Source organism: Canis lupus, chromosome X, assembly GCF_011100685.1.
Source record: "Canis lupus familiaris isolate Mischka breed German Shepherd chromosome X, alternate assembly UU_Cfam_GSD_1.0, whole genome shotgun sequence".
NCBI lineage: Eukaryota > Metazoa > Chordata > Mammalia > Carnivora > Canidae > Canis > Canis lupus.
In genome coordinates this window covers 56,526,005-57,030,813 of record NC_049260.1, presented here as the reverse complement: position 1 = coordinate 57,030,813, position 504,809 = coordinate 56,526,005, and the positions used below count along the sequence as shown (strand labels likewise).

Here is a 504,809-nt window from a genome sequence, read left to right as displayed (position 1 = left end):
GGGAGCGATCTGTTTCTGATTTGCTTTTGTTGTGGTTAGTTTTTTACTTCTGGTCATTTTGGTGCAGTGAGAGTGGCCAAACAAGTTGTACTTATAGAAGGGCGAACTCTGTCTCACTGTAGTCATTCCAAGGCTGTCTCTCTTTAAATGTCAGGTTGAATTCGTCGGTTTTTTCAGGATGATTGAAAAAGTTATCTAGGTAAGTTAGGTGGGACAGGTGACTGGGGGGGACCCACTCTTCAATCCATCCTGCCCGCCTCCTATAAGTCTTCTTCTATATCACTTATTTATGCCTTTGCTTCCTCCACCCAGTCAGCTTGAATCTCAGTTAGTGCATTTTCATTTTGGCTTCTGAGTGGTTTTATGCTCTTTTATCTTGTGGTAAGAGTATCCCTGATGCGTCTAGGTTTGCCCTCAAGCCCAGCTAATATCCTTGGTTGTTTGCTTTAAGTTCTGATCAGGATTATTACTCATATATGTTCAATAGATCTTCTGGCTCGACCTTGTTCTTTCCTCTGGAATGAATTCTTCTGTCCGAACAGTGCCTAGGTCTAGTTTCTACAATATAGGAAAAGACCTGTTATGTTTCTGCTTCTGAGAGTAGTGGCTTCAAGAGGAAGGATGTCATATAATGGTCCGAGCTTGCTGCTTGGTCGGTTCTCTAGGGTTATGCGGCATGACTCTGCTGGTGTGTATGGCTGCTCTATTCCTCAGGCAGTCCCCAGCCAGAGGTTCTCTTGCGCCAGTGGGGAGTTTGGGACCTTGGGCAGAGTGTGGGATCTTAGAAGGTGTGCTCTGGTCTGCTTGTATAAAGAGACCTGGTCCTTTTTCACATATTAGATGAAGCAGAACTCTGTGATATTAGGTGAGTGGGGTGTGGGGATTTGTGTTGGTATTCTGGGGGAGAGGCCTGCTGTACTAGTTCTCAGGCCACAGCTGCCAAGGAAAGACAGCAACAGCAGATCACAGAGGGAAGGGGCTAGTTGTAAACAGGATTAGGCAGCCAGTGTTTTCACTGTGCTTTACCCAAGTTAGTTATGCTGAGGCGCAGGGGAGTGAAATGGAACCAGCAGCTCCTTTGTCTAGAGAGGGGAGTTGCGTGCTTGTGCTGTCAGAGAAGCCCTCCCAAACGAGCACACATTCTCCCAGTGCATTTTTATGTGTTGGTCTGTCCTGTTCTCATACGTTGTGTCAGGTTGTACCACAATGCAAGTTTGGGCTTAACCCAGGCTAGCTGAGTTTCAAAACCCCAAGCTAGGAACCTGGTGCGGGCGGGATTGTTTGCTTGTCCTCTGGAGGAAGGTCTCACCACATGGGGAGGTCTGATGCAGGTTTGACCCAGAGGGCATTCGCCACGCTGGCACAGGAGCATGGGTTGGAGCACGCCACCCCAAGGAGCCATGTCAAGGTTCACTGCCCCCCCCCCAGCAAGGTCTCTGTGGCCTATGCTGAGGGGTGGTGGGGGAAGGAAATGACGCCCACCAGCTCTTTATCCAGAGAGGCAATGAAACTTCCCTCAGATGTGCTCTAAGAAGGGGAAACTGTCTCTCTCAGGCATCTAGGGGATGCGCAGATCGAGATGTCTGCCCCGGGTTAATGCTGCCGTCTCTACCGGAAGAACTGGCCAGTGCCCTCAGGCATGCAACAGACCTCCAAAACTCCAGTCTTTGAGACCCACTAGCTGTAAAACATTCAAAAATCAGCCTCTTTGTTTTAAAGTTCAATGGCTTTGGGGAAGTGTTTTCCTTGGGGATCCGTGTGCTTCTCCTCTCTCTTGCTCTCTCCACTATCAGGGGCTCTCCATTGGGCAGTGCCTATGATCGTTCTCACCCCAAAAAACCACATCTCCCAACTTCCTACCTTCCACGGTGTGGGACTCCTCCCTCCCGCTGGTTGTGCAGTTGTTCTGTCAGTCCTCAGATTGATTTTCGTCTGGGTATTCAGAATGATTTGATATTTATATGACTGTATTTGAGGGACGAAGGAGCTAGGGCCCTCCTACTGCTCTGCCACTTTCTCAGATTGTATTATCCATCCATCTGTTGATAGAAATTTAGATTGTTCCCCTGTTTTGGCATTGTACATAAGCTGAAATAAACATGACGTGGATGACACCTTCGGACAGTTGATTTGTTTTCTTCAGATAAATGCATCTGAAGTGGAATTGTGGATCAGATGGGGAGTTTTTATTGATAATTCTTTTTGCAACATGATTCCATACGGTGTACATAGAGGAGACACCAATTACATCCCCACTGATCTGTATGATGTTCTCTTTTCTCCAAATCCTCAAAACAGCACTTATTCTTCTTGTCATGGATAATAGCCTTTCTGACAGAATGATTTGTACTATCAAATTCTCATGTGTTTTGGTCTCCACCGTCTGATGATTAGTAATGGTGATGTGTTTCCAGCACTGTGGCTATTTGTATGTCTTCTATGGAAATATACCTACTTTAGATTTTATGTCCATTTTTAGTCTGTCCATTTTTAGTGTGTTTTTTCCCTATTGCAGTGCATGAATTTCAATGATATATTTTTGATATTAGCACAGTTATGTATATGATTTGGAAATATTTTCTTTCATGGATCAGTGGCTTTCATTTGTTGACAGTTCCTTGCTGTACCGAGGATTTTGATTTGATGTATCCATTTTTTTAAGTGTACTTTTGTGTTGTTTTTTCTGGGTTTTGAGGTCAAATTTAAGAACAAATTTTTGAGAACAATGTCAGGTAGGCTTACTGTTATGTTTTCTTTAGGATTTTATTGTGTCAGGACTTCTGTTCAAAGTTTAATCAAGTGGGGTTGGTAGTTTAATGTATGATGTAGATAGCAAGTTCTTAATTCTTATTCTTTATTATTATTCTTCTTATTTACTGTCTTCTTCTTCTTCTGCTTCTTCTTATTTTATTATTATTATTCTTCATTCTTCTTCTTATTCTTTTTATTCTCTTTCTTCTTCTTCTTGTCTTAGTTCTTCCTCCTCCTACTCTTCTTCTTCCTCTTCGGCTTACTCACATTCGCCAATCATTCTTCGCCTTCTAGTCCCTCTCCTCCACCACCTCCTCCTCCTCTTCTTTTTCTTCTCATGTGAGACTGTTTGGTTTCTCAACACCATTCATTGAAGGGACTGTCCTTGCCCCATTGTACATTCCTGGCACTTTTGTCAAAAATTAATGGTCTACATATGCATGGAGTTATATCTGAGCTCTCTATTCTGTTCTACTGTTGAATATGCCTGTTTTTATGCCAACGCCATACTGTTTTGACTACTGTAGTAGTTATACAGTTATATAGTAGTGATATAGTTTCAAATCAGGAAGTATAATGCTTCAAACCCAGACGTATAATGCTTCCAACTTTGTTTTACTTCTCTAGATTGCTTTGGCTATTCAGGAGACATTTTGTGATTCTACATTAAATTTTAGGATTGCTTTTTCTATTTCTATAAAAAGCCATTGGGATTTGATACAGACCTGGTATGAATCGTAGGTTCCTTTGGGCAGCCTGGACATTTTAACGTATTAAATCTTCTAATCCATGACTTCTTCCATTTTTTTCCATCGACATCTTATGGTTTTCTGGTGTGTTGGCTTTTTAACTTGGATCAATTTTGTTCCTTGGTATTTTTTGATGCAATCATATTTGGATTGTTCCTTAATTTCTCTTTCTGATGATTTGTTATTAGTGTGTAGAGGTGCAAAAGATACTTTACTTTTGATTCTGTATCCTGCAACTTTTTTAAATTCATTTTTTAACCTTTTTTTTTTTTTTGGTGGAGTCTCTAGGAATTCTCAAATGGAATATCACATCATTTGCAAATAAACAGTTCTACTTCTTCCCTTCCCAGTTTGGATGCCTTCGCTTATTTTTTCTTGGCTAACTGCTTGGTTAAGACTCCTATTATGATAATGAATAAAAGGGGAGTGAGAGCGAACATCCTTGTCTTTTTTATGGCCTTAGAAAATTGCTTTTAGCTTTTCACCATGGAGCGTGATGTTAGAGTGTTCTTGTCATATATGGCCTTCATTATGTGAGACTTTATTACCTCTATAGTCACTTCGTTGAGAGTTGTTGCCATGAATGGATGTTGCATTATGTCAAGTGCTTTTCCTGCATCTATTGGGATGGTCATGTGATTTTTTATACTTCATCTTTCTTTTCTCTTTTTTTATTAAGATTTTATTTATTTATCCTGAGAGACACAGAGAGAAGCAGAGAGATAGACAGAGGGAGAAGTAGGCTCCTCACAGGGAGCCCGATGGGGACTTGGTTCTGGGCCCGGGATCACACCTTGAGTCAAAGGCAGCCGCTCAACCGCTGAGCCATCCAGGCATCCCTATACTTCATTTTCCTAACATTGTATTATATTGATTGACTTGTAGATGCTGAACCATCCGTGTATTCTTCTAGTGGTCAGTCCCTCTTGTTTGTGGTGTATCATTTCTAGTGTATTACTGAGTTTTGTTTTCCTAATATTTTGTTGACAGATTTCGCATCTATATTCATCAAGACATTGGCCTATAATTTCCTTTACTTTGCTGTGTCCTTGTCTGGTTTTTGGTGTTAGGATCATGCTTGAGATCATAAAATGAGTTTTGAAGTGCTCCCTCCTCTTCAATTTTTTTAAGAGTGTTAGGGAAGAATTGGTATTATTTCTTCTTTTCTTTAAGATTTTATTATTTATTCATGAGAGACACAGAGAGGAGAGAGGCAGAGGCACGGTTAGAGGGAGAAGCAGGCTACATGCAGGGAGTCTGATGTGGGACTCGATCCCAGGACTCCAGGATCACGCCCTGAGCTGAAGGCAGACGCTTAACCTTCTGAGTACACCTAGGTGTCCCAAGTATTATTTCTTCTTGAATGCGTGGTATAATTTATCAGTGAAGCCACCTGGCCCTGAACTTGTATTTGTTGGTAGGGTTTGACTACTGATTCATTCTCTTTACTAGAAATGGCCTATTCAGTTTTTCTATTCTTCATGACTCCATCTTGATAGGTTTATATGCTTTGATAAATTTAACCATTTTGTCTAGATTATCCAATTTGTTGGTTTATAATAGTTCATGGTGGTCTCTTGTGATCCTTTTTTATTTTACGTGCTAACATTTGTACATGTCTCCTTTTTCATCTCAGTATTTTATTTATTGGAGCCCTCTCTTTTCCTGGCGAGTGTCTAGCTAAATGCTTGTCAGTTTCTTAAGCTTTTAAAAACTAGCCCATTGTTTATTGAACTTTCTATTGTCTTTTAGCATCTATTTCATTTGTATCCACTCATAATTGATATTTCTTTAATTCTATAAGCTCTGGATTTGTTCTTCTTTTTCATATTTCTTGATGTTTAAGTAGGTTGATTTGGGGGGATCTTTCTTATTTTCCTAACATACATGTTCATTGCTATAAGGTTCCCTCTCCATCAGTTTTGGTATGCTTTATTTACATTTTCATTGGTCTCAAAATATTTTTTTTATTTCTGTTTTGATTTCTGCTTTGACCTATTGATCATTCATAAGCATGTGGCTTAGTCTCCATGTATTTGTGAATTTTCCAGTTTCCATCCTGTAATCGTTTTCTAGTTTTATATCACTATATCCAAAAAGATGCTTGATATGATTTTAATCTTTTAAAATTCCTTCTTAGGATATACTTTGTGGCCTAATATATGATGTGTACCTCAGGGATGTTCCATAAGTGCTTGATAAGAATGTTTGTTTCTATTGCTGTTGGTTAGAATGTTCCATAAATGTCTGTTAAGTCCATTTGGTCTAATGTATAGTTTAAGTCCAATGTTCTTTAATTGATTTTCTGTCAAATCTATCCACTGTTGAAAGTAGGGTATTAACCTCCCCCCCGATTATTGTATGGTCTTCTATTTCTCTCATCAGGGCTTTTAATATTTTTCATTTTTTTATTTTTTTTATTGAAATTCAACTTGCCAACATATAGTATAACACCCAGTGCTCATCCCATCAACTGCCCGCCCACAGTGCCCATCACCCAGTTACCCATCCCGCCTCCCCTTCCACTACCCTTTGTTCGTTTCCCAGAGCTAGGAACTGGAGGGCATTATGCTGAGTGAGGTAAGTCAATCGGAGAAGGGCAATCATCATATGGTTTCACTCATACGGGGAATATAAGAAATAGTGAAAGGGGGATCCTTGGGTGGCTCAGCCGGTTTAGTGCCAGCCTTTGGCCCAGGGCGTGATCCTGGAGTTCCAGGATTGAGTCCCACATCAGACTCCCTGCATGGAGCCTGCTTCTCCCTCTGCCTGTGTCTCTGCCTCTCTCTCTCTCCCTTTCTCTCTCTCTCTCTCTCTCTCTCTCTGTGTCTCATGAATAAGTATATAAAATCTTAAAAAAAGAAATAGTGAAAGAGATTATAAGGGAAAGTGATTGGGAAAAATCAGAGAGGGTGACAAAACATGAGGACTGTTAATATTTGCTTTATAAATTTAGGTGTTCATTTTCATGTGCACAAATATTTACACCTATGACTTCTTGTTAGATTGACCTGTTTATCATTATATGTGACCTTCTTTTGTCTCTTGATAAAATCTTTGGCTTACAATCTATTTTTTATGATATAAGTAGAGTTATCCCTGCTTTCTTTTGTTTTCCATTTGCATGGAATATTAGTCCTTCCCTTTAATGTGTGTATGTCCTTAAGGCTGAAGTGATTCTTTTGTAAGAAGCATATAGTTGGATCATGCCTTTAAAAAAAAATTCAGTCAGTCACTCTTGTTTTACTTATTTATATTTAAAGATTTTATTTATTCATTCATGAGATACACAGAGAGAGAGGCAGAGACATAGGCAGAGGGAGAAGCAGGCTTCTCACAGGGAGCACGATGGAGGACTTGATCCCAGAACCCCGGGATCACACTCTGCAGCCAAAGACAGATGCTCAACCACTGAGCCACCCAGGCGTCCCAAGCCACTCTGGTTTTAGATTATAATACCTAGTCCAGTGATATTTAAAGTAATTATTGACAATTATGGACTTACTATTCATATTTTGTTCATTGTTTTCTGTTTTGTAATTCCTTGTTCTTTTGTTCTTCTTATAGTCTCTCTTTTTTATACTTGATTTTTATCTGTAGTGGTACACTTTGAATCTTTTCATCTTTTGTGTATCTACTATAGAATTATGTTTTGTGGCCTTCATAAAGATTATTATCAAACATGCTATATTTATAGCAGTCAATTTTAAGGGGATAGCAACTTAACTTTGAATGCACACTAAAGCTTTACATTTCTATTCTCCCCTCTCAAGACAGTTTATGTTCTTGATGATTCTATGTGGAACTGATTTTTAAATTTTCTTTTCAGATTATTCTTTATTAATGTGCAGAAATTAAACCAGTTTTTGTGTGTTGATTTTGTATTCTGCAAATCTAGTGAATTATTTTATTAGTACTAAAGGATTTTTTTAGATTTTTTTTTAGGCTTTCTTACATATATGTTCATGTCATGTGTGACAGAGTTAATGTGATATTTACCTTTACAAATGTAAGCCTGTTTTTTTTCTTTGCCTAATTGTTCTAGCTAGGTCTTACAAAAATATTTTTAAAATTTTATTATTTTTTATTTTATTATTTTTATTTTTTTAAAAGATGTTTTTTATTTATTCATGAGAGACACACAGAGAGAGGCAGAGACACAGGCAGAGGGAGAAGCAGACTCCATGCAGGGAGCCTAATGTGGGACTGGATCCCGGAACTCCAGGATCACGCTCTGAGCCGGGGGCAGATGCTCAACTGCTAAGCCACCCAGGCGTCCCTAGGTCTTGCAAAACTATGTTGAATAGAAATGGTGAAAAAACATGATCCCTGTCTTATTCCCAATCTTAGAGAAAAAGCTTTTCCATTGTGTAAGCTATTATTCATGTGCTTTCCTTATATGGTTTTTATCATGCTAAAGTAGTTTCTTTCTAGTCATGGTTTGTTGAGTGTTTTTATCATAAAAGAATCTTGAACTTTTTATCCAAATTTTATTTTATTTTATAGTTTTTTATTGAAGTTCGATTTGCCAACATACAGTATAGCACCCAGTGCTCATCCCGTCAAGTGTTCTCCTCAGTGCCCATCACCCAGTCACCCATTAGAAAGGACGAATACCTACCATTTACCCAAATTTTAATTTAAATTCTAGTTACTTAACATATTGTGCTATATTGGTTTCAGGAGTAGAATTTAGTGATTCACCACTTACATATAGCAACTTGTGTTCATCATAACAAGTGCTTTCCTTAATTCCCATCACCTTCTTAGCCCATCCCCCACCCGCCTCCCTCCATCAACCCTCAATTTGCTCTCTATTGTTGAGTCTCTTATGATTTGTTCTCCTCTCTCTTTTTTTTCTCCTTCCCATATGTTCCTCTGGTTTCTTTCCTAAATTCCACATGTGAGTGAAAATGAATGAAGCCATATGGCATTTTTCTTTCTCTGAATGACTTATTTCACTTAACATAATACCCTCTAGCTCCATCCATGTCATTATAAATGGCAAGACTTCATTATTTTTGATGGCTAAATATTTCATTATATACATATACATATATATATATATATATATATATATATATATATATATATATAATCAAATCTTCGTTAACCATTCATCAGTCAACGGTCACTTGGGCTCTTTCCACTTTTAGCTATGGAATGGGAGAAGATACTTCCAAAAGACATATCTGATAAAGGGTTAGTATCCAAAATCTATAATGAACTTATCAAACTCAACACCCCAAAATCAAATAATGTAGTTAAGAAATGAGTTGAATGACACATAGAACAATGGAACAGAATAGAGAATCCAGAAGTGGACCCTCAACCCTATGGTCACCTAATTTTCGACAACGCAGGAAAGACTATCCACTGGAAAAAAGACAGTCTCTTCAATAAATGGTGCTGGGAAAATTGGACATCCACATGCAGAAGAATGAAACTAGACCATTCTCTTACACCATACACAAAGACAAACTCAAAATGGATGAAAGATCTAAATGTGAGACAAGATTCCATCAAAATCCTAGAGAAGAACACAGGCAACACCCTTTTTGAACTTGGCCACAGTAACTTCTTGCAAGATACAGCCATGAAGGCAAGAGAAACAAAAGCAAAAATGAACTATTGGGACTTCATCAAGAGGAAAAGCTTCTGCACAGCAAAAAACAGTCAACAAAACTCAAAGACAACCTACAGAATGGGAGAAGATATTTGCAAATGACCTATCAGATAAAGGGCTAGTATCCAAGACCTATAAAGAACTTAGTAAACTCAACAGCAAAGAAACAAACAATCCAATCATGAAATGGGGAGAAGACATGAACAGAAATTTCACCGGAGAAGACATAGACATGGCCAACAAGCACACGAAAAAATGCTCTGCATCACTTGCCATCAGGGAAATACAAATCAAAACCACAATGAGATACCACCTCACACCAGTGAGAATGGGGGACATTAACAAGACAGGAAACAACAAATGTTGGAGAGGATGTGGAGAAAGGGCACCCTCTTGCACTGTTGGTGGGAATGTGAACTGGTGCAGCCACTCTGGAAAACTGTGTGGAGGTTCCTCAAAGAGTTCAAAATAGATCTTCCCTACGACCCAGCCATTGCACTGCTGGGGATTTACCCCAAAGACACAGATGTAGTGAAACACTGGGACACCTGCACCCCGATGTTTCTAGCAGCAATGCCCACAATAGCCAAACTGTGGAAGGAGCCTCGGTGTCCATCGAAAGATGAATGGATAAAGAAGATGTGGTATATGTCTACAACGGAATATTACTCAGCCGTTAGAAATGACAAATACCCACCACTTGCTTCGATGTGGATGGAACTGGAGGGTATTATGCTGAGTGAAATAAGTCAATTGGAGAAGGACAAGCATTATATGGTCTCATTCATTTGGGAAGTATAGAAATTAGTGAAAGGGAATAAAGGGAAAGGAGAGGAAATGAGTGAAAATATCAGTGAGGATGACAGAACATGAGAGACTCCTAACTCTGGGAAACAAACAAGGGGTAGTGGAAAGGGTGGTGGGCGGGGGTTTGGGGTGACTGAGTGATGGGCACCGATGGGGGCACTTGATGGGATGAGCACTGGGTGATATGCTATATGTTGGCAGATTGAACTCCAGTTAAAAAAAGAAAGAACTGAGTTGAAGACATGAACAGACATTTTTCCAAAGAAGACAAACACATGGTTAATAGACATGTGAACAGTTGCTCAACATCACTCATCATCAGGTAAGTACAAATCAAAACCGCGATGAGATATTACTTCACACCTGTCAGAATGTCTAAAATTAACAAAAGTGAAAACTGCAGAGGTTGTCAAGGATGTGGAAGAAGAGGAACCTTCTTACACTGTTGGTGGGAATGCAAACTGGTGCAGCCACTCTGGAGAACAGTATAGAGGTTCCTCAAAAAGTTAAAAATAGAACTACTCCACAATCCAGCAATTGTACTACTAGGCATTTGCCCAAAAGATGTAAAAATACAGATTGTAAGGCGTAAATGCACTCCAATGTTTATAGCAGCATTATCAACAAAAGCATTGAATTTTATTTTATCAAATATTTTATCTTCATCAATTTAGATAATCATTTCCCCTTTTCCTCTGCTTATTTGATATAAACTGTATTTTATTTATTATGTTTAACAAACCTTGCATTCCAGGAATAAACTCCATTTGGTCATGGATCCCCGAAGATATGATTTTCTACATCTAGAAAGCTAAACGTTTTCTTTCCCCCATAGCATTTATTATCTTCTAATATCCCCTTTACTGATTTATTTTATTTTGGCTTCTCTCTCTCTTCACTAGAATATAAGGGTAATTATGTGTATCTATTTTGTTTTGTGCTCTACCTCACATGCTTAGAAGGCTGCCTAAACATAGAAGGCCCCCAAAAGTATCTGCTGTGTTGAGCCATATTGATACCCTGAGTCCTGAGGTCATCTTCAATAAAACTGACAACTTCCCCTGAATGCTCCAAAAGGCCAGTATTTCACTGCCAGCTTTGTTTACCAATTTATTCTAGCACCAGAATGCCAGACAGATCATATTAGTGCACAATAAATTATTTTCAAATCAATGCATGAAACAGCATTTGGAAATCGTGCAACGTAATTCACTTGGTGAACAAATAAAAGGAGAAAACTCTACACATATCAATAGATAATATAAATGCATTTGATAATAAGAAAGCCATATATATATGGCTCATAAATATATATTTATGAGAGAGAGAGAGAGAGAGAGCGAGAGAGAGAGAGAGAGAAAACAGCAGGCAGAGTGGCAGGCAGAGGGAGAAGGAGAAGCAGGCTCCCTGCTGAGCAGAGAGCCCAATGTGAGGCTCGATCCCAGGATCCTGAGATCATGACCTGAGCTGAAGGCAGACTCCCGGGTGCCTCAAAAACCTAATATTTTTATAGCACTCTAATAAGCACTCTGTGTATACTTATTAATTTTATCTCCGCAGGAATCTCACAGTATAGGTGATATTGTTATCCTTATTTTGGAGATGAAGAAACAGAAGGGTGGATAAATAAGTAATTTGCCAATCTACACAGCTGATAAGTGCCAGAGCCTAAGATTTCAGCACAGGGATCCCAGTTCCAGCATCTGTGCACCCAAACTCTATACTCTACTGACTCTCTGGAAAACTATTCTCAGCTAATTCTAAGGAAACCTTCAAGTAGTCAGGTAGGTTATCAGGATGGAAATGCCAGAATCTGTGAGTTAACATTCTTCCAAATGATGAAATTCTAAATCTATTTCTATTTAAAATTGATTAAATGAGAAGAATACTCTATCATCACTCTTTTCAACTTTGTTTTAGGTATCTTGATGACATCAAATTTCAAGAAAAAAATGGCCTTCTCAACCTATGGGACCTATGGACTCAAGGTATACTGGCAGTCCCAAAAACATTCCACCTTTTCTCTTACCACACTGGATCAGGCACACATACATGTATGACTTCTACTCAATATCACCTCTTGCTAATGGTGGTGATGGAGAACTCATATGTCTCCTTGGACTAAGTCTCACCTGGTTATCATATAGACTTATGTGCTTTTTAGGCAGTATATCATAGAAGAAAGTATAGAACATGCAGGCAAAAAAATATTAGTTTCTGGCTCAAACATTTCCTAGATGTGGGTGATTTTAGGCAAACTGCATCATTGACATGAGCCTTAGCTTCTTCATTAGGAAAATAAGGGTACTAACACCCACTAGAATAGGTTGTTGTGAGGAATCAATGAGGTCATGCAGGACAAGGAGAATGTGCAGTGCCTGGCACATGGCACACTCAAAGCAGAACCACTAGTTTGAAATAAAGTCAGAGTAGATATAATCTATTTCCTCCATTCAATACCATATAATGTGTTTTACTTCTCCTTTTCACATTTGTGCAATATGCAAAGAAAACCAAAGTTCTGAGACCTGCTCCTTATTTGACATATGCACAGTTTGGGGACATATTTATATCCACAGATGAGTCTTCACTTTAAGTGAAGGTTTGAGTAGCTTGTCTGAGACTGAGTTGCCTTTTATCTGGGAGAGAGTGAAATAATATTCCATATACTCATTCTGCCTGTCATGGAATATAGTAAGAAATCATTACTTTGACTTGAGAGAAGAGCTGGAAAGAAGACAGGATTCAAGAACACTCAACAAGCTGCAAGTCTCTTTAAAATAGCTCTGTCTTGGGCTTCACACCTAGTGCCTGCCAGAGGGACAAGTATAATGCTAACACATATTTATTTCACTTCCTGCACTTACATTTTCAAATGTTCTCTTTGCTAAATTTGATATTTTGTTTAGACAAAAGTTCTCTCTTTTATAGGACCTGGAAAGACAGGACTGGAAGGGAACAATATTTGTCAAAGGCTTACTATGGTGCGAGACACTTTACGCAACAATACACCAAGGTAAAGGAAGCAGGGATTATATCCAGGAGGTCAATTATAGGAGGATTGTCACTCTGTCCTCTTTGACTGTTGCTATAGTTCTGAACTTTTTTACAATATGAGAAGATATGAATTCATGTTCATGACTGAGATTGATTTTTCAATAAGAACATGCAGGTATTCTTTATCCAGAGTCATATGTTAGGAAACATTTGATGACAGTTGAGTATAAGAATATTTGATTGCTATAGTCATAAGAGGATAAGAGTAGACATAGCTATCCATTTGTTAAATCAAACGGAAGCTGTATTTTGAGGATGTTGGCTCCAAGAACCTATCACCTATACAGAAAGATTATTATCAAAAATCCATATTACTACAGAATTTACTTCCATTGTGCAGGCTACTGAAGGACAATTAATATGAACATAAGAGACCAAGAAGTGTATTTAACAGTTCATTTATGAAAGTCAGGAATTGTGATCTGTATTAGTAAAGTATCCCAGAAAAATAAAAATAGTTTCTCTGTCTCTATTTATCTCTCTGTCTCTCAAGATAGAGACTAGATAGAAGAGAGGGGGGAGATTACTCTTAAGGAATTTATTCACACAATTGTAAGGCCTGGGAAGTCCAAGTACACTGGCAAGTTGGAGACCCAGGGAAGAGTGGGAATTTGAGTCCAAAAGCAGTCTGCAGGTAGAATTCCTTCTTCCCCAGGGGAGGTCAGTCTTTTCACCTTTTTCATTTAAGGCCTTCAACTGATTGGATGAGGCCCACCCACATAATGAAGGGTAATCTACCTTGTTCAAAGTTTACTGATTTAAATGTTTATCTAACCTAAAAAGTACCTTTGCAAAAATGCACACAATACTGTTTAACCAAATATCTAGATACCATGGCCTAAGCAACTTGACACGTTAACCTTCACATGATGTTCTGTATTTTATCACAGCCTATGAGGTTTTTCTTTTTATTAAAAGTTGTTACAGATAGTAGGCTAGTTTTATTTTTAACTTTTTGAGGAACCTCCATACTGTATCCCACATCGGCTGCACCAGTTTGCAATCCCAACAGTGCAAGAGAGTTCCCCTTTCTCCACATCCTTGCCAACAAGTGTTGTTCCTTATATTGTTAATTTTAACCATTTTGACAGGTGTGAGGTGATAGTGTGGTTTTGATTTCTACTTACCTGATGACAAGTGATGTTGAGTATCTTTTCACATGTATAATTGCCATCTGGATGTCTTCTTTGGAAAAATGTCTATTCATATCTTCTGCCCATTTTAAAATTAGATTATTTGTGTTCAGTGTTGAGTTGTATAAGTTCTTTATATATTTTGGATACTAACCCTTTATCAGATATGTCATCTGCAAATATCTTCTCCCATTCCACAGGTTGCCTTTCAGTTTTGTTGATTATTTCCTTTTGCTGGGCAGAAGCTTTTTATTTTTTATCTTTTATCTTTTTATTATTAATTTTTTTATTTTTAATTTAATTTAATTTTATAAATTTATTTTTTATTGGTGTTCAGTTTGCCAACATATAGCATAACATCCAGTGCTCATCCCATCAAGTGCCCCACTCAGTGCCTGTCACCCAGTCACCCCCACCCCCCACCCACCTCCCTTTCTACCACCCCTAGTTCTTTTCCCAGAGTTAGGAGTCTCTCATGTTCTGTCTCCCTTTCTGATATTTCCCACTCATTTTTTCTCCTTTCCCCTTTATTCTCTTTCACTATTTTTTATATTCCCCAAATGAATGAGACCATATAATGTTTGTCCTTCTCCGATTGACTCATTTCACTCAGCATAATGCCCTCCAGTTCCATCCACGTTGAAGAAAATGGTGGGTATTTGTCGTTTCTAATGGCTGAGTAATATTCCATTGTATACATAAACCACGTCTTCTTTATCCATTCATCTTTCAATGGACACCGAGGCTCCTTTCACAGTTTGGCTATTGTGGACATTGCTGCTAGAAACATCGGGGTGCAGGTGTCCCGGTGTTTCACTACATCTGTATCTTTGGAGTAAATCCCCAGCAGTGCAACGGCTGGGTCGTAGGGAAGATCTATTTTGAACTCTTTGAGGAACCTCCACACAGTTTTCCAGAGTGGCTGCACCAGTTCACATTCCCACCAACAGTGCAAGAGGGTGCCCTTTCTCCACATCTTCTCCAACATTTGTTGTTTCCTGTCTTGTTAGTGTTCCCCATTCTCACTGGTGTGAGGTGGTATCTCATTGTGGTTTTGATTTGTATTTCCCTGATGGCAAGTGATGCAGAGCATTTTCTATGTGCTTGTTGGCCATGTCTATGTCTTCCTCTGTGAGATTTCTCTTCATGTCTTTTGCCCATTTCATGACTGGATTGTTTGTTTCTTTGCTGTTGAGTTTAGTAAGTTCTTTATAGATCTTGGATACTAGCCCTTTATCTGATAGGTCATTTGTAAATATCTTCTTCCATTCTGTAGGTTGTCTTTTAGTTTTGTTGACTGTTTCTTTTGCTGTGCAGAAGCTTCTTATCTTGATGAAGTCCCAATAGTTCATTTTTGCTTTTGTTTCTTTTGCCTTCGTGGATATATCTTGCAAGAAGTTACTGTGGCCAAGTTCAAAAAGGGTGTTGCCTGTGTTCTTCTCTAGGATTTTGATGGAATCTTGTCTCACATTTAGATCTTTCATCCATTTTGAGTTTATCATTGTGTATGGTGCAAGAGAGTTGCTTAGTTTCTTTCTTCTGCTTGTGGATGTCCAATTTTTCCAGCACCATTTATTGAAGAGACTGTTTTTTTTATTCTCCAGTGGATAGTCTTTCCTCCTTTGTTGAATATATTAGTTGACCATAAAGTTGAGGGTCCACTTCTGGATTCTCTATTCTGTTCCATTGATCTCTGTGTCTGTTTTTGTGCCAGTATTTTCATGAAGTCCCAATGATTATTTTTTGCTTTTCTTTCCCTTGCCTCAGGAGACATATCTAGAAAGAAGTTGCTATGGCTGATGTCAAAGGTGTTACTACCTGTGTTCTCCTCTAAGAATTTATGATTTCCAGTCTCACATTTAGGTCTTTAGTTCATTTTGAATTTATTTTTGTGTATGTTCTAAGAAAGTGGTTCAGTTTCATTCTTTTGCTTGTTGCTGTCCAGTTTTCCCAAGACCATTTACTGAAGAGACCATCTTTTTCCCATTGGATACTCTTTCCTGTTTTGTCAAAACTGACTATAGAGTTGTGGGTTCATTGATGGCTTTTCTATTTTGTTCATTGATCTACATGTCTATTTTTGTGCCAATAATATACTGTTTTGATCACTACAGCTGTACCATATGATGTGAAGTCCAGAATTTTGATGCTTCCAGCTTTTCTTTCCTTTTTTTCAGATGGCTTTGGCTATTCAGGGTGTTTAGTGTCACATACAAATTATAGGATTGTTTGATTCAGTTCTGTGAAAAGTGCTGTTGGTATTTTTATAGGAATTGCATTAAATGTGTAGATTGCTTTGGATGGTATAGACATTTTAATTATATTTGTTCTTCCAATCCATGAGCATGGAATGTCTTTCCAAATGGAACTGCCCCACTCTCCAGCAATTGCACATAGATATTTACCCAAAGAACACAAAAATACTAATTCAGAGGGATACATGCACCACGATGTTTATGGCAGAATTATCTGCAATAGCCAAACTATGAAAACAGTCCAAGAGTCCACCCGCTAATTAATAGGTAAAGAAGGTATGGTATATAAATACAATGGATAAAAAAATACAATGGAATATAAGTCATAAAAAAAGAACAAAATCCTGCCATTTACAATGATGGACAGAGCTAGAGAGTATTATGCTAAGCAAAATAAGTCAGTCTGAGAAAGAAAAATATCATGTGATTTCACTTACATATGAAATATAAGAAACAAAACAAATAAGCAGGCAGAGGGAAACGAGAGAGAGGCAAACCAAGAAACACACTCTTTTAAAAAAAAGATTTTATTTAAATTCCAGTTTGCATATAGTGTGACATTCATTTCATTTGTATAATATAATGATTCAAAACTTCTATATAACACCCAAGGCTCATCACAAGTGCACCCCTTAATCTCCCATCACCCATCTAACCTATTCCTCCACTCACTTACCCTCTGGTCACTATCGGTTTGTTCTGTATAGTTAAGAGTCTGTTTCTTTCTTTTTATTTCTCAGATCCAGTGTTAAGGTTAGGAACAGGGTGAAGGTTAGGTTTAGGGTCAGGGTGAGGGTATGTGCCTGGTATCCTGCAGTTCAGAGATCTCTCCAGAGTGTTAGGTTTAGGGTAGCATTAGGGTAAGAGTTATGAGTAGACATCAGGAGCTATGGGTTACAGCTATGCTTAGTGTTAGGTTTAGGGTTAGGGTTATGGTGTGTGCCTGGTATCATGGTACTTCAGAGATCTCTCCAGGGAATAATACCCTATACATCTGTTAGAGTGAGAGCAGACATGGCAGCTATCTACTGAGCTAAGAAGAGAATTTGGGCCTCAAAATGTTTTTTAAATTCACATTCAATTGTTCCTTCTGTTTTTATCTCTACCTTCACAGCCATTTTCAGAAATATTACCAATTCTTAAAGATTTAGTATCTTCTCAAGAATGGAAACACTCTTGAGAACAAACTGGTGGTTGCTGTGTATGAGGTGGGTAGGGAGATGGATTGAAAAGGTGATGGGGATTAAGGAAGGCACTTGCTGTGATGAGCACTGGGTATTGTATAGAAGTGTTGGATCACTATGTTGTACACCTGAAACTAATATTACACTATATGTTAACTAACTGGAATTTAAGTAAAAACATTAAACAATCAAAAAATAATGAAAAGCAGAGAAGCAGCCTGGTTATTTTGGAGAATATACAAACATTTAAGAGTAGGTAATATTTCTGAAAATGGTTGTGAAGGTAGAGACAAAAATAGAAGGGACAATTGAGTATCTACTTAAAGAGTATTAAGAGCCTTGAAACCCCTCCTTGCCTCAGGTCAGTATATAGCTGCCATGTCTATTCTCACCCCAACAGAAGTCTGGGGTTTTATACCCTAGAGAGGAGCCTGAAGTGCTGAATGCCAGGCACATACCGTAACCCTAACCCTAACCCCTAACCCTAACCCCTAACCTCTAACCACTAACCCCTAATGCCTAAACCTAACCCTAACCCTCTGGAGAGGTCTCTGAACTGCAGAATACCAGGCACATATCCTCATCCTCACCTTAACCCTAAGCCTAACTCTAACCTCAACTCTAGATCTGAGAAAGTGGGTTCCTGATCCTATCATGAGAGAAGGTGAGAAACAGCCTATTTATTCTGGAGAAGATCCCAAACATTTAAGAATTGGAATATTTCTGAAAAATGGTGTGAAGGTAGAGATAAAACAGCAGGAGTAATTGAATATCTATTTAAAGAGTATTTAGAGCCATAAATCGCCTTCTTGCCTCAGCTCAGTCCATGAATGCCATGTCTATTCTTACCCCAGCAGAAGTCTGGAGTTTTATTCTCTGGAGAAGTCTCTGAACAGCAGGATGCCAGGCACATATCCTGACCCTAACCCTAACCTTAACCCTAACCCGTGATTCCTAATGCCTAACCCCTAATGCTAATCCTCACCGTAAGCTTCTGGAGAGATCTCTGAACTGCAGGATATAAGGCAAATAATCTTGCCCTGGCCCTAACCATAACCATAGCCATAAACATAAGCATAGCATAACCATAAGCAAAACCATAACTCTGGCCTTAATCTTAACTTTAACCCTAGAACCAAGGGGGAAAAGGATATAGTGTGTATACACACACACACACACACACACACACACACACACACAGTGGAATATTACTCAGCCATTAAAAGGATTAAAGTCTTGTCATTTGCAATGACTTTAGATGGAGCTAGAAATTCTTACGCTAAGTGAAATGAGTCAGTCAAAGACAAATACCATATGATTTCACTCATATATGGAGTTTAAGAAACAAAACAAATGAACAAAGAGATAAAAAGAGGAAAAACAGGGGATCCCTGGGTGGCTCAGCAGTTGAGTGTCTGCCAAGCTCAGGGTATGATCCTGGAGTTCCGGGATCAAGTCCCACATCAGGCTCCCTGCATGGAGCCTGCTTCTCCTTCTGCCTGTGTCTCTGCCTCTCTTTCTCTCTGTGTCTCTCATGAATAAATAAATAAAATCCTTTAAAAAATTTTTTAAAAATAAAAAGGAGGAAAAACAACAAGAATCTTTTTTTTTAATTTTTATTTATTTATGATAGTCACACAGAGAGAGAGAGAGAGAGGCAGAGACACAGGCAGAGGGAGAAGCAGGCCCCATGCACCGGGAGCCCGACGTGGGATTTGATCCAGGGTCTCCAGGATCGCACCCTGGGCCAAAGGCAGGCGCCAAACCGCTGCGCCACCCAGGGATCCCAAGAAAGAATCTTAACTATAGAGAACAAAGTGCTGGTTGTCAGAGGGGAAGTGGGTAGGGCATGAATTAAATAGGTGATGGGGATTAAGGAGTGCATTTGCTGTGATGAGCACAGGGTGATGTGTGGGAGTGTTGAATTAATATATTGTACACCAGAAACTAATATTACACTATATGTTAACTAACTGGAATTTAAATAACTTTAAAAACAATTATTATGGATACATGTGTATGCTAGGTTAAAATAAAGAGACATCTGGAAAAGGTAGGTGTACTACGTGGGATGTCACTCCATAGGATGTCAACCCCACTCCATGGGGGAAAACGCTGCCAGTAAACTGGTGCAGAAGGTAAGAACAAAAAGGGTAGTGATATCATATAGGAATCCTGTGGTACAGACACCTGTCTCAACCCACCAGTGGATTATTTAAAATATGAAGAATAAACACTGTGTTCAATTGATATGCCTAAATCTCTTTGTGTGTCACTTATTGCTGATGGTGACAACATTCAACTTTTGTTCCCCTCTGTAAACATAAAGTGCTTTCATAGTTGGAACCTCCTTATATCTTACAACATTTCTAGGTGTGTGACAGGGTTAGGTTTTATTCTATTTTACAGAAGAGGTCAAGGAAGAGGGAAAAAAACTAAACCAAAGCTCTAATGATACTGGCACAGGGACCCATCTTTCCTGATAGTTACTTCTGTGTCTCCCTAGCAGGCCCATTATGATGCAGTGTTCTATGGCCAATAAGGTGCAAGCAGATTGGAGTCAGAGTACCTCAGAAATGCTAAGGAAGTGGAGGCACCAGGTATCTTTAAGGAGAGGAGTGGGTGGTAAGTATAAAAAAACCACAGAATTGTTTCAAACTTTATTAAGGAGGTATTAGACCCCCAGATCTGTTCTATGACCCACTCAACCAGAAAACTGTTTTCCTTTATTCCTCCCAGAAGAACATGGGAGGTTTACCTTCTGGAGAGATTTATTTGGGGGAAGTTGTGGGCTTGGGTGTTCCAGGCATAGAGAAAGCCAGGGGTGAAACATGACCCAAAAGAATTAGGTGAAATTTAGAACCCTGAATGCCTACTGTGTAGCCTGGCTACACAGCCCAGGCTACACAGTACTTTCGTCTGTGAGAACTCACAGGTATACTAGAGCTCCAGGCAGGAATATACGTTTTGCCGATGCAATCTTATCAGCCTATGAACCATGTCTGATCTAGAAAGCCTTGAGGTCAGCCACAGCCTGTTCTGGTTGTATGTCACTCAAACTAAATTAAGCTGAAGGTGATCCAGACGTGTTTTCAGGCCTTGAGAAATCTGACTCACAGCACTACAACCAGCATAATCAACAGTCTACACTTCTGCAATGGCCCCTATAATCCCTAAACCTAAACCTTGTGAGGGGGCCAAGTGTTGTACAGTGTCATGGATACACCTCTGGGGAAACAATAGGTCCACATTACAAGAGTACTGGTTTAATAAATTCTGACCTTCTTTTCTAATTTTTCTCAGACCCATGCAAGAACTCAGGAAAAAGTTAGCTGGCTGTACCTGCTAATTATCATGACTATAATTGATGAAGACACTGGTAACAAATCATTGCCTTACCAGGGCCCTAGACCCCAGATATTAGATAGGGAGCCCCAGGGGAGTTTCTGCCCCCACATTCAGGGTTCTCACTGTTACCCAGCTTCTAATAGGTATCACTTGAGAAGAAGGACACTGGATGGTAATTGAAAACTCTGGTTATGTTGACATGTTATTTATTCTCTCATGATTTCTAAGGCATTTGCTTCTTTTCTGACACCCACAATATATGACAGTTATCACAAACGAGACTTAATTTGATGGGAAGAGGGCAAGTAAGTGAATTATACTTACAAAAACCTCAAAAATGCCTTTTATGTTACATACGCATTAATATCTCAATGTATAAAATTTTATCACACGCACACTCAATACAGAGGGGCAATAAGGCAATAGAGACGGTTAATAATGATACTATTGAACAATGTAATTCAAGTGATTTTTGTTTAATTGCTTACACTTTTTTCTGTATATCTATGATTTAACAAAGATTCTCCTTTTCAAAATGCAAGAGGTGGTAATTTTTTACGATACTAGAAAATATGGAAAAATATGCTTAAAGTTTTAAAAGTCACCGTTACTTCACCTATGAAAGATGTGACAATTCTATCTTTCCCTTTTATTAGGAAAACATAAAAAGATTTAAATTGTACGATACAAATGCTGTATTTCCCTCACAAACATATGCCCAAACCAACATTGTTAAGATATTGGTTCAGTTTCGTCTCTTGTTTCTACTGTGCACCTCTAAAAACTGAGATTTCCGTTATTAAACAATATTTTAATCATGATGGACATTCAGGTTCATCTCATGGCTTTGGAAAGTCACCTTGATCTTCCTCAAATAGTTAAACAGTTGTTACAAAACTATTCACCTAAATAATGTCTACTCTCCTCAGTGATTGAAAGTCTTATTATCATTTCACTAATATTTGTGTGATTTTGCTACTGTTTCTTGTATCTTCTACTAACAGGACTTGTGTCAATATGAATGGATGTTTGTATATGGCAGTGTAAGTGTGGCAACACAGTTATTTTTGCAGTTAGTTGCAAGGGCTAGATTATGTGATGTTGTTTTATCCAAGGTGCTTTATGTGGTTGGCCACACCCTGGGAACTCTTATCTCTTGACTTTGGCAGCAATGTTCTGTCAAAAAGACTCATTATCATACGTTGTGTGTCCTCGTTTTCTTGATTTCCTGGAGCTCAAATATAGCATAGGTGGTAAAATTGAGCAACAAGCAAAGTACATGGAATTTAAAAAAAATGTTCTTAATCAGTGTCTTATGTTTCAGGAGCTAGAGGGAGAGGACATCCACGCAATTCATGGGCCTCCAAGGTATCTAACTACAAGTTAAAAGAAGGGGACAGAGAAGCACAATGATTAAGCTGACCTCTTTAGCTTTTAACTTAGGATATAATGTTTTAGCTTTTTATTTTGTGGAAATATTTAAATTTTATATTGTGTGACCTGAGTTTTATAGTTGTGTACTTATACGCAACGGGTAAGAGAAAGACTTGAACAAATTAGTTCTTCATTTTCTACTTTAATTTGTCTTATTAGGGGAAAATGGCATGCCACTGTTTAAATACAAGATAAACCTTGGAATCTGGCTAAATATGTTTCAAAATTGTGGAGAGTCACTGTGTGGAAACAAAGGAATGGAACAGAGAGAAAGGATAGCTGGATAGGCCAAGATCAGCAGTGCCAGTGCAGTTATGGCCCAGGAAACACCTCAAATGAGTCAGCTGAACCAGACAAAATTGAAGAGTAGAGAAGCATTTAGACAGAGGAAGTCTGTTGTATGCAACACATTACAAATGAAGGGGACAAAAATATATCTATGTGGAAAAATGGAAATGATAGGCAATTGATAAAGTAAATTCAGTAGGCATAGGGGAATTCTTCAATCCTCTCAATTACCTCAGACATTTAAATTTACTCAACAATGGAAAACAGACTTTTGGCTCTCACAATGATAGACTGCCACATGGTAAGCACTCAATAAACATTTTTTAACAAGCGAACGAGCAAATACAAGAAAGGCTTTCTGCATTGGGCAGTGGCATCTTAGATCATTTGAAGAGTTGTGGGTTGCCTGGATGAACACTAACAATGATTTATTTTATTATAGAAGTATCCAATTTGTTGGGGCAGATCCCACAGTTGTCACAAAAAAAGATTTTCTATTTTAGTAAAGACAAAGAAATAGACATTTCTGCTTATTTTTCAGAATAGGATCTATGCCAGTAGAATGGCATGAGGACTTTTCCTATTAATCTAGGAGAAGTAAAGTGAAACTATCAAGTGCAACAATTATATTATTTAGGAGATTTAGACTCAATTGATGCATCTATTGTCCAGATTGTGTTTTCTAAGAATAATTTCCAAATAAAAACAAACCACTCTCAAACAGGGGGTGGGGGATGTGCAAAAGGGATCTCATAGCTCAAGAATCTAATGGTGAAGGGAAAGAGCGGATAGACTTCAATTCTAGACTCAGCCTTGTATACACAGTATGACATCACTTAAGGAAGAACCCTGGGTGTCTTTCCCAGGTCTGAGTTGAAGAGAGAAATGACATGGCTGGTAGGGACTACTAGAGTGAGGATATTTCCTATCTTTCTACAGGCTGTCAACAATCCAGATGAGGAACATGTGGCCTTTGTTGTGTTGATTGATATTATGCAGAACCAATCTGAAGACAGTGGCTTGCCAAGCCAACCTGCTGCTCCCCGTGAATCTTGGAAGACCCCATTCAGGAGAACTTTGGATTGTTTTACAAAATGCTTTGGGTGACAGCAATGTCCCAATCTCTAGCTCTCTTGATTTCTCCCTTCCAAACTGTCTCCCCTTTCTGATAAACCAGGAGAATCCCTAGGTTTTCTAACTTTAAGGTTCTCCCAGGACCAGCTGACCTTCTTCTTTCCTTCATAGGAAAGGATATAATACAAACACAAATTCCATGATTTGAGACCATGTATGTTACAAACACAGACCCTTAAATATAAATATTCCTCTACTACCACATTCACCTAATTTTTACCATTATTCTCTTGGTTGTTTTATAATAATGCTGGCATGCTTGCTTATTTTTCCCTTCATCATATTTGTAGCATCTGTTTAAAATAGGCAGCACCCTCAGGGATGGAGGTTGTCAGGGTTGGTGGGAGTGGGGAATTCACTATAGGGAGATACCACTTTACTTAGCCCTCTGAGGCTATACCTCCACCATCTAGGGGCACTACTGCTTGTTCCTGACTCATTCATGGAATAGAAAACTGTGACCAGTAGGCAGTGATTTAGTTTTTCAGGATTCCCCCCCCCCCCCATACACACACACACACAGACGTCAGTTCTCATACTGAGTGGGACTATTCCATGAAGGGTTAAGAAGAAATAATACCTGTCTACTCAGCTATCAATCTTCAGCGCTATCATCTATCTATCTATCTATCTATCTATCTATCTATCTATCTATCTATCTATCTCTATATGCCGACACCTCATATATAAGGGAGATGAGCAATGATTCAAAAGGAGCAGCGTTAGGAGAGAAGTTGCTTCAGGATTCTAGAGAAAGTTTACCTTAAACTTTATTATTGTAATGAACTCATGACCATCACCACTCCACTGTCAGACAGAATCCCACCAACAACATATCACCCCCAACATCAGGTTGTTCTTTCTTATTTGGGATTTTTTTTCTTCCTCAGCTTCTCTTGAAAGGTAACAGAACATAACATTCTCAAGGAAAGAAGAAAAGTTTTGAAGCATAACTGACCTTAACTTGACAAACTTGGAGGAAGACTCCAGAGAATTCATTTGAGTAATTTTCAAAATATTCTAGAGTGAAAATGTATTATTACTTGCTACATAAAATTATTAAAAGGCATTTAACAACACTTAATTAGAAGTCTAAGTGAACATCACAACTTAAAAAAACTTTTATCAAAGCCTATGTCTCTCAACTCCACAAGATAAAAAAGCCAAAACCATATGCCACCACAATCGCATATATATATATATATATATATATATATATATATATATATATATATGCCTGTTTTTATGCCAATGCCATACTGTTTTGACTACCGTAGTAGTTATACAGTTTATTTAGTAGTGATATAGTTTCAAATCAGGAAGTATAATGCTTCCAACCGAGACGTATAATGCTTCCAACTTTGTTTTACTTTCTCTAGATTGCTTTGGCTATTCAGGACATTTTGTGATTCTACATAAATTTTAGGATTGCTTTTTCTATTTCTATAAAAAGCCATTGGGATTTTGATACAGACTGGATGAATCTGTAGGTTCCTTTGGGCAGCATGGACATTTTAACAGTATTAAATCTTCTAATCCATGACTTCTTCAATTTTTTCCATCGACATCTTATGGTTTTCTGTGTGTTGGCTTTTTAACTCTGGATCAATTTGTTCCTTGGTATTTTTGATGCAATCATATTTTGGATTGTTTCCTTAATTTCTCTTTCTGATCATTTGTTATTAGTGTGTAGAGGTGCAAAAGATTACTTTACTTTGATTCTGTATCCTGCAGCTTTTTTAAAATTCATTTTTTAAATTTTTTTTTGGTGGAGTCTCTAGAGTTCTCATATGGAATATCACATCATTTGCAAATAAACAGTTCTACTTCTTCCCTTCCCAGTTTGGATGCCTTCTGCTTATTTTTTCTTGGCTAACTGCTTTGGTTAAGACTCCTATTATGATAATGAATAAAAGGGGGGTGAGAGCGAACATCCTTGTCTTTTTATGGTCTTAGAAAATTGCTTTTAGCTTTTCACCATTGAGCGTGATGTTAGCTGTGTTCTTGTTATATATGGCCTTCATTATGTTGAGACGTATTCCCTCTATAGTCACTTCGTTGAGAGTTGTTGCCATGAATGGATGTTGCATTATGTCAAGTGCTTTTCCTGCATCTATTGGGATGGTCATGTGATTTTTTATACTTCATTTTCTTTTCTCTTTTTTTATTAAGATTTTATTTATTTATCCCTGAGAGACACAGAGAGAAGCAGAGAGATAGACAGAGGGAGAAGTAGGCTCCTCACAGGGAGCCCGATGGGGGACTTGGTCCCGGGCCCGGGATCACGCCCTGAGTCAAAGGCAGCCGCTCAACCACTCAGCCACCCAGGCGTCCCTATACTTCATTTTCCTAACATTGTATCATATTGATTGACTTGTAGATGCTGAACCATCCGTGTATTCCTAGTATCAATCCCTCTTGTTTGTGGTATATCATTTCTAGTGTATTACTGAGTTTGGTTTTCTAATATTTTGTTGATGTATTTTGCATCTATATTCATCAAAGATATTGGCCTATAATTTCCTTTACTTGCGTGTCCTTGTCTGGTTTTGGTGTTAGGATCATGCTTGAATCATAAAATGAGTTTTGAAGTGCTCCCTCCTCTTCAATTTTTTAGGAGTGTTAGGGAAGAATTAGTATTATTTCTTCTTGAAATGCATGGTATAATTTATCAGTGAAGCCACCTGGCCCTGAACCTGTGTTTGTTGGTAGGTTTTTGACTACTGACTCATTCTCTTTACTAGAAATTGGCCTATTCAGATTTTCTATTACTTCATGACTCTATCTTGATAGGTTGTATGCTTTGAGATTTTAAGCATTTTGTCTAGATTATACAATTTGTTGGTTTATAATAGTTCGTGGTGGTCTTGTGATTCTTTTTATTTGTGTGCTAACATTTGTAACATGTCTCGTTTTTCATTCAGTATTTTATTTCTTGGAACCCTCTCTTTTCTTGGTGAGTCTAGCTAAATGCTTTTCAATTATTTAGTCTTTTTAAAATATTAGCCCTATGTTTATTGAACTTTTCTATTGTCTTTTAGTGTCTATTTCATTTGTATCCACTCATATTTGATATTTCTTTAATTCTATAAGTTGTGAGCTTTGTTCTTCTTTCATAGTTTCTTGATGTTTAATGTAGGTTGATTTGGGGGGATCCTTCTTATTTTCCTAGTATATATATCTATTGCTAAAAGGTTCCCTCTTAGAACTTGCTGAATCCCCTCAGTTTTGGTATGCTGTATTTACACTTTCATTTGTCTCAAGATATTTTTTATTTCCCTTTTGATTTCTGCTTTGACCTATTGACCATTCATAAGCATGTGGCTTATTTTCCACATATTTGTGAATTTTCCAGTTTCTATCCTGTAATTGTTTTCTAGTTTTTATCATTGTATCCCAAATAGATGATTGATACAATTTTAATCTTTTAAAATTTCTTAAGATATCCTTTTGATCTAATATATGATGTATCTTAGGAATGTTCCATATGTGTTTGATAAGAATGTTCGTTCCGCTGCTGTTATTTAGAATGTTCCATAAATGTCTGTTAAGTCAATTTGGTGTAATGTATAGTTTAAGTGCATGTTCTGTAATTGATTTTCTGTCAGATCTATCCACTGTTAAAAGTAAGGTATTAGCATTCCCCCAATAATTGTATGCTCTTCTATTTCTCTCATCAGTGCTGTTAATATTTGCATTATATATTTGTGTTCATTTTTATGTGCACAAATATTTACATGTATGACTTCTTGTTAGATTGACCCATTTATCATTATAAGTGACCTTTATTGTCTCTTGTTTTGTCTTTGGCTTACAATCTATTTTGTATTATATAAATAAAGTTATCCCTGCTTCTTATTGTTTTCCATTTGCATAGAATATTAGTCCTTCCTTTTGGTGTGTGTATGTCCTTAAAGCTGAAGTGAGTCCCTTGTTAGAAACATATAGTTGGATCATGCCTTTTTAAAATTCATTCAGCCACTCTGGTTTTAGAGTAGAGAATATTGTCCAGTGATATTCAAAGTAGTTATTGACAAGTATGGACTTACTATTCATAATTTGTTCATTGTTTTCGTTCTGTTTTGTAATTCCTTTGTTCTTTTGTACTTCTCTTAGTCTCTTTTTTTTACTTGATTTTATCTGTAGTGGTATGCTTTGATTCTCTTCTTTTTACCTTTTGTGTATCTACTATATGATTATGCTTTGTGGTTACCATGAAGATTATATAAAATATGCATAACAGTCAATTTTAAGATGATAGCAACTTAACTTTGAATGCACACTAAAGCTTTATATTTCTAGTCTCACCCTCCAAAGATAGTTTATGTTTTTGATGGTACAATTTTCATCTTTCTACTGGAAGTGGTTTTTAATTTTCCTTCCAGATTATTAATGTGCAGTAGTGAAACTAATATTGTGTGTTTTTATAGTCTACAAATTCGGTGATTTTGTTTATTAGTACTAAAGGATTTTTTGTAGACTCTAGGTTTTCCTACATATATGTTCATATTATGTGTGACAGAGTTAATGTTATATCTACCTTTCCAAATACATGCTCTTTATTTCTTTTTCTTGCCTAATTATTCTGACTAGGTCTTCCAAAACTGTGTTGAATATAAATGGTGAAATATCATCCTCGTCTTATTCTTTATCTTTTAGAAAAATCTTTACCATTGTGTATGCTGTTAATCATGAGCTTTTCTTATATAGCTTTTTATCACATTGAAGTATTTTCTTTCTAGTCATAGATATTGAGTTTTTCATCATAAAAGAATGTTGAATATTTTTCTTCCAAATTTTTATTTATAATTCTAATTACTTAATATATAGTGTAATATTGGTTTCAAGTGTAGAATTTAGTGATTTATCACTTACATGTAACACCCACTGCTCACCACTAATTTGTAACTTCATTACTACCCATAACCCATTACCCATTACCCCTTCCCTCGCCCACCTCCCTCCATCTACTTCACTTTTTTCTCTATCATTAAGAGTCTCTTATGGCTTGTTCCTCTCTTTTTTATCCCTTTCCTATATAGTCCTCTATTTTGTTTCTTAAATTCACATATGAGTCAAATCATTTAGTATTTTTCTTTCTCTGACTGACTTACTTCACTTAGCATAATACCCTCTAGTTCCATCCACATCATTGCAAATGGCAAGATTTCATTCTTTTTGATGGCATATATATATGAAATATCAGCTGATGGACACTGGGGCTCTTTCCATAGTTTGGCTACAGAATGGGAGAATATATTTGAAAATGGCATGTCTGATAAAGGGTTAGTATCCAAAATCTATGAAGAAATTATAAAACTCAACGCCAAAGAAACAAATAATCCAGTTAAGAAATGGGCAGAAAACAGGGATCCCTGGGTGGCGCAGCGGTTTGGCGCCTGCCTTTGGCCCAGGGCGCGATCCTGGAGACCCGGGATCGAATCCCACATCGGGCTCCCAGTGCATGGAGCCTGCTTCTCCCTCTGCCTGTGTCTCTGCCTCTCTCTCTCTCTCTCTCTCTATCTCTGTGTGTGACTATCATAAATAAATAAAAAATTTAAAAAAGAAAGAAATGGGCAGAAAACATGAATAGACATTTTTCCAAAGAAAACATATAAACATGTAAATGGCCAACAGTTACATGAAAAGATGCTCTATATCACTCATCATCAGGGATATAGCATTTGTATGCTATATCAATATTATTCTGCACTGGGTGGTAGGGTAAGATAAAAGTCTGACTTCGGCTCAAATCATGATCTTGGAGTCCTGGGGTCGGGCACACATTGGGCTCCGTGAGACGTCTGCTTGAGATTCTTTCCCCCTCTCCCTCCAACCCTCCCTCTGCTTGTGTTCTCTTTCAAAAAAAAAATGTTTAAAAAATAAATTGATGATGTGATTTCACCTCACATCTGTCAAAATGACTAAAATCAATAACACAGGAAACAGATTTTGGTGAGGATATAGAAAGGGGAACCCTCTTTAAATGTTGATGGGAATGCACACTGGTGCAGGAATTCTGGTAAACAGTATGGAGGAATCTCAACAACTTACAACTAGAACTACCCTATGATTGACCAATTGCACTACTAGGTATTTACCCGAAGGATGGAAAAATACAGATTCGAAGAAGTACACGAATTCTGAGGTTTCTGGCAGCATTATCAACAAGAGTGTATAATTTTATCAAATATTTTCTCTTCATCAGTTTAGAAAATCATGCTCCCTCTTCTCTTTATTTTGTATGCTATATCAATATTATTATGTTGAACAAAAATTGCATTCCCAAAATATCCCATTTGGTCATTGTTTATCATCCTTTTAATGTGCTGTTAAATTCCCTTTGGAATTATTTTGTCGAAGATTTTTGAAACAAAGTTCAAAAGTGATAATGATCTGTATTTTTATCCTCTCATAGTATCTTTTTCTGCTTTGAGTATTAGAATAATGCTAGAACCATATTTTGAAAAAATTTTAAAGGAATTTGGCATTAATTTTTCTGTAGATGTTTGGTACTATTCACCTTCAAAACCACTTGTTCCCTGGGGGGTTTCTTCGATAGGAAGTTTCTGATTGCTGATTCTGATTTTAACTAGCTACTCAATTTTGACATAAGTTGTTATATATTTATGATTTATTTGTATTGTATTCTGTGTTTCTGGGGAGGTATTCAATTCTTCCAGGTTAACCAATTTGTTGTCATACCAGTTTTCATACTATTATAATTATTTTTATCACTATTCTATTATTGTAATGCCTTTTCTTTCACTACTGTTTTGGTTATTTGAGTCTTCACCTGTTTGTAAATCTAATTAAAAGATTGCCAATTTTCTTGTAGTTTATGAGAACAAACTTCATTTTGCTGTTCTTTTCTATTGCTTTTATATTTACTATATTTATCTCTGCTCTAATCTTTATTATTGCTGTCCTCCTTGAGCTTTAGTTTAGTTCTGCATTCCTACTTATTCAGTGTGTTACCCGAGACAGTTGATTTAACATCTTTCTTCTTGATTTTTATTTAAAGCAAATAAAACTAAATGATATATGGTAGCTATTACAAGACATGCATTATACTGACAACAAAAAAAATACACAAAACGACTCACCAATTTCTTATTATTCCTACACTTTCCTGTTACCTATGTTCTTCAGGTTATGCCCATTTGTTGTACCTGCCCATGTATTGTACCTGGAAATGCATCCCTTCCCAACTCTGCACTAATTGACCTGGCATAAGTAGCTTGAAATTGGCAAATGCTACAACACAAGGCATTTCCCCCCAAGTCACCCCTTCCTCCAGAAAGCCCGTTGTTAAACACTTACAGGCATACCCCTGGTTGAAATTGATCCACTCTGCAGATACTCTCATGTGGTGGATATCCTCAGATCCAAACAATGCCGTTGTAGAACACATGAGAGTCGAGGCCTAACCCACACTATTTATTCTACAAAGTGATGTTTTGAATCTGTGAACTGGAGGAGTACATGACAAAATAGATGGATATTTCCTCATTTATGACAAAGTCCTAAGATGCCCATAATTTGCCACCATGAAGAGGCTTTTTAAAAAGGCATAGAGCAGTGTACCCACACAAGTGCGCTTGTGTGCATACATTTATGAGGTGTGGGGAAGTGGAGTGGCAGGGGGGCTGAAGTATCAGTATCAGGTCTAAAAGGTTCTGCATAGAAGGACAGGCGGGACTCAGAAAAATGAAAGGGTACAGGATAAAGAGACTCACTCCTTCTCTCAGTCTCCATCACTTTATTTCTCTTTTCCTCCCTCTTCTCATGCCACATCCTTTAACCCCAAATAGAATTTCCCTTTTACCAATTCAGCTGTGAGACTGTGGCGCACCTAGGATGCAGTTGCACAACAGGGCTTTAGTCCTTTTCCACGTGACACAGCTTCCTTCCTCTGTGATTATGTGGGCTTGTTTATCTAATATCTGGGAGAAGAGGGTTTCGGGTCACTGCTTTAAGGGGCAAATCAGGGAAGGGAGGAAAGCTTGAGATGGATGTCAGTCTTCCCCTATGTGCCAAGTGGCTTTGCATGTTTATCTGGCAATAGATAAGATTGATTAGAAGCCTGACTTCTCAAGGCCTGAAAGCGTAAGTTGTCATCACCATCAGTCATCTTGGGTAAATATGAGGGAAGCAAGGAAGGAGGGAGAAAACACGATGGGAAATAGTGATGGGGCATATCCAATTGAGCTTTCTGCCTTTGGGGCAGGGTCGCCAGTTCTTCCTTTGTTTGGAACATCAGCAGAGGACTGAGAAACAAGTGGAGGTAAGATCGGATCCACTACTACATGTTGTTACCTTGAGTACAAAACAAAGAGACTATTTTTGAGACTCTTCTGACTGGATGTCTGCTTTTTCAAACTTTGAGCCTTTCATTCAATGGTTTGGATATATAGAGATAGATAGATAGATAGATAGATAGATAGATAGATAGATAACTTTTTAGAAGGTAAATTATTAGCTAATTCAGGGCCTGGTAAAGAGAAGGGAGTCCTCTCCCACCCATCTTTGACTAAAAATTTCCCCCAAAACACTTGTGCAAGTGGGGGGTAATAATACCTAGCTCAGAGACCTGCTGTGAGGCTATATGTCTTCAGCATACAGGGGGCACAAAATCAAGAAATGATATTGATTCTTCCTCATATTTCATGGGTCCTTCAAAAATAGGCTCTGGGTCTAATTCACCTCCCCTCTTTGATTCTTCTGGCCCTGGTTGGCTTCAGTGTCCCCCACTGTAAAATACACATTGGACTAGAATCAGCCTGGCATTTGCTTGGTCATAGTTGGCCTGAATGGATGTTTTCCTTGGCTCATGTAGAGGTCTTAAAGAGGAAACCAGAGCCAACATTTTAAAATTGAGATATTTTATGTAGATATCTGGAATTCCATTTTCTCTTGAAAAATCAGGAGATGTGGCAATGCAGAGTCTACATTCCTGCATGGCAACAATCGGCTAGAGCCAGGTGCCACCTGGCCCCTTAGGTAGAAAATGCACTGTCAGTTGACCAGAGCCTATCTGGGCTGTTCCACTCATTTATAAGACCTGCTTGACCCTGCAGACAACTCAATTTGGGGCCCTATGGACAGATGGAAAGTCTGTGCCAGGCAGAGGGTAGGCACTTACTTGCTCAATGAGTAAAACCCTTAACACCATTTTCTTTTCCCCACTACCATTTTCTTCTCTAGTTGTGTTACAAAATCCCAGTTATTGGTGGTCAGGCAAGATGCCAGAGGAGTAAGATCCCCAAGACACCTGTTCCCACCAACTTAGCTAGATAAGTTTCAAATCATCCTGAAAACCTACGAATTCAACTTGACATTTAAAGAAAGAACAGCTGAAACATTACAGAGAGAAGAGTTTGGGCTTGTAACAAGTACAACTCATTTTGAGCCACACTACAAAGAAGAACTTACCACAAAAGACAGAATCAGTAACAATACTCTATGCCACAGAGTTACAGAATTTGGATTACAATTTGATGTCAGAAAACCAATTCAGAAGCACAATTATAAAGCTACTGGTGGCTCTGCAAAAAAGCATAAAGGATTCAAGACAATTCATGACTGCAGAATTTGATCTAATCAGGCCGAAATTAAAAGTCAACTAAATGAGATGCAATCCAAACTGGAGGTCCTAAAGACGAGGGCTAATGAAGTGGAAGAAAGAGTGAGTGACATACAAGACAAGTTGATGGCAAGGAAGGAAGCTGAGGAAAAAAGAGAAAAACAAAGGCCATGAAGAAAGGTGAAGAAATAAATGACAGCCTCAGAAGGAAAAATCTATGTTTAATTGGGGTTCCAGAGGGCGCTAAGAAGGACAGGGCACCAGAAAGAATATTTAAACAAATCATAGCTGAGAACTTCCCTAACTTGGGAAGGGAAACAGGCATTCAGATCCAGGAGATAGAGAGATCCCCCCACCAAAATCAATAAAAACTGTTCAATACCTCTACACTTAATAGTAAAACTTGCAAATTCCAAAGATAAAGAGAAAATCCTTAAAGCAGAAAAGACAAGAGATCCCTAACTTATATAGGAGAACAACAGAGACATTGAAAGCCAGAAAGGGCTGGCAGGATATGTTCAGGGTCCTAAATGAGAAGAACATGCAGCCAAGAATACTCTATCCAGCAAGGCTCTCATTCAGAATAGAAGGAGAGATAAAGAGCTTCCAAGATAGGCAGAAAATGAAAGAATATGTGACCGCCAAATCAGCTCAGCAAGAAATATTAATATTCCTCTTTCTGTAAAATAAGAGGAAGCCCAAAGAAGTAATCCACAAAAACAGGGACTGAAGAGGTATTATAATGACACTAAATTCATATCTTTCAATAATCACTCTGAACGTGAATGGGATTAATGATCCTATCACAAGATGCAGGATTTCAGACTGGATTAAAAAGCAAGACCCATCTATTTGCTGTCTACAAGAGACTCATTTTAGACATAAGGACACCTCCAGCCTGAAAATGAAAGGTTGGAGAACCATTTACCATTCAAATGGTCCTCAAAAGAAAGCAGGGGTAGCCATCCTCATACCAGATAAGTTAAAGTTTATCACAAAGACTGTAGTAAGAGATGAAGAGGGACACTATATCATAATTAAAGGATCTATCCAACAGGAGGACCTAACAATCATGAATATTTATGCTCCGAATGTGGGAGCTGCCAAGTATATCAATCAATTCATAACCAAAGGAAAAACATACTTAGATAATACTACACTTATACTGGAGATGTTACCACAGCACTTTCTGCAAATGACAGATCTTCTAAGCTCAACATCTCCAACGAAACAAGAGCTTTAAATGAAACAGTGGACCAGATGGATTTCACAGATATTTACAGAACTTTAGATCCAAACGCAACTGAATACACATTCTTCTCAAGTGCACATGGAACTTTCTCCAGAATAGACCACATACTGGGTCACAAATCAGGTCTCAACTGATACCAAAAGATTGGGATTGTCCCCTGCATATTTTCAGACCATAATGCTTTGAAACATGAATTTAGTCACAAGAAGAAATTTGGGAGACATGCAAACACGTGGATGTTAAAGACCATCCTGCCAAAAGATGAAAGGGTCAACCAGGAAAAGAGAGAAGAATCAAAAAGATTCAAGGAAACTAATAAGAATGAAGATACAACCATTGAAAATATTTTGGGATACAGCAAACGCAGTCTTAGGACGGAAAAACATCACAATAAAAGCATCTCTCAAAAAATTGGAAAAAACTAAAATAAACAAGCTAACCTTGCACCAAAAGGGACTGGAGAAAGAACAGCATATAAAACCTACACACAGCAGAAGAAGAGAGTTAATAAAGATTTGAGCAGAACTCAATGAAATAGAGACCAGAAGAACTGTAGAACAGATCAACAAAACCAGGAGTTGGTTCTTTGAAAGAAGTAATAAAATAGTTAAACCATTAGCCAGCCTTATTAAAAACAAAAGAGAAAAGCCTTAATTAATAAAATCACGAATGAAAACTGAGAGATCACCACCAATACCAAGGAAATACCAACGATATTAAAAACATAGTATGAGCACCTATACGCCAATAAATTAGGCAATCTAGAAGAAATGGACGCATTTCTGGAAAACCACAAAGTACCAAACCTGAAACAGGAAGAAATAGAAAACCTGAACAGGCCAAAAACCAGGGAGGAAATTGAAGCAGTCATCAAAAACCTCCCAAAACACAAAAGTCCAGGGCCAGATGGTCTCGCAGGGGAATTCTATTAAACGTTTGAAGAAGAAACAATACCTATTCCACTAAAGCTGTTCCAAAAGATAGAAAGGGATGGAATACGTCCAAACTCGTTCTATGAAGCCAGCATCACCGTAATTCCAAAACCAAAGGCCCCACCAAAAAGGAGAATTATACACCAATATCCCTGATGAGCACAGATAAAAAATTCTCAACAAGATGCTAGCCAATAAGATCCAACAGTAGATGAAGAAGATTATTCAACATGACCAAGTGGGATTTATCCCTGGGTTACAAGGGTGGTTCAACACTTGTAAAGCAATCAACGTGATAGATGGTATCAGCAAGAGAAAAAACAAGAACCAAATATGATCCTCTCAATAGACGCAGAGAAAGCATTTGACAAAATACAGCATCCATTCCTGATCAAAACTCTTCAGAGCATAGGGATAGAGGGAACATTACTCAGCACCTCAAAAGCCATCTACGAAAAGCCCACAGCCAATTTCATTCTCAATGGGGAAACACTGGGAGCCTTTCCCCTAAGATCAGGAACAAGACAGGGATGTCCACTCTCACCACTGCTATTCAACATGGTACTAGAAGTCCTAGCCTCAGCAATCAGGCAACAAAAAGAAATAAAAGGCATTCAAATGGGCAGAGAAGAGGTCAAACTCTCCATCTTCGCAGATGACATGATACTGTATTAGGAAACCCAAAATACTCCACCCCAAGCTTGCTAGAACTCATGCAGCAATTTGGCAGTGTGGAAGGATACAAAATCAATGCCCAGAAATCAGTGGCATTTCTATAAACAAACAAAGAAAGAGAAATTAAGGAGTCAATCCCATTTACAATTGCACCCAAAAGCCTAAGATACCTAGGAATAAACCTAACCAAAGAGGTAAAGGATCTATACCCTAAAAACTACAGAACACTTCTGAAAGAAATTGAGGCAGACACGAAGAGATGGAAAAATATTCCGTGCTCATGGATTGGAAGATTTAATATTGTGAAAATATCTATGCAATCCAGGGCAATTTACACATTTAATGTAATCCCTATCAAAACACCATGGACTTTCTTCAGAGAGTTGGTACAAATCATTTTAAGATTTGTGTGGAATCTGAAAAGACCCCGAATAACCAGGGGAATATTAAAAAGGAAAACCATAGCTGAGGGCATCACAATGCCAGGTTTCAGGTTGTACTACAAAGCTGTGGTCATCAAGACAGTGTGGTACTGGCACAAAAACAGACACATAGATCAATGGAACAGTATAGAGAATCCAAAAGTGGACCCTCAATTTTATGGCCAACTAATATTCAACAAAGCAGGAGAGACTATATCTACTGGAATAAAGACAGTCTCTTCAATAAGTGGTGCTGGGAAAATTGGACATCCACATGCAGAAGAATGAAACTAGACCACTCTCTTGCACCATACACAGAGATAAACTCAAAGTGGATGAAAGATTTAAATGTGAGACAAGATTCCATCCAAATCCCAAGGGAAAACACAGGCAACACCCTTTTTCAACTTGGCCACAGTAACTTCTTGCAAGATACATCCATGAAGGCAAGAGAAGCAAAAGCAAAAACGAATTATTGGAACTCTATCAAGGTAAAAGGCTTCTGCACAGCAAAGGAAACAGTCCATAAAATTAAAAGACAACCTACAGAATGGGAGAAGATATTTGCAAATGACCTATCAGATAAAGGGCTAGTTTCCAAGACCTATAAAGAACTTATTAAACTCAACAGCAAAGAAACAAACAATCCAATCATGAAATGGGCAAAAGACATGAACAGAAATTTCACCAAAGAAGACATAGACACGGCCAAGAAGCACATGAGAAAATGCTCCACATCCCTTGCCATTAGGGAAGTACAAATCAAAACCACAATGCGATACCGCCTCACATCAGTGAGAATGGGGAAAATTAACAAGAAAGGAAACAAACGAATGTTGGAGAGGATGTGGAGAAAGAGGAACCCTCTTGCACTGTTGATGGGAATGTGAACTGGTGCAGCCACTCTGGAAAACTGTGTGGAGGTTCCTCAAAGAGTTCAAAATAGATCTGCCCTACGACCCAGCCATTGCACTGCTGGGGATTTACTCCAAAGACACAGATGCAGTGAAATGGCAGGACACCTGCACCCCAACGTTTATAGCAGCAATGTCTACAATAGCCAAACTGTGGAAGGAGCCTCGGTGTCCATCGAAAGTTGAATGGATAAAGAAGATGTGGTCTATGTATACAATGGAATATTACTCAGCCATTAGAAACGACAAATACCCACCATTTGCTTCGACGTAGATGGAACTGGAGGGTATTATGCTGAGTGAAATAAGTCAATCAGAGAAGGACAAACATTATATGTTCTCATTCATTTGGGGAATATAAAAAATAGTGAAACGGAATAAAGGGGGAAGTAGGTAAAATGAGTGGGAAATATCGGTGAGGGTGACAGAATATGAGACACTTAATTATGGGAAACGGTCAAGAGGTGGTGGGCAAGGAGGTGGGCGGGGGTTGGGGTGACTGGGTGATGGGCACGGGGGGGTACGTGATGGGATGAGCACTGGGTGTTATGCTATATGTTGGCAATTTGAACTCCAATAAAAAAAAACATTAAAAAAAAAGAAATCCCAGTTATTGAGTATGGGGGTTCTCACTTTGGAATATAAATTGAAGAAGTCCGTCAGAGTCACGATGGTCTACATTATACTGTGGTAAAAAACAACACCTATATCTCACTGCCGTACAACAATAAGGGTTTATTATTTGTTCACACACATAATCCTAGACACAGAATGAAAACGTCCTTGTATTTTGACAAGCATGGATACATACATAAGCGCACGGCTATGTTTGCGATCACAAGTCAAATGAAAACTCTTGGATATGAACAAATGACCTTTCACAGAACCCTATTGAGAGAATGATCAGCTTCAGTCGCACAACCATGTTTTTCTAAGAGACATAAAAAGGCCCCAGAATCCAAGGCAGTAAGGGATGGCGGTACAAGAATATCCACCCTCAGCCAAAAATTGCCCCCTATAATAAAAAGGGCCTGAAAAAGCCTGTAAAAGAACCTGCAGGTTAAAAAAAAAAAACATGTTAAGCATACTGGACATTAAACACTTTGCAAATGCATAAATAAGCAGTACTCTAGTGAGGCCTTCTCTTCTGGGCTTCTAGCTCAAGAGGGAGATGCACCCCAGATGTCCAATAGGCAGAGAAATAGTGGTGGCTGGCCTGGGTCTCAGAGAGGGGCTAGGAGGCTGGAGTCCTGTATCTCCAGCAGGAGCTGCAGATAGAAAGGAAGGCATCAGAGCCAGGTCAGATCCATTTCCTCTCCTGGCTCCCCCCTCTTTTTTGTTCCACCCAATCTAGGCTTTGTCACCTGGACTTACAGACTACAGCACAGAACTCTTCCTCGCTGATTTGCTCATCTCAGGTCTTGCCTCCTCCAGTCCCTCCATCAGAGCCACCACATTTCTTTCTGTTGAGCCCAATATCTTTGAATATACTCCTCCCTAGCTCACACATTCCCTGCCTCCTCACCACGCACAGTTTCTGGTCTAGCCCCTAAGCCTGGCATTCCAGACCTCTGTGATTGGCAGCCTCTCCGGCTTCGCCCCCTTCTGTTCCAGCAGTTCCTCCTTCACTCAGGTTGCTGCTTCACTCGTGCACCATACCCCATCCAACATTTTCGTCTAGGAATGACCATCCTTCCCTCTCAGCCTTCTCAGGCATCTACCTCTCCTCAGACTTCCTCTGTTCCTTCCTCTCCAGGCTCATCAATGAAATTTAGCCACAAAACACAAGGGAAGTGTAAAGGCATCCAGGCTCCACATGGAGACTGGAATCAGAGAGCAGATCACCCTCCAGCCTAGGCTCTCATCACCTATGCATATCCTGCCCACCACAGCAGAACTGTAGGGGTGTGGATAGAAAGCTCTGGGCTGGGAGTGAGGGGACCTGGGTGTTCCACTTGATAGGCTGCATGCCCCAGGGCAAGTCCCTGCCACTCACGGGGTCTCGGTTTCCTTGTTTCTTGATGCTAGGGTGCTAGGGGCATTTGCTGTTGAGCACGGAGCTCGATTGAGTGAGCAACCATCAACTGCCATCTCCAGCATCAGACTGAGGAGCTTGGGTGCCTGGGCCCAAGGAGGTTCAACCCACCAACTCTGACCTCCCAGTTAGGCCCTGCTTACCACAATGCCCTCCCATTTCCCAACCATCCCCACCACTCCACGTTCTCCTTTCAAGGACCGGGCTACCTGCTGCCACGCAGGGCTGTAGCAGGAAGATGGAGCCAGAAGACTCCTGGGTAGAGTCTCTCAGAATCAGCAGAGCCTCGGCTGCTTCCAGCTTCCGCTGCCACTCTGAGGCAGAAACCAAGTCCTGGTCAGAGGCTTCAGGAGCCTGCCAGGGAAAGGGTGTGAGAGGATGGGAAGCGAAAACCCACGCCTCCCCACCTCATGTGGCAAGTGCCCCTTCAGTCCCGGGTTCTGCTCAAGGCCCCACCCCCACCCCAAGGCCATCTGCTCTTCCCATTCACTAAGCTTGGCCCCTGCCAGGGTTGTGGACCCCGCTATTTTCCCAGAATCTGTGGCTGCAGTAGGACAGGGCCAAGGATGGCACAGGGCTGGAGGACCAGGGTTGAGCATCTAGAAACAAGAAGAGAGGCCAGAGGATTAAACCCTCTGGCAGGCAGACATATACTACCAGTAGAGAGAGACAGGGCCAGGACTTTGCAATATCTGGATGTGGGAGTCTGAATGCCTGCTGGCTATTAGTCGTTGTGGCTCGCACAAGTCCTTTCCCCTGTTTGGTCTGTTTTCCTTCCCTTTCTATGTCCTTCTTCTGTATCTCTCCTGGAACACTAATTCCTGCCAGCATTTCCAAAACTCCCAGGGCCACAGTGACGATTATGGGAAATCACAGGTGTCTGTGTTTTAATGTGCAAGGCACCTGGAGGGATGTGATCGCTGTCCCTTGTGCAGGGACTGGTTCTCACCTCCATATTCCCCAATCCCCATGGAACTTGAAGGACCAGCTTGGCTCATCTAATGGGCAGGAAGCTTTCTCTAATGACCTCTGGACTCCCCACCCCGGGCCTTGTGACCCTCACCATCGTGGCCCTCCTTTCAGCAGGACCTTCTATCCCATCAATGTGTTTCATGTGGAATAATAGCCTCCATTAGTTGAAGTCCTGCTATGGTGGCACGCCTTGGCTTAGTCCTCTTGTCAGTGCTATAGGTGTAGGATATTGTCCCTATCAGTACACCGCTAGGGAAAGGGAGGCTGGGAAGTGTAATGTCACTTGTCATAAGCCTCACGAATAGGCAATGGCAAGGCTGGGAGAGCCCTGCCCGTGCCCGCTAGTCCGATATGCTGCCATCTCCACACGCCCCTCCTCCTCCCCCTGCCACTTCTTGTCCTGCTCCTCTCCTCCCCCTCCTTCTCCTCCTCATTGGCTGCCTCCTCCACTCCTTCCTTCTCTCTCCCACAACATCAAGCACAAAGGCTGGGCACACAATAACATAATATACAACTAGCTCCATGTCCCTTCTCACTTTACTCACAGGCTGCGCAGGGCAGGGATCCTGTGGGTCTTCCTCGAAACAGAAATTGTTAGTTGCATCCTCAAGGCTGCTGGAGTCCAAGATGGAGACAAAGGTTTTGGGGCCTGACCAGTCAGCAGAGCTCCTTGGGTGCTTGCCTGCAGGAGCAGAGAGCACAGGGTGGAGTCAGGCACCAGGCCGGCCACGGAGAGGACATATGTATGGGTATGTTCTGGGATGAGGATAGGAGCCCAGAATGTCAGGGCTGAGAAGACCTGGAAGACCAGCCAGTTCCCACTCTTTATTTTCCACCTGAGGAACCGAGGCCCAGAGAGCAGAAATGGTATTTTCCCAAGGTCACACGGCAAGCTGCAGTAGGGTTAGGGAGGGAACCCCTGTCTTCAGGACACAGAGAAGAGTCTGGGCAGTGGGTGAGATGGGAACCTCCCCCACAGGCCCCAGACTCTCCTTACCTCCCCGGGGGCTGCACAGCGGTGGGCCTCAAGCTGGGACATGAGGTTCTCCTTCCCAGCTGTGGGAAGCTGGGGACACTTTAGGTGAGCCTTTCCCCCTGACCCCACCCCACTCTTCCTCACCCCCAGTCTGAGGTCTCATCTCATTTAGATGGACCATTTAGACCACCCCACCCCCCATTCTCTCCTTCGCACCCACACTTGGTAACTAATATTGATGAAGTTTTATAGGTGGGACAGCTAAAGGACCGAGGAGTAACTTGCCAAGGCGACATCAAAATTGGGTAGTAGGACTGGTGACAGAACTGCTCAATGATCCCTAACCCCAAACTCAGATGTTCTCCCTGGCCAGAGACACTCACTGATGACTCCTGCTTGAATGGTCAACTTTGTGACATGGCCGTGAGCTTTGGGAAGGGAGGCCCCACTCCTTGTCAGTCCTTGAGCCAGATGCCTCTTTAGGTGTGCCCCCTGCTCCTTGTTCAAGGCACTCTCAGCAGGCAAGACACTGCGGTGCTCCCTAAAGTGGGGAATTGCAGGCCTACAGTCAGTCACATTTAGAGGAGGCCCACGCACCCACCCCCCCCCCACACACACACACACCCTTTGTCAGACACCATACTCACGAGAAAAAGGCACACTTGTGACAATCGCAGGCCTGGAAGGGGCAGAAGTGCTCCTGGTCCTTGATTTGCTCAGTGAAGCCGTGGTTGTAGCAGTGGACACAGCGACTTACAGCTCTTTTGGGGCCAAGTTCAATCCCCCATGGGGCTCCGGTCTCAAGACCAGTGGGGGAGTCTGAGGGGCAGCAGGGCACAGCAGGCATCTCATTGGGATCCATGGTTCTAGGGCCAGGAGCGGAGGTCAGGATGGCTACATGATCCCCTTACCCTCAACGTACTTCCTCTGCCCTTTGAAAACCCCACCTGAGGTGCCTGGCTTTCTCCTTCACCCAGCTCACCGCTGAAATCAGATCCCATCCACCCTTCTTGCTCACAGAGCCTCCTTCCCAGGAAGCCCCACTCACACACAGTCTCATTCCAAGAAACTCTTGGCATGGTTCCTGTAAACTTTCAATCCAATCATTATTCTCGTTGCTTTCCTTCACTCTACATAGACCCCATGTTCAGGCATACTCATGCACTCTTGTGCCCCCTTCAACAATTACTGCCCTCCCCTTCCCGTGTATCATCCTGTACTCAGCCATACTGCACTATTTTTCCTGGTCTCCACCTCCGCAATTGTCTTCCTGACCTCCTGCATTCATTCACTCCCTACTCATGATTCTAGCCCTAGCCCCCCTAGCCCCCCTCCCCCCTGAATTCTATTATTAGTCTCATGTATGTCCTACATTCAACTTTCCTCTCACACCTCATTCGGACTCTCTTCTTGCACCCTACCGTAATCTTAATTATTTTCTCACACACACCCCCTTTAAGCTGACACCCCCTTTGCGCACCACGAAATTATATTATGATGCTGGATCCCAAGCCCCTCTTTCAATAATTATTTTTATTCATCCCTTCCAGTATTTAGTGACCAGATCCTCGTTGAGCCCCCTATCCAATGCCAGACCCTGATCTAGTCAACAGCCAACTCCTCACTGCACTAATTGCTTTCTTCCGCCAACACACCCTCTTTGCTTTCATGCAAACCCACGTATTCCCTGAACAACCTCTCAGCAATCTTTCACACTCCTCTTTCCTCTTCACACTTCAATGGTCCACCTCCTGGTCCCTCACACATGGGGTGCACCACCGCATCTCAGGCAGCCCAATCATTCGCTGCCACTACCACATCAGAATCAAAGGCAGGGACATGAGCTCCACCTCAGGTTCCAGAGGCCAGGGGTCAGGGGGCTGAGGCAAGGGTTTCCTCCCACAGGCATTTGGTGGTTGTTGGTTGGTGAGGGGGGCGGCGGGGAGTGGGGCAGAGTGCGAGGTATATCAGGAGCTGGCGGAGGTACCCCACTGAGGTGGAGGAGAAGAGACACAGTTGGTCATCCCAAGCAGGAGGGAGGGAGGAATAGAGGAAAGGACGGAGGGGTGAAAGAAGGTGTGTGGAGAACGAGGGTCGAAGGGTCGAGGGTCCGATTCCTAATGCCAGCTGAGGTAATGTTACCTCAGCTTCCCATAGATCAGAATCCAACAGCAGGGACAAGAGGTGGGAAGGAGGACCCAGCTGTCTCTCGCTCTCACTCTCTCTCTCTCTCTCTCTCTTTCCCGCCCTTCCCACAAAGGCCAATGAGCTTCCAGCGCTGCCTTCCACCTCCCAAGCTGAGGCCAGCGACCAATGAGCTTTGAGTTCCATCGAAGCTCATCCAACAAAGTCCCGCCCCCTCTCCTCTTGCCTTGGTGTGGCGGCTTTACCAAACCAGACTCTAACTCGTGAAGTGAAGTGAAACTTTGTGCTTCCCAGACACAGGCTGGCAGGCTTTTCTCTCTTTGGATGTGAAATATTACATGTGCGTGCATATTTAACTCATGTCCTTGGTATTCTGTAACTTACCTTTACAAAATTCACCGTGTGTTTTTAAGATTCATCCATACTCCCCTGTCAGGGATTGTCAATGGGCGGCGGGGTCCCGGGTGGTGTGGGGGGATTCTGTACCCCCAGGGTACATTTGGCGGTGCCTGAGTCATTTTGTTCCATCTTTGCGTGTCTCCGTGTCTGAGCTCCCTCTTCTGTTCCACAGATAAATTTGTCTATAACTGTGCCAGTACTACACCATCTTAGTTTTTACCTCTTGATATGACATCCTGATCTATGGTTGGGCAAGTCCCCACATCTTATTCGTAATCTTCAAGCATATCTTCCTTATTCTTCCCTTCCAGTATAAACGTCAGAATCAGCATGCCACGTTCCTTGAAAGCTCATTTGTAACGGTTTGGGGTTGCATTTTCTTTAAATCTGTGGATGAGCTAGGGGACAATTGACTATCTTCAGGACACCCAGCCCTCCTAGTCACCAACATGGCATGTCTCTCCAGTTAGGTAGGTTTTCCTTAACGTTTTAACCTTTCAGTTTAGTGTTTAGTTTTATCTTTTGTACATTCAGATCTTGTACATCCTTTCTTGCATTTATCCCAAGATATTCTAGAGTGTTGTTGCTCTTGTACTTGATACCTGTTTAAAATGGCATTTTCTGATTGTATCTAACTTATAGGAATCCATTTGACTGTTTAAAAACTATATCGACCTTAAAGTCAGCCACCCTGCTAAATACTCTGCGATATCTAATAATTTGTCTTTAGACATTCTGCTGTTTTTCACGAATCTGTGAGTTACAGAAGCACAGTAATCAATGTACAGGTTTCTCAAGCCTCTACCGGCTAGCTCGGGCCTCCACACAAGGCTGAAGAGACATGACGAAATTGGACCTGAGTTTTCCCTCGTATTAAATAGAATGCTGCCAACATTTCCATAATAAAATATGTTTGCTGTTTCACTGTTTTTTTTTTCTCCCTCCCTTCCTCTCTCCTTTCTTTCTTCTCCTTTCTTCTTCCTTTCTCTCTTTCCTTTCTCCTTCCTTCCTTTCTTTCTCTTTTCTTTTTTCTTTCCCTTTATACAATTAAGGAGCTTCCCTATATTTCCAGCTTAACGAGTTTGTTTCAAAAATCATGGATAGAGGCAGCCCCAGTGGCGCAGCGGTTTAGCGCCGCCTGCTGCCCAGGGCGTGATCCTGGAGACCCTGGATCGAGTCCCACGTGAGGCTCCCTGCATGAAGCCTGCTTCTCCCTCTGCCTATCTTTCTGTCTCTCTCTCTCTCTCTCTGTATCTTTTTTGTGTCTCTTGAAATGATCAAGATTCTATTTGTTTAGTGTGTTGATAGTGGCTGTTGTTTGTTGATGCTTTTTTCAAAATCTTTAATGCAGGTTCTAATCACAAAAGTAAAAATCATAAACGTGTATCTTTATGAGTTTTCAAAAATTAAACATAAACGTTCAGTTAACACCGAGGACAAGCAAACAGAATATATTGGCAACAAAATCTCTCTCATGCCCCCTTCCAGCTATAGTTTTCTTAGTTTTTTTTTTTATTTTAAACCAGCCTTGCTATTACTATCATTTCTTTTTCTTTCTTTCTTTCTTTCTTTCTTTCTTTCTTTCTTTCTTTCTTTCTTTCTTCCTTCCTTCCTTCCTTCCTTCCTTCCTTCCTTCCTTTCTTTCTTTCTTTCTTTCTTTCTTTCTTTCTTTCTTTTTTGGCAAACCTTTTGCTATAAAGATGATCATCCCAGCCCCCCATCCAATACCTTGTTGCTGTTGCTGCTGTTGTTTTTTGCAGCAGCAGAGAATGATGAAAAGTCATTTGTTTGTTGTGTTCAAAGAAATATAAAGGGAACAAAGTGGACAATATCAAGAGAAAGGTAAACAAATTGAAAATGAATTTGATAAGAAGTTCTCTAACAGTCCAAACATAATGACAAAATCCAGTGACTGAAATTAACAACAAAAACAACAAAATTTTTAACAACTGTTAATAGAATCTGAGTTTTAAATTTGGTCAGCTATAAAAATGGCTTGCTCACACACACACACACACACACACACACGCGCAAACATTTTAGATGGACATATGCTAAGAAATATAAATTTAAAAACTTTATTTCAGTTACAGAATGTATATCAGAAAATTATGACACCATATATTATATTTTACACAAAGCAGAAGATCTTCAACTAAGTCTATATAATACAAGACCTTTCTGACAATATGAACAAAGAATTGATTCAAAATCTGAAAAAAGTCAAATAACTTATTTTTACCACACTCGAGTTATGAGACATGAGACCCTGGCCAATTGATAATTCAGGTACATTTTGTCTCCAAAGGCTTTCCAATTAGCAAAGCCATATTTGTAGCTTTAAAAAATTGAACTCGGGCAGCCCGGGTGGCTCCGTGGTTTGGCGCTGCCTTCAGCCCAGGGCGTGATCCTAGAGACCTGGGATCAAGTCCCACGTTAGGCTCCCTGCATGGAGCCTGATTCTCCCTCTGCCTGTGTCTCTGCCTCTCTCTCTCTCTCTCTCTCTCTCTCTCTGTCTCCTCTCTGTGTATTCTCATGAATAAACAAAATCTTTTAAAAATAATAAATAAAAACTAAAAATTGAACTCATGGCACAGATATTGTGGAATCCGTTCTATCACTTACAATAGAATTTGAGCTAATATCAGGAGATATTACAAAAAAATAGTTTCTGTCATGAAGGAGAACAATCTAGCTGTTATGCTGGAAATCAAATTTCATTGTTGTTTTAAAGCAAGAGCCCAATGTTTCTCTTACTCATCTTCCCACTGTGTGAACAATATTGAGACGATGGATACTTAAGTTCCTAAAGTAGACTATATGTCAATTATGGATATAATTATTAATGTCATTCAGTAAATATGTGCAAATGCAGTGAATCATTGAAGGTTAATTTTGTCAGTGTTGTTAGAGGTTCGTAAGTTTTATGGATGTTTTCAAAGAACCAGATTTTTGTTTCATTGATTTTCCCTATTATTTTTTGTTTTCAACTTTATTGATCACTGAACCTATTTGTTTATGAGACATATACAAATATACTGTATGTTATTGCTCATATCTGAAGTCTAAAAAAGCTGAATTGTAGAAACAGAGAGTAGAATGTGGTAACCAGAATGTGGTTACCAGAATGGAAGTTGGGGAAAATGGGGAGATGTTGTTCTAAGGATACCATGCTCCACTTAGAAAATGTATTACTTCTGGAGATGTAATGCATAGCATTTTGATTATAGTTAACCATACTATATTATACACTTAAAAGTTGCTGAGAGGGTACATCGTAAATATTCTCATTACAAAAATGAAATTATAATTATCTGAGGTGATGAAGGTGTTAGCTAACATGTTTGCTATATTGCATGTATCCATTGCAATATATATCAAATCAACAGGTTGTACAACTTCAGCTTACACAATGTTATATGTTAAGTGTATCTCAATAAAGCTTAGAGGAAAGAAATAAAATGCACTCAGATTGGAAAGAAAAATAAAAATGTTTCTATTCACAGACACCATGTTTATCTATGTAGAAAATCCAAAGGAATCTACAAAACAAACTAAAATGACTAAGAGGCAAAATTAGCAAGATTACAGAATACATACTCAAGATATGAAAAATGAATTTTATTGTTTATATACTATCAATAATTAGAAATTGAATTTTTCATTTCTTAAGTCACAAAGGAATATAAAATAAATATATAATCAATAATAAAGCTAAAAGCTGGCTCTGGGAAAGACTAATAAAATAGACAAACTTTTGGGCAGGTTCATTCTACAAAAAAGAGAGAAGTCACAAAGAAACTATGTCAGGAGTACAAAGGATGACATAATCAGATTCTGAGGAGACTTAAAAGTTATAAGCAGCTTTGCACAACTTTATACAAATAAATTCCGACCCCCAAAGGATATTTGGCAAGATCTGGAGACTGGCTATTACATCTAGGGATGGGGAGGACGGTACCATGGACATCTAGTTGATAGAGGCCAAGAATGATGCTAAACATCCTACAGGTGCAGGACAGCCTCCACAACAAAAAATCATCAAGTACAAAATGTCAATAGTGCAAATATTAAGAAACCCTGACCTGAATTAAATTGGCAGGCTTCTATGGAAACATTAATAAACAAAGTGACCAAAGAAGAATTGAAAATCTGTATAATGGAATTGAAATAGTTTTCAAAAATCTACCTATTCCCAAAAGACACCAGGTGAGAGAGTTCTATCAATACTTCACGGAACACAAAATTTTCATTTCATATAAACAACTTTAGAAAATAGAAAAGAAGGGGAAATTCCAAACTTATTTCACAAGCAAGTATAACCTTAATATTAAAATCAAACAAGGACTCCATAAAAAATAATATAGGCCAATATAATGTAAAAATTAAAATGAAAAAATCCTAAATAAAATTAGTGAATTGAATCTAGTGCATATTAAAAGGGGAATCCATCTTAACCAAGTGTGCTTTATCTTAGCAATAAAAATATGGTTCACCATAAGGAAACCTAGCAATATAATTCACACACTAACCAAGTAAAGGAATAAACAAATGATTATTTTCAATACATGCAGGAATATCATTCAATAAAATTCAATATTCATTCATAATACTATTAATATTAAAGCTTTAGGAAGCCAAAGAGAAAAAGAAATTATTTTAATGTAATAAATGTTATCTTCTAGAAACCTACTGAAGACATATTTAATATGAAACATTAGAAACATTAGAACCAATCTATTAAAGTCAAGAACAAGGGGCGCCTGGGTGGCTCAGTCAGTTATGTGGCTGCCTTCAGCTCAGGGAGTGATCCCAGAGTCCTGGGATGGAGCCCCCCATCCCCCCACCCCCACCCCAAACCCGGCAGCCAGCTCCCTACTAGATGGGGAGCCTGTTTCTCCCTCTCCCTCTGCTTGCCACTCCCCCTGCTTGTGCTCTTTCTCTTTCTCTCTCTTTGTCAAATAAATAAATAAAAATCTTAAAAAATATAAAGTCAGGAACAAGAAAGTATAACCAGTATCTCCACTGTAAGTGTTCTAAAGATTTGGAAGGTAAAGACACAACTGTTACTATTTGCAAATGATATGCTACCACTCTAGAAAATCCAAAATATCACTTTCAAACATCTAGTGAGTTAACACGAAAAGTGGATATAAGATAAACATACAAACATATTTTCCTATACATAATAACTAATTAAAATGTAATATCAGGAAGAAATCTTAATAGCAGCAGAAACTACAAAGTACTAGGCATTAAACTTACAAAAAAAACCCCCTTACAAACAAAAAGGGCACAGCCTTCATGGAGAAAACTATAAAGTTTACTAAAAGAAATAAAAGAAGTCCTGAATAAATATACATTATTTGTAGACAGGAAAGTATTTGATAGTATTTATACTATCAATATGTCCATTCTTCCCAAACAAATCTATAAATTTAATGCAATTACAATAAAAATCAGGATTTCCTTCAAACCTGACCAAATAATTCTAAAGTTCATATGAAAGATTAAAGATTGATAATGGCCAAGGCACTGCAATATTGATGAAGGAATGGAAAAATAGATTAAAGGAAAAGACTAGTGATCCAGAAACAGGCCCATGTGTATAATCAAAGTAGCATTTCAATACAATAGGAAAAGAATAACTCATTAAGTGGCTAACCATTTAGGAAAATACTAAGTTAAATTTCTTTTTTTTTTTTTTTTAATTTTTATTTATTTATGATAGTCACAGAGAGAGAGAGAGAGAGGCAGAGACACAGGCAGAGGGAGAAGCAGGCTCCATGCACCGGGAGCCCGACGTGGGATTCGATCCCGGGTCTCCAGGATCGCGCCCTGGGCCAAAGGCAGGCGCCAAACCGCTGCGCCACCCAGGGATCCCCTAAGTTAAATTTCTATCAAAATCCACTTATAAAAAACAATTAGGAATTAAAAGAGTTATAGATAAAAAAGGAAAACAAAGTATTAGAAAACTTGATAATGTGTTAATGATCTTAGGGACAGAAAGGCTTTATTAGTTTTTTAGGGATGCCACTAAAAATTACCACAAACTGGGCGACTTAAAACAACAGAAATGTATTTTCTCACATTCTGGAAGTCAGAAGTCCAATATCAAGGTGTCAGTAGAGTTGGTTCCTCCCAGAAGCTCTAAGGGAGAATCTGTTCTATGTTTCTCCCCTAGCTTCTTGTGGTTGCTAGCAATCTTTGGCATTCCTTGGCTTATAAATACATCACTTCCATCTCTGGCTCTGTCTTCACATTGCCTTCTCCTTCTTATGTATCTTTCCCTTTTCTTTTTTTAAAATGATGTATTTATTTATTCATGAGAGACAAGGACTAAGAGAGAGAGAGGCAGAGACACAGGCAGAGGGAGAAGCAGGCTCCTTGCAGGGAGCCTGATGCGGAACTCGATCCCGGATCCCGGGATCATGACCTGAGCTGAAGGCAAGCGCCCAACCTCTGAGCCACCTAGGCGTTCCTCCCTTTTCTTTTCTTTTAATTCTTTTTTTTTAATTTTTTATTTATGATAGTCACACACACAGAGAGAGAGAGAGGCAGAGACACAGGCAGAGGGAGAAGCAGGCTCCATGCACCGGGAGCCCGACGTGGGATTCGATCCCGGGTCTCCAAGATCGCGCCCTGGGCCAAAGGCAGGCGCCAAACCGCTGCGCCACCCAGGGATCCCCATTCCTCCCTATTCTTATGAGGACACTTGTCATTGGATTTAGGAGCCAGTAGGAAATCCAACAGGATCTCATCTCCAGAACCTTAATTACATCTACAGCCCTATTCTTATGAGGACACTTGTCATTGGATTTAGGAGCCAGTAGGAAATCCAACAGGATCTCATCTCCAGAACCTTAATTACATCTACAGAAGCCCTTTTCCAAATAAGGTCACATTCACAAGTTCTGGGTGGACATATCTTTTGGGGACTCACCATTCAACCTCCTAGAAAGGCCTTCTAAAATAAGACAAAAGTGAAAAGACTCATAAATTTGACTTCATTAAAAAATAAAAAATAAAACACCATAAAATTGCAAATAGACAAACTACTTATGGGAAAACAAGTACAATATCTCTTTTAGATTTCTTTTTAAGAAAAGCTAAAATGCAAAATACATATATTTTTTTAAATTCCTGTAAATCAATAAGAAAAGCAGCCCAATAGAGAAATGACTAAGTATCTAAAGAAGAAATAAACTAAACATAATATAATAAAATATAAATTAAATTAAACATAAAAAGATGCTTAATGACATTAGTATTCAGGTAAACAAGACTTAAAGATACCATTTTGTACCCATTGGATTGCTCAAAATTAAAATCTAATAATATCAAGTATTGGTAATAATGGAGGAAGTGGAGATTCATTCACTACTGGTTGGTACAAGTAATTTAAATGGCTTTTTGGTTATATCAAAATTTTAAATGCCTGTTTTCAAAACACCTGTATGTATTCACAAGACATATAAACAAATTCCTTGAAGTAGTGTTTTCAAAAGCTCAAACCTGGAAACAAACAATGTAAATGCTCATCAATAGAGAAATGCCTAGTTCTATAGCAAAAAAAAATGAAAGGTGCTTTTGAAAAATTTTCAATTCCTTAAAAAGTTCCAAGGTCGAAATATCTATGAACTTTTTGTATTGTAGCAAGTTGTTCTGTTATGTACACACTTTAGTACAGATGGCTATTTTGAGAGAGTGTAAGCAAAACCAGTCATAACAAATGGATTTTGTATTTGCAAGGTTTGTTTTTCTCTCAGCATGTTATCATTTTGAGCTACATTTTTGAAAGCACATATGACAGGTGTACTTACCAACTGTGCCTGAAATAATTGTTTTTTGAAAAAAATCTACCACTGCAAATCTCTAGCTTCCTGTCCTTTCTTCATGTTGAAATTATTCCTGCATAAATTTACTTCATATTACTCAGGTGTATTTATTTATAATTTATGTTCTGCCTACTTTTTGAATGATTTTAAGATAGCTTTTTAAAATTCATAGGTAATAAGACAATTAAAGATAGCTCAAACTCAAAGTGTATGTGAGGGAAGGGTTCTCAGTAGAAACATACATATGCCTTAACTCTTGGTAATTTATATTAAATTTAGTTGTAAACTTCCTGGTAGGAGCATTGATTAAAAGAGGGACTATTACAAGTTAAGGAGAGCTAATAACTATTTTCTTTTTCTCATCCTAAGTTCTGAAAAGTACTTCTTGCATGGTTTTTACCTATCTAGGAAAAATGTCCTCTATAAAACTTTTGCAAAAGCTGCAGAGATGTTCCTCATATCCTAACATACCCTTGATAATGTCTTTTAGTGTAAATGTTAGTTGATTTTTGGGCTTCGTATTATTTTGTTTATTTTTGGTGAGACTTGGCTAATATGGTCCAGTTATATTGCCTTCTGCTCTGGTGAAAATTAAAATATTTAATAAAGTGTTTATTAAAAGATGGCCCCCTTACCACCTGCAAAATAATTTAAAAAAATAGAGAAATGCCTACGTAAACATCATGGTGTATGATAACATGACTAGATCTCCATGATATAATTTTGGATGAATAGGGCAGTCTGTACAACAGGAAGTAGAGTATAATAGTGTTTATGTTAAAAAGAACACACACACACACAAAAAAAAAAGAATACACAGAAAACAAGAATATTTTATATACATTTCTACATATACATTAATCCATAGGAAAAAAAGTCTGGAAGGATACAAGCCAATCTCGTAACAGTGGTTCCCTTTGGGAAGGGAGATAGAGAAGCCCAAGATTGTGGGTGATACACAGAAAGAACATCAATCTTATCTGTAATGTTTTAACTTTTTTCATGAAGAAATGTGTTTATATACTACTTATACAATTTTTCTAAAAATTGAATGGGAAATGATGGAAAGAAGATAGTGTATAAAACTTTTCTTTCGGGATCCCTGGGTGGCGCAGCGGTTTAGCGCCTGCCTTTGGCCCAGGGCGTGATCCTGGAGACCCGGGATCGAATCCCACGTCGGGCTCCCAGTGCATAGAGCCTGCTTCTCCCTCTGCCTGTGTCTCTGCCTCTCTCTCTCTCTCTCTCTCTCTCTCTGTGACTATCATAAATAAATAAAAAAAAATTTTTAAAAAAAACTGTTCTTTCAAGAAATTTAATAATAAAAGATTTATTATTACTTAATAATAAGAGAATAGCTAAGCAAACTGAGGGACATGTACTAGAGGGAAGATTAGTACAGATATTAACATAAACTATAAAGCATGGAAATATTTATAAAATATGAAGTTTTAAAATTTTTGGACTTTTGAAGATTAATACAATAAAAGCTTCCAGGTAATATAAAGGACCAACAATAAAATGTTCCCAGGAACTTGGAAATAAAATTTTATCTGAGAGTTAAACTATAAAAGTAATATACATTGAATCAAATAAAAAAATCACCTTCAAAAAACATAATGGCTTCCAGACCAGCAAGCCTTGGTTATAACTTGATTGATAATTTTGACCTATTTAAACAATGTGTCCATGAACCATGGAAGCACAGAAAAGGGAGAGTTGGCGAAGCCAACATAGAGCTGACTTGGTAGTTACTTAATCTTCCTGTGCCCTAGTTTCTCCATCTCGATATTAGTATTTACTTCATACAGTTACTGTATAAAACAAAATAGCACTTGGTAAGGAGCAAGGCTTATACATTATTTAAGTTAGGGACCCATGGTGATGAAGCCAACATAAACTGTCACAGTTCTATTTCTCATTATCGACCAGCATTCTGGTTTCCATACATCAGTCTCATAAGGAAATCGGGATGAGTCAGCCTCCTGAGTCTGACCAGTTCTGGGACACTGAGGAGATCATGTTTCTAAGGCTGAAGGATTAAATTTTTTTTATGATAGTCACACAGAGAGAGAGAGAGAGAGAGGCAGAGACACAGGCAGAGGGTGAAGCAGGCTCCATGCACGGGGAGCCTGACGTGGGATTCGATCCCGGGTCTCCAGGATCGCGCCCTGGGCCAAAGGCAGGCGCTAAACCTCTGCACCACCCAGGGATCCCCTAAGGCTGAAGGATTAAATACTCAGCCTGTATTGAGGTTGAAAGCACCAAGGTAATGCCATCCAGCCAGACTTCTTGTTAGCCAGCCAGTTATCTTTCTTGGTGTCACCCTACCTTTAGTATTCCTAATCTATTCATACTTCTAAATAATTTGGTGTGGGGGAGATCTGTGCAGAAGGAATAAAAAGACTAGAAAAGTTACACTAAAATATTAGCAGGTGGTTGTGTGTGTGAAGGAATTATGGGTGATTTACTTGACTCTTCTATACTTTCCAAGTTTTCCCTAGTGAGTATTTATTATTTTAATATTTTTAGAACATTTTTAAATTATAGTAATGTGAAGAAAAAGAGCACTAGGTGAAGGAAACAAATATAGAGACAAGGCTTCCGAGGCTACAAGCTGAGGGGAAGATGTCAGGGAGTAATGGCCAGAGCAGGGAAGGTCAAGGACTCTTTCCTCCAAAATGAAGTAGTTTTCTCTGGAAAGACTTTTTATCCCGCTGTGCACTTGGGCCTTGAAATGGCTCTTTATTTGCCAGTCCTAGCATTTGCGTAGCAACTGACTGCAATGGAAACTATTTGCTTGAGAATTCTAAATGTATCACTCTAATTGTAATACTGACTGCCTGTTGAAACTGAAAGTTCCAGATCCGAGTTTTTGAACATTTCATCATTCTTCATCATCAACACTACCAAATATTTGCTAGTCACCTCCTTGGTGCCAGGCTTGATGCTAATTTGGGTAAGGGTGTTCCAGGTGTTGAAAGGGAGGGAGCTTGTGAGAAGAGACTAAATTTAGAGAAATAAAAAGGTAAATGAAAATGAAAAATCACTGTACCAGGTAGGTGGCTAGAGACGCCTTAGAATCACAGATTCTCCGAGTTGGATTTGAAAGGTCAGTCTAATTCTCTTACCCTGAGATTCAGACAGCAGTTGTTACTTAAAGTGAGCTTTGAAAAGGCGTGCAGACTTTGCCTAAGCGGAGATCAGGCAAGGCGGTTGAGGGCAGCAAACCGAGGGAACAAGGGCCCTAAGGCCCCGGGACACTCTGCGGGGTGAGGACCGATTACCATGTGGAAAATGATCAGTGTTACCTGCAGGCCTCTTTTCTATCCTCCCTTTAGCCTCTTTATTTTCGGCTGAGTCTTTGTTGCCTCAGCCCTGTGACCTACGGGTGCCTGAGGAAGCCTTCCAAAGCAGTTATGCAATCTCTGCCAAGGCGGTCCTGAGGCACCGCTCCCTCCCAGCCCAGTTAGGTCCCCACTCCGGGACTAGTTTCCTCAAAACTCACCACTGCCCCCTCCTTCCCAAGCCTGGCTATTCACCAGTTTCTATGGAATAAAGTACCTCTTGTTTGGTTTGGGTCAGAGTAAGGAGTTTAATCCGACTTTTTGTCAAAAGTATAAAATACAGTAAAACCCCGGAGATTCCACTTCTTTAGACCCTGCCGCCATCGTGCAACTTGCCTTTGAGGTCTGAAGTTACCATAGGTTTCTAAAACTAGGCCGACGGAAGAAATGGCCTCCTCAACATCCTGGGTGCACAGCAAGAATGGAAAACTTCAAAAGTCGTTTGGAGGTGTTTCGAAAGTAAACCTCTGGAAGCATATTGCCTACTGTGAAACATTCTCGGCCGCAGAGTGGGCGGGGGTGCTGGGGGTCCGCGCTTGCGGGGCGAGCGAGGCTAATCCCTAGGTCGCAGCGCACAGCTGCCAGGACCCGCGGCGCCCGCCCCGCCTCGTGCTCGCGTCTCCCGCAAGGTGGAGGCGGCGCTGCCTCCGGTGACCATTGCCGGCAGCTGCGCGGGAGCCTCTGGCCGGTAGCGGTGGCCGTGGCCGTGAATTCAGCGGGGGATGCAAGATCCTGGCTTGGAGGCTGGACGGGAGTAAGGGTGGCAGAGAGCAGCCCCGAGGGAGCTAAGCGGGACCGCTGACCGCGGGAGTCTCAAGCACTTGCTTTCGTGCGGTGGGCTCCAGAGGCCGCTATCGCGTGGACTGCTAGCGCTCCAGGCCTGAGCAGTGGGAGGGCTCTTCCGGGGCCTAGCACTCGGGCTTCCCACCGCGGTGGGCGGAGCTGCATTGGAGCCTCCTAACTTGGAGGACCTCAAGCGCCTCTGGCGCACAGGCTGTTTCTCTCTGAGGGGATTGGAAACGTGGCGTAATGAGGAGCCGGAGTAACTCTGGTGTCCGACTGGATGGCTACGCCCGGCTTGTACATCAGACCATCCTGTGCCATCAAGTAAGTGGAGGGGTGTTCCCCCGTAATCTTCTAGGATGTGCAGTGTGATAGCCTAGATGGAGACCGCTGGGTGAAACATTCCCCCCGCCCCGCTCCGTGTGTGTATGTGTGTGTGTGTGTGTGTGTAGCAGGTTCTCCCACACATCCCTAGCTGGGGAAGCCATGGAAGACCCTGAAAAAAAGATAGGTGTTGGGCTGAGAACAGAACTAGGGTCAAGCACCGTTAGCTTGAGCCCTGAGCCTTGGCTTCCATGCCTGCCCCTCCCCCATCTGCTAAGCCACCAGCAGGGCTCCAGGGGGCACAGTTGAAATACGCGTTGAAGCTTGTTTGTTGACAACCCCCTCCTCTGCCCCAGGTTTGGGCGTCATCTTCCTGTCCTCCATCCAGAGAAGAGAAGTAGGGGAACATTTAGCCATCTTAAGACTAGACTAATGTGAAGATTTGAAGTAACTTGTATATACTGTTAATTATATATTTTTTCCTACTCCTTTAATGCTAGTCTTCCATTGATAGTTTATTCTTTCTAACTGGAAAGCTAAAATACTGCCTTTCTTATAACGATACTGACATTTCAGACTCGGCAAGGCTTCAGCTAGCTTTTTCTCTTTATTCAAGATAGCATTTGCTTGCACTTGGTCAGAAGAGGAGGTTATAAAACTCAGGAGTAGTGAAGTAGAAGAAAGACCAAAGTTCCTAAGTAACCCATTTGATAGGTTTGGTCTCCTCATATTATTAACACCGTATGGTTACCTGCCTGTCCTGTTTTTCTTGGTCTTGCAGAATCCAGTAACTGGATTGCTTCCAGCCAGCTATGATCAGAAAGATGCCTGGGTCCGAGATAATGTGTATAGTATCTTGGCTGTGTGGGGTTTGGGCCTGGCCTATCGGAAGAATGCTGACCGGGATGAGGATAAGGCAAAGGCCTATGAACTGGAGCAGGTATTCAGAATAAATATACAAAGAGATCTGGAGCTGTGTGTGCTAGTGGGTGTGGGAGGGGGGTTTGGAGAGTAGGGATTAAAGTAAACATAGCCCCCAGGAGCTAAAAGAACTGTATTTTGCCTTTCTCCCTCCCTCTTCACTTTCTTGAAATTACATTCCAAAAAGCTTTCCTGTATTGTACTGAATTTTTTTTTGGTGTAGTGGAAACTTGAAACTTGCTGATTCAGGCAGAGAGGGCACAGTCTGTTCTGTTATAGTGGAAAAGCCTATCCTAGGATCTTTGCTGAAATTTATAATCCTCTAAGTAAAGGTATTTTGCAGCCTCAAGCATATTTATTCACATCGAGAAGAATGTTTGGGGACAGGTATTTATGATTTTACTTCATTTTTAAAAATGATACGTGATATTTGTCTGAGGATAATGGACACAAATTAGCAGACCTTCACAACTAGACACAAGTAAAGAATTTGTTGATTTTTATACCTATGACCACCATTTCAGAGCCTGTCCTCCTCCCTTAGCAAAATAAGGCCAGAGTTAGCAGATGCCTCTAAGCCAACTTTTAAGGCCCTTCACCTTTATAGAAAGTAGCATCCTTTATAGAACTATTTAGACAGAAAGTGCTGCATTCTCTTGAATGACCCAGAAAATTATATTCTGGGCTATGTAGGTCTCAATGCTGTCACACTCTGTTTCGTAAGGTAAGTGTGAATTCTTTTCCATTGGTGGAGAAGATTCTACACCAGCCATTTGCTCAAGTCTTATCCTTCAGACTTAGGCAATCTGAGCTCTAGTCTTCATCTATAAATCAGAATATTGAGATTTGGTTATTTTTAAGGGTATCAACATATTGCGAGTTTCAGGCCTTGGCAATAGGGAAGTTTCACCATGTCCTCTGCAACAGCAGGTATTTGTTTGTTCCTTCAAGCCATTATTGAGAGGGACTTAGGCCCATCAGAAAAAAATGGCCACTCACACACACACAAAAAAAACTGTTGGAATTTTTGCTCCAGCTCAGGAAGTACAGATCAATATTTTTATGACTTATAAAAATAATACATAACCATTGTAAGAATTTAGAAAAAATGGAGGAGTATTTTAAAAATTCAGTAACCCTACTCCTCCTTCCACCCATGAAATCTTACATCCTACTGTAATATTTTGCTATTTTGATCTCAGTATTTTGTTTGTTTAGCTAGAGATATTAATATCAGTGAAACAATACCCATGATTTGATACCTAGTACAAGTTGACCAATTTTTTTCAATACTATTAGAAGAAATCTTTTGTCTCCTTGATGACTAATCATTCTGCAAAGTTAACATCTTTCCTTCTATGATCCAGGAAGAAAGAATTTTACAGAGGAAGGGGAAAAATTAAGGAAACATTGAATTACTTTAAAATTTTAATGTTTCATTAATTAGTTTTTAACATAGCCCAAAAATATTTTTCCTACTATTTCAGTAATAACTTCAAAATATCTCAAAAACATTATGGCAGTAGGAAACATCTTCAAAATAGAAACATTTCCCTGGGAATCCTAAAATTTCTATGGACTTTCATTGTGAATTAAAATAGATTTTATTATCAGGTCTCATTAATTTTCTTTCTCTGAACCGACTCAGTTAATTCAGACCAGGGATCAGAAAACCATCTCTATAAAGGGCCAGATAGGAAATATTTTTGGCATTGTGGGTCACATGTGATCTCTGCCCAACTACTCAGCTCTTCGGTTATTGCACAAAAGCAGCCAGAGATTTATTTACAAAACACATGGTGAGCTAGATTTGTCCCTAATCTACATGAGTGGTTCTAAACTCTGGCTGTACAGTGAAACCATTTGGGAAGCTTTTAAGAAATACCCTTACTGGACCCCACCCTAAACAATTTAGATAAATCTCTGGAAGTGAAGCCTTTAATATTTTTAAAAGGCATTAATATTTTTTAAAAAGTACTGATTCTAAAGTGCAGCTAAGGATAATAAGCACTGATTTATGGCTAATAAATGAGTATATATTAAATTCAGAAAATCCATACATTAAATTCCCACCTACTGTCAACTCTCCGTTACTGTGTGGATTTTCCCAAACCACTGATGGTTAATCATTTTTACCCTTCCTTCCAACTCTCACTTTGGTTTCTAAGAAACAATGTCAGAGAACTAAAGAGAATTAGGAGACAAGGGTTTAGGTGGCTATTCGATCTTAGATTGAGAATATAACTATATGAAAACATGTATGTTTTCACAAATGCCCTTTGCTCTTAGTCACATAGACATACACCCATAAAAATAAATAGGCACACAAATAAACACAGCTCTTTGGATGCGTGAAGTTCTGCTTCTCCCTTAGTTTTGTTCTCTTTGTGTAGTCTCTTATCTTTTCTTAAGAGTTTAACTATTACCTTTGTAAGAATGACTTCCAAAACCCCATCTTACCTCTGATCTCACTTCTTATTTTCATTGTCTTCTGTTCCATTGCACCTTCATATCCTATGGCTCCTCAAGCTCAGGATGTCTGAAACCCCATGTTCCCTATTAAAAACAAACAAAAGAGACTACCAAAAAGAGCAACTCAGCGTACATCCTTTATTCTCTTATTGGTATCCTTGTTTTACCTTATTCACGTGGGCAACATTATTTAGGAATTTCCTATAGTCTATTCCATGGAACATTAGGTCAACTAAGTTTGGGGATATGTTAAACAGTGGGTTTCTTTACTCCATTATTCCTCAGAACCTTTGATGTACTAATGTGCATTTCAAATCTAAGATAAGGTTGGGTTTTACAAACTTTCCAGAATTTTTTGGACTAACTAGTGTTCTATAAATCAGTGTTTGTGGGGCACCTAGGTGACTCAGTCAGTTAAGCATCTGCCTTTGGCTCAGGTAATGACCCCAGAGTCCCGGGATTGAGCCCACATCTGGCTCCCTGCCCAGCAGGGAGTCTGCTTCCCCCTCTGCCCCTCACCCTGCTTGTGCTGTCTTTCCCACTCTTTCTCCCACAAATAAATAAATAAAATCTTTTTTTAAAAAGTGTTTGAAAAGTGCTGCCGTGTGGGGGATTTTTTACTTGTCCGTTTTGCCTTTTGATACATGCAGACCAAAGTCTGTTGATTCTTATAATTTTTCTTGAATTCATCTCCTCATTTCTATTCCCTTCTGCCTCAACCACAGTCTAGACTTTGATCACTTAACACCGTTGTGAAAATTTTAATTCTATCATTTGCATTCTCAGCAATTTGTGGCTCTCCTTTCCCTACAAGTAAATCCAGATGTTTTAGATTGATAGGCAGGACTCTCTAGGGGTTGGTCCTAGCCTGCTTTTTCAGTATTATATCATTCTGGTGCCCTGCATTGTCGCCCCTGGTGCCAACCATGTTGGTGTCTTCAGTGTTCCTCTAACAATCCTGTAATAAAAATATCTGACATTTGTGTAAATACTGTTTATTTTACTACATATTTCCCCATAATTACTAGTATTTTATTCTCATAACACCCTGTGATTTAGGTATTATCTTCCTTAATTTACAAGTGAAGGGATTGAACCTTGGAGATGAAAGTGGAATTTGGTGGTGCCATGAATACAACCTGGATATTATGACTTCAGATTAAGTCTTTTTGAATTTTTCTCCATAGAAGTCATGGACATTTTCACCTCCAGATCTTTTTACAAGTTGTTTCTTCCACCCACAATGCCTGTTCCCTTCCAATCTGAACTAATAACTCCCCTTTCAAAGCCCAGCACCAGTCCCACTTTTTCTGTGACTTCTGTCCTCATAAGACTACCACTCAATTGTACAGTGACCACTTCTTTCTCGGAACTACTTTCTTGGAACTTCTAGATCACTTGTGATCTGAAACACTCAACATGTTCACTTTTCCATGTAGCAGACTTTGTGTAATTATTATGTGGCAGGCCCTGTACTAGATATAAAAAACAAAATGGGACAAAATGTTTATATTTAGCTTTCATTTTATTTTTAAAATTTTTAATTTATAGAAAAGTTATAAGAATAGTAAAATGACCATATTTACATATACTCTTTATCTAGATTCACTAAATTATTAACATTTTGTCATATTTGCATCCTCCCTCTCTCAAAATGTACACACACACACACACACACAGTTTTTTTGATAAGCGATTTGGGAGTTCTTGCAAACATGGAATGGACATTTTTAAAAATAAAGCCTTCTTGAGGTGCCTGGGTGGCTCAGTCCGTTAAATGACCAACTCTTGATTAAGGATCATCAGGTCATGATCTCAGGGTCATGAGATAAAGCCCCACCTTGGGCTCTGTGCTGAGCATGGCTCTCCCTCTGGCCCTCCCCTGCTCCACGCCCCCCCCTCTAAAAAAATAGTAATAATGAAGTCTGCTTAGTCTGTTGACTTAAGGTTTTATTTCTTAACCTGGTCTCTATCCCTTTTTCTTAAGGAGTTGATAGTCTAATGGGGGAAACAGATACATAAGCAAATAGTTAAACACTACATTAGGATAGATACTATAGGTACTATATCTATAGGAGATAAGTACAGTACAAAGTTCTGTGGGACACAGAGGCAGAAATATCTTTACCTTGAACAAAGCAAGGAAGGATGCACAGAGGAAATGGATTTTAAAGGATAACTAGGAGTTGTTAGGTAGACTATGTTTATAGTTTAGGGTTTTTTTTTTTTAATTTTGTGTTCTGTCTCCCTTATTTTTATGTTCCACAAAGTCTGATAGACTGTTTTGTATATTTTAGATGCCCAACAAACATTTGATTGTACATATACCTGGAGAGAGAGATTAATACTTACATAGATATGTTTGTATATAGTTATGTATCCTTATATGTCAGTTTACAAATATATAAATTCATATCCTCAAAAAGCATAGGTGAGAAGAGGGTGTCACTTGATGTGGTTAGAAGCCCTAGCATATTAATGAACATATATAATTAATGCTGACTAGAGCACTGAAACCGAAAATGGCCACTTTGGGGGAACACAAAGTACAGATAGCTTCCTTCATTCCTGCATCCCCATGCTTTCTATTAATTTTATCTTGACTTGTAAGCTAGAACTTGAGAACAGACATGGCTGACAGTGGCCATTCCAGGAGGACAAAAGTGGAATCAGGAATTCCCCACTGGGTCCATGATTCTCACATTTGCTGTTTAGGTTAACAGGGCACCTGGGTGACTCAGTCGGTTAAGCATCCAATTCTTGATTTCACCTTGGGTCATGATCTCAGGGTCGAGTTGTGAGATCGAGCCCCTGTCAGGCTCTATGCTGGGCATGGAGCCTGCTTCAGATTCTCTCTCTTCCTCTGCTTCTACCCCTCCCTGCTCTTGTGTGTATGCACACACACTGTCTCTCTCAAAAAAAGAAAAGAAAGAAAAGAAAAAAAGAAAATGTAGATGGCAGCAGCAGGGCTTGATGGTAAAGAAAGTTAAAAAAAAATGTGATAGAAACCTGTAAAGTATGTGGTAACATATAGAAGATAGTTCAGAATTGAATCAAGTTCCCCACAGAGGAGGCTGTGTTAAATGGTTTCTCTAACAGGGTACATTAAAAGGATGGTCTCTTTCATTAGGGTCAAAGTAGTGTTAGAGATTTTCTTATGGGGGATCCCTGGGTGGCGCAGCGGTTTGGCGCCTGCCTTTGGCCCAGGGCGCGATCCTGGAGACCCGGGATCGAATCCCACATCGGGCTCTCGGTGCATGGAGCCTGCTTCTCCCACTGCCTGTGTCTCTGCCTCTCTCTCTCTCTCTCTCTGTGTGACTATCATAAATAAATAAAAATTAAAAAAAAAAAAAAAAAAAAAAAAAAAAAAAAAGAGATTTTCTTATGGGATTGCAGTCAATTTCATTATTTATAATAAATGCTTCATGCTTTAAAAGGTGACGAGATCATATACTGCTTGCTTGTTCTCTCGTGCGCAGGCACACTCACTTGCTCTCTAGCACACGCACATTCTTCCCTCCCATATATATTTACTTATATATTTATATATTTCTTCCCTTGATTTGTAAGGAGAAGGCACCATTTGTAGACAGAAATTACTTAAGAAAGGGAACTCTCCCAAGGAAACACTTTTTTTTCTCAAAAAAAGACTACATAAGGAGTTGGAGTATAATTTAATAGACACTTATTCTTATCATGCCTATTGCTTATAGTCCCACTTCAGTGTTTTGAAGGGATAACAGAGTGATCTGGCTCCCAAATAGATTAGTTTTCAGAGGTGTCCTGAAGTCACCTCTGAGCTAGCACCTCTGATGCTATGTTTTCCAAAACATATTGCCTACCCATGCCACTGTTGATGGCCCTTCTAGTGTCATGTCCTATAACTAGTATAGCATATTATTACTATACTATTTATAATTAAATATATTATTATTACTGTGTTATAGTATGCCAACTAGTATAGCATATAATTAGTGGTCAGAATTTTGGAATGTGATTGGAAAACTAAGTGCTTTAGAAATTGCCAAGCCCTTGTAAGAGAAAGAGTGGTAACTTGAGACTGAAGAATGACTGTAGCTCTTTTTTTTCATGGAAAAGAAGTTGAGTTGTGCTAACAATTCCCATTTACACTTCTGAATTGAAGTGCATTAATTCTTTAAGGAAAATGTACAGATAAATATATCTGTGAACTCCTGAAGAGAAGTCTTGGCTACTTTAGAAGAAAAAAAAATAATGATATTGACTTCTCTAGGCCATAAGATCTATTATAGAATATCCCCATAGCTTTAGGACTTTTGAGCTGACTTGCCTCTTTTCTCCAGGCAGAATGTCCTCTAACAGGATGGTTGGCTTGGTTTTACATAAGCCTGTTAGAGCTTGGAGTTGTTTTTGTTTTTGTTTTGACTTGAAGAAAGCACCAACTGAGCTTTTTTTTTTTTTTTTTTTTTTTTTTTTTTTTTTAATTTTTTTTTTATTGGTGTTCAATTTACTAACATACAGAATAACACCCAGTGCCCGTCACCCATTCACTCCCACCCCCCGCCCTCCTCCCCTTCTACCACCCCTAGTTCGTTTCCCAGAGTTAGCAGTCTTTATGTTCTGTCTCCCTTTCTGATATTTCCCACCCATTTCTTCTCCCTTCCCTTATTTTCCCTTTCACTATTATTTATATTCCCCAAATGAATGAGAACATATAATGTTTGTCCTTCTCCGACTGACTTACTTCACTCAGCATAATACCCTCCAGTTCCATCCACGTTGAAGCAAATGGTGGGTATTTGTCATTTCTAATAGCTGAGTAATATTCCACTGAGCTTTTGATTCCACTTTTAGCTGCAATTTAGCTCTTCTGTGTACCTATAAAGTAAATGCCATGTAAATAGGAACCCAGGATAGAGTTACTTGTTTTGAAAAGGTCATGTACCAACTGCAGTTGCTGAGTAAGTGTTCTGCATTTAGGGATGTTTATAACAGTCTTGTTTCCATTTCTTTCTGCAGAGTGTAGTGAAGCTGATGAGGAGCCTGCTGCACTGCATGATCAGACAGGTATGGTATTGTTAACAGCTCCCTCGCTAATAAAAGCACATTGTAATAGTGTCTCTATCCTTTAGGAAATGTTTACAGCTTATATTTTTTCAATTTCACAAATAGTAGACAATGATTTCAGAAAATTTGTGGAATGGAGGAGGGAAATGTCACTCATGATCTCACCACCCAGTTACCACTGGCATGTTTCCTTCCAGTCTTTCCACCCCCCTCTATAAATGACTTTTTAAAATACTTCATCGTTACTGTACATGTAATTTTGTACATTGACTAAAGATGATACACGCCTATAAGCCCTCATATGATACCCTTGGGACCAAATAAATTTTAGAATTCAGACTTTTTCAGATTGTTTCAGTACAGTGCAAATACTGTATATTATACCTTCAACAGGTCCAGAACAGCACTGTCTCATCAAAAATATTAATCTCTCCATAGGGAAACATGGAAGCATTCTCACACTAAGTGGAATTAGTAAAAACTACAAATAGCTCCACATCAATTTGAATTAAGTGTTGCCATCAAATGAATTTTGGCACAAAATTTAGAGGAATAACCTTTGTGGCAGTGTTTTGGATTTTAGGATTGGAGATTAGTGCCTAAGACTTAGATCTCCTTGCATTAATTTGCATTTTCCTGACCTTGAATGAAATTGAGCTTCCTTTCCTGTGTAGATTGAAAATTTGCATTTCCTCTATTAATTGCCTATTAGGTCCTTTTTCTATTTTTCTTTTGAGCTGTCTCTTTCTTGGCTATTTGAGGAGTTCCTGTACATTATGAATATTAATGTTTTGTCACATACACTGCAAATTTTTTTAACAGACTGTGGTTTATCTTCTGGATTTGTTTATGTTTTTGTTTTCATCCGAAAGTATTTTACTGAAAAAAAAGTGTTTTACTTTTATCCTAGGAGATCTTTACACTTGTTGCACACATTGAACCTCAACTGACTTTTTTGAGACCAAGATTATATTTTGTTAGAAGAAGCAGTCAAGGCCCAGATTAATAAAGTGACTATCCACAGGCACACAACAAGTCTAAAGTAGAAAGAAATCAACTTCAGACTTCTGAACTTCTTTATCAGTGCTCTCTCTCCTGGGGTATCTCAATGCCATCATTTCTTTTTTCCCCTTCTTTGCTCCTTTTTTTTTTGTATTTTAGATAATTGTATTTTCTACCTTACCAAATAGGTTTAAAGCTACTAACTTCATGAACCTTATTTAAAGGTTTAATAGTTTCTATCATATATCAAATGCACATATAATCAAATCTCAATTTTAGGAATGAAGTCTCTCAGTTGTCCCTTGCCCAGTGTTTCCATTCTGACCTCTCGTTTCAGCATATGTTCATATGTTTTCTCCGTTACTTCATGTATCTTCCACCCAGCTCTTTTCATTACTCCTTCAAAATAGATTCCCTTAATAATCCCCCTGATTTCCCTCAAAATTCCTACCTCTGTTTCAGGAATAAATGTATCTTTTTTATGACTCAATTGTCTCTTACTAGACTGTTAACACCCAACCACTGCATCTCAGTTTATATCTACAGTGTGCCCAGTCAATCATATGAAGAGTAAAAGAGAGGTAGTGAGTAGGAAATAGCTGGCTTTAACTGGCATTATTTTATAACTAATTGCTTAAACTAAAAAAAAAAAACAGCAACAGCAGACTTTCCTACTTGTGTTAGTATGGGGAAAAAGAAGTAACAGTGTATTTTAAATATTCACAATTGCCTGAAAACCAAATGCAATGGTATATGTTAGAGTATTACAAAAGTGTGGCATATGGGATGATTTTTCTACATTGCCTTCTTTTACTGTTCTTGTTTTCTTCAGGTGGATAAAGTAGAATCCTTCAAGTATAGTCAGAGTACCAAGGATAGCCTCCATGCTAAGTACAATACCAAAACCTGTGCCACTGTAGTGGGTGATGACCAGTGGGGACACCTGCAGTTGGATGCTACCTCTTTGTACCTGCTCTTCTTAGCACAAATGACTGCCTCAGGTCAGTACCAGGACAGAATTACTGGGGGCCACAGCAATGTGAAGCACTGACTCTGGTACACATGGTTTCTCCAAAGGTGTTGACCAGAAAACGACATAGCTGTTTACATTGCATAAAGATACATGGTGGAAACACAATATTTTGTAAATTATATACAAGGAAACAACTCTTTGAGGTCTAGTTAGTATTCCTTTACCCTGAAAAACAAGTCTGGGGTACTGATTAATATTTTTTGAATTGAGAACCAGGAAATCTGGAGTGGATTTTTTTTGGATGGACATTTTTATCTTTCATTAATCCTCACATACCATGAGATGGTGAGATGGGAAAGAAGGGCTAGGGTTTTCTGCTTGTTCTCATGCTATACACTGACGATCCTCTAGTATTAATATAAATTGAATTACCTACTTTATACTACTCTTTATGTATATATTATAAATAAGACATCTATCTAAAGGCAATTTAAGTTATATTAGGGGATTAATTTAAGAATTAGAATTAAAATATTTATTTTTTATTATTGAATAATATACCCTTTTCAGATGGTTTTGTTATTAGCCTTAGATGCTTTACCTGAAAAAGGACAATGTAAGAACCAACATAATTCCCTTTTATTTCTCCTAACTTGGAGAGGATAATGAGTTCTGATTACACTCAGTTTGTAAATTAAACAGGACCTTTTCCAGATCTTCCTGAGTAAGTAAATATACTCAGAATACCACAGTTTTGACACTCGAATTTATCTTCCTAGCTGGCTATAGAGCTCCAAAGTACTAAGGACATTCAGGGTAAGAAGTGTCCCGGAATATTCTTATTCTACTTTTCTTGCATCAGTAAATATCTGGTGATAAAGCCTTCCCGTTTTCCCTCTAGAATGCACAGCCCAGAAGTTGAATTACCTTTTATTAAAATTATAACATGGCTACCCACACACTCCCATCTTTTGGAGGGGAGTTTCTTTCCTAAATAAATATATTTTTAGGTTTTATGCATTTAAACAGAATGGAAGCTATAACTCCATTTCTTTTTTTAAGATTTTATTTATTTATTCATGAGACACACACACACAGAGAGAGAGAGAGAGAGAGGCAGAGACACAGGCAGAGGGAGAAGCAGGCTTCATGCAAGGAGCCTGATGCGGGACTCGATCCCGAGACTCCAGGATCAAGCCCTGGGCCAAAGGCAGGTGCTAAACCGCTGAGCCACTCAGGGATCCCCTATAACTCCATTTCTAATATTCTTTTAGTACCAACTCTGGAGTGTTTTTCTACAATGCAAACTGTCTAAATATTTCTGATGGTTTTCATTTTGAGTCCAGAAAGGAAGCAGAAATATACTAAAGAGGCTTGTAGGAGACATATTCATTCAACAAATATTTGTTGATTTCTGACTTAACATTTGATTTTCACCTCAATAAGCTGACTTTGATAGGTACTTGGAAAAAGTTGGATATGATTCAATCAGGCCTTTGCAGAATAAATATGAATAAGTAGAATTTCACAAGTCAGAGAAGGAAAAGGAATAGCATGGCTACAGCACAAAGTTGGAAAGATATTGGCCACCAAGGTAAGACTAGTTATCTTCTATGGCTATAGTGTAAGATAGATCTGGAAAAAATACCAAAAGATGAAGCTAGAAGGTTGGAGCTAGCTATTTAAGAGCCTGTAAATCATGCTAGGTAGTTTGGAGTTTAGTCTATAGTCATTAGAGAACCACTCAAAATAAATAATCAAGAAACTTTCAGATGGTTCACTCCAGTAGCAGGAGGATGGATTGAATAGGGGAGAAAATTAAGATGGAGGACTTAGTTAAGAGGTTAGTGAAATACTTTAGGCAATAAATGATGCAGAACATATATAAGGCAGTAGCCTTGAGAATGAAAAGGATATATATGAGAGATGATCAGTAGATAACGTATGAAAGATCTTCATGGAAAATTTTCATCTTTCATGGGAACAATTCTCTGCACATTTTTGAACTTTTAAAAATCTCAACCTTGGTTAAAAGAGAGTCTTAGAAATTGACTGCCCTTCTCCCCAGCAAAATAACCATAAATTGTGAAAATAAAGTTTAAAAAAAACCATTTAGTCACTAGAAATTGTCTGAAGGGCATACAGCAAGTAGAGAAACATTTATTCAAGCATATCTAAATCTTGGTAAGAACAGTGAGGGTGTGGCATTTAGACCACAGCCTCCCTCGCCCCAACTCATCAGGACAGAAGCACTACTCAGCGTGGATGCAGACCAGAGTATAAGGCTTACTCTTCCCCTAGTTCCCAGTTTAGGACTATGATAGATATCTCCCCAACAGTGGTTGCCAACATTTCCCATCCTCCTCACCTGTGTGTTCCAGAAGCTCTGATCTAGCCAAAAATAACTAAGAGGTCTGGAACTCTGTTCCATTCCTCAGTTCCACTCATGGAGCTTAAATCTAGGCAGAGCAGTCCAAGAATAATAGGCCTGGCCCACCTTGCTGGTAGCATGGAGGGAAAGGCAGGCCACAAGAACAGAAAAACTCCATAGTTCTTCCCAAGAAAACTGACTTTAGTGGGAAAGTTAAAGTCTAAGGGCACTCTGAAAAACTGGAGATTTTTGTTCTAAGAAATTAAGAGGAGTCTGATAGCTCAATAAGAGCAACAAACTAAACTGTAGACTAGCTAGAAGTTTTAGCAGAGAACCAGGGACAGAGATAGTTAAAAAGAGTTATCCTAGGGTTAGAACAAGTGTCAAAGTCTGGCCTCAAAATCCTGAAATGGAGCTTGAACTTAATTGGATGAGACTGTGCAACAGTCTGTACCTCGGGGCACTATACAATTTAATAGAGCCATCAGCTGGCAATTGGTGGAGGTTAACAGCTGAGTATGAAGACATGTAATAGATCACAGAAGACTAAACAAAAACTGTGGTCTTCCTTGGGTGACTGTATTATTCCCAAGGCTACGTCCTCTGAAGAACAGCTTCAGAGGCCACATACTGCTAGGAGCCCAATGCAGGACTTGACCCTGGGATCATGCCCTGAACCAAAGGCAGATGCTCAACCCCTGAGCCACCCAGGCGTCCCGAAAAATAGATTTCATTGAAATTGTCCAGCCAATTCACTTAAACAAATAGCAGATAAACATAAACAAGCCCCATATAGGATAATATCAATATACCTACAGAGTTTCTATAACTATGTTATCTGCAATATCTAGTGTTCAACAAAAATGTATGACACATGCAAAAAAATAGGAAAGTCTGAGACAACACAAAAAAAGCAGGTAACAGAAACTGCCTTTGAGAGGAAACATTACATTGAATTTAGAAGACAAAGACTTCAAAGCAGTTACTATAAAAATGTCCAAAAATCTAAAGGATGCCATGCTTAACAAGTTAAAGGAAAATATTATGAAAGCATTATATCAAATAGATAATATCAATAAAGAGATAAAAAATGAACCAAATGGGAATTTTGGGGTTGAAAAGTACAGTAACTTTTTTTTTTCAAAATTTTATTTAAATTCTAGCTAGTTAACCTCTTGTGTAATATTGGTTTCAGGAGTAGAATTTAGTAATTCATCACTTACCTATAACACCCAGTGCTCATCATAATAAGTGCCCTCCTTAATACATATCACTCATTTAACCCATCCCCCAGGCACCTCCCCCATTAACCCTCAGTTTGTTCTCCGTTGAGTCTCTTAGATTTCCTTCCCTCTCTCTTTTTTCCCTTCCCATGTGTTCCTCTGTTTTGTTTCTTAAATTCCACATATGGGTGAAAAAATATGGTATTTGTCTTTCTCTGACTGATGGATTTCACTTAGCATAATACCCTCTAGCATCATCCACGTCATTGCAAATGGGAAGATTTCATTCTTTTTGATGGCTGAGTAACATTCCTATATATGTACATATAAATACACACACACACACACCACATCTTTTTTTAAGATTTTATTTATTTATTCAAGAGAGACACAGAGAGAGAGAGAGAGAGAGAGAGAGAGAGAGAGAGAGAGAGAGAGAGAGGCAGAGACACAGGCAGAAGGAGAAGCAGGCTTCATGCAGGGAGCCGGATGCGGCATACGATCCTGAGACTCCAGGATCACGCCCTGGGCCGTGATCTCACCGTGATCCTGACTCCAGGATCTCACCGCTGAGCCACCCAGGCATCCCCACCACATCTTCTTTATCCACTCATCAGTCAGTGAACATTTTGGCTCTTTCCGTAGTTTGCTTATTGTTAATAATGCTGCTATAGATACCAGGGTGCATATACCCCTTTCCATCTATTTTTTAATTCATTGGGTAAACACTCCCATAGTACAGTTGATGGATTATAGCATAGTTCTATTTTTAACTTTTGGAGGAACCTCCATACTGTTTTCTAGAGTGGCTGCAGCAGCCTTCATTCCCACCAGCAGTGTAAGAGGGTTCTCCCTTCACACCCTCGCCAACATCTGTTTTTCTCTGAGTTGTTAATTTTAGCCATTCTGACTGGTATGCTATGTTATCTCATTGTGGTTTTGATTTGCGTTTCTCTGATATTGAATGGTGTTGAGCATCTTTTCATGTGTCTGTTGGCCATCTGGATGTCTTCTTTAGAAAGATGTCTATTCATGTCTTCAGCCCACTTCTTAACTGGATTATTTGTTTTTGGGGTGTTGAGTTTGATAAATTCTTTATAGATTATGGATACTAATTGTTCTAAAGAGAAAATCCACAGCACCATACTCTCATTTTCAAAGGGGAAAAACACTTTATTAATATTATAAAAATCTAATAAAAACAGAAGAAAAGGGAAATCTGCACATAGATAAGGACAATAATAAACAGAAAAGGAGAATAAGATAGAATTACATCAAATTGGGTACTTAACAACATCCAATCTCATTAGCTGAGGAACTCTCTTGGAGATAGCCAGGCTGGAGACCCAGTTGAGAGGCCTGAGCAGAGCATCCTCCCCTCAGGTGAGAGTTCCAACTGACCATCTCTGGAAGGGCTGTATTCATAGGGCAAATGATGGAGTCTGAAGTTAAACAACTGTTTGCTTATGTACAGTTTGCCTATGTTATTATGTCTTTACATATTCAAGGATCCTGGCTAGGTGTGCTTGCCTCCCCTCCCAGATTCCATTATAGGAGGAGCAGCCCAGCAAGGCAAAATTTATAGCTCTTGGTGTCCAGACCAGAAGGGCCAATTCTGATCTAGAGGCCAGCTAATGTCAACTAATCAGGCTCCCAAGGCCACATATGCAGCACAAATCTCACAAATAACATTCTTTAGCCTACCTGTATATGTGCAGGTTGGGGTGTTCAGTTATGCAGGACAAATCACAGAAACCTCTATCCATACAATACACTAACCCTTTATCAGTTAAGTCAATTTCAAATATCTTCTGCCATTCCATATGTTGTCTTTTAGTTTATTCTTAAGAGTTTCTTTATTAATTTAAGAGAGAGAGTGAGTGCGAGAGAGAACACAAGCAGGGACAGAAGGAGAGGGAGAAGTAGACAACCGTCTACTTTGAGCAGGGAGCCCAATGTGGGACGATCCCAGGACCCTGGGATCATGGCCTGAGCCAAAGGCAGATGCTTAGCTGACTAAGTCACCCAGATGCCCCTTTTGCCTTTTAGTTTTGTTGATTATTTCCTTCACTGTGCAGAAGCTTTTTATCTTGATGAGGTCCCAATACATTTTTGCTCTTGTTTCTCTTGCCTCCGGAAATGGGTCTAGTAAGAAGTTGCTACAGCTGAGGTCAAACATGTTGCTTCCTGTGTTCTCCTCTAGGATTTTGATGGTTTCCTGTCTCCCATTTAGGTCTTTCATCCATTTCTAATTTATTCTTGTGTATTGTAAGAAAGTGGTCCAGTTTCATTCTTCTGCATGTAGCTGTCCAGTTTTCCCAACACCATTTGTTAAAGAGACTTCTTTCCATTGGTTATTCTTTCTTGCTTTGTTGAAGATTAGTTGACCATATAGTTGTGGTTCCACTTCTGGGCTTTCTATTCTGTTCCATTGATCTATGTGTCTGTTTTCAGTACCAGTACCATACTGTTTTAATGACTATAAATTTGTAATGTAGCTTGAAATCTGGAATTGTGATGCCTCCACCTTTGTGCTTGCTTTTTCAGGATTGCTTTAGCTATTCAGGGTCTTTTGTTGTTCCATACAAATTTTAGGATTGTTTGTTCTAGCTCTGTGAAAAATGCTGGTTGTATTTTTGAAAATTTCACTAGAGAGGCTGAACAAATTTGAGCTGCCAGGAGAAAGAATCAGCATACTTGAGGATATATCAACAAAGATTATGCAATCTGAAGAACAGAAGAAAAAAATAATCGAGAAAAATAATAGAACCCAAGAGAAATGTAGGACACAATTTAGAGCATCAACTCATATGGAATGTGAGTATCAGAAGGAGAGTAAGGAGCAGAAAATATATTCAAAGAAATCATGGCTGAATTCACCTCAAATTTGATGAAAAATATTGATCTATATACATCAAAGAAACTCAGTGATCTGCAGGTAGAATAAACAGAGATCTACACCCAGAAGCATAATAGTAAAAATATTAAAAAGCCAAAAATAAACAGAACATCTTGCAAGCAATATGAGAAAAATGACTTGTCATGTACAAGGGAACCCAAATAAAGTTATTAGCTGACTTCTGTTCAGAAAAAAAATGGAGGCCCAAAGGAAGTGGAATGAAGAGACAAACGAAAAAATAGACTCTTAAATACAGAGAACAAACTGGTGATTGCCAGAGGGGAGGTTGGTTGGGGGTGGGAATGGGTGAACTAGATAAAGGGGATTAAGAGTACACTTAACTTGGGGCACCTGGCTGACTCAGGAAATAGAGTTGAGACTCTTGGTCTCAGGGTCATGAGTTGAAGCCCCATGTTGGACATAGACCTTACTTTAAAAAACATAGGTAACAAATTTTTTAAGAAGAGTACACTTGGGGTCCCTGGGTGGCGCAGCAGTTTGGCGCCTGCCTTTGGCCCAGGGCGCGATCCTGGAGACCTGGGATCGAGTCCCACATCGGGCTCCCGGTGCATGGAGCCTGCTTCTCCCTCTGCCTGTGTCTCTGCCTCTCTCTCTCTGTGACTATCATAAATAAAAAAAAATAAAAAATAAAAAATTCTTTAAAAAAAAGAGCCCTGAAAAATGTATAGACTTGTTGAATCATGATATTGTATACCTGACACTAATATAATCCTGTATGTTAATTGCACTTGAATTTTTTATTTAAATTCAATTTGCCAACATATAGTATAACACCAGTGCACTTCACATCATATGCCCCCCCTTATAATTGAATTTTTTAGATGAAAAAATAGAGTAAAAATAATTATAAAACATAATATGATTCCATATATATCCTTTCTTAATTGATCTAAAAATCAATTGTATAAAACAGTGTAATTGTGTTGTTGGAGCTACAGCATATAAAAGTGTAATATATTTGATAATAACAAAATTAAGGAGGTATGCAGGAATGAAGCAATATTGAGTTAAGGAAATAATACCAAATGGTAACTCAAATCCACAGGAACAAATGAAGACCACCAGAAGTGGTAAATTACAAGATTAATATTACAAAATATAAATATCTATTTTCCTCTCAGCTTCTTTAAAAGATATAAAATTATATAGAGAGATTTGAGATGATGGCGGCTGAGTGGGAGGACCCTAAGCTTGTCTAGTTCCACAAGATAGATAGATAACTATCAAATCATCCTGAATACCCCAGAAATCAACCTGAAGACTGACAGATCAAATTCCACAATTAAGAAGAAGCTGTAGAAGACACATCAAAGAAGGTAGGAATTGCATAGACATGCTTTAGGGGAGAAACAGATCGTGGGTGCTGCCAAAGGGAGAGAGCTATGGTTGCAGAGAAAGGCAAGAGAAAGAAAAGAAGAGGGAGGGAGGGAAGTAGGGAGGAGAGAAGGAGAGAAGGGTAATGAGAATGCATAAGGAGAACATTTCCTCAAAGCCATTGATTGGGAAAATGAAAAGGGCTTACTTTCTTGAGTTCTTACAACCATTAGGGCTTAAGGACTGGAATTTTAAAGAGCAGCAGGCTTGACTGGGATGGAGCCATGAGAGCACTGCCCTACTCCTAGATAGAAGGAGGGAAACAACCAGGGAGGGGGCAGATGGCATGGAAGCAGCAATCTGAAGGGCACTTGGATACACAGAGGGGAGATTATTTGCACTTCCTGGAGTGTGTCCCTGAGAGGTGGAGTTCAGGGAGATTCCTCTCAAGGACAAAGGAGTTGTTTGGCACCATTTCCTTCCCCCAGCCTTCACCCATATAAAACAATTAATAATAAACATAAAGGAACTCATTGATAATAATACAATAATAGTAGGGGACTTTAACATCCAGTTTACATCAATAGACAAGATCATCTAAGCAGAAAATCAACAAGGAAACAATGAATTTGAATGACACACTGGACCAAATGGACTTAACAAATATATTCAGAACATTCCATCCTAAAGTAGCAAAATACATATTCCTTTCACATTCACATGGGATATTCTCCAGAGAAGATCATGTACAGAACAGACCTAGGTCACAGATCAGGCCTCAATCAATACAAAAAGATTGAAATCATACCATGAGTCTTTTCAATGCTATGACTGCAATGCTATGAAACTTGAAATCAACCACAAATAAAAATTTGGAAAGATCACAAATACATAGAGGTTAAGCAATATGCTACTAAACAATGAATGGGTCAACCAGGAAATGGAAGAAGAAATTTTTTTCAATACATGGAAATAAATGAAAAGGAAAACACAATGGTCTAAAACTGCTGAGATGCAGCAGAGGCAGTCCTAAGAGAGAAGTATATAATAATACAGGTCTACCTTAAGAAGCAAGAAAAATTTCAAACAACTTTACCTAAAGGAGCTAAAAAAAGAACAACAAAAATTAAAACCAGCAGAAGGAAGGAAATAACAAAGACTAGAACAAAAATAAATTATATAGAATATTTAAAAACACAATAGGACAGATCAATGAAACCAGGAGCTGGTTCTTTGAATATATTAATAAAAATGATAAGCCTCTAATCAGACTTATTAAAAAGAAAAGAGAAAAGGCCCAAATAAATAAAATCACAAATGAGAGAGGAGAAATAACAACCAACAACACAGAAATACAAACAGTTATAAGAGAAAATTATGAAAAACTATATACCAACAAATTGGACAACCTGGAAGAAATGGATAAATCCCTAGAAACACATAAACTACCAAAACTGAAACAGGGAGAAATAGAAAACTTGAACAGACCAATAACCAGGAAAGAAATTGAACCAATAATCCGAAAACTCCCTACACACAAAAGTCCAGGGCCAGATGGTATTACCAAACATTCTACCAAACATTTAAAGAAGAGTTATTACCTATTATTCTCAAACTATTCCAAAAGAAAAAAAATCAGAAAAGGAAGGAAAACTCCTAAATTCATTCTAGAAGGCCAGCATTACCCTAATACCAAAACTAGATAAAGACACCACACACAAAAAAAGAACTACAGGCCAATATCCCTGGTGAACACAGATACAAAAATTCTCAACAAGACACTAGCAAACCAAATCCAACTATACATTAAAAAGAATCATTCACCACCATCAAGTGAGATTTATTCCTCAGTAGCAAGGGTGGTTCAAAATTCTCAAATCAATCAACACGATACACCACAGTGATAAAAGAAAGAACCACATGATCCTTTGAATAGATGCAGAAAAAGCATTTGACAAAGTACAATATCCATTCATGATAAAAATCCTCCACTAGTAGGGTTAGAGGGAACATATCTCAACATCATAAAGGCCATATATGAAAATAACACAGCTAATATCCTCAATGGGGAAAAACTGAGAGCTTTCCCTCTATGGTCAGGAATAAGACAAGAATGTCTATTCTCACCACTGATATTTAATACATACTAGAAGTCCTAGCCATGGCAATCAGACAATAAAAAGAAAAGGCAGCCAAATTGGTAAGGAAGAAGTAAAATTTTCACTATTTTCAGGTGACATGATACTGTATATAGAAAACCCTAGAGGTGCCTAGATGGCTCAGTTGGTTAAGCGTCTAACTTGTGCTTTTGGCTCAGGTCATGATCTCATGGGTCATGGGATTGAGCCCCATGTCGGGGCCCCCACTAAGCAGGAAGCCTGCTTCAGATTCTCTCCCTCTGCCCCTCCCCCAACTCTTTCTTTCTGTAGAATAAATAAATAAATCTTATAAAAAGAGCACTCAAAAGACTAACAAAAAATTTCTAGAACAGATATAGGAATTCAGTAAAGTCACAGGATACAAAATCAGCATACAGCAATCTGTTGCATTTCTATACACCAATAATGAAGCATCACAAAAGAGAAATCAAGGAATCAATTCCATTTACAATTGCACCAAAAACCATAAGATACCTAGGAATAAGCCTAACCAAAGAGATAAAAGACATGTACTCTGAAAGCTATAAGAAAGTGATGAAAGAAATTGAAGATGACACAAAGAAATGGAAAAACATTCCATGTTCATAGATTGGAAGACTATTATTAAAATGTCTGTATTACCCAAAGCAATCTACACATTTCATGCAAACCCTATCAAAATATCAATAGCATTTTTCACAGAGCTAGAACAAATTATTCTAAAATGTGTAGGAACCACAAAGACCCCAAATAGCCAGAGCAACATTGAAAAAGATAAGCAAAGCTAGAGGCATCACAATTCCAGACTTCAAGTTACATTACAAAGTTGTAGTGATCAAAACAGTATGGTACTGGCACAAAAATAGACCCATAGATTGTGGAACGGTATTAAAAAATCCAGAAAAGAACACACAGCTATATCGTCAACTAATCTTTGATAGTGAAGGAAAGAATATCCACTGGAAAAAGGCAGTTTCTTCAACAAATGGTGTTGGGAAAACTGGACCACTTCCATATACCATGCACAAAAATAAATTCCAAGTGGATTAAAGAATAATCCTAGAAGATAACACAGGTAGTAATCTTTGTGACATCAGCCATAGCAACTTTGTATTAGATATGTCTCCTGAGGCGAGGGAAGCAAGAGCAAAAATGAACTTTTGAGACTTCATCAAGTTAAAAAGCTTCTAGGGACTCCTGGGTGGCTCAGCAGTTGAGTGTCTGCCTTTGGCTCAGGGTGTGATCCTGGAGTTCCAGGATCTAGTCCTGCATCAGGCTTCCTGCATGGAGCCTGCTTCTCCCTCTCTCTATATGTGTCTCTCATGAATAAATAAATAAAATCTTTTAAAAAGGATAAAAAGCGGGATCCCTGGGTGGCGCAGCGGTTTGGTGCCTGCCTTTGGCCCAGGGCGCGATCCTGGGGACCCGGGATCGAATCCCATGTCGGGCTCCCGGTGCATGGAGCCTGCTTCTCCTTCTGCCTGTGTCTCTGCCTCTCTGTCTCTCTCTCTGTGACTATCATGAATAAATAAATAAAATCTTTAAAAAAAGGATAAAAAGCTTCTCTGATTAGCAAATGAAACAATCTACAAAACTAAAGGCAGTCTGCAAAATGGGAGAAGGTATTTGCAAAGGACATATCTGATAAAAGGTTAGTATCCAAAGTATATAAAGAATTTATAAAACACAACACCCTAAAAACAAATAACCCAGTTAAGAAATGGGCAGAAGAAATGAATAGACATTTTTTCCAGAGAAGACATCCAGATGGCCAACATACACATGAAAGATGCTAAACATCATTTATCATCAGGGAAATACAAATCAAAACTGCAATGAGACATCAACTTGCACTTGTGAGATTGACTAAAATCAATAACACAAGAAACAACAGGTGTTGGCAAAGATGTGGAGAAAGGGAACTCTCTTGCACTGTTGTTAGTAATGCAAACTGGTGCAGCCACTCCGGAGAACAGTATGGAGGTTTTCTAAAATTAAAAAAAAAAAATTACCCTGTGATTTAGCAATTGCAATACCAGGTATATACCCAAAGGATACAAAAGTACTAATTCAAAGGTATACATGCACCCTGATGTTTATAGCAGCATTATCAACAATAGCCAAATTATTGGAAGTGTGCAAATGTCCATTGACTGATGAATGGATGAAGATGTGATATATATGATGGAATATTACTCAGGCATAAAAAAGAATGAAATCTTCCTATTTTCAATGACATGGATGGAGCTAGAGTGTATTATGCCAAGTGAAATAAGTCAAAGAAAGATAAATACCATGATTTCACTCATGTGGAATTTAAGAAACAAAACAATCTTGGGCCTGGGGGAGAGAGAGGCAAACCAAGAAACAGACTGTTAACTATAAAGAACATACCAATGGTTACCACAGGGGAGGTTGATGGGTTGAAGGGTTAAATAGGTAATGGGGATTAAGGAGTGCATTTGCTGTGATGAGCACTGGGCATTGTATGTAAGTGTTGAATCACTAAATTCTATACCTGAAGTTAACAGTACACTGTATGTTAACTAACTGGAATTTAAGTAAAAACTTAAAAAAATGGAATTCAAAAGTGATGTCACTTCCATGACTAGTTTACAAAAGATTGTTACTCCTGTTTTGCTAGCAAACTATTACTTTCTCAGCTTGCACATTTTCATAAAGCAAGCTGCCAAATTGGAGAGGTCTAGATGGCAATTGACAAGAGGAAATGAGGCCCTCACTCCATAACAATGAGGAATTTAATTCTAGCACCAACCATGTGAGTTTGAAAGCATATCCTTCCCCCTTGGAGCCTTGAAATGCCCAAAGCCCCCTAACAACTTGGCTGCAGCATGGGAGATAACTTGAGCCCCAAGACCCATCTCAGCTCTGCCTGAATTCCTGACCCACTGAAACTGTGCAATAGTAAATATGTGTTCTTCTAAGTCAAGAAATACCAAATCATATGAAGTAACAAAAAATGTATTGTTGAGTTTTTAACATATATACAGATAAAAGGATTTAAAAAGATATATTAAAAAAAAGATATATTAAAAAAAAGATATATTATGCCCACAGCAGCTATAAAAAGCTAGAGTAACTAATCTCAGGGAAAAAATAAGAATTTAAAATAAAAACTATTACTAGAGTTAAAGAGGAGCATTTTAGATTGAGAAAAGGATCAATCCATCAAGAAGGTATAACAATTATAAATATATATGCATTTAACAACAGAACCCCAAAATACACGAAGGAAAAACTGGCAGAATTGAAAGCAGAAATAGATAATTTAACAATATTTTGAACACTTCAATACCCCATTTTCAATAATGCATAGAACAACTAGGAAGATCAGCAAGGAAAAAGAAATCTTAAGCCAACCAGACCTAACACATCTATAGAACTCTTCATCCAACAACAGAATGCATATTCTTCCCAAGTACACTTAGAACACTTTCCAGGATGGGCTATATGTTAGGTCATAAAACAAGCCTTGAAAAGTTTAAAAGGATTCAAATCACACAAAGTATATTCAATGACCAAAATGGAATGAAATTTGAAATCAGTAACAGAAAGAAATTTGGGAAACTCACAAATATGTGGAAATTAACACACTCTAAAAAAATTTTTAAGTGTTTTATTCTTTAAGAGAGTAGATTGTGTTCCACATATGCCAAGGTCCACTGAATTCAACAAGTTTGTGAACATGGATGTGTGTGTAACATCATTGGCACTGAATCAGTTTGGTTTCAGAAAGTGCCAATAAGCTGGATAAGATGGCATCATTAGGCAGAGTCTTTTAGAAAAGGATGATAGAGTCCCAGTTACCTGGCAAGAAGTCTTTCCAGAAACAATGGGAATCACCTAAGAATCTCCTCTCATTTTCCTTTCTTTTCCATAAATTAATAACAGCTTACAAAATTAATTCCTTTTTAATCAAGTCAGTGTCTAACACAATGAACCTAAAGAATGAGTATCCAGTAACGTTTCAAACACTGTTTTCAACTAATTTACAACATTTGGTATGCTTGTAATTGTTGTGATTTAGAGTTATTTTTTCTTCTTAAAACATGATAGTGTTTACTTTTTAATAAGCAACATCACTGCAAAGTTACAATAGGATCCCCTAGGAACAAAATAATTTTAAAACATGAATTCAGTTACTTATCACAACAATCCTATGCAATAGGAACACTATTATCCTAACTTTATAGTAAACTGAAATATAACGAGATTAATAATTTATCCAAAAGCATCTTATTGGTCTAAGGATAAACTCCAGATTCCTTAGATTTTTCAATCAAGATCCTCCATAATCTGGCCCCAAATGCCTTTTTAAAATTAGATCTCACTCCTAACTGAAAATAGTACTTATTAGAACCTACCACATCTTCTGCTTCTTGCCTATAAGTCTCAGTCCCACCACTGTCCCACCCAAGATGCCCTCTTCCTTGCCCTTTGCCTACCTGGATTTTCCCCATTACATAAAATTCTGCTCTAGTGTCAGCTCTTCCATGGAGACATCTCTGATCATTCTCACCCAGTGGCATTCACAAGACAACCGACTCTTGCCAGTACTACCTTGTAACTTCTCTTGACATAGTGCCTTATATTGTCATTTAAATAAATAACATACTCCTAAATAACCAATGGGTCAAAGAAGAATCACAAGGGAAATTAAGATTTTGAGCTGAAGCAAAAGGGATATACAACATACCAAAAGTTATGGGAAGTACAAAAAAACAGAGCTTAGAGGGGAGTGTATAGCTGTATGTGCCTATATTACAAAAAATAAGACCTCAAATCAAGTAATTTAATCTTCCATCTTAACACACTAAAAAAGGAAGAGCAAACTAAATCAAAAGCATACAAAAAGAATGAAATATGAAATTTTAAAGCATAAATTAATGAAATAGGGTTCTTTGATGGCTCAGTCGGTTAAGCCTTTGACTCAGGTCATGATCCCAGAGTCCTGGGATCGAGTCCCACATAGGGCTCCCTGTTCCACGGGGAGCCTGCCTCTCCCTCTATCTCTCCCTCAGCCTCTGCCTCCCTCTCTCTCTGTCTCTCATGAATAAATGAATAAAATATTTTTAAAAAGAAATTAATGAAGTAGAGAAACAAATGATAGAGATAATCAACAAAACCAAAGTTGATTCTTTAGAGAGATCAACAAAACTAACAAACCTCGTCTGACCAGGAGAAAAAGAGGACTCAAATTACTAAAATCAAGAATAACAGATGAGACCCATGTAGAAATATGAAGAATTAATACTGTGAACTTAATGTTTACCAACAAATTGGACTTTGATAAGGTGTACAAATTTCTAGAAAGACACAAATTACTGAATCTGACTCAAGAAGCAAAGGAAATCTGAACAGATTGATCATAATTACAGAGATAGAATCAGTAATATAAAACTTCCCACAAAGAAAAACCTAGGCCCAGATAGCTTCACTGATAAATTTTACCGAACATTTAAAGAATTGTTACCAATTCTGCACAAATGCTTCCAAAAATAGAAGAGGAAGCAGCACTTGCAAACTCATTCTATGAGGCCAGTATTTGACACCAAAACCAAAGACATCACAAGAACAATATTATTCAGCCATCAAAAAGAATGAAATCTTGCCATTTTCAATGATGTGGATGGAGCTAGAGTGTATTAGGCCAAGCAAAATGAGTCAGTTTAGAGGACAAATACCATATGATTTCAGTCATATGTGGTATTTAAGAAACAAAACAGATGAACATAGTAAAAAGGAGAAAAATATATAGAGAGGCTAACCTAAGACTCTTAACTACAGAGAACCAAGAAGTTGCTGAAGGGGATGTGGGTAGGGGGAATGGGCTAAATGGGTAATGGTATTAAGGGAGGCACTTGTGTTGAGCACAGGTTTTATATGTAAGTGATGAATCACTAAATTCTACTCCTGAAACTAATATTACACTGTATGTTAACTAATTAGAATTTAAATAATAACTTGAAAAAAAGAAAAAAAATATGGATAGACTAAAAATAAAATGAAAATGAAAAATAAATAAACTTAATTGTTTCTTTTAAAAGCCTTATCTCCAAATACAGTCACACTGGGGATTAGGGCTTCAACATATGGATTTCAGGGTGACACAATTGAGTTCATAACAAGCACTTAAGGTAAATATAGGAGTTAATCTTCCTGACCTTGGATTAGACAAGGCCCTATTAGATATGGCATCAAAAGCATAAGCAACTAAAGAAAACATAAGCTGGAATTTATCGAATTAATAACATTTCTGCTTCAAAAGATCTCTTCAAGAAAGTTAAAAACTACTCAGAATATGTTAGAAAGTATTGACAAATCACATATCCGATTAAGGATTTGAATCTATAACATATAAAGTACTCCACAACTCAATAATAAGAAAGATAACCTCATTTTATTTTATTTCTTTATTTTTTTAATTTAAATTCAATTTGCCAAAATATAGTAGTACATCATTAGTTATTGTACTACATCCAATGTAGTTTTCAGTAATTCATCAGTTGTGTATGACCTAATTTTAAATGGTCAAGGAATCTGTATTGACATTTCTCCAAAGAAGATGTTTAAATTGCCAATAAGTACATGAAAAAATGCTGAACATTATTAGTCACTAGGACCAATGCAGATCCCGATAATGAGATACCATGTCACACCCCCTCCGATGGCTATAATCACAAAGACAGAAAATAACAAGTGTTCCTGAGGATATGGAGAAAATGGAATCCTCATACACTGTTGGTAGGAATGTAAAATGGTGCAGCCACTTTGGAAAATAGTCTGGCAGTTCTCAGAAGATTAAGCAGAATTACCATACGGTCTAGCAATTTCACTCCTAGGTATATGCCCAAAAGAAATGAAACAATAATCACTCAAAAGCTGTGTATATCCACGAATGTTCATAGCAGTATTATTTATAATAGCCAAAAAGTGGAAACAGCCTAAATATCCATCAACTGATAATTGGATAAATATGATGCATTCACACAATGGAATTTTTTTAGTAATAAAAAGATGAAGCACTGATAACATTCTACAACACGGATGAGCCTTGAAAACATTATGCTAAGTGAAAGAACTCAAAAATGAAAGGCCATATATTGTATGATTGGTATGTAAACTGTGGAACTTCTTTGCAGAATAACTTGGTAATGATTATCAACATTTAATACACACATAGTAAAGTATTTAGGGAGAAGTATACTGATACTTGCAACTTACTTTGAAATGTATCAAAAAGATGGATTGATGGATAGATAAGTGATAGAAAAGTATGGTAAAACATTAATACTTGGATCCAGATGATGTACATACAGATGTCCACTGCAAGATTTTGTCATTTTTTTCTGTTTATTTGAAAATGTTCATAATACAATTTGGGGAAAAATAATACACATAAATCTGTGACTCAGCAGTTCTAATAATTTACCTTGGGAAAAAAAGAATTTACTGAGGAAACCTTGAGAAAAAGAGAATTTACTTGATACACTGGTACATGTGCACAAAGGTGTATATATATTCATTACAGCATTGATTATAGTGATGAAGCATTAGGTACAACCTAAATGTTTTCAGTAGGAAAATGGTTATATGATTAGCCATTTAGTAGAATGCCATATAGCCATTAAAAAAATAAGGCAGGTATCTTTAAAATTGTCTCTAAGATATATATGGGAAAAAGTTAGATACAATATAGTATATTACTCTTTGATGATTTTTATATATGCATAGTATTTCTCTGAAAGGATAGAGGAAACTGGTGAGACTGGTTTCTTTCAGAGAAGAGGTTTGGCAAGGGAATGATATAATTCTGGGTGGGAGAAAGACTTTCACAATATGCCTGTTGGGAGGGGTTGGGAGGACAGGACAGGGAGGGGTTGGGAGGACAGGACAGGGAGGGGAGTTAGTTTTGTTTTGTTTTTCTTGAAAGGAGTTAGTTCTTTTTTAAAATATTTTATTTATTTATTCATGAGAGACACAGAAAGAGAGGCAGAGAGAGACAGGCAGAGGGAGAAGGAGGCTCCATGCAGGGAGCCGACGTGGGACTCGATCCCGGGACTCCAGGACCACGTCCTGAGCCGAAGGTGGCGCTAAACCGCGGAGCCACCCAGGGATCCCCAGGGAGTTAGTTTTTAAAGAAAATGGATCATACTGTATATATTGGGAAGCAGTATAACGTCTTGGTTAGGAACTCAGTCTCTGAAGTGAAACAGAAGTTGATAGTTGAGTCCTGCTTCATTATTTATTAGTTAAATGATCTTAGGCAAATATTTAATCTCTCTAAGCCTCATGGAGAAAATACAGGTACCCACCTCTTAGGGTTGATGTAAAAATTAAATAGATAATTCATGCAAAACATTCCATTTGTAAGCTATAACTATCTTTGCATAGTTTATATTTAGAATAATTATCACTTTTATTACAAATGTATAGTTTTAATTTTCCTTAAAATAATAATCTTTATCTACTTCTTGCTTAGTATTTAAACTCCCTCCAACTCTTTTTTGAAATATTTGTCTTTCTTCTTCCAGATACATTAAGGTACATTATAAATTAATTACCTATAGAATTAGAAGTCTGAGGCTTTCTTTTTTTTAAGGATTTTATTTTTTTATTGATGAGAGACAGATGAATCTCTGATTATCTCTGAGAGAGAGAGAGAGAGAGGCAGAGATACAGGCAGAGGGAGAAGCAGGCTCCATGCAGGGAGCCTGAATGTGGGACTCGATCCCTGGTCTCCAAGATCACGCCCTGGGCTGAAGACGGTGCTAAACCGCTGAACCACCCGGGCTGCCATGAGGCTTTCTATGGAAACCTACAAATAATAGTTAAAATTCTTCCATGTTATAATATGCTGGTATCTCACGTAGTTGAAGGCTAGCCTAGGTCTGATTTGTGGTTTCACTTTTATGGTTTAGGAATCAAAGTGCCTTTATTGTTTCAAAAGCAGGAATAGGATTACTTGGGAATAATGGGATCAGTTAGTTACTATGGCTGCCTATAAAGCCTATAGTGATAATTGACCAGCTCTGTATCTTCATTCTCTTTTTACTCAGGACTTCATATTATCCACAGCCTAGATGAAGTCAATTTCATACAGAACCTTGTGTTTTACATTGAAGCTGCATATAAAACTGCTGTAAGTACTCATTTTGGAATTGATCTTAAACATATGATGTTTATAAAAATACTGGACAACCCATTCCTTCTCCTAATGCTACCCCTCATAGTAAACCAATCTATAAGGCTTCTAATAGAAATTGCCTTCAGCCTCTTTATTTATTAAGCTTGATCATCCTGTTTGCCTTCTCTCCAAGGGAGTTACAGAGGCAAAAGGGTCAAGATGCTGTATGCTTCCACTCTGTAAAGTGTGGAAAGTGTCAAACTCTGTAATATCTCATGTTAAGTATTTGAAAATCTGGAGCTAAATTGTGGTCTTATTTTAATAGTCTATGGAGCAAGATGACTAGGGAGTATAATGGGTCAATTAGCTTCTTAGAAATAAAATTTAGTCATGTGTTTGATATTATCTATAGACATTGATTCAGTGCTTACTATACAAAAAAAATGTTTCTTTTTCTCACAACTACCATATGAGGTAGGTTTATGTTAAATCATATTATATTTAACCTCTCCTCTCTCAGGGATCACTGTTCTTCATTGCATAATGTTTGTTGTATTTAAAATGGCTGTGTCCTTTCCCCTTTATTCCCTGTCACTATTTTTTATATTCCCCAAATGAATGAGACCATATAATGTTTGTCCTTCTCTGATTGACTTATTTCACTTAGCATGATACCCTCCAATTCCATCCCCATCGAAGCAAATGGTGGGTATTTGTCGTTTCTAATGGCTGAGTAATAATTCCATTGTATACATAAACCACAAAAATGAGTGGGAAATATCAGAAAGGGAGACAGAACATGAGAGACTCCTAACTCTGGGAACCGAACTAGGGATGGGGGAAGGGGAGGTGGGCGGGGGGGTGGGGGTGACTGGGTGACGGGCACTGAGGGGCACTTGATGGGATGAGCACTGGGTGTTATTCTATATGTTGGCAAATTGAACACCAATAAAAATAAATTTACAAAAAAATAATAAAATAAAATGGCTGGGTCATAAATAATCCAGTGTTTTTTTAGTCATTTATTTGCTTAATTTGTTTAGTTGTTTATTTAGCTGTTTTATGTGTGTGGTAAATCCGTGACTTGTCACTCCATATTTGCCAGAAGAATAAGCTTAACAGAGACATATTTGATACAAATAGACATTATGTATTGACTGATCACTTTACCTTCCAGTACCATTGGCCTGCTCTGGTCCAGGGTACAAGTCAGGCTTCTCTGGCCTCTCCATTGCAGCCAGGGGTTGCAGCAGGAGAATTAATTATATGTGCCTTCTCATACTCTAATCATTCTGCATAAATTAGGGTAGAGCTGGGTTTGGGGATAAGTGAGGCTAGCCATGGGATACATATGGCTTACCTTCCAGAAGCTTCCCTTTAACTCAGAGTTTTTATATAAAAGGTAATTTAAGGTAAATATAGAAACACATATAGGTTTATGTGTGTATGCACACATACATGTATACACATCACATGGGTATTTCCAAATTCTGTTCAATGAGAAGGCCTAGAAGCAACACCATAGTGACAACGAGCACCGGTGCACAGGTCTTGGATTATAACTGTTCGTTCTGTAATAAGAGAAACCAGGATTCCTTGTAGAAGAGGCTGATTCTAGGGCTGGGGTGAGGAAACTACAAGGTGAAACTACATTATCTTATAGTGACAGAAAGTGAGGAAGTGTTCAAAAAGAATGGGGTATGTCAAAAGGGTTGCAGGGCCAACCTGCAAGAACTCCCAATGGCTAAAGCTGGAACAACTTGAGCAATGAAACAAATAACAATAATAGTTTATTATAACCTAGAGAAGAATCTAAAGATCTATCAGTTCATGCTGATATAAATAAGTAAATAAATAAATTAGGGAAAAAGGACAGCTCTTCCTTAAAGAAGAATCACAGTTAACAACTGAAGAGGTAATGAAGGAACTAAAAAATCACCATTGTGACACCACTGTCATGACTGTTACAGACAGAATTCACCAATGGATGCTAAATTAGTGGGCAGATGTTTGAGGAGATAGAGGATATTTGCATGGTTGTCAAGTATCATTCTCAAGATAGTTATTAATCACAAAGGGGAAAATAATAATTTACACTTCGGACTGAGAGTACTTGGATTCTAATCCTAGCTCTGTCACTTATTAGCTGTGTGGCCTTGGGTGAGTCACTTAACCTCTCTTTGCACCTCAGTTTCATTGTCTATAAGGATTAAGGAAGATAGTAGTATAAAGTGCATAGGTTAGTGCATGGTACATTGTCAATGCCAATAGAGAGTAAAAATAGAATATATATTTAAGATAAAACACTGGGGTGCAGTTTAGGCTCCATTTTCTAGACCTGAGTATCTGCCTTGATGAAACATTTTGAGAAGCACTTGTCTACATGGACTGAGTTATAGTTCTTAGGCTTGATTAACTGTTGAGGAGTCTTCCAACTTCATAGAGGTCACAATAGAATTTAAAGCTATTAGGGAAAGAGCTACAGGGGCAACCCAACTCATTGGCATCTCCTTAATAAGCATTGTGGGTACATGTATGTATGACAAATTAGCTACTATGTGAGCCTTTTATTCAAGAGTTGTGTGTCTAGTAAGCATTTAATAGTAATGACTTGCTAATGGTATGTTGGTTATTTTATGCTAGGACTTCGGGATATGGGAACGTGGAGATAAGACTAACCAAGGGATCTCAGAATTGAATGCCAGTTCAGTTGGAATGGCAAAGGTAATTTGCTTTGCTTTGTTTGTACCAAGTGTGGGGTCAGGAAATACATCTTTGCCATAGAAAGGCTTAACGTGAATTTGGATCATCATCAAATTGTTCCTTTTAAGACACAGCAAAAATTTGGATTCTCCCATAAAACTATGGACATGTAAGTAAAGAAAGATTCATTTCATAAGCTCCAGATTTGTATGTCCAATGGCTTTTGTAGCATATCTCTACTTATATATACCACAGAAACTTCTCATAACATATATTTTAAAGATTTATTCATTTATTTGAGAGAGAGAGAGAGAGAGAGAGAAGTGAGTGCACATACACACAGTGGCTGGGTGGAGGGAGGAAAGAGAGAATCTCCAGCAGGCTCCCCACTGAGGGCAGAACCCAACACGGGGCTCGATCTCATGACCCTGAGATCATGCCCTGAGCTGAAATCAAGTCAAGATGCTTAACTGACTGAGCCACCCAGGCACCCCAGAGAACATACCTTAAACTAAATTCATCTTCTCCACCATTACAAAAATGAAGAGGCCTAGCATTTCTCGTGTGCTGGTGTCATACTTGCAGCTACCCTGCCAAAACAATGGTTTATTATAAATTTATCTGTGTCATGTTCAAATTATTTTTAAAGTATGATGCTTGGCTTGATAATACTATAACTTTATCTTATGCTGTATCTTTTTTAAAATGCAGTTTTAAAGAATTCAGCCACTGGAGATAAAAAAATAAAACAATAAAATTTTAAAAATAAAATGAAATATTATTTATTTATTTATTTATTTATTTATTTATTTATTTATTTATTCATGAGACACACAGAGAGAGAGAGCAAGAGAGAGAGGGAGAGAGGCAGAGACACAGGCGGAAGGGGAAGCAGGCTCCATGCAGGGAACCTGACATGGGGCTTGATCCCGGGTCTCCAGGATCAGGCCCAGGGCTGAAGGCAGCGCTAAACCGCTGAGCCACTGGGGCTGCTCGAAATGTATTTTTATTGAGATGTAATTGACATATAACTTTGTGTAAGTTTGAAGTATCCAACATATTGATTTGATACGTTCTTATTGTAATATGATTACCACCGAAGTGTTAGATAACACCTCTATCACATCATATAATTATCATTTTTTTGTGGTAGGAATGATTAATATTTAGTCTCTTAGCAATTTAAAAATTTATAATACACTATTATTGTTCATATTCACTGTGCTGTGCATTAGATCTCCAGAACTTATTTATCTGCTGGTTGCAAATATTTTACCTTTTTAAAAAAAGATTTATTTATTTTAGAAAAAGACAGAGAACAAGCACATGGGGGGAGAGGCAGAGGGAGAGAATCTTCAAGCAGACTCCCCACTGAGCATAGAGTCCCATGTGGAGCTCAATCCCATAACCCGTGAAACTATGATCTGAGCTGAAACCAAGAGTCAGTCGCTTAACGGACTGATCCACCCAGGCGCCCTGCAAGTTTGTACCTTTAAACAAAATCTCCTTGATTCCTCCATCCCCCAACCCCTGGTAACCACCATTTTGCTGGGTATTTTTAATTTGGCTTTTTAAGTTCCACATATAAGTGATATAGTACAGCATTTGTCTTTCTCTAACTTCTCTCACTTAGCTTAATGCCCTCAAGTCCATCTCTGTTGTCAGAAATGGCAGGATTTCCATCTGTCTCATAGCTGAATGATACTCCTGTGTGTGTGTGTGTGTGTGTGTGTGTGTGTGTGTGTGTGTGTGTGTGATGTCTTCTTTATCCACTGCATCTGTTGACAGTGTTTCTGTATATTGGCTATTGTGAATAATGCTTCAATAAACATGGTGGTGCATATATCTCTTTGATATCCTCTTTTCATTTCCTTTGTTTATATACCCAAGAACAGAATTGCTGGATCAATCAATCATATGATAGCCCTATTTTAAGTTTTTGAGGAACCCCCATAGTGTTTTCTGTAGTGGCAGAACCAATTTGCATTCCATCCAACAGTGTACAAGAGCTCCCTTTTCTCCACATTCCCATGCCAACACTAGTTACCGCTTGTCTTTTTGATAATAGCCATTCTTACAGGTGTGAAATGATATTATATTGTAGTTTTGATTTGCATTTCCCTGTTGATTAGTGACTTTGAACATCTTTTCGTGTACCTAATGGCCATCTGTATGTCCTCTTAGGAAAAAATATCTATTCAATTCCTCTGCTCCTTTTATAATTGAATTTTTTAAATTATTGAGTTGTCTGAGTTCTTTATATATTTTAGATATTAACTTCTACAGTTTGCAAATATTTTCTCCTATTCCATAGGTTGCCTTTTTATTTCTTTCATTGTTTCTTTTCTTGTGCAAGAACTTGCAGTCCCACTTGTTGATTCTTGATTTTATTTCTTGTGCTCTCAGTGTCATATCTAAAAAATCATTGCTAAGACCAATTTAAAGAAGCTCTTTTCATATGTTTTCTTTTAGAAGTTTTACAGTATCAGGTCTTATATTTAGTCCATGTGAAGTTAATCTTTGTGAGGGTGTAAGGTAGGGGTCCAGCTTCATTCCTCTGCATGTGGTTATCTAGTTTTCTCAACACCATTTGTCGAAGAGACTGCTCTTTCTAAATTGACTGTTCCTGGCTCCCTTATCAAATATTGACTGTAAATGCAGGGGTTTATTTCTGACTTTTATTCTGTTCCATTGGTCTATGTGCCTACTTTTATACCCACATAATACTATTTTAATGACTATATCTTTGTAGTATAGTTTAAAATCAAAATGTATGATGTCTCCAGCTTTATTCTTCTTTCTCATGATTATTTTGGCTATTTGGTGTCTTTGTGTGATTCCAGACAAATTTTAGGATTCTTTATCTATTTCTGTGGGAAAAAAATGACATTGGAACTTTGATAGGGATTGCATCAGATCTATAAATGGCTTTTGGTGGTATGGACATTTTAACAATATTATTTCTTCCAATTCATTGAACATGGCATAGCTTCCCATTTGTTTGTGTCTTTAATTTCTTTCATCAAAGTGTTGTAGTTTTCACTGTACAGATCTTTCACCTCCTTAGTTAAATTTACCCTTAAGTATTTTATTTCTTTTGATGCTATTGTGAATGGGATAGTTTTCTGTATTCTTCCTGCAGCCATTTTTGGCTGCTAATGTACAGAAGTGCCCCTGATTTCTATATGCTGATTTTATATCCTGCAACTTTACTGAATTCATTGATTGGTTCCAACAGGTTTTGGTTGAATTTACAATTTTATGTATATAATATCATATCATCCTCAAGTAATGACAATTTTACTTCTTCCTTTCTGATTTGGATGCCTCTTATTTCTTTGTCTTACTTAATTGCTCTAGGTAGGACTTCAGATATTATGTGGAATAAGAGTGGTGTGAGTGGGCATCCTTGTCTTGCTCCTGATCTTAGAGGAAAGGCTTTCAATTTTTCACTGTTTTTTTTATTTGGATTCCGGTTAGTTTCAGGTGTACAATATAGTGATTCAACACTTATGTTCAACACTTATATACAACACCTGGTGCTCATCACAAGTGTTAGCTGTGGGTTTGTTATATATGGCCTTTATTATGTTCAGATATGTTCCCTCTATACTGAACTTGTTGAGGGTTTTTACCATGAAAAGATGTTTACGACCTCCATCTTAACTGCTTCTGGGATAATATGGGAGGAAAAAAAAAACCTTCAGAGGCCCCTGAAAATAAAGAATGCTACATTGTTATTTTCTATTCTGCTGAACATATTCAAAATGACTTCATATGCACTGATATGATACTGGTGTACAGGGAGAAGAAATCTATATCTTTTGCTGAAAATGTCCTTTCTTTCTTTGCTCTTCATAGGCAGCCCTGGAAGCATTGGATGAACTGGACCTGTTTGGTGTGAAAGGTGGGCCCCAATCAGTTATCCATGTCCTAGCTGATGAAGTACAACACTGCCAGGTAAGAGAATAATGAACCACATTATAAAAAGTTTTACTCTTACCCAGACTCAGAATGAGCATGGCCATTAGAATAAGGAGACCTGAGAGTACACAATCTGATTTATTACTATCTGCCAAAAGTATCTTATCCAAGCTTCCTATACTGAGTTAAGTTTGATATAGCGTGAACTATAACATAGATCATAGTCCCGAACCATAGTTCGCTCATCCATGGCTATAAAGGGATCCTATCATAGTATGTGGAATTCTAATTCACAGTTGTCATATCAAGGGTCTGTGGGCTCTGTTCCTTTCCTAAATATACCAAGAAAACAAGAGGTGACTGATTTTGAGTAATCTTCTTGATAGTGGCTTTGAAACATTCTCTTATCTCCAGTTGTCTCTAGGCATAGATGTTTGGAGATTAGACTGTTTAAGTGGTAAATATGTATCCTCAATTTTGTTTAGGGTTACTCTCTGTATTGAAAGAGTAAGGTTCTTCTCGTTGGCAAGATGACTTTCTCCCTGTCTTCAAACCCTGATTAAATACCCATAATAAATATAAACTTATCTTCTCATTTTAAAAATGTGAAATTTTCCCTGGAAAAGATAAATGTCAGCAGTGTAGGAGCTGATCCTTCCACATCCTGCTTCTTGGCAGCTACATCTTCTCTTATCTTTGTACTTAAATGGTTGCTAATGGAGCAAGGGGACTGTGGACAAGATGATGTTTAGAGTATTCTTTATCCATGAGCAGCTGCTTAAGATTCAGGATTAGGAAGCATTGAGAGCAGTATTAAGACGAGGCATGATTTACAGAAATAGCTAGTTTTCTAAGCTCTTACTTAGAAATTATTCTTGAATTATTATCAAATTCAGTGTTGAATATAATTGAACCATTATTATGGTATAATGTTTAGATTTTTCTCCCGAGTGATCCTCTTCCACATAATCTTTTGAAACTAAAGCTGTTTGTTTTATAATCCCAAGTTGTTTACTAATATGCCAGTTTTGACTTCCTTTCTTCCTTTTTAGTCTATCCTTAATTCGATACTCCCCCGGGCTTCAACATCCAAAGAGGTAGATGCTAGTCTGCTCTCAGTTATTTCCTTCCCAGCCTTTGCAGTAGAGGATAGCCAGTTGGTAGAGCTCACAAAGCAAGAAATCATCACCAAGCTTCAGGTATGTCCATATGTGCCCTTCTTTTCTTTAGAGCTTTGACTTTAAGGAGAAACTAATATCACTGGGGGTTCTGAGTCAGTGATATTACCAAATGATCAGTGTTAATACCACCAGTAATAGAACATATTGACATCATGTATCCCTGATACAGTGTACTGAAAAGTGCACAGCACCAATGTGGTATCCATGCAACTAATGCGTTATCTTAGTCTAATCATGAGAAAACATTAGACAAGACCAAATTGAGGGCCATACTACAAAATAACTGATGAGTTCTTTAAGTGTCAAGGTGATGAAAAACAAGACTGAGGAACTGTCACAGATTGGAAGAGACTAAGGAGATGTGACAACTGAATGCAATGGGATCCTGAAATGGATTTGGGAACAGAAAAAAAAAGCCATTAGTGGAAAAACTGGTGAAATCCAAATAAGTTCTGTACTTTGGTTAATAGCATTGTACCAAGGTTAATTTTTTAGTTTTGATAAATGCCCTGCAGTTATGTAAGATGTTAATATAAAGGGACAGTGGATGAAGAGTAATGGGGATTCTGTACTGTTTTTGCAACTCTTCTGTAAGTTCTCAAGTTATCTCAAAATTTAAAAAGATATGTTGTCTTTTTTTAAAAAAAAGCCTGTTGCTCTCTTATGAACTGTGTGAACAGGACCACATAGATTAGCAATTGGGCTGTTACAGACTTACCCTATGGTGGAAAGTGATGGAGAGGATAATATTAGAAATTCTGCTTTAGTGAAGAGCCCTAGACCTCACTTCAACCCACATTGATGGCTGAAATCAGTTTCTGCTGCTGGGCTGATATCGAGGGTTTTTTTTTTTTTTTAAGATTTATTTATTTATTTATTTATTTATTTATTTATTTATTTATTTATGAGAGACACAGACTGAGAGAGAGAAGCAGAGACATAAGCAGGGAGCCCGATGCGGAACTCGATCCCGGATCCTGGGATCACGACCTAAGCCGAAGGCAGGCGCCCAACCGCTGAGCCACCCAGGCGTCCCTCAGAGGGTTTCTTTTAAATTACCTTTTATTATTTTTTAAATATTTTATCTGTATTGGTGATAGGTTACAATTGCACATGTTGCAATTATATGGATTCATTATATGGATATACAAATGGACATGCTTCCAACTTTTTTCTCTGCATTCCCAGGGTCGTTATGGTTGCTGTCGCTTTCTACGAGATGGATATAAAACCCCTAAAGAGGTGGGTTTCTTTTCCCCAAAACAAGTACAAAGTAGAATGGTCACTACTATCTGCAGTCTCATTCAGAGAAAATACTTAACTCATTGGTGGTACTTCAAATAATCACTAAGTAGGATAACAATAACTGATGTTTGCTCCCTTTGTTGGGGTTAGTTGCCTTTATGTTTTTTGTTTGTGAGCCTTTATAGATCAAATAAAATAGAGGAAGGTGTAGTTCTTCCACTTCTTGGAGCTGGTTGGTTTCAGAAAAAAAAAAAAGCTACTGATAGGTGCTTAAATCAGTGGATGAGAGGTTAAGCAGAAACAGAAGATTTTGAATAGTCTCAAAGTATCTCCCTCCCAAATACTGAATAATTACAAAGGGGAAAATCTTTCCTTCAGTATATATTTCTGGCCCCCTTCCACCTTTTGCAGTTGGTTAGTTCTGAACAATACCTGATCTTGAAAAGTTAACATCCTTTTGTTCCACTTGTCAAAGGTTCTCCTTGGAATTATCAATGGAGAAAAATCAGTATTATTAAAGGGAATGAATGGTCAATAAGAAGCACTTTACTGGCAATGTAAACATTGTTTAAGGCCTTTTTTCATTATTGAGCTCAAACTCTTCTGATCTACTTCCCTTATTCTACTTTGTTCTTTAGCCCCATTGATTTCTATCTCTACCAATCTGTTAACATTATGCTCTGAAATATCATCAGAAGCTCCTAAGTGATCAATCCAATAGCCTTTTCTCAGTCCTTATTGAACTTGACTCCTCTGTAGTCCATTACTGTTACCTGCCCTTCCATTTTCTTGAAATTCTTTTCCCATTTCATTTCCACAGTACTACACTATCCTAATTATTCTCCTTTTGACTTCCCTCACTGAACTATGAGGCTTTACCAAGATTCTGTTCTTGGGTCATTTGTTTACTATATGTAGGTGCTACAACGGTAACTTGTCCTTCAAGTGTTACCTCTACGAGGATGATTCCCAAACCCTCATCTCTTGCTGTCCTTGTAAACATTTCTATTTGTATGTTCTTATGCTACCTCAAATTTAACAAATATAAAATAACACTCATGTTTACTATAAACTAATCTCACTTCTTCATATACCTGCCTGTAGCATCATTCTTATCCCAGTTCTACTAGTTACAAGTCACATCACAAAGTACTCGCTAAGGGAGGAGGAGTATGTACTGTGCTCTGCCTTCTCTGAAACAAGCTCTCAGAAGTGAAAGGCTGTATTCTGATACCTCTGAACTAAAGATGTAAGTCTGACTTTGCAGTGATAAGATAGACTTTGTTTATTGTGTTCTTACCAGGATCCCAGTCGCCTGTACTACGAACCATCTGAGTTGAAGTTATTTGAAAATATCGAGTGTGAATGGCCACTGTTCTGGACATACTTTATCCTTGATGGGGTCTTTGGTGGCAATGCAGAACAGGTAATATACTGGGGAGACAGCTTTTCAGCAGAATGTCTTTGTCTTGCAGTTAATGGCTGTGCTGACCCTGTGACAAAATGGGAGTTCCCTATTAGGAAAGACAGTCTTCTAGAGACTAGCAGTTGAGAGCACTAGGTTAAGAGTTGGAAGACCTTTACATTGCCATTGCTCAGACTTGGCTTTTAACAAATACGGAGAGCAAAACAGCAAGCCCTGTCCTCTTGCCTCAGCTGTTAGAGGTATTTCACTTTACTTCCTGGCTTTGTGTATCTTTTATTTTTTAAATTTATCTTGGAAATGATGTTCTAATGTTAGCCCCCTCAAAAACTCCCAAAACAACAACCCGTTTATACCTGTCCTTGCCCCCTGAAAACATGGTCATCATCACTTTTTGAGCTTCATGAATAAAGTAATTTAGAAACCATCATTGGAAAATAAACTGGGATATTTGATCAAGTAAGTTTAGTGTCAGGTGTTCTACAAACTAGCTGTGGTCTAAACTTGGACATAAATCCAACACATTTGGAAGTCACTTATATTTGGCTACATAAAACACAATTTTGTGTAATTTGAATGCTTTGGCCAATATTAATCTGTAACTGCCAACAGGATCTTAAATAATAGGGTTACACCAAAAGTTTCAGGGGCCACAGAGTGCTGTTTGATTCTAAATTTCAGTATTAAGGAATATCCTCTTTGAGAAAGCAAATAAGATAAGTGGTAATAAAAATAGACCACCCTATTTTGACCACCCTATTTTCATTCTACCATTTTTCTCAGTCCTTCTCAAATTCCACAGAATTTTTTATAAAAAAAACTTCTCTTGCTCAAAAAAAAGGTGTATTTATCAGATGTGCCTACTAAGTACAAAGCACAATCACGTTTTTTTTTTTTTTGGACTCATTGGGGTAAAAAGAGTTGGGAAACTTGGATTCTTTTTTGTTCTTTTTTTTCTGGCTTCCCTCCTGACTCTTGAATAGCCCAAATATAGTCATGGGCTTTTTCCGTTTCTCTGTATACAAATAGTTTTTCACTCTTCTTTGAAGAAGAAGATGTCCCTAAAGTTTTTTGAATTTCACAGATGAAGATACTCCATAAGCACAAAGGACAGTCAATTCAGCTGTAATGAGACATATATGTTTCTTGAAAATCACCATGCTCTGCATATTTGAGAAATAAAAACTATAGGGATCATGGGAAAAGGAGGTTGGGACCCAGCACTTAAAAAGTTTGTCAGAAATACATTTTTAAAAAATGCTAGGAACCTAACAAACACTGTCATAACTTTATGCATGTTAAACAGTTAAGAAATACATGCATACCACAGTTGATATGGCACTTGTACCTTGAAAGGGACCTTAGGTTTGCTTGTGGATATGTGCCAGCTCACCTGATGGGTTCCCACGCCCACCACTCTGTGTGCCAGAAGAAGAGAAGAAGAAAGACAGCAAACAGTGAGGGAAAAGAGAAAAAGAACATAGAATATACATGATGAATAAAAAATAAGCTGAGAAGAAAGGGGAAGAAATTAAAGAGAAGGGAAGGCACACAGAGTGATGCAGCTAGGGTGACCACTAGAAGGGAGCAGCACAGAAGTTATTATGAAGCCATAGAAGGAGTATTGTCTGAAATCGGATGGAAAATTCTAACAGGGCACATGGATGGGTGTGGTTCATTGTCCTCCTGGGGCATGTTCATGTGTAAAGTGTTTTGGGTATTCATACATGGTCAGTTCAGCTGAGAGTACTCTCAGGTCAAAACTGTGCATAAGCAAATGTCAAATTCGTGCTGTGCTCAAAGTGTTCCCTAATATATCAAATGTGTTGGAAAAAATTTGGGTTTTCAAAACAACTGTTATAGCAGAACTGTTTCTTTCCACCATAAATTGTAGTGATTTTTTTCTTTTTGTGTGTTTTTTAAAATTTTTATTTATTTATGATAGTCACACACACACACACACACACACAGAGAGAGAGAGAGAGAGAGAGAGGCAGAGACATAGGCAGAGGGAGAAGCAGGCTCCATGCACCGGGAGCCCAACGTGGGATTCGATCCTGGGTCTCCAGGATCGTGCCCTGGGCCAAAGGCAGGCGCTAAACCGCTGCGCCACCCAGGGATCCCTCTTTTTGTGTTTTGTATTTTTTGCTTTTTATGTATTACTAATCTAATCTACAGCAAATTGTTAAGCAAAAAATGTGAACTTCACTCTACTGAAAACTTAATTTTCTAGTTAAATATGGTTTTAAAAGCCAGTACCTGTAAAGACAAGAAGCTATATTTAGAGTGGTGGATAAAAACAGGCCTGTGAAGGCAGGCTGACTTGGGCTCAAATCTGACTCAACCTTACTATTTGCTGTGTGATCTTCCACAAGTTCATAACCTTTTTGAGCCTTATTTTTTTCAGTAAAAGGGCCTTAATTGCATGTATCTCCTAAGATGGTTATTAAAATTAAATATGTTGAAGCACACAAAATCTCTAGCGTAGTATCTGGCCTTTAATAAACATTTCATAGATGCTTAGTAAATGTTACTTTCTTTCTTTTCCCTTTTACTAAATGAATCCTTTACAATAGGAACTTCTTCGGCTACAACCCTCTGACATCCCCCAAGGGAACTCTATATAAACTTTTTTCCCCCTTTCTTATACTTGCAGGTTCAAGAATATAGAGAGGCTCTTGAAGCAGTCCTCATCAAGGGAAAAAATGGAGTTCCACTTTTGCCAGAGCTATACAGTGTTCCTCCAGACAAGGTGAGTTGGACAGTGCCATAACATGGAGCAGGGAGAAGGAGAGCAGTACCTCGATAGAAGTGCCTCATTTGAGTCAAATAATTTTTAATTTTCTGACTTTAATTATCAAAAAGTTTGTCTTTAGGTATAATGTGATGAAAATATGATTTTATTCCTTTGAAACTAAACTTTTAAAGCAGTCTCAGGTATGGCACAATTGTACAGTGAGACAAGGGCGAGACCAAACATTCCAATGATAGTTTCATGGGTGTATACTTATCCTCAAACTCATCAAGATGCATATGTTAAATACGTATGGCCTTTTTATATGTCAACCATACCTCAATTTTAAAAAATTAATGGTTCAGAGATTGAGTTTTTTTAAAAAATGAGTGGGAAATATCAGAGAGGGTGAGAAAACATGAGAGACTCCTAACTCTGGGAAATGAACAAGGGGTAGTGGAAGAGGAGGTGGGCGGGGGTTGGGGTGACTGGGTGACAGGCACTGAGGGGGGCACTTGACGGGATGAGCACTGGGTGTTATACTATATGTTGGCAAATCGAACTCCAATAAAAAATAATTTTGAAAAAGACAAACCTTAAGGTTAAAAATGGTACGGAGTTCAGTAGGCAGAACTAGAGTGATGTTCTGTGTGAACTCTCAGGATTTGGTATTCTCTGCTTTGAGGCCAGTAATCTTGGATTGTTTGAGTAGATCAGGTTTGGAAAATGAAGTATGTCTCCATTTTCCTGCAATGCTGGTTGGGAGTACCATTGTTCCTCTTCTCCATTTCTAAGGAGCATTAGCCATGGGAGAGTTGCAGTCTTCCACTCTGGTGGCGATGGATGGAATAAACTACTAGCAACATCAGCAGCATCACCTGAGAGCTTGTTAGAAATGCAGATCTCAGGCCTTCCTCCATAGCTACTCAGGCCGAATCTGCCTTTGGACAAGATCCTCAGGTGATTTGTATGTACACACAGTTAGAGGAATACTTCCCTAGACTGTAGTCGTAATGCTTGACTTTTCAGTGCATTGCATAAGTAACTGTTTTCTAAGGCATGAGTCACAATCCAGATTCAGCCTTTTTGTTGTCTAGTATCTTTAACCTTCTATCACCTTTCATGTGGCTTCTTTATCTTTTCTTTTAGGTTGATGAAGAATATCAAAATCCTCACACTGTGGACCGAGTCCCCATGGGCAAGTTGCCTCATATGTGGGGTCAGTCTCTGTACATCTTAGGAAGCTTGATGGCAGAGGTAAGGGGAAACCTCAAGACTCTTCCACTTTTTTCTGCTTTAGTCAATATAATAATCAGATTTGTGAGTAGCTCATTAAATCTGGATCTGTCCTTTGCTTTTATATTCTCCTTTAATTATATATTTTCCTCCAGACCAGGTCGTTAGAGTGGGAGCATGGCCAGTCCTTGACAAAATTCTTTTCCCCCTGGCAACCATGTCTCTCATACTGCCCAGGGCTTCCCACCTTGGGACTGTACTTGGAACTGCTCTCGGATCAGGGCCTAGATCTCGCCCTTTCAAAACACCCTTCACCCTAGTGGCTTGCCTGGTGACTGATACATGCACCTGTGCTTAGATAGTAATGATGATTGATAATGTATTTAAGTACTAACTGTTTCAAGCAACATAATGTTTTATTATTTAATTGAATAAACCAATAAGATCATTTTAGGCACCATGAAAAGTGGTTGGGAACATCATAGTTTTAAAAATTTATTGTTTGTTTACTTTTTGCTGTGGGACTAAAACATTTAACATAAATGTTTTTTATGTTAAATTCAGTTGAAACAGCCCCCTTTTTTGCTTTAAAAAAAAGATGTATCTATTTATTTTAGAGAGCACGTGAGCATGGGGAGAGGGAGAGAAATCCTCAAGCAGACTCCTTGCTGAGTGCAGAGCCCCACGTGGGGCTTGATCCCAGGACCCCAAGATCATGACCTGAGGTGAAATCAAGAGTCAGATGCTCAATAACTGAGCCATCCAGGTGCCCATCAGTTGAAACAGCTCTGAATGAAGCACTTGGGAATTTTGTACTTTATTTCCAGCTTATTTCTGATATTGAGAGCTGTGTTGAGGGTTCGCTTTCTCAAAGTTTTCCAGATATACTGACAAATCTGTTTCCCCATTGTAGGTTATTATGGTAAGCTATAACTGAGGCTCCTAGAAGATCCAGGGTAAGACTTAGCTATCCTTTCTGAGCCAGAGTTTTTGACCTGTTTGTGTATGACTATTTTCCACAGCTGTTTTCTTTCACTCTGCTTTGGTTTTTTTCTCAGTTTTATTGAGATAAAATTGATATACATCAATGTGAATTTCAGGCATAGAACATAAAGTTTTGATTATCTTTAGTTGATATTATGAATAATGAGCAGAAAGATCAGTTAAAATAATCCCGACCTGATGACTTTCTCATTCAATGCTAAAAATAAATTAAATGTGTGAAAAAAGGAGATGAATGGTGTTTTTAAGGGTAAAATGGGTGAGTTTATCCCACTTAATCAAGGATAGACATTCAAGTCAAAAGATATCTACTGGTGCGCCTGGGTGGCTCAGTCAGTTGAGCATCTGACCCTTGGTTTCAGCTCAGGTTATGATCTCAGGGTCCTGGGAAGCCCCACTTTGGGCTCTGCACTTAGTGCAGAATCTGCTGGAGATGCTCTCCCTCTTCTTCTCCCTCTGTTCCTCCCCCTGCACTCTTTCATTCTCTCCAAAACAAATAAATAAAATGTTTTTAAAAAGATATATGCTGAGCAGAAAGTATAGCAGTCACATGAATGACTGAGAAAACAACAAAACTTAAGTTATTGATAATAAGCATTGTGGTCTGATTGTCTAATTATATACACCAGAGGAGGTAGAGGTTTAACTAAGAAAACTTTCTGCTTATCCTTTGTACCCCATCTTGTACCACTTTCTGCCTTAATTAATGAAATTAATTTGGATGTGAATTCAGGAGTTCAAACATTTTTTATATAGTGAAGGTATTTGTTTCCTTTCCATACCTGCCTCTCACATGTTTTTGGCACTGGTATATTGTTTCTCCTCAAACATTAGCTTTTTCTCTGAGAAATAATAATCTGTCTTTTTATGGTTTTTCCTTAGGGATTCTTAGCTCCTGGAGAAATTGATCCCCTGAATCGAAGGTTTTCTACAGTACCAAAGCCAGATGTTGTGGTTCAAGGTATGGATTCTTATTCCCAGCAGTAGAAACTTTATATTAAGGATCTGCTGTGGACCAGTGAATGATGGCTTTATTGTTTAGCATGTGTTTTGTTAGTCTTCAAAAAGTATACAATGGTTTTAAGATTGCTATTAATCTCAATCATGAACAAATGCTTAAAAACTGATGTTATTTGACACTCTTAACCACTTTTTAATTCTAGAAACTCTTTTCATTGTCATGATATTATAGCTTTTAGATGATCTCTGCTTTCTTTCTGAACATTCCTTCTGTGCTTTTTCTGTTAGTACTCCTTTATTCTCATGCCCTTTTAATGGTTGTGTTCTTAATCTTATATTGTTGTCTTTCTGTATTTATACTCTAGTTTGCTAGTGTTGCCTCCTTCATAATAAATTTGCTTCCATGGATCCAACTATTCCTTCTTTGGAGAGTAGTGGAACTCTTCATTTTTTTGTTCCTAACAACTTAAATTTTGAGGTATCTTCTCTATGCAAAACACTGGGCTAAGGTCTATAAACATTTTAAGAATTCTAGTCCCAACGTCTATAAAATATCTTTACCACTTATACTTCAAATGCAAAACTGACCTCTTTTGTATCCATTCCATCCTTTCCCCTCTCCCATGAAAAGTAGATCTTTCTACTTTTCTTATCTCTTTGAATGACCTCACTATTATTTTAGTTTCCTGGGATATAAAATTCCAGGTGATTTTTGACTCTGCAAGGACACAATTCAGTATGGTATTAAGTTCCTATAAAATTTCTCTGGTCACTTGACTTTCTGGTTGGCAGTATATGGCAAATAATCCTGTGCATTTTACTCTTCCCTTCTCATGAGGTACCTTGTTCTCCTTTGAGGCTTATGCCATCTGGTTGTATTGATCTCCTGGTTGCTCTAATTCATTCATTTAGCTTACAGCCTTCTTCTTTGCAAACTCCTGCTCTAGTGCTAGATCTCAACATCAGAAAAAGTGCCATCTAGCATTTTAGCCTCAAAATTCTTGGATACTTATAACCCTAGTCACCTTTCCCTCCACCTCTATGTTACCCACTCATTTTGAGGACCAAACTTTAGAACTATTCCACTTCATATATCGTCCATTCAAAAAAATTCCAGTTTATGGTCATAGCTATATATTATTTCAATTGTCTTCTTCTTCCCATGACACTTGTCTCTATTTTCTCCAAGTCTGCTCTTCCCTATTTGTTAATCATTGAAATATCTTAATCACCCATGCACCATAATTCTACTACACCCACTAGAAAAACCATAGCCCCGCCTCAATCTTACAGTCTGGGAGGGAGGGGCAAGATGGCGGAAGAGTAGGGTCCCCAAGTCACCTGTCCCCACCAAATTACCTAGATAACCTTCAAACCATCCTGAAAATCTACGAATTCGGCCTGAGATTTAAAGAGAGAACAGCTGAAATGCTACAGTGAAAAGAGTTCACGCTTCTATCAAAGTAGGAAGACGGGGAAAAAAGAAATAAAGAAACAAAACATCCAAGGAGGGGGGGCCGTGAGGAGCTGGGCTAAGGCCGGGAAGAGTGCCCCCAGGACAGGAAAGCCCCATCCCAGAAAAGCAGGAGCTTCACCAATCATCCCGGGCGGAAAGGCAGGTGCAGGCAGGGAGTAAGAGCAGGATCCCAGGAGGGCGGGGATGCCCTCAGGCTCCCTGGGACACTAACAGACACCTGTGCCCTGGGGGAGAGTGCGCCGAGCTCCCTAAAGGACCGTAGCGCGCGCATGGCTGGACGCGGGAGAAGCTCTGAGGGGCTCAGGCTGTGGCTACACGCGGAGGGCCTGCGCGGCCCCGGAGCAGCTCCGAGGGGCTGGGGCGGCGGCTCCATGGAGAGGGGGCTGCACGGCCCGGAGCGCGAATCCAAAGGCGCAGGCCCGGGAGCACAGTGCGCTGGGGACACAGCCCAAGATCCTGTCTCACCCCGTAATAGGCAGAGGCCAGGAGGGCACAGGACAGCAAGAACTCTCCCGCCCGGAGCTGAGCAGATCAGCGGCCCCGCCCCCCGAGCATCCAGGCCCCTGCAGACTGAGAGCTCTGTAGTTACTGCCGGAGCTGAATCCAGGGCTCCAGAGCTGGCCGCTGCCACTGCGGTTGTTCCTCCTGGGGCTTCACAGGATAAACAGCTTAAATATCTTTCGCTGAGCAGCTCCCCCAAGTGCTAACACCTGAAAATCAGCACAGCAGGCCCCTCCCCCAGAAGACCAGCTACACGGACAGGGGAAAAACAAATTATTGACCAAGCAGCACTGGAAAGTTCCAGGGGAAGTCAAGGGAATACAGTATACAGAATCAGAGGATGCACCCCCTTGGGTTTTTGTTTGTTTGTTTGTTTTTTCCTTTTGTTTTGTTTTTGTTTGGTTTGGTGTTTTTTTTTTTTTTATCTTTTTGATTCCCGTTTGCTTCCCACCCCCCCTTTTTTTTCTTTTTATCTCTTTTTCTTCTCTTCTTTTTTCTTTTTTCTCTTTTTTCTTCCTTTTTTCTTTTTCTTTCCTTTTTTCTCTTCTTTCTTTTTCTCCTTTTGCCAATACAACTTGTTTTTGGCCACTCTGCACTGAGCAAAATGACTAGAAGGAAAACCTCACCTCAAAAGAAAGAGTCCTCTCTCCCACAGAGTTACAAAATTTGGATTATAATTCAATGTCAGAAAGCCAATTCAGAAGCTCTATTATAAAGCTACTGGTGGCTCTAGAAAAAAGCATAAAGGACTCAAGAGACTTCATGACTGCAGAATTTAGATCTAATCAGGCAGAAATTAAAAATCAATTGAATGAGAAGCAATCCAAACTAGAAATCCTAACGACGAGGGTTAACGAGGTGGAAGAACGAGTGAGTGATATAGAAGACAAGTTGATGGCAAAGAGGGAAACTGAGGAAAAAAGAGACAAACAAAAGATCATGAGGATATTTTAAGGGAAATAAGGGACAGCCTGAGGAAGAAAAAATCTATGTTGAATTGGGGTTCCCGAGGGTGCCGAAAGGGCCAGAGGGCCAGAATATGTATTTGAACAAATCATAGCTGAAAACTTTCCTAAACTAGGAAGGGAAACAGGTATTCAGATCCACGAAATAGAGAGAACCCCCCCTAAAAATCAATAAAAACCGTTCAACACCTCGACATCTAATAGTTAAGCTTGCAAATTCAAAAGATAAAGAGAAGATCCTTAAAGCAGCAAGAGACAAGAAATCCCTGACTTTTATGGGGAGGAGTATTAGGGTAACAGCAGACCTCTCCACAGAGACCTGGCAGGCCAGAAAGGGCTGGCAGGATATATTCAGGGTCCTAAATGAGAAGAACATGCAACCAAGAATACTTTATCCAGCAAAGCTCTCATTCAGAATGGAAGGAGAGATAAAGAGCTTCCAAGACAGGCAGGAACTGAAAGAATATGTGACCTCCAAACCGGCTCTGCAAGAAATTTTAAGGGGGACTCTTAAAATTCCCCTTTAAGAAGTCCAATGGAACAATCCAAAAACCAGGGACTGAATAGATATCATGATGACCCTAAACTCATATCTTTCAATAGTAACTCTGAACATAAACGGGCTTAATGACCCCATTAAAAGGCGCAGGGTGTCAGACTGGATAAAAAAGCAGGACCCATCTATTTGCTGTCTACAAGAGACTCATTTTAGACAGAAGGACACCTACAGCCTGAAAATAAAAGGTTGGAGAACCATTTACCATTCAAATGGTCCTCAAAAGAAAGCAAGGTTAGCCATCCTTGTATCAAATAAACTAAAATTTACCCCGAAGGCTGTAGTGAGAGATGAAGAGGGACACTATATCATACTTAAAGGATCTATCCAACAAGAGGACTTAACAATCCTCAATATATATGCCCCGAATGTGGGAGCTGCCAAATATATCAATCAATTAATAACCAAAGTTAAGACATACTTAGATAATAATACACTTATACTTGGTGACTTCAATCTAGCGCTTTCGACACTCGATAGGTCTTCTAAACACAACATCTCCAAAGAAACGAGGGCTTTAAATGATACACTGGACCAGATGGATTTCACAGATATCTTTTTTTTTTAATTTATTTTTTATTGGTGTTCAATTTACTAACATACAGAATAACACCCAGTGCCCGTCACCCATTCACTCCCACCCCCCGCCCTCCTCCCCTTCTACCACCCCTAGTTCGTTTCCCAGAGTTAGCAGTCTTTACGTTCTGTCTCCCTTTCTGATATTTCCCACACATTTCTTCTCCCTTCCCTTATATTCCCTTTCACTATTATTTATATTCCCCAAATGAATGAGAACATATAATGTTTGTCCTTCTCCGACTGACTTACTTCACTCAGCATAATACCCTCCAGTTCCATCCACGTTGAAGCAAATGGTGGGTATTTGTCATTTCTAATAGCTGAGTAATATTCCATTGTATACATAAACCACATCTTCTTGATCCATTCATCTTTCGTTGGACACCGAGGCTCCTTCCACAGTTTGGCTATCGTGGCCATTGCTGCTATAAACATCGGGGTGCAGGTGTCCCGGTGTTTCATTGTATTTGTATCTTTGGGGTAAATCCCCAACAGTGCAATTGCTGGGTCGTAGGGCAGGTATATTTTTAACTGTTTGAGGAACTCCACACAGTTTTCCAGAGTGGCTGCACCAGTTCACATTCCCACCAACAGTGTAAGAGGGTTCCCTTTTCTCCGCATCCTCTCCAACATTTGTTGTTTTCTGCCTTGTTAATTTTCCCCATTCTCACTGGTGTGAGGTGGTATCTCATTGTAGTTTTGATTTGTATTTCCCTGATGGCAAGTGATGCAGAACATTTTCTCATATGCATGTTGGCCATGTCTATGTCTTCCTCTGTGAGATTTCTGTTCATGTCTTTTGCCCATTTCATGATTGGATTGTTTGTTTCTTTGGTGCTGAGTTTAATAAGTTCTTTATAGATCTTGGAAACTAGCCCTTTATCTGATATGTCATTTGCAAATATCTTCTCCCATTCTGTAGGTTGTCTTTGAGTTTTGTTGACTGTATCCTTTGCTGTGCAAAAGCTTCTTATCTTGATGAAGTCCCAATAGTTCATTTTTGCTTTTGTTTCTTTTGCCTTCGTGGATGTATCTTGCAAGAAGTTACTATGGCCGAGTTCAAAAAGGGTGTTGCCTGTGTTCTTCTCTAAGATTTTGATGGAATCTTGTCTCACATTTAGATCTTTCATCCATTTTGAGTTTATCTTTGTGTATGGTGAAAGAGAGTGGTCTAGTTTCATTCTTCTGCATGTGGATGTCCAATTTTCCCAGCACCATTTATTGAAGAGACTGTCTTTCTTCCAATGGATAGTCTTTCCTCCTTTATCGAATATTAGTTACCCATAAAGTTCAGGGTCCACTTCTGGATTCTCTATTCTCTTCCACTGATCTATGTGTCTGTTTTTGTGCCAGTACCACACTGTCTTGATGACCAAAGCTTTGTAGTACAACCTGAAATCTGGCATTGTGATGCCCCCAGATATGGTTTTCTTTTTTAAAATTCCCCTGGCTATTCGGGGTCTTTTCTGATTCCACACAAATCTTAAAATAATTTGTTCTAACTCTCTGAAGAAAGTCCATGGTATTTTGATAGGGATTGCATTAAACGTGTATATTGCCCTGGGTAACATTGACATTTTCACAATATTAATTCTGCCAATCCATGAGCATGGAATATTTTTCCATCTCTTTGGGATTTCACAGATATCTACAGAACTTTACATCCAAACTCAACTGAATACACATTCTTCCCAAGTGCACATGGAACTTTCTCCGGAATAGACCAATACTGGGTCACAAATCAGGTCTGAACCGATACCAAAAGACTGGGATCATCCCCTGCATATTCTCAGACCATAATGCCTTGAAATTAGAACTAAATCACAACAAGAAGTTTGGAAGGACTTCAAACACGTGAGCTTAAGGACCATCCTGCTAAAACATGAAAGGGTCAACCAGGAAATTAAGGAAGAATTAAAAAGATTCATGGAAACTAATGAGAATGAAGAAACAACCATTCAAAATCTTTGGGATGCAGCGAAAGCAGTCCTGAGGGGGAAATACATCGCAATACAAGGATCCATTAAAGGATTGGAAAGGACTCAAATACAAAAGCTAACCTTACACATAAAGGAGCTAGAGAAAAAACAGCAAATAGATCCTACACCCAGCAGAAGAAGAGTGTTAAGAAAGATTCGAGCAGAACTCAACGAAATCGAGACCAGAAGAACTGTGGAACAGATCAACAAAACCAGGAGTTGGTTCTTTGAAAGAATTAATAAGATAGATAAACCATTAGCCAGCCTTATTAAAAAGAAGAGAGAGGGATCCCTGGGTGGCGCAGCGGTTTGGCGCCTTTCTTTGGCCCAGGGCGCGATCCTGGAGACCCGGGATCGAATCCCACATCGGGCTCCCGGTGCATGGAGCCTGCTTCTCCCTCTGCCTGTGTCTCTGCGCCTCTCTCTCTCTCTCTGTGACTATCATAAATAAATAAAAATTTAAAAAAAGTTAAAAAAAAGAAGAGAGAAAAGACTCAAATTAATAAAATCATGAATGAGAAAGGAGAGATCACTACCAACACCAAGGAAATACAAACGATTTTAAAAACATATTCTGAACAGCTATACACCAATAAATTAGGCAATCTAGAAGAAATGGACGCATTTCTGGAAAGCCACAAACTACCAAAACTGGAACAGGAAGAAATAGAAAACATGAACAGGCCAATAACCAGGGAGGAAATTGAAGCAGTCATCAAAAACCTCCCAAGACACAAAAGTCCAGGGCCAGATGGCTTCCCAGGGGAATTCTATCAAACGTTTAAAGAAGAAACCATACCTATTCTACTACAGCTGTTTGGAAAGATAGAAAGAGATGGAGTACTTCCAAATTCGTTCTATGAGGCCAGCATCACCTTAATTCCAAAACCACACAAAGACCCCACCTAAAAGGAGAATTATAGACCAATATCCCTGATGAACATGGATGCAAAAATTCTCAACAAGATACTAGCCAATAGAATCCAATAGTACATTTAAAAATTATTCACCACGACCAAGTAGGATTTATCCCCGGGACACAAGGCTGGTTCAACACTCGTAAAACAATCAATGTGATTCATCATATCAGCAAGAGAAAAACCAAGAACCATATGATCCTCTCATTAGATGCAGAGAAAGCATTTGACAAAATACAGCATCCATTCCTGATCAAAACTCTTCAGAGTGTAGGGATAGAGGGAACATTCCTTAACATCTTAAAAGCCATCTACGAAAAGCCCACAGCAAATATAATTCTCAATGGGGAAGCACTGGGAGCCTTTCCCCTAAGATCAGGAACAAGACAGGGATGTGCACCACTCTCACCACTGCTATTCAACATAGTATTGGAAATCCTAGCCTCAGCAATCAGACAATAAAAAGACATTAAAGGCATTCAAATTGGCAAAGAAGAAGTCAAACTCTCCCTCTTCATCGATGACATGATACTCTACATAGAAAACCCAAAAGCCTCCACCCCAAGATTGCTAGAACTCATTCAGCAATTTGGTAGCATGGCAGGACACAAAATCAATGCCCAGAAATCAGTGGCATTTCTATGCACTAACAATGAGACTGAAGGAAGAAAAATTAAGGAGTCAATCCCATTTACAATTGCACCCAAAAGCATAAGATACCTAGGAATAAAGCTAACCAAAGAGGTAAAGGATCTATACCCTAAAAACTAAAGAACACTTTTGAAAGAAATTGAGGAAGACACAAAGAGATGGAAAAATATTCCATGCTCATGGATTGCCAGAATTAATATTGTGAAAATGTCAATGCTACCCAGGGCAATTTACACGTTTAATACAATCCCTATCAGAATACCATGGACTTTCTGCAGAGAGTTAGAACAAATTATATTAAGATTTGTGTGGAATCAGAAAAGACCCCGAATAGCCAGGGGAATTTTAAAAAAGAAAACCATATCTGGGGGCATCACAATGCCAGATTTCAGGTTGTACTACAAAGCTGTGGTCATCAAGACAGTGTGGTACTTGCAGAAAAACAGACACATAGATCAATGGAACAGAATAGAGAATCCAGAAGTGGACCCTCAACTGTATGGTCAACTAATATTCGACAAAGGAGGAAAGACTATCCACTGGAAGAAAGATAGTCTCTTCAATAAATGGTGCTGGGAAAATTGGACATCCACATGCAGAAGAATGAAACTAGACCACTCTCTTTCACCATACACAAAGATAAACTCAAAATGGACGAAAGATCTAAATGTGAGACAAGATTCCATCAAAATCCTAGAGGAGAACAGAGGCAACACCCTTTTTGAACTCGGCCACAGTAACTTCTTGCAAGATACATCCACGAAGGCAAATGAAACAAAAGCAAAAATGACCTATTGGGACTTCATCAAGATAAGAAGCTTTTGCACTGTTGATACAGTCAACAAAACTAAAAGACAACCTACAGAATGGGAGAAGATATTTGCAAATGACGTATCAGATAAAGGGCTAGTTACCAAGATCTATAAAGAACTTATTAAACTCAACAACAAAAAAATAAAAAAATAAAAAAAATAAAATAAACTCAACACCAAAGAAACAAACAATCCAATCATGAAATGGGCAAAAGACATGAACAAAAGTCTCACAGAGGAAGACATAGACATGGCAAACACGCACATGAGAAAATGCTCTGCATCACTTGCCATCAGGGAAATACAAATCAAAACCACAATGAGATACCACCTCACACCAGTGAGAATGGGTAAAATTAACAAGGTAGGAAACCACAAATGTTGGAGAGGATGCGGAGGAAAGGGAACTCTCTTGCACTGTTGGTGGGAATGTGAACTGGTGCAGCCACTCTGGAAAACTGTGTGGAGGTTCCTCAAAAAGTTAAAAATAGACCTGCCCTATGACCCAGCCATTGCACTGTTGGGGATTTACCCCAAAGATACAGATGCAATGAAAAATCAGGACATCTGCACCCTAATGTTTATAGCAGCAATGTCCACAATAGCCAAACTGTGGAAGGAGCCTCGGTGTCCATCGAAAGATGAATGGATAAAGAAAATGTGGTTTATGTATACAATGGAATATTACTCAGCCATTAGAAATGACAAATACCCACCACTTGCTTCAACATGGATGGAATTGGAGGGTATTATGCTGAGTGAAATAAGTCAATCGGAGAAGGACAAGCAGTGTATGTTCTCATTCATTTGGGGGATATAAATAATAGTGAAAGGGAATATAAGGGAAGGGAGAAGAAATGGGTGGGAAATACCAGAAAGGGAGACAGAACATAAAGACTCCTAACTCTGGGAAACGAACTGGGGGTGGTGGAAGGGGAGGAGGGCGGGGGGTGGGGGTGAATGGGTGATGGGCGCTGAGGGGGGCACTTGATGGGATGAGCACTGGGTGTTATTCTGTATGTTGACAAATTGAACACCAATAAAAAATAAATTTATTATTAAAAAATAAAAAATAGGGGATCCCTGGGTGGCGCAGCGGTTTGGCGCCTGCCTTTGGCCCAGGGCGCGATCCTGGAGACCCGGGATCGAATCCCATGTCGGGCTCCCTGCATGGAGCCTGCTTCTCCCTCTGCCTGTGTCTCTGCCTCTCTCTCTCTCTCTCTGTGTGACTATCATGAATAAATAAATAAAATCTTTAAAAAAAAATAAAAAAAATAAAAAATAATAAATAAACTGATAGACATCAAAAAATGAAAAAAATCTTACAGTCTGCACATTCTTTTTCTATTAAGTTTTTTATTTTTGTTTCTAGTATAGTTAACATACAATTTTTTATTAGAATCAGATGTACAGTATAGTGATACAACCATTCTGTACATTACTTAGTATTCATTATGATAAGTGTACTCTTTAATCTCCATCACCTGTTTTAACCATACCTCCCACCCACCTCTCCTCTGGTAACCATAAGTTTGTTCTATATAGTTAAGCTTCTCTTTCTTGGTTTCTCTCTCTCTCACTCTCTCCCATTGTTTCTTGTTTTTTTTTCTTAAATTCCACATATGAGTAAAATCACATGATATTTCTCTTTCTCTGACTGACTTATTTCGCTTAGCAGTATACTCCCTAGCTCCATCCTTGTTGTCACAAATGACAAGACTTCATTCTCTTTTATGGCTGAATAATATTCCATTGTGTGGAATGATCAGAAGCTTCTTACTTTGATGTAGTCCCAATAGTTTATTTTTACTTTTGTTTCCCTTGCCTCTGGAGACATATCTAGAAAGAAGTTGCTATGACCAAGGTAAAAGAGGTTGCTTCCTGTGTTCTCCTCTAGGATTTTGATGGCTTCCTGTCACACATTTATGTATTTAATCCATTTTGAGTTTATTTTTGTGTATGGTGTAAGAAAGTGATCCAGTTTCATTCTTTTGCATATAGCCGTCCAGCTTTCCCAGCACCATTTATTGAAGAGACTTTATCCCATTGGATTTTCTTTCCTCCTTTGATGAAGACTTATTGACCATATCATTGAGTTTATTTCTGAGTTTTCTATTCTGTTCTATTAATCTATGCGTCTATTTTTTTTGCTAGTACCATATTTTTTTATTATTACAACTTTGTAATATAACTTGGACTCTGGAATTGTGATACCTGCCATCTTGTCTTCTTCTTTTTTGAGGTTGACCTGCCTATTTGGGGTCTTCTGTGTTTCTATACAAATTTTAGGGTTGGCTGAGTGAAGTAAGTCGATCAGAGAAGGACAAACATTATATGTTCTCATTCATTTGGGGAATATAAATAATAGTGAAAGGGAATATAAGGGAAGGGAGAAGAAATGTGTGGGAAATATCAGAAAGGGAGACAGAACGTAAAGACTGCTAACTCTGGGAAACGAACTAGGGGTGGTAGAAGGGGAGGAGGGCGGGGGGTGGGAGTGAATGGGTGACGGGCACTGGGGGTTATTCTGTATGTTAGTAAATTGAACACCAATAAAAAATAAATTAAAAAAAATTTAGGGTTGTTTGTCCCAGTTCTGTGAAAAATGCTGTAGGTATTTTGATAGGAATTACAATAAATCTGTAGATTGTTTTAGGTAGTATAGATATTTTAACAATATTTGTTCTTCTAAACCATGAGCACGGAATGTCTTTCCATCTCCTTTCATCATCTTGAATTCCTTTCATCAGTGTTTTATAGTTTTTTTTTAAAGATTTTGTTTATTTATTCATGGGCGACACAGAGAGAGAGGCAGAGCCGTAGGTAGAGAGAGAAGCAGGCTTCCAGCAGGGAGACTCAATCCCAGGACCCCAGGATCATGACCTGAGCCAAAGGCAGATGTTCAACCACTGAACCACCCCAATGCCCCCAGTGACTTATAGTTTTCACAGGTCTTTCACCTTTTTTGTTTAGTCACAGATATTTTATTGTTTTTGATGAAATTGTAAAAGGGACTGTTTTCTTAACTTCATTTTCCGTGGCTGCATTATTAGTGTATAGGAATGTAAGATTTCTATGCATTTGTTTTGTGTCCTGGGACTTGTCTGAATTCATTTGTCAGTTCTAGTATTTTTTTGGTGGAGTTTTTAGGATTTTCTAGATGGACTATCGTGTTATCTGCAAATACTGAAAATTTTATTTCTTCCTTACCAATGTGGATGCCTTTTATTTCTTTTCATTGTCGGATTGCTGTACCTAGGATTTCCAGTACTGTGTTGAATACAAGTGGTAAGAATGGACATCCTTGTTATTATTGACCTTAGGGGAAAAGCTCTCATTTAGTCCCCACTAAGGATGATATTACTGTGAGTTTTTCATAGATGGACTTTATTATGTTGAGGTATGCCTCTAAACTTATTTTGTTGAGAGTTTTTATCATAAATGGATGTTGTACTTTGTCAAATGCTTTTTTTGCATAAATGATCATATGGTTCTTACCCTTTCTCCTACTGATGTGATGTATCCTGTTGATTGATTTGCAAATATTGAACCAACTTGCATCCCAGGAATAAATCTCAATTGATCATGGTAAATGTGTTTTTTGAAAGAACTGTTGGACTCAGTTTGCTAGTATTTTGGTGGGGATTTTTGAAAGCATATTTGTCAGAGATATTGGCCTCTAGTTCTCTTTTTCTATACTGTTTTCATCTGGCTTTGGTATTAGGGTGATACTAGCCTCACAGGATGAATTTGGAAATTTTCTTCCTCTTTTAACTTTTGGAATAGTTTGAGAAGACTAGGTAGACTAGGTATTAACTATCTTTAAAAGTTTGGTAGCATTTTCTTATTAAGCCCTCAGGTCCTGGACTTTATTTATTTATTTATTTATTTATTTATTTATTTGTTACTGATCAATTTCATTGCTGATAGTTGGTCTGTTCAAATTTTCTATTTCTTCCTGCTTCGGTTTTGGTAGGCTGTATGCTTCTAGGAACTTATCTTTTTCTTCTAACTTGTCCAATTTGTTGGCATATAGTTTTTTATACTGTGCTCTTACTTTGTATTCCTGTGGTGTCAGTTGTTATTTTTCCTCTTTCATTTCTGAATTTCTTTATTTGCATCTTTTCTCTTCTTGATAAGTCTGATTGGAAGTCTATTAATTTTGTAAATCTTTTCAAAGAACTAGCTCCTGCGTTCACTGATCTGTTCTATTGTTTTTTCAGTGTGTACATTACTTCTGCTCTAATTCTTCATGATTTCCTTCTGTCTGTTGTTTTGGGTTTTACTTGTCCTTCTTTGGCTAGATCCCATAAGTGTAAGGTTACACTGTTTATTTGAGATTTTTCTTGCTTTTTTTTTAATTTATTTTTTATTGGTGTTCAATTTACTAACATACAGAATAACCCCCAGTGCCCGTCACCCATTCACTCCCACCCCCCGCCCTCCTCCCCTTCCACCACCCCTAGTTCGTTTCCCAGAGTTAGCAGTCTTTACGTTCTGTCTCCCTTTCTGATATTTCCCACACATTTCTTCCCCCTTCCCTTATATTCCCTTTCACTATTATTTATATTCCCCAAATGAATGAGAACATATAATGTTTGTCCTTCTCCGACTGGCTTACTTCACTCAGCATAATACCCTCCAGTTCCATCCACGTTGAAGCAAATGGTGGGTATTTGTCATTTCTAATAGCTGAGTAATATTCCATTGTATACATAAACCACATCTTCTTGATCCATTCATCTTTCGTTGGACACCGAGGCTCCTTCCACAGTTTGGCTATCGTGGCCATTGCTGCTATAAACATCGGGGTGCAGGTTTCCCGGTGTTTCATTGCATCTGAATCTTTGGGGTAAATCCCCAACAGTGCAATTGCTGGGTCATAGGGCAGGTATATTTTTAACTGCTTGAGGAACCTCCACACAGTTTTCCAGAGTGGCTGCACCAGTTCACATTCCCACCAACAGTGTATGAGGGTTCCCTTTTCTCCGCATCCTCTCCAACATTTGTTGTTTCCTACCTTGTTAATTTTCCCCATTCTCACTGGTGTGAGGTGGTATCTCATTGTGGTTTTGATTTGTATTTCCCTGATGGACAGTGATGCAGAGCATTTTCTCATGTGCATGTTGGCCACGTCTATGTCTTCCTCTGTGAGATTTCTGTTCATGTCTTTTGCCCATTTCATGATTGGATTGTTTGTTTCTTTGGTGTTGAGTTTAATAAGTTCTTTATAGATCTTGGAAACTAGCCCTTTATCTGATATGTCATTTGCAAATATCTTCTCCCATTCTGTAGGTTGTCTTTGAGTTTTGTTGCCTGTATCCTTTGCTGTGCAAAAGCTTCTTATCTTGATGAAGTCCCAATAGTTCATTTTTGCTTTTGTTTCTTTTGCCTTCGTGGATGTATCTTGCAAGAAGTTACTATGGCCGAGTTCAAAAAGGGTGTTGCCTGTGTTCTTCTCTAGGATTTTGATGGAATCTTGTCTCACATTGAGATCTTTCATCCATTTTGAGTTTATCTTTGTGTATGGTGCAAGAGAGTGGTCTAGTTTCATTCTTCTGCATGTGGATGTCCAATTTTCCCAGCACCATTTATTGAAGAGACTGTCTTTCTTCCAATGGATAGTCTTTCCTCCTTTATCGAATATTAGTTGCCCATAAAGTTCAGGGTCCACTTCTGGATTCTCTATTCTCTTCCACTGATCTATGTGTCTGTTTTTGTGCCAGTACCACACTGTCTTGATGACCACAGCTTTGTAGTACAACCTGAAATCTGGCATTGTGATGCCCCCAGATATGGTTTTCTTTTTTAAAATTCCCCTGGCTATTCGGGGTCTTTTCTGATTCCACACAAATCTTAAAATAATTTGTTCTAACTCTCTGAAGAAAGTCCATGGTATTTTGATAGGGATTGCATTAAATGTGTATATTGCCCTGGGTAACATTGACATTTTCACAATATTAATTCTGCCAATCCATGAGCATGGAATATTTTTCCATCTCTTTGTGTCTTCCTCAATTTCTTTCAGAAGTGTTCTAGTTTTGAGGGTATAGATCCTTTACATCTTTGGTTAGGTTTATTCCTAGGTATCTTATGCTTTTGGGTGCAATTGTAAATGGGATTGACTCCTTAATTTCTCTTTCTTCAGTCTCATTGTTAGTGTATAGAAATGCCACTGACTTCTGGGCATTGATTTTGTATCCTGCCACGCTACCGAATTGCTGTATGAGTTCTAGCAATCTTGGGGTGGAGACTTTTGGGTTTTCTATGTGAGTATCATGTCATCTGCGAAGAGGGAGAGTTTGACTTCTTCTTTGCCAATTTGAATGCCTTTAATGTATTTTTGTTGTCTGATTGCTGAGGCTAGGACTTCCAGTACTATGTTGAACAGCAGTGGTGAGAGTGGACATCCCTGTCTTGTTCCTGATCTTAGGGGAAAGGCTCCCAGTGCTTCCCCATTGAGTATGATATTTGCTGTGGGCTTTTCATAGATGGCTTTTAAGATGTCGAGGAATGTTCCCTCTATCCCTACACTCTGAAGAGTTTTGATCAGGAATGGATGCTGTATTTTGTCAAATGCTTTCTCTGCATCCAATGAGAGGATCATATGGTTCTTGGTTTTTCTCTTGCTGATATGATGAATCACATTGATTGTTTAATGGGTGTTGAACCAGCCTTGTGTACCAGGGATAAATCCTACTTGGTCATGGTGAATAATTTTTTTAATGTACTGTTGGATCCTATTGGCCAGTATCTTGTTGAGAATTTTTGCATCCATGTTCATCAGGGATATTGGTCTGTAATTCTCCTTTTTGGTGGGGTCTTTGTCTGGTTTTGGAATTAAGGTGATGCTGGCCTCATAGAACGAATTTGGAAGTACTCCATCTCTTTCTATCTTTCCAAACAGCTTTAGGAGAATAGGTATGGTTTCTTCTTTAAACGTTTGATAAAATTCCCCTGGGAAGCCATCTGGCCCTGGACTCTTGTGTCTTGGGAGGTTTTTGATGACTGCTTCAATTTCCTCCCTGGTTATTGGCCTGTTCAGGTTTTCTATTTCTTCCTGTTCCAGTTTTGGTAGTTTGTGGCTTTCCAGGAATGCGTCCATTTCTTCTAGATTGCCTAATTTATTGGCGTATAGCTGTTCATAATATGTTTTTAAAATCGTTTGTATTTCCTTGGTGTTGGTCGTGATCTCTCCTTTCTCATTCATGATTTTATTAATTTGAGTCTTCTCTCTCTTCTTTTTAATAAGGCTGGCTAATGGTTTATCTATCTTGTTAATTCTTTCAAAGAACCAACTCCTGGTTTTGTTGATCTGTTCCACAGTTCTTCTGGTCTCGATTTCATTGAGTTCTGCTCGAATCTTTATTAACTCCCTTCTTCTCTTGGGTGTAGGATCTATTTGCTGTTTTTTTCTAGCTCCTTTATGTGTAAGGTTAGCTTTTGTATTTTAGTTCTTTCCAGTTTTTGAATGGATGCTTGTATTGCGATGTATTTCCCCCTTAGGACTGCTTTTGCTGCATCCCAAAGATTTTGAACGGTTGTATCTTCATTCTCATTAGTTTCCATGAATCTTTTTAATTCTTCCTTAATTTCCTGGTTGACCCTTTTATCTTTTAGCAGGATGGTCCTTAACCTCCACGTGTTTGAGGTCCTTCCAAACTTCTTGTTGTGATTTAGTTCTAATTTCAAGGCATTATGGTCTGAGAATATGCAGGGGACAATCCCAATCTTTTGGTATCGGTTCAGACCCGATTTGTGACCCAATATGTGGTCTATTCTGGAGAAAGTTCCATGTGCACTTGAGAAGAATGTGTATTCAGTTGAGTTTGGATGTAAAGTTCTGTAGATATCTGTGAAATCCATCTGGTCCAGTGTATCATTTAAAGCTCTCGTTTCTTTGGAGATGTTGTGCTTCGAAGACCTATCGAGTATAGAAAGAGCTAGATTGAAGTCACCAAGTATAAGTGTATTATTATCTAAGTATTTCTTCACTTTGGTTAATAATTGATTAATATATTTGGCAGCTCCCACATTCGGGGCATATATATTGAGGATTGTTAAGTCCTCTTGTTGAATAGATCCTTTAAGTATGATATAGTGTCCCTCTTCATCTCTCACTACAGTCTTTGGGGTAAATTTTAGTTTATCTGATATAAGGATGGCTACCCCTGCTTTCTTTTGAGGACCATTCGAATGGTAAATGGTTCTCCAACCTTTTATTTTCAGGCTGTAGGTGTCCTTCTGTCTAAAATGAGTCTCTTGTAGATAGCAAATAGATGGGTCCTGCTTTTTTATCCAGTCTGAAACCCTGCGCCTTTTGATGGGGTCATTAAGCCCGTTCACATTCAGAGTTACTATTGAGAGATATGAGTTTAGTGTCATCATGATATCTATTCAGTCCTTGTTTTTGTGGACTGTTCCACTGAACTTCTTCTTAAAGGGGAATTTTAAGAGTCCCCCTTAAAATTTCTTGCAGAGCTGGTTTGGAGGTCACATATTCTTTTAGTTGCTGCCTGTCTTGGAAGCTCTTTATCTCTCCTTCCATTTTGAATGAGAGCCTTGCTGGATAAAGTATTCTTGGTTGCATGTTCTTCTCATTTAGGACCCTGAATATATCCTGCCAGCCCTTTCTGGCCTGCCAGGTCTCTGTGGAGAGGTCTGCTGTTACCCTAATACTCCTCCCCATAAAAGTCAGGGATTTCTTGTCTCTTGCTGCTTTAAGGATCTTCTCCTTATCTTTGGAATTTGCAAGCTTCACTATTAAATGTCGAGGTGTTGAACGGTTTTTATTGATTTTAGGGGGGGATCTCTCTATTTCCTGGATCTGAATGCCTGTTTCCCTTCCCAGATTAGGAAAGTTTTCAGCTAGAATTTGTTCAAATACATATTCTGGCCCTCTGTCCCTTTTGGCGCCCTCGGGAACCCCAATTAAACGTAGGTTTTTCTTTCTCAGGCTGTCGTTTATTTCCCTTAATCTATCTTCATGGTCTTTTAATTGTTTGTCTCTTTTTTCCTCAGTTTCCCTCTTTGCTATCAACTTGTCTTCTATGTCACTCACTCGTTCTTCCACCTCGTTAACCCTCGTCATTAGGACTTCTAGTTTGGATTGCATCTCATTCAATTGATTTTTAATTTCTGCCTGATTAGCTCTAAATTCTGCAGTCATGAAGTCTCTTGAGTCCTTTATACTTTTTTCTAGAGCCACCAGTAGCTGTATAATAGTGCTTCTGAATTGGCTTTCTGACATTGAATTGTAATCCAGATTTTGTAACTCTGTTGGAGAGAGGACTGTTTCTGATTCTTTCTTTTGAGGTGAGGTTTTCCTTCTAGTCATTTTGCTCAGTGCAGAGTGGCCAAAAGCAAGTTGTATTGGGAAAAGGAGAAAAAGAGAGGAGAGAAAGAAGGAAAGAAAAGAGAAAGAGAAAAAAAAGGGAAGAAAGAAAAAAAACGAAAAAGAAAAAAAAAGAAGAAAAAGAGAAAGAAAAAGAAAGGAGAAAAAAGGGGGTGGGGGAAGGAAACAAATCAAAAAGCAAAACAAAACAAAACAAAACAAACAAACAAACAAAAAGAACCATGGGGGAGTATCTTCTGATTCTGTGTACTTTAAGTCCCTTGGCTTCTCCTGGAGGTTGTCAGTCTAGCTGGTGTTCTGGGGGAGGGGCCTGTTGTGCTGATTTTCAGGTGTTAGCAGTTGGGGGAGCTGCTGTGCCCCTGCCTGGTGCAGGGCTCAGTGGGGGTTGTTTACCCCGTGAGGCCGCAGGAGGAACAGCCCCAGTGGCGGGTCAGCTCTGGAAACCTGGATTCAGCTCCGGCAGGAACTCCGTCTGCAGGGCCTGGAGGCTCCGGGGCGGGGCCGCTGATCTGCTCAGCTGGGGCAGGAGCGTCCTTGCTGCCCTGGGCCCTCCCAGCCTCTGCCTGTCCCGGGGGGAGGCGGGATCCTGGGCTGTGTCCCGGCGCCCTGTGCTCCGGGGCCTGCGCTGGTGGATTCGCGCTCCCGGGCTGCGCAGCCCCCTCCGCGGAGCCGACCCGAGCCCCCCGAGCTGCTCCTGGAACCGCGCAGCCCCCTCCGCACGGAGCCTCTTCCTCTGCCCGAGCCCCTCCGAGCTGCTCCCGGGGCCGCGCAGCCCCCTCCGCGGAGCCGCCGCCCGAGCCCCCCCCCCCCCCCCCCCCCCCCCGAGCTGCTCCGGGTCCCGCCGCCCACGCTGCAGCCCTTAGGGAGCTCGGCGCACTCTCCTGGGCTCGCAGTTGCTCTGTTACTGTCTCAGGGAATCCGAGGGCATCCCCGCCCTCCTGGGTCCTGCTCCAACTCCCCGCGAGCCCCTTTCCGCCCGGGAAGGTCGGTGCAGCTCCTGCTCCTCCGGGACGGGGCTCTCCTGTCCTGGGGACACTCGCCCCGGCCTCAGCCCGGCTCCTCGCGGGGCCCCTCCCCCTTGGAGGCCTTTGTTTCTTTTCTTCTTTTTCCCCCGTCTTCCTACCTTGATAGAAGCGCGAACTCTTCTCACTGTTGCATTCCAGGTGTTCTCTCTTTAATTCTCAGGCCGAATTCATAGATTTTCAGGATGATTGGAAGGTTTTCTAGGTAATTTGGTGGAGACAGGTGATTTGGAGACCCTACTCTTCCGCCATCTTGCTCCTCCCTCCAGATTTTTCTTGCTTTTTGAGGTAGACTTGTATTGCTGTAAATGTCCCTCTTAAAAACACTTTTGTTACATCCCAAAGATTTTGGAATATATATATATATATATTTCTTCATTGGCATTCGATTTAGGAACATATAACATACCACCCAGTGCTCATCCCAGCAAATGCTCCTCTCAGTGCCCATCACCCAGTCACCCCAACCCCCCGCCCACCTCCCTTTCCACCACCCCTTGTTCGTTTCCCAGAGTTAGGTGTCTCTCATGTTCTGTCACCCTCACTGATATTTCCCACTCATTTTCTCTCCTTTCCCCTTTATTCCCTTTCACTATTTTTTATATTCCCCCAATGAATGAGACCATATAACGTTGGTCCTTCTCCAATTGACTTACTTCACTCAGCATAATACCCTCAGTTCCATCCACGTCGAAGCAAATATCCACTCATCTTTCAATGGACACCAAGACTCCTTCCACAGTTTGGCTATTGTGGACATTGCTGCTATAAACATTGGGGTGCAGATGCCCTGACGTTTCACTGCATCTGTATCTTTGGGGCAAATCCCCAGCAGTGCAATTGCTGGGTTGTAGGGCAATTCTAATTTTTAGCTCTTTGAGGAACCTCCAAACAGTTTTCCAGAGTGGCTGTACCAGTTCATATTCCCACCAACAGTGCAAGAGGGTTCCCCTTTCTCCACATCCTCTCCAACATTTGTTGTTTCCTGTCTTGTTAATTTTCCCCATTCTCACTGGTATGAGGTGGTATCTCATTATGGTTTTGATTTGTATTTCCCTGATGGCCAGTGACGGGGAGCATTTTCTCATGTGCTTGTTGGCCATCTGTATGTCTTCTTTGGTGAAATTTCTGTTCGTCTTTTGCCCATTTCATGATTGGATTCTTTGTATATTTGTTGTTGAGTTTAATAAGTTCTTTATAGATCTTGGATACTAGTCCTTTACCTGATAGGTCATTTGCAAATATCTTCTCCCATTCTGTAGGTTGTCTTTTAGTTTTGTTGACTGTTTCTTTTGCTGTACAGAAGTTAAGTCCCAATAATTCATTTTTGCTTTTTTTCCCCTTGCCTGGATGTATCTTGCAAGAAGTTGCTATGGCCAAGTTCAAAAGGGTGTTGCCTGTGTTCTCCCCAAGGATTTTGATGGAATCTTGTCTCACATTTAGATCTTTCATCCATTTTGAGTTTATCTTCGTGTATGGTGTAAGAGAATGGTCTAGTTTCATTCTTCTGCATGTGGATGTCCAATTTTCCCAGGACAATTTATTGAAGAGACTGTCTTTTTTCCAGTGGATAGTCCCAAAGATTTTGAACAGTTGTATCTTCATTCTCATTAGTTTCCATGAATCTTTTTAATTCTTCTCTCATTTCCTGGTTGACCCTTTCATCTTTTAGCAGGATGCTCTTTAACCTCCACGTGTTTGAGTTTCTTCCAAATTTCTTCTTGAGATTGAAGTCACGTTTCAAAGCATTATGGTCTGAAAATATGCAGGGTACAATCCCAATCTTTTGGTATAGGTTGAGACCTGATTTGTGACCCAGTATCTCATCTATTCTGGAGAAAGTTCCATGCATGTGCACTTGAGAAGAATGTGTATTCAGTTGCGTGTGGATGTAAAGTTTTGTAAATATCTGTGATATCCATTGGGTCCTGTGTATCTTTTAAAGCTCTTGTTTCTTTGGAGATGTTGTGCTTAGAAGATCTGTCATTTGCAGAACGTGCTGTGTTGAAGTCTCCCAGTATTAGTGTATTATTATCTAAGCATGTCTTTCCTTTGATTATTAATTGATTGATATACTTGGCAGCTCCCACATTAGGAGCATAAATATTCATGATTGTTAGGTCCTCTTGTTGGATAGATCCTTTAAGTATGATATAGTGTCCCTCTTCATCTCTTACTACAGTCTTTGGGATAAACGTTAATTTATCTGATATGAGGATGGCTACCCCTTCTTTCTTTTGAGGACTATTTGAATGGTAAAGGCTTCTCCAATCTTTCATTTTCAGGCTGTAGGCATCCTTAAGTCTAAAATGAGTGTCTTGTAGAGGGCAAATAAATGGGTCTTGCTTTTTTATCCAGTCTGAAACCCTGGTCTTTTGATGGGATCATTAAGCCCATTCATGTTCAGAGTGACTATTGAAAGATATGAATTTAGTGTCATCATAATACCTATTCAGTCTCTGTTTTTGTGGATTATTTCTTTGGGCACCCTCTTTCTTTTACAGAGTCCCCCTTAATATTTCTTGCAGAGGTAGTTTGGGGGTCACATATTCTTTCAGTTTCTGCCTATCTTGGAAGCTCTTTATCTCTCCTTCTATTCTGAATGAGAGCCTTGCTAGATAGAGTATTCTTGGCTGCAGGTTCTTCTCATTTAGGACCCTGAATATATCCTGCCAGCCTTTTCTGGCCTGCCAGGTCTCTGTGGAGAGGTCTGCTGTTAAGCTAATTGTTCTTCCCATATAAATTAGGGATCTCTTCTCTTTTGCTGCTTTAAGGATTTTCTCTTTATCTTTGGAATTTGCAAGTTTCACTATTAAATGTCGAGGTGTTGAAAGGTTTTTATTGATTTTATGGGGGGATTTTTCTATCTCCTGGATGTGAATGCTGTTTCCCTCCCCAAAGGAGGGAAGTTCTCAGCTATGATTTGATCAAATATGCTTTCTGGTCCTCTGTCTCTCTCGGCACCCTCTGTAACCCCAATTAAACGTAGATTTTTCCTTCTGAACCTGTCATTTATTTCCCTTCACCTTTCCTCGTCTCTTTGTTTTTCTCTTTTTTCCTCAGCTTCCTTCCTTGCCATCAACTTGTCTTGTATGTCACTAACTGTTTCTTCCACCTCATTAACCCTCGTCTTTAGGACCTCCAGTTTGGATTGCATCTCATTTAATTGAATTTTAATTTCAGCCTGATTAGATCTAAATTCTGCAGTCATGAAGTCTCTTGAATCCTTTATGCTTTTTTTCCAGAGCCACCAGTAGCTTTATAATTGTGCTTCTGAATTGGTTTTCTGACATCGAATTGTAATCCAAATTCTGTAGCTCTGTGGAAGAGAGTACTGTTTCTGATTCTTTCTTTTGTGGTGAGTTCTTCTTTCTTGTCATTTTGCTCAGTGCACTGTGGCTCAAAATGAGTTGTACTTGTTAGAAGCGCAAACTCTTCTCTCCGTAACGTTCCAGCTGTTCTCTCTTTAAATGTCAGGTTGAATTCATAGGTTTTCAGGATGATTTTAATGTTATCTAGGCAAGTTGGTGGGGACAGGTGACTTGGGGACCCTACTCCTCCACCATCTTTCCCCGCCCCTTTCCATTGTGTTTTCATTTTCATTTGTTTCCATGCAATTTTTTTTATTTCTTCTTTGATTTCCTGGTTGAACCATTCATTGTTTAGTATCATGTTATTTAACTTCCAAGTATTTATGCTCTTTTTATATTTTTTTATGGTTGATGTCTTTCATCAGAAAAGGTGCATCGTATGACTTCGACCTTATTAAATTTGTCAAGACTTATTCTGTGGCTTAATATGTGATCTATTCTGGAGGATGTTCCCTGTGCACTTGTAAAGAATGTGTTTTCTCATGTTTTAGGATGAAATGTTCTGAGAATATCTGTTAAATTCAAATGGTCCAGTGTGTCATTTACAGCCACTGTTTCATTGTTGATTTTCTGTTTGGATGAAATGTCCTTTGAAGTAAGTGGGGTGCTAAAGTCCCCTACTGCTATTTTATTCCTATTAATTCATTCCTTTATGTTTGTTATTGATAGTTTTATGTATTTGGGTGCTCGAGTGTTTGGTGTATAAATATTTAAAATTATATTCTTTTGGACTGACCCCTTTATTATTAAACAGTGTCCTTTTTTGTCTCTCGTTACAGCCTTTGTTTTAAAGTCTAATTTGTCTGATATAAGTATTATTACCCTAGCTTCCTTTTGATCTCCATTTGCATGATAAATGTTTTCCTATTCCCTCACTTTTAATCTGAGGATGTCTTTAGATCTGAAAGGAGTCTCTTGTAGGTAGCATATAGATGGGTCTTGTTTTTTTTATCCATCCTGTCTTCCTAAAACTTTTTATTGGAGCACTGGGTACATTTACATTCACAGTAATTATTCTTAAATATGTATTTATGGCCATTTTGTTGTTTGTGGTTGTTTTTGTAGTTTTTCTCTGATCCTTTCTTGTCTTGCTCTCTCTCTCATGGTTTGTTGGCTTTCTTTAGTGATATGCTTGGATTCCTTTCTCTTTATTCTTTGTATCACTATTACTGGTTTTGGCTGGTGATTACCGTTAGGTTTGCATATAATATCTTCTGCATAGAGCAGTCTTTATTACATTGATGGTTGTTTATGTTTGAATCCATTCTTTATTCCTGGTACTCCAGGGATTATCTCCTATGTGTGCTGTGTATGCCCTGTTCTTGTGTCCTAGACTCTTTTTCCTGAGTCTGGTTGTCTGCAGAGGCTCTCTTTGTCTGCTGTGGGCAGTGTTTGGTCCTCAGCTGGGCGAGGCATGTTTTAGCAAGGTATATGCCTGTCAGCTTGCAAAATGAGACCTGCCACCACCACTGGAACTTCAGTCCCACAGAACATTCAGATCAGGAGATATGGTGTTGGTGGGGTTTGTACCTGTGTTATGGGGGAGGGGACTTGCAGCACCATGACTGAGGCAAGCATGACTGGGAAGGGTGGATCCACCCAATCATGGGCATGACAGGGTTTGGTGTAAGCAAGTTATGTAGCAAGTTTCAGCACTGTGCTGGTTCCTGCAGGTGGCCACGTGTTTATGCTGAGTGCTGGAGGAGAGAAATGGTGCCTGCCAGCTCCTTTGTTCCTAGAGAGGTCTCCCTGTAATCCCTATCTCTCCATAACATATTCTTTTTTTTTTTTTTTTTTTATGATAGTTACAGAGAGAGAGAGAGGCAGAGACACAGGCAGAGGGAGAAGCAGGCTCCATGCACCGGGAGCCCGATGTGGGATTCGATCCCGGGTCTCCAGGATCGCGCCCTGGGCCAAAGGCAGGCGCCAAACCGCTGCGCCACCCAGGGATCCCTCCATAACATGTTCTAAGATGAGTAAATAACTCTCCTTCACATCTGTCCCAGCATTTTTTAACCTGCTACTTCCTGCTGTATCCCTGCTGGCTGTTTGTCCTGTAGTCTCATAAAGGGCAGGCATTTGACTTCTAATGCCTTCTGGGTTCTCCCAGAGCCAAGATTGCTGAGTGTTAAAATTCCAGCTTTCAGTCCTACTGGTTGTGAGAATTCACAAAATTCAGCCGAACATTATGGGGATTCTTCTTCCCTGTTCAGGCGCCCTGGTGTGATAGTCTGTTTTTTGCTCTTTTCTGTGCAACTAGCTCCCTCCCCACTGCAGATGGCCATGGTCCATTTTCCTCCCAAACCATGTCTTCACCCTTACTGCTTTTTTGAAATGGCCTCTTCTCTACCTTCAGTTGTGGAGTTTGTTCTGCCAATCTTCAGATTGATGTGAGTGTTATCTAGTTGTATCTATGGGACGAGGCAATCTGATGGTCTTCCTACTCTGTCATCTTCCTAGCCTCTTACAGTCTGCATTTTCTGATCCTGTACCTGGCCTGCTAAAATCTACTGGAAAAAAATCACCAAATGAACATATTATAGCACAGTAATTCTACAGTCTCCAACTCAGCTAGATTCACAGTTCCTCCTATTAATCCTTGTTCTTACTATTATTCAGCATTTTCATTCTTTTCTTAAGATTTTATTTATTTATTCATGAGAGACACAGAGAAGCAGAGACATAGGCAGAGGGAGAAGCAGGCTCCCTGTGAGGAGGCTGATGCAGGACTCCATCCCAGGACCCCAGGATCATGGCCTGAGCCAAAGGCAGACACTCAACCACTGAGCCACCCAAGCATCCCTTCATTCTTTTCAACCGCTATTCCAAACCTGTTTCAACACCCATCCCTTGTTTTTATCCTGTTTCTTGGCCTACTACCAAGGTTAGATATTTCAGTCTAGCTAGATAATCTTGGTATTCTGATTGTTGTCAGTTTCCCAGCCCCCCACCACACTCTTACTTATATTTTCACTCATCCTTGTCTCCTTTTCTCTGGTCTCAGAAGAGGTGTTTCTTCTCTTAAGGGCCAACTCCTCCTTCTATTGCCTGGTCCTTTCCTCTTCCCCATCCTTCCTAGAGACCTACTCTTTCCTGTCTCATCCTCTCTGTTGGTTCTGGGTTTTAGTTCATTTACATATTTATCTTCCTTTATTTATCCTAGCCTTCCTTCCTCATCCTAATTTTGCTTCTTTATATTCCATGCATTCTGCAGTCCTTTCCAGACTAAGCTCATTACTCCTCTGAAATTGCTTTTGCTTAAGTTATTGAAAAATTTAGTAGGTATTTTTCAGTCTACATTTTAGTAGATGTTTCTGTTTCATTTATTGTTTATCTTTCTGGAAACTCTTAACTCCCATGTCTTCTGTGATACCATCTCCTGGATCTCCTTCAACCTAAATTTTGTAATTTTTTGTCACATTCTGGGCTTCCTCTTCTCTTTGCCCTTAACTTTTGGTATTCCTGGGAGTTTTGTCCATACACCTTCTTCTGAAAATATTTGTTCTTGTCTCCCAGCTTCCTCTTATTCCAAACCTTCTCCCTTTTCCTATGTTCTCAGTTCTTCACTCTCAGAAGATGATTTCACCTCCTATATCATAAAGAAAAGATAAGCCTTCGGACAAGAGCTCCTCATTCCCACCCCAGGCTTTTCTTCATCTGCCCATTTCTTACATGTTGAACTTCCTCGAGGTTATATTCTTTTTCTCTATGTATTCTCCTTGCCCATCTCATCTCTTTATATGCTAATGACTTCTGAATCTATATCACTGTTCTTTAAGACAGCCCCACTTGGATGTCTCACATGCACTTTAAACTCAACATGTCTAAAATTACTCCAGCTGCCCCCTCCCATTATATTACTCATGCCTGCTTTTCCCCCTATGTGCCTTGTCCTGAAAGTCACACCATTCTCTTAGTTACACATATAAATACCTGGGGAATCATTCTCAGTATCTCCCCCTCTCTCACCTCCTGTATTCAACCAGTTAACAAATCCTGATTTCTTTACCTTAAATTGATTCTAAAATCCATCTTGTCCTCTCCAGTACCAATGTCATGATCTTAGTCTAGGTAATCATCTCTCATTTGCATTCATGCAATAAATTTTTTAAAGATTTTATTTATTTATTCATGAGAGACCCAGAGAGCGAGGCAGAGACACAGAAGCTGCTCCCCTGCAGGGAGCCCCATACAGGACTTGATCCCAGGACTCCAGGATCATGCTCTGAGCCAAAGACAGATGCTCAACCACCGAGCCACTCAAGCATCCCAGTGCAATAAATTTTTAGGTAGTCTCCCTTTCTTCAGTATAGGCCCACTATTATCGACCAGTTTATTCTTTACTCATCAACATGAATATGGTCTTTTTAAGGTACAGATATGGATATATTAATCCCCTGATTACAACTGCAAAGGTTTCCATTGCCAAACTCCTCCACATGATTTTTAAAGCCCTTTATGATCTGGTTCCTGACCCTGTCTCCATTGTCATTTTTTACGATGGCCCCTTCACACTCCATGCTCCTGCTGTAAAGAACGTTCTATAGTCCCTAGATCTGCCTTGTTCCATGTTGCCCTTGAGCCATTGTCTAAGCTGTTTCTTCCATCTGGAACAACTCCCTTTTACCTTCACCTTTGCCAGATTAATTTCTACTCAGGCTTCTAGCAGAACTCATTGTCAGTGTCATTGTCTCCAGGAATCGTGTCTATCTCTGTACCCATAGCTAGCATTTGGCAGTGCCTAGTATATAGGTGGAATTTTCTACCTTGCCATCAACTTGTCTTCTATGTCACTCACTTGTTCTTCTACCTCGTTACCCTTGTCGTTAGGACCTCCAGTTTGGATTGCATCTCATTTAATTGATTTTTAATCTCTGCCTGATTAGATCTAAATTCTGCAGTCATGAAGTCTCTTGAATCCTTTATGCTTTTTTCTAGAGCCACCAGTAGCTTTATAACTGTGCTTCTGAATTGGCTTTCTGACATTGAATTGTAATCCAAATTTTGTAACTCTGTGGGAGAGAGTGCTGTTTCTGATTCTTTCTTTTGAGGTGAGTTTTTCCTTCTAGTCATTTTTCTCAGTGCAGAGTGGCCAAAAACAAGTTGTACTGGAAAAAGGAGAAAAAGAGAGAAGAGAAAAAAGAAAAAAGAAAAAAGAAAAAAAAAGAAAAAAGGGGGGGGAGCAAACAGAAAACAAAGAACAAGGGGGAGTATCATCTGATTCTATATACTGTAAATCCCTCGACTTTCCCTGGAACTTTCCAGTGCTGCTTAGTCAATAACTTGTTTTTCCTCTGTCCTTCTAGCTGGTCTTCTCGGAGAGGGACCTGCTGTGCTGATTCTCAGGTGTGTGCACCTGAGAGAGCTGCTTAGCCCCCTGCCCGGTACACAGCTCAGTGGGAGTTGTTTATCCTGTGAGGCCCCAGGAGGAACAACAGTGGCAGCGGCCTCCTATCCAGCCCTGGAGTCCGCTCCCGCAGTAACTACCACAGCTCTCAGTCCGCAGGGGCCTGGATCCTCCGCGGGCGGGGGCTGCCCATCTGCATAGATCGGGCTGCCCAGCGGCAGGAGCATTCTTGCTGTCCTGTGTCCTCCCGGCCTCTGCCTGTCTCAGGGGGAGCGCCAGATCTTGGGCTGTGTCCCCCAGCACCCTGGGCTCCGGGCCTTGCGCCACTGGAATCACGCTCCTGGGCCACGCAGCCCCCTCCGTGCAGAGCCGCCACCTGAACCGCCCCCAGAGCTGCTCCTGCCCCGCCGGGCGCGCACTGCAGCCCTTTAGGGAGCTCGGCTGCGGTGTGTGGCGCACTCTCTCCTGGGGCACCAGGAGAGGTTCTCTGTTAGTGCCCCTGGAAGCCTGAGGGCATCCCCGTCCCTCCTGGGGTCCTGCCTGAGCTCCCTGCAAGTGCCTTTCCATCCGGGAAGATTGGCTTCTCCAGGATGGGACTTTCCTGTCCTGGTGGCCCTCGCCCCGCGGCCTTAGCCCGGCTCCTCGCGAGGCCCCTCCCCCTTGGATGCTTTTTTATTTCTTTATTTTTTTTCCTTCTTCCTACCTTGATAGAAGCAGAAACTCTTCTCACTGTAGCATTCCAGCTGTACTCTCTTTAAATCTCAGACCGAATTCGTAGGTTTTCAGGATGATTTGAAAGTTGTCTAGGTAATTTGGTGGGTACAGGTGACTTGGGGACCCTACTCTTCCGCCATCTTGCCCCCTCCCCTAGGTGGAATTTTCTAAATATTTTATAAAACATAAAGTAAAAAAAACAAAAACAAAAAAAAAAAACAAAAAAGCTCAGCTGTTGAGGTTGAAAGTGTTCCTAGCACCCCAGAGTGTTGTTCATTTGCCTCTCTTTCAGTCCTCTCTACTCCTGCTACCAACTGCATTGCCTTTTGCAGATCCCTGAAGCTCAGTAGAATGCAGTTTGGACATCATTACCCAAGGATAAAATACAAAATACTTAGAGTGACATATATGCCCTCCATAAAGATCTAGCCTCTGTCTGCCTTTCCACTCTTTTTTTTTACCACTGTGCAAACTATTTTATGCTACAGCAATATTGAAATGTATGTAGTTCCTCATCTCCCCACCACACACATTCTTTTTTCATTTTCGTGTTTTATGATCATTGTGTACCTTGAACCTAAAATGGATTTCCCCATTCCTATTCACTTCTTTCTCCTGGCTAACATTTATTCTTTCAAATTCAGCTTAGACATCAATTCTTTCAGAAAGCCTTTTCTGAAACTGCTCTCTACCTATCTCAGACTTGATAGATGTTGCTCTTTGGAGCTTACAATGTTTTGTGCATATCTCTAGTTACGTAGCAGCTTATTTTACAATCAGCTTGTGTGTGTCACTTCCATTACACTGTAAGCTCTTCAAGAGAAAGACTAACTTACCCATCTCTTTATCCCTAGTGCCTAGCATAGTACTTCATCCATTTAAGTGCTTAGTAAATGTTTGTTAATGAATGGATGGATGACCACATGTGTTTTCCTGGACTTTCCTTAGCCCACTACCATTCTTCCTTTGTACATTTTTCCTGGAGAATATTTGTCATTTTCATGTTTCCAGTATAATTAATCAAGATTGTGTTATGTCCAGAGGGCCCTGTGATCATCAAATCCTGCATATTCTGATGCAGACTACAGCAACACAATACTATAAGGTTCCCAAGATAGACACACATCACACACACACACACACAGAGAGAGAGAGAGAGAGAGAGAGAGAGAGAGAGAAAGAAGATAATTGCAAAGAAAAAGAAAGTAGCACTCTTTTAGCGAGGTTTTTGTCCTAAACACTCAACACAGAAAATATTGGTAAACTTGAATGTACCAAATGGTACCTTCATTTCCACATAAACCCAATTCAACACACCTACCAGCATTGGAGACAGGATCAGGGCACATGTTTGCCTTCAGTGCTTAGTGTCAAGCCAACTGAGGCCCCACTCAGGTTATTAGCCCCAGCCAGGTATCTGTCCCCTAGAGGGAAAGTAAACACAAAAGTCAGGGAGCTGACTTGGCCTCCTCCCTTGTAAGTATGATAAGCATGTTAGAGACACGAATATAACAGGAATAAAAGGGAGCTGTCCAGGCTTGGCAGGCTCAGAGTCTGGAGAAGTGGTATCCCTACCCACCTGCCAAGCCCAAAACGACTACACACAGTTTCAACTATGGCATCTCAATTTTTTATTCTCAATTTACCTTGTCTTCTACCATTCTCTGACTACAGGGTAATTCTTATTATTTGGGTGTTCTTTACTACCCTCAAAATCCTATCTGGTCTTAAGGATATGAAAGAGCCTTGGAGAATCAACTTTTACCAAAGCTGTAACACACCTCATGTTGGATTTTTCCCCTATTTAAACATTGAATCTCAGATATAGAGTGTGGCATTCTCTAGGAGCACATATGTACTTAGCCAAAAAAGCAAAATCTAATTTGTAGTCATGAAGCCCTTTTTCCTTTTCCATTTAGGTAATAATATTATATACCTAGTGTGATATTTGTTTCATCAAAGTTCCTCAATAACTGTTAATTTCCTCTCATTTTCTTTCTCTTCCCTTCAAAAGAAATTATATGGCTTGAGAGATCTTTAGGTTTCTATTGAAATAAAAGTTTCTGTTGACCTCATCTTTTTTCCTTCCCATAGTTTCCATTCTAGCCGAGACAGAAGAAATCAAGGCCATTTTGAAAGACAAGGGAATCGATGTGGAGACCATTGCTGAGGTATACCCTATCAGAGTACAACCAGCCTGTATTCTCAGCCACATTTATTCCAGCCTAGGTAAGGAGATCGGCCTTAATAATCAGTCATTATAATCATCAAAGCATTATTCCATACAGGCTGTTTTTTTTCCTTTTTATTTTGTACTGCTTTGTTAAACTGGATCTGAGAAGGAATTTAGAGTCTCTAGAACCTAAGTTCCTAACCCAATATATCCTGAGCAGGTTTGGTAATTTTAGATGCGTTTATGAGCTCTGGCATATAGGCCATGACTGTTAGCAAACTATTGTTTCTTCATTCCAAGTGCATGCTTAACTAACATGATCTCCCCTTTCTTGAGACTATATTTCCATTTTGAATACATGCTAATTTTATGTAAAGTAATAACCAATGAACATTTTCAAGGTCTTTTACACCTTGTCATGTAGTGAATTGGTTGACAATATTAGAAAATTCCACTTCATCTAATACTTATTTTAATTAATACTCAATTTTTAACATATTAAACTTAATGATAGACTAAGCAGATTACTACAAATTACAAGTTTACACAATTTATTACAAATTTTATATTAAACAAATTGCTACACTGTTAACTTAAAAAAAAAGGATCTCAAATCCCCAAAGTACCCTTGTGGAAGACTGAATAACGGCCCCCAAAGGTATCTAGGTCCTAATTCCTGGAACCTGTGAATATTAACTTATATAGCAAAAGAGACTTTGCAGGTATGATTAATTGAAGGAGCTTGAGAGGTGGAGAATTATCCTGGATTTTCCAAGTGGACTTTAAATGTAATCACAAGTATCCTTTTAAAAGAAAGGCAGAGGGGATTCAGACTATAGAAGGTAAGATGTGTGACAACAGAAACAAGAGATTGGAGTGATGCAGCTATGAGCCAAAGATTTCCAAGGAATGCCCACAGCCCCTAGAAGTTAGAATTGGTAAGGAACAGATTCTCTCCTGGAGATTTCCAGAAGAAAACAACCCTGTTGATGCCTTGATTTTGTTTTTAGTCCTGAAAGCCTCATTTTGAGCTTCTGACCTCTAGAAATGTAAAAGAATAAGTATGTGTTGTCTTAAGCCACCTAGTTTGTGGTAATTTCTTAATAGCAGGAGCAGGAAAGTAATACAGATTTTGATATTGGGACATGTGGTGGTGCTGTAACAAATATCTAAAAAATGTGGAAGTGGCTTTGGAATCAGGTAATGCATAGAGGCTGGAAGAATTTTGAGTCACACGATAGAAAAAGCCTATATTGCTTTAAACAAGCTGTTGGTAGAAATAAGGATGCTAAAGGCATTGCCAGTGAAGGCTCAGAAAGAAATGAGGAACATGTAATTGCAAACTTGAAGAAAAAGATCTTTGCTGTATAGTGACAAAAAGATTGCTAGCTGAATTGTGTCCTGTGTTATGTGGAAAACATAACTATAAATTATGAACCTGGATATTTAACTAAGGAGATTTTCAGGCAAAGTGTTGAAATCATGGCCTGTTTTTTTTTTCTTGCTGCTTATAGTAAAAGGAAAGAGGAAAGAGATAATTGAGGGAAAAACAGTTAAGCAAAAAGGAGTCAGGACTTGATGAAATTCTCAGATTGGCAAAAATGATAAAATTTGGAAATTTGCTGTCAGAAAAGAAATGCTCTGGAAAAGAATTCAAGGTTATGGCTGGACAACCTTTTGCTAAGGTTGACTAGAAAAACCAAAAGATCAGTGTATTCATTCATACAGCGGGCTCTTTGAAGAGATAAGGCTGTGACTTATGGATTCCCTCAACCATATTAGCAGAATCTAGGAATAGAGATGTGATTATCCCAGGAAAGATCTTGGAGAGGACCCTCTTGTCTAATGGCATGAACCCCCATGACATATATATAATACCCACAAAGTTTTTGAGAATGTTATATATGCAGAAACACTGACAAACTGTACTGAAAGGGACAGAAAGGGGACAAGATTAAAGAAGGATATTGGACTCTCAAAATTGTATAGCCAGGAAGCAGGCTGATAAAGCTACTAAGCTATAAACAAGTGCTACTCTTCAAGAAAAAGGAAGAACGACTTCAAGGGAGGTGCCTTGGGCCCAGACGGCAGAGCCTCAAACCACAGAGAATTACTACTATGCCTTGAAACCTAATTGAGTAATCCCAGTTGGATTTTAAAACTGTCTGGGGCTGCTGACTCCTTCCTTCCATTTTCTCCCTTTTGGAATGAGAATGTCTATAATTTATATTCTATGCCTGTATTTTTAGAGAACATAACTTGTTTTCTAGTTTCAAAGGTCCACAGATGGAGAGGAATTTTGTCTCATACCCATATCCTCACCCATACTTGATTTAGCTGATGAGATTTGGGGCTTTATAAATAATGATATTCAGAAGAGATTTTGGACTTCAGTTGATGCTGTAATGTATTGAGAGTTTGCGAAATGTTGGGATGAGGTGAATGCACTTTGTAAGTGGGAGGCATGTGAATCTCTAGGGGCCATAGGAGGGACTGTGGAAGGATGAAAAATGCTCCCCAAAGGTATCCAGGGTCTAATCCCTGGAACCTATGAATGTTACCATATAGCAAAAAGGGAATTTACAGGTGATTAAATTAAAGAGATTGAGATGGGAGGGTTAGTCCAGATTATCCAGGTGGACCCTAAATGTAATCAGAAGTGCCCTATTTATAAGAGGGAGCCAAAGGGAGATCTGCCTATAGAATTAGGAGATATGAGGTCAGAAGCAAGAGATAGAAGTGATAAAACTACTAGCCTTATCCTCTAGAAATTGGAAGAGGCAAGGAACAGATTCTCTCCTGGGGCCTCCAGAAGGAACCAGCCCTGCTGACATTTTGATTTTTTTTTTACCTTTTAATACCCATAAAAGATATTAAAGTATTTTGGACCTCTGATGACTTTCAGAGCTATAAGAGTTTAAATGTGTGCTATTTTAAGCCACTGAGTTTGTGGTAATTTGTTATAGCACCAGCTAGAAATTAATACAATCTTAAATCAAGCCAGAAAAGGACAAATTTATAGATTATATCCTAGATAATAGATTGTCACTTATAAATCCAAAGCCTACTTTGTGTGTATGTGTATATATGTGTGTATGTGTGTGTACTTTCTTTATATATATGTATGTGTGTATATACTTTTCTTCTTCACCAAGAATGGTCAGTGAGTAATTACAGCCAAGCCAAGTCTTGTCCAGCTCAAAACCAGTCTCCTTTCCTTTTTACTAACACCTATTTTAGATACTCAGCTTCTACAGCAGTTATGTAGGTCTTAATTGAGTTGGAATCAACTAAGGAGGAGATGACCAACAGTCAGAGATGACTTTATCTGTCTCTCCTAAGCACTCATGTTTTATGCCAATAGGGCCTTAACTCCTCGTTAATATTATATCTGACTTTAGGAATACGCAGATTTCCCCCTTCTTCCATCCTAGCTATAATGTACAAAATTCCTTTTCTTTTTAATTCAAGTGCAAAGTTGAAATTTTCTAAAACTTTACCTTAAAAAAATGGGAAACTAAAATATACATACTTAGAAATTAACAAATTAATTGAATATAGATCTCAGACCCTAATTTCTGAAATCTAGCCACAGCTTAATTTGACTATTACAAAACACTGAACCCCTAGTTCCCTTCCCTTACTCAACTCTATCCAAGATAAATTCCAAGACCCTGAAACTTCTGAGATTAATTTGGGTTGATTCTTTACAAAGTGGAATGGGTATCTTAGTCCTTCCCAGACTTTGCTTCCTGTTTTTTATTTTCTTGGCCATTCCCACTAGCCTCAGACTATAATGTGCTCCTACTTTCCAAATACCAGTCCACTAAATCTGTTGACATAAGGAAGATATTTCTCTATCTAGTCCAAATCTTATTCCAGGAACAGTATAGTTGACCTTCTTTGCCCCTCTTAGAAGTCTTTATGGTTTGGAGTTCATGCAAGTGCTATTGGTGCCTTTGACCTGATTCTCTTTGATTCTCACTCAGAAGATGATAAGTTTATTTTACCCTTTGCTTTTTCACACTTATTATTCTAAATTTAGTGTAATCTTACTAGGATATAGGTAGCTTCCAAGCTCTGGGCCGTCATTCTTGGAATCTACCTGCATCATATCACATCTTTCCAACAAATTGAAGCAAACACCTTACTGGTCACTTTTTCAAAGTGTGCACTTTGAGGCACTGAGAAGTTATTATTTCCCAGTCAAAGGAAATGAAGACAGATGGTCTTGAATTTAATGAGTAATTAACCATTACAGGGACTCCAGTAACAACCTGCCTTTACTTTCCAAATATGTTCCTTCATTTGCTTCATTCATTTATTCTTTCATAAGAATCTGTTGCTCACTTATTATGCATCAGGCACTGGGCTAGATTCTGTGGGTGACATAGACATGTAACCAGCTAATTATAATACAATCTTATAAATGCTATAGTAATGGTGTTATATACAAAGCACAGGAGAAAGAAGATAGATTTGTCTGGAAGTCACAAAAGGAATGATTTGATAACTTATCAAATGAGTAAATCTTCAAAATATTATCATAGCAACAATTTCACAATTACAAAATTGCTTTAAGCATACATCAAGTGAAAACTGTAATACCACCAAAAAAAGAAAAGGGAGAGAGAGAGAGATTTCTTCACCAGGCATGTTCATGTATATATGTTAACTAAATGGGAATGTCTGCCTCGCCTCAAATATTTCAGTTCCATATCTTTATTAAATTTTTTTAAAGGATGAGATTGATTGGGGCATGTAGGTGGCTCAGTCAGTTAAGTGTCCAGCTCTTGTTTCAACTCAGGTCATAATCTCATGGTTGTGGGATGGAGCCCCATCAGGCTATGTGGTCACTGGGGAATCAGCTTCTCTCCATCTCCCTCTCTCTTTGCTCCTCCCCCCTGTTCACCCATGCTCACTCACTCCCTCTCTCAAATAAATAAATAAATAAATAAATAAATAAATAAATAAATCTATCCTTTTTTTTAAGTATGAGATTAATCAACTTTAGGAACATAACTTCACAAATATTCAACTTAAATCTATATAATTCTAATTTTTCTAATGTTACTGCATTTAGATACATTTATAGTTACAGTGTGTGCATATTGTGTTTTTTCACTTATTCTTTTTGTGTATTTTTACGTTTTGAAGGACCTATGTATTATTATTCCATCAAATTAAACTAATTGTTCCCTAGTTATTAAATACTTGAATTGTTTCCAAAGCCCTTATCATTCTACGAATGCCTTTGTATAGGCTTTCAAATATATACTCCTGTTTCTTTGGAGTATATTCTCAGAAAAGGGATTCTGGATAAAAGAAGATGGACAGCTTTGTAGTTCTTGTTTTATGTTGCCCTATTATTCTTTAGAAAGACCAACCAATTTTTAGTGACATCAGTAAATATAAAATATACCTTTTTATTTTTACTACTTTACCAACATTGAATTTTTATCACTTGTTTTTGTTAGATTAATAGTTTTGCTACACATGCTATTTTAATTGCCTTTCTTTAATTCTTGGTGAAGGTATACATTTCTTCATATCTGCTTTATTTTTTTGAAATTGTGTTTCCTATGGCTTGCATATCTGGCAGGATCTGCACATTTCCATATATATTTATCAATCCTTTAAGTATACCTTATGGTAAGCTTTTATCAATGAAGTTTGTAATGTATATATTTTCTGTTCTGTAACTTTCTTTCAGATAATTATTTTCTTGCCTTTGTGCAAATTTTTGAACATCAAATACATCCACTTTATCATCTATATCTTTCATTTCTTCAGGAATTGTAAATTTGTCTCCTAGTTTCATTTGAATAGATGTGCTATGCTCATTCTCCTCAGTTTTCATAAATAGTAAGTTATGGTTACAAATTGATATATATATGTCAAATGCAGGGACCTGGAAAGTAGAGAAAAGTCACCTACAAATATAACATTCATGGGAAACCACTGTTTTTGTTTTGGAGTGTTTGCTTCCAATCACTTTTTTATTAAATAAATACACAGTTGTTTTTAGAAAAATGGTGTCAGAAAGAACAATCTTTGCTATTTGTACTTTGCAACATAATAATGTATGATGAACCCTATTATATTTTCTTAACCTCTTACAACACTATTTTAATATCTGTTAGCATGATTTCAATATTTTTGATGTATGGATGATAAATTGTTTTTGTAAGTTAAGTAGACTTTTTTCCTATTTATTTTGTAAATTATGTATATTCTTTTACCATTTTTCTACTGGAAAATTGTAAATTTCTTATTGCTTTAGACAAGATTTTTTATATATTAGGGATGCTAACACTTTGTCTTCCACAAGTTATTGCAATACTTTGCTATTTTATTATTTGCCTTTTAATTTTGTATTTTATTTTGATATATAAAGGTTTTACATTTTTACATAGTAAAATTGTCTTCTTTTTGTTTTCTTTGCTGTTATGCTTAGAAAGATAGATTCATCCCTAGGTCAAATATATTTTCACTGTATTTTCTTAGTTTTTTATAGTTACAATTTTACATTTATTTTTTTATTTATTTATTTTATTTTATTTTATTTTATTTTAACAATTTTACATTTAACTCTTAGTCTAGAATTTTAATTTTAGTTTACCTTATGACGTAAGAATCATAACTTGCTTGCAAAATACTTAGCCGGTCTTTCCAGCACTATTGATTGAATACTTCATATAAAAACTGTTGAAATGTCACCTTAATCATTTACTGTACATACATAGACTCACTAACACATGTATGTGTGTGTATGTTACTTTTTGGTGCTGTTGGTCACAGTTCCTCCTTTCTTAGCACTACACTTTTTTAAGTTGTCAAGCTTCAGCCTCTTTAATAATTGGGGAAATGTAAGACAAAACAAACAATGAGATAAAAGTTTTTCCCATTAGTTTTACAAAAGTTAAGATTGATAATATCCAGCGCTGGTGAATATGTGGAGAAATGAACAATCTCAGCACTCCTGGTAGTGTAAATCAGAGGCAATTTGGCATTACCTATAAAAAATTTTAATGCACGTATCTTTGACTAACAACTTTACTTAGGAGAATCTATCCTATATAATACTCATACAAGTGCACAAGGATATATGTACAAAGCTGTTCATTACAACATAATTTGTAATAGCAAAATGAGAGAAGCAAACTAATATGTATGAACAAGAATGGCTGAATTGTGATAGGTTGTCACAGTTAAAAAGAATAAGGTAGACTTTCAGCTTCTAGCTGTGAAATGGTTTGTATCAGATTAATCTTCATACTAAGAACAACTACAATGGCTATATTTTAAAAATAAAGGTAAATGAGAGCATTAGAAAATAATTAAGACAGCCAGACTTGAGAAACCAAAATCCTGAAGAAAAGAGAACCTCAGAAAAGTAAGCACCATTCTTTATTCTCTGTGCAGTTTCCTTTGAGGCATTTGCTGATTCTTAAGCTGTGCTTGCATGGGATGAGAGGCCAAAAAACCAAGTACAAAATCTCACTGTTAGGAAAACAAAAATTTTATTTCAGAACCTTTCTTTGTGGAAGAAACTATAATAAACACTCCAGGCTTCCAGCAGAGTCCCTGAAGGGTGAGCTACATGCTAAAAGTAAAGGCAAGTCACAAATAGACCAGTTTCTCTGAAACACAAAGCCTAAAACACAATCTTCTCAATCACTGATATGACTAAGATGATCTGCTGTGTATCTGCCTGCTAAAATAAACTAAATCACCTTTGGAAGAAAATAATATCATCCAGAGCCCCTCCAATGCTTTGTGCAATGTGTTCAACATTGAAAACATATAATAAGATATGCTAGGAAACCAAATAAATGAAGGCCAAAAGAAAAAATACAACCAAAACAGATATACAGACTTCTAATTAACATAGTATTGGAAGTTCTAGCCAGAACAAGTAGGCAAGAAAAAGAAATAAAAGGCATCCAAGTCAGAAAGGAATAAGTAAAAAATGTTTGCAAATTACATGGTCTTACATGGGCTTACGTAAAGAAAACCCTAAAGATTCTACTAAAAAAAGTTAGAACATATTCAGCAAAATTGCAGGATACAAAAGCAACACGCAAAAATCAATTGCATTTTTATACATTAACAATAAACAGTCCAAAAGGAAAATTAAAAGAACAATTTCATTTACAATTATCAGAAAGAATAAAACAGTTTGGAATAAATGTAACCAAGGAAGTGAAAGATTTGTACACTGAAAAGGATAAAATGTTTATGAAAGAAATTAAAGAAGACAGAAATAAATGGAAAGGCAGCCATGCTCACGGATTAGAAGATGTCAGTACTATCCAAAATGATTGATGGACTCAATGCAATCCCTATCTAAAACCCACTGATATTTTTAGCAAAAATAAAAAATTTCATTCATATGGAATCTCAAGGGACCCCAAAACAATCTTGAAAGAAAAACAAAGATTGAAAACATATATTTACTGATTTTATAACTTACTACAAAGTGACAGTAATCAAGAGTGTACTACTGGCATAAAGACAGATCCATAGGAAAAAAATTAAATGGAATAGAAATCCCAGAAATAAATCCTTACAGATATAGTCAAATGATTTTTGACAGAGGTACCAAATCTATTCAGTGGTGAAAGGTCAGTGCTCAAGATACTGTGTTAGGAAAACTGAATATCCATGTGCAAAAGAATGAAGTTGAACCCTAACTTTATACCATATACAAAGATTAATTCAAAATGGAGCAAAGAAAACATGAAAGGGTCAACCAGGAAATAAAAGATGAAAGGGTCAACCAGGAAGTTAAGGAAGTATTAAAAAGATTCATGGAAACTAATGAGAATGAAGATACAACCGTTCAAAATCTTTGGGATGCAGCAAAAGCAGTCCTAAGGGGGAAATACATCGCAATACAAGCATCCATTCAAAAACTGGAAAGAACTCAAATACAAAAGCTAACCTTACACATAAAGGAGCTAGAGAAAAAACAGCAGATGGACTCTACGCCCAGCAGAAGAAGAGAGTTAAGAAAGATTCGAGCAGAACTCAACGAAATCGAGAGCAGAAGAACTGTGGAACAGATCAACAGAACCAGGAGTTGGTTCTTTGAAAGAATTAATAAGGTAGATAAACCATTAGCCAACCTTATTAAAAAGAAGGGAGAAAAGACTCAATAAAATCATGAATGAGAAAGGAGAGATCACTACCAACACAAAGGAAATACAAATGATTTTAAAAACATATTCTGAACAGCTATACGCCAATAAATTAGGCAATCTAGAAGAAATGGACGCATTTCTGGAAAGCCACAAACTACCAAAACTGGAACAGGAAGAAATAGAAAACCTGAACAGGCCAATAACCAGGGAGGAAATGGAAGCAGTCATCAAAAACCTCCCAAGACACAAGAGTCCAGGGCCAGATGGCTTCCCAGGGGAATTCTATCAAACGTTTAAAGAAGAAACCATACCTATTCTACTAAAGCTGTTTGGAAAGATAGAAAGAGATGGAGTACTTCCAAATTCATTCTATGAGGCCAGCATCACCTTAATTCCAAAACCAGATAAAGACCCCACCAAGAGGAGAATTATAGACCAATATCCCTGATGAACATGGATGCAAAAATTGTCAACAAGATACTAGCCAATAGAATCCAATAGTACATTTAAAAATTATTCACCACGACCAAGTAGGATTTATCCCCGGGACACAGGCTGGTTCAACATTCGTAAAACAATCAATGTGATTCATCATATCAGCAAGAGAAAAACCAAGAACCATATGATCCTCTCATTAGATGCAGAGAAAGCATTTGACAAAATACAGCATCCATTCCTGATCAAAACTCTTCAGAGTGTAGGGATAGAGGGAACTTTCCTCGACATCTTAAAAGCCATCTACGAAAAGCCCACAGCAAATATCATTCTCAATGGGGAAGCACTGGGAGCCTTTCCCCTAAGATCAGGAACAAGACAGGGATGTGCACTCTCACCACTGCTATTCAACATAGTATTGGAAGTCCTAGCCTCAGCAATCAGACAACAAAAAGACATTAAAGGCATTCAAATTGGCAAAGAAGAAGTCAAACTCTCCCTCTTCATCGATGACATGATACTCTACATAGAAAACCCAAAAGCCTCCACCCTAAGATTGCTAGAACTCATACAGCAATTTGGTAGCGTGGCAGGATACAAAATCAATGCCCAGAAATCAATGGCATTCCTATACACTAACAATGACACTGAAGAAAGAGAAATTAAGGAGTCAATCCCATTGACAATTGCACCCAAAAGCATAAGATACCTAGGAATAAACCTAACCAAAGAGGTAAAGGATCTATACCCTAAAAACTACAGAACACTTCAGAAAGAAATTAAGGAAGACACAAAGAGATGGAAAAATATTCCATGCTCATGGATTGGAAGAATTAATATTGTGAAAATGTCAATGTTACCCAGGGCAATTTACATGTTTAATGCAATCCGTATCAAAATACCATGGACTTTCTTCAGAGAGTTAGAACAAATTATTTTAAGATTTGTGTGGAATCAGAAAAGACCCCGAATAGCCAGGGGAATTTTAAAAAAGAAAACCATATCTGGGGGCATCACAATGCCAGATTTCAGGTTGTACTACAAAGCTGTGGTCATCAAGACAGTGTGGTACTGGCACAAAAACAGACACATAGATCAATGGAACAGAATAGAGAACTCAGAAGTGGACCCTCAACTGTAAGGTCAACTAATATTCGACAAAGGAGGAAAGACTATCCACTGGAAAAAAGACAGTCTCTTCAATAAATGGTGCTGGGAAAATTGGACATCCACATGCAGAAGAATAAAACTAGATCACTCTCTTGCACCATACACAAAGATAAACTCAAAATGGATGAAAGATCTAAATGTGAGACAAGATTCCATCAAAATCCTAGAGGAGAACACAGGCAACACCCTTTTTGAACTCAGCCACAGTAACTTCTTGCAAGATACATCCACGAAGGCAAAAGAAACAAAAGCAAAAATGAACTATTGGGACTTCATCAAGATAAGAAGCTTTTGCACAGCAAAGGATACAGGCAACAAAACTCAAAGACAACCTACAGAATGGGAGAAGATATTTGCAAATGACGTATCAGATAAAGGGCTAGTTTCCAAGATCTATAAAGAACTTCTTAAACTCAACACCAAAGAAACAAACAATCCAATCATGAAATGGGCAAAAGACATGAACAGAAATCTCACAGAGGAAGACATAGACATGGCCAACATGCACATGAGAAAATGCTCTGCATCACTTGCCATCAGAGAAATACAAATCAAAACCACAATGAGATACCACCTCACACCAGTGAGAATGGGGAAAATTAACAAGGCAGGAAACCACAAATGTTGGAGAGGATGCAGAGAAAAGGGAACCCTCTTGAACTGTTGGTGGGAATGTGAACTGGTGCAGCCACTCTGGAAAACTGTGTGGAGGTTCCTCAAAGAGTTAAAAATAGACCTACCCTACAACTCAGCAATTGCACTGTTGGGGATTTACCCCAAAGATTCAGATGCAATGAAACACCGGGACACCTGCACCCCGATGTTTATAGCAGCAATGTCCACAATAGCCAAACTGTGGAAGGAGCCTCGGTGTCCATCGAAAGATGAATGGATAGAGAAGATGTGGTTTATGTATACAATGGAATATTACTCAGCCATTAGAAATGACAAATACCCACCATTTGCTTCAACGTGGATGGAACTGGAGGGTATTATGCTGAGTGAAATAAGTCAATCGGAGAAGGACAAACAGTGTATGTTCTCATTCATTTGGGGAATATAAATGATAGTGAAAGGGAATATAAGGGAAGGAAGAAGAAATGTGTGGGAAATATCAGAAAGGGAGACAGAACATAAAGACTCCTAACTCTGGGAAATGAACTAGGGGTGGTGGAAGGGGAGGAGGGTGGGGAGTGGGGGTGAGTGGGTGACGTGCACTGAGGGGGACACTTGACGGGATGAGCACTGGGTGTTATTCTGTATGTTGGTAAATTGAACACCAATAAAAAATTATTTTATTAAAAAAAAAGGAGCAAAGACCAAAACCTAAAATTATACAACTCTTAGAAGAGAATACAAGGAGGAGAGCCTCATAACATTGGATTTTGCAATTATTTCTTGGATATAACACCAAAAGCACAGACAGCAAACAAAAGTTAGATAAATTGGACTTCATTAAATGTAAAAAATTTATTTGCATCAGAGTACACCATGAAGAGAGTGAAAAGGCAACATACAGATTGACAGAAAACATCTGCAAATCTTATATCTGATAAGGAAATATCCAGACTATACTGAGAACTCCTACAATTCAGTAACAACCAAAAAACCATCACAAAACCATGTATAGATTCAATGCAATCCCAACAAAATTTCAAGTGTTTTTCACAGAAATAGAAAATACAATCCTAAAATTCATATGGAACCATGAAAAACCCTTTATAGGCAAAGCAATCCTGAGAAAGAACAAAGCTGGAGGCATCACACTTCCTGATTTTAAACTATATTACAATGCTGTAGTAATCTAATCTAATTCATGGTATTGCATAAAAATAAACACATACACAAATGGAACAGAATCAAAACCCAGGAATAAACCCATGCATATATGGTCAACTAATATGTGACAGTAGAGCCAAGAATACTCAATGAGGAAAGGATAGTCTCTGAAAAATGGCACTGGTAAAATTAGATGTGGTTACATGAAAAATATTGAAATTGGGCCACCATCTTACACCCTGACAAAAATGAACTCACAATGGGTTAAGGGCTTAAATGTTAGACCTGAATCTGAACAACTCCTAGAAGAGAACATAAAGAACATAAAAACATCTCAACATCAGTGTTGGCAAGGATTTCTTGGATATGATACCAAAAGCACAAGTTAAAAAATCAACAAGAGGGACTACATCAACTAAAAAGCTTCTGCATAGAAAAATAAATAATCAAAACATGAAAAGGCAGCCTATGGAATGGGAGAAAATAGTTCCAAACCATATATCTGATAAGGGGTTAATATCCAAAATATATAAGGGAAAAAATCCCAAAATACGTAAGGAACTCATACAACTCAGTAGCAAAAAAGCAAACAATCCAATTTAATAATGGACAGAGGACTTGAATAGACATTTTTCCAAAGACATCCAAATGGCCAACAGGTAAATGAAAAGAAAAAGGTACATCATTATTATCAGTATTTAACAGTGAAATACAAATCAAAACTACAATGAGATATTACCCCACACCCATTAGAATGGCTGTTATCAAAAAGGAGAGAAATAGAGATAACAAATTCTGTCAAGGATGTGGAGAAAAGGGAACCCTTGCACACAATTGGTGGGAATGTAAATTGATATAGCCATTATGGAAAACTGTAGGAAGTTCCTCAAAAAAAATTTTTTTCCTCAAAAAATCAATAATAGAATTACCGTATGATTCAAAAACCCCACATCTAGGTATATATCCAAAGGAAATGAAACCATTATCTGAAAGAGATATCTGCACTCCCATGTTGCTTGTAGCATTCATTAGTCACAATAGCCAAGACATGGCAGCAATCTAAATGTCCATCGATAGATAAATGGGTAAATAAACTCCTAACAAAGGAGAAACAAACTCCTAGAAACAGAATAGAATGGTGAGTACCGGGGGCTGAAGAGTGGAGGAAATCAGGAAATGTTGCTCAAAAAGTACTAACTTTCAATTATAAGATAAATAAGTTTGGACAACTAATGTACATTATGGTGACTATAGTTAACAATACCATATTGCATACTTGAAAGTTACTATGAGAGTAAGCTTAAGGTTCTCACCAAAACAATAACAAAATGGCAATTATGTGAAGTGAAGGATATGTTAACTAACCTTATTTGGTAAACATTTCACAATATATAAATGTATCAGAACATTACACTGCACATCTTAAACATACACAATGTTATATGCCAGTTATATCTCAATAATGCTGAGGAAAATTTATTTTTTAATTTTGTTAAGATTTTATTTATTCATCCATGGGAGACACAGAGAGGGGGGGCAGAGACAGGCAGAGGGAGAAGCAGGCTCTCTGCAGGGAGCCCGATGCAGAACCAATCTCAGGGCCCCAGGATCACGACCCCAACGGAAGGCAAACGCTCAACCACTGAGCCACCCAGGCGTCCCTGGGGGAAATTTTTTTAAATTAAAAAGCCCAAACCCAATTAAAAAGGGAAAAAGACTTGAATAGACACTGCCCCAAAGAAGACATACAAATTGTCAATCAGCATATGAAAACAAGTTCAACAACACTAATCATTAGGAAAATGTAAATCAAAACCACAATGATGTATCACTTCACACCCATTAGTATGGCTATTGTAAAATGAATGAATGAATGAATCCATCCATCCATCCATCCATCCATCCATCCAGAAAATAACAATGTTGGTGAAGATGTGGAGAAATTTCAATCATTATGCTCTGTTGGTGGAAATACAAAATGGTGCAGCTATTATGGAAAACAGTATGGCAGTTCCTTATAAAATTAACAATAGAATTGATCCAGCAATTCCACTTCTGCATATATACCCAAAGGAAGAGAAAACAGGAAATGAAACATAGGTTTGTTCACCAGTATTCAAAGTAACATTAGTCACAGTATACAAGAGGTGGATATAACCCAAATGGCCATTGGCTGTTGATTGAATAAACAAAATTATATATATATATAATATATTATTATAATTGTATATATAATATAACATGTTAATTTATAAATGTAATTTATAATGTATGTTTATATAGAGTACTATTCAGCTTTAAAAGGATGGAAATTCTGACACATGCTAAAACAGGGATCAACCTTAAAGACATGCTCAGTGAAAAAATTCAGATACAAAAGGATAAATATTGTATGATTCCACCTATATGAAGTGCTTAGAATATTCAAACTTGACACAGAATATAGAATGGTGGTTGCCATTAAGGGATTAAATGTTGGTTGCCAGAAGGGGAAGGTAACAGGGAGTTATTGTTTAATAGGTATGAAGTTTCTGTTTGGGATAAAGTTCTGGAGATGGGTAATGGTGATGGTTGCAGAACAGTGTGAATAAACCTAATGCCAATGAACTGTGTATCTAAAATAATACGTTTTATGTTGTATATATGTTGGTACAATAAAAATAAATTTAAAAGTTTAAGTTAAAAAGCAGATAATTCACAATTTGGAGTTATAAAACAGTTTCTATAAACTATGTAGTATGTTTAAGAATAGATTTGGAGATGGATTTCACTAGACAAATGAAAAGTATAAAAGAATCAAATAGAATTCCAATACTAAAGATTACAATAACTGAATTGGGAATGCAACAGATGGGATTAATACCACATGAGAAACAGCAGAAGGGAGGATTGGTGAACTGAAAAATAAGTTAGTAGAAAATATTCAGATTAAAGCACAAAAGAAAGAGAAAAGAATGGAAAATTGAAAGAGCATTATAAGACAGATATAGTGGAAGGTCTAGAGTCCAAGAACAAGAGGAAAGAATGGAACAGAAATTGTATTTGAAAAAATAATGACTAAAAGTTTTTCAAAACTGACCAAAGATATTAATTCATACATTCAAAAAGGCTAAAAAAATCTGTCAGCAAGATAAATAAAAAGGAAAACAGCCTAAGCATCTAATAATGAAACTTCTGGAAACCAAGACAAAGAGAAAAATCTTTAAAATAATCAGAGTTAAGAAAAGAAACCTTGCTTTCAAAGGAAGAATGTTCAAACTTATAGCATACTTTTCAATAAACCAATGAACTCCACAGGACAATGAATGATAAATTACTGGGAGAAAATAACTGCCAGGCCAGAATTTTATATCTGGGAAAACATCCATCAGAAATAAAAATGATGTGGGACATCTGGGTGGCTCAGTCAGTTAAGTGGCTTCCCTTGGCTCAGGTCATCATCTCAGGGTCCTGGGATCAAGCCCCTTGTCCTTTTTCAGCTCCCTGTGCAGCAGGGAGTCTCCTTCTCCCTCTGCTCCTCCTCCCTGCTCACCTCTCTCTCTCTCTCTCTCTCTAATAAATAAAAAGTCTTTTTAAAAAGAAAAACTATATAAAGTCATGTTCAGATAAGTAACAATTGAGAATGTATCACTAGCAGACTCATAGTAAAAGAAATACTAAAGTGAGTTCCTTAGACAGAAAAAAAAAATGATCCCAGACAGAAGCATAGGAAATGCAGGAGGGAATAAAGAGAAAAAGAAAGTGTAAATATAAAATACTATTGACTGTTTAAAGCAACACTAATAACAATGCTTTGTGGACAAAATAAAAGTAGAAGTGAAATACATGACCAAAGTGGCAAAAAAAGGGGGGGGGGGCAGGCAGAATGTGAATGGAGTTAGTGTTATAAGTTTCTTGCATTATTCAGGGAGTAGTAAAAGTACAGATTTAAGATACACTCTAATCAGTCAAGGATGTATGTTTTAATCTCTGGGGCAACTTTTCTCAAGCAGAGTTCCATGACAAAATTAGACTTTAGGTTTTTTCAGTTCCCCCAAGGGTTGCACATATTAGTTCCATTTTAAATACAAAGAAAGCAAGTTAATTTCTACAATCAATGTCTAAAAAATTAGAACATAGTACACTGGTGGAGTCTAGTTGAGAATAGCTGTTCTGGAGTAACCATCAAAGGAATAATGAAAGAATGTTTAAAAAGCTGATGGAGATGAAATGATGTAATAAAATTTGTGACTAATCCAAAAGAAAGTGAGGAGCAGAAAGGAATAAATAGAACAGGTGAAAATCCTGTAGCAATTTGTTAGATTTAGGTTGGCTCAGAAGATGATGGAGTAGGAGAACCCTAAGCTCACCTCGTGCATGGATGCCACTAGATAACACTCAGAGCAGCATAAATAACCCAGAAAATGACTAAAGGTAGGGAAGAGGCCACATCACAGAAGTATGAAAGGTGAAGATATGGTTTAGGTGAAGACAGGCCATGACCACCTCTGGTGAGCAAAGAGCCAATGGTGTAGAAAAGGGCAAGAAACAGATTTTCACAATAGGGAGCACACAAACAGGGAAGACGAATCCTCATAACATTTACGTGTGAAAGTGAGGGGGGTTGAATTTCCTGAGTTCCTAAAACCAGTGGAACTTAAAGCCTAGAATTTTAAAAATTAACAGGGTTGTCTCTGGAAAAGCCCCAAAAGCATTAGGAAGCTGAGTCCCCGCCCTTAAAGAGAGAGCACTACAGCCTGTGCTGATACAGCATAGAACCAACAGTTTGAAAAACACCAGGGGCAGATGGAATGGAGAGTGATTTTCTTATCTCAGAGTGTAGCCTGGAGATACAAGGACCATGGGGAGATTCCTCCAGCAACACAGAAGCTGGCAGGTGCCATTTCACTGCCCCAACCCTGAATAAACAATGGCTACCTGTGGAAACCAGCACAGCCCTGACACTTGTTACCTAACTTGCTTGCATCAGACCCCCTCCCCAGTGTGTCAGTGAATCCACCCTTCCCAGTCATGCTGGCCTTGGTCCCCACTCTGTGGACTCCTTCACCCAGAAGACCAGCACAAACCCTGCCAATGCCACATCTTTTGACTCACACATTTTGTGGGTCCTCAGTTAAAGCGTCAGGCATGGCAAGTCTCATTACACAAGCAGACCACCATACACCTTGTTAAAACACACCTCATCCCTAGTGGGAACAAAACACTGCCTGCCCAAAATAGGCAAACAAAGCCTCTTGAGAAAACCAGACTGAAGGAAAAAGAGGCCAAGTTTCAAGAGCAGAGCCCTAGCAACACACATAGGAGACACTCAAGAAGCGCCAGGCCCTGGGAACAAAAGACACTGCACTGCAGGACACTACAGGACCTTTTCTTCAAGGTTATTACCATTAAGAGCAACAGAGATAGCTGACTTTCCTAACACAGAGAAACAGACACAGAGTTAGACAAAATGAGGAGACAGAGAAATATGTCCCAAATGAAAGAATAGGAGAAACCTAAGTGAAAGCCTAAGTGAAACCTAAGTGAAAACCACAGCAAGAAACCTAAGTGAAATGAATATAAGTAATATGACAGAGAGAATTTAAATTAATAATCATAAAGACACTCACTGGACTTGAGAAGAGTGGAGGATATCAGTGACACCTTTAACACAGAGATAAAAAAAAAACAGAGATCAAGAACACAATAAAAACAATAAGAAATATACTTGATGGAATAAATAGCAGGCTAGAGGAAGTAGAGGAAGGAATTAACCTAGAAGATAGATAGAGATTAACCTGAAGATAGGTTATATATAACCTAGAAGATTAACCTAGAAGATACATGTAAAGTAACCAAGCTGAGCAAAGGAGAGGAAAGAAATTTATACAAACTGAGAATACCCCAGGAAGTCAGTGATGGCTACCAAGCATAATAACATTCAAATTATAGGGATTCCAGAAGAAGAGATAGAAAAGGAAGTAGAAATTTTATTTAAAGAAATAATAGCTGAAAACTTGCCTAATCTGGAGAAGGAAACATCCACATCCAGGAGGCACAGAGCTCCCCACAAAAAAAAAAAAAAAAAAAAAAAAAAAAAAAAAAAAAAAAAAAAAAAAACCCTAGGAGGTCCACACCAAGACACATAAATTAAAATGGCACCCAGTGCTCATCACATCACAGTGTTATTTGCAAATGATAAATTATTGAACACTATATCTGAAATTAATGATGTACTATATGTTGGCTAGTTGAATTTAAATTTTTTTTAAGATTTTATTCATTCATGAGAGACATATAGAGAGAGGCAGAGACATAGGCAGAGGGAGCAGCAGGCATCCCTAATTGAATTTAAATTTAAAAAATGAAAAAGGCCAAAAAGTAGTGATAAAGAAAGAATTTTAAAAGCAGCAAGATAGAATAAGACAATTACATACAAGGGAAGCCCTATAAGGCTATCAGCAGATTTTTCATCAGAAACTTTGCAGGCCAGGGGCACCTGGTTGGCTTAGTCTATTAAGCTTCTGCCTTTGGCTCAGGTCATGATCCTGGAGTCCCAGGATCAATCCCTGTGTTGGGGTCCTGGCTCAGTGGGGAATCTGCTTTCTCCCTCTGCTCATTCTGCTCATGTTTCTCTCTCTCTCTCTCTCTCTCTCTCTCTCTCTCTCTCTCTCTCTCTTTCTCTCTCTCAAATAAATAGATCTTTAAAAAAAAAAAAGAGGGATCCCTGGGTGGCGCAGCGGTTTGGCGCCTGCCTTTGGCCCAGGGCGCGATCCTGGAGACCCGGGATCGAATCCCACGTCGGGCTCCCGGTGCATGGAGCCTGCTTCTCCCTCTGCCTGTGTCTCTGCCTCTCTCTCTCTCTCTCTGTGACTATCATAAATAAATAAAAATTAAAAAAAATTAAAAAAAAAAAGAAATGTTGCAGGCCAGAAGAGAATGACATGATATATTCAAAATGCTGAAAGGGAAAAATGATTTTATAGCAAAGCTATCATTCAGAATAGAAGGACAGATAAAGATTTCCTATACAACAAAAACTAAAGGAATTCATAACCACTAAACCAGCCCTACAAGAAATCTTAAATGGAACTCTTTGAGCGGAGAGGAAAGACCATAAGTGAGAAAACTAATAAGCACAAAAGCAGTAAAAATAAATGTTTCTGTAAAAATCAGTCAAGGATTAATAAAGTAAAAAGATGTAAAATAAAACACCAGGTGGTATATCTAAAACGTGGGGGGTGGGGAGGAATAAAGAATGAGTTCAAACTTAATGACCAACTTAATATAAACTGCTCTATGCAGATGCTATATGCAAATTTAACAGTAACCACAAATCCAAAACCAGTAATAGATTATCAAAGAATAAAGAGAAAGGAATCCAAGTATATTACTAAAGAAGGGCAACAACCATGAAAGAGAGCAGAAGAAAGGATCAGAGAAAAACTACAAAACAACCACCAAACAAGTAACAAAATGGCAATAAATACATATCTAAGAATAATTACTATGAATGTAAATGGGTTAAATGCTCCACTCAGAAGACATGGGGTAACACAGGGAATAAAACAAACAAACAAACACATCTATATCTTGCCTACAAGAGATTCCTTTCAGACCTAAGACACCTGCAGACTGAATGTGAGAGGATAGAGAAACATTTTCGTGCAAAAGGATGTCAAAGAAAGCCGGTAGCAATACTTAAACAAAATAGAATATAAAACAAAGACTGTGGGATGCCTGGGTGGCTCAGTGGTTAAGCATCTGCCTTTGGCTCAGGTCATCATCCTGAGGTCCTGGGATCAAGTCCCACATCAGGCTCCCCACAGGGAGACTACTTCCCCCTCTGCCTCTCTCTGTGTGTCTCTCATTAATAAATACATAAAATCTTTAAAAAAAAACAGACTATAGCAAGAGACAAAGAAGGACACATATATTAATAAAGAAGACAATCCGATAGGAGTATATAACAGTTGTAAATATTTATGCACTGAACATGGGAGCACCCAAATACATAAAACTGTTAATAACAAATATAAAGGAAATAATCAGTAATAATACAGTAATAGTAGCAGACTTTGCCACTCCACTTACATTGATGCGCAGATCATCCATACAGAAAAGAAACAAGGAAATAGTGGCTTTGAATGACACACTGGACCATATGGATTTAACAGATATTTTTAGAACATTTCATTCTAAAGTAGCAGAATACACATTCTTTTCAAGTGCACATGAAACACTCCCCATAATAAATCACATATTAGGCTACAAAACAAGTCTCAACAAATTCAAAAAGATTGAAATCATACCATGCAACTTTTCTGAACACAATGCTATGAAACTAGAAGTCACAAGAAAAAATCAGGAAAGACTACAAATACGTGGATTTTTTTAAAGAAAACTACTAAACAATGAATGAATCAACTAAGAAATAAAAGAAGAAATTTTAAAAGTACATAGAAACAAATGAAAATGAAAACACAATGGTCCAAAATATTTGAGATGCAGCAAAAGTGGTTCCAAGAGGAAAGTTTATAGCAATATAAGCCCACCTCAAGAAGAAAAAAAAATTCAAATAAACAATCTTTACATTTAATTTTTTTTATTTATTTATCTATTTATGATAGTCACACAGAGAGAGAGAGAGAGTCAGAGACACAGGCAGAGGGAGAAGCAGGCTCCATGCACCGGAAGCCCAACGTGGGATTCAATCCCGGGTCTCCAGGATCGCGCCCTGGGCCAAAGGCAGGCGCTTAACCGCTGCGCCACCCAGGGATCCCACTATCTTTACATTTAAAGGATTAGAAAAGAAAGAATAAACAAAATACAGACCCAGCAAAAGGAAGGAAATAATAAAGATGAGAGCAGAAATAAATGATATAGAAACTAAAAAAAAAAAAAAAAAAAGACCAACAATTGCACAGATCAATGAAACCAGGAGCTGGTTCTTTGGAAAGATTAACAAAATTAATAAACTTCTAGCCAGATTCATCAAAAAAAAGGGATAGGACCCAAATGAACAAAATCAGAAACAAAACAGGAAAAATAACAACTGACATCACCGAAATGCAAAGGAGTATAAGAGAATATTATGAAAAACTATATGCCAACAAATTGGACAACTTAAAAGAAATGGATAAATTCATAGAAGCACATAACCTACCAAAACTGAAGCATGAATAGAAACTTTGAACAGACCAACAGCCAAGAATAAAATTGAATCAGTAGTCACAAAAAACTCCCAAAAAACTAAAGTCCAGGACCAGGGGGCTTCACAAGCAAATTCTACCAAACATTTGAAGAGTTAGTACATGTTCACCTCAAACTATTCCAAAAAAAAATAGAAGAGGAAGGAAAACTTCCAAATTCATTCTGTGAGGTTAGTATCACCTTGAAACCAAAATCAGGTGAAGACACCACAAAAAAGAGAAATAAGCCAATAACTCTCATAAATATACATGCAAAAAATCCTCAACAAAATATTAGTAAACCAAACCCAACAAAACATTAAAAATCTTAGAGAATGATCAAGTGGGATTTATTCCCAGAATGCAAGAGTAGTTTAATAGTCACAAAACAATCACTTGGTACATTACATCAATAAGAGAAAGGATAAAAACCATAAGTTCATTTCAATAGATGCAGAAAATGCATTTGACAAAGTACAACATCCATTTATGATTTTAAAAAACTCTCTTTAACATAGGTTTAGATGAAACATACCTCAAAATAATAAGGGACTTATATGAAAAATTCACAGCCAACATCGTACTCAGTGGGAAAAAAAAAAATGAGAGTTTTTCCTGTAAGGTCAGGAACAGCATCGTACTGTAAGTCCTAGCCACAGCAATCAGACAACAAAAAGAAATAAAAGTCATCCCAATCAGTAAGGAAGAAGTAAAATTCTCACTATTTGCAGATGGCATGATACTATACATAGAAAACCCTAAAGATTCCACCAAAACACTATTAGAACTCATAAATGAATTCAGTCAAGTCACAGGAAACAAAATCAATGTACAGGAATCTGTTCAATCCTATACATTAATAATGAAGCAGCAGAAAGTAAAATGAAGGAAACAATCCCATTTAAAATTGCACCAAAAACAATAAAGTATCTATGACTAAACTTAACCAAAGAAGAGAAAGACCAGTACTCTGAAAACTGTTAAATGATTAAATAAATTCAAGACAACACAAATGGAAGGATACTCCATGTTCATGGATTGTAAGAACAAATGTTTTTAAAATGTTTATACTACCCAAAGCAACAATGGAATATTAGCCATTAGAAATGACAAATACCCACCATTTGCTTCAACGTGGATGGAACTGGAGGGTATTATGCTGAGTGAAGTAAGTCAATCGGAGAAGGACAAACATTATATGTTCTCATTCATTTGGGGAATATAAATAATAGTGAAAGGGAATATAAGGGAAGGAAGAAGAAGTGTGTGGGAAATATCAGAAAGGGAGACAGAACATAAAGACTCCTAACTCTGGGAAACGAACTAGGGGTGGTGGAAGGGGAGGAGGGCGGGGGGTGGGGGTGAATGGGTGACAGGCACTGAGGGGGGCACTTGACGGGATGAGCACTGGGTGTTATTCTGTATGTTGGTAAATTGAACACCAATAAAAAATAAATTTATTATAAAAAAAGTTTATACTACTCAAAGCAATCTGTAGATTAACTGCAATCCTTATCAACATACCAACAGCATTTTGCACAGAACTGGAACAATCCTGAAATTGTATAGAACCACAAATGACCTTGAATACCAAAGCAGTCTTGAAAAAGAAAAACAAAAGTGGAGGTATCACAACTCCAGACTTAGTTATATTACAAAGTTAATATATAATTATAATTATAAAAAATAATTATATAATATACAATTAAAACAGTATAGTACTGGCATAAAAGTGGACTCATGAGCAATGGAATGGAATAGAAAACTCTGAAATAAACCCACAATTAGGGGTCCTTAACTGGCTCAGTTGGTAGAGCATGCGATTCTTGATCTCAGGGTCCTAAGTTCAAGCCCCATGTTGGGTGTAAAGCTTACTTTAAAAAAATAAGAAAAGAAATAAAAAACAAAACTCTGGCAGATGAGTTAAAAATAATAATAAAAAATAAACCCACAATTATATGGTCAATCGTTAACAAAGGAAATGGGAAAAAGTGTTCAACAAAAGGTGTTGGGAAAACTGGACAGCTACATGCAAAAGAATGAAACTGGACCACTTTCTTACACCATACAACAAAACAAACTCAAAGTGGATTAAAGACATAAATGTGAGACTTCAAACCATAAAAATCCTAGAAGAGAGTGAGTACAGGCAGCAATTCCTTTGACATCAGCCATAGCCATATTTTTCTAGATATGTCTCCTGAGGCAAAGGAAATAAAACCAAAAATAAACTATTGGAAGTACATCAAAATAAAAGGTTTTTGCACAGTGAAGGAAACAAAGGTTGTTAAACCTTGTTTAAAACAAACCTTTTAAACAAGGTTTAAAAACCCAGACAACAAATAATTTTTTAAAATGGTCAGAAAATTTGGAAAAATTTTTCCAAACAGGACTTACACAAGGCCAAAAGGCACATGAAAAGATGTTCATCATCACTTCACATTTAAGGAAATGCAAATCAAAATTACAGTGAGCTCTCACCTCATACCTGTCAGAATAGCTAAAATCAACAACAGAAGAAACAAAAGGTGTTGGTGAGGGTATGGAGAAAAAGGAATCCTCATGTTGGTGGGAATGCAAACTAGTGCAACCACCAGTAGAAAGTAGTATGGAGGACCCTCAAAAAGTTAAAAATAAAACTACCCTATGATCCAGTTATCACACTATTGGATATATACTCAAAAAATAGGAAAACACTAATTCAAAGCAATACATGCACCCTTATGTTTATAGCATTATTTACAGTAGCCAAATTATGGAAGCACCCACATGTCCATTGGTAAATGAATAGATAAAGAAGATAGGGGAGACTATAGGTTAGCAAATTGAATTTAAATAAAATGTTTAAAATTTTTTTAACTAGAAAAAGAAGATAGGAGAGACAAAGTTGGCAGCAGAGTAGGAGGACCCTAAGCTTGTCCCACAAATACAACTAGATCACTATCAAATCATCCTAAATACCCTAGAAATCAACCTGAAGATAGACAGAACAAACTCCACAACTAAAAGGAGAGAAGAGGTCACATTGAAGAAGGTAGGAAATGTGGAGTTGTGGTTTAGGGGAAAAACAGATCCTGGCTTCTGCATCAGGAAGGGAGTCTCATCTTGGAGAAGGATGAGAGAGAGGGGAGCACCAAGGGAGTGCACAAGGAGAATAGTCCCCGTATACATTGAATTGGAAAGCTAAAGCACATGAATTTCATTAGTTCTTACAACTAGCAGGGCTTAAAGCCTGGAGTTTTAAGGTCAGCAGGCTAAGCTGGGATAGACCCCTCCAAGAGCACTGTGCTGCTCCTGGAGAGAAGGCAGGCAAACAACCCAGGGTAATACAACATGGAAATAATGATGTGAAGATTGTCTACAGCACAGAGTGGGGACATTATTTGCTTTTCTTATATGTCCCCAAAAGGCAACATTCATGAAGAAATCTCTCCAGGAACAAAGGAGCTGGCTGGCATATTTTCCTTCCTCTGCCCCTCAGCATAAACACAGATCCACTGGTTGGAAGCAGCCATGTGCAAACACTGGATATCTAAGTTTCTTACACTAAGCCCCACCCCCTTGAACTACAGTGGAACTGCCTTTCTCAGCCATGCTTTTCTCTGTCCCAGCACAGCTGGGAAAACCAGCACAATACCCAGCCCACACCACATGTCCCAACCAGAGAGGTTTGCAGGGCCTCAGTTTTCATGAAAGCGGTGTCAGGTCTCATTTCACAAGCAGACCAGAGCACACCTAGTTAAAACTCACCACACTCAATACAGGGAGGAAACAATGTCCACAGAAGGCAAAGAGAGCCTCTGCAGATGACAGGCTGGAAGGATAAAGCAACACACACTGGAGGCACTCCCTGAAGCACCAGAATCTGGGCACTACAAGATCTGAGTGAAACAGATAGAAGTAACATGGCTGTTGAGGAATTTAATACAACAATCATAAGGATATTCACTGGGCTTGAGAAATAAATGGAAGATACCACTGACACCCTTACCACAGGGATAAAAAAAAGTTAAAAAGAATCAGAGATGAAGAATGCAATAAAGGAGATTGGAAAAATGCTTAATGCAATGAACAGCAGGCTGAAAGAAACAGAGGAATAAATTAGTGACATAGAATACAAAATAATAGAAAACAATGAAGCCACACAAAATAGAGAAAGAAGAATTATAGAACACAAGAATAGACTTAGGTTATTCAGTGACTCCATCAAATGTAATAGCATTCATATTTATAGGAGTCCCAGAAGAAGAAAAGAGATAATTGGGGGCAGAAAATTGAGGAAATAATAGCTGAAAACTTCCCTGATTTGGGGGAAGGAAACAGACATCCAGGTCCAGGAGACACAGAGAATATTAAAATCAACAAAAGCAGGCCAACACCAAACCATATTGTAATTAAATCTGCAAAATATAGTAATAAACAAAAACCTTAAAAGCAGCAAGACAAAAGAAGTCCTTAACTTAGAAGAGAAGACCATAACACTAGCTGCAGATTTCTCAGCAGAAATTTGGCAAGCCAGAAGAGAGTGGCATGATGGGAAAAATCTGCAGCCAGGAATCCTCTATCCAGCAAGGCTATCATTCAGAATAGAAGGAAAGAGAGAAAGAGTTTCCCAAACAAACAAAAATTAAAGGGAATTCATGACCACTAAACCAGCCATGTAAGAAATATTAAAAGGGGACTCTTTGAGTGGAAAGGGGAGACTAAAAGTGACAGTATACAAGCAGGAAACAAAAAAGCAGTAGAAATGAATATTTCTGTAAAAAAGTCAGTCAAGGAACTCATTTTAAAAGGGATATAAATGATAACTTAGACTTAAAATGTGGGGAGGAGAGAAGAAAATAATGGGCTCAAACTTAGTTGAACATCAACTTACTATAGAGTGCTATTTGCAGAAAAGTTTGTATACAAACCCAATGATAACCATTTATCAAAGACCACTCATAAATGCAAGAATACAGAGAAATTCAAATATATCACTAAAGAAAATCAACAACACAAGAAAGAAAGGAGGATCAGAAAAAATCTCCAGAAACAACCAAAACAAGAATTAAAATGGCACTAAATACATATCTATCAATAATTACTGTAAATGTAAATGGACTAAATACTCCGATCAAAAGACATAGGGTGTCAGGATGGATTAAAAAACAAAACCTATCTGTAAATGCTGCCTACAAGAGATACATTTTAGACCTACAGACAGCTGCAGAATGAAAGTGAAGGGATAGAGAAATATCATGCAAATGGATATCAAAAGATAGCCAGAGTAGCAATAATTTTAAAAGACAAACTAGACTTTAATAAACACACTGGGGCAGCCCCAGTGGCGCAGCGGTTTGGCGCCGCCTGCAGCCCAGGGCGTGATCCTGGAGACCCGGGATCGAGTCCCACGTCGGGGTCTGCTTCTCCCTCTGCCTGCTTCTGTGTGGTGCCTGCTTCTCCCTCTGCCTGTGTCTCTGCCTGTGTCTCTGCCTCACTCTCTCTCTCTCTCTGTCTCTATGAATAAATAAAATAAAATCTTTAAAAATAATAATAATAAACACACTAAGAAGAGACAAAGAAGGTCACTATAATCGTAAAGAGGCAATCCACTAATAGGACATAAAAATTATAAATATTTATGTACCCAATGTGGGGTCACCAAAATATATAAAATATTTAATAATAAATGTAAAGGAACTCATTGATAATATAATAATAGTAGGAGACTTTTACACTCCACCTATATCGATGAACAAACAGATCATCTAAACAGAAAATCTGCAAGGAAAAATGGCTTTGAATGACACACTGGACCAGATGGACTTAACATCTATTCAGAACATTCCATCCTAGAAAAGGAGAATGAACATTCTTTTCAAGTGCAAATGGAACATTATCCAGAATAGAGCACATATTAGACCACAAAACAGGTCCCAACAAATACAAGATTGAAGTCCTATCTGTACCTTTTGTGACCACAATGCTGTGAAACTAGAAGTCAAATACAGGGGGAAAATCTGGAAAGACCACAAATATAAGGAGATTAAATAACATGCACTAAACAATGAATGGGTCAACCAGGAAATAAAAGAAGGAATTTAATGAAGCAAATGAAGATGAAAACACAATGGTTCAATCCTTTGGGATGCAGCAAAAGCATTCCTAAGAGGGAAGTTTATAGCAACACAGACCCATTTCAAGAAACAAGAAAAATCTCAAATAAACAACCCAACCTTACACCTAAAGGAGCTAGAAGAAGAACAACAAACAGCCTAAAGCCAGAAGAAGGAAGAAATAATGAAGATTAGAGCAGAAATAAATGATACAGAAACTAAAAAAAAAAAAAATAGAACAGATTAACGAAAGCAGAAGGTGGTTATTTGTAAAAATTAATAGAGTTGATAAACCCCTAGCCAGACTTATTAAAAAGAAAAGAGAAAGGACCCAAATAAATAAAATCATAAATGACAGAGGAGATATAACAGAGGATCCCTGGGTGGCTCAGAGGTTTAGCACCTGCCTTCGGCTCAGAGTGTGATCCTGGGGTCCCAAGATCAAGTCCCACATTGGGCTCCCTGTGTGGGACCTGCTTTTCCCTCTGTCTCTGTCTCTGTCTCTCTCTCTCTCTCTCTCTGCCTCTCCCTCTCTCTCTCTCTCTTTCTCTATCATGAATAAATAAATAAAATCTTTAAAAAAATAACAGCCAACACCACAGAAATATAATTATAATATTATGAGAAACTATATGCCAACCAACTGGACAACCTAGAAGAAATGGATAAATACCTAGAAACATACAAACTATGTTTGTAAACTGAAACCATTAGAAATAGAAGAGTTGAACAGACCTAACCAGCAAAGAAATTGAATCAGTAATCAAAAAGCTCCCAACAAACAAAAGTCCGGGACCAGATGGCTTTACAGACAAATTCTACCAAACATTAAAGAAGAATTAATACCTATTCTTCTCAAACTATTCCAAAAAATAAAAGAGGAAGGAAAGCTTCCAAATTCATTCTATGAGACCTGATTAACCTGGTACCATCACTAAATAAAGACACCACCAAAAAAGAGAACTATAGGCCAATATTAGTGATGAACATAGATGCAAAAATCCTCAACAAAATCCTAGCAAACCCAATACAACAATATATTTTTAAAAATCATTCACCACAGTCAATTTGAGTTTATTCCTGGGTTGCAAGGCTGGTTCAATATTTGCAAATAAATCAGTGTGATACATCACTTTGAAATAGAAAGGATAGGGGTGCCTGGGTGGCTCAGTAGGTTAAGTGTCTGACTCTTGATTTCAGCTCAAATCATGATCTCAGGGTTGTGGGGTTGAGCCCTGCATCAGGCTCCATACCGGGCTTGGAGCCTGCTTAAGATTCTTTCTGTCCCTCTCCCTCTGCCCCTCCCTACCCTCTCTTCCTCTCGTAAAAAAAAAGAAAAAGAGAGAAAGAAGAAAGAAAGAAGAAAGAAAGAAAGAAAGAAAGAAAGAAAGAAAGAAAGAAAGAAAGAAAGAAAGAAAGAAAGAAAAAAAGGAAGGAAGGAAGAAAAAGGAAGGAAGGAAGGAAGGAAGGAAGGAAGGAAGGAAGGAAGGAAGGAAGGATAAGAACCACATGGTCATTCCATATATGCAGAAAAAGCATTTGACCAAGTATAACATCCATTCATGATAAAAACCCTCAACAAAGTAGATTTAGATGGAATATACCTCAACATCATAAAAGCCATATATGAAAAATCATTGATGATATCATCCTAAATGGGGAAGCACAAAGCTTTTCCTCTACCATCAGGAAAAAAAACAAGGATGTTCACCTACCCCTTTTCTTCAACATAGTACTGGAAGTCCCAGCCACACCAGTCAGACAACCAGAAGAAATAAAGGCATCCAAATCTGCAAGGAAGAAGTCAAACTGTCACTATTTGCAAATGGCATACTATATATAGAAAATCCAAAAGATTCCACCAAAAATCTGCTACAACTGATAAGTGAATTCAGTCAAGTCACAGGTTACAAAATCAGTGTACAGCAATCTGTTGCATTTGTATATACCAATTATGAAGAAGCAGAAAGAGAAATTAAGGAATCAATGTCATTTACAATTGTACCAAATACAATAAGATACCTAGGAAAACCTAAACAAAGATGTAAAAGACCTGTACTTTTTAAACTATAAAATACTGATGAAAGAAATTGCAGAGGACACAAACAAATGGAAAGACGGTCCATGCTCATGGATTAGAAGAAAAAATATTGTTAAAATGTTTGTATTTCTGAAAGTAATCTACACATTTCATGCAATCCCTATCAAAATATCAACAATATTTTTCAGAGTTAGAATCCTAAAATTTGTATGGAACCAGAAAAGACCCCAAATAGCCAAAACAATCTTGAAAAAGAAAACCATAGTGAGAGACATCACAATTCCGGATTTGAAGTTATATTACACAGGTGTATAATCAAAACATTATAATACTGGCAGGAAAAATAGACACATAGATCAGTAGAGCAGAATAGGAAACCCGGAAATGAACCCACAACTCTACAGTCAATTAATTTTTGACAAAGCAGGAAAGAATATCCAGTGGGAAAGACAATCTCTTCAATAAATGTTGTTGGGAAAATTTAACAGCAACATGCCAAAGAATGAAACTGGACCACTTCCTTACAACAGACACAAAAATAAATTCAAAATGGATTAAAGACCTAAATGTGAGACCTGAAACCATAAAAATCCTAGAACACAGGTAGTAACTTATTTTTTTTTTCACATTTTTAAAGTAGGCTCCATGCCCAATGTGGGGATTGACCTCACTACCCTGAGATCAAAAGTCACATGCTCTACTATCTGAGCCAGCCAGGTGCCCCAAAGTAGCTTTTTTGACATCAGCCTTAGCAACTTCTTTCTAGGTATGCCTGAGGCAAGGGAAACAAAACCAAAAATAAACATCGGAACTACATCAAAATAAAAAGCTTCTTCACAGCAAAGGAAACAATCAATGAAACTAAGAGGCAACCTACAGAATGGGAGAAGATATTTACAAATGACAGATCTGATAAAGAGTTAGAATCCAAAATATATAAAGAATCTTATACAACTCAACACCTAAAGAACAAATAATCCAATTAAAAATGAGCAGAGGGCATAGACATTTCTCCAAACAAGACATCCAGATGGCCAACAGACATGAAAATATGCTCAAATCACTCATCATCAGGGAAATACAGACCAAAACTACAATGGAATACCACCTCACACCAGTCAGAATGGCTAAAATCAACAACATAGGAAACAACAGGTGTTGGCGAGGATGTAGAGAAGAGCAACCATCTTGCACTGTTGGTGGGAATGCAAACTGGCACAGCCACTCTGGAAAACAGTATGGAGTTTTCACAAAATGTTAAACATAGAACTACCCTGCAATCCAGCAATTACACTGTTAGGTATTTGCCCAAAAAATACAAAAATACTAGTTGAAAGGGATACGTGTACCCCAATGTTTATAGCAGCATTATCTACAACTGCCAATTTATGGAAACAGCTGAAGTGTCCATAGACTGATGAATGGATAAAGAGGATGTGGTGTGTGTGTGTGTGTGTGTGTGTGTGTGTGTAATGGAATATTACTCAGTCATAAAAATGTGTGAAATCTTCCCATTTGCAACAACATGGATGGAGCTAGAGTGCTATGTTTCATGCAATAAGTCAGTCAGAGAAAGACAAATACCATATGTTTTCACTCATGTGCAATTTAAGAAACAAAACAAATGAGCAGTGCAAAACAAAGAGAAATAAACAGACTCTTAAGTATAGAGAACAAACTGATGGTTATCAGAGGGGAGGTGGGTGGAGGGATAGGCTAAATAGGTGATGAGAATTAAGGAGTAGACTTGTCAAAATGAGCACACTGGGTTATTTATGGAATTTTGAGTTATTATATTACACACCTGAAACTAATAACTATGTTAGGGAACTGGAATTAAAATACAACTTTTTAAAAATGCAAATAAAGAATGAAAAAATGTAAGATTTAAACCCAAACATTCAGTAATTGTGTTAAATGTAGATGGACTAAATGCTTCAGTTAAAAGATAGAGATTTGTCAGATTAGATTATAAGGTAAAACCCAACTTTATGCTGCATGAGAGTCTCACCTGAAGTATAAGGATGCAGGTTGAAAATAAAAGGATGTAAAACAATATTCCATGCAAATGGTAAACAAATTGAAGCTGATGTAACTATGTTATAATCAAGATATACTAAAGGCAAGAAATATTAGTAGAAACAATGAAAAACATTTTATGGTAATAAAGCAATTCAACAGGCAGCTATCCCAATCTTTAATTTTTATTTCCGTAATAGCATAGATTCAAAATATACATAGCCCCAAAAAAGAGCAAAACTAAAAGAAAAATAGATAAATCTAAATCATAGTGAAAGATTTTAACACATTCCTGTCAGTAACTGATAGAAGTAGACAAAACCATCAATGAAATTAACAAACTTCACCTAATTGGTAAATATCGAATACTATACCAACAACTGCACAATACATATTCAAGAACAAATTGAATATTTATCAGAACAGACCATATGCCATGCCACAATGCAAGTTTCAACAAATTTCAAGGAATTGAAATCAAATAGTGTGATTGAAATCAGTGTGGTCTCTGACCACATTAGAATTAAGCCAGAAATAACTTTTTAAAAGATAGATAGGAAATCCCCAGTGATTTAGAAATTAAGCATTGTACTTATAAATAACCCATGGATTAAAGGAGAAATGAGAAGATGGAGAATTAGAGAATATTTTCAACTAAATTATGCATGAGTGGTTTAACATTTGAAAATCAAACAGTAAGGGATAGATACCTGGGTGGCTCAGCGGTTGAGTGCCTGCCTTTGGCCCAGGGCACGATCCTGGAGTCCTGGGATCAAGTCCCACATTGGGCTCCCTGTGTGGAGCCTACTTCTTTCTCTGCTTCTCTCTCTGCCTACGTCTCTGCCTATCTCTCTCTCTCTCTCTGTCTCTCATGAATAAATAAATAAAATCTTTTTAAAAATCAAACAGTATATTCCAACACAAAGAGAATAATGGAGAAAAAACATGAACATTTCAATAGATGCAAATAATTTGATGGGCACTGAGGAGGGCACTTGACAGGATGAGCACTGGGTGTTGTACTATATGTTGGCAAATCGAACTTCAATTTTAAAAATTTGATACATTTTAATAACCATTCGTATAAAAATATTATAGGAGTCAAAGGAAACTTCCTCAAATGTTATATAATAAAGGATATCTTCTTAAAACCTAACATCAGACTTAGTGGTAAAGTATTAAAAGTTTCCTCACCCTAGTCCCCCTCAGATTAGGAATAAGATGTCTGAGATGCCTGCCAACACCACTTCCTTTTGGCATTGTACCGGTGCTTATAGCCAGTGGAGCAAGGCATGAAAAAGAAATAAAAGTTATTAGGATTGGAAAAGAAGGAAAGCTGTCATTACCTACAGATCACATGATTATGTAAGTAGAAAACCCAAAGTAATATATAGAGAAGCTATTAGAATTTATAAGTGGGGGCACCTGGGTGGCTCAGTCAGTTAAGCATCTGCCTTGGGCTCAGGTCATGTTCCCAAGTTCCTAAGATCAAGCCCCACACTGGGCTCCTTGCTCAGCAGGGAGACTGCTTCTCCCTCTCCCTCTGCCTGTCACTCTCCCTGCTTGTGCTTTCTCTGTGTCAAATAAATAAAATATTTTTAAAAAAGAATTTATAACTGAATTAATAAGTTTGCTAGATGCAAGATCAATTCACAAAAAATTAATTGTATTTCTATATATTAGCAACATTCAATTAGAAAATATTTTTAATTATATCACTGATGATATTATCTATGAACATCAAAACAAAACAAAATATGTAAAAACTAAAACAAAAAATATGTTAAAACAAAATATGCTATAATGCTGGGACATGGGCTGCAAAGCCTAAAATATTTACTATCTATCCCTTTACAGAAAATGTTTACCAGCCCTGGGTTAGAAAAGTCAATCTTTTAAAGATGTCAGTTTTTGGAACGCCTGGGTGGCTCAGTGGTTGAGTGTCTGCCTTTGGCTCAGGGCATGATCCCAGGGTCCTGGGATCAAGTTCTACATCAGGCATCAGGCTCCCCATAGGAAGCCTGCTTCTCCCTCTGCCTATGTCCCTGCCTTTCTCTGTCTCTTGTGAATAAATAAAATCTTTAAACAAAATAAAGATGCCTGTTTTCTATAGTTGCAGTAATTCTATTTAAATTCTCAGCAAGCTGTGCGTGTGCATGGACGTAAGATAAGAGATGATTTTCAAATGTACAGGGAAATGCAAAGGTCTGAAAATAACCAATAAAATCTTAATAAACAAAAATTAAGTTTCAGGACTTTTACTCTGTTTTTAAGATTTATTATTGTTCTACAATTTATATGGCAGAAATATAGACAACTAGATTAGTGGTACTATGCCATAATAGAGTTCAGAAATAGACCCACATGATTTATAGCATGCTGCCATGTCCGTGCAGTGGGGAATAGATCATCTTTTCAATAAGTGATGCCTAGTACATTGTATATCATCTGTGAAAAAAATAAAAGGACCTTGACCCTACCTCACACCATATGGATTGTATGCCCAAATATGAAAGGTGAAATAGTAAAATTTATAGAAGATATAGTAGGAAATCATTTTGGCAATCTTGGGGATAGGCAAGGGTTTTTTAATCACGACATGGAAGGCACTAAACTTAAAGAAAGATATTGATGGGGATCCCTGGATGGCTCAGCAGTTTAGCGCCTGCCTTTGACCCAGGGTGTGATCCCAGAGTCCTGGGATCGAGTCCTGCGTCAGGCTCCCTGCATGGATCCTGCTTCTCCCTCTGCCTGTGTCTCTGCCTCTCTCTCTCTCTCTCTCTCTCTCTCTCTCTCTCTCTCTCTCTCATGAATAAATAAAATCTTTAAAAAAAGAAATATATTGACATTAAGAACTTCTAGTCATCAAAAGAAACCTCCAAGAATAAGAAGGCAAGCCACAGAATAGGAGAACATATTTGCAATTCATATAGCTGACAAAAGACTCAAATACAGAACTTATGAAGGACTCCTATAAAGGGAAGATAACTCAATATGAAAATGGAGTTATTTCACAAAAGTAGATGGCCACTAAACATATGAAGAGGTGTTTCATTATTCATTATTTCACCAGGAAAGTACAAGTTAAAGCCACAGTAAAATACTTCTACATACCTCTTAGAGTGGCTAAAATTAACAATTGATCATACCACTAGCAAAGATGTGGAACAAATGGAACTTGTATACACTGCTAGTGGAAATGTAAGTTGGTACAACTACTTTGTAAAACTACTAGACAGTATTTGCTGAAATTGGACATTCACATACCCTGTGACCTATCATTTCTGCTACTAGGTATATACTCAGCAGAAATATATATATATATTCTAAAAGACATGGACAATATGCAAAAAAAGAGTTAACATGACAGGCTTGAAACAACATCCTTAGAAAGGCCTGCTTGCAAGGTTGGCCCTTGGCTGGCATCTGAAGACTTGGATTTGGGGAAGCTTTCCACCATCTTCCTAATGATAAGTATACTTTACTATATCTTAATTGTACAAACAATATAGCTTGTGCTGAACACCTGCTTTCCTTCTGAAAGTCCGGAGTTTGAGTACCTATTAGGAAAAGGGTGCCTATATGAGCAGTCCCTTAATTAAAATGTTGGGTACCAATTCATGAGCTGATAAGCAGCATTTCACACGTGCTGTCACAATTTGATGCTGGAGGAATTAATCATGTTCCACATGATTCCACTAGGAGAGAGGACTCTTAGAAACTTGTGCCTGTTTTGCTCTAGACTTCTCACCATGCACCTTTTTCCTTTGCTGATTTTGCTTCATATCCTTTTGCTATAGTAAATCTTAGCCATAAGTATGATTCGAGTACCCTGAGTCCTTCTTAGCCTATCACTGAGGCTTAGCCAAAACTGAGGTAGTCTTCAGGACACCCAACACAGTGATGACAGTGGTGAGATTTTCTAGAATGACCTTAATCCACTTAAATATGGCAAAAGCATTGTTTGAGAAAAGGAAGGTAGGGGATGACAAGCCTGTGGTACCTAGGTGGCTGTGGATTTATCCATGATACAAAACAGCAGCTGAACTACTTTCAGTTGTGAGAGGTAAAAGTTATCTATGGAATTTGAAAATGGTAGATCCAACTCCAGGAGAGTTGGCTTGGTGGATCATCTGGCTAATTTTGGCCGTGATGCTAAAGTGAGGGGTAGGGGAAGTCCATCTCATGCCTTTGGTTTTTCTTTTCTTCTCCAGGCTGGAGGAGAAAGGGCAAACATCCCCAAAACTGATCCATGGATGGGACCAAATGTTTAAAAGTTCATGCCCCTTTTGTTCAAGTGGGAGTAAAAAAGGTTAAATCACTTTTCTGAGTTGGAGCAGTTTTATAAATCAAAGGGAAAAAATTCTCTGGCTGCTGCTACATCAGCTTCCCACCCCAACCCCCACATTACAACTGGGATCTCCCTGCAACTATAATGTTCCATAAGTAACATTACTAGAAGTTTGAACTTTCAATAAGGAGGAAAGGGAGAATTTTTAAAATGGTTTTGTTATTTGTGACTTTTGCATCTGGAGATATGACAAAAATTGATGTAAAATGTTATATTCTTATAATCTAAAGCTAGAGGGACCATTCTGATCAGGGAAAGTTGCAAAACAGAAAAAGAGTCTTAGTGGAACACAACCACCTTACTCTTTGCTGCCAGTGGGCAGATCGAAATTAAAATTCTTTGAGTAATGGAAACAAGAACTAGTCTCCATAACTAATGATTTTACTATCATATTTTACCTGTTGGAGCTTCTAGAAAAATGAATACATGAAGAGACAATCTCCAGATGAAAATAAACTTTTTTGAGTTTAAAAAGTAGTTTTTGGTTGCTAGAAGCTTTTATGAAACCAAATGTCTAACTCGTAGGGGGGCTGATCATTTTTTGTCCTGATGTGCATATTTTTGAGTGGTCAGTTTGGACTGAATGACACAATAAAGAGCTTAGGACAGTCTTGCTTATCACTTAGACTTGGACTTAGACCATGGCTGACTGGCCTTGCAGCATCCCAGCTTTGCAGCTGCCTAAGAAAAGCTGCTGTTTTGCCATCCTAATTTGGCATTCACAGATCCTAATTGCCTGGACCTGACTCTCAACTGAAACCCAGTATGGTTGGCTATAAGACTGTTCCCACCTCAGCACCAAATGTGCCGAACTGAAAGCAAGCACAGGCTAAATGAACTCTAAATGAACAAAATGAACTTTAAATAAACTCAGACTCAGATCATTGCAGATTTGGGTCACCCTGCCTGTGGGGCTCTAAATTTATGAAACCATCCTGAGTTCTGGCTGGACCATTTAGGACAGTTGCTGATGCCCACAGGAAAGGGTTTGTTCTCTGATTGGACCATCTGAAGTTGATCTACTAATTGGCTCTTTATGTATGATGCAAAAATTGATTGCATTCTTGTGATTTCTGCAAAAGCTACAAATTGGAGGAAGCATGTCACAGCAAATGTGACTCCTTCCCCACTCTTGGTAGCTTGCTTTTGACCCCTTCTTGGTACCGTGCCACTGCTGTTAGTGGTTGTGTTTGGCTTTCCATATTAATTCCAGTTTACAAAAATAGACTGATAGCTTCACTCCCCTCACCTTTCTCCTGATCCACAAACCTTAGTAATGCAATTTGCTTATTAAATGCAGCTTTCCCCAGAAAGAAAATGATCTTTTCTAGGCTGCTCACTGGATAAAGGAACAGAACAAAGGGAAGAGAGATATGAAAACTCATTTCTAAAATATTTGAAAATTCAGGATTTCATCCTGACCAATTCCTGGACATGATATGTCTTTCTGGCTAAGCTGTATAAAAATGTTTACCTATGAAAATTCTCTTAAACGTCTTGCATGCAGTTCTTCCAGACAAAAGGTCTGGATGAGAGGAGATGATTGTAAAACTATGGTTGCTAAATGAGACAGCTCCCTTCAGGAGACACTCCTATTGGAACCATAGGATGAACTGATTTTTTTTTTTTTGGACTGGACTGGAAGCCCTAGGACAGGATGCCTGCAGTGGAAGACCCTATTGGAGATCCTGTAAACCTAAACTGCCTGATTAATGTATGTTATACCTAACATTTTTGTCCAAGAGTACTGTGTGTGCCCTCTAGAATTGTTCTGTTCTATGAGTACTGACTATCGTGGCATTGCCTCAGCTTTGGAAGGCATTCAGATGAATGGATAAAGAAGATGTGGTTTATGTATACAATGGAATATTACTCAGCTATTAGAAATGACAAATACCCACCATTTGCTTCAACGTGGATGGAACTGGAGGGTATTATGCTGAGTGAAGTAAGTCAGTCGGAGAAGGACAAACATTATATGTTCTCATTCATTTGGGGAATATAAATAATAGTGAAAGGGAAAATAAGGGAAGGGAGAAGAAATGTGAGGTCAGTTTCAATTTACTGGCCAGACTTGTGCTGTGCCTGGATTGATTGATCCCTCAAGCCAGATAAAAAAGGTTAATACAGAATCTTAAGGTGGAAGCTACCTGGCTGTTGAAGATACATATTTTTTATAGTAATGGTTCATTCTATCTGGCTAAATCTAGGGCTCCTGAGGGTATAACTGAGGATGATACTATAGATTAGGCTTACTTTGCTGCATCAGGGACCTACTGACAAAGACACCTTGGCTAACTGCATGCAAGTTTGGCCCTTGGATGACATCTGAAGACCTGGACTTGGGGAGGATTCCACCATCCTCTTAGGGATAAGAGTGGTTGGGACACCTGGGTGGCTCAGCGGTTGAGCGTCTGCCTCTGGCTCAGGGAGTAATCCCGGAGTTCCGGGATCGAGTCCCGCATCAAGCTTCCTACATGGAACCTGCTCCTCCTTCTACCTGTGTGTCTGCCTCTCTCTCTCTCTCTCTCATAAATCTTTTTTTTTAAAGGATAAGGGTGGTTTAATGTGTGTCTAAACTGTACAGACAGTATGGCTTATGCTGAATACCTGCTTTCCTTTTGAGAATCTGGAGTTTGGGTATGTACTATGCAGAACTAGATCACGCTGGGGTGCCTGGTGGTTCAGTCTGTTAAGCGTCTGCCTTTGGCTCAGGTCATGATCCGAGAGCCCTATGTTAGGCTCCCTGCTCAGCTGTGAGTCTGCTTTTCCCTTTGCCCTCCCCCTGTTAACTCTCTCTCTCTCTCTCTCTCTCTCAAATAAATAAAAGCTGTATTTTTAAAAAATAAAATAAAAAATGGTTGGAATGGTAAATTGTATGTAATGTATATTTTACTACAATAAAAAGGAAACAAAATGGAAGGAGCAGTGGATAAGCCTGGTTGTGATATCATTCTAAGGTAAAATGTGTGCTTTCCAGAGTGGACCCTGGAATATGACCAAGGCATTGATAGTTCTCTGGTTCTGTCCCTAAAAGTGAAGCAGCACTAAAAATGTGCATATTTGATAAGTTTCATACTTAGGATAAAGCAGGAGCAAAAATAAAACCCCCAAGAAAAATGTGTTCCATCCAATTAAAAAAAAAAAAAGCAGTACTAGTTCTGTCAGTACTAATGTGAAACGATATTCAATATATATTTTGGAGGAAAGAGTTTGAGAAGCTCCTTGTGTATAGTGCTACCCTATGTTATACAATATATTGTGTGTTATAAAAGGGAAAAATGTGTGTGAATAAATGAACTATTTCCTCATGGTAAGAGATATTGATGTAATAACTGCCTTTTGAAAGAAAAAGAAATTCAACTACATGTAACACAGATATCAATTATCAGATAGATTCTAATTTCAGAATGCTAAACAATGAAAAAGAAGACATCTTATACTCAGGGAAATAAGGTGGATGTGTGTGTGTGTATACATATATACATACACACATACATAATATTTAGACACATGAACAGATTTTATATAAATTTTCTCTAAAATTATGCCTTTTGTAGCTGTCTGATAGTTCATGCCGTCCCCTTAAGTTTTCAAAAATGTTCCTCTGCCAAGTAAATTTTGCTCTATGTATAAGATTCTACAAAATTTCCTATCAGACACAATAATATAAAAATTTTCGATTTGTTTGAATAAGATGTGTTGTTCATTGAATTAAAATGAGTCAGTACTATGCAATTGAAGGAGATCAAGATAAATTCATTTCAGTTTTTCAGTTTAGTATGCCATCTTTAAGTTGATGAGGTTTTGTTCAGCTTTATTGAAGCATGGTTTACATTAGTAAGTATGATAGTAGGGACGCCTGGGTGGCTCAGCAGTTGAGCGTCTGCCTTTGTCTCAGGGCATAATCCTGGGGCCTGAGATCAAGTCCTACATCAGGCTCCCTGCAGGGAGCCTGCTTCTCCCTCTGCCTGTGTCTCTGCCTCTCTCTGTGTGTTTCTCATGAATAAATAAATAAATCTTTTAAAAAATAAGTTTGATAGTCAAAGTAGCTTTTGCAGTTTTCATGGGATTTAAGGAAATTCAGCATATGAATATCACTAATAGAATTCTATCTTTTGTAGAACTATTAATTTTCATGTGCATGCTTTTCTCTTATATGTAGACTATGTGACTTCTTTATAAGAGCATAAAATCTTTTAAGAACAGAAATAATTTCATACTCTTTCTCTTAGAGAGCTTACAGTGCTTCATATGGCCTTGTACATAACACGGATACTAACTTTGAGACACAAAACTTTGTTCAATCAGGAAGTGTAAATCTAATCCCCCCCCAAAAAAAACCAAAGGTTTACTGATTGGATTTGTGCCCTAGAAAGATCTTGAGCATTTCTCAATTCTACCTCAGGATGCAACAGTAGAATGAAACTCAGTGGACGACCCTACAGGCATATGGGAGTCCTTGGAACTTCAAAACTCTATGACATTCGGAAAACTATCTTTACCTTCACTCCACAGGTGGGTGGAATGAACTTTAGCATGCATTGAGATGAATGGAAGTAAAACAGAAACATTACAGAAATAAAACATTTACTGGAGTTAGGACAAGTATTAGAGTTCATGGGGCCTTGCACATATTAAGTTGCTTAGTAAATATTTGTTGAGTTGGATTGAATTGAAGTTGTAGCACGGAACAATGCCAAGTGGTTGTGGCTACCAAGAATAGTCCTGGGTGTTGCAGAAACAGTGACTAGGAATTTTATACATGTTGGGGTACCTTTAAAAGTACTCCTTTTTAAATGTTAAAAATAAGACTGTATTTGTCCTTCATAAAAAAAATATAGTCTTTTTTTATTTAGCTACTGAATTATGTGTTCTCTTTGTTTTGGGCAAAGGCCCCTTCTATATGCCTGGAAATCATTGATACCCTCTTCTAAACAAAAATGTCAGTTCTGTTTTAGCCATGATTATACACATTGTTAGCTTGATATTTATTAGTTACATTACAATAATAAGCCAAATTATATGTGTGCATAGGAGGAAAGCTTTGTCATCTTACATCTGAAATTGTGCAGCTGAGGTATAGACAAAAGACTAATGGACCATAGATTCTATTTCTGACCTTGCCATTTGCTAGTCATATGACTTTGTTAATCCATTTAATGTCTTGTGGCCTTATTTTCATCTATTAAAAGAAAAGCCCTCACTCATTTGTTATATAATTAAATAAAATTATGTACTTAAAAACACTTTGTAAAGTATATAGTACACTGTAAAAATGTCAAAAAACTACTATATGTACCAAGGGACTATCAGATTATTTGGAAAGAATGAGGCACTAAAGTTGGGGATATTGTTGCCTTTCTGACATGTTATATATCCTTGTGAATATGTGAATACTTTAAAATATTATTGTACAGTTGTAAGAGTAAATTATTCTGAGCTATTATTTTTCCTCTTTTTCTCAGTTTATAGACCAGCAACAGTTCTACCTGGCTCTGGACAACAAGATGATAGTAGAAATGCTTAGAACAGACCTCTCCTACCTCTGTAGCCGCTGGAGGATGACAGGCCAGCCCACCATCACCTTCCCCATCTCACATACCATGCTTGGTAAGGTTGTATGAGGCAAAAAACAAAAGTACTTTTGGAATAAATGATGTGGTTAGTTCCTTCAAAATATTAGAATCATTGGAGAGCTATTCGTTATCATTTATTCTTTCAATAATTACTTATTAGCTCCTATTTTGTGCCAGGGATTTATCTAAGCACTTGGGATACATGAGGTGAATAAGGCAGATGAGTTTTCTACTCTCATGGAGCTTATGTTTTAGAATAAATATGTAACAAATGAACCAATACACAAGAATATTTCAGATGGTTTGAGGGCTATAATTAAAAAATGAATTAGAATAACTTGGGGACTAACTGGTTTTTAGGCCAATTTGCAAAAACTCTGTTTATACAATTCATTTTATTTTATTTTTTATTTTTTTTTTAATTTTTTTATTTATTTATGATAGTCACACAGAGAGAAAGAGAGAGAGGCAGAGACACAGGCAGAGGGAGAAGCAGGCTCCACGCACCAGGAGCCCGATGTGGGATTCGATCCTGGGTCTCCAGGATCGCGCCCTGGGCCAAAGGCAGGCGCCAAACCGCTGCGCCACCCAGGGATCCCATACAATTCATTTTAAAGACAGTAATAATACATTCTGCATCTGTCTTACTCCATTGGAGCATCAAGATTTTATAGATAAGCTCCCAGACTTATCCTTGCAAGGCTTGCCTAACTGAAGCAGTAAAATTTAGCAGGGAGAAGTGGAGAGGCTCTCAGTTTATCTTTTCCTTTTTGACCAGGCTTCCTGACATTGCTTATTTGAAACCAGGTGAAAGGATTTATTATTCTCTCAGTTGCTGGAGGACTAGAGCCAATACTGAAGCACTGCTTCCTTTCTGTGTCTTTGCAATTGCTTCCAAAAGCCTGTTTGTACTGCCAAAGTACGTAGAATTCCTTTTCATTAGAGAAGAATCCTTTGTCATAAATTGTTCAATGTCCAGACAGACAATAAGGATATTGGTCACATCTCTAAAGTGCTTCAAAAGCAAAGGAATTAAGAAAGTAGGGTAGATTTATTCTTTTTGCTTTCTATATTTAGGCCAATTAACATGTACCTGATTAATAAACGCTATGTTCCCAGAATTGTCTTCTGAAAGTATAAAGTCTAATTGGAGAGGCAAAGATGATACACAAAAGTAATAGAGAACAACTGAAGACAATATATAAAGAAGTACCAAACCATGAGATTCGTATTTTATAGTGAAGGCGATCACAATTTTAAAGAAAATTTCTTGACTGAAGTGGGACTTATCAAGGCTTTTGGGGATGGGAAGAATTCATATTGGAGAAGAAGGAAAGGCCCTTTAGGTAAGGGAAAAATACCATGAATGAGACCTAGAGACAGGGATGAGCTTGACTTATGAGTGCACAGCGGAGAGGCCAACCTGCATGGAGTGGCTTTGCATGTTGGAATATAATTATCAACAAAATCAGATAAAGTGGAGTCAGATAATGAAGGCATTGAAAATATGCACAGATATTCAACCAGATTTTCTCAGAAGTCTGAAATTATCAGAAGTTTTTGAACAAGGAGTGGCATGATGAAAGGGGTGTTTACAGAATATTGATTTGATGACAGTATCATTGTAGTAAGAATTTGATATCAAAGAAAATAATCTAAGTTTGAGATGGTGAGAAGATATATTGGATTGATGATAATAACAAAAAAGTGGGAAAGAAGAATAAAGGAGTATTTTAGATAACACCTACAAGTCAGATGTTGGCTAACTAGATATGGGATATGAATCAAGGTAATGCAAAGATTTAGAGACTAGGTAAATAATGCTGCCATTGATAGAAACAGAGAAATTCTACAAGAAGATGCCAGTTGTAAAGGGACATGTTGAATTTGTGGCAACAAAGAGATTTCAAAATTAAAATATCTAATAATTGGGGTGAGATACACAGCCATACCTTAGGAAGAAAATTAAGATCTAGATTTAAATCACAAAGTTTTGATACTTGGTACTTGATCACACAACAAAAACAGCAGTAACATAGCAGTAATAATTGAAATGTTTATTGAACACTTTCTCTGTGCTGGGCACTGAGCTAAGTGCTTTCAATGCATTATTTTGAAATCTCTACAACTCTATTCAGGTAGGTCATATTAATAGCCACATTTTATTCATTTTCCAGAGTCACAAAGCTTGGGATAGAGTCAGGCCTCTAACCAGGTCTGTCTCCAAAGCTTACATTACCAACAGCTGTATGTTTTTGTCAGTGACAATTTTGTGCTGGTGAAATGAGAATGAATATGCCAGTGATCACATCAAAATGTGAATTAGTTAAATTATCATATTAAAGATAAAGATTTCCAGAATACATATAAGAGCAAAATCCAGCTAGATGCTACTTACAAAAGATATCCCTAAGATAAGATTATATGGGAAAATGGAAAATAAAAGAATGTATAAAGATAAATCATGTAAATGCTAACAAAAAGAAAAGCCATGGTGGCAACACTAATATCAAAAATAGTAAATATAATTCAAGGCACAAGTCTTTAAAAGAGACAGGAAGGATATTTTATGTTGGTAAGAGCTACACAGACAAAAAGCGGAATCAGATCTATAAATACAGATAACAAACTGATGATTGCCAGAGGGGAGGGGACAAAAGGGTGAAGAAGAAAGAGAGATAGAGACTTCTAGTTATGGAATGATTAAGTCATGGGAATCAAAGGCACAGCATAAGGGATGCAGTCAATGATATTGCAATAGCAATAGCAATGTAATGGGACAGATGCTAAGTACATTTGAGGTGAATATAGCAAAATGTATAAACTTGCCAAATCACTAAGTTATACACATGACACTAATATAATGTTATGTCAGCTATACTCAAAAAGAGACTTACCTTATAAAAAGATGATATAACGGGCCAAAACCTTTATCTACACAATAGTGTCAATGAAATGTATAAAGCAGATATTTAGGAAAACTTAAAGACAAATGATAAAACTATTGTAGAGTCATAATCGGAAACTATAACATATTTCTATTAGAATGGCACAGATCAAGCATAAAAAATAATTAAAGATAAGGAGGATTAACAAGCCCGATTTTTGTATTTATGAGTATATACAAAACTATACCTAAAAAGAATACACAAAGAATTGTTATTTTTTAAAAAGTAGAAATCATATAGGTGATATTGCCAGGCATATGACATATGACACAAGAATAATTTTAAAAATCTGACCATGAAAGAATTAAAGTTTTTTTTACAAATAATTCTTAAAAAGGGCAAAAATTTGAAATTAGATAGTGTTCTAAAATAAGAAATAATACTACTACTTATCAAAACTTAAGATATTAGACCATAGTGATATTTGGAAATATTTATATCTGTAAACACTTTGGGGGAAAAAAGGAGTTCCAATTTCCAGAAAAAATGGAGTGCACTCACTTCTCCCTATTTCTCCTGTTAAGTACAGTTAAAACCCTGGACACTATCTGTAAAACAAACATAAAAAAACTCTGAAAGTCAGAAAATAGAAGGGAGAATGACTAGGGACTTTGCATCTGAGAAATGACACAGCAGTGAGTATAGTGGGTTTTCCTTCGTCCCATGTTTCAGAACCAGATGCTGGAGAAGTTTTTATCCCAGAAATACAAATGTTGCAGTAAAAAGACCCAAGAAAACCCTTTTTCCTCTGGCCAACATAACAGCAGAGGGGCAACCTAGCCAGACAGAAAACTTTCAGACAATAACTGCCTTACTCTAGCCAAACATCATGGAAAAAACTGCAGCCCCACTCCCACTTCTATAATCAAAGTCTATGTGGGGACGCTAGACAGAACCCTTCATATACCTGTGAAGAAGCACCCTTCTTCTTTCTTAGGGGTAGTGTCTAGAAGTGCTAGTGAGGAGCTTAGACTTTCATCCTTGCACAACAATAGAGGAACTTTCTTCTATACCCACTAGCAGTAATAAGGCAGTGCTCCCTTCCCTGCTGCACAGTATCAGAAGAGAACTGCTATATCAGAAGATTCAGTAAGACCCAAAGTTTCATAAGATAATACCCTGCATTTCCAGAATACAATATAAGTCACTTATACCAATGTCCAAGAAAATCTTAACTTCAATGAGAAAAATTGGTCAGCAGACACCAATACCAAGATAACAAAGCTATTGGAATTGTGACAAAGATTTTAAGGTAGTCATCATAAAAATACCTTAACAAGAAATTATTACTGCACTGCACTTGAGAGTAGGAAGTCTCAGCAAAGAAATAGAAATCCTCAACAAAGAATTTGAAAATATAGAGAACCAAATGGAAGATTTAGAACTGAAAACTACAATAACTAAAATGAAAAACTCAGTAGATAAGCTCAATAGCAGAATAGAGATGATAGAGTGACTTGAAGATATAATTATAGAAAACCAGGGGGAATTAGGATGTACAGAAGAACTTCACAGTCAATAAATGCAGAAATGTAAAGAAATGCAATTAAAGTTTGTTTTTGTCTTTTGTTTAGATACCAATCTTTCAAATTCTTACATTTTAGTAATAAAGCTCCCTTTTTATGGATATTAGCAGTTTATTGACCTAGTATTTTAAAAGGTTTGTTTGGGCAGGTACAATTACATAATGCAGTGTTTGAAATGGGAATTGTTTCCTTATTTTCTTTTTTTTAACTGTATAATGTCCCTCCAGCTATGGTAGCATACCTTGTGCCACTAAATTTCCAAAGTGTACCACTTTTTTCAACTGTGCTTCAAATAAATAGAAAAAATAGTTATAAAAATAATAAAATTATAAAAGAATACCAAATTTAATTTTGTAAATCTAGATAAAATTAACAAATTTTCTTGGGGGAGGGGGCAAGATGGCGGAAGAGGAGGGTCCCCAAGTCACCTGTCCCCACCAAATTGCCTAGATAACTTTCAAATCATCCTGAAAACCTACGGTCTGAGATTTAAAGAGAGAACAGCTGGAATGCAACAGGGAGAAGACTTTCCGCTTCTATCAAGGTAGGAAGAAGGAAAAAATAATAATAAAGAAATAAAAAAGCATCCAACGGGGAGGAGCCGCAGCGAGGAGCCGGGCTAAGGCTGCAAGGCGCGTGCCCCCAGGACAGGAAAGCCCCTTCCAGGAGAAGCAGGAGTTTCACCAATCCTCCCGGACAGAAAGGCACTCTCAGGGAGTTGGAGCAGAATCCCAGGAGCAGGAGGGATAGGGGGATGCCCTCAGGCTCCCAGGGACACTAAAGAGGACCCGCACCCCGGAGGAGACCGTGCCACACACCATGCTGAGCTCCCTAAAGGGCTGCAGCGCGTGCCAGGCAGGGCCCCAGAGCAGCTCCTGCAGCGGCTCTGGCGGTGGCTCCACGCAGAGTGGGCTGCGCGCCCCCGTAGCATGATTCCAGTGGAGCAGGCCCCGGAGCCCAGGGCACTAGGGGACACAGCCCAAGATCCAGCGCTCCTTCCGGGACAGGCAGAGGCCTGGAGGACACAGCACAGCAAGGACCGCTGGGCGGCCCCAAGCTGTGCAGATCTGCGGCCCCGCCCCCGGAGCATCCAGGCTCCTGCAGACTGGGAGCTGTGGTAGTTACTGTGGGAGCTGAATCAAAAGCTGGAGAGCCGCTACTGTTGTTGTTCCTCCTGGGGCCTCACAGGATAAACAACCCTCACTGAGCCTCACAGTGGCCTCACAGGATAAACAACTCCCACTGAGCCATGAACCAGGCAGGGAGCTGAGCAGCTCCCCCAGGTGCACAAACCAGAGAATCAGAACAGCAGCTCCCCGCCCCCCCCCCCCCAGAAGACCAGCTGGAAGGACAGGGGAAAAGCAAGTTATTGACCAAGCAGCACTGGAAAGTTCCAGGGGAATTCGAGGGATCTACAGTATCAGAGGATACTCCCCCTTGTTTTTTGTTTTCTGTTTGCTTCCTCCCTCAACTTTTCTCTTTTTTTCTTCTTCTTTCTTTTTTTTTCCTTTTCTTTTTTCTCTTCTCTCTTTTTCTCCTTTTTCCAGTACAACTTGTTTTTGGCCACTCTGCACTGAACAAAATGACTCACTCTGCACTAAGCAAAATGAAAATCTCACCTCAGAAGGAAGAATCAGAAAAAGTCCTCTCTCCCAGAGAGTTACAAAATTTGGATTACAATTCAATGTCAGAAAGCCAATTCAGAAGCACAGTTATAAAGCTACTGGTGGCTCTAGAAAAAAGCATAAAGCACTGGGTATTATTCTGTATGTTAGTAAATTGAACACCAATAAAAAAATAAATAAAAAAAAAAAAGAAAAAAGCATAAAGGATTCAAGAGACTTCATGGCTGCAGAATTTAGATCTAATCAGGCAGAAATTAAAAATCAATTAAATGAGATGCAATCCAAACTAGAGGTCCTAACAACAAGGGTTAACGAGGTAGAAGAACAAGTGAGAAACATAGAAGACAAGTTGATGGCAAGGAGGGAAACTGAGGAAAAAAGAGAAAAACAATTAAAAGATCATGAGAATAGGTTAAGGGAAATAAATGACAGCCTCAGAGGAAAAATCTACGTTTAACTGGGGTTCCAGAGGGCGCCGAAAGGGACGGAGGTCCAGAATATGTATTTGAAAAAATCATAGCTGAGAACTTTCCTAACATGGGAAGGGAAACAGACATTCAGATCCAGGAAATAGAGAGATTCCCCCCCCCCAAAAAAAAATCAATAAAAACCGCTCAACACCTCCACGTTTAATAGTGAAACTTGCAAATTCCAAAGATAAGGAGAAGATCCTTAAAGCAGCAAGAGACAAGAAATCTCTAACTTTTATGGGGAGAAATATTAGATTAAAGGCAGACCTCTCCACAGAGACCGGGCAGGCCAGAAAGGACTGGAAGGATATATTCAGGGTCCTAAATGAGAAGAACCTGCAGCCAAGAATACTTTTTCCAGCAAGGCTCCCATTCAGAATAGAAGGAGAGATAAAGAGCTTCCAAGATAGGCAGAAACTGAAAGAATATGTGACCACCAAGCCGGCTCTGCAAGAAATACTAAGGGGGATTCTCTAATGGAAAGAGGAAGTCCAAGGGAACAATCCACAAAAACAGGGACTGAATAGGTATCATGATGACACTAAATTCATATCTTTCAATAGTCATTCTGAACGTGAATGGGCTTAATGACCCCATCAAAAGGCACAGGGTTTCCGACTGGATAAAAAAGCAAGGCCCATCTATTTGCTGTCTATAAGAGACTCATTTTAGACATAAGGACACCTCCAGCCTGAAAATAAAAGGTTGTAGAACGATGTACCATTCAAATGGTCCTCGAAAGAAAGCAGGGGTAGCCATCCGTATATCAGATAAACTAAAGTTTATCCCGAAGACTGTAGTAAGAGATGAAGAGGGACACTATATCATACTTAAAGGATCTATCCAACAAGAGGACCTAACAATCATCAATATTTATGCCCCGAATGTGGGAGCTGCCAAGTATATCAGTCAATTAATAACCAAAGTTAAGACATACTTAGATAATAATACACTTATACTTGGTGACTTGAATGTAGCGCTTTCTACAATCGACAGGTCTTGTAAGCACAACATCTCCAAAGAAACAAGAGCTTTATATGATACACTGGACCAGATGGATTTCACAGATATCTACAGAACTTTACATCCAAACGCAACTGAATACACATTCTTCTCAAGTGCACATGGAACTTTCTCCAGAATAGACCACATACTGGGTCACAAATCAGGTCTGAACCGATACCAAAAGATTGGGATCATCCCCTGCATATTTTCAGACCAAAATGCTTTGAAACTAGAACTCAATCACAAGAAGGAGTTTGGAAGGATTTCAAACACGTGGAGGTTAAGGACCATCCTGCTAAAAGATAAAAGGGTCAACCAGGAAATTAGAGAAGAATTAAAAAGATTCATGGAAACTAATGAGAATGAGGATACAACCGTTCAAAATCTTTGGGATACAGCAAAAGCATTCCTGAGGGAGAAATACATCGCAATACAAGCATCCATCCAAAAACTGGAAAGAACTCAAATACAAAAGCTAACCTTGCACCTAAAGGAGCTGGCGAAAAACAGCAAATAGATCCTACACCCAGCAGAAGAAGAGTGTTAATAAAGATTCGAGCAGAACTCAACGAAATAGAGACCAGAAGAACTGTGGAACAGATTAACAAAACCAAGAGTTGGTTCTTTAAAAGAATTAATAAGATAGATAACCCATTAGCCAGCCTTATTAAAAAGAAGAGAGAAAAGACTCAAATTCATAAAATCATGAATGAGAAAGGAGAGATCGCCACCAACACCAAGGAAATACAAACGACTTTAAAAACATATTATGAGCAGATATACGCCAATAAATTAGGCAATCTAGAAGAAATGGACGCATTCCTGGAAAACCACAAACTACCAAAACTGGAACAGCAAGAAATAGAAAGCCTGAACAGGCCAATAACCAGGGAGGAAATTGAAGCACTCATCAAAAACCTCCCAAGACACAAAAGTCCAGGGACAGATGGCTTCCCAGGGGAATTCTATCAAACATTTAAAGAAGAAACCATACCTATTCTACTAAAGCTGTTCCGAAAGATAGAGATGGAATACTTCCAAACTTGTTCTATGAGGCCAGCATCACCTTAATTCCAAAACCAGACAAAGACCCCACCAAAAAGGAGAATTATACACCAATATCCCTGATGAACATGGATGCAAAAATTATCAACAAGATACTAGCCAATAGGATGCAACAATACATTAGGAAGATTGTTCACCATGACCAAGTGGGATTTATCCCTGGGATGCAAGGCTGGTTCACTCATAAAGCAATCAACATGATTGATCATATCATCAAGAGAAAAAACAAGAACCATATGATCCTCTCAATAGATGCAGAAAAAGCATTGACAAAATAAGGCATCCATTCCTGATCAAAACTCTTCAGAGTGTAGGGATAGAGGGAACATTCCTCAGCATCTCAAAAGCCATCTACGAAAAGCCCACAGCCGATATCATTCTCAATGGGGAAACACTGGGAGCCTTTCCCCTAAGATCAGGAACAAGACAGGGATGTCCACTCTCACCACTGCTATTCAACATAGTACTAGAAGTCCTAGCCTCGGCAATCAACCAACAAAAAGAAATAAAAGGCATTCAAATTGGCAAAGAAGAAGTCAAACTCTCGCTCTTCGCAGATGACATGATACTGTACACAGAAAACCCAAAAGACTCCACCCCAAGATTGCTAGAACTCATAAAGCAATTTGGCAGTGTGGCAGGATACAAAATCAACGCCCAGAAGTCAGTGGCATTTCTATACACTAACAGTGAGACAGAAGAAAGAGAAATTGAGAGTCAATCCCATTTACAATTGCACTAAAAAGCATAAGATACCTAGGAATAAAGCTAACCAAAGAGGTAAAGGATCTATACCCTAAAAACTACAGAACACTTCTGAAAGAGATTGAGGAAGATGCAAAGAGATGGAAAAATATTTCATGCTCATGGCTTGGAAGAATTAATATTGTGAAAATGTCAATGCTACCCAGGGCAATTTACACATTTAATGCAATCCCTATCAAAATACCATGGACTTTCTTCAGAGAGTTGGAACAAATCATCTTAAGATTTGTGTGGAATCAGAAAAGACCTTGAATAGCCAGGGGAATATTAAAAAAGAAACCATAGCTGGGGGCATCACAATTCCGGATTTCAGGTTGTACTACAAAGCTGTGGTGGTCAAGACAGTGTGGTAGTGGCACAAAAACAGACACATAGATCAATGGAACAGAATAGAGAATCCAGGAGTGGACCCTCAACTCTATGGTCAGCTAATATTCGACAAAGCAGGAAAGACTATCCTCTGGAAAAAAGACAGTCTCTTCAATAAGTGGTGCTGGGAAAATTGGACAGCCACATGCAGAAGAATGAAACTGGACCATTCTCTTACACCATACATAGAGATAAACTCAAAATGGATGAAAGATCTAAATGTGAGACAAGATTCCATCAAAATCCTAGAGGAGAACACAGGCAACATCCTTTTTGAACTCAGCCACAGTAACTTCTTGCAAGATACATCCACGAAGGCAAAAGAAACAAAAGCAAAAATGAACTATTGGGACTTCATCAAGATAAGAAGCTTTTGCACAGCAAAGGATACAGTCAACAAAACTAAAAGACAACCTACAGAATGGGAGAAGATATTTGCAAATGACGTACCACATAAAGGGCTAGTTTCCAAGATCTATAAAGAACTTCTTAAACTCAACACCAAAGAAACAAACAATCCAATCATGAAATGGGCAAAAGACATGAACAGAAATCTCACAGAGGAAGACATAGACATGGCCAACATGCACATGAGAAAATGCTCTGCATCACTTGCCATCAGGGAAATACAAATCAAAACCACAATGAGATACCACCTCACACCAGTGAGAATGGGGAACATTAACAAGGCAGGAAAGCACAAATGTTGGAGAGGATGTGGAGAAAAGGGAACCCTCTTACACTGTTGGTGGGAATGTGAACTGGTGCAGCCACTCTGGAAAACTGTGTGGAGGTTCCTCAAAGAGTTAAAAATAGACCTACCCTACAACTCAGCAATTGCACTGTTGGGGATTTACCCCAAAGATTCAGATGCAATGAAACACCGGGATACCTGCACCCCGATGTTTATAGCAGCAATGTCCACAATAGCCAAACTGTGGAAGGAGCCTCGGTGTCCATCGAAAGATGAATGGATAGAGAAGATGTGGTTTATGTATACAATGGAATATTACTCAGCCATTAGAAACGACAAATACCCACCATTTGCTTCAACGTGGATGGAACTGGAAGGTATTATGCTGAGTGAAGTAAGTCAATCGGAGAAGGACAAACATTGTATGTTCTCATTCATTTGGGGAATATAAATAATAGTGAAAGGGAATATAAGGGAAGGGAGAAGAAATGTGTGGGAGATATCAGAAAGGGAGACAGAACATAAAGACTCCTAACTCTGGGAAACGAACTAGGGGTGATGGAAGGGGAGGAGGGCGGGGGGTGGGGGTGAATGGGTGACGGGCACTGAGGGAGGCACTTGACGGGATGAGCACTGGGTGTTATTCTGTATGTTGGTAAATTGAACAGCAATAAAAAATAAATTTAGTTTTTTTAATTTTTATTTATTTATGATAGTCACAGAGAGAGAGAGAGAGAGGCAGAGACACAGGCAGAGGGAGAAGAGGCTCCATGCACCGGGAGCCCGATGTGGGATTCGATCCCGGGTCTCCAGGATCGCGCCCTGGGCCAAAGGCAGGCGCCAAACCGCTGCGCCACCCAGGGATCCCCTAAATTTATTATTAAAAAAAAAAGAAGTCCACAAAATTAAAAGACAACCTACAGAATGGGAGAAGATATTTGCAAATGACCTATCAGATTAAGGGGTAGTATCCAAGATCTATAAAGAACTTATTAAACTCAACAGCAAAGAAATAAACAACCCAATCATGAAATGGGCAAAAGACATGAACAGAAATTTCACCACACAAGGTATAGACATGGCCATCAAGCACATGAGAAAATGCTCTGCATCACTGGCCATCAGGGAAATACAAATCAAAACCACATTGAGATACCACCTCACACCAGTGAGAATGGGGAAAATTAACACGGCAGAAAACAACAAATGTTGGAGAGGATGTGGAGAAAGGGGAACCCTCTTGCACCGTTGGTGGAAGTGTGAACTGGTGCAGCCACTCTGGAAAACTGTTGGAGGTTCCTCAAAGAGTTAAAAATAGACCTGCCCTACGACCCAGCAATTGCACTGCTGGGGATTTACCCCAAAGATACAGATGCAATGAAACGCCGGGACACCTGCACCCCGATGTTTATAGCAGCAATGGCCACAATAGCCAAACTGTGGAAGGAGCCTCGGTGTCCATCGAAAGATGACTGGCTAAAGAAGCTGTGGTCTATGTATACAATGGAATATTACTCAGCCATTAGAAATGATAAATACGGGGATCCCTGGGTGGCGCAGCGGTTTAGCGCCTGCCTTTGGCCCAGGGCGCGATCCTGGAGACCCGGGATCGAGTCCAACGTCGGGCTCCCGGTGCATGGAGCCTGTTTCTCCCTCTGCCTGTGTCTGTGCCTCTCTCTCTCTCTCTCTCTCTCTCTCTGTGACTATCATAAATAAAATTTTAAAAAAAAGAAAAAGAAACGATAAATACGCACCATTTGCTTCAATGTGGATGGAACTGGAAGGTATTATGCTGAGTGAAATAAGTCAATCAGAGAAGGACAAACATTATATGGTCTCATTCATTTGGGGAATATAAAAAGTAGTGAAAGGGAATAAAGGAGAAAGGAGAGAAAATGAGTGGGAAATATCAGAGAGGGAGACAGAACATGAGAGATTCTTAACTCTGGGAAACGAACTGGGGTGGTGGAAAGGGAGGTGGGCGTGGGGGGTGGTGGGAGTGACTGGGTGACGGGCCTTGAGGGATGAGCACCGGGTGTTATGCTATATGTTAGCAAATTGAACTCCATTATAAAAAAATTTTTAAATGACTTAAAAGGAAAAAAAAATAAGTACTAAGAGTAAAAAAAAAGCAAATTTTCTAGAAAAGTTAATTATGTAAGATTAAACTTAGTAAGAAAATGCATACAGGGGTGTCTGGTTGGCTCTTTCAGTTAAGCATCTGCCTTAGGCTCAGGTCATGTTCTCAGGGTCCTGGGATCTAGCCCCACATCAGGCTTCTGCTCAGTGTGGAGGCTGCTTCTCCCTCTCCTTCTGCCACTCCGCCTGCTTGTGTGCACTCTCTCTCTCTCTATCTTCTCTAATAAATAAATAAAACCTTAAAAAAGAAACTTGCATAGAGTCATATGAGAAAAATTATAAAAAAAAGAAAAATTATAAAACTAATGAAGAGCACAAAAGATTTTAATTACTAGAGACATACCATGTTGCTAAATAGAAATAATTAATATTGAGAGGTTGTCAATTCTCATTAATCTATCAATTCGGTGCATTTCCAAATCAAAATAAAAACCCAAATTATTATTAACAAGCTGAATCTAAATTTCATATGGAAGAGAAAATGTACAAAAATAATCAGATTTTTAAAAACGAAAAATGATGAGAGAAGATCCATTGTAAGTAAAATAATGATAAAGGTTGCAATCCACATAGAAGCTGAAGAACAGGGATCCCTGGGTGGTGCAGCGGTTTAGCGCCTGCCTTTGGCCCAGGGCGCGATCCTGGAGACCTGGGATCAAATCCCACGTCGGGCTCCCGGTGCATGGAGCCTGCTTCTCCCTCTGCCTATGTCTCTGCCTCTCTCTCTCTCTCTCTCTCTCTCTCTGTGTGTGTGTGACTATCATAAATAAATAAAAATTGAAAAAAAAGAAGCTGAAGAACATTATCAGCAATAGCCCAAGTATCCATTGGCTGATGAATGGATAAAAAAGTTGTGGTATAATGGAATATTACTCAGCCATAGAAGAGTGAAATCTTGGCATTTGCAAGGACATGGTTGGAGCTAGAGAGTATAATGCTATGTGAAATAAGTCAGTCAGAGAAAAAGAAATGCCATATTATTTCTCTCATATATGGAATTTTTAAAATATTTTATTTATTTATTCATTCATGAGAGATACAGAGGGAGAGAGAGGGGCAGAGACATAGATAGAGGGAGAAGCAGACTCCCTGCAGGGAGCCCAACATGGGGCTCAATCCCTGGACCCAGGTTCACTCCTTGAGCCAAAGGCAGACACCCAACCACTGAGCCACCCAGGTGTCCCTCATATGTGGAATTAAGAAACAAAACAAATGAGAACGGGGGGGGGGGGAGAGAGAAGCAATCCAAGAAATAGATTCTTAACTATAGAGGACAAACTGATGGTTACCAGAGGGGAGGTGGGGTAAGGAATGGGTTAAATATGTGATGAGGATTACAGAGGGCAATTGTCATGATGAGCACCAGGTGTTGTATGGAAGTATTGAATCACTAAATTCTACACCTGAAACTAATATTACACTGTATGGTAACAAACTGGAATCTAAATAAAAACATGAAGAAAAAAAGAGCATAAATAAATAAGTTTGGGGAAATCATTCATTTAGGCCTGCTACTTTACATTTTATTCAAAATAAAATTCTAAATAGATAAAAAAAATCTAAGCAAAAATAAATAAATAACCTATAAAAGTATTAAAAGAAAATATGGGAGAATGTTTTTGTGATCTTGAGCTGAAGAAAGCTGTCCTTTGCAAGACACAAAAAAGGAAAAATTGGCAAATTCAAAAACATGAAAATTTAAATCTTTTCTACAAGAACTGTGTTTGAAGTTGAAAGACAAATAATAAAGTAGATAAAGTATTTTCAATACATATGATGGAGAAAAGGTAATAGTCCACAAAATATAAAGAGCCCTTGAAAGTCATTTAACAAAAAGATAAACAATAGAAACATGGGAAAAGGATATGAACAGGCAAATCATAAAAGAACTACAAATAGCCAATATATACATGAAAATATGCTCAGTCTTACTAGTAATAAAGTTAAAAGAGTATCTTTTAAGTATCAGATAAACAAAGAATTAAAAGATCATTATTAAGGATGTGGGAAAACAGTGGCTTTCTATACTGATGGTGGAAACATAATTGGCAAAACTTTTTTAGTGGGCAGTCTGTATAAAATTTTCAGTAAGTGTTTCCTTTGTCCTAACAGTTTTACTTATTAGAATTTATCCTAAGGAAATCACAGAATGAGTGCATAAAGATATAGGTACAGTGATCTTCATCACAGTGTTGTTTATAATACAAAAACAGTTTTAAATGTCTGCTATGCTTTTTAGCTTTTACAAAAGAGAAGTTAGAAAAAGTGGGAGCACCTGGGTGGTTCAGTGGTTGAGCATCTGCCTTTGGCTCAAGTCGTGATCCTGGAGTCCTGGGATCGAGTCCTGCATCAGGCCCCCCGCAGGGAGTCTGCTTCTCCCTCTGCCTATGTCTCTGCCTCTCTCTGTGTGTGTCTTTCATGAATAAATAAATAAAAAATTTTTTAAAAAAGAAAAGAAAAATTGGATCACAAAAGAGTATGTATAGTACGATCCCCTTTACATAAAGTCAGGTCATTGTTAGCCTTCTTTATTTTGTATGCCTACACACACACACACACACACACACAAACCAAGGCTCCTTACATAAGAAAATATATAAAATGTTTAGCACAGTGCTTGGCACATATCGTAAACAAATGATAACTGTTACTGTTATTGTCAGCTTTCAGTAACCATTAAGTATTCTGCCATCAGGCACTGTGCTATGTGCTTATGATAAAATACTGTCTTTGAGGAACTCTTGTCTATTGGCAATCACCCTTACCACGTGCCCATTCTACAGTGTTGTTGGCTCTCAGATCAATTGTTGAAATACAGGGTAAGCAATGAGAAGTGTCTCATCTGTACCATTGCCACCAGAATTTTGGTTTGAAATAATTGAAATAGTCTCCTTATTTTAAAGTTAAAGCCACAAAAAAATTGTTTTAAAATTCTCTTCATTTCAAGATGATGATGGAACCAGCTTGAATTCAAGTATCCTAGCAGCACTCCGAAAAATGCAGGATGGCTATTTTGGTGGAGCAAGGTAAGTGACCTCTACATACTCTTTAGTGAAATGAAATGAAATTTGGAAGCTGGGTATAGTAATGGTAGACTTGTGATGCCTTTCTCTGCATCTCCAACAATATAGTCCCATCCTATTTAGAGGAACTCATTTTTGATAGATTGAATCAAGGAATGTAGTGTTATAGAAAAGGCTTGGAATTTTCCCCACCCTTTTCTTTCCCTAGACCTCATAAACTCGTGGACTGGAAAACGTATTCTTTCAAAAACAAAAAAAAAGTTACTGAACTACTCAATTCTGGCTGCTTTTTTCTCTTTTCCCTAAGTTTTTATCTTGAAAAAATTTCAAACTTACAGAAATGTGCAAGAATGGTATTGAGTACCATATACCCTTCCTCAGGATTCATCTGTTGTTAACATCTGTGTCACTTGCGCGTTCTCTCTCCCTCCTCGTCCTTCATCTCCTCTCACTCCTCCCTCCCTTCCCTTCTCCTCTATTCTCCTCCCTTTCACATATATGTATGTGCACACGTACACACACATACACACACACTTTAGCTGCTGAAGTATGAGAGTTAGCCAGAGACATCATGACAATTTAATTCTAAATACTTGAGTTTGTCTTAAAGAACAAGGATATTCTCACAGAGCTATAATATAATCATCACACTCACAAAATTCGATATTGATACAGTACTAATATTACCTAATGTAGAGTTCAGATTCAAAATTACCCAACTATACTAATAATGTTTTTTCCCCATAGCTTTTTAAAAAATTTTTTATTGGAGTTCAGTTTGCCAACATATAGCATAACACCCAGTGCTCATCCTGCCAAGTGCCCCTCTCAGTACCCATCACCCAGTCACCCCAACCCCCCACCCACCTCTGTTTCCACCACCCCTTGTTCGTTTCCCAGAGTTAGGTGTCTCTCATGTTCTGTCATCCTCACTGATATTTTCACTCATTTTCTCTCCTTTCCCCTTTATTCCCTTTCACTACTTTTTATATTCCCCAAATGAATGAGACCATATAATGTTTGTCCTTCTCCGATTGACTTACTTCACTCAGCATAATACCCTCCAGTTCCATCCACGTTGAAGCAAATGGTGGGTATTTGTCGTTTCTAATGGCTGAGTAATAATCCATGGTGTACATATACCACATCTTCTTTATCCATCTTTCGATGGACACCGAGGCTCCTTCCACAGTTTGGCTATTGTGGACATTGCTGCTATAAATATTGCGGTGCAGGTGTCCTGCCATTTCACTGCATCTGTTATATTTGGGGTAAATCCCTAGCAGTGCAATTGCTGGGTTGTAGGGCAGGTCTATTTTTAACTCTTTGAGGAACCTCCACATAGTTTTCCAGAGTGGCTGCACCAGTTCACATTCCCACCAACGGTGCAAGAGGGTTCCCCTTTCTCCACATCCTCTCCAACATTTGTTGTTTCCTGTCTTGTTAATTTTCCCCATTCTCACTGGTGTGAGGTGTTATCTCACTGTGGTTTTGATTTGTATTTCCCCGATGGCCAGTGATGCGGAGCATTTTCTCATGTGTTTTTTTGGCCATGTCTATGTCTTCCTCTGTGAAATTTCTGTTCATGTCTTTTGCCCATTTCATGATTAGGTTATTTCTTTGCTCTTGAGTTTAATAAGTTTTTATAGATCTTGGATACTAGCCCTTTATCTGATAGGTCATTTGCAAATATCTTCTCCCATTCTGTAGGTTGTCTTTTAGTTTTGTGGACTGTTTCTTTTGCTGTGCAGAAGCTTTTTCTCTTGATGAAGTCCCAATAATTCATTTTTGCTTTTGTTTCTCTTGTCTTCATGGATGTATCTTGCAAGAAGTTGCTGTGGCCAAGTTCTCCCCATAGCTTTTTTTCCCATTCTGGGACCCAATCAAAGATCACACATTGGCATTTAGTTATTATATCTCCTTGATGTCTTTTAATCTAGAACAATTCCCCAGCTTTTTGTGAGCCTTTCATGATAGTTTTTAACATAGTTTTGAAGAAGGAAGGTCAGTTATATTGTATAATGTGTTTCAATTTAGTTAAAGTGATATCTGGTAGATTTCTCCATATCCTTTCTATGACAGTCTTTAACCAATGCTATCTTCCATTGGTGAATAAATTATTACTAATGGGGTTTTAAGTGATGATTCTATGTTTCTATCATCCTGTGCATATTTATTAATTAGAATCCTTCTGTTTTTTTTAATAAATTTATATTTTATTGGTGTTCAATTTGCCAACATACAGAATAACACCCGGTGCTCATCCTGTCAAGTGCCCCCACCAGTGCCCGTCACCCATTCATCCCCATCCCCTGCCCTCCTCCCCTTCCACCACCCCTAGTTCGTTTCCCAGAGTTAGGAGACTTTATGTTCTGTCTCCCTTTCTGGTATTTCCCACCCATTTCTTCTCCCTTTCCTTATATTCCCTTTCACTATTATTTATATTCCCCAAATGAATGAGAACATATAATGTTTGTCCTTCTCCGATTGACTTACTTCACTCAGCATAATACCCTCCAGTTCCATCCACGTTGAAGCAAATGGTGGGTATTTGTCATTTCTAATGGCTGAGTAATATTCCATTGTATACATAAACCACATCTTCTTTATCCATTCATCTTTTTTTTAAAGAGCTTTCCAATATCCCTTTTTATTTTGTAGTTTTAGTGTAGCATAAATTCATGGATTCTGATTTTACTCAATGCCCCGTTCCTGTCATTGTTTATATCAATGTTCAAATTATCCAAGGTCTGGCCTTTAGGAGCCCCTTCAAGCTGGCTTTTTCTTTTTTTAAATCTATTTTGAGTAATTGCCTTCATTGAGCACAGTCCACCAATTCTGCCTTGAGTAAGTTGTTTGCTTGAGCAGCAACCCATGGCTCATCTCACTGAAGGCAGAAGGACAGGCCTTCCAGTCTGCAAAGGGGAAGTGAGAAGTGCAATACTCCTCCTCATGGCTCTAGAGGAAGACAATGTCCTTCCTCTGAGGAAAAGACCAGGCTTAGTCCTCACACTAGCTTTCTTAGTTGATTTTGTCCTGGAATATGTACAGGTCGTAGGTGGCAGCCACAGCAATCGTGTTCTCCACCGGGTGCTGGGCTGTGTTCTTTAGAAAATCGGTACTACTGACTTTCTCTGTGGGTTTTGCAATTGGTTTTATAGATAGGGGAGGATACGGTCTACAATCCTCTATAATTCATAAAATTTTCAAATTTCATCTTTCATTTTCAAAATGATCTTTGAGTATTTTTTTAAACAATGTGATGGATTTGTGATGATTTATCTTCATTCTGTCCCAGCTTCTCTGTTAGCCAATGGAAATTTTGGCCAGATGTTTGACATAGTTAGCAACATAGTATATAGCAGTGAAAGAGATCAAAATTGATCTACTGGTAGATTGTGAACCCATAATTGTAGTCTTTATTAACACATGACCCCAGCCTGCACTACACCATACCTAGGAGTGCTATAATATTTCATATTTACAAAATTTATACCTAATATATAAGCACTAGTAATCCCCCAACGAAACATTCTGGGTATCCCTTTTTTCACTGAAATGTGTTGTTTTAAAAGGATTTCCTCTAATTTTCTGTTTTCAATTTGCCCTGTAACTGTCAGGATTCAAACAGGTAAATTGTCAGAGTTTTTAACAACATCTTGCTGCACACATTTGAGCTTCATGGATCCTGGACCTGAGGGTAAGCTGTACAGTGAAGATTACGATGATAACTATAATGAGCTGGAATCTGGCGACTGGATGAATGGCTATGGTTCAACCAGTAATGGTAAGAAAGCTTCATAAAGGCCATGGCCTTGCTGGGCAAGAATACAAAGTAGTGTTGAGTGTTGAGCATCCTCCTTAATATTTCTCAATGCCAGCAGTCTCACTTTTATTTAATACACCTAGATTTCTACTTTTGTTTGGCTTCATTTTTCATCCTTTGGTTTCTGGTCTAATATCCCTGTGGTGATTGTGGAGTATGGAGTTTGACTATCTCTTATTAAAGCTAAGGAATATTTCTGTCCCGGGTATATGTAATGGCTGGTGATTTCAAAATGAGAGGAATCAATGGTGAGTGAGAGATATTTAATCAAGATATAGTAGGAGAACTATACATATACAGTACTGCTTTTAGACATTTAAAAGCATAAAAATAAGAAACTCAATTAGAATGCTTTTTATATATAATGTTGCTGTGGCCCATCAGAATCTCTGAGAAGGTCTACATAGTTTGAAAAAGCCTATTCAGCGTGCCTGTTGCTTTCATATTGCAAACTAGACAAATAAAACACAACAAATCTAATTGGCTACTAGAAATACAAAGATAATAAACTGAGAAAGCATCATGAGGGCATATATTAAAAATGGCTGAGAAACACCATAGACTGTTAAGACACTAACCAAGGCAAGGCAAGAATTACATTGTTTGAATCCCAAAGAGAGAAGGCCTAATAGGAGCCAGTTCTTCTTCTAGCTATCTAAAATACGGTTTGCCTGCTTTCATTGTCTGGGTATTTGCCTGTTGGCCTATATCTTAAAGCAGCTAATTTCTTTATCTTAAGAGTGGTGTGTTACTGTTGGTGGGAATGTGAACTGGTACAGCCACTCTGGAAAACTGTGTGGAGGTTCCTCAAAGAGTTAAAAATAGACCTGCCCTATGACCCAGCAATTGCACTGCTGGGGATTTACCCCAAAGATGCAGATGCAGTGAAACGCCAGGACACCTGCACCCCAATGTTTATAGCAGCAATGTCCACAATAGCCAAACTGTGGAAGGAGCCTCGGTGTCCATCGAAAGATGAATGGATAAAGAAGATGTGGTTTATGTATACAATGGAATATTACTCAGCCATTAGAAATGACAAATACCCACCATTTGCTTCAACGTGGATGGAACTGGAGGGTATTATGCTGAGTGAAATAAGTCAATCGGAGAAGGACAAACATTATATGGTCTCATTCATTTGGGGAATATAAATAATAGTGAAAGGGAATATAAGAGAAGGGAGAAGAAATGGGTGGGAAATATCAGAAAGGGAGACAGAACATGAAGACTCCTAACTCAGGGAAACGAACTAGGGGTGGTGGAAGGGGAGGAGGGCGGGGGTGGGGATGAATGGGTGACGGGCACTGAGGGGAGCACTTGATGGGGTGAGCACTAGGTGTTATTCTGTGTGTAAATTGAACACCAATAAAAAATAAATTTATTATTAAAAAAAGAGTGGTGTGTTAGAGAAAAGAAAAAATAAATTGGCTTTTCTTGAGGGATAGCAAGCATTATCTCATACACAATAGACCAACACATTAGCAGTCAGAGGATGATTTTCTTGTTTGGGCTCAGCATTGACTTACCTAAGTACCATTTAATTCACTCTACGTTTGTTTTTGTAAGATCTAAAATAGTGAATTTCTTGATTGGAAAAATACATTAAATACAAAGTTATTTCCTGTTGTTAATAATTACCAAAGTCATGATATTCATCGTGGCATAAACAAATATTTTGAAAACCAGACCAAAATAATCACATATTGAGGTTGTTTGCTATTCCATGGGTAGTTGTGACTTTCATCTGTCACACTCATTCTCTTAGATTACTTTCTAAAATGTATCTTTTTGATGATATATATTACTAAATTTGATATTATGCATTGTAAGTCACTTTCTCCTCTCTGGTTTTACACGTCAGTGGTCTCACAATGGCTGAGTTTATTGCTTGCCAGCCCTTCTGTGCCAAGAACACTTCTCTCTGTAGTCTTCATAATCCTCCACTCAAGTACCTATGTTATATTCAAGGTTATAATATTTTCATTAGGATATCCCTGAGAATGAGTTCAATTTTTACAGCTTTTTAAAATAGTTTCTATTAATCACATCAGAACACAGAAAAAGAAGTCACTGAAGATGATTAAAAAAGATGATGTATAACTGAATTCGCAGGCTTTAGTATTGACCCAAACACTGTGCTTTTCCAACTATAAATGTTGTGAAAATTCATGTAAAGTCTGAAATGTTAGGATCCATGAGATCTGTGTATGTGTTTTGTTTCCATTACCCATAGTCAGAGATAATGTTACCGGAGGTGTATGGGAGAAGGAGAGTCCAAGAGGACAGGGACCATATCTGTCTTCTTCACCACTGAAACCCCTCAGCACTAGTACACCACCTAGTACATAGTGGGCAATAAATATTTGGTGAATAAATGAATATGGTGATGAAAAAGACCAATGTGTGGCCAGTAATCCTTTTGACACCAATGCCACATGGAGATTGTTTATTTCATTAGCAATTGTAGCTGCCATTTATGGGATATGTTTGTTTTAAGCTAGGTCCAGTGTTTAGTGGAAGATTTTTGCCTTTGCTCACAAGTCTCCTCATACCAGTGAGACTCCAGGGGCCCTATTCTGCTTCTCCGCCACCACTGCTGCCACCACCTCTGCCATCACATACGCATACACAGATTACAAAATCTTTGCTCTACCTGTCCCATAAGAAGCTCATACTGCTTTCAGGGGCCCTAATATTGTGTCAGCAAAGTTGAAGAACATGTAGGTCCAGTAAACGGCCATAGTTTCTAAGTGGTAAAGCTACAAGACTGTACAGTAACCACAACCTTTTTCCCCCTCATGATCTAAAACAACCTACTTCTGGTGCTGTTATGAGCACAGGAGCCAATCATTCTGTTTGGTGGGGTAGATTGTGAAGTGACTAAAATGTTTGTTTTTTTCTCTTTCCCCTATCCCCACTAACCTTGCAGCTCACTGTGGTGATGAAGTTGCTCGTTATTTAGATCACCTTTTGACGCACACTATTCCCCATCCTAAACTGGCCCCTACCTCACAGAAGGGAGGGCTAGATCGGTTTCAAGCTGCTGTGCAAACAACCTGCAATTTAATGTCCTTGGTGACCAAGGCCAAGGAGCTGCATATACAGAGTGAGTAATGCCATGATTCACTGGAGTCAGGCACAGGATTGACGCTAAGCCCAGGACAGGGGTGGGGTGCTTCTTACAGTGTAAGCAGGAACTCTGTTTTGTTCACTGCTCTATCCCCAGCATCTCAGACAGAAGGAACATGTTAGGCTCTCAAATATTTGTAAAAATTAATGAATTGTGCATAGTTTTGCTGTTGATAGTGCTATGTAGTCTGGCTTAACCATTACATTGTGAGAAGCCTCTGAACAGGAGACATGGAGCATTTTAACATCAGCATTAAAATGATGGAAAAAAGATGTTTCCTTTGGCAAAGTTACTCCTTTGGAAGCACTCTGATTTAAAGAGAAAGCACTGCAAACTATTACAAGATAACCTTGCAGCCGAGAGGGAGATATTCTCCCTTGAGTAAGCTACATCTGGTTCCCTTAGGTTAGTTGTAATGTTTAGAGTCAGTTGTTCTAGCACTGTAGAGCTGCACTTCTCAAACTACAGTACTCATGCCTCAACAACTGTGCCATTGTCCTCCCTGTGACCCCTACCCTCCTTCAGTAGTATTTGCAATGGAAGATGTCTTCTACCACACATTACCAGGAGTAGTCATGGTTCCTAAGAGAATTCAATGCTTCTGTGGTAGCTGCATATAAAGGGACAGAAGGGCTCCTTGGCCACACTGAGAGGACCTAAATGGTAACATTTTACAGATGATGAGAATGATTGAGATATATGTTCTTGCTGTCTAAAACTTTATTGACCATTACTAACCATAGATATTAAGCATAAATCATTTAACATTTAGAACAGGGAAAAGCTTAGCATACCCTTTGAGTATGCTTCCTTAACAAAGGGCTTACATGAAGAAATGAACTTTATTAAGTTACACTTCTAGATTGTGAATCAGGACACTTGAGCTTAATTCTCGGCTCTGCTGCTTACTTGCTTGAACAGTTTTTTGAGATCTGGACCTTTCTTTCTGTATCTGTCAAATGGTGAAAGTGACAAGACAGTCTCTCCTTTGAGGTTATGTTAAGTATTTGAACTATAAATAAAAATATTAATATCTCAAAGTAGGTCAGTCACTACGTTTTTTTACTCCCTACATAGGATCATCCATTTCTCTATTCTCAAGAAGTCCAACTGCTGACAGCCAGGCATTCTCCCTTGATAGTCCAGAAAATAGAAAGCATAGTTGGGTTCTGTTATATATAGTATTCTATCAAAGTGTCAGTGATAGTACCATTGTGGTATTGATTCCATGTATAGGACTTAATACCTTAAATGTCCACTTAATGCTACATGTTTGTTTGAACAGACTTTAAATTATCTGATATTCATATTTCCTTTCTGTGATATTAGCAGGAAAGGATAAATTTCTCACTCTTGTTCTATAAAGAATAGCTCCTGTGCAACTTTGTTTTGAGAGCAACTATGAATTTTATTTAGTCTCCTGAGTTATCTAACCTTTCCCATAAATGTCCACCTCTTGCAGATGTTCACATGTATCTTCCAACAAAGATATTTCAGGCTTCTCGGCCTTCGTTCAACTTACTTGACTCACCTCACTGCCCACGAGAGGACCAGGTAAACCTGCACATGAGTTTTTCTGTCAGCTTTTAGCAAAACTGCCATCTGTATGGCAAATAACAGAACTAGCTATTATAGGTTCTGCTAGTAACTGGTGGTAGGCAAAATGCTACAATGGTGAAGATAAACTCCTTTTTAGTTCACTTTTAAAATGAGCACGTTTTTCTAGCCAGACTCTAAGAAAACTAAATTGCTATATCATTCATTTTGAAGGTGTCATTGTTTTTGTTTGACTTTTCATCAAAATTCAGGGAATTCGTATGGCAAAGGTTTGGAGGTGAAAAGATCAACACTCTAGGGTATTATTTAAGCTGAACACTTGTGAACTTAAATTTTTTTGTCCTTTCTCAAACTAAAGGTTCCCTCTGTTCGTGTAGAAATACATCTTCCTAGAGACCAGTCTGGGGAGTTGGACTTCAAAGCACTGGTTTTACAGTTGAAGGAGACCTCCAGCTTACAGGAGCAAGCTGATATCCTTTACATGCTGTATACTATGAAGTAAGTGATAAATATTATCAATCTACTTTAATGTTCAGGTAGAGAGGAAGTGTAACATAGTAAATACAGCACAGCTTTGGAATCTTGTTGACCTGGATTTGAATTTCACAACCTACCCACTGTGTAACTTTAAGCTCAGCTGTCCTCATTTATAAAATTTGGATTATACCTACCTCATAGAACTGTTGTAAAGATTAAACAAGATATAATGTCTGCAAAGTCTCCAATGCAATGCTTGGTACATAGTAGGTGACCAAAAACTGCTATTATTATCATTATTATGGTTATTTTAAGCCTCAGTTATCTGGTAAAATCCAAAGGTAAATAAACTCTTAGCTCAAAAGAATTATGAACATGGAGGCTTACAGAAAAAAAATAAACCAGCATTTTTGAGTGTTTGTTATGTGTCCAGAACCCTGATAAGTACATCAATATATAAGTACCTCACACTCAGTATGCCCAAATTGAACTCTCTCCTATCTCTCACTTTCCCCCAAAAATAACCTGAACCTCCTCATTTATTCATGTACTTATACCTGGAGAGACAAGAATGGTCTCCCTCCTCTAAATTTGGCTTGGATGTTGAAATTGATGATGCCACACATGTACCAAAAGGATGTAAGATGTTTATTACACATAACGAGACTCCTGGGGAGAGTGAAACAGATTCCCAACTTGGTAAAAAAAAAAAAAAGGCTTATGGAGCAGAGAGCAGAGAAAGGAGGGGATTTATTATGATTAGGAGGTGAGCCTGGGGTACTGATCCTCACCAGCACCAAAGAAGGGAACACTCAGATTTCCCTGGCACCTTGCCCAGGTGTAGGCTGGGAGGGAAAGAGGAGTGGTGTGACTTGAAAGTGGTCAGCAGTCAAGCATTAAAAATGGAGCCACGTTCTGAAATTCTACATACTTGTGTTCAGAACCAACACTGACCTAATCAGCACGCTATGCCCCATGTGCGGGTAACCACCAAGGCTATGAAGTTTTACCTCTAAATATTTATCTTCTGCATCTCTAGTATTGCTGCCTTCACTCAGGTCTTTGTCTCTCACCAGGATTATTGCGATTGCTTTCTTTTCTTTTTTAAGATTTTATTTATTTATTTATTCATGAGAGACAGAGAGAGAGAGAGAGAGGCAGAGACACAGGCAAAGGGAGAAGCAGGCTCCATGCAGGGAACCTGATGTGGGACTCGATTCCGGGACCCCAGGATCATGCCCTGGGCTGAAGGCAGGTGCTAAACTGCTGAGCCACCCAGGGATCCCCTTGCTATTGCTTTCTAACACGTCTTCCTATTTCTACCTTGTTCTCCTCAAGCCCAGCCTCCACAGAGGAGGGAGAGCAGCTTTTCTTTTTTTACTTTCTATGATAGAAACATCCAAATTTATACAAAAATAGAGAAACTAGTGTAATGAACACTTGGGGACCCATCACCCAGCCTGAAAATTATAAAAACATGGTTAATCTTGTCACATCTATGTTCTCACTCTCTCCCAGGTTATTTTGAAAAAGAGACCAGACGTTTTATCATTTCATTCCTAAATATTTCAGTATTATTGCTAAAAGTCAATGAAGCTCTTAAAACATAACCACAATGGGACTTCGGATTCCAGACAAAATAGAGTAGTACATGTGTCTCTCTGTGTTCCTCCTGCTAAGGACAGGAGGACATTATTTAGAAAACAAACATAACAAGGAATTAAAAGGTGGAAAGAAGAAGACAGGATAGCTAAGGACCTCAGGATTTGAGGAATGACAAGATTGTGATGTACCTGAGTTTTCCTTGTTGTCTCATATATCCTGCATCTGGTGTTGGAAAAAACCAGCACCCTGAAAATGCCAAAGGGCACAGATGACAGAAGCCCTAAAAAATACCTATTATTTCTAGACAAAGGACTAGGAAAGGGCAGACTAGAGGGGAGGGGGCAAGATGGTGGAAGAGTAAGGTCCCCAAGTCACCTGTCCCCACCAAATTACCTAGATACCTTTCAAATCATCCTGAAAACTACGAATTCAGCCTGAGATTTAAAGAGAGAACAGCTGGAATGCTACAGTAAGAAGAGTTCGTACTTCTATCAAGGTAGGAAGACGGAAAAAAAATAAAGAAATAAAAAGCATCCAGGGGGGAGGGGCCCTACAAAGAGCCAGGCTAAGGCCGCAGGGCGAGTGTCCCCAGGACAGGAAAGCCCCATCCCGGAGAAGCAGGAGTTTCACCAATCTTCCAGGACAGAAAAGGGCTAGCAGGGAGTTGGAGCAGGACCCCAGGAGCGGGAGGGATAGGGGGATGCCCTCAGGCTCCCAGGGGCACTAACAGAAGAGGTGTGCCCCGGGGAAGAGCCTGCCACACACCGAGGCGGAGCTCCCTAAACGGCTGCAGTGCGCGCCCGGCTGGGCTCGGAGTCGGCTGTGCGTGGAGGGAGCTGCGCGGCCCCAGGAGCTCGATTCCAGCAGAGCAGGCCCCGGAGCCCAGGGCACTGGGGGACACGGCCTGGATCCGGGGCTCCCTCCGTGACAGGCAGAGGCTGGGAGCGCACAGGACAGCAAGGAAACTCCTACCGCTGGGCCGCCCCAAGCTATGCAAATCGGCGGCCTCCGCCCCCGGAGCATCCAGGCCCCTGTGGAATGGGCGCTGTGGTAGGTACTGCGGGAGGGGACTCCAGGGCTGGAGAGCTGGCCGGCTGCCACTATTGTTGTTCCTCCTGGGGCCTCACAGGATAAACAACCCCCACTGAGCCTCACAGTAGCCTCACAGGATAAACAGGATAAACAACTCCCACTGAGCCGTGCACCAGGCAGGGGGCTGAGCAGCTCCCCCAAGTGCTCACACCTTGGAAACAGCACTGCAGCCCCACCCCCTGCCCCCCAGAAGACCAGCTAGAAAGACAGGGGAAAAGCAAGTTATTGACCAAGCAGCACTGGAAAGTTCCAGGGGAATTCGAGGGATCTACAGTATCAGAGGATACTCCCCCTTGTTTTTTGTTTTCTGTTTGCTTCCTCCCCCCTTTTTTCTTTTTTTCTTCTTCTTTCTTTTTTTTCCTTTTCTTTTTTCTCTTCTCTCTTTTTCTCCTTTTTCCAGTACAACTTGTTTTTGGCCACTCTGCACTGAACAAAATGACTCACTCTGCACTAAGCAAAATGAAAATCTCACCTCAGAAGGAAGAATCAGAAAAAGTCCTCTCTCCCAGAGAGTTACAAAATTTGGATTACAATTCAATGTCAGAAAGCCAATTCAGAAGCACAGTTATAAAGCTACTGGTGGCTCTAGAAAAAAGCATAAAGGATTCAAGAGACTTCATGGCTGCAGAATTTAGATCTAATCAGGCAGAAATTAAAAATCAATTAAATGAGATGCAATCCAAACTAGAGGTCCTAACAACAAGGGTTAACGAGGTAGAAGAACAAGTGAGAAACATAGAAGACAAGTTGATGGCAAGGAGGGAAACTGAGGAAAAAAGAGAAAAACAATTAAAAGATCATGAGAATAGGTTAAGGGAAATAAATGACAGCCTCAGAGGAAAAATCTACGTTTAACTGGGGTTCCAGAGGGCGCCGAAAGGGACGGAGGTCCAGAATATGTATTTGAAAAAATCATAGCTGAGAACTTTCCTAACATGGGAAGGGAAACAGACATTCAGATCCAGGAAATAGAGAGATTCCCCCCCCCCAAAAAAAAATCAATAAAAACCGCTCAACACCTCCACGTTTAATAGTGAAACTTGCAAATTCCAAAGATAAGGAGAAGATCCTTAAAGCAGCAAGAGACAAGAAATCTCTAACTTTTATGGGGAGAAATATTAGATTAAAGGCAGACCTCTCCACAGAGACCGGGCAGGCCAGAAAGGACTGGAAGGATATATTCAGGGTCCTAAATGAGAAGAACCTGCAGCCAAGAATACTTTTTCCAGCAAGGCTCCCATTCAGAATAGAAGGAGAGATAAAGAGCTTCCAAGATAGGCAGAAACTGAAAGAATATGTGACCACCAAGCCGGCTCTGCAAGAAATACTAAGGGGGATTCTCTAATGGAAAGAGGAAGTCCAAGGGAACAATCCACAAAAACAGGGACTGAATAGGTATCATGATGACACTAAATTCATATCTTTCAATAGTCATTCTGAACGTGAATGGGCTTAATGACCCCATCAAAAGGCACAGGGTTTCCGACTGGATAAAAAAGCAAGGCCCATCTATTTGCTGTCTATAAGAGACTCATTTTAGACATAAGGACACCTCCAGCCTGAAAATAAAAGGTTGTAGAACGATGTACCATTCAAATGGTCCTCGAAAGAAAGCAGGGGTAGCCATCCGTATATCAGATAAACTAAAGTTTATCCCGAAGACTGTAGTAAGAGATGAAGAGGGACACTATATCATACTTAAAGGATCTATCCAACAAGAGGACCTAACAATCATCAATATTTATGCCCCGAATGTGGGAGCTGCCAAGTATATCAGTCAATTAATAACCAAAGTTAAGACATACTTAGATAATAATACACTTATACTTGGTGACTTGAATGTAGCGCTTTCTACAATCGACAGGTCTTGTAAGCACAACATCTCCAAAGAAACAAGAGCTTTATATGATACACTGGACCAGATGGATTTCACAGATATCTACAGAACTTTACATCCAAACGCAACTGAATACACATTCTTCTCAAGTGCACATGGAACTTTCTCCAGAATAGACCACATACTGGGTCACAAATCAGGTCTGAACCGATACCAAAAGATTGGGATCATCCCCTGCATATTTTCAGACCAAAATGCTTTGAAACTAGAACTCAATCACAAGAAGGAGTTTGGAAGGATTTCAAACACGTGGAGGTTAAGGACCATCCTGCTAAAAGATAAAAGGGTCAACCAGGAAATTAGAGAAGAATTAAAAAGATTCATGGAAACTAATGAGAATGAGGATACAACCGTTCAAAATCTTTGGGATACAGCAAAAGCATTCCTGAGGGAGAAATACATCGCAATACAAGCATCCATCCAAAAACTGGAAAGAACTCAAATACAAAAGCTAACCTTGCACCTAAAGGAGCTGGCGAAAAACAGCAAATAGATCCTACACCCAGCAGAAGAAGAGTGTTAATAAAGATTCGAGCAGAACTCAACGAAATAGAGACCAGAAGAACTGTGGAACAGATTAACAAAACCAAGAGTTGGTTCTTTAAAAGAATTAATAAGATAGATAACCCATTAGCCAGCCTTATTAAAAAGAAGAGAGAAAAGACTCAAATTCATAAAATCATGAATGAGAAAGGAGAGATCGCCACCAACACCAAGGAAATACAAACGACTTTAAAAACATATTATGAGCAGATATACGCCAATAAATTAGGCAATCTAGAAGAAATGGACGCATTCCTGGAAAACCACAAACTACCAAAACTGGAACAGCAAGAAATAGAAAGCCTGAACAGGCCAATAACCAGGGAGGAAATTGAAGCACTCATCAAAAACCTCCCAAGACACAAAAGTCCAGGGACAGATGGCTTCCCAGGGGAATTCTATCAAACATTTAAAGAAGAAACCATACCTATTCTACTAAAGCTGTTCCGAAAGATAGAGATGGGATACTTCCAAACTTGTTCTATGAGGCCAGCATCACCTTAATTCCAAAACCAGACAAAGACCCCACCAAAAAGGAGAATTATACACCAATATCCCTGATGAACATGGATGCAAAAATTATCAACAAGATACTAGCCAATAGGATGCAACAATACATTAGGAAGATTATTCACCATGACCAAGTGGGATTTATCCCTGGGATGCAAGGCTGGTTCACTCATAAAGCAATCAACATGATTGATCATATCATCAAGAGAAAAAACAAGAACCATATGATCCTCTCAATAGATGCAGAAAAAGCATTGACAAAATAAGGCATCCATTCCTGATCAAAACTCTTCAGAGTGTAGGGATAGAGGGAACATTCCTCAGCATCTCAAAAGCCATCTACGAAAAGCCCACAGCCGATATCATTCTCAATGGGGAAACACTGGGAGCCTTTCCCCTAAGATCAGGAACAAGACAGGGATGTCCACTCTCACCACTGCTATTCAACATAGTACTAGAAGTCCTAGCCTCGGCAATCAACCAACAAAAAGAAATAAAAGGCATTCAAATTGGCAAAGAAGAAGTCAAACTCTCGCTCTTCGCAGATGACATGATACTGTACACAGAAAACCCAAAAGACTCCACCCCAAGATTGCTAGAACTCATAAAGCAATTTGGCAGTGTGGCAGGATACAAAATCAACGCCCAGAAGTCAGTGGCATTTCTATACACTAACAGTGAGACAGAAGAAAGAGAAATTGAGAGTCAATCCCATTTACAATTGCACTAAAAAGCATAAGATACCTAGGAATAAAGCTAACCAAAGAGGTAAAGGATCTATACCCTAAAAACTACAGAACACTTCTGAAAGAGATTGAGGAAGATGCAAAGAGATGGAAAAATATTTCATGCTCATGGCTTGGAAGAATTAATATTGTGAAAATGTCAATGCTACCCAGGGCAATTTACACATTTAATGCAATCCCTATCAAAATACCATGGACTTTCTTCAGAGAGTTGGAACAAATCATCTTAAGATTTGTGTGGAATCAGAAAAGACCTTGAATAGCCAGGGGAATATTAAAAAAGAAACCATAGCTGGGGGCATCACAATTCCGGATTTCAGGTTGTACTACAAAGCTGTGGTGGTCAAGATAGTGTGGTACTGGCACAAAAACAGACACATAGATCAATGGAACAGAATAGAGAATCCAGGAGTGGGCCCTCAACTCTATGGTCAACTAATATTCGACAAAGCAGGAAAGACTATCCTCTGGAAAAAAGACAGTCTCTTCAATAAGTGGTGCTGGGAAAATTGGACAGCCACATGCAGAAGAATGAAACTGGACCATTCTCTTACACCATACATAGAGATAAACTCAAAATGGAGGAAAGATCTAAATGTGAGACAAGTTTCCATCAAAATCCTAGAGGAGAACACAGGCAACACCCTTTTTGAACTTGGCCACAGTAACTTCTTGCAAGATACATCCATGAAGGCAAGAGAAGCAAAAGCAAATACGAATTGTTGGAACTCTATCAAGGTAAAAGGCTTCTGCACAGCAAAAGAAACAGTCCACAAAACTAAAAGACAACCTACAGAATGGGAGAAAATATTTGCAAATGACCTATCAGATAAAGGGCTAGTATCCAAGATCTATAAAAACTTATTAAACTCAAGAGCAAAGAAATAACCTAATCATGAAATGGGCAAAAGACATGAACAGAAATTTCACAGAGGAAGACATAGACATGGCCAAAAAAACACATGAGAAAATGCTCCGCATCACTGGCCATCGGGTAAATACAAATCAAAACCACAATGAGATACCACCTCACACCAGTGAGAATGGGGAAAATTAATAAGGCAGGAAACAACAAATGTTGGAGAGGATGTGGAGAAAGGGGAACCCTTTTGCACTGTTGGTGGGAATGTGAACTGGTGCAGCCACTCTGGAAAACTATGTGGAGGTTCCTCAAAAAGTTAAAAATAGATCTGCCCTACGACCCAGCAATTGCACTGCTGGGGATTCACCCCAAAAATACAGATGCAGTGAAATGCCGAAACACCTGCACCCCGATGTTTATAGCAGCAATGTCCACAATAGCCAACCTGTGGAAGGAGCCTCGGTGTCCATCGAAAGATGAATGGATAAAGAAGATGTGGTATATGTATAAAATGGAATATTACTCAGCCATTAGAAACAACAAATACCCACCATTTGCTTCGACGTGGATGGAACCGGAGGGTATTATGCTGAGTGAAATAAGTCAATCAGAGAAGGACAAACATTATATGGTCTCATTCATTTGGGGAATATAAAAAATTGTGAAAGGGAATAAAGGGGAAAGGAGAGAAAACGAGTGGGAAATATCAGAGAGGGAGACAGAACATGAGAGACTCCTAACTCTGGGAAACAAACTAAGGGTGGTAGAAAGGGAGGTGGGTGGGGGGTGGGGTGACTGGGTGGCGGGCACTGACGGGGGCACATGATGGGATGAGCACTGGGTGTTATTATATGTTGGCAAATTGAACTACAATAAAAAAAATACATTCTGACACCCTAAAAATTTAAATAAATAAATAAATAAAATAAAAAATAGAAAGGAAAGATAAGAAAATAAAAAAGGAAAAAAAGGAAAGGGCAGACTAGCAAGACAGACAACTTTTAGATGATTACCATTATAACCACCATGGAAAAAATCTGCAGCTCTGCCCATGTCAACAAGGCCAAGTGGAAAGCCTACTCTTACCCCCTGTAACAAAAAGGGCACTGCTTCACCTTCCCCTACTGCCAGGGTATTGTAAAAGAGGACCAAGTAAGGGTCTGGATCTTTCATCCTCTCTAAGTGGTAATGAAGTCCTCTTGGTCTGTCTGACTCTGAAACCCATGTTGCTTCCATCAGATCATGGTATTTAATGAGTAAGTTTAAAAGATAGCCAAAAAGCCCACCAGCACCAAAATCAAATTTTTATGCATCCAATTGTATCAAAAGTAGCCCAAACATATTTTTAGCCATTTAGGGTCTGCTTGCTTTGCATACTCCTTAAAACCTACCCCACATCTGCTAATAAGAGTTAAGCCCAGGGTCACGAATACCCCAAACCACTGCTGCCATTTAATGCTTTCTAACCTAGAGAATCCCCACAATGCTACTGAAGCAGATCACCTAAGCATGTAACTTTCACTTCCCCTCTCCCCTAGGAGTTTCCTTGCCCTCCACCCCCTGTGGATGGTAGAGCTTATGCCCTCGATAAGCCTCTGGACAGTCTCATGCTGTTAGGGACTTCCCTTCTCATACAACCCTAAGTGCCACCCAATAAATCTTGTTATGTGCTCCTGCCAAAAAAAATGACATGGGGTCTTATTATTTTGATACCTTTGTTTCTTTCATTTTTCCTTTAGGGTAAGGCACTCTATTCAACAAATCTCTGTTGCGGGCTTATTATGTTCCAGGCACAACGCTAAATGAAATATAATGAAAAGATAGGGAAGGTAAAACAAGATAAGGAGTAAGGACAGAAGGACTATAGCTTGAATGAATACTGAAGATTCAGCCAGGTGGTTGATAGGGGCAAGCAAAGGGAGTCGTACCTGAAAAGCTCATACTTTCCCACCAGTTCAGATGATCCACGGTTGACTGCCAACTCTTCTGCTCCTAATGTGGGTTTTCTTCATCTAACCCTGTATTACTAACTTCACCATAACATCTGATTGAACCTGCAATCTCCCTAAAAATAGTATTCCATGTAATGTTAAACTACTTGAGTATAGAGTGTGTATGTGTATGATGTGTTGCATGGGTTTTAATACACTTGGAATTCTGCCCAATATCCCTCATGGATTTAAAAGTAGAAGTTGGGAGGTGGAGTTTCCAATCTCTGTTGATTAGCATTCTTTCTGCAAATTGTCTGTTTATAACCTTTGTTCTCTATTGAGTGATTTATATTTTTCTTACTAATATTAGATATTACTATTTTCTTTGTTATACTTGTTGCAGATGTTTTGTCTAATTTGCTAATTATTTATATACCTTTCTCTATGCAGAAGTTTAGTTTTCATATCATCAAATCTGTCAGTCTTTTCCTTTTTGGCTTTTGGGTTTCTTGTCATTCATCCCCTCCCAGAATTTGAAAAATATTTGAAATACCTTTAATAATTTTAAAGAAATTTTTATGTTAGGGTGTCTGAGTGGCTCAGTTAAGCATCTGCCTTCAGTTCAGGTCATGATCTCAGGGTCCTGGGAACAAGCCCTGCATTGGGCTCCTTGCTCAGCGGGGAGTCTGCTTCTCCCTCTCCCTCTGGCCCTTCCCCCCACTCATGCTCTCTCACTCTTGCTCTCTCTCTTTCTCAAATAAATAAATAAATAAATAAAATCTTTTAAAAAATAAATTTTTACATCTTTGATTCTACTTAGAATTTATATACGTCTAAAAAGCAAATCTAAACTCCAGTTCACTGTCTTTATCAGAAACCTACTACTTCCTGACCATGTTCATAGTATCATTCTTTTAGTCACCCAGACTTGAAATTGTGTCATAATCTTCAACTCCTCTTCATCCCCTGCCTCTCCCTGTAACATCACCACTACCATTGAGAATTAATGGCCAAATATACATTCTCAATGATCTGACTTTCAACCTCTATGTACTACCATCACTCCTCCCTCACAATGTGAATACTTTCACCAAAACAGCCCACTGTTGCTTATCATATCCAAAACACACCATATACATGGCTACTTTTGTACCTTAGCTCATGTTCTTCCCTCTGCCTGAACTATTCTCCTACACCACACCCCATCTCCCCTTGTTGGAATTCTAGCTGTCCATCAAGGCCTAGTTCATCTGTCATCTCCAGAAAGCTTTCTCTGATCTCTAGGAACAAAAAGGATCATCCCTGATTGTGAGATCTCAAAGTACGTCCTTTCATATTATTCATTTATCTATTTTTATTTTGACCATTTCAAACTTAAAGAAAAATTCTAAGAATAATACAAAAAAATTGTGCTGGATATCCTTCACCCAAATTCCTGAGGTTTAATCAATCTCTCTCTCATTCTCTTTGTCATAATAATCATCATCATCACACATACATGTTTTTCTGAGTCATCTGAGACTAAGTGGCAGACATGATCCCCTTCTACCCCTAAGTATTTGGGTGTGCATTGTGTATTTCCTAAAAACTAGGAATTCTCTTACACAAGCAAAGTACATTTGCCAAAATCAGAAAATTAGGGGCACCTGGGTGGCGCAGTTGGTTTAGTGTCCAGCTCTTGATTTCTGCTCAGGTCATGATCTCAGGTTCCTGAGATCGAGCCCTGCGTGGGGCTCCGTGCTCAGCATGGAGTCCTGAGATTCTCTCTGCTTCTCTCCCTCTGCCTCCACACCTACTTGTGCACTAAATAAATAAATAAATAAATAAATAAATAAATAAAATATTTTAAAAGAAAGAAAGAAAAACAAAATTAATGTTAAAACAGTACTATTATCTAACCTACAGATCAGGTTCGCCGGTTGTCCCAGTAAGGTCTTTACAGCAGAAGAAAATCTAAATTGTGCATTTCATTCAGTTCTCCTGTGTCCCTTGTCCCCTTTGATCTAATACAGTTCTTGAGTCTTTATTTTTCATGTTATTTGACATTTGTGAAGCATGCAGATGAATTATTTTTTACAGAATGTCTCTAAATTTTGGGTTGTTTGATGTTTTCTCATAATAAAATTCAGATGATGCATTTTTGGCAGGAATACGACTGACATCATGCTGAGTTCTTTTCAGTGTGTCATATCAGGAGGGTACATAGTGTTGATGAGCTCCATTGCTGGTTTTATCACTTGGCTAAGATAGTATCTTCCACATTCCTTCACTACAGAGTTTTAATGTTGTACCTTGTAATTCAAAAGTATCTTGTGGAGATATGCTTTGAAACTGCAAATATCCTATTACTCTTCAAACTTTCATTCCCTGTTTTGTTTAATCCATTGTTGACTCTTCCTATGGTATTTTTAATTTCATGTTTTAAAAAACATATTTAATATATTTAATTAATGTATATTTCTTATTTTTAACATATTTAGTATGTTACATACATTACATAGAATATATATTTACTGTAATTTAATGTATTGAATAGATAATACATTATCATTGTTCAAACTTTTTGAAGTACAAAAGGATACAGTGAAAGGATAAAAAGTCTTTCTCCCACCTCTGGTCCCCCAGATACCTTGTTCCCTAACTCACAGACAGTCACTGTTACTGGTTTGTTGTGTATCCATCCAGGGGCATCTTATGCATATGTAGGTATAAATAAAGCATATATGTGTATAATTTCACACCTGTTTCACCAAATGGATGTATAGTATATACACTGTTCTGTACCTTGCTTTTTTCCACTAAAACCATTTATCTTGAAATTCATTACATATATACATATATATTCCATTTTTATGACTGCTTAACAAATATCCCCAAAACTCAGTGACTTAAAATAAAAGCAAAAAGTATTTAAACTATTTGTCACAGTTCTGGAGCTTGTCTAAGCTCAACTAAGCAGTTCTCACTTGGGATCTCATTCAGTTGTGGTCTCACAGTTTCTGGAGCTGAAGTCACCATGAGGTTGTCCACTCATATGTCTAGGGTTTCATACTGGTTGTTGGCTGGCATCTCAACTGGGGCTGTCACCTGGAACACCTACAGTTGACCTCCCTCATGTGTCTCTCTGCTTCCCGACAGCCTAAAGCCTAGGTTCAAAGAGTGGCCCATAAAAGGATCCAGTGGAAGATGCCCTAATGTTTACAACCTAGCCTCAGAAATCATACAGCACCACTTTCAACTTAGTCACAAGCATGCCTGGGTTGAAAGAGAGAGAATGCAAACCCACCCTCTTCATGGAAGGACCATAAACGTCACGCTGTAGGAAAAGCATGTTAGAAGTCATTTTATTTTTTTAATCTTTTATTTATTTACTCATGAGAGACACACAGAGAGAGGCAGAGACATAGGTAGAGGGAGAAGCAGGTTCCCTGCAGGGACCCTGATGCAGGACTAGATCCCCGGACCCCAGGACCAAGACCTGAGTCTAAGGCAGGTGCTCAACCACTGAGCCACACAGGTGCCCCTTGAAGTCATTTTAAAACATACAGTCTGCCACAATCTAGATCTATATCGTATTTCTGTAATAGTTGCATAGCATTTCATTGTTTGAACATACCATGATTTGTTTATGCAGTCTCCTATTGATGGACACTTGAGTTATTACCCATCATTCACTATCACAAACAATGCTATAGCAAATAACCTCAGAGCATATATCATTTCTCATGCATGGATTCTATCCTACAGATATGCCAGAAGTAGAATTCCTAGATCAAAGAATATAGAGATTTTTAATATCAGTGTATATTTCCAAATAGCTCTCCAGAGAGATTGTCCCAATTTTCATTTCCATCAGCAAGATATTGAGAGTATTTATTTTCCCAAAACCTTATCAATGCAGTGTTATCAAATTTGGGGATTTTGGACAACATAATAGATTTCACAAAGTGTTATCTTAGTCTAGTGTTAATTTTAATTTTTCTTATTGTGCATGAGATAAATCTTTCCTATATTTAAAATCCATCAGTATTTGTTTGACCATATTTCCTTTGTGTCTTTTTTTTCTTATCTATTTGTTCCAGTTCTTTCTTTCAGAGAGACAGAGAAAGCATATGTGGGGGGAAGAGCAAGGGAGAGGAAGAGAGGAGACTCCCACTGAGCATGGAGCCCAATGCAGGGCTCAATCTCATGACCCTGAGCTGAAATCAAGAGTTGGACACTTAACCAACTGAGCCACCCAGGCACCCGTGTTGAAGTTCTTTATATATTAGGGAAATTGGCCTATGAATTGTAAATGCTTTTGTTTGTAATTTGTCCTGTGACTTTGCTTAGTGTTTTTTTTGCAATATGAATTTTGTTGTTTTATGTATATAAATGCATCACTATTTCTTTTATGGCTTCTGGTGTATAGGTTATAGTCAAAAAGTCCTCTTTTTTAAAGATGTATTTATTTATTCATGACAGACACAGAGAGAGACAGACAGAGACATAGGCAGAGGGAGAAGCAGGCTCCTGGCAAGGAGCCCAATGTGGGATTCGATCCGGGACCTCAGGATCGCGCCCTGAGCTGAAGGCAGACCCTCAACCACTGAGCCACCCAGGAGTCCCAGTTAAAAAGTCCTCTTGCCCTCAAAGTTATTAAGTAGTTCTCCCATATTTTTCTAGTACCTTCACATTTAAATCTTTGATATATTTGGAACTCTGATGCTCAGTGTAAGGCATGAATCCACCTTCTTTTTCAGATGGCTGCTTGATTGTCTTAACATTGTTTAATGAATAATCTACCTTCATCATATATTAAATTCCCAATTTCATGGCACTTTATTTATATTTTATGATACTTCACAGTTGACGTGTGTTATGGTAATCTTTACAACAATAATGTATATGCATCTTTTGCAAATAAGCACACATTCTTTTTATCTCTTTATTAGTTCCCTAAGTGTAGCATACTTTCTGAGCTTTCAATACTTAAATTAAATATTTGACCTTGTTTTCAGCAACAATGAAGAGGGTGAAGAGGGTAAAAATGTGTTTTGTCAAAGCAAAGCTGAAACTAAGACTTGTTCTTATCTAGGTATTTGGGTTTCAGGGCCAACTACTAATCATAGGTTTACAAGGATTCTTAGTAAACAACATTTATTTCCTAATGAGATAGACCTATCAAAAACAGGCATATCCATTATAACACTGAAACAAATTATTGTTGCCAGCAGTTTTCCTTATAATTAATGTAGATCTCTCTTTAACATTCCAGAGGACCTGACTGGGACACTGAATTATATGATGAAGAAAGTGCAACAGTCCAAGAGCTGCTTACTGAACTGTATGGCAAAGTTGGAGAAATTCGTCACTGGGGCCTGATCCGATACATCTCTGGAATCTTAAGGAAGAAGGTGGAAGCACTTGATGAGGTACTATGAATTCTTCTTGAATTTATACCAAATCTAAATGGAGATGCTTTTTAAAAATTGGTTTCTGTAATTGATTTTTAAGGCAACCACAGCATCTAATCATTTGAGATGTCTTTCTCACACAAAGTCGCTGATACTCAATTAGCTTTTTATTTTTGAATGCCAAATATACAATACTGAAGTTTATAAATGATAAGAATTCCATAGCTTAAGAATGAATTTACAGTAGGTTTGAAGTTCCTACCTCTTAGGAGATAAAAATACCTCATTGTTTCTTCCTAAAAATCTCTTTCATCTGGTCTACATGGTATTTCCTGGAAAGAGGGTTTGATATGTCAATAAATTAAGCAGGAGCAAAGGTCTGTAGGCCGAGAAAAGTAATTGTCATGGGAAGTGGAGGTGTTATGGGAAGGATAATGCTATTATGCTATCCTTCTTAGGCCTGCACAGCCCTTCTCTCCCATCAGAAACATTTGACAGTGGGACTCCCTCCAGAACCTCGAGAGAAGACCATCTCTGCGTGAGTACAGCTTTAGGTTGGGTTTGATCGAGCTGCTCTAAACCTTTAAAGAGCTGTGTGGACTGATCATAATTCTCTTGCTCTAATCTGACAGTGGATGATAATGTCCTACATGTGTGGGCTTCTGTCAGAGACACTTGGCATGAGAATGTTGATAATGACAGGGCACAAGTAAATGGAAGAGTAAATTCACAGAAAGTAGTACACAAATATAGTTTGCTTTTTAGGGTTTTGTTGTTGTTGATGTTGGTAGTGGTGGTTTTGGGTTTTGTGTTTATTTTTTACTTACTGGCTTTTCCAACCTCCCACCCAAAAGCAGTCCAAAACAGGGTAGGCAACTAGAATTAGCACCCACAAAACATCCACTATACTCTAGGCTCTCTTCCAGGCCTCTCTTTGGCTTGTAGATGGCTGTCTTTTCACTATGTCTCTTCACATTTCTTCCCTCTATATGCGTCTTTGTGTCCAAATTTCCCAAATTTTTATATAATAACACTAGGCATATTGGATTAGGGCCACTCAATGACCTTACTTTAATTTAATTACCTCTGTAAAAAAAAACCTCATCTCCAAATAAGGTCATACTCTAAGGTACTCTGGGCTAGGATTTCAACATGTGAACTTTGACAGGACACAATTCAACCCATAATACCTTACTCTAGGCAAACAGAACCTTTTTATCACAAATCAGATCAATTTTGTGACTACCATGGCAATCCAAAAGAACATGGCATGGTCCAAGCTCCATTCCCCCAGGGCGCTTAGTATGAGCAGGAAAGCCAGAAGTGTGGGAAGACATATGCGTGTGTGTGTGTGTGTGTGTGTGTAAATTGATGAAACATAATCAATATAACTAAGGTGGGATCATAAAGTAATAAAATGGTTTCCAAAAGGCACAGCTTAAATTTAGTCTATTACTTTCTAGCCATAATAGTTACTTGTCATATGTTAAGAATTAACCATGAAAGACTGATCTGGAATGACCTCATGGGGTGAGTTTTAAATAAAATTTTGAAGTAGAAGGGCAATCCAGGTTTAGAGAGGAGAGAGTAGAGCTCTCCTGAGTTGATAACAGGCCAAAGTGGAATGGGGAGGCAATGAACTTTAAAGACTGAAAGAACCAAATGTAGTGATGATGAGATATTGAAGCAGTGACTTGAACTTGGAAGATTTTTTAATTTTCTTCGTGTATTTAAGCTAAATAGTCACAGAATTTTGTCTTTCTTCACTGTCTTCTCCCTCAGACCTCTGCCCTATGAAGTGCTCACTCGGCTGATAGATGAGGCTAGTGAAGGGGACATGAGCATCTCAATCCTTACACAGGTGAGCAGAATTATGACACCTGATATGGTGATCAATATTTTTGTTTTCAATTGATCTGGCAATTTCCAAAGACTACAAAGTGGGCTTTGTGAAACTTGGACCATAATTTTTTCTATACTCATTCCATGCACAGGAAATAATGGTATATCTAGCCATGTATATGCGAACTCAGCCTGGCCTCTTCGCTGAAATGTTTCGACTTCGAATTGGTCTAATCATACAAGTTATGGCAACAGAACTGGCCCATTCCCTTCGATGCTCAGGTACTTAATGACTATTTTCGGCAGAATTCACTTTTAATGTAGGTCTATTGAATTTTGGATCAGGAGGTAAAGAAAGTGAAAACATTTTATCAGTAGCTCAGAAGCTGCATATAGCAATCTTGTTCCCATGCTAGTCAACCTGTATACAAATCATGAGACTGATATGACAAATTTATGTATTAGCTCTGCACTTCAATATTTCACCTCTTGGGGGCTCTGCACTCCACATTACGTTCCTTCTAACTCCTAGAGTGAGCCTAAGTGTGCATCAAATTTGAGTGTGACAGACAGTTTGATTCTGACTCAGTCAGTGCAGCTTCTCGACCCCAGATTAAGTCACTGAAGCAGTGACCATACTGTCATTATTCTGTCTAGTAAACAACAGGACTGAATAAAGGAATGCCATATTTCTATTAATATTTATCTGACAGAACTCTCTTTGAAATTAACTATAGTAAAAAAAAAGAAATTAACTATAGTTATATTTGGCAAGTTAACAGGTTTAGTTAGAAGAAAAGCAGGGGCCTGTGGAAGCTGTGGCACAAAATTGTATAAAGTGTAAGGGAGGGAAAGGGACCCCCCCTCCCCGGCATGACAGGATTATTTTTTCCATTGGTATTTATTTGATTTCAATAAGAATGGTACAAAAATGAAATCGGATTTGCAAAACTCAATTTTAGCCATTATTTCTGTTACATTTCCCTGAAAGGCTTTTTAAAAAAGATTTTATTTACTCATGAATGACACACACAGAGAGAGGCAGAGACAAAGGCAGAGGGAGAAGCAAGCTATGCGATGTGAGACTCAAACTCAGGCTCCCAGGACCCTGGGATCAGGACCTGAGCCAAAGGCAGATGCTCAACCACTGAGCCACCCAGGTGCCCCTCCCTGAAAGGCTTTTAATTGAGCTACTAACAAATAGCTAAATTTATTGGCTTGAGTCTAACCTAAATTACATAAGATAATCTATATTAAAATAACCCTTTAAAAGAGCTAATGAAAAATAAATAAATAAAAAATAAAAGAGCTAATGATGATTTTCTACCTACCATATGTCAGACTGTGCTTTTTGCTTTATGTTTACATACATAATCTTTATGACCACCCTCTGGAGAAGGTATATACATGTATATATATACATATGTACACACACACACACATATATATGTGTATATATATATATATATATTCTCTAGCTATGATATGCAGGGGTGTTTTATTAGGGTCTAATTATTTAATAATAAACCTCAACAAGGGAAAAAATCCAAACATTCTTCACTTTTCTTTAATTGCCTATTACTGATTTTTTTCCCTGTGGATTCATCAAAACTATGGCTCTTTACTTCTTATGCAATAAAGTCAAGATCCCTGGGTCTGATATTCAAGACCCTCGACAGTCTGACCCCTACCTTTTACTACTTTCACAGTATTTTATCCATCACCATCCCTGGAGATTAATGTCTCCTCTTATTTCCAAAACGTTCGTTGTCTGTACTTCTCATTTGGCACTTAGTATAGCCATGTTTTATTGTTGTTTATCTTGTTTGCATGTGTAATCTCTCCCAAATAGTCGTTCAGCTTCTCAAGGTCAAAACCCATGTCATAACTGTTGGTTACTAGCATTGCGTAAAGTCATGACCTACATGTAGTAAGCTCTTATTAACTGTGATTTTTTTTCTTTTTCAAGTTTTTTTTTTTTGAAAGAAATAGGGTTTTTATTTTATTTATTTATTCATGACGGGGGGGGGCAGAGACACAGGCAGAGGGAGAAGCAGGCTTCACGCAGGGAGTCCGATGTGGGACTCGATCCGGGGTCTCCAGGATCACGCCCTGAGCTAAAAGCAGCGCTAAACTGCTGAGCCACCCGGGCTGCCCCTTTTTAAAGTTTTTATTTAAGTTCCAGTTAGTCAACATACAGAGTAATATTAGTTTCAGGCCAAGAATTTAGTGATTCATCACTTACATACAACACCCTGTGCTCATCACTATAAGTGCCTTACATAGTACCCATCACCCATTTAACCCATCCCCTGCCCACCTCCTATCTAGTAACCCTCAGTCTGTTCTTTATAGTTAAGAGTCTGTTTTCTCTTTCTTTCTCCTGTGTTCATCTGTGTTGTTTCTTAAATTTCACATATGAGTGAAATCATATATTTGTCTTTCTCTGACTGACTTATTTTGCTTAGAATAATACTCTCTAGCTCCATCCACATCGTTATAAATAGTAAGATTTGATTCTTTTTGATGGCTGAGTAATATTCCACTATATATGTATGTACATACACACACACACACACAAAGATATATACCACTTCTTTATTCATTCATCAGTCAATGGGTATTTTGGCTCTTTCCATAATTTGGGTATTGTTGATAATGCTGCTATAAACATCAAGGTGCATGTATCCCTTCCAATCAGTATTTTCATATCCTTTGGGTAAATACCTAGGTAGTGCAATTGGTAGATCGTAGAGTAGTTCTATTTTTAACTTTTTGAGGGACTTCCATATTATTTTCCAGAGTGGCTATACCAGTTTGCATTCCCACTGGCAATGTAAGAGGGTTCCCCTTTCTCCACATCCTCACTAACACCTGTTGTTTCCAGCGTTAATTTTAGCTACTCTGTCAAGTGTGAGGTAGTATCTCATTGTAGTTTTAATTTGTATTTCCCTGATGGTCAGTGATGTTGTGCATCTTTTCATGCATCTGTTGGCTATTTTTATGTCTTCTTTGGAAAAATATCCATTCATGTCTTCTTAACTGGATTATTTGCTTTTTGGATGTTGAGTTTGATAAGTCCTTTATAGATTGTGGATACTAACCCTTTATCAGATATGTTGTTTGCAGATATATTCTGCCATTCCATAGCCTGACTTTTAGTTTTGATTATTTCCTTTGCTGTGCAGCACCTTTTTATTTTGGTGTAGCCCTAATAGTTTATTTTTGCTTTTGTTCCTCTTGCCTCAGGAGATACATCTATAAAGAAGTTGCCACAACTGATGTCAAAGAGGTTACTGCCTGTGCTATCTTCTAGGATTTTTATGATTTTCAGTTTCCCATTTAGGTCTTTCATCCGTTTTGAATTTATTTTTGTGTATGGTGTAAGAAAGTGGTCCAGATACATTCTTTTACATGTTGCTGTCCAATTTTCCTGACACCATTTGTTGAAGACACTGTCTTTTTTCCATTGGATATTCTTTCTTGCTGTGTTAAAGATTAGTTGACCATATAGTTGTAGGTTCATTTCTGGGTTTCCTATTCTGTTTCATTGATCTATGTGTCTATTTTTGTGCCAGTACCACACTGTCTTGATCACTACAGCTTTATAATATAACTTGAAATTGTGTTGCCTCCAGGTTTGCTTTTCTTTTTCAAGATAGCTTCGCCTATTTGGAATCTTTTATGGTTCCATACAAACTTTAGAATTGTCTGTCAAAAATGCTGGTGGTATTTTGATAGGGATTGCAATAAATCTGTAGATTGCCTTGGGAAGTATAGACATTTTAACAATTTTTGTTCTTTCTAATCCATGAGCATGGAATGATTTTCAATTTCTTTGTGTCATCTCCAATTTTTTAGTGTTTTATAGCTTTCAGAGTACAAATCTTTTACAAAATATGAAACAATTCACAAATTTTGCATGTCATCCTTGCTGAGGGGCCAAACTAACCGTCTCTGTGTCATTCCAATTTTAGTATATATGCTGCTGAAGCGAGTATTGTCTGTTAATGATTTTTTTTAAAAGTCCAATCTTCTCGATATTCTTCATGGTTTGAGAGATGCATATCTATTCTCTTTTTAGTCTCTATATTTGCAGACTGAGTTTTTATTATTTTAATCCATCTGCATGTATATATTCATTGCTTTTCTCTGACTGGCTTTCAGTTCTATATTTCTCCTTTCATTCTTTCAACCTTCAAATAAAGATTCTGCTGAGTACCCTAATGGTGTGGAAGGAGGATGAAGAAGAAATCAAGAATCTGGTTAACCTGTAAACTGGATTAGTCCTTAAATTACTAAGAATCTATTGCAGTACTAACAGTATGGTGCTAAAAATTAAATCTATCTATTTTTCCAATCAATCAAGTGACTCAGAAGTTCTAAGAAAGATAGGAAATAGAGAAAAAATAGGGTGGATATGGCAGACCAACTATAGTCCTCTGTCCTAACATTTCTTTTTTTAATTTAAATTCAATTAATTAACATATAGTGTATTATTAGTTTCAGAGGTAGAGTTTAGTGATTCATCGCTTGTGTGCTTGTTACATCAAGTGCTCTCCTTAATGCCCATCACCCAGTTACCCCATCCTCCCAACCACCTACCCTCCAGCAACCCTCAGTTTATTTCCTATAGTTCAGAGTCTCTAATGGTTTGTCTTCCTCTCTGATTTCATCTTATTTTATTTTCCCCTCCCTTCCCCTATGATCATTTGTTTTGTTTCTTAAATTCCACATATGAGTGAAACCATATGATAATTATCTTTCTCTAGTTGACTTACTTTGCTTAACATAATACCCTCTAGTTCCATCCATGTCGTTGCAAATGGTAAGATTTCGTTTTTTTGATGGCTGAGTAATATTCTATTGTATGTATATACCACATCTTCTTTATCCATTCATCTGCTGATGAATCCACCCATCTGCTGATGGACATCTGGGTTCTTTCCATATTTTGGTTATTGTGGACATTGCTGCTTTAAACATTGGTGTACAGGTGCCCCTTTGAATCACTATGTTTGTATTCTTTGGATAAATAGCTATAGTGCAATTGCTGGGTTGTAGGGTAGCTCTATTTTTAACTTTTTGAGGAACCTCCATATTGTTTTCCAGAGTGGGTATACTAGCTTGCATTCCCACCAAGTATGTGAGAGGGTTCACCTTTCTCTCCACCCTTATCAAAATCTGTTTGTTTCCTGATTTGTTAATTGTAGCCATTCTGACTAGTATGAGGTGGAGTCTCATTGTGGTTTTGGTTTGTAATTCCCTGATGCTGAGTGATGTTGAGCATTTTTTCATGTGTCTGTCGGCAATTTGTATATCTTCTTTGGAGAAATGCCTGTCCGTGTCTTCTGCCCATTTTTTGACTGGATTATTTATTTTGGGGGGTTTGAGGTTGATTAAGTTCCTTATAGATTTTTGGATAAAAGGTTAGTACCTTTTATCTGGTAAGACATTTGCAAATATCTTCTCCCATTCCGTAAGTTGTTTTTTAGTTTTGTTGACTGGTTCATTTGCTGGGCAAAAGCTTTTTATCTTAAGTCACAATAGTTCATTCTTGCTTTTGTTCCCCTGGCCTTTGTTCCAAGGGTGGTTCAACATGAGCATATCAATGTGATATACCATATTAGTAAAAGAAAGGACAAGAACCATATGATCCTCTCAATAGATGCAGAAAAAGCATTTGACAAAGTACAGCATCCTTTCTTGATTAAAACTCTACACAGTGTATGGATAGAGGGAACATACTTCAATATTATAAAGGCCATGTATGAAAAAACCCACAGCGAATATCATCCTCAATGGGGAAAAACTGAGAGCTTTTCCCCTAAGGTCAGGTACATGACAGGGATGTCCACTCTCACCACTGCTGTTCAACATAGTACTGGAAGTCCTAGCCTCATTAATCAGACATTAAAAAGAAATAAAAGGCTCCAAATCGGCAAAAAAAGAAGTCAAACTTTCACTCTTCACAGATGACATGATATCCTATGTTGAAAACCCAAAAGACTCCACCCCAAAATTGCTAGAACTCATACAGGAATTCAGCAAAGCGGCGGGTTATAAAAATCAATTCACAGAAGTCAACTGCATTTCTATACACTAACAATGTCCTAACATTTCTGATGACTAGCTGAGGAAGCCACAGACAGCCTAATGAATCTTAGTCCTTCAGCCATGAAGAACCTCCTGCATCACATTCTCAGTGGCAAGGAGTTTGGAGTGGAACGAAGTGGTAAGATTTAGTTACAGCATTTCCATTTTAGAGTGTTAGTTTTGTCTCATTGATTTTAAAATATGTTTCTTTTATCAGAGGAACCTTTCCCCCAACTAAATAGAACCTCAATATATGAAACAGTTAAAAGCAAAGCTGTCTTCTGTAACAAGATTTGGAAACTACTCTATGTCTCTTTTTTCTCCTTAAATGATATATCATCAAAGTAGATTACTATCATGTTTTGCTTTGAACTGTTCTATCTATTCCTTTACATTATCCTAAATCCCTACTGTAGGACAACAAACAAGCCCATCATTTGGAACTTTTTTTGTATTCCATTTGGCAGTAATTCAGTAGCAATTACAGTGGTATGTCTATGAATATGTAGCTGTTACAGTGCATCTGATATATCTTTTTACCTTTGAATTCAGATACATCTTGGGGTCCATCAAAAATTAAGCCTACACCTGCACTTGGTGGTTTGGCAGTGGTATTTGATATCAAGTATCTAAAACGGGGCAAATGAAAAAGGTCATGCTCAACTTTTAGGCTTAGGATAAATAAATACTTAATGTCAGATGAATGGATATTAGACCCTAGAGTGGTAACGGAAAGTTATAAAGCAGTGCTTCTTCAGCCTTACTGTGCATAAGAATCACTTGGGGAACTTGCTAAAATGCAAACTGATTCAGTAGGCCTGGAGTGTGACCCAAGATTCTACTAACAAAATCCTAGGTGATGCTGATGCTGCTGGTCTGTGGACCACACTTTGAATAACAAGGTTGTAGTTGATTAGTTGTATTTTATTATTATTAACCTAAAAGGAGGACATATATCTAAGTCTTTTAAGCATGGTGGAGAAAGTAATTTGAACCTGATTATCCTCTCACTTTCTGTTTAATCTGTCGTGCTATGTAGTTCGTCCCACTGATTCAAATGTTAGCCCTGCTATTTCTATCCATGAGATTGGTGCTGTTGGAGCAACCAAAACAGAACGAACTGGAATAATGCAATTAAAAAGTGAGATAAAGCAGGTAAGACATCTTGGGCTATCTTGAAAGATTAGCTGGGATATTGTCATGCTTAACATTCTTTTGAAATCAGACTTTGTTGGGATCGTGTATTTTTTTCACATCCTGCATTTAATTGGAGCCATTTCTTTTTCAGGTGGAATTTCGTAGACTATCTGTCTCAACTGAGAGTCAGGTGAAACAACTAGGGATCCTTTAACATAATTTAACCTGCCTTTATTCTATATAACATGCATGAGCCCATGGCCTTTTTACAAATAAGATAACAAACTACACAGTAGCTTGTTTGATTCTCTTTTGTAGTATTCATTTTATGGATAGCTTTCCTTTTCTGGACCAAACTATTTTGCTAATTTTAGGAGGAAAGTAATTTGTTTTTGATAACAAGAAGTTGTTCCTCTTTTTAGAATTAACATATAATTTTGGAATTAATTTTCTTTATGAAACTAGACTCCAATTCCTTGCTTTTAAGAACAGATACTAGGGAAAACCCCAGGATAGGGGAGGGACTTTTAAAAACTCTACTTTCAGGTCCTGTCCTCAAATTAGATTTTTATCATTGTCATGATAGAGGTATACAAAAGGTGTACGGACACATACAGGAAAAAACATCTAAGTCAGTCTGGGAGTTGGTGGGAGTCATCAAACATCATACTGTAGCCTAGTCACTACTTTTTCACTATGGATGAAAATAGGCAAATTATTATGCTCTACAAAGAAATACTTAATATAAACCTCCATAACTTCTTTCAAAACTCTGGGAAACGTGATTTCAGAGTATCTAAGCTGAGAAGGTACTGATTTGGTCTCCCCTAGTAGCACTTCTTATGAAAATCTTAAAACTACTCCTCCTGCCTTCAAAATTAATTTATGGTAGCTTGAAGAATTGAAGCACATCTGGAAGAGGAGAGACAAAATGGAAAGTTTGTTTGTTTGGGGTTTTGTAGTAGTCAGAACCATTTAGGACAAGAATGAGACCAATGCTTGAAGTTCAATTTGAAGAAAAGTTTTCATATTTATATTATGCAAGGGCAAGAACTGAATGGAATAAGAAAGGGCCTTGTAATAGAAAAATGTTCATCACTCCAGGTTTTTTCGCAGATAATTTGGATAATCTGAACATTTTCCAATCTGAAAGGTGAAAGAACTGTGCCTCATACTAAAGAGTTAAACTGATACTGTTGGTAAACAATCCTTGTTTTGGCTGAAGATGATTGGCTAAACATTTCCAGTTGTTTAGAGTTGCACAGTATTACTTACAAGTTCATTATATATTTAGAACTTGAAGTCTGTGTTCCCAGCTAGATTACTATGATATTAAGAACTTGACCTATCCAGCTATATCATTTAATTCTTTTTTTTTTACACATCCACTATCTATAGGACTTCAAGAAAGCCCAAATCATTAAGAATGTAATTTAGAGGATTGAAGGCCGTAAATTTTCATTACTTTCTAATTTCTAATTATTGGTTTCCACACTTACCTGCCTCTCTGATATTTTATGTTGTTCTAAATCTTTGTCTTGGGCAGCCTGGTGGCTCAGCAGTTTAGCACCGCTTTCAGCCCAGGGCCTGATCCTGGAGACCTGGGATCGAGTCCCACGTCGGGTTCCCTGCATGGAGCCTGCTTCTCCCTCTGCCTGTGTCTCTGACTCTTTCTGTGTGTGTCTCTCACGAATAAATAAAATCTTTTAAAAAAATAAATAAATCCTCGTCTCTACCACTCACCAATTCCCTTTTTTCTGATCATGGAAAACATATTTTTAAAGGAAGGGTTTTTTTACCCTTTACCATGACTTCTATCTAGAGTAAGGCTCTTTCATCAGCTTTTTAAATATCATACTGGCTAGTTACTTGAATTATCTGTAATTTTACTCTACTAATAACTTTTTAAAACACAAAAAAATGTTTGCCTTGCCTCATCACTCTTAAAATCTTATTTTCTCAATTTTTTTTATAGTCCAATGGTGGTCATCCCTTGGGTATAGATTTGATGTCACCGTCTTTTCTGGTAACTGCTGTTATATTATATACCAATCACAAGTGCTTTGAGTGTGCTGTTATATAATTCATGCCATACCCTGACTGAAAAAGAAAACAAATGAATCAAAAACTAAAATAAGTATAAATCAACTTCATGTATAGAGGTAAAATCTTTCCATTTGTTTTCCCAAAAGGGCAAGGAAGGCAGTTCAACTCCAGCCTCTTTTCCATTTCAGAAAGCAAAATTCAATTTATTAAGTATTTGTTAGGTGTCTGTTTATGCATTTATTCTTTCAACTAATTAATTGCATGCCTACTATGTGCCAGGCACTGTACTAGATGGTATCAGCATCCCCTGGGAACTTCTTAGAAATGTAAAATCTTGGTCCCCACCCTAGGCCTACTGGATCAGAAAGGCATGAGTGAGGCCTAGCAATCTGTGTTTCAATATGCTTTCTAGGTGATTCTCATGCACCTTTAAGTTTGAAAACCACTGGATTAGCTATTATTCTGATTATTAATTTGTTTAGTAAATATTAATTGACTAACAATTTTATGCCAGGCACTGGAAATAAAATAGGGAACAAAGCACATATGGTCCTTTCCCTCATGAAGTTTACATTTTAGGAAGACTGATCTTGGATTAAATTTCCTTGGTTTAAAGTAATGATTTCTTAAATCAATTTCTTAAACTGAAGAGATTAAGGCAACTCCAACTTTGGTCTTTCTTTTTTTTTTAAGATTGTATTAGCTCTCATGGGTCCCTTGAATTTCCATATGAATGTTAGGATAAGCTTGTCAATTTCTGCAAAGAACCCAATTGGAATTATGATGAAGATTGTGTTCAATCTGTAGATAAATTTCAAGAGTATTGCCATCTTAACAATGTTAAGTCTTCTGACCTATCAACCTGGGATATCTTTCCATTTATTTAGGTCTTTAAATTCTTTCAACATGACTTACAGTTTTCAGAGTATGTGTTTTACACTTCTTTTGTTAAATTTATTCCTAAGTATTTTATTCTTTCAGATGCTATTTTAAATGAAATTGTTTTCTTAATTTCATTTTCAGACTGTTGATTGCTACTATTTAGAAATACAATTGGTTTTTATATTGATCTTATATTGTGCAATTTTACTGAACTCATTTATTAGTTCTAATTGTTTTTCCATGAATTCCTTCTATATATGATCATGTCATCTGCAGATGTAGTTTTACTTCTTCCTTTCCATCCTGGATGATTTTTATTTCTTTTCTTGCTTAATAGCATTGGATAGAACCTCCAGTGCAATGCTGATTAAAAGTAGCAAGAGTAAAAAACTTTTTTTTGGAGAGTAAGAGAGAGCACACGTTGGGGGTGAGGGAGGAGGGGCAGAGGGAGAGAGAGAAAGAAAGAGAGAGAGAATCTTAAGCAGGTTCCATGCCCGACATGGAGCCTAACACAGGGCTTGATTTCACGACCCTGAGATCATGACCTGAGCCAAAATCAAAAGTTGGATGCCTTTTTTTTTTTTAAAGTTGGATGCTTACCTGACTAATCCATCCAGGCATAATAGAAGCATTTATAACGTAAATTTCTCTTTAAGCACTGTTTTAGTGCATCCCTTAAGTTTTGATATGTTGTATTTTCATTTTCATTTATCTCAGAGTGTCATCAAATTTTCCTTGTGATTTCCTTCTTAAGTCACCAGTTATTTAGATGTGTATTGTCTAATTTCCACATATTTGTAAATTTCCTAAATGTCCTTCTGTTACTGATTTCTAAATTTAATTTCATTGTAGTCAGAGAACATGCTTTGTCTGATTTCAATTCTTTTAATTTGATTGAGGCTTGTCTTATAGCCCATAAAAGCAACAAACTAAACCATAGACCAGCTAGAAGTTTAACAGAGAGATAACCAAGGAAGGAGACACCTAAGAAGCTCCCAGATGATCAGTATTTTTATGGCTCTTTTGTAAGTATCACTAGATTGCTTTCTAAAAGGATGGTACCAGTTTACGTTGTTTCTAGCTATTCAGAGGTCTACTGCTTCACTGTGACTTATTTATCTTGGGTATTATACTTAATATGTGGTTTCTAATTCTAGCGTGTTCATTATTCACCATGCCTATAATACTTTATCAGAGGAACAGAGATGACTTTTGCTTTCTATTCTTTCCTCTCCTCTTCTCCCAAGTCACCTGGACCATCTGTGGCTCCAAGTATTGGGTCCTTTCCTAGTGCATATGGTCAACAGACATCTAAAGATCGTCAAGGTCAGTGGCAACGCCGAAGGCGGCTAGATGGAGCACTGAACAGAGTCCCAGTTGGATTTTATCAAAAAGTATGGAAAGTTTTACAGAAGGTGAGCATAACACATTGCAGATGTCTATTTATTTTCCCCCTTGATATCTTCAGTCTCCTTGGCTGAAATATGACATGACTGTGACATCACTACAATTATGTAAATGTCATATACTCCTATGGACAAAGCCTAGAAAAAGACCTAATCAATGAAGTTGATTTGTTATTTTGATATTATGTAAGACTTAGTCTTTTTTATATTATTGTTTATAAATTAGATTTCAAAAATCATCACTTCTCTGCTTTTGGCCATAGTTGAACATTGTTGGATACTGTGATACATTTGCTCTGTATCAAATTTGGTGACAAAGAGCCCACTTTTTGTAGCTATTGTAGAGTGGAAAATGTTATTTGTAGCAATGCTCTGATGCTATTGTAAAATGACTGTGGTATCGTGGGAGCTAGTGTAAGAAGGCTTAACTTCTATTTTTTCTTGGGTGAAAACTACTAAATAAATGCAAGATCATAATGATGCTAATGGTCCGAGGACTCTGTTGGTGTGACCAATTTTTGTTATTCTTTCAAAGGCCTAGTTTGCCAAAGACACTTAAGGGGATGTCACACCACTATGATTGTGACAGTTTTAGAGGGCCAAGAAGACCACTGTACTTGTTCATAGGTTTCATTTATAGTCTCTTAGGTGCCACTTCATCGCCCTTGGCAAGGACCTGAAGAAAATTTCATCCAGGACTTCAAAACCTTTAGTTATGTTTCTCCTTTTAGCACACTGATATTCTTCCAGGTACAGAAACAGGTGATCTTTTAGAAAGGTAAAAGTTGATTCCTCTGACTACCAGCTTTGGCAATCTTCTTTTCTTTTCTTTTTTTTTTTTTTTTCTTTCAGACACTGATTATCTTTTATTTATTTTTTTTAATTTATTTTTTATTGGTGTTCAATTTACTAACATACAGAATAACCCCCAAGCCCATCACCCATTCACTCCCACCCCCCGCCCTCCTCCCCTTCTACCACCCCTAGTTCGTTTCCCAGAGTTAGCAGTCTTTACGTTCTGTCTCCCTTTCTGATATTTCCCACACATTTCTTCTCCCTTCCCTTATATTCCCTTTCACTATTATTTATATTCCCCAAATGAATGAGAACATATAATGTTTGTCCTTCTCCAACTGACTTACTTCACTCAGCATAATACCCTCCAGTTCCATCCACGTTGAAGCAAATGGTGGGTATTTGTCATTTCTAATAGCTGAGTAATATTCCATTGTATACATAAACCACATCTTCTTTATCCATTCATCTTTCGTTGGACACCGAGGCTCCTTCCACAGTTGGCTATCGTGGCCATAGTAACTTCTTGCAAGATACATCCACGAAGGCAAAAGAAACAAAAGCAAAAATGAACTATTGGGACTTCATCAAGATAAGAAGCTTTTGCACAGCAAAGGATACAGTCAACAAAACTCAAAGACAACCTACAGAATGGGAGAAGATATTTGCAAATGACATATCAGATAAAGGGCTAGTTTCCAAGATCTATAAAGAACTTATCAAACTCAACACCAAAGAAACAAACAATCCAATCATGAAATGGGCAAAAGACATGAACAGAAATCTCACAGAGGAAGACATAGACATGGCCAACATGCACATGAGAAAATGCTCTGCATCACTTGCCATCAGGGAAATACAAATCAAAACCACAATGAGATACCACCTCACACCAGTGAGAATGGGGAAAATTAACAAGGCAGGAAACAACAAATGTTGGAGAGGATGCGGAGAAAAGGGAACCCTCATACACTGTTGGTGGGAATGTGAACTGGTGCAGCCACTCTGGAAAACTGTGTGGAGGTTCCTCAAACAGTTAAAAATATACCTGCCCTACGACCCAGCAATTGCACTGTTGGGGATTTACCCCAAAGATACAAATGCAATGAAACGCCGGGACACCTGCACCCCGATGTTTATGGCAATCTTCTTTTCAAAGAGTACTTAAAACTTGCTTTCTTCCGTCTAACTTCTACAGACAGGTAGTTTACCTGTGCAGTGATGCCTGGGCTATCACAATTAGATTCCACAGACATGTAGTAAGTGCTGTTCTACCCCAGATACCATGGAAGGTATCTGTTCTGGTCACTAAGGAGTTTAATCCATACTTATCTTCTTAAACAGGAGCTATGATGCAAACCCAAAATGTGTTATGATAAAGGTGCAAAACCACAAGGCCTTGAGAATATAAGAAAAGGAACATTTAAATATGACTAGGAAGACTGAGTATTTTGTGGCATAATCAAAACATGAAATGAAATCCTGATGTGAGAGGAAAAACAAATGTCCTCTGCTGTTTCATTCCATTCGTTTTAAAGTATGAATGTAACATAATTACTTTGCACATACATTTGCAGACTAGTAATTCTCTGTGCAAGGACTGTTATTTGGCATATGAAACTTGGGATAGAAGTGTCTGGTACCAGAGTCAGTAAACCTGTGGGATTGGAATCTTTGTCTGTGGCTTAATATATATTGTTTTGATTTATTTGACATCTAAAAGGGCAAGTCATTAATTCCTATTGCTTTTTAATAATTGAGTTGATGGTGAGAGAGAAGATAAAATATCATTCATTTGTATATTTCTTGAGCATTTACTGTGCACTGGACACTGTCCTAGCTGCTCACAGCAATACAGTAAAGAACAAAATAGACAACAGTCTCTGTTGTTATGGAATTTACATTCTGCTAGGGAGAGACAAGCAGTAAATAGTAAACATAATAAATAGGTAAATTATGTAGAATGTTAAAAGATGGCAATACTATAGAAAAAAGTACAGTAGGGTGAGGGCATGAAGAATGCTGATGGAGGGACCCTAACTAGAAAAAGCAACTATGCCTGTCTGAAGATGCAGATTTTGAGTTTTATTCAGCCTAAAAATCTTTCTGAAAACCTATTTGTGATGAGTCTGGGACCTAGCATGATATTCTCTCTGGTAGTCTCTGAATGTTTGGGGCTAGCCTCTCCCAGAAGGTAGACTGTCTCTATATCCCTTCCACTCCTTTAAATAGAGGGTAAATCTTGCATGTCTTGTAGTCCAACCCTGCTTATTGCCACATAGTAATCATAACCCCTTGGCAAGGACACTTGGGCTATAGTGCTCTTCACTGGCCTATGATTACTCAGCATCTACCTCATGGAGTACACTTAGAAATACTAAGTGTCTCCTTACAGGCCCCCAGTTGTCAGCATATCCTTGGTGACATCATGTTTTTGCTGTTTTGCAGTGTCATGGACTCTCTGTGGAAGGTTTTGTTCTTCCTTCTTCAACCACTAGAGAGGTGAGATTCTGTGTCTTTCACATATATGTGATTGATGGTTTGTGTAGCTAACGCAGTGATCATTTTTAAAAATAATGGTTCTATGAGTCTAAATAAACATGAAATGCATTGAAGAAAAGAGAGAATGTTCTTTAAAAACAGAATGGGAATATGAGAGAGCAATTATGTATTATATTAATTATATAAGGACAGCCTTGCTTAATGGTTGACTAAATTAGGCTGGTTTATGTGAGTGTTGCCAGATTTGGAGAGGGCAGACAAGATAGAAATCTAAGAATGGATGACATCTCATGCCCCCATCCTTCTAATCCCCCACTTTTCTCTAGTAAGATGCTTCTAGACTTTTAGATTATGAACTAGTAGTCCTCACCTCTAACTCTGTGCCACAGCAACCTGAGCTCCCAACTCCAATTTAGCAAATTAAAATCTCCAGAGATGGGCCTGAGCATCTGTACTTTAAAAGAAATCCTTAGAATGAGTCTGATTTATAACCATGGTTGGAAAACTTGCTATAAACCACAGACATGTATTATCGGGTGGTTTTATATATTCCTTTTTGCCCAGTCACATAGAAATTATAAAGAAATAGCCTTGGGGCACCTGGATGGCTCAGTAGTTGAGCATCTGCCTTTGGCTTAGGTCGTGATCCCAGGGTCCTAGGATCGAGTCCCGCATCAGGCTCCCCTCGGGGAGCCTGCTTCTCCCTCTGCCTATGTTTCTGCCTTTCTCTCTGTGTATCTCATGAATAAATAAATAAAATCTTCTTAACAAAAAGAAATTGACTTTATACAAAATCAACAGAGGAACTAGAATTAGCAAATTAGGAATAGTAAGATTGGAAAGAAAATTCTCAAAAACACTGGAGTTGTTGCAGATAATGGTTGGAGGGGCGGGTGCAAAAAGCTAATGCTATGCTTCAGGGCTTCACTCTTGCCTGTAAGCCTCTCCTCTAATAAAGAACACTGTGTCCTCTATTTGTCCTTTCTCTGCTTTTAAGCAAGGTTGAAATGTTAATATAATTAATAACAATACATACCTGAATGGTACCTTTAAGAATCTTCAAAGTACCTTCACACATTCTTTAATTTGATCATCAACACAGGTATGTGAGACAGCTAAGGAAGGGATTGTAGTTCCCAGTTTACAGCTAAGGAAACAAATTTAGAGAAATGAATTGTTCAAGGTCATAGGACTAGTAACTGACAAAGATAGGACTTGAACCCTGGTCTTTAAAGTCCAAATCTACAGTTTCACCCTAAAGTCTATACTCACACAATTTTACCAAAAACTATTCCTCAATCCCCTTCACCCTAAAATAACTTATTTCTTCATGCCCATTTTAATCTAGCAGAATATAAATGTTTTTGCATAACTCTAGTCATCATGTAAATACAATTTTAAGTTCTGCATAAAATTTTCTTTTATGCACAGTTGTCCTACTTATTCTCTTAAATGGCTCTATAAAAACTCAGGAAGTTGCTGTTCCGTGATGTGCCATTATTTACACAACCAGTCCCATGTTTAGATTACTCTCAGTTTTATACTTGTGACTAATGCTGCTATAAATACTCTTGCACATAGGGCTTTTTTCTCTCTTGAATTATTAACTTAGGATGAACTCTCAGAAATAGAACTGTGGGTTAGAGGGCACTAGTGCTTTTATGACTCTTGTTATGCATTGCCAGATTGGCCTTCCAAAGAGATTGAACCAATTTACTCACTCCAGTACTTTAAAGAAGACTGAGCAGCGCTCTTGACTCCAGTGCCTTTACTGCCTTTCAGAAGAGGTGCCTCCTGGATGATGGGCTCTTAGGAATTGATTTTCTGTTTCTCTATCACAGATGACTCCAGGCGAGATTAAATTCTCTGTTCATGTGGAGTCTGTCCTGAATCGTGTACCTCAGCCTGAGTACCGCCAGCTTCTGGTAGAAGCCATCCTTGTCCTCACCATGATGGCAGATATTGAAATTCATAGTATCGGAAGCATCATTGCTGTGGAAAAAATAGTGCATATTGCTAATGACTTGTTCCTTCAAGAACAGGTAGGCAAACTGCAAACCTGTTGTTTTCTCAAAGGGGAATGTAGGACACTAACCTAACTGCATTCAGAACTCTTCACGCAGCCAAAGTCACTTTCTTGTGCCCTCTTACTCATAGCTCTTCTCTGGGCCCTCTTTGTAGTGGCTCTGAACACTGTTTGCAGAAGAAGTGGGCGGTGGGACGACCTCCATCTTTCACCAAGTGTTTTTATGATTGTGTTAGATAGTAAAGTTGCCTGGAACTCTGCAGGAGGTTTCTATGCTTTTCATCATATTTCAATCTTCTTATCCCATGACTTTCTATAGCAAGAAGGACTTAATAAGAGTCTATTGGATAGCATATCCTTTTTGGATTATTAAGGAAAAGAGAAGATTTGATTTTGCCTTGCTTTGGTTTTGTTTTTGCATTTGCTACTAACCTATATAGGAAAATATTAAAGGGAGCCTTTTAATTCTACATTTAAAAAGTTTTTCTCAGTGTACCTTCTTCCAGGAAATTAGCCACATTTAGGAAATGCAAACTATTTAATCAAAAGCTTTCCAAAAGGTTCCTAGATAAAGAATAGGACTACTAAGGTGAAGGGCATGCACTGTTGTCAATAGGAAAATCTCCAAAATATGTAATAGGCATTTCATCCTGTTAGGCACTGTGGGGGCAGTGCAAAAGAAATCAAAATTATTTTGATTTTCCAGGACGGTCCTAATTTTAAATATTCCAGATTGCTGTTAGTCTGTGTAATAGAAAATGTGATTCCTTTTAGGCATGGACTCTAGTCTGTTTGAATTAAGTTGACTTAGAAAGAAATAATAACCAAACACAAGATAAAATAATACATGCCAAAATCAGTAGTACTAGGAAGATTCAGACCAAAGTTCCTCTGGGATGGTTTATAGGTATTAACAATTGACTCTACAACTCGTTTAATTGTTGTGTTTACCTTTCAACAATTTTAAGCAATTAATACTTTTAAAATAATGCCATAGGATTTGGGTATCTAATACAAAATGCATGTACAGAAATTAATATTTCACATTTTGTACATAACTCTGGTCCCTTCCTACCTAAACAGCCTAAGATCCAACTAGTTGGTGATGGGGTGGAGGCTCTGAGTTATCCTAATCAGGACTTTAAGTAGTGGGATTAGTAATTTTTCCTTTCCCTTGTGTTCTCCCACCCTTAAAAACCAAACAGAAAACCCTCGGTGCAGATGATACCATGTTGGCAAAGGATCCTGCGTCTGGCATCTGTACTCTTCTGTATGACAGCGCACCCAGTGGCAGGTTTGGCACCATGACCTACCTCTCCAAGGCAGCTGCCACCTACGTACAGGAATTCCTGCCCCACAGCATCTGTGCCATGCAGTGAGGCCTTTGAGCCCTGGCTGCTGGGAGCCTTTTGACAGCTGGTTCCTGCCTCGGTTGATTGTGCATGGAACTGAGATATGTTGGCCTGATCACTCCTACCCTGCCCCTTTCCATCCCATCCCACCCAAGAGGCGGAATGAATTTTTCCGATAAACCAATTGCTTTAGAAGTGAACCCCTGGCCTGGAGGACTATGCTCACCCAGGCACTTCATCCGTAGGCCTTAATTCTTTCATGAACCATGAGAGTTTGCATGTGTTTTTTATTCTCTAGGTCTATTAACTACTGTGTGGAGAGCAGGTATTAATAATAACTTACTACTACAGTTCGGTGGTTCTTATGTATAGTTTTATCATGTGAATGAGTGGTGGGCACTTTGGGACATTATCTCAAGTGGGTAAACCCTAAATTGTTGGATTTTATACTGCCATAAATTGGAAATGTCTGTTCTAAGTGCCTTCTCTGGGGAAAAGAGAATACCAAATCATGGTTTCCTTCTTTACTCACATGTTGCCCCCACTGAGTGATGAACTCCTCTCTGTATAGAATTATTGTCCCTGCTTTTGCCTTCTCTGTATCTGCAGACATAATTGCTACTCTCCCTTTGGGGAAAAAGCAAAAAATGCAAGTTCAGTGTCTATATTTAAAAATTTCTATATCAATAACTGAAATCACACTTTATGAAGATTGTTGGTACTCAGAGATGTATCCACAGCAGAAAATGCAGAATAACCCAGGAGCCAGGAGTCCAATTCCAAAAAGGAAGGGAGAAGAGAAGATGCCTGTGTGCTGTCTTACACCTGGGGAGCAGAGAGGGAATCAGGTAGGTTAGTGCCCCGAAGAGAGCCTTGTGCACCAACTTTCGCCTCTGAAGAGTTGGCCCACACACAACACGCACAGGAATTGAAGTCTGTGTCTTTGGCAAAAAGGAATCCAGCAGTCCAGTCTACAGGTGCCTTACCAAGCAGTCCTTCCTTGGTGGTCATTACCTGTTTCTGTCTCACTCACCTACTCACCTTCTACAGCATCCAGCACCCCACCCACCACCAACTCCCTGCCCTCCCATCTGTTCTTAAACTCCTCACCTGCACTCCCCCCCCACTTGCCTCTAGTGTTCAGAGCTATGCATATTTTGATATCTGCTTCTTGTCAATACCTGCATTTGGGTACGTGTCTAAGCAGACATGGGAATTTTTGATGTGTCTGTATACCTATCTGTATCTACATTTGGCTGACTATGTAAATATGTGTTATGTGGATGGTAGTGACTGTGGCCTTGGGCTGACAGAGCAGGTGCAGTAGAGGAATCCTTGAGTCCTTTTCCCCAGTCCCGGGTTTAGATAGCCTTGTTTGAAGAATGTTTCACCTAACTCTGTCTTATTTTGGGCTGCTGTAACAAAATACTGTAGACTGGGTGCCATCAAAAACAAGCATTTATTTTTCACGTTTCTAGAGGCTGACAGGGCCAAGACCAATGTGCCTGCAGATTCAACACCTGGTGAAGCCCATCTTCCTGGTTTGCCAAAATGGCCACCTCCTTGCTGTGCGACTTCACATGGCAGAGAAAGGGGGGAGGGCGGGCACCCTCATCTCTTTTTCTTCTTAATGAGGCCACTAATTTTGTCATGTCATGACTTCATCTAATCCTGATTACCTTCCAAAGGCCTCCACCTCCTAATACTATTGTATTGGGGATGAAGGCTTCAAGATACGAATTTTGGAGGGAAACCAGTATTTATTGCATAGCACTTTCCTTGCCCTTATTTATGTGAAAAGACTCTTCTAATTTTCCTGTTTGCACTCAGGTAACTTCCTACTTTAATTATTTCCTTTCTTTCAGATCCTTCAGATTTTTCTCCAAGACTCAGGGTAGGGATGGGGAGTACTCTAAGAAATTCTCACAGAACCAGTGACAATCTTTTGTGTACATGAATAGGTGAGCATAGTAAGTAGGGTAATAGAAAACAGGGGAAATGAGAGAGGATGGCCAACCTTTTTTAGTATGTCTCTTAGAACAAATGGAAACACACAGTAAGTAGCTTTCAGATTATGTGATTTTTTTGGTCCCTTGTAAAAATAATTTACAATTTGTTCTGAAACTGTTTGTCTTTTCACTGGCTGCAAGTGTACCCCAACCACAAGAAGTATGTCTGGAGCGGCACAGGTGAAAACCCCCACTCTCTTCCATGCTAAGTTGCCTGAACTGACACTGATGTCTGCATTTCCCCTGTGTTTAAAGTTGCCTGTCACTATGCTCTCCATGCAGTGCTACTTGACATTTAAAGCAACTTTTTAGAAAACTTAATTTGTATTTTGTTCATGTTAAGCATGTGATACTAAAAGACACTTCGGACTTTTTTTTAAGCCCTTATGTTTTGAAAATAGAATTAAAAATTGGAATGTCCAATTAAATTATGTTTGATGCCAGTGTGCAAAACTTTGTGTGTTTTTGTGATTGGAGTTTATTTCGTGGCTCTCTTTTATATACTCTAATTGTACAGTACAGTCAAAGTTCATTAATAGGGTCAAAGTAGGGGGGACCTGTGTGGCTCAGTAGTTGGGCGTCTGCCTTTGGCTCAGGTCATGATCCAAGGGTCCTGGGTTCGAGTCCTGCATCAGGCTCCCCACAGGGAGCCTTCTTCACCCTCTGCCTATGTCTCTGCCTCTGTGTGTGTGTGTTTCTCCTGAATAAATAAATAAAATCTTTTAAAATTAGGGTCAAAGTAGAATAATACTAATATGGAAATTGTATATTATACATTATATTATATGATATTATACATTATATTATATGTTACATAACATATGTAAAGAAATGCACTTCTATCTTTCAAACACATACTCATGCAAACGAGACTCACTAAATTAAAATGGGCTTATTGACATCTTTAGGGGACTGGTTCTTTTTTTTCTCCAAATTCTTATTTAAATTAGTTAACATATACTGTAATATTGGTTTCAGGAGTAGAATTTAGTGATTCATCACTTACATATAATACCCAGTGCTCATCATAACAATAGGGAGACCTATTCTGATGAATAAAAAAGACTGATTTTTTTACTCAGAATTACAACTGTGTGCAAATGGTGTTCTGTACCAGTGGAGGGTACCAAAAACCTTGTTCTCCTGAGTATTATAAATTTTTGGAAGAATCTTGTTTATACTACCTATTAACCTTTGTGTAACAAGTGAGGGTTTATTTTTTTAAATTATTTATTCATGAGAGACATGGAGAGAGAGGAAGACACATAGGCAGAAGGAGAAGCAGACTCCCTGGGGGTAGCCCAATGCGGGACTCAATCCCAGGACTCTGGGACCACGCCCCCAGCCAAAGGCAGACATTCAACCACCGAGCCACCTACTTGCCCCAAGTGAGGGTTTATTCAGTAGGATGAACCAGTCTCCAGTCGCATCCTGGTTAATTAGGTTTTATGACACTGGGAATTTTATGCAACTAGTTGGGCAAGAGTTCTTGTTCTTAGCCACAACTCACAAAACCCCTACTGTCCCCCTATACACTTGCCAAATACCTAGTACCTACACTAATGCAATGGAGATAAATACAATGTTGTCCGCATTAAGTCTTCATTTCCTATTAAGCTTGAGTAACCTTAGGTCTTGGTTTGCCCAGGACAGTCTCCATTTATGCCTGTTGTCCTGGCATAATTATTAATAGCACTCTTTGTCACTCTCAAAAGTGTCCCAGTTTGGATGATATGATTGCCCTATATTTAGCAGAAGTCTGATTTCTTTTAAGGCTAGGCCTAAAAGCCAAGGACCTATTCTCAAACCACAAGCAGTACCCTTGCAGTAGTGGTATGGGGGTAAGGAAACAGTGAGGGGAGATTTTTCCCTCAAAATTAAGGACTATTTGGCATAATATCTCTTAAATAATAAACAATATGCGAGTGCTTACCGAATGAACATTGTTATAAGGCAGCTGGCACGAACCCACTTCTTCTGTCATCACAATTGCCATGTGAGATGGAAACTGTTGTCATCCCCATCCTACAGATGAGGGAACTGAGGTGCTGAGCATTTAAGCAAATAGTTCAAGATCAGACAGCTTGGAAGTGGTAGAGCTGGAGTTTGAATCCAAGCAGTCTGACTCCAGAGTACACATTCTCAACAATGACAGTCTCCAAGGAAAAGACAATAAAACAAGGGTCAGTCTGTTATGTACAGTTGAGGCATCAGTGGGAAGATTGTATGGGGTGGTGGGCAATCGGCACAAAGAAGGTAGCCAAAGGAGTAGTGCCTTTTTATTGTGTTTGCCTTCCCTTCTGCCTGTTTCTGCCAGCAAGTGAAGACAGGAAAGATCACCAAAAGAAGTGGCATAGCCTAACCTGACCCTGCTGGTTCAAAACTACCTTTAGCAATAATGGTCGAAGAAAGTGAATCAAGTAATTTACCCAGGGTCACAACACCAGAACCCTTTGGTTTGTTGTTGTTGTTTTTTTTAAGATTTTATTTATCTATTCATGAGAGACAGAGAGAGAGGCAGAGACACAGGCAGAGGGAGAAGCAGGCTCCATGCAGGGAGCCTGATGCGGGACTTGATCCTGGGTCTCCAGGATCATGCCCTGGGTCAAAGGCAGGTGCTAAACCACTGAGCCACCTGGGGATCCCCACCAGAACCCTTTGGAGCCAAAATTCAACCTACTTCCTTTGAATTTAAAGTCCTCCAACTGCAACTCCAGTGCCTTGGGAAGGGTTTTCTTCCCAATTTAAGGACCATATGGGTATTAAACATGTGGAAAATTGAGATGAGGGACCTGTAGCATGGTTTGTGCTCTGTTTTAATCATGAACAAGGGTCCAGCCACCCTGTGAGATTTGCTGCTGGAATATGCTGCCAATTTCAGAGCCTCATTGCAACAGTTTATCTTTCTCTGTACTTGAATCATCTTGCCACATTGTATGCCATATGAGAATACTGTTTCCAATTTAGAAGTGTGGTCAAGTGTTCAGCTACTTGTTGCTATATCTGAAAGAATACAGCCCCATTCATTTTTATGTCATCTTATTTCAGTCCAGATTTTAGGATGTCAGTTGGCAGGCCCGTATCCTGCCCTCATCCTTTCATTGCCTATCCATGAAGGCCCAGGACAAATCACATTTCCTCTTTATATTGCCAACCTGTCATGATCTCACATTTCAATCAACTCCTACAGCCCCACAGACTCCTTCCCCTCTGTTTGTAAACATATGCATTTCTTTTATCCTAAAAATAATTACTCATGAGCTCTATATCCTCTGATACACTAATTCCTTACTTCCACAACTAAATTTCTTCAAAGAGGAAGCTACACTTGACAGTGTTGGCTTCACTCCTTAACCCCTTGCAATCTAGCTTCCTCCTCTGCCTTGTTTTTTTTCATAAGTACCAGTGTGCTCCTAGTGTCAATGACATTATTACTGCCTCTCCCTTCTTGTAACCCAGATCATCCCTCGATGTCTGCAAAACTGTACTAAACTTGTTCTCACCCAACTATTTCTTTTTTGTCTCCTTTCTGGCATCTTTTTCTCTTCCTAACCTCCATAAACAGGCATTCCAAAAAGTTACATTCCTCTTCCTAGCTCAAAAGCTTCTCACCATGTAGTAGATGAGTAGGCTTTAAAAAGTGGCATGACCTGATTTACTCTTTTTGTTCCCAAATTCATTCTGGTAGCTTAAAAAAGACCGGATTATAGTTCTGCAGGAGTAGAAGTAGCATCCTGTTAGATACTGCAGAAAGTCCGGGTAAGAGATGTTAATGCCAGGACTGGGGTAGCAGCTTCTCTGTTCCCATTGCCCATACTCTAGTTTACATCACCATTACTTTTTATGTGGACCATTATGGCAATCTCACTGCCACTAGTCTTGCAATAGCTAATCTTTCCTACATGCCACTGCTGTAGAAATCTTTTTTTAATATTTCTATTTAAATGTCTCCTCATTTTCCACGGGATAAAGTCTATTCTCTTTAGCCTGGCATTCAAAATCCTTCATGATCCAGTCTCTTCAGCTAAACTAGACTAGAAATTTTCTCTGTTTTGTTTTTGCTTATGCTGTAGAGTCTAGTCAGCGTGCCCTCCCCTGGCTCTCATCCTCACCAAGTAAAATCCTGTCCATCCACTAAGAGCATCTCAAATGCCACTGAATAGGAATTCTAGTTGCCATTGTTAAATACCTAATGTTTATTTATTAAGTAATCTAAGCATCCTACAGTCATTATCTGACTCTGCTGCACTACATGCAGTTTCTTGTGTATTTGTCTCATCTCTACAGGAATGCAAATTCCCTGAGACCCGAGATCAGATTGTAATTCATCTTGAGAGTTGAATCCTTAGCCACACTGTACATTTAGTTGATGTCAGATAAATGTTTGATGAATGACTGAATGATTGCAGAACTTTGAACTAGTTGCTATGGGAAGATATAAAAGAAGCATTACAGTTTGCATTCTCGTTCAAGAACACATCACGGGGGGGAGAAATTTTCCAGAATATAAAGTTAGATTTAACACAAAGTCATGCAAGGTCTGTCAGGCAGACCTTGTTTTGAATTCCTGCTTTTCTGCTAAATAAGTGTGTGACATTGAACAAATTTTTGCTCTCTAAACTGCCTCTGTAAAATGGGCATATTACAACCTTCATAAGACTTTCACAAAGATGAAATGAGATAATATATCCAAGTGCATATATAAATGCTCAAATGTTTAAAGAGTAAAAAAAAAATCAAGCTAGATTTTAAAGGAGGAAAGGATATTGGATTGTCTGAGGAGTGTTTGTAGGTCACTTTAGGTTGATGTGAGAGGTGGAGGCTTGGGCACTGGCCAGCTTGCATCATATCATAGGGGCTGCCAGAAACTTGGAAATACTGATGATAATTCTAAAACTGCTTCAGGATATTATTTGATGTAGACACTCACACTAAACCTAAAATATTTCAGTAACCCTTGTATAGCTACCGAAGCAAAAGGAGGGAAGGGGAGATGCAGTTTCCAAACATCACTGAAAGTATCTGCTTACCTGCTTACTGCACATGAATTTTCAAAGAGTAATTTGACATCATTGCTTGATTGGATCTACAAAGCAATTTCCAGAGTACCAGCCAGCCTCTTAGGAAAGTGCTATGGGCTTTGCCAGAGTAAATTATTGAGTCTGTTAATTCTTACATGGACATGGATTGTTAATGATGAAAAGGAACAAACTAAAATTGCGGTGCAGAATTTACTATGCAAACTTTTCAAACCTTTTGCACCATTAATTAGTCTCCCACCGAGAAAGCCTGTCTGATGTAGCTGGGTGGTGCTGGGCTCTTGGTGGCCACATTGTGTCTATCTTTAAGAATTTATATGACTGTATTTTCAGACTGAAACAATTCATAAAGAGTTGAGACTGCCTTTTTTTTTTTTTCCTTTTTAAAATGTATTTATTTTTTAGCTCTAAAACTCACATTCGCGGCTATTTTAAGTAATTAGCCCCGGCTCTTCCGCTACCCGAACACCTCAAAACTACATCTCCCAGCATGCTCTAAAGTTGGTCTGACCTCATCTCAAATGGCCCCGTAGGGCAACAAGGATGGTTAGTTTTGACCGTGCTTATTTGTGCCATAAAATATTGATCCTAATTGGCAGCTATTTGGGCTTTTATATTTTCCGACCTCCCGTTTTTGAAACGTGGCCACTAAATGAAGAGGTCCTGGTCTGGGAAGGCTTATGCATTCCTTCAATTGGATGGGGAGCTGGGACAGTGTCTCTGGCGATATTGAGAATAGGAGGGAATGTTGACCAGGGAGCACCGCTGCGGCCGTTCAGAGGAGCAGGAACCGGAGCCCGGGTTGAGTCCGAAAAAAGCCGGATCCAGACGGTGGCTCCGGAACGGCTGGAATTGGAAGATGGAGGAGCCGGAGGAGCCGGCGGAGAGTGGGCAGTCGCTGCCTCCAGTTTACATCTACAGTCCCGAGTATGTCAGCATGTGCGACTCCCTGGCCAAAGTCCCCAAACGGGTAAGAGAGGTGGAGATGAAAGACCGTGGGCTTCTGGGATGGGGGTGGGGGCCGTTGGACCAGAGGGCATTAGGAAGGGGAGAAGATTGGGCTGGAGAAAATCTTCAGCAGAAATTTGGGCAGCCGCACCAGGTGATGAGGAAGTGTTCCCTTATAGTTTCTGAGAGCGCTGCATTTATCAGCGGGCCGTCCAACGCACCGGAGGGAGTAGGGGTGCGGGGGAGGGGATGGCACTGAGGGGTTGGTGTCTCTACCGCTAGGGATCCCTGAAGTGGGGAAGACGCTGCAGGAGAGAAATGTTCCATTGCCTCCGCAAGGCCCGGTAGCTTTCGCCTTAGCAATGTGTCTAAAGGGCATTGTAACTGATAAGTAAAAAGAAGGGAGGGGAGTTAAAAGTTAGTTTCTTTGTTCAGGATGATGAAGTCGATGGTATTTCTCTGAATTAAACATTTAAGAGACCATTTTCTGCCTTTTGTTTCTCTTTCTTTCTTTCTTTTTTTTTCTTTTTTTGATGTTTTTAGGCCAGTATGGTCCATTCTTTGATTGAAGCATACGCATTGCATAAGCAAATGAGGTAAGTTGTCTTTCATGAACAGAGTCCTGCACCTAAGTGTCTTAACCTTAATATCCTTCTTCACAGTGGAGCTAATTAGAAAGAGAATGGTCCTTTTTTAATTTTTTTTGAGATTTTATATTTTATTCATGAGAAACAGAGAGAGGCAGAGACACAGAGAGAGAAGCAGGCTCCTCATAGGTTGCCGGATGCAGGACTCCATCCGCCCTGAGCCAAAGGCAGATGCTCAACCACTGAGCCACCCAGGCAACCCAAGAATGGTCCTTTTTTAAAAAAGTTTTTTTTTTCAATTCAGTGTTTGTAATCTGTCTGTAACCTAGTGACAGCTCTTAAAGTATTAAGAAAACTTGAAAAAAGAACATGAAGCAGTTAAGATCCATTAGAACTAAGACTATATGGCTGGAAGAGAAACTATTCTAGGGATGGGTGCTTTGTGGAGATTTTGAGGAAAGTCCATTAGAGTACTAAAACCCATCTGATAGAAAGCAAAAGAAGGTGTTTGGCTGGGAGGTGTTCTGGGGCTTGTAATTGTTTCCAAGCCAGATGTGAGGGCATGTGTTCATCTTAAGACTTTTAGAAACCCCATCACCACTACCAGACTTTTACGAGTAAGCCTGGAGACAAGTCAAGACTGAAGCAAAACTCCTGCAACCAGGCCAGAACTCAGCACAGAGTTAAGTACTTCTTTTAAAAAAATGAATTTGCTGTTTATCTTTATAAAAGTAAATACTATAACCCTGTCTTGTAGGATTATTTATGACATTGTCTAGCCAAATAGGTAAGTGTCTGAATGGGCTTGTGTGGTATCCCTCATTTATCTCCCGGATAATAGTGTAATAGGCTTTCTTTCTTCTTTTTTAAGATTTTATTTATTTATTCATGAGAGACACACAGAGAAAGAGGCAGAGACATAGGCAGAGGGAGAAGCAGGCTCCTCACAGCGAGCTGATGCAGGACTCAGTTCCAGGACCCTGGGATCACTACCTGAGCCAAAGGCAGACGCTCAACCACTGAGCCACCCAGGTGCCTCTGTAATAGGCTTTCAAATCTAATCCTTATTATTAACAAAATTACTTATTGAGCACCTTAGTTTTTGAACCCATATGTTTGTTAGACATGAGAACTACATGCCTTCCATTTAACTTTTCAAAAGTTATTTTAAGAAATCAGTGCTAAGCAAAACTGTTCCATTTCCTTGCTATTAAGCAGAGAGGCTTTCCATATTTGCTAAACAAGAAGAAGGGTGCTAGAAAAGGGACCTATTAGAGCTGAAGAACATGGTCCAGAAACTATTTTATTTTAATGTGCAGATTTGTCACCTTTGATGGTGTAGGTATATTTTCTGGAGGGAGAAGCAAGAATCCTTGGCTCTTGACCATATATATGATTTTTTTGAGGCTGAGCTACAGGATTTTTCTGGCCTGCTTGGTGATAGTAGTAGCCTATGTAGTCATATTAATTTTTGAAAAACTCATGGCTGAGTTCTCATTCAGCAAACAAAGAAAACCACTACTGCCTTCCTGTGGCACAGGTCATTGCTCCTCCAACCTGAATTTACATATGAATCACTTTGTTAAATTCCGATTCAGTAGATATGAGGTGGGGCTGAAGTTGTGCTTATTTAATGGCTCCTGGGTGCTGCTGCTGCTGGTCCATAGACCACCCTTTGAGTGGCAGTGGCAGTCAGGGAGAGGAAATGGGGAACAGGCAGCTAGAGGTTAGAGGTGATAAGTCCTGCTGTTAGCTTAACACCATCCTGTATTCTCTCAGTCACCTCCTTAAAAAAAAAAAAAAGATTTATGTATTTATTGGAGATAGAGTGTGTGGTGGGGGGGGCAGAAGGAGAGAATCTCAAGCAGACTCCCCACTGAGCATGGAGCCCAACACGGGGCTCAAGCTCACAACCCTGAGATCATGACCTGAGCCGAAACCAAGAGTTGGACTCTCAACTGACTGAGCCACTCAGGTACCCCTCTTTCAGTCACTTCTGTTATCGCTTGTTGTGAGGATTTGTTTTGTTTTGTTTTGTTTTGTTTAATTTTTTTTTTTATTTACGATAGTCACAGAGAGAGAGAGAGAGAGAGGCAGAGACACAGGCAGAGGGAGAAGCAGGCTCCATGCACCAGGGAGCCCGACGTGGGATTCGATCCCGGGTCCCCAGGATCGCACCCTGGGCCAAAGGCAGGCGCCAAACCGCTGCGCCACCCAGGGATCCCTGTTGTGAGGATTTGATTGAGAGCTTGAGTGAAGTCCAGTTCTAACCAGTTTGCCCCTTTTCTTTTTCCTAGCAGGGATAGGTGTGAGGGACCAAATATAGAAACTTTTCTGTTTTGAGTTGCCATTTTTTATCCTTTAGTATTAGTAACAGTAATAGTTATCCACAGAGCACTTTCATGTGTTATCATTCAATCTTCATGCATGTCCCATTAGATTTCCCTACTTTATAGATGAGGAAACTGAACTATACAGAATAGTCAACTTACCTGAGGTTATAGAGCTGATAAGTACAGAGGTTTTTGTTTTAAATTTTATTTATTTATTCTTTTTTTGGTATATTTTTTATTGGAGTTTGATTTGCCAACATATAGCATAACACCCAGTGCTCATCCCGCCAAGTGCCCCCCTCAGTGCTCATCACACTGTCACCCCAACCCCCCTGCTCACCTCCCTTTCCACCACCCCTTGTTCATTTCCCAGAGTTAGGAGTCTCTCATGTTCTGTCACCCCCACTGATATTTCCCACTCATTTTCTCTCCTTTCCCCTTTATTCCCTTTCACTATTTTTTATATTCCCCAAATGAATGAGACCATATAATGTTTGTCCTTCTCCGATTGACTTACTTCATTCAGTGCAATACCCTCCAGTTCCATCCACGTTGAAGCGAATGGTGGGTATTTGTCATTTAAAAAGAGGTGCCCAGTTCTCTGACTCCAAATTCAAAATTTATGAAAATACAGTTGCCTACTATAGTAAAAATATAGAGTTAAGTCTTGATTTTGGCTCAGGTCATGATCTCAGGGTTGTGAAATCAAGCCCCACATTGGGCTCCATGCTGGGCATGGAGCCTGTTTGAGATTCTCTCTCTCCCTCCCCCTTTTCCCTCTCCTCTCTTCCCCTCCCCCTTTAAAAAATAAGTAAAAAATAATAATAAAGTAAAAATATAGCTTAAAGGAGCTATATCAGGAGCTGACTCAAATGAAAATATCTCCATCTACCAGTTTGTCATGAAAGTTGTAACAGAGTGAAGTTTGTCCAATATCTGATTATGTAACTTAAATATAATTACTTACTTTTTTTTACCTACTTATAAACTCAAGGGGAAAATTCATCCTCTCACCCCTTATTCATGGAATTATTACATAGATGTGAGGAAGTAAAGTCTATATAGTATAGTAGAGGAACAGAACATGTTTATTATTTCAACCCACTAGAACTGGAAGCTGGAAGTTGTATTCTCTGCTCAGACTAACTGGCTTCTGCTTCCAGTTTCTGGCATACTCTGGGTCTGACTCACTCACCTCTCTTTGTTCTCTGTTATTATTAGGATAGTTAAGCCCAAAGTAGCCTCCATGGAGGAGATGGCCACCTTCCACACTGATGCCTATCTTCAGCATCTCCAGAAGGTCAGCCAGGAAGGAGATGACGATCATCCAGACTCCGTAGAATATGGGCTAGGTAAAGTCATTACCGGGCAATGATGGGAAGTAGACACCCTCCATCTGTAGATTGTAACCACTTATTTTATAACTTGCATGATGGTCTTTAATCTTTGTTAATTTCAAACTAATGTGTTAACCACAATCTTAATCTCTTAGTTTAGATCCATATATCTCACTTAACCAAGCAAACCATATGAGTTGAGCACAACTGAATGATGGATCAGATGGAGGAAAACCACTTAGTTGCTGAGGCCCTAATAGTAATGCCCAGATTGGGTCTGGCTGTACTATTTAACTGTCCCATGGCCTTATATTTTAACTTGAGTAAATATTTATGTTCTGGCTAAGTTTTCAACCTTACTTCATGTTGAACAGCTGTATTTAAAAAAAAAAAACTATAGGTGGCTGATAGGATAGTCTAGAGAAACAGCATGGTTTAGTAGACCTCTGGTCTGCGAGATGGGTGAGTCAAGGGACCTGGGTCCCAGGCCGGGCTCTATGTGACCATGGAGAAGACATATCACCTCTCAGGACTCAGTTTCTCCATCTGCAGGATGTGACTAGCTAATCTTGAAGGTTTAGCCTTTCTAGTTCCAACACTTCAAAAAATTCTTTCCCCAACACTGGAGATGTTTCTCTACCATTTGGAAGCTGATGTTGGCACAGTCGCTTTTTGGGTAAGATATGTTGTCACACCTCAAAGTATTCCTCCCAATAGGATTCTAGATCCAGTTCCAATGTGCAGAGGTGGGGCTTTCCTCCCACACCACTCAGCAATGCTCAGGACACTAGCTGGATGTCCTATAATTCAACTCAATTCTGACACTATCTACCTGTAGACAGCATCAGATCCCACAGATTAAGGGCTTGGTCTCACAAGACTGCTTTGCACTTCACATGCCAATGGCAAGCCCAGGTTGTTACCTGTGCTTCTGACAGACTGTCTATAAATCAGGAGTTCCCACAACCCCCTCTTTGGGTTTAATTTGCTAGAGCAGGGCACAGAACTCAGGGAACCCATTTACTCACTAGATTACCAGTTAATTATAAAAGGATATAACTCAGAACTGCCAGATGGAAGAGATGCATAGGGCAAGGTATGACCAAAGGGTATGGAGCTTCCACACACATTACAGGCATGCCACTCTCCCCACATCTCCATCTTAGTGTTTACTAAACCAGAAGCTCTCCCAGCTGGCCTTTTGGGTTTTTATGGAAACTTCATCACATAGGTATGACTGATTCAATCATTGGCCAGTTGTTGATTGAACTCAATCTCCAGCCCCTTCCCCTCACAGAAGGTTAGAGGGTAGGACTGGTCATTCTAATCTCCCAATCACCTCATTTGCTCCACTGGCAACCAACCCCGATCCTTAGGTGGGAACCACAGGTCACCTCATTAGCACAACAAAGACACCTTTATTGTTCTTCTCACTTAGGAAATTCCAAAATTAGGAGCTCTGTGTCAGAAATGGGGATGAAGATCACACACAGGAGTATTTCTTATTATATAAATCACAGTATCACACCTCCCCTTCCTCCAATTCATCTTTTAACAAGCTCTTCTGATGTTTGCCCAAAGGTTATGACTGCCCAGCCACAGAAGGGATATTTGACTACGCAGCAGCTGTAGGAGGGGCTACAATCACAGCTGCCCAATGCCTGATTGATGGAATGTGCAAAGTAGCAATTAACTGGTCCGGAGGGTGGCATCATGCAAAGAAGTAAGAAAATGACCTTTCTGCTTTCTGCCTCTTTCCTTGAGTCAGTTTCTCAGTTATGTAAACTCTTATGCTTATTGTATTGGCATTCATTGAGAGATTTGTGTACAAATATAATACTTTTCCAGGCTTCTGAAGGCAAGTGAAATAGAAGAAGGTGACACAGTATAATGGAAAGCACACAATTGAGAGTCAGGATACCTGGGCTCTATGCCTAGTTTTTCTGCACACTTGGCTCACTGACTTGGAAAGGTTAACCTCTCTAGGCCTCAGTTTCTTCATCAGGAAAATGGGCAGGGCAAAGAATATAACTAGACAATCTCCACATTCCTCTCCAGCTTTTTGGAAATTCCCCCATCTTCAAGGGACTTATGCTCTAGGGACATGAACAGAACTAGAATAGGGAGGAACATCAATCTTGGTACCAACTGAGTATATGTATGAGCTGAGGAGATTTTTAGTGATGCAGAAATTAATCATGGAAGTCTTGGAAGAGGTAAATTTTAGAGCTAATTCTTGAAAGAAGTGGCAAACAGATTTCCAAATAGGTGGAAAATTGATGAGAATAGATTTAAAACAAAAGGCTGAAGAATCAAGAAGGAAACTTTTGCTGCCATCTCTAAGGAAAGTAGCAACAAACTGAGAGAATTGTCACTCTAAGGAGAAAGGGCTTGTGAAACAACTGTTCTCAGGTGCTACTTGGAGCTAGAGGAGTCCTTTTGGAGTTCCATGTTGACATCTCAAACAGCCTGACCCTGTGTGTGACAAGGACTGCTGGGACAGCATTTGTCATCTTGCTTGATATGCTTGCTTGCTATATGTGTAGTGCTTAGTACATACTGGAGGAGAAGAATTTTTAAAACTCTGAATTGCTCAATGTGCTGTGTGAGTGAAATGAAGCAGCAGTAGTAGTAACTGGTGATGCACCTTTCACACACCAGTTGTTCATACTGTTGGCCATGACCTTGCTACTCCTTGGTGCTCTTGAGTCCAGAGAAAATGGCCTATTACTCTCTTTTTCAGAGGAAAACCTTGAGCACAATTTCAGTATATGCAGGTTAAGATAATAACATGGAATTCTTTTCATCAAATTGACAAATGACCAAGGAAGTCCTTGAGAAAGTTTACTGCTAGAATCTACTACTGAGTTGTTGGAGCAAAGAGAACCAGTGTTTAATAATGAGTTTTACATGGCCTTAAAAACAAAGAGAAACAATTTACCTTTTGTTAGCTTTTGCTCTATTAAAAAATTTCAACATAAAGACAGTGATTCCCTAGGATGAAGCAAAACAAAACAAAAATGACCCTCTCTCCTTTAAACTACAGATGAAAGGGTGAAAAAAACCAAGCCTCTCTGAACCAAGGACCTCTAATCCCTCTTGTGCTTAGCGAGTTGAGAAGAAAAGTATTGTGGTTTCATGGAAAATGCCTGATCCTGTTAATCAGATCTACTTTCTGCATGTGCACTGGAGGATCTTATATATTTAAATTCACTGCTTAAGGCCTGCTAGGGCCTGGGTCAGTTTCCAGTGGAATACCCAAATACCTGCCACTTCTCCTTGTTTTGCTTTGAAATGAAGCATACTGTATCTAGAGCCAATCATGGCTGCTTCTGGGCTGCATGTAGGTAGGTACCTTAACTGTGCTTCTGGGCTGCATGTAGGTAGGTATCTTAACTGTTTCAGACAGCTTTCAGCTGATCCTACCTGGAAACAGACACTGTGGTGGATGTAAATTACAGAGAATCTCTAGAGGTTGCCTCAATTCAGATCCAGAATCTATGGGGTTCTTGGTACATCTAGAACATCTCTGCAGATGGACTACAGGTATTTAGCCTACACAAACTTACATCTAGCCAGCATTAGCTATTATAACCACAATATTTGTTAAACTGTTCCATCCCCAAATACGTATATAGATTCATACATGCCATTTAGTCTTCAATATGCACTGATTAAGTACTTACTACGCGTCAAGCATGTTTATAATCACTAATGAGTGGAGAGATAAAAAATTGAAGCATGATATATTTTTCCTTTACCAATTTTGAAAAAAAAAACTTCAAAATATCCTCATGCTGGCACGATTACAATAAAATTGGTACACTCTTTTTGAAAACTTTAGAATTAAGTTGAAAAAGTGGGGAAAACATTCATACCTTTTGACCCAGTTATATTATTCTTAGCAGTCTATTCTAAGGAAATAAACCAATCTTGCCTTCACAAAATTCATATCTTAGAGGTAAGACACCAAATAACTGTATTTGGAAACTAAAGAACAGTGGTTTTCAAAGAAAATTCTTCAAAAGAAGAATGATGAGGGACTAATGCTATTAGATATTAAACATACAAAACTAGAATAATGAAAACACTGGTACTACTGGTATAAGATGAGACAGATGATATTATAGTACACTCCCCCAAAGAGGCTGTTAGATATAAGAATTCAGTCTATTATAAAAGATGCTTTGCAAGTGGATGGGAGTGGAAAGGATTATTCAGTAAATGATGTTGTGACAGCTGGTAGCATTTATACCCTCATCTCCTGTAATAAACTAAAATAAGTGGCAGCTAGACTAGAGAGTTCAATATAAAAAAGCAAATTTAAAAAAACTACAATGAATGGATATTTGTCAAGCTTCTAAAGGAGAATAGTTTTTCTAAGCTTAGGAACTAATGGAAAAACTCCCAAAGGAAGGGCTCAACAAATTTAGCTGTATAAAATTTTAAAACCAAAATCACTTTTAAAAGTTTTGTGGCCATTTAAAAAACAAAATCTAAATACAGACTAAAAAGACATATTAGACATAAATATGACCGTGTGATAGGTTTGTATTTTCTAAGGCACTCATATGGTACGATGTATAAGAAGTATGGGCAAAGAATGTGAAGGGACAGTTTACAAAGGTATTCAAGTACCACTGGAAAATATGGGGTAATGTTCATTGCTACTGATAGAAGAAATGCAAATTTAAACAACTAGGTAACCACTTTTTAAGCCAGAATTGGAAAAGATGGTACTCAGTTGGCTAGTAATAGTGTGGTTTGTTTCAACTCCTTAAGAAAATAACTTGGTAGCTAACATGTATTAATGCCCTTTATCTACTTAGGGATAAGATTAATGTCCTTAAATCCTACTACTGAGAATGTTTCCTGAGAAAATAATGCAAAATATAGGAAAAAAACGATTTGCATGTGTTGATCAGTGTTCTTAATGAAACAAAAAATTAGAAATAACATGAATATGTAGTAATAAGGAAACAATGAATCTGTTCCATAGAATATTCTGCTATTAAATGATGATTATGAACACTATGGGGCATTTCAGAAAATTACTTGTGGTAATAATTTTAAAATTGTATGCACATTGCAATTACAACTCTGTAGAGCATACACATATTAAAAAAAAGCAGTGGGAATGAATATAGTGGCTATGTTAGGGTAGCAGAATTATCAATGATTTTTTTAAGTGTTTTTTTCTAGTTTGCAGAATTTCCGTAATGAGATATTATTACTTTTGCAGCTAAAATATTACCAAAATAAAAAGAGACAAAAAAATAGTTACAGCAAATACTACAAAGGGTTAAAATCTTTATTCTAGGTGCACCTGGGTGGCTCAGGCAGTTAAGCTTTCAACTCTTAATTTTGGTTCAGGTCATGATCTTAGGGTTGTGGGATCAAGCCCCGCATCAGGCTCTGTGCTGAGTGTGGAACCTGCTTGGGATTCTCTCCCTCTTCCTCTGCGCACGCTCTCTCTCTCTCTCTCTCTCTTTTTTTCTCTCTTTCTCTCCCCCCCCAAAAAAATAAAATCTGTATTTTGAATGGATAAAGAGGATGTAGTATATGTATACAATGGAATATTACTCAGACATTAGAAACAACAAATACAAAATAAATAAATAAATAAATAAATAAATAAATAAATAAATAAATAAATAAATAAAAAATAAAAAAAAAAGAAACAACAAATACCCACCATTTGCTTCAACGTGGATGGAGCTGGAGGTTATTATGCTGAGTGAAATAAGTCACTCAGATAAGGACAAACATTACATGGTCTCATTCATTTGGGGAATATAATTGATTTTTTAAAACATTGAAATTTAGAGAAATGGGCAAAAAACATGAATAATTCACAAAAGAGGAAATAATTAGTAAATAAACATGAATAAATATTTAGCATCACTAAAATTATGGGAAGGGAAATTGAAACATAAAATATACAAATATGTATTTTTCTCCTCCTACATTTGAGCTAAAAGAAGAAAGATTTTTAGCTCATTTATCTATTACTCTTGGTAATCTAGTCTAAGGAAATAAACCAATCCAAAATATTAGAAAGCTATATGTATGAAGATGGTAATTTCTTTCTTAATTATAGTAGCCAAAAAAGAAAAAGGAAGAGAGACCTAAATATTCAACTACAGCAGAATGGTTAGATAGTATACTGTCACAGATCCACTTGATGGGCTATTATGTAACCATTAACAAGTGGTGGTTAGGATGACTGTGTAACAAAAGTGCACATTGTATAATATTGGCTTTGTTTTTAAAGGGCAATTAGCTACAACATTGCACATTCACTCTGATTAGTCATGTAAAAAATAGACACTTATGAAAAGAATCTTAGACGGAAATACAACAAAGTGATACCAGTGACTTTGTGAAGATGATGATACTGTGAGAGATACATGTGTATACACAGACACACACATACATACATGTATCTTCTTTGTTTCCTATATTTTCTCTAATGTGTGTTAGCTTTATCAGAACTTTTTATAGTAAAAAGTACTTGGAACAAGGTGGGAAGCACTTAAAATACAGACATAGTATGGTCAGTGTATGCTACAGTTGCCTTCCCATTGGTGGGAATGGACAGTTCTAAGCAGAAGGAATAATAAAGCATGGCAGTGGAAATTATGGGACATTTGGAGAATTACAAGTAGCTAAATGTGGCCAGAATATGAGAGCAAATAGAGCAAGACCAGATCATAAAGGTTTTGTAAGCCATGCTGAGGAGCTGGACTTTTTTCTGGGACCAGTGGAGATTTACTGAAGAATTTTAGAGAAGGTGGCAATGTGCTGATTGGATCAAAGGGAACTGAGACTAGATAGGGAGGAGAAGGCCATTATTGCAGTTATTCATTTAACAAACTTTTATTAAGCCCCTGCTGTATGTCAGGTGATAATGAAACAGAGTTATACAGGAAGTTCTTATTACTTGAGGGCAGTTGGTACCATGCAGAAGACCACCAAGTGAATCCATTTAAAAAGGGGACTAAAATTTTAGAGTAAAGAACAGAGGAGGCAGGGCTTGATTAGCTTACTAACTTGAATAACTAAAAACTATTAAAATATGTTTATTTTGTCTCTTTTAATAAAATTGAATGCTATGTAATTCTTCAAACAAAGAATGTATCAAGGATTGATTGTTTTAGTTTGGGCCTAATTTTTCCAACAAAATTGCACAATATTTCAAGATGGTACATTTTACCTTCTGTGAGATTTTTGCAGCATGATCATTAAGAGGGTTGATTTTACCAAGATCTTCAAGGGCTTTTTCAGTTTTTCTGAGGGCTTCTCCTTAATCATTTGGTATTCAAATCACTCTCTTTTGAACCACTTTTAAAATCATTATCCTTATCCTTATTTATTTTTCTCCTCTTCAGTTGTAAACTGGTCTACAGATCCTTGTCAGTTTTGTGTGTTGACTTCATGATATCTTACATCATTTTATAAGATTGTGATTGATTTATAGTGAATTGCCTACTGATATATCTGACAATTCATAAAAGAAAAGTGCTTGAACAGATGGCTAGGGGTAGGTGCTAGGGTTTAAAGGAATAGGTTGTTTGAATGAGGACTGATAGGAGTGGTCAGATCCATTAGCAAGTGCTTTCATGCTCTTGACAGCTTTTGTATCCCTAGGAAACCTCAAAATCTTGATACTTCTGGGACTAAGATAATAAATTCTCAGTAATAAGAACTTCCTGTATCAGCAAAGGTCTACTGCAGTGTTTTTCAAACTGAGAGTTGCAGCTCATTAATAGAACTTCATATCAGTTCAGTGGGCTGCAACCAGCATCTTTTGATATCACGGTAGATTATCATGACACTCATTCTAGTGTATGTGTATTTGTGTGTACTTAGCCACAGTGTAAAATGTCAAGTCATTGTTGGTTGAGTGGAATGACTCTGAACTTTGGAGTAAAACTGTGGTGCAAATCCAAGCTGCAACGTGTACTGGCCATCTAGGTAACTTGGGGGTTATTCCAGAAACAGGAAGTGCAGCAACAGAGAGGCATGAAAGCTGAAGGAACTTCCAAGTCTGTAATTAAAGCTGGAACTCCTGCAGGTAAGTGATTGGAAGGAAGGTGGGAGAGGTATAGAGGGTCCTTGTATGCCAAGCTAGAGAGTTTGAACTTTATCCTTCAGATCAGTGATTCTTGACCTGTCTTGGTCATGGGCCCTCTGAAAATCTGATGAAAGCTATGTATACTGTCCCTAGAAAAGTGTGTATACACAATGTTTTTCCTTGTAACTTCAGAAAGTGCAAGGCTCTCTTAAAGCCCATGGATGGATGGATGGATGAATGGATGGATGGATGGATGGATGGATCCCTGATTAAGAACCCTGGCTTTGGACAGTGAGAAATCACTAAAGGAAGTTTTAGCCAGGAGGAGATAACATGATCAGATTTGCGTTTTAGGGATACGATTCTAGCAAGTCAGCAGATAAATGAGTGGGGGAGGGGAGGATGTTGACAGAGAAATTGATTAGGACTTTACTGTAATAATCTACCGAAAAGGTGGTAAAAGCAGAGGTGATGAACAGAGAAGAGAGAATAAATTAAGAAGCCATTTAGTAGTTAGAATATATAGGAATGGTAACCAACGATAGGGAAGGAGTGATCTAGATTTCTTATGTAGATGACTGAATTTTGTTACTATTAACCAAGAAGAGTAAGGGATGAGAACTGATGTGCTTATGGAAGATCTAATTAAAGATGTCTGCTAGAGAGCTGGTAACAGGGTCTGGCCCAGGGCTTTTGAGCCTTTAATATGCATATGAAATACCTGGGGATTTTGATAAAATGCAGATCTGGTTCAGGAGGTCTGGAATGAAACCTAAGAACTTGCATTTCTAACAAGTTCCCAGATGATACTAAATGCTGCCAATCTATGAACCAAGCTTGGACTAGCAAGAAGCTGGAGCTCAGAACTGTCTTCACTGAAGATACAGATTTGAGAGTCAACAGTATGATAGGTGGTAATTAAAACTAATAGGCAAAATCACCTGAAAAGCATCTGTAGAAAACAAAACAAATACTGAGACTTGTGGAATGCCAATGTTTACAGGACAGGTAGAAGAAGAAAGGCCTACAAAGGAATCTTGAGAAGAAATGATCAAGAAGATAGGAAGAGAATCAGAAAAGACTTACTATAGAAACCAAAGGCAAACCTTAAGAAGACCAGTTTGGATAGCAACGTCTGCTGCCAGAGCAAAAATAGATTTTTTGGAGGGGATGGAGAAAGACAAAAAACTTAGATGCTACATGGCTTATGGTCCTTCAAAGTGTCATGGTACATATGCTGATGTTTGGAATATCTGTGATATTAAAACTTTGTGAAGTGGTCAATTAGGAAAAGGTATCTAAAAAGGCTCCTTGGATTAGGAAATGATAATGAGCCAGTGGTTGAGAAGCAGTGCTGTAGAGGAGTAAAGTAAGATTTGTCCATAAGGAGGTTATGGTGAAGAAGACTTCAAAGGATGCAAAGAAGTGTGCCACGGAGACAAGAAGGTGAATGGCATTTCAGAAGGCCACAACTCCTTTGCAGAAACAGACCAGTGTAAAATAGCTTGGTGGATTTGAGGAACAACACGCAGCCCACTATTGCTGGAAGGTTAAAGTACAAAGTGGATAATGGCAGAAGATGAGGTAGAAAAGTAGGAAATGGGTTATAAAAAGCTTCATGTATATCTGAATCACTGATTTGAAAAAATGCAGATATCTAGTTCTCTCTCAGAGATCTTGATCAGTAGGTTTGGAGTAGTATGTCAGAACCTGCACTAGGAGTGATTCTGCTGTGTACACTTTGAGACCCTCAGCGGTAAGAAATGGGGGGCCGCTACAAAATTATGTGAGGAAGTAACATGGTTAGATATGTGTTTCAGAAAGCTAATTCTGACTAGTCCTAGAGGATGGATTGAAGGAGGTATAGACTGAAGGTAGGGAGACTGAATAGAGTACCAGCAGCAGTCCCAATAACAAGTGATGAAGATCTGAACTAAGGCAGAGTAGTGAGATTGGGGGATGGGGAATGGTGAAGGCTGACTTGAGATAGCTTTAAGAGATAAAATCAAGTATCAATGATTAGTAGATATGAGTGAAAGGAAAGATGAGGAAGTTCACTCAAGTTTCTGGCTTGCTTTGAGCAGAGTCCCAAAGAAGATAGGACTTGATAACAATAGCCAACATGTGTTGAGCTATGTGCTAGATGCTACCTTACATGCATTGTTCTCATATTTCTCGTATATTCTTGAATTAAGAAGTGGATATTGTTATTTACTCTCTTTTACACATCAGAGTACAGAAAGGTTAAACAACTGTGCTCAAGCTTAGTAAGTGATCACATTGCAATTCAAACTCAGGCAATCTGACTCATCAACCATGTGCTTAACCCCTATATACCTCAATAAATCAAGAGTAGGAGTTGGTGTGCAGCAGAAGTAATACCCAGGGAAACCAGATATTCATACTTGAAGATGGAGGTGAAAGCCAGAAATAGAAACAGATGTGTTTGTTGCCAGTATATAAAGTGGTGGTGCAAACCATGAAAATGGACAGGATTGCTTAGGGAAAAGGCAGAGAGAAGAAAAAGAAAGTAGAGCCTAGACCCACAGGAAACACCAACTTGTACAGGCCAGTACAAGAAAAGGCCCCTAGTGAATTCAGCTGAAAAGCAACCATCAGGAATAGCCAGATGGTTATAATCAAATATATAAAGGGACCATGGAATTCCCAGAGAGCAGAAGAGTTTAAGGAAGAAAAGAGCTCTTAGTAGTGTCACGTGCTATGGAGGGGTCAATCCAGAGAGGTACTAAAGTGTCAGTCATATTTAGCAATTAATGTAGTTATTAGCGATTTTGGTAAGATAACTTCCTGGAGAGTGATGGGAATGCAAACTGTTGAGGGGTGAGTAAGAGCCAAGGAAATGGGCAGGAAAGGAACATAAACTGTCCAAATTTAAATGAGAAAGAAAGGAAAGAGAAGGGCAATGGCCAAGGGAAAGTAGGGCTTGAGGGGTGGCTTGTTTGATTTGTTCTAAAAGATTTGAGACCATAAATGGGCTAGAAGGGAAATATTGGAAATATGAGAAGGGTAAGAAATGGAGCAAAGTCTCAAAGGAGGTAAGAGAAGATAGAGTGACTGGCTTTGGGAGGAGGAGAACCATGGCTTCTAAAGCCAGAGCAAAAGAAGTGAAGGAGGGCGTAACAAACAAGTGTGTGGGTTGCCTACTAGTGAACTGAGGGAGCACCTGCCCAATGACCTCTACTTTCTCTGTAAAACAACTCTTGCCCTCTTCTATCATTTGCTCACAGGCTGGCTCAAATCCTTTGATTCTGCTTTTTATAGTCAGTCTCCTAGGAAGTTATCTTGTCCCACCCAGATTCCCTTAAATGAAACACCCTATCCATGTAAACACGTGCTAGGAGATATTATAACTCAACACAGAACAGTGACTCCTAACCTCCAGAGTTTGTCGAGAGATTTCTTATTTGTCTACTTTGACTGGCTATTCCTCATTCTTGCGCCTTTTGGTGTCTCCTTCCCTATTTGGCTCTGCATCTCAGCTCCCAATAATTTTCCTTTATCTCATTCTGATAATTCATCTAAGACCTACATCTCTAGCTCAACCAGTTCTTCCTCCCACAATTCTATTATCTGCCCTCTTGTCCCATGACATTTCTGCCTACCACCTGGCAACACAGGATCTATGCCACCTGGGCTCCCTCTGTCCTGCTTCCCTGCTAGAAGGGGGGAAAGATATGTCCTAGAATGTTGTTGGTTTCTGGTACTTCCACCGTGGGGGGCAGTAAATGGTAGAACCATAAAACTGCCTTGTGTCTTGGCAAGGTCTACAAGAAGAATGTAGAACTAGACCCCCAGCTATTAGTTATTACCCACTTGAAAGTTAGGATCAAAGCTACTAGAGCTATTATCAAGAGCTCTAGTTCCTTATGAGTAGATATAAAGTGAGTGACAGTGAATTGCATTATAGTTCCAGTTCCCCAAAGGGCTGTATGAACAGTATAATTTGTTAACTGAGCAGCCAGTCCTGCTCCTGTATCTGCACTACCCACCCTCCAGCCCTTACAAACAGATAACTACATGAAAATGGAGGCCTGGATTCTCTTTATACTCATTCAGTACTGGAACCTACAAAACAGACACATCACCAGACAAAACAGACAAGCCTTTACCATAGTAGCCCAGATCATTCTTTCAATACATGTTCAACCCGTAAGGCACCAGCCCTTCTGTCAAAAACTGCAAAACTTTGCAGCCAGGCAGCAAAGTAAGAACCAGCTAAGACATGCTTTGTCCCTATAGCATCATCTCTATCCCTAACCTCTGTAAGATGAGATGTGTTCCTATACTTCTATGAAGCTGGAAAAGACAGTATATCAAAATGGTTCAGTGTTGCCCAGGGAATCGCAGCTCCATCAATTGTTAGGTATAAAACCTCTGCGCCTTGGTATCCTTATTTGTAAATTGGAGATAATAATGTTATCTACCTTATAGGGTTATTGGGGTTAAATCTAATAATTGCATTACAGAGCTTAGCAAATACCCTGGCATAGTGTTTGATAAAAGTCACCTATACGTAGACTGGGGATACTCAAGGGATCCTAGGAAACTTCTCAGAAAATTCCCTGGTCCAGCAGTTCCCACTACCTATCCAGCTGAAGTCAACCTTGGTAGTGTTTATTACCCACCACACTTACATAAGCTGCTCCTAGCCGAGAGTGGACTATTCACTATTGCCTTTAGGACTCACGACATTTGCTTTGTCAGTTTTTTTGTTTGTTTGTTTGTTTGTTTTACTGCCAGCATTCCCTATACCTCTATCCTCCCAAATATCACATGGATTTCCCTGTTCAACTAACCCTTTACACTGCTAGCTCCAACCCATACGCATAAGGCAAATGAAGATACTCTCTACTAAAGAGACAGAGACTACCCCTAATTGGCAAATTGTGCAGTAGTGCTAATACCCCAGGACTTTCCTTACCCCAAAGGAGCAAGTGCTCGCAGTCTAAAATCAAGGCCTTTTCTAAAATAAAAACTTTGGACAGCAACTTGCTGCAGGTTTCATCAGATCCTCCATTTCTTCTGCATTGGTGTTGAGACTCTTTCTGAAAATAAAAAGCAGGGAATAATTCTTGTCAAGATTATTCCATCCTCAGTGTAATCACTATTCAGAGTCCTTTCTGCTAACCTAGGACTTCTTAATTTAATTCCATTAGATTCTGGCATCCATAGAGCTATCTGTACCTTAGGGACACCAACAGCCTCATCTAGATCAAGAAAGGTAACGTGTGGAAAATTCTTGTGCAGTGCTCCTGCCATCTTTCAGTAAATGAGATCACACACCACCTCATAGTATAGTTATTTACCTGGGCAATAGTTTGATAAATTTATTTAATGTGACATCACAGAATCTCTGAGCTACATGGTAATAGAATGATTACAATAGCACTGTCTCCAGGCCAAACCCCAAAATGTGAAAGTGGTATTCCTGGACAGAATTTTCATGCTGGATCAGATATAAGCCTTTCTGAAATGAAGTCCCCTAGGATGATTGAAAACATCAGCAATCCCTTGATACCACCAGCGATTCATCTACTATCTCTGCATCTTTACCATCCCAGTATCCTTTCTCCTTAAGAGAAAGGAATTTGGCCCCCAGACACAAAAATGACCTTCCAGTGGCTGAAGGTCTTCTACCTCAGCCTTGGTCTGTACCATTGACTAATGCCTTCAGCATCCAGGTACGAGGGTATGGATAGGAGGGTGATGGGTTGGAGTTGTCCTTTTGCAAGAAGACCTGTGTACTCTGATCTCTGCCCCTGCACTCACATCTCTAGGAAGTTGGCTCTAACCAAGGTCAATTACCCCAATTGGGAATGAGCACTCTTAGTGATCAAGGCCACTTTCAAGATAAGGAGACGCTTACTTTAAGAAAGACAGGCAATTTGTGATCATGAGCTCAAACCATTATATCCCAGAGTTGCCCGCCAGGGCAGACTTGTAAACTTAACCCATACCAGGTGAAGTAGACCCCTCCCAGAGTATCCAACCCTTTTTGGAATTTAGAATATCAACAGGGTTCCAGCCTGACAATGTCACAGCTATCCACCCCAGCCACAGCATAGTGAGCATACAGATGCTTGTGTAGAACATAAAGATCCAGGCCCATTCTGGGGCAGTCCAGAGGTTTATATTGTTCCAGGGTGCCTTATTCTATTAGAATCAGGGTTTGCCTGTGCTCATAGGTACCACTCCAAAAGGCCAACATGGCCCATTCAAACTTTGCATATTATTATCTCATAGATTTTGTTTCATATGGTGATCAGCAGACCACCTGCATCTTAATCCTAAAAGGAAGATTCCTGAATCAGACCTTCCAAGGGTGGAGCCCAAGAATATTAATTTTTCACCAGTGTCTCCCAAAGTGATTCTGATGCACAGCACGGTTTGAGAACTTACGGTCTAAAGGTTTTTCTAGTTGCCCCATTATGACCTAACTACTAGTATACCTCTGTAATTCCTACAATTGAGGCAAAAATAGACCAAGGTAACCAAAACCAAAACCAGACCAAGTTCTTGGGACATTGTCCCAGTGAACTTCAGTGCAGACCTTTCATCCTCCCATGTCTGTAACACCTTCTTACTAGCAGCAGGTCCCTCTTTCCCTGTTACCTCAATTCGCACCAGCCATTGCTGCCCATGCATCTAAAATATCTTTCACTTTCATAGGTTCTATGGCTATCTGCTCTCCAACCACAACCTCCAGTTCATACACTAGTTTTGGAGAATGCCATGCAAAATCCTCCTCCTCCACATTTGCCTCTCCACCATACCACTACCAGCAGACAACCTGCCAGGCCATATGGATTAACCATGTCTGGAATGCCCAGGTGGCTCAGCAGTTAAGCGTTTGCCTTTAGCTCAGGGCGTGATCCTGAAGTCCCAGGATCACCACATCGGGTCCTTGCATGGAGCCTGCTTCTCCCTCTGCCTGTGTCTCTGCCTGCCTCTCTCTCTCTCTCTCTCTCTCTCTCTCTCTCTCTCTCTCATGAATAAATAAAAAAATCTTAAAAAAAAATAACCGTGTTTGGCAGGGGTGGGGTCAGCACTACAGCTATACATCCAACACATAATACAATTGGCCCTCCAGTCCAACCTCCTCAGAATTCACTTCTAACTCATGACACCCCTCTATTCAGACCTCTTCTCTTCATGACATTATTTGTTTCCAGCCTACTATTGCCCTAGAACCATTGACATCTCTGAACCTGGTCAATACCCAATATAGCCACCCAAGTATAGACTACCCAAGGACACATTCAATTAGCCTTCACTATACAGCAGGGCATAGAAGTTAAGAGCAGGGACTCTTTTTCTTTTTTTTAATTATATTTTTAAAAGATTTTGTTTATTCATGAGAGAGAGAGAGAGAGAGAGAGAGAGGCAGAGACACAGGCAAAGGGAGAAGCAGGCTCCACACAGGGAGCCCAACGTGGGACTTGATCCTAGGTCTCCAGGATCAGGCCCTGGGCTGAAGGCGGCGCTAAACCACTGAGCCACCTGGGCTGCAAAAGCAGGGACTCTGAAGTCACACTGCCTAGATTTGAATCCCAGTACTACCACTTCCTATATGACCTTGAACAACTTGTTTAAGGTCTCTGTTCCTTGATTTCCTCACCTATGAAAAGGAGATAATAATAGTACCTATCTCACAAAGCAGTTGTATTACATGAAGTAATGTGTGTAAAGCACACAGAATAATGCCTGGCACATAGAAAAATGTTTGCTGTTGAGTGGTATATGAATTACACTAATTGGATCATTATATGAATATACTGGATCAGTATATGAATTACACTGGATTCATTATATGAATACACTGGATAAATATATGAATTACACTAACTGAGACACCAGTAAGATTTCCTTTTGGCACAGCCCTATCTGCCCATGCAAAAATTGAAGGACTCTTACCTAGAAACCTTTGAAGTAAAGTTTAGTCTTCTGCCCATAGACCTTCTGTATCAACAGCTTTTAGAACTTTGTACCCTTCCTACTTCAAGATCACTCATCCAGTCTTTTGCTACTGCCTGATGCACTTGTCTATCCTGTATCCTGCAGTTAGCCTTAGCAATCTAAGGCTGAAACCAGTTTCATTGTGGAAAAGGTGCTAGCTTTCCAGCACCATCATGACCGGCCCACTGCCTGAATCACTAGAAGGTTGTTGATCAGGAAATAATTCAGAGGACCACTTACAGGCAACTAATCTTATAATCCTATTATAGGCATGCTTTCCCAGCTCAACCTCAGCATTCTCTCTTGAATGTAACTTTGGTGTTTGCTTTCAGGTCCAGGTACCAGGACTGTGAGTAAATTACACTCTTATGCCCTGCCCTTTACCTCGACCTCCACCTCCACCTCCTGACCCCAGATCAGTGGGACCCTTCTATACCCAGTCTCATTAATGACAAGATCAGATTGTTATGCTCAGAGCCCAGGGAATAAATCTTAAAAGTATGAACAAAGGTAGCGACAGTGGATGTAAAAAGGAAGAAAAGCACTTGAGAGTCATTTTAGAGGCATAACTGACAGAATTTGGTTATCAGTTGGCTATTAGGGATGAGGAGAAGGAACAAAACATTTCATCAGTTTCCTGTTTCATTCAGAATAAAAGCCAGAGTCCCTACGATGGCCTACAGAGCCCTGCACCTTCCCCCTTTCCCCTGGAGAATTACTGTTTTCTTCCTTACTGTTCTCTGGCCCCTGGACTGCTCATGTCCCTTGACTTACCACACATGTTCCCACCTCTAGGCCTTTTGCCTTGCTCTTCCTACTGCCTGAAATACTCTTCTCCCAGCTAATGCCCCGTCACCACCTTCAAGTCTTTGCTGAATAATCACAGTCTCAGTAAGGCTCCCTGACCATGTTTTAAGATTTGCGTTGCCAAAAAAGTTTCCTATTGCCCTTTCCCTGTTTGATTGTTCTGTATACTATTAATCATCAAAAAAATTATTTACTTCTTATTTATTTCATGTCTTACTTCTCCCACTAGAATATAAACTTTATAGGAGGTAGGGATTTCTGTTTTGTTCATTACTATAGCTCTACTGCCTAGAACTCGGCACATAGTAAACCCTCAATAAAATTTTGTTGCTTGAATGATCAAGTGTGAATGTTGGAATGAATGGGCAAGAGAGAAATGAGTGTGAAACATTGATTACATTGATTCCCAACCATTTGGGGGAGTGTCCCTCATAGTAGTACCAACTGACTTATTGAAAGTCAAAATGTTTGGAAAATATAAAATAGTTGTTAAGTTGGAAAGATGAGTTAATTCCTTCTCAAGGTAAGCCCTCAATAAATATTTGTTGAATAAATCAATGATATCTTAACAACTTTTACAAAATTATCAGAACCAGAAGAGAGAGTTAGAGAGGAATACAGGAAGGGAGAGAGGAGATTCCATACTGTAGTCAGAAGTTTAAGTGCTCACAAAGTCGAATGAGCAGTCAATATGTCAAGAGTTCCAGCGTGTGGAGTATGACCAAACTGAGCTATTATATAAGCTTTGCGTTAACCAAAAGACAGCTAGAGGGCGTGCAAGGTTAAATCAAGAATGCTTTCCACTTGATGAGATTCTATTTAATGTTATCCCCTTTTCTATTTATTGATCTGATGTTCATATAAACTGTTTCATCAGTTCCAAGTATTCTCCTCAGATATTTTTTCCATCAGCTCAGTATCTGTCTCATAATCATTCTTCAAAAAATATTTATAATTGAACAAAAGAATGAATATTTGGAATAAAGAGATTTTCACATTGAAATTTGTGTTTGACTAATTAACTGTGGTCAATATTTTCATTAAGAAACTATCCTTCAGAGTTCATAACCTGGCTGATAAATATAGCATCTATGGTCCTTGATGCTTAAGAATTCTTAGGCAAGAGAAGGGCAAGAGTCTGACTGACTTGGCATCTGTGTGCTTTATATATGTAAGAGATACTATTAGATAACAGTGCACATTGTAGTGCCTGAGCTAGGAGTCACTGACATGAGCTGGGTCCTCAGTATTAGGTCTTTCATTGGTGGATTCATTTCAAATAGCCTGAGAAATATAACCCATTTTTAATAAACTTTATTTTTTAAGTTAGTTTTAGATTTACAGAAAAAATGAGCAATGGTATAGTGTTCCCATGTACCCCACACCCAATTTCCCCTATTATTAACATCTTACATGAATATATTTGTTATAATTAATGAACCAGCATTGATATATTATTATTAACTACAATTCATAGTTTATTCAGATTCCCTTAGTTTTCACATAATGTCCTTTTTCTGTACTAGAAGCCCATCCAGTATACCACATTACATTTACTCGTCGTGTCTCCTTAGGCTCCTCCAAGCTGTGACACTCAGATTTTCCTTATTTTGATAACCTTGATGTTTTAAGAAGTACTGGTCATAATACTTGGTATTATTTATTTTTCAGCCTATTTTATGTATTTTAATGTGGTTTTTTTTTTAGTCTATTGAATGGACTTATTTCAAATAGCCTGAGAAATACAATCCATCTGTATTTTGTATTCTGAATGATTCCTGAAGCTGGTCCTTGCTAGAGGAGGGCAAGTGTCTATAGCATTGGTGAATTTTTCTAATACAGTGTACACTCAGAGTAAACCTTTTTATTTATTGTCCATAGTTGCTAAACACATGTTGGTATCATCTTAGGAAACTTAAGTGGAAATTGAAGGGGCGCAAATTTGCAGTATGTATCTAGGACTAATGGGTCTTAATTTTTTTTTTAATGTTTGAACTATAGTGAGAGACTTCATTTTCAGTTTTACCTTTTAAATATAAGAACCAAGAGTTCTGTGGAGGAGAAGAGGGAGAAATGTTGGATAGGGCCACATATCGTTCTACAGCTTTACCTTAATTTAATTTTCTACCCTAACGTGTCTTTAATATAAACTGTATTATCACAAGATAAGACAGCTTTCTTTTTTTAGCATATTTTCAAATATTTAATACAACTACCCACACAGATTCTTACACAATGATACCACTAAATTTAGTTGGAATGCTGGTAAGCTACATTCACTTCCCAGCTGGTCTATGCTAGAATTCAGTGGATGTTTCTTCTGAGAATCTTTATTTTTCATGCCTTTTATGAACTGTCTCTGGAATTTAGTAAAACTGTCTCTTTAAACTCTTCTGGAGACTGGGGGCCAATCAAGGAAGGTAAGGTGTAAGTTGAGAGGAGTAAAAATCACTAATCTTGCCTGATGTACTTTAATACAACAGCAGTAATAAGTCATAGAAGGTAGATTGTGTCAAGTGGTAATTATGGCCTTTATGCCAGACAACTAATAAAACCTCTCTAAGAGGTTTACAGATTCTCTTAGGAAGTATCTTGAAGGTTGTTAAGCTCTTCTTAATGTCTTGACAGGAATTCCTATCTGTAAACTTCCTTTAAGAAAGATACACATCCACAAAGTAGGTACCTTAATTAACTTTAGAGACTTCAGTTTGCCCTTCAGAACTTATGTCATATAAACAATATAAATATTTACTAAAAATTTCTCAGAAATACATGCTAATTATAAGACTTGTAGTGTAAATGATTGGAATTCAAGCCGTTCACATGAAATATAATTGATTATTGGAGGTAATGGTACAAAATATGGAACTTTTAAAACTATTCAGGTAAATAAAAGGCCTTTCCACCTTATTAGATGGCAACTTTGGAATAGGCTTAATGTTGAATGCAGGTCGTGGAGACTAGATATTTTGTCTGTTAGTACATTTTTGTAAATTTTTGTTTCTGATAAAAATTGGTTTTCTTGCAGACAGTATCAGTGGCTAGTTAGCTCAAGCAGTTAGAATACAATGTTAATAAGACTAAGATCTTGATTTTTGTCTTTGTACAAAAGACAGAGTTAGTTTTTGCTGATTCCAATGCTATTGGCTGCACCATTTACCTTGGCCAGCCATCTCTTCAAAAGCATATCCTCAGTCAAAAGGAAAGCCAAGCTGAGGGATGCAGATTGATAAGTGTAAATCTTTGGGGGTGGGTATTGGCGGGGAGGCAGAGGGAGAAGCAGACTCCCCTGCTGAGCAGGGAGCCCAATGTGGGGCTCTATCCTAGGATCCTAGGATCATGACCCCAGCTGAAGGGAGACACATAACTAACTGAGCCACCCAGGTGCCCCTCTTTCCCATCTTAAAAAATAGCCCCAAACCCCATTCCTCTCAGTGAGGAGTGAATTGTATCTTTTCCACTGGTTTGCCTTCCTGTGTTGTTATGAGTACCCTAAAATGTAGAACTATGTCCATTGCCTTCTTTGTTTTATATTCTATTAGCTCAGGAAACTTCTTCATTCCATTGAGCACCAGACTGTGGGGTATATTTTTGGAAGCAAGTGTAGGTGTACCAGAGCCAAAAAAGGTTGGGAACAACTGTAGACAAACTGATCTCACTGTTCTTAGAGCTGCCAGCTCTAGGCATAGAGCCCTTAAAGTGGACTATAAATGTAGAGTACTTGGTTAAAAAAAAATCCATTATGTGGGACTAATTTCTGGTTTCCCACCATCAGGTGCATACATATTGTGTGCATGTTTCATGTGGAGAGAAGCAAGTGTACACAAAACTGATTTATTTAGCTATATTAAATTAGAATTGGGGTCTTAATGAGAAAAAATTGTGAATTGGATAATTAGGATAGTTAGTATTTTGACTTTTTTATAAATGCCTTTATTTAAACTCATCATGATAATATTCCTGTGAAGGAGATGCATAAGGTAGGAACTTTTCAATAAGTCAAAAAACTGAAGAATAGAGTACCTAGGTCTTCTGGTTCCTACCCCAGCTTCTATCACTGGAACATGTAAGCCTCTATGAGGACTTACTGGACATAACTCTGAAATCAAATTACAGAAGGATTTCTGGTTTTTCATTCTCCCTCTTTGATAGAGAAAACAGTGGCATTATAAATAAATAGAAATTCTTGATCTGTAAGTTATTGAGTCAGTTCTCATGAAAGATAGCAACATGAACTGGCTGTAGGAGTAGTAAACAGAGTGTGAGGAAAGGGAACCCACAGAAGACATCATGACAAAGTTTGGATGTTAGGCATGGAAATATCTCATTATATAATATCTTAACCAGTCATTGGCTATAATGGCACAAGCTAGGACCTGTTAGCTCATTATTACCTCCCTAGATCATTATATCCAGCAGAGAGAAAAAGAAAGCTAATGTGTTCTAATAGTGATTTTAGCACTGTCGTAAAGATTAAGTACAGATATACTCCAATTTAAGAAAACCAGTAAATTAAAAATGCACATTGCCAAATGAATAGACACAGGAGTTGAATCTAGAATTCATTTTCTGAAAGGGCTCTTCACTATGACAAGATTCACCTACTGAGCTCCTTAAAACAATTTCTCTTAGTGAATTCAAGATTTGATTTGCAAAGAGTGATTTAGCACATAACTTTTTAAGAATGTATCTGCCATAAAGTTTATCTTAGTATGACTGTGTATATATATATAATATAGTACATAGTCGATGTACCAACATAGAGTAGATTTCAAAGAATCTTATTTTCCTGATTTTTTGTAGCACCATATGACCTGTGTAGATTTATATGTAGGCCAAAGCAAAAAAACAGGATTATGAGTGTTGTCTAGAGAGAATAAGAGACATAGAATTAGATGAATAAGAGATATTAAAAGGAAAGAACACTGAAAATTTTTACCATTTCCAATTTCTGGGAAAGCCATCTTGCTTTCCATCTCTAATATACCTCTCACCTCTGACCAATTAGTTGAATTTTCTCTCCTGCTGATCTCCTATAACCATTGTAGTTCTTAAACATAGAAATTATCCAAAAAGGTACAAATAGAATCATTTAATGAAGCAACAACAATAGAAGCACCAATAACACATTCTCAGGAGAGTTAAGAGGTTTGATCAGCTAATACTGAAAATAAGGGGGAAAGTGCCTTGTTTGAAAGTAAGAGTGTAACTTTATAAGCACAACCTTGGATCATAAAGGCTACAGGATCAGATGAGGGTGTTCTTTAATGCCAAAGATACAGCTAGAAAAACTACCTTTGTCCTAAAGTACTAACAACCATGAAAATGTACAGAAGCTTCAACAATTGCAGCTCTATAGAAAATGGTGGACAGAATTATAAAGACACGTTTCAGAACTTCTAGCTAATTATAGTTAAATATGCAAAATATATGAAGGAAATAAATTTCTAAAGGGCATCTTCCCACATCAAGAAAAGCACCAGCTATTTTCTTTATCCTTTAATATAATAATGAGCATATATCAAGCTCTGAAGCTACTGTTCCTACCTCTACTAGGACAAGCCCCTTGAAAATATCCATTTCAAGAGTTATAATTTCTTTCCATTTCTTTAGATCTTCTTTAATTCCTCTCAACAGTATTTTGTACTTTTCAGTGTACAAGTCTTACACTGCCTCTGTTAAATTCATTCCTAGATGTTTATTCTTATTGACACTCTGATGTATAAGTAGAATTTTCTTAATTTCATTTCTGGATTTTTCATTGCTATAATAAGAGAAATATAAATGATTTTTGTATTTTGATCTTATATCCTACAATCTTGTTAAACTCTTATTTGCTTCTAACAGTTTTTTAGTAAAATCCTTGGGATTTTCTATATACAAGATAATGTCACACTAGCCTCATGAGATAAGTTGGAAAGCGTTCCTCTGCTTCTATTTTCTGAAAGACATTCTAGATAATTGGTATTACTTATTCCTTATATGTTTGGTAGAATTCACTGATGAAATCATCTGGGCCTTGGCTTTTTCTGTAGAAATTAACATGATGATCCTAAAATTCATATGGAATTACAAGGGACCCAAAATAACCAAAACAATCCTGTAAAAGGAGAACAAAAAGGATTCACACTTCCCAATTTTGAAACTTAGTACAAAGCTGCAGTAATCAAGAGTCTGTAATGGGCATAAGGAAAGACATACAGATCAATGAAAATTGAGAGTTCAGAAATAAATCCATACATCCATGGCCAATTGATTTTTGACAAGGATGCCAAGACCATTCAAGATTAGCCTCTTCAATGAGCGGTTCTGGGATAACTGAATATCCACATGCATAGAATAGAGTTGGAACTTTATCTCATACATACATAAAAATTAACTCAAAATGGATCAAAGACCTAAATGTAAGAGATAAACCCCTTAGAAGAAAACTTAGGAGTAATCCTTGTGACCTTTGATTAGGCAGTAGCTCCTTAGGATGCAGCACCAAAAGCACAAATGACAAAAGAAAAAATGAATTGGACTTCATCAAAAGTAAAAACAATTGTTCTGCAAGTAATATCTTCAAGTAAGCAGAAGGACAGCCCATTGAGTATGAGAAAATATTTTCAAGTCCTATATCTGATAAGAAATCTTGTATCCAGATTTTATGTAAAACTCTTATAATTTAACAATCAAAAAGAACAATAAACAAATAGAAAAACATACAAACAATTTGAGTAGACATTTCTTGAAAGAAGATATACAAATGGCCAATAAAGCCATTAAAAGATGTTCAATATCATTATTCATTAGGGAAACAAAGCAAATCTGCAGTTAGATACCACTTTATACCCACTAGGATGTCATTTTAAAAAAGACTATACAAATATTTAAGAAGCTATGGAGAGATTGGAACCCTTATACATTGCTGGTGGGAATATAAAATGGTACAGTTACTTCAGAAAACAGTTTGGTAGTTCTACATAGCTAAACATAGAAATAAAAAGAATTATGACCCAGAACTTCTACTGCTAGGTATATACCTGAGAGAATAAAAAATATATGTCCACACAAAAATTTTTATGCTAATGTCCATTGAAGCATCATTCACTATAGCCAAAAGATAGGAAAAAAAAACCAAATGTCCATTACCTGATGAATGCAAAATGTAGTATATCCATATAATGGGATATTGTTTGATAATAAAAAGGAAGGAAATACTGAGATAGGCTACAACATGGATGAACCTTGAAAACCTTATGCTAAGAAGCTAGTAGTCACAAAGACTACATATTGTATATTCCATTTGTACAAAATATCCAGAGTAGTAGATATATCTGTAGAGACAGAAGTAGATTAGTGGCTGCCCAGGCCCAGGAGCTTTCAGGAAAAATGAGGTGTAGTGACTGCTAATGAGCATAGGGTTTCTTTTAAAGGTGATAAAAATGTTCTAAAATTGCCTGTGGTGATGGATACACACAACTCTGTGAACATTACTAAAAGCCATTGAATTATACTCCTTAAATAGGCGAATTTTATGACATGTGATATAGCTCATTAAAGCTATTTTTAAAAGGAGGAGGAGAAAAATAATAATAAACACAATTCTGGGTGAAATAAGTAAGATTGAGGAAGACAAATACCGTGTGATTTCACTAGTATGGAATCTAAAAAAATAAGCAGAATCAGACCATAAATACAGAGAACTGATGGTTGCCAGAGGGGAAGGGAGGGGAGTAGATTGGAGGGTTGGGTAAAAAAGTGAACAAGAGAGAGAGATACAGGCTCTAAGTTATAGAATGAATAAGTCACAGGAATAAAAGCACAGCATAAGGAATATAGTCAATGATACTGTAGTTGTGTTGTATGGTGACAGAGGGTAGATATACTTGTGGTGACCATAGCATGATGTAGAGATGTTGAATCACTATGTTGTACACCTGAAACTAATGTAACATTGTGTGATAACTATACTCAAATAAAAAAATTTTAATAAAAAAATTAAAAGCTAAAGCAAAAATAAGTAAGTAAATAAATGGGGGCACCTGGTTGGTTTAGGTCATTATCCCAAGGTCATGGGATCAGGCCCCACATCAGGCTTCCTGCTCAGTAAAGAGCCTGCTTCATCTCCCCTTGCTACTCTCCCTGCTTGTACTCCCTCTCTCTCTACCAAATAAATAAAATCTTTTAAAAAATTAAATTAAAAAATAAGCTAAAGCAATTTTTAAAAACTCTGGGTCTTACAATATAAATATACATTTTAGTGATCAGAAAATAATTTTTTCTTGAATAATCAATATTCTGTTTTCTCTTCAGTGGAAGGAAAGGATAGGGAAACCAGAATTAACTCAGAGACCCCTCCAAACTTACACTTTTCATAAAGATTCTGATTATTGTTTTACTTTTTTAAATAGTATAGATTTTATATAGTGATTTCACACTTAAAACATCCTCTTTGCAGTGCAAATTTTCTATTGGGGGATGCTTTTCACATGAAGTAGAAATCAGATCCATTGGTTACCCTTCACATATAAAATTCAAGTCCAGACACTCCCCAGGATGGCCTTAAAAGGCTGGCCTTAGCCTGTGTTTCTAGCCTCATCATCTGTCATTCCCTGCTCTAGCCAATTCTTCATTTCACAGTTGTCTGTGACTTCTCATGTGCTCCCTCTGTCTAGAATGCTCTTTATACCTCTTCTCTTCCTGGAAAGCTACCCCGTCAAGGTACAGCTTAATTTTTACCTTCCTAGAATTCTTCCTGACTCTCATAGACAGAATTAATTGCTCTTGCCTTTGTTTTAATAGTATTTGGTTTTGTAATTAGCATATTGTGTTATGTTAGCTTAGCAGTCTTTGTCAGCCAAGGCTTCAGTAACAAAACCAAGTGTTTACTTCTGTATCCACTGAATGTACCAAGTATATGTTGCTTGGCTCATTGTACAATAACATTTGACTGATGAGTGGATGGACAGAGAGACAGACAAGTAGATATCTGATATCTAATTGAGTCAGCTTGCTGGTTGTGGTCTGGGAAAGGAAGCATAAGATAACACTTCTCCCCCTACCCAGCTTCTTTAGTGTCAGCAATGATCATTTCCTGAGTCCCTATGGAATGTCTAGTATCATAGCAAATCCAAAAATATATATAAACCATGGTCCCTGCCCTTAAGCATCTTCTGTAATTGAAGAGATAAGACTCAGATGTTTGATGCAACTAGAAGATAACATAGAACAACCTAATTGAGAGCTCAGTAATTTAAAGCAAATTGTAATTGCTATGACAATTCAGTGAAAAATAAACTGGTTCCTACCTTCAGGTGTTAGCACTACCTGGCATACATAGCATTTCAGGCAACATGAGGGCCCTAGAAGTGACCCCCGAGTAGATTTCCAAAGTGGCACAGGAGACTAAGAGCTACCAGCACCATGGTGGGCAAGCAATAAAGTGCACAAATAATCCCCAAGCTAGCCTAGTCAAGGGAAAAGCGAGTTGTGGCTCCTTGGAACACTTGTAAAGCTTTATAGGCTCTCTTCCACTCAAGGGAATCCCTATATCTTTACCTCTTTTATGGAACTTTTTTTCAGAATCCACTTATTCACAAATATTAAGTGCTGTATTAGTTTTCTATTGCTGCTATAACATGACCACAAATTTAATAGTGGCTTTAAACAACAGGGATTTATTCCCTTATAGTTCTGGAGGCCAGAAGTCTGAAATTAATCTTAAGGGACTAAAATCAAGGTGTCAGCAGGGCTGCACTCTCTCCAGAGGCTCTAAGGGAAACTCTGTTTCCTTGCCTTATCCAGTGTCTGGAGCTGTATTCTTTGCTCATGGCCCCTTCCCCGAACTTCAAAGCCAGCAATGTAGTTTTTCTCTGTGACTCTACTTCTATTATGTGACCTTCTTTTCTGTGTCAAAGCTCCCTTTGCTTTCCTCTTCTAAGGAGCGCTTATGATTACATTAAGGGCACACCCAAATAATCCAGGATAATGTCCCCATTTCAAGATCCTTGATTTAATTACATCTGCAGTGTCTCTTATGCCATAAAATGTAACATTCACAGGTTCTGAGGATTAAGACATGGACATCTTTGGGGGCTGCTATTCAATCTTCCATGAGTATCTACTAAATAGCAGGCACCGTGCTAAGCACTTTATAGCTCTGCTATATTTACTGTATTCATAGCTTCTCTCTCCTACAATGTAAATTCCTGGGAGAGAGAGGTCCATTTTGCTTTCTCTTTCACAGTGCTCAGCATGTGGCCTTGCTTGTATATAACAGATACACAGTAAATAATTAATGGATTATATGAGCCACACCCTGTCACATAGTAGAATTTAAATTAACTTCATTCACAAGATATATATTTAGTCAGGGGAAAGTGTCTTTGACATCTGGATAGTCTGATACAATCAGTTGTTGAGCTCTTACTGTGTGCCAGATATCTTGCTAGTTATTAAATTAAAAGTAAGGACAGAAGTAAAGTAGTCCTGCCCCTGAGCAGAAATAATGAGCAGCTGTGTGCCTAGGCCAGGTAAGAAGGCTCTGGTTGGCAGAGAAGCCATGACCCAATCTATAGGCACCTCTTAGGGGTGCAGGTTAATGGATGAGCCATCTAGAAGGAACCCCAAAGGTCATCTAGTACCACCACCACCATTACCTCCAACCATCACCCCACCTTTACGTTCCTATCTACTGTTGAGATTCTTTCTCCAATATCACTGCCTAGCATTCTCCAACTTCTGATTGTATACCTCTTGTCACAGGGAGGTCACTTTTCCCAGGGGCAGCCCATTTGATCTTCAAGCCATTCTAAAAAGTTAACAAAAAGTCTTTCTTCTGTTGAACTGAAATAATGCCCTTGCTCTTCCTAGCCATCCTGCCTCCTGCAGCCATACAAAACAATGTACTTCCTGGAATGCACAGTCTCGAAGAGCCATTCAGATATTTCTAAAGGCTTCCCTGAATCTTCTTATTCATCCATTTATTCATTCAATGAATGGTCTCTGAACATCTATATGCCTCCCACTGTTCAAGGGACTGGAGATACAGAGATGATGAGTAGGACAAAATTCTGTCCTCAAGGAGCTCACAATCTAGCAGGGAAGCAGTCATGTGTGCAATGTGACAAGTATTCCAGGAGAAGGAGCTGAGAGTGGAGACCAATCAGCTACACATAGGGCTGTTAAGAGGTCAGGAGGGTAGTATTTGAGCTTGGTCTCATTCAGTCAGTCAGTATTAATGAGTACCTACTACACATCAGGTATTCTGCTGTGTGCTAGGGATATAATAGTGACCCAGGAATTTACCAGGCAGAATATGCCAGGCAAAGGGATCAGCATTTGCCAAGTCAAGAAGGCACTCACTTATTTAAACATTTGTTTTGGTTGTTGGATTTTTATTGTGTTTGAAGCAAAGATGGTAGGCACTGGAGATACAGAGATAAATCACAGTGACACTGTTTCTGACTTCAAGAAGCTTGTAGTCAACTGGGATATACTGACAAATAAACTAACATTCTGACATGTGATTAATGGCTGTAATAGGCACAGAGTACTTGGAGAGCACATAAACAAAGACACTAAGCTCAGTAGGGGTGTGAGGAGGTACTATGTTCAGAGCAGGATTTTTTTTAATATTGAGGCTGTTGTGATGCTTGATCTGAGTCTTGAAGGGCAAAAAATTAGAAGCCAGGCAGATGCAAGGGAGAAGAATAAGGAAAGGGAAGCTGCACATGTGAAGGTAGGAAGGCATGAGAGAATAAGAATTGTGACAAGACTTGTCAAGAGTTCAGTATGGCTGCAGCAGAAAGTTTGTATGGGCAAGTGGCAGGAGATGGGGCTGGAAACTTAGATGAGGCCAGATCCTTAAGGACCTTATGTACTGTACTAAAGTGTTTGGACTTTATCCTGAAGGCAGTAGGGAGCCAGAAAAGATCATTAACCAGGGAAGTGACACAATCAGATTTTTCTTTGACAAAAATAACTCTGGCCGCAGTGTGGAGGATTAAATCCAAGGGGTGAGACTAGAGGCAGAAAGACTGGCTAGAAGGCTGGTGCAGTCAGCCAGGGCAGTGATAATGAGGGCAGTGGCAGAGGAAACAGGAAAGAGGGGCCAAAGGGAGGATTTACAAAGTAAAATTATCAGGGAGAGGAAGACAGAATAATCAAAACTGACACTAAGGTTGCTAGTTTGAAAAAATGATGATAGGAATACAGGAGGAAGAGTAGGTTTCAGGGTGATGGTAAGTTCATTGTTTGTCATGGGATTTTTACCTGATAGATGTCTAGTAAGTAGTTAATTATAAAAGTCTGGAATGCAGTAGTGCCTGTGCATAAACTAGAATGGCATGTCAAAATAACAGTTCTTAATTCAACAAATATTTATTGAGTGCCTATATGTGTTATACTAGAGGAGATGCCTGGGATTACAAAGATCAATAAGACAGTCTCTTCCCTCCAAGAGCCCCACCTCATTGGGAAAACAGAGGTAGAAGCTAACAATGGTAAAGCAATGTGGAAACACAGCAATAGAGGTCTGCACAGAATGTTGTTATAGGAACATTGACAAGAAGGAAGTTAACCTGAGGGAGAAGAGGGAAGGCCTTCTAAATTAAGTGCTATTATCTCAGCTAAATCTTGAAGAAGAAATGAGAGTTAACGGTGTTTAAAAAAAAAAAAGGAGGAGGAAAGGAGAGGAAAGGACATTCCAGGTAAAGGGGACAGCAAAATCAAAGTCAAGGAGGCAGGAACAAAAACATGGTGTATGCATTTCAGTATTGGTAGAGTACAGAATACAAAGATGAAATTAGAGTATATAAGGGCTGGGTCATGGAAGGCTTTGTGTGCCATGTTTAGATAGTTTGGACTATAAACAACAAAGAGCCACTGAAGGTTTTAAGGAAAATGACATGGTCAGAGCTCTATACAAGTGGATCATTCTGATGGTTGTGTTTCCCTATCCTAGAATACAAGCTCCATGAGGACAAGGATTTTGTCTCAGTGCCTAGAACAAAGAGCATCTAGTATACACTCATAGATATTTGTTGAATGAGGTAATTAACATAGGGGAATGATGTGAGGAGCCAAGTCTAAAGGTAGGGAAATTGTGGCAATAATCTGGAGTCTTTAAATAATGAAGGCCTGACCCAGGATTGGCAGTGAGAAGTGCAAAAACAGCACTGGAGTCAAGAACTATGTATCAAGCTTTGGTATGGCTAGACGGTGATACCTGCGGATTTTAACCTCCTTTCAATTTAACATACTGACATTCTGCTATGTTCTGGATACTGCTAGATCTCAGGGACACAAAGAAAAGATCTGTGCCATGTTTTTAGAAAGCTCTCAGTTTAGTGGGTTAGACCATTCTATGAAAGACAGATACAGTATACTGTATATATCATGTATTGGTTCTGCAGTGGAGTTCTGAACTGGTGGGGACACCATGTAGAAATGACTAATCCATGTGGGGGAAAGGCTTCATAGTAGTGACCTTTGAGCTGACTGTCAGACATAAAAGAAGGAATTGCCAAAGAGGAGAATGTCATTCTGGAGTAAAGAATCATGTGCAGGTACATGGAAATTGTGAAAGAGCTTGATCAGATTCCACAACCAGTGAGAAGATGGGTGTGGCTCTGCTATAGGGATGGCAAATAGCTTTTATGTCATGTGTTAACTCCATTTGACTGGTAGTAGCTACCAATCAAAGATATCACCATCTACTCAGACAAAAGCTAGAAAAACACTCCTCCATCATTTCTATACCCAAATTGGTTTTTTACTCCAATCCCTTCTTTGTACCTCCCACTGCCAATCTCATGCCAGGCCTTCGTAAAGGGCTGTGTTAAGAAATATTCTGAAACCCTTTCTGGGCTTAATGGGAAAGAGTAATGTGATCAATTAGTAATGTCTACCATGGGTTATAAAAGTAAGGAATGGCAATATGCAGTCACATCCCTGGGTGTAGAGTACGTGGCCAGGAATGGCAGGAACTGGTGCCTTAGAGTCCAGTTTTGAGAATGTGGAGATTGAAGTACTTATGGGTCAGAAGTGTCCAATTGGTAAGCAGATCAAGAGTTCAGAAGATAGGTCAGTGATGAAGATGTAGATTTTTGGAATTATCTGTGTATACATCAGAATTAGATCAACTTTTCTGTAATGGTCCAGATAGTAAATATTTTAGACTTTGCAGGTCATGAGCTCTCTATCCATTCGTATTTAACTTTGCTCTTGTTGCCTCAGAGCTGCCATAGACAGTATTTAAATGAATGGGTATGGCTGTGTTCCAGTAAAACTTAAATAACAAAAACACATCAGGCTGGATTTGGCCTGTGGGCCATAGTTTGACAGCCTCTAACGTTGATAGGATACAGCATACAGTCATGGGATGGAATAAATATAGTTGACATCAAGACAAGACTTGAGTTCAGTCTCAGCTCTCTACCTACTAACTTTGTGACTTTGAACAAGCCAATTAAACTTTTCCTCACTCTGTTTCCTCCTCTGTAAGATGGAGCTTCATGCTAGTGCCTGCCTTACATGTTTCCTGTGAGGAATAACTGAGCTATTCCATATAAGTACTAATTACAGTACCTAGCACTCAATAAATGTTTGCAATTATTAATATCACTATTTCTTTTTTAAAAGATTTTATTTATTTATTCATGAGAAACACAGAGAGAGGCAGAGACACAGGTAGAGGGAGAAGCAGGCTCCACGCAGGAAGCCCGGTATGAAACTCGATCCCGGAACCCCGGGATCACACCCTGAGCCAAAGGCAGACGCCCAACCACTGAGCCACACAGGCATCCCAGTATCACTATTTCTATTGAGATTGTTCATGGTGTTAGAGATTTTAAGATCACAGGAGTGAGTGAGATCACTGGAGAAAAGTGAATGGAGCAGAAGAGAAGAGGGCATCAACATTTAAGGGGCAAAAAGAGGGGGAGAAACCAGAGAAAGAACTGGCAATTGAGGACCCAGAAAGAAGTATAGTTGACCATTGAACAATGTGAAGGTTAGGGGCACTCACCCACTGCACAGTCAAATATCTACATATAATTTTTTTTAGTATATTTGACATAGGATGTTAGGTTAGTTTCAGGTGTCACATAAAACTTTTGACTTCCCTAAAACTTAACTACTAATAGCCAACTGTTGACCAAAGCCTTACTGATAATATAAACAGTTGATTAACACATATTTTATGTATTGTTTGCATATTATACTGTATTCTTATAATAAAGTAAGGTAGAGAAAAGAAAATGTGGCTAAGAAAATCATAAGGAAGATAAAATATATTTGTTATACTATACTTATTTTTAAAATATGTGTATAAGTAGACCCACATAGTTCAAACCCATGCTGTTCAAGGGTCACATGTAATGTACGGGAATCTAAGCAAGGAATCTGTTTTAAGGAAAAGGCAAAAAAGCAAAAGTCTTCCACATTAGAAAAATGGGGAAAGGCCATGAAAAGGTAGTTATCTGGGGCACCTGGGTGGCTCAGTCAGTTAAGCATCTGCCTTCGGCTCATGTCATGATTCCAGGGTCCTGGGATCCAGCCCCCTACCAGGCTCTCTGCTCAGCAGGAAGCCTGCTTCTTCCTCTCACTCTGCCTGCCACTCCCCCTGCTTGTCTTTTCTCTCTCTCTTTCTGTCAAATAAATAGATAAAATCTTTTAGAAAAAGAAAAGGCAGTTATCAAAAGACAAATGAGCAATAAACATTTATTATAAGAAGTTCATTTTCACTGATAATCAAGGACATGAACAAAAAAATCATGTGTTTTTGTTGCTTATCTGTGAGATAGGCAAAGATTTAAAAAATTGACGCAATGTTACCAAGGCTGTGAGAAAACAGGCACTCTCCTATACTTACTGGTGGGAATGTAAATTTTTTGGACTTTGCAGAGGAGAGTTAAGCAATATATATCAAAATGAAAAATAAGCATATCTTATGAGACAGCAGTCTTCTGAGAATTTACCCCAAAAGAGATAGAAAATTATACAAATGCATTTTAAAAATACATGTAACAGTGTTGGTCTCAGCATCATGATAGCAAAAACAACCTAAATTTTCAATAATAAAATAGTTATGGCAGATACACACAATGGAATACTATACAGCTATTAAAAATTATGACATAGCTCTATACTTAATTGACATGGAAAGATGGCCATGGCACATTATGGCAGGTTATAAAGCACTAGTGTAATATTTTTCCATTAAATAAGACTTTGCCTCCTAGCAAACAGTGTTTTTGATTTTTTTTTTCTCTGTAGTGAGATTTCAGGTCATTGCACTTTTTGTTAAGTTTAAATAGTTGAATATATTTTGCTGAACATGTGTCATTTTATAGAAACAGTAACAAGTAATATGCTGGTAACCCAGATCTCTGAAAGAATAAAGCCCTAAATTTGTAGCATTTTCTAATTTTGATGATATAAATACTCTCAAGAGCTTGCAAAATTCCTGAATATTTACTAATCACCATTCCCTAGCTGGCTTTGACACACCACTGGCACTAGCCACCCAGGCACCCCAAAAATAGAAGTGTTTTTAAAATTACCCATATTGTACTAGGCCTCATTGATAGCTCCCTTTCTCTCTCTCTCTCTCTCTCTCTCTCTCTCTCTCTCTCTATCACTTTTAGTTTCTCATCATTCATTTGCTCCTCAGTTTGCTCTTCTGACACCACTGAAAATATGCAAGTAACCATCTGATCGCCAAATCCAACAGACCCTTCTCAGTCCTCAACATATTCAACTTCATTGTTATTAATAATTACTTGCCCTCTCTTGCTAGCCTTTCTTCTCTTATCCCAAGCAAGGACAAACAAGTTTCATGGCTTAGCACGGCCTGCCTAGGACAAGCTGAAAATGAAAGAACCTAAAACCATGGGAGAGGAAGACCTAGATTGGAGAAGGGTCGGGGTATATGTGTTAGTGGCCACATTTTATCTATCTTGGTATTTTTAGGGCTTCACTAGTGGATGGAACCCAGCAGGCACACACAAATATGGCTCACTCTCCATGACATATGGGGCAAAACACTTCATCTTTTCAAGCCTCAAGTTCCCCATATATACAATGAGAGTGATAGTAATACCAACCCTAAGGGTTGTTTCAAGGACATCCATGTGCTTGTATATTGTGAACTTTAAAGATTATTCAAACATAAGAAATTTAAAAGTTTATGATGTTATCTTTGTTGGGTATTTCTTCCCAACCTCCCTAAATTAAACTTCCCTTGACTATACCTCCCTCAACCCACTATTTCTTTCCAGTTTCCATAAAATTGCTTGATTTCTCCATTTTTTTTCTTTCCCATTTACTCCACAACTGTCTGTTCCACTGGAACTCCTTTTACCAGGTTCACCAGAGACAAGTAATTTTTAATCTTCATCTTGACCAATATTCGATACTGGTAAACATGCCTCAGTTCTTTCTTTTGTTTTAAAGTTATCACCAGGGGGCACCTGGATGTCTCAGTCAGTTAAGCATCCGACTCTTGATTTCAGCTCAGGTCCAAGCACCACATTGGATTCCATATTGGGCATGGAGCCTACTTTTAGAAAATATATTTATTTGAAAATGAGGAAGAGCACATGCAGGGAGAGGAGCAAAGGAAGAGGAAAGAGCAGACTCCCTGTTGAGCGGGGAGCCCAACCCCAGGACCCTGAAATCATGACCTGAGCCTAAGGCACTTAACTGACTGAGCTACCCAGGAGTCCCCCTTCTTAATGCTCAAATTATCCCAAATTTGGCCAGTGAGATCTCCTCCAAGCCAGAACCTATGTATTTTTTTTTTATTGGATCCCATCACTTCTTTTTTTTAAAATAAATTTCTTTTTTATTGGTGTTCAATTTGTCAACATACAGAATAACACCCAGTGCTCATCCCGTCAAGTGCCCACCTCAGTGCCCGCCACCCAGTCACCCCTACCCCCCACCCACCTCCTCTTCCACCACCTCTAGTTCGTTTCCCAGAGTTAGGAGTCTTTCATTTTCTGTCTCCCTTTCTGATATTTCCCACTTATTTTTTTCTCCTTTCCCCTTTATTCCCTTTCACTATTTTTTCTATTCCCCAAATGAATGAAACCATATAATGTTTGTCCTTCTCCAATTGACTTATTTCACTCAGCATAATACCCTCCAGTTCCATCCACGTCGAAGCAAATGGTGGGTATTTGTCGTTTCTAATCTCATCACTTCTTTAATGCACCTTTGCTTTCCAGTGAATGAAATTTCCCCAGTTCACCTTGATCTTTCCCTACTCCAGGCCTAGAATCAGCCATTTCTTTTAAAAGCCGTGGTTCCTATTAGTAGGAAATAGTATTTCATTACCACAGTGTAAGCACTAGATATTCTCATTGCTACTGATGCACATTGCTGTTAGACTTTTTCTGTAGAATGAGCTAGGAAATATGTACTTTTTTGAAGTTGTAAACTTCATGGAAATGGATTATAGCATCAGCAATAATCATAATAATCCATTTAGTCCATAATGATATTCAGTAGAGAAAGAGAGGGGGAAAGGGAGAAAGATCTTTTTTCTAGCAGAATATGAGCTAATAAATATAAAAAGAGGATAGAATAGCAAATCACTATTTTGCAGCTTCTAATACAATAATTGATTTTGACAAAAATTATCAAATGTATGTTAAAATCATTGAGTAAAAAGTTCTTGGGGAACAGGATATTCACATAGTCTCAAATTATCACCCCACAGGTTCCTTGCTAAATTACTAATGGGGAAATGTCCATTTACAATGGGAAAATCTGGCAGTCACTAGGTTAAACAAGTGATTAAACCTAGCATTGTCAATACCAGGACAACCTAACATTGTGCCTTCTGATGTAATAAGAAGTACAGAGCACCATTTATGAAGTATTCTTGCCAAATTTGTTTAACCTGAATCTAAATATAAAAATAACAATTAGATAAGCCTAGAGTGTGAGACTTCCAGCAAGTCAACTGGCCTGGATTCTTCAAAAACCCACTATCATGAAAAACAAAAGAAGGTAGAAGAATTGTTCTAAGATTGAAAAAGAACCCAGTTCTGGCAATCAAATAATGTGCCAACCTTGAATGGATTCTGAATTGAGGGGGTGGAGATCATAAACATATATGAAAGACATTTTTGGAATAACCTAATAAATTTGAATTTATACTGTATATTAGATGATTATTAAGTTAATATTGATTTCTTAGGTGTGGCAATGTAGAAGACTTCTTTATCTTAGGAGATGCATGCTGAAGTATTTAGGAATGAAGTGTCCTCATATTTGCAGCTTACTTTCAATTGACTCAGCAAAATGTATATGTGTATATGTCCAGAGAGAACAAATAATGGGAAATTAGTAACTATTTGTGAATCTAAGTGTAAGATGTGTGACTACTTGTACTACTCTTCTAACTCTTCTGTAGGCTTGAAAGTTTTCAAAATCAAAGTTAGAAAAACACTTCTTTTTAAAGCCTTTGAAACTATATGGTGAGATTCAACAAGTGGTGCTGGGACAATTGGATATATACATGCAAAAAGATAAAATTGGACCCTTATCTCATACAATACACAAAAGTTATCTAAAAATGGATAAGAGCTAAAACTATAAAACTTACAGAAGAAAATGTAGGAGAAAACCTTTGAGACTTTGATAAAGCAATAATTTCTTGGGTACAACAACAAAAGCATGATCCATAAAACAACAGAAAAGTTGACAAACTGGACCTCATCAAAATTAAAAACGTTTATACTTTAAGAGACATCATTATGAAAATAAAAAGACAATTCATAAACTGGGAGAAAATATTTACAAATTACATATCTGATAAAGGACTTGTATCCAGAATATACAATTCTTAAAATTGAATGATAAGAACACAGACAACCCAATTCAAAAATGGGAAGGCTGGGTGATGGGCACTGAGGGGGACACTTGGCAGGATGAGCACTGGGTGTTATGCTATATGTTGGCAAATTGAACTCCGATAAAAAAATTTTTTAAATTAATAAAAATGGGAAGGGATTTAGGTAGACATTTTACCAAAGAAAATATATGAATAGTTAATAAGCATGTGAGAAAATGCTCAATATCATTAATCATAGGGAAATGCAAATTAGAACCACAATGAGATACCATTACACACCCACTAGAATGGCTATAATAAAAAAGATAGATGGTAATGTTTGCAAGGATGTCCAGAAACAGGAACCTTTATATGTTTCTGGTGGGAATATAGAGTGGTACGGACACTTTGGAGGACAGTTTAACAGTTTCTTAAGAAGTTAAACATAAATTTATCATACATCCCACCAGTCCACTCCCAATAGAAATGAAAACATATCTACATGAAGACTTGGACATAAATGTTCATAGCATGTCTATTCTGTTTTTTTTTTTTTTTTTTTTTTAATTTATTTATTTATATTTTATGATAGTCACACAGAGAGAGAGAGGCAGAGACACAGGCAGAGGGAGAAGCAGGCTCCATGCACTGGGAGCCCGACGTGGGATTCGATCCCGGGTCTCCAGGATCGCGCCCTGGGCCAAAGGCAGGTGCCAAACCGCTGCGCCACCCAGGGATCCCTACTTAGTTGTCTATTCTGTTTTATTCTATTTGGTTATTCATAATAACCAGAGAGTGAGAACAACCCAAATTTCCATCAACTAGTGCATGGATAAACAAAATGTGGCATATCCATGTAATGGAATACTATTCAAGGATTCAAAAAGGAATGAAGTACTGATACTTGCCACAACATGAATGAGCCTCAACAATATTATGCTCAGCAGCCATGCTCATAGGTATTTATTCAATTGAGTTGAAAACTGATGTCAATGCAAAAACCTGCACACAAATGTTTATAGCAGCTTTTTTTCATAACTGCCAAAATTTAGAAGCAACCAAGATGTCCATCAATGGTAATTGGATAAGTAAACTTATATCTAAACAATGGAATATTATTGAGCAGTAAAAAAACAATCTATCCTATAATATTGAGCTTAGCTAAGAGGTTAAAACTTAAATATTCTCATCAAAAAAAGATAAATATGTAATGTGATAGATGTGTTAATCAATTTGGTGGGGGCACTCTGTTCACAATGTATATGTGTATCCAATCACCACAATGTCTACTTTAAATATATTACAATTTTATATGTCAGTTATACCTCAGTGAAGCTGAAATTTTAAAAATTGAGCTATCAAGCCACTAAAAGAAATGGAGAAATTTTAAATGCATGTTTCTAAGTGAAAGAAGCCAATCTGAAAAGACTACATACTGTATAATTTCAATCATATGACATTCTGAAAAAGGCAAAACTTAGAGACAGTAAAAAAAGATTAGTGATTACCAGGGGCTTAGAGAGGAGGGGAAGAATAATTAGGCAGAACACATGGGTTTTTTTAGAGTGGTGAAACTATTCTGTATGATTCTGTAATTGTGGATACATGATATCATACATTTGTCAAAACACATACAACACTAAGAGTGAACCCTAATGTAAGCTATGGACTTTAATAATAATATATCAGCATTGCAACAAGTGTGCCAGGCAAGATATTAATAGGGAAAACTGTGAGGTGGGGAGAGGGTATATGGGAACTCTCTGTTCTATCTGTTCAGTTTTTCTGTAAATCTAAAACTGTCCTAGAAAATTCTATTAATTTTAAAAATTATCTTAAGTAGGGGCATCTGTGTGGCCCAGTCAGTTGAGCATCCAACTCTTAGTTTCAGCTCAGGTCATGATCTCAGGGTTCTGAGATTGAACCTCACATGGGGCTCCATACTCAGCAGGGAGTCTGCTAGAAATTCTCTCTCCCTCTGCCCCTCCCCCTGCTCATGCTCTCTCTCTCAAAATAAATAAAGCTTTAAAAAAAGAAAAAATTATGCTAAGAAACCAGATAGAGCAAAACATATAATGTATAATTCCATTTATGTGAAATGTTCAGAAAGACAAATCTATACAGAGAGTTGATTAGTAGTTGCCTGGTTCTGGGTGTAAGAATAGGGATTAACTGTAACAGGTATGAGGAATCTTACTGGAGGGATAAAAATGTTCTAAAACTAGATTATAGTGATGGCTGTCTAACTCAGTAAATTTATTAAAAATCATTGAATTATATAGTTAATTTGGGTAAATTTTATGGTATCTAAATTATACCTTAATAAAGCTGCAAAAAATATTCATTTGAGCTCACATTTAAAAATTGCCTTTTATACATTAGTTCCGTATAACTGTCAATCATATAAATAATGTATAGTGGAATCCCATGTTCATTGATCAGAAAAATTAATATTGTTAAGACAATACTGCCAAGTTGATATACAGATTCAGTACAAACCCTACCAAAATCATAGCTGGATTTTTGTAGAAATTGACAAGCTGATCCTAAAATACATATGGAAATGCAGGAGACCTACAGAAAGCCAAAACAACCTTGAAAAACAACAAAGTTGGAGGACTCACACTGTAATCGAGACAGTGTGGTGCTGGCATAAACATAGACATATAGATCAGTGGAATAACATTGGGAGTCCAGAAATAAACCCTCACATTTATGGTCAATTGATTTTTGACAAAGGTACTAAGACAGTTCACTAAGGAAAGAATAGTTTTTTCAACAAATGGTACTGGGACAACTGGATGCACATGCAAAAGAATGAATCTGGACCTCTACTTTATACCATACATAGCAGTATAAAATAGATCATAGACCTAAAGGTAAGAGCTAAAACTATAAAACTCTTAGAAGAAAGCATTGGAGTAAATCATGATAACCTTGGCTTAGGCAAAGTCTTCTTAGATATATCACCAAAAACACAAGCAACAAAAGAAAAAAATAAAGAAATTGGACTTCATCAAGATTAAATTCTCTGGGACTTCAAAGAACACCATCAAGAAAGTGAAAAGACAGCCAATAGAATGAGAGAAAACATTTCCAAATCATATACAGGCATACCTTGGAGGTATTGTGGGTTCAGTTTTAGACCACTGCAATAATGCAAGTATCACAATAAAGTGAGTCAAATGAATTCTTTTGGTTTTCCAGTGCATATAAAATGTAGTCTTCCAAGTTTGCAATAACAAATTATATCCAAAAATAACGTATATATTTAATTTTAAAATACTTTATTGCTAAAAATTTCTAACCACTATCTGAGCTTTCAGTAAGTCATAATCTTTTTTGCCAGTGGAGGGTTTTGCCTCAGTGTTGATGGCTGCTGACTGATCAGAGTGGTGGCTACTGAAGGTTGGGCAGTTTCTTGAAATAAAACAACAATGAAGTTTGCCACACACATGGACTCTTCCTTTCAACAATTTCTCTAGTACGTGAGGCTATTTGATAGCATTTTACCCACAGTAGAACTTGTTTCAAAATTAGAGTCAATTAGTGAGTTTGTAGCATCCATTGTAAGGAGTGAGAAAGAAAGAGCTAGAGAAAAGTAAATGATTACTGAGCAGCCTTGAAGGTCCACCTGTGATTGGGAACCATAAATGTGTAATGGTGTACATCTGCAGTTACATGGTTGGTTCCAATAGCACTTTACCACCTTAGCTTTGGGAACAAAAAAAAAAAAAAAAAAAAAAAAACAGGTGGTCAGACTGACTATCATTGGGATTTGAGGTTCTGGTGCCAGGAGGAAACTGGCCGATAAGCTAACTCATAAGTAAGTACTAAGGTAGGTTCTTACAGAAAAAAATCACATTTTCAAGAGTCTTTAAAAAATGAAGTACTGTATTTCTGCCTTTTGCCATCTTTTGCTGCTTCGCTGTAAGCAATTTAGAAGCAATTAATTTAGTGAAAGGAGCATTGAGAGCATTTAAATATAAGCCTCAGCTCTCCCAGTGACTGTGACACCAAGGATAAATTGTCAAAGGTGACAGCTGTAAGAAGGCTAAAGAAATTATCTTTCTGGCTGCTTGTTAGATCACGCCAAGAAATTAGCTTTATGCCATAAAATAAAATTCTTCAACCTCTCTTGGCAACAATTCTTCCAAATTTCCTCTGTGTTACCAAATTTCTCCTGATGAAATTTAGATCATTTTCCTTGCACTAATGATCACTTATACAACATCCCTTTGTAGAATAAACAATAGTTTAAATCAATCCTACCCCTACTCTGCTCAAAATCCTCCAAAGACTTCCTGACTCACTGAAATACAGTCCAAACTCCTTGTGATGGCCCCTGTGGTTTGGTCCCATCAGAACTCATCTTGTACCACTCTCCTTCATTAACTGTGTTCCAGCCACACTGGCCTTTCAGCTTCTCAAATAGGCCAAGGAAGTTCTTTCCTGCCTCAGAGCTTTTGCAATGCTGTTCTCTCTGCCTGGAAGACTTCTCCATCTCAGTATAGGTGAGTTTCTTTTCACTTTTCAGGTCTTTGTCTAAATATCACCTACTCAGAGAATCTTTCCTGACCAACCTATCTGAAGTAACCTTCACACATACCCTATTACTCTCTATCACATTACTGTGTGTTATTTTTGTGATGTCACTTGTCACAATATGTTGTTTTCTTGTTTATTTTTGTATTTTTTATCTGCTTCAACATACCCCCCCACACACACAGTGAAGTCTTTGAGAATAGACTTCTCTGTATTATCTGTTCATCTTTATTCCCAGAGTATAGAGCAGAGTGAGTGCTCAATACAAATTTATATGTTGAGGGAGGAAGGAAGAGATAAGCCTCTTGTTACCTGTGCCCAATAAGTAATCACTAAGATTATTTCTCAAGCCCTTAGTTATTTGTATTGTCCTCTACTGTACTCTTCCATAAGTGGAATAAAATCCTGATTTCCTGACTGGTCTTGAATATTAGAGAGAGGATTATCATATTATATAGACTTTCAGAGTCAGAAAGAATCTGAGTCATGTATTCTAACCTCTCTCTCCACGTAGAAACCTTTCCACATATCTATCCCAGGATTCCTTAAAATGCCTCAGTGGCAACTACAGAAAGTAAAGGGGTAGCTAAGTATATAGGGTTCTGGAGCCTAAAGTGTCCACCCCCTACTCACACTTTAACCAGTGCAGTGTTGATTTTGTTTGTTTCCTATATTGGGATTCCACATAAAATTTCATTTGAAAAAAAAAAAGTCTGCTGCTCAAGAGAACTTTAAAAACTACAGATCTTGCAGGTGCATGGCAGCTCAGTCAGTAGAGCATGTGACTCTTGATCTCAGGGTCATGAATTCAAGCCCCACGTTTGGTGTAGAGCTTACTTTAAAAAAAGGAACTACAGATCTGATCTATGCCTGAACATACATATCTTGATATTATTCCTTTCTGCCATTTTTACATCTCTGTCTTTTCAATATTTAAAGATGGCACTTTTGACAGCGATCACTATTTGTGCATGTGCTTGTCACTACAAAGACAAATGTACCACCAAATGGTTCTTTCTACATTGAAAGCTTGACCATGAGTTAACTAAGGTGTTTATTTCATAGATTTATCTTGTTGCTATCCATCAAGATGGTCTGTGCAGTCTCCCAGGAGTCTATAGCTGTGCTGCAGTACTCAGAATCACTTCAAATATGACCTTACAGCATATCTTTCATTCTCCTTGTTTGTTTCACATCAGTGAATTACCTTCTTTGTTTCGATATTAAATTTCACCCTGGTGATATCCACCCACTTTGCTAATTGATTCAAGTCATTTCAATTTTAAGTGTGTCTACCAAATAAAATTGCCACATCTAACTTTGTTTTTTGGATACATTTAATGCAAAACTCCCTATTTTATCACACATTTTAAAAAAAGCTAATGACTTGTCTCTAGATCCAGGACCAGCTTCTACCTAAATCCATGCTTTGTTTGTTTGTTTGTTTGTTCTGGGGGGGATGGGGAGCAAGGAGTCATGGATCCTTAAAGTTTCCTGATTTGGGTACTGATCAGCCCAATTTTAATGATCTGTTCCAGTTTTTCTAGTTTATCACATTTGAATTTGTAAATGTATAATCTGATCATTATTTTTCTTTTATTCAAGGTAAAAAATATGAGTCCTTTTCTCCATTCTTTAGACAATTCATCATTCCTATAAATTTTTTAAAATAAAAAAAATGTTTTCTTCAGAGCCTACCATGAGCTAAGCACTGTGCTAGGTAATGAAGATATAAAGATGAATAAGAGATACAGTCCTTGCTCTCAAAGAATTTATAGTCTAGTGGAGGAGACAGGTACAGGAAATAATCATTGCAAGCCAGTTTGATAAGTACTATGATAGAGGTTTGAATAAACTGCTGGCATACAAAAAAAAAAAAAAGAATCAACTTTCTTTGCATGGAAAAGGAAGGTGGAACTTCAGGGCCATCTTCACAGCCAGATCCTTTTTTTTTTAAGATTTCATTTATTTATTCATGAAAGACAAAGTGAGAGAGAGAGAGAGAGAGAGGCAGAGACACAGGCAGAGGGAGTAGCAGGCTCCATGCAGGGAAGCCTGACATGGGACTGGATCCCGGGTCCCCAGGACCATGCCCTGGGCTGAAGGCTGTGCTAAACCACTTAGCCACCTAGGCTGCCCCACAGCCAGATCTTAAAGGATGGGTAAGAGGTTGTCAGAGGAGATGGAAGTCATTCAACATCCAAGACTACATGTGTGCAAAGTGTCAGAGACTTAGAGACTATACTATGTTTGGGATAAGGAGAAAAGTTTAATGTGGTTAAATTGTACTTGAGGGGCATGGTGAGATAAGAGGCTTGAGAAATAGGCAGGGACAAGATCATGAAGGGCGTTGTGTACTATGCTAAAGATAGGGTCTTTTTTCATATAAGAATGCAAACTCATTGAGTTTTTAAACAGGGTAACAGAATTGTGCTTTAGAAACTCATAATAAGCAGTATAAAGTGTGTGATAGGGAGGGAGCACGAGAGGAATATAAGACTGCTAGAAGCTCTATAGGATGTCACCAATTCCCTAAGTACCCTAGGATATAAATCATTTTTGTTTTTCAACTGTAAAATAGGAATAGCCATTTCTTCCCTTCACATGGAGCTAATAAGAGTAAATGAGATAATATGTCCTCTGAGTCTCTTAGAAGAAAGCTTCCAGGTTAAGGCTAGGTGGTCGGAAGTTGAGAAAAGCATAGTCTATACCATATAATTTAATACTTCTTCATGCACACCTTATGTTTTTTAAAATATGTTTTGTCTTATAGCTTGATTTGACTCCGTCATAATCTTTTATAAGATTTTTTTTTAATTAAGAGTGCTCTTTTTTAAAATTTTTATTTATTTATGATAGTCACACAGAGAGAGAGAGAGAGAGAGAGAGGCAGAGACATAGGCAGAGGGAGAAGCAGGCTCCATGCACCGGGAGCCCGACGTGGGATTCGATCCAGGGTCTCCAGGATCGCGCCCTGGGCCAAAGGCAGGCGCCAAACCGCTGCGCCACCCAGGGATCCCAGTCATAATCTTTTAAAGGGCAGAGTCCAGGACATCTTGCATTGTCCACTACCCTTAGTACAGAGACAGAACACAGAATGAGTCCTTTGCACCTTCCTGCAGATTGATTGCATTCAGTGTCTCCTCTTAGGCAAGCTGCCTGAGACTAAGGTATCAGAAGAAGGGCACAGTATGATTGGGGACTAGGATTCTCTAGGGGTGTCCAAAAAGATTCCAAGTCTTGTTCAACCAGGCCTATGAGTGCCAGCAAGGCTCCTTTACTCCCTGCCTTGTGCTTGACACCTTCTTGTAAATATGAGGTAAATTATGAAAGTTCCCTCTGTATAAAATAGAAATAATTATCATTTTTCTAGGAAGTCATAATCTACAGCTGAAAAATATTGAGTGGAATATATGTATATTATGATTGTGAAAAAATTTCAGAATTTAGCTAGTCATTTGTTTGCAGAAAAGTTGTAAAAAATAATGTTCCACTTTTTATATTTTGTCTTTTTGATATCACAATTAATGTAGATATAACATGACAATAACCCTAGGTGTTTTCAATCCAAGTTTTGAACAATTGTAGTGATACATGATAAAACTGTAGAGGAGCCCAATCCTATAGCCAAAAGGACATTTGAGGAGTTTCCATATGTTTTATTTGTATGTCAAAAAGTTACCCTAGATTTGCATCAGCAGAAGCCAGAATGTCTGAAAGCATTCCCTGCATTTTCAAAGCAAGCACTCTTCTCTCTCTCCTGATTTGGCACAGGTTGTGATCAGTTCACTGAGCAGAATGGCATTTCCTCCTATCCACACCTAATATAAACTCCAGCCAATTTAATGGGGTGTATTATGTAGGTTGGGGATACAAGCACGTAAAGTCTTTGGCTCCTGAGACACTCATCTTGTGTGCCAAGACCAGGTGCAGAAATACAAATATATATATATATATATATATATATATATATATATATATATATATAGCCTGAGACAGCTGCTTTGCCAGTGATTTTGTATTTTTTCTATTTAACTGGAAAAGTTGGGCAGGTACAGTTTCCGTCAATTATACATAAAATGTTATTTTTCTTGTAGAGGAAGAGAGTACATTTAATTCCTCAACTCAGTATTGATGTCTAAACCATTGAGGTTTTTTTAATTGAGAGCTTAAAGCAAAAAGTAATATTTTTGATTGACCAGAATGCTCAGAAATGGAATATTCTGGTTAATTGATTTTTCTGGTTTAGAAAACAATTACACCAGGCTTTTGATTTGTTTTATGCATATTCTTTAACCTTTTTTAAAAAAATATGTCTATAGATTTCTGCCTTAGTAAAGCACAATAAACTGGACCCGATTGAATCTTGCTACTATCACTTAAAGTCACACGGTGTTTCTGAACCCTTGATTCTAATTGGATAAGATCACCAAAAGTTCCAGATATTGACTAAATCTGAACTGAACCTGGGGTATACACTGGGAAATTACTTTTGGAAATTGTTTGGTTTCTTCTCATTTACTTCCTTCCCTAAAAGCAGAGTGATTTGTAAAAGAAAAATTCACTAGCCAAGTGAAGACTTTGATTTGCTAATCTATACTTTACTGAATAAAACCATAGTTTAGAATAGGAAATTTTAGCCAATGTCATGAGAGAAAAATGTTCTAAAAAGCTTAGATCTGAAACATGAGACTTTGCATGTCCAAAGGAAACAAGTGAATTGAGTTCATCTTGACCTGTCTATTCAATTTATTTCCTAACTAAATCTTACAGCAATTATCAGGGGCCTACTCACCACTTTGACCTTTCTGTAGTGCAGATGTTAGGTTTTGTATATAAAATAGCTAAGATTCTTTTTTTAAGATTTTATTTATCCATGAGACACACACACACACACACAGAGAGAGAGAGAGAGAGAGAGAGAGAGAGAGAGAGAGGCAGAGACACAGGCAGAGGGAGAAGCAGGCTCCATGCAGGGAGCCCGACGTGGGATTTGATCCTGGGTCTCCAGGATCACACCCTGGGCTGAAGGCGGCGCTAAACCGCTGAGCCACCCAGATTCTTGGCAGTAAATAGAACTGCTTTATACTTTTTCCATTAGTTTACCTTGGACTATATAATTATCCAAAGGGAAATATGGTCTGTGAATTCTGAAAGTGGCCTTCCAGCACTTCTCACCATAATGAATTCATAGTCCTTTTTCTTGATTCATTTTCAGGCAGGTATTACGTCATTTCCACTCTCCCAAGCCTTCATTTGTCTTTAATAGAGACTGCTTATCATGCCAAATGATGTGGAAAGAGTGAGAACCATGTAGAATTATGCTGCTGTCACATTTATTTTATTTCCTGGATGACATTTTCAGTTTTGTCACACAGTTAATGGATTTGTTTCTATTAACAAGTAGAGCCTTCTTGACCTAATCCCTTTTTCACGCATATTCCTGTGTAACTTCTAAATCTAAAGGTGCTAGGACAGTAGTTAAATTGGCTTTACAGAGGAGAGGACCACCACAAAGTCAGTTTGTGCAAATTTGGCCCTGGGTCATTCACTTATATTTTGAGGAAATTCATAAAAAATATTTATCCTAAATCTACATAACCTGAAAGTTGAAATGATTACAGTTCGGTGGGATATCGTAGAAGAAATCTGGAGAGAAGGATTTGTGGCAGTTCTTTTTTTGACCAAGGAGATTTAAATTCAAGTCAGAAAATGGCAAAGGGGAGAGAGACAAACAAAAAGTAGTGAAGTGGTGCATGAAAGACAGGTGAAGAGGTAGGAGAAAACCCACCATATAGACTAATTTCAGCAACATTGTAAGTGAAATGGAGAGGGGAATAGGCATGAAGGAGAGGTGGAAGAAATTATGAGGGAGAGGAAGAGCAACAAATGTTGATAGAAGGATATGAAAGCTGTTTACCAAAGTGGTTGAGCTCAGGTGCAGAAGAGCCAGACTGCCTAAATTCAAATTCAAGATCAACTACTTCTTACCTATGTGACTTTGGACAAGATATTTAATCTCCCTATTTTAGTTTCCTCATTTTTAAAATGGAAATAATAATAGTATCTACCTCACAGGGCTTCTGTGAAAATTGATTGAGTTAACACGTTGAAAGCACCTAGTACAGTTCCTGGCACAGGATCATCACTCAATAAATGTTGCCTGTTATTTTTATTATATGCCAACAACAGAGAAAAGCTAAACCCTACTACCAGCTGGTTCCAAAATAGCTATAATGAAAGAATTATAAGAGTTATGCTAACACTGAAAGAAAAAATAGGAAGGGCCAAATAAGTAAACACTGGAAATCTATGATGCTGAATTTTGATAATGGTACTGAAAAAAAAATGTTACCAAATCTTTGCCAGTTACAGTTCAGCTGTTGAACAGTGCAGGTAATCTGTCTCTGCCTTAGTAAGGTAACTACCTGATGTTTTAAAAAATGTCTTAATGTCATTCATGATCCAAGCATCCATGATCTCTAGCCCAATGGACATAAAACAGCAAATACATGTGAGTAAATGCAGTTGACTGGGCTCTGTGCTTTTTCTTAAAAATTGACTTTGTGGTTTATAGTTCACCAGGGCATTTAAGAAGCTAGATGTTTCTGGTAAAGAAAAAAATACTGCCTGGGGAACCTGGCTGGTTCAGTTGGTAGAGCATGTGACTCTTGATCTCAGGGTCATGAGTTCAAGCTCCGTATTGGATGTAGAGCTTACTTTTTAAAAATTGCCTAACCACAAAGCTACAGACACATTTCTCAGAGTTTCAGAAGTATATTTGCTGCAGCTGGTTTATCCTCTGAATACCTTTGTGTGAGAAATGCCCTACACAATGAGGAAATGATTTTATTCAGCTATTGCAATAGGGAGAACATTTATTTTTTATTTTTTTTAAGATTTTATTTATTTATTCATGACAGACACAGAAAGAGAGAGGCAGAGACACAGGCAGAGGGAGAAGCAGGCTCCATGCAGGGAGCCTGACGTGGGACTCGATCCCAGGTCTCCAGGATCTCACCCCGGGCTGGAGGCGGCACTAAACGGCTGAGCCACCTGGGCTGCCCAGGGGGAACATTTATTAATGAGGAATAGCTCAAAGAAAAGTAAGGGAGCCTGGGGTTTTACAGAGACAGGTAAACAAGGAAGTCATCTGCAAGTCTTATGGGAGTCATTGGGAAAGATGGAGATGGGTCTTATTGTAGAATAATATGCTGGGGTAGGATGGTACACTGCAATTCACCTTTTCCTGGAAAACAAGAGGGGGCAAAGTTCTTAAACATTACTGCTTTCTGGTGAGCACAGGGCTCACATAAACTTCAACATTGTCATTTTCCCCTTTTGTTCAAGACAAGTATTATTACCAAGCAACTCAGAGGTGATCATAAACCTCCTGAGTATGGTGAAGCAGAGTCTAAGAAATAGTCTCTTGAGCACTCTTGGTGTTGCTTTTTAAAACCATTTGAACCATCTGTTGAGAAGCAGTGGTAAAAGTCAATTGTTTTAGGGTTTGTAGTTCAGACCTCTTAACAGAGGGAAGACTAACATGGAAAAAAAAAACTAATGTAAAATGTCATATTTCAGGAAAAAAGCCAACCAAGAATTGAACCCTGAAGGTAACCAGTCAAGTGGATTCTAAGACATCAATGGAGGGAAATACATTTTGCAGCACCACTCATGGAGCTAAGATGTCAGTGTTCTTTGTGACACTGTCCATAGCCTAGGTTGCCTCTCATAGAAAGACATGCATGACCTGAGCACTTCTTCAGACACCCTTTGTGTCCTAGGTGGTAGTTTGTTCAAGAAGAATTCCTGTCATACATGTTCTGCTGTGATGACCAGTTCTTTCAGATTTTATCAAGTCATTGGGCTTTAGCTTGTAGGGCTGCTTCAGCTCCCAGAGAAGAGATGAAGCTCTAAGGCAACATAGGGTCCTGATAGGGACTTAGGCAGTCAAGTTTTAGTTCTTGGTGACTCCAAGTCAGGTGGGAGGAAGAAAAATTGGAAAAGTCCACTTGGAATATATTAGCCAGATATTGAAGAAAACTGGAAGAATAGAAAATTTGGTAAGGATCAACAATTTGGGCATGGTACCAAGGTCCAGTCCAGTTTCCAAGTAGGTAACAAAACTGATTCTTCCACATGGGGAAGGAAGTCAATTATATCTTTACCAGAGAAGACAAAGTTTGCATACTCACCAGAAACCTGCAGTTTATGAAGAGATGATAACTGAAAGACAATAACTTGATTCTGATAACCTGGAATAGTGTGCTATAGATGACACATAGTTTTCCTTTGAAACACAAAATTTCTCTAAATGGTTACCTCCCTTTTTATCAAAGATAATCTCAAAGATTATTCTTGACTTCAAAATAAGGCTGGTCCCACAAGCAACAAAAGAAAAAAAGATAAATTGAAGTTCATCAAAGTAAAAACTTTTGTGTATCAAAGGACATTATCAAGAAAGTGAAAAGACAACCTACAAAATGGGAGAAAATATTTGCAAATCATATATCTGATAAGGGTCTAGTATCCAGAATATATAAAGAACTCATACTGCTCACCAACAAAAAAGACAATCCAATTTTAAAATGAGCAAAGGACCTGAATAGACATTTCTCCAGAGAAGATATACAAATGTCTAACAATCATACAAAATGATGTTTGACATCATTAGTCATCAGGGAAATGCAAATCAAATTCACAATGAGACACCATTTCACACCCACTAGAATGGCTAGAATTGAAAAAACAAAACAAAATAACAAGTGTTGATGAGGATGTAGAGAAATTGGAACCCTTGTACACTGCTGGTAGGAAAGTAAAATGGTGCAGCTGTTATAGAAAACAGCTTGGCTGACCTCAAAAGTTAAACAGAATTTCGATATGTCCTAGCAATTTCACTCCTAAGAATATATCCAAAAAATTGAAAACAGGTACTCAAGTACACAAATGTTCACAGCAGCACTATTCACAATAGCCAAAAGGTAGAAACAACCCAAATGTCCATCAACAGATGAATGTATAAACAAAATATGGTATATACATACAGTGGAGTCATAAAAAGCAATGAAGCACTGACCACATGATACAATATGGATGAACCCCAAAAATATTATGCTAGGAGAAAGAAGCCAGACACAAAAGATCACCTATAGTATGATGTCGTTTACAGGAAATACCCAGAATAAGTAAATCCATAGAGACAGATTACAAATTGGTGATTGTCAGGGGGTTATAGGAGGGAGAAATAAGGAATGACTGCTTAATTAATGCAGGGTTTTCTTTTGAGGTGTGAAAATATTTTGGAAATAAATTGAAGTGGAAGTCACACAATGTTATGAATGTACTAAATGTCAGTGAATTACATACTTTAAAATGGTTATTTTAACATTATGTAAATTTTACCTCAACAAACAATACTCAACAATAAAAATCAGCCTCATCTGATTTAGCCTGATTATTTACATAGGTGCAGCAAGAATGGTAATTTACCATTTAGCCCTTCTTAAGCTTGTTTTGCTGGAAGTTTTCATACGAAATCTCACTTTGAAATTTTAAAAGCCTATTAGAGCTAGGAAGCCAATCTAAGGAGATTTTATCTTCAGTATTTATAAAGTTGGGACCATTCCTCTCTTCTTGGGGTCTCCAAGATATCTTAAGCTTCCAGGGCTTCCCAGGAAGTAACCTTCCTTACTCGCTTGCAAGACTGGGAACTCTGTAAGCCAGGTACCAGATACCAGGCTAGTTTTCCCAAGAAGGCTTTGTATGCATTGCTGAATAAAGTCAACCCTTAGTTCCTTAAAAGTGTATGATCATATATGATTCAGTGAGCTTCATTGACAAATATGGCATTCCAGGCAAGGCCTTGGTTATATAACCAATGTTGCCAATCATGTCCTGATAACAGGTAGGACAGATAATTCTTTTTTTAATAATAAATTTCTTTTTTATTGGTGTTCAATTTGCCAACATACAGAATAACACCCAGTGCTCATCCCGTCAAGTGCCCCCCTCAGTGCCCATCACCCATTCACCCCCACCCCCCGCCCTCCTCCCCTTCCACCACCCCTAGTTCGTTTCCCAGAGTTAGGAGTCTTTATGTTCTGTCTCCCTTTCTGATATTTCCTACCCATTTCTTCTCCTTTCCCTTCTATTCCCTTTCACTATTATTTATATTCCCCAAATAATGAGACCATATAATGTTTAGGACAGATAATTCTTACTGAACCAGTGCAAATAATTATATTTCCATGTGAATAAGAATGCTTGATAAAAGTTTCTGAATCGGAGGGCTCAGGCAGAGGGAATGAGGTATCATTTACAAGTGTGTGATTTCTGTTTGCAAAAGCATGGTTTACTAAATTATTATGAGTTATAGATAGCATAAGAAAAAAGATAAATGAGTCCCTAAAACATCATCAATATTCTGTTTTGATTGAAATATAGTTAACATGATGTTACATTAGTTTCAGGTGTCCAACTTAGTGACTCCACAACTCTGTTATGCTTTGCTGACTACAGTGAAGCTACCTTCTGTCACCATACAACACTATTACAATATCATCAACTGCATTCCCTGTGTTGTGCCTTTTATTCCCATGACTTATTCATTCTACAACTAGAAACCTGTACTTCCCACTCTTCTTCACCCATTTCGCCCATCCCCTCACCCCTCCCCTCTGGCAACCATCAGTTTGTTCTCTGTATTTATGGGTCGGTCTGCTTTAAAACATCAGCACATTCTAAACAAAATCCACAATCATCCCCCATCAGTTTCATTCGGATTTATGTAATTAGTTCTTGTTCCTCTTGACCTTGCATTAGTGGTCTCATCAACCTGTCTAATTGTCAGCTAGAGTTCTTGAAATCCTGACTCAATTCACTGATATATGGTCTCAAAGTTGTTTAAACTATACCATAAAAAGCCTGCACTTAACAATACTTGGCAAAACCATTTTCCATGGGGCTCTGAGATAGTCTCTCTTTGTTGAAGATGAAGCACTCTGGCTTGTACCTGATTGCAAGTACTCTCAGGGACACATTAGATTAAAATATATAAAACCATCTGTAAATGGCAAAAGATGTACAATAGCTTTGGTTAACTTGCTGCTGATCATTTTCAGAAATTAAAGATCTGATGAGAATTCATTACAAGAATAATGCAACTGGCAAAGACATGTAGTTGTTTCTGTGGCATGCAAAACAATATAAAAGTCAATCCCAAAAAGTTTTTAGACAAAATATCCATAAACATAATGATTAACTCTATTTTCAAAGAAAAGAGAGTATTATATCTAATTTATAAAAATGAATGAACATAATCTTTATAGAGACAAATATCCCTAAATATAACCTATAATAATCCTGATATAATATACCACAAATATACCAAGCTTACAGTTAGAATATTCCCAAAATATACCAAAAATATCAAGTAAAGAGATTCAGTAAACCAGAGTAGGTGTCAAATATCCATATAGTGATATAATTCCATAGGTAAGTGCTGAGACTCCCCAATTGAAACTAATGGCCTAGCAGATGCTAGATTCTAAAGAAGCAAAATTAAGACCAAGTTAACATTAAAAAAATTTTTAATTATGACCGAAAACACTATACTGTAGTCATCTAAAATCTGGGAAAGCAGCATAAGGACTCTGAAAAATAGAAACATATCATGGCTAGTGAGGACATTGAGAGATCCTTAGGAAATTCCTATATAACATACAATTTCTGAAATATTTATATTAATAACAATTTGCTTATACAATTTAACCTAGGGAAAGCTGAGCATTTCTACCAATTTGGCAACTCTTCCCATGCATCTCATCAATAGTAATATATCAGATAAACCCAATTATTTCTAACATGTCTTTATTTTTATAAGATGAAGGAACAAATTCCTTGTGATTTTCCAGGGTGTTCTGGGATTCAATTAAGATAAGTGATGGAGGGATCCCTGGGTGGCGCAGCGGTTTGGCGCCTGCCTTTGGCCCAGGGCGCGATCCTGGAGACCCGGGATCGAATCCCACGTCGGGCTCCCGGTGCATGGAGCCTGCTTCTCCCTCTGCCTGTGTCTCTGCGCCTCTCTCTCTCTCTCTGTGACTATCATAAATAAATAAAAATTTTAAAAAAAAATTTAAGATAAGTGATGGATTACTGAAAAATACTACTTGGTTCTCTATTTAACCAAAATCATGATAAAAGATTTTTAATGTACACATGGGAGGTAATATGACCATAAAGAACCTCATCTCAGGGCTCCTGGGTGGCTCAGTCAGTTAAATGACCAACTCTTGGTTTGGGCTCTGGTCATGTTCTCAAAGTCCTGAGATCAAGCCCTGCATTGGGCTCCCCACTCAACACAGTCTTTTTTATTATTATTATTATGTTTATTTATTCATAGACGCAGAGAAAGAGGCAGAGACAAAGGCAGAGGGAAAAGCAGGCTCCCTGTAAGGAGCCTGATGTGGAGCTCGATCCCAGGACCCCTGGATCATGACCTGAGTCAACAGCAGATGCTCAGCCACTGAGCCTCCCAGGTGCCGCAGCACAGTCTTCTTGTCCCTCGCCCTCTGCTCCTCCCCCTGCCTGCTCTCACATTCTCACTCTCCCACCCTCATAAATAAATAAATAAATAAATAAATAAATAATCTTTTTTTTTTACATTTTTATTTATTTGTGATAGTCACAGAGAGAGAGAGAGAGGCAGAGACACAGGCAGAGGGAGAAGCAGGCTCCATGCACTGGGAGCCCGACGTGGGATTCGATCCCAGGTCTCCAGGATCGCGCCCTGGGCCAAAGGCAGGCGCCAAACCGCTGCGCCATCCAGGGATCCCTCTATCTTTTTTTTTTTTTTTTTTAAAGAACCTCATCTCTTTCCTAAGTAGGAAGACTTTGCTTTCTTAAATAATCAAGGCCATAATAAACATAAATCATATAAGGTTGTTCTAGTAAGACAAAAAATCTTGTTTATTGAGGAAGATTACTTAGTAAAGCAAAACCTTTACAGGCTGTTATTAAGAGAAAACCAATAATGCAAAAAAAAAAAAAAACATTTTAACAGAAAGGAAACCAAATTCTAGTTTTCTATCAGTATATAATATTTGATACTGAAGTTCTTTTTCAAAATCTGATAAATATGCCCATCAAACCTTAGCCAACTTTGATCTTAACAAATAAAATTCCCTTTCTGGGAAACTTCTACCACTTTCCATATGTATACACATCCTTTACAGTACAATTTCTATAAGTGGCCAAAAAGAACATGTTCACTAACAGATCCAAATACATACAGTTTCACTGTAGCATGTAAAGATAAGAAGCAAAAGTATATAAACCTTAGTAATTAATGCATTCTTTTAGTTAGAAATGATCTAGGTATCTGATGAATATCCATTAATTTATTTAATATCAGCCCAAAGTTTTCAGTTACCTAAAGGTGTTGTAAATTATCTTCTAGCTGACATACTACAAAACATAATTACTGTTGAAATAAACTTCATCAGGATAATGACTCATTTAGGCTAAACAAATTTACATTTGTCATAGTCTCAAACATTTAGTAGAAGTAATATTAGCTCATTTAATTAGTAAACCTGTATAAATTTAGGAATAATATACTCAAGTAGAATAAAATCTACATGTATATTACCCTTAATACTGATAAATTAGAAAAAACATGGCTGGGATCCCTGGGTGGCGCAGCGGTTTGGCGCCTGCCTTTGGCCCAGGGCGCGATCCTGGAGACCCGGGATCGAATCCCATGTCGGGCTCCCGGTGCATGGAGCCTGCTTCTCCCTCTGCCTGTGTCTCTGCCTCTCTCTCTCTCTCTCTCTCTCTCTCTCTCTCTCTGTGTGACTATCATAAATAAATAATTAATTAATTAAAAAAATATATTAAAAAGAAAAAACATGGCTGATTTTAGTAAACCAAATTTATTATAAATTAGTCTCGTCTGCCAAAGACTTACCTAAATTATGCTAACTTGAATTCTTAAAATATTTGAGTTTGTTTCTATAGGAATACTCTTTTAGCACATTAAAAGTCTTCAAAGTTTAGTTTCTTTATTTTCCTTATTTAGGAATATTCTATTTATCTAAGAGCTTATTTCTATAATCCGGTGAGAATAGAGCTCCTTTAAGCATATATTAGGAAAATGTTACATACAAAGGCCTTTCTGATTACAGACATCGTCACTATTAATATTATTCAAGTTATCGTCATAGGGAGGATGTTCATTAACAAATAACATCTCAAAGGAAAAAAAAGGGGGCTGGGAGGTTTTTAAAGGCAGGTATTCTTCTTTATATACCATATTATTTCTGCTTGCTGTGTTTGTTGGTTGGCTTTGTTTTTCTGTGCATATGACTTGTCTCCCTAACTTAATTGTAGGCTCTGAGGGGAAAAAGTATGTCCTATATTGATTTGTATTTCTCCTCTCCCTCCTCCTTACTTCTTCATTTTTTACTGAAGTATAATTGACATACAATGTCCTATTAGTTTTAGGTGTACATAATAGTGATTCAACATTTTTATACACTACGAAATGATCCCCACAGTAAGTCTAGTTATAATCTGTCACCATACAAGGTTATTAGAACATTATTGACTATATTCCCTATAGTGTATACTCCTTTTTTTTTTTTTTGCCTAACACTCAATGTTCCACCTCATCTATCCAAAAGTTATTGACATTTCTCTTTCTTGATGTGCTAAGACAGTAAACTTAAAATATAAACTTTTCATGATTGGAAAATAGAATCTAGGAACTTTCTAAGTCACATATTTAACTCTTATTTACAGAAAATTCTTGGGTGGACAAATCTTTTTATCATATTGGTTTCTTCCTAGTTGCATATCTGAGGCCAAGCTATTTTTTGCTAGATGATCACTAAGTTCACGTTCATGAGAAAAAAAAATCAATGCTTAGTGCTATTTTTTACCAACTTCCTGCTCACCAATGTACCTGTCTCATGATTCAGCCTATGAATCAGGGTATTGTTCAGAATATGAAACATTATGAAAGAGATTTCATGAAGATGTTTATGCACTGTGTAGGTACTAGAAAGATCTTACAATCTCATAGTACTGAAAAATGCTATTTTAGATGATGCTCATGCTCAGAATTCTATTTCAAGTAAAATATCAGGGAGAACTTGGGGAAAAAATGGGCTGGATATTTAAAGTGTCTGTGGAAGCTGAAGAGATTGAAGCATTTAGGATGAGGCCTTAAAAATAAATTACACTTTTGATGATAAAGAATTCTCTTACATCTACTCAACAAGACTTAATGGCAACTTAATAAAAAGAGTAGGCTACTCTTAATAAAAGAGTAGGTTAATGTTGACAGGAGGTTAAAGTGACACAGTATCACCAATAGTAAAAAAGTTAAAAGACATCAGTGAAGTCACTGAAGACAATTTTAGTGAAGGAAACAGAATAACTTCAGAGGAGGCTGCTTCAGTCTCCATTGTAATAATCACATTTACCAAAAGGCAACCACATGCTTGCTGCCCAGGAGGTTATGCATTTGTACATTCTACATGCAGCTTTTATGAGCAACAAGTACAAAAACTTACTCAAAAGAGAGAAAGAAACAACCTCTAGGTTATGTCATAGAATCAGTACAGAGACTCCAATTTCCATCATCTTCTGCATCTGGCTGAGCAAGATGGTCTTTAAGGCCCTTTCTAGATTCTAGCTTTCTTAAAGTCCTATAAGTGATAATCAATGTTCATCATGATGACCCCAGGGCACTACAAGTTTTTTTAAAAAATCATTCCTGAATCATTAGAAAAAAAGTATTATTTTGTCCAATATAATATTCTAATTCTTTGAAAATCTGGGATCCTAAATTGGAAAATGTTACCAATCAACCTGAATATGTAGTTTACCGAAACACTTCATCCCTTGATCATTCTGAGCCATTTACTATTTACTCTTTATAGGTAGATTTTTGTTTTTCTTAAAAGAAGGGGGAATTGTAAGGGAATAGATCTCAAGGGTTAGATCCTTGGCTGTAAAGACTCCCTTAGATCGCTTTTGGCTATTGGCTGTAGCAACTTGTTTTCTTACAGAGATGAAGCATCTGGTTTTTGTTATCTCAATGATGCTGTCCTGGGAATATTACGATTGCGACGGAAATTTGACCGTATTCTCTATGTGGATTTGGATCTGCACCATGGAGATGGTAAGCCTTTCACTTTCAAAGGTGCTTTGCTGCTAGGACAGAAGGTTTTTATCAGTAAAGCTGCTTCTAGGTGACTGGTCAAAGGAGAAATGCCTTTTGTAAGAGAAATTTTTCTAGTTGAGAATCCTCAAGTAGATAGAAGAGAGAGTCTTCTAACTGATATAATTCCTCCTATACTGATCAAGGTGGTTTAAAATACCAGGTTACTGTCATTTCCCCTCCATCAGCAAAGTTTTCCAGTAGAGAACGTTAAGAAGTGGAAATCGTGTCTCGTGTTTGCTCAGTACTCAGAAACCTCCCCCAGGCCACTTCCATAAGTGAAATCGGCAGTTACAAGCTGACAGTCTCGTTGCTTCTCTTAATATTGAATGAGTACATGATGGAGTAACATTCTGAATTTTTCACCAATAGGGATGCCAACTCATGTAGTGATCAGAATTTGTGCCATTTTCTTTGAATTGCTAAAATGCTTAGTGCTGCACAAACTCAGAGTATCTCCTCTAACTTTTCACAGCAGCAGAACCTTGATTTCCCTCATACCATTAATGCCCTCTTAAAAGATTTTGCCAGAAGGATGTTACCCAGGCCTTTCTATGTACTTTCCATCTAGAATGTAGAGCTTCCATGACAGTTACCCACATACTGCTTCTTTAATAAATCCTATGTGACACATGTTTCCACTGACCTAGGAACACTTAGCCAGTAAAATTAATTAAGGATATTCCCCCCTCTCCCTCACATCAGTGATTGCTGCTTCCCTGTTTCCAGGAAGTTTTGGAGACAAACTAGCATAATTAAGGCATAAGTCGGGAAAAGAATAGTATATGACAGAGGCTAAGTTCAGCTCTCCTGCCAAAACAGAAAAAGAAGGAAGAAGTTGTGAGGGAACCTCCCTAAGGAGTTCATCTAGATGGATGTTACCATGGAATGGTGACAGAAAACTAAAGGTAACAGGGAAAAGAGTTAAAACCACCAACATACTACTTTGAGACCCACATCCACTGAATATCTGAATACTCAGCCAATGTAAAATGCAGCCTTGCTCAAAAACCTTCAGAGGCTCCTCATTGCCTATAACAAGAGTAACATTTGGCCCATGGTTTGTTTATGTATGGTCAGCAATTTAAGAATTTTTTTTTTACATTATTATAAGGTCATAAAGAAAAAAATGCAATAGAGACCATGTAGGCTTGGTAAAGCCTGAAATATTTGCCATATAGCCACTTAGTCTGCTAACCCTTGGCCCATAGCATTGGTTCTCAAACTTGCAATATATAGCATGGTGACCCTGGAAAGGTTGTTTTAAAATGCAGATTCCTGGGCAGCCCCAGTGGCCCTGCGGTTTAGCACCGCCTTCAGCCCGGGGTGTGATCCTGGAGACCCGGGATCAAGTCCCACATCGGGCTCCCTGCATGGAGCCTGCTTCTCCCTCTGCTTGTGTATGTGTGTCTCTGCCTCTCTCTATCCCTTTATCATGAAAAATAAATAAAATTTTTTAAAAAATGCAGATTCCTGAACCATATCCACCAGATACTCAGATGTAGTAGGTCTGGTATGGAACACAAGAAGTTACATTTTATCAACAGTCCAGCTGTTCCCACAGGCCATACTTTAAAAAGTAGTGCTCTTCCAGGTAGAGTCCATACTCTTTGCCCTCCTCTCTCCAGTATTCTTGCTCACTACCTGCTGTTCCAACTACTCTACTCAGTGATCCCCAGACCTGTCTCAGTCTTTCCACCCCCCTGACTTTGCATTACTCTTTCCTAATGTAGTTTTGCTTTTTCCTCTAAGTTCTACCCAGGAGCTCAGATTCCAACAGTAGCACATTTGCCCTGAGGACTCCAGCCCAAGTGTTCTTTCCCCTCCTCAAGTCCTATATTGTTTATATCACTGATTTGATACTTAATTATATATTGTTAGTTAAATCTTTAATGTGTCCAGTGTCTTCTCCTCCCATAGAAACTTTCAGTTCCTTCGGAGCAGATATCAAGTTGTTTACTTCTTTCTGTCCTGCACAGTGGCTTAACAAACAGAACTATGCATATAGCAGTGGTTCAGTAAAATATTTGTTGAATGAATGATTATGAAATTCAAACTATTAGTATCAGAGCTCAAAAATAGAATCAACTCTGTTGAACCACTTAAGAATGAAATGACTGTCACCTGAAACCGTCCTTTCCATTTGTAATGTTATTTCTACACCATTTAGAGTTTCCTGTTTTAGCCAACTTTTATGGTGTGTTTCATTTCAGTTTATTTCCCCTCTTCAGCACCTCCCTTCCAGTGACCTCTGCCCTGCCTCCAAACTCTTACACATTTGGTTAATTTTAAATCTCCCATGATTCCATAACTAGCATCCTGTGGTGGCTTCACCAGCACTCTTAGCCTGTCTTCACTTTCTTTCACCTTTTTTGTTTACCTAACCACTGTTGTCTTTTACGCAAAGCCCTACCCTCCCCCTATCTATGTCCTCTTTTAAAGTATGATTTGCTAGCAATACCTAATAGCACTTCCCATGAGAGGAGATATAAATAGCTACTAAACATATGAAAAGGTACTCAACACTAACACTCAGAGAAACACAAACTAAACAAGATCATTTTTTTCTGCCTAAGTTTAAAAAGAATAATAACACCCCATTGCTAGTTAGGGTGTGAGAAAATGAGAATCCTCATACACCACTGATAGAAATATAAATTGGTACCACCTTTCTGGATCAAGAAATAATCAGGATTTTTATGAATTGTCCTTGTTTATACTTCAGTTTCTAAGTTAAAATGTGATTTTAATATGTTTTATTTTGTTTACTTAATGCCTTGTGCCTGTAGCCTTTAACTGGTTTTAACTACCTCCCTAGGGCAAAACATATGGCTTGGGAAATTCAAACATACCTGTGATATATAAATACAGTTAATATTTTTCTAAGGTCTCTTTTGGCCTCTAATGAAGACTGAAAGCATTAAGTAAACACAGAGACAGTTTCTTTATTTGAAGTATAAAAGAGGATAGTACATGAATTTGCTAATAGCCCTTCCATTTTACAGATGGACTATATGAATATAGTATGACAGACAGTATGTGATTCTGGGAGAAAAGGTGTGGAGGTGAGCAGGGCATTTATCTGAATGAGTAGTGGCTCATTACAGTTGCATCTTCCATCTCCCAGGCTTCTATTCATTTAGTGCCTCTGTTTAAATGGAAAGGAGATTCCTCTCCAGAAAAGCACCCCCCCCAGCCATCTTTCTTCAAGCTTTAAAACTTTGCTATAAAGGTACTATTAAGGGATGAGGCCAGGACTATTAGCCTTCCATGTTTTAACAAGAAAGATGTAGTATAAGCTGCTTGGACTTTGGATGAACTGCATTTATAACCAAATCTATATCATAGAGAAGCACTTTGTAATTAGGTTTTCACTACATGGTGCCTAATGTTTGTATTGGTCATATTTTTCAAAGGATTGCCACGTTGTACTTCTTTGAAAAAATATCCTAAGAATTTAACTAGAACTACTGAAACAAAACATAAAACTTCTGAGGTGGTGCCAGTTTCCTCTATACAGCTCTGTCAATAATGCTTCGATTCTGAGCTCAAGCCCTCCACACCATTTAGAAGAGGTTGTCTGAGAGAGCCTGGACATCCCATTGCTTGGAAAGAGCAAGTCCAGTTATAACTTGCCATGAATTTGAAAAAGAACCCTAAAACTTCACTTGGGGCCCAAGTTCTACCTCATCCTGTAACAACAGATATCAAAGGCTAGAGGGTTTTGTTCCTTTTATTCCTCAGCTTGTTAGCTTTATTATGGCTATCCTCTCTTACTTCCCACAGCTGCTTCCTAGCATTTCAGTTGTTGAAAATAGTTGCATATGTAACGTGATTATTCTGCTTTTTTTTCTCTCTGGTAGGTGTAGAAGATGCCTTCAGTTTCACCTCCAAAGTCATGACAGTGTCCCTGCACAAATTCTCCCCGGGGTTTTTCCCAGGCAAGTAACCTGTGTGCTCAGTATTACATTTGAAGAAGAAATACTGTGTTTCTTCTATATATTATTTATGTTTCATATTTGAATATTTCCATGCTGTTGGTTCTTCACTGGTGCTAGTCTATGCAAAATGTTAACACAGGCCATTTCAAGTGACAATGATAGGAGGAATGCAATACTGTTTCTTTTTTCCAAATGACTTTCATGGACTGTCAACCAACAGCTCACTTATACTTACTATCCTATCCCATAACCCGTGTAACTCCTCAGATGAGTGCAATGATATATTAATATTATATCAATCCAAGACATATGAAAAGTCAAGCAAAAGAGTTCATCTTTTTCTGTTTTTTTTTTTTAATTTGATCTGGCAAAGTAGAAACTTAAGATTTTTCCAATTTCTTACAGTTTTCCTCTTTCCCCAACATTGTTTACAACAGTTACTGCTCTATATTATTTTTCTTAATTTCTTTCCCATAGAAAATCATCACTAATCTAGGACTGTTCTACTTGACCTTTTACTGTTCTGAATTCCTATCAAAGAATCCTTCAAGTTTTCAAATGCTCGTGTTCTTAAAACTGTTCATGGTACTCGTCTCTTTCACAGGAACTGGTGATGTGTCTGATGTCGGCTTAGGGAAGGGACGGTACTACAGTGTAAATGTGCCCATTCAGGACGGCATACAGGATGAGAAGTACTACCACATCTGTGAAAGGTATGGCAGTAACACTGAGTCAGTAAGGAGCGGATGGCATTTCTGGAGGATGAAATGGCCCCCCAGTCTTATAGGATTCTTGTTTTCAAAGAAATTTTTAGAAAAAAAAAAGCCACTGTATACCTATATAGCTTTGGTACACTGCTCATTATACTTACTCTATAGGTTGCCATCACTTGTTTAGGAGAGCTAAGTATTTGAAACAGAGCCACACTGTTGGTTTGATCCTACCTGCTCCCCCATATGATTAAGGTCATCCCAAGAGCAGAGCTTCTAAGCTGTCTTTGGTTATACCTTGTCTGCTACTTTCTTAGCTAAAACCTGCATGTATGTCATTTCATTAGGGTTCATTTCAGTTTCCCATTATGGAGATCTTCTATCCACTGGTGTGAATTTTAGAAAGTTCTTCATTATGAGTTCTTGAATTCTATCTTTTGTGTTAAAATTGGGGTCAGAAATATGTTCTTTTATACTATGGTTAAGGATTGAATTACAGCCACTTGTAAGAAGACAGTTTGATGCCGATATGTAGACTATTGGGGCTGCAAAGCCCTACAGAATGGGGTAGGTTGGGGGGAGGGTAAACACATACTCATAAAAATTGAGATTGGTCAGGCACAAATTCACTGCTGACATTGGCAGTAGAGAAAATAAATCTGATTAGAAGTCAGCAAGTCAACATTACTTAAGGTAAGTAATGGGAATTGAGGTGCTTTTGATTCCTACTCCACTAAGCTCAGATTTCTCCCAACCTCTGGTAGAAACAGGTACTTCCTAAAGGAGCCGGCACTGGCCATCATCACTGGCAGTTGTATAAACAAAGCAGAAGTATTAAAAATAAAAACTTTATGCTTTAAAGATGCCTCTTAGCTCAAGAGATTTGGCAAGCCAAGTAATCAAGCAGCAGCTCTAGCCTCTTCGTGATTTTGATCATGTCCCCTGGCTACCTCCATCTTGTCAGACTGAAAAGGCCTTTATTTTTGGAGCCTGCCATTGATGGTTTTAATTGCCTCTCTTTGTTCCCCTCAGGCTCTGTTCTGTCCTTCTTGAGATGTGCAGATCAGAGCTGCTTATGTAACTTTATCAATGAAGGTATCCTGTGGTTCTGTGTAAAAGGAGAATTATTCTGTTTTTCTTTTAATCCTTTTCTTGAGAGTACTCAATATTTTGCTGTCCTTTTTTTACCATAGCAAGAAACTCAGTTTTTCTCTTCAGTGCTCTGTCCACAGGGTTTCCTAGAGCTTTGTCCTGGGCCTTATTTGAAAAGTCAGCACCCATCATCCTGCAGGGATAGTTTGTAGTATTTGGCCTTCCCTAAATAGATTACCTTACACATGCCCCTATTAAAGGCCATCTGCCAATCATAAAACCTCCTGAGATATACCTTTATCCTCCATCAACTTGGCATTTCACTGCCCAGAAAAGCTGAGTATTATCTTCAAACCTAGAGAGTTTGCTTTCTCCCAAGGAAATCTATTACTCACCCTTCTTCCCTGAGAATAATGTCTGTTTCTCCCTTATATTTTTTTCAGTCTCTCTAAACCAGTTCCTACTATGTGACAAAAAATTTTAATCCCATAGTAATTCCTGTTTCAATATAGCCTTGGTATCAGACTTAATTAGAAGCATTTAAAAAGTGAATTTAGCCCCAAAGAAAAGATCCCTGGAAGATCACATATGATTTCTCTTTACAGAAACCATGTTGCCACCACCCCCCACCCTAGTATACAGGAGGCCAGCACTGATTATTGGCGGTGTGATTGGCGCACTGCTAGTCTACACAGTGATCATCCAGAATAACAGGTTCCAGGTTTTCATTAGACGTATGATAATTTTCCCCTTTGATTTCTTTCAGAAGTCAGGTCTGGTCAGGGTGTTACATGAAGACACCTCTGATTCCAAGGGTGCCAGGAAGGCTTCCTGACCCAAACATCTCTTCCATCTGTTGACCGAAATTCCCTTAACAGGAAGTATACTTTTATTCTACAATGAGAAATAGGCCTTAAAATAGAATTTTGCCACAACCTCTCCTCCTAACCTTCACTCTGCCATAGATGTATGCTTTCACAGAGCTTTTCTTGATAGCAGATTTTGAAAGAGTTAGACCATGAGCACCCTGAGCATTCAGAGCAGCAGGTATTGGGTTAGTGGAGCAGTAGAAGGGAAAAAGCACAAAAAACAAAACAATCTTTGCCAACTAAATGGTTTTATAGAGGTTCAGCCCTGGTAACTATATCACATAGTTCCAGTCATTGTTTATGACTACTTGTAGTTTGTTGCTTAGAAGGAGAGTCTCTTGCCCATTTTCCATTATGACCTCATCTGCCTACCTCAAAAGATATAGTCAACATAGGAATGGCTTACCCATGTAAAAAAGTCATTCAGTATATCTATCTCCCTTTAATCCTTTATGCTCCATGAGCCTACTGATCTTCTGGCTCACTCCTAACCTTTGAAAAATAAATGACCTCTTATTGCTGGTCCACTTAAAAGATGCTCTAATTTTCATTTGCCCCTCAATTTCTAGTTTGCTCCTGAACTGCCTCTCCCTATAGGATTCATGAGCTCTTTTTCCTTTTTTTTCTTTTTCTTTCTTCCTGTATGCTTTTTCCTCTGCTATAGCCTTTTTGACTTTGCCAGCTAGTCCAACTTAATGGTTTCATCTTAAGATTGAGCAACACCCTCTTAATTTATAAAAAATAAAAGCGGGGAGGAGCTTAGGGTTTTTTTTTTTAATAGACTGGATAAGGAACATTTATATGGATATTTTCAACACCAAAAGACCTCGGGTTCCATCTTATGTAAAAGATAATTTCAGTCAGAGATACGTAGGTCATTCAATACTCACTTGGGGGATGCCTGGGTGACTCAGTGGTTGAGCATCTGCCTTCGGCTCAGGGCATGATCCCAGGATCCGGGATCGGGTCCCTATTGGGCTCCTTGCAGGGAGCCTGCTTCTCCCTCTGCCCTATATCTCGGCCTCTCTCTGTCTGTGTCTCTCAAGAATAAATAAATAAAAATCTTAAAAAAAATACTCACTTGGAAGGGCAAGGGCCACTGATTCCCAAAAGCTTCCCATAATTCTCATGGGAGCTACTAGAGTTGGTATTATAAGTAGAACCCTCTTTTAACTAAGATAAAGGAATATCAACACTGTTCTTGTAGGTACACCTCCTTCTTCAAACAGAAGCTCTGAGACCAGAGCTTGAGACCATGATAGTTATATTCTTAATTTACATAAGAGCCCACTCCCCCTTCTTGGCCACATGCACATATACACATAAAGTTTGATGGGAGAGGAAGGCTGTTTTACCAAAGGGAGGTCTGCTGGTTTCCGAGGTTTGTCATCTAAAAGAGGAAATACTGCTCTGCCTATATTTAACTTGTTTTTGCTCTCTGACTGTATCTGAATGCAATGTGAGATAGCCGTAATAATGTTTAAGCTATTACCTAAAACACTGTATTGATGATGACTTTGGGAGCATTTAGAGTTAAAGACTATGGGACAAAAGACAATGACATGCACTTCCTTGCTGTTGGTTCAGGAGAGGTTTTGATAAATAGTAGGGTACTGCTCTGAAACCTCAAATCTTGCAAAATGACCAAACCACTTGCCCACTGTGAACTGTTATGACATGTGTAGTTTGAAGAAGAAATTCAAGGTTGTACTTACACTTCTCAGTTTTTATCCTATCATTGTATAGTCCTAACAGCCAGAAAATATCCTTTACTAAATATCCAATTAGTGTATACCTCATAAGAAAGCTATATATATGGTGCTTAGAATGAGTATGGATACAAAACAGACTGAAGATGACAATTCAACATTTTGGGAAAAAAAACCATTTTATTAAGAATATTCAACTATTAACTTGATAAGATAATTAAGTACAAACACCACATAAGTATTTCACTGAAAGAAAAATACATTGTTAAACAGACTTCACAATGAATAGAAATAATGAAAGGCTCTATTTTCTTTTGAAAGGCTCTATTAAACAGGACTTTTCATTCAATAGCAATCTTTATATCCATATATGCAAAACTTTGCTGGTAAGAGCTATCAACCCAACCAAAGAAATAATCTTATTCTACTGAACTAGGGTTTCTAGTAGTAGTTTATTAAAGGTAAGAATCTACCTGTATTTGGTCCTTGACCTGTTTACCTTGAGTCCTATGGCTTATATTCTATAGCTCAATTTGAAAGAAACCTTTCTTCCCCCTCAAAGACTGCTGACCCAAAGAAAAATTTAAAGATCCTAGAAGTGAAAAAAAACTTAATATTTTTGCCTCCTGTCTTTTATGAGGGAAATATTATAATACTCCATTGTAAATAATTTTTTATAGTTCCTCAAATGCTAATTTCAAATGTTAATTCTACTGTGCATGGGCTAACCAGAGTAGACCACCTACAAAGAACTTGTTCTCTGGGATAACAGTAAACTCATTAAAGGAACAGATCATTTAAGCCTAAGTTTTTATTCCTTTGGGGAATTCCTTTGTCCATCTATACTGAGCTCCACTGCTTTCCAACAAGGAAAAGAAAAAACCCACTAATACTATACTACTATAATGTCTCAGTAGTATACGTTTATTGTGTGAGCCAAAATTCACCTCTCTGAAGCCACTCTGACCTCCCTAAAAAAAATGAGCACCTGAAGTCACCTTATAAAAGATTTTTAAAATATTAACAAAAATAAACTGGGATAGCTACCATGCAAGTAGAGGATTTATGTATCTTTAAGTATGATAACACTGTTTTATTCATTCATTCAGCAAATATTTATTGAGGGCCTGCTTTATGCTGACACTATACCTAGGTTCTCGTGGTGGTAAACAAAATAGATTAGGCTCCCACCCTGGAGCACTTGCCTGTGCCAGGAATTGCACTAAACATTTATTTGATCCTTCTCATTTGATCCATATAACAACATATGATCTACAATGCCTACAAAGGTAGGTATTCTTATTACCATCTTACAAATGAGAAAACTAGAGCTTAGAAAAATTGATTTGCTTAAGGTCACACAACTAGTAAGTGGCAAAGCCAGAGTTTGAATCCACATCTCTGCCTGTTAACCATCAGCTACCATGTCCCCAAAATATAACCTAGAAGTATGAATTTTTTCACAAGGAAGAAGTACCATCCCCAAGACTTTTGGAAAATTTTATCTCAGGGCATTACAGAAAACTCCTTAAAATAGAAGCCATTTAAGTTTATGCAAATGAGCCACATGATTTGTAGTATTCATAATTCATTGTGTTTACATTCGTGAAAGTGCAACTTAGGTTTTTTTGAGGATTTCATTTGTAATTTTATGGACAGAAAACAAATATAAATATTGCCAGATTTTACTCCTTAGGTTTTAAATTCCTAATTAAAGTTTGAAAATTCTCTAAATCTGCTTTTTCCTTTATTTGATTTCAATGGAGAAAATCCTGGCTTTCTGCTTTAGAAAGTAAATAGTGTCACATGTCATTTTTATAGAGGTCTTCTCATGGAATTACATCCATCTCCTGTGTGTTTTTTTAGATTGACATTGCTAAAGATTGTTTTAAAGATTTTATTTATTTATTCATGAGAGACACAGAGAGACAGCCAATGACACAGGCAAAGAGAAGCAAGCTCCCCATGGGAAGCCAGATATAGGACTCAATCCCAGGAACCTGGGATCACGACCTGAGCCAAAGGTGGATGCTCAACCACTGAGCCACCCAGGAGTCCAAAGATTTTTAATATTTTGCATTTTTACAACTGTAGGCATAATTTATATCATCTCTTGGTCCTGGCAGAAGGCCATATCTATGTGTAGGGTAGAGATTCTTCATCCATGCTATAAGCTATTCATCCAAAACCAATGGAATAAAATGAGAACAAAGGGACATCATTAAAGGAAATTTAAGTGAAAAGTTTCCATTCACTATTGACTTTTAATGTTAATATTTAAAGAAGAGATGTTTTAATGATGATAGGTTTTTTTCTTTCATTGTAATGATAAATCATCTAGAATTTATCTTACACTTGGGATTCCAAACTCCTTATCATTCAGTTTTACAATCAGGTAGGTAGATCCTCAGTGAAAGAAAACTCAAAAATTATAGCCTACTGTTTTGGGTTTGGTGATATAGCAAAAGCAATACAAGTACATGTTCACACATAAAAATTTTAAGCAATACAAATATTTTGAAATTCTCTTTCATTTGATAAGAAGGGAAAAATTCTCTGGAAATTTATATTTAAGAATGAATTTCTAGATAGCTTTACTTACATTTTTATTACAACATGATAGCTGGTAAAAATCCTTTACAGAATTTTTCTCCCTCTTCATTTGGGTCATAGCTACAGCACCCTGATCATCACTAGCTCACTTTGGCCCAGTGATAAAGGCAACAGAATCTGCTAATTCATTTTCCAAGCCTTACACTTTGAACTCAGTGCTCTATAAGTAAGATATTTGTATTAAATGCTTTTGTTCTAGTTGATAAACTTCTATCCTGGCTCTATGTGGAATGGCAGATATAAAATTGCCTATTGTTTCTGGAAGATGGATGACTCAGACTCTAATTAAATTCACTGTTAATGTTAGACACAGGTGAAAATGAGGCCGAAATGGGCCATTCATTTATTGTTCCTACTTTGATGTGTCTTTTAAAATATTAAAATCAAATTATATTAAGTGCCTAAGAATATAATAATTTGGAGGGAGGATACTGAGCTCAATTATCTAAATTGTCCTGTACCCTCTGTCAGTGAGTTTACCCTGCCTATCCCCAGTACTTAGTTAGGGTTATAATAGAGAACTGTTTTTTTTTTTTTTCCATCTCTGAGCCTTTGAGCTTTAAATCCAGGTGGTTAGAGGGACAGTTCTTATATTGTTCTCTTTTCGCTCTTGGCCTGTGTCTTTCATGACCAGGAGTTCCTAACTCCTGCACCAAGTAGCCCTGACATCATGACAGCACCCTACTCCAGCAAACAGTCTTCACAGGCAATATTTTTTCATTTAATTCAAGGAAGACAGTCTCCTGGAATTCTGTGGGTTTGTTCTATCAATCTGGTGTGCACCTTTTCTTCTCTCTTTTTAGTGTTGAATGATCCCTACCCCCTGGAAAAAGTGACCTGATTCTTCCACAGCAGTTTAATAGGTTCTGATGCTAAAACATGCTCCGAAACTATCCAGAGACAGGAAGACCTTGCTCCTAAATGGAAATCTTGAGAATTATACCCTTTAGTGCAGGGCTGCTCTGAAAAGAATTCTAAAATTGATAGTATCTGTGCTTGATATAATGTTCTGACATCAAAATCATATTAACTCCTCTCAGCTGCTATACGCCATGTACCCCCCCACCCCCATCCTAATTCTGCCCCCTCTAGTGTTCTCTTATCACTGCTCTGCTCCTTCCCTTCAGTCTAGCCTAGAAAAACTACCCTTTAGGCTTTGCTTTCATATATTATAGCTTTGAATGACTGCCTGACACTGCTGTTCACCCAGCAACTTCCAGCACTGATGAGCTTCCTCGTTGTATTCTGTTGACATGGATTGTACAGAGATTAAGTTAAATCTGATGTCCCCCACCTGACAAAAAAGCCCAATGCTAAGTTGGGCTGAGCTTTGCTCTCTGAGCACTGTTACCCACTGCGCTATCAGGAAAGAGACATACCCATTGATCCTTAAAGAAGGGCCAAAGAAAAGACTCCTCAGAAAAAGCCATATTAAATAACCAGCTATCAAGTTAACAAGTGAAAGTGTACGTATGTGTGCCAGGCACTAAAGGCAATGTGTTTGCCTAGAGACTACAGTACAGCTGAAGAGTAAACTGGAGGGAAAAGGATTTATGTGCACCCACTCCAACCATAAGAATCCTAAAGAGGAAGGTGAGGAATGTAGCAGAAGGGGTGTGGGGGCACCTTAAATATATTAGGAATGAAAGTAGAAAAAGATCTATCCTATTTAAATATAGGCAAGCCTCACTAACTCAGCTTAATTAGAGGAAAGTCAGTCTGAATCATGGAATATTTTTAAATGCATTTTTATTACTTTCAAGCACTGGACATGCTAGTAATTCAAACTAGACTAACAGTGCCATACAGCACCTCAGGGAGGGAGCTTTAAGAATCATTGATAATTAGCATATCAATTATTTGTATGTAAGTGGATGTGTACAAAATACACAAAAAGTTTATTTTCTTAAGTAGGACAAACATTCCCCAGTGCAATCCTGTTTACACTATTAATTTGCTTAGCCAGCCCTTTTTGTGCCAAAATAGATGTATGTAAGACATGCTTATTTCCTCAGGGAAGAATGAATCGCTTCCCTGTGTTTAGTCCAGTAACTAAGAAGTGGAGCGCCACTTGATTGGTTTGGGATTTCTAGAATATGGAGTTTTGAATTTGCATACAGACTAGAGAGATTTCATAAGGAGAAGATCTGGCAGCCATTGCCAGAGACCCAGTTTCCCCATCTGGATTTCATTGAAGTGATCTGGATTTCATCAAGCAACAGGACACTGATCCTAAATGATCCACCAGATACTCTAACATAGACATGTTAAAAATACATCCTGCCTCAGAAAAATAAAATATGATGAATTGGAGTTATTCTATGTGTAGTACTTAAAAGTAATAAAAATGCATTTTTTAAGTCTCACAAAAACCATGCAATATCAAGTTAATGATGAAAATCAATCCCCAAACTCTTTCTTACACACCTCATTGTGTGACAGCATTGCAGAAATTTCCAATCATCTGGGAAACGATATTTTATTTTGATGAGCTACACCAGGTGCTAACTATATGGCAGGATTTTGTCTTAGGGAGGCTCCCCTTGGTAAAGAAGAGTGAGGGAAGAGCTAGGGGCATGTTTATTGGCCCTAACAAATCATTATTTTCTATCTAAGTTTGAAAATTAGAGCAGTTGAATTGAAAAAGAAGTATCAGGTATATAGGGAGTATAGGAAATATGATTAGGAAATGAGAAACAGAGATACAGGCCTGTATTTCTACCTATATGTATTAAACTATGCTCTAGGTAAATTGTAAAGTCTGCAAGGCTTAGAGAATAAAAACTAAGCACAGAGAGCATAAGCACGAGCAGTAAGTACACACACAAATGTTGCAACTACAGGTTGGAATGATTCCAGCTCTCTCCTTTCCCCCAAGGGCATCACTATCCAGGGTCTGCAAAGGCCAAATAGCTGTTTGGCTTCCATCTGATTTTTTGCCCAAGAAATCAGAGAAGTCGGTTTCAATTTTAATAATATATTATCCCAACCTCTATCTTAACAGAAAGGCATTTGTGTTTCTGCCCCTTCTTAAAGTGAATTTTGTGTTTGGTGAAAGGTAATAGATTGGCAGCACTGGAAAAGGAATTACTGTATTCCCAGAACAGGTATAACCAGGTAGTGACACTGAAATTGCTCTCTGCCTTGGGGGAACATTAGAGTACTATTTGGGAACTCACTGCCTTGGTGTGCTGTGCTGAACTCAACAGTATCATAGTGGGCTGAAAGAATTGGCATAGCAATCAAAGGGCCTGCCTTCAGGCCATTCATTTATTCATTCAACATTAGAGAGTGCTTAGGATGTGCCTGGTGCTGGGAGAAGACTTTTGCAAATGTTCTATCGTCTAATCTTCAGAATAACCCTGTAAGGGAGAAAATATTCTTATTTTACAGAGAAGGAAACTGAGGTTCAGAGGAGTAAAGTGATTTGTCTGACCCCAAGTACAGTGTTCTCCCTGAACCCTGTGCTGTGGAGGCTGCAGAGAAGGTGGATAAAACATATGCCCAAATGTGACATAGAGCTGAATGCAATCTGTGCTGTGTGAATGGTCTTGGTGGTTACAGAGCAGTGAAATGTCCTACCCAAAAACAAACAGTTATTAGTACATCTAGGATTCTTTTAAGTCTTCTTCCATTTTGGTTTTGTTTGGGTTTTTTGTTTGTTTATTTATTCTAGCCTTAGCTCTCCAAACCAGCATGCCTCTTGCTCACCCTAGCCTCTGCCCAATAATATAAACTCTGCTTGCCCAGGCCTATGGCCTTTCAGAATAAGAAGAGCTAATAAAGAGCACTGGGCTCGAGTGAAATGAGCACTGGATTTGAATTAGAATTAGATTCTAATTCCAACTCTAATGATTCACTTTAGGCCACTGGTAAGGTCCTTTAATTCTTTTTTTTTTTAAGGTCCTTTAATTCTGAATGACTCACTTTCCCCTGTGAGAATGAGAATGGTTTCTTTCAAAGAGGTAAAGAGATTAAGTAATAATAAACTAAAAATAGTGCACAGCCCTTTCTATTGCCAAGATGACATATAATTGATGAGTAGAATTACGTACTTGTAAGGCATGTAGCAAAGAAAGAAGTGCCAATTAGAATTCATGTGTCTATATAATAGACTCAGCAATGAGAGGAAAGATGTCCATGTAAAATGTTAAGAAATAGCATCTTGAAAATTAAAACAGCCAAAGGGATGTAAAGATTGTTTATTGGGGGTAGCAGTTAGGAGTTTAGGGGCTTGGGGTTTGTTTTATTTTGTGGCTTTGGGTTCTTTGGTTGGTTTTTTTTTTTTTTTTTTTTGTACTAAAGATCTTAATTTAGAAACCAGTACAGCTTGTCTGATGCTAAAAGCAGAAAGAGAAACTTCTAAGAAATTAGATGTCTTCTGGATATGGCCAAGAGGTACCCATGGCCCCAAACAAAATGACACATCATCCTCATTGCAAGGAGCTCTCTGAACTATTTCTCTGCATCTCTGAACTATTTGTAAAAAATATTCAGGAATCACTGAGGCATTTACCATATGCTGCATTCCCTGACATGTTGAGTTTTTGCAGAATGAGTCAGCAGTACCTGAGTTGAGATAGGATTGAGGGAATTTAGAGAAAACATGCCTGTGAAAAGTTGAAGAGCTCCCATTTGGGACTCCATTAGTGATACTTTGAGTCCTTAACACAATCCCCCTCTGAATTCCATCCAATGCAATAGGTTTAAAATTTATATTACAGAAAAGGTTTTGCTGCTGGAAATAACTTTGCTCAGGCTGATTTGGGGAGTGAACAGCATTAGTAACACATATTTCTCTCTTCTCCCCCTCTGCATCCTACCCTTTTTGGTTTTTCAACTTTGAATTCCTCCTTTTTAAATTTCTGTTGAGGAAGTCTTTAGAGGTTGCTGAGAGTGCTTATTGGAAAACATAAAGATGATAAGGCTTGTCTAGGCTGTTTGCAAGTTAACAAGTTAGGAGGTGATCCTGCCCCATCAGAAGTCTGGCTAGAATGACAAATTTGGATTACCTGATCCTACCATCAGCATTGATTATGGGTAACTGTAACACCATCTCTCTGGGATCCCATTGCCCCAAGTTGAATCCTTTAGGGCTTTAAGTATTTAAAAATAAACCAGACAAAACCAGGTTCCGCCTCTGGTATTTAGAGGTAAAGTGGCACAAGTGAATGACCTCAACAGCACACCTTAGAAACTATGGTCTACCCTGATGGAATAAAAGAAGAGAGGATAACTCTACAATTTGGTTCTTGAGCTTTTCACTTTATCTAAAAACATCACTAATGTCATCACCCCTGGCTTTCATCCTCATCAGGCACTCACAGCCCTCAGCAAATCAATGCCTATAGGAACAACTGCCACAGCTTCTCTTCCTCATTTGCATAGCCTTGTCTGAAAACCGGACTGCTGAATACTGAAGTATTAGGTTTCTCATCAAGAAAATACATTTCAAATAAATATCATGTGTGTTTCTAGGAAAGTTACTAATCTAATGTAATGAGATGCCTGTCCATCCTTCCTATTCCCCCCACCCCTGCCTCCTTTCTGGGGAAGAGATTTTAGACTTCTCCAAAACCTAAAATTAATGATTTGCTGTGTAGCAAACAGTACTGTTACAGTGGTTAGGGAAACTTTCCCAAAAGCAATCTAGAGTGATATTTTATTCATTTATTCACTTAATGATTATTTATTGAATGCCCACTATGTATAAGGTATTGATTCTACCTACAAGGAAGTTAATGGAAATTTTAACATTATAGATACATAAGGGAATATACATCTGTATTTATGATCAATTAGAGTTAAATAAAATAAAATGTAGAAAGTTATAAGAACCATAAAAAATAAAATGCTATTGGTACTCAAAGGGTGAAAATGCTTCAGAAAAAGACTTAATTGAGGAGGTAACATTTGATCTGGCCTCTAAAGGGTAGCTAATTACTATATCTTTACAAAGTGTGAATATGCATATGTGTATGAAATCTGGGTCAAGTATTTTTTTAAAGATTTTATTTATTTATTCATGAGACACAGAGAGACAGGCAGAGGGAGAAGCAGGCTCCATGCAGGGAGCCCGACGTGGGACTCGATCCTGGGTCTCCAGGATCAGGCCCTGGGCTGAAGGCGGTGCTAAACCACTGAGCCACCCGAGCTGCCCTGGGTCAAGTTTAAATGGAGATTATAGAGAAGGATATTTTCTACACAGAGGATACAGAAAGATCAAAGTCAGGAGAGGCTGAGCTATGTACAAAGAACATTGGTTTAGTTTGGCTGTACTGTAAAGTGTATGAGAGGGACAAGTTGCAAAGAAGATTGGAAAAGTGGATGGGAATCATCATGCAAGAACTGGGATTCTTAACTATAAAAATTTGTACCGTATTCTTTTTATATCATATACTATACTCTGTGAGCATTTGGGGAGCTGCTGAAGATTTTAGAGTGAGGAAATAATATGATCAGAGCTTCCTTAGCAAGATTAACACAAAAAATAATAATGCTGTGCCTGCGAGTGCTGTTATACAGAATAATGTGTATAAAGTGGCTAGCACAAGCTCCTGATGAGTAGCAGCTTGGTAAGTCATGGAAGCAGGTACACTATAGTAGTTTAAAGCATTGACTCTGGTGCCAGGCTGCCTGGGTTCAAACCCCAACTCTGCCACTTAATAGCTAAATATCTTGTACAGATTTCTTAACTCTTCTGTGCTATTTCCCCATCTATAAAATAGAATTAATAATACCTAATAAATTGTTAAAAGAGTCAAATGAGCTAATACATATAAAGTCCAAGGAACAATGCTATGTTTTGAATAAAGTACTCAATAAATGTTAGCTGCTATTATTATTAGTTTTTTACCCATGAAGGAGCTGGAACTTGAACTAGCCTTTAAAAAGTAGATATGAGGGCAGCCTGGTGGCTCAGTGGTTTAGTGCTGCCTTCAGCCCAGGGCCTGATCCTGTAGACCTGGGATCAAGTCCATGTCAGGCTCCCTGCATGGAGCCTGCTTCTCCCTCTGCCTGTGTCCCTGCCTCTCTCTGTGCCTCTCATGAATAAATAAATAAAATATTTTTTAAAAAGTAGATATGATGTACTTGTATAGAAAGGTGACTTGTAGGCACAAGGAAGTTTATGACAAAAAGAATACTTTCTGGGCAAGGTGACTGAGGTGAACCATGGACAGTTTAGCTTGCCTACAGAATAATCCGAGTTAAGGGTTTAGTGGAAAATAAGATTAAAAGGTAGACTGGAATCAGATCATGAAGGACTTTTAATTATAGGCTAAGAATTGTATGCATTATCTAAGGACAATATAGAGATATTGAGGGTTTTGAGTAAGGAAGTGACTTGATCAAAACAATCCCTAAGGAAAATTAATCTGATACTAGTGTGTGTGCATGATAGATTGAAGAAGTAAGAGACTTGTGTCAGGAAAATTAAATAGGAAGCTATTGCTTTGGGGCAGCCCGGGTGGCTCAGCAGTTTATTTAGCACCACCTTTGGCCCAGGGCCTGATCCTGGGGAACCGGGATCGAGTCCCACGTCAGGCTCCCTGCATAGAGTCTGCTTCTCCCTCTGCCTGTGTCTCTGCCTCTCTCTCTCTGTATCTCTCAAAAATTAATTAATTAATTAAAATAAAATCTTTAAAAAAAGGAAGCTATTGCTGTAATCGACAAAGGAGGTCATAAGGACTAGTACTGCTGTGAGAATGGAGAGGAAGGAATAGGAAGGAGAGAGATTGGTGTAAGACTGGTAACTGAAGAGGAGCAGGGAAAGGGAGGAATCACAAAGAGCCTCAAAGTTTTGAACATGAGTGACTGAAAGGATCGCGTATCATCAACAGAGACAAGGAATAGAGATGGAGGTAAGATGACAGGTTCAACACAGTTAAAATGAAGGTGTAAATCACAGATGACATTGTAGAGATTGCCAAGCTGATCCTCCAAATTAGATTTCATCAAAATAAAAAACTTTTGTGCTTCAAAGGATGCTATCAAGAAAATGAAAGGCAGGGAGACAGAACATGAAAGACTCCTAACTCTGGGAAACGAACTAGGGGTGGTGGAAGGGGAGGTGGGCGGGGGGTGGGGGTGACTGGGTGATGGGCACTGAGGTGGGCACCTGACGGGATGAGCACTGGGTGTTATTCTATATGTTGGCAAATTGTGTATTTAAAATATACAAATACTTACAACTCAGTATTAAAAAGACAAATGGCCCAATTTAAAACTGAGCATAGGACTTGCATAGACATTGCTCTAAAGAACATATACAATTACCAAAAGAATATGGAAAGATACTCATTAGTCAAAACTACCATGAGATACCACTTTACACCCAGCAGGATGGCTGAAATCAAACAAAACAGAAAATAACAAGTATTAGTAAAGATTAGTAAATTAGTAAGGAATTGGAACCCTCATATACTATACATTGCTGATGTGAATGTAAACTGATGCTACCACTGTGGAAAACAATCTGACAGTTCCTATAAATGAGGCAAATTAAACAGTCCATGATTCTCCTCAGTCATCTTGCCCAGAAAGTATACTTTTTGCCATAAACTTTCTTGTACCTGCAAGTCACCTTTCTACACAAAGTTACCAAATGACCCAAAAATTCTACTCCTAGGTAATGTAACCAATAAAAAGGAAAATCTATCTACACAGAAGCTTATACACAAATGTCCATAGCAGCATTTTTCATATTAGCCAAAAAGTAAAAATAACCCAGATGTCCCTCAACTGATGAATGGATAAATAAAATTTGGTATATACAGAAAAGGGAATATTGTTTGGTCATAAGAAGGAATAATGTACTGATACACACACACACACACACACACACATATATATATGCTACAACATGGATGAACTGTGAACATGTTATATTAAATGAAAGAAGCCAGTTACAAACCACATATTATATAATTCCATTTATATGAACAGTCAAAATCAGACAAATATATAGAGACAGAAAGTAGATTAGTGGTTGCCAGGGCCTGGGGATTGAAGAGTGGTAGGAATGGGTAGTAACAGCTAATGGGTACAGAGTTTCTTTGGGGGATCATGAAAATGTTCTGAAAGTCATTGTGGTAATGATTGTTCAGCTCTGTGAATATACTAAAAGCTGTTGAAGTGTACACTTTAAATGGGGAATTGTATATTATGTGAATATCAATAAAGTTGCTTTTATAAAGATTTAAAAATATTTTTAATGGAGCTGTAGCCACTGATGACCATCTGCAGATTTTTTAGTAGTATCAACTGACAGTTTCTTCTGAGAAATTAAAAAAGATAACAAAAAAATTTTTGGTTATCATAACCCAGAGGTCTTTCTCCCCTCAAGAGAGAAACTGAGAACAATAAGATCAGAAACTGGATTGCAAAGATGGATAGGTGGCCTTTAAGTGGGTAAATTTGGCAGTGCTGAGAAGGGGAGGAGGAGATAGGCAACTTAAACCTAAAGGAACAGAATTAGTGGGAAGGCAAAGACTAAAGATAGAAGAAAGAGCTTAATGGTGATACATGGCCCTTAGAGCAATAGGAAAAAGAATCTAGTGCCTGGGTGGTGAAATCAGCCTCGAGGAAAAAGAGGAATGTGAGGCAAGACATTGTCAGGTAAAGAAAAGAGGTAGAGGAAGGCATTTATTACACATAACTTCAACCAGCTCAGTCAAGTATGAGGCAGTCAACTTGACGGAGTTGGTTGAAGCCATGTGTCATGAATCAGCAGTTACCTCTGAAGAGGGAGTGGGGATGGAGAGAGATTTTTCACTTTTATTTGATAGACTTTGTTTGATTTTTTAGCATCAAGAATGTATACTCATTATATTCATATTTTTTAAAACATTGCATGGTCTCATTCATTTGGGGAATATAAAAAATAGTGAAAGGGATTATAGGGGAAAGGAGAGAAAATGAGTGGGAAATATCAGAAAGAGTGACATAACATGAGAGGCACGTAACTCTGGGAAACAAACGGGTAGTGGAAAGGGTGGTGGGCAGGGGGGTTGGGGTGACTGGGTGATGGGCACTGAGGGGGGCACTTGTCGGGATGATCATTGGGTGATATGCTATATGTTGGCAAATTGAACTCCAATAATAAAAAATAATAATTAAAAAAAATTGTCTCACATCAATGTGAGGAATTTGAGATGTAAAGAAGATTGTTATTAACTAAAAAACCTTTATGGAATTAAAAAAAATTGTGTGAGATAAAAAAAAAATTAGACTAGATGCTGCAAGAAATGTAATTGTTCACCAACAAGAGGTAAAGCAAATGATTGTCAAGCTGCACAGAGGGAGTGGCACATATTAATCACTCAAAAAATGTTTATGGAATTTGTTGAATTGGAGTTGTAAGCATAAACTGTAGAGGAAGCAGTTGGTTTGACTTCTCAGCTTTCTCCAGCAGAATAGAGCAGAAAATTATGATAGAGTGATTTATCCAAGAACTTAAGGATTGACAAGGCAAAAATGACAAAGGTGTGAGGGAATTAAGTATGCTAATAAGAGTTTTTGAAATGACTAATCATATTCTCCAAAATGAGTTGGGAAGCAAATGAGGACAAAAGATAGACTCGTGGACTTTGAAAATAGGAGAATGATAAGGTAATAGGAGTTAAAATGAGAAAAAAGAACAAGTTCAACAGGAAGATTGAAAATTGTACACAGAAAAAGCAGTTCATAGTCCAGGATGTTAGAAGGAGAGCATTTCCAAGCACTTCCTAATCAGGCCCCAAAGCATGTCTATGTGTATATATAACTAAAGTGGAGTGCAGGTGGACATCATTGTTCAAAAGGTAAGAAACTGTGATTTCAGAGAATTAGAAGGGTCACAGGGGGAAGAGGCAGGTCTCTTGTTCAATACAGTAAACCCATTGCCCAACATAGTACCTGGTATACAGTAGTGCCTGGTTAACATTTTTTTGAATGAATGGATGGATATTATAGCACTTATCATAGTTATTTGTTTTCATCTTCTTTCCCTGCTGGACAAGATGCTCCCTGGGTCTTACCTATTTCTCTATCTCTAGTGCCCAGCATAGGTAAGAATAGATGCTTGAATCAAGATCTGAGTAAACAAATGAATAGTGAACTGCAAAAAATAATGACAAGGAAAGGGAGAGACAAAAAAATTTATGGACCATGTGCTAAAGTCCTCAAGGGAGGTGAAAGAGTACCTTGGTAGGTCTTTAGATAGGACTTTTGATAGTGTTTGAGTGTATAAGCAAATGACATGGACTCAAAAGAGGAGAAATTGATGAGAGGAAAGAATACTGGATTTGGAAGTAGTAATAGGAAAAGGAATATTTCCATTTCTCTTTCTCCATCCTACAAATTCTGGAGGAATTGGCACAGTGTGTTTTCTACTCTGACCAACCCCCACCCCCACCCAATCTGTCACCTAGCCCTCTCATTTTTTCCCCCAAATTTGTCTTACCTTGCTTCCTGTTGCTCTTGTGCTTAGAAGCTTTGATATCCTTTTTGTCAACCCCTCTGCCTCCAGACTTTCTCTCTTTGGACTTCCATGCAACAGCAAAAATCAAAGTTCCTAAGCATCATTTTTCAGCAACATCAGTACCTATACTTCTCCAGTGACTCCTATTTGACTATCAAACCAAATGAAGACTTTCAGTCTTTAAGAGTGTACACCGTGTAGCCCTCAATTCATAAGCTGTCCTCACTTGCAAAAGCCCCCTGATAACCTTCAGCCTATTCTATGCTTTAGCCAGAGTATCTTTTCAAAATGTAAATTTGATCATTCCCCCAACACACATACATGCATGTAAACACACAGACGCACACAATGTTTGAAATGTTACACACTCTTGAAGTAAAAATCTCCACTCATTAGCCTGCCTGGCATATCTGGCCCTTTGTGCCCCAACCCACATTTATTCACTGGCCTGACTCCCACCACTGCCTGTTTCAAGCCACCATGTTTTTGTGTGTGCAATTTCTTCTCTGAACCTAGTCTCCTACCAATAACCCTCACAACCATTCCTGCTGCCAACTTCAGGATCTTCACCTCATATGCCTGTAAACTTCTCCTAATCTTTCTTTTTTACTTTTTATTTTGAGGTAATTATAGATTAAAAGGGGGTTGCAAAGAAATGTACAGGAAAGTCCTATGCACCCATCCTCCAGCCTCCTCCAATGTTGACATCCTGCACAATTATAATTCAACATCAAAATCAAGAAGTTGGCATAGGTACAATTCATAGAGCTTATTAAGTTTTCACCAACTATATATGCACTTGTGTGTGGGAGGATGCGGGGGGCTCTATGAGATTTTTATCACACAAATAGATTGCATTATGACAACCACCACCAAAATCAAAACTGTACCATCACCACAAGGTTATCTTCATATACTATTTTATAGCCACACCCATCCCTAATTACGGGCAATCTCCAATCTGTTCTCCATCCTTCAAATTGTTATTTAACAAATGGTATATAATGGAATCATGCAGTATAGATTTTGGATTATCCTTATTCACCAAGCATAATTCTCTTGAGAGCCATCCAAGTTTTGTTCTTTTTTTAATTTATCGATAGTTTGTTTCTTTTTATTGATAAACACTACTCCAGAGGTATGGATGTACCACAGTTTGCTTAACCATTCACTTACTGAGGTACATCTGAGTGGTTTCCAGTTTGGATTGTTACAAGTAAAACTGCTATGAATATTTGTATACAAATTCCTATGTGAAAGTAAGTCTTAATTTCTCTGGTATAAATGCCCAAGAAGGCAATTGGTGGGTCATATGGTAAGTCTATTTTTAATTTTGATGGTAACTGCCAGACTGTTTTCTAAACTGGCTATACCATTTTACATTCCCACCCACAAGCTATGTGTGGTGTAATTTCTCCACATCCTCACTAGCAGTTGATGTTATCAGTATTTTTTCATTTTAGCCATTTTAATAGGTGGTTCCTTATAGTTCTTCTTATCTTTTAAGACCCAAGTCAAAAGTTACCTTTGTAGAGCCTTTCCTAACATCTTCTAGAGAAGTCCATTACTCCCTTCTCTGTGCCATCTCTGATACTTCATTTATCATTGTATTTTAATTACTGATTAACATAGTATGAGTCTTCCCCTCTGTTCTGAGCCACAGGAAGATTAAGAGCTGTGTCATATTCCTCTTTGTTCCTGCAACGTCTGGTACAGGTACATGCTGGACACAGAGAGGCCACTCAGTAAATATGTGCAAAATGAAAGAAAGAATGAATGAAGAAATATTAGTTTTTCCTGCCTCCCCCTTCTTCCTGTTAAGTAAAAACCTTTTTAGAACAGATATCATGCCTTCCTCTGTGTCTCCTGATAGCAGCTAATAGGGTGCTATATATAGATGCTCAATAAATGTTAGCTAACTATTCAGGTGGCTCATCTTCTCTCTGCACCAGGAGAAAGCACATGAGAGAAAGAATAGGCTTGAGTATTTCTCTATTAAGAATCATATGTCATAAGTTTATAATATTCTTATAATCTCCACAATCACTTAATATTTGCATAGATGAGAAATCAAAACAAAACAGTTTTGAGTCAAAGAATGCCTCTGCAGCTGAGCACTTTTCAATAGTTTCAATACCCTGGCTACATATGAATTTGGGAGAATGATATTTTATATCCCTGAATTCTTTTTGCAGTTTTAGAAGGATCTGGAATTTTCTGTTTTTGCTGCACTGGTATAATTCGACATGTTGATTATGAAGGGGTCATTAACCCCAACATTTTTATCACTTTCTGACTCTGTATTTTCTCAACTCTGAAGTATGTTAATTTGCACTTGTTTATATGTCTCTGTAAGAGTAACTCAGACCCATGAGGACTGGTATATGTTTCGTCTGGAAACTAGATTGTAAGCCCCTTGAGAGCAAGGACCTTAAGAATGTATTCTGAACAGTGTCAGTGTTCAATTAATGATAATACTAGAAGCCTGATTAAGGTCATCTGTCACATTGACAATTTCCTTTTCATCTATGTCAGGAAAAAAGCTATTAGATTGATTTAAAAGCACTGTATGATTCTACCCAAAATTATTCACCTTATTGCTCACTACAACTTATTCTTTAGGGTACTTTCAGATTTACAATTTTGGATCAGTTATTATCATTTCCTACCCTATAATATTCTGGTTACATATGATTTAGGGAGGGCTACATTTCATAACCCAGAAGTCCTTTAGCATAATAGAAAAGTAAGCTGATAACATCTATGCTTTCAAAGCATGTTAATTCTTTTCAGCAATTTTCATTGACAGCAAGATAATAAATTCAAAGTATGTTGACAATCTTAAATTATCAGAAATTTTCAGCGTATATGTCTTACTTTCCCAAATTGTAAAATGGAATAAATATGTACACTATGTCCTATGGTTGCTGAAGTTAAGTTAATATGAATATTTAAAGGAAGTTTGAGTTCCAAAACAAGGATAAATTTGGTCCTTGGTAAGGTAAAGGTGGGGGAAATTTTTTTTGTTAATCAATTTTTTGAGGTATAATTTACGTACAGTCTGATTCACCCTTTTTAGATGGAAAGTTTGATGAGTTTAATAGGTTGGGTCTTTTTTTCCTTCACTATTTGCTAACTCAACTCTACCTTCAATTGCCCCACCGCCACCACCCCTAGACCAAACTGACCTATCTTTATCTGACATTTTATATCCTTTTTCTTTTCTACAGTGTACTAAAGGAAGTATACATAGCCTTTAATCCCAAAGCAGTGGTCTTACAGCTGGGAGCTGATACAATTGCTGGGGATCCCATGTGCTCCTTTAACATGACTCCAGTGGGAATTGGCAAATGTCTTAAGTACATCCTTCAGTGGCAGTTGGCAACACTCATTTTGGGAGGAGGTGAGTACAAAGGAAGGTCACTAGGAGAATATGCTGACCTTCTTCCACATTTTGTCCATTGACACTGAGAAAACTTGGCTTTCTTAGATTGGATAATATCAACCTACATGTGATCCAGAAGCCTAAGTCAAAGAATTCTGCCCACTTCACAATTCAGCATAAGGAAGTACTGTGACATACTTCTCCTCAGCTTGGCATGTGCATTGACTCCTTGGTACTCTGAAGTCTAAGTTTTACTTCCTGAAATGAAGGCTCTTTGGTTAAAGGTGCCATCAGATTATATTAAGAATAGCGGATATTAACTCCAGTGGACTTTAATCCATCTTCTCTCAGTATAGTTTTTGACTCTCAGTTCTAATAATCATCCTTTGGAAACATACTACTAAAAGTCTAAGTCTACTCATATATAAGTAAGCACATGAATTAATTAAATATCTAAGCTGAATTTAAGAATGACTTCTCTTCCCCCCCAGCCCCCCCCCCCAAAAAAAGCATAGATTTGTTACAATAAAGCAAAATTGAGAGATCTAAAGTCTCTTGGGCATCCTTGCCTTCAATGTATACTGATGTTTTGTATTACTTAATCAACATAAAGCTGGGTCTATTCAATAGATGCATTTACACGTTTGTGAAAGGTACTCTTTACTCTTTATTACCTTTGAAGATTCTTTGCTAAGAATCTTCTATCTGGAACAATCTTTATTTCATTGGATGAATGGATTGGTGTGGGTGTGTTAAAATAACACAGTCAAGCAGATTGAGTTTAAAATGCACGTATTATGGAACAGCTAATAGTTTGTTTTGTCAACCCACTGTAAAAACCAAATTAGAGGAGGTTGTGGGAAGGCCTTATGAAAATGAGTAGCATTCAACTCAAACACATGAGCCTGGTCTTTAGCAGCCTCAAATCCTAGAGGGATCAAAATTACAGGTGCTTACAAGAGACAACCTCTTATGAAAAGCGGGCAAGACATCTATTAACTTCAACTCAGGGAAAAGATAAATTCGATAAGTATTGTATGACATATTACTTTCCTTTGACAGCATAAAGGATGCTGGTTATGATTCAGGTACAGGTAGGGGGAAGAAAAAAGCCCTTTCCACAACATACATCTGTGCAAATTCAACTTTTATTTGTGGCTATAGCCTTTACTTAGCATTTTCAAAGTTTCTTTGCTTTCTCAGTCCAAAATTTTGGCTTTTGTATATATAACTCTTCTTATGCAATATGTGTATTCCTGAAAATTCCTGTGTGTAAATGGAATTTTTGCAAATCAAATCATTGTATATATACCACAGAGAGCTTACTACTTAAAATCTATAGTGAATCTTTTTGTAATCAGATAATCATACCAACTAAGTTGATCTTCTGAATTCAGATTTTTTACATCAGGATTGTTGAAAGTAATAAGTGTTCTATTTCTCTTAAATTCTCAATCCCCAGTAGTACATAGACAACTAGTGGAGATGGCCATGTCCCCAAGCTTCACTGGACCCCATTAAGGCCTAAAAGACATTCCAAATCCCCAGTATCCCTGACCTTGCAAGGAGTAAGGCTTTCAAGGCTTAAGAGAAAGATGACCAATTTATGAATGTTATCCCAGTGCAATTATTAGTAGTGTCCCCTTTCACTGTTAAAAGTGTACCATTTGGACAATAAATTATATGGTTACCCTACCTAAAATAGACTAGCTTCTATTTCCCTCAGGCTACACTGAGATTAGGAAATCATTCCATTTCATCCTTACACTCTTGGAGTTTAGCTAATGGCCAATATTCTAATGCTTGCATGGCAGAACACATCTATTCAGTGCAAAAATATGCTGATTATTAGCCAGTATAATATGGCTGCTGGGTGACTGTGACAGAACCTGATGAGATGGGTCAGAACATCAATCAATAGTCCTTTCCTCATCTCATTCTCTTTGATCTCTGCCACTAGGCCTGTGTTTTGTGGAGAAAAGGAATGCTAATATTGAAAGAAGGAAGTCTATTTCTGTCAGCATTTTCCATTTCTCTTTCCTGAATATTTCTAGGACTGTATCGACCAATGGTTTTAACATACAAATCACAGCCAGCAGCCATTTTATAAAATAGTTGCAAAATTCATCACAGAAACCTTCACATTGGGTCGGTTGCTGCAAGAGATCTGGGTTCCAGGGATCTCAGTCTTACTGATGACTTGATGAAATTGAGGAGCTTGGAATCCTTGGATGCATATTTGTTAGAGATGAGGGCCTCTTTAATCTTTGCCGGCATTAGAATTCCCAGTTCCACACTGTGCATGCTCTGACTAACTCACTAAAGTCCGCCTACCAAGTGGTTCAAAAACATCATAAAGGGATGTTTAGGTGAAATTCTGCAAGTTGGAGTCATCTTTTTAGCCCTTTTATTAAAACATTTTTCTCTCCTTCCTTACCCTCCTTCCCTCTCCTGCTGTTTTGTGACTGTTCTTTCCTAACTTCACAATTCTTGATGGAGACAGGAGGCTATAACCTTGCCAACACAGCTCGATGCTGGACATACTTGACCGGGGTCATCCTAGGGAAAACACTATCCTCTGAGATCCCAGATCATGAGGTAAGTAAGGCTCTGACAAGTCCTCTCTTCTTTAAGGGGAAGAGCTGAGTCATTCCACCTAATCAAAATCACGTCTTCACCACTCAATACCGTTTTGTTGAGAGACACTCCAATAACAATAACACACTGTCTTGGCAGAATAGTGGACTCTTGTTCCAAAATATCCAAGACCTTCTGCCTTTTTTTTTATAAGAGATCTCAAAGGCCAACTAACTTTAATTTCTCAATTAATTACAGAGACTGTGGGAAGGGGTCACCTGTTCACACAAAGAACTCTTTGGAATATGTGCATATTTTCATCCTGTAGTCTCAAAACAGAAGGAGCAATTTTTAAAATGTATGAGCTAGGTTCTTGTCTATCTATAAAAAGTCCCATAGGTGGTATGTCACACCTGTGTTCTTTGGGGTTAGTCCTGGTCTTTCGGTTTTCTTCGGCTAATGTAAAATTTAAGAAACACATAATTACCACAAGAACATGTCTGGTGTTTTTCCAGCAATTAGTGGCACACAAAGGCTAGAGGAAGACCATCTAAAACGTGAAACTTCATTTGAATTTTTGCCATTTTCTCTAGTCCTATGAGATAGGCTTTACACTTTCTGAAACAAACATGTCTATTTTAGCTTTCTCAAAACAGGTTAACAGAAAGCTGTCTGAGCCCCGTGAGTGTGCTGATTATCCCTTATCTGAAGGCATACCCCTTCTCTTCCCACTCACCCCCACACCTGGCAGGAAGCATGTTATCACAAATCAAGATGTGTAGTTGTAGGCCTTGGATTGTGTGACTTATAATAAAACCAATGTGTGAACCAGTACCTGCAGCCCCACTTTTCTCAAGCCATTCCCAGGAGTAGAGATGATACTTTGATTATGTTTTGATTCCTGCCGGATGCAGGATCTGTGCACTTGGGAGCATTATTCTTTTTAAAGTTACTAATATTTTTTAAAAATCAGAAACAACTTACATTAATTCCCTTCTAATTTTCCTCTAACCACAAATGAGGTATAATATGTATCTCTGAAAAACCACTCAATGTGTCTAGAATACAAATAGAAGACATGCTATAATTTGAGACAATTTGCTGGTGTCAGGGTTAATAGAAGTCACTTTTCTTGACTTAACCTTTGTTCAGTATTTGGAACCTTTATGAGATATAAAGATAAGCAAACAAATTACATTTGTGAACGAATGTAATTGCTGTTATTGCTGTGGGACTATCTCTGATTGCATTGTAATTTAAAGCATTGAGACTTTAAAAACTGATCAAATTATGTCAAAAAGGAGTTTTAAACTATAGGAGCTTGAATTGAGCATGAATGTTCTATTCCTAGGAAAAAATGCAAATCCACAGATTCATCTGTCTTAAAAGGTTGATAAAATTTTAATAAAGATGAATATTGCCTCTGGTACCCAGAGAAGCTATGTGCCTGAATAGATGTAGGTTTGGCCTTATAGATAGACATGTCCTGTCTTTATGCTGACATATTCTGCCAGATTAAATAATACACAATTTTTGCCAATTGCCTAGCACAGTTTGTGGCACATAATAGGCACTTTTGAAATGTAAGTTTTCTCCTTCCCCTTTGCATGTTTCCAACAACTCCTTATACCCAGACATTTATGACTTTGTCATTCATAAATGTGTCAAAACCCTTTTTGAATCCCTTCTGTCATATCCTTCTGGTATAAGAGATGTGAGTCATCCAAGAAGGAACAAAGAAGAAAATTGAAATGACAGTCTTCCATGTACAACAAGATAACATTTTAATGAAAATTGCCAAAAATAGACTGCACAGTGTGAAGACATATATAAGTTTTGTTCCACAATACACAGTTGCACACAAATATCCTTGTGGTTCTCTATAATCAGATCAACAAATGGTAGATCAAAAAATATTTACAGAGCACCCTTTGTGTGCCAGGCACTAAGCTAAGTGACTTGGAAGATGCAAAGACATGAATACCTTATCTCATTCCCTACCTCAAGAATCCTGGGAGGGAGACTGGTATAAGTTCTAGGGACATAAGTAGATACACAAATAATTATATTACAGAGGAAAGTAAGAACCACGAAATGATAGGAAAAATGACTGTGGAGATGTGCATTAAATATGAAAGGGATACAAAGAAGTGTACAAAATACCCTGCCCTCCAGAAGCTGAAAAGATAATTGAGAAATCTAATCAGTGAAAAGGTCAAGATACTGCAGCAGTCAGCTGCAGTCTGGCTGACCCCTCACTGTCTTCACTTTCAGTCTTGGGCTTGTGTTCTTCTGTGTCCTAGGATAATAATCTTCCTCCTCCAAATGCTCTTTCCTCATCTGTCTATTGCCTTCCGAGGTGCAGTTTCTAGCCATGTGCATTTAAAAATCCCTTACCTAATATACCAAGGCCCTTTGAACTCTTTCTTCACATTCATTTATTCCTTCATTCATTTAACAAATATTCATTGGGTCCCTACTACTTACCAGGCTTGAATTCAGAGATACAAAGACTAACAAGTAAACCCAGTGCCCACAAAAATTTCACCATCTAATAACGGCAACAGAACAATGTGCTCAAATCCAGGACAGTTGGGGAGAATAGAAGAAATATTTCACCAAGACTTTGAACCGAATCTTGGAGGTTGATTGGGAGTTTGCCAGGTGAAGAAGAGCGAAAGACATTCTAGGCAAAGGGAACAAGGATTGAAAAGGACCTGGTGCCTCACAGAACCAGTGAGAAGTTTGATATAGTAGTAGAACATACAGTTTATAAGGGAAAGTGGGAAGGACTAAGGCCTAAGTGAAAATTGGAGGCAGATTATGAAGAGACTTGAACGCTGCACTACAGAGTTTATTTATACTTTTTTTTTCTGTGAAAACAGAGGAGCTTTAGTTTTTAGAAAGCTAACTCAGTAGCACATGGAAGATAGATTGCAAAAGGGAGAGATTTGAGAAAGGCAAACCTATTAAGAAGTTCAAGTACACTCGTATAACATAGTCTATATCATTCATTTGGTAATCTGTGTTCTGGGTGTCTGTATTTCCCCTCAGTGCTTAACACAGTGTTAGCTACCTACCTTGGTGGTGTTCATTCATTGAATGAACAGCTGAATAAATGAGTGTTTGAATGATAAGCATCTCAACATTCACATTGGAAAACTTCTCTTTTTAAGACAGAAGAATCAGAAACCTTTTACTGGAAAGGCTTCTAGTAGCAACTACCCATCCTTTGCAAGAAGTACCAGGTATCCCAGCTATAGGAAACATACATGTCCATGGGAAAACACTAGATTGGCAATTAAGGGAAAGGAATGGAGAAGACAAGCCCAGCACAAATAATACAAGTCATTAGTGGTGATATTTCAATCATAGTGCTCATGAGCTATACAACCAGTGATGTCATAAAGCCAGTGATCAGGGAGATACTCCCAGCTCAGGAATTGGGGGACCAAGTTTGCCAGCCAGGCATGGAATAAGGAAGCAATCATAACTAGAAGAAGATTTGGGCCCAGCTTGGAAAGCTGAGAGGAAGGAAACCTGCCCATATGCCTGGCTCAAGTATGTCTACCATAGAAAAATCCCAAACGTGACATGAGTTCCTATAAAAAGAAGAGTACATGGCTAATTTAGCAAATCACGCACTTTGTGTAATAAAGCTTATGGACTATCATATATAAGAATGTTCTGTAATCCAGTAATACTAGTTGGACCCTATGATCCAGGATAGAGTATGGCAGTTATGTTATGTAATGTATTCATATATACACATGTGTATATGTATTACAGATATATCAGGTATATGTATATATCTGAATCAAGTTTATTAACAAAATTTAATGAATGAAAAATATTTACTTAACCAGACCATTTTTGATGGACTGGTTGTATAAACTATGCTCGACTCCTATGAGGGAATATATGTAGCCATTGAAAAGAATCAAGTAGATTTATATACAAGTATATTACTGATGTAAAACAGTCTTGCAGTGCATCTGTAGATTGCACTGAATCTATAGATTGATTTGGGGAGGAATAACATCAACAATATTTCATCTTTCAATCCATGAATTTGCTATATCTCTCCATTTTCTTAAGTCTTTAATTTCAAATTTTCATTTATACTTTTCAGGGAACAAGTCTTGCACAAATTTTGTTATATTTATCCCTAAGTATTTCATGATTTTAATGTTATTAAAATGATATTTTTAAATTTCGATTTCTAATTGTTTGTTGCTAGAATATAGAAACCCGATTAATTTTATATTGATCTTGAATAAAGTATCATTGCTAAACTCATTAGTTATAGTAGCTTTTTGTAGATTCGTTAGCATGTTTCATGTATACAAACGTGTCATCTGTGAATAAAGAAAGTTTTACTTATTCCTTTACAATCTTCATGACTTTTATTTCTTTTTCTTGCCTTATTATGCTGGTTGGAACCTTCAATGTGATGTTAAATAGATGTTAAATAGAAGTGGTTAGAGCAAACATCCTTGTCTTGTTCCTGATCATAGGGGGAAGCACTTAATCTTTTATGATGAAGTGTGATGTTAGCTGTAGGTTTTTTCATAAATGTTCTTTGTTGGGTTGAGGAAGTTCCCTTCTATTCCTAATTTACTGAGAGGTTTTCTCACAAATGAGTGTTAAATTTTGTTAAATGCTTCTTCCTCATCTATTGAAATGATCATATGGTGTCCTCTTATTCTGTTAATACAGTAAATTGCATTAATTGTTGCTTTTTTAAATGTTAAACCTTGCATTACTGGAATTAGTATCTTACTTAAGTATTTGATAGAATTCACTAGTGAAAACATTTGAGCCCGGAGTTTTCTTTGTGGGAAGGTTTTTTATTATGAATTCTAGTTCTTTAATAGTTATATAACTATTCAGATTTTCTATTTCTTCTTGCTTCCATGTTGATAATTTGTCTTTGAAGGAATTTGCCCATTCACTTAAAATATCCTTTTATTATCATTTTGGTGTCTCTGTAGAAGTTATAGTGATATTCTCTTTCATTCCTAATATTGCTAATTTCTTTCTGTTTTTCCTGATCGTTTTAGCTTGTGATTTTATCAGTTTTATTGAATTGTATTTTTTTCAAAGAACCAGCTTTTAGTTTCATTGACTTTTTTCTTTTCTATTTTATTATTTCTGCTCATATCTTTGTTATTTCCATCCTTCTACTTACTTTGTATTGACTTTTAGTTTTTTTCTAGTCTATGATAGAAACATAGTTTATTGATTTTAAACCTTTCTTCTTTTCCAATACAAGATTTTATACTATAAATTTTCATCCAAGCACTGCTTTACCTGCATCCCACAAATTTTGATGTTTCCATTTTCAGTTACTTCAAAATATTTTCTAATTTTCTTCTGTAACTGATGGAGTTATTTAGAAGCATGAGTTTTTAAAAATTAATTTCCAAATATTTCAGGACTTTCCAGATGTCTTTCTATTTACATTCATTTTAATTCTGTTGTGCTCAGAGAACATACTTTGCATGATTTCAGTCATTTCATATATATTAGAATTTGTTTTACAGCCCAGCATATGATCTATCCTGGTGAATGTTTCATGTGCAATTTGCAAAGAATGTGTATTTTCCTGCTATTGAACAGCATTTTTTATCATTATCAATTAGGTCAGATTAGTAGAAACTGTAGTTTATATCTTCTATATCCCTATGTATTTTGTCTGCTTGTTCTGTCAATTACCAAGAAGGTTGAAATCTCCAGCCATGATTTGGGATTTGGCTATTTTTCCTTTCACTTATGTTGATTTGGGCTTCATGTATGTTTGAAGCTTTTTTATTAGACATATATACATTTAGGGTTATTATATTTTCTTGATGAATTGACCTCTTTATTATTATGAGATCTTGTTCTTTATCTCTGGTAATATTCCTTGTCTGATTTCAATATTGTCACATCTGTGACAATTTGATTATTATTTGAGGGGTGTGATTATTATTATTATTTGTGTGATTATCTTTATCTGTTCATTTACTTTTAACCTATTTGTGTTTGCATATTTAAATTGAATTTCTTGTAGACCACATATAGTTGGGCCGTGATTTCTTATCCAATCTGGTCTGACAATCTCTGTCTTTGGGTTAGAGTGCCTACACCACTTATGTTTACATAAATTATTTATATGTTTAGGTTTGAGTCCATTTTCCTATTTGTCCCATCTATTCCTTGTTTCTATTTTCCTGTCTTTTTTAAATTAAATGAATATTTTTAAGGTTCCATTTGTCTCTTTTATTTGCTTATTATCTGTAACTGTTTTGATTTTTTGTGGTTGCTCTGAGGATTACAGTATGCATTTCTAACTTATATTATACCTTCAAATAGTATTACAGTATTTCATGTACAATGTAGCACCCTTATTGCAGTGTTCTTCCATTTCCCTTTTCCTTCCCCTGTGCTATGGTAGTCCTATATTTTACTTTTGCCTATGTTATAAACCCCATGATACATTGTTATTGTCTTGCTTTAAACAGTCAATATATTTCTAAAAATTTAAAACATTTATTAGTGTACTTAAAATAAGATAATAAACCCAGTACACATTAGCACAGACAACATGTTGTGATTTTTAAAAAATAACTATTTTCCAAGACAAAAAAATGTCATGAGAAGACTCTCATTGCTATACATTTTTGCATATCTCTATAATGTCTGGCTTAATAAATGGCAACTTACTTCTCATACCAGCTTCCACAATGTATTATGATGTTTTTGTTAAAGTATAAGAAGAAAAAATAAATAAATAAAAAATAAAGTATATGAAAAAAATTCAGCTTTACATGGATATGTAATTGGAAAAGGGAGGAGTATTTTAATAACCATTACAGATAATTGTGGATGTTCTTCTTTGATACTACACAAAAACTCTACAAATGGTTAGTGTCTTAAAGGTTAATATATGGAATCTGAAACTTATCAGTGACATTTTTATATACTGTTATATTAAAATTCCTTGGTTATCTTGTACTTTGAATAGATATTTGACTCATCTTGTACATACTGATTATTTGGAAAATATTGGTTCACTAAGTTATATAAATATTACAAATGCTAAAACATTTTTTGCACTATTAAAAATCACATTGATATCAGCACTAATTTCATTGGAACAAAGCTTAAGTTTGGGAAAGCTGTCAAGCTTATAATGACAGAATAAAGTTTTCCAGTATATTAATTTTGACTCAAAAAGGTAAATATCATTATTGGCAACAAATTATGTCAGTTGTTTACCCTAAAGGCTCACTTCATTTTCTAGAAGTATCTGTCAAATACTCACATATTTAATCATGGTTTTTCCATCAGTTGTTCTTTCAAGCAAAAATGGTGTTCATGAAAAGTGGCTAGTTAAGACACAATTTAATTACAGACGTGGGGTTTTTTTCAACACAACCACCATAATGTAGTTTATAACAGAAGCAATTTTTCATAACTCCTATTTTGTCACATAGAATATTAAACCCAAGATCAAGATTTAATAACTTTTAGTACTTCACCAACAATATTCTTAAGTGAAATTGAATTTTTAATGTGACTACATGGCAGTATAAAGAATACAAGAACTACTGGTATACTTTGGTGCTACTGCCTTAATTTATATCATGGTGCCTGCAGTTTTATCTACCATTGGTTTTGTACCCGCATGCAAATATAAGCAAAGTTGTTCCAGGAGAAACCATGAGATTCAAACAAGTTATTCAACATTTTTAATATTTAAATACCACTTGTGTTTGTTTTCAACCATTCAAAAAGAAAAAGTCTTCTTCAAAGATTATTTAGTGCTGATACCACATGACTATGAACAAAACAAGTCCAGTCACATTTGTATACTTGTCTGTAAGGTGAAGGTACAATTATGCAAATAAGATAATAAATCTTCATGTTTAGAGTTAAATGTTTAAATAAGTTACTGTGCCATTGAAAACTCAATACTATGAATTATTTTAGTAACTTTTCATTCAGTAGGAACTGAGCAGTGTCAACTGTTCAGGGTTTTATTGACCCTAAACTATTATGTGCATTGCCCTAGTCTGTGCAGTGCAATAACTTGCATAAGAGGCTTCAGTGACTTTTTCTAGTTTGAAAAGCTCTAGCAAACAACTTTTGGGTTTTAGTAAACTCATCATAACTACACTTAAAATACTCAAGTTCTTTCCCTTTAACTATGAATAAATAGTCTGAAAATGATGCCATAACTTAAATAGCAAATTATTCTGAAACTATACAAAAATGATCTGTGCACATGACAGTATAAGGTAAATTAATTATAAATATAAAGGTAATTTTAATCATATTTTCATTTCTTGCTTACAATTTCACCATGTCTTTGAAGTAAATGTCTTCCTACCATGAGTTAGAGCCCTTCCTGATACGTCAGTTTCATCTTTTTCAGCTTCTTTAAACATAGATGCTACAGCTCTGGTTTGAGAAAGCAAGCCTTCTAATCTCACTTTATTAAGCCAACAAACCATATTCTTGTTATATTTCTGTCTAGGTGGAAGATTATTTATTATCTAAACAATAATAAAGTTACAGAGATTATAGCAGGTATAATTAAGGATACCTTTTTCATGTCCCCCCAGTGGTTGGGGAATACAGGCACTGGTCACAGTGCCAGCACTTCAGAGGAGACAACTGAAAAACTTAAAGGAAGGGATGGAAGAGAAGATCCAGAGCCTGACAAGCAACAGATCTCACACTAGGGGAACCTGTTGTATGGTCTCTGGCAGGAGGTGCAGGGAGGCAAGACAGCTACTTATATCAGCCAAAGGATGCAGTGCTCAAGCTAGAATGTCCCAGCTATGAGCAGATCTGGACTATATCCTCTATCCCCCAACCTGGGCTTACCACCTTGTGTCTGGACTATGTTGCTCCACTTACTCTGCCACCAGGCTGACAGCCTGCCTCACTCCTCCATGGCCTTTAGTGGCACTCCTTTGCAGTCAGCACATATTCAGCCACCACTGGATGTGCTGCTCCCAACATGGCCCTAAATTATCAAAGAAATTAAAAGATGAGTAAGGAAATATTTTTACATTTACCCATATATTTGTCCTTTCCAGCATTTTTCAGTCCGTCGTGTAGATCCAGGTTTCCATCTGGTAAAAGTTACATTTTGCCTAAGAACTTCAGTTAATTTTTTATCATAATGTAGGTCTGTTAGCAACAAATTTTCTCAGCTTTTGCTTGAAAAGTATATTTTTTTCTTAATTTTTGAAAGATATTTTCACTGAGTATAGAGTTCTAGATTGATAATTATTTCTTTCAGAACATTAAAAATATCACTCCATTTTTTCTATGCTTGTATAGCTCTTCATGAGAAGTCTGTAATCATTCTTATCTTTTCTTCTGGCTGCTTTTAATTTTTCTCTTTGTGACTAGTTTTTAGCAACTTGATTACAGTTTGCCCTGGTATGGTGTGTGTGTGTTTCCTATTTGGAACCCAAAGCTTCTAGGATCTGACAGTTTACAGTCTTTATCAAATTTGGAAATATTTCAGCCATTATTTCTTTTCTGTCCTTTCTGTACTACTGGGACTCCAGTTAAACCTATGTTAGGCCAATTTTATTGTCCCATAGGTCGCTGAGACCCCCCTTTTTTATCTTTTATTTCTGTGATTCATATTGAACAGTTTTGTTGCTTTGCCTTTAGGGTTATTGATCTTTTCTCTGCAGTCTATAATTGCTGTTAATCCCATCCAGTAAAATTTTCCTTTCAAATATTGTATTTTTCATTTCTAGAACTTCTATTATAAAAAACTTCCGGGGATAATAAAGTCTTTTTAAAAATATATGACCAGGAAAAAATCTTCCATTTCTCTCTTCACTGTGTTCATACTTTCTTTACATCCTTGAACATATAGAACATAATTATAATAGCTGTTTTTAAGGCCCTTGTCTACTAATTCCATTATCTCTGTCATTTCTGAGTCTGTTTCCATTGACTAATTTTTCTCCAGGTTATAGATCACATTTTTCTGCTTCCTTGTATGTTTACTAATTTTTAAACTGTATATCCAATATTGTAAATTTTCCATTACTGAGTGCTGGATTTTTTTTGTATTTATTTATAGAGGATTGTTCTTTTTTCTGAGAGACAAGTTATTGTGGATCAGTTTGATCCTTTTGAGGTTTGTTTTAAAGCTCATTTAGAGTACGTCTTGAGTAGCTAATTTAGCCCATTTTGAAGGAACTGCCCCTCTGAAGTCTCTACACATGCCCCCCTGTATTCATTGAGGTCTCTCTACTTTGACCTTATGTGAATTCTAGGAAGTGTTCCTCCTACAACTTCTTAGTAATTGTTTCCTGGGAAATTTTTTCTAGATTATCTTTGTGAAGTTTTACCCTGTCCATGCTCAGATCAATATTCATCAAAAGACTCAAAGGGAACTCTGCATATTTCTAGTACCCTTTTTATGGCTTAGCTCCATCCCCACCATTTCTTACCATCCTGGCCCTTATGAATTCCAATCTTTCTCCTTTACTTGAGATAATTAGACTCTATTTAGATTCCCCCCACCTCTGCATCACAGTCCAAGGATTACCTCCTGGGAGAAAGCTGGGGTGATAACAAGGATCACCTCATTTGTATTTCTTTTCTCTCAAATTACCATCTTGTGTTGCACATTGTCCAATGTCTAAAAAAATATTTCCAATATTTGGTAAATATTCCAGTTGTTTCTAAAGAGAAAATAATTTCACATCCTCTTTCCCTTCATAGCCAGATGCAGAACGCTTTTACTTATTTGCTTCCGTTTTTTTCCTGTCTTCATTTTTGAAGAATATTTTTCTGGATATGAAATTCTAAATGGACAGTTTTTATTTCTTTTTCTGTCTCCATTTTTTTTTTATGGAGTCAGTCTTGTTATTATCATTGTTTCCCTGTATATATGTCTTTGTTCTCTGGCTACCCTTATAAATTTATCTTTGGTTTTCAGAACACCGACCATGTTATGACCCAGTATACTTTTGTGTTTATCCTACTTGGGATTTCCTGAGTTTCTGGATCTCTGGATTGCAGTTTGGGATATAATTTGGAAAATTCTTGACCGGTATTTCTTGCTCTTTTTTTTTTTTTTTTGCCCTATTTCCCTCTCTGATGTCTGTCTGAAACTCTTGTTACAGATGTGTTATATTGATTAATACTGTGCTATAAGTTACTGAAGTGCTTGTCATTTTTTTTCCAATTTGTTTCTCTGTGCTTCAGTTTGCTTAATTCCCATTGATCTGTCTTCAAATTAACTACTCCTTTCTTCTTTAGTGTTGAGTCTGCTATTAACCCTATCCAATTAATCTTTTATCCCATTCCATCCAATTATTTTTTAAACTTCTTCATTTTAGGGCAGCCCCGGTAGCCCAGCAGTTTAGCACCACCTTCAGCTTGGGGTGTAATCCTGGAGACCTGGGATCGAGTCTCATGTCAGGCTCTCTGCATGGAGCCTGCTTCTCCCTCTGCCTGTGTCTCTGCCTCTTTCTCTCTCTGTGTTTGCCATGAATAAATAAATAAAATCTTTTAAAAAAACCTTCATTTTGAAATAGTTTTAGATCCACAAACAATTGCAAGAATAGTACAAAGAAGTCTTGTGTACTTTTCATTTAGTTTCCCCCAGTAGTAATATCCTATATAACTATAAAACCAGGAAATCAACATTGGTACAATCCAAAGAGCTTATTCAGATTTTATCAATTTTATATGCACTCACTTGTGTATGTGTGTGTATTTAGTTCTATGCAATTTTATCACACGTATAAATTGATGTAACCACTACCATAGCCAGGATACAGAACTATTCCATCACCACAAAGACCTCCCTTGTGCTATCCTTTATAACCATAGCTGCCTTCTCTTCCCTCAACTCAATCTCTAATCTATGGAAACCACTAATCTGTTCTTCATGTCTACAGCTTCTTCATTTAGAGTATGTGATATAAATGGAACCATGCAGCATGTAATCTTTAGAGATTGGCTTTTTCATTCAGCATAATTCCTTTGATAGCTGTCCAAGTTGTTACATGCCTCAATACTTTATTCCTTTTCATTGCTGGATAGTATTCCATGGTATACAGGTCCCATAGTTTGGCCATTTATCCATTTAAGAACATTTAGGTTGTTTCCAATTTATGGCTATTACAATTAAACATTTTTGTAGTTTTTGTGGATTTAAGTTCTAATGTATCTAAAATCAACACCAGGAACATAATTGCTGAATAATATGATAAGTATAGGTTTACTTTTTTATGAAACTGCCACTCATGCTTTTTTATTACCATTTACATATCTTTTCCCACCAGCTTTACTTCAACTTCTCTATATCACTATATTTGAAGTGAGTTTCTTGTAGACAAAATATAATTCAGTCATTTTTTTAATCCATTCTACCAATATCTGGTTTTTAATTGGTGTGCTTAGATCATTTCCCTTTAATGTAGTTATTGATATGTTAAGACTTAAGTCTGCCATTTTATCATTTGTTTGTTCCCTGTTTCCTCTTCTGCCTTCCTCTGGATTACTGGATTACTGGATTACTTCCTCTGGATATTTTTTTTAAATTCCATTTTTATTTATATATAGTGCTTTTGAGTATGTCACTTTGTATAGATTGGTTTTAGTAGTTGCTTTAGGTATTAACATATATATAATATAAACACATAAAACATATATATGTACATATGTATGTATATATATATAAAACAATTTATTACTATCAGCATTTTGCCACTTTGAGTGAACTATAGAAAACCTTTTGTCCCTTTACGTTCCTCTTTAATATAATATTTTAAAATTTTACTTTACATAAATTGAAAACCACATCAGAAATTCTTAATAGTTTTCGTTTCAACCATCAAAAATAATTTTTAAAACTCAAGAGGAGAAGAAAAATGTGCTATATTTAGCCACATTTTTACTATTTCTGTTGTGCTTTCTTCTTAATGCTCTGAGATATCTTCTTTTATCATTTCCTTTGACCATTTTTTTAGGGTAGATCTGATTAAGACAAATTATCTTTGTTTTCCTTCATCTGAGAATGGCTTGATTTCTCTTACACTACTGAATATAGAATTTTGAGATGGAAGTTCGTTCTTTCAGCACTTAAAAAAATATGCCTTTTCCTTCTGGCCTCCATGTTTTTTTATGAGAAATCCATTTTCACAAGAATCATTATTTCCATATAGGTGAGAATATAAAATGATGCATAATTTCTCTACCTCTTTTCAGGGTTTTTATTTTTGTTTTTTTCTCCTTGTTTCAGATACTTAAGTATGATGAGACTTGGAGGAGTGGGTTTTGGGGGGTTTATTCTGTTTAGGTTTCATTCAGCCTCTTGAATATGTAGAAAGAATAGTCTTTCCCAAATTTGAGATTTCAGCCAATATTTCTTTGAATATTTTTTAAATGTCATCTTTATCTTCTTTTGATATTCTGATGACACAAATGTTTGTTATTTTGATCTTATCCCACAGTCTCTGTTTATTATTTTTTACTCTGTTTTCTCTATGTTGTTTAGATTGGGTGATTTCTGTTGCTCCGTTTCAAATTCAATGATGCTTTTCTTTATCATCTCCATTTTTCTATTAAGACTATCTAGTATGTTTTTTATTTTGATTATTGTATTTTTCAGTTTTAAAATTTCCATTCTTTAGGTTTTCTATTTCTTGGTTGATACTTTCTAATTTTTTATTGTGTTTAGCATTTTATAATTGCCTCTTGAAACATTTTTGTAATGGTTGCCTTAAAATCCTTGTCAGATAATTCTAACATATATGTCATATTGGTGTTAATATCTGTTGATTGTGTTTTCTCATTCAAGTTGAGATTTTCCTAATTCTTTGTATGATGAGTAGGTTTTTATTTGAACCTGGAGATTTGGGATCTTATTTTATGAGACTCTGGCAACTCTGAACTCTGTGTTCTGAATTCGCAGGCTAACAAGCCTGCAGCACTCTGCCTGAGCTCTACCACACATCACATAAAAAGTATATATAACTGTGACTCTAACCAGCGTAGCTCTTTTCTTTTGAGGGTTGAATTCCCTCTAGTTTCTCCCTGTTTGAGGATATTCTATAATATCTTCAATTTATCATGATGGTTAGTCTGATGGAAACTATTCTATCATTACCAGAATTCAGAAATCATGACTTACTTTTCATATTATAACTTTTGATAACTTTTTAAAGTTTTTCCCATATATGTAAAACTTCTTTTAAAATTTAAATAAATTGTTGGAATTAAAACATAAAAATTAAATGAATATATTTATCAGGCAGACCTGCTTTCATAGACCAGCTCCAGGTAGTGATCATAGTAACAATATATACTAGACAAGTTGAGAAAATTATTTTACCAGTCAGTCCCTCAGTTTGCTCACCTGCAAAATAAGGGATTATTGTGAGGATGAAGTGTATTGATCTACACAAAATGCTTAGAACAGCGACTGGCATATTTAAGTAATATATATAAATATGTTACTAATATATAATAAATAGTACTAATATAAATTAAATTTTAAGGACACCTGGGTGGCTCAGTGGTTGAGCATCTGCCTTTAGCTCAGGTCATGATCCTAGGATCCTGGGATCGAGTCCCACATCAGTCTCCCCACAGGGAGCCTGCTTCTCCCTCTGCCTGTGTCTCTGCTTCTCTCTGTGTCTCTCATGAATAAATCAATAAAACCTTAAAAAATTTAGACATAATTATTGTAATTATCAGAAATATTGATAAAACTCACAGCCCCGGGCTTGTTTCTTCTTAGTCCCTCAATACTGAGAATTTGGTCCCCAGTAAGTGCCTAATAAATTTTTAAAAAATGAACATGGTGCTGCTGTATTGGATGCTATGCAGATTTAGCCTAACAGCCCTTGCTGACACTGAGAGCTCATGGAACAAAAATGATGAAAACATATCTAATTGAAATATTATCATTCTATATGAACAAATTTGAGTGTAAGTAGATGAATACTAGAAATTATATATTTGAATTTTATATTTAGATAAGGCTATTTGTACCAGACATTCAGCAACTGATCCTCCTATTGCAGAAAGGTTTTATAGAGGTAGGATTTAAGAATTGTTTGAATGAGAAAAGAACTTAACATGTATTAAGTACCAATTATATCCCCTGTAAGTATATTCATATGTTAGATCCTTTATATGTATTATCTCATTTATGTCTCTTAGTAATTCTGTGAGGTAAGCATTATCCCTCATTTACTGATGAAGAAAGTAAAATAGCAGAGCCAAGATTAAAACTCAAATTTTTCAGAATTCTGAGCTTATCCTTTTTCTCTACTTTCAAGGATAAGACCCAGGATTTTGGCATAAAGAGTACATGGGAGAAAAATAACCACTTATTTAACATCTACTACTGACCAGACAACATACTACATGCATTATTTCATTTGGTTCTCAAAGTATTATTTTATTCAATCCTCACAGTAACTCTGAGAAGGAAGTAAAATAACATTTTTTGAGTGCCTGCTATGTGCCTAACACTTTAGTAGGGCTTATATAAATTACCTCACATGGTCTCCTAACAGCCCAGTGATACCTCTATTGTCCCCACCAGTAGGAGGAAACCAATCTGAGCTTCCGCCATATTTGCCTACCTCCAAAGGCAGCCCTAAAGACAACCGTATTTTTAAACATTTTGCAGAACACATACTCCACTTACTATGACTTTTTAATTTTTTTTTAATTTTTTTTTATTTTTTTATTTTTTTTTTAAATTTTTTATTTATTTATGATAGTCACACAGAGAGAGAGAGAGAGAGAGAGAGAGAGAGAGGCAGAGACACAGGCAGAGGGAGAAGCAGGCTCCATGCACCGGGAGCCCGACGTGGGATTCGATCCCGGGACTCCAGGATCACGCCCTGGGCCAAAGGCAGGCGCCAAACCGCTGCGCCACCCAGGGGTCCCTACTATGACTTTTTAAAGTGTAATCCACACAACACAAAGTTCTCTCCATACCAGGGACTTTTTAATCTTTTGGGTGGTCATGGACCTCTGATGGTCTTTCCTCCCAGATAAATGCTTATAATTACACAATATTGGATACAAGTTTAGAACATTCAACAATTTCCTAAAGTCCATCAATGGATACATTATTTATTTAAAACAATCACCAAACAAACAAACAAACAAATCTGCTCTAAAGAACAGAAATAAATCTCAGAAAACAAGAGGGTTATTAATGGCTTAAATTATGAAGTTTTACAATTCCTTAGGACACGAACACCTATATTTGGCCATTCTATTATGTTTCACAAAGTTAAATGGTAGTCCTATTTCTCTTTTGGTTTTTTAGTATTGGCATTATTGACTTTTCTTTTCATATAATTCTTCGGTATGGGGAGACTGTCCTGTGCATGCATTCATAAGATGCTGAGCAGTATCCTGTCCTCTACTAACTAGATGCCAGTAGCACACACCTTGCACAGTTTTGACAACCAAGAATGTATCCAGACATTGCCAAAAATGTCCCCCGAGGGGAGGCAAAATCTCTCCCTATTGAGAACCACTGGTTTGTAGTAATTACATTTGTCACTCCTGAGTCACTTACAAGCATAAAGGAACTAATGACCAGACTTTTTTAAAGGTATATCTTTTTCTTACTTGATTAAGCTCTCCTACAATACTTCTCAACTGGATTAAACAAGGTGATTCATCTCAACAATTAAGTTGCTAGCTGAAGTTATAGTTTTTCCTACCTAAGAGACCTACAAGAAAGTTTATATAGTCACTCTACTTTCTTAATTAAATGATTGACTTATTAAGTCATTCAGAGAATATTTATTGAATACTAACAGCATGTCAGACATTATGCCAGGTGCTGAGGCTGTAGTGGTGAGAAGTATAGATGTGGTTCCTGCATCATGGAATGTGCAATCCAGTGAGGAAGACAGACTACAAGACAAGTAAAAAAATAAGTGAAAATAATTATAAATTGTGATAAGTACCATGATGGAAGTACAAAGAGTGCAAAGGTAGAAAAAAAAATGGATGTATATAAGGTCACTAGGAAAGGCCTCTCTGAAGATGTGGCAATTAAGGCTAAACTTGAAGAGTGAGGAAAAGCCAGCCAGGTTAAAAATAAAACAACTAGAGGGCAAGTGCTCAAGGCAGAGTAGATAATCATATGCAAAGACCATGAAGTAAGAAAGAGTTTGGTGTGTTCTGGGTACTGAAAGAGGGTCACTGTAACTAATGCTAGTCGGTAAAGGGCAAGGAGTATAAGGTGGAATTGGCAGGGACAAGACTGTACAAGGCTGTGTAGGCCATGGCAAGAAGTTGGATCTCATTCTTAATAGAGTGGAAAGCTACTGAAGGCTTTAACCAGGAGGGGTACTGTGATGTTTTAAAACTACTCTAAGTGTTGTGTGGAGTGGTGGCAGGAATGGAAGTATAGAGACCAGTTAGGAGGATGATGACGGTTGAGAAATGATAGTGATAGCAGTGGAGATGAAAAGAATGACCTATTTTAGAAAATGCTAAAAATTCCACCAAAAAACTACTAGAATGGGTAAATGAATTCAACAAGGTCACAAGACAAAATCAACATACAGAAATCCATTTCATTTCTACACTCCAGTAATGAAGCAGCAGAAAGAGAAATTAAGAACACAATCGCATTCACAATTGCACCAAAAATAATAAAATATCCAGGAATAAACATAACCAAAGAGGTGAAAGACCTGTACTCTGAAAAACTATAAAACATTGATGACAGAAATTGAAGATGACACAAAGAAATGGAAAGACATTCCAAGCCCATGGATTGAAAGAACAAAAACTGTCTAAATGTCTCTGCTACCCAAAGCAATCTAGACATTTAATGCAATCCCTTTCAAAATACCAACAGCATTTTTCATAGAACTAAAACAATCCTAAAATGTATATGGAACCACAAAAGACCTTGACTAGCCAAAGCAATCTTGAAAAAGAAAAACAAAATGGGAGGTATCACAATTCCAGACTTCAAATTATATTACAAAGCTGTAGTAATCAATAAGCATGGTGCTGGCACAAAAATAGATACATAGATCAATGAAACAGAATGGAAAGCTCAGAAATAAACCCATGATTATATGGTCAATTTATCTTCAACAAAGGAGCCAAGAATATACAGTGAAAAAAAGACAGTCTCTTCAACAAATGGTATCGGAGAAACTGGACAGCTACATGCAAAAAAAAAAAAAAAAAAGAAACAGGACCACTTTCTTACACCATACACAAGAGTAAACTCAAAATGGATTAAGGACCTAAATATAAGACCTGAAACCATAAAAATCCTAGAAGAGAACACAGGCAGTAATTTCTCTGACATTGCTTGTAACATCTTTCTAGATATGTCTCCTGAATCAAGGGAAATAAAAGCAAAAATAAGCTATAGGAACAATATCAAAATTAAAAGCTTTTGCACAGCAAAGGAAACAACCAACAAAACTAAAAGACAACCTACAGAATGGCAGAAGATATTTGCAAATGACAAATCTAATAAAGGATTACTATCCAAAATATGTAGAGACCTGCACAGAGTCCATAAAGTCACAGAAGAGAGACAATTAGTCTGATTGGGGCAGGGGTGTGGGAGTCATGGAAGGTATACTGAAGATTATTTCAAAGTTTAAGACTGAATGAATATTAGCCAGGCATATAAAAATGTGTGAAAGCATAGGGGATTAAGGAGGGAACAAAGGAAAGGCATACAGCCATGAAACAGCATGATGCCTTTAAGGAATTATAAACAATGCAATATTACTAGAACATAAACTTTAAGGCGGGAAATGGGAGAAGTTGAGTCTAGATACATGCTACTGACAATGACTAACAATTATTGAGCACCTATTAGATGCCAGGCAGTGTTTTAAGTGCCTTACATGGATATCTCATGTAATCCTCACAGTTATACAAATATGGAAACTAAGAAAAAAGGAGATTGGGTACCTTGCCCAAAGTTGCAGTGTCAGAGCTGAGATTCAAACTAAGCAGTTTAACTCCAGAACCAGTATTTTAACTACAGAAAGTTGGTAAGTGTCATGCTAAAGAATTGAGAATGTACCTGTTGGCAGTACTGAATCATGGAAGGGCAGTGAATAGTCAGATTTATGTTTTGATGAGATGACTCATGATAAATTTAAGAGAGGCCAGGCTGGAGACTGTTGCAATACATCAGGCAAGTGATGGCTAAAGACAGTTTGAAATAGGGATGCAGACAAGGGAAATTTAAGAAATTTTTAGGAGGCAGAATTAGCACAACTTGGCAATTAATTGTATTCTGAGGGTAAAGGAGAAGGAGAAATCTAGAATATCCTCATGTTTTCTGGTTTGGCTGACTAGATGATGTTACAATATGATGAATACAGGAGGAGGAGCATTACAAGTGAACCATTTTTTACATTGAGTATTAGATGCCAGTGAACCCCCAAGTGAATCCAACAAGATGCAGTTGGATAGGAGTTTGAAGTCCAGAGGATAACTCATGACTGGCTATAGATCTGAGTATTATAAGCATGTCGTTAAAACTGGAAAGTAAATGTAATTACCCATGAAGAATATGTAAGACCATTGGGCCAATGGAGGAATCTTGGAGAGTTTCAGAGTTTAAGAGACTAGCAAAAGTGAGCTCACAAAAGAAATAAATGTATGGTAAGGACAGAAGTATAACACAAATTAAAATCATGGACTCTGGACCCAATCTGTGTGATTTTTATGTCTTTCAGGCTCTGCTACTTACCAGCTGTAAGACTTTAGGCAAGTTACTTCACTTGTCTCAGTTGTTTAAGGATTAACTGTACATATAATGCATGCAAAGCCCTTAGAATAGTGCCTGATAAACACATAGTGAGTACTAGCTAATACTTATAGGGAAAAAAACAAAGTAGGATCATGCAAACCAAAGTTGAAAGTTTAAAACATGGAGAGAATTCTGAGATGTGTCAGATGCAGCTGAGAAGTCCAATAAACTAAGGGCTTAACACATATGAATTAGGTTTGGCAAAACAGAAGCTTTGGTGACCTTGATGAGAGGAATTTCAATACAGTGAAAGGGCAGAGGAGAGACAATAGTAGGTTGAGTGTAAATAGAAGGTAAAGAAGATGACAGCAACAGGTAAGGCTAACTCTTTCAAGAAGCTTGCTATTTAAGGAAAACTCTCAAATGAAGTAGAAATATGTATAAGGGTACTCACCTCCGCTTTTTTGATAGAAAAACATGAAACTGCCCTAAATGTCCAAGAGTGAGGGGATAAGAGCTCAATAGTGGGATTGGGGAAAATGGTAAATATTGCAACAGTAATTGAATAGAAGGAGCTGGGATGCCTGGGTGGCTCAGTGGTTGAGCATCTGCCTTCAGCTCAGGTCATGATCCTGGAGTCCTGGGATAGAATCCGGCATTGGGCTCCCCGCGGGGAACCTGTTTCTCCCTCTGCCTGTGTCTGTGCTTCTCTCTGTGTGTCACTCATGAATAAATAAATAAAATATTTTTAAAAAGAATAGAAGGAGCTGACTGGAGATAAATAAAAGGATAATGAAGAAGCTTGGAAAGTGCTTCTGAAGTTTGAAACCAATTGGTAATACCCGTCTATCTAGTGATAGTGTCCTTCAATGGTGACAGAACAGAGAAGGCAAAGTTCAGAGGCTGATCTGAAGTGATGATTATTCCGGACAGATGAGGCAAAAAGAGGTTGAAGGTGATGTTAAAAGAGGGTTCAAGTATATAATACTGTGTTCTAGGCTGGATATGAGGCCAAAAGGAAACAGACAAACCAGGAGAAAGTAGAGATCAGGGCATTGGGGTGTCTCTGTGAGGTCAGAAAGCAGAATGAGGTGAAAGCACAAGAGAATTGATGGGGCCAGAACTTGGACTCAGTGTAAGATATTGGAGGCAGTATGGGAGAAAGGGCATAGATTTTTAAGTCAGGTAGACTGGAATTTGAATTATAGCTCCAATTTGAATAGTTACATGACTTTAGACAAAAGTTCCTTGACCTCTGTAAACTTGTTCCCTGATGTGTAAAATAAGTATAATGACATCTATCTCAGAAAAACTGACACATGGGTATGATTCAATAGTTGTTAGCCCCCTTTTCTCCCACTCAGCATTTATTGGGCACCAATTATGAAACATTGTTTTCTGGGAACAGGAGGATAAAGGTCACTTCACGTCCATTTAGGGACTCATGGCTTAGCAGAAGTGACGTAAATACAAAGAGATAAATAGTAATACAATGTAAACCGATAAATTATAGTTTCAGTTGCTATGCACAACACAGAGCTATGGGAGCCCATGAAAGTGTAACTAATAGTGCCCGATGGAGTGAGGGAGGTCTTCCCTGCAGAGCAATTCACAAACCCAATTTTTAATTCTTATGTTGCTTGAAAGAAAGCAGCAAATGGGGAGATGACACTGTAAGGGGGAAGAGCAAAGAAGCTTTTGCTTTTATTTTCCTAGACAGTATTCCAAGGGGCAATAGGTTCAAGAGAAATATTTATCCAAGGAAAATGACCTGTGCAGGACTGTTAACTGATAAGTAGTATGTAATGAAGTGAGAGAATTTAAGGCAACAGAGAAGAAAGGAAATAAGAGTTATAAGTTCCAGAAGAGCTGAAATCTGGATCCCACATTAGGGATCTACTCATGAACAGGATACAAAATAGTCCTTTGTCTAAAATGAGGAGAATGAAAAAATGATGAAAATAGACATAGATTATTTACATCTAAAAAGAGGAAAGAAGTCAATTTCTGGAAATCATGTTCTATCTATATACAATTTTTCTTGGTTTTTATAAACCTAGAGTATGTCCTTAATATGTTCACAACAAACTTGAGGAGCTGATTCCTGAAACTAATGGACTTGCCAACTGTTGGTGAAATGGAAGCAACAGAAATAAAGACCCTCCAAACCCTCCTCTCTGCACATGGAAAATGAGGATGCTTACTGATGCAGCAGCAGGAGAGGACTGTGACAGGGAGCAGCAACCTCTTCTCTCTTGCTTTCACCTTCAGTTCTTAAGTGACTACATGAAGCCCTATTGCCCGTTCTAATCATTTTTTTGCTCCAGTCCACTTCCATGCACACCACATAAAGTAATTTTCCAACCTGAATTTTGCCCATTTCTGAATAGAATTGGCAGCACACATAGCAGCTGTGCTGACTTAATGGACCCTAAAGCATTTGGCTGCATTGTGCTGTCTCCTAACCTTTGCAGCCAGTGACTCCCCTTTCTGGGATACTACCCCACAGCTACTTCTCACTGGTTTGTACCTCCAGGAGCCAACCTTCTGAAAGGAGGCTTACTAGCCTTGATATGGAGCTAGCATCTCTGCCTAGCCCCACTAGGAAAATAGTAGGGGGTAGACCTAGGCACTGAGAATTTTTCCAGCTGCTTTATGCTCAATACATCTTCAAATTGCACCATTTAATACAATCAGAGGAATTAATTAAAACTGCATTGTAGATGCCTTTAGTTAATTGCTGCTTTCCTGCTTCTGCTCTAAGCACATGCCAAGGTAACAAAATGCCTGTACAAATTGGAACCAGACTCCTTGTCCTTTTACTATTAACGTGAAAGATGTCTACATTTCCTGCTAGATGACACGTTGGCCTTATCAACTTTAGGACTTTTTTTTTATATAACCAGGAAAAACTCCAAGTGAGGAAGAATATCCCTGTAAGGAGATAGAGTTTCTTCCAAGGTGACAAAGAAAACAATTTCTCCTTAAAAGAGTACAAAGAAGATGAGGGCCTAGGAAGGTGAAGAGACTCTACTTTTTTTTCCTACTTTTTAAAAAAAGAGATTTATTTATTTTAGAGAGGGGGAAGGGCAGAGAGAGAATATATTTTTAAAATTTATTTATTCATGAGAGGCACACAGGGAGAGGGAGAAGCAGGCTCCCTGCAGGGAGCCCCATGCAGGACTCGATCCCAGGACGCTGGGACCATGACCTGAGCCGAAGGCAGACATTCAACCACTGAGCCACTCAGGTGCCCCAAGACTCTGCTTCTTTAAAGGGAATTAACAGACCGTGCTGAGAAAGAGCAAAAAAGATAGGAAACTGGGGCACCTGGGAGTGCCCATTAAATTTAATTAATTTAATCATTAATTAAAATCATCATTAATAAAAGGAACTATCTTTCTTTTGTCACTTTGATTACTTCCCTCTTGTCTACATGTTTATTCTCTCAAATCCTCCAAGCTGATCTTCCAAACTACTCACTTCCTCAACTAATTAACATACATTCTCTATTCTTTCTATTCATTTTTTGGTTCATTATTCAACCAACAATCATTTATTAAATAACTATTATGTGGCAGCATTCTTCCAGGTGCTAGAAAAGCAAAAATGAAGCCCAGTTTCTGCTCTAGAAAGATTCACAATCTAAAGGGGCCACAGACATAGAAACATTGATTTAAGTTCTATTATAGAGAGCAATGGTGGATTCAGGGGTTTTTTTTAAGATTTTATTTATTTATTCATGAGAGACACAGAGAGAGAGAGGCAGAGACACAGGCCGAGGGAGAAGCAGACTCCATGCAGGGAACCAGACATGGGACTCGATCCCGGGTCTCCAGGATCACACCCTGGGCTGAAGGCAGCGCTAAACCGCTGAACCACCCAGGCTGCCCAAGGATCCAGGTTTTGTAGATCTGAAATACACACAGTTTTGGGGGGGGTGCTATTTAAAAAACAGAATGTAAAATTAGGTACAAGCTAATATTTAGAATGATAAAAGAAACTGCAACAACTTAAAATTTTTTTAAGCTGAAAGATACTACAAACATCACAAAATCTAAAACCATTCTAACATAAGTTGTATTAATTAAATGTGTGATACAACTGTAGAATTTTTCTCCTACATTTTTTAGGTACATGTGTTTCAATAGAAAGAATAGAAAGATAATCCAATCATTCCTTTAACATTCTAGATCAAAATTTTTTATTACTAATAGATGTGTATTAATGTGCTCAGGCTGCCATAACAAAATACCACAGAATAGGTGGTTTAAACAACAGAAATTTATCTCCCACAGTCCTGGAGGCTGGAAGTCCCAGATCAAGGTCCAGCAGGGTTTGGTTTATGGGGAGTCTTTCATAGCCTTTCCTTTGAGTATACATGGTAAATGAGGGAGAGAAAGTAAAAGATCTCTCTTTTGCTTCTTAAAAAGCCACCAATCCAACTGGATTAGGGCCCCACCTTTATGCCCTCATTTAACCTTCATTACCTCTTGAAGGCGTTATCCAAATATAGTCACACTGGGAGTTAGGATTCAGCAGATGAATTTGTGAAGGTGAGAGGGAAATATGATTCAGTCCATAGCAGATGGGATGCATAAAACATGTGACTGTACACACAGCGATACTCTCTGTAATATTTCTAGAAGATTTGGATCCTTAAAATACAGGAATTATGATAAATTCTATGTTGTACAATTTCCACAAAAAAAGAAAACAAATCACATTTCATTTATAGTTGTATATGATGCACTGACTATATTTTCTGAAGGAGAAAACTTTCATTTTGACTAGTCATCATTAAAAAACAAATCCTCCACTTAAAATTGTAATGCAGTGATTAGAAGAATTTTCCAAAGACTAACTTTGGACTTTGTACATTTCAAACATCATGTCTCCTCTAATACCCAATATGTCAAGGACCAGGCATTAGAGAATACATTTACAACACAATACTATCTCTGGCTCTATCATTTTTTGTGTAAAGATGTTGGATGAGTCAAGACATTAGGCTATAGGGGCATCCCTGAAGCCATTCCTATACCATTAACAATACATTAACTATACATATAAATTACTGCAAACACATAAATATATCCCACTAATCCCACATTAAATCTGTCCACAACTCTTTCCAAGTAAGAGGCTTTGAAGATTTATGATTAGCTTCCGAAGAAAGATATATTCAAATTTCTTTAGGTAATCAGCAAAAGCTTCACAAGGGAGGTAATATTTGAGTTGGATCGTTAAAGGTATTCAAGGGAAAGGACATTTCAAGACAAGTGATTGCATATACAAAACTACAGAGGAGTTAAAGAACACATGGTCTTGGGGATATATAGTTTATTACATCTGTAGGGCATCTGTGGGAATGGTGGGAGATGAAGGAGCAGAAACAGATCTGCAATTGAAAGACATCAGACTTGGAAAGTCATGGACACCCCGGTTACATCCTTTCCTAAGTTACCTTAAGTTCTCTGATCTTCATTGGGAGGAAGAAATTAGTTTTATCTGTTCCTATTATGGGTGTAATAGAATAACTAGACAGAAAATCAAGAAAGATAAAGAACTCAACATTACCATCAACCAAGAGTATCTAATTGACATTTATAGAACATTCTACCCCAAAACAGCAGAGTACACTTCTTTTCAGCACTCATGGAACATATACCAACATAGATCATATCAAAAATGATGAAGTAGCAACCCCACCTCCCATAGAAACATAGAGAAGCAAGCAGAAACTGCCAGAAACAACTTTGTCAGACCCTAGAAAATAATTTTAAAATTTAAGAAACCAAGCAAATGCCAGATCAAGGAAGAGTCAACTTAAAAATTACAAGAAACCGCAGTGCATTGCCACTTTATACCCCATCTTAATGACTGTTATTTTTTTAATGACTGTTATTTTAAAAAATAGGAAATAACAAGTGTTGGTGATGCTATGGAGAAATCAATACCCTTGTTCATTGCTAGTGTGAATGTAAAATTGTACATCTGCTGTGAAAAACATCTTTACAGTCCCCCTAAAAATAAACAGAATTGGGACACCTGAGTGGCTCAGTCAGTTAAACGTCTAACTCTTGAGTTCGGCTCAGGTCATGATCTCAGGGTCCTGGGATCAAGCTCCAAACCTGAGGACACAACTTTCCAGACAGACAGGGCTCACTGGTTGCCTACCACCATAAAGAAAAAAGATCTCAAGACACAGCATTATAAAACTTTAGAACAAAGAGGGAAAAGAAACTATCGTAAAAACAAGAGTTTCCAGGGAAAATGTTTCACATTAAAAGTTTCAGAAATCAGAATGGTTTTGGACTTATCAACAATACTGAAAGCTTGAAGACACTGGACCAGTGCCTTTAACACTAAAGAGAAAATTATTCTCAACTTTGAATTCTATACCCAAACAAACTACCAATCAATTACAGGGATAGAATATAAAAATTTTCAGACATGCAAGGTCAGGAATTTTGGAGTAAGTGTCCAACAAAATGAGGACAATAAATCTGAAAAAAGGAAGACATATGATCCAGAAAACAGGATCCAATGCAGAAGAGAACCTCAGGGATTTATCAAGACATGATATTAAAGGGGGACACCTGGGTGGTTCAGTGGTTGAGCATCTGCCTTTGGTTCAGCTCATGACCCCAGGGTCCTGGGATCAATTCCCACATCAGGCTCACTGCAGGGAGCCTGCTTCTCCCTCTGCCTATGTCTCTGCTTCCCTGTCTGTCTCTCATGAATAAATAAATAAAATCTTTTTAAAAAGATGGTAGTAAAGGGAAACTCCCAGATACCAGCTGTGCAGAAGGCCTAGAAATCAAACAATGCAGATTAGAGAGCTCCAAAAGAAAGGCTTTGAGGAGAAAATGGGATTTACAAATTGCCTGGTGTGGTTGACAGTACTGAAAGGAATATTACAGTTTTGTCAGTGTTGCATGAGTTAGGGATATGTACATAGAAATGGATACACAATAGTGACGAGTACATAGAAAGCTAAGCAACATATGTAAGATGAGGTAATTATTAATTCCAGGAAAAAATTTCCAAGGAAGAAAAAGTAGACACAGTATAGCACATGGCTCAGCTGTGACAGTATTTATTGTTACCATAATTTAAACAATGAATGTTAATTTAGCCAAGAATTCTGGGATAATTACATAGGGATTATGAGACAAGGAGGAATGTGTATAGATGGATGTGGAAGACAATAGGACTGAATCCTAATCCTCCATAGAACAGAGACAGTAGGGCATATCAAAAATTGAAAAATAATTAGCAACCTTCTTTTGTTATTTGAACATATAGAGGAAAATACTAGAAAAGGCTAAAACATTGAAAAGTGGCTGTTTCTAGGGAGTGGAAACTGGAAATGGGGAGGTATAAGGTAGAGAATTGCTGTTTGTCATCATAAGACTTAGGTAATGTTTGACTTTGGAATCTATATGCATGTTATTAAACTACTACTTTGATCAAAATACAAACTGAAGAAAAAGGGAAAAAAAGGGAAAAAAGAGAAAAAAATACAAACTGAAGTTCAGGATCAAATCTAAAGGTGTACCATGTAATCCTAGTCCATATGCAATGCCCACTAAGATAAACTATTAAAGGAAAAAAAACAGCTCATGGTACAAGTAAAGAGATACTTAATTTTTTAAAGATTTTATTTATTTATCTATTCATGAGAGACACAGAATACAGAGACATAGGCAGAGGGAGAAACAGGTTCCTCAAAGGGAACCCGATGTGGAACTCAATCCCAGAACTCCAGGATCATGCCCTGAGCCTTAGGTAGATGCTCAACCACTGAACCACCCAGGCGTCCCAAGATACTTAATTTTTTTAATGGTAGGAAAGTTTTCTGGTATTTTTATTTGCCCTTGTCCCACTCTTACCCTGTCTGGGCAGCAAACTTGAGAACAGTAGCCCATGTTCCTCATTTGGGACCCTGGAACATGGTTTTAGAGGGAATAGACCACACCTTATCTGAAAATTATTGTGTAGAGGATCCCTGGATGGCTCAGTGGTTTAGCACCTGCCTACGGCCCAGGGCATAGTCCTGGGGTCCTGGGATCAGATCCCACGTTGGGCTCCCTGCATGGGACCTGCTTCTCCCTCTCCCTGTGTCTCTGCCTCTGTGTGTGTGTGTGTGTGTGTGTGTGTGTGTGTGTGTGTGTCTTAAATAAATAAATAAATAAATAAATAAATAAATAAATTATTTTTTTAAAAAAAGAAAATTATTGTGTAAATCTATTCTAATCTGTCAAGGGTTAACTGAATGAGACAACAGGCACTTATCCCTATTGCCCTAACTTGGAACTCAGGCCAGAAAAGTGGCAGGCATTGCTTAAAGACATCTTAAGGTAGATGAAGAACCCACAGAAGCCTGAGGAAAAAGATTACAGTTGGAACACAATAAACAACCTGAGGCCTGGGAGAAAAAGCCAAGGAGTGTTTCTTTGAAAATTAAGTCCATTAAAAGCACCAGTGTGTACAGAAAAATGCCCAGGGCATCTGGCATGCTCAGAAAATACCTGAGAGAACCGTAAAGGCTAGAAGGGGTGTTTTGTTTGTTGGTCTATCTTTTAAACTAGAATTCAAGGAAATCTCTGCACTTCAATAGAAGCTTCAGGCACAAGATAGAATCAGTGAAGTGGAAGATAGGACAGCTGAAATTATCTAGTTCAAGATACAGAAAGAAAAAAAAATAAAGAAAAGTGAACAGAGCCTAGGGGACCTGTGGGACACCATCAAGTGGACCAACATATAAATCATGGGAGTCGCAGAAGGAGAAGAGAGAGTCAAAGAATATTTGAAAAAATAATGGCCGAATCAGAAGAGACAAATACCTACCATTTGCTTCAATGTGGATGGAACTGGAGGGTATTATTCTGAGTGAAATAAGTCAATTGAAGAAGGACAATCATCATATGGTTTCACTCATACAGGGAATATAAGAAATAGTGAAAGGGGTTATAAGGGAAAGGAGGGAAAATGAGTGGGAAAATTAGAGAAGGTGACAAAACAGTGAGAGACTCCTAACTCTGGGAAACAAACAAAGGGTTGTGGAAGGGGAGGTGGGTGAGGGGGTGGGGGGGGTAACTGGGTGATGGGCACTGAGTAGGGCACTTGATGGGATGAGCACTGGGTGTTATACTATATGTTGGCAAATTGAATTTTTAAAAATATAAAAAAATATGTATTAAAAAAAGAAAAGAAAAAATAATGACTGAAAACTTCCCAAATGTGATGAAAGACATTATCTTCACATCCAAGGATCTCAATGAACTCCAAGTAGGACAATGCAAGTAGATCTAGAACATGACTCATTATAATCAAAGTTGAAAGACAAAGAATCTTGAAAGCAGTAAGAGAGAAGCAACTTGCTACATACAAGGGATCCTCAATAAGATTAAAAGCTGATTTCTCATTGGAGACCATGGAGGCTAGAAGACACTTAGATGACATATTTAAAACACCAAAAGAAAAAACAGACTGTCAACCAAGAATTCTATATTCAGCAAAACTCTCCTTCAAAATTGAGGAAGGAGGGCAGCCCCGTGGCTCAGCGGTTTAGCACCATCTTTAGCCCAGGGCCTGATCCTGGAGACCTGGGATCCAGTCCCACGTCGGGCTCCCTGCATGGAGCCTGCTTCCCCCTCTGCCTGTGTCTCTGACTGTGTGTGTGTGTGTGTGTGTGTGTGTGTGTGTGTGTGTGTGTGTGTGTCATGAATAAGTAAATTAAAATTTTAAAAAAATTGAGGAAGGAATTAAGATATTATCAGATAAACAAAAATTGAGGAAGTTCATTACCACTAGAGCTACCCTAGAAGAAATGTTAAAGGAAGTCCTTCAGATTGAAATGAAAGGACACTAGATAGTAACTTGAAGCTATATGAAGAAATCAAGATCTCTGTAAAGAGAACTACATGGGCAATTATAAAGGCTAGTATTATATTTTTGGTTTGTAACTCCACTATTTATCTCCTACATGACTTAAAAGACAAATGCATAGAAAATACCTGTAAATCTATGCTATTGAATATACAATATATAAAGATGTAAATTGTGACAATAGCAACATAAGAAGGTGGTAGAACTGAATAATAGCAGATTTTAATATGCTATTGAAGTTAAGCTGATATCTATCTACACTAGACTATAATAAATTTAGGATGTTAAATGTAATCCCCATGGTAATTACAAAATAAAAGTGTTTTTAAAATGAAAATGAGAAGATAATCAAAAAGGTTCACTACAAATGGTCAATTAAACACAAAAGAAACCAGTAATGGAGGACATGAGACACAAAAATAGGTATAAGATAAAGAAAACAAATAATAAAATGGCAGAAATCCTTCCTGATCGGTATACATATTAAATGTAAATGGATTAATATCTCCAACCAAAAAGCAGAGATGGCAGAGTGAATTCGAAAAAGAAACATGGTCCAACTATATGCTATCTATGAGAAACTCACTTTAGATCCAAAGACACAATAGGTTGAAAGTGAAAGAATGGGGGGGAAATTTCATACAAATATGGTAACCAAAAAAAGCTGAGGTGGCTATACTAATACCAGACAAAATTGAAATTAAGTCAAAAGCTATTATATGAGACAAAGAAAGATATTATATATTGAAAAAAGGATCCGTTCATCAAGGAAGATATAACAATTATAAACCTACGTGTACCATACAACAGAGCCCCAAAATATAGAATGCAAACATGTACACAATTGAGAAGAGAAATAGTTATACTATAATAGTTGGAGACTTCCAATATACAGTTTTGAAAATGAATAGAACATCTAGACATAAGAGCAATAAGGAAATAGAGGACTTCAACAGCATTTTAAATCAATTAGACCAAATAGGTAGGTAGGTAGATAGATAGATGGATAGAATAATTTCCATCAACAACAGCAGAATTGACATTATTTTCAAGGGCACATGAAAAATTTCCCAGGATAGACTGTATGTTAGGACACAAAACAAGTTTTAATAAATTCAAGAAGATCGAAATTATACAAGCTATCTTATCCAACCACAGTGAAATAAAGCTAAAACACAACAACAGAAGGAAAAGTAAAAAGTTAAAAAAATATGTGGAAATTAAGCAACATAACCTTAAAACAACCAGTGGACCAAAGAAGAAAACACAATGCAAACTAGAGAACACTTTGTGATGAATGAAATTGAAAATACGACATACCAAAACTTATAAGATGTAGCAAAAGATAATCAGAGGAAAATTGAGACCTGTAAATGCCTACATGAAAAAAAAAGAAAGACCTCAAATCAATAACCTACCTTTGCATCTTGAGGAACTAGAAAGAGATAACTAAATCTAAACCTAGCAGAAGGAAAGAAATAATAAAAATTAGAACAGAGATTAAAGGAAATAAAAAATAGAAAAACAATACAGAGAATCAACAAAACCAAAAGCAGTTTCTTGAAAACAGCAGCAAAATTGGCAAAAAATTTTGCTAGACTGATAAAGAAAAAAAGATGCAAATAATTAAAATCAGAAATGGAAGTGGAGACTACCAACCTTACAGAAATTTAAATATATATATATATATATTTATATATATGAAATATATATATATATATATATATGAAAGTACAATTAACAATTGTATGCTAACAAACTAGGCTAGATAACATGGACAAATTCTTAGAAACAAGTTACCTTACACTGGCTCAAGAAGAAATAAAACATCTCAGGAAAACTGTAACAAGTAAAGAAGTTAAATTAGTAATGAAAAACCTCCTAACAAAGAAAAGTGCAGGGCAAAATGGATTTACTGGTCAATTCTGTGAAACATTGGAAGAACTAACACCAATCCTTCTCAAACTTTTTCAGATAATTGAACATGATGGAATACTTCCTAACCTATTCTAAGAGGCCAAATTTATGTACAGGTTTGATCAAAATTTCAGCATGTTTTTTGGAGATACAAGATTATTATGAAATTTGCGTGGAAAAATAAAGGAACTAGAATAAAACCATTTTGCAAAATAAGGATAAAGTGGGAGGAATCACTCTACCAATTTAAAGACTTAATATATACCTACAGTAATTAAGACTGTGTGGTATTGGCAAAGGAATAGGCACATCAAAAGAACAGAATAGAGATCCCAGAAATAGACCCACACAAAAACAGCCAGCTGATTTTTGATTAAGGTCCAAACACAATTCAATGGAGGAAACAGCCTTTTCAATAAATAGTGCTAGAGTAGTTAGACATCCATCAGCAAATTGTTAAATTTAGTTTAAGAAGAAGTAGAAATTTGTTGTACTGCATTTTTAACTTTTCCATAGATCTGAAAGTCTTCAAAATTAAAAAAAGCTGGGAAAAGACATGTAAAATATATTGAAATTATATTAATTTACAGCAGAAGATACACCTGCCAGGTAACCACAATAGTCTTATCTATTCTAAAAACATTTCTTTCCCAGGATCAAGGGATCCAGTAAATCAAATGGCTACTTGATAAGCATGGATTCATAATGAAGGAAGTGAAATAGTAAAGACCATAAATATAACTTTCATAACTGAGTCTACATCCTTAGGGACCACAATATGTCTGTCTGTCATATGTGTAGTCCACATAGTTTTCTCTGCTTTCTAGCCATTGAACAATGAAACACTTCTCTCTTCCATCCCTCCCCACACTCTGCATGGTGAGGAACGAGGACTGCTGGACGAACAGTAACCTATCTTCAATATATAATTCCTCTTTTTCAAATAACTCGTACACCACTTTTTTTTTTTTTAGTATATGTGCTGCTGAAGCAAGCACTGTACACCACCTTTTTATTTTTCAGTTTAGAGTAAAACTCATTAGATTGCAACTTTCTTTGAATACATTCTGATCCTGCAAATATTCCCTGATCACCTTAATTACACTTAGGTATTTCACAAGTCTCCATCAGTAACACACCTACAACCATGTCTTTGTGTTAGTTCACTCCAAGAATCATTCTAAGCCAATCTCCAAATTTCTGGGTCACCTTACTGCAGGCTAATCTTTGACTACATTTATTTCTTTAGTTTGATTTATTTTGCCCAGGTCCCATCATAGACAGGTTTTACCCTCAAGGTATTGGCAATATTACTGCTTCTTTTAGTGTCTTTGTCACTGTTCTACAACTGTATTTTTACAAGCAGTATGAGCTAGAGAAGGTATAATAGATAGAATGATAAAATTAGATAATATGTAAGAAAGTGCTTTGAAAGTGAAAAGCACTGAACAAATTTAAGAGGTTATTATACCTATAATGTAATAGGTGGAGTCACTGGCTGCTTCAGGCCAAACCTCATAGGAGAATAGCACTTGAGCATACTCTGGCCAGTCTGCTCTGTAGTTTTGCCACATCACATTTCACTCCTATTTTCAGTCCCACCCAGGGATGATGAGTCTCTGGGGAATGAGAGAATGGGCAGCCAAAGCAACAGAGACTGATTTATAAGGCAGACTTCAAGGTGGTCATTTATAATAAGCAATATATTAGGCAAGACAAGGCTTTCATCATCTGCATAAAGCCCTCCTGGCTGGTGGGTCATTACAGTCATGAAACCAGTTATAGACCAGAAAGCTGCTTGGTAAACATATAGTTAGAACTAAAGAGATTGGGTATTCTTCAGATTTTTTTTTTAAAGATTTTATTTATTCATGAGAGACACAGAGAGAGAAGCAGAGACACAGGCAGAGGGAGAAGCAGGCTCCATGCAGGAAGCCCGATGCGGGACTCGATCCCGAGACCCCAGGATCGCACCCTGAGTCAAAGGCAGACACTCATCCGCTGAGCCACCCAGGCATCCCTCTTCAGATTTTTTTTAAAATCAAACCTATGTATCTGAGAAATTGCCCTCCCCCATACCAGGAACAGTTCTATCTACAAAAGCAAAGAAGCCATTGTTTAGAAATAGCCCTCTTGATGGTCATTCCTGGAAATGCACTGATAGATTCTCCTCCACCCGTCTCACTTTGCCAGTCATCTAAAACATCTGTGTTTACAGCATTAGCTCAAAACAGTCATGTTACAGTTTCCCACACAGTTTATCTTAACATTAGTAACATTTTAGGGTGGTCATTTTTTGGCACCTTAATATCTCCATTTCCCAGTATGCAACAGGTAAACTGGCAGGCAGGCCCCATTGGTCACTGCTTCAAAATTTGCTCATCTGACAGTCCCACAAAGAAACTTATGTTTCACTTCTTAAGCCTATTCATCCATTTCCCCATCTCATCAATAGCCGAAGCATGCTCTAGTGCCTTTGGTAATATTACCAAAATCCAACATATTGCTATAGTGCAAAATTGTGGGTGCTGCCTGCAAGCAAGAAGAAATATCTACAGGCCTGTACTCAGCACCAATTATTTGGGAACCAGAAATATGGGCTGCTTAAGTTCAAAGGGAGGTGAAAAAACTGAAGCTTAGGAAAGGTAAATGATTTGCTAAAATAGTATATATGAAAGTGGCACAGGGCCTAACACATGGTAGGTTCTCAATAATAGCTTGTAAAAAGAAATGAGCAAATTGTCCAAGGGTTCACAAATAATAAGTAGTGGGGCCAAAACCCCTACACCTAGTTATTTATCCTCTAACACAGTGCCTCCAAAGTCATCTTTAAAAATATTTTGCTTTTCACTGTTGTAGCCTCTCTGGAAAACAGTATGGAAGTCCCTCAAAAGTTAAAAGTAGAGCTACCCTATGGCCCAGCAATTGCACTCTTAGGTAATTATCCAAAGGATACCAACAGTGATTCAAAGAGGTACATGTACCCTAATGTTTATAGAAGCAATGTCCACTATAGCCAAAATATGGAGAGATCCCAGATATCCATTGACAGATGATGAATACCTCAAAAAGAATGAAATCTTACCATTTGCAACAATATGGTTGGAACCAGCGGATAGTATGCTAAGTAAAATAAGTCAGAATGACAAATACTATATGATCTCACTCATATGTGGAATTTAAGAAACAAAACAGATGAACATAGGGAAAGGAAAGGAAAAATAAAATAAGACAAAAACAGAGGGAGACAAATCATAAGAGACTTAACTCTGGGAAACAGAGTTGCTGGAGGGGAGGTAGATGGAGAGATGGGGTAACTGCATGATGGGCATTAAAGAGGGAACTTGATGGAATGAGTACTGTGTGTTGTATGCAACTGATGAATCGCTAAATTCTACTTCTGAAAATAATAATGCAGTATATGTTAATTAATTTTTTTTCAATTAAAAAAATATTTTGCTTTTCATCCTAATTTTAAGAAGTATTTTGTAGGGAAGAGCAGAAGATAGTGTCTGTGGCCTTGTTGCACTGTGGACTGGAACTTGTTGACTTTATTGTCACAGTAACTCCTTGAAGCCTCCTCTGAGCCACTTCTTATAAGCCCTCAGAGCCCTTCTATTAAATTCTCTTTTATCATCATTTGCACTTCCTTCTCCCTTACTTCTGGCTTCTTGAATATAAATTCTTGAAGTGTACATTTACTCATCTTTATATCCCCAACAGTGAGTGCCCAGCATAAAGCCTGGCACATAGTAAGTGCTCAACAAATTTCTGGTGAATTAAACTGAAGTCCCCCAAAGGGGGACTGGCCCCAGCTTCTGTGATTCTGCATTATTTGGTGCCTGAGCCCTCAGTCTCTTGTCTCCAATCCTTTTTAATAGTTTATACTATAAGCTGGGTGAAACTAGATATGGTATTTTCAAAACCCAATGAAAGTCTTTTCAAAATCTCTTTTCCTCTCTTTTTCTTCACTACCTCATTTCTTATATACTCTGCTTCCATCACCCTTTTCATTCATTCATTTATTCATTCACTCACAAATGTTCATTGACCTCTCACTTTGTGCTGGACACTAGATATACAATGGTAAAGTAGACAGAAGAGCCCTACTTTTTTGAACTTGTAATCTCCTGGGAGATCAATAGTATACAAATAAAATAATTACAGATTGTCATAAGTAGTAAGAAGAAAATAAGCAAATGATACAGAGATCAGGGCAGACCTCTCTGAGGGGGTCAAATCTAGGTCTAAAGTACCAAAGATGTAAAGAACCCTGCCAGACAAAGAGCTGCATTCCAGGGGGAAAGGTCATGTGACTGAGGTATACTGAGTGAGGGGTGAGTGAGGTGGGATAAGGTCAGAGAGACAGGCAGGAGCCACACCCCTTGAGAATCTAGGTGGCCTGGGTAAGGAGTGTTATGCGACTCTTAAGTGCAGTGGAAGCAAAGAGTTTTTAAGCAGAGGAGTCACATAGTCTAATTGACATTTCTAAAAGATGATGCTATTATATGAAAACAAAATAGTGTGCAAGCAAGACAGGGTGCAGGGAGAGCACTGTCAAGACTAATACAGTGGTCCAGGTGAGACCTCCTGAGGTGTGGACTAGGGAGGTGGCAGTGAAGACAGAAAGAGTGATCCAAGAGATAGTTAGAGGTAGAATTGACAGGGTTTGCTGGTAATTTAAGCATGAAACTTCTTTGTTTTACTATTTAAGAAAATAAAGTACAGAAAGGCCAAATTGATAGGGAATAATTTTTGTACTATAACAACACTGATTATCTAACACCTGGTTTCATATTCATTCTCTGCATCCACTTCACTTTTCATCGTCTTCAGCAATTCTCACTACCTTTGTGTCTTTCCTCTTATAGAATCATTCACCAAATCCATCCCCCTCCTTTTCTGTACCTCCCTAAACTTCCCACCTATGCCTGCCATGCCCACTCTGCTCTGGGTTAATGTGACTGCCTTCTGGCTGGCCTTGCAGTGCAGGTCATTTTTCATGGCTTCACTTCAACTGTGTCTCCAATAACTCTCCAGCAACTCCCTACTCATTCAAATGAAAATCCAGGCTTTGGCAGTGGCTTCACAGCACTTCCCCACCTAGCACCACCCAACCCTTCCTTTTTGCTCTTGTCTCCCACTGTAACTCAGCCCACACCTTCTATTTTAGGCTTTTTGTGGATACCCCTCCCACCTCTGAGCTTTTAGGCCAGCTACTTTGTATATGAAATTCTGTCCCTTCTTCTGTTCTTTCTTCTTGACTAGCACAGTCAGATATCCTTCCTGAATCATTTCAAGTGTAAGTCTTTATTTCACCAAATAATAATTGAGTACCTCCTTTGGGTTGGACAGTACTAGCTACTGGGAATGAAAAAATCAGTACGGGGATGCCTGGGTGGTCCCGGAATCGAGTCCCACATCGGGCTTCCTGCATGGAGCTTGCTTCTCCCTCTGCCTGTGTCTTTGCCTCTCTCTCTCTCTCTGTCTCTCATGAATAAATAAATAAAATATCTAAAAAAAGAAAAAGAGAAAATCAGTAGGATATGATCCTTGCCCTTAAAGAGCTTACAGTCTGATGAGAGAGACAGACCTGCAATCAAATAATCACAGTGCATTGTATTAAGTGGTGCAGGGGCTATAAATACAGAATGCTGGAGGTATACAGAGGAGTATTAACAAAACCTATTGAGGGAAACCAGAAAAGCTTCATGGAAAAAGTGGCATTTGAATTTACTAGAAGGATATATAAGTATTTTTTCAGTTGATAAAAAGGAGTAGGGGCATTCCTGGAAGAAGAAACCTGTTGTTATGTGATGATGATAGTAATAGCTAGCATGTATTGGTCTTTTGCGCACATGTGCACTCGTGATAGGCCAGAATATGCTTAAATTACAATAAGAATTTATTTATGGCTGGAGTATAAGGTGTGGAGAGAAGCATATTTTAAAAATGAGACTAGGGGAAGAGGTTGGGAAAAGATTCTATAAACAGTAGGAGCCAGTAGAGATCATTAAAAGAGGGAGGGATATAATCACTTTTGGCACTGTGGTAGCTACAATGAAGTTGATAGACAGGTTATAGAACTGTGGAGATGATTACAGTGGTCCCATGAGAGATGAGTGTTTGAACCAAGGTGAAGGCAGGGGGACCAGAGAAGAAGACATATCTAAGGTAAAACTGACAGTGATGGGAATCTAATTTGACATAACAGGGTGGGAGAAAGCAGAATCAGGAGATGACTCCAAAATATCCAGTGGGATAGCATTAACTGGGACAGGTAACAGGAGAGGAGGAAAGGATTTAGGATGGACAATCATGAGTTTATTTTAGAGCGATCAGAGTTTGAGTCACTAATATACAAGTAGAAAAGTCCAGGAAACTACTGGATACAAAAAGTGGGGTGCTCAGAACCAAGTCACCTTGCCACTCAGAACATCTAGAAACTTGTTCATTCCCTAATAGCTATATCTTTTACTATGTGTTCTGAGACTTATGCTAATTCTATACTTGTCTACTCAAAAACTCAGTTGTTATCCTCAATGTCAAACTTAAGTCCTTGCAGTGCTTCTATAACTTCTCTGACCTCATTTCCTACTACTCTGTTTTCCACCACACTGGCCTACTTGCTTTTCTTGGAAGGTACCAGGCACACTCCCACTTCAATATTTTGCACGGAATGTTCCCTCTGCTTAGAATGCTTTCCCCCCTGATGTTCACATGATGAACTCCCTCACTTCTTCAAGTTTTTGCTCAATTGCCACTTTTTCAATGAGACTTACCCTGACTACCATATTTTAATACTACAGCTGTTCATCCCCTCTCCCTGGCCATTCACAATCACCCCTTTTCTGTTTTTATTATGTTTCACATGTGGCACTAATCATCTGCTAACATACTGTGTAACTTATTTATTATGTTTATTATTCATCAGTTCTATCCATCTAGAATTTAAACTTCTTGAGAACAGGAATTTTTCTTTCTTATTCATTAACATATGTCATGCACCTAAAACAGTGCTTGCAACAGGATAAGTGCTCAGTCTATGTTTATATTTATTGAATAAATGAATGAGAATATAGATTCCTGTATCATTCTCCCCTTAAGATTTCTGTTTGCCATGGGCCTTGTACCCTTAGAGCCAAATAGAAATACAGGAAGGGGAAATGAGGAGATGTAAGAATGGTAACTTAGTACCCTCAGGCAGCCACATGTTTCTGGCATATTAAAACAAAGCCTTTCTTAACTGGACTCTTTCATAGTTTGTTTCAGTCTCCTATTGCAACTGTAACAAATTACCACAAACATAATGGTTTAAAGCAACAAAAATTTATCCTTTTACAGTTCTGCAGGTCAGAAGTCTAAAGTGGGTTACAGGATTACATTCCATCTGGAGGTTCTAGGGAAGAATCTGTTTCCTTGCCTTTTCCAGCTTCAGGAGGCCTCCTTCATTCCTTGGCTTGTGTCTCCTTCCTCCATCTTCAAACTGCATCACTCCAACCTCTGCCTTTGTCACCACATGACCTCTCTGACTGTGTCCTTTCTGCTTTCTTATTTCCCTTATGAGGACACTTGTGATTACACTGAACTCACCCATATAACCCAGGATAATCTCCCCATCTCAAGATACTTAAATGAATCATATCTACAAAGTCCCTTTTGCCATGTAAGGTAGCAAATTCACAAGTTCTAGAGATTAGGACTTGAACATCTTTGAAAGCATACAGACTGAAAACACATATTGACAAGAGTTTGTTCAAGGATGTATAACCTAGCTCTGAAGTCACCACACACCCTGCGGGGGGCATATGGAGATCAAAATGTACTAGAGCAGCACTATTCTATAAAACTTTCTCTTATTATAGAAATGACCTATATCTGCACTGTCCAATGTGGCAACCACTAGCCACATGTGGTTATTGAGCACTTGAAATGTGGCTAGTGAAACTGAGGAACTGAAGTTTCATTTTATTTCAGTTAATTTAAGCTTAATAGTTAGGGGCCCCTGGGTGGCTCAGTCTGTTAAGTGTCTGCTTTCTGCTCAGGTCATGGTCCAGGGGTCCTGGGATTGAGCCTCACATAAAAAAGTAAAAATAAACTTAATAGTTATATGTGGCTAGTGATTTGACAGCACAGGTCTAGAGCTGGAAGGAAGGAATAGACAGGAAATTTTTTTTGTCTAAGATTAGCCTTGGGTGAAATTAAAAATTAAAACATAACTTCTTGAGATTTTGTGGCACCTGAGTTTGGAGCTTGAATATATTTCATGTGAATAGTCCAAAAACCAACAAGCCAAGAATTTTAATTTAGAGTGAAAATAAGTCTGTGATGCCTCAAGCACCAGGAAAAATCAAATGGAAATCTTTCATGGGAGTAAGCAGCCTAAAGTCTCAGGCCTCATGGAAATCCCCCCAGAGAGTTCTGACAAGCACCACTTCACAATCTAGTCACAATTTACACAAGAAAACCGACTATTGGTGGGGAGAAATCAACAGGAAAAAGAAAAGATAAACAACCAGACCCACAAAGATTTTAGAAATTTAAATTATATGCAGAATATAAAATACATATGTTAAACATGTTTAAAGAAATAAAAGAGTACAGAACAAAGAGCAAGAGACAATTAAAAAATAACCAGCTAGGTTTGAAAAAGAATAAAACATAACACTAGAAATGAAAAATGTAATTGACCTTAGAAAACTTAATGAAGGTTTATGCATTAGTTGAAGAGAAATTAGGAAACTAGAAAATAGATCTGAAAAAATCACAGAATGTAGCACAGAGATACAAAGAGATGAAAAACATGAGTGATCAAGAAATGCAGAGAAGTTGGGACGCCTGGGTGGCTCAGCGATTTAGCACCTGACTTTGGCTCAGGGCGTGATCCTGGAGTTCTGGGATTGAGTCCCACGTCCGGCTCCCCGCACGGAGCCTGCTTCTCCCTCTGCCTGTGTCTCTGCCTCTCTCTCTGTGTGTCTCTCATGAATAAATAAATAAAATCTTAAAAAAAAAGAAATGCAGAGAGTAGAGCAAGAAGGTCCAACATAAATCTCTTTAGAATTCTAAAAAGAACTAATAGAAAGAGGGAGAGAAATATTCAGATAAATCATAGTTGAAATTTTCCAGAATTTTCAAAAAACAACAATCTGTAGATTCAGGAAGCCTAAGAAATTCCAGACAGGATAAATAAAAAGAAATTAATATTTATATGCCTCAGAATTGAACTGCAGAACACCAGAGACAAAGATAAAAATCTTAAAACAAGCTGAAAGGAAAAGACCAATCATGTACAAAAGAAAAACAATTAGATTAATAGCAACAATGGAAGCAAGGTTAGAATATAATGTTGAAAGTGCTTAAAGAAAATAATTTTTATCTCGAAATTATATATTCTGTAAAATTATCTTTGGAAGATAAAGGCAATATGAAAACATTTTAATATTAAAGTCTTTTGAAAGACCATTTGTTACTAAATAAGGAAAATTATCCAAGAAGGAAGTTCTGAGGTATAAGAAAGAATTTAAAATAGAAAGAAAAATTAAACATGTGGGTAATGTTAGTAATTTACAATTTGTGGGATTAAAAGAGGCCAAAAAAAATCAGAAACAAAAAGCTTTACAATAGCAAATCATGTTGAAGATTAGAATCAAAGCATTCTAAGCATCCCCTTGCAAAGAGAGTAAAATATCTTAACTAGATTTTATTGAATTAGAGTAAACATGTTTAAATTTCAAAGATAGCCACAAAAGAATAGAAAGAGTATCTTTCAAACTAACAGAAATAGAAAATTAGACTGAGGGAAAAAAAGTCAGTTAATTGAAAAGGGGAAAAAACACAGCAAAAGTGGAACCCATGGCACAAAATAAGGCAACATGAATAAATTTTAACATATAGTTTTCCCTAAAATATACTTTTGGAAATTTAAAATCATGTTTTTATACAACCCTTTGGGTCAAAGAAGAAATTTTAATGGAAATTTAAAAGTATTTAGAAATGAGCTTATACATTACACCTAAAGTAGTGGTTAGAGGAATGTTTATAGCTGTAGATGCATATATTTAAAAAGAAGAAAGACTGAAAGTTAATGAGCTTTTAGCATTCAACTTAAGAAGTTAGATAATGAACAGTAGAATAAATCAAAAGAAAGCAGAAAAAAGGAAATTATAGACACAGAAGAAAAACATATTAAGATAGAAAACAATGTAGAAAAGATCATCAAAACCAGGAATTAGTGATTTTAAAAGCTAAATAAATTCACAAACCTGAGGAAATAATGATCAAGAAAAAAGGAAAAAGAAATAAGGTCCACATAAACATTGTTAGAAAAGAGTGGCATTCCTATAGATGTAGTAGATTAAAATTTTAGTAAGAGAATACTCTGAACCACTTCATGTCAAAATTTAAAAACTGTAGACCAAATGAACAAATAACTAGAAAACATATCAAAACTGATTCAAAAAGAAATAGAAAACATGAGTGGTTGTATAACCATTAAATAAATTCAGTCAGGGGTGTCTGGATGGCTCAGTCTGTTAAGTGTCTGCCTTTGGCTCAGGTCGTGATCTCAGGGTCCTGGTATGGAGCCCCACATCAAGCTCTCTGCTCAATGCGGAACCTGCTTCTGTGTTCTCTCCTTTTCTCTCTCTTTCTCAAATAAATAAATCTTTTTTAAAAAAGAATTAATTCTAATATTATAAAAATTCTTCCAAGGAGTAGGAAAAAAAGAACATTTCCAAACTCATTCTGTGAGGCTAGTATAACCTTAATGCCAAAACTACACATGGGTAGTATTGGGAGTGTGCCTGACTTGGATGAAGAGCAAGAATAGTGTATCTGGATTTGGGTAATGAGAGGAAGAGTAGTAGATGATGAGGTCAAAGATTTAACAGGGAGCTAGATGTGTAAAGCCATGTAGACTACATTAAGAACTTTAGTTTTGACTCGGCTAGTCCCTGGTTGAATAGGGGGCAAAAAATATAAACTCCCCGAGTTTCAACAAAAAGCACAAGACGTGAAGAAAAAAAAAAAAAGGAAAGTGTGACCAGTACACCAAAAACTAAAAACGGTCTTTGAAGAGGCTCAGACAGTGAACTTAGCAGACAAATATTTCAAAGCAGTTCTTACAGTTATGTTCAAAGCACTAAACGTAACCATGCTTAAAGAAGTAAAGGGAGGTATGATGGCAATGTTCCAACAAATATAGATTATCAATAAAGAGATGGACATTATAAAAAGGAACTACATGGATATTCTGGAGTTAAGGGTACAATAACAAATGAAAGAAAAACTTGCTAGAAGGAGGTCTACAGTAGATTTGAGTTGGCAGAAGAATCATTGGACTTGAAGATATATCAATAAAAATTATGCAATCTAAAGAACAGAGAGAAAAAATGAAGAAAGATGAACAGAGCCTTAAAGAAATGTGGGATATAACTTAGTGCATCAACGTATGCATAATGGTAGTACTAGAAAGAGAGGAGAGTATAAAAAGCACAGAAAAAGATATTCAAAGAAATAACTGCTGAAAGCCTCTCAAATTTAATGAAAAACATCCATCTATACACCCAAGAAACCCGAATAATTCTAATTAAAGACAAAGAGATTGTACTCAGAGCCATCATAGTAAAATGCTGAAAGTCAAAGAATCTTGAAAACAGTAAGAGAGAAGCAACTAGTCACATACAAGTGTACTCAAATAAGATTAATAACTGACTTCCTATGAGAAACAATGGAGGCAAGAAAGCAGTAGGATGCTATAGTCTGTCAACCTATTCAAAGTTTTTCAAAAAGCACCAAGAATTATATATCGAACAATAATGAAAGTGAAATAAAGACATTCCCAAATGAAAAAAAAAAAACTGAGAGAATTCATTGTTAGCATATCTTTCTTAAAAGAAATACTAAATGAAGGGGACACCTGCATGACTCAGTTGTTAATTATCTACCTTGGGCTCAGGTCATGATCTCGGGGTCCTGAGATTGAGTCCCATGTTGACCTCCTTGTTCAGTGGGAGCCTGCTTCTCCCTCTCCCTCTGCTTGCCACTCCCCCTGCTTGTGCACTCACACGCTTGCTCTGTCAGTCAAATAAATAAATAAAATCTTTCTTATAAAAAGAAATACTAAGTGAAGTTTCTTGAGGCTAGAAGCAAGTGATGTCAGACAGTAATGTGAATCCATATGAAATACAAAGAAATCTGGTGAAAGTAATTATGTAGATAATTAAAAAAGACTATATAATTGCATATTCCTCTTTCCTCTCTTGACTGATTAAAAAGCAATCACATAAAATGGTTGAGATTATAATATGCAGAAATACAATATATGTGACAATAACAGCATAAAGAACAGGGATGCAAACAAAGCTTAATTGGAATAAGAAAATGACATTAGATTGTAACTCAAATCCACAGGAAGAAATGAAAAGGACCAGAAAAGTAAATAAAGTACTTATTATTATATTATAGTATTAATAAACACTTGAAATATATAGTTGTTTTTCCTTTCTTCTCTCAGCCTTTTAAAATACAAAATTATACAAAGTAATCATTATAACAATGTATTGTAGGATTTGTAACATACAGATATATATGTATGTATAATGATAATATTAAAAAGAAGAGGAGGCAATGAAGCTATTTTAAATGCCCATATTTCACTGGAACTAAGTCAGTATAAATATAAGGAGATTCTAATATGATATGTATATACCCTACAGAAACCACTGAGAAAATAACTCAAAAATAAAGAATTTAAAAAAAAAACAAAAAAAAAACAAAAAAAAAACAAAAAAAAATAAAAAAATAAAAAAAAACAAAAACAAAAAAATAAAGAATTTAGAAATCATGAATCAAAATGTTACATAAGAATATATTCACCCAATCCAAAGGAAGATAACAAAAACCAAGAAGACATGTGACATATAGAAAACAAAAGCAAAATGGCAATGTAAATTCAAACATATCAATAATACTAAATGTGAGTGAACTAAACATTCAGCCAAAAGACAGATATTATCAGACTGGATTAAAAATAGACAAGATACAACAATATGCTGCCTACAGGAGGCATGCTTTTCATTCAAAGATACAAAAAGATTGAAAGTAAAAGGATGGAAAATGATGCAACATGCAAACAACAACCATATGAAAGGTGGAGTGGTGAAACTAACCTCAAAAAATAGACTTTATAACAAAAAAAAAATACTGAAGATGAAGAGGGACATTTCATAATGATAAAAGAGTCAATGTGTGAGGAAGATACAATTATAAAAACACATGCACCTAACAACAAAGCCCCAAAATGCATAAAGTAGTACTTGACAGAATGGACAGAGTGGAAGGGAGAAATAGACAAACAATAATAATTTGAGAATTCCCTACTCACTTTTAATAATGGATAGAACAACTAGGCAAAAGATCAAGGAAATAAAATACTTGAACAACGCTAAACTCGACCTGACATTAATCTAAGAATACTGAAAAATAGCAGAATACACATTCTTCTCGTGTGTACATTAATTAGTTTCTAGACTAATAGGCTAGATCATAAAGCAAAGAAGAAATGAAATCATATGAAGTATGTTTTCTGACCACAATGGAATGAAAGTAGAAATCAAAGCAGAAGGAAAGGAGCACCTGGTTGGCTCAGATGGTTAAGGATCTGCCTTCAACTCAGGCCCTGTGATCAAGCCCCACGTTGGGCTCCTGGCTCAGCAAGGATCCAGCCTGCTTTTCCCTCTGCCTCTGTGTGTGTGTGTATGTGTAGAACAACTATACACACACACATACACACACACACACACATATATATATATATATGTCTCAAATGAATAAATAAAAATCTCTTTAAAAAACAAAGCAGAAGGAAATTGTAAATTCACATATATGTGGAAATTAAACAGTATTAACATTAAGAAACCTAAATAACCAATGGGTTAAAGAAGAAATCACAAGGCAAATTGGAAAATACTTTGAGAGGCACTTGGGTGGTTCAGTCAGTTAAACATCTGCCTTTGGCTCAGGTCATGATCCCAGAGTCCTAGGATTGAGCCCTGAGTTGGGCTCCCTACTCAGCAGGGGAGTCTGCTTCTCCTTCTCCCTCTGCCCCTCATTCTGCTTGTGCTCTCTCTCTTTCTCTCTCTCTTTCAAATAAATAAAATCTCTTTTTTTTAAAAAAAAAAAAGGAAAATACTTTGAGGTGAGTGAAAATGAAGAAACAACAAAAACTTCTGGGGTGCAGCCAAAGCAGTGCTCAGAGGGAAATTTGTAGCTATAAACCCCGATGTTAAAAATAAAGATCTCAAATCAACAACCTAACCTTTCACCTTATGAAACCAAATAAAGAAGAGCAAAATAAACCAAAGCAAGCAGAAGAAGGGATATTTTAAAAACTAGAGAGAGAAAAAAATGAAATAAGAGAATAGAAAAAAGTAGAGAAGATAAATGAAACCAGAAGTTATTCTTTAAAAATATCAGGAAAATGGACAAAACTTTAAGTAGATAGACAAGGGGAAGAAAGAGACAAGTTCAAATAACTAAAATTAGAAATGAAAGTCAAGGCATTACTACCAATTTTACAGAAATAAAAAGGATCATATTACAATTCAATAGCCCAAAAAAAAACCCACACATAATTTAACTTAAAAATGGGCAAAAAAGGTGCTCAACATCACTGATCATCAGGGAAATGCAAATCAAAACCATAATGAAATACCACCTCACACCTGTTAAGATGTCATATCAAAAAAGACAAGAAATAAAAAGTATTAGAGAGAAAGTGGGGAATAGGAAACCCTTGTGCACTCTTGGTGGAAGTGGTAATCAGTGCAGAAAATAGCATGGACATTCCTCAAATTAAAAATAGAACTACCATTTATTTGATCCAGCAATTCAAGAGTATTCTTCTGGGTATTTATCCAAAGAAAATGAATACACTAATTTGAATATATGTATCATATGTTCTTTTTTTTAAGAATTTTATTTATTTACTCATAGGGACAGAGAGAGAGAGAGAGAGGCAGAGACACAGGCAGAGGAAGAAGCAGGCTCCATGCAGAGAGCCTGACGTGGGACTCGATCCAGGGTCTCCAGGATCACGCCCTGGGCTGCAGGCAGCGCTAAACCGCTGCGCCACCGGGGCTGCCCCTATGTCATATGTTCTTTTTTTTTTTTTTTTTTTTTTTTCATGATAGTCACAGAGAGAGAGAGAGAGAGAGGGGCAGAGACACAGGCAGAGGGAGAAGCAGGCTCCAAGCACCGGGAGCCCGACGTGGGATCCGATCCCGGGTCTCCAGGATCGCGCCCCAGGCCAAAGGCAGGCGCCAAACCGCTGCGCCACCCAGGGATCCCGTGCCACATGTTCTTTATGCATTCATCCATCAATGGACACTTAGGTTGTTTACACACACACACACACACACACACACACACACAGAAAGAGAGAGAAATACTACTCAGCCATTAAAAAAATGAAATCTTGCCATTTACAACAATATGGATAGAACTTGAGGGCAATTTATGCTAAGTGAAATAAGTCAGATAGAGAAAGACAAATACCATATGATCTCACTTATACATGGAATCTTAAAAAAACTCAGAACAGATTAGTGGTTGCCAAAGGAGGAGGGGAGTTGGGCAAAATGGATGAAGGGGGACAAAAAGTACAAATTATCAATTATAAAATAAATAAGTCATGAAAGATGTAATTTGCAGCATGGTGACTATAGTTAATAATACTGTATTACATATTTGAAAGTTCCTAAAATAGTGGATCTTAAAAGTCTCATCACAAGAAAAAACTTCTGTAACTGTGTAAAAAGAGGATAATAAGAGGAATACTGTGAATAATTGTGTGCCAACAAATCACATAACTTACATGAAATGGGAAAATTCCTAGAAAGGCACAACAACCAAACCTGAAGATTCAAAAAGAAATAGAAATTCAGCATAGATTTATAACAGTTAAACAGATTGGATTAATGATCAAAACCCTCCCACCAAAGAAAGATACAAGACCAGATGGCTTCACTGGTGAATTCCACCAAATGTTTAAAGAGAAATCAAAACAATCCTCTCAAACTCTTCCAAAAAAATAGAAAAGAAGAGAACACTTCCTAACAATTTTATGAGATAATTATTTCAGATTTCAAAACTTAAGACAAAGCTAAAGTAATCAAAACAGTGTGGTACTGGCATAAGGATAGATACAGATCAATGGAGCAAAGTGAGAGTCCATAAATAAACCTTCATATTTATGGTCAATTGATTTTTGACAAGAGTGCCAAGACAACTCAGTGCAGGAAAAAATTGTCTTTTCAGAAATCACAGAAATAGTGTTGAGACAACGGTTTATCCACATGCAAAAGAATGAACTTGGACCCCTACTTCACATCACATATAAAAATTAACTCAAAATGTATCAAAGATCTAAATGTAAGAGCTAAAATTATAAAACTCTTAGAAGAAAACATTGGTTAAATCTTCATGACCAATAGTTTCTTAGATACAACACCAAAAAATATAACCAACAAAAGAAAAAATCAATTAGACTTAATCAAAACTAAAATTTTTCTCTGCTACAAATGATATCTTCAAGTAAATGGGAAGACAAGTCCTAGAATGGGAGAAAATACTTGCATATCATATATCTGACATAGGACTTGTATCTAGAATATATTTTTAAAAATTCTTACAACTCAATAAAAAAAACAATTCAATTTTAGAATAGGCAAAGGATCTGGATAAGAAGTAGATACTATATATATATATATATATATATATATATATATATATATACATATACAAATGACCAACAAGGACATGAAAAGATACTCAACAACATTAATCCTTATAGAAATGCAAATCCAAACCACAAGATACCACTTCATACCCACTTGGATGGCTACAGTAAAAATGACAGATAATAACAAGCAGTAACAAAGATGTGGAGAAATGGAATCCTCAAACACCTCCAGTGAGAATGTAAAATGGTGCAACTGCTTTGAAAAACAAGCTGGTAGTTCCTCAAAAGATTAAATGTAGAGTTACCTTATTACTCAGCAATTCCATTCCTGGGTATTGCCCAATGAAAACATATGTCCACACAAAAAAACTATACACAAATGTTCATATCAGCATTCATATTAGCCAAAAAGTGCAAATAGCCCAAATGTCCATCAGCTGATCAATGTGTAAATAAGATGTGATATATCCATACAATGGAATATTATTTGGCAATAAAGAGGAATGAAGTACCTGAAGTAAAGACTATATATTATATGATTCCATGTGAAAATGTTCAGAATAGACAAATCCATAAAGACAAAAAGTAAATCAGTGGTTGTCTAGGCAACATGCGATAAGGGGATAAACAGTAACTGCTAATGAATACTAGTTTCTTTTGGGGGAACAAAAATACAAAATTAGTAGTAATGGTCACATATACCAAAAGACATTGAATTGTACACTGAATGAGTGAATCATATGTATGTGGATTATATCTCAATAAAGCTGTTTTTTGAAAAGATAATGGTAGCTTGAACTAGTGTGGTATTAGTGTAGATTATGAGATGTGAAATGAATGTATATTTTGAAGGTAGAGTGAGGAGGATTTTCTGAACTATCGTGAGTGGTGTAAGAAATCAAGGACTCAAAGATTTTGCTTTGAGCAACTGGAATGATGGGAGTGAGCAACTGAGGTCGAGAAGGCTGTGGGAGGCACAGTTTAAGGTAATAAATTAGAGTTCAGGGGTGCCTGGGTGGCTCAGTTGGTTAAGCATCTACTTTTGGCTCAGGTCATGTTCCCAGGGTACTGGGATTGAGCCCCGCGTCGGACTCTCTGCTCAGCAGGGAGTCTGCTTCTCCTTCTACCTCTGTGCTCACTTGATATTTCTCTCTCACACACATAAATAAAATCTTTAAAAAGAATAAGTTAAAGTCCAGTTTGGGCATGTTGAATTGAAGTAGGTCAAAGGAATATACATATATCTCATCTGTTTGTGTGTATATATCAGTCATCTGTGTGTGTACACACAAAGCATATATAATGATAAGTCCAGACAATAAGTTGAACTAGCATTACAAAATTGGGTGTTAACATATGGGTAGAATTTAAAACTCCCATGGATGGAATCACCAAGGGAGTATGAATAGCTAGAGAAGAAGTCTGTCTAAGGCCTGGCCTCCGGCACAGTCCAAAATGGAAATGTTAGGGAAATGAGAAATAATGAGTAAAGAAGACTGACAGAGAATAACCAGTGAGGTAAGAAGAAAATCAAAAGTGTGTGCTGTCCTGGAAGCAAAGTAAAGAAAGTTTTTAAGGAGGAGGTCGTAAAAAAAAAAAAAAAAAAAAAAGGAGGAGGTCGTGATCAAGTAAAGAAAGTTTTTAAGGAGGAGGTCGTGATCAACTATGTCATATGCTGCTGACAAACCAAGGGAGATAAGGACTGATTTGACCATTGGATTTGGCAACCATGCAGTCATGGGTGACCTTTCCAAGAGCAGTGTTGATGGGGCTAAGTGGAAAAGTCTGATTGGAGTACATTTCAGAGAGAATATAGAAAGATAAGTCTCATTTCTACACACCAACAACAAAAACCAAAAATGCCATCTTCAAAAAGATATCGAAGCAATAAAAATATAAGTAATCTATGAAGAAAATCTAATAAAAGATGTGCAAGAGATCCTTTATGGAGGAAATTAGAAAACTATTGAAATGCAGAGCTGTGTCCTATTCACAGGTAGGGCTACTCAATATTGTAAAGATATCCTTTCTCTCTGAATCAACCATAGTCAGTGTTACTCCAATCAAAATCCCAACAGGGTTTTTCATGGAATTTGACAAACCAGTTCTAAAATTTACATGGAAGTACAAAGAAAAAGCCAAGGCATTCTTGAAGAGCAACAAAGTGGAAACACTTATTCCATTGGATAATAAGAATTCTAATACAGCTATAGTACTTAAAAGAGTATAATATTAGGACAGAGGTTTGACAAATAGGCCAGAACAGAGAACAGAATAGAAAACTCAAAAATAGACATAGACCGATTTGAAAATTTGATGTATGACAGGTAGCACTGCAGATCAGTGGGGGAAAGGATTAACTCCTTAATAACTGATGTTGGGGGAAATGGTTATCCATAAATAAATAATAAAATTAGATTCCCACCTCACATCAAGCACAAGAACCAATTCTGAGTGCATTAAATATTTTAAACTTTTAAAAGAAAATATACTTTGGGGGTTCTCAACTGGCAATACCTCCACCTAGGGAACATTTGAAAATGTATAGAGGTGTTTGGGGTTGTTATGATGATAGAGACAATGCTAAAGGCATTTGGTACCCAGGGTCCAGGGATGCTAAGTGTCCTATAATGTGAGAGCCAGCCCCACTTAAAGAATTATTGTCCTGCCCCATATGCCAGTAATCATAAAGAAACACTGATATAGGAAAATTTCTCTGCGATCTTGGGATAGGGGAGAATTTCTATAAGGAAGTATAAAAAGCACCAACCCTAAAGGAAAAGAGTAATAAATTTAACTACACTAAAATGAAGTGCCCTGTTTACCAAAAAGCCTAAGGTGAAAAGACAAGCCACAAAGAAGAACATACTTAGTACTCATATAACTGACAATGTATTAATATTTGAAATATACAAACTTTATATACCAATACATAGAAAAGAAAATCCAGGGGAAAGATGGGCAAACAATATGAACAAGCATTTCACAGAAGAGGAAACCATTCAGAAAAGATGTTCACTTCATCAGTAATCAAGGAAATGCAACTTAAAACCACAATGACTTACCCAAAGAAAACCAAATTCCATTTTAACCCACAAGATTGAAAACAATAACATAAATTAAACAATACTAGTGTTAGTGTGGATGTGGAGCACTTTGTCAAAATGTGGAACACACTTCTGGCAGGAGTGTATATTGGGCAACCAATTTGGGAAACCATTTGGCCTTAGCTAACAAATTTGAACATGTGTATACTTTACAACTCCTTGATTCCATTCCTAGAAACAGGCCTTGGAGAAACTTGGGCAAGTGTATTGTAAAGAAAGTTTATAGCGACATTGTTCAGCACAGCAAAAAAATAACTAGAAACAACAGATGTTCATCAACAGCAGTGTTTCTCTATTGTGGTAGACTTGCACAATGAATGAACCTCTGCAGCACATAACAATGTGAAAGACACAATTTTGAATAAAAGCAAAATTGCAGAAAAGTTTAGTACAATACCAATATTTACAGTTCAAAAGCAAGCAAAATTAAAGAGTATGTTGTTTAGGGTTACTTGTGTATGTAGAAAGACTACAAAGAAATGCAAGGGAGTGACTTTTAGAAGTTCATGATAGTGGGTACCTCTGGGAGAAGGGTAGGTAGGGTGGTGGGCCAGAGAGAAGCATGGAGGGAGCTACAATGGTACTTGTAGTATTCTGTTAAAGTGGATGGTGAGTTCACAGGTGTTTATTCTATCACTATGCTTCATAACTTATATATTAAGTATTTTTCATGTAGAAATTCCATACAAATATGATTTGCATATATTAAGCATTTTGTATACATCAATTGCATCATTTCCTTAAATGAAGAATGGAGAATTCTCTCCTGAAACTCTCAGGCTAGGACCTGTAAAAGAGAAAAAGACTCTCTTGTAAGCAGCCACATCTGTTCACAGCAGCACTGTTGCCTTTGTTCTCCCTGGTCTTCTCATCCTGCAGGCCATAGAGCCACAGGCAGGCTGTAAATGGTAGTATGGCTTTTCCTCCATAGGTCAGGAAATAGGAAGAAGCCCTCCTTCTCTTATGATTAAGGGTGTGCTTAGTCACTGAGCCTGCCAACATTGTCATGAGAGAGCAATTGAAATAGCCAGGAGGAAAACACAGATTTTGCCACAGTGGGTACATTTGGAAGTCTCTGAAGGTGGGGTGGTGGGAGGGTAGACAAAATACTGGGCTAGTGAAAGAGAGACCACTGCTTTCTAATGGCATCTTCATTAGCTCGTGTGTCCCTGGGCAATTCACTTCCCTGATTCAGGCTCAAATTCCTCCCCAGGCCCCTACAGGGTTTAACTAGAATGCACTTTGATGTGACTGCCAGTTTAGGGGCACCTGGGTGACTCAGTGGATGAGCATCTGCCTTCAGTTCAGGTCACGATTCCAGGGTCTTAGGATCAAGCCCCATGTTGGGCTGCCTACTCATCGGGGAGTCTGCTTCTCCCTCTCCCTCTGCCTTTGCCCCTCCCCCTGCGTATGCGCGCGCGCGCGCTCTCTCTCTCTCTCTCTCTCTCTCTCTCCTTCTCCCTTTCTCTCTCTCAAATAAATACATAAAATCTTTAAAATAAATAAAAATAAAGTCACTGCCAGTCTAAACACTCAAAGATTGCAATTGTAAGTCCACTTGAGGGAAAAAAATGGTTTGCATATCTATACTCCTAGTCTCCAGATTGGTGAATAATTAAACTCCTCTCTATTGATCAGAGTTGTTGAAAGTATTGCTGAATTGGCTCTCTTAGTAGTGTGGAAAAACAAACCAACGTGCATCTACAAATGGCCATTCTTTTTTTTTTTTATATATACTAATTTTATTTTATTTTATTTTATTTATTTATTTTATTGGTGTTCAATTTACTAACATACAGAATAACCCCCAGTGCCCGTCACCCATTCACTCCCACCCCCCGCCCTCCTCCCCTTCCACCACCCCTAGTTCGTTTCCCAGAGTTAGCAGTCTTTACGTTCTGTCTCCCTTTCTGATATTTCCCACACATTTCTTCCCCCTTCCCTTATATTCCCTTTCACTATTATTTATATTCCCCAAATGAATGAGAACATATAATGTTTGTCCTTCTCCGACTGGCTTACTTCACTCAGCATAATACCCTCCAGTTCCATCCACGTTGAAGCAAATGGTGGGTATTTGTCATTTCTAATAGCTGAGTAATATTCCATTGTATACATAAACCACATCTTCTTTATCCATTCATCTTTCGTTGGACACCGAGGCTCCTTCCACAGTTGGCTATCGTGGCCATAGTAACTTCTTGCAAGATACATCCACGAAGGCAAAAGAAACAAAAGCAAAAATGAACTATTGGGACTTCATCAAGATAAGAAGCTTTTGCACAGCAAAGGATACAGTCAACAAAACTCAAAGACAACCTACAGAATGGGAGAAGATATTTGCAAATGACATATCAGATAAAGGGCTAGTTTCCAAGATCTATAAAGAACTTATTAAACAAATGGCCATTCTTGAGTAAGAAACTCCTATTTGCACAATTAGCCTTGAGAGTATAAATAGAAGTAGAAGCAAACTGTCCCCAAGCCTGTGTAGCCTGTCCTCCCTCTTCCAGACTACCTTTGATCACAGAGGGACTTATCTCTTTGTACATAGCCTCCCTTAGGCATCCTGCCTCATGTCATGTTTTGAAGAAAAAAAAATGTCTTTGTCAAGTTTTCCCCCACATAACTTCCCTTACCTCTACATCTCTTTCTGCTTTAAACAGCCACTATCTCTACCAAAAGAGACTTGCATAAGCAAAATGAGCTTTGTTGTTTGGGGAATGGACCAAAGGTTAAATTAAAGAGAAACTGTCTATACAATTGGCTAGAATGAGCAGAGGGGCTGACAGCAGTTGTGCCAGCTGCTTCTCACTTGTATTCTTTCCCACTGTTTATCTTCCTTCCACTTCTCTGGCCAGGGGTGCTGAGCTGCAAACCTCTCTGAGCTCCTGGGAAGTTTCAAGTAGTAAGGTGGGACTGAGGTAACCCAGCCTCATCTGTCATAACTTCCTTTGGCCAAAAGATATTTAAGGCTCAAGTTTGGAACCGGAAAGGAAATGTAAAATGTACAAGCCACTTTTTCATCACTTGCAGATGATCACCCTCTCCTTCTTCGAAATCTTCTGGGCTTATTTAAAGCCATATTTTGCTCTTAGCACTTTTTCTTTCCCTTGTTTTGTTTTGTTTTTCCTAGCAGAGCTTTTGAGGAACTGCTTTATTAAAGGAAAAGGAGATTATGTGCTACTCTGGGTGAGTCACTAATATTTAGTCAATGTTGGTGAGAATCTCAAAGATTAACAAAGATTGCCAAGGGTGGCTGCAGTCCAGTCCCCAGATGCTCACATAATTTGCCCCCCTTCCCATTTTAGGGTGAAAGTAATCAGAGACAAGAAGAGGAGGGCATTTATGTGAATAAATAAGATACTGTCTTACAGCCAAAGCAACTTTCAGATTCTCAGCTGGCAGAGGAATTCTTGAGCCTGCTCTACAGTGGAAGCATGAGCAAACTGCTAAATGGAATGCAAAGAGAACCCTGAGCTTAATCTCCGTTCCAGTCAGTCTACAGAGGAGTCTCAGAGCAGTACTATTCCTGGAAGGCAAAGTGCTTACCCACACACTGCCCCACCTCCAGGGTGAGAAATCCAGGGCCTCCCTGACTGTGCCAGCACCCTGGCTCTTATTTCTGCAGTCCAGTTGCTTTGGTGAAATAGGAGTGTACACTGCCTATCCATGAAAAAAACACTCTGAAAGCAATTTATAAACTGTAAAGTACTAGGAGATATCAGGTGGCCCTGTCACTCACCCATTTTTGTTGTATACTGCACTCATTCGGTTGTCTTTTCTCATTATTGGATAAAGCCACAGAATTTTGTGGTGAGAGGTTAGGCCCTACATATAATCAATCATACACAAGTCCCAAAGAATAGAAGAATAAATCAGCCTTAATTTGGGGTTTCCCAGTCTACACATGGAGAGCATTTGCCAGTCAGCAACCTCACAGAGATGTCACAAAATGGTCAAGAAATGACCCTAAGAAAGCTTTTCAGTGAGGAGAGCTTTAAAGCCTTCTTGAAGGAAAAACTCTCCATTTCAACATGCTATTATTATTTCTGCATTGGAGTAAAAGCCCTGGTGTTTATATAGTCTTTGGTTCAGATGTCAAATATCTGATGACTCCTTATGACTGCTCTGTAGTAAGGAGAAGGCTATTGTGCCATAGTCATTGCATACAGTGATGGGCTCTGCCCAGAGTGACTGGACAGCAAGATCAAAGAGCCACACTCCATCCACTTTGCATCCTTGGGCTGTATTAAAAGATCCATCTCTGGCTAGAACCTCACTTAGGCTCTACTTTTAATAAACAAAAGAACTTGAAATTTGTGGAAAATTAAATTAAAAAACAAGAACTTCATCTTCCTATTCACCCATCTGCCCATTGTTTATTTTGAACATGTACTTAATAGCACTTTCCAGAACAGAGTAATCCCTACACATAGAGACAAAGATGGCTCTAATACTGGGGCATAGGGGGAAGAAACTTTGTACTCCTTCCCTCCCTATCCTCCTTTTCCCAGAGCCCATCCAGCTGACAGATGCCAGAAGGGAAGAAATGTTAGCAAATGTTAGTTTCCAGCCCCAAAGAAGCTGTCCCAAAAGGGAGACAGAACAAGGCAGCTCATAAAATCCTTCAACTGAGGGATGTAGCGAGACCTATCTAATTACATAAGATTAGAAACGGTTCAACTTATTGAGAATGTGCTACATGTGAAATGAAATAAAATGACACTTCTTGCACCCTGTAATGATACTATATTGGGAGGAAAGTACAAAGAGTTTGTTCTCGCTATCAGTAACAACAGTGTTTCTTATCCAACATTTTTGACACATCTGGTTTTAATATGGTGATCTAAGTGAAGTAAGTTAACTTTTTACCCACTGTTCTGGCCCTCCTTTTCTTTCTTTGCTGTACAGTTCCATCAGTGTTAGCTCTGTCCTTCTCTCACCCATCCCTCCCCAAGCTAACAGAGATAGAAGAGGGTTGTACTGAGAAACTTTGCTTATCTCTGAACTCCTGATTGTTTTACTGTTCAAACAGCACTAACAATGATTGGAAAGTAAGACTAGTCTTATTTGTGCCAACTAAATTCAACAGATTTTAGCTTTGTCCTTCTATCTAATTTGTTAAACTACTAACACTGAATAAGAATTCCCTAAATAATTGATGCATCAAAAAAATCCTGATTTTGAGAATTAAGGAAAGATCATCTCAGTTACTCCTAATTAACATACTCTGGGAATCTGGTATCTGCCTACATGGTTTCCAGCTAACAAGAGAGTAATTGACCATTCTGTACCTGTGTTGGCCAAAAAAAAAAAAAAGTGTTTGGTCTTTACATACTGAAAATCTATGAGATAGGTATATTTCCCATGAGTGTAGAACTTTCAAAGTACAAAATGAGTTTTCTTCTACACATCCCTTGTCAAAACAGAAAAAGTACTTTACTCTCCCACAACCAGAGAAACATAGTAGGATTTTGCAAATGGCTATGATTAGAAGCCAAAGTTTTTTTGTGTGTGTGTGCTATGATACAAAACAAATGTTAATGTTTACCTGTCTTTTTACCTTCTTTAGATTTGTGCCTCACAAAACTTTGCAAACACCAAAATTTGTAACTCTAAGCTGACAGGGACTATCTACTGTGATTATAAGGTACAATTTAAGTTGTGCTCGGTCTTGACTTTTTTAGGACCTTTTCATGTGTTCTGAATTCTCTCTGGACAACCAATTGTGGTTGGAAGGAGAGAAGCATGAATGATCTACAGGTCCTCTGAAAGGTGCAGTCTTTTCAGGTGCCTTTTGATGTATTTTTCCTGTCTGAAAACAATCCAACAGAGAACTTCTGTAACAAATGCCCAAAAAGTAACTAATAATGGGACATTTTATGCCCTCTGGTAAGCCAGTGGGAGTGATAGTTTGGGGCACATGTACCATTCAGTGCCTGGAACATAATAAAGATGTCTGTCTGTGTAGAGCTGATGCTTGCTGTTTGGTGCCATGAAAGGGCTAGCAAGAATTGCTATCTATAGCCTTTACATAAGAGAAGCACCACTTTTACTACAAAGTCAGCAAACCTTCAGTAAGCACATACTATGTGCAAAGTCTTGTTAGGTTTCTATAACATTCTCTGTAATGTGTTACTAGATCCATTTTTCAAAATGGTCAGGGAATTTCACCAACAATTTACTGACTGCTGCTATATATGAGCATTGTTCTAAAGATACCAAGATGAATCAGAGGTGTTTCCTGACTTATAGAGCTCAGAGAAAAGTGTGAGAAAGAAAAAATTATAATTGGGTGCAAGAGTAGAGGTTCCTTGTGAAGAGCTTTGTGAGTGTAGGGAAAGGAACAGTTAATTCTCTCAGGAGAGCATCAGGAAGGCTCACAGAGGAGATGATAATTGAGCTGTATCTTAAAGGATGGGTAAGATTTCACCAGGCAGACCAGAGAAAAGGGAAGAGAATTCCAAGCAGAGGGAACAGCATGTGCAAAAGCTCATTAAAGCATGTTGGAAAGTTCTTTTTGCCATCACTTGAGAGGACAAATATAAGTTGTACTAATGTTGAGTTTGGATTTTTTTCTTATGATTACATTCCCATTTTTAAATATAGGGCATGATATTTTAAGGCAATGTCAAGAAAAGACCTGATAGATTTGAAAGTTCTCCTTATTAAGCTGTGATGCTTATCTAGTGTCTTGCACATAGCAGGCTCTCAGTAAATGCTTGCTGAATGATGAATCCCATATCTCTTTCCATTTATAAATTACTACTCTATCAAGGCTCAGCTTACAAAGCAAAACTTCTGCCTGTGACTTAGGAATGGATGTTCACAGTTCTGCTCTCTGTCACCCCAGCCTCCTGTACTCTCAAGAAGTACGTCTCTGCCACTGGACCTTAACTGTGTTTACAAAAAGCAGAGATAATTGCCCATGCTTTGAATCCCCAGTAACCGAGATTTCTATTTGAAAGGCCTCTATATAACTGAAATCCCAAAAAGTGCCATTTGAACAGAATAGTCCTCGTGATGATGAAATAGGGGTTGGTTTCCTAGGAACTCCAGTGATACTGGCTGATATCACATTTTAAATTTTATAGTGGAACCTAAACATGATTGATCAAACACTTTACATGGCAATAGTAAAGATATGAGTTGTCCGCACTGAACAGCCTTGACCTCATGACATGGTACTACCTATTCTTTTTTGTTAAAAAGGAGAAGATAAATTTTTACTACTTTTATAAATTATGCAATAACCTTTAGGGCAGTAATAAATTTTTGCCTTGAAAATCACTAGGGAATAGATGACAGAGGATGTAGGTAGACAAAATCCATTTGCAAATTATATACAAGTACAGTTGTAACACTTTTGTTGGGTTTCCAGATCCAGTCTTTGGGAAAATTCCTACCAGAGAATCTTGTTTCAATGTGAATCTAAAATGTATCAGAAATAGGGCAGCCCCGGTGGCTCAGCGGTTTAGCGCCGCCTTCAGCCCAGGGCATGATCCTGGAGTCCCGGGATCAAGTTCCACGTCAGGCTCCCTGGGAGCCTGCTTCTCCCTCTGCCTATGTCTCTGCCTCTCTCTATGTGTGTGTGTGTCTCTCATGAATAAATAAATAAAAATTTTTTAAAAAATAGGGATCCCTGGGTGGCGCAGTGGTTTGGCACCTGCCTTTGGCCCAGGGCGCGATCCTGGAGATCCGGGATCGAATCCCACGTCGGGCTGCCGGTGCATGGAGCCTGCTTCTCCCTCTGCCTATGTCTCTGCCTCTCTCTCTCTCTCTCTCTCTGTGACTATCATAAATAAATAAAAATTTAAAAAAAATTAAAAAAAAATTTTTTAAATAAAATGTATCAGAAATATACTTTTTCAGTTCCAAACAGTAACAGCTATGTTACTGGCTCTTTCAGGTCTAATCTCCGTATCTTTCAACCCCCGCATTGCACTAGGTAAATTCTTTCTACAAATAGTTACTGAGTGCCCCTTAAAGCCAGGCACAGTGGTAGGTCCTAAGAATACAGAAGTAAAGAAGACAGCTACTATGATACCTTCAGCCTAGTAAAATGACTCATAATCTTTTTGAGGTCATGATCCCTTCTGAAAATCTGATTCCACCTGCCCTTACATAAGTTAAATATTAGGAAGGGAGCTTTCTGTTTCCCCAAAGAAAGGCAAGAACTTTTGTCCCTGATGAATGGAGTCTTGTGAAATCCAGTATAAGAAGTTATTCTTTCTAGATGTTAACCTTTATCCTCTTTTGGAACCTGTAGCACAGTAGAAAGAACACAGGCTTTGGAGCCAAATAGTTTAGGGTTCTGATCTAAATAACAGTGGGACCTTGGGCAATTTACCCAGTCTCTCAAAAGCTGTTTCCTCATGCCTAAAACAGTGATCCTCATATGCACTTTGCAGAGTGGCTACAAAGATTGAATGAGTCCATGTGTATGAAGCACCTCATACAAGGTCAGTGCTCCAGTCAGCATTAGTAAGTGACAAGGCTTGATTTTGAACCCAGGTCTTTCTGACTTAAAACTGTAGTCTCTCTGCTTTCTCACAAAGGTTCTGAAAGTACTAGATTATATAAAGACACATCAAAACTCTGTAAGTGAGGGAAGAAATACTAAAGCTGAAGACAAGTGGATAGAAAAGGGGAAGTATCCTAATTTGTTTAGAGACTCTTAGGACAAAAAAAAAGAGACTCTCAGGACATCTGTGACAAAGCTGATACCAATTCCAGAGTTTCAGTAGCCTTTTCGAGCTATGAACACTCAGCATGTCTCACTGAGCAGTTGATTCCTTCTATAAGCTTGTACTGACTACCACTCAATTGGATAGTAGGTGCTTCTGGTGATTTAAAGGGCATGATCTATGATATCTAGGAACTTTCAGCCTAGAAAGGAGGCAGAAGCTGTACCCAAAAAAACAATTAGAGAAAAAGGATACAAGAAGGTACAAAAACAAGGACCAATGCTACAGCCAGAGCTAAGTATATTAGTCAGCTTGGGCTGCCATAATCAAACAACATAAACTGGGTAGCTTAAACAATAGAAATTTATTTTCTCACAGTTTTGGAGGCAAGAAGTCTAAGATTGAGATGCCAGCATGTCAGTTTCTAGTGAAGGTTCTTTTTGTGGCTAGTCTAGAGCTGCCTTCTTTCTCTATCCTCACAGGGGAAGGAGAGAGAGAGAGTGAGCAAGCTTTTTGATATCTCTTCTTGTAAGCTTACTAATCCCATCATGAGGATCCTACCTTCATGATCTCATATAAACCTACTTATCTTACAAAGACCCCCATCTCCAAATACAGTCATGCTGCAGGTTAGGACTTCAACATATGAATTTTGGGGAAGACACAATTCAGTCCATAGTACTATCTTAAGTATTATGACCATGAGAAGATGACTTCTTTGCTTCATTAACATTTTTTTTGCTTCATTAAAATTTTTTACTGGCCCTACTAACATTTTAAAATACATAAATACAGAATATACTCATTAAAGGTTTTTTGGGGGGGAGGAGGATAAGTTGTAAATTATATTCTAGTCACCATAGCATCACTGCTGTGGTTTAGACCCACATCAGCTCTTGCCTGGACCATTGCAATAGTCTCATTTACTCACTCATTCATACAAGTAATGTGTGCTTACTCTGTGCCACACACTCAGGAATCTAGTGGCTTGGATTGGAAAGGTTGGCATGAATCCTACACTTACCTGCTTACATTTTAGTCAGAGGACAATGTCAAACAACTCACTAACCAAATTATTTATTTAAATCCAACCAAGATGAGTGCTACCAAGTAGCAGTAGAGAAAGTTGAAAGCATATGACATGGAAAGTTGCCCTAATCTGGGCAAGCATCAGGAAGACTGCAAGTGAAATTAAAGCTGAGCTCTGAAGGCCAAGTGGAAGCAACTAGGCAGAGAGCCTAGAAGGAGAACTTTCCTGGCTTAGGAAGCACTCTGTGTGAAGGCCCCAGGCGAGAATAAAGCAGTGCTCCTTTGAGGAACTGAAGGAGAGACTGTAAGGCTGGAGCTGGGAAATCTAGGGTGAGGTTGGAAAGGTAGTCATGAGGCCAGTTATTACAAGACCTTGTAGGCCATGGCAAGGATGTAGACTTCTGAGCACCAAGCAATGGGTAACTACCGAAGGGTTTTAAGCCAGGGAAAACCACAAACAGGTATGTGTGTGATGTGATGTGATGTGATGTGATTGTGTGTGTGTGTGTGTGTGTGTGTGTGTGTGTGCGCGCGCGCCTGTGCACATGTCTGTATATTAGTCTGCTCTGGCTTGTCATAACAAAATGTCACATGCTGGGGAATTTAAACAACAGAATTTATTTTCTCACGGTTCGGGAAGCCAATTGTCCCAAATCAAGGCCCAGCAGAGTCAATTTCTAGTAAGAGCTCTTCTACTAGCTTACAGACAGCCACTTAATTGCATTAATCTCACATAACCTTTCCTCAGTACATGCACACAGGGGGAAAAAAAAAGAAGAGAAGGAAAGAAACAGCATGCAAGCAAGCTCAGATGTCCCTTCCTTTTTTTAAGATTTTATTTATTCATGAGAGACACAGAGAGAGAGAGGCAGGAGAAGCAGGCTCTATGCAGGAAGCCCGATTTGGGACTCGATCCCCGGACTCCAGGATCACGTCCTGAGCCAAAGGCAGATGCTCAACCATTGAGCCACCCAGGCGTCCCTCAGATGTCCCTTCTTACAGGGACACAAATCCTACGGGATGAGAGCTCTACCCTTATGTCCTCATTTAACCTTAATTGCCTCCTTATTTTAAATATAGTCACATTAGGGGTTAAGGATTTAACATGAATTTAAGGGGACACAATTCAGTCTCTAACATATATGTGTTGGTGTGTATGTATGTGTTTAATCACTCTGGCATTTGTATAGACAATAGATTAGAGAAAAGCACTCCAGTGATAATAGAGTGACCAGTTAGGAGAGTTTTGTGGTAATCTAAATTTCAAACGCATCTTGGGGGTAGAACCAACAAGGCTTATTGATAGATTACATATAGGAGTGAAAAAGAGGGAAGTGTCATGGAGGACCTCAAGGTTCTTTCTTGGTCACCCCTCCCCTCCATAGTTAATCACTTATTTTTCTAAGATCCTATAGTACCTGACACACAGAATTATCTGAAACCTTATCAAACTGCATTGTAATTCATTTCCTCATCTGTTTCCCCAACTAAACTAAATGCAAGGGCAAAAACTGTGATACTTCTGTCTATCCCCAATTCCTACCACAGTGCCTAGAAAGAAATGGGTACACAGATAATAATAATAATAATAATAATAATAACACTCATAGAGTGATTACAACATGTCTGACACTGTTCTAAGTGCTTTAGATGCTCAACAATTGTATCCTCAACAACTCAATTATTATCCCTATTTTAGACAGCTTGCCCAAGTTGGCAGAATGAGTAAGTGGCAGAACCAGAATTGAAACCCAAGCAGGCTGGCTCTGGAATCTGAGTTCTTCACCACTGCACTGCACAACCTCCCAATGTTTTTTTGTTGTTGTTGTTGCTCAGATGATTGGCTGTTGCTCTTCAGACTCTCTTTCCAGCAGGGAAGTCTTCATCTCTTTCCATTCCACTGTTTTCTTGTCTGTTATTTACTTGGAGCCTGGAATCTGCTTTAGTAATGACCTCAGAAGGGGGCAGGGAGGATTACCCTACTAAAACCAGAGGCTATAGCAGGAAGAGAACTACAGAACTATCCCCTCACCTTTATCCTTCCTTTTTATCCTACTATCCCGCTCCTCGAGCACCAGATACCTCTTTACTTCTGCCTTAGAAACAAGGGTGAGGGGGGGAGGAGCAAGATGGCGGAAAAGTAGGGTCTCCAAATCACCTGTCTCCACCAAATTACCTAGAAACAAGGGTGACTGGGTGGCGGGCACTGAGGGGGGCACTTGATGGGATGAGCACTGGGTGTTATTCTGTATGTTGGCAAATTGAACACCAATAAAAAATAAATTTATTATTACAAAAAAAAAAAAAGAAACAAGCAAAGTGTTGCCCTCTTTCCTCCCAGTCTCATTTTTCTACCCTATTTGGCTGCCAGCTCCTCCCTGCCCAACCTTTTGTAGTCTAGGAACTAGGCTTAGCTAACTCCTGCAAATTCTAGTTCACACACAGGCTTAAATTGAGTGTGTGCCCTGCAATGCCCCCAACTGGGCCTATCTCATGTTGCTCTTCCTTATATTTTGTTTTGTTTAGCTTTGTTTTTGAGAGGGAGTGGAGTTTTGATTTTGATTCTCTCAAGAGAGAGAGGTCCCTGCTGTTTTACTTTAAGCTAGCACTAGCTCAGCTCCAGAGTGAAGCCTCTACCACCACCCCCAGACTAATATAGCAAATACAAAGAGAAAGTGGCAGGTGAGGTAATAACTGCACAATGAATACAATTGTATTCATTCCCCCATTTTGCATTTCCTCAGCATTTAGGTACTTAGTTTCGTGTTGTTTTGTTTCTTTTTTGAGAATTTTTAGAAGGGTAAAGGTGATAGAGGGTAAAAGCATGGTTCCTGAAGCCAGATACCCCCACCACTTAATAATTGTATGACCCAGGAAAGTTATTTAACCTGTCTGTGCTTCAATTTCCTCATCTGTAAAATGGAGCTAATATAGTACCTAATTCATAGGGTGCTTGTAAGAATTTAATGAATCAACCAATATGAAACATCTAGAACTATACCTGGTATATAGTAAGTGCTCAGTAAACGTTAGCTGACAGTATTTTTTAAATATAGTATAGTAACAGAGACGAATATAACAAATGCACATGTTTCCATTATTCAGAATTAAAATTGGTTAAGATTTTATCTTAGCTTTATGTCTTTTCTTAAAAACAAATTATTATAGGGATGCCTGGGTGGCTCAGTGGTTGAGTGTCTGTCTTTGGCTCAGGGTGTGATCCCGGGGTTCCAGGATCGAATCCCACATCGGGCTCTCTGTAAGGAGCCTGATGTCTCTGCCTCTCTCTCTGTATCTCATGAATAAATAAATTTTAAAAAATTATTATAGATAAATTGAATATTCTGTAACCCTCATCCCCAGTCCTATTCTGCTCCTGAATCCCCAAAGGCAGCCATTGTCATGAATTTGATGTGTATCTTTCCAATCCATTTTCACAGTAATCAGAAATAAGATTTGGTATAGGAAAGGGAGGTGAGTGGCTTACTGTTTGTTTTTGTTTTTTTTATTTACACAAATGGTATTGTAATGTTCATATTTTGCAACCTGCTTTTTTCATTCAATGTTGTTTTTGAGATATATCCATATAGATCTAAGTCATTCCATTTAGCTGCTCCATAATATCCATAGATATAGATATCCATAATATCTGTAATATGAATATCCTGTTTTATTTATCCATTCATATCTGTATGCACATTTGGATCAGTCTGCATTTTTGCCACTGAATTCACTCAATTGTAGTGAACATTCTTGTATTTGTCTACTCTGGCACATGTGCAAGTTTCTGTAGAGCATAGAGCTGCAAATGTAATTTCTGGGTAATAGGTTCTATCCATTTTCAGTTTCTCTAGACACTGCAGTCTGGCAGAGGCAATGAGTGCAGTGAGTAAGAGTATGATCTGGGGCCCAATAGATCTAGGCTCAAACCCCAGCTGTCTTACTTCCTAAGCTGTGTGACTCTGAGCAATTCTTTGTGCCTCAGTTTCCCTATCTGTAAAATGAGGATAGTATATGCCTATTAAGGTTGTTGTGTGCATTAAATGCAATAAGGCATTTAAGGTACTTTAGTGACTAAAACATGGCAAGCTATTATTATTTTTTACTATTTTTTATCGCATATTGCCCCCCCCTCAAATGTGAGAGTAGACCTTTTGTAAGGTTCACATATGTGAAGAGAAAAAAATACTAGAAGAACATTCATTAAAATGTTAACTAGCTTTAGAAATATAAGTGACCTTTTTGGTGTGTTTTTTATATCTTTCAATTTTTCTACAAATGAAATGTATTACCTTTGTAATTAGAAAACAAAATCACAGTAAATGCAATTTTTAATGAAAAAGAATATAAAGGAATTGAAGTTAAAAAAATTTTCCCTTTGGATGAGCAGTTTCACTACAATAATGGAAGAGATCTTAAGGAGCAGCTTTATCAAAGTTTAGAAACAATCTAAATGCTTACCAGTAGAGGACTGATTAAATGTAGTACATTGTGGAAGGATCTGCAAAATAATATAATGTCGTTAAATGAAAAGGGCAAGTACAAAACACTGTATAGAGTATGTTACTGTGTTAAATTGTATTTTTATGCTTACATTGCAGTCTATATCTTGAAAGAGTCAGGAACATGCTGGTAAGGGAACTGAGTGTTTAGGGCATGTCAGAGATTATTCTTTTACTAAATATCCTTTTCCACCTTTGGAATCTCATATTGTGTGCATCTATCACTTACTGGGATTTTTTGAAATAAAATGTTTCTAAAGTAGCTTATGCTAGAATGTGGTGGGCTTTTTGCAGTTATTGTCAATATCTCCTCAACTGCCTTTACTCTAGCTTCCAAAATTAAGGGGGAAAAAGCTACATCAGGGCATCTGGCTGGAGAGCCTGTACTAAACACCAGCTATGCTGCCATTCCACCCCCAATGCAAACCCCATTCAAAGTTAGTTAGGCACGGAAGGATAGAAAGTGGCTCTAGAAGGGCATAACAGCCTGAGTAGAGGAGTGTGTGTGTGTGTGTGTGTGTGTGTGTAACTACAAACAATTATGTGAAAAATGTAAGATGGAGAATGGGAAGGTGTGGTAGGGCCAAGCTATGAAGCCAACATTTTATGAATCACACTAAGGAGCTCAGACCCTCCCATCAAAGATGAACTGTCACTTAAGCATTTACAGTAAGGGAGTGACAAGATCCAATTTGTATTTTTGAAAGTTTATGTGGGGATGCTGGACAATGGATGACTTTGAGAGATAGGAAAAACAGCTCAGAAGCTATTAAGAGATGATGATAAAGGCCTGAATTTAAAATGTGAGCTAGGATTTGAACCCAGGCCTGACTGACTTGACTCCAAAGATCAAATGTTATTTCTCCATATAACACACTGCCTGAAGAAATGAACCATTGGATTCCTGGTACCAGCTTTCACAACACTAACACCAGAAGTACTACAACAGATAGACAATTTCATTTACATTGAGATAAAAAGGAAAAGGCCACTTCTTAATAAATCCTGTGGGTTCACAAAGGCAATTCCTTTTAAAGAAGGAAACCTTAAAATACATGCTGTCACCTTTCTGGTTTGGCTATTCATAAAGTACTCTTGCTTACAACATCTTGGGGAAACAGGAAGTTTGCATCCTTCCTTGCTCTTTAAATATTTTACTTTCCTATTAGTATAAATTTCCTAGGATAGTTTACACTTCAGGTATTAAAATTAAAGAAGAGTATCATCCATAAATTCCCAATTTCACAAAACAATGGAATGTGAATAGCAGTAACATTGATATTAACATATTTTAATTTTTGATTATTCAAAAAGCAATTCATGAATTGAGTCTCTCAGGGTCCATGTTAACATTATTGTCATAAGCTCCTAGTAGAAAGGGCAGGTTTGTTCATGCTGTATCTATCCTTAGTGCTTAGTATGTAGCAGACTTTCAATGAATGAATGTATGGTTGGTTGGATAGAGGATTGTAGCAGTAAAATAGATAGATTTCTTCTGAACCTATACCTTTCCTAGTACCAGTCTGCATGCCTTCCTTTTGCTTTTATCTCCTACAAGTGGAATACAAAATAGCAAAGCTGAGAATACTGATTTATATAGGAGTTTTGGGCGAGGGAGGGAGAGGAAAGAGATCATTTAATGACCCTAACTCTTTCTGAAACAGTTTTATCAAGATATAATTCTCATACCCTCAAAGTCTCCCATTTAAAATGTGCAACTCAAAAAAATAAAATAAAATGTGCAACTCAGTGGTATTTTGTATATTCACAAAGTTGTACAGTCATTACCAGTATCTAATTCCAGAGCATTTTCAGCCCCCTAGAAGAAATCTCATACCCAGAGCAGTTAGTCTCCATTCCTCTCCCCCCACCAACCCTAGTGACAACTCATCAATTTTTTATCTCTATAGATTTGCCTGTTGTGGATATTTCATATGAATGAAATTCTATGATATGTGGTCTTTTATCACTGGCTTCTTTCACTTACCATAAAGTTTTCAACGGTCATCACATTGCAACATATATTAGTATTTCTTTTCTTTTTATTACCATATAGGAGCTTTCTGAGCCAGTAATTTGTGGTTTAAGTTACCACAGTATTTCCTACATTTTGGACAACCAAAGGAATTCATCTGAAACTGAAGGGGAGCCAGGATGAATACAACCCAGAATGAATGAGATTACAGTCATCCTCATCTTTGGCAGGGGTGCAATTACGCTGAGCCAAAGATCTGTCTTAATAGGATGGCAGGCCCAAGTTATGTGTTGTGACCTCCTGCTGGCAGTGGTCTTGTGTGGGAAGGGCTCGTGGGTGCTGGTATAACAGGATGAGGCAAGTGCCTCATAGCTTGTGTTTCTGGCTTGAGTAGAGCTTGGGTGCAATTCCTTGTCCTCAGACATCTGAGAAATCATGTTGGGGTCTCCTGGTTCCATTTGTTCTGTTTGCCAGTGCAGTGTACTCTGCAGACAGGTTAGACAGTTTATTGTAGACTGATGATAGCAGATTTAAAAACCATCAGCTTTGTGGGAAACTAGCTCAGAATCCAATCCAAATGTCAGATGAAATATTTACACAGCCAGGAGATAAACCAAGGGAAACAGTGTGCCCTTTGTGTGTGCCTCTAAGTGTGCAGGCACACACAGAGCTGCTGACCATTTGTCAACTTCCAAGATTTATTCTGCTGCTTCTGGCAAGGGACAACCTAATGATTTAATAGCTTGTCAACACCTACATAGAGAAACAAGGACTGGCACTTCCTCATTTCTTATTTTCTTTGCTTTAAATAGGAATTCCTATTCTAAGTCACTGGAACCTGGAAATAAGACTGTCAGGTTTCTCTTGACTTGAGTGCATAGTTCCTGAATCTGAGCATGATGAATGTTATAACTTTCCTGTTATACAAACACAGGGTTGCTACCCTTTCAGAAGAACCCATTGAGTTCACGTCCTAAAGCCTGAGTGTTTGCTTCAGACCATTGCTATGAGCCAATTTTAAATGGAGTGAAACTGTTTTGTTTCTGTCCCATGAACCTCTTGAGTTGAACGCCTGCTTGAGCAATCCAGTGCCTAGTTGCCACATTTACATTTGAGATGGAGAAGTTATTTAGAGGATTTATTGGGAAGGAAGAACTGAACTTCTTGTGTAGAGTATTATTCTCCAGGCATCCTTTGGCAGTTGTAGGTTCCCTGAAAGCAGGAACCATGTCCTTTTCAGCATAGTAAATCCCACAGGGCCTAGACACTGTAGTGTCTGGAACACAGTCACCTTACTTGACTGATTTTCAGATAATTCAACCATAATCTAGTGAGCAGAAGACAAGTTAACCAGAGGGCTATATTTTATATCTCACTGGGCCTTTATCCCAAACAAAGAGTAGCAAAATGGTATAGAGCTTTATTTCTCAAACTTCAATATGCATGTGAATTACCTAAGGCCTGTTAAATGCAATTTCTGATTCAGTAAATCCAAGGTGGAACCTGAGGTTGTGGCTTTCTTGTAAGCTACCAGGTGATACAATATTGCTCGTCCAGGGCCCACACTTGAGTAGCAAGGATCTAAAGTTCCATTGTTCAATATGGCAACCACTAGCACTTAGAATGTGGCTGGTCCAAGTTGAGATGTGCTATAAGTGTAAAATAGACTTTGGATTTCAAAGACTTAGTTAGAAAAATGTAAAATATCTCATTAATAGTTTTATATTGGTTATATTTTGAAATAATATTTTGAATATCATGGGTTAATAAAATATGTTCTTAAAATTAAATTCACCTGTTTCTTTTTACTTTTTAATGTGGCTACTCAAAAAAAAATTAATTACATATATAGCTCCCGTTATATTTCTACTGTCTAGCACTAGTCTAGAGCAGGTGTTGAAAACATTTTGAGTAAAGGACCAGATAGTAAATATTTTAGGCTTTTCAGGCCATATAGTCTCTGTACTACTTTTTAACCCTACTGTTGTGAGCACAAAAACAGCCACAGACAATACGTAAGTGAACAAGTTTGGTTGGATTACAATAAAACTTTATTTATGAAAACAGAGGTGGTAGCCTTGAAAACCAACAGTCCACAATAATGGTGAAAATCAGAGGCCTAGCAGCCACCAGAGGGAGCTGAACAGTGTTGGAGCTCCTTCAAAGCCTCATTCCCAGAGAATTATTATTTGACCTGTCTGATTGTTCCCTGGAAGACAACACTTGCAAAGCTTTATTTATTAGACCTGACTCAAGAGCTTATTTAGTGTGAAAAACTTTTTCCCTCAGGCATTTGTCAAAAACAATTAGATGCAAATGATTAACTGCACAGCTGCTTGAGGCAGTAGATAACAGTTTGGGCAAATATTGGGCTAATCAAAAAGCTTAAAAGAAAAAGCTAGGGGAAAAAAAAAAGAAAAAGCTAGGGAATGAGATGTCTATAGGGACTTTGAAAAGCTTCAACATACTCCTGGGAATCTAGGAGGGGACACACAAGCACAGAACTGTGTGCACGCTAGGGCTTTGTGCATGCTCAGAAAAGACCTGAGAAAGGCCTCTGGCTGACCCTCAAGCTCTGTACAAGTGAAGTGCTAAGACAGAGTGATGAACTGCCTGGCTGAATGTTGAGGGTGTGCCTCCAACATGCACACAGAACCTCTTGGCAAAGACAGGGAGACTTACAGGCATTTCAGGACATCTCTGTCCAACCATTAGCTGAATGTTAAGCTAACCAAATAGAGACTTCAGTGGCCACACATTACATAGAATACAAACTTTATAGAATTAATTTGGAAAAGTCACTAAGCAAATAAATACCACCAGCAACAACTACAAACCCTAGGGAGGGAAAGAATTGGATATCCAGAGTTACCACACTATATCATTTTAATTTTCCACTTTTCAACAAAAATTAAAGAGATGTAAAGAAACAAGAAAGAATGGTCAATAGACTGAAAACATTAATTAACATAAACCATCCCAAAGAATGTCTACACGTTGGACTTACTAGACAAGGACTTTAAATAAGCTACTTTAAAATATGTACAAAGGTGACAGGCACTGAGGGGGGCACTTGACAGGATGAGCACTGGGTGTTATACTATATGTTGGCAAATCGAACTCCAGGAAAAAATATACAAAAATAAATAAGTAAGATAAAATATGTACAAAGAATTAAAAATAGTATGAGAATAATTTCTCACCAAAGAATACCAACACACAAAAATTATAAAATAAAATAAAATAAAAATGCTAATTCTAGAGTTGAAAAGTACAGTAATTGAAATGAAAAATTCACTAAAGGAGTTCAGCAGATTTGAGCAGGCAGAAGACAGAATTAGCAAATTTGAAAACAGGTCAATTGATATTATCCAGTCTGAAGAGCTTAAAGTAAAAATAATAAAGAAAAATTAACAGAACTTCAGAGACCTGTGTGACACTATCAAGTGTACCAACATATACACAGCAGGAATCCCATAAGGAAAGGAGGATGTTTGAAGAAATAAATAACCCAAAACTTTCCAAATTTGTTGAAAGACATTGATCAATACACCCAAGAAGCTCAACAAATTCAAAGTAGGATAAACTCAAAGATATCCACACTGAAACACATCATAACTGCCCAAAGACAAAGACAGAGAGAACTTGAAAGAAGCAAGAGAAGACTCATCATGTACAAGGAGTCCTCAATAAGATTAAGAGCTAACTTCTGATCAGAAACCATGGAAGCCAGATATTCAAAGTGCTGAAAGAAAAAAAAACTCATCAACCAAGACTTCTATATCTGGCAAAACTATTCAACAAAAATAAAGGAGAAATTAAGACATTCACAGATAAACACTGAGAGAATTTAATGCTACAAAAAATATTTAACCTGCTCTACAAGAAATACTAAACAGAATCCTGAAGGACACTAGTAATTTGAATCTATATGAAAAATAAAGATCTCCAGTTAAGAGTCACTACATAGGTAAATATAAAAGTACAAGTGTATTTTTTATCTGTAATTTTCCCCTATATGCTTTTAAAAGCAACTGCCTGTAGCAATAATTGTAAATCTGCTTTTGATAAATATACAATGTATAAAGATTTAATTTGTATGATAATAGCATAAAGGGGTGGTATGGGAACGGAACAGTATAGTAGTAAAGTATTTGTATAATACCAAAATTAAGTTGGTGTTAAATCAAACTAGATTGTTAAAAGCTAAGATGTTAATTGTAATCCCCAGGTCAACCACTAAGGAAAAAGCGCACACACACACACGCACACACATTTAAATCTATTTAAAACAACAAAGAAACTAAAATGGCACAGGAAAAGATATGTATTTAATTTTTTTAAAGGCAGTAATGGAGAAATAGAGAAACAAAAAATCATAAAATCTAGAAAACAAATAGCAATAGCATACATAAACAATGCTTAACAGTAACTGCATTAAATGTAAATGAATTAAACACTCCAATTAAGTCCGAGATTGGCAAAATGGATTTATAAAACATGATCCAACTATATATTGTCTGTAAGAGAAATAGTTTAAATTCAAAGTCACACATAGATTGAAAGTAAAAACACGAGCAAAGATATATTATACACACAATAATCAAAAGACAGCAGGGTGGCCATACTAATATGAGACAAAATGGACTGTAAAACAAAAATTGTTACTAGAGACAATGAAAGACATTTTATGATGGTATAAGTGTCAAGTGTCAGGAAAACATAACAATTATAAATATATGTATGCACCTAATAACAGAGCCCCAAAATACATGAAGTAAAAATTGAAGAATTAATGGAAGAAATAAACAATTCAACAGTAATAGTTGGAGATATCAGTACTCCATTTTTTTTTAATTTTTATTTATTTATGATAGTCACAGAGAGAGAGAGAGAGGCAGAGACACAGGCAGAGGGAGAAGCAGGCTCCATGCACCGGGAGCCCGATGTGGGATTCGATCCTGGGTCTCCAGGATCGCGCCCTGGGCCAAAGGCAGGCACCAAACCGCTGCGCCACCCAGGGATCCCAGTACTCCATTTTCAACTAGACATAAGATCAACAAGGAAATCAAAGACTTGTGCAACACTAAACCAACTGGACCTAATAGGCATGTATAGAACATGCTACCCAACAATAGCAGAATAGATTATTGCACATGGAACATTTTCCAGGACAGAACATATGTTAGACTACAAAATAATGTCTCAATAAACTTAAAAGAATTGAAATCATACAAAGTACTTTGGAATGAAAGTAGATGGAAAGAAATGAAATTAGAAATCAATAAAAGAAGAAAATTAGAGAAATTCTCAAATATGTGGAAAACAACACACTCCTAAATAACCAATGGGTTAAAGAAAGTTAGGAAAGACTTCAAAATGGATCAACCAAAACATGCCAAAAGTTATTGAATGCAGTGAAAACAATGCTTTAAAAGAAATTCATAGTTGTGATTATGTATGTTAGGAAAAAGAAAATATCATGGAGTGCCTGGGTGGCTCAGTCAGTTAAGTGTCTGACTCTTGGTTTCAGCTCAGGTCATGATCTCAGGGTCCTAGGATTGAGCCCTACATGGGGCTCCTCACTCAGCAGGGAGAATGCTTGTCCCTCTGCCCCTTCCCCTGTTTGAACTAACTCTCTCTCTCTCTCTCTCTTTTTTTCTCTCTCTCTCAAATAAATAAAAACCTTTTAAAAATTAATAATAATCTAAATTTCCACCTTTAGAAACTAGAAGAGCAAATTAAACTCAAAGCAAGCAGAAGAAAGGAAATCATAAAAATCAGAGCAAAAATTAAGAATAAATAGAAAAACAATACAGAAAAATCAATGAAACCAAAAATAGATTATTTGTAAAGATCACCAAAATTGACAGTTGGTAGACCAAGAAAAAATAGAAAATACCCAAATTATTAAAATCAGAAATGAGAATGGGAACGTTACTACCAACCATACAGAAGTAAAAAGGAGTATAAGGGAATACTATGAACAACTGTATGCCAACAAATTAAACAAATTATATAACCTAGATATAATGGACATATTCCTAGAAAGTGACATACCACAGAAACTAACTCAAGAAAAAAAATAGAAAATCTGAAGAGACCTATAACAAGTAAAAAAGATTGAATTAATACATAGATATTTTTAATCCCACAAAGAAGACTCCAGGCATATATGATTTTGCTGGTTAATTTTACCAAACATTCAAAGACTTAATACCAATCCTTCATTTAAAAAAACAATAGAAAAAAAAATAGAACAGAGGGAGCCTAGGTAACTCAGTTGGTTAAGTGTCTGCCTTCAGCTCAGGTCCTGATCCCAAGGTCTTAGGATGAGCCCTGCATCAAGCTCCCTGCTCAGCAGGAAACCTACTTCTCCCTCTCTCTTTGCCCCTCTCCCTGCTTTTGTGCTCTCTCTCTCCCTCTATCAAGTTAATTTAATTTAATTTAATTTTTAAAAATAAAAGTAAAAAAATAGAAGAGGAGGGGCACCTGGGTGGCCCAGTCAATTAAGCCTCCAACTCTTGATTTTGGCTCAGGTCATGATCTTGAGGTTGTGGGACCGAGCCCCCTGTCAGGCTCCATGCTCAGCCGGAAGTCTGCTTGGGATTTTTCTCCCTTTCCCTCTGCCCCTCCTCCCACCCGCATTCAATATATATATATATATATATATATATAGGATCATAACCATGACTGAGTACAATTTATTCCAGAAATGCAAAGTTGTTATCACACCTGAAAATTAAATAATGAAATATACCACCATATCCGTAGAATAAAAAACCAAAGCTATGATCACCTCAGTAGACACAAGAAAAATCATTTGACAAATTCCTATACCCTTTCATCATAAAAAAAACACTCAATAAATTAGAAATAGAAAGGAACTTCTTCAACCTGATAAAGGGTATCTGAAAAATCTACATCTAATATCATACTTAATACTTAAAACGTAGAAAACTTTCCTCCTAAGATCAGGAACAAGACAAGAAGGTCCATTCTTGCCACTTATATTCAATATTTTTCTAGAAGTTTTAGCCAGGGCAATTGGAGAAAAATAAATAAAAGGCACCCAGATAGGAAAGAAAAAAGTAAAGCTGCTATTTGCAGATTACATGATTTTTACATGATTTTTTATATAAAAAAATCCTAAGTTATCCACAAAAATATTGGAGCTAAAAAATTCATCCATATGGCCAAAATCCAGAACACTGACAACACCAAATACTAGAGAGGGTGTGGAGCAACAGGAAATCTCATTCATTGCTGGTGGGAATGTAAAATGGTACAGCCACTTTGGAAGACAGTTTGACAGTTTCTTACAAAATTAAATACTCTTACCAAATGATCCAGCAGTTGTACTCCTTGGTATTTACCAGTAGGAATTGAAAATTTATGTCCACATAAAAACCTGTGCACAGATATCTAGAGCAGTTTTATTCATAATTGCCAAAACTTGGAAGCAACCAAGATGTCCTTCAGTGGGGGAATGGATAAACTGTGGTACATCAAAACAATGGAATGTTATTCAGTGCTAAAAAGAAATGAACTATCAAATCATGAAAAGACTTGGAGGAAACTTAAGTGTATATTACCAAGTGAAAGAAGCAGTCTGAAATGACTATATACTGTATACTTCCAACTATATGACATTCTAGAAAATGAAAAAGTATGAAAACCATAAAAACATCAGGAGTTAATGAATAGGCAGAGCACAGAGGATCTTTAGGGCAGTGAAAATACTCTGTAAGATACTATAATGATGAATATATGTCATGTTACATTTGTCCAAATCTGTAAAATGTACATCAAGAATGAACCCTACAGTAAACTATGGACAGTTGGATAATAATGATGTAAGTTTATTATCAATTATAACAAATGTACCACTCCAGTAATGAGCCAAGCCATCCATGTATGTGTGGAGGCAATAATGAGCCAAGCCATGTATGTGTGGAGGCAATAGGTACTCGGGAAATCTCTGTACCTTCCTCTCAGTTTTACTGTCAATCTAAATCTGCTCTAAAACAATTAAGCCTTTCTTAGGGGCACTTAGGTGATTCAGTCAGTTAAGTGTCCAATTCTTGGTTTTGGCTCAGGTCAAGATCTCTGGTCATGAGATCAAGCCCCCTGTTGGGCTATGCACTCAGCGAGGAGTCTGCTTGAGATTCTCTCCCTCTGCCCCTCACCTACATGCTCACACTCTCTGTCTCTCTAAAATAAATAAATCAAATCTTTAAAAAAATAAAGTTTTTAAAAATGAGCCTTTTTTAAAAAATGAATTCAGCAAGTTTACTAGCTAAGAGATCGATATACAAAAATCAATTTTATCTTCATAGGTTAGCAATGAACAATCCAAAAATGTAATTAAGAAAACAATGCCTATTACAATAGCATTAAAAAGAATGAAATAGGGCAGCCTGGGTGGCTCAGCGGTTTAGTGCCACCTTCAGCCCAGGGCGTGATCCTGGAGACCCAGAATTGAGTCCCATGTCGAGCTCCCTACATGGAGCCTGCTTCTCCCTCTGCCTGTGTCTCTGCCTCTCTCTCTCTCTCTCTCTGTGTCTCTCATGAATAAATAAATAAAATCTTTTTTAAAAAAAGAAATACTTATAAATAAATTAAATAGAAGAAATGCAAAACTTGTACACTGAAAACTACAAGACACGGTTGGATAGAAATATATCTTGTGTTCATGGATTGGAAGATTTAACATTCTTAAAATAACAACACACCCAAAATTGATCTATCGATTCAACATAATCCCTATAAAAATCCCAGCTAGTTTCTTTTTGAGAAATTAACAAATTGATCCTAAAATTCATATGGAAATGCAAGAGACCCAGAATATCTAAAACAATCTTAATAAAAGAACAACACAGTTAGAGGTTTTATGTTTCCTGATTTCAAAACTTAAAATAGTCAAGCCAGTGGTGCTGGCATACAGAGAGATCTGTAGATCAAAGGAGTTGAAATGAGAGTCCAGAAATAAACCTCTATATCTATGGTCAATTGATTTTTGACAAGGGTCCCAAGACCACTCAATGAGAAAATAATAGTCTTTCCAATGAATGCTGCAGGGGTAACTAGATATCTACATGCAAAAGAATGAAATTGGACTCTTGCCTCACACCATATACAAAAAATTAACTCAAAATGGAACAAAGACCTAAATGTGAAAGCTAAAACTATAATACTCTTTGAAGAAATGTAGGTGTAAATCTTCATAACCTTGAATTAGCTTCTTTAATATGACACCAAATGCCCAAGCTACCAAAGGGGGAAAAATACAGATAATTGTGCTTTTACCACAGGAAAAAAGAAAGAAAAAACATAAACTGGACTTCATCAAAATTAAATACCTCTGTGTTTCAAAGAACACTATCAAGAAAGTGAAAAAACAACCCAAAGAATGGGAGAAAATACTTGCAAATCATAGGACTGATAAGAGACTTGTATCCAGAATGCATTTTAAAAACTCATACAAACTCAATACTAAAAAACAAAATAATACAATTTAAAAATGGGCAAAATGATATGAATCAACATTTCTGCAAAGAAGACATACAAATGGCCAATAAACAAATGAAGAAATGTTAAAATCACTAGTCATTAAAGAAATGCAAATCAGAACTGCTATGAGATGCCACTCCACTCTTACTAGGATAACTATAATCAAAAAGACAGACAATAGCAAGTGTTTGCAAGGATGTGAAGAAATTGGGAACTTTGTACATTATTGATGGGAATGTAAAATGGTGTAGCCTCTTTGGAAAATAGCCTGGCAGTTCACAAAGTTAAACATAAAGTTATCAAATGACCCGGATATTTTAGTTCTGGATGTTTATCCATGTATGTTCACACAAAAACTTACAAAATTTCATAGCAGCATTATTTATAATGGCCAGAATGTAGAAACAGCTCAATGTTCATCAACTGATGAGTGGATTAACAAATGTATATCTATACAGTGGAATATTATTCAGCCATAAAGAGGAACAAATGACTGATAGATACTACAATGTGGATGAATCTTGAAACATCACATTAAGTGAAAGAAGCCAGACACAAAAGACTATGTGTTATATGATTCTATTTATAATAAATATCCAGAATAGGCAAATCCATAGAGATAGGAAGTATAATAGTAATTGGTAGGGCCAAGGAGAAGGGGAAATGAATGCTTCATGAATACATGGCTTTTTTTTTCTGGAATGGTGAAAATATTTCAGATTTAGTGGTTATGGTTGCATAATCTTGGAAAAAAAGACTACTTTTGAATATCTAAATTGTGTATTCTAAAAGGGTGAATTATATCCTCAAGGGGAAAAATAGAAGGATAGATTTGGCCTAAGGGCCATAGTTTTCCAATTCCTAGTTCTACAGCAATGGTTTTTGGAGTCATACAGATCAGAGATAGAATCCTAACATTCAACCATGAGCTCTGTGACCTTGGACAAGTGACTTAACAGGTTTAAGCCTCACTTTTCATCTTTCTATAATGGGGATATGCACAGGACCTCTCTCATATCGTGTGAGAATAAAGTTACGTCAAATATAAACTCCATAATAGCATTCTTTCTCTTGGGCCTAGCACTGGCTTGTGTTAAATATACATGAATGAGTAAATAAAGCATTTAGCACAGTCACTGGCTCACAGTAATAAATAATAATAGCAAACCCTTATATATCATTTACTGTATGCCAGGTACTATTCTAGGTGCTTTGAGAACTTTATCTCATTTTAATACATAGTGTTATCATCATCCCCATTTTCCAGATGAGAAAACTGAGGCACAGGTAGTGTAAGTAACCTGCCCAAAACCACACAGCTATCAAATGGCAGAGCCAAAATTAAAATTCAGGTCGTCTGGCTCCAGAATCCCTGAAATAAATTTTGAGTGTGAATATGATTATCATCATCATCCAGTTTAATACATATCCAAGTATACTGATCCCACTTTTCCCTATAGTATCTGAGCACACACTAGCACTTCTCCTTCCCCAGCATTTAATTTAAGGTAAGGATGCTCCCCAAGTCTCTGATGTTCTGCTAGGAAGCATATTCATTCTTGTTGTTTATGTACTGTCTGTCTCTTCCACTGGAATGTGAGCTGCTCTATCTCCTTTGCCTACCAAATGCACACATTTGTATTGCCTGGTTATAGGGGGCACCCAATAAACATTCTTAAGTAAATGAATCAGTGAAATAAATAAACTAAGGTCCTGGGAGCTGTGGGGAAGACAGGTCCAACCCCAGGAACTTATAGGCTAGTGGATGACCTAACACATGGACATGAGCATCTATCACACTCTGTCTCCTCTCTTCTTTCACTTCCTGCCTTCTCTCCCAGAACTTTCAGACTGTATGTGCCCAGACCATTCAGATTCCCTATTCTCTTGCATACATTTCTCCACCCCGCCAGGACTTCACACTCCTTGACAATGGCCCATGTTCCAACATACATCTGCCCACTCTCCTGGCTCTGCCCATCCAAACGTCTCATTCCCAATCCCTGCCTATACCCACCTGCGGCATCTGCTGTGTGTTGTTAGCATGATCAAACTAATTTTCACTAATGTATGAATCCTGCCAGAGCAATCTAGGTTATGTGATTTCTTTAAGCATTTTGTTCTGGGAACTTTCAAACATATACACAGTAGAGAGAAGAGTATAATGACACACACACCCCCACCCCCGCCATGTACCCATCACCCAGGTTCAACAATTATCAACATTCTGCCATTCTTATTTTTCCTATTCCCCATTTTTTATTGAAGTATTTTAAAGCAAATCCCTAGTACTATACCATTCCACAATTGCTGGCCTATAAATATTTCCATATGTTTCTCCAAAAGGACCTTTTCTTAACATAACTACAACACCAATACCAAACTCAACAAAATTACTAATTCCTTAATATCATCTGATACCAGTCACTGTTGAGTTTTACCCAATTATCTCAAAAATACTTTCTGTATGGATTTGTTCAAATCAAGATCCAAACATGGCCCATACTTTAGGCATATACTTTTTAGTGTTAAGGCCACTTGGTAGAACTTCAGGCCTAGAAGAGTCAGGACTACTCAGCCCAAAGCCTCTCTGAACATCCCAGATTTTCTAACCCTAGATGCTTCAGGGTGGCCTCTCCCTTGCTAGAGGAAGGAGCAAGCCATCCAAACCCCTCATCAGATCTTTGTTCCCCAATAAAGGATGTAGTGAGATGTAGTGAGACCTCAGAGTGAGATGAGGAGGGGAGCAAAAGGAGAGTCAGAGAAATGCCTTGAAACTAGCCTTCTGCTCTGCCTCCTATCCAGACAACTCCAAACCCCATTCCCATCCTGACTGACCTCAGAAATATTTGATTCAGCTGTGTAAATATAATCATAATTACAGTCATTCCTGGGAGCTGCTTTCCATTATGCCTAATTACAGTACAGCACAATAATCATTAGGTGTATCATTAAAGATGTGTCAGATTGACTTTGTCATGAGTTTTATTTGATTTCCATTCAAAACTGCTCCAGTACGCACAGACATCAGAACTTGTTGCTCCTAGTCCCTACCAGGGAGCAGGAGACCAGCTGTCTGCAAGCCAGCAGCTAAGCATCTATCTCATCCAGTTCCATCCTGTCCCCTCTTATCCCAACCCCTCTCCTCCCATTCCATCCCATCCTTTCTACTCTGTGTTCACTGGTTTCCCTGTAGCCCAGGCCAAAGGTGCCTGCCTGTCCTTCCTCTCTTACCCTCCACAGGCTGCATATCTGAGCTCGAGGCAGAATGATTCACACTTACAAACAGAAACCAGCAAAACAACAAAACCCTGCAGGCTCTGCCAGCATCAACTGCTGCTTTCCCTGTCCACAGAGATCTCAGTCAAACTTCTTATTGACTCAGTGCATGCAACATCTTCATTATTCTCCCCATTTGGGGGATAGGGAATGTGAGATAAGTCAATGTGTCCAAAGTCACTTAGTTCACCATTAGCAGAACCAAGAGAACCAGAGGCTGTGGCTATTGAGCTGGAGCTTCTGTGGGAGCCAAGGCCAGGTCAGGCTCTGTCGATGAGCATTCTTCTCTGCTAATGGGTGCATTTTCAATTTTCAAATGTACTAAATGATGCTGCTGGGCAACTTCCTGAGAAGCAAGCACATGAGAGTTGAGGGATGGGAGTGGAGAACCATACTTTTCCAGCTCGCGTTTGCAGGCTGTGGAAACCAAGCCAATAGCCTGGACCAGAAAGCCTCCCAGACCCTGGTACATTCTCAGGCTGCCCCTGCCAGTGGGTTTCTTGCTGCCCGCCAACACCAAGGCAGTCACTAATCAGGCAAACCAGTGTGGAAGAAGCATGTATACCATATCAAATCTTTGCCTAATGAGCGTTCCCTTGGGGTCCTGTGCAGATCCAATAAATGAATTCAGTGCGTGTAAGCTCAAATGCTCATTTGTTCAGCCAGCCTTGAATGAGAGCTATCTTTGTGCCCTGCTCTGTGCTAAGTAAAGCTACCATGGGCTTCTTGCTTCTGAGAGCTGCACCCACAGTCTAATGTGGAAGAAGGGCATGTAAACAAATATGCCAGAGAAAGCCAGAGGACTGGGATCCCTGGGTGGCGCAGCGGTTTGGCACCTGCCTTTGGCCCAGGGCGCGATTCTGGAGGCCCCGGGATCGAATCCCACGTCGGGCTCCCGGTGCATGGAGCCTGCCTCTCCCTCTGCCTGTGTCTCTGCCTCTCTCTCACTGCGTGCCTATCATAAATAAATAAATAAATAAAAAAAGAAAGAAAGCCAGAGGACTATTAAAGGCATTGCATAAGCACAGAGGAGGGAATAAGGAACTTCACCTTTGGGAAGTCCACAAAGACTTCAAAGATGTTACATTTCTGAGTCTCGAAACCTGAGTAGAAATGGTCTAAGCTGAGAAGGGAGGGCCGAGCATTGTTTCCAAAGAGAACAGAAAGACAGGACAATGCAACAGAGCATGAAGGAATCCAGGACCCTTTTGCAGATGGAAGGTCAACGACTTTCCATTAATGTATCTCAAGGCCTTAATAATTTAAAGTCAAACTTCCAGATGGACCATCACTCTAGTTTACTGATTTGCCAAGACCTTTGCTTCCCCGCCCTGCTTTTGTGGCAACCTTTTGGCTTTTTTGTTCCTTTGCATTTAACTTAAAAATTGATGCCAAAATACGCCGTTTCAATTTGTTCATTCTAAATTTTGCACCGATCACACTGGCCTACTGAATGGTTTAACTATATGCTCTAAGCTTCTCAGAAAACAAAAGGAGTCCTTTTTTCCTCCTAGAATCAAACCCAAGGAAGCAGGGCCTGCTGTGGGGAAGGATAGTACAAAATCTCTGAGGACACCTGGACTCCATGTGCTAGGCCTTTGTTGCCCTATGTCTGTTCTCAACCAAATGGCCTGTGTGTTTAGCTGCTGACTGCCATCTTCATTAGAGGGACATTAAAACACTGTTGGTTTGGGGCACCTGGATGTCTCAGTGGGAAGAGCATGCAACTCTTGATCTTGATGCAAGTCAAGATGATCTTGGAGTCGTGGGTTTGAGCCCCACATTGGGTGTAGAGATTACTAAAAAATAAATAAATAAACTTAAAAAAAAAACAGTGCTGGTCTAAGTATGGCAAGGTAATGAATCATCCTTCTGTGAACTCTTACATAAACTATTGGGGATGAGTCACAGTATACCTTTATTAATTTGCTGAAGAACGTTAGCCACATCTAGAGCATTGAAGGGACCCAACAGCCCCAAGTTACAGTTTTTGTAATCAAAGTGAAACCCCCTCCATTGGTCTGGCCTCTAGAACTTTTCACAAAATTTTTTCCATTGATCCTCATAAACAGCCCTTTAAAGCTGGCAGGGCAAATATTTGTGTTCCCATTTTACCAATGTGGAGACTGAGCCTTGAGGGGTTAAGTGATTCCAAGTGGTTCCAATGATTGGAAACCAAACTCCCAATCACATTGCTGGGAGCTTTTCTACTGCCCAGAGCTGCCTGCGGCTGAGCCAGCCTTTCCTTCATATTGGGGTGGATGTGAGTAGAGGCAGCTCACTCATTCATGGGACATCTGACTGAGGTTAAGCACGCAGTCTATAGGCTCCTTGTACTGTTCACAGCACAGTCGCCTTAAGAATGACCTCCAGATGTTTGCCATGTTAGCACCAAACTAGCACAGTAGATAGAGTGATAAAGACCAATCTCAGGAAGCAAATACCCCTCCAAGATATAAGTCATTTACTCCCTTCTTTCCAGCAGGATCAGGTTCAACCTGCATAAATCTATTTTAGTGTATTTTAATTGCTTGTAAACTAAGTTTCCTGGATATGCCACTGACCATGAATAATTAGAATCATTTCAATGACTGGGTTTTTGAAAGTGAATGGGAGGGAGACAAAAAGGGGCTGCTTAGAAGGGAGAGTCATTTGTTAAAAGGCTGAGTGGGAGCATTGTCTCAGCCTTCTCCAGTTTTGTATTTTTCATGATGTCACGAGAGCCGCCTGTTTTTCAGCTACTCTGGCTGCCCTTCGTTTTTTATGCATCTCTCAAGTCAAGTAATGCCAGCTGCTGACGACTGGGCCCAAGTGGCTACATGTCAGAGTCATTCATTCACTCAGCAAAGATGTATGGAGCACCTACTATGTACCAGGCCCATACCACATTTCAAGGATGAAGAAAAGAATAAAGCCCAGTTCCCAACCTTAAGGAGAACACTGCCCAGAGTGGGAAACAGGCATATAAACAAACAATTACACTCCAATGTGATAAGTGCCAGAATAGAGAAGTTCACAATGAGCTGTGGGAATCCAGAGGGGGAACTTGCTCCATCTGGAGGAGTTGGGGCTTGTACAAGAGAGAAGCAACATTTAGCAAGGGCTGAAGGGAAGCAGAAGAGTCAATCAGATAAAGAGGAGTGGGAAGAGTGGCTACAGTTCAGTGTGGCTACAGTGTAGGGATTATGGCGTGGACCATGGTATAAGACTTGAGAAGTCAGTTGGATCAGACTGTAAAGGCCTTTGTATGTCCTGCTTTTAGAGTTTGGACTTGGCCCTACAGTCAGTGGGGAGCCAATCACAGTTTTTTTTTTAATATTTTATTTATTTATTCATGATAGACACACACACAGAGAGAGAGAGAGAGAGAGAGAGAGAGAGAGAGAGGCAGAGAGACACAGGCAGAGGGAGAAGCAGGCTCCACTCAGGGAGCCTGACGTGGGACTCAGCCCAGGGTCTCCAGGATCAGGCCCCAGGCTGCAGGAGGTGCTAAACCACTGAGCCATCCAGGGATCCCCGCAACCAGTTTTTTAGGTAAGGGGAATGACATGATCAGATCTGAATTTCTGACAGAAAACTTAAGGAGGGCGGGGAGACCAAGAAATCAGTTAGAGGCTGACTCAGAGAGCACTTCTTTGCTTTGTCTTCCCCTCTGTACTTCAGGAGCTCCTTGCCTGCACATCTATCATGGCACTTACCACAAAGCATTAGAATTAGAGTTTCCACAGCTGTCTCCCCATCTACTCCTTGAGGGCAGAAGCTGGGTCTCATTCATCTCTTTGTGCCCAGAACCTGGTACGCAGGAGTGCTCAGGATATGTTGGTATCAAGTGAATGAGAAAACAAATGAATCAATCAGTTCTAAGCAAATACAACCCTGATTTGCTCCCAAGTAACCACTCTGATGGATATATCAGAGACAAATCCTACTCTGATGTATCAAGTCCATCCATGACTTTTCCACTGATTCTGCCAAGCCCATCAGTCTATCATTCTCATCACAAAGAGAAGATGTGCTTACAGAGAAGACAAGAAAGTTGCCTACAGAGCTGTGCTGGTGCTGGTTATGACCCAGTACTCTGTTCTTTCTCATAAATTAATTTGTGATGACTTTTCTAAAATATATCTTCATTCTTCTTCCTCTGCCTTTCTTACCTTCTCTCCCCTCCTATTTAAATCTTACTCATCTTTCAAGGCCAATTCAGTTTCCAATCTCCCCCATGAAATCTTATCCATTACCCATCCCCTACACTCAGAATTAAGAATTCCTACTCGAGTTTCCATAGCTCTAGAGAAATGATTCACCTCTAACTCTCATCTTCTTGTAGTTACTCCTTTAGATGTCTGCCTTCTCTACTAGACTGTAAGCTCCTCAAGGCCAGGGATTGTCTGCTTCATCATTGTCTTCCCAGCACCTCCCACCCTGCATCCTACCCAAACACATAACCAGTGAGTGTTTTCAAACAGTAACCAAAACATATTGCTAGTTATCCAGCTGCCCCCTGAGAAAAACTCTGTCTTCTTGCACATGGTTAGACATGGGTTTTTTCTTTCACCTGACAAATGGAGAGGGGAAAAAATCATTACTCATCAAACAATGAGAATGTCTCATAAAAATGAGATCCCCTAATCTCTATCCCTGAATCCCATATCACCTTAGGTATTTTGAAAGCACAAAATCCTGTGCCTCTAAACTAAGTACAAGCAGACTGACCCATTGACGGTCGTAAGTTCAAACCTTTTTGCTGAGGAACTTACTATATGATGGAACTCACCTATGGTGCTGAGTGAACAAAAAGAGAAGATGAACGTTCTCTTTGGAAAGACTAGTACTGTATTTGCTCCACTTGGAATGCATTAAGCATCACATGCCAAGAATTCAAGTTTTCCAGGTAGAAATGTCCAGCAGACAGTTATAAATGCAAGCCAGAGCCTGGGGATAAATAATGAACCCATGGATGTAGGATCTCCTGCATATAAGTGATTAAAGCAACAGCAAGAAGTGTAAACTCTTGCAGAGAGAGGGGAAAAAGCTGAGAGCAAAACCCAAGGCACCTGTTAAGAGACAAGTGAAGGAAGATGACCCAGGGAAGGAGACTGAGAAGGAAGAGTGGTGGTGATAAAAAAGAAGATAATGCCACAAATGAGGGGGGTAGTTGATGACATGTGCTGGAAAGAGATCAAATAGGATAAGTGATAACTGAAAAGAAGACAATAGGTTGGCAATTAGGAGGTCACTCTTGGTCTCCTAAAGCAGGTATAGCAAATATAGGACACATATGACTACATCTCCCCAGCCCCCACACTGACACCATGTACCCCCATGAATTACATGACAAAGTGATTGTGGAATTTTCTTGATGAACCTAGACACAGCCTCAGAACCCTTCCCAACACAGTACCCCAAGCAGCTACTACCTATCAATCAGAGTTGCCAACAAGCTGAAATCTCTTTGTCATCCTTTTTCTATAAAACATTTCAGTGGAGATGTGAGGAAGAAGACAGACAGCTGTAGACTAAAGTGTCTGAGAAATGAAGTGGTCCAGGTGGTGAAAAAGAGAGAAATTTGAATAAGTTCAGGAATGAAAGTATAGACAGAGGGCAGTTGCTTGGAGTAGTATAAAGATCAAGCCAAGGGAGCATTTACCAATCTGCCAGTAGAATCCATTTTCAAGGTCATCTTAATACTTGTCCAGCAGCCAGCCAGGTAAAGCAATATCTCTATACTCTCCCCTCTTCCATTCCCACCTTTGGCTTAAGGAAAAGTTGATGTAAAAAAAAAGCTTCATGTGTAGGCTTGTTTCCAAAATACTCATTTAATTAACAGAGACATATGGTATAACTAAAGTTGGCCCTGCACATATTTCTGAAGGAGGAATTCTCTCTAATAGTGGAAATGTGAGGACCAGCAGTGATGTGGGGAAGGTATTAGTCTTGGCCAGACCCTTTCCCAAACCCCTGAAACTACCCTAGTCAAGTGGCAGCCACCCATCCTTGTCTCTTCTGCCACCTCCTCTGTACCTCTTTCCTTCCCTCAACAATGTACTCCATATTCATCTCTTCTCCTTTCTGTCACCTTTGTCCCCCTGCCTTTCTTGTTCAATCCCACCACTTCCAATTCCTCATTCCCTTCTCCTCTCTTCCATTTAATTTTTTAATCCCTTTCATTTGGGGGTATCCTTCTCTTCTTGATCTCTCTGCCCTCTTCCTGATTTCAGGGTTTGTAGATACAGAATAAGCTCTTTGGAACTCACCCTCATGCAGTCTCAAGGGGCATTTTTAAAGAAATCTAATTTTGCTACTGTCCACTACATGCAGAACTCCTGTTTCTTTACACAGTTGATAAAACACAATAAAATAATATTATGATCTAGCATTAAATAACATTTACTGAGCATTCACTATGCTCCAGGCACTGTTCTAAGTGCTTTACATGAATTAATTCATTTATTGTCACAACAACTCTGTAAGGTACATTCTGTTATTGTCCCCATTTTACAAATAAAGGCAAGACACAACAGTCAGGTAACTTATCTAAGGCCATACAGCTAGTAAACGGTGGAGCAAAAATTTAGGGCTCATCCCGTAATACTCCAGAAAGCTCACTTTTTTAACCATGCTGATTGCTTCATGGTGTAATGGAAAGCCCAACTGGGCTGGAAGTCCAAAGCCATGGTTAAAGTTTGTATCTGTTACTCAGCACCTAATAGAACACACACAAACACAAACACACATATACACATAACCACATAACACACACAAATTACTGTGGATTGACCTTAGTGAATAAATAATACACTAAAGGGTCATATATATGTGTTCATGAAGCCTATAAGTACTTTAGGTAGTGAAATAAGGCTAGTTAACACTGGACATATGCTTTGTTTAAACAGAATTGGTGTTCAAATAAGCTAACATTCCCCCGGTTTACCTGATTATTTTGCTTAATAAACGTTTTCTATACCAATAGTTAAAATGCCATTAAAACATCTGAATAATAAAACTATTTCCATGGCGTATTCATTCATTCACTCATTCATTCAAACATTTTTGGGCACTGGAGCCTCACCATAAAACAGTTCTTTTTTTTTAAGATTTTATTTATTCGTAAAAAAAAAAAAAGATTTTATTTATTCGTGAGAGACACGGGGAGAGGGAGAGAAGGAGGCAGAGACACAGGCAGAGGGAGGAGCAGGATCCATGAAGGGAGCCCGATGTAAGACTCAATCCTGGGTCTCCAGGATCACGCCCTGGGCTGAAGGCGGCACTAAGCAGCTGAGCCACCCGGGCTGCCCCCATTAAAAAAGTTCTTAAGTGCTAACTCTGTGTCCAAGGGATGAATGCAGATGGAATACAGATGTAGTCTAGATGGGATGCTTGGTTTCCATCCTCATGTCCACCGTGGTAACGTCTTATCTCCAACAGCCGTATCTTCCTAACCTCTCTTGGTTATACACTGAACACTCCTAATTCCCCATTCCCCTGTCTACAAGCAATTGCCTTTGATGTGCTGCTTCCTGCCAGTTCAGTCCAACAGCTGATGGGGTTATTATTTTTGTTTGTTTGTGTTATAAAGCCATGGCAATAAAATGTACCCCTAATAATACCACTGCAATTTTATGTTCTTAAAATGTACCATAAATGATATATATAATAACTGAATTTCCTGTAAACAGAATTTTTTTCTGGGGAAAGGAGAACTTTTTTGTTTCCATCATGGTTGGGCCAAGGCTCTTTGATGGAGTAATTGGCGATATAGGAAAGGCTGAGAAGCATCATACAAGACCATATTATGGTTCAAAGCACTGGTGCTATGTTATTCTGGTTGTGATGAGTTCTGTTCACAGAGTAATTCAGGACAAGAAATGCTCTTCCTGGTTAGGTCCCACGTCACAGTCACCAGCCAACTTCCCCAGCTGAAAGCAGAGTAAAGTCTCAGGGATCTATAAGAGGGATTGGCACAGGGGGTCCTGGTCGTCTCAGTCAGTTAAGTGTCTGCTTTCTGCTCAGGTCATGATCCCAGGGTCCTAGGATCAAGCCCCGCATTGCATAGGGCTCCCTGCTTGGGTAGAGTCGGCTTCTCCCCCCTGCCCCTCCCCCTTGCTTGTGTGCTCTCTGGTGCGCTGTCTCTCTCTCTCTCTCTCTCTCTCTCTCTCTCTCTCTCTCTCTCTCTCTCTCTCTCTCATAAATAAATAAATAAATAAATAAATAAATAAATAAATAAATAAAATCTTTAAAAAGAAAAACAGGAATTGGCACAGACCTTAGGCTTACCCTAGTGGAATCAAGTCTAATTTTTAGGAAAAGGCAAACCTTGAGTTAACAATGAAAAATTTTAGAGGGGCTTGGAGTATCATAAAAAGAGGGCTGGCTAGAAGCAGTATAACTGTTTCCCCTAACGACTAGGAGAAAGGAATACTGGTTTAACCATGGGAGAGTATTCCTTTAAGCATCTTCCTCATCCCTAAGACTGTGAGATTTCACTTTACTGTTCTCTTTCTTCCTCTCTAGCTGTTCTTTTCTTGCCTATTCATTGGATCTTTTTATCCCCCTACCACGTTAGTCCTCAGCCATGACCTCACTTCCATACACCATCATCATATCTTCAGCTGCCTGCTAGGCATAGTGATCCAGATTCCCTCTTGTAATCTCAAACCCAACTAAACCCAATCACATCGCCTTCCCCTAGCCATACTAGCTCTTTATGCTAATTTACCCCAGCTCTGTCAGTGGCACAGGAATTCTCCAGCTCAGCCAGACTCAAAACCTGGGAGTCAACTTTGACTTCTCCATTGTCTCCTTTCCTCCCCAGCCAATCAATTACAAAAGTCCTGGTGATGACAAATACCCACCATTTGCTTCTACGTGGATTGAACTGGAGGGTATTATGCTGAGTGAAATAAGTCAATCAGAGAAGGACAAACATTATATGGTCTCATTCATTTGGGGAATATAAAAAATAGTGAAAGGGAATAAAGGGGAAAGGAGAAAAAATGAGTGGGAAATATCAGAAAGGGAGACAGAACATGAGAGACTCCTAACTCTGGGAAACGAACAAGGGGTGGTAGAAAGGGAGGTGGGCAGGGGGTGGGGGTGACTGGGTGACAAGCACTGAGGGAGGCAGTTGATGGGATAAGCACTGGGTGTTATGCTATATGTTGGCAAATTGAACACCAATAAAAAAAAAGTTCTGGTGAGTCTACCTTTACAATGTCTCTTTCCCATTCTCTCCATCTCCACAACAATCACCCTTGTTCAAGCCCTTGTTATCTCTCCCTTGAACTATTGCAAAAGCTACCACACTGGTCACCCAGCCTTTCTATGCTTGCTCCCAGGTTTCCTAAGGCACAGATCTAATCCTGAGGCTGCCCCAGTGCCTGTTACAGCAAGTCCTGTCTCCTCAACCTGGGATTCAGGCCTCTCATGCTCTCCTTTGCCAACTTCAGCTAACCCACAATCCTTGCTGGTCCCCAGATTTGTCCAGCAGTCTCTTGCTTCCACTGACTACCTCCCAGCCCATCCCATTCCTGCCAGTTTGCAATCACCCTTTCAAGACCCTAATTCTCAAAAAAAAAAAAAAAAAAAGACCCTAATTCTCTCTACTGGATGCAAATTTTCTTGGAATCCCAAACACATTTTATCTTCTTCATTCAACAAACATGAATTGAGCACCTGTTATTTTCCAGGCCCTATGCTAGGAGTTATAGGTAAGATAAATATGAATAAAACAGTATTCTTCCCTTGTGGAGCTCTGGGGCCAGAAAGACAAACATAACTAACTCTAAATCCCTATCAGGCTGCCTCCGACTCCTATCCTATGGGCCCTTCTCTTCAGCCTATAAATATACTTAAGACCTTCTCATCTTAAATCATCCACCTTACCCCAGCCCTACCCCATGTCAAACTCTTAAAATAAAAAGTATATTCATACCATCATTCTCATCTCCACTTCCTCCTGTTCTGACTCTCCAGTCCACTCCAGTCAGGCCTTGTCCACACCCTCCACTGACTTGACTACAGCAAAGTTCTGCTTCCCATGGACAATTCAGAAGACTGCCTTCCTTTTACTTAATATCTCTGTAATATCTCAAATTGTCGCCAGAACTGTTCCCACTCCCTCTGTCCACCTCTGAAGTATTGGCTGTTCTCCATGATTCTTTCTTTGTTTCTCTTCCCTTCTCTCTCTGCAGTAAGCCTCTCCTGCCAGCCAAGGCAATTCTATTTGTCGGCAATTCTCATCCAATTTGTTTGTCACTAACAACCCCCAAATCTCTAAAATGTATCCTGTATCATAGGCCCAACCTGTCCCCTAAATACCAGAGCACTATATCATTAGAATCCTGACCCTCAAAATGCTTCCTGCTGAACTCCCCATATACATATATACCTTACCACAAGCCCTTGTCCTCTGCCTGTACTCCTCATCTCATTAATGCACTTCTTACAAAGTCAAGAAATCCTTGACTCTCTCTTCTTTCTTACTTTCCACATCTAATTTATTGTTCAGTCCTATTGATGATATTTTTTCAGTTTTTCAATCTCTCCATTCCTCCCACAACTGTTATGGTTCATGCCCAGATACCACTCATCATGGCTCTATACCAGCCTTCTCACTGGTCTCCCTACTTGCATTTCTCCCCTCAAATGCTGTTCCATTCTCCACCCTGTAGCCAATGAGTCTTCTAAAGGAAACAGGTGACCTATCCATTCCCTCATTTGTAAACTCCCTCAGGTTTTCATTTCCTTATCCCACAAATAGTTATTTACCAACTACTAGGCACAAGCACTGCTTTGGGAACTGGCAATACAGCAGGGAGCAAAACAATGTTCTGCCCTCATGAACCTTCTAGTCTAGAATAAGGCCAAATGCCTGAGTGCGGGGAGTGGGCAACACCTACTGTGAAACTCATGCCTGCCTTCCCAGACTCATGTCCTAATTCTCCTTATGCCCTACCCTCAAGCCATATCAGATTAATTTCAATGCCTAAAATGTTCTATTCTGTTCCATGCTCCTTGCCTTTGCCCAGGCTCTCTTGAGAATGCCTCCCTCCCAACCACCATACCCTATTTGCAGACTACGCCCCCCTACACAATCATTTTCCTGAGGTAATTTATTTTATTTTTTTTTAATATTTTTTTTATTTTTTTATTTTTATTTTTTAATTTATTTATGATAGTCACAGAGAGAGAGAGAGAGAGGCAGAGACACAGGCAGAGGGAGAAGCAGGCTCCATGCACCGGGAGCCTGATGTGGGATTCGATCCCGGGTCTCCAGGATCGCGCCCTGGGCCAAAGGCAGGCGCCAAACCGCTGCGCCACCCAGGGATCCCTCCTGAGGTCATTTAAAGGCTTCCTATAGGTAGTGCTGATCTCCAGAATGACCTGGGTTCAAACCTCAGCACTACACATGCTGTGTGACCTCTGTCAAGTTATCTGACTATTCTGCACTTCAAATCTTCATCTTAAAATGGAAATAATTATAGTACCCCCATATGGGTTGGTTGTGAGAACTAAGTTAGTCAGTCTATAAAAAGTGATGAGACACTTTAGGTGCCTGATACATATAAGCCTTTAATAAATGTTTTTCTTACTTTTATCTTTAGTCTTATCGTTGTACCTCTCATCACACTATTCTATAATAACTCTTCCTACTAAACACGTCTTACTGTCTTTGTAACCCATGAACTTACTTGGTCAAGCATATAGTAGGAAGAAAGAAGGATAAAAGGATTGGCAGCTCCAGGTCTATGGCTTGGTTTCCTGTGACCAAATTGAATTATGAGGGAATAAAAGCAAATTTAAGACTTCTTCTAAATATCTTCTTGACTGAATATCTAAGTGTATATATACTGTTTGCATTGCATGAGCAATAGCTAGAAAGGAGTGATGAAGAAAAGTGCTTTGAGCTGGGCTGACCTGAATGAGAACTGAGCTATTTCATTTTTTTATTAATTGACTTTTGAGTCCAGAAAGGATCAACTACCCTACAGTCGCCATTACCTTCAGTTCCCATACCTCACCCCCACTTCATACTTTCCATTTGCCTCCTTCCTACTACTGTGTTCCCCTCAAAAAAGTATAAACTGAAACTCAAAAAGCAAAAGGAGTGCTGAGGGAAAAGGGGAAGCAGTGGAGAAAGGTTAGCACTTCCCTCCTTCCTTTGCTGAGATCAAAGTCAGCATTCTGACTGGAAGGCCAGCTGGCCTCTTTTATCCCCGCTCCACCTGTCTGGGAATGGGACTGCTGCCTGCCCATTTCCTTTCCTCTTCAGGGCTGCAGGGCAGTTTCAGGGTGGGGCCTCAAGCTATTTCTAGTGCTGGCCAAATCCCTCCACCCCACTATCTCCTTTGCCTTATGCGATCAGATTTCCTTTCTACCTCTCCGGTAACAAGTGGCGGGAGCATAGGGCAGGAAACGGTGAGAGAAGTCAGTTTCTCCACAGGCCCTAGGTGGAGCTAACCGTTTAAGCAAGTGGAGAGGACGCTGGGGCTACTGGGCTTTGTCTAGCAGGAGGAACAGATTCTTCTTTCTGCATAGCCACCCCGAGTAGTTGGCCCCAAATCCCCCAGGGTATGGGTGAGGCACCAGTTAGGTAAGGGCCTCTTGCCTCAGGAAAAGGGAATTCACATTGACTGAAGTCCTACTATGTTCTGGGCCCTGTGCTAGGCCCTTTTGTTTATATCATCTCAGTGGTTTCTAACAACCCAGCCAGGTCAGCATTTATTATCATTCCTCTGGTAGCAATGACAAAAGAGAGATTAAGCAGCTCGCCTGAGGCACATGACTAAATCCTGATAGAACATCCAGCTCTGTCTGACTCTAAAGCCAGTGCTCTTTCCACCTCATCATGCTGCCTCAAGAGTCCAGAAAAGCTGTTAATACCATGAGTTGGCTCTTTGCATTATTCCACAGAATTAACTGAACAGCTAGCTAAATCTTTTGTGAATGAATTTCATTTAACATAACTTTAAAATAAAGGTCTAAGGGGAACCTTTGATGACTTGAGTTCAATTCTACAAAGAATGTATGACAGAAGTTTCTGCCTTTGCAGAGTTCAAACTCTAGTAGAAAAGGGTTAACGAGTGCCAAAATAAAAGCATGATATAACACAGAAACAGAGAAATGCCATGAGAGAGACAGAGGGGGATATAGGGCAACACCTTTGCCTTAGATATAGCCTCTCCCTTCCAGGTGCCCATCCCTTCCCTTGGCCCCAAACAAAGCCTCCTAAGTCTGGGACCAGCCAGCTGCCATGTTGAACTTGATCACAAAACAGAGACTTTCTTAAATCATCAATGTCCCCTAGCTAAGAATAATGCCAATAAGCAGGACCTGGGCATAATATTTCATTGGCAAAGGTGGAGAGATGTCTAAGAACCCAGGCTTGGTTATTACCTGCAACCAGCCTGCCTCAGCAAAGAATGGGTAAATAATGGGTTAGTTAAAGCCAGGTGCTAATGCAGCCAGATCAAGAGCCTTAATCCCAGTCAAACTGAGTTCTGTTACATAGGAGTCAGTTCTGGCCCCAGCTGACCATCTTGCAACTGTGTGCTCTTAGTTAAAGAAGGAACTAAAGCAGTAGAGTATGGGTAACCACATTGTAGGCATTCACAGTGCAGGCATATTGTTTCAAACACTCAGCCCTAAACAGACCGCTCACAACATGTCTTGGTGACGGAGGATCAACAGTGTTCCTCTGCCTTCATAGATGGAAGCAGAACATTCTCCCCTCCTATACAGGGAGGCATCCTGCCTCTGATTTTTTTTTTAAAGATTTATTTATTCATGAGCGACACAGAGAGAGAGGCAGAGACATAGGCAGAGGGAGAAGTAGGCTCCTTAATAGGGAGCCCAAAGTGGAACTCAATCCGGGATCCGAGGATCATGCCCTGATCCGAAGGCAGAAGCTCAACCGCTGAGCCACCCAGGCGTCCCCTGCCTCTGATTTTTATAGCACTTTGATGCTAGGGATTTGAGTCCTCTCACAGAGTGGCTACTGCATTGCATCTGTCTTTCTTCTATTGCTCTCTCTAAACCCGTCTTTCCATACCCGTGAAATGAGTGTACTACTTGACACCCCTTGGAGGAAAAGAGGTCGCCTAAGGAGAGAGGGCAACACCTGTTTGAAACCTTCTTTTCCAGAGCCAAGCCCACGAGATCCTCGAACTTGGACTGAGGGGCCCTCCTTAACTAAAAATACAAACTTCTCAAGTTTCTTTGATCATAATAGGAGGTTAGTTTCTGAATGTATCCCCCAGGTAACCCCTCTTGTGTTTTCCATATATGGGTTTGGTGAAGATGATCTCCACTCAAGGCTTCTTCTATCTCCAGAACTCAGAGCTTCAGGCATCAGAACATAATTACTCCAGCAGGAAGGCCCCTCTTTCCTTTCCATGTCCATCCATTTTTAAAAAGGCATTATAATTAACATTGAGAGAGTCTTGGACATTTTCCTTAAAATTAAGTGTGTAGAGTTTTCCATCATGGATGTGCAAAAGCCATCTACCCATCAAATTACCCGTGAATTCCATAAAGATACTCTTAGAATCCTTAGAGATCTTCCACAACCTCTCCCATGGTGCCAGACATACTTCCAGACTCTGAACAAGGATAATTTCGTGGCAAATGCAATAACCCTGGGCTTCTCTCAAATTCATGACACATATCCAGATCCCTTTTTTCATGCACTGTCTACCATTTTTCCCATGGAATTTGAATCCCCCTGTTTTATTTACTGCCTAACAGTATCACTATTGAAAGCATGTAATGTTAAGGACCATATGCTCTCTCTCCAGAGACTATGCACAAATACTATTTCTGTTAAAAACTACACTGAAATAGTAGTTTTGCATACTTCTCATTCAAAGACTTATCCCAATTGAATGATTCCCTTTGTCGTGGAGTGTTTTTCCCCAAGCGGGCCCTAATAGAGAAGCTGAATCAGATATTGTGACTTACCAGAAGTCACAAGGAATCATCTAGTGAGCTAGAAATAGAATCCAAAAACCTTTATTTTGATTCCCTGAATTTAAAAACAAATAAACTCTACTACAGAGAAAGAAAAATTGGAGAAACTACACTTGCTTGACATTCCTGGGTCAGGGAATTCAAGGCAACCAAAACTAACAGGCAACTGCCATAGTCTGTGAGGATTAGGATGTGAATAAGACATAAATGCTGCCTGCCCTCAAGGAGCTGACATTCCAGTGCAGGGAGATCAGGTCACTTTTGAAAAACCTCTATCCAATGCAAAATGTGCTTATGAAGACTTAGTGGATCCCAGAGGAGATCATGCCCATCTTCATAGTCTCCTCAGCAACCAGCACAGTGACCCACATGTGATATGCAGGCAAGCACTATTTGTTGAACAAGGGCCAAAAAAAAGGTACCAACAGAACATTCTGGGAGTTGTTAGAAAATAAGGGACAGCTTTGTGAAGGAGGTGACATTTGAGCTGTGCCTAGAAGGATGGGGAGGTTTTACACAAGCAGCAGGAATTGGGGGGGGGGAGTGCCTTTGCAGCCCAAACAAAGAGCAATGGCAAAGATCCTAAGGGGTGACAAAGCATGGTGTGATTTGGGAAAGCCCAGAGCAGGCCAGTGTGACTAAAGAACAAGAGGCAGTAAGAACTAAGGGTAAAGAAAAAAGTTAAGACCTAAGCAGAGAGAACCTTGAACAACAAGCTAAATAATTTAGCAGTGAACTGTCACTGCAGGTTTTGAACAAGAGAAATGGTACCACAAGAACAGGGCTGCCTGCTGCATCATCCTGCTCAACCCACCTGGGCCTCCCTTGCCTTGTCAATAGTGATGGTTTTCTTTTGATTGTTTCTGTGTGTATGTAGTTCGATTTGGAGGTTTTCTGTGGTTTAGCATTTTTTTTTTTTGGCCTTTCCCTTTTCCTTACAGTTTTTCACAGCATATGGTCCTGATTATGTGTTGGAAATCACGCCAAGCTGCCGGCCAGACCGCAATGAGCCCCACCGAGTCCAGCAAATCCTCAACTACATCAAAGGTGAGCACCACCCCTCAAGTCTTGCCCTCCTCATGCCACCCAGCTTGTGGTGGCCCATCAGTGGGGGCTTCCCTAAATACCATTTGTCTTTTGGTGGCTAATCATTTCACTGACTTAGAAGGGAAACATCTTCTTGGCCTGATAGCTTGTAGTTGGAATTCCACACTGACCACTCTGATGGGATTGTCATTTGGCTAGTTAATGTCACCTTCAGCGGGATAAAAGGTTTACCTTTAGGCACCTCCAGTGAAAGACCAGTTCTAAAGTGTGCCCTGGAACCTTTTCCTTTTAAAAGAGCAACAGTAAAACCCTATTTTTTAAAGATTTCGTTTATTTATTCGAGAGAGAGAGAAAGAGAGGCAGAGACACAGGCAGAGGGAGAAGCAGGCTCCATGCAGGGAGCCCGATATGGGACTCGATCCTGGATCCCGGGATCACACCCTGAGCTGAAGGCAGACACTGAACCGCTGAGCCACCCAGGTGTCTCAAAACCCTCTTTAAAATGAGGGAAGTTCAAGCCAATTCAGACTTAAGGTAGAAGGAAGGAGGGGCTCACAGACATTGTGTTCCAGGGTAGTTACTTGGTCGAGTATGGCCTTGAGAGACTGTCCACCTACAGTGGATAGTCAGGATTCTGGTGCCCTGAGGGTGGGCTCCCCAGTCTTATACAGAGCACTGGAGATGGAGTTGTTGCCCTATCCTGCCCTTCCCTCAGCCTAGCCTACAATTATTCTGGCTTCTGGCCAGAGGGAAATGGCAATCATCAGGTTATTATCCTTTTGATCACACTGTCCACCAGCTATTTAAGGATGCTGCCCTTAGCTTTCCAGTAGAGCCTCCCTCCTAACCCCAATTGCTACTCCACAACTCAATTCATTTTATCTACATTATAACGTCGTTCTGGTGACCCATTTTCCTGTTTAATTGAATTTGTATGTATGTGTGCATATTTTTTTGGATCCTAATTGTTTGTAGTGTTAACAAGCTAAGGGTATCATATCGCCCATCTTGTAGAGTGAAATTCCCATGTTTATTCATATAACGGTCAAGATAGCAACAATTCTCCTACCTTTGACTCCCTAGTTGGAATAGAATCCAGCATGAAAGGGAGGCCTGTACTGTATCAGAGGTAGTCTGAGGGAATACATTGTGTCCTAGGGAGTTTTTGCTGAGGGTTATATTGAGACCCTATCCTTTAGTAGTGTCCAGTCGGTGACAACAGCCAAGTCCTTGGGCAGGGTCTCCATGTCCCAGGCTCCTTTGGCCAGAGAACATTTTCTAAGCTCGTAAGTCAAAGACCTGTAAGGTGAGGCTCACAGCAATGCTTATCGCCTCTCTGGGGTGTCCCATAACACTCAGCCTTCTCTTGACCCTATAGTTTCAAGCCACCTCCCTCTAGCTTCTCGGTGGATATCAACCCCACAAATTCTCACTTCCTAACCAAATCCTCCTCCCTTGTGCAGTCTTTAAGGCCTTTAAACTCTTTATATTCCTGGCCTTTTGCCAATCCTTCTCATTGTCCTGCAGCCCTGATTAACACTAGTGCTCCAACCCTAATTTGTTCCTGCCCCTCACAGACCCAGGACACTTTTTCTGTTTCCTTTGGGACTGATCCTGGACCAACTTCTCTTACCCCTCTTCTTCAACCTTGCCATTTTCGCCCCATCCAGCCTCTAAATCCTCGTAGAGAACAAAGCAATAGAAACAGAGAAACTAAACAAGCCTCTGCAGCTTCTCGCTCACACCTACGTATGTGCAGATATCTGTATGCCTCATGCTTTCTTGCACACATACCCAGACACATATCTCCAGAATTATGACATCTTGCTATTGGAGAAATGGAAATAATAAGGGAGAGAAGACATAAGGAAGGTAATTCAAAGGGAAGAGAATTAGGAAAGGTAAGGAACATAGAAGAGTAATAAATTTTTTAAAAGATTTTATTTATTCATGAGAGACACAGAGAGAGGCAGAGACACAGGAAAGGGGAGGAGAAGCAGGCTCCATGCAGAGAGCCTGATGTGGGACTCGATACTGAGACTCCAGGATCACATCCTGAACCAAAGGCAGATGCCCAACCGCTAAGCCACCCAGGCAACCCAAGAGGAATAAATTTTTAAAAGACTTGAGATAAAAGATTAGTTTGAGGGTTGGGAAAAATAATAGGAAATCTTAGAGGACATGTAAGTTACATGTGAATCAAGATTTTTAAAAGATCCTGACAGGTTATAGCAATATTCTGATTGTAGCACAATGAAATTAAACTTGGAGAAAATGTGGCATTTCTATACACTAACAATGAGACTAAAGAAAGAGAAATTAAGAGTCACTCCCATTTACAACTGCACCCAAAAGCATAAGATACCTAGGAATAAACCTAACCAAAAAGGTAAAGGATCTATACCCTAAAAACTACAGAACACTTCTGAAAGAAATTGAGGAAGACACAAAGAGGTGGAAAAATATTCCATGCTCATGGCTTGGAAGAATTAATATTGTGAAAATGTCAATGCTACCCAGGGCAATTTACACATTTAATGCAATCCCTATCAAAATACCATGGACTTTCTTCAGAGAGTTGGAACAAATCATCTTAAGATTTGTGTGGAATCAGAAAAGACCCCAAATAGCCAGGGGAATATTAAAAAAGAAACCATAGCTGGGGGCATCACAATGCCGGATTTCAGGTTGTACTACAAAGCTGTGGTCATCAAGACAGTGTGGTACTGGCACAAAAACAGACACATAGATCAATGGAACAGAATAGAGAATCCAGAAGTGAACCCTCAACTCAATAGTCAACTAACATTCGGCAAAGCAGGAAAGACTATCCACTGGGAAAAAGACAATATCTTCAATAAATGGTGCTGGGAAAATTGGACAGCCACATGCAGAAGAATGAAACTGGACCATTCTCTTACACCATACACAGAGATAAACTCAAAATGGATGAAAGTTCTAAATGTGAGGCAAGATTCCATCAAAATCCTAGAGGAGAACACAGGCAACACCCTTTTTGAACTTGGCCACAGTAACTTCTTGCAAGATACATCCATGAAGGCAAGAGAAACAAAAGCAAAAATGAACTATTGGGACTTGATCAAGATAAGAAGCTTTTGCACAGCAAAAGAAACAATCAACAAAACTAAAGACAACCTACAGAATGGGAGAAGATATTTGCAAATGACGTATCAGATAAAGGACTAGTATCCAAGATCTACAAAGAACTTATTTTTTTATGTTTTTTAAAGATTTTATTCATTTATTCATGAGACACACAGAGAGTAGAGGCAGAGACATAGGCAGAGGGAGAAGCAGACTCCCTGTGAGGAGCCTGATGTGGGACTCAACCCCAGGACCCCAGGATCATGACCTGAGCCAAAGGCAGATGCTCAACTGCGGAGCCACCCAGGTGTCCTATAAAGAACTTATTAAACTCAACAGCAAAGAAACAAACAATCCAATCATGAAATGGGCAAAAGACATGAACAGAAATCTCACAGAGTAAGACATAGACATGGTCAACAAGCACATGAGAAAATGCTCCGCATCACTGGCCATCAGGGAAATACAAATCAAAACCACAATGAGATACCACCTCACACCAGTGAGAATGGGGAAAATTAACAAGGCAGGAAACAACAAATGTTGGAGAGGATGTGGAGAAAGGGGAACCCTCTTGCATTGTTGGTGGGAATGTGAACTGGTGCAGCCACTCTGGAAAACTGTGTGGAGGTTCCTCAAAGAGTTAAAAATAGATCTGCCCTATGACCCAGCCATTGCACTGCTGGGGATTTACCCCAAAGATACAGATGCAGTGAAATGCTGAGACACCTGCACCCCGATGTTTATAGCAGCAATGTCCAAAATAGCCAACCTGTGGAAGGAGCCTCGGTGTCCATCGAAAGATGAATGGATAAAGAGGATCTGGTTTATGTATACAATGGAATATTACTCAGCCATTAGAAACAACAAATACTCACCATTTGCTTCGACTTGGATGGAACTGGAGGGTATTATGCTGAGTGAAATAAGTCAATCGGAGAAGGACAAACATTATATGGTCTCATTCATTTGGGGAATATAAAAAATAGTGGAAGGGAATAAAGGGGAAAGGAGAAAAATGAGTGGGAAATATCAGAAAGGGAGACAGAACATGAGAGACTCCTAACTCTGGGAAACGAACAAGGAGTGGTGGAAAGGGAGGTGGGTGGGGGGTGGGGGTGACTGGGTGACAGGCACTGAGTGGGGCAGTTGATGGGATGAGCACTGGGTGTTATGCTATATGTTGGCAAATTGAACTCCAATTTAAAAATATAAATAAATAAATAAATAAATTTTTCACAACAACAAGAAAGAAAGAAAGAAAGAAAGAAAGAAAGAAAGAAAGAAAGAAAGAAAGAAAGAAAGAAAGAAAAAGAAAATGTATGGACCAAGAACTGGGTCCTCCGAAGCAATTAGACACATACAAGATGGGAAGATGTGGCTCAGCAGCATTTTGTCTGAAAGAGTTAGGGATTTTAGTCAATGTGGACTTCAGTGTGAGTCTCCAGGACAAGTTGGTCTCCAGAGAAGCTGATGCAGTATCAACTTCATTTTCAAAGGGCTCTAGACATACATACATACATACATAGGCTCTAGACAAATAGGAGCATGCTACTGGTCAGTCAGGATGGGGAAAGGACTATAGACCAGGCTCCAAGAGATCTGATTGGAGGAGCTAGGGCTTTTGGAGAAAAGAAGACAAGGGGAACATGGCCTTCATATCTCTGAGAAGCTGTCCCGGAGCAGAGGGCATAGACCGAGTCTATGTGGTCACAGGGCACAGAGCTAGAACTCTCAGGTAAATATTATAAAAAAGGCAAATTTTTATTGTAGAAGGAAGAATTTTCTAACATTTTGAACCTGTCCAAAGTGGAGCAGACTTCCCAAAAAAGAATGAGGTCTCTGTTGCTGGAGACATGCAAGTAGAGGCTAGATAATCACTTGACTGTCATATCATAGAAAGGCTTCTGCATTGGGGGAGGGTGATAGTACTAGATTATTGTCAAGATTCCTTCTAATCCTAAGATCCTAGGATGCTGTATGTTAAAAATGAGAAAATAGAAAAACAATAAAAAGAATATGATGAGAGTGCAGAGGTTGGTAGATGTCACAGTTTTTGGGGCAGTGGCAGGGGGATAATACTGTGTACAGGAAAGAATTGATGAGAAGAAAAGAAATTAAATGGCTGAGAGTGGGTAGGGAGTAGCCAGGGAGGGCAGACAGCAAGTAGAGTGGCTATAGAATACTAGGAATGTTCAGATTTTCCATTTAGCCATCTCTTTCATATTGGCAAAGTCTTGTGTTCTAGCCATGCAAATGAGCAGAGCACACAAGTCAAGAACCAAAAAGAAATTCAGCTAAACCTAGAAGAAACGAGGCTAGAAAGAAGTCCAAATGTTGCTAAATATGGCCCGATTAACCTGCTATACTGAGACTGTGCCCCTCCAGCCTGGTGACGCATGCTGCCATCAGATAGTGCGTTGCCATGACAATGGTCAGTGTGGAAAAGCTGCTGAATTTTCTACATTCTGAAAAATTTTCCTGAACCTGCCTACATGACTTCTCATTTATTCTTACATATAAAAACCTCAGCAAGGCCAGCCATTTCTCCCTGTATCTTTTGCCCTCCTTCCCTCATTTTAAAAACAAAGGAGGGGGAGGCATGGATTGATTTGGGAAGATGGGATGTCAATGATGAAGTGTATGGATTAAGCTCCACTCTATGAGAGGGAGTTTAGCCAGCATGTCTTGTAGAATTTGTTAGCCTTTGAAGTTGGTTTTTTTCTCTTTCTCACCACATCCCTTAAAGCACAGAAGATGGGATTTTTAACCTACTAAAGATCAAACCTGGGGAGGTTCATCTTATAGAGATACATTCCATATGCTACAGGTTGACTGGAGGGACAGGCAGATTTAGACCTTACCTTATCCCATCTTTACTGCCCATTAGACTTTCCAAGAGGAAAAAAAAGACAAAAATAAAACCTTGGAGAATCAATTCAAGCTGTTAGCTTTATACAGGAAAAAGCTATGTTTTGCTCTAACAAATTGCTCTTTTCATGCCAATAAATCTCAAAGATATGTGTCAGTGTTCACAAGGAAGTGTGGATCACTCAGCCTAGCTCATGCCCACTACTGTAAAACCATCCTCACACCATCTTCATATGCTCAAACTTGTTTGCCTTTCCTCTGCTTGACATACTCCAGAAGAGTTGGCTCACAATGAACCTTCCAAAGTTGGAACAGTGCTGATGTGATCAATCTCCAGGGGTGGCTAGCTCCCCAAGCCTGCTTGGCTCTGTGTGATGCAACCCAAACCCAACCTTCTGTGGAGGAGTGCAGAGGGAGTGTGAGTTGCACATGTGTATGTGTTGACACTGTAATTGGAGGTTACAACTCATTTGCTCTGAGTTCCCAGACTGTACCCCAAGTTTGCCTGGTATAGAAAAGGAGACAAATAGGGCCAGGAGGTAAGAAGGAGGAGGAGGGGGAGGACACAAGAGGGAAGAGAAAGCCTTGTGCACATGTGCCTTTTCTGACCCCTAATGAAGGAGGCTGCATTGGCATCCTATACAGTATAGGGTTGGGGAGATGGACCAGCCAACTGATGTGGATATAGGGGAGATACAGTACAGGTGAAATAATAAGAACAATAGCTGCTATTTATTTTCCAGATGAGGAAACTGAGGCTCAGAGAGGAAAAGTGAGACTTGGCCAAGGTCACATTTGTTCATTCATTCAGCAAGCAATTACTAAGCACCTACTGTGTGCCACACCCTGTGCTAATAGGTGGTAGAGCATACACTTGAACCCTGGTCTTTTTGAATTGGGGCTTTGGAGTCAGACTGTTTGGCCTGTCTAGTGCCCCCCTTCTCTCTGCAGTATTCCCCTGCCAAGTGTATTCATCATACTTCATTTTTCCAATCCTATTTTTTTTAAAACAACCTTGTTTTTTCCAATTGCCCCTGGTAAACTCTTCCCACCATTCACTGCATTCCCAGTTCCTTCCATGTTGCTAATCCAAAGCACCTGACATTGGATGTCTCCTTGGAAATGGGAGGAATATAGCCATGAGCAACACTTGAAATTCTGTCCTCTGATCCAGGCCTTTTAGACTTCTCTAACCCCCTGCCCTGCCATGCTCCCATCACCCTACCATACTGTTACTAAACCTTTCTACTCCATTTTGAGCTGAGTAGAGAAGTAAAAGAGGACAAAAGGTGGAAAAAGCCAACCCATCCAGCTCCTACTATCTGAAGTGTGTCGTGTCAGCCCCATTCCGCTATTTACGGTACCATGGCCCCAAGATGAGACCCTTTGCACATCTCTTGGTAATATTCTCAGGAAACTATTGTGCTGAGCATAACCCACATCTCTGGCAATTGAAGTCTGGGATTGACGTTCTTCTAAGGATTAGCAATTAGGACATCAGGTCTGGACATGTCCAAGGCCTGTTGAAGCTCCAAGTTTGAACCAGTTCTCCTGCCTGGTGGAACTCTACACATGGAAACCCAGCTTATTTCTACACCTTCTCTTGTTTCCTAGGAAGCCATGAGGATAAGTAGAAAGGCAGGGTTGGTCCCAAGACAGACTGACCATCTGTTTTAGGGCTTCTTAGAAGGATTTGGAGCAGGATTGTGGAGGATACCCTGAGCCAATTTGCATTACTTCAGGAGAAGATCTCTGTGATGTCCATTCCCTATCTCCCCTTGCCATCCCCTGTCCCTTTATTCTTCTCCAGCCCACTATGGTTATTTCCAAGAGCCTACCACCAGCCTGGCTTTCCCCACTGACCAGGTTCCTGTCTTATTTCACTAAAGAGTAAAAAAATTTGGAAAGGTTTGTTGTTGCTGTTGTTAAACAGAAAGAGAAATTATAAAAGTGTCATTCAGAAAACTTTATTAATTCTAAAATAAAAATGGAGACTGCTCCCCAAAGTCACAGTAACTTAGACAACAGATTTTAACAAACCATGAAAACCCTTGGCGATTACTTATGAAGACTCCAGATACCTATATAAATCTAGGAGGTGGGAACTACCATTATTGAAAGCCATATGCTGGATTCTTTATATATATGATCTCATTTAATCCTCATAATTGCCTCATAACTTAGGAAACTGGTGTCGAAAGACATGGTGTCATGACCAAGTAGGATTTATCCCTGGGACACAAAGCTGGTTCAACACCCGTAAAACAATCAATGTGATTCATCATATCAGCAAGAGAAAAACCAAGAACCATATGATCCTCTCATTGGATGCAGAGAAAGCATTTGACAAAATACAGCATCCATTCCTGATCAAAACTCTTCAGAGTGTAGGGATAGAGGGAACATTCCTCGACATCTTAAAAGCCATCTATGAAAAGCCCACAGCAAATATCATTCTCAATGGGGAAGCACTGGGAGCCTTTCCCCTAAGATCAGGAACAAGACAGGGATGTCCACTCTCACCACTGCTGTTCAACATAGTACTGGAAGTCCTAGCCTCAGCAATCAGACAACAAAAAGACATTAAAGGCATTCAAATTGGCAAAGAAGAAGTCAAACTCTCCCTCTTCGCCGATGACATGATACTCTACATAGAAAACCCAAAAGTCTCCACCCCAAGATTGCTAGAACTCATACAGCAATTCGGTAGCGTGGCAGGATACAAAATCAAGGCCCAGAAGTCAGTGGCATTTCTATACACTAACAATGAGACTGAAGAAAGAGAAATTAAGGAGTCAATCCCATTTACAATTGCACCCAAAAGCATAAGATACCTAGGAATAAACCTAACCAAAGATGTAAAGGATCTATACCCTCAAAACTATAGAACACTTCTGAAAGAAATTGAGGAAGACACAAAGAGATGGAAAAATATTCCATGCTCATGGATTGGCAGAATTAATATAGTGAAAATGTCAATGTTACCCAGGGCAATATACACGTTTAATGCAATCCCTATCAAAATACCATGGACTTTCTTCAGAGAGTTAGAACAAATTATTTTAAGATTTGTGTGGAATCAGAAAAGACCCCGAATAGCCAGGGGAATTTTAAATAAGAAAACCATATCTGGGGGCATCACAATGCCAGATTTCAGGTTGTACTACAAAGCTGTGGTCATCAAGACAGTGTGGTACTGGCACAAAAACAGACACATAGATCAGTGGAACAGAATAGAGAATCCAGAAATGGACCCTGAACTTTATGGGCAACTAATATTCGATAAAGGAGGAAAGACTATCCATTGGAAGAAAGACAGTCTCTTCAATAAATGGTGCTGGGAAAATTGGACATCCACATGCAGAAGAATGAAACTAGACCACTCTCTTGCACCATACACAAAGATAAACTCAAAATGGATGAAAGATCTAAATGTGAGACAAGATTCCATCAAAATCCTAGAGAAGAACACAGGCAACACCCTTTTTGAACTCGGCCATAGTAACTTCTTGCAAGATACATCCACGAAGGCAAAAGAAACAAAAGCAAAAATGAACTATTGGGACTTCATCAAGATAAGAAGCTTTTGCACAGCAAAGGATACAGTCAACAAAACTCAAAGACAACCTACAGAATGGGAGAAGATATTTGCAAATGACATATCAGATAAAGGGCTAGTTTCCAAGATCTATAAAGAACTTATTAAACTCAACACCAAAGAAACAAACAATCCAATCATGAAATGGGCAAAAGACATGAACAGAAATCTCACAGAGGAAGACATAGACATGGCCAACATGCATATGAGAAAATGCTCTGCATCACTTGCCATCAGGGAAATACAAATCAAAACCACAATGAGATACCACCTCACACCAGTGAGAATGGGGAAAATTAACAAAGCAGGAAACCACAAATGTTGGAGAGGATGCGGAGAAAGGGGAACCCTCTTACACTGTTGGTGGGAATGTGAACTGGTGCAGCCACTCTGGAAAACTGTGTGGAGGTTCCTCAAACAGTTAAAAATAGACCTGCCCTACGACCCAGCAATTGCACTGTTGGGGATTTACCCCAAAGATACAAATGCAATGAAACGCCGGGACACCTGCACCCCGATGTTTATAGCAGCAATGTCCACGATAGCCAAACTGTGGAAGGAGCCTCGGTGTCCAACGAAAGATGAATGGATAAAGAAGATGTGGTTTATGTATACAATGGAATATTACTCAGCTATTAGAAATGACAAATACCCACCATTTGCTTCAACGTGGATGGAACTGGAGGGTATTATGCTGAGTGAAGTAAGTCAGTCGGAGAAGGACAAACATTATATGTTCTCATTCATTTGGGGAATATAAATAATAGTGAAAGGGAATATAAGAGAAGGGAGAAGAAATGTGTGGGAAATATCAGAAAGGGAGACAGAACGTAAAGACTGCTAACTCTGGGAAACGAACCAGGGGTGGTAGAAGGGGAGGAGGGCGGGGGGTGGGAGTGAATGGGTGACGGGCACTGGGGGTTATTCTGTATGTTAGTAAATTGAACACCAATAAAAAATAAATTAAAAAAAAAAAGAAAGACATGGTGTAACATGCCCATAAGCATGTAATAAGTAAGTGGCGACCTCAGGATTTGAATCCAGACCTAGTGCCATCCATTCCTTAGCAGTATTGCTCAGTCAAGTCTACTCATCATCCCCTATCTGCTTTTTTTCCATTGCCCCTAGTAAACCCTTTCCACCCTGCAATGTCTCCCAAAGTAAGGTTGTGAACCAGGTTAATTTTAAGAAGTATGAATATGTGTCTACTTCAGAGCCCAACTAAATCAATCAATGAATGTTTTTTGGAGCCTCCCATGTTCTTAGTACCATGAGAGGTATAAGAGAAGTTTAAAACATAGTCTCTGCTTCTAATAAACAGCTGAGAATTCTAGAGAAGGAGACAAAATTAACCCCTTAAACAGATCAGGAAATAATAAGGCTGTTGCTATGTAGAAGTGAGGGAGTAAGATTTTAGGGAGACTGCTTTCAAAAGGCTTGGAGGATTTAAATTGATAAGAATGAGGAAGTGTTCATAAACAAGGGAAACTCAGATAGGTGGGTGACAGAGGCAGATTGCAAGTTCCCTTGAATTTCAGGCTGAGTAGTCCATATTGGATACAATAAAGTGGGAGCCATTCTAGGTTCTGGAATTAGGACATAACATGATGCAGTGTTATTTGAATGAATCGTGGTGGTATTCCAAGAGTGAGCCTGCAAGAGCCTGGACCAGAACAGTGGTAGTAAGATACCTCCTATGCTGTTCCTCCCAGATGGTTAAGAAATGTTTGAAAAGAATATCAACACTTGGAAGTAGGTCATGTATAGGGGATCAAAAAGAAAAGAAGAAGTAAAGATGATTCTGAGCTTCCCAGCCTGGATACCAACTGGGATGGGAAGCTGTTGGAGGAAGGGGGATAGTTTTACAGAAACAAATACTTGATGTGTTCTGTTTTGATATGTTGAATCCCACAACCCTGAGATCATGACCTGAGTCAAAACCCAGAGTCAGGTGCTCAACTGACTGCACCACGCAGGCATCCCTATGTGTTTGAGTTTATTATTATTATTATTATCATTATTTTTTAAGGTTTTATTTATTTATTCATGAGAGACACAGAGAGAGAGGCAGAGACACAGACAAAGGGAGAAGCAGGCTCTTCACAGGAAGCTCTATGCGGGACTTGATCCCAGGACCGTGGGATCAGGACCTGAGCCAAAGGCAGATGCTCAACCACTGAGCCACTCAGGCATCCCAATTATTATTATTATTTTATCAGACCTATGTCCCAACTTTTGGTTTACAAAACCTGGTAACTGCACCTATACACAGCTGAAAAGATAGGGACTGGAAGGTAGGCATTTTATATCTCTCAGGTGCTGTTTCCTTTCTTAGGTACCCCTAGTAATTCTAAGGTGCTTTCATCTATCTGCTCAAGGGAGCAGATTTTCCCTTGACTCATGATGTAAAGTCTCTTTTGTCTAGTAGAAGGCTATAAAATCCAGATAGCTCCCTAGGGCGACATTCCTTCCCAAAATTCTCATTCACTCCAAGGCAGCAGTCTCTGAGTTTTCTCTTCTGCTCTGTTGAGCTATGTGTTTATTCCTCCTCACAGTCTTGATCACTGTAGCTATATGATAAACCTTAAATCAGGTGTGATTCCTTTTTTTCTTTTTCAAAATTTTTAGCTTATACTAGTTCCTTTGCTTTCCATATAAGCTTTAGAATAATTTGGTCTATAATGACTAAATACCTTAATGTGATTTTGTTAGGAATTGTGTTAAACCTGGATATCAATTTGGGAAGAATTGACATCTTTATTGTATTGAGTCTTCCAATCCATGAACATGGTTTGTTTCTCCATTTACTTAGAGCTTTTTTATTTCCTTCTTCAGCATTTTGTAATTTGCAGCATACAGATCCTAAACACATTTTGTACCTAAGTTTTTCTTTGAGTTATTGTATATTTCACTTTGGTTTCCATGTGTTTATTGTTACTGTATAAAAAATACAATTTTTGTATATTGCACTTAGATCCTGTGACCTTGCTGAACTTACTTATTAGTTCTGTTTTCTTATAGATTCCTTAGAATGTTCTACATAAATCACCACTTATCTACAAATAGAGACAGTTTTATTTCTTCCTTTATGATCTGTATGCTTTTTGTTTCCTTTTCTTGCTGTATTGCACTGCCTTATACTTCCAATACTATGTTAAATAAGAATGGTGAGAGCAGACATCCTTGCCTTGTTCCAGAACTCAAAGGAAAAACACTCAGTCTTTCACCACTATGAATGATGTTAGCTATAGGTTTTTGTAGATCTTCCTTATCAAGTTGAAGCAGTACCCCCTTTATATTCCTAGTTTTATGAGCTTTTGTTACGAATGAGTGTTAAATTTTGGTAAATGCTGCTTCTGCATCATTTCACACTAATACTGATATATATGTAATTTTTATTTTTATATATAATTTTTATTCTTTAGCCTTTTAATATAGTAGGTTACCTTGACTGACCTTCAAATTTTGAACCAGCCTTGTATATCTGGAATAAACTCCGCTTGGTCATTGTGTATGATTTTTACATATATTGCTGAATTCTATTCGCTAATACTTTCTTGAGGATTTTGCATCTTATATTCATGAGGGATATTAGCTTGTCCTTTTCTTTTTTGTGCTGTCAACATCTGCTTTCAGTATCAGGCCAATACTGCCTTATAAAGTGAGTTTGGGAGTGTTCCCTCCTCTTCTATTTTCTGCAATAGATAGGGTAGAATTGGCTTTATTTCCCCTTTTTAGTAGAATTCTGCAAAGAGACCATCTGGGCCTGGAGCTTTCTTTTTCAGGAAGTTTTTCATTTCTACCTTGATACCATTGTGGTCAGAAAACATGTGCTGTATAATTTCAATTTTTTTCAACTGTTGGGATTTGTTTTATGGCCCAGTATATGATCTACTTTGGCATATGTTCTGTAAGTGCTAGAAAAGAATGTGTATTCTGTTTGATGGAATGTTCTATCAGTGTCGATTAGATCCTATTGGCTGATAGCATTGTTGAGTTCTTCTATATTCTTTTGTCATTTTCCGTCTTGTTCTATTATCAATTGCAAAGAGAGGAATGTTGAAGTCTCCAATTCTAATTGCAAATCTCTTTCTAGTTCTATCAGCTTCTGCTTCATGTATCCTGAAGCTCTGTTGTTTGGTGCATATACATTTCAGATTGCTATATCTCTTCTTGGACCCTTTCACCATTATGTAATGTCCCTTTCTGTCCATGGTAATTTTCTTTGCTCTGGAGTCTACTTTATCTGATGTGAGTATAGCCACTACTGATTGTTTGCGTGGCATATATTTTGCTTTTACTTTCAACCTGCTAACATCATATTTGAAGTGAGCTTTTTTTTAAAGATTTTATTTTATTTACTCATGAGAGATACAGAGCAAGCGAGAGAGAGGCAGAGGGAGAAGCGGGCTCCATGCAGGGAGCCCAACGCGGAACTCGATCCCGGGTCTCCAGGATCAGGCCCTGGGCTGCAGGTGGCGCTAAATCGCTCTGCCACCGGGGCTGCCCTTGAACTGAGCTTCTTATGGACAGCATATAGTTGGATGATTTTTTTTAGCCACTCTACCAATCTTTGTCTTTAACTAATGTATTTAGATAATTTACATTCAGTGTAATTTTGATATATTAGGGATTAAATCCGCCATTTGATTTTTTGTTTTCTCTTTATTCCCTCTGTTCTTTCTCTGTTTTCTTTTTCATCCTTTACTGTTGGTGACTTATACCTCTGTTCAAATTTCATTTTGATTCATCTCTAGTGGGGTTTTTTAATTTTTTTATTTATTTTTTCATGAGAGACACACAGAGAGAGAGAGAGGCAAAGACACAGGCAAAGGGAGAAGCAAGCTCCATGCAGGGAGCCTGATGTGGGACTCAATCCCAGGACTCCAGGATCACGCCCTGGACCGAAGGCAGGCACTAAACCACTGAGCCACCCAGGGATCCCCATCATCTCTAGTGGTTTTGATTGTATCTCTCTATGTAGGCTTTTTAGTGGCCATTCTGGGTACATATTATACATACCTAACTTACTACAGTCTACTAGTATCAACATTTTACCAGTTTGAATGAAGTGTAGAAATCTTACCTACCTTTAAGTTCTTTCCTATCTCCCATTTATAATATAATTGCCTTAAGTATTTCCTCTACATACATTTAAAACTACATCAGTGTTATAATTTTTGTTTCAATCATCAAACATAATCTGGAAAACTGAAGAGGAGGAAAAAACCTGGTATATTTATGTTTATTCATATTTTACTCATTCCATTGTTCTTTCTTCCTTCCTGATGTTCCAAGATTCCTTCTGTTATCATTACCTTTCCATTGCAAAAACTTCCTTTAGCTATTCTGTTAGGGTAGGTCTGGTGGCAACAAATTCTCTTAGTTTTCCTTCCTTTGAGATATTTTTATTTCCCCTTCATTCCAGAAAAATATTTTCATAGACCTAGAATTCTGGGTTGACAGTTATTTTCTTGTATCACCTGAAAAATATTTTACCACCTCCTCTGGCCTCCATGGTTTTTAATGAGAAAACCACTGTCATTTGAATTATCTTTCCCTTATAGGATAAGGGTTTGCTTCTCTTTTGCTGCTTTCCAGATTTTTTTTCCCTTTCTTTTTTTCCAGGAATCTGATTATGATGAGTCTTGACATGGATTTCTTTGGATTTATCCAGTTTGGAGTTCAGTCAGATTCTTGAATCTATAGGCCAAATTTGCCAAATTTGGGGGATCTTTAGCCATTTGGGGGGGTATTAATTTTTTTATTTATTCATGAGAGATACAGAGAAGCAGATACATAAGCAGAAGGAGAAGCAGGCTCCCTGGAGGGAGCCTGATGTGGGACTCGATCCCATGACCCCGGGATCATGACCTGAGCCAAAGGCTGACACTCAACCATAGAGCCACCCAGGTGCCCCTAGTGATTACTTGAAATTCTTTTTTAGTCCTATCCCCTTTCTCCTTGCCCTCTGGGACTTTGGTGACATGAATGTGTTAGATCCTTTTTTAAAAAGATTTATTTGAGAGAGAGAGACAGAGAGTAAGGGGAGGGGCAGAGAGAGAATCTCAAGCAAACTCCCTACTGAGCACAGAGCCTGATGTGGGGCTCAGTCTCACAACCCTGAGGTCATGACCTGAGCTGGAACCATGAGTCAGTCGCTCAACTGACTGAGCCACCCAGATGCCCCATGAAGGTTAGATCTATTACCATAGTTCCACATGGTCCTTGAGGTTTTTCCCATTTTCTCAGACCATTTTTTGCCTTTTCTTCAAATTGGGAAATTTATTTTTTTTAAGATTTTTTTAAAGATTTTATTCATTTATTCATGAGAGACACAGAGAGAAAGAGAGAGAGAGAGAGAGACAGGCAGAGGAAGAAGCAGGCTCCATGCAAGGAGCCTGATGTGGGACTCGATCCCAGGACTCCAGGATCACGCCCTGGGCCAAAGGCAGGCTGAGCCACCCAGGGATTCCCTAAAGATTTTATTTATTTATTCGTGAGAGAGAGAGAGAGAGAGAGAGAAGCAAGCTCCACACAGGGAGCCCGATGTGGGATTTGATCCCAGGACTCCAGGGTCATGCCCTGGGCCGAAGGCAGGTGCTAATCCACTGAGCCACCCAGGGATCCCCTCAAATTGGATAATTTCTATTGTTCTATATTCCAGTTTACTGAGTTTTCCTCTCCTACCTCCCTCCACTCTGCTATGGAGCCTATCTATTGAGTTTTTTATTTCACTTGTATCTTTTAGTTCTAAAATTTCCATTTAGTTTTTTTTATTTCTTCTATCACTTTGCTGAGACTTATTTTCTATTTTTTCAAGCATGTTCATAATTGCTCAGTGAAGTACTTTTATGATGGCCTCTTTAAACTCCTTGTCAGGTATTTCCAACTTCTATGTTATCTCTATGTTGACATCTGTTGATTGTCTTTTTCCCATTCAAATTGATAGTTTCCTGTTTCTTGGTGTGGGTGATTTTCTATTGTATCCTGAATATTTTTGATATTTTTATGAACTCTGTATCTTCTTTAAATCTTCTATTTTAGCAGGCTTCCTCTGACATTATGATGGCAGAGGAGGGGAGCACCACCTCATTACTTCCAGTTGGTGATAAAAGTCTAGGTTCCCCACTTAGCTGCCATTGACTGCCTGTGGGGAAAGTGGGACACTTCATTACCACTGAGCAGAGTAGAAATTCAGGTTCCCTATTAGAACTCCACTGATACCATCTGGCTGAGAATGAAAGTGGCACCTTATTGCTGCTCCCCATGTGGTCTCTACTGATGGCAGTGGGTGAGCCTCCTTGCCATTGAACAGGGATAAAAATTCTGGCTTTCCACTCTGCCTTCTCTGGTGGAAGGGGATCCTGGTTGCTGCTAAGCTAATTTTTTATTTTAATGTTTCATACATTTAACAAATACATATTTGGTGTAGATATGTGCCAGACACTACTGTAGGCACTGGTAATAGAGATGTAAATAGGACACGTAAAGGCCTTGTCCATCATGGAGCTTACATTCTAGTGAGGAAGATAGACAATAAGCAAATAAATAAATATTTGATATTGGTTACTGATAAATTCCGATGGGGATGCTATTTTAGATAGGTGGTCAGTAAAGCCCTCCCTGAGGAAATGACATTTGGGAATAGAGCTTAATGAAGTAAGGGAAGGAGCTTTGCAAAAATTGGGATGAAAAACATTCTAGATAAAAAGAAGAGTAAGATAAACCCTAAGGTAGGAATGGATTTGGTATGTTTAATGTATAGTTGACCCTTGAACAATGTGACTGTTAGGGGCACCAACACCCTACACACTTGAAAAATCTACATTTAACTTTTTGTTTTGTTTTTTTTTTTAATTTTTATCTTTGTTTTTTGGCGTCCCTGGGTAGACACAAATGCATATCATTTTTGAATCCCCAAAAACTTAACTACTAATAACCTACTGTTGACCAGAAAATTTACTGAAACATAAACAATCAACACATATTTTGTATATATATTGTGTACTGTATTCTTTTTTAAGTATTTTAATTCCCATTAATGAACATACAATGTTATATTAGTTTCAAGTATACAATACAGTGATTTAACAATTCCATACATCACCTGGTGCTCATCACAAGTGTACTCCTTAATCCTCATCACTTATTTAACCTATCCCCCGACCTCCTCCCCTCTGGTAACCATCAGTTTGTTCTCTATAATTAAGAGTCTGTTTCTTGATTTCTCTCTCTGTCTCTTTTTTCCTTTACTCATTTGTTTTCTTTCTTAAACTCCACATATGAGTGAATCCATATGGTATTTGTCTTTCTGTGGCTAACTTATTTCGCTTAACATTATACTCTCTAGCTTTATCCATGTTGTCACAAATGCCAAGATTTCATTCTTTTTATGGCTGAATAATATTCCATTATATATAAGATGTGATATATATATTATATATATATAATATAAGATGTGATATATATATAATGGAATACTATATATATCACATCATTATATTATATATTATATTATATTATATTATATTATATATACCATATATATCCACATCTTTATCCATTCTTCAATCGATGGACACTAGGCTGTTTCCATATCTTGGCTATTATAAATAATGCTGCTGAGCAGCCCAGGTGGCTCAGCGGTTTAGCACCACCTTCGGCCCAGGGTGTGATCCTGGAGACCCAGGATCGAGTCCCGCGTCGGGCTCCCTGCATGGAGCCTGCTTCTGTCTCTGCCTCTCTCTCTCTCTCTCTCTCTCTCTCTCATGAATAAATAAATAAAATCTTTAAAAATAAATAAATAAATAAAGTTGCTGTAAACATAGGGTTGCTTGTATCACTTTGAATTCGTGTTTTTGTATTCTTACAATAAAGTAAGGTAGAGAAAAGAAAATGATATCAGGGACACCTGGATGGCTCAGTGGTTGAGCATCTGTCTTTGGCTCAGGGCATGATCCCGAGGTCCCCCAGATCGAGTCCCCCATCGGGCTCCCCACGGGGAGCGGCTTCTCCCTCTGCCTGTGTCTCTGCCTCTCTCTCTCTCTCTCTCTATGTCTATCATGAATAAATAAATAAAATATTTTAAAAAATGATATCATAAAAATTATAAGAAAGAGGAAATACATTTACAGTACTATACTGTAAAAAAATCCATGTGTAAGTGGACCCATGCTGTTCAAACCATGTTGTTCAAGGGTCAACTGTATATGTTTTAGTGTGTATTAGAGAGAAATATAACTGTCACATCAAACTGATGATTTCACAGATATTGTTGCTTAGGATAAAGTTAAATGTTTTCTTTTTCATTTTTTTCTTAAGGTTAGGTTTCTTTAAAGCGCAGTTGGTATAAGAGAGGTCTCCACATAAGTGGTATGTAAATATGACAAATTTCTTGACAGTATTGAAGTTTGGGAAGCAAATCTGTCTCTGAGATAGATAATGTTATTAGCTCCATTCAGCAGATGAGAGAACTGAGACTTAGGGAGTTCGATTATTTTGTAGGTCACAGAGCAAGTGAGGGAGCTGGGATTCCACATGAGAAACTGAAGGTCATGCCCAAAGTTTAGAAAAGGAAATATGGAATTTTTCTTCTTCCTGGTGGAGTTGCTGGTAGTTGTATACGAAAAAAAATTTTTTTTTGAAGAAAACTTCGAGAACTCTAATGTGTTTAATTAAGCTTTTTTTTCTGTTTGCTCAAAGTACATGCTTAAAGCAATTATATCCCTTACTACCCTCCAGCTTTTAGCTCTAAAATAATCAAGGTGCAAGAAAGAGATTAGAACTTATTAGAGAAGATAGACTTAACTACAGAGAACAAACTGAGAATTGATGGAGGGAGGGAGAGATGGAGGTAGGGGATGGGCTAAATGGGTGATGGGCATTAAGGAGGACACTTGTAGTGATGAACCACTAAATTCTACTCCTGAAGCTAATATTACACTATATGTTAACTAACTAGAATGTAAATAAAAACTTGAAATGTTAAAAAAAATAAACTGCATTTTTCTATTTTTCAAAAGAATTTATTAGAGAAAATAAGGTAAAACACTCACAGTTCTGGAATGCCTTAGTGTTGACAATTCCCTCAGTCTACCCGGAGGCCCTTTAACCAACTGAGATTCAGGTGCTGTCTTTAGTATAGCTGCCAAATCCAGCAGTGCTGATAGGCATTTTATGCCAGAGTAAGCAGACCCAGCCTCCCTGGCCTTGACGCTGAGGGACAGTCTTTGCAGGATTCTCTCCTCAAACTTCCAGGGGAAGCTCTACAGACATCCCATCCTGTGGACTCCTCTGCTTTACCTGGACAGTGACATTCCCAAGCTACAGTCAGGCCACCTAAGAGCTCTCAGTGTTTTGAGAAAGAGAAACGTCTTTATAGGCTTCTGGTTTACCCACATCGTTCTGCCTCTTTGCAGCTCCAAGCATATTTTGGAAGGAGATTTCATAAAGATTTCGAAATTGAGTTAGGATTTCAAGTCTATTGTGACATGCAAATTAGTCCTGCTTGCCCGTTGGCAGCAATGCAACCGAAGTGCCTAGAGACGGGCCATAAAATGAAAACATCAAAGTGATTAAATGTGCCCGAAGAGCATAATCGAGTGCATGAATAAGAGAAAATAAAACAAATTGATTTTCTCCAGTGCCAGAAAAACAGAATAATTGAGAACAAAATAAGACTTTGAAGTAATCAAAGTGAGGAATGTACCATAGTGACATAGAAACAGCCAGTTGTGGGGGAGATTTATTGTGTTTCTGTTATCATTTTTACAACTTTAATTTCATTAGCTAATAAATACAAATCAATTGAAAAATCAGTCAACCAGAGAGGAGGCAGTCCCAAGCCAAGATTTTTATTCACGTCTCTTAAAAGAGGCTGAAGCAGTGATCCTTAATCAATTTTCATAGGTGCACATATCCCCCGTTAGCTGGAAAATAAGTTCTGGAAGGCCTCTCTGCTTTGGAGGTGATGATCTGTTCTGTTCTGCCAGTCACTTTCTACATACAAGTTTACAGATTCAACTTTCAAAAGGGTCACTTTTATACCCCGCCAAGATTTCCGACAGAATGGCCTGAGTACAGCATCTTGGTTTACAAAGATGACGTTTTCATGGCACTGACCAGCATTTATGGTCTTTCACTGGGTCATTCTGAATTTGCATGGTGGTGGCAATGGCAGCTACAGTAGCAACAGCAGGGTTACCCACCACTCTTACAAGACTGATGAGCGTCTGTGGCTCACTGCTACCACAGGCATCACACATGCGCACACACACAATGCTGAAATCTAATCTAAAACCAAGAAGACCCAGCGAGAGTATGCCACCCCTTTGGTTTCCAGCCTGGCAGCCATGATGCTGGGGACATCAGGGAAGGGAAGCTAGGCTGGGAGACTTCTCATGCTGACTGTAGCAGTAGAGCACTGGGGACAGCAAGCTGTGCTGGGACCCGTGTTGGAACATCAGACAGCAAACATGAGATCAATGCAGAACTATTTTTATAGCTCCTCCAAGGAAAGAATCCGTCCACCCTACTCCTCAGCTGTTCATGACTGAGCTCAATGGCCCTTCACCTCAGGATCCGCTGTGGTGGCTAGTGTGACTCGGATTGCAGTTTTTCCTTTCACAGACCCTTGAGCTGCTCTGGAAGCTGTTGGCACTTCCAGATGTTCATGACACACCCTACCTTCAGGGCTTCACAGTTAGCAGCCATGACTTTGTCTCCAGTAAAGGTCTTTGGGACCATTGGGACTGTAAACCAGGGTGTACAGAAGTAGTTGGTGGTGCCAAGACTGGCACTACTTGTTGGCACAATCAGGATGGCATGGTTAATAGATTGTGCCTGCCAGGCAATTTGTGATGAAAAATTTATTTTACAGGAAGCACCTAGATACTGAAAGCACTCTGACCTTCTGGTGGTATCCAAGGCCTAATCATGATGTGCCTTGGGGTAAACAGGGAATGTTAGCATTTAGCCCCTTGGTGCAAGAGAAGGAGAGTTTATCTCCAGTTCGGGCCTAAAATCCCAGCTTCCATTTCCCACTGGTGTTTGGGTGGAGCAAACTGGAGCAAATGGATTTCACAACTCTTAAAGCATTATACAGATGTAAGGCTGTATTCTTCTTCCTGCCACTGCTATTCCCATTATCTTGGATTTCCCAGCCCAGAATTTTTGTCTGAAAAAGAAATATGGAGAAAGCACATGGACAAAGGAACCTGGAGTTGTGACTCCAAAATGCCTGGGAGGCATTGCCCTGCCCAGGAGATAAACCACTCCAGGCCAAGCTCCACAGGCTGGCTGGCAGACAAGCAGCCCACTCCTGTGATGTCACCTCTACAGTTACTTGTGCCTATCCCTCCACATGGAGCCAGCAGATTTAGGCACAGGAGGGGAGAAAAAATGAATCATAAGCTATTTTAGAAATTGCTTTGATTCTGTTTGAAGTTGCAGTAGTCCCTTGCAAGCTAAGACCAGAGCACCCTAGCCATCAGAGTAGTATCTTTTAAGTGCCGATATCCTACAGATGCCAGAAGCTTGGTGGGATTAATCCACAGCCTCAGGTTCTAATTCAGGTCAGAGGCAGACAAATGGTAATTGGTGATTATATTTAATTGTCACTGAAAGGCTTTCTGGTGACAAGAGGGATCTACATTCTAAGGCAAGCAATACAGTTGACAATTAAGAGCTAAAATTAAATCAGCGTTCCATATCAGCACATGCCCACGGCTTCATAGAAATCCTTTGTTCTGCCATTGTTCCCAGGTAGAGAGTGAGAACCCCCTCAAACATGGTTGTGATGGGGCAGCAGGTAGAAAACTTCCTTTAGCCCTAGATCAAGCTAGATGGACCTCCTCCCCATCTTAAAATTATTCAGAGGCTCCCCATGGCCTCTAGGATAAGGCCACAGCCTTCTAGGCCCTTGATGATCTGGCCTCTGGCCATCTCTCCAACCTCATTGCCCCCTTCCCTGACCATCATCCTGTGGTCTGGCCACAAAAACTTTGCTGTTGCCTTTACCTATCCAGTTGTGCCTGGATCATTCTCTCTAGCTTTGCCCTTGAAGATGCTGCCTCTTCTGTGAAGCCCTCCATACCCTCTCTGTATGTCCTTGGCACTCTGTACACACTGATATTTTATCACCTTGTTAGGGAACATGATGTGTTTGTCTCCATATATGCCTTCCCCACTAGACTGAGAACTTGAGGGCAAGAACTGTGTTTTGTTCTCCCTTGTGACCTGAGCACCTAGCACAGGGCCAGCCCAATGTAGACTTCAATAAAGGCTTGTGAAATAAATGGACACAGATGGGGACCAGGTTGGGTTGAGGGAGCTGGATGGCAGGGGGTCAGGGGTGGGGGGCACCATTCAAGGTTCTCAGATACTAGAAGCAGCAGAGAAGCCTGGGTACCTGCTGTCTAAGAGCAATCCCTACAGTGATTTTTCCCACAATGTGCCTCTGTGTGAGAGACAATTTGAGATGACACAAAGATATTTTTCACTTTAATAGTTGTATTCATTTTAGTGTAGGTTTTAAAATATACTAAGCAGAGGTGCCTGGGTGGCTCAGTCAGTTAAGTGTCTACCTTTGGTTCAGGTCATGATCCCAGAGTCCTGGGATTGAGCCCCATGTCTGGATCCTTGCTCAGCGGGGAGTCTGCTTCTCCCTCTCCATCTGCCTCTTCTCTGGCCCATGCTCTCTGTCTCACATGCACACACTCTCTCTCAAATAAATAAATAAAATATTTTTTAAAACTTAAAAATAGGAACGGCTGGGTGGCTCAGCAGTGGAGTGTCTGCCTTTGGCTCAGGGCATGGGGCAGGGAATTGAGTCTGGGGTCTGGGAATTGAGTCCTGCATCAGCCTGGGATCTGGGAATTGAGTCTTGCATCAGCCTCCCTGTGAGGAGCCTGCTTCTCCCTCTGCCTATGTCTCTGCCTCTCTCTGTGTGTCTCTCATGAATGAATAAATAAAATATTTTTTAAAAAAAACAAAGGACTGGTATCAAAATATACAAAGAACTCTTAAAACTCAACAATAAAGAAAACAACAACCCAATTAACAAATGGGCCAAAGACCTTAATAGACACCTCACCAGAGAAGATAGACAAATGGCAAGTAAATGTATGAAAATATGTTCACTATCCTGTCACTAAGGAATTGCAAATTAAAACAATGAGCTACCACTATATGCCTATTAGAATACTTAAAAACCAAAACACTGACAACACCAAATGCTGGCAAAGATGTGAAACAACAGGAACTCTCATTTTTGCTGGTGGGAATGCAAAATGGTACAACCACTTTGGAAGACAAGTGGCAGTTTCTTCCAAAGGTATCACACATATGATCCAGCAATTGCACTCCTTGCTGTTTACTCTAATAAATTAAAAAACCCATGTCCATCCAAAAACCTGCATTTTAATATTTATGGCCACTTCATTCATAATTGCCAACACTTGGAAGCAACCAAGATGATCTTCAGTAGATAAGTGAATAAACAAACTATGGTACATCCAGACAATGAAATATTTTTCCACGCGAAATACAAATGAACTCTCAAGCCAAAAAGACGTGGAAGAAACTTAAGTGCATACTGCTGAGTGAAGGAAGACAGTCTGTAAAGGCTGCATACCATATGATTCCAACTATATGCTGCACAGGATTTTCAGGGCAGTGAAACTACTCTGTATGATACTGGAATGGTGAATACATATCATAATACACTTGTCAAAGCTCATAGGATTGTACAACACCAAAAGTGAACCCTCATATAAACTACGGATTTTACTTCATAATAGTGTATCCAGGGCAGCCCGGGTAGCTCAGCAGTTTAGTGCCGCCTTCAGCCCAGGGCCTGATCCTGGAGTCCCGGGATCGAGTCCCACATCGGGCTCCCTGCATGGAGCCTGCTTGTCCCTCTGCCTGTGTCTCTGCCTGTGTGTGTGTGTGTGTGTGTGTGTCTCATGAATAAATAAAATCTTGTAAAAAAATAAAAAAAAATAGTGTATCCATATTCATTTATCACCTATAACAAATGTACCATGCTAATGCAAAATGTTGATAATAGGGGACACTGCCTGTCAGGGGAGACAAGAGGCAGGAGGATGTGAAAACTCTTAGTACTTTCTGCTCAGTTTTTCTGTAAACCTAAAGCTGCTTTAAAAAATAAAGTCTAGGGGATCCCCGGGTGGCTCAGGGGTTGGGCACCTGCCTTCGGCCCAGGACGTAATCCCTAGAGTCCCAGGATCAAGTCCCACGTCTGGCTCCCTGCATGGAGCCTGCCTCTCTCTCTGCCTGTGTCTCTGGCATTCTCTCTCTGTGTGTGTTTCTCATGAATAAATAAAATCTTTAAAAAATAAAAATAATAAATAATAAAAAATAAAGTCTAATAATTTAAAAAAAACAACAACTCAAGAGAGTACTCACCAGCACTTAGTGCTTGGTAAAGAATGGATACTCCATAAATGTTGATGGAATAAATACATGAACAAATGAATCAATCAGTTGGTGAATCAATGGAACCCAGGCCCTCAATTCAGTATTCCTTCTTCTATATCAGAGGTAGGATGATGATACAATAATATATTATCCAAACCAAGATATTTGAAGATGAAATGGGGTGTTGTGAATATAAGTCAGAACTGTCCCAGAGATAACTCAGAGATCACAAACCCGGAGCCCATGAGCCACATCTTGCCTCCAAAATTGTTTTATTTGGACTCACCTACTGATATCTTAAAAAGTGTAAAGCAACTGTCCATATTTAACACTGTGGAAACTTTGCATAAAAATGGGAATTTCTGCCTTTTCTTGGAAAATGGAAAGATCTGGTCACACTGGGCCTACTTTCCTGTACAGCAATAAATGTCTGGGATTGAGTCACAGCTGTTCTTCTCTTTGCCGCAAACCCCACCATTCCCTGTTGTATCTCCTACCCTAGGCCAAGTGTGAATTTCCATTTATCATTTCACTTACAATGCTTTGGTTTTATTTTCATTTGTAATAGAATTAAGAAGAAAGGGAACTATTTCTTATATTCATGTCATGATTCAAAATAAGAAAAACAAAAGATCAAGAAGGCTCCATACATCTTGCCCCCAATCTGTTTGACTCACATACAGTGCATTCTTGGCCTCTATAAGCATTTGTGTTTGCCTCCTCTGGTCTGTACTCTGTGTCTCCCCAAGCCCCAAACCATGCTGGCCTTTAGAATTTTCTCAGGCTGCCACCCACTGTTGGAAAAGCTAGACATGAGGAGGAAACAATGGGCATTATTTAAGCATACATTTTTATTGTTACCCAAACTCAGTATTGCTCATCATCAACTTTTGGCGGAAATTATTTCTGTTGTTTTTCTTAATTGCCTCCAAATGTAACTGGAGAGTTAGACAAAGCAGCAGAGTACAGCACCCACCTTTCCTTTCTGTGTACATGTGTTGTTGGAATTCTTGGACATGGAATTTTGTTTATCCATGCATTCACTCATTCATCAAGCTCTGGCTACACTTAGAAGGACTCCTAGCTTCAGCATCGGGATTCCCTCTAGGTTTTCCTCAGTAAATGTAACATATCCTTGCAAAGGCCCACATGGAGATAGGAAAGTATGGATGGGGCACACTTAAGCTAAGGTGTTGGACTCTATTCATAGATAGTGAGGAGCTGCTGAAGGATTTTTGGAGCAGGGGAGGCATGTGATCACAGCTAGCAATTGTATGGGGGACAGCTCCAGAGGCTGGGGCACCAGTGAAGAGGCAATAACAGTTCCCTAAGTGATGAGAGATGTGACTAAGTTGGAGACAGTGGAATGGAAAGGAGAGGACAGAGTTGAGAGGCATCTTGAGGTTAGGGTTGGCAACTCATTAGCTGTGAAGGAAGCTTGAACTAAGAGATGAAGAATCAAAGATTGTCCAGAGATGATGAGCTTCAGGCTTTAAAACATCAAAAACATGATCTGAAAAATTAACTTTTGTTTTGCAAGAGTTAAGAGAATGAAAAGAAAAGTTACATACTGAGATAAAATATTCGCAAATCATATGTCTAACAACAGCTTTGTATCTAGAATATATAAAGAACTCTCCAACCTCAACAGTAAAAAAAAAAAAATCCAATTAGCAAAAGACATAAAGAGGACATACACAGACGGCAAATAAGCACATGAAGATATTCAGTATCATTAGCCATTTGGAAAATGCAAATGGAGACCACAATGAGAGATCTCTACACACCTATTGGAATGGCCAAAATAAAAACTAGTGACACCACCAAATGCTGACAAAAGTGCTGGGAAAATGGAGAGCCTGGGTAGCTCAGTTGGTTAAGCAGCCGAGTCTTGCCGAGCCTTGCTTTCAGCTCAGGTCATGATCTCAGGGTCCTGAGATCGAGCCCCAAGTCTGGCTCTGTGTTCATTGAGGAATCTGCTTGTGCATACTCTCTCTCCCTCTGCTTCTGCCCCTCCCCCTGTCCTCTCTATCTCTCTCTCTCTCTCTCAAATAAATAAATAATTTTTTTAAAAAATGCTGGGAAACTAGATAGCCCATATATTGCTGATGGAAAATGGTATGACCATTCCAGAAAACTAATGGTATGACCACTCCAGAGAACAGTTTGACAGTTTTCAAACCAAACATACAGCTACATATAAACCAGCAACTGCACTCTTGGGCATTTATCCCAGAGAAATGAAAACTACATTCACACAAAAACACATACATAGATGGTCATAGCAGCTCTATGTGTAATAGCCCCAATCTAGAAACAATCCAGATGCCCTTCAGCACACGAATGGTTAAACAGACTCTGGTGCATCCAGACCATGGAATCCTTCTCTGTAGTAAAAAGGAACAACAACTTAAATGGATCTCAAGGGCAGAATACTGCATGAAGAAAGCCAATCTCAAAAAGTTATATACAAAATTATAGAACTGAAGACCAGATTAATGGTTGTCAAAGGTCAGGGATTAAAGGGAAGTTACTGTAACCAGGTAGCATGAGGGAAATCTTTATGATGATGGAATGAAGTTCTGTATCTTCTTGTGGTGGAGATTACACAAATGTATATGTGATAAAACTGCAATGAACTATACACTTACAGACACATACACACGCACAAGTGTGTGTGTGTAAAACTGATGAAATCTGAATGTGGTCTGTGATGTTGTACCAATGTCCATTTCCTGGGTTTAATATCCAATAATCATCATGAAAGATGTTGCCGCTTGGAGAAACTTGATGAAGGGTACCTCCTGGTATCTTTTGCAACTTCCTATAAATCTATAATAATTTAATAATTAAAAGGTTAAGTACTGGGGATCCCTGGGTGGCGCAGCGGTTTAGCATCTGCCTTTGGCCCAGGGCGTGATCCTGGAGTCCCGGGATCGAGTCCCACGTCGGGCTCCCGGCATGGAGCCTGCTTCTCCCTCCTCCTGTGTCTCTGCCTCTCTCTCTCTCTATGTCTATCATAAATAAATAAATCTTTAAAAATAAATAAATAAATAAATCTTAAAAAAAAAAGGTTAAGTACACCTCGAAAAAGGAATAAACTGCTCATACTCCTAAAAGATTTCATGACAGGCATGGGCATTATACTGCACAAAAGAAGCCAGTCCTAAAAGGTTATATGCTCTTTAAAAATTCCATTCACATGACATTCTCAAAAAAGCAACACTGAGGGATGACTGGGTGGCTCAGTTGGTTAAGCATCTGCCTTCCACTCAGGTCATGATCCCAGGGTCCTGGGATTGAGCCGCACATGGGGCTCCCTGCTCAATGGGGAGTCTGCTTCTCCCTCTCCCTCTGCCCCACCCACCTCCTCCCTGCTTGTGCTTTCTCTCTCACTCAAATAAATAAAAAATATTTTAAAAATCATAAATAAATAATTAAATAAATAAATAAAATCTTTTTTTTAAAAAAGGCAACACTTGGGACCCCTTGATGGCTCAGTGGTTGAGCATCTGCCTTCGATTTAGGGCATGATTCCAAGGTCCAAGGATTGAGTCCCACATCAGGCTCCCTGTAAGGAGCCTGTTTCTCCCTCTGCCTATGTCTCTGCCTCTTTCTCTCTGTGTCTCTCATGAATAGTAAATAAAATCTTTTAAAAAATGAAAATGAAAGGCAACACTTATAGTGATGGAGAATAGGTCAGTGATTGCCAGGTGTTAAGAGGCAAAGGAGAGGATGTGACTGCCAAGGGATAGCACAGGGAATTTTGGAGTGTAATGGGACTGTTCTGTGTCATGAATATGTGTGTTAAGAATCATAGACCTACACATACAAATCAAGTCAATTTTCCTACACGTTAATTTAAAATTAAAAATATGGGACACCTGGGTGGCTCAGCGGTTGAGCATCTGCCTTTGACTCAGGGCATGGTCCTGGGGTCCCGAGATTGAGTCCCACATCAGGCTTCCTGCATGGAGCTTGCTTCTCCCTCTACCTGTGTCTCTGCCTCTGTGTGTGTGTGTCTGTCATGAATAAATAAATAAAATCTTTAAAAAGAATTAAAAATAAAACTAGAGGGCCACCTGGCTGGCTCAGTCAGAAAAGTATGCAGCTCTTGATCTCAGGGTCATGAGTTCAAGCCCCATTTTGGGTATAGGAATGACTAAAAAAAATAAATAAAACCTTAAATACATAAATGAGATTAGATAGGCAAGTGGGTGCTAATGTGTTTTTTCCTTTCCTTCCTCCATTTATTGAGCACCTGCTATGTGTGAGGCATTTTGCTAGACTTTGGTGATCAACCAAAAGTAAGACAGCCCAGGTCCCTGCCCCCATGGAGCATTCTTCCTGTTTAAAGGAGAAATGGTCAGGAGGGTCTGGAGCCCAGTGTTTGCCTGGGGAAGTGGGGCAAGGAGAAGGCTGTGGAGAGACCAAGTAAGCAAATTTTTCATTCCTAAAGCTTAGTCGTGTAGGATTTCAAGTGCTCACTTTTTCCTAAAAGACTCTTAGGCCTGAAGGCAGGGGAAAGCCCCTAGTTCATATTTCACAAGTGATCACAAGAGAAAATGCTAGGAGGGTTGTGCCTAGCTAACACAGGAAGACAGTTGACGGTGGTGGAAGATTTGATGGTTAGTGAAGAGCAAACTCTAAAGTTGCCTGAATGTGTGTGTGTGCATGAGAGGGGCTTACAACCGTTGTTTATCTCATGACTCTGTGGATTGGCATTTGAGCTGGGCTCAGCTGGGCGGTTCTTCTGCTGGTTTGGGCTGGGTTCACCCAGCACTGCCATCAACTGGCTGCCAAAGGCCTTGCTCACTCACTCACTCGTCTTGTGGGTAACTGGTGGTTGCCAGGGCAACTGAGCCATATGGCTCCATCCAGCAAGCTAGCCTGGGCTTGTTCGTAGCTTGGGGTCTCTGGGTTCCCAAGAGCAGTAAGAGAACAAGCCCCAAAGTGCGAGTACTTTTTTTCTTAAAAACAAAACAAAACAGCTTTATTAAGGTGTAATTCACATATGTTACCTGAATTTGAATTTTGTTTTCTCTCCTGTTTTCAGGGAATCTGAAGCATGTGGTCTAGTTGACAAAAAGAGATCAGGTTTCCAGAGCCGAAGAGCAGTGCCTGTAATGAAGACAGTGTGTTTATGCGAGCAGTGTGTGGAATTTGTGACTGCAGGGGAAATTTGGAAGAAATTACTTCCTGAAACTTTCCAAGGGGCACCAAGTGGCAACTGGCCTCCTGGGGTGAGGCAGGCAGGCACCCCAGAGGCCTCAACTAGGCCTAGGGGAAGAGAGATTTCCAGCATTTAAAGTGTTTATTTTTTAAAAACACACAAATGCCGTTTTTAATCTTTGAAAATTATTTTTAAGCGAGTTGGGGAGGGGGTATTTTTATTTTCTTAAAGGAGACATCAGAAGCTGGAGAAAAGTGTAGAGCTTTGGTCACTGGTTTGCTGGGTGAGGGGAGCCAAGAGACAGGGTTTGGGCCTCAGGACTATCCAGATGGAATCTCAAGGGAGAAGGGACTGATCAGCAGACTGGGAGGTGGGGAGAAATCTGTGTTGTTTTTAGGATTATGAATCTATTTTGTTTTTTAATAAAATTTTTGAAAACCTACCTCTTTGTCCTATTGTCCTCATTTAGAGTGCCACTGACAACACATAGAGTTCTAAACATTTTCTCTCACCCAAGTATCAAGAGTAACACTGCTGCTTCCATGTTTTGTTCTGCCCAGCCTGGGAGGCTGACTGAGTGCTGGATCCTACCCTCCACCCCCTCCCTCACTGAGGAACTAGTGCGTCCCCCTCCACGTCCTGGTGACAAACGTCCAAGCTCTGTCCAGCGCTGGGGCCCAACCAGGACTCTGGGGAAATACTGGCTCTGCATCCCAGGAGGGGGCCCGCCGGCACCCTGGGGAGGAGCTATCCCTTCCTGGGGAACTATTCGTGGACAGGAAAGGTACGTGGCATGCAGATCTAAGGAGAGGCATTTTGATGGATAGCAAGGAGATTTCTCCAATCAAGTGTAGATAAATAGCCCATTTAATGAAAATGGGATTCAGTTGTTACTGTAATCTGGGGGCGGGAAGAAGAGAAGGTGGCAAAATGGGGACGGGGAATAACGAGCGAGATGAGGAAGCAGAGCGACAGCAAAACTTCATGATTTTATCATTTGATTCACCGAATATTTATGAAGCTCCTCAACTACTGGGGCTAGGGGTACTGGGATAGGAGACAAGATCGCAGCCCCATCCTAGCTAGGAACTCCTAGACAGGGCAAAGGAAGGAAAGAACCAGATCCCAACATATTTCGTACTCTGCTACCAACATAAATCCAGAGCTGTGGGAGCATTGAGGAAAGAGCTATGCGCCCTGCCAGGACAGCATCCCTGAGCATTTCAAAGGAGGTGATATTTGAGCCAGGCCTCGGAGGGTGATTTCTCCAGGCTTCGGAGAGGGGGATGGGCATTCTGCAGAAGGGAGTGGAAAAGGCCTTGACTGTAACCCAAATGGGAATAGCCAAGCTTTTATTAAACAGCATTGGGGGGCCTGATTGGCTAGGAATACCAGTCACTCCAAATGCCCACTATTCTAATTACACATTCTCAGCTTAAGGGCAGTTTTACTTATACCAAAAAGAAGGGGGGCTTTTAAAAAAAAGAAGAAGAAGAAGGCAGCCCGGGGGGCTCAGCAGTTTAGCGCCACCTTCGGTCCAGGGCGTGATCCTGGAGTCTGGGGATCGAGTCCCACATCGGGCTCCCTGCATGGAGCCTGCTTCTCCCTCTGCCTGTGTCTCTGCCTCTTTCTCTCTCTCTCTCTCTCTCTCTCTCTCTCTCTCTCTCTCTCTCTCTCTCTCGAAGGGTCAGGGAGGCACTGAATGGGGCAGTTGGGGGTGGGAGGAAGCCAAGGAAGGCAAAATGGGAATTCTGAATTTCTCACCTACAAGAGACCACCCAGCAAGGTTTGTTGTCCCAAAAGCTTGCTTGGTCCAGTTGCAGGCTCCCCCTGTCCCAATCCTTCCTAGTGGATCCACCAACAAGGCCATCACCCAAAGTCCTGTGAAGGCCTCAGTCCCAAGAGACAGACACCTGGTAAAGGGGTAAATGCTGGAGCTCCACTTTGCTTTCAAGAACAGACCTGAATGAAAAGAAACTTTTTCCCACTGGACAGCCACAACCAACTTCTCCTCACCATAATTGACACTGCCAGTCTGAACCCCAGCTCTGAACCCAGTGCGCCAGAGCCAGATGTAGCACTGACCCCCTGCTGGCCTGTTCCTGAGAGTGCTCCCACCTCGATGGCCTTCAGGATCCCTCTTCACTTGATTCTTGCTGAAAATCTTAGGCTAGGGGTCCCTGGCTGGCTCAGTTGGTAGATCACGAATGACTCTTAATCCTGAGGTCGAGAATTCGAGCCTCATGTTGAGTGTAGAGATTACTTATAAATAAGACCTTTAAAAAAAGTAGGCTAAAAATGATCCTATATATAGAACTGCAAAGAGCTTTAAATATTTTAAATTAAAATCAAAATACCTGGGATCCCTGGGTGGCGCAGCGGTTTGGCGCCTGCCTTTGGCCCAGGGCGCGATCCTGGAGACCCGGGATCGAATCCCACATCGGGCTCCCGGTGCTTGGAGCCTGCTTCTCCCTCTGCCTGTGTCTCTGCCTCTCTCTCTCTCTCCGTGTGACTATCATGAATAAATAAATTTAAAAAGAAAAAAAATTTTTTTTTTAAAATCAAAATACCCAGAGGTGGGCAGAGCATTCACTAAACCAGCAAGTTTTGCTGTACACAGGCTGAAGTCATCCAATTGTGCACATTAACTATGTGCTGCTTTTGGTAAAATAATTATACCTCAGTAACACCCTAAAAAAGGAAAGAAAGAAAGAAAGAAAGAAAGAAAAGAAAAAGAAACTATTGCTCTGCTAAAAATTATCATAAGTGCATAAGGTTAAAAAAAGACTTGAAGGCAATACACCCAAATATTTACCGAAGTGGGCTTCTGTGGAGGAGGAAGGTGAAAGGATTGGTTTAAATTTTTATTCCTTCTACTTTTCAGTATTTTCCACATTTTCTCTAGTGAGCACATTCTAGTTTTATAATTGGAAAAATAAAAAAATTGTTCTGCAGGGAAAGTTACAGATCAAAGTAAATTCAAGACACCCACTGAAGAATAGTTTGTGCTCAGGCCCTGGGGTTGTTCTAACCACCCAGGAGGTTCTGAGCTGGCAAGGAAAATTGGTCAGGCTGGAGGGCTCCTGATTTACAAGTGTCTTTTTTTATATATGGTGGCTTGAAGATGGGGAGGCTTTGTACCCAGGGTGAACCTGCCTTCTTCCCTTCAGGAACCACCCTGAAAGGACTGGCCATAATAACCAGAATTATAATGCAAAGCAAGCATTGGAATATACCCCATTTTACAAAGTGCTTTCTTTTGTATCAGGTCACTCTCCATCCCCTTGGGTGGGTATTATCATTCCCACTTTGTAGATTAGCAAACTGAGGCTAGAAACTGCAAAGGAACTTGCCCAGTTGTGAGTGGCAGAGCCAGAAAGCAGACCCGGCTGAAATTACAAATTCCCTTCCCCTTTTTCCACTGCCTCACACCTAGCACCGCCGAAATATTTTTAAGCTGTGACTTTGGAGTAAACAACTTTCTTATTGCCTCCAAAGTCCAACCTGGACCAAGACACGCACTGCTCCCGGGCTCTCGCCACACAAGGACATCAGTTGTGTGCTTGTCAGCAAGTTACTTTACCTTTCTGGGTCTGTTTCCTTACGTGAAGTGGGACAAAGAATTTCGACACTGTATGGGCTACTGTGAGTGCTTGGCGAGTTAGCACAGATGGAAGGATTTTGAAAAGAGTCGGAAGCGTTGTATGCAGGGGGTCTGCCATGAAAATGGGCCTGGAAACAGGAAAACCCACTGCTCCTGGGATCCCCGCAGCCCTCCACTATCTCCAAGGCCTGTGCAGGGGCCAGAGAGACAGAGACAGAAGGGTATAGTCCATGTCTGCAACTCAAGGGTTAACCATTTAAAGAAAGACATTTTATATAGATATATATTTATATGTATATGTATGTATTGGATATGCTTGAATTTGCATAAAGCATCTTTGGAAAGATACACAAGAAACTGGGGCACTTCAGTTGCCTCCAGGCAGGGAAACCAGGTGGAAGGTGGCAGAGGAATGAGAGAGACTTGCACTGTGTTCCTTTTTTGTACCTTTTGATTTTTGAACCATGTGAATGCATTACCTGGTCCAAAAAAAGTAAATAAATATTTTTTTTAAGCCAACGGAAAAATCCCAAGCCAGTTTCCCTTTGGGGGGCATGGATCTGCCTCTGCTGTATTCATTGTGAGTTGTCACAGAGAGGGCAGTATATTTCCAATTCTATATTTAAAAGACACTTTCTAAGGCAGAAAGACTTCTTTATAAGAAAATCAAATATTGTCATTCAGCAAAAAAAGAAGGAGGAAGAAGAGGAGGACAAGGAGAAGGAAGGGAAAGAAGGAAAGCAAAGAGCTTTCCTAGCCACAGCAGGTTTTGACATCTCTAAGCCCCTGTGGCAGAAAGCTCCAGCAGCTCCCTCCCTAGCCTTTGCTCAGAACAAGCCTCCAAACCTCCTGCTCAATGCTGGGCCCCAAGCTGACTGACAGTGCCTTGGCAAGCATGCAGCAGATGCACTTCACCTTCAGAGTGCCTAGGTTTAAGTGCCTTCCCTGTCACTCACTAGCTACACAACATTGGCCAAGTAACTCACTACCTCTGAGCCTTATCTCCTCATCTATCAAATGGGCATAATACCTGTGCCTACCTCAGGGGGAGGTTTCAAAGGATCAAAGAGATAATGAAGGAAAGTACATTGTAGAGCACATATTAGATATCAGTATTAGACACTGTTACTGACCTTGATGTGAACCCAGTCTAGGCAGGAAATCTTCCTGAAGTCCCCTGGCTTTAGGGATTGTAGGGAAGGGATGCCTGGGTGGTTCAGTGGTTTAGCACCTGCCTTTGCCCCAGGGCATGATCCTGGATTCCCAGAATGGAGTCCCACATCAGGCTCCCTGCATGGAGCCTGCTTCTCCCTCTGCTTGTGTCTGTGCCTCTCTCTGTCTTTCATGAATAAATTTAAAAAATCTTTATTAAAAAGAAAAAAGAAAAAAAGAAAAAAGGGAATTGTAGGGAAATAGGATGCAAATTTGTGTGGCTGTGCACTTGCACATTCTTCTGGGGCAAGGAGCCATAGCTAATTTTCATATTCTCAACTCTCAAGGGTTGCTTTTTTTTTTAAAAGGTTTTGTTTATTTATTTTGAGAGAGAAAATGTGTGTGAGCAGGGGGAGGGAAAGGGGGGGAAAGAGAAAGAGAAACATGGCGCTCCATCCCATGACCCCAAGACCACTACCCGGAGACCACAAGCTGAGCTGGTATGGAGAGTTGGGCACCTAACCGACTGAGCCACCCAGGTGCCCCACTCAAGGGGGTTTTTATGATTCCTCAAAGGGATGAGATCTACAGATGCAGAGGTAAAGACAGACATAAATAGAGCCTTGCAAGACAGGGGCCTTTCACCTCAGGGTCTCTGCACACACTAGTCCTTCTGCCTGGAATGCCTAGATCTTCCCCAGACTGGCTCCCTCTCATTCAGTTCTCAGCCACATGTCACTACCTCAGGAAAATACACTGGCTGCTGCATCTATTGTAGCCACCTTGCCCTCTGTATTTAAAAAAAAAAAAACATTTATTTTATACCATTTATCATTATCTTACTCATTTTTTATTTTATTCATACACACACATACTAGGAGGGTAGGAACTCTGGCAGTTTCATTGCTGAATCCCCAGTGCCTGGCATGGTACCATGGTAATTCTCAATATATACCTATAGAATGGTGGAACCGAACCATGTACTAAGACAGAAGCAGTGCCTTATATCCTGGGTATTGTGGGACATAGAGGAGGGTAAGGTGATCTAGGCTGTGGCAATCACTAAGATCACAAAGAGGTAATGACAGGCTGATCTAGGACCAGGCAAAGGCACATAAAATTTAGGTAAGTGACAAGCACTTTAGTGTTGGAACACAGACGATTAGGTAGTATTCGAGCAAACCAATTGTAAAAACGGTATCTTTAGACAATAGGAGACATTTGGACATGGACTAGGTGATGTCAAGAAATTATTTATAGGGATCCCTGGGTGGCGCAGTGGTTTAGCGCCTGCCTTTGGCCCAGGGCGCGATCCTGGAGACCCGGGATCGAATCCCACGTCAGGCTCCCGGTGCATGGAGCCTGCTTCTCCCTCTGCCTATGTCTCTCTCTCTCTCTCTCTCTCTCTCTCTCTGTGACTATCATAAAAAAAAGAAATTATTCATAAGTCGAAACCATGATGAGCAGTCAAAATGCCAAGTATCAAAAAGACAAGAAATAACAAGTGTGAGTGAGGATATAAGCAAACAGGAACCCTCGTGCACTGTTGGTGGGAATGTCCATTGGTGTAAACACTGTGGAAAACAGTACGAAGGTACCTCAAAAAGTTAAAAATAGAAATATTCGACAATCCAATAATTCCACTTTGGGTGTTTACCCAAAAAAATGGAAACACTAATTTGAAAAGATGTATACACCCCTATTTTTATTGTGGCATTAGTCACAATAGCCAAGCTATGGAAGCTGCCCAAAACATCCACTGATAGATGAATGGATAAAGATGTGGTAAATATATGCAATGGAACATTACTCAGCCATAAAAAGAATGAGATCTTGCCATTTGCCACAACCTGGATAGACCTATAGGGTATTATGTTGAGTGAAATAAGTCAATCAGAGAAAGACAGATACCATATGATCTCCCTTATATGTAGGATCTAAACAAAGAAACAAAAAAACAGAAACAGTCTCATTGATACAGAGAACAAACTGGTGGTTGCCAGACAGAAAAGGGGTGGAGAATGGGAGAACTGGGGGAAGGAGATTAAGACATACAGACTTCCAGTTATAAAATAAATAAGTCACAGAGATGAAAAGTACAGCATAGGGAATAGAGTCAATGGTATTGTAATAACATTGTATGGTGACAAATGGTAACAATTCTTATGGTGAGCACTGAGTAATGTATAGAATTGTCAAATCACTATGTTGTACATCTGAAACTAATATAACATTGAATGTCAACTATATTTCAATGATAAAGATTTTTTTAAGAGAGAGTCTTGTAAAAGAGAAATTATTGATGATCTCATTAAGTATGGTAACAGCATGGTAGTTATATATTTATTTAAGTCCTCATCCATTAGAGATACACAGTGGAATATCTACAGGTGGAAGAATATGTCCGCACCTTATTTTAAAATACTCCAAAAGAGGGATCCCTGGGTGGCGCAGCGGTTTAGCGCCTGCCTTTGGCCCAGGGCGCGATCCTGGAGACCCGGGATCGAATCCCACGTCAGGCTCCCGGTGTATGGAGCCTGCTTCTCCCTCTGCCTATGTCTCTGCCTCTCTCGCTCTCTCTGTGTGTGACTATCATAAATAAATAAAAATTAAAAAATAAAATAAAATAAAATAAAATACTCCAAAAGAGGGAAATGTATGCATGTATGGCAGTGAGTGGTGGGTGGAGATGCAAAAAACAAAATTTGAAAACTGTTGATAATTGTCAAAGTTGATTTAATGGACTCACAGAGGTTGAATATACTATTCTCTTTGCTTTGTGCATTTTTAAATTTCTATAATAAAAAGGTGAGATCTATTTACCCCAAAGATACAGATGCAGTGAAACGCCGGGACACCTGCACCCCGATGTTTATAGCAGCAATGGCCACGATAGCCAAACTGTGGAAGGAGCCTCGGTGTCCAACGAAAGATGAATGGATAAAGAAGATGTGGTTTATGTATACAATGGAATATTACTCAGCTATTAGAAATGACAAATACCCACCATTTGCTTCAACGTGGATGGAACTGGAGGGTATTATGCTGAGTGAAGTAGGCCAGTCGGAGAAGGACAAACATTATATGGTCTCATTCATTTGGGGAATATAAATAATAGTGAAAGGGAATATAAGGGAAGGGGGAAGAAATGTGTGGGAAATACCAGAAAGGGAGACAGAACGTAAAGACTGCTAACTCTGGGAAACGAACTAGGGGTGTTGGAAGGGGAGGAGGGCGGGGGGTGGGAGTGAATGGGTGACGGGCACTGGGGGTTATTCTGTATGTTAGTAAATTGAACACCAATAAAAAAAATAATAAATAAATAAATAAATAAATAAATAAATAAAAGGTGAGATCTGCATTAGTGAGTGAAAGGAAGTAAAGTAGCAGGAGCCAGATCATAAAGGGCTTCCTATGTGAGGCAGAGAACGCGGGACTAAATCCTGCAGGTAAGGGGGCCATCAGAGAGTTTTAAGCTAGAGTGGCCTAATCAGATTCGCATTTTAAAAAGATCTCGCTAGCTGCTGGGACAAGAGAGAAAGGAGCCAGCTGAGGACCTACTCCAAAGTGGCTATGAGAAGCCTCTGTTTACCTCAGATGGAGTCCTAAGGCTTCCTCCCTTAGCCCACGATGCCTTTCTTCTTCCCATTTACTTGGTGAGACAATGGGAGTGTGTGTGTGTGTGTGTGTGTGTGTGTGTAATGGAAATTTTTTTGCAATATATTTTTGAGGTGAAAACATTCAAACTATATAGATACTGGCTTCTTCATAATCTCACTATTAGAGTACAGTGTTTATCTTTCCAGACTTTTTTTCATTTATTCCATAAATATTTATTAAGCACCCACCATGTACCATATCTGTGGACAAAACAGACAACAATCCCTGTCCCCGTGGAACTGGGTATTATACATATGCAATCATTTGACTTTTCTGTGTATGAAAACACACTGGTACCTGATTTTTCTCACTTCATTATATTCCATGAACAGCTTTCCATATCAGTCCATATCAGTCCACAATGAGCTACCTTGTTTATTATGACATATTTCATTTTTTAAATATTTTATTTATTTATTCATGAGAGACACAGAGAGAGAGAGAGGCAGAGACACAAGCAGAGAGAGAAGCAGACTCCATGCAGGGAGCCTGACGTGGGACTCGATCCTGGGACCTCAGGATTATGCCCTGGGCCGAAGGCAGGTGCTCAACTGCTGAGCCACCCAGGTATCCCAATGACATATTTCACAGACAGACCAAAAAGTATGGTACACTTTGGTATGGCATACCAAAAAGTATGGCACACCTGATCCCTTAAAGTGGTCATATTACATGGATGCCTCCAAAATTCATTTAATCTGTCCCCTAATGCTGAACACTCAGAATTGTCTCATTTTTCTTCACAAGTATAAAACGTGCAAAACAAACAAACTACTAGAGCTAATAGACAAAATCAGCAAAAGTACAGAGTACAAGGTGAACAGACAAAAATCAGCTGTGTTTCTGTATCAGTGAACAATCCAAAAAGGAAATGAAAGAAACGATTCATCCACAGTAGCATCCAGAAGAGTTAAATACTTAGGAATAAACACTCAACCGTGGAGGTGAAAGACTTCTATACCAAAACCTGAAAAATGTTGCTAAAAAGACATTAAAGAAAACACAACTAAATGGAAAGACACTTGTGTTCATGGATTGGAAGACTTGATTTTGCTACAGTGTTGATATTGCCCAGAGTAATCCACAGATTCAGTGCAATTCTGAAAAAGAACTAAGTTGAAGTTTTCAATTTTCTCATTTCAAAGCTTACTACAAAGCTACCGTCATCCAAACGATTTGTTGCTTGCATTAAATATAGACATATAGATCAGTGCAACAGAACTGAGACTAGAGAAATAAACCCATGTATCTATGGCCAAATTATTTTGGACAAAGGTGCCAAGTCCATTTCCATGAGGAAAACAACAGTCTCTTCAACAGAGTACTGGGACAACTGGATTTCCAGCACAGAAGAATAAAGTGGGACACCTATGTCATCCCAAATACAAAAATCAACTCAAAATGCATCACAGACCTAAATGTAAGAGCCAACACCATAAAACTCTGAGAAGAAAATACAGGGGTAAATCTTCATGACCTTGGGTTTGGCAATGGATTCTTAGGTCTGACACCAAACGCAGAAGCAACAGAAGGAAAAATAAATACATTGGACTTCATCAAAATTAAAAACTTTTGTGCTGCACAGGACATTATCAAGAAAGTGAAATGACAACCCACAGAATAGGTGAAATATTTGCAAATCATATATCTGATAAGGATCTAGTATCCGGAATACATGAAAAACTTGACAACAAAACCCCATAACCCACTTTATTTTTTTAATATTTTTATTTATTTATTCATGACAGTGAGTGAGAGAGAGAGAGAGGCAGAGACACAGACGGAGGGAGAAGCAGGCTCCATGCAGGGAGCCTGACGTGGGACTTGATCCCGGGACTCCAGGATCATACCCTGGGCTGAAGGCAGCGCCAAACCGCTGGGCCATTGGGGCTGCCCATATAACCCACTTTAAAAATGGGCAAAGAACTTGCTTAACCATTTCTCCAAAGAAGATATACAAATCAGGGCTTCTGGGTGGCTCAGTCAGTTAAGTGCCAGCCCTTAGCTCTGGTGGCTCTTTGTTCAATGGGGAGTCTGCTTCTCCCTCTGCCTCTGACCCTCCCCCATTGTTTGTGCTCTCACTTGCTCTCTCTCTCTCTTTCTCTCAAATAAATAAATTAAAAATCTTTTAAAAAGAATGTAAAAGGATGCCTGGGTAGCTGGGCTTTTGGAACATACCAAAAGCCACTGAATTACTAACTATAAAATGGTTAATTTGGGGGTACCTGGGTGGCTCAGCAGTTGAGCATCTGCCATGATCAGGTCATGATCCCAGGGTCCTAGGTTGGAGTCCCGCATTAGACTCCCTGAAGGGAGCCTGCTTCTCCTTCTGCCTATGTCTCTGCCTCTCTCATGAATAAATAAATAAATTATCTTTTTTTTAAAAAAAAGGTTAATTTTATGTCATAGGAATTTTGCCTCAAAAAAAATCATTGTAATGAAGATGCTCTTATACCTTGCACATTCATTGCATTGTCTCCTCACGATGAATCTGTTGAAGGCAAAAAAATAAATAAATAAATAAATAAAGAATTTGTTGAAGGCGAATTGCTGGATCAAAGGGCATGTACAATTAAAAACAAAACAGATGATAGATTTTGGTTTTTTTGTTTTTCTTTAAGATTTTATTTATTTATCCATGAGAGACACACAGAGAGAGAGGCAGGGACACAGGCAGAAGGAGAAGCAGGCTCCATGCAGGGAGCCTGATGTAGGACTTGATCCTGGGTCTCCAGGATCACACCCTGGACTGAAGGCAGGTGCTAAACTGCTGAGCCACCCAGGGATCCCAGATGATAGATTTTGATCCCCAGAAGGGTTGTCCCAATTCACAGTCCCCACTCACACTTTCTCTTCTTATGTCTCTTCCTCTCTCTTTCTGTATGTCTCTCATGAATAAATAAATAAAATCTTAAAAAAAAGGCAGGAACACCTGGCTGGCTTAGTTAGTAGAGCATGTGACTCTCCATCTTGAGGTGGTTGAGTTGGAGCCCTACGTTGTGTGTAGAGATCACTTAAAAATAAAATCTCTCTTTTTAAAAGATTTTTTAAAAGATTTTATTTATTTATTCATGATAGACACACACACACAGAGAGAGAGAGAGAGAAGCAGGCTCCATGCAGGGAGCCTGACAGGGGACTCGATCCCTGGTCTCCAGGATTGTGCTCTGGGCCAAAGGTAGGCACTAAACCGCTGCGCCACCCAGGGATCCCCTAAAAGATTTTTTTTAAGATTTTATTTATTTATTCATGAGAGACACAGAGAGAGAGGCAGAGACACAGGTAGAGGGAGAAGCAGGCTCCATGCAGGAAGCCCAATGCGGTCTCCAGCATCATGCCCCGGGCTTAAGGCGGTGCTAAACCGCTGAGCCACCAGGGCTGCCCAAGATTTTATTTTTACTTATTCATGAGAGAGACATAGGCAGAGGGAGAAGCGACTCCCTGCGGGGAGCCCAATGAGGAACTCGATCCCAGGACCCCAGAATCATGACCTGAGCCAACAGAAGATGCTCAACCACTGAGCCACCCAGGTGCCCCTAAAAATAAAACCTTAAAAAAAAAAAAAGGAAATAAATGTGCTGCTGGGAATCAGGCTGGTGGTGTCATGGAAGGCATGGGTTTACACTAGTTGGAAATGGCAATAAAGGCAGAATAAGAGTGAGAATGAGGCTTGGGGTAGAGCCTGAAAATGATGTTTACATGTGCATATGTGAATCAACACAGCAGAAAGGAAACTGCCAAAATTATAGCTGTATACTGAGGGGACAGCTCTCACTTTTCAAGGCCTACACCAGTCCTCTCTGGCTTGCTCCTTTGCCAGAATGGTGGCACCACTCACTGCCCCCACGGCTTTACTGCCAAGCTGGGCTGCCTCTCTGAAGGTGCCAATCAGCTCCATGCATGATCCTAGAAGGCTAGAGGGAGGGGAAAACCTCCATCCTAACCCCTCTTTCAGGGCGAGTTACTAAGCTCTCTTCTACCACCCTCCATCTGGCCTTCACTCCTATGTTTTTCTCCTTCAAGAAATATTCCACAGAATCTGTTTCATGATTGGCTCCTGAGCCCGTTTGGTACATCTCTGTGCCATCGCTCCTCTGTCTCTTGTGCAACGTCTCTCTCCCACATTCAGAAGCTGGGCTGATGGGTCCAGCCTATCCTTCCTCCAGCAGATATTTATTGACAGCCTGCTATACGCCAGGCGGTGCACTAGTCACTGGGGATACAGATGTGAACAAAACACAAAAATCCCTATCCTCACAGACTGGGCACTCCAGCCAGAAAGACGGATAATAAATATAATACGACAAGTGGTATTTGGTGCTATGGAGAAAAATAAGGCAAGGTAGATGTCGAAAGTGACGGGGTTGCTATTTTATTTTTTATTTTATTTATGTTTATTTTTTAAGATTTTATTTATTTGAGAAAGAGAAAAAAAAAGCATGAACGGGGGGAGGGGCAGAGAGAGAGGGAGAAGCAGACTCCCCACTGAGCAGGGAGCCCTGATGGATGTAGGACTAGATCGCAGGGCCCTGGGATCATGACCTGAGCTGAAGGCAGACACTTAACCATCTGAGCTACCCATCTGAGCCCCTGGGGTTGCTATTTTAGACAGGGTGCCCAGGGAAAGCCCATTTGAGGAGGTGACACCGAGAATGCAGGGAGGTGATAAGTCATATGGCTATCTAGGAGAGAAAGTTCCAGGCAAAGAAAAGTAAATGCGAAGATCTGGCACAAGAACCACCTTGTTGAATTCTAGAGACAGGGAGGCCACTGTGCCTAAAGTTGAGGGAAAGGATGGGAGGGGGAAGAAAAGAATGTGGAGAAGATAGACCATAGGTCAGAGGTCACATAGGCCACAAAATAAGGACTTTGATGTTCCCCTGGGTGGGATAGAGAGCCATTGGAGTATCCTGAGGAGAGAAGGACAGTGTTCCTTGGGTGCCGTGTTGGGGAGTGTATAGAGGAGCAAACAGACCAGTCAGGAGGCCATGGCAGTGACCCAGGGAAAAGATGACAGCTTGCAGCAGAGTAGTGGTGGTGGAAGTCATGAGAAGTGTTCTGGACCACAGATGTATTTTAAAGAGAGAGCTCACAGATATTGTTGATTGGTAGGACGAGAGGTGAGAAAGAAAGGAAAGATGAAGGCAAGGTTTGGGGCCTGAGTAACTGGGTGAACAGAGCTGCCATTACTGAGCTTGGGAAACGGGTGGAGGTGGCAGAGGACATGGGAATCAAGTGCCTTATTGGGCTGAGTTCAGGGGAGAGGACTCGTATCTCTCCTAGAAGCTTAGGGCTCAGCTTGATTGCTTGCTGGTAGGGGTGGAGGGTGGATGGGGAAGGTCAAGGCAATGGGCCTCAAATGAGTAACAAACTGTACCATGTACATCTTCCCAAGTCCTCTCCAGTGAGCACAATATCAGGGCAGAATTTCTCACTGTGGATCCAAGTGTGGCTCCTGTGACCTCACCAACCCCATCCCGTGCTGTTCTCCTGGTACCCATCCATCTTCTGCATGTACTGTCCCCAACACCTGGTGATTGCTGGCCCTCAGCTCAGAGGTCACCTCCTCCTATCTCCCACTTGATCTTATCAACATCTGCCTTTCTATCTCCTCTCCCCACCCCCAACTGCCACACCACAGTACTGGCAACTTCCTGAGGGCCAAAGGGGCACCTTCATTCCATCTGAGGCCTTCCTGACCAAAGCAGAGCCAAGCAAGTGCTCAGCTCACATTTGTAGCCTGAAAGAGCAACTGCCTAGGAATAACAGCCAGCCCTGAGCCTACCCTGGTGGGTCGGGAGACCTGACTTTCCATACAGTCCTATGTGACAATGAGGAAAACAGGGCCAAGGAGGTGAAGTCAGGCTTGGAACTGGACTCAGATTGGAAGGCTGACTCCATCCCCCAAGCAGCAGGGAACAGAGGTCAGGGAAGAGTAATTACTCACATGTGTACAGCACTTGAGAGGTTATAGCCACAGACATTATCTCATTCAGCCCTGGCACAGCCTCATGAGGTAGGTATTCTTATTTTCCCCACTTCACATCTGAGGAAACTGAGGCCTCATGAGCTAAAGTTGTATGCCCAAGGTCACACAGCTCAGAAGTGGCAGCCTTGGGACATGAACCAAGGTCAGTCTGATGGCAGAGCCACACATAGTTGACAGCAGAGTAGGCTCTACCTTAAGTTGGATGCGAAGATGATGGGAGGGCTCCAGGTCTGGGCAGCCATTTCCTCCTCCCTACCTATCCCTACTGTGTTGCAGCTGCTGACAGCATGAGTTAGCATTTATTCATCCCCTCAGACCAGGCAAGGATGGGGGCCAGGACACCTGGGATTCAAATATGGCAGGGAATCATCCGTATTTGAGACTCTGAAGGTAACTTGGGAGACGTTTGAAGAAAATGCATGAAAAATGCAAAGAGAAGCTGTGGGAATCTATCTCCTCCCCACCAGCCCCCACAAAAGCTCTTCAGAGGCAAGCCCCACCAGGGCCCCCGAAGGTCTGCCCTGCCCCTAGGAAAGGGCAGCTCCCTTCTATTCCCTCAGCCAAAAGCCCCCTGGAGAAGTCTCTTGCAGGGTCCATGCCTTTTTTTCTGGTTGGGCGCTGGGCTCAGAAGGTTCTTGGCTGGCAGCAGCTGGGCCCTTGCACCTGTCGGTCTAGCTCCCCTGCTTCACAAACAGGCCCCCGCCAAGCTCTGTGCTGCTTCCAGATGGCCGGTCGCTTATGCCTTCACCCTACTTTGGGCCTTTCTCATTTGATTTCTTTTCCTTGCCTTGTTTTCTTCCCAGGCCCTCACTCTCACACTGTTTTGCTCTTTGCTCATTCATTCTTTCTTTCTCCCTCCATTGAATACATTTCTTGCTTCTCAGCCTATCTCCCCCTCCCCCGCCCCCTTCCTCACCCCCACCACCGCTCTATCCAGGTAAAGACACAGTGCCAGCTCCCACCTAAGCAACCAGCAACCGTGAGAGGTTCGGATGTGGGCATCTCTCCAGTTCCCCACCAGCTCTGACATTCAGTTTGGAGGAAAGACAAGAAATTTGGGAGTTGGAATGGGGGGTGTGGGGTGTGGCTGACTAGGGAACAGGAAAGGGAGACAGAAACAGGTAATACCGTGAGCTCAGCAGGCTTGCCTCACCTCTCTGAACCTCCTTCTTATGTCTCTCAAATGAAGTTGAAAATAGCAACCATCTTGGGGGGAGGGGTGGTGAGGCAGGAGAATCAACCTTGCCCAGGGACAGGAAAGGTTTTTCTGAATGATAAGGGGCAGGTTCCAGCAAGCCTCAGCTTCCTAGGAGGTGGTGATGCCCAATGGTCAGTCGCAGACTGAGGCCAGTTGGCCTGGTTTGAATCCTCGGCCCAAAACATACAGGGCGTTGAATGTCGGCAAGCTGCCCAATAGCTCTGTGCCTCAATTTCCCTATCAGCAAACAGGAGGGAGGTAAGAATCAGACTCACCTACCACCTCAGTTTGCTGTGGGGATTAGGTGAGGGAAGTGTGGAACGTGAAGGACAGTGAGAGTCTGTCACCTACTAAGTGTTCAAGACTTGTAACCGTTGATTTATTTTTTATTTTTTTATTTTTTTTAATTTTTATTTATTCATGATAGGCACACAGTGAGAGAGAGAGGCAGAGACACAGGCAGAGGGAGAAGCAGGCTCCATGCACCGGGAGCCTGACGTGGGATTCGATCCCGGATCTCCAGGATCGTGCCCTGGGCCAAAGGCAGGCGCCAAACCGCTGCGCCACCCAGGGATCCCTATTTTTTATTATTCTTAAATATTTTATTTATTTATTTGAGAGAGAGAGAGAGAGAGAGAGAGAGAGAGCAGAGAGCACAAGCAGGGAGTAGAGGGGGAGAGGGAGTAGCAGACAAACACACCCCACTGAACAGGGACCTTGATGTAGGGCTCCATCCCAGGACCCTGGGATAATGACTTGAGCCAAAGGCAGACGTTTAACCCACTGAGCCACCCACACTCCCTCCACCATCAATGTTTTTAGTCAGAGCTAGTGGGAACAGAGCTAAACCTCCCCTGAGGTAGTGTCCTAAGGATCTGAGGCACTGCACGAATGCAGACCACAGACCCTGTGGTGATGTAGACTCATCTCTCTGTAGGACCTCCAAGTGTGCTTGTGCGGGCTGTACCCTGACAGGAACATCTGACATTCAGCTCGCCTGCATTTCTCTTGCCAAGCCATGTGCCCTGGGGTGAGGGTTGTGTAAATCCCAGAGGGAGCAGCACCTGTTTCTAATTAGTCCTCCCAGAGGCGGTGCCTATCTGTGATTAGCAGGAGGAGACTGTATGTGCTAGCTGAGGGGCACTGTCTCCGGGTGTCGAGGCAGGGGAGATGTCTTGGATAGCTGGGCTCATGGGCCTCTCTTCATGGCTGGCAGCAAAATTTGCACCCTGACCCCCCCCCCCGAGGTACTCTGATCCTCCATCCATCCCCAGTTCTGATTGATAATCCCCAAGGGGACAAGTGTCTGTGGCTGTGGGGACCTGAGGAAATATTTATTTCCAGGCCCCCAGGTTATACACGCAGGATGAATCCTCACCACGTTCACTCGGCCACACTTGTCTGAGCCAACCCCAGATCCAGGGTTAAGGGCCAGAAGAGGCCATAGGGCTAGCAGTTCAAGCTGAGAGACTTCCCCATGCCAGTGGGGGCTCTGATTGGAGGAAAACTGGGGTCCATGAATGGAAGAGAACATCTCCGATGCAGCCCAAGAAAAGTGAGCATGGGGACGTGCTCCTGGCACTGAGACAAGACTGGGGGCCAAGGGGCTGCTCCATCACCTCAGAATTCAGGTAAGGGGAGCAGTTTCAACCCGATGGTGCAGGGAGCAGGACCAGGCCAACATGGTCTCACCCTTCTAAGGATGAAGTAAGCCAAGAGACACCACTAACCTGAGTGGCAGGTCACAGAAAAGGCAGAGTGAACAACACCCCAAAAGGCTTATGTTCTAGAAGCTGAAGTGAAACTAGGGAAGGCCTGGCATGCTTCAGCCCTTGCCAAAACATACTTAGCAAAGTGAACTGAGGTCCCTATCACTCTCTGGTGTTGGGGAGTTCTTGGACTGAGAACCCTCACACTGCCCGTTAAGACCTTGAAATGAAGCATGTGTCCACAATTGTGCTGGGCTGGAAGGACCACAGAGGGAAGAGAAAGGGGAACTGCTGAAAACCCAGTGTCCTGGGCCTCCAAGCAGAAAGCCCCTCTCTGTGCCAATGGAGGAAGGCAGGGAAAAGTTCCCCACGGTTTGGCTGAGAGTCATTCTGCCGATTGCTCTTTTTGACACACCTCACACTTTCTTTCCAGTCCTATATTCCTGGCTGTGTGCAAACTATTTCCACTTGGATGTTCTGCCAGCAAGCTTAAACTAAACATGCTTAAAGCAGAGTTTCTTTTCCCCCCACAAAGCCTCACACCTTCCCAAGGCCTCTAGCTTCACTGTTGACACCCGAATAGCCCAGGGCCTGGCAGCCCCAGCTGTTTCTCCTCCACCCCTGCACTAGCGCCTCTCTTTCCCTTCTTCCCTGCCTGCCTGCCTTTGAACCGGGTGCTCTTCCCCAGGGGTAACACTCCTCAGAGTTGTCTTTGGCATCCCGAGGCTGCAGCCCTTTACTGCCCTGCCCCTCAGTCCTGGAGATTCCTGCCAGGGCACCTAGCTGGGCTCCATACTCTGGGTCTTTCCCTCAGGCTGAGCCACACATGCCTCCTGGCTACAAACAGTGATCATTTGCTGCAATTGTTGTGGTAGAGGATCCATTCTAGGGTGCCCGAGTGGCTCAGCCAGTTAAGCGTCTGCCTTCAGCTCAGGTCATGATCCTGGAATCCTGGGATCCAGCCTGTATCTGGCATAGGGCTCCCTGCTTAGTGGGGAGCCTGCTTCTCCCTCTGCTCCTCCCCCCTGCTCATGCTCCCTCTCTCACTCACTCTTTCCCTGCCTCTCAAATAAATAAAATCTTTAAAAAAAAATGGATTCCTTCCAGAAGAAAGGAAAGCATAGACACAGAGTAACAGTGGAGCAAGTAGCCTAACGGGAAGAGCTTGGCCTTAGGAGTGAGTCAGAGCTGGCGGGGCATCCCGGCTCTGTGATCTTGGTCTGCTTATTTCACTTCTCTGGGCCTCACGCTGTTCTCTGTAAAGCAGGGATGACAGTGTCCATTTCCTAGATTTCCTGTGAAGCCGAATACTCAAGGGGCTGTGTACCTGAATAACATCCCCCGTCTGCTGGAGTGGGCACAGAATTGGAAAGACAGTCCCCGAGGATGCGAGCAGCTGGGGGGGACCATACTTGTTTGTATATTTGCGGTTTTCCCCATTATGTATAAATAATAGGAAATCAAGTAGGGAATCAATTTAACTGTACCTGATTTTTGGTTCCAACCCCTGCTCCCCCCCCCCCCCGCCCCCCCCGCACTGCCCCTTGTGTAAACAGGAAACCAAGGCTACAATCTAGGAAGCTGATTAGAGTGCCCAAGGATGCCATGTTATCTCTGCTTGTCTCAATTTTCCTTTCCCAAGGCCCTTTCCCCACTACTAATCCCGTGCCCCCTCTTCTTCATCTCCTCTTCTTTTCAGTTCTGCTCCTCCTCCTCTTCCTCCTTTTTTTGTAATACTGGAGCAGAAGCTAGTGCCAGTCCAAGCCTGCTGGCCTGGGGCAAAGGAATGTGGCCACTCCCTCCCAGGGGCGGCCAGGCCCAGGCACTCACTCAGGCTGGCAGCGCAGGCGGCAGGCGTGGAGCTGGGGAGGCTCCCAGCACCTTGCTCTGAGGGGCTGGAAAGTGCAACAGACGTTAGCTCATCACTCCCTGGCAGAGGCCGACCAGTCTGCTATTCTCACTAGCATCTTCCAGATGGGGAAATGGAGGCACGACTACATGCCCTGTGGTTGCAGACTCACAGGGCCCCACGGGAGCTTCTGGGTCTCCAGATGGAAGAAGGGGCGAAGGGCCCCCCAGACTTCCCCAGATGGACTTCTGCTCCTTGAGATAGGGTGGAGGGGGCAGAGAGGGAGGAAGGATATAGGGGGGAACTGTGGTCCAGACTGCAGTATCTGAAGGGGGCATGAGAGAAGAATGGGAGGGGAGTACTAGGACCCACCATCTCCTAAGCCCCCTGCCTCCACCAGCTTCACTCACTAGCCCATTAGGAATGACTCACCACTCTTACCAAGAACGTTTGCCCCACTCATCACCTCTAAGTGAGAGGCCACACAGATAAAGTTTGCATGGGCAGAGAGCAAAAGGGTTAACGATGATGTGGTTAGGTTATTATGTTTTCCTCCTGATGCTTTTCTGTTATTTCCAAATTCTGAGCAGGGAACAATTATGACATTTAGAACCAGACAAAATGTTAATTATTTTTAATTATTAAAAAGAAGAAGCAACTGGGATGTGGTGATGAGCCCTGGGCTTGGAATAAGGGGCCCCACGTCAAGCCCACTCTCACTTCTCAGTTGTGTGACCTAGGGCAAGTGATTTCACCTCTTGGAATCTCTGTCTTCTATGTAATGGAAACATAAATAAGTAAATATTTTCAAACATATACAAGTAAACATTGCAATGAAGGCCTGTGTACCATCTTCAACAATTATCATTTTATTTTATTTATATCCCCACCCACCTCACCCCTGTCACCACTGGAATATTCCAAAATAAATCCCAGACATGCCCTTTGTTTCCATAAATAATTCAGTATTAAACTTCTTTTTACATTTTTCTTAATTACAATACATGATGACTGTAGAAAACTTAGAAAATGAAGAAATAATATACAAAGAAGAAAACAAAAAACCCATAACTGTGCCACCCAGAGGTAACATTTTAGAGTGGTCTGTTATTTATTCCATGCACATATATATACATTACATATATACATTTTTTAATGTTTTATTTATTTATTTATTTATTTGAGAGAGAGTGAGAACCAGAGAGATCAAAGATGGAGAGGGAGAAGCAGACTCACTTGCCAAGCAGCGAGCCCGTTGGGGGACTAGATCCCAGGACCCCGAGATCATGACCTGAGCCGAAGGCAGACACTTAACCCACTGAGCCACCCAGGCACCCCTAAATATGTACATTTTTAACAAATGTGGGACCCTACTGTATATACCACTTGTAGATATCGCTTCATTTAAATTACAGATGTAATAAAACCATACTACAGAAAAGTCAAGAAAAGATGGAAATTATCCATAATCCTTTACCACCAATATAAAACCTGTTAATACTTTAATATTTTTCCTTCCCATCTTTTTTTTAAGATTTCATTTATTTATTCATGAGAGAGAGAGAGAGAGAGAGAGGCAGAGACATAGGCAGAAGGAGAAGCAGGCCCTCTGCAGGGACTAGATCCCAGGACCGACCCCAGAATCTCGATCCCAGGACCCCAGGATCACGATCTGAGCCAAAGGCAGATGCTCAACCACTGAGCCACCCAGGCATCCCTCCTCCCCATTTTTTCAACTAACATATATACTTTTAACACAAGTGGGATCATCCTAATCATGCACTTTTCAAATTATAAATCTTTTATTTGCAAGAAAATAACATAATCGCATGGCAGAAAAATTTTAAAAAGGAAAAAAGAAAACTATCACCCATAATTCCATCACTCAATTATAATTACTGTTAACATTTTGGTGTATTTACTTCCAAATTTTTATGCACATTTAACTTTAACAAAAGTGGGAGCATACCATATATGCAGTTCATTAACCATAAATTTATATTTAATTATAAGAAAAAAATCATATTGCATAACATGGAAAAAAGAGAAAAAAATCACTCATAATCCTACCACCCTACTGACCCTGTTGTTGGTTTGGTGTTTTCCTGACCATTGCTTCATCACCCATATTCATACATGGTTGGAAACATAGTATTTAATTTTCTACTCTGTGCTCCTTGCAACGTGGCATCATATTTATGCAACTTTGTACCCAGTATTTTTAAATTTTTTTGTTGTGAACATTTTCCCATGAATAAAAGAGTTTTAGAAATCAGGATGGGGGGGTGTGGGTGTGTCAAGGTAACAAGGTATGTCCTTCCCATAGACATTTGATTGCTTTTTATTTTTCATTGTTATAAAACAATTCTGATCCAAACATTCTTTTTTTAAAGATTATTTATTTATTTATTTATTTATTTATTTATTTATTTATTTATTTATTTATTCATGAGAGACAGACAGAGAGGGAGAGAGAGAGAGAGGCAGAGGGAGGGGGAGAAGCAGTCTCTATGCAGGGAGCCCAACATGGGACTCCAGGATCACTCCCAGGGCCTATGAAGGCAGACGCTAAACCACTGAGCCACTGGGGCTTCCCTGCTCCAAACATTCTTGAACAAAGACATGCTTTTTAAATCATCTATACACATACTGAGTATATGCTTCTGGAGACCACTCTAGCTGTTTACTGGCTGTCCCGTAAAAAGTGGTCATCTTTTATTGGTACCTAATTTACTCCTGTCACATGGTCAACCAAGGGACAGCCCTTGGTTCTGGAGGATGGGATTTTGAGAACAAATCTGCATTTTCCTCTCCCTCCCCTTCCTGAGTTTCTAGATCTCCTTCATCCCCTCTCACCCTGGTTTTTGAAATTAAACAGTCAGTATTATTGAACTTGAAGTGTAGGAGCTGAGACAGGGCTTTGAGGCGAAAGGAAAAGGATCACTTGGCGGGATGAGCACTGGGTGGTATGCTATATGTTGGCAAATTGAACTCCAATTAAAAAAAATAATTTTAAAAAAGAAAAGAATCACAAGGCACAATAACAGTATTTGTTGACTGCTCACTACACAGCAGGCACCAACCGGGCTAAGCTTTTCCCTGGATCCTTGCAACAAACCCACAGAGTTTCTACCATTATCATCCCCATTTAACAGACCAGAAAGCCAAGGCCCAAAGAATGAAGCCACTTGGCCTGATATCACACAGCTAGTAAATGGCAGTGTAGGAATAAAAACCCAAGCAGACTGACCCCTCTGAACGTGCACTCTCGACCACCAGTCTAGACAGCCACCTTCTCCTCCCAGGCCGGTTCACCTTTGGTAAACCCTACCTCGAAGGACTGTCGTGGGAATTAAATTAGATGATGGATGGGAACATGCTAGGCCCAATGCTGGCACACAGAAGATTCTTGCGGGGTAACCATCCTTGTCCTCTCCTTGCTTCCTGAGCTCCCAATCTTGTTGCCAAGTTAGAGATAAGAGTTCAGCAGAGAGCTCTGAGCTAGGCTGGAGCCGACTGGGAAGTCTGTGATCCGGAGCAAATGTGCAGCTAGATTCAAATGTCTCCTTTGCTCTCTCCCTGCATCAGCAACTCCTCTCCCATCTCCCCTAAAAGGAGAGGGGTGGCTTTTGTGCTCCACAACTGAGTGCTTGAAGCCCCCCCCTTTCCTGCCCCCCGGGAGATGGACAGCGGAGATGACAGGAAGTCACCAGCGGGGAGACCCTCTCCGCACGTGGGCACAGAGAATTGTGGCGGAGGGCGCTCCTTTTTCTGCCCTTCAATGGTCCGGATGGGGGAGGGGGCTGGCTGTTGAGCAACTGCTCCGGAGACACTCCAGAAGCCGAGATGAACATATGCCTCTTTCTAACAATTGGTCTGGGAGCCATCCAATAGATGGAGGGCGGATCCGACACCTCCCGGATCCGGAGCCTGCAGCCGAGCCTCTGCCGCCGTTTCCAGACCCGCTGCCGAGAGGGGGCGGAAGGGGAGGGCAGGTCGGAGGTCCAAATTAGCAACACACAATCAGAAAGCCCAGGTTCGCTCACTTCACACAAACACCAAGACGGCTTGCCTGTGTATTTCACAGGCAAACTCTGTAGGGTTTTAGGGTCCCGACTGATCCCGCCTTTTATCAGAGGCAAACTGGGCACTGCCCACGATCTCTGGGCAAAGTGAGAAATGGGGTGTGGGGGGGAGGGGTTGTTACTGGGGTTTGTGTTGAGGCGAGGTGAGGGGAAGGAATGGAGCCGCGCGCAAAGCAGCTTCTGGAGCTGGGGAAGGGGTTTAGCTGGCGACTGGAGCGCGTCCTGAGCGTCCTCCAGGTGTTAAGGAAAGGCCTCCATCTGTCCGCCCCCCTTGGCTCCCCATCTTTATGTCAGTAAACCGGTTAGTCCGTCAGCAAACAGAACTTTGTTCAAAGAGCAAATGCAGGGCGCTTAGGGAAAAGGGGGTGGGGGGAGCGAGGAAGTAAGGAAGAAAGAAAAAAAATGAAAGAAGAAAAAAGAAAAGACCTTTAGGTCTTCAAATCCAATTAAGAAGACAAAAGGCATACATAGTGAAAATGACTTCAGGACATTCCCTCACCTCTTTTTTTTTCTTAACATCAGGACTTTTTAAAAAGAGCATGTTTTATAAACCGTGTAAAATGAGTAGTTGCTTAAAGGGGCCAAAAATGGAGCTTGGTACAGAAATAATCCTGTTGTCCTTCCTGTAGGAGGTGAGATGGGAGCTTGTTGGCCACAAGGAACAGGAACTGAGATGGAGAGGAAACCCTGTAAGACAGTATCCCAACCTGAGAAATATATGCTCCAGATGCAAAATGTTATACCTGCTAGATGGGAATGGGTATATAATCGTAATAACATAACCTGGCATCATGGAAATTCAGAAGGAATCCCCTCGAACTCCAGAGCAAGCTCTTCGGACCCGGCTGCTAGTTCTTGGCTTTTCCGCGTGCCTCTAAGCCATATCACCGCGTCGCATCCCGCCAGCCTCCTTCCGCCTGGGATGACCACAGGAGAGAATCCCTCGACCCCAACCCCTGCTCAAGCCTTCGAGGGAAACCGCCGCTGCTGGATCGGCCCTCCATGAGGCTCTGCCCGGAATCTGGGGACTTCAAGGGGAAAGGGACTCCCAGCCTCAGCCCTTCCACAAGATGGTGCGGCCCAAAGGGGGCAAACGGGCTCCAAGGAAGCCCCGCAGAAAACTCCAATCATGCCCCGCCGGCACCCGCCCCGTCCCGAGTGCGCCCCCTTCCCCGGGCCATTCCCTGAGCCCAGAGCTCTACTCCCACCCCCCACCCCGCAACCCCCTGAAGCCCGCTCGGGCCACCTCACTAGATTTAGGTCAGAAAATAGACACTAACAGCTCTCCCTCGCCTCAGCGAAATTGCTAAGTGGAATTTATTGGGCAAGTCCATGCAGGGCGGTGGGGAGAGACCAGGTCCCGGGCACCGGCCCCCCACAGCTTTAGGAGCGCAGGCGTCGGCTTGGGGCTCAAGGCGCAGGGTGCCCACGGCCTGGGCCCGCCAGCTCCACCCCGGGAACCACGGATGGTCTCCGGCGCTGCCGGACCCGCGGGCCGCTCGGACTCCGTTCCCCAGCCGGCCCTTCGCTTTCACACGATCCGCGGTGACTGCACCAGCTTGAGCGCCTTTAAAGGGCCACACACGCCAGCACCGCTATAAAATGTTCCCAGCGGCACAGCTGCAGAAGGGGCACCGCTGAGCTGCGGAGAGGAGGTTCGCTCCGCCCGGCTGCTCGCCCGCAGCCCGCCTGCGAGGAGTCGTTCCCGGAGAGGAGGAAGAGGGCTGAGGAAGGCATAGCACCCGCTCTGGCCCTCGGTGAGTATCCAGTTCAGATTTTGCCACCAACTCGCCCACGAGCCAGGACATGTGCTAATAATGCCCTAAGCCGGTTATAAAGACGTGGAAATTGGGGGGAGAGGGGAAAAAGGGGAGGGGGGGAAGGGTCTGTCCTTCCTGGGATTCCTAGCCGAGTCCAGCCTGCTGCCGTGTGCGTGTGCGTCAAGGCTCTCCGGGCGGCAATGGGGGCTTGAGAACCGGGTACCCTGGCGCCGGGAAGGGAGCGCAGCGGCAGCCACCGCCACCGCCACCGCCCCGGAGTCAGGCGCCGAAGCTGCGGGCGGGCGGCCGGGCGGGCACGGGCGCGGGCCGGGGCTGCTTGGTGCGGCACTGTGCGGTGCGGCGGCGGCGCGGCGCGGCGGTGCGGGCTTTACCCAGGCGCCCTGGGGTCGGGTGGCACTGAGCGCGACCGGCTCGCGGCGGTGGTGGCGGCGTGCGTGCCAGGGGCTGGGGGCTCCGCTGCTTCGCCCGCGGCTCACCGGGCTCCGCGCTTCCCTCTCTCCAGGGCAGGCGGCCTCGCAGAGGTAAGCCAGGCCATCGGGCAGGGCGCTGGGTTGGTCGGCGGGGCCAGGGACTCCAGTCGAGCGGGTGTGGGGAGCGGGCGGCGGCCGGGCGGGCCGGGGGGGTTCCTGGGGGACTTGTTTTCTGTTTGAAAGCTGTTCTGCTGGGGGCAGAGGGGCCGCAGCCCGCCCGCCAGCTAGCCAGTTCGCTCGCCAGCGCGCCCGCCTGCTGGCCAGCGGGACCAGGCGCCCGCTTCTCCTGGGGAGACCGCAGCACCTTTTCTCCCCGCGCCCGCGCTTTCTCCAGCTTGGCTTCTACCGACTTTGCTAATCGCCCGGACCGCATCTGGACGCTTGGGCTCCGGGGCTGCACGAAGCTCAGGTTTCCTTCGCGGACTGGAGATGAGAGGGGCTTTGGGGGCCGAGTTCAGCGAATTGCGGGATGGAAGTTAGCGAATTTGGGCAACTTGCCTCTTCTGCCCAGCCGACCTTTACTCCCCCCCCCCACGCACGCCCGCACACCCACGCACACTCACGCACACACCCCTCTCCCTATAAATGAGGGCCGCGGAGCCGGGCCGCGCACTGTCTCTGCCTCGCTGGACTTGGAGTCAGACAGACCTGGCTGCGAATCCCGACTCCGCCACTTTCTAGCGCTGTGACGTTGGGCAAGTTACCGAACCTCTCCGAGCCTGTCTCACTCTTCTCGTAACGGGCTTCTAGCACTGACTACAGGCACTTTGGCTAGGGGATAGGCTCAGCCTGCGGCCGCAACGGATAACTCAGCGGAGGCTCAGTAAGTGTTGGTGAGGCGCGGGAGTGGCCGCCGCCGCCGCTGAGTGCACCCCCGCGCGCGGAAAGACCACGGGGCCCCAAACTCGCTGCAGAGGCCGAGACCCAGTGTCCCTCTCCACCTGCGCATCCAATCTCTACGATCGGTTCCTGATAACAGCACTTGCGGGAGCGAACGCTCAGGGCCCCGGTGGCCTGGATGCTCTCGCCCACCGTGCAGGGATGCTCCCAGCTGCCCCCAACTCCCGCAGATCCACCTGGGATGCGGCAAGGAGGGCAGCCGAGCTGTCCACAAACAATGGGCCTTTAGTTTTCAGGTGGCGAAACTGACTGGTCTGGTTAGAGCACGTCCAAGCCAAGCCGCAGTACTGTTTGGATTTTTAAATTTCTCCTTCTGAGTGAGAAAATAGCAATCGAGATGGAGCCATCCGGTTGGTGCCATTTTAACTTTTGGTCCCCCAACAGGTCAAAGACGCGGCCCCCCTACCTGCCTCTCCCTTCTCTCTTCTTCCTCTTCCCTCCCCACCCCCATCTTGGCGGGAGGGGGCTGCCAGCCCAGGTGAAGATCTGTAGAGAAGGGAGGGCTGCGGGACCGGGAACTGGTGGCGGGGGCCCACGAGGCACCAGCGGGCGCGGAGGCACTTGTTGCTCCGGGTTGTTCAGCTGCCTCTCGCAGCGGTTGCACAGTGGTCAGCTCAAAGCTTGCATAGCCGGCCGGGACGTTTCCGCGCTCCTAAGCTTTGCCTTCGAATGGGATGGGCGGCAGAGTGGGGACAGAGACTCGGGGAAGCAGGGACGGGGGGCTGGGGGGGCGGGGGGTGCAGGGGATTCCGATCGAAATGCTATTGCCTCTTCAGACGGATTTACTAACACTTACTGAGCGCCCACAGAGCCCAGACCCAGGCCAGGGGTCAGGGCGGGTGAAGAGGTGGGGATGATGGGAGGCCTCAGATTGGAATGCAAACAGGGTCCCGCCTATGGGGAGCTCCCAGCCTGAAAGGGGAGACAGGGTAAAATGGTCTTCCCCAGGAACTGATATCAGAACAGAGATACTTTTTTTCTTGTTCTCCCCCCTCCCCTTTTTTTGTACTTCTTTTTCCTCTCCTCTGTTTCTTTTTGTTATTGTTGTTCATGCTGGTGTTTTTTCTTCTGTACATTCGGGTCCTAGGGCAGAAGCAAGGGAGGCTGAATAGGAAGAGAGGGGAGATGGTCAAGCTCTCCCCACCCCAGATATTTTTCTTTGAACGTGAGAATCCTTGATACCAAAGGTGCTGAGCTCCTAAAGATGACATGGATTAGACTCCTTGTCTAATGATCACTGGCTTGAAATAGTCTCCGGTTGCCTCAGAGAAGACAAGGGCTCTCCAATCAAGCAGCAGTGGCAAACACAGAAACTGATTTTCTCCTGTTTTCTCCCCACCCCCTTCTTCCTTTCTGTTTTCCTTGCCTCCTTCCCCTATAAATGGCGATAATAGAGTTAGTAAGCAATGACTTTCTAGAAGGGTCTGAACAGATTTCTAATGACCACTAGGAAGAGGGAGGCATGGAGAATTCAAACCTTGCTGGACAGATTAGAGATCCTTTTTAAGGTCCTGTAGAATCTTTGGGCTAAGAGGTATTTCTAAATATGCAATGCTACATCTCCAACTCATCATGAAGGCTAGAATATAGGGGGCTTAAAAGAAAAAAACAAGCTTCTAGGAAAATAAGTTGAGCTTTTTCAGAGATTTTTAGTTTTCTGGCTTGGGGGCATTCCTTTTCCTCCTCATCCCCTTATTCTCTGGCACTTGGGCTAGGGAATCATTTCTTCAGGAACCGTTTGAATCATTCCAGGTGTGATGACTTGGTCAGTGGCCAGGTGACACTTACGGCTAGAGGAGTACTAGATCCCGCTCCCAGAACCACAGCAACCTGATGGGAAAGCCATTGGAGCTCCGTGCCTTGGTTTCCCCCCAGGAAGAATCATGCCCACCTGTCACTACAGATGGTGTGGCTGGGCTCAGAGCCGATATCGTGGGAAAGTCCAGTGCTGCCAGGGTTGTCTGGGAGGCGTGGAGGAAATTGAGACACTGCTAGCTGCTCTCTGGCTGCCTTAGTGCCTCCAGACTACCCTGATCGGCCAGACTTCTCTCACATCCATGCCTGAGGCAGGGCTCTGGAGCCCCACAGCATTAGCTCTGGGGACTCATTCCTTCCCTGAGTAGAAGCATCCAGAGCTTCCCAGGTCTTCCTTGCCATTGGTCCTTCCTACTTTCTCCCAATCCCAGGGGAGGCCCCCAGGTCTCCAACCTGGGTGCCTGCTGGTGGCCCATTGAGAAAGCATGCTACTCGCTCGGGGACATCCCTGCCCTCAGAATCAGAAACAGCACATCTCACACACACACTTGAGGTCTCTGAAGTCACTCGCATGAGGAAACAGTCACGTGTGTCCCCTCTTGGTGTGATATGAGAAACTTGCTGCTGGGGGGGGGGGGGGCGTGGACCCTGGCAAAATCAAGCACCTTTGCTGCCTCAGGCAAATGTTCTAGCTTGATCTCCTCCCTCTGCTCAGGTGGTGTCTGGTCTTGGGTCTAAACCTGTTACCATCCTTGCCTTGGAGCTGTGTGGAGTTGCCCTGCTCAGGGCTTTGCTAGTGCTTTCTCAGTCAACAAAGCCTTTGTCCTTATTACCTCGTTTCCCTCACATACAGCACAAAAGCTCCAGCTGACAGCACCATCTCCCACCAATTTATCCAACCTCTGCCAACGCTCTGAAATGCCAACTATGTCAAGGCCTGCACTTGATGTCAAGGGTGGCACCTCGCCTGCGAAGGAGGTAACTTCTGCCATCTTGCAGATGGAGATACCCAGGCATGGAAAGGTGGCCTGGTCTGGGCCTTGTGATAGGCCCTCCTGTACCTATCTAGTATCTAGCATCCTTTAGCAGAAAGGAGACAACAGGACTCTCTCTGGGAAGAATGAGAATAGATTCTGCCTAAATGTGGTCAAATCAAATGCACTGGGGTGTTGAAAGATGGCACAGAAGGGAACAGAGAACCCAAGGTGCCACGGGGCCACTCCTTTAATGAGATGGCTGTGAAGGCTGAGAAGAAAGCCCATGAGATGCCCTTTTCTGAATGGTGACATGAAGGAAGGGTCAGGGAAAGAGAGATGAAAGCAACCAACCCACTTAGGATGGCGAGTGCCCAGCACGGAGCACTTGGGTCTGAGCTCAGTGCTCGGAACCATGGTAGCAAGAGGATACTCAAGCTGGGAGCCTAACTTTCCAGGGGGGCCTTCATGCTCTGTCCTCACCACTAGCCCCCTAATGAAGTACATGTAGTGGCTCACTGAGCCCGATGAGGCTGGTGATGGACAAACCAGGGCCAGGGGTACGAAGCTATGCCTTTTCTCTTTCTTGTAGGATGCCAACCAAGAGATGAGTTCTTTGGCCTACTCTAATATGGGTATGAAAGATCGCAAAGCAGTGGCCATCCTTCACTACCCCGGGGTAGCCACAAACGGAACCAAGGCCAGTGGGGCTCCCACTAGTTCCTCGGGATCTCCATCTCCAATAAGCTCTCCTACTGCCACCCCTCCCACTAAACCCCCACCCTTCAACCTGCACCCTGCCCCTCATCTGCTGGCCAGTATGCAGCTGCAGAAACTTAATAGCCAGTATCATGGGATGGCTGCCGCCACTCCGGGACAAGCTGGGGAGGCAGGGCCCCTACAAAACTGGGGCTTTGGGGCTCAGGTGGGAGGGGCGGGGTCACTCTCTCCTTCTACTGGTGCCCAGAGCCCTGCTATCATTGACTCCGACCCAGTGGATGAAGAGGTGCTGATGTCCCTGGTAGTGGAACTGGGACTGGACCGAGCCAATGAGCTTCCGGAGCTGTGGCTGGGACAGAATGAGTTTGACTTCACTGCGGACTTTCCATCTGGCTGCTGATGCTAACTGCCACTAAAGATGGAGGAAGAAAGCCACCAATTCTGTTGTAAATAAAAATAAAAGTTACTTACAAAGTAATGGGCCAGCTGGAGGTGTTCTTCCTTGAGGTCTAAAGGTATGTAGCATGGTCTGGCATTACTTTGAGCAATTCTGAGGCCATGGTGGGGCTGTGGGTAGATAATTGGGAGGAAGCTGGACAGTGTGGGAGGAAGGGGGGAGGCACAGAGGGGGCTGCTCACTGAATTCCTCCTGCCACTGCCACTGCCCTTATCTCTCCAGAATCCTGAGTACCCAGCCTCACTGCCCTGAGACCTCAGGAATGTACACTGTCCTCTTCAAGGTTGAATACAGGGGCCAGTCAGAGGCAGGCTCAGATGAGAGACTCATTTAGACCCTCTTCAGCCTCCTTGCCACTTGCACATGCAAGCCTAAAGTGTTGCCCTGACCACATGATACCCACTTTACAACTCTAAAGGTCACCCTACCCACTCTCTAGGCCCCAATCTAATTGACCCCTTAAGGCCACTCCTTTGCCCTGTTGCCTATTGGCAATAGATGGGACCTACTAAACATCCCACTCCATAGGAGCTCCGATCTCGCTGGAAAATTGCAAACATAGCAGACTCTCATGATGACACTGTAGGATCCTGGGGGCCTTCTTCAATTCCTTCCAACAGTTGTTCAACCCTTCCCTCCAAGCATGGGACACTCAGCTGGTGTGAGTGTCCTCCTAACTCTGGGCCTCCTGGCCCACGCTGTATGGGGACAACCTGTTCCTTTAGGCTGGCCTCTTCATCTTAGAGATGATTTCAGTATTTACGAATATAGCCTTTGCTCTTAGATTAACTGCAGAGGAGGCAGTGGCTTCAGAAGCACGCCATGTGACAAGACAGTAGCATTGAATTGGATCCCGACCTTGGGGGTGCCAGCCCCATCCCCATGTTGACACACCCCAAGAGCCAGGAGGCCCCTCTACCTATATTTCAGACTCCTAGAGACATTCTCACTTGGATATGGCAAAACTAAACAATTTCTCAGGACTAGTGTCATGCCTGTCCCATAGCAAGTGTTTTCAAAATGTTTCCCATTGGCGGAGGCAATACATTGGGTTCCACACTCCCCGAACACCTGCTCTGAGCCAGGCACTCTGCTAGGCACTGGGAGCATGAATTAGATAAAGTTTCTTTTTTTTAACTATAAAAGACTCTTTTTTAAAGATTTTATTTATTTATTTATTCATGAGAGATACACAGAGAGAGGCAGAGACACAGGCAGAGGGAGAAGCAGGCTCCATGCAGGGAGCCCGATGAGGGACTCAATCCCGGAACTCCAGGATCACGCCCTGGGCCGAAGGCAGGTGCCAAACCGCTAAGCCACCCAGGGATCCCCACAGATAAAGTTTCTACCTTTGAGGATGCTCCCCCTCTAGAAAGAAAAAGGCACCACAAATTACCATAAAACACAGCATTTCCCATAACACAGGGAACGTGCTGTTTGATCTCAGAAAAGGAAACAGCTCCATCTGCCTGGGAAATCTGGGGAAGGCTTCCTGTTCTTGAACTACTTCATTTGTTTGTTTTTATATCTCACAAGTAATAAATATATGATATGATCTCCTTGTGAAAAGTAGAAACTTGACAGATAAGGCCAAAGTACGCTTTGACCAACTCTCTCCCTCAATCCTGATCACCTCTGGCCCTCCGGAGAGGCAGCAGCTGTTTATCTGTTTGTGGTATATCTTCACTGGCCTTACTCTATGCCTTTACACAAAGAGCTATCTACCCCTAGAAACAATTGGGTTTTAAAAATAAGACTGGGCAGTCCAGGTGGCTCAGCGGTTTAGTGTTGCCTTCAGCCCAGGGTGTGATCCTGGAGATCCGGGATCAAGTCCCATGTCGGGTTCCCTGCATGGAGCCTGCTTCTCCCTCTGCCTGTGTCTGTGCCTCTCTCTCTCTCTCTCTCTCTCTGTGTGTGTGTGTGTGTGTCTCATGAATAAATAAACAAGATCCTTAAAAAAATAAAAATAAATAAAAATAAAAATAAGACTAAATTCAGCCAGCAAAAGAATGAGTGAGGGGAAAAGCTCTTGTGCAGGTACAGGTTCCCGAAAGGGGCTGTGATGGCTAAGAAGTTCGACGTGCAGTGTCACAGGGCTGAGAGGAGTTTGTGAGGAGACATGCAGGGGAAGTTTGCAAGAGGCAGAGCACACGAGGCCTTCCACACCAGGTGAGGAGTGTGTCTTTATCCTTAGTACCACTGGCCCGGTGGCTGAGGAATAACCTTGAAGTTTGTAGAAGAGCAAAAAATTAACCCACTTTTGTTTTTAGGATGATCCCACTGAAGATGGCTGGTTAGATTCATCTAAGGCTTCCAACAGGAAGATGTGGGGGTACTCAGAGGATCGGTATGGCAAGGGTAGGAAAACAAAGAGAAGAACAGAAGCCTGGGATAATGGGGCGGCATTGAGGGCCTGCAGCTCTGTGTGTGGGGAACAGAACAGGATTGGAGGAGGCATGAAGTGAAGGGGGAAGGAAGGAAGCTGTGATTGGCAGTAGGCTTTCAGAATCTGGACAGTTCTAGGGGCAGCTGAGGTGGTCTTAGGAATGGACTTTTATCTAAAGCAGAACAGCAGGATGGCAAGAACCTAGCCCCTAAAAGTCTGGGGGGTTCAAGGTCCTGCCCCTGCTGGGCCTTTACAAAACACGACTCCAGCCAAACAAAATAAGTTAGCAAGCTGGATCTAGCACATGGTCCCAGCTTGCTACCCCTGAATTCTGTGAGCTCTGGGGCCCCCAGGAGCCAGCCACCCTTGGGGCCAGTGCCTCTGTGAGAGGGAGGGACTTCCTCGGAATTGTGGAGGTGACAGGAGTGCCACTAGGATAAGCAGGTAGTAGCAGGGAATGGACTGGGCATCCCTCAAGAGGGCACAGTGGAGGAGGGAGAACAGGAATTTGGAGGTGACAATCTTGTTTCCCAGTGCCAGGGTGCCAGAACTGTGGCCAACTGGGCAGTCTCCTCTCCAGAGGGCTTGCAGGGAGGTAGAGGCAGGGAGCATCCTCTAGGGAGAGCCAGGGCTCTGCTTAGGTGAGGAGGGGATGGGCGCGGTTTATTGCCTGAGAAAGCGCAGGAGTGAGGGAATGTCAAGGGCACAGCTGGGGAAAGGCAGGGAATGCTCTGCCCCTGCTCCACCACTTCATGTTCCTGCCTCTCATACAACACAGCTAGACACATGCATTAGGCTACCAGAATTTTCCTGAAGCCAGCTCTAAGTCTTGCTCTGGGGGGCCAGGAGGCAAGGTTTCCAGATGCACACTACCTACCGGCAAGGAACCCCTAACCTGGGAGCAGATGAAAGTGTGGGCACTCTGAGTGCCTCCTAGAGACCAGGAGCTGTGTTGATCCCTAAGGACAAATGAGGGAGACCCTGTCTCTACTATCAAGGAACTCACAGTCCAGTGACAGAAACAGCCCTCATCTTGAAGGATGAATTGGATTTCCGCAAGGCAGTAATGCTGGTGGGGGACCAAAGGGGAAGGCATGGCCTTCAGGCACAGGGAGAATTTGAAGCACGAATAAAAATATAAAATCAAGGCATGGTAGAAACCAGAACCAAGCGTTAGAAACCCTGCAGCTCTTTCAGGAAGAGCAGCAGGTCCAGCAGTGCGACTTCCTTGAAGGACAGAGGGCCAAGAGAAGGTAAGTCAGAATCGAATCTTGCAGAGGTTTGTACTTTATTCCAGAAGCAAAGGGGGAGCTTTTCTTCCACAAACACGAACTGACCGCCTCCTGTGGACCAGGAGCATGTGAAACACGAGGAATATGTGGTGAGCATATTGCCCTGGCTCTTAATGAAACTTGAAGTTTAGCAAGGAGATAGACAACAATCACACAGATCATGGGACGATTGGGTGGCTCAGTGGTTGAGCATCTGCCTTTGGCTCAGAGTGTAATCCCAAGACCCTGGGATCGAGTCCCACATCAGGCTCCTCACAGGGAGCATACTTCTCCCTCTGCCTATGTCTCTGCCTCTCTCTGTGTTGCTCATTAATAAATAAATAAAACCTTAAAAAAAATCACACAGATCATCAAAATTACAAATCATGAGACATGACAGGAAGAAAAAGGTATAGGCACCGAAAAAGAGTGGAATGCGGGCTTAATTTCAACTGAGGGATTGGGAAGGGCTTTTGAAGGTTTTGAATAAGAGAGTGTTGTGGTCAGAGCTTGCATGAGGAAAATGTATCAGGCATAGTGTGCATGACCTATTGGAATTATGATAATGTTAGAAAGCTGTTACAGTAGTCAAGGCAAGGAGTGACAAAGACAGGAAATTATGATGAAAAGGTAGCATTTCAATGGGCAGTTGTTGTTCAATGAGAGTTTCACTTTTGCAAGATAAGAAAGTTCTAAAAAAAAGTTCTAGAAACCCATTGCACAACAATGTGAATAACTTAACACTACTGAACTGTATACTTCAAAATGGTTAAAATGGTAAATTTTATGTCTTGTGTGTTTTGCCAGTTTTTTTTAAAGATAGCATTTCAAAGTAGACAGGAAGTGGTGGACTATTCAATAAATGCTTAGGGACAACTGGATACACTACCTCACAATGTACACCAAGATGAATTCCAGATGGATAGAAGATTTAAAAATTCAAAAAGGAGGGATACCTGGGTGGCTCAGCAGTTGAATGTCTGCCTTCAACTCCAGGCGTGATCCCAGAGTCCCCAGATCAGGTCCCGCATTGGGCTCCTTGTGTGGAGCCTCCTTCTCCTCCCTCTGCCTGTGTCTCTATCTCTCTATGTATGTCTCTCATGAATAAATAAGTAAAATCTAAAAAATAAATAAATAAATAAATAAATAAATAAAAATTCAAAAAGGAAATTGTAAATGTACTAGAAGAAAATATGAGGGGATTTCAAATGAAAATATTGAAATCAGGAGGCCTTTCCAAGAATGACACAAAACCTAGAAGCTATGGAAAAGATTGATATATTCAACCACGTTTTTAAAAAACTTTGTGGCACAAACCACTATTGAAATGGCAAAATCCAAAGATAAACAAAAAGCTGGGGGAAACATCTGCCACTCACAGTGAATATGAAAACAACTCTTACAAATAAATACCTGAAACACCACCAGCCAATATAAAAATAAGCAAATAATGTCAAACAAAAGATATCAAAATGAAATATACAGAAAGAAATTAAAATGGCTTCAAAACTGATCAGAATACTCAAATGTTGGGATGCCTGGGTGGCTCAGTGGTTGAGTGTCTGCCTTCAGCTCAGGTCTTGATCCCGGGATCCAGGATCGAGTCCACATTGGGCTCCTTGCAGGGAGTCTGCTTCTCCCTCTGCCTATGTCTCTGCCTCTCTCTCTGCGTCTCTCATGAATAAATAAATAAAATCTTAAAAAAAAGATGCTTAAGTGAACTCATACTAAAAGAAATCTATTTCAAAACTATATTGGGGAACTCTGGTTCCAGAATAAGATGATGTTGACTCACTTTTCCCTGTTCCTCACCTTCTCATAGAACAACATACCCTAGAAATTGTTCAACAGACAATGATGAAAGGATTCTGAAAGTGGTGAATTTCCTTGGTTTTCTTTCTTCTTTTTTCCTCTTGCGGTGTGAGAAAATGTTTTTTTATTGAAGTATGGTTGGCAGGCAAAAATAATAGTTTCAGATATACAACATAGTCATTTGACATTTATACACATTATAAAATGTTGACCGTGATAAGTTGAGTTACCATCTGCCTCCTCCGTTTACCTTTAATCTCCTATATACTCCTAGACTGGGTGCCAAAGAAGCCAAAGCCCAAACCACCAAACCAACAGTTACACACACACACACACTCATGGGCTGGAGACCTACTGGGAGGATCGAGCCTACTCCACAACCAAAGTCCCAAAGGGTGGTCCTATCTGCTTGCAGCAACAAAGCCCTGGGCTCTCTCAGTCCCCACTCCAGAACCAGGCAGCCTGATTTGCCTGCAACAATAGCAGTAACAAAGCCCCATATCTCCCTACCCTCCACCCAGGGACACAAGGAAACCCAGGCACAGTGGCTTCTACAACCTTTCCCTCCCCCAGAAGATCACCCAGCAAAAACAGGCAATTCAGGGAAGCACCTTCTGCCCTGCAGACAGCCCCCCCACTCCCTCCCCACTCCCCACCCCCAGCAAGGATTGAGCGGGAGCCCCAGGGACAACAGAAAAATGAAGCAGACCAAAACAGCATTGTAAGGGGTTGGCAAACTAAACTGTCACTGGAACTGCAACCCATAGAAGTAGACCAGAAGATACATGCTAAACCCAAACAGGGTGACTGCCAGCTAAAATAGAAGATTGAAACAGGATCAAGAGTCTCCTAACATAACCAAAATGTCCAGGAGGCAATATAAAATCACTCATAACAAAAGCCAGGAACACCACAACATGAATGAGAAAAGACAATCAACTGACACCAATACCAAGGTGAATCAGATATTAGAATTACCTGACAAGGGTTTTAAAGCAGCCATCATTAAAAATACTTCAACAACCCGTTACAGATTCATTTGCAATAAATACAAAATTTTTAATCTCAACAAAGAAATAGAAGTTATAAAAGAAGCTAAGTGGAAATTATAGAATGAAAGAAAAATAATTGAAGTAAAAACCTCACTGGAGGGCAGCCCAGGTGGCCCAGCGGTTTAGCACCGCCTTCGGCCCAGGGTGTGATCCTGGGGACCCGGGATTGAGTCCCACGTCGGGCTCCCTGCATTGAGCCTGCTTCTCCCTCTGCCTGTGTCTCTGCCTCTCTCTCTCTGTGTCTCTCATGAATAAATAAAATCTTTAAAAAAAAAAAACCTCACTGGATAGACTTAATAATTGAGTGGGGTGACAGGATAGAATCCGTGAACTTGAAGACAGATCAATAGAATTTAGTCAATCTGAACTCACTTGAACACCAGTAACCTGTGGTAAGTGTTGTACGAAGCAAAAACTGAGAGTGCTGTAAGGCAAAAACAGATCTGCAATTATAGTTGCAGAATTCAACATCTCTCTGTGATTGATAGAACAATTAGACAAATTCAGCAAAGATATAGAAAAACTCAACAGTACCATCAACTGAGAGGATCTAATTGACATTTATAAAACACTTTACCCAACGACAGAAGAATACATATTATTTTCAAATACTCAGATAACATTGACAAATCCAGGCCATATTCTGAGTCATAAAACAGACATTAAGAAATGTAAAAGAGGAGGGGGGGAGGAGCAAGATGGCGGAAGAGTAGGGTCTCCAAATCACCTGTCTCCACCAAACTACCTAGAAAACCTTCAAATTATCCTGAAAATCTATGAATTCGGCCTGAGATTTAAAGAGAGACCAGCTGGAATGCTACAGTGAGGAGAGTTCGCGCTTCTATCAAGGTAGGAAGACGGGGAAAAAGAAATAAAGAAACAAAGGCCTCCAAGGGGGAGGGGCCCCGCGAGGAGCCGGGCTGAGGCCGGGGCGAGTGTCCCCAGGACAGGAGAGCCCCGTCCCGGAGGAGCAGGAGCTGCACCGACCTTCCCGGGGGAAAGGGGCTCGCGGGGAGTTGGAGCAGGACCCAGGAGGGCGGGGATGCCCTCGGATTCCCTGAGACAGTAACAGCAACTGCGCGCCCAGGAGAGTGCGCCGAGCTCCCTAAGGGCTGCAGCGCGCACGGCGGGACCCGGCGGGACCCGGAGCAGCTGAAGGGGCTCGGGCGGCGGCTCCGCGGAGGGGGCTGCGCGGCCCGGGAGCGCGAATCCACCAGCGCAGGCTCCGGAGCACAGGGCGCCGGGACACAGCCCAGGATCCGGCCTCCCCCGGGACAGGCAGAGGCCGGGAGGGCCCAGGACAGCGAGGACGCTCCTGCCCCAGCTGAGCAGATCAGCGGCCCCGCCCGGAGCCTCCAGGCCCTGCAGACCGAGAGCTCGGAGTTCCTGCCGGAGCTGAATCCAGGTTCCCAGAGCTGCCCCGCCACTGGGGCTGTTCCTCCTGCGGCCTCACGGGGTAAACAACCCCCACCGAGCCCTGCACCAGGCAGGGGCACAGCAGCTCCCCCAACTGCTAACACCTGAAAATCAGCACAGCAGGCCCCTCCCCCAGAACACCAGCTAGACTGACAAGTTCCAGGAGAAGCCAAGGGACTTAAAGTACACAGAATCAGAAGATACTCCCCGGTGGTTCTTTTTTTGTTTGTTTGTTTTTGTTTTTGTTTTTGTTTTGTTTTGCTTTTTGATTTGTTTCCTTCCCCCACCCCCTTTTTTTCTCCTTTCTTTTTCTTTCTCTTTTTCTTCTTCTTTTTTTTTTTTTTTTCGTTTTTTTTTTTCTTTTTCTTCCCTTTTTTTTTTCTCTTTCTCTTTTCTTTCCTTCTTTCTCTCCTCTCTTTTTCTCTTTTTCCCAATACAACTTGCTTTTGGCCACTCTACACTGAGCAAAATGACTAGAAGGAAAACCTCACCTCAAAAGAAAGAATCAGAAACAGTCCTCTCTCCCACAGAGTTACAAAATCTGGATTACAATTCAATGTCAGAAAGCCAATTCAGAAGCACTATTATACAGCTACTGGTGGCTCTAGAAAAAAGTATAAAGGACTCAAGAGACTTCATGACTGCAGAATTTAGAGCTAATCAGGCAGAAATTAAAAACCAATTGAATGAGATGCAATCCAAACTAGAAGTCCTAACGACGAGGGTTAACGAGGTGGAAGAACGAGTGAGTGACCTAGAAGACAAGTTGACGGCAAAGAGGGAAACTGAGGAAAAAAGAGACAAACAATTAAAAGACCATGAAGATAGATTAAGGGAAATAAACGACAGCCTGAGGAAGAAAAACCTACGTTTAATTGGGGTTCCCGAGGGCGCCGAAAGGGACAGAGGGCCAGAATATGTATTTGAACAAATTCTAGCTGAAAACTTTCCTAATCTGGGAAGGGAAACAGGCATTCAGATCCAGGAAATAGAGAGATCCCCCCCTAAAATCAATAAAAACCGTTCAACACCTCGACATTTAATTGTGAAGCTTGCAAATTCCAAAGATAAGGAGAAGATCCTTAAAGCAGCAAGAGACAAGAAATCCCTGACTTTTATGGGGAGGAGTATTAGGGTAACAGCAGACCTCTCCACAGAGACCTGGCAGGCCAGAAAGGGCTGGCAGGATATATTCAGGGTCCTAAATGAAAAGAACATGCAACCAAGAATACTTTATCCAGCAAGGCTCTCATTCAAAATGGAAGGAGAGATAAAGAGCTTCCAAGACAGGCAGCAACTAAAAGAATATGTGACCTCCAAACCAGCTCTGCAAGAAATTTTAAGGGGGCCTCTTAAAATTCCCCTTTAAGAAGAAGTTCAGTGGAACAGTCCACAAAAACAAAGACTGAATAGATATCATGATGACACTAAACTCATATCTCTCAATAGTAACTCTGAATGTGAATGGGCTTAATGACCCCATCAAAAGGCGCAGGGTTTCAGACTGGATAAAAAAGCAGGACCCATCTATTTGCTGTCTACAAGAGACTCATTTTAGACAGAAGGACACCTACAGCCTGAAAATAAAAGGTTGGAGAACCATTTACCATTCGAATGGTCCTCAAAAGAAAGCAGGGGTAGCCATCCTTATATCAGATAAACTAAAATTTACCCCAAAGACTGTAGTGAGAGATGAAGAGGGACACTATATCATACTTAAAGGATCTATTCAACAAGAGGACTTAACAATCCTCAATATATATGCTCCAAATGTGGGAGCTGCCAAATATATAAATCAATTATTAACCAAAGTGAAGAAATACTTAGATAATAATACACTTATACTTGGTGACTTCAATCTAGCTCTTTCTATACTCGATAGGTCTTCTAAGCAAAACATCTCCAAAGAAACGAGAGCTTTAAATGATACACTGGACCAGATGGATTTCACAGATATCTACAGAACTTTACATCCAAACTCAACTGAATACACATTCTTCTCAAGCGCACATGGAACTTTCTCCAGAATAGACCACATATTGGGTCACAAATCGGGTCTGAACCGATACCAAAAGATTGGGATTGTCCCCTGCATATTCTCGGACCATAATGCCTTGAAATTAGAACTAAATCACAACAAGAAGTTTGGAAGGACCTCAAACACATGGAGGTTAAGGACCATCCTGCTAAAAGATAAAAGGGTCAACCAGGAAATTAAGGAAGAATTAAAAAGATTCATGGAAACTAATGAGAATGAAGATACAACCGTTCAAAATCTTTGGGATGCAGCAAAAGCAGTCCTAAGGGGGAAATACATCGCAATACAAGCATCCATTCAAAAACTGGAAAGAACTCAAATACAAAAGCTAACCTTACACATAAAGGAGCTAGAGAAAAAACAGCAAATAGATCCTACACCCAAGAGAAGAAGGGAGCTAATAAAGATTCGAGCAGAACTCAACGAAATCGAGACCAGAAGAACTGTGGAACAGATCAACAGAACCAGGAGTTGGTTCTTTGAAAGAATTAATAAGATAGATAAACCATTAGCCAGCCTTATTAAAAAGAAGAGAGAGAAGACTCAAATTAATAAAATCATGAATGAGAAAGGAGAGATCACTACCAACACCAAGGAAATACAAACGATTTTAAAAACCTATTATGAACAGCTATACGCCAATAAATTAGGCAATCTAGAAGAAATGGACGCATTCCTGGAAAGCCACAAACTACCAAAACTGGAACAGGAAGAAATAGAAAACCTGAACAGGCCAATAACCAGGGAGGAAATTGAAGCAGTCATCAAAAACCTCCCAAGACACAAGAGTCCAGGGCCAGATGGCTTCCCAGGAGAATTTTATCAAACGTTTAAAGAAGAAATCATACCTATTCTCCTAAAGCTGTTTGGAAAGATAGAAAGAGATGGAGTACTTCCAAATTCGTTCTATGAAGCCAGCATCACCTTAATTCCAAAGCCAGACAAAGACCCCGCCAAAAAGGAGAATTACAGACCAATATCCCTGATGAACATGGATGCAAAAATTCTCAACAAGATACTGGCCAATAGGATCCAACAGTACATTAAGAAAATTATTCACCATGACCAAGTAGGATTTATCCCTGGGACACAAGGCTGGTTCAACACCCGTAAAACAATCAATGTGATTCATCATATCAGCAAGAGAAAAACCAAGAACCATATGATCCTCTCATTGGATGCAGAGAAAGCATTTGACAAAATACAGCATCCATTCCTGATCAAAACTCTTCAGAGTGTAGGGATAGAGGGAACATTCCTCGACATCTTAAAAGCCATCTATGAAAAGCCCACAGCAAATATCATTCTCAATGGGGAAGCACTGGGAGCCTTTCCCCTAAGATCAGGAACAAGACAGGGATGTCCACTCTCACCACTGCTATTCAACATAGTACTGGAAGTCCTAGCCTCAGCAATCAGACAACAAAAAGACATTAAAGGCATTCAAATTGGCAAAGAAGAAGTCAAACTCTCCCTCTTCGCCGATGACATGATACTCTACATAGAAAACCCAAAAGTCTCCACCCCAAGATTGCTAGAACTCATACAGCAATTCGGTAGCGTGGCAGGATACAAAATCAATGCCCAGAAGTCAGTGGCATTTCTATACACTAACAATGAGACTGAAGAAAGAGAAATTAAGGAGTCAATCCCATTTACAATTGCACCCAAAAGCATAAGATACCTAGGAATAAACCTCACCAAAGATGTAAAGGATCTATACCCTCAAAACTATAGAACACTTCTGAAAGAAATTGAGGAAGACACAAAGAGATGGAAAAATATTCCATGCTCATGGATTGGCAGAATTAATATTGTGAAAATGTCAATGTTACCCAGGGCAATATACACGTTTAATGCAATCCCTATCAAAATACCATGGACTTTCTTCAGAGAGTTAGAACAAATTATTTTAAGATTTGTGTGGAATCAGAAAAGACCCCGAATAGCCAGGGGAATTTTAAAAAAGAAAACCATATCTGGGGGCATCACAATGCCAGATTTCAGGTTGTACTACAAAGCTGTGGTCATCAAGACAGTGTGGTACTGGCACAAAAACAGACACATAGATCAGTGGAACAGAATAGAGAATCCAGAAGTGGACCCTGAACTTTATGGGCAACTAATATTCGATAAAGGAGGAAAGACTATCCATTGGAAGAAAGACAGTCTCTTCAATAAATGGTGCTGGGAAAATTGGACATCCACATGCAGAAGAATGAAACTAGACCACTCTCTTTCACCATACACAAAGATAAACTCAAAATGGATGAAAGATCTAAATGTGAGACAAGATTCCATCAAAATCCTAGAGAAGAACACAGGCAACACCCTTTTTGAACTCGGCCATAGTAACTTCTTGCAAGATACATCCACGAAGGCAAAAGAAACAAAAGCAAAAATGAACTATTGGGACTTCATCAAGATAAGAAGCTTTTGCACAGCAAAGGATACAGTCAACAAAACTCAAAGACAACCTACAGAATGGGAGAAGATATTTGCAAATGACATATCAGATAAAGGGCTAGTTTCCAAGATCTATAAAGAACTTATTAAACTCAACACCAAAGAAACAAACAATCCAATCATGAAATGGGCAAAAGACATGAACAGAAATCTCACAGAAGAAGACATAGACATGGCCAACATGCACATGAGAAAATGCTCTGCATCACTTGCCATCAGGGAAATACAAATCAAAACCACAATGAGATACCACCTCACACCAGTGAGAATGGGGAAAATTAACAAGGCAGGAAACAACAAATGTTGGAGAGGATGTGGAGAAAAGGGAACCCTCTTACACTGTTGGTGGGAATGTGAACTGGTGCAGCCACTGTGGAAAACTGTGTGGAGGTTCCTCAAACAGTTAAAAATATACCTGCCCTATGACCCAGCAATTGCACTGTTGGGGATTTACCCCAAAGATACAAATGCAATGAAACGCTGGGACACCTGCACCCCGATGTTTATGGCAGCAATGGCCACGATAGCCAAACTGTGGAAGGAGCCTCGGTGTCCAACGAAAGATGAATGGATAAAGAAGATGTGGTTTATGTATACAATGGAATATTACTCAGCTATTAGAAATGACAAATACCCACCATTTGCTTCAACGTGGATGGAACTGGAGGGTATTATGCTGAGTGAAGTAAGTCAGTCGGAGAAGGACAAACATTATATGTTCTCATTCATTTGGGGAATATAAATAATAGTGAAAGGGAAAATAAGGGAAGGGAGAAGAAATGGGTGGGAAATATCAGAAAGGGAGACAGAACATAAAGACTGCTAACTCTGGGAAACGAACTAGGGGTGGTAGAAGGGGAGGAGGGCGGGGGGTGGGAGTGAATGGGTGACGGGCACTGGGTGTTATTCTGTATGTTAGTAAATTGAACACCAATAAAAAAAAAAATTAAAAAAAAAAAAAAAAAAGAAATGTAAAAGAACTGAAGTCATACAGATGACGTTATCTGGCAATAATGGAATCAAATCAGAAGTCAATAACCTAAAGATAACAGGAGAATGAATCTCCAAACACTTGGAAACTAAACAGCATACTTTTAAACAATCCTTGGCTCCAAAAGGAAATTTTTATTTTTTAATTTTATTTTAAGATTTATTTTTTTAATTTTCTAATTTTCTATTTATTCAGAGGCAGAGAGAGAGAGAGGCAGGCAGAGAGGCAGAGACACAGGCAGAGGGAGAAGCAGGCTCCATGCAGGGAGCCCGATGTGGGACTTGATCCCAGGTCTCCAGGATCACACCCCAGGCTGCAGGCTGCGCCACCAGGGCTTCCCCGATTTATTGATTTATTTTAGAGAAAGAGAAAGAATAGAGTGGGAAGGGCAAAGGGAGACAGAATCTCAAGCAGACTCCCTGCTGAGTGCAGGCCTGATATGGGGCTCAATATCATGACCCCAAGATCACAACCTGAGCCCAAACCAAGAGTCAGACACTCAACCAACTGAGCCACCCGGGAGCCCCCAAAACAGGAAATTTTTAAAAAATGTACAGAAGTGAATGAAAATGAGAATATGACATATCAAAATGCTTACATTAGAAAAAGAGAAGTCTCAAACCAATAGTCTAAATTCCTACCCCAAGAACCAATACAAAGAAGAGCAAAATAAACCTGAACCAAGAAGACAGAAGGAAATAAAGATGGAAGCACCAATCAATGGAATTGAAAACAGAAAAACAATGGAGAAAAATCAATGAAACAAAAAGCTGGTTCTTCAGGGGAAAAAAGTCAATAAAATTGACAAAACTCTAGCAAGACTGACACAAATAAAAAGAGAGAAAACACAAATTACCAATATCAGGAATGAAATGGAGGATGGCACTACTGGTTCTGCAGCTATTAAAAGGGTAAGAAGAGAATAGTGCAAATAACTACAGGCTCTTAAATTCAATGTAGAAGAAATGGACTGATTCCTCAAAACCCACAAGCTACCAAAGCTCTACCAAGATGAAATAGGTCATCTGAATAGTCCTACTGCCATTAAAGAAATTGAATTTGTATAATTAAAGAGCTAAAGAGAAATCTTTAAGTCATGATTTTTTCCACTGGATAATTTTATGACATGTCCAAAGAAGAATCAACACCAATTTTACACAGTGTTTTCCAGAAAATAAGAGGAGGAAACACTTTCCAAGTATTGCTCTGATATCAAAAACAGACAAAGGCAATACACAAAAGAGGAAAATTATAGACCAGGATCTCTGATTTTCTAAACAAGAATTAACCTCAATCAACATAATTTACCATGTCAACAGAGTAAAGAAGAAAAAATATATGATCATACCAGTTAATGCAGAAAAATCATTTGACAAAAATCCAACACCAAATCATGGTTAAAACAACAATAACACCTCAGTACACTAGGAATAGAGCAGAATTTCCTCAACCTTATAAAAAGCATCTCCAGGGATGCCTGGGTGGTTCAGTGGTTGAGCATCTGCCTCTGGCTCAGGTGGTGATCCCGGGGTCCTAGATCTAGTTCATCATGCTCCCCACCGGGAGGGAGCCTGCTTCTCCCTCTGCCTATGTCTCTGCCTCTCTCTGTGTGTCTCTCATGAATAAATAAATAAAATCTTTTTAAAAAAATTTTTAATAAAAAAAATAAAAAGCGTCTCCAAAATTCTCTACAGCTAGCATCAGAATTACTGAAGAAAAACTAATGCTTTCTCTCTAGGATTGGAAACAGGACAAGGATATACATTCATCATTCTTATTCAGTATAGCACTGAGAGTCCTACTCCCTACAGTAAGGCAAGAAAAAGAAATACAGATCAGAAAGAAAGAAAGAAAAATTTTCCAAAAAAAAAAAAAAAGAAAAATTTTCCTATTTGCAGATGGCATGATTGTCCAATAGCAAATCCCAAGGAATCTACAAAGCTACTCCTAGAACTAATGAGTGAGTTCAAGAAGTCCAAAGGAAATAAGATCAACACACAAAAAGCAATCACATTTTTGTATAATCATCACTAAATATATATATGCATATATATTTATATTTGCGTATAAATATGTATATTGGTGTATATTATGTATATTTATACACAAATATACATAAATCAATATACACACACTTACTATAAAACCTGATCAGGATCTGAAAATTACAAAATGCTGATGAAAGAAATTACAGAGCACTTAAATGAATCTATAAATGTAATGCAATTTCTACCAAAATCTCAGCAAGTTTTTTGTAGGCATATTTGTGCTTCTTCCAAAGTTTATGTGGAAGGGCAAAGGAACTGGAGTGGCTAAAACAATTTTGCTTAAAAAGAATAAAGTGGGAAGAATCACTCTAATCTATGTTAAAGCTTACTATATACCCATGGCAATTAAGATTGTACGATACTGGTGGAAGGGGAATAGGTCAATGGAACAGAAAAGAGACTCTAGAAATGGACTCACACAAATCTGACCAAATTATTTTTGGCAAAGTTTCAAAAGCAATTTAAAGGAGGAGGGATAGCCTTCTCAAAGAATGCTGCTGGAGCAATTGGACATCCATAGACAAAACAAAACAAAACAATACA

The 504,809-nt window shown here is 39.2% G+C and overlaps 5 protein-coding genes, 2 long non-coding RNA genes and 1 other non-coding gene across 31 annotated transcripts; 4 read left to right on the top strand and 4 right to left on the bottom strand.

Annotated features, from left to right (window-relative positions):
• Positions 1-20,075: 20,075 nt before the first annotated feature.
• Positions 20,076-24,846, top strand: LOC119868206 (protein FAM236A-like). Of its 2 annotated transcripts, none has more exons than XM_038586528.1 (4): positions 20,076-20,187; positions 22,235-22,278; positions 23,572-23,735; positions 24,657-24,846. In XM_038586528.1, exons 1-4 carry the CDS (start codon positions 20,079-20,081, stop codon positions 24,664-24,666), a joined length of 327 nt encoding a protein of 108 aa, XP_038442456.1. In that variant the 5' UTR covers positions 20,076-20,078; the 3' UTR covers positions 24,667-24,846. The 2 variants fall into 2 exon arrangements, 1 of the variants encoding a protein (XP_038442456.1); XR_005385966.1 differs by lacking the exon at positions 24,657-24,846 and adding an exon at positions 20,866-20,941 and having other exon boundaries at positions 20,118-20,187; positions 23,572-23,909.
• A 13,461-nt stretch (positions 24,847-38,307) lies between these two features.
• Positions 38,308-45,015, bottom strand: LOC491957 (doublesex- and mab-3-related transcription factor C2). 5 transcript variants are annotated; one of them, XM_038587730.1, is made up of 6 exons: positions 43,227-43,625; positions 42,178-42,396; positions 41,914-42,071; positions 41,100-41,236; positions 39,792-39,936; positions 38,308-38,815 (listed from the first exon to the last, which is right to left on the bottom strand). In XM_038587730.1, exons 2-6 carry the CDS (start codon positions 42,390-42,392, stop codon positions 38,703-38,705), a joined length of 768 nt encoding a protein of 255 aa, XP_038443658.1. In that variant the 5' UTR covers positions 42,393-42,396; positions 43,227-43,625; the 3' UTR covers positions 38,308-38,702. The 5 variants fall into 5 exon arrangements, with proteins under 5 accessions (XP_038443658.1, XP_038443657.1, XP_038443654.1 ...); XM_038587729.1 differs by lacking the exon at positions 43,227-43,625 and adding an exon at positions 44,060-45,015 and having other exon boundaries at positions 38,309-38,815; XM_038587726.1 differs by lacking the exon at positions 43,227-43,625 and adding an exon at positions 43,673-44,041 and having other exon boundaries at positions 38,309-38,815.
• A 10,862-nt stretch (positions 45,016-55,877) lies between these two features.
• Positions 55,878-236,256, top strand: PHKA1 (phosphorylase kinase regulatory subunit alpha 1). Of its 9 annotated transcripts, XR_005386338.1 has the most exons (34): positions 55,879-56,363; positions 57,145-57,303; positions 64,755-64,802; positions 66,637-66,805; positions 85,824-85,906; positions 88,535-88,615; positions 92,456-92,554; positions 93,571-93,717; positions 94,888-94,941; positions 96,248-96,370; positions 99,024-99,119; positions 100,251-100,358; positions 102,222-102,300; positions 132,640-132,774; positions 173,336-173,445; positions 174,396-174,540; positions 190,060-190,138; positions 193,756-193,922; positions 196,894-197,070; positions 198,557-198,648; positions 199,010-199,149; positions 213,572-213,728; positions 214,169-214,248; positions 215,493-215,571; positions 215,705-215,834; positions 221,686-221,787; positions 222,688-222,803; positions 222,937-222,975; positions 224,761-224,811; positions 226,961-227,128; positions 230,363-230,416; positions 232,258-232,458; positions 233,648-234,642; positions 235,273-236,256. XR_005386338.1 is itself a non-coding variant. In XM_038587720.1 (33 exons), the coding sequence occupies exons 1-33, from the start codon at positions 56,286-56,288 to the stop codon at positions 233,819-233,821; spliced, it is 3,720 nt and encodes a 1,239-aa protein (XP_038443648.1). In that variant the 5' UTR covers positions 55,879-56,285; the 3' UTR covers positions 233,822-236,256. The 9 variants fall into 9 exon arrangements, 6 of the variants coding, with proteins under 6 accessions (XP_038443652.1, XP_038443648.1, XP_038443651.1 ...); XM_038587720.1 differs by having other exon boundaries at positions 233,648-236,256; XM_038587724.1 differs by lacking the exon at positions 232,258-232,458 and having other exon boundaries at positions 55,878-56,363; positions 233,648-236,256.
• LOC119868607 lies at positions 219,446-219,553 on the bottom strand. The gene has a single exon (XR_005386597.1). It is a non-coding gene; the product is annotated as a U6 spliceosomal RNA (small nuclear RNA).
• Positions 228,384-232,475, bottom strand: LOC119878073. Its single transcript, XR_005386341.1, has 3 exons — positions 232,138-232,475; positions 231,453-231,563; positions 228,384-228,439 (listed from the first exon to the last, which is right to left on the bottom strand). It is a non-coding gene; the product is annotated as an uncharacterized LOC119878073 (long non-coding RNA).
• Positions 236,257-241,348: 5,092 nt separating the features above from the next.
• Positions 241,349-458,925, top strand: HDAC8 (histone deacetylase 8). 6 transcript variants are annotated; one of them, XM_038587715.1, is made up of 12 exons: positions 241,351-241,812; positions 242,334-242,386; positions 245,932-246,062; positions 247,629-247,770; positions 287,146-287,253; positions 303,364-303,476; positions 307,379-307,456; positions 308,061-308,169; positions 329,141-329,313; positions 331,799-331,893; positions 428,190-428,295; positions 458,367-458,925. In XM_038587715.1, exons 1-12 carry the CDS (start codon positions 241,588-241,590, stop codon positions 458,387-458,389), a joined length of 1,356 nt encoding a protein of 451 aa, XP_038443643.1. In that variant the 5' UTR covers positions 241,351-241,587; the 3' UTR covers positions 458,390-458,925. The 6 variants fall into 6 exon arrangements, with proteins under 6 accessions (XP_038443642.1, XP_038443646.1, XP_038443647.1 ...); XM_038587714.1 differs by lacking the exons at positions 428,190-428,295; positions 458,367-458,925 and adding an exon at positions 332,515-334,354 and having other exon boundaries at positions 241,349-241,812; XM_038587718.1 differs by lacking the exon at positions 428,190-428,295 and having other exon boundaries at positions 241,350-241,812.
• On the bottom strand, positions 245,806-260,135 carry LOC111094674. The gene is made up of 3 exons (XR_005386337.1): positions 260,012-260,135; positions 259,067-259,190; positions 245,806-246,106 (listed from the first exon to the last, which is right to left on the bottom strand). It is a non-coding gene; the product is annotated as an uncharacterized LOC111094674 (long non-coding RNA).
• Positions 458,926-483,175: 24,250 nt separating the features above from the next.
• On the top strand, positions 483,176-488,807 carry CITED1 (Cbp/p300 interacting transactivator with Glu/Asp rich carboxy-terminal domain 1). Of its 6 annotated transcripts, none has more exons than XM_038587709.1 (4): positions 483,176-483,486; positions 485,110-485,230; positions 487,489-487,613; positions 488,202-488,807. In XM_038587709.1, the coding sequence occupies exons 2-4, from the start codon at positions 485,218-485,220 to the stop codon at positions 488,727-488,729; spliced, it is 666 nt and encodes a 221-aa protein (XP_038443637.1). In that variant the 5' UTR covers positions 483,176-483,486; positions 485,110-485,217; the 3' UTR covers positions 488,730-488,807. The 6 variants fall into 6 exon arrangements, with proteins under 6 accessions (XP_038443637.1, XP_038443639.1, XP_038443641.1 ...); XM_038587710.1 differs by lacking the exon at positions 483,176-483,486 and adding an exon at positions 484,013-484,031; XM_038587708.1 differs by lacking the exon at positions 483,176-483,486 and adding an exon at positions 484,212-484,803.
• Positions 488,808-504,809: the final 16,002 nt, after the last annotated feature.

Bases quoted from the DNA above. Each gene is read 5' to 3' on its own strand.
- LOC119868206 (XM_038586528.1), top strand. From the start codon at position 20,079: ATGATGCAGTGTTCTATGGCCAATAAGGTGCAAGCAGATTGGAGTCAG. The intron at 20,188-22,234 runs GTAAGTATAAAA...CTTATGTTTCAG, and splicing joins TTTAAGGAGAGGAGTGGGTG to GAGCTAGAGGGAGAGGACAT. The intron at 22,279-23,571 runs GTATCTAACTAC...ATCTTTCTACAG, and splicing joins GCAATTCATGGGCCTCCAAG to GCTGTCAACAATCCAGATGA.
- LOC491957 (XM_038587726.1), bottom strand. From the start codon at position 44,025: ATGCACGCACATGTAATATTTCACATCCAAAGAGAGAAAAGCCTGCCA. The intron at 42,397-43,672 runs GTAACATTACCT...TCCTGGCCCTAG, and splicing joins CTGATCTATGGGAAGCTGAG to AACCATGGATCCCAATGAGA. The intron at 39,937-41,099 runs GTGAGTAAAGTG...TTTCCCTGGCAG, and splicing joins ATCCCTGCCCTGCGCAGCCT to GCTCCTGAAGCCTCTGACCA.
- PHKA1 (XM_038587720.1), top strand. From the start codon at position 56,286: ATGAGGAGCCGGAGTAACTCTGGTGTCCGACTGGATGGCTACGCCCGG. The intron at 66,806-85,823 runs GTCAGTACCAGG...CTTTTTACTCAG, and splicing joins AGCACAAATGACTGCCTCAG to GACTTCATATTATCCACAGC. The intron at 94,942-96,247 runs GTGGGTTTCTTT...TGTTCTTACCAG, and splicing joins GATATAAAACCCCTAAAGAG to GATCCCAGTCGCCTGTACTA.
- HDAC8 (XM_038587714.1), top strand. From the start codon at position 241,588: ATGTTGACCAGGGAGCACCGCTGCGGCCGTTCAGAGGAGCAGGAACCG. The intron at 242,387-245,931 runs GTAAGTTGTCTT...TGTTATTATTAG, and splicing joins GCATTGCATAAGCAAATGAG to GATAGTTAAGCCCAAAGTAG. The intron at 246,063-247,628 runs GTAAAGTCATTA...GTTTGCCCAAAG, and splicing joins CTCCGTAGAATATGGGCTAG to GTTATGACTGCCCAGCCACA.
- CITED1 (XM_038587709.1), top strand. The intron at 487,614-488,201 runs GTAACTTCTGCC...TCTTTCTTGTAG, and splicing joins GCACCTCGCCTGCGAAGGAG to GATGCCAACCAAGAGATGAG.